The sequence below is a fragment of the Monodon monoceros genome, unplaced genomic scaffold, assembly GCF_005190385.1.
Source record: "Monodon monoceros isolate NGI ecotype Baffin Bay Population unplaced genomic scaffold, NGI_Narwhal_1 Super_Scaffold_16, whole genome shotgun sequence".
Lineage (NCBI taxonomy): Eukaryota > Metazoa > Chordata > Mammalia > Artiodactyla > Monodontidae > Monodon > Monodon monoceros.
In genome coordinates this window covers 44,667,216-45,221,830 of record NW_021703772.1, presented here as the reverse complement: position 1 = coordinate 45,221,830, position 554,615 = coordinate 44,667,216, and the positions used below count along the sequence as shown (strand labels likewise).

Below are 554,615 nucleotides of genomic sequence, written 5' to 3'. Positions count from 1 at the left end.
AGCACATTAAAAGGATCATACACCATGATCAAGTGGGGTTTATTCCAGGAATGCAAGGATTCTTCAATATACGCAAATCTATCAATGTGATAAACCATATTAACAAATTGAAGGAGAAAAACCATATGATAATCTCAATAGATGCAGAGAAAACTTTCGACAAAATTCAACACCCATTTATGATAAAAACCCTGCAGAAAGTAGGCATAGAGGGAACTTTCCTCAACATAATAAAGGCCATATATGACAAGCCCACAGCAAACATCATCCTCAATGGTGAAAAACTGAAAGCATTTCCACTAAGATCAGGAACAAGACAAGGTTGCCCACTCTCACCACTCTTATTCAACATAGTTTTGGAAGTTTTAGCCACAGCAATCAGAGAAGAAAAGGAAATAAAAGGAATCCAAATTGGAAAACAAGAAGTAGAGCTGTCACTGTTTGCAGATGACATGATACTATACATAGAGAATCCTAAAGATGCTACCAGAAAACTACTAGAGCTAATCAATGAATTTGGTAAAGTAGCAGGATACAAAGTTAATGCACAGCAATCTCTGGCTTTCCTATATACTAATGATGAAAAATCTGAAAGTGAAATCAAGAAAACACTCCCATTTACCATTGCAACAAAAAGAATAAAATATCTAGGAATAAACCTACCTAAGGAGACGAAAGACCTGTATGCAGAAAATTATAAGACACTGATGAAAGAAATTAAAGATGATACAAATAGATGGAGAGATATACCATGTTCTTGGATGGGAAGAATCAACATTGTGAAAATGACTCTACTACCCAAAGCAATCTACAGATTCAATGCAATCCCTATCAAACTACCACTGGCATTTTTCACAGAACTAGAACAAAAAATTTCACAATTTGTATGGAAACACAAAAGACCCCGAATAGCTAAAGCAATCTTGAGAACGAAAAAAGGAGCTGGAGGAATCAGGCTCCCTGACTTCAGACTATACTACAAAGCTACAGTAATCAAGACAGTATGGTACTGGCACAAAAACAGAAAGATAGATCAATTGAACAGGATAGAAAGCCCAGAGATAAACCCACGCACATATGGACACCTTATCTTTGATAAAGGTGGCAGGAATGTACAGTGGAGAAAGGACAGCCTCTTCAATAAATGGTGCTGGGAAAACTGGACAGGTACATGTAAAAGTATGAGATTCGATCACTCCCTAACACCATACACAAAAATAAGCTCAAAATGGATTAAAGACCTAAATGTAAGGCCAGAAACTATCAAACTCTTAGAGGAAAACATAGGCAGAACACTCTATGACATAAATCACAGCAAGATCCTTTCTGACCCACCTCCTAGAGTAATGGAAATAAAAACAAAAATAAACAAATGGGACCTAATGAAACTTCAAAGCTTTTGCACAACAAAGGAAACCATAATCAAGACCAGAAGACAACCCTCAGAATGGGAGAAAATATTTGCAAATGAAGCAAATGACAAAGGATTAATTTCCAAAATTTACAAGCAGCTCATGCAGCTCAATAACAAAAAAACAAACAACCCAATCCAAAAATGGGCAGAAGACCTAAACAGACATTTCTCCAAAGAAGATATACAGAATGCCAACAAACACATGAAAGAATGCTCAACATCATTAATCATTAGAGAAATGCAAATCAAAACTACAATGAGATATCATCTCACACCAGTCAGAATAGCCATCATCAAAAAATCTAGAAACAATAAATGCTGGAGAGGGTGCGGAGAAAAGGGAACACTCTTGCACTGCTGGTGGGAATGTGAATTGGTTCAGCCACTATGGAGAACAGTATGGAGGTTCCTTAAAAAACTACAAATAGAATTACCATATGACCCAGCAATCCCACTACTGGGCATATACCCTGAGAAAACCAAAATTCAAAAAGAGTCATGTACCAAAATGTTCATTGCAGCTCTATTTACAGTAGCCCGGAGATGGAAACAACCTAAGCGCCCATCATCAGATGAATGGATAAAGAAGATGTGGCACATATATACAATGGAATATTACTCAGCCTTAAAAAGAAATGAAATTGAGCTATTTGTAATGAGATGGATAGACCTAGAGTCTGTCATACAGAGTGAAGTAAGTCAGAAAGAAAAAGACAAATACCGTATGCTAACACATATATATGGAATTTAAGGGGAAAAAAAAAATGTCATGAAGAACCTAGGGGTAAGACAGGAATAAAGACGCAGACCTACTGGAGAATGGACTTGAGGATATGGGGAGGGGGAAGGGTGAGCTTTGACAGGGCGAGAGAGAGTCATGGACATATACACACTAACAAACGTAGTAAGGTAGATAGCTAGGGGGAAGCAGCCGCAAGGCACAGGGATATTAGCTCGGTGCTTTGTGACAGCCTGGAGGGGTGGGATAGGGAGAGTGGGAGGGAGGGAGACGCAAGAGGGAAGACATATGGGAACATATGTATATGTATAACTGATTCACTTTGTTATAAAGCAGAAACTAACACACCATTGTAAAGCAATTATACCCCAATAAAGATGTTTAAAAAAAAACAAAAAAAACAAACTAAAACTAGAAGTACCATATGACCCAGCAATCCCACTACTGGGCATATGTCCTGAGAAAACCATAATTCAAAAAGAGACATGTACCACAATGGTCATTGCAGCACTATTTACAATAGCCAGACATGGAAGCAACCTAAGTGTCCATTGACAGATGAATGGATAGAGAATATGTGGCACATATATACAATGGAATATTACTCAGCCATAAAAAGAAACGAAATTGAGTTATGTATAGAGAGGTGGATGGGCCTAGAGTCTGTCATACAGAGTGAAGTAAGTCAGAAAGAGAAAAACAAATACCGAATGCTAACACATATACATGGAATCTAAAAAAAAAAAAGGTTCTAATGAACCTAGGGGCAGGAGACAGGAATAAAGACACAGATGTAGAGAATGGACTTGAGGACACAGGGAGGGGGAAGGGTAAGCTGGGACGAAGTGAGAGAGTAGCATTGATATATATACACTACCAAATGTAAAATAGATAGCTAGTGGGAAGCAGCTGCATAGCACAGGAGATCAGCTCGGTGTTTTATGTCCACCTAGAGGGGTGGGATAGGGAGGGTGGGAGGGAGGTGCAAGAGGGAGGGGATATGGGGATATATGTATATATATAGCTGATTCACTTTGTTATACAGCAGAAACTAACAAAACATTGTAAAGTAACTGTTCTCCAAAAAAGATGTTAAAAAAATAAATTAAAAATTTAAAAAAAAAAAAAAAAACTACAATGAAGTATCACCTCACACCAGTCAGAATGGTCATCATCAAAAAATCTACAAACAATAAATGCTAGAGAGGGTGTGGAGAAAAGGGAACCCTCTTGCACTGTTGGTGGGAATGTAAATTAATACAGACACTATGGAGAACAGTATGGAGGTTCCTTAAAAAACAAAAATTAGGGCTTCCCTGGTGGTGCAGTGGTTGAGAGTCTGCCTGCCGATGCAGGGGACACGGGTTCATGCCCCGGTCTGGGAAGATCCCACATGCCGTGGAGCAGCTAGGCCCATGAGCCATGGCCGCTGAGCCTGCACATCCAGAGCCTGTTGCTCCACAATGGGAGAGGCCACAACAGTGAGAGGCCCGCGTACAGCAAAAAACAAAAACAACAACAAAAAGCAATTAGAACTACCATATTACCCAGCAATCCCACTCCTGGGCATATACCCAGAGAGAACCATAATTCAAAAAGAGTCATGTACCACAATGTTCATTGCAGCTCTATTTAAAATAGCCAGGACATGGAAGCAACCTAAGTGTCCATCGACAGATGAATGGATAAAGAAGATGTGGTACATGTATACAATAGAATATTACTCACCCATAAAAAAGAACAAAATAATGGCATTTGCATCAACATGGATGGACCTAGAGACTGTCATACAGAGTGAAGTGAGTCATAAAGAGAAAAACAAATATTGTGTTATTAATGCATATATATGGAATATATAAAAATGGTATAGATGATCTTATTTGCAAGGCAGAAATAGAGACACAGACATAGAGAGCAAATGTATGGATACAAGAACAAATGTATGGATACCAAGGGGGAAAAGGGTGGGTGAGATGAACTGGGAGATTGGAATTGACATATTTACACTATTATGTATAGAACAGGTAGCTAATCAGAACCTACTGTATAACACAGGGAGCTCTACTTGTTTCTCTGTGGTGACCTAAATGGGAAGGAAACCCCCAGAAAAGAGGATATATGTATATGTATGGCTGATTCACTTTGCTGTATGGGAGAAACTGACACAGCAGTGTAAAGCAACTATACTCCAATAATAAGAAGAACATGAAAAGGAACATAAACATATGTATAACTGAATCACTTTGCTGTACAGCAGTATTTAACACATTATAAATCAACTATACTTCAATAAAATTTTTTAAAATTGGGCACTCCATGGTGCAGTCAAGTTGACACATGAAATTAATCATCACACACTTTAAATTTAAAAAATAACCTTTTCACCACCTTACTTTCCCTGCCAGCTATAGCCCTATTCAACTACTTTCTTTTCCAGCAACTTCTCAAGACGTATCCTCAATAGAGCCATCTCTACTCATCTTCAACTTTCCTCCCACTATACTTTTTTAGCGTCTCTCCAGTCAAACTTTTACTCCCAATTCTCCACCAAAGATGCCTTTATCAAGATTAGTAATGAACTCAATGTTGTTACATTCAACTAATTCACAACCCTTATTTAAAATTAATGATCAGAAGCATTGTACAAAGCTGATCACCCTCTCCTCCTTGATATATTTTCTTCATTGACTTCCTGCTTCACTGCCATCCTCAGGTTATTTTACCAGGTCCTCCTCATCTCATTTACCTCAATCCTGATCCCAGTGTCTCAGTTCTTGATTCTATTATTTTCTGTACTTAAACTGACTACTTTGGTGATTTTATCCAATCATAGTTACAGATTGATATGCTGATATCTTCCAGTATTATATTTCCAACCCAGGTCTCTTTCTTGAATCTGAAACCTGTATATGCAACTCTCTACTTGATATATTGTCTTGATGGTCTAATAGATGTCTCAAACATACTAAGTCCAAAATTATACTCTTGACTTCCTCCTACCCAAAGCTGATCCACCCAAAGTCTACCCTTTGTAAGTCGAAGACAATGCTATCCTTTTAGCTTTCAGACCCAAAGCTTTGCAAATAGTTAAGACTTCTCTCTTTCCCTCACCCTCCAGATTCAATGGGTCAGTAAATCCATTTGGACCTATCCTCAGAATATATCAAGAATCTGACCCTTTCTTATCAGCTCTGATGGCACACTCTACCATATGTCTTGCCTGAGTTATTAAATAACTTCTAACCGATTTTCCTGTTAATGCTCTCTCTCAACCATAATATATTCTCAATATAGATGCCAGAGTAATACCTTTACAAGAGCAACATTACTCCTCTGATAAAACCCTCCAAGGGTTCTCCACCTAAACTTTACCACCCAAACTTCTCTTAAAAATCCTGGATACTCCTATATGATATGACCTCTCTAACTTCTTCTCCTGCATTCCCTTTTACTCACTGTTCCAGTTGTCCAGGTTTCCTTCTTGTTCTGCAAACATGCTAGATATGCTCCTACCTTAGGGCATTGTGTACTGACTCTCCCTTCTGCCTGGAATGCTTTATCTCCAGATATCAACATGGCTGAATTCTTTAATATTTCATGGAGATAGAGATGTGGATATTGAAGAAAATGGCCCAAAATTCCCAAATATGGTTAAAAAAGAGATATAATTTTACAGATCCAAGAAACTCTATGAACCACGTGTCATATAAATACGAAGGAAACCCCACCTAGATGTATCATAACCAAACTGATGATAAAGCAAACTGATGATTTTTTTTTTTAATCTTGAAAATAGCTAGAAGAAAATGACATTACATTCAGGGAAAAATAATGATATGGATAAACGTTGAACTTCATCCCACTAGAATTGTCTCCTTAAATTCTGAAACAACAAAAATATCAATGACCACAAATACAATATCCAGTAAAAATATATTTTAGGTATAAAAGCAAAAATTATGAAGTTTTCAGGTACAAATGGAGAAAATGTATTTCCAGTAGTTCTACAATGAAAGAAAAACTAAAAAAAAAAAAATTCTTCTGGCTGAAAAGAACAGAAACCAGGTGAATACTGGATCTATAGGAAAGAGTAGGGAGAACTAGAAATGGTAAATATGTTGATAAAAATTAAAGAATGCAACAGAATTAAAGAATATGCAAAGAATATTTTATCATTACTTCTTTAAAAAATGTGTGACTGAATGAAAATAACAGCACTGTCATGGGACTCATAAGTAGCTGTAATAAACATGACAAGAACAACAGTAACCAGATAAAGGGAATTGTACTGTTGCAAAGTTATTACCTTTTACATAAAGTGGTACAATATTAATTCTAAAATAAAGAATATGTATTGCAATCCTTAGAACGCTTACTTAAAATAATGTAAGTAGTTATAGCTGAAAAACTAATAGAGGATTGAATTAGAAATCAGTAAGTATAAGATATGTATAAAAGCCCCAATTATTTCAAAATTTGACGTACTGCTAGGTAACTCACAGCTCAAAAACAAATTACAAGGGAAATTAGAAGTTATTGCAAGAGAATTGTAGTAAAAATATATCACAACAAAATTTGCAAGATCAACTTAAAGCTGTGTTTTGGGGGAAATGTGTAGCCTGAGAAGTTCCTATTAAAGAATAAAGTTCTTAAAATCTGTTACCAAGTTTTTCCATTAAGAGGCTAGGAAAAAAAAAAGAACAGCTTAGACTTAAGTTGAATAAAGAAAATGATAGTGATAGAGCAAAAACCAATAATGTAGTGTGAGAAAAAAAAGACAAAATTAACGAAGCTAAAATCTGGCTCCTTGAAAAGGTAAATAAACACCTACACCTAGCATGACTGATCAGAGAGAGAGACAGACAAAGAGATAAATGGAAAGAGAGAGAGAGAAATGGAGAAAGGAAAGACAGAAGATTCGGAGAAAAATAATAAAGCAAATTGGGGAGAAACATAAACAACTGCTGAAGAACATGTAGAAGGTCTTTGTACTTTTCCTACAAATTTTCTCTAAATTTGAAAATAAATCAAAAATGTTATTTTAATAGATCGTTATTGGAGCATAATTGCTTCACAATACTGTGTTAGTTTCTGTTGTACAACAAAGTAACTCAGCCATATGCATACATATATCCCCATATCCTCTCCCTCTTGAGCTTCCCTCCCACCCTCCCTATCCCACCCCTCTAGGTCTTCGGCAAAGCACTGAGCTGTTCTTCCTGTGCTATACTGCTGCTTTCCACTAGCTATTTTACATTTGGTAGTGTATATATGTCGATGCCACTCTTACTTTGGCCCAGCTTTCCTCTCCCACTCCGTGTCCTCAAGTCCATTCTCTATGTCTACGTCTTTAGTCCTGCGCTGTCACTAGGTTCACCAGTACCATTTTTTATTTTTATTTTTAGATTCTATATATATGCACTAGCATGCGGCATTTGCTTTTCTCTTTCTGACTTACTTCACTCTGTATGACAGACTCTAGGTCCATCCACCTTGCTACAGATAACTCAATTTGCTTTCTTTTTAAGGCTGAGTAATATTCCATTGTATACATGCACCACATCTTCATTATCCATTCATCTCTTGATGGACACTTAGGTTGCTTCCATGTTCTGGCTATTGTAAATAGTGCTGCAATGAACATTGTGGTACATGACTCTTTTTGAATTATGGTTTTCTCAGAGTAAGAATGGTCATTATCAAAAAATCTAGGAACAATAAATGCTGGAAAAGGTGTGGTGAAAATTTTTTTAATTATTTTTTTAAAATCCCAAGTATTACTTGAAATCAGAGTAATATCTGAATAGGCAAAGATTAACTTTTCTCCCTTTTAAAGTATTTTTCTACCTCCCTTTTGCAAATCTGGCACTGGGTGCTGAAGCTGGCTCATACCAGCTTTCACTGGCCATTGATGGGAGTATTTACACTATGGAAATCAGCACATGCTACAAATCAGGGTTTGCTTTATTGTTTTGCTGATGGACTATACTTAAGAAAATGATTGAGAAACGTTAATAATGCAGATTAAACTTAAAAAATTATGTCAGATATGTATCCTTTATATTTTGAATAGCACAAAAACAATTAAAGAAATATTCTGCCAGCATTCAAAAGCTATTCTGGGATTCAGTAAAGAAGTTGCTCGAAGTATTGATTAATGAATAAAGTTCCAATATGTGGCTTTGCTATTTCACTTCATCTTACTCTTAATATAAATGAAAATGTCAAACCATTTTCACATCCAAATTACATTTTTCCATCATTTACAATCACAGATATATGGTTGCCGAGTTGAGCAAAAATCAGAGGGTATCCTGTGAGACTCAACTGGTTACATGGATTTATAATAGAGTATTTTATATTTTATTATTATTTGTAAATTGTGTGCTACACATCTGTTATGTAAGTAAAAATTATAGTAAGGTTATGTGTGTACATAAATTTATCTTTGCATATAGTTAACATATGTGTGAGTATATGGGCATACATTTATTTTTCCTCAAAGCTGGTAGTTAAACATTTAGCATCACATCACTGAACTCTGGGCACATCCCTTAGCTCTGGAAATTTCTTAGACACAGTTTCACCTCTGAAAATTAATGTGACCAAGAATTACCTCATAGGTTCAATGTCAGAATTAATGATATAAACTAAAAACTGCCCATCCTGGTGCCTAATAGGAAGTGGCAGCTACTATGGCAAGGATTATGATCTCTGTTATTAGTACTCTTACTACTCCTAGATGATCATGGCTGGTCCCTGCTACTCTAGTTCCTTCATACTGTTCCCTACCTTCCTTGTGTGGAGAGAAGCTTATCTGAAACACACTTGCCCCATGTACGAATCCCGCAGGGTTTTTTGTGGTTTTTGTTTCTGTTCTAATTTGCTAACCTCAAAACAAGAGGCAAAGTCTATATTTCTTTCTAGGCTTCAATGTTCTCATCAGTGAATGAGGGCTTACATAATGTCACACAGTGTAAAGCATGTCTTTTTGTGAGTGACTGAATGTATCCACTGAACACCAATTCCAGTTCTGACATTTTATGATATTTGGAAATTGAAAATTCTCCTAACATTTAAAAAAATGTCTTCTTTATTTTTCCTTGAAAAGTACTGGAAAACACTGTAAGGTAAAAATGTCCTCTAAGTCTACAGACACTTAAAAAAAAACCTACCTGAGATTGAAAGTAAAAGCTTCATTTACATTGTCCTGCCCATACAGACCCAGTCTGTGAAATCCTGTCTCCTGAAGACAGCAACTTACAGTTTGGAGTTTATTTTTCCCAGATTCTTCATGAGAAAATTTTTTAAGGAAAAATTTTATAAAGACATGAAAATAACAATAAACATGTATTACTGATATGTACTATTCTAAGTTCTCTCTAGTTTTTGACTTGTCAAGATTTCTGCTCACCTACACACACACATGCAGACACTCATAAATACCCACATAGAGATATAATGTCAAGGGTTTCATATAAAATATGTGCCTATAGAAATATATATTATACATATAAATATATAATATGAAAGCTATCTTTTCTATAAAAATGAGTAATGTACTCATTAGTCTTATCATGTCATGAACATCATTTAAAACTAAGTACATTTATATCTATTAATTTTATAATTACATATTATTATATTAAGAAAATTTACTATAATGAATTAATCACTCTCCTATTGTTGACATTTTGTGTCCTGTTATCCTAGAAACTCCATTCTACAAGGAATATCTTTTTTTTTTCCACTTTTATATGTTGGTATTTTTGACTCTGCTTTTGTGAATGAGATCTTTTTTATTTTAATTTATAACTCACTTTCAGTATTAAGGAAAACTATTATTTAGTTTGTCATATCTAGTCGGCTTATAACAATTTTTGTTAGATTTAATAGCTTCTTCCTTAAATACCTCAAATTTTTATGATATTATCCTTTCCTTTGTGATATTTTGTGTGATTAATTCTGCTTGATATATTACATTTCATAGAAATGCCAAAATTTATTTGAATAATAGTGATAACAAAAATGTTCCCAATCTCTTACCAAAATATTTGTAGAATACAACTATTTAAAAATATGTAAAAAAATTGATTGCTAATAATTTTTAATTATGTTTAAGAAAGTTTCATCTATTATTGTTTTTTTGTTGTTGTTTTTTACCAAGAATAGATCCTGCTGATGTTTATCAAGTGCTTTTTTGGAGGGTAGCATTTCCTGATGTAATAGTTTGATTTTTCTCCTTTAATTGTTAATGACAAAAATTATTATGGTAAATTTCCCTATATTGAATCACCTTTTCATCCCTGAAATAAGCCTGTTTAGGCATTGGATAATATGCACTGATTTATTCACTTTGTTTTACACTTGGGTTTTCTTTAAAGGCTGGAACATGCATTACTAGTGCCTATTTGGCCAATATTCATAATGGGATAATCGTAAAATTTCAACTCTCAGGGAACTGGAATCAAATTCTGACCTCACGACTTAGTAGCTGTGACTTAGGCAAATTAGAATCTCTGAGTCTTAATTTTTTCATCTTTATGCATAACTAATATGAGTTGCTGAATAGAAATTATTAAAGGATAAAATGTAAGAAGGTATATAAAACCCTAGCCAAGAACTCTGCTCTCAGTAAATATTAATTTACCTGTTCTGTGAGCTAACAAGTAAGGAAAACAACATAACACTTATATAGCTTCAAGTGAATCAGTGTGGCCTTTCTCCTGAATTACAGTGGAAAAGTCCAACCGTGTATCCATAAATAGCAAGGGCAATATAAATATCACACTAAATAAAATATTTTGGCTATTACTGCCTTAATAATAACAGCCACTAGTGAGTGAATCTCCTGGCTGGGGTACCTTTCCAGCAATTTGTCTTTTGCATAACAAGACTGTTTGATCCAAACATGTGTTCATGTTGAACCTTTCCCAGGACTTCTTATTTATAACTAAACTGTGGCCAGTGTAGTTCTCCTTACATATAATCTCTAAAACATATTTGCCATTGAATAGTTACTGCCATTTCCTTCTCTGAATTTCTTTCTAGGACACATGGAAAGGAGGAAGGCCACTGTTTGCACAGTCAAACATCTTCCGTGTCCAGAAATTTCCTTTGGCAGTCAATGCAGTAGGTTTCTAAGTATGATAAGAATACACACTACATTATGAATTGTGAAAGCAGCTACAAGCACTATGCCTGGCATAAACCAGGTTTTAAATAAATGTTACATGAATGAATAATGAAAGGAAAAGTATCCAATTTTTTTTAAAAAAAGAAATCATTTGTTTGGGAAATATCTTAGCACCTTAGAGAACTGGGGAAATGTTTCAGTAGAAAATATAACTTATCAAACATTTAGAGAAGAGCTAACACCTATCCTTCTCAAACTCATCCAAAAAATTGCAGAGGAAGGAACACTCCCAAACTCATTCTACGAGGCCACCATCACTCTGATACCGAAACCAGACAAAGATACTACAAAAAAAGAAAATTACAGACCAATATCACTGATGAATATAGCTGCAAAAATCCTCAACTAAATACTAGCAAACAGAATCCAACAACACATTAAAAGGATCATGCATCATGATCAAGTGAGATTTATCCCAGGGATGCAAGGATTCTTCAATATATGCAAAACAATCAATGTGATACACCATATTAACAAATTGAAGAATAAAAACCATATGATCATCTCAATAGATGCAGAAAAAGCTTTTGACAAAATTCAACACCGATTTATTATAAAAACTCTCCAGAAAGTGGGCATAGAGGGAACCTACTTCAACATAATAAAGGCTATATATGACAAACCCGCAGCAAACATCATTCTCAATGGTGAAAAACTGAAACCATTTCCTCTAAGATGAGGAACAAGGCAAAGATGTCCACTCGTGCCACTATTATTCAACATAGTTTTGGAAGTCCTAGCCACAGCAATCAGAGAAGAAAAAGAAATAAAAGGAATACAAATTGGAAAAGAAGTAAAACTGTCACTGTTTGCAGATGACATGATACTATACATAGAGAATCCTAAATATGCCACAAGAAAACTACTAGAGCTAATCAATGAATTTAGTAAAGTTGCAGGATACAAAATTAATGCACAGAAATGTCTTGCACTGCTATACACTAACAATGAAAGATCAGAAAGAGAAATTAAGGAAACAATTCTATTCACCATTGCAACAACAAAAAAAATACCTAGGAATAAACCTACCTAAGGAGGTAAACACCTGTATTCAGAAAACTATAAGACACTGATAAAAGAAATCAAGGATGACACAAACAGATGGAGAGATATACCATGTTCTTGGATTGGAAGAATCAATATTGTGAAAATGACTATACTACCCAAAGCAATCTACAGATTCAATGCAATCCCTACCAAGTTACCACTGGCATTTTTTACAGAACTAGAACTAAAAATCTTAAAATTTGTATGGAAACACAAAAGGCCCCGAATGGCCAAAGCAGTCTTGAGGGAAAAAAATGGATCTGGCGGAATCAGACTCCCTGACTTCAGACTATACTGCAAAGCTACAGTAATCAAGACAATATGGTACTGGCATAAAAACAGATATATAGATCAATGGAACAGGATAGAAAGCCCAGAGATAAACCCACACACCTATGGTCAACTAATCTATGTTAAAGGAGGCAAGAATATAAAATGGAGAAAAGATAGTCTCTTCAATAAGTGGTGCTGGGAAAACTGGACAGTTACATGTAAAAGTATGAAATTAGAACACTCCCTAACACCATACACAAAAATAAACTCAAAATGTATTAGAGACCTTAATGTAAGAACGGACACTATAAAACTCTTAGAGGAAAACATAGGCAGAACACTCTGACATAAATCACAGAAAGATCTTTTTTGACCCACCTCCTAGAGTAATGGAAATAAAAATAAAACTAAACAAATGGGACCTAATGAAACTTAAAAGCTTTTGCACAGCAAAGGAAACTACAAACAAGACAAAAAGACAACCCTCAGAATGGGAGAAAATATTTGAAAATGAATCAATAGACAAAGGATTAATCTCCAAAATATATAAACAGCCCATGCAGCTCAATATTAAAAAAACAAACAACCCAATCAAAAAATGGGCAGAAGACCTAAATAGACATTTCTCCAAAGAAGACATACAGATGGCCAAGAAGCACATGAAAAGATGCTCAACATCACTAATTATTAGAGAAATGCAAATAAAAACTACAATGAGGTATCACCTCACGCCAGTCAGAATGCGTATCATCAGAAAATCTACAAACAACAAATGCTGGAGAGGGTGTGGAGAAAAGGGAACCCTCTTGCACTGTTAGTGGGAATGTAAATTGATACAGCCACTATGGAGAACAGTATGGAGGTTCCTTAAAAAACTAAAAATAGAATTACCATATGATCCAGCAATCTCACTACTGGGCATATACGCAGAGAAACCCATAATTCAAAAAGACACATGCACCCCAATGTTCATTGCAGCACTATTTACAATAGCCAGGTCATGGAAACAACCTAAATGCCCATCAACAGATGAATGAATAAAGAAGTTGTGGTACATATATGCAATGGAATATTACTCAGCTGTAAAAAGGAACAAAATTGGTTCATTTGTAGAGATGTGGATGGAACTAGAGACTGTCATACAGAGTGAAGTAAGCAGAAAGAGGAAAACAAATATCATATATTAACACGTATATGTGGAACCTAGAAAAATGGTACAGATGAACCTGTTTGCAGGGCAGAAATAGAGACACAGATATAGAGAACAACCATATGGACACCAAGGGGGGAAAGTGGCGGGTGGTGGTGGTGGTGGTTGTGGTGGTGGGATGAATTGGGAGATTGGGATTGACATGTATACACTAATACGTATAAAATAGATAACTAGTAAGAACCTGCTGTATAAAAAAATAAGTAAAAGAAAATTTAAAAAGAAAATATCTTATCCATCCACCCACTCATTCATTCAATAAATATTGACTGAGGGCTTGCTATTTTCCAGGCAAGTCACTGTGAATACTGTGCTCAGTATGACATGCTGGTCCACATTGCGAGATTGCAGTCTGCTGAGGAGATGAATATTGCATATAATTCCAAAATTATTGAGTGATGGAAAAGTCCAATTACACAAGCATACAATAGAGAATAAAAATACAAAGATTTCATGTTTTATCTATAAAATTATAGGACTCAGTGCATTGAACCTTCTTTAATCTACAGTTGTACTGTTATTGTTCAAGAGTAGCAATTGAATATATCAGGCTCAGGTTCTGTATACTGAATGATCCAAATTGTAGTTCAAGGTCTAATGTTAAATAAGCTTATTATAAACTCATCAACTACAAGATCAAGGGATGCTGCATACTATCATAGGACCACATTGAAATTCAGCTGTTTGGAGGTGGGCTAGTTTCTTTCATGAGCTAAACATCTCTTTCCTGCCTGTTAGGAACACAGCACCAAAAAATACTACTACCTGAAAACAAATAGCTAAATCTTTGAATGCTAATCTAGTATAACCCATAAAGTCCTGACTGCACAGAAGTAACACAAAAGAGAAAGCAGAATATGCTTAAAAAATTGAAATATAATCAAACTAAAAATTTACTTTGAAAAAAATAGGTAAAGAAAAATAACAGATGAACTTCACAGAAGACTGAAGGTCCTAGATAGATAATTAAGAAAAGAATGCTTTCAGACCAGTCTGAATCTACAAGCTGAACATGGGTAACTTTTGCTTCTGGTGAGATAAAGCAACAAGGAAACAATTAGCATGCAGTATGCTTATCCCTGGCAATAACTGTCAAATCCTTTACTGCCTTGTTCCCATAATTTTCTGGCAACAGTCATAGGACTCTGAAGATCTGTCAGCTCCTACCCACAGAAATTTCACTATGAATGCTTGAGGAGCTCTTGATAAGATTCTTAAAAGCCACAAGAGCCTTTCTCACCCTCCTCCCACTTGATAGAGTAGGTAGAGCCCCTCCCATCCTTTTCTACTCCTATAAAATAATCCTCTCAAGGAGCTTCAGGGAAAACAATATTCTGAAAGGCAGAATAAACCTTCCCCTGGGAAAAGGGATTGCCAAGGCCTGGCTCTCTCCTTAGAAAGGGAGATGGGAAAGTACAGTGAACACAAAATACATGCATATAAATATTCCAATATGCTTAACATACTTTCTCACTTGGATCCCTCTCATCAGAATTTAAAAATTCTCAAGTGTCCCCTACCAACCTAAAAAACAAAAATAAAAACATCCTCACACCCAATGACATTTAGATCATCAAATTCATCAGTCAGACTTTTATTCCAGACTTCTGAGTTATTGGCCAGATTTTGTATTGAAATAACCTTCAATTAAAAAATTCACTGTCACTGTAACCTCTCAACAGTTTCAGCAACTTTTGGTCAGCTCCTCCTGCAAACATTCTCTTCCTTTGCCTGTAACAACAACCTCTTGGTTATACTCCCAACTCTGATCAATTCTCAGCCTCCTCAGCCCAATTGTTAGAGTTCTTCAAGGCTATCTAGGCTGTGAGACTTCCTATTCTACACTCGCATCTAAATCTACAGCTTCAATTGCTGATCTAGTCAACTGGTGACTAGATATCCAGATCTTCCAGATTTACATTTTTAGCCCTAGATGATTTCCAAACCTGTACTGGTACCTCCGTTTTGTGAAAGTTCACTTTACACACTTCATTTTTATGAAAGACCTACATTAGTACCTGTTTTTGCTAACCGAAAGAAATCAAAAAGGATTTTCACTTTTACAAAAAAAGGTGAAGAGTGAAAATGGTGGTCAGCGTTGGTTTTGTAGCAAGCCCGTTACAAAAGCGGCCTACACCCCAAGCAGTAAGAATGGCGCTGCCAAGCTCCTTCCCTGGAAACTATATTCAGCATCTCAGCATCAAGACGCCACATATTTGAACTCTGTCTGTGAGCATCTGTGCTTTATCTCAGTTTATTTCGTGCAACCGTTAGCAAGCTGTGTCCTAAGGTAACTGCTTCTTTGCTTTATGCCATTTCAGCTTATGAAAGATTTCATAGGAATGCTCACTTTCTGACAGCAGGAGAAAGGTGTATAGTATAAAACTACAATGAAGAACTATACAGCTCCACATATCTCAGATGCACCTCAGACTCAACATGGCCAAAACCAAATCCCTGATTTCTACCCACCCGAAACAAAACTATACAAATGAATGAATAAACAAAGCAAATCCTCCTCTACAAAAGCAACTACCCGGTTCTCTTCCAGTGTTCCCTGTCTCAATACAACCATCATCAGTATCCTAGTCGAAAAATTAGAAACTTAACATAATTATTTTCCTTATTTCCATGTTAAATCAATTATTTAGATTCAATTTCTAGAGATGTCTTAAGGGCATTCACTCTTCTTTTTTTTTACATCTTTATTGGAGTATAATCGCTTTACAATGGTATGCTAGTTTCTGCTTTATAACAAAATGAGTCAGTTATACATATACATATGTTCCCATCTCTCTTCCCTCTTGCGTCTCCCTGCCTCCCACCCTCCCTATCCCACCCCTTCAGGCGGTCACAAAGCACCGAGCTGATCTCCCTGTGCTATGCGGCTGTTTCCCACTAGCTATCTACCTTACGTTTGGTAGTGTATAAATGTCCATGCCTCTCTCTCGCTTTGTCACAGTTTACCCTTGCCCCTCCCCATATCCTCAAGTCCATTCTCTAGTAGGTCTGTGTCTTTATTCCTGTCTTACCCTTAGGCTCTTCATGACATTTTTTTTTCTTAAATTCCATATATATGTGTTAGCATACGGTATTTGTCTTTCTCTTTCTGACTTACTTCACTCTGTATGACAGACTCTAGGTCTATCTGCCTCATTACAAATAGCTCAATTTCGTTTCTTTTTATGGCTGAGTAATATTCCATTGTATATATCTGCCACATCTTCTTTATCCATCCATCCGATGATAGACACTTAGGTTGTTTCCATCTCCAGGCTATTATAAATAGAGCTGCAATGAACATTTTGGTACATGACTCTTTTTGAATTATGGGTTTCTCAGGGTATATGCCCAGTAGTGGGATTGCTGGGTCATATGGTAGTTCTATTTGTTTTTTAAGGAACCTCCATACTGTTCTCCACAGTGGCTGTATCAATTTACATTCCCACCAACAGTGCAAGAGTGTTCCCTTTTCTCCACACCCTCTCCAGCATTTATTGTTTCTAGATTTTTTGATGATGGCTATTCTGACTGGTATGAGATGATATCTCATCGTAGTTTTGATTTGCAATTCTCTAATGATTAATGATGTTGAGCATTCTTTCATGTGTTTGTTGGCAGTCTGTATATCTTCTTTGGAGAAATGTCTATTTAGATCTTCTGCCCATTTTTGGATTGGGTTGTTTGTTTTTTTATTATTGAGCTGCATGAGCTGCTTATAAATATTGGATATTAATCCTTTGTCAGTTGCTTCATTTGCAAATATCTTCTCCTATGCTGAGGGTTGTCTTTTGGTCTTGTTTATGGTTTCCTTTGCTGTGCAAAAGCTTTGAAGTTTCATTAGGTCCCATTTGTTTATTTTTGTTTTTATTTCCATTTCTCTAGGAGGTGGGTCAAAAAGGATCTTGCTGTGATTTATGTCATAGAGTGTTCTGCCTATGTTTTCCTCTAAGAGTTTGATAGTTTCTGGCCTTACATTTAGGTCTTTAATCCATTTTGAACTTATTTTTGTGTATGGTGTTAGGGAGTGATCGAATCTCATACTTTTACATGTACCTGTCCAGTTTTCCCAGCACCACTTATTGAAGACGCTGTCATTTCTCCACTGTACATTCCTGCCTCCTTTATCAAAGATAAGGTGACCATATGCGCATGGGTTTATCTCTGGGCTTTCTATCCTGTTCAATTGATCTATCTTTCTGCTTTTGTGCCAGTACCATACTGTCTTGATTACTGTAGCTTTGTAGTATAGTCTGAAGTCAGGGAGCCTGATACCTCCAGCTCCATTTTTAGTTCTCAAGATTGCTTTGGCTATTCGGGGTCTTTTTTGTTTCCATACAAATTGTGAAATTTTTTGTTCTAGTTCTGTGAAAAATGCCAGTGGTAGTTTGATAGGGATTGCATTGAATCTGTAGATTGCTTTGGATAGTAGAGTCATTTTCACAATGTTGATTCTTCCAATCTAAGAATATGGTATATCACTCAATCTATTTGTATCATCTTTAATTTCTTTCATCAGTGTCTTATAATTTTCTGCATACAGGTCTTTTGTCTCCTTAGGTAGGTTTATTCCTAGATATTTTATTCTTTTTGTTGCAATGGTAAATGGGTGTGTTTTCTTGATTTCACTTTCAGATTTTTCATCATTAGTATATAGGAAAGCCAGAGATTGCTGTGCATTAACTTTGTATCCTGCTACTTTACCAAATTCATTGATTAGCTCTAGTAGTTTTCTGGTAGCTTCTTTAGGATTCTCTATGTATAGTATCATGTCATCTGCAAACAGTGACAGCTTTACTTCTTCTCTTCCGATTTGGATTCCTTTTATTTCCTTTTTTTCTCTGATTGCTATGGCTAAAACTTCCAAAACTGTGTTGAATAAGAGTGGTGAGAGTGGGCAACCTTGTCTTGTTCCTGATCTTAGTAGAAATGCTTTCAGTTTTTCACCATTGAGGACGATGTTGGCTGTGGGTTTGTCATATATGGCCTTTATTATATTGAGGAAAGTTCCCTCTATGCCTACTTTCTGCAGGGTTTTTATCATAAATGGGTGTTGAATTTTGTCGAAAGCTTTCTCTGCATCTATTGAGATTATCATATGATTTTTCTCCTTCAATTTGTTAATATGGTGTATCACGTTGATTGATTTGCATATATTGAATAATCCTTGCATTCTTGGAATAAACCCCACTTGATCATGGTGTATGATCCTTTTAATGTGCTGTTGGATTCTGTTTGCTAGTATTTTGTTGAGGATTTTTGCATCTATGTTCATCAGTGACATTGGCCTGTAGTTTTCTTTCCTTGTGATATCCTTGTCTGGTTTTGGTATCAGGGTGATGGTGGCCTCGTACAATGAGTTTGGGAGTGTTCCTCCCTCTGCTATATTTTGGAAGAGTTTGAGAAGGATAGGTGTTAGCTCTTCTCTAAACGTTTGATAGAATTCACCTGTGAAGCCATCTGGTCCTGGGCTTTTGTTTGTTGGAAGATTTTTAATCACAGTTTCAATTTCAGTGCTTGTGATTGGTCTGTTCATATTTTCTATTTCTTCCTGATTCAGTCTTGTCAGGTTGTGCATTTCTAAGAATTTGTCCATTTCTTCCAGGTGGTCCATTTTATTGGCATAGAGTTGCTTGTAGTAATCTCTCATGATCTTTTGTATTTCTGCACTGTCAGTTGTTACTTCTCCTTTTTCATTTCTAATTCTATTGATTTGAGTCTTCTCCCTTTTTTTCCTTGATGAGTATGGCTAATGGTTTATCAATGTTGTTTATCTTCTCAAAGAACCAGCTTTTGGTTTTATTGATCTTTGCTCTCATTTCCTTCATTTCTTTTCAATTTATTTCTGGTTTGATTTTTATGATTCCTTTCCTTCTGCTAAATTTGGGGTTTTTTTGTTCTTCTTTCTCTAATTGCTTTAGGTGCAAGGTTAGGTTGTTTATTTGAGATATTTCATGTTTCTTAAGGTAGGATTGTATTGCTATAAACTCCCCTCTTAGAACTGCTTTTGCTGCATCCTATAGGTTTTGGGCCATCGTGTCTCCATTGTCATTTGTTTCTAGGTAATTTTTTATTTCCTCTTTGATTTCTTCAGTGATCACTTCGTTATTAAGTAGTGTATTGTTTAGCCTTCATGTGTTTGTACTTTTTACAGATCTTTTCCTGTAATTGATATCTAGTCTCATAGCATTGTGGTTGGAAAAGATACTTGATACAATTTCAATTTTCTTAAATTTACCAAGGCTTGATTTGTGACCCAAGATATGATCTATCCTGGAGAATGTTCCATGAACACTTGAGAAAAATGTGTATTCTGTTGTTTTTGGATGGAATGTCCTATAATTATCAGTTAAGTCCATCTTGTTTAATATATCATTTAAAGCTGTGTTTCCTTATTTATTTTCATTTTGGATGATCTGCCCATTGATGAAAGTGGGGTGTTAAAGTCCCCTGCTATGAATGTGTTACTGTTGATCTCCCCTTTTATGGCTGTTAGTATTTGCCTTATGTATTGAGGTGCTCCTGTGTTGGGTGCATAAATATTTACAATTGTTATATCTTCTTCTTGGATCAATCCTTTGATTATTATGTAGTGTCCTTCTTTGTCTCTTGTAATAGTCTTTATTTTAAAGTCTATTTTGTCTGATATGAAAATGGCTACACCAGCTTTCTTTTGGTTTCCATTTGCATGAAATATCTTTTTCCATCCCCTTACTTTTAGTCTGTTTGTGTCTCTAGGTCTGAAGTGGGTCTCTTGTAGACAGCAAATATATGGGTCTTGTTTTTGTATCCATTCAGCCAATCTGTGTCTTTTGATGGGAGCACTTAGTCCATTTACATTTAAGGTAATTATCGATATGTATGTTCCTATTCCCATTTTCTTAATTGTTTTGGGTTCGTTATTGTAGGTCTTTTCCATCTCTTGTGTTTCTTGCCTAGAGAAGTTCCTTTAGCAGTTGTTGTAAAGTTGGTTTGGTGGTGCTGAACTCTCTCAGCTTTTGCTTGTCTGTAAAGGTTTTAATTTCTCCATCAAATCTGAATGAGATCCTTGCTGGGTAGAGTAGTGTTGGTTGCAGGTTTTTCTCCTTCATCACTTTCAGTATGTCTTGCCACTCCCTTCTGGCTTGCAGAATTTCTGCTGAAAGTTCAGCTGTTAACCTTATGGGGATTCCCTTGTGTGTTATTTGTTGTTTTTCCCTTGCTGCTTTTAATATGTTTTCTTTGTATTTAATTTTTGACAGTTTGATTAATAAGTGTCTTGGCATATTTCTGCTTGGATTTTCCTGTATGGTACTCTCTGTACTTTCTGGACTTGATTAACTATTTCCTTTCCCATATTAGGGAAGTTTTCAACTATAATCTCTTCAAATATTTTCTCAGTCCCTTTCTTTTTCTCTTCTTCTTCTGGAACCCCTATAATTCGAATGTTGGTGCGTTTAATGTTGTCCCAGAGGTCTCTGAGACTGTCCTCAGTTCTTTTCATTCTTTTTTGTTTATTCTTCACTGCAGTAGTTATTTCCACTATTTTATCTTCCAGGTCACTTATCCGTTCTTCTGCCTCAGTTATTCTGCTATTGATCCCTTCTAGAGAATTTTTAATTTCATTTATTGTGTTGTTCATCATTGTTTGTTTCATCTTTAGTTCTTCTAGGTCCTTGTTAAATGTTTCTTGCATTTTGTCTATTCTATTTCCAAGATTTTGGATCATCTTTACTATCATTATTCTGAATTCTTTTTCAGGTAGACTGCCTATTTGCTCTTCATTTGTTAGGTCTGGTGGGTTTTTATCTTGCTCCTTCATCTGCTGTGTGTTTTTCTGTCTTCTCATTTTGCTTACCTTACTGTGTTTGGGGTCTCCTTTTTGCAGGCTGCAGGTTCGTAGTTCCTGTTGTTTTTGGTGTCTGTTCCCAGTGGCTAAGGTTGTTTCAGTGGGTTGTGTAGGCTTCCTGGTGGAGGGGACTAGTGCCTGTGTTCTGCTGGATGAGGCTGGATCTTGTCTTTCTGGTGGGCAGGTCCACGTCTGGTGGTGTGTTTTGGGGTGTCTGTGGACTTATTATGATTTTAGGCAGCCTCTCTGCTAATGGGTGGGGTTGTGTTCCTGTCTTGCTAGTTGTTTGGCATAGGATGTCCAGCACTGTAGCTTGCTGGTCGTTGAGTGAAGCTGGGTGCTGGTGTTGAGATGGATATCTCTGGGAGATTTTTGCCGTTTGCTATTATGTGCAGCTGGGAGGTCTCTTGTGGACCAGTGTCCTGAAGTTGGCTCTCCCACCTCAGAGGCACAGCCCTGACTCCTGGCTGGAGCACCAAGATCCTTTCATCCACACGGCTCCTTAATTCGGGATGATTCATTGTCTATTCATCTATTCCACAGATGCAAAGTACATCAAGTTGATTGTGGAGATTTAATCCACTGCTCCTGAGGCTGCTGGGAGAGATTTCCCTTTCTCTTCTTTGTTCTCACAGCTCCCAGGGGCTCAGCTTTGGATTTGGCCCCGCCTCTGCGTGTAGGTCACCGGAGGGCGTCTGTTTTTCGCTCAGACAGGACGGGGTTAAAGGAGCCGCTGATTCGGGGGCTCTGCTCACTCAGCCAGGGGGAGGGAGGGGCACGGAGTGTGGGGCAGGCCTGCGGCGGCAAAGGCCAGCGTAACATTGCAGCAGCCTGAGGCGCACAGTGCATTCTCCTGGGGAAGTTGTCCCTGGATCCCGGGACCCTGGCAGTGGAGGGCTGCACAGGCTTCCCGGAAGGGAGGTTTGGATAGTGACCTGTGCTCGCACACAGGCTTCTTGGGGGCGGCAGCAGCAGCCTTAGCATCTCCTGCCTGTCTTTGGGGTCCGTGCTTTTAGCTACGGCTCGCGCCCGTCTCTGGAGCTCCTTTAAGCAGCGCTCTTAATCCCCTCTCCTCGTGCACCAGGAAACAAAGAGGGAAAAAAAAGTCTCTTACCTCTTCGGCAGGTCCAGACTTTTCCCCAGACTCCCTCCCTGTTAGTCGTGGTGCACTAACTCCCTGCAGGCTGTGTTCACGCCGCCAACCCCAGTTCTCTCCCGGCGCTCCGACCAAAGCCCGAGCCTCAGCTCGCAGCCCCGCCCACCCCGGTGGGTGAGCAGACAAGCCTCTCGGGCTGGTGAGTGCCGGTCGGCCCTGATCCTCTGTGCAGGAATCTCTCCGCTTTGCCTTCCGCACCCCTGTTGCTGTGCTCTCCTCTGCGGCCCCGAAGCTTTCCCGCTCCGCCACCCGCAGTCTCCTCCCGCGAAGGGGCTTCCTAGTGTGTGGAAACCTTTCCTCCTTCACAGCTCCCTCCCACTGGTGCAGGTCTCGTCCCTATCTTTTGTCTCTGTTTTTTCTTTTTTCTTTTGCTCTACCCAGGTACGTGGGGGGGTTTCTTGCCTGGAGGTCTGAGGTCTTCTGCCAGCTTTCAGTAGGTGTCCTATAGGAGTTGTTCCACGTGTAGATGTATTTCTGGTGTATCTGTGAGGAGGAAGGTGATCTCCGCGTCTTACTCTTCCACCATCTTCCCGGAAGCCCACTCTTCTTTAAGCTTCCTTTCACCACCTTAGTATAGTCATCCATTTGCCCAGGACTTGATTTCTGAATTGCCTAATGATTGATCTCTTCATAGTCACTCTTACTCCAATCCTTTCTTCATATTACTTCATGAAGCTAATATTTCTTCATGAAACTAATGATTTGAAAGCTAAAATTTCATCATTTTTTCTTCTTCTTCAATGGTTTTTCACTGCCACTGAGAATGAAGACATAGCCTTTATATAGCACAAAATAATACCTTACGTGGTTTCAACCTCACCTACATCTAGAGCTTCGTCTTACACCATCCACCCTTGCTCTTTGCTCCAGCTTTACTGGCATTGTCTCACTTTCTCAAAATGTCATGTTCTATCTCATTGCAGGGCTTTTGCTAGAACTCTTCTCTCTGCTTAAGATATTCTCTGTTATTGTCTCAAATTTGAAGAATAGTAATTCAGGTCAAACTTCACTTCCTGAGGGAAGAATTCCCAAACACCACAGAGCAGATCAAGACCCTTTTATTATATACTCTAGTAGCACAACATGTCAGTTCTTCATAGCACTTAGCATTATGTATTAAATAAAAATTTGTGCCTTAATATGATTAACGTCTCTCTTTCCCAGTACCTCTCTGTGATGGCAGACATCATGGCTGCTTTTGTCACTATTGCATACCAAGAGTCTAGCACAAGTCTTGTCATATAATTAATGCTTAATGAAGTTTCATGGGATGAAAAACCAGATGAACTGATTCTGTAGAGATGGAAATTGGTTAATTTGATACAGTGAAATAATCGATTATCTGTCTTTTCAGTTTTATACCTCTGATCTACATGGATAGATCTTGATCAAGTAAAACTGACTCAAAAAATGCTAATTTGGGCTTCCCTGGTGGCGCAGTGGTTGAGAGTCCGCCTGCTGATGCAGGGGACACGGGTCCATGCCCCGGTCCGGGAAGATCCCACATGCCTTGGAGCGGCTGGGCCCATGAGCCATGGCTGCTGAGCCTGTGTGTCCGGAGCCTGTGCTCCACAACGGGAGAGGCCACAACAGTGAGAGGCCTGCGTACTGCAAAAAAACAAAACAAAAATAAATGCCAATTTTGTCACTGATGTACATATTAATGTTTCTGAATGACTCGTTGGCAGAGAGCAAGAAAGAGTGATGTAGAATTTTGTACTTGTACCACTTCTCCAGTTTCATGATGCAAAATTCCAGCTCCTATTATTTATATATGAATTGAAACATATTGTTGATATATATATATATATTTGTAAACATATTTTTATCATAAAACATAGTAACACAATATTTAAGAGAGCTGGATCCTCCCCATCTCTAACAGTGAAATTTAGATATTGAGTGGTCTTTTTTAAATTTAGGAAGAGATATTTTTGACGTCTTCTTGATACCAGTAAGCCCCACAGTGACAGGACATCATACTTAAATGTGACTGGAGAGAAGTAATGGGAATTCTCTGGCCAATGCTTTACTATACTTTTCAGAAAGCATCTGATTTTAATTTTGAATGGTAAAATTTGAACATAGTTGGCTAATTTACCAGCCACACAAGGAAAGAAGAGGCTTCATTTTAAGTGGTTTATACCATTTAGGATGGTTACTGCCAACTTTGAGCTGAAAAAATTGGAGGCCACTGACCGAGAATGTATATCCACAAAACTATATAGCTAATATCCAACCATAATCAATGCTTTGGAAATTGATATATAAATTCAATGCATATGTAATATCTATTAAAATACAAATATAATTTTTAATCATCACACGAGATCTGAAAATTTACTTTATACTTTTATTTTATTAGGTATTCATTGACTGTAAGATTATTTATTTGTCATAAAACGTTCAGTTCAATGAGTCCTATAATATAATAAAGAAATTATTATGTACCACTTTACTGCTAATATCACTGAATCAAAATTTGTATAAGACAGTCTCTAACTTCTTTTTAAAAAGCTATAAATATGATTACACAGGAAGAAACACTAAAACCAGATTCTGAGCACTTTCAAATGAGAAAAATGGCAAATGCACATTTAGCTTACAAACTGAAGACATTTCCTCATTCATTCAGCAAATAAATCTGCCAGGTACTACACTGACAGTTAAGGATGTTCCTAACTTCACAGAGCTTAATCTAATTTCTTTCCAAAGAATTTTAATCTTAATTTTGTTAAATCCCATCATATAGAGATTTATTTTTTAACCTCAGTCGTTGAGCTTGTATATGATTCTTATTATATCCAAATAGTATGTGAAGTTGATAGTTAATAGTTCATATTATATAAACCAAATAGAGACAATAAATGTTTTGATTTCTCGCTAGTTGATTGTGTTTTTTTAAGTATTAAAAAATTTTTTTCATATGTACATACAATATAATAAAATAAAAAATAGCTACAGCACCTAGAAGTTAAATTGTTTTTTTTGATTCCTTTCAGTAGCAGAGGTTTCATATTTTAAATTACTCTAAGTCATTTATGAAAACATATTTCTCATCTCTTCCTCATCACTATTTATACACCTTCTAGATCCACCCCACAGGTTGGCAAGAATCTGCCTGGTTATGTTCTTGGAGAGAAGTGTTCATGCGGCTGGAGGGAAGCATGAATGAACAGGGTGTGCTCAGGGATAAACAGAAGTGTTTTTCTTGAACTCTATTGACTGTTCTTTAACGTCAATTGACTCATTGACTCATACAAAATCACACGCACTTCCAGCACAATGAGGGAGGAAAGTGTCTATTCTCCATCCATGTTATTTGAGTGAATTTGGAAAACCAGCCATCCTATCCAAGAACTGTTTTCTTTTAACTGTTCATCACACAATGATATACTACATCCAGGTGAACTATATCTGGATAGATAGAAATGCTCCATGCACAGCTAGTACTATAGATGAATAATGTCAGTGGGCAAAATCAGCCATGCATGCCTCGTCTGGACACTCTTCCCATTGTCTTATAAGCTTCATTGACAAGAATGCCTCCTAATCTGACCCCACCATGACAGGAAGTTCCTTAAGGACAGGGTATACATGTTATTTGTATTTATATTAACGGTGTTTAGCAAATATTTAGACTTTTAGTAGACAAAAAAAATTTGTAAAAGTAGGAGCAAAATGTGCCAATTCTCCATTTAACATTCTGATCAGTTAATAAAGGAACTCACAAGATATGGAAGAAAGACACCAGAATTGTGTTACCCGATAGCTTAGATTCTTGCCATCAACACTGCCTACTTTGTTGATCTTGCAGTGGTCTCAATTTTACCCTTACAATGGAATTATCTAGAGAATTTTTTTAAAAGATCCCACCCAGATCACATCTCAGATTAAATAAATCAAAATCTCTGAAAGTGAGATGGAAGGACCTGTATTTCTTAAAGCTCCCATGCTGATTTCAATATGCAATTAAGTTTAAAAAACACTTTTGTAGAGAAACCTGAAGAATACAGTTATTTCATTGATATACCTTAAAAAGTAAAAGCTAAGCTAATTTCAAGATCGATAATAATGACAATAACTACTTTAAACAGACTTAGAATGTCTTAGAGGAGAATGATTAATATTTCAGTTCCTCAATCCTAAACTGCAGGATATTTTCAGATCAAAAAGTGAAAGTTATGTGTACTTGAAAAGTTGCATGATGTGATACAAAATATGTTAAACCTGGAGGATGTGTCCTGGGTTTTCAAGACCTTCATCCATAAATTAAACTGTGTATCTCTGTTTCCTCACCTGTAAAATAACCAGGTTGGGATGAATGATCTCTATGATTCTCCCCAGCCCTACAATTCTATAACTGGTTTGAGGAGCATCCTGAATGATTATTTTAATGTTTCTAAAATGTACAACTTTTCATTTGAGAGAGTATCCTTTATAATTATGATGAAGTAGGCCTTTTGTGGCAATGAAAGCTCTTTGTTTTATACTTAAGAGCTCTATTAAATAAAAGAAAAAAGAAATAATAAATCTGGAGTCCTTTGATTTTGATGAAGTGTTTTCCTTGGCTCAAATTCATTAAAGTTGAGTCCAGATACCAAAATCCCTGCCCATAATCCACATGAATAATTCCAACACTGCTGGCTATCATCTTCTGCAAACCAGAGTTAATGGAATAAGGTTGATTCTGACCAAGAAAGGGCTTTGCCAACTAAAGAGAACTGTAAGAATTAATTCTAGCTATCACCAATGTGCAGAGAAATGATGTTAATTATATTATGATAAATATATCAGAGTTAAGCATAAAATTAAGTCCATTGTTGAAAGTTTCATTCTGAACCTTAATATCATATTTAATCTTTCATCTTTCCTTCATACTTTCATAATTGCTCATGGGGTTAAGTGCCAATATCTGTGTCCAAAGTCAGTCAGTGGCAGAGCCAAGGCTTGTATACCATGTTCTTGACTCAAATCTTGTGTTTCTTGCTATGTCTAGCTGTCATAACCAGGCATGTTGTTAGTCATGCTGTTCTTTTAATTTTTATTTTAAATGGACTCAATTTTTAATTTGGTTTACAGTGACTACTTCTTCAGCTCTTTTCAAAGCAGAGGAAGGGACTAAACAGATTCTCACACTCGTGCTTCGAATCCAGTTGGGACGATGGCATAAGAGACAATGAGGATGTCAGTCATGTAAAGGAGTAGCAAAAGAAACAAAGTTCTGGGATCAGAGATAGGAACTGTAGTCTCAATTCTGCCATCAAATGACTATATCTTCTTGGGCAAATCACAATCTCTCTGGATGCGTTTCCTCAAGAGTTAAATAAAGAGGTGTAGACTGAGAATTTCCTGTACTTTCTTCTTCAATCCCTAATTCTAATATAAATGTAATTTTCTCAGTTGCAAACAATAGATGGTACTCAAAGTGACGAGGTTGTCGCTTTTAATTAAATTTGTTTCCTTCTGTGTAGTACAGACTTCAGCTAAATTCTTTGTCTATAGTGAATACAGTATAGATCATCAAACAATTTTTCCTTGAGTAGATGTTTAATCAAATAATTAAAATGTCTCATTATGTCTTTCAAAACCATAAGTAGGTTAATTGAAATCTTTTCTCAGTAGTTTTGATTAAATTGCCAGAAATGAGTACCAGGTACCTGATTTCCCTATTTACATTGCATTTATTTCTTTACTTATAATATATAAGTTATATTTCATTTCCCTTGATCTTATAATATTAAATATTGAACTAATTTACAAATTTGTAGACATCACATTCTAATACTCTAATTATGTAGGTATTAACAGGCCTGTCTGTATCTAGAGATCTATGTAAAAATATCACTGTGGTAGACGGAATTCTAAGATGTCTCCCAAAATATTCTATCCTAATCCCTAGGATTGTGAATATAACAGATATTACTCCTATGATTAGGTTATGTTATAATGTCGTAATTGACTCAAGTAAAGAGAGATTATTGAGGTGAGCTTGACCTAATCCCAAGAATCTTTTAAAAGCCAAGAGTTTTCTGGGCATTCCCTTGTGGTCCAGTGGTTAGGACTCTGCACTTTCACTGTGTAGAGAGCGGGTTCAATCCCTGGTTGGGTAACTAAGATCCCACAAGCCATGTGGCACAGCCAAATTTTAAAAAAAAAAGAAAAAATAAGCCAAGAGTTTTCTGAGGCTAGAAACAGAAGAGGAAGTCAGAAATTCAAAATCCAACCACTGCATGTTTGAAGATGGAAGAGGCCACTTGACAAAGAATGTGGGTGACCTCTAGAAGCTGAGAGTAGGTCTCTGTTGACAGCAAGGGAATGAAGACCTCAGCCCTTCAACGCCAAGGAACAAGAATGAGCTTAGAAGTAATATTTCCACTGATCCTCCAGATAAGAACTTAACCAACCAATGTCATGATTTCAGCTTGTGACACCCTGAGCAGAGAACCCAGGCGCACCAGACCAGACTTGTGTCTGACAAAACTGAACTAATAAATGGACATTGTTTTAATCCATTAAGTTTGTGGTGATTTGTTAAACAGAAATACAAAACTAATACATTCCACCTCGGCCTCAATTTTCTTTAGGTAAAGCTAACAATTTTAGATGCATGTTATACATAAAACTATCATTCAAAAATAAATAAAACTTTTTTTTATGAGAGAGCTGTGCTATGGCATTTATTCATACTTTCCTTAGCAAACATAAATCTATTCTCCCACATGATAAACCATTTTACTGCTAAGCCATTCCAAAAAGGCCTTTCGTAATACATTCTGTGCTAAACAATTCATCATTATGAAATTTGTTCTTAGTCTTCATTTCCTCCAGATAGTGAAAATTAGTGAAATTCATGCACACTATCTGTTGCCCGTACTGAGGCATATTATCCTTTATACAATAATTTATACATGCTGTAGTTAAAAAATAAAAACACATAAATAAACTTCTTGAAGTTTTTAGAGATGACAAGGGAAGGACTATAATGGGAATCAGAGCGGTGTTAAGTATCCAGGGAATCTTAGTGGCCATGTTGTTTCTCTCATGAGCTACTGGATTTTTCTCTTAATGCATTTTTCACAACCGATTTCCTCTGATTTCTCATAATTTTAGTTTTATCTATATATGTGCTATGCTCACATGTATAGCATTTTTTCAAGTTTTGTCCTTTTACTTAATTGGTAAATTATTTCCATAGTCTGATCCAGAGTTGTAAGAGGGAACCTGACTGGATTAGTACACTATTTCAGCAGTCCATTGTTAAGACCAGTAGCCAGCCTAAGGATGGCTGCCACTGGATCCCTGAGGCAAGAGAGGGGTGAGGTCACAAACTGTAACATGGTTGCCTACACAGGCGGCAGAGATAGCAATCCACAAGAATAGACTTTGTCCAGTGATCACTAGCTCTAATAGAAACCTCAATTTTCTTCCTCTCTCTGACTTACAAAATAAAATGAAGGGGACTTCCATGGTTGTCCAGTGGCTAAGCCTCCGCACTCCCAATGCAGAGGGCCCAGGTTCCATCCCTGGTCACGGAACTAGATCCCACATGCTGCAACTAAGAGTTCTCATGCCACGACAACAACAAAAATGATCCCGCACACCGCACTGAAGATCCTGCGTGCTGCAACTAAGACCTGGTGCAGCCAAATAAATAAATAAATATTTTTTTAAATAAAATAAAATAAAAATGAAGGATGAAAATTTACCTTATCTCCTCCTACCGAGATAAAAGGAAACCATACTTATCTAATAGGTGGGAGGTGCAGGTACAAAAGAACAATCTTTTGAGAAATTACACTGCAACTAGTTTTCCCATAGAATATGTTACTCAAAAAAAATTTCTGGAATGTTACTGTAGCTATACTATGATTATATATCTATGGAAGTAGATGGGAAAGGATACTAAGGCAAAGTCAATTTTGAAACCATCAGATAATCAGAACTGAGCAAGGAATAAAGTTATTAAATTGTGCCTCTCAATCCTTCAAAAAATATTTACCAACAGATAATAATTTTGATTGTTACACAGTTTATATTAAGATAACCAATTTGGTCTTGATTAGAGGCCTTTCTAAATTTCAAGAATATAGTAAATACCATATGAGCTCAAAGGAAGATTAATGATATCACTTCTTTCTAAGGCAACTTATAACAACCTGTGAAACTGATCTTGCCTTTGGGTGATGTATAGCTCCTGGATGCATGCAAATAGGTGAGCAATGAAGGGATCATAGTTTGAATAAAATGATGACAATGAAGAGAATGACAACATCAACTGCAATAATATCAAGACCTGGAGAAAAGCATTCCTAAAGTGTTTTAGAACTTGATTTGTTCTAGATGGGGCCATCAATACAAAGGAAGTCTAGATAGAAAGATGGAAAAGAAATGGTCTTAACAATTTCTTGAATATCAGACAATGAATTTAATAATAATTACTAACAGTTATCCAGCCTTTACTTTTACTTTAACTATATACCAGGATCTATTCTCTCTCTCTTTCTCTCTCTCTCTCTCTCTATATATATATATATGATATATTTTATATATTGATATATATATTCATGTAATTCTCATAAAAATCCTTTGAGATAGATGTTGTTTTTTTCAATTTTAAGAAAATTGGCTATATAAAAAAAGAATTGGCTACAGTATATAAAGAAACCCATTATATTCACATGTATTTGTGGAAATGTATATGAGGATATTTCTCTGTTATAACTTTGAGTTAATAGAAGAGAAAATGGCAACATGCAAACATGTATTGGACCAAGCACAAACTTAGTGAACTAAAAACAATATTCATTTCTTGGAAATTCATTTGAAAAACTAATAAGCAACAACTGTTTTGTGGGTAAATTTGTGAGCCCTTTTAAACCCTGAAATACTCTGAATATCCAAGGCAACATTCAATATGCCATTTATTTCAAAGAGCATATAGTTTATAACTCTGAGATGTCATTTATCCCTTGTTCCCACAATTTATCACTCAGAAACCACAGACTTAAATATTCTTTTCAGATTTAGCTGGGGTTTCTTTAATCTGCTTTTTATTTTGTTGTTGTTGTTGTTGTTGTTTTAATTGAGATCTATAGAAATGTCTTGTCAGTTTGTTCTTTTCAGGCCAATAATTTGTGATAGAACTAACCATAAAAACAAGATTAAAAAGCTGATTATTGTAAGAAAAAAAAGAAACAGCATTTTAAGTAGTGGTTGCCTGTGATTCTTGATTGTACTAAAATGGAAAAAGAAACATCAAATTGATAAGCAATTAGTGATTTTTTTTTCCTAAATTTGTGCTTAGCTACTAATATACATTGAACTTGTTTCTTTCATCAGTCAAGTTCACAAAGCTGGAGAAGCATACTTCCTGACCACTCCATTTGGCCCATCAGATACTAGACATTTATGTATTATTGATGTATTTTATTCCAATGATAGGTTTACACTCTTCGTTGAAAGAGAAAAATTTTCATTATCTACTTCTGTACTGAATTTAACTGAAAGTTGGAAACATCTCAAAGAAGTAAGACCACCAAAACTTGCATAAATATTTAGAGGTACTGACCTATTTAAATGACAGTGGTTTGTGATAGTAAATTAAATTTTTATTTAAAAAACCTATGGAAATGAGTAAAATTTGAATAATTTGTATTTCTCAAATGAAAGTTCTTTGAACATAAAAACTTCTATAACTTGGTTGAATGTGACGGTTTTACTTTGACTCAGGAAGCCCCTCATGTGGTCTTCTCATGTTTTCCTTGTCTTTAAGTTCACTTGAGATGTCTAACTGAACCAAAGAATTCGACAACTTTAGAAGAAACCACCACGGTTTACATGGTTTTATTAGACATTCCTCTAAAATTGTTTTGTTTCTAACGACCTTCACTGCATAAGTCACTTTCAAAAGGCATATTTGTTTTCCTTCATCTTTCCACCTTCTTAAAGGTCTTATGATTTTCTAAGATGAGTATCTAATGATTACATTACAATCCAACACCTAAAAGGAAAGCTGAATGCTTTAATGTTTTAGACTCAATTTCCTGCAAAGATGGGAAGTAGCTAGCTTCCTATACCATGAAATATCTACTTTTACTTATGCAGTGTTCAATAAATGTCATCTAAATGGCCTCTCAGCTGTCTGTGCATATGTAAGTAACCTGATATGCAATATTTACTAGTTTACTGGAAAAAATTTTCCAGTGTTTTCTTCTGGAAGTTTTCTTCTGTGGGCACACCTCAGGTAATATTATCTTCTTTAGCCCATGAAAGATGATCAGAAGTGACATGCCAATTACTAGTGAGAACACTTAAAACTTGTCCGATTCTCCATATTCTCTTCAGCTGATGGGGGAACACTGTCTCCTGTGAACAGCAAAGGCTCCATTAGTCTGATTCCTTGAGTGACCATGATGAGCAAAACCCTTACCAATCTGTATTGAAATGTAGCATAAGTATAAAATAAATCTGTTGTTTTATGAGTTCTTTGCCTATTCCAGTTTCGAGTCTTTTATCAAATATGTGATTTGCAAATATTTTCTCTCAACCTCTAGCTTGTCTCTTTACAATCTTAATAGTATCTTCCATGGAGCAAATGTTCTTAGTTTTAATAAAGTACTTTTTTTTCTTTCATGAATGGTACTTTTGATGTTGTATCTAAAAATTCATAACCAAATACAAGGTCATGCAGATTTTCTCTTATTTTGCTTCTAGAAGTTTTATAGCTTTTCATTTTACATTATATCTTTGGTCCATTTTGAGTTGATTTTGTGTAAGGTGTGAGATCTGCAAGTAGGATCATATTTTTGAATAAGGGCATACAACTATTTCAGCACTATTTGTTGAAGAGACTAGCCTGTCTTCATTGAAATGCCTTTGAATTGTTGTCAAAAATCTGTTAACTCTATCTGTGTGGGTCTACTTTTGGGCTTTCTATTCTGTACCATTAGTCAATATGTCTATTTTTTGTCAATAACAGACTGTTTTGATTCTGGTTGCTTTATAACACATCTGGTATTGAGAACACTCCAACTTTATTTTTCTTTTTCAGAATTGTGTTGACTATTCTAGTCCCTTTACCTTTCAACATAAATTTTAGAATTTTTTTTTTATGTCTACAAAAAAGCTTGTGGGGATTTTGATTGGGATTATGTTTAATCTTTAGATCAGGCTGGGAAGAACTAACATCTTAACACTGTTGAATTTTCCAATTCATGGACATGGAAATATCTTTTCTTTCCATTTACTTAAATATTATTTGATTTCTTTCATCAATAATCTGCAGTATTCCACATGCAGATTCTTACATATTTTCTAGATTTATAATTGTTTTATTTTTCTTTTTGGTGCTATTGTAAATGCTATTTTTCTTTAATTTCAAATTCAAATTATTAATTGCTGGTGTATAGGAAGGCAACTGCCTTGTGCCTCTGTTGCTTTAAACCATTGGAACTTTTGGGTTATTTGTTACCCATTAATTATCTTGATGAATATGAAAGTTGTACCTAAAGCATGCTGATTCCCTAATAAAAACCTAAAATATGTCTTACTGTCTTAGGGATCTAATAGCTGCTGGTGGGGAAAAGTATTGGAAACTGAGAAGATGGAGATTTGTGCTCTACAGCATGGTGAAATATTTGCTAAGACCTATAATAACATGAAAGGTAGATTATGTTCCCGATGCACTTGTAGCTCTAGGGGAGTATATTGGAAAGCAAAACGTTAGTTGTGTGTTTTGGTTACCACTGGATAGTTTGGCAATAAATTGCAAGATACAAATGAACTCAGAAAAGAACTAGACAGTTTCCAAAACAGAGAAAAAGGGGAGTAGAATGAGCCCAGAAACTACTTTTCCATCTCAAACTGTGAAAGATAAGATTGAGAAATGCTTTGTGAGATCAAAAACCATTAAAACCTTTCAATTGATTAAATTACCTCTGGGCCAGGAGCAAATTAGGAGTATCACATTCTTAAGTCCTTTAAGTTAGGAAAAAAAATTATTAGATCCCAGACCTCAAAGTACCTGACACTAAAGAGAGAGAGAGAGAGAGAGAGAGAGAGAGAGAGAACATGGAAGAGAAAACTAAGTAATGTAGCAGTTCTGGGAACTATGTCTTAAAAAATATCGTTGGTCTGGTTATTGGCCCAAGGAGCTGACTAAAAGCAGAGAGATGATAATCTTACTGAGTTTCTGAGGAGTCTGTTCCTCTTCCAGACTTTAAGTACTCTTTAGGCACCCAACCATATATAGGCAGGAAATGAGTTAAGAAAGCAGAAATGCATATTCTCCAGTGTCCACTTAAGATGTGGCCAAGAAATATATTGGAAAAGGAATACTCTCCCAGAGGGTCTAGCTAGTGACTTAAAAAACAATGAACAAAGTTCCTCCCAAGGAATAGAATCAGGGCATAAACAAGGAACTTTCCATACCCCCAGGGAAGGGAGTCTCATAATATCTTCCCATTGGAATTTTAGAATTGCTGTGAGCCAGAGTCTGTAGAAAGTCCCTATTCTTCCTCTTTCTGAATGGGAGTAATTTTTTTGTTTTTCTTTTCCACCATTACATATTATGGGTGTATCTGGTTGGGAAGGTGGTGCATTTTAGCTCCTTTTAGCTCACTATTCTCCAGACCAAGGGAAGCCACATTATGACCTGATGAATAAACCAATGCACATTACTCAGAGATCTGGATTTTAAATTCCATACCATGACTGGAATAGGCTTTTAGATTTTCTTTTTTGAGGTGATGATGTCTAAATTCTCACGTGGGAAGGGAAGTGAACATAGTAATTGCTGATCAAAAGAAAGCAAGTTGTGATAAATACTACTATTATTCCCAGAAATTTCTGGTTCTCCTCCCCTTCCACGAAGATTCACTCTAAGTTATGCATTGCTGTGGGACTTGTTTTGGCCAATGGAATGTGAATGAAAGTGATGTGTCACTCCTGAGTGGAAGCACTTAAGAAATTCAATTTTCCGTGTTCTTTGATCCTACCATGGCCAAGCCTGAAACCTCAGGTTCAGATAACAACAACACCTTGATCAATGTGGTCTTCTGAGCAACTCCAATGAGCAGCTTGCCCTTTGCCAACCTGGATAACACATGTAACATGAAAAAGAAATATATTTCTTCTCTTTTAAACCACTAAAGTGTGGTGACTCTTTGTTTTGCAGCCTAAGGTAATCTACCCTGATTATTGCGCCAGGTAAATTGCTTAACAACATTTGATACTTTGATGAATTAAAACTCAACAACTTTGTAGATAAGTTAAAAATGTCCAGATTCTGCGTGAAATTCTCAGAAAAAAAAAATCATGATTTTAGTCAAGTTTCTATATCCCTCCAAAATGCAGTAGCCATAAGTATACAAGAAGAACAAGATATACAGATCTGGAACAAGGCAACCTTGTGAAATTTTGGTTTTTGAAACTTTCTGCTTCCCCTCCCTATGGTTATTCAGTCTCCAGAGTCCTAATCTCCACCCACCTACCCTAACCTCTAAATACATAATTGTACACAACTTAGAGCACAGTAATGTAAAAGTGGTGCCATTTGGAGTTAGTGCAAATTATCTCTATTGTTTTGTTTGGAAATCTTGGAGAAAATGATATGGGATGTGAAAAATAATGAACAGGTTTATACACATCTCCAGTAGAAGCAGTATTCAATCATACTCCCCCCTCTTCTTTTCTTACCCTCCTTTTTCCTTTTCTCTTTTTCTCTATTTTTCTTCTTTTATTTTCCTTTTACTATGCCTCAAAAACAATGGAGTTTTAAAATAAAAAGCAACAATTTGATGTCATATCAGGAAAATATATGTGTTGATGTGTTCATTTAAGGTTTATTTTCTCAGAAATTTATGTTTTAAGACATCTTATTTACATATTATATAAGAATCAGAATAAATTCTATTTTAGAATTTGAGAATTGAAACAGAGAAGCTCATTTTTCTGGAGTTTCATGATAACAGGGAACTTAAGGTACTCTGGTGGAAAAAAATACAACTAAATAGGAATGCAGGATCTCAGATTTTATAGGCATGAGGTTTGCTACTCATTATACTGAACATTTTCACTAAATGTTAAAGGAAATAAGTATTAGCATTTTATTCTGAAATGAGGGCAGATATTTTAAGAAATACATCCAAGATGTTATCCTATTTCCCAAGATATAATTAAGTATTACCCACTGAAACATTTTCTTGCAAGTTGTTTAACACCTAGATATGGTCTAAATTTCCCAAAGTCTTTTGGGTATAAGAAATTCAATGCATACTATACTAATTTCCAGTGACAAGAAATTAACAAACACACATTTGTGAACAGTATTTTTTCAATATGATGTCAGCATTAAATGGAGTACATATTAATTTCAAGAAAATGATTTTAAAAGTATGAATTTAAAGAGCTATAAAGTATCAACACAAAATATATACAACAAAGTAAGATTTTTAGTGTAGAAGGCATTTGAGTCTCTTAGGACTTTGTTCCCAGGATCAGACTATCGACTGAGGGCTTTTTTCCATGGCTGTGATGAGACTCAGCTGGACCGCTAACAATCCCCTCCAGGGAGCTGGCAAGTCCGAAGGAGAAAGCTGCAATTGGCTCCCCTGCACCCACCCTCACTGTGCTGCCCTCGGTGAAACTGACTGTCTGGGAAGACAAAAGTGTACAGACAGGGAATTTGACATCAAGTTTAAAGCAGTGCCAAAACCCACTTTATTTAATGTAAGCAGTGGCTTTCCACCCACAGCTTCCATCTTTTCTAAATGTTCCAGTCATGTGGGCTCATGAACAATCCTTTCCTGTGGACCAGTGCCAGCTTCTTGATTATTATATTTTCCTTTCTAACTTTGAACTGAATTATCTTTCACTGGTTGAAAATCTTTCAGAAATGTTCCCCAATAAAAGTACACTCTTTCTTTTAATCTTTCCTTTTATGTATGGAAAACGTAAGCATATGAGGCCAGCCAGCGCTAAAGTGAAATTAGATTTAGAAAAGTAAAATTGAATCTACATATTTTATTGGCAGAGGGAGGAGACTGGTTAGTTAAAGAAAAGTGATTCATATTTTATGCTATATATTACTTCTTTCATTGTAGACCTAAAACTCTGATACTATACTTTTTTTTCGACTTTTTGGAAAGTTGCATTTAATTTATTCTCATATTCACTAGTATAAGCCCCACAGAGGCTGGTTTTCTCTAATCCATTTTTTTTCTTAGCATTCTTCATTATAGCTCATCTTACTTCACTATGTATGACTTTATATATAATTCAATATGGCTGAATAGAGTGAATTATATAGAATTCAATAGTCAGAATAGAATGGGAAAGTGTAACCGAACTCATTAAAATCTTATTACTACCTAGTAAACTTGATAATAGGGGATATGGGAATGGTAATGAGAGACTTCAAACACTGGATATATTATCAAATCAAGAGAATACATATGAATGTTCTGGAATTCTCATCCTTCATGAAAAACTACAATAAAAACTAATCACCAGGGACTTCCCTGGTGGTGCAGTGGTTAAGAATCCGCCTGCCAATGCAGGAGACACAGGTTCGAGCCCTGGTCCAGGATGACTCCACACGCAGTAGAGCTACTAAACCGGTGCGCCACAACTACTGAGCCTGCACTCTAGAGCCCGTGTGCCACAACTACTGAAGCCCGCGCGCCTAGAGCCCGTGCTCCGCAACAAGAGAAGCCACTGCAATGAGAAGCCAGCGCACCGCAATGAAGAGTAGCCCTCGCTTGCCGCAACTAGAGAAAGCCGGCGTGCAGCAACGAAGACCCAGTGCTGCCATAAATTAATTAATTAAAAAAAAAAACTAATCACCAGTTCTAGTTTACCTAGACCAACTGGTTTTCTACACGAAGAAAATTCCAAATTTTTAAACCATATTTCATTAAGAAAGTATTGTTTGAGGGGCTTCCCTGGTGGCGCAGTGGCTGAGAATCTGCCTGCCAATGCAGGGGACACGGGTTCGAGCCCTGGTCTGGGAAGACCCCACATGCCGCGGAGCAACTAGGCCCGTGAGCCACAACTACTGAGCCTGCGCGTCTGGAGCCTGTGCTCCACAACAAGAGAGGCCACAATAGTGAGAGGCCCGCGCATCGCGATGAAGAGTGGCCCCTGCTTGCCACAACCAGAGAAAGCCCTCGCACAGAAACGAAGACCCAACACAGCCCTAAATAAATAAATAAATAAAATTTTAAAAAAAAGAAAATATTGTTTGAGACGCAAATCTCAGGAGGGGTTGGTAAATTGCTGGTTTCTTTAGATATGAGTATAAAAACTGACCTATATACAAATATATCCAACCCATATGAAAAATACTCTCAATATGTCCTACTTTTTATGTGAAAAATTTTAAGAGCTATTTCTACAATAGCAAAGGGTATGTTTTTTGGAATAAACAACATTTCCATCCACCCTCCCATAAAAAAACACTCCTTGGCTGTCACATCCTAATGACACACACCATTTCTAGTTCCCTTGTAAATGCTTCCATTTCGTTTGAGGACAGGTGCCATATGAGGTCAAGAGTACAGTGGTCAGAGCACGTATTGCATATTGGTGGTGATAGGCATGACTTCTGGATAAAAGAATGAAAAGTTAATATATTTCCATTCAGAGTGTCAGTTAAAAACTCAGTCTTTGGTGGTGAGGGCTAGTTGGTGGGGAAGGCCTCCTATGGTTTTCTTCGTCTTGCTAAGGTTTTAGAATATTTCAAAAATATAAACACTGTTCCAAAATAAACCACTTAGTTTTAAATAAGCTAATTGGAGAATTTTACAAACTTTAATGGTGCTCTTGACTTTCATATAAAAGAGCTCAAAGGAAAAACATTATGGCTTTCTATGGGTAATTGAGGCATTAAAGTAGTAGTAGTGGTAATAATAATAATAATGTTGTATTTGGCAAAGAGAAGCATCATGGAAGTTCTAAACAAATTGCAAGTGTCACAGTAGCAGATCTCTGTCCAGTTGGGAGGTGACAGCAAGATTTATTTTTCATTAGAAGTCAAGACTTCTTCCCATGTTTACTAAAGACACTTTGCCAAAATCCACCAAAACTATTAAGAGCACTAGGTATAATGCTCCGTTAGTTAATAAACTAACAGATTTCTGAAGTGATATCGATTAATTGCCATTTTTGTCTCTTTTTCTTGGCTCATACATTTTAATTTGAGGTAACTAGTTTAATCTTGACAGGTACAGAGAATATTTAGTTTATTCTGTGACTTAAGGAAAATTGTCTTTCCATCCATTCATTTACGTAACATCAAAGCCCAGGATGATAATGATAATGTCCTGGTGGGCAAAGCCACAGTCTTTTATATTGATTGAAAGTATGGAGATTGTATTAGTTTTCTACTGCTGCTATAACAAATTACCACAAACTTTGTGGCTTAAAACAACACACATTTATTAGCTTACAATTCTGGAGGTTAGGAGTCAAAAATGGGTCTCACAGGCTAAAATCCAGACAGCTTGCATTCATCTCAGGAGGCTCTAGAGGAAAATATTTCCTTGCTCTTTCCAGCTTCTAGAGGCTGCCTGCATTTCTTGATTTGTGTCTTCCTTTCATCTTCAAAGCCAGCAGTGGCTGGTGGAATCTTTTTCACATGATATCACTGTGATACTAACTCTTTCGCCTCCCTCTTCCACATTTAAGAACCCATGTGATTACCTTGGGCCCATGCAGATAATCCAGGATAATCTCCTTGTTTTAGATAATCTCCCTGATTAGCAACCTGAATTCCATCTGCTTCTTTAATTCTTTTGTCATGGAAACCGCCATATTCATAGGTTCTGGGGAACTAGGATATGACATCTTTGGTAGTCTGTTTTGCTGCCTGCCACAGAGCTATTCTGTACAGATTTGTGTAAAGGAACATCTTAAGGTGGTAATTTTCAATGTGAAACATGTGGTTATTAATATAGTTTTATGAACTTGCCCAGCAATGAAAACCAACTGCTTCTTTTCCTAAGGCCACATTTCATTATATCTAGTATATTCTTTCTTTGGAGAAAAAAATAATTACAAAAAAATTCATTTTCATTAAATGAGTTACTTGTTAGAAATACATTCAGGCCTACAAATTAATTGAAAGTTTGTAGAAAAAGTTATGAAATGTCCATATCTTAAAAATGGCATGTAATTCAGAAATAGTTTCAATAGCATGAGCTCCACATTGTGGGATCTTAGTTCTCCAACCAGGGCTCAAACCTGGGACCCTGCAGTGAAAGCTCAGCACCCTAACCACTGGACCATCAGGGAATTCCGGAGTGAGTTTTTAATAATGACTGATTCCTAAGGAACCGTCCAAATCTACAGCACTCTCCTTTAAAACTTTGCCCAATTTACTAAACTGTTTTATTTTGTACATGAAAAGAGAACTTTACCTAGTTAAATGCATACAATCTTGTTTTTTAAATATTGACAATAGCAAATTTAATTTATAAACACGCGTGTGTTTATTGTTTTGTATTCTCTAAAGGTGCTGTACCTACTTGTTTCAACAAATCATCAGATATAATTGGGCAAACAAGTGTGTCACCATCCTCCCTTTGAAGATGAGGAAATGAGGGTCCTAGAGCCATCAGTGATTTATCTAACATTACTTATCTGGAAAATGGCACAGACAGCCTTCAAACCCAGGGATTCTGAAGACTTACAGTGAAGGGTGCTTTGAACCCTGGCATTTGTTATCTGGGAAAATCTAGTAGGAAACACTCAAATCAAAATACGAACAAGTTAGAATCCATGATCGTAAGACTGAATTTCTGAATGTTCAGTAGAAATGAATTTATATAGGTAGGCTTCAGCTTTGCAATATAATAAGCTCAGTCACTTGGTATTATTTCTCTAACTTTGCTTAGTATCATTGCATGACTTGAATCTGTTGTGAACCATCGTATTTACATGTGTATATATATCCTTATATTCATAATCGGTATGAGCTGGGGTATGAACATAGTCAAAAATAACACTGATTTAAATTTTAGTTTCATGTTAAAAAAACACAATGTTAACATGTTTATGCAAGATAGCCTCAGGAAAATTGAGTATTAAGGAGTTTTTCTGAATCCCTTGTATTTATAATGCTGAAAACATTGGTAGAAATTGACGAACTGAACTGCAAAGACACAGATAGAATTTTTCCCTCAATGTGGATATTTATTTGGAATTTCAAAAATTTTGCCTAAGCTCAGAATTAAATTTTAAGTCCCTTATGTTTATTTAATTGGTCTTTTCTCTGTAACTGTACAGTCTTCCTTTATATACCTAAGAAAAAATCCTTGCCAAAGTTGCTGATCACATCTTATCCATGTCCAGATACAGCTCCTGTATTTTCTATATTATTTCTAGAATTTATGAAAAATAATCATGACCTCTTCTCAATTTCTCTAATCCTCACCCCTTCTGGTTTTGTTCTAATTTCTCGCAGGAGTTGAAAAGTTCAGTTTTCTCATATAAAAGTTTTCCCTATGTACACATCACGCATTTGTAGCACTCTTTCCATTTATCATATACAATTAACATCATTCAAAGAGATATGGTTTGATGGATCTATTACTTCTCCTGAACTCTTATGTTACCAACCTATTGTCACCCACATAAGCAAATCTACCTCTTCACATGTACTCATTTGCCTGTAATACATATCATATATTAGCATATGCATAACCTCATGCTTTGATAACATGAAGACATAATTATAAAGCCAAAACAAAACAAAACAAAAAGTAAGAAATAAATAGTCTAACTACTAATTAAAGTAAAACTAAAACTGCATTGGCATTTATCACAGGCACCGTGAGGATCTATTCTGAAGATTAAGGAAGAAATCTGAAAGAGGGAGAAATTGTGATTTTGTCCAGAATATTTTATTATCCACCACTGCAGTTTTACTTTTTCACTCTTCATTGATTTTTCCTCCGTTTAAGAGTAATGTGTATATCACAAAAATGAGATATTTTACTAAGATTAGTCAACAGGCTCCCTCACCTCTGTCTATTTGCTAGATAGTGTACAAAATTTTAAACTAGAACATTAGGGTGAGAAATAGAGGCCAAAAGAAACTAGGAAGAATCTAGGATGAGATTCAAAAGAACTGTTTTCAAAGTGTGAGAGGCTCATTTAAATTGCTGACTTAGGGCTTCCCTGGTGGCGCAGTGGTTGAGAGTCCGCCTGCCAATGTAGGGGACACGGGTTCGTGCCCCAGTCCGGGAAGATCCCACATGCCGCGGAGCGGCTGGGCCCGTGAGCCATGGCCGCTGAGCCTGTGCTCCGCAATGGGAGAGGCCACAACAGTGAGAGGCCCGCATACCGCAAAAAAAAAAAAAATTGCTGACTTAAACTGTCATGTGCATTTAGATATTGGTGTGGTAAAAGTAATTCTGTCTTCTTACTCCATTCGTTGCTCAAAATCATACTATTCTTTTATTTGATCCATGACTTTCTGGTGAGCACTGTATATTTCTCAGAGTAAATTGCCTTCATATTTCTGTTTATATGTTGCCTTCATATTTTTGACACAAAATAATGTGCCCTTTCAACTGATCAGTTTTTCAACAAAATTGTCTTGTTTTCTCAAACACATACCTCTTGGAGGCCTCGAAGTTGTTTTGCACACAGACACACACACTATAATCTTGATTATTGATTATATAATCTAATCTTGATTATTCTGCATGAGAGCCCCACAAATCACTTTTCTCTTTGTATCTTCAGGAACCAAGTCTCCCCATGGCATTTCTTGGACAATTAGACTCTCGTCTCTACCAACATGCTCAACTCTGTCATTTATGAGGTCCTGAGCAAGAGAATGAACAGAGGCCCATGTAACATATGGCTAAATTGTTAAAGATTATAAACCAAGTTAACAAACTGCTAATAAATTATGATTTATCCCTGTGCCTTACAAATATGCATTCATAAAAATATATTTAAAGAAATATGTGTAAAGCTATGCTTTGTATATTACTGAAAGTCAAAATAATATCACGGGGCTTCACTGGTGGCGCAGTGGTTGAGAGTCCGCCTGCCGATGCAGGGGACACGGGTTCGTGCCCCAGTCCGGGAAGATCCCACATGCAGCGGAGCGGCTGGGCCCGTGAGCCATTGCCGCTGAGCCTGTGCGTCCGGAGCCTGTCCGCAACAGGAGAGGCCACAACAGTGAGAGGCCCACATACCGCAAAAAAAGCAAATAAATAAAATAAAATAATAATAATATCAAGGATGAGTGAAATCTATTATTATTGTGCATGTAGGCATTCTGCTGATGACCTGACATTTTTCTTGGAGGAAAAATAAAATCGAAATGTAATAAATTATTATACACTTAGTCCATAACATTTTCTTTTATTTATTTTAATTTTAGCATAATGTTATTATATGATAATCTTAATCTTAAAAATATGAAATAAAATATAATTGAATTAAAAATGTAAATGTAAAATATCAAAATGACTAAATTATACTTATGTATTTTTCCAAAAAGTTATTTTTCTAAATTACTTAAAATTATCTGTTAGAATTTAGAGGCAAAATACAATTATAATCAATAAATATCTAAAATTTAAATCAAAATTATTTAAAGTTAAATTTGTCATAAAACTTTGTAAATTAAGTTAAATGCTGTTATATCACTTAATGTCCATATACTTGCTGGTTCAAAGGACAAATAACACACTTCCAGTATGGTATGGCTAGACCCCAGAAAGACAAAGTAAAAATAATATGTTTACGATTGCAAAAAGTAATATGTTAATTATTTAAAATTGCAAAATATCCCTCATTGTCATGCGCAGTACCCATGAATATCATGCTAATTTGTGTCACCAAAGCCTCAAAATGGAGCAAAAAGAAAAGCAAAATAAAGTAGATCTCAGCACTACTGGGAAAGGACACTTCATTATGCAAGAAACTATGGTAATCATGCTATTTAATGGAAGGATATGATACATGAATTTATTTTTTCTCTTTAAGCAATTCTGCCACTCAGTTCCTCTGGGCACGTGTAAGCACTGTCAGTCTCCAACTTTGGCATCACACAAATTAAAATTTTCACAGCATTCGGACTACATTGACTTTAGCTTCTGAACATTGGGCAAGAGAAACAGAGATTTCCTAGGGGTCAGAACGGTGTTAGTTCACAGACTGTGGATGCTTACAGTAAACACTCATTGGGTTGCTTTGCTTTGGTGCCAAGGGCTGGATCCTGAGTGACAGAAAATCGTGCATTCCTTAATGTATAGTGAAGAATTAACTTTACCCAAAGAGAGGTCTGGTCTTTGTCCTTAGCTACTGGGAAGTGATTCCAAGCTCCTGGAATGTGTTGCTGATAAGCACATCTTTGTTTATCAGAGGTTTTGGCAACCAGACAACCTAACAATGTAATTTGTAATGGGAGCTTTAGACCACACCATATTAGTTTGGACTTCCAAGAGAAACTGGACACTGAAGGTATTAGCCAAACCTCTGGAGGGAGGGGTGTACTGGAGACTAAAGGTCAGCCGTGTGGGTAGTATGTGAGCCCCAGTTAAAATTATGGACACCAAAGGCTAGCGTGAACTTCTCTGCTTGAAATACTCTGAGTATCGTCACACTGCAATGCCAGGAGGATAACTTGTCCCTGAGAACAACAGGAGCTTCATGTTCAAAACCCTCCCAGATTTGCCCTGTGTGTCTTTTCTTTTGGTTAGTTCTAATTTATATACTTTCACTTAAAAAAGAAAAAAGAATAGTGTAATTGTAAATATAGTGCCAAGTTCTGTGAGCTATCTAGCAAATTCTCAAACCTAGTGGGGTTCTGGGAATACCTGAACTTGTGAGTTGGTCCAAAGTGAAGGTGGTCCTGCAGCCCCCAGACTTGTGGCTGGTGTCTAAAGTGAGGACAATGTTTTGGGTACTATTCCCTCAGACCGTGCGATTTGCCCAAACCCCATTGCACTTAGAGTATTTGCTTTTTTTAAAATTTTTATTTTAATTGGAGTTTTAAGATGAGTTCTTCTAAAACTTTTAGGGAGGGATCTAACTTGTTCTTAGGCTTTCATATTATAAACACAAACATGTACATTTGTTTTTTGTGTGTTTGCTTATGTGAGCCCTTTAAAGCAGAGTGCCCATGGAAAGGGTCCCTCTCCTTAGTCAATGTGTGATCCTGTCCCCAGAACACCTGTGTACTTAACTTTATTTAATCCATAAATAATGTTTATCCACATTCTCTCTTGCAAGAAATCCATTGTCTGCTGATCACGGTCCCCCGCCCCACGCCCCTGCTATTTTCTTCATTTGTGGTACTCTTTTTCTTTTTTAACAGCTTTAATTAAGAATAATAAACATCAGTAAAATGCTTATGATTAAAGTTTAAAATTGATAAGATTTGATATATATATATATACCCATGAAACTATCACCAAAATGAAGATAATAAGCAATCACACCCAAAATTTCTTTAGGTCTCTTTGTAATCCCTCTCTCTGTTCTTCCCCACGCCCTCCATCCCCAAAAAATCATTTATTTGCTCTATTTCACTATAGATGAATTTGCATTTTATAGAATTTAATACAGTGAAATCATACATTATATACTTTTTTTAGTCTGGCTTCTTTCACCCAGCATGATTATTTTGATATGCATCAAGACTGCTAAGTGACTCAATAGTTCACTGCTTTTTATTACCGACTAGTAGTCCATTCTATACCAGATTCTATAATTTGTTATCCATTGATCCGCTGTTGGAAATACGGATTGTTTCCGGTTTTCGGTTATTACAAATAACATTCATGAACAAGTATAAACATATGCTTTATTTATATTGAGTAAATAGCTAAGAAGGAAATGACTAGGTTATATGATAATTTTAACTTAAGAAACTGAAAGATTGTTTCTCAAAGCCATTGTATCATTTTACATTTGTACCAACCGTGTGTGAGAATTTCCGTTGTTATACATCCTCATCAACACTTTAACATCTCATCTACACTTTAACTTTTGACTTTCTAATAGATGAGCAGACTTACCTTATTGTTGTTCTAATTTCCTTTTCTCCAGAGAGTAATGATGTTGAGCATCTTTTCATGTACTTGTTGCAATCCATATATATTCTTTGATAAAGTGTTCAAATCTTTTGCTTTTTTAATTTGGTTGTTGGTTGTCTTATTCAGTTTTGAGAGTTCTATATATGTTCTAGATACAATTTCCTTACTAGTTGTGCAATTTGCAGATATTTTCTCCCCATGTGTGGTTTCTCTTTTCAATTTCTCATCATTGTTCAAAGAGCCAAAGTTCTTAATTTTAATAATGTTCCATTTATCAATTATTTCTTCGATACATTGTAATTTTGGTGTTATATCTAAGAAACATTTACCCAACACAGGATCAAAAAATTTTCTCTCACATTTTCTTTGGTGAGAGAAATCACTTTTATGGTCTTTGGTGTTACATTTAGGTCAATATACCACTTTGAGTTTATTTTCGTATATAGAGAAAGATATACATTTTACATATAGAGAAAGAGAAAGAAATTGGTGAGGGAGATTAAGAGGTACAAACTTCCAGTTGCAAAATAAATGAATCACAGGTATGACATGTACAGTGTGGGGAATATAGTCAATAATTACGTAATACCTTTGTATGGTGACAGATGGTAACTAGACTTACTGTGGTGATCATTTTGAAATGTATAACAATATCAAATCACTATGTTTTGCAACAAGAGCTAACAGTGTAGGTCAATTATACATCAAAAGCAAACAAACTCATAGAAAAAGAGATCAGAGTTGTGGCTACCAGAGATGGTTTGGATGAAGGCAGTCAAAACGTACAAGCTTCCAGTTCTAAGATAAATAAGTACTAAGGATGTAATGTACAAGATGATAAATATAATTAACACTGCTATAAGTTATATATGAAAGTCGTTGGGAGTATATCCTAAGAGCTCTTATCACAAGGAAAAAATTTTTTTTCTATTTCTTTAGTTTTATATCTATGTCTCATATGATCTATATGAGATGATGGATGTTCACTAAACTTATTGTGATAATCATTTCCTGATGTATGTGGTCAAATCAGTATGTTGCACACCTTAAACTCATAAAGTACTGTAAGTGAGTTATATCTCAATAAGCCTTGAAGGAAAGAAAAAGAAAAGACCCTGAGTCTAGTAAGGGAACTTACAGATAAACTTTAATTAATTAATTAAAAGAATCAATTAATTGTGGTTTCTGTGAAAGGATGTGGGTGGAAAATTCCCTTTAGCATTTGTGTGCGTCGGGAAGTTCTTATTTAACCCCAACTCTTGAATAAAAGTACAGCTGGACATGAAAGGAGAGAAAATTATGGATCAAAGTTCACCTTTTTTTTATAAATGGATATTCAATTATTCTCATACAGTACGAGAATTGTATTCTTTCTTTGTGAAATTGACTTTGAACCCTTGATGAATGACCGCCTACAAGTATGCCTATTTCTATAATCGCGATTCTATTTCATCAATCTGTTCATCCTCACACCATCATCACACTATATTGACTACTGTAACTTATAATAAGTCCTAAAGTCATATTCCTAGTCATGTAAGTTTAATCTTTCTTTTCCAAGTTGTTTTGTCTATTCTAGGTAATTTGTATTTCTGTACGAAACTTAGAATGACCTTGCTGATTTCTACAGTAGAAAACCTGCTGTAATTTTGACTGAGATTACATTAAACCCATAGCTCAATTTTAGGAGAAATGACATCTTAACATTATTGTGTGTTCCAATTTGTAAACAAGGCACATATCTCCATTTATTTAGATTTTCTTTGAAATCTTTGATCAGTTTTGTAATATTGAGTGTACAGGCCTTGTACCATATTTTTCAGATTTGCTCTTAAGTATTTTATATTTTAGTGCTATTGTAAATTTTATCTACTTAAGTTTCAATTTCCAATTTTGTCTGGCTAGCATATAGAATAAAATTAATTTTAGTATATTTATCTGGTCTCCTGCACTGTGCTAAACTCAGAGTGAGTTCCAGTTTTCATTGTCCAATCTGTATGCCTTTCATTTAGTTTTCTTGCCTTACTGCGCCTACTGGAACCTCCCACACAATGCTGAATAGAAGTGGTGAGAGTAAACTGTCTTGACCTCTTGCTTCTCTTAGACGGAAGGTAATCAGTCTTTCTTCATTACGTATAAATTTAGCTGTAGATTTGTCATAGAAGCACTTTATCAGGTCGAGAAAGTACCTTTCTATTCCAAGTAAGCTGAAAGTTTTTCATCAGGACTAGATTTGGATGTTGCCATATGCTTTTTCTGCATCTGTTGGGACAATCATGTGTTTTTTCTTTTTTTTCTACTCTGTTAATATTGTGAGCTATATTGATTGATTTTCAAACTCTAAAACATTTCATTCCTTGGGTAAAACTCAGGTGGTCAGTATATTATACTGTTAAAAGTATTGTTGGATTCAATTTGCTATCATTTTGTTTAAATTTTTTTTTTTTTTTTTGCGGTACGCGGGCCTCTCACTGTTGTGGCCTCTCCCGTTGCGGAGCACAGGCTCCGGACGCACAGGCTCAGCGGCCATGGCTCACGGGCCCAGCCGCTCCGCGGCATGTGGGATCTTCCTGGACCGGGCCACGAACCTGCGTCCCCTGCATCGGCAGGCAGACTCTCAACCACTGCGTCACCAGGGAAGCCCTGTTTAAAATTTTTGCATCTATAGTCACAAGGGATGTAGTTTGCTATTTTCTATTTGTGTATTATCTTGATCTGGTTTTAGGATCATGGTAACAATAGCCTCATAGAATGAGTAGGGAAATATCTCATCTTGTTTATTTTTCTTGACAAGATAGAGTAGCATAGATACTGCTACCTCTTTACTGTTAGAATTCACCTCTTATCTAGAACTAGATTTTCTTTCTACAAAGATTTTAACTGCAATTACATTTTTTAAAAATAAATTTATTTATTTATTTTTGGCTGTGTTGGGTCTTTGTTGCTGCGTGCAGGCTTTCTCTAGTTGCGGTGAGCGGGGATTACTCTTGGTTTTGTTGCACGGGCTTCTCATTGCAGTGGCTTCTCTTGTCGAGGAGCATGGGCTCTAGGCATGCAGGCTTCAGTAGTTGTGGCACGTGGGCTCAGTAGTTGTGGCTCAGGAGCTCTAGAGCACAGGCTCAGTAGTTGTGGCACACAAGCTTAGTTGCTCTGCGGCATGTGAGATCTTTCTGGACCAAGGCTCGAACCCGTGTCCCCTGCATTGGCAGGTGGATTCTTAACCACTGTGCTACCAGGGAAGCCCTGCAATTACATAATTTTAAATAAACCTATGGCATTCAGGTTATCTGTTTCTTCTTGAGTAAACATTGTAGTTTGTGCTTTTCATGTTATTTGCTTAATATAAATTTTCAAAGTTATGACACAAATTGTTCATAATACCCCCCTTTATCTTTTTAATAACTGTAACATCTGTAGTAATATCACCTCTCTCATTCCTGATATGGGTAGTTGGCTTCTTTTCTGTATCTTTTTTTTCCTTTTCTTAATTATCCTGACTAGAGTTTTATTAATTTTATTGACCATGTCAAAACCACCTTTGGTTTTCTATTTTGTATGGTGTTCTTATTTCCTAATACACTGATTTTTGCTTATTTATTATTTCCTATATTTTGAGTTTCATATAGGCAGCATCTAGTTGAGTTTGTTTATTTGTCCCTGTAGTGTGGTTATGGTATTCAGTTGAAACACAATTAGGTCCTTTTGTTTCAGTGTTCTTTCAGTTTTTGAGTTACTGTTTTCCTTTCCCATTTATATTAATTTATATTTAAAATATGTAGAAATGTAAAACTATGCTTAATAATAACTTTAAATATAAATGGCCTAAATTTCCAACTAAAAATAGAGCTTTCAAATGTCAAAATTATACAAAAGCATATACTCAAGAAAGTGTCATTCTCTCTCCCTTATATTCTACTTCATTCTCTGCTCAAGTTTTCCATCATTTTTGTCTTTTCAAACTACGGTGAAACTCTGATTCATCAATCAAGCCATGACAGCATTTGAACTTGGGGAAAATACAACATTTCTATACTAATTATTAATTTGACTCCTACTGTTTTCACTGTTCTCTTAGCTCAACTCAATTAGTATAGTTTTATTTGGCACCCAAAAGCTGTAAACACAAACGTAAAGACAAGGACTATTGTTTGGTACCACTTGATTACAGAAGTGCCAAACGTATTATCCAGAGCATACATATGTGTGCATGTGTGTTTGTGTGTATCATCAAAATAAGAACACAATAATATAATATCTCATGGGGAACTCATTGACCTCTGAGGAAGCATCTGTGGGTCCAAGTACAAGTAACACATATATTTGTCCAATTCTCTCTTTTTCAGGAATTTTACCATAATTCAGGGAAAAAAAGAAAGAAAAAAGATAAATCCTACCACTTTTATTAGTTTATGTACATCCCATTATTTTTTTCTCTTCAGTAGTATATATTTTTCATGGGGTACATAAACAGAGAGTGTTTTTTTTTAATAAGTAGTTTATGTAGGCTTTATTAAATACAACATGCCCATGTTCTTCCTAATGGTATGAATGGTAAATGTAAGGAAAACTCTGAACTGAACTGACAATTTTTTTTTCACATTCTTTATTTGAGTTTTGGTAGGAAATGTACTCTTATACAGGATTATTTATTAACTGAAAATGAATAGAAATTTAATGATAATAATCAAATTATGGGTATAAAAATAAAATAATGTTTGCCTAACTACCTTTTCTTACATCTCTTTCTCCTTTCTTCTATTCCACTCCTAAGCTAGCCAGCATGCTTGCACCTACATCACAAACTTGCTCAGTACTTTTTCCATCTCAAAATTTCAGTCTAATCAATTCCTTTTCCAAATTATGCCATATGCTAATTTCACATTCTTTTCTCTCACTTCTCAGATCTCACTTTAACATACCAAGACTTGTTCGTTTCATATTTCTAGAAATCATGTTGCAGTAAATTGACAATTTTGCGGTGAATTCATATCCAACATATTATTGAATCACTTTGCTAGTTGAAGTTAAAGCAGAAAATCAGTAAGTAACCAGAATTAATATCCAATATTTGGCTTTAAATAATGACATTTGACAAGATCTCATTTTCTTAGGTTAATATTTATTAATTTTTAAGTCCTCTCTCCCACATTTTACTCCTTTATTCAGTTAGGAAATGGTTGTTATAGTCATAGGTGTCTTATGTAAGCAGAACCAGAAGAAAAGCGTTACATTAAAATGTGAGTTGAGTACATTTTGACGAAAAAGAAATTCAAGGCACAGTGAAACAAACAAGGAATAAAATGTTCACAATGTTCACCTGTAAAATTAATCCCTGTAATTTTTTAATTTTGTTGTTACTGTTGCTAGGTTTTTTAGTGTGTGCTTAATTTTGCCAACATGGTATGAAAGAGAAAGTTCTACTTAAGTTCTACTTAATAGGAGCGCCTCATCAGCATTCTTGTCTTAAGCATGAAGAGAGAGTTTAGTCCTCTGAGACCAGGTGGTGGACTACCCTACAGAATTAGCTCATGGTCTGAGGAGAATTATAACACATGACAGACTCAGCAAAGAGATGGATTCCAAAGCCTTAGCAGAGCTCTGAAAGATGGCAATAATATTTTGACAAGGAAAAATCAATACACACAATGGCAGCAGTTTCAAGCTCAGACTGATTCCACCCTTTTTCTTCACCAACATTTCTAGCTTTGTTTCAGAATGGTTATTCCTGCAGATTTGAGAGGAGTAGACAGACAAGAAGCCTCTTATCAGGCTATGGATGTGTGAGGATCCACCTGGCCTTCCCTACAGTGAGGCTTCTAGGTCCAGGCGGATTGGATTTGATACTTGTCTCAGTATTCTTGAAAGGCAAGAGCAGATAAGAAATTTGATCAAAGTTAGGGGAAATAAGAGGGAAGTTAATCATTTGGTGGTTTGGAGTGGTTCGAGAAGTCTGGCAAGGTTAGAAGTACTGGGCACCCTGGAAAGCTTTGAATAGGTAGTGTTAGAACAACTGAAAACATTTATTTAAAACAGTGACTGATAATTTGTGGAACTTGACTGCCCAAGGGTTAATGTTGTTTGAAGATGGAACAATTTAATAGCAATTTTGAGGAATATACAGATAATAAGTTACAGTTAGTTTAGAAGAAGTTGATTAAAAATCCATTGCACAGAAATGACCTCTGAGAGGTCTCCCATCCAATTCTTTTCATGGAGTCACTGTTAGTCTCATGGTGAACTGGGGTGGGTGCACCAGGTCCTGGCCTGGAGGGCATTTTAAATTCTCTCACTAAAATACAGTAAATTTATTGAACAAACATTCTGTGTATATTCACAGAGATTATGTTTTATCTGGCTGAAAAAAAGAACAGTCTTGTGTGTTATTTACCAGATATTTATTTAGTACCTGTTATGGCCTGGGGAGCATATTGGATTAAATAAGAGAGTGAGTTAAAGATAACATTGAAACATTTTCTGCTGGATTTTAAATGTGTTTTTATTATCTAATTAAAATGTTTAAGGTAAGAACATTTATCTCCATGGGAAATCTAAGCTTGTCTTCTTTTAAATACAGAATAACGTCTAATCCTCCCACCTCCTCCCTTTCCATTTTTCCCTATTCATTCTTTCTCTCTTTTACTTGCAACAAATATCAAATGCATACCATAAGCTAGGCACCATAATAAGCTCTAGGGATCTGGATGTGAGCAAAACAAATGAGATGACCATCTGCATGGCACTTAGACTCCAGTAGAGGGCACAGAAGAATAATCAATTTAAATAACATGTGATGGGGGCTTCCCTGGGCTTCCCTGGTGGCGCAGTGGTTGAGAGTCCGCCTGCCGATGCAGGGTACACAGGTTCGTGCCCCGGTCCGGGAGGATCCCACATGGCGCGGAGTGGCTGGGCCCGTGAGCCATGGCCGCTGAGCCTGCGCGTCCGGAGCCTGTGCTCCGCAATGGGAGAGGCCACGACAGTGAGAGTCTCGCGTACTGCAAAAAAATAAAAAATAAGATAAATAACATGTGATGACTGCTTTGAGAAAATGCCAGTACTATGTGGTACTTATCAGGAACAACTGGCTTTTCTGTCCTTTAGGGAAAGCATCCCAGGGCGAGAACATCTGACACTGAAGAATGCATAAGAGCTAGGCTAATAAAATGCGTTGTGAAAATAGTGTGTCAAGAAGAATGTAGGTGAAGATCTCGAGGTATGAAAGAAGGTGGTGAGTTAGACGAACTCTAACACCAGTAGTTTAGGATGATCAGAATGAAGACTGGAGTGTTAGGACCTGAGACAGCAAAGTGAGATGAGGAAAGCTAACGTGATTCTTCTTAAAATGTAGGTTTTTCTTCTAATGGTGGTGAAATCCATTGGAAAATTATAAATTGGTGAGTGACAGGATAAGATTTGGACTTCAGAATAATTTCTCAAGAGATGGTATAGAGAATGAATGTAAAAAGAAGAAAGACTGGAAGCAAGGCGAGAACCTAGAAGGGCATTACCTGAATCCAGGCAAGAGGTGGACTATAGTGCTGATCTCGAGTAAAGATGTGTGGCACTCAGGAAAGAGGTCAGAGGTGAAGTAAATGTTTAGGGTTTATTTATTCATTCGTTTATTTTACAAATATTTATTGAAGATCTACCATGTCCAATACTTTGTACTTGAGTATTAGGTGCTGGCGTTGCAGGAAATAATAGAAGAGACAAAAGCCCTGTCTTCATGGAATTGATAATCCATTTGGAAAGACACTAACAGAAGAGTAAGTAAAATATATAGTATATCAGGGGATCTTAAGTGGTGAGAAGAAAAATAAAGCAGGAAAGAGAAGGTAGAGGGATGGTAAGGATGTGAGATTTTAAATGAGACAGTCAAAGAAATACTCACTGGGTGATATTTGAGCAAAGATCTGCAGAAGATGAGGGGGCAAACCATGCAGATGTTGGGAAGGAATGATCCAGGATGAGGAGGGGAAGGAGAAGAAGAAGAAGAAAAAGTAAAGAGATCTTAGGATAAACAATACCTAGATTACTCTAAAAATAGACATGTAGATCTCTTTCTCAAATGCATTACCTAACTCCTTTAACAGAATATAACATCTCTGTCTTACTGATAAACATTATTGACAATACTACAGAATACGGCTTGTTTGGGGGCTAATGGCTTTTGTAGATGTGTTTGCTCCAACTCTGAATGTTTTGAGGCATTATGATCTGGAAATAAGAAAGAGTAACTAATCTGCCTTTTAGATTTCTTTTTTTTTTAATTTTTAATTTTTTGGCTGCATTGGGTCTTTGTTGCTGCATGCAGGCTTTCTCTAGTTGTGGAGAGGTGGGGCTACTCTTCTTTGTGGTGTGCAGGCTTCTCATTATGGTGGCTTCTGTTGTTGCTGAGCACGAGCTCTAAACTCATGGGCTTCAGAAGTTGTGGCACACGGGCTTAGTTGTTCTGCAGCATGTGGGATCTTCCCGGACCAGGGCTTGAACCTGTGTCCCCTGCATTGGCAGACAGATTCTTAACCACTGTGCCACCAGAGAAGTCCCTAGATTGCTTTTATCTATCCTCTTTCCTACTTTCTTTCCTAAAAAAGCTACTGGGATGCACAACCTGAATGCAACTCTATTTCTTATCCAGGAGAGGGAAGAAGTATTATGAAGGCCCTTTGGTTGTCAGAATCTTTCATTGCCCAATTTCACATTTATAAGAACTTTCTGGATGGTTGAGGAAGTTAGAAATGGTACCATGTTCAGTCTTTCCCAGGTAGTGTAGAGGAGGGGGAAGGGTAGCAAGAACGTTATAGAACAGGCCAAGGTTGGGATTTAGATGTAACTGGATAAGCCTCTTTGTGTAAGATTTGTAGAAGATATAAGCAGAAGCAGTATCATTCTTGAAATCATTTGCTGTGGAAAACTCATCTTGACCACTATAGACTGGATCATATGGCCTTCACAAGTTTCATTACCACCTTTTTCACAGTATTTTTCACTCTGAGTTGAAACTTTCTTGTCAACCTTTCAGACAAGACTGTTTGTAGATTTATTAAAGATGTGGATCAGGTCTATTTCGTCACTAGCCCCATGCCAGGCATAATGCTTAGCACGCAATAAGTACTCAATAAGTATAAATGTAATTCATAAACAAGGGCATAGACCAATTTAACAGCCATATTTCCCTGCTAAGATTGACTAAAACCTACCAACTGTTTTTGGTAGGTTTTTGTCGCATCAGCTACTATTATGCAGCCATGTCTCTTCACCATATTCTTCTGTAATCAGTCTTTGATAGACGCTTTTACATTTATCTCTTACACAACTTTATGATGTTGATATCAGCCTACCACCACTAAATTCTGAGATTTTAATTTTAATCCTAATATTGCCATGCAACATGTGGTTTTTATCACCTACAAATCTGATTAAAATTTCTGCTATGTCCATTAATCATAGGACCATTGGTTAAACTGATTTCACACCTTTTATTTCAATATCAGCCACCAAGACATCTTCACTTATCTGGCACAGGATAATATGAGAGACATTGCCAAAATTCACTAACATGAACTCTGCAGAATCAGGAAGAAAGCTCTAATTAGCCCCAATCATGTAAAATTGTCCAATTGGAAGATAGTAATGTTGAGATTTTTGTCGTATTAAGTATATCCACTGTTCTCTACACTAAAAAGCTTACATTATTGTCAGCACTTTCCTAAGTCAGAGTGAAGCATTTGATTAGAAATGTTAGAAGAATGCATGCTTGCAAGGCCTTAAGCTTTCTATAGGACAGTATGAATCAGACTCAATTGCTATGACTAACAAATAAAACAATGTGACAGCCAGTTGAAGAATATGCTTACCGTGACTCAACAAAGCAGTCACAAAAAGGCTAACCACCCCATCTCTGGATCGTGGATATTAACAGTCCCTATAGTTATTAAGCAGTTAATACGCTTTTTAAAAATGCTACATATTTTGATGTGAATTTCTTTGATCTCTTGGTATAAGAAACATTTTGGTTGGATTGAGAAAGTAAGTTTCTTTTTTCTTTTTTCTAGGTTTATTTCACTAAAGTGTATACAATAGAAAAAAATAGATGCTACCTACTAATAGTTAGAGTTTGTAAGCTTATCGCCTTATTCTGAAGCATCCCATTCAAAATTAATACATCAATTAATCAGGCTACTCCAAATAAAAACAAAATGAACTCAAGTGTAATAAAATAAATAACAAAAAAGAATTAATCTAGAATAGGTATCATCTCTTATTTTAAAGTACAAAAAATTCTAGCATGAACTTTAAGTGAAAAGCATCCATATATCAGCTCCAGAGAGAGCTTAAGTAGCTCATAGCTCAGAAAACATTTCATGTGCAATTTTTTAAAAACTTATGTTTGGTTCTCTTTACTTGTGTTTTACAATAATGTGTTTTAAGAAAAAGAATGATATACTGTTAAGTCCAGAGAACAGATGCATCTATTTCTGTGAGAGCTATTTGGAAAACAGAAACTACTGTAGAAATAAAAAACATATTACAAGAGGGAGAAGCAAGTATGAATAAATAATTGAAATATTTTTAATTGGGGAAAAAATAAGTACTCTATGATTTTTTTAGAAAATTGTCAGATTCTTAAACTAGAATAAATCTCAGTCAAATTATGTTTAAACTTATCACTTCATAGATGAATTTATTATAAGAGTGCCCAATGGATTTGTTCAATATTAAGTAAATTATATAATCTCTTTTAAGGCTAAGAATCATATTACTTTTCTGTTTATACCCTAACAAACTTAGTGCGGTGCTTTGCACACAATAGGTATTTAAATAGCATAATTAATTAATTGATCAGAAACTGTTAGAATCATCAAGGAGATATGCTCTACACCTAGAGGCACTTACCTGAATTGTTGGAAAGTAATTTGGAGACAAAAATGTAGAAAGCGGACAATGTCCCTGAAAATCCAAATCTATAAAGTGAGGGAAAATGGCACATCTATCAAATGATTAAAGTGAAAATAAAATAAAATAAAAATTGGAATTTAGTTATCTGCTTTAATTTAACTGTTAATAATCCACAATGTCCCCCAGCTTAACTGTTTTTCATGTTCTTCAATTGCTTCTTAGCACTGAATCAACATGTACATCAAAATAAAATTGTTTGAATAAAAAATTTTCTTTGAAGAAACTGAAAATTAATAAAGCTTTTTAAAAAAAATGATAGAGAAAGTGATAAAGAGAAGGCCAAGCTGAGAAATGCTGTAAAGCCTATGAAATACTGTTGTAAAGGAAAATCTATGATCCTTTTGGAAATATGTGTCTAAGTATGTCATTTCGGGACAGCTCCCTGCCACATATGTAAGTTTTGTTGGAAACTGTGTTCATTTCTGCACTATCAGGATGGGATCATTTTGTACAGTTTACAACGTGGACAGGCCCTCAGGGGAGGGAAAGCCTAATTTTTCACTTTCTGGTTTTGCTTGGCTAATCCTAGATTAATACTGCCTACAATAAAACTTGGGTTGTCCTAACAGATTCTGAGAAAAACAAAAATCAGATTAAAAAATATAATTTAGTAGAAGAATGAGATTCTACACAAAGACCTCTGTATTGCAATGTACATTCACCACCCCAATTCAAGACAATAGACTTCAAGGACTCTTCCATTGACTTTTAAATTCCATAAAGCACTGAGATTTTTCTTTTCTATTCTTCTCTTTTTACTAATATAATAGAAAGAATACACCTTTGACTACATCTTCACATTATATATTTTTTCAAAAACACTTTTGGTTCTAATCTGTGGGATTGTCTTTACAATCATTTTATGAGACATGAAGGAAAATTGGAATCATTACTTTGTATTCACATTTTGTTTTTTGATGCAGTGTCAGACAATTTTACTTATTTAATCCTACTTATTCACCAGAAATTGCAACAAATCGTTTTTGGCAGTTAAAAAAATTAAACCTACTCTCAATAGGTTCACCAGTGGAAACAGTGAAAATAATGCTTCAAACAAATATGTAATTGAGAGGGAAAAGAATGAACTAAACCTAGCTACTCCGATGTTTTCATTGATGAGGAAAACACTCATTTAAATATAAAGTTTCTGATCTGTTTGAAAGCATTTAGGGCTACTAAATTCAACTTAATACATGGGGATTGAAAGAATGGGTCCTGGAATCAGATTTCCTGGGTTTGAATCTTGGCTCTGTGTTCACTAAGCATGTGGTCTTTGGGAAGTCATTTTACTCATTTGCAAAACAGGTATAGCATTAGTCATGCTCATAGGGTTGTAGTGAAGATTAAATAAATTATATGTACATGTTATATATTTTACTTATATATTCTATTTTTATATATTATATTAAATACATATAAAATAAATACATACCAATAAAACTTAGAATAAGGCTGGCACATAGTAAGTATTAAATAAAAACTGCTGGGGCTTCCCTGGTGGCGCAGTGGTTGAGAGTCCGCCTGCCGATGCAGAGGACACGGGTTCGTGCCCCGGTCCAGGAAGATCCCACATGCCGCGGAGCGGCTGGGCCCGTGAGCCGTGGCTGCTGAGCCTGTGTGTCCGGAGCCTGTGCTCCACAACGAGAGAGGCCGCAACGGTGAGAGGCCCGCATACCGCAAAAAAAAAAAAATAAAAAAAATAATAAAAACTGCTATTATTATTATTAGTATTCAGGGCTTTCTTTATTGTTTTAATTATGGACAATCGTCCACAATTATTTTTTCATGAAAATAACCTTCTTCCTACTAATAAAATCAAAACATGAAAACCCAATTCATAATTGAGCGCCTTATGTGCCAGGAACTGCATCAGGCATTAGATATTTAGTATTTTTCAAATTTTGTTTTGAGATGATTGAATCTCTCTGCATTAACACTCTTTAGGGCTAAGTGCTTAAATGACATAGTCAAAAACAATTTCTGAGAATATTTTAATTATGGGAGACACTATTCCTCTTCCTCACTCAACCCCATTCCTTGCCTTTATCTATGCAAACTAACATTTATAAGCCAAGCATTTTCTTATAAGCTTTAAAAAAAAATTACCTTTTGGATGGTGATCCAAAATAAACAGTTCAAATAAGATATGCTTTGGGAAAATGTTAATAAACTTGCCCTGGCAAATTATTTGAGTTTCCTTGTATTACTTTCATTTGGCAGGGATTTTATTTGGGGATTTAAAAAAAAAAAGAAAGGAAGAAAAATATCATAAAACTTTACAGATGGATATTTTTATTCTAAAGTGATGATTTTCTTATAAAACCAGGTTGAGAATTAAGAAGCCTTTAATTTAAATTTAGATTATATAAATTAGACTAGAAAAATAATGAAATCACCAGAAAACTTAGAATAGGTCAGTACTTCCTGAGCACTTACTTACTGAGTGAGCACCTTCTCTTTGAGACTACATGCAAGGTACCAGAGAAACAGTGACCACCAGAACAGACACAGCCCTTTCTCCATGGAGCTTTCATTCTTGCAGAAAATATAAAATAATAATTATGAGTAATCAAGTAAATTATCATAATAAGTAAATAACTACCAGAAAATAATGAGAGAAAATAACTGAACTAGTGGCCACTTCAGGAATGTGCCCATTCAATATGACCCATATCTTGGCCTTCTTTTTCAATATTTTAAAATTCTGTGTCTTAAGATTTCTTTACCCCAAACTCTTGATGCCCACTTCCCCTAAGTTCTAAGCTGTTGAGAAGAGGAAATGAGAAGTGTTCTCTTCACCTTTTTTAGCCAAAGAGAACAAAATTTAATTACACCAATGTAGTGTTGGAAAAAAACAACTAGGAAGAGAGCTAACACCATGGTTAGCTCTTTTTGCTAACTAGTATGGCTGCAGTCATTAACAATTTGGTGAGATTCCAAAATCCACAGCCCCTAGAAATTTTCCTGGATTCCCTACTTGGAGAAACACTACAAGCAACTTACAGCACACTAAATCAGAAACGTTGGCCTGGAAAACCATTTATGTAATTTCTCTGCTTTTGTTTTGGGGAATCTTCCAAATGAAGTGTCTAGAGAATCAGATATAATTTTGAGCAGGGTATGCTAACGTGGCTTCAACAATGATTTTACTTTTCTTGTAATTTTGCACCTGACATCATTTTTTCCAGTGGTGTGTCATGCTGTCCCAATTGACTGTCTGGCCATATTTTGCTCTGGTGTCTGCTATAGCAAAAAGTGCAGATATAAAGTTACCTTCTTCAACCTGATGTTAATTTCAGTGAAATCTCTCAAGATGCATCCTCTCCCCTTTTCCTCCCCAAAACTCTATGATTTCAAAGAGTCCATCAGTTCTTGATTATATTTTGAATAGGAAAGAGTAACTCTCTGATATTTTAAAATATTTCAAGAGACTTATTTTAGCTTAGGCTTTCTTCTTAATTAGTTAGTCATCACAATTAATAACTAGCCAACATATTTCTTTCTTATTTCTTCCATTCCCCACCATAAAAATATGTTTTTTTTTGAAACGTACTTTTATTTGAAGTACACCACTTCAAACTGGGAGATGGAGAGGGCCAAGGAATTTTCATACAAGCCTATGCAGTTTGATCACATAGTGCCTCCAACTATAACTTTTAGCTGTTGGCCTCTCACTGCCAGTCATACCCTAACTGATATTTTAGGAGTGACCATTTCAGCTCACACCAAGCAACAATCAAGAGTGATACAACCCAGATGCTGAATCCAGGTCAATGAGGCTGCTCACTTTGGAGCTGACCTTGACCCAAACAACCGAAAACTGGATTCCAACTCCTACACACAGGGGTCCTCTCAAGAATACTATTACCTGCTTCTATATATTCCTTGGTATACTCAACTAACCCAACTGGCATTTCTATACTTCTCCGGGGAATTTAAACCAATAAAGCAAGCAATACGAAAAAAGACATTCAACATTTGTCTTACATTATGTGTGGGGTGCCTGTATTTGTGGAAGAGAAGGAAAATGTCAGTATTTTGATGACTTGATTATTTTACATTTTTTTTCCTTTTTAGAATTTTTACTGCAAGGAAATTGAGTCAAGGGAAGTGAAACAGTTTGAAAGTGTAAGAACTCCTCGTTGAAGTATTTTCTTCTTATGATACTCACTTATATGTCATTTAAAAATTTTTATCCCCAAAATAAAACAGATGAAAATCGTGATGCATTTCTAGCTCAATTATTTAAATTGATTTTGAAATTAACTTTTGACTTTCTTATCGTTCTTTCTTATCATCCTTGGCAAATTACCTGTGTTTCTTTCCATTTAAAAAAATTTTTTTTTTTTGTTTTAGTGGTCTCTTACTTGTGATACTTGTGGTAAACACAGAGTTTGACTGTTTTCAATTTGTTTGCTAACTAGTTCTATTGTTTACTTTTTTTTCAATTTTAGAAATAAATTCATAACATCTGGAAGTCTTAAAAACCAATTATAAATCCAAAGACTTCCTACGCTGGAAAGAATGACCTTCCTTTATTCAGAGTGATGGAAATACTGGGAATAATTAATTTATTAAAAATTACATGAGTTCTGAAGGATACCAAGGAAATAGATTACTTCACATGCATTCTGTTGGATTAAGTGTTTTCTATTGTAAATCATGACACTTGACACTTATTAATTGCATACTCTATGTAAGGCACTGTAGTAGTTACTATTGGGTATAAAATGATGATTAAACCTGAATCTTGCTTTCAGTAGCTTTCAGTCTAGCAAGAAAGATAAAACATCATAAATTAAAAGAAACTAAGAGCCATGGGAAAGCTAAAGAAGATTAGAGGAGGAGGAGAATTATCTCAACAGGGAGGATCAGAGAGATTTCCTAAATTAGGTGATGTTTGGGTTGGGTGTTAAAAATTGAGTAGGACTCGACCATATGGAGTTGAGGAAGGCTCGTTTCAGACAGGAAGGCAGCATAAGGAAAGGCATGGATACAAATAAATATGTTAGGTATTGGAGAAAGAGAGCCATTTGATTCTCATTAGTCAGATGTTTTGACCTAATCACTTCATGAAATATACCTAAGATCTGTGAAATTATGAAGGGTAGAGGCAGATTCTTGGTATGGGTCCTGTAAATTTTAAGAAATTCTTATATTATTAAACACTTAACTTTTCCCCCACACTTTTATTTATTTACTTTTCGGTAAGTCTAAAATCTCAAGGGGCACAGCATCATGTGGATTCTGTGTCCAGTGGCCTTCGCAGCACAAGTGGACTGACTTTTCCCCACATTTTTTTGGTTTTGTCTGGTTTGCCACCAGGAGTCACTGTGTTCTTTGCTTTGTATACAAAAGAACATTTCTTGCCAAAATAGAATTCAGTTTTATTTCAGATATTAGCATCTTCAGTTTTAAGAAAAGCTGGGTGGTACTCCCTCTTGTTCTGGAGATCCCACTTAAGCCAGCAAAAATGGCCTTGGACCACAACCTTCCAGACATATCTGCATTTTAGAAATTCTATTCCCAGAGGGCGTCCACATGTACCAAGATGGCAGAAAGAGAATGCCTAATATTTCAACTACTTCATTCCAATCCAGTCATTCTTTTTTTATACTTATGACCTATTACCTATGATCTACACAGGACTGTTTGCTGCTGTGCATGATTTTTACAAGAGGTTTTTGTTTGTTTGTTTGTTTGTTTTTTTGCGGTACACGGGCCTCTCACTGTTGTGTCATCTCCCGTTGCGGAGCACAGGCTCCGGACGCGCAGGCTCAGCGGCCATGGCTCACAGGCCTAGCCGCTCCGCAGCATGTGGGATCTTCCCGGACCGGAGCACGAACCCGTGTCCCCTGCATTGGCAGGCGGACTCTCAATGTGCATGACTTTTAAAAGGGGATGGGAATAAAAAATAAGAATATCCTATAGGCAGGAATAAAATAAATACATAAATAAACATAAATATAAAGCAAAGTTACAAAAATGGACATTGTCACATGAAAGCTAAGACTCCCGAGGGCAACACATCCTTTGGAACAAAAGGAGCCTATTTACCATAGCTTCCTTCCACCAAGAATCTAATATTGGAATTATTCCATATACCAATAACATGCCTAAATATAAAGCTTCTTTAAACATGATTTGATGTATAGACAAAAATGCAGTCTTCAGACAATCAAGCAGAATATTTGTTACATGAGCAGTGATGCTGACCTGAAGAGGGGTTAGTTGTACAGAGTAACAGTCATAATAAGTTATACCTGGAAAGGTCACGTTTACCTCCATTTATTTGGTGAGAGAGAAGCAGGTGGCTCTAAATTTCTTTGTCCTAAAGAATTATTTGGATTAAGAGACCCTAAATATGGCCCCCCATGGAATATCTGAATATAAAAATATTGAGAGGAATTAAAATCACTCTCCATTTGAAGCATGTAAATCCAATAAATTTGGCTTTGGTCTATCTCATGCTTCTATCAGAAGATCGTAATTTGGGCTTTCTTTTTATCTTCAGACAGAATTGGCTTCATTTGAAAAGCTATTGCAGCTGTGTTGGATACTGCTGAAAATTCCTAAGTATGACTCAGATGACAAATTATATTTGATAGAGAGTCTGGTGGGATTTGCAGAGTAGAGCTTCAATCCTGAGAATGATTAAGTTAACTGAAGACCCAACAGGGAACTTCTGAACTCCTACAAGATGTTACTCCCAGACTCTGTGTCACCTTTGTGACAAAATTTATAAAGTAATCACACTGTTCTGAAATGAGTCAGTATGTTAGGTAATGAGATAGATTCCAATTTTCTGTGAATTTTCAAATATAATTACAATAATTATGATGGCAAATAAATATCATTGAAACATAAGTATATAAAGACTTCATTCCAGGAAGACATAATCATAATACTTCATAAATTTTCACAATTCAAACATGTACATTAAAGCAGTTTCCAGGGAACTTCCCTGGTGGCGTAGTGGTTAAGAATCCACCTGCCAGTGAGGGGGACACAGGTTCCATCCCTGGTCCGGTCCCTGGTTCTGTCCCTGGTGCCACATGCCACGGAGCAACTAAGCCTGTGCGCCACCACTACCGAGCCTGCGCTCTAGAGACCGTGAGCCACAACTACTGAAGCCTGTGTGCCTAGGGCCCGTGCTCCGCAGCAAGAGAAGCCACTGCAACCAGGAGTCCCTGCTCACCGCAACTAGAGAAAGCCCGCGCACAGCAATGAAGATCCAACGCAGCCAAAAATAAATTAATTAATCAATTATTTTTTTAAAAACAGTTTCCAGGAAATTTTACTTGCTTAAGTTTTAGTCAATCTTTAAAAGTATATGTGAATATATTAAAAATATATTTGCATATATATAAGCATATACACAGACACACATATAGACACACAAGCACAGATGTGAATTCTCTTGCATGCCCTAAGATTGAACTCCATCATTCAGTATAAATTAATGAGGATTTACTCAAAACTTCTAAAATTACAGCAACACTGGAAATTAAATGATGATCCAAAATCAGAATATTTCTTTTTAAATTGGTCATTGACTCTACAACTGTATTCTTTCTCCATCTTTTTACAATCCCTCATTAGAAAAAGAAATGTATTCACCCAATTCCTAAATTGCATAAAAATATTGTTACCACATCAGTGACTAACTCAAGTGGAAAACATGGAGAAAAAAAGTTGGAAAGCATGCTATTTAATTCCAATGAGTAATTTTGAGGTCATGTAACCTCATTGAACTTTCTGTTCAATCTTGGGGTAATTTTCAGCTGAAAAATACCAGGAGAGAAATGCAGAACCTCAGGCTTAACAGCAAACGATATAAAAAATAGATAAGAATAGAGATACTTAGTGTTTCCAAAATGAGTACGTGTAGCACACTTCATTTTACTAAACATCAAGGAAATGTGAGTCCTGCCCAAAAGTAAAATTTCTAGGTTAAAGAGAAGTGGTTATCAATATAGTTCTATAGGAACAAAAATAAGGGGACAATTAACTCTACTTTACGGAATAAGAGGAAATTACAGGGTCTTAAAGAACTGATCATAGTAATCATTCAGAAATTTGCCTGTCATGTCCCATTACCAATCTCACTGCCTCAATCTTAGATATACCTGTGGTTAGAAGTGCCCCCGTCATTCAATACAACATGACATTTGCAACCACATTTTGGCTCTACTACACACATATTGGTATTTGTTTACATTATTTTAAAGGGAACACATCTCTCCAAACATGTTTTCACCACATAAAGTGAACTGACCCACCTCTCTAGGAATAGCAAAGAAAATTTGCATTGTATTTTACCATTGTAAATTATCCTATTTTAGGCTGCAATTCTGCTATGGATTCAGTATATTTTTAAGTGAATCCTACCACAGATACATTTTAAATGGTTTTACAGTGATTTGAAAGCATATAGAAAATGTCCATTAAAAAATGCACCTCCTTTGCTTAAAGAAGAAAGTTATATATGAAGCAGTATGAGAGAGAGAGAGACAGAGAAAGAGAGGGAGAGACTTCTCTTCCATGTGTTTTTCGTGATGGAGATAATTGATTTTCTTATCGCTATTGTAGAAAGCACTGCTGACATTCACTGGCTTACTGAATTCATCACAGCTGTGCTTATGCATCTCTCCCAAGCTCCATTTTCCACTGAACTGGAAAAGATTTGAATTTTTGTTTGATAATCTGCCACACCCTTGCTTTGCCTCATCTTTTCAGTTACCCTCTTTGTTAAAGGAGAACCAGATTAATCAGTGCTTTAGTTGGTGCAGGTGTTTAGATTTGTGTTAAAACTCTAAATGTGATCCAGACAGCAAAATGACATGTCTCTGTGAACTGGTTAATATCAGGGAAGTCAGGGATGTATAGAAATCAATGTGTGTCTAGATTACTACAAGGACATCAGCCCTTGGACTGCATAATAGAATTCAACACTGTCTGTATTTTGTCCAGTTGTGATACCAGCTGAGATCCACATCCATCTAGACACCTTATTAGAAGACATTTTGACATGAAGAGGAAAATAAGATCTGGGACATAGAATACAAAGGATCCTGGTGCAGGACCTCCAGATATGCTTGCGGTAGTGAAGAATGCCAAATCAGAAAATCTGGAGTATGATATTTATCTCTGGATCTCTCATGGATACCTTAAAACACAACAATTATTTTTTTATGCAAAGTATCAGCTAACTTTTTAAATATGAGTACATCAATCATGAATTTTTCTCATGAGTATAAAACTTTTATTTGAATAGATAACCAAATTAAGAATTTTAGAACAAACCAAAAATACAATAGAAATTGTATATGTAATGCCTGAAATAAAGCATAAAAAGCTTTATTTTAAACTAATGTATCTAATTTTCCACATTGGAAACCAATTCTAATGAAGAAATTTAATAAATTTCAACTTTTATTGATCATGTACATAAGATAAGATAATGAATACAGATATATAAATTATTTTATGCAAGTGTCAGAGACACCAGGAGAAAAATGAATCATGTTTTTGAATTGGTTTGAACACAAGGGGATTTTTTTTTTAATATAAAGTGAAGATGATTGAAAGATAGAAAAATGTATATAACAGTCTTTTCCCCCAACAACTCCACTATGATCCAATAGCAAAGCTTATTTTCATGACTGTTCAATTGTTACTTTTTTTCCCTCAAGTAGTGTATCTCTGGTCTAAAATCAGAAGATGTACAAGAGATTGGTCCAACTAGTTTTCTTTTCCTGTCACCAGATGATGTCATCTACATTTGGACGTCTTTGTGCTTTTAGTAGCTGGGCCTGTAGGGAGGCAAGTGTACAACTGTCCTCTCTTATAGAATAGATGTACACCTACAATTATACAAATAACATGTAAATTGAGTAAAAAAATTGTGTAACATGAATTGGGAGAAAGAAGAAGATGAAAACAGTTTTAACGGAGGAAAGCCTTGAACTGGGTATTAGAGGAGTGACTTCCATGAATTGGTGTGAGATGGGGAGAATTTTACATGCGCATACATGCATGGAGATGGGCATGGCTAAGTTGACATGGAAAAAATAAAATAAATGCATGTGACCTTGATTAGAATTGAATAGCTCATACAGAATAGAGAGATGAATGAAGGAGCTATGGACTGATTATTAGGGTATAAAGAAATATAGTGATTAACAGAAATAACTTGGTACTGTGGACAAGCACATTTTTCTTGCAAAAATTTATCAAAGACCTATAAATAGTATTTGCCCCTCTTTAAAATATGACCCAGAAATTACTCCCCATATCCAGAAATACATTGAAAATCTATGTTAACGTGGCCTGGAAATCATACATACAAAAGTCTAAATTGAGAAATATTTATACTAATATTTATACCAATCTAGATAAAATGAGAACTTTTGGTACTCTTTTGATATTTCATGTGATAAGCTCTTTCTCTTTCTGTTTCTTACAAAGTCAAGACATGAAGGGCTAAATTTTTCTCTAGAAAAATCTGTTTCAGCTTTTACAAGCAGTACAAAATTTGCACTCTCACAAGGAATTACTCTTTGGCTGGCTAAAGAAATTTGTGACAAATAGAAACAGCTATAGATTAGTAGCTAACTTTTAAGGTGCCATTCAAACATATCTTAGATATTTAGTCTTTTGACATTTGCCTGAAACTGAATTTCCAGGACCCAGAGTGGGTGGACAAACAGAGGCTTTTCTTCCAGTTAATCTTTTACAGTTCCCTATTTAAATTGAGTTAGGGTGGATTCTGGCAAAATCCCAATATAAAGTCTTCTAGGAAGATCAGGTTGGCAAATTAGTCATGCCCAAGAAAAGGGCATCAAGAAATTTCTCAAAATGATGCAGTTGTTAATAAGGGGAGATAAAAAAATACCCACATCTAAGTCTTTTATTAAAACTCAAGGCAGAGCTTTTTGATATACATTCTTAAGTTGTGCAAAGACACGTATGACTAAAATATGAAACAAACTTATACATACACACATAGACACAAGCTCCAGATGTGCAATTTCTCCTAAGTTGTGTGTTGTGTCTTCCATAAGGGAAAAAGACATATTAATCATTTCTTTTACTGCTCAGGGGATGGGTGCTGCTCTCATATTTCAGAAAGGGGCTGGAGAGCGAAGGAAGCCAAACTTTTTCCTATTTAAGGCCAAAGCACAGGAATCTCAGTGGCTGAGTTTTATGACGGGCCCGGTGCTGAAGGGCAGGGAACAACTGATGGTGCTACTCTGAGCTGCTTTGCTTTTCTCCTTTTTGCACAAAGAGTCTCATGTCCGATATTTAGACATGATGAGCTTTGTGCAAAAGGGGATCTGGTTACTTTTCGCTCTGCTTCATCCCACTGTTATTCTGGCACAACAGGAAGGTGAGTAGGTACCGATTTCAAGAAACTTTATGGGGTTTTTGCCTTTACTTCTCTTTACAAATCAGTATAAAGGGGAAACCAGTCTCCTAAAAGCTAATTTCCTCTGTCAGCTCCCAGCTGTGAAACATAGTACTGACCAGGGTGGTGCTTTTTACATTTGCTTAAAGAGAATACTGTCCGTTTTGTATTTGAAAGTTCTCTGGTTGTTGAAGATAACGATGTTCTTGTACTAACTTGTTTTCACGTTAACAGTACTGGAAACTTTTTTAAATGGCTTTACAAAGTTCCCCTCTTGGATTGTTAACATCGTGGAACGCTTCCCTAAGCAGTCTGGAAGTTATTGGTCTCTTGTAATACCTTTATGCTCTCCCTTGTATGCTGGATTCTTTGTCAGCATAGAGCATTAAGCATTGTTTACCCAGTAAGGTAATGCATCTTAAAAATAGCATGTATTAAGGATAGTCTAAAGGAAAACACTACACATTATTAGAACCACTGAAATATATTTCTGTAAAATGGCAACAAGGTAATATCTGCAACGTTCTTTAAAGGTTCAAACTATATAAAAGTTTCATTGTTCCTGTTTGTATTCAGTTTCAAGCACTTACATGGTTGATTAATACGTATCTTCTAATAATTTATTGTTAAGGGCCTAGTGTTTTCTGCATGTTCTACATTTTAACTGCATTTACATTGACAAAGAGAATATTTATGAAAATATTTTCAACAGGAATGTTTGACTTTTCTGCAAACAAGGTAAAGATATTAGTACTCTTTGACTTCAAAAAGTTGATTTGTTCTATTTTCTAATAAGTGCAAATGATGGTTCTCATGTTCTAATTTCCTCAAAACCATGTTTGGTTCATTATCTTACTGTGTGAAAATATTTATTTTAATTCATATGTTTCTCAGAGTCATTAAAATACCAGACATATTGGAATTAAACCTTTCATAGAAATAAGTCTTTAAATGCTAAGTTTGCAGATACTAGAAGAAATCATTACACATTCATTTCTATGTGCACATAATAAAAAAATGCTTACATTTAAACCTATAGTTTTTGCAAACATAGTGTCTGAAAACAGTTTTTCATTTTTAATGTCAGATATCTTTAGTGTCCTATAGGTTGTATATGTAAGTAGGGGGGAAACACCCAATGATATTTCTTCAGTTATATTCAGACCATGGCCACAAACGAAAAGAAACATCCATATTCCTTGTTCCCTTAATTTCCTCTCCTCCTTTTTCCTCTCCTCCCTTCCTTTCTCCACCTTCTTATCTCTCCACCCCCTTTGACTCCTTTAGACCTCTTCCCCCTTGTCATTCCTTCACTCATCACCCCACCCCCTTCCTAGGCAAGACCATCTTTCCTCCTCCTTCCCTGCTTCCTCTATCACCCCCGCCCTCATCCCCTAGTGCCCTCTGTGTGGCTTCATCTCTTTTCTTTCTTCCCTCCTCTTGTCTCCTCCCCTTTTCTTTCCCTTGAATTCTCAATCCTCTTTCCTCTGTTCCTCTCCTCTTCTCCTCCCCATTCTATTCTCCCAGAAGATGCCACAACCCCTAGTCCTTCCTTGGCTAAAATACCAAATGACTTCTACCACACCTCCACCTCAATCAAGACTTTTACCTTTTTAAAAATCCTTAAATTCTGCTAATTTCTGGGGAAAAAATCACAAAGTTCTCATTTATTGGAAAGACTGCAAACATTTAATGTTTAGTTCAAAAGAGTGACAAAATATTTGTGGTTGCCTGGTGGTTACAATCTTTTATAATCATTATGACTATTTTTCTTCTCAATCCCACTTCAGAGGGGAAAAAAGTGTTTGATACCTACAGGATCTTTATATCACATAAGTTCTTTTTATTTTCCCTTTAGCTGCAGAATATAATAAAAAACTATGAAATTTTGCTGATCCATTTGTATGCTTTTATGCTCAAAAGAAGTTGTAAAGGATTTTGTTCAGTTTACTGCTTTTGTTTCTCATGAAAAAAGATGTTTAAGTTTTTTTTGAGATAGTAACATCTTATGTTCCCTGGAGGTTTTACAAAACAAGACCAAAAATTGCTGGTAGATTAGTTTTGGGGAGGTTACAGGAGGTGGTTGAATATACAGCACATTGAGAATAGTCATATAGAGTTCTGGGATATGGGTTTCTTATAAATGCCCTGAGAATCCCAGAAGCAGAACAGCTCCAATAAGCACTAACTTCTAGTCTACTCACATGAATATTCTAGAGCATAAAACATGTCCTCACAAAGAATTTTGGTCTTTTTACAAATCTGTGAAAGTTCTATCTAATTCATGTATTTTCTTCTACCAATGGAGAAATATGTTCTATTTTATATTTCCTGTAGTTTATAAACATGCCAGGTTTTAAGCAGAGACTTGCCACCTGACAGACAGTTACCATTTGCATAACCAATGCCAACATAAATGTTACACAGCTGGATTCCATACTTTATAATGAGATTTAAAAATATCACATGTGTGAATTTTAAATATTAAACACTACTTTCCTAAGAAAATAGGTATATTACTGATAAAATATTGTCAAACACACATACTCAAACACAAACACATGGTAGCAATATTCAAAGACTTAGGAAATGGGCTTGAATGTTATGACCATTTTCAAAATTCCATATATAACTATTCCACATATAATATATAACTATTTTTGTGAATATTTGTCAAGTTTCTGATTTTTTAGACTCTTTGACATATTTTAGTTACTGCTTATTAAATAGATAAAAGGATAAAAAGTTATTACTAAGTAATATTGCTTCATTAGGGCAGGGAGATAAACTTTATTTTAATTAAAAGTGTTCTAATGTTTGAGCTTATATTTAGTTACTCGGCTAATTACACTGTGATAATGAACTGTGGGCATTTAATTGTTTTAGAATTAAAGTCCACTGTAAATGGACTCAGAGAAATCAGTTCCTTATCACAGGTTATGAGAGTCTATTTTCTTTTACACTAATTTCCATTATGCTTTAAGAGGGGATTTGTTACTGATCAAGCACACTTTGAATTGCTAAATCTACTTTTTAAATAGGAGGCTCATCTAAAATTTAAGCAGAAATTATCTTCAGCTCTGTAAAAATATAAATTCCAAGAAAATAAAGTGTTGGTACAAAATTTTGTGTTTTTCATTAATGATACCTTGCATTTCCTCCCCACCTCTAGAGTATTCAACATCAGATGATCTAAAGGCCTCTAAGTAAATAGATATTCTGATTAAATTCTGAAATTAAACATCTCTGTATTGTAAGAGAAAAGAACAAAGCCACTGGAACAATTCTGGAAAAGGAAGACTGTGGTTATGTGCTTCTAACTAATTCAGATTCTTGGGTTGATGTCTTATCTACAGGCTCATTATAAAAAAATCAAGAACCATTGGATATGAGTTTTCTAGGAGTAGAGTTGAGACTAAAAGCCCTCACAAAAGTCTCTGTTCCACACCTACAGAGTTGCATGCCAGAACTTGAGTAGTCACTCAGCGAGAAGAGTGCCATCTACTGAAACCCCATGGTTTCCATTGTGGATGACTGGTGCAGCGTTCCAAAGATTATGTAGCTCAGTTCTTTCATTCTGTAACATCAGATGATCTCACCACCTTGAAGTGATTAAAGTGGATTGCTTAAGAGTTAAAGTTTTAAAGATGAAAGATGTTATTGCCTTTGCTGGACATGAAGAACATTTGTAAAGTTTCCAGGTCTACAATAACTTTCTGGAAACATCTCAGTGAGCTGTTTCTCGTAAAACAGTTTTTCTTGGAAAAAAGTGTAGTGCTGTTGTTTTCTACATTCAAAAGAAAAAAATAAAATAAAATAGAAAAGAGAGGGGTGGTATGATGTAAAAAAATCTAGAGTTTTCAAAAGGGAAACTTGGCCTGTTTCATGTCAAGATGACAACGGAAAAAATAAGATAGCAATTCTTACACAAACCATTTGTTAACTGCAGTTTGGGGAGTTACATTAAACACTAGAATTTCTGTCTGTGCCTAATGAAAACACAGCAGAAATGAATTCCTTTCAGATTAACTAATAAAACCGTTGTATTTTCCATGACTGAGGTCAAGAACTGCCGTTTAAAATGTAATCTTAGTGAACAAAATGAAAAGTTCAAAGAAGAGGGCAAAAATTAAAGTGCCCCAAAGATGTAAACATTGAACATAAAGGATTCAGAACCTATTAAAAATTAAATTTGCTTTGAAAAGTCACATTAAGAAATTACTGCTTCAGTAAAATGGCATTTATTTTTCCAAAACTTTGTTTTCTGTAGTGTTTGGTGTGGAGGATAGCAAACAGGGACTGTGTTTCTCAAGTTAATTAAAATCAGAGAAACACTCTGGAGCTGCCTGGTATGTTCATAAATGTCCAGATTCAGAAGGGAAGCTTTTAATGTAGTTAGAGGTTCATTAATATGAATCATTTAGTAACTATATTTTCTGAAAATCAATCTTAGACATCCTAAATATGTTTTTTTGCACTGGATACATGAGCCTTATCTGTTTATTGTTGTTGCCGCTGATAGGATCCTGCTTCTCTGTATCTAGTAAAATGTATGCTGAGTTCCCAGTCCCAGTTAATCCTGTTGGTGGTCTGGATGTCATTAGGGTGGTCTTGGAGATTAAAGTCTTTTTCATAAGGTCAGGAGAAAATAAACAACAGAATTCAACTCCAGATATTATCTTCTTGTTTTGAGGCCAGATTGAAAAGATATTCTGCAGAAAAATGTTATTCCTTAAAAAAACCAAGAAATAAACCCGTCTTTTTGATTCTGATTTTAAGCTTGCAGGATTTAGAAACTATAATGGGACAGAGCTTTTAAGTTAACTTCTTTAATCCCACCCTGCCCTTGAAACTGCAGAAAGGGAATAGAATGTAGTAGTTAAGAGTATGGAATTTAGAGACAGCTTTCCTAGGTTCAAATATTAGCTTTACCTCTTACCATATAAAACCTTGGGAAAATCACTTCATGTCTCTGTATCTCAGATTTCCCACCTGTAAAATGAGGATTATGACAACACCCACCTCACAGGGCCTGTGGAAAGATTAAGTAAAATAGATATACGAAGCGCTCAGAACAGGGCTTGCAACATAAGAGATACAGATACAAACTCTGCCTAGTATTAGTTTTACTAACACTGGAAAATAAAATTACTGTAAGGAAGAAATTAAAGTACTTAATGATTTAGTGATAAGGAAGGTAAGAATAACATTTTGGTTATCAGACATAAAACTTAAAGATGTTTGCCAACTGTAATTATACAAGTAGAATATATTTTCCTCAGTAATCCTATAATTGATCACTAATCAGATTATATTATAATGTAATTGCTGATTGTTAGGTATATGATACTTTTAATTCTAATTCTCTAATATTTTTTTATTTTTCACAGGGCAAAATATTAACCACCTTAAAGGAAATTTCTAATTGGAAACATAAAAATCATATAACTATAAAGAATAAAACAAGGAAACATCTAGAAATGACTATTCATAAAATTTCTTGGTTTTGGGTTTGTTTTCTTTTTTTGTAGGGGACAAGAATAAGAAGAATCTACCTTGTCCATGCAAAACATTTTAAAATTGAAATTATCTATCTACTTAGGTCTACAGATATTTCCTTCAATCCTTTTTGTTAATTCATCTAACATACTTTAACATACTCTGATTAATAATAAGCAGCCAAAACATATTTATTAAAATGTATGTTCTTCAAACATAAGTATCATTTAAAAGCCAAACATATTTCAGTTGGAAGCTATATGAACTCCTTTTGCTCACACTTACAAAATATTCAACTTTCTACAGTAACAGGAAAATAATGTTACGATAATTTGCATATCACATCTGTTATTTTTAGATTTTCAGATTAAAGAAAACCTTCTCTCTGAAGAGGATTCAATAAGAAGAGAAGAGAAAAAAATTAAACTTATCACTCAAGCTAAATTAACAATTTGATTGGATGCTTTAGGGCATATTATTTTTACTCCAAAAATGTAATTAAGACAAACATAACTTGCATTATTTTTTAGTCACTACAGTAAAATTCCATCAAATCAGCATAAATTAACATTTGAAGAATGGAAACCAAAACACCAAAAAGGAAAGCTTTTAAGAACATCTGAAAATATTAAATTATGTTACTTGGTTTTATTTTTCTCTAAAGTTCCAAAACAGAGAGCTAGGAAATAAGAGTCAAAGAGTGGATTATGTCATACACTAGCTTCATTTTGTTTTATAACTTAGATGATGATTTAGTCTAATGCATTGTTTGAGTGACCACAGAGAAATTTATTTCAGGACAGTTCTTTGTACTAAGGAACAGAAACATTAAGTGACATGAGAGGTGGGGTTTAAAATTAATTACACATTGGAACAGGGAGACTTAGTTTAAGCAATAACAATAAAGGAAGTAATTGGGAAATCTATTACTTGTCCAGCAGTAAAAATGAGATTATTTACTTTTTCTTTAACATATTTACAAAAGTATGTATCTTATTTTTTTTCATCAAAGCTGCTCTGAATTTAGATATCTAAGAAAAGAAGGGAATAATATGAGATGACTACTGTTTCTGAATTCCATTTTCTATTTTATTTCTAAATGCTGCAAGTGGCTAACTAGAGCATTTTATTCCTCTTGAAAGCAAAACATTTTTTTCCTTTACTCTGCCATGATTTTCTCATATATAACTAGGCTATGGTCCTAAAACTGAGGACCGTGAGACATCTGTGTAATAGGTTTAGCTTCTGAGAGAACATATTGCCAACCATATTTTGTCATGCACAAAACACAAAGTTAGAGGCAACTACATAAAATTCTCCATTCTTTCAACAAGGGTGACTGAGGTAGAACTGCAGAGAAAAGTCTGACTTTCAGCTACAAGTTTCTACAGGAACTGACTTTTCAGGAGAGCCAGATTTCTTTCAAATGAATGTGAGATAAGTTACGGCAATAAACAAAAGTGCATTAATTCTTACTTTTCAAGTATTCCACCTTTCTTCTTTTATTTAGAACAACATCACCTTTAAAAAAAAGAGAAGTACACCAAATTAACTCAACATTTATATTGAGACCTCTTGTTTTAAAAAGCATAACACACATGGCTTCTAATAAAATTTGGAAAGAAAAGGCTAAATAATTTTCATTTATGTAACACTGAGTTTAACCCCAATTCTAAAAAATTCATTTACAACTTTAATGTCAATATTATGCTCATTTGTTTAAAAGTTTGCAGAGCGAATGTAAAATACTGTATCTCTAGGTTGTGATAGTACCTTCAATGAGACACAAATATAGGAGGATGAATACACAAGGGAAAATGTTTTATGTTGATTTTAAAGCAGAATAAGAATGTAGGAAGAGAAGATATTTAAAATACAACATGCTTGACCCTAGTTTTAACTGTTATCTTCATTTGTATCCAACAGCTAATTTTTATAAAACAGGTCCTATGTTAAATATAGAAAGATATTCTTGACCCAAAGAAAAAGAGCTAAAAAAAGTATTAGTATAAACTGGTCGTATCTTTTTCTTTTTTTTCTCAGCTTTATTGAAATATAAATGACAAATGAAATTGTATATATTTAAGGTGTACAACATGATGAGTTGATATATATACACATTGTGAAATGATTACCACAATCAAATTAATTAATACATCCACATAGTTACGTGTGTGTGTGTGTGCGTGTGTGTGTGGTGAAAACACTTAAAATCTACTCTCAGCAAATTTCAAACATATATTGGCCTATGGTCAATATTCTTTATACTAGTGATATCTTCAAGGAAGCTGAGAAGGCTGATATCCACATTATTAATGAGAAAAAATCTTGAGCTAAAACTAATCTGTTGGGACACTTCATATAATGTTAATTTAGAGAAATTTTTTAAAAATAATTCATCTTAAGAAAAGGGAGCCAGTGTAAAGTTTGAAATGTGTATGTCATACAATTTTATTAAACAACCTTCCATCTCATCAAAATTTTCATGCCTCTTCTGAAAGCCAGTGAACTTAGTTCCTAAATATGTCATTTCTGCTTAGAGAAAAAATTTAATGCCTAGATCCTTTAAATTACTACTGTTCATAATAATATGAAAAAGACTGCACTTCCCTTAAGCATATCTTTCAAAACACCATTTAAATAGGCCTACTTCATTCACGTGAGGTAAGCATTTTGGCATTCAGCTTTTATGCTCACAAAGTATAAAGGAATGCTCCTTTAAAAGCTTAGACAATATTTCTTTCCAATGTTCTCATCTGTTTCAAACATGGAGGAGGAGCTATAATAACTTTTTAAAATAAGCAGATGCTTTCTTGCTTACTTAAAATTGCAGTGAAACAATCATACTTTCTTTTATTAGCTGTAAACACATTGGGTAATTGTAACAAGAAAAGACTTTTAAACTTCTTGAATCCATCAGGGGTGTGGCACAAGATGATTAAAGTTGTATCTGCACACATAGATGGAAATGAGGAGGGGAGGTACGCTGTAGAGTCCCTAGATTCTAAAATTCTCCTTTTTTGGTGAACTTTTTTTTACTGAATCAGCCAAACCTCTATACTCAAAATATTTAGCATTACTTGAGGTATGGAGAGGATATAAAAACAGGAACTTGAAGAGGTGATCTTCATGGCTGTATGTAGTATCCAGGTGGAAAAATCTCAGGACTCTCTCAAAGGCCTCTTGGCCACAAGGCACCAAAAAGTGTTCTTAAATGACTTGCCTTCTCTCAAGCAAGCCTCTTTCAACAGACAAAGGTTCGGGCTCTGAAAAAATAAAATTTCACTGTTTCACAAAAATACAAATACTGAACAAGTATGTGATTTGTTGTTGGCAAAAATTTTTGCATATGTTTAGAAACTTGTAATTTATTTTCTCAGTTACTGGCAAGCTATCAAAGTAATCCTCAAGAGCTAAAGTTGTATTCAAGCACAGTCCACAGCTAATGCTTTAAGAATTGAGACCTGGTTTTATTTTGGCAACCCCTAAGCTGATTCATTGTTAATAGCTGTTGAAATGTCAGTATCTTACATATAATTAGGAAACAAGTCTAAAATTTTTGTTGAAGCAAATTTTTGACCATTTTAAGCCACACATACACATGGTCATGATTCATATTTTTCCTTATTATTCCTTGCCAATTTTTGTTTTAAAAACTTTTTTTTTTTAGTGACTTGGAAACCTCTTTACATTCATATGAGGTATACAATATATTATATTATATCATATTATGTTGACCTACTAATGCCCAACAGAGCTAGCAGTGATATTCAATACATACAATAAGACTTGTTAAGATTTTCCCAGGAATCTGGAAGAGTTTTATGTTGCCAAGAGTAATTCAGTTTTCCCCTGAATTTCTCAACTAGGTTAATAAAATCCAGAAAGCCTTCAAAGTTAGTGACAAAATCATCTTTATAGTTTAATGCTCCCATCTGTAGTTGAAGCAAAGAATAGAAATTAGATAGCAAAACTTGTTTTCAATTGCACAATTAATAAGTAAATGTTTAGGTGATTGTCAGATTTCCACTGGTATTAAGTTCTCACTACAAGCAAAAGTAAAATACCTACTGGCCCTAAGGAAAATTTACCTTAGTATGCCAATTTGATGTTAATAAACAGATTTGGTATTTAACGCAGTCTCTTACTACTTAGCAGATTATGGAGGAAGACCATGATATTCTTCATAATTTAATTTTTGGATTTTTTTGAATGTGCAAAATATTACACCATCTCTCTTATTTTTCAGTTGTTGAAGGAGGATGCTCCCATCTTGGTCAGTCCTATGCGGATAGAGATGTCTGGAAACCAGAACCATGCCAAATATGCGTCTGTGACTCAGGATCTGTTCTCTGTGACGACATAATATGTGATGACCAAGAATTAGACTGTCCCAACCCCGAAATCCCATTTGGAGAATGTTGTGCAGTTTGCCCACAGCCTCCAACAGCTGTGAGTTTAAAGAAAATCTGTACATACTCAAGATTCATACTTAAACACATGAATAGTTCCTATGTCATAGGAGCCTGAAAGGAAGTGAAAGTAATGTCCAGCAAATAATCACATGGGTATTACCAGTAAAAGGTGAACCTTCCTGTTAAAAACCAGGGATTGGATGCAATTTAGGATAAGAAATTGGGACACACTTCATGGGAAAATTGTTCCTATCTATGTCTTGTTTAATCTATATCTTTTCCATTTATTAGCCCACTCGCCCTCCTAATGGTCATGGACCTCAAGGCCCCAAAGGAGATCCAGTAAGTAAACATTCTACAGTGAAAGGAAATTAGTTCCTTGATGAGTTTGCTTTCTTTTTTTCCCTTCTAATAACCTTTCCATATTTGAACTTTCATCATGTATACATTTCCTTTAGTACCACATATTTAAATAATGACACATGATAACTCAAACTGAGAATCCATAATTGTGCATGTAAAGATTCAGATTTCCCCAACTTTGTATAGTGTCTTCACCCCTATTATTGGTTTGAAAAATAACATATAGGTCAATATGCAAAGGAATAAATTACACTGAAATTATACACATGATTTGGGTACAAATGTATAGATTCCTGAGAAAACATATCCCTTATGTTGATTTCTTATAAAGCATAGAAGCTACAATTTAATAATGATTCTAAATCACTAGGACTTTTCAGTGTTTTGTTTATTTTTATCTCTGATTTTTTTTTTAGGGTCCTCCTGGTATTCCTGGGAGAAATGGTGATCCTGGTCTTCCAGGACTGCCAGGTTCCCCTGGTTCTCCCGGCCCTCCTGGAATCTGTGAATCATGCCCAACTGGTAGCCAGGTAATAAATTCCAGAACTAAAAGAGTGTCCTATTTAAAACTACCTGGTTCATTTTCTTTTCTTTAGTCTATATGACATCTCACTTCTGTAGGTTTCTTATATCTATTCTCTGATTTTATGTATTTAACAAATTCCCATCTAGTGCTTATATATGCTAGGCACTCTTCTAAGTGCTTTATAAATATTCACTTTTCCTCATAATTCTAATGCTATTGCTACTATATCTTTGCAAAATTTCCTAGCTTCTAAGCAGGCATATAATATACGCATTAGGCTTGAAAAATGAACCATCAACTCCCCAAAGAATTAACCTAGAGAATTTAGGTATTGCTGTAACTATTCCCCTTATAATCCTGATGGTAAAGCCTCTGAAAGTCTGGACAAAAGCAGCTGAAGAGCTATGAGCACTCCTTAATGACTTTAAGTCCGGAGGATTATTCAAGCCTATGCAACTACTCTTGCCAAGCCTTCAGAGCATATCCTGCTCCTCTTGAAAAGCATGGCAACCCACTAACTCTGCATGTAAAGCAGATAACTAAACAAATAAATAAGACAACATTTCTACTGCATGAAATTAGGAGAAATTAGAAAACATATATACAAATCACTGTGGGTTGAAAAAAAAGATTTTCAAAAATCAATTTGATAGGAAGCAAAGGATATAGTCTAACTTATTCTTATCTTGGTACCAAACAGAATCCATTGCTAGGCCTAGAATTCAAAATAAAATAATCTCCAAAACAATCCAATAAACACATGAAACTTTCTATTAAATCTCGTGCTTGTTTTCTATGGGGATGTTTACTTTTTGGCGAATCTGTTAGGTACATTAACTAAAAACTGGAGATATCAATTTTACTTGTATCATTAACTTTTGAGAAAGTAATTTGACATCTTCATTTTTTCTGCTCAAAGTAAGAAAGTCAGATTATATGATCTCAAGGCTCTTTCAGCCTTCGTCTACGATCTTATGTTTCTAAGGCTGTAGATATCACTTAGAAATATTTTTAGTAAGAGCATGTAGAAAAAAATTATTTAGAAACAAATTGCATACAGTCAGTTGAAAGATTTGTGCATTGCCTAGGCAAATATTTCTGTAAGACATCTAATATCTAAAGTTACAGAGATAGAATTAGCAAGATAATTAAATAATACATACCACACTCTCTGGCATGCAGAAAACTTTCTATCAGTGAACAGATGTTGCATGCATTTCTTCTAAATGCTTCTGAAAAGAATTATGATCTATATATCAACATGATCTTAACTACCTGGTCTCTTTGCTACAGAACTATTCTCCCCAGTATGAGGCATATGATGTCAAGTCTGGAGTACCAGGAGGAATCACAGGCTATCCCGGGCCAGCTGTATGTACAAGTGTTTGTCAGCATTTAGAGAATAATTTAGCCTTCCACTCTGTTAAATCTTGAATGGTTGTTCTTCTAGTAATACAGTGTTATGACAGAATTGTACAAAATAGCTTATTCTTTGTTAAGGTGGGAAAGAAAATGGTAGGTTTATCATGATCCTTCTTTCCTAACTCATTTTTTTCTTCACTGCCTCTTATTTCATGCCTGTTTTGCCGCTCCTTCCTTCTTTACAAAACCACCTATTCCAGGGGCACACCTGCCTTCATACTTAGGTCTCACACTCATATATTTCCTAATTTTAACCAAATTTTGTTATTTTTCACTTCCACTTTTCCTTTTTCTCACCTGAGTTGTTCAAAACCTTCTTTCAATGTCTGCTCACTATTCAAATGCTACTTTCTAGATGACAATCCACTTGATGACAATCCAATATCACAATTCATCTCACCTCAAATCCTGAAATACAAATATTTCCAGAATTTATCGAGTATTGAAGTTCATCTATTGTAAATGATATCAATTCACATTGTATGCAAAAGGTTCCCTTCAAGGTAAATGACTGAAGTTTTGATAGAAGAAAAGAGCAAAAAAGCATTGAAACCTAGGCACGTGTGCTTGACGCATGGTGTCCCATGTAAATGACCCTTATTGAAGAATAGCCATTAGGAGGAGCAGTACTATGGAAGGTTATCATTTTAGTGCCAGAAACAGGTATGTATGTGTAAATGAGACATGAAGCTGGATTCCCAGGGATTATGGAAGATTGCTGCCCAGATCATTGGACCCCATAGTTGTGACTTCTAAAACTAGAGAGGACAAAATTTCAGCTATTAGATCTAAATGATCAGTTAAAGAAAGACCCTTAATTAGTAAAAAGTAAATTGTAAGCAGAGAATTTTATTCATCTTTAAAGTTTTAGAGCCTGTGAATTTTTTGTGTATATTTTAAAACCAGAAGGACAATTGTATTAACTATGTAAATGTAAACATCTGTTGTTATTCAGCTACGTTCACATTATGAATCCTATTTTTCAATCAGATATACTGTTTTTACTAAAAAGAAAAACTAAAAAATCCACTACTTATTAAGATTCCAGAAAAAAAGTTACAAGATAAAATTTAAGAAGAAACTCTAGTTTTATAAATTTATTATCAGTATTTATAAATAGCGTGCTACAAAACTGAAGATTTTCTAGTTTAACCTGTATTTCTGAACAATGATAAATCATTTACAATTTATTGTTGTCCCACGTACGATGAATCTTACACACGCAACTAAATCTTCATATCAACACAACTCAGTGATATAGTTAAGAACTTTTGGGTTGATTTACATCATTATTTTTAGAAACTGGGGTTTATACTATGCAGATCAATATTTTTCCACATTGAGTTGAGCTGCCAGGCAAAAATATGCTTCTTCACCAGTTCAAGTATCACCCTAATGTTGCAGAGATTCTCAAAGCATTTTGTATAGATTTTTCCAGATTTTGAAAGCACTTTTTGGGGAACTCAGGTCAACATTTTATAACACCAGTAATTTTTATTGACTCTGAGAGAATTTCATTTAGAGTGAAGTTTTTGTGATGAGATTTTCATTTAAAATTAATAAAATTAATTAATCCATGAATAGTTATCACATAATGAGGTATGCTGTTCTCATTTTTAAAGATGTCAGTATCATTCAAAACAGAGATATCTCTGATGCCTGGATAAAGTGTATTCCAGATGCATTTATTTTGTACTTATCTTTCAAATTTTTGTTCCAGGGTCCGCCCGGCCCACCCGGTCCCCCTGGTACATCTGGTCATCCTGGTTCCCCTGTAAGTATAGTCATTAATGGTGATTTCTTCTTCATGCATATTATATGAATCAAGTTAATACAGATCTTGCTGTAATTTTGCCATTCCAGCAAGCATAATCCCAATTAAGTAGAGAAGTAGCAACCAAGAAACTATCATTCCTTCAAAGATGTTGGAATTTCACATTTAGTTCCTTTTAACTATTAGCAATTAAAACCTTGGTAAAATTAAAACACATATTTAATTTGCATGTCATATGGCTTCAAGTCTGAAACAATTCAGTTTCAGTGGAATTAAGTGTGTAGAATGGAATAAATTAACTCTATTTTGATCTGAAAAATTGTAGTTTCAATATTTATAAACTAGAATAAAATTCGCTGACTACATTCACAAATTCTGATTTCATACTGTCTTCACGATGTAAATGAATCATATGAAGATTAAGTTAGTTTAAAAATATTTATGTATTATTCTATCCACTAGGGTTCTCCAGGATACCAAGGTCCCCCTGGTGAACCTGGGCAAGCTGGTCCTGCAGTAAGTAACAATTATATCTATATTTAATAAATTAACAGTTCTAGATAGAAACCACCTTCATTTTCTAAAACATAACTGTCGAATGCTACAAAATATAGATCAAATTTATTTAAAATAAAAAATTGTACTTTTATGATCGTTGAACTGGTTTCAAAGATCTTTTGGACTCAATGGTTTAGATATCTTAAGAGACACTTACTATTTTAATCTAGGAATTTCCTGGCTAATTAGCCACCACCACAGTCCACTTCCTAGTGTGAATACAAATCCTCTTTGTCTTAAATATAGATTAATTATCCTGTAGCCACTCAGTTCACCTGCATGTCTACTCTTCTGAAATATAATTTTAAAATTAATTTAGTAGAAATAAGCATAGTCTAACAAAGTCCACCAAGAAAACATGCTGTGTAAATAAGGTGAAGTTAGTTTAATATTTCAAAGTATTTGAAAATACCTATACATTTAAAATTTCAATATCTCAAAAAATGTAGAAGTGCATTTGGGTTTATAAATACACACATGTGATATAAAATACTGATACATGGTACTTTTAATTTTCATAAAAAATAAGTTTAATAAACAGTAACAACTGGATTTAATATAGGTATACTATTAACTTGGTGTGTCATTTTCATGATGAGAAACATTGATAGTATTTTTTAAAAGGAGTTTTTTTCTAGAAATACACATAGTTAGAATAATAAATTGATTGTAACAGAAAAATCTACAGATATATTTGTTTTTTATTTCCTTTTTTTCAGGGTCCTCCAGGACCTCCTGGTGCTATAGGTCCATTAGGTCCTGCCGGAAAGGATGTAAGTTTTTAAGAATTGAATGGGGATACAGCAAAATTCAAGTTGGAATATTCTAAATAGTATATCTCATGTTCTAGAATCTCAAAGAGAAAAACCTTACTCAAAACATTGTTGATATCTTAATAGCTTTTTAGCTCATATTAATCTCTGAAAATCTACATAGTATTTGCATGGCTACATATACCAGTTTCTGAATTCCAAGCCAACAAAACCCCCAAATGTGCTTCTTGACTCTGTCAGGAAGCGTCATCCAGTGATTACAACATTTAACTAGAGAAGACGCTTCTTCTCTCTGTCTCTTGTAATAAAGAAATTTGTATCTGTTCTTTATGAACTTGAAAACTTAAAAACACAATTAATATTATGTCAGTCTTTCTTTCCCATTTAATTTCCAATAGCAAATTCTTCCCACTGGATTGAGAGGTGGTCATAATACTTGTTTGGAGTGATGCCTGCATTTTTTATAAGTTTATATCAAGGTGGGAGAAGCTCTCCCCATTCCTTTTACTAGGAAAGCTGTTCTCACAATCATGTTTAGTCCAACCATTTTCATGAGTCCTTGGTGAGAAAAATGCAAAATAATCAGTTCACTAATTGGTTACAATGAGTTTTCTCTTACACAAGCTCCCATATATTCTTTTATTTCTCCACCTAGGGGGAATCAGGAAGACCCGGACGACCTGGAGAGCGAGGACTGCCTGGCCCTCCAGTAAGTTTTCAGCATGCAATGAATTAGTTGGAGTAATCACAATGATCTTAGGTTGAAAATTATTATATAATTAAATTAAACTTAAAAAGGGAAGGCATTTTTACTACTGTATTGTGAGTCTATTTGAAAGTTCATTAATATCTTTTTTATTCCTTATTTTTAGGGTCTTAAAGGTCCAGCTGGCATGCCTGGATTCCCTGGTATGAAAGGACATAGAGTAAGTACAGTTTCTAAATTGACTGTAAGTTGTTGCATTTGGCTATGTTTACTTACCTAATTTTATTACCAATTTACTTACCAATTTTATTGGACAATTGAGTGTGTGCCAAAAATGATTGATTCTGACTAGTTGTTTTGATTTTCTAAGTCTATCAACTTTATTTGTTGACCAAATCAACTAGTTATTTTAGATAAAGTAATAAAGCTGATTTTAAGTGTATGGAAAATATTTGCAAAACAGTAAGTTTCGGGGCTTCCCTGGTGGCACAGTGGTTGAGAGTCCGCCTGCCGATGCAGGAGACACGGGTTCGTGCCCCAGTCCGGGAAGATCCCACATGCCGCGGAGCGGCTGCGCCCGTGAGCCATGGCCACTGAGCCTGCACGTCCGGAGCCTGTGCTCCGCAACGGGAGAGGCCACAACAGTGAGAGGCCCGCGTACAGCAAAAAGAAAAAAAAATAATAAAAAATAAATAAATAAAACAGTAAGTTTCGTACTGCCACTGTCAGAAAAGATGAAAATATACTATTGAGAACTATTCTTGACTTAGTCAATATGATTTACAGATTGAATCAAATGACTTATTCTATGCAAAACATTAGATAGAGTAAACCAGCTGAGCCAAAAATTGATCAACTTCATAGACATAAAAATCTATAAGGGGCTTCCCTGGTGGCGCAGTGGTTGAGAGTCCGCCTGCCGATGCAGGGGACGCGGGTTCGTGCCGCGGAGCGGCTGGGCTCGTGAGCCATGGCCGCTGAGCCTGCGCGTCCGGAGCCTGTGCTCCTCAATGGGAGAGGCCACAGCAGTGAGAGGCCCGCGTACCGCAAAAAAAAAAAAAAAAAAAAAAAAATCTATGAAACTGATACTTGCCTAATGCTACATTTAAAGCAAATTCCTAATTGGACTAAATTGTACTTTCTAATTATTTCATGTTTTTAACTGTAAAATCAATGTCCAAGGTCTTCAATGCACTTAAAAGAGTTTTAAATTATTCATGTCAATGTTGAAAATAGTGCTATGTGGTAAAGCTAGCTATAAAAAATTTAATGTAAAGTTCTTAACTGTTCTGAATTGTTAACAGATCTTAATATTTTTACTACTTTTATCTATTTCAAAGGGCTTTGATGGACGAAATGGAGAAAAAGGTGAACAAGGTGCTCCTGGATTAAAGGTAAATCACAACAAATCATATTTTCATAAATAAATTTATTTAAATATTATAGCTATATTTAAGATTTATATTTTAGGGTTTGCTTTTTTCTAAAACATACCTGAGTTTTGCATTTTAAGAGCTAAATAACAGCGACTAATTGAGATGTTGTCTTAAAACTTCCATGAAAGCTGATAACTTGAACTGTCTAGATTAGAAATGACTGAGTGCCCCTGAGTAACACGTTGATTACTGCTGTTTAGTCTTCAAGTTTTTAAAATGCAAAAACTGAGATTTATAGCATATAAGATTGCTAAGAAAAATTTGGTATTGTTAAAATGTAATCTTTTTCTTGGTTCCATATATTTTTTATAATATGCTGTGTTGAAAAAGTTATAAATTTCTCCTCCTGTTATACAAAATGGTGACACATTTTATATGTTTCTAGGGTGAAAATGGCCTTCCAGGTGAAAACGGATCTCCTGGAGCAATGGTAATTATGTTTCTTATCATACAATTTTCAGTTTTACTATTAACTTCCACCTAACGCAAAACTTGCCTCACTCACTCTGCAACCATTCTCACACATATCTAGTTTAAAATAAGACCACACGGGCTTCCCTGGTGGCGCAGTGGTTGGGAGTCCGCCTGCCGATGCAGGGGACTCCGGTTCGTGCCCCGGTCTGGGAAGATCCCACATGCTGCGGAGCGGCTGGGTCCGTGAGCCATGGCCGCTGAGCCTCCGCGTCCGGAGCCTGTGCTCTGCAACGGGAGAGGCCACAACAGTGAGAGGCCCACGTACCGCAAAAAAAATAAATAAATAAAATAAGACCACACTTTTAATTTTATTCTGTAGGGTCCAAGAGGACCTGCTGGTGAGAGAGGACGACCAGGACTTCCTGGAGCTGCAGTGAGTATTCTTACTGACATTACACAATTACAATCCGAGTCACCGAGAAGTGTCTCAGTCAGTTTTCAGGCTGTGACAATCTGCAAGAAGTTTTCTATAAAATTGCATTTAAAGTCACCTCCATAAGGATTTTAGCCATAACGATATGCAAACAAATAAGTGTTTTATAGTTATTATCTGTTGAGGATTTTTTTAACGTGTTAACTTGGCATATTTATGCGTTAATTTGCCTTCAGTTCTGTAAAACACAGAATCCAATCTTCCTACATCAGATCATTACTGTGCCTATCAGAATTTCAACAATTTCCCTCTAAAGGTATATAATTATTAAGCAGATTTTAATATACTTGAGGAAAATTCTGACTCAATTGAGTCAGACTTTTAGTTAAAATATTACTTGTGACCAGCCTTTCAGAAAGAAGATATTTGAGACCAGCTTCTCTTTTTAGGGGGCTCGAGGTAATGATGGAGCTCGAGGAAGTGATGGACAACCAGTAAGTAACTTTTCATCTAACCCTGATGGGTTTAGTGTAATGAGAGATTATGGAATTTTGGAGTAGTGGAATAACATGGATTGTAGACCTAAAACTCAACGTTGTTCATAAATATCTGATTCAAACTGACACTAATCCCATAAACAAAATCTAGAAACAATCTAGAAACGGTAAGCCCATAAACAAAATTCTGATACTCCTTATTATACTTGGCCAGTTACTAACATCTGTATGGTGCTTATAATGTTAGTTAAGGGCCAATATTGGATATGACAATTAAAAGAGTCCTGCAAAATAGATAATAATGCTATCTCTATTTTATAAATGAGAGCTCAAGGCTAAGTGACCTGCACAAAGTCACCAGAATTCATGGCATAAGTTGTCGGGCATGGGGGATCCAAATTTTCTTTTTATTTTACCACACTATTTCTCCACATAATGTTCATCACTGACGATAAATACTGTTTTTATCTAATTTTCCTCTGTATTTTGTATGTACCCACTTATTATTTACCAGTAGTGTTAGTTTTCTTTTACTTGATTAAGAGCTCTTGAAATGCTATTTATTTTTTTAGGGTCCCCCTGGTCCCCCTGGAACTGCAGGATTCCCTGGTTCCCCTGGTGCTAAGGTAAACATGTATTTCTGTAGAAGAATGTAAAATATATCTTTGAGACAACAGAAAATCATTGGGCTGCGTCTTGAAAGTGATTTTTTTAACAGTCAAGTGGATTTCTTTGAGCTATATAGATCTTTAAAGCCCTGTTCTTGATTCCAAAAGGGGTTTTATCCCTGGCCTTTTGCTATTCTGATCTCTTCTGTTGTCTTTTCTTTTTTCCCAGTCTCTTTCTGCAAACAGAGATAACACAGTCACACACATAGTTACCATTTTTCTCTGCCTATATGATTAATGAAACTTTGCTTTAATTATCATACTGCTTCAGCTTTTGGGAGATGGGTTTAAACAGGACTGACTAGCAAACTGGCCAAGAGATTAGAAGTGGCAAGGGAGACTGACTACTTAGGGTTTTATCCCTTAGGGTGAAGTTGGACCTGCGGGATCTCCTGGTTCTAGCGGCTCCCCTGGACAAAGAGGAGAACCTGGACCTCAGGGACATGCTGGTGCTCCAGGTCCTCCTGTAAGTACCAAATATGGCTGATTAAGGGAGAGCATTGCTACACTTTATTTCATGAAAGCGTATGTTCTAATGTTGCTATCAATTAAAATTACTTTTTTGCAAAGAAATGTTGCTTAGTGCTCTGCAATAGCTCTACTGTTGATTTGACTAGTACCGAAATTGGTTTTGCGGTCTGCACTTTTCTAGAATTTATGAATTTTATGGTTATATGACACAGAATAAGTAGAGGATGGATAGTTATCTGATACTTTGAAGACTGTGCCCCAAACTAATCACCAATCAGAAAAATTTGGAAAAGAAACAAGACCAAAAACCTCTTCTCTATGTACTTATTTAATAATTTAGACCAAGTGCATATTATCTTTAATTTATTCAGATAATGATCATTTTTTGCGACATTTTATGTGTTGTGCTGTAGTTGGAAGAATCACCTAATCTCTATAAAGCACAACACCCATCAATAAATTTATTTTAGTTATATAAGCAACTTCAAAAATATATGTACTATTTGCATTCTTATTAATATGCTCTTTTCCCCCTCTAGGGCCCTCCTGGGAGTAATGGTAGTCCTGGTGGTAAAGGTGAAATGGTAAGATGCCCCCACCACTCACCCACATTCAGCCACACACATATTATTGGCTTCCTCTGCATTTTGCAGGACAATACATTTAAGTTAGCTATTTAGAAAAGAAAGTTCAAGTTTGCCTAATGTTAATGTTCTTGGATTGTTTCTAGGGTCCTGCTGGCATTCCTGGGGCCCCTGGACTGATAGGAGCCCGCGGTCCTCCAGGACCCTCTGGTACCAATGGTGCTCCCGGGCAACGAGGTGCTGCAGTAAGTTGTCTATTTTTCCTTTATTGTCTGAAAGGTGTGGCTTATTTCTCACAGTAAAAAAAGAAATAGCAGGTTCTTTGTTCTTGTTCCATTGAATTTATATTGATTTCACTCTGGTTTTATAATTGAATCAGGTGTGACTGGTGATTATTTTGTTAGTCTATTTTCCACACTTTTAAACCAAGATTATGTCCCATTTAGGGTGAACCCGGTAAGAATGGAGCCAAAGGAGAGCCAGGACCACGTGGGGAACGCGTAAGTATCGCCCTAACAGATTTGATTATTTCTTAGAAATGTATACCATAATCAGGAAATAAACAGGTAAAAAATTAGCAATGAAATTCAGTCATTATTTCTTTATTGACCTCCTTTCACAGGGGGAAGCTGGTTCTCCAGGTATTCCAGGACTTAAGGGTGAGGATGGCAAAGACGGTTCTCCTGGAGAACCTGGTGCGAACGGACTTCCCGGAACTGCAGGAGAAAGGGTACGTTTCCCAAGGGGCATCGAAAAGGAAAACAATCATAGAACTTCACCTTCACTGTGAGGCAACCGTGTTTGTTCTTAATTTGAGTAGTACTCAATCCCAAATATTGTTCTGAAGCATTTCACAATATGAGAATTATGAAAACGTTTTGACACTTTGGACTTAAATATTTGCCTTTCACTATTTCAGGGTATGCCTGGATTCCGAGGACCTGCTGGAGCAAATGGCCTTCCAGGAGAAAAGGTAGATAACTTTAGTTTTCAATGTTCAGAAATGTTGGTGCTACACATAGGTATATTCTTCTATACAGTTTCCCATTAATTAACACCTAACTATCTGAATGAAATATGTTGGAGTTAAAAAAATAATAATTCCCAATGTAAAACAATGATTGCATTCCCTGCTCAGCCATTCTCTTAGCTTTGTAACTAATGTTATTTAACCTCTATGAGAATTCTTTAATTTATCTGTCAATTGGGAACTATTTATCTCAGTATCATTGCACGAATAAGTTAGACTAAAATGCCTGAAAGTTCTTCGGAAACTCTGAAGTGCAGTGCAAATCTGATTTCATAACATCAAAGATCTTTGATTTTATATGCACCAAACTATACTGCTAAGCCCACTAAATATTGCTTTCTTCAGCATGTGATGTTCATCGAAGTTGCCTTAAAATATTTCCAGTATGACAACCCAAGCTAATAGGTAATGGTGATTTACGCTGAGCATGCCAGCAACACCCCAACTCTCTTTAAGGGACCAAAAGAAGTTCTCTAGCTGCACCCTAAAGACTGTCAACGTCTAGGTCAATGAAGGCTCTTTTTCATACATGTTGATTTATTTCATCATGTAGGGTCCCCCCGGGGAGCGTGGTGGTCCAGGCCCTGCAGGGCCCAGAGGAGTTGCTGGAGAACCTGGCCGAGACGGCCTCCCTGGAGGTCCAGGATTGAGGGTAAAGAGGAACACTGTTTGCTTGACACTGTCATTTACTAAGAGGAAAAGCAAATGAAGAACGTTCAAAAATAACTTAAATCAGACTATACATTTTGTAGGCTCAAAACAAAACAAAACAAAACAAAATTCTCTGAAGAAAACTTAAGCTAGTATAGATTGAAGAACAGAAAATAGAATGCTTGACGAAGATATTTACAGACAGAAAAACATGTGTGCAAATATGAAGCTACATATGTCAGTGGAAAGCTCAAAATTTTACAGATAGGTGCTGTTAGTTTTTTTTTAATTATCATTTTAAAATCAGCTGACTGACTGAATTCTTCGATTTAGGGTATGCCCGGTAGTCCTGGAGGACCAGGCAGCGATGGGAAACCAGGGCCTCCCGTAAGTACATTTTTAGCATCTCATTTTACAAGTCCAGAGAATAATGAAATGCACAGTTTGGACTAGGCTTGATGTATATTGTATAGCCTTGGTATGTACATTGTATATTTTGATCAGATTTTTATGAAACCTCTATTAATATAATTTTTTCTCATTAGGGAAGTCAAGGAGAAAGTGGTCGACCAGGTCCTCCAGGCTCACCTGGTTCCCGAGGTCAGCCTGGTGTCATGGGTTTCCCTGGTCCTAAAGGAAATGATGTGAGTTCCTTCCTTCATTTCTTCAATAAATATTTGACAAAAGGTCTTTTACTTTCTATATGGGAGTGCAGATGGCCAAAAATTGATCTCCACTTCAAAGCACAGAAGAGTATATGAAAATCAAAATACCATGTGAGAAGGGAGCTAAAATATTTTTTCTGGAGTTCTGGGCAAAGAGTGGAACATTTATGGAAACCTAGTTCTCGAAAGTAGTTTTCGGTTGTGGATATATGCATGTGTGTGTAGGGGACAGATCAAAAACATGAGAGAACACTATAATGAATAATTTCCTTTTGAGAGTAAGTAAATACTGGCTACTTCTTTAGGGCGCTCCTGGAAAGAATGGAGAACGTGGTAGTCCTGGAGGTCCTGGCCCTCAGGTATGTAGCTTTCATCCACTCATTTCCAGTCTTCTAGTAGAAGCAGTTCTCTCCAACTCTATGACTTCTATTATCTTTATCTCTGCTTCCATAACTGCTTTTTTTTTTCAGGGTCCTGCTGGAAAGAATGGCGAGACCGGACCTCAGGGTCCCCCAGGACCTACCGTAGGTTTACTCACATAAATTGGAAATGGAAGTGGATGGGACTGGGGCCAAGGGAAGACTTTGGGAATTATACAATCTCTGACACTATATCATTATAGTTCACCAAAGCAATTACAAAGCTTGTTTAGTTAGTTAGCTAGCTAAATTCTAATACTGAGTAAAGTTTATGTTGTACATGTCTCCCTTGCATCACTTCCACAAGCCAGACTCTGCCCTCCTTTACACCATTAATTTTTTGATTAAGCAACTGGCCTGATGAAATTAAAACTGTGTGAACTAAATATGAAAGGATATCTTATAATGAAGCACCTCAATATTTTTTTGTACATAGGGGCCAGGTGGTGAGAAAGGAGACACAGGAAGCCCTGGTCCACAAGGATTACAAGTAAGAATTTGTTACTTAAATGTCATTGGGCACCTACTTTTATCAGTACTTTCCTTTGATAGTTGTATTTGTTGAGTTAATCAGCTGTTCAGTTTTTTGTGACACTAAAAGATTATAATGCATCTTAAGCTTAAAATGTGTGGATCTGACTTCTACCTTGAAATAAAACAATAGGCAATGTTAATAAGCATAACTTCCATGCCTATGCTAGAAGGAGTGCATTAATAATTTTTTTTAAAAAAATAAAGTTCACGTAATTCTATATGCTTATACTTATTTTTATTGTAATTTAAATGTATATAGCTAAATTCATCTCACCACACTTATCAATTCATTTTTATATACAGCAACAGAAAGAATTGAGGGAGATGAACATAGGTTTGTAAGATATGACTATCACCTCTCTATCGTTGGATTTTGAGAGCTACATATTTTTTACACGTAAAAAGACTGCTAAAACCATTTTTTGAATACTTTGCAGAAACATACTTACATGAGAGAAGCTTTTCTATAAGCAATGTTTGAAGTGATTACACAATACAAATACGATTCTTTGTAGGGCTTGCCTGGAACGAGTGGTCCTCCAGGAGAAAATGGAAAACCTGGTGAACCGGTAAGTTGCTTGCCATTTTTTCAAAACTCAGAAACCAAAAGAATAAATATGAATCATTTATAAATTATTAACTTCTGCATTTTCATGCCATGGTATCTGAGCTTTAACAATTAGTTTTGAAATATTCATTAATAAAACAAAGAAAAATTATTCAGTCATAACTATTCCATGGAAAGTTTGAATTTTACCATAAAATAAAAGGAACTCAAGGAAGAGTATACAGCTCAAGATTGGACAAATTATACAGTATGCAAGTCAAGTGTGTATTTTGCTTATACTTATATAACGTACATTCTGATAGAGGCCTAATCATGCAATGCCAATCTCCTAGGGCCCAAAGGGTGAGGCTGGTGTACCTGGAATTCCAGGAGGCAAGGTAAATATTTCTACTTATTTTCGCATTTCTTCAGCATGTTATAGAGCAGTTGATTAGTGACACATTTTTAGTACAGCAAACCAAAATATTCCTTTTTTTAGAAGCACGACATTGCAAATGTTTGGTGAATACACTTAGGGTAACCTGAGACATTTCCAATACATTAAATTTGCATCATCTGGAAAATGAAATTTTCTGACATGAATAAACACTGTAGAGTCAACTATGGACCTGAAATTTCAAAAGAAAACTTTTCTAGTGCATTGGCTCTCTATAGAAAAACTGTTTTGGTAGAGGAACTTTAAAAATTTGCCTTTGTGATAAAATAATAATAATATTGTCAAAGCTAGCTCATCAGACCAGCTATCCAAGTTTCCTTGTTTAGATTAACTAATTTTGTGTTTCCGTTTCTCACTCAGTTGATCAAATGTCTTTTATAATTATAAAAATTTCTAAATTGTTCAAAAATGTAAGTTAAGAACCTTGTGGTCTATATCAAAACAATACAATTTAGGGTGTTTTTGCTTTGTTTTTAGCCTTGGTTTTCCTAACAGGGATATTCCATTTTCCTACTACAGGGTGATTCTGGTGCCCCTGGTGAACGTGGACCTACTGGACCTGCAGGGCCCCCTGGGCCTAGAGGGGGAACTGGCCCCCCTGGTTCTGAAGGAGGAAAGGTAACTCCACATAATTCAATTCACCTAGATTTTACAAAATGCATTTTATTTCTTTCTTGTGATTTACTATTTCTCCTTTAATTTCAGGGCCCTGCTGGTTCCCCTGGGCCACCTGGTAATGCTGGTTCACCTGGTCTGCAAGGAATGCCTGGAGAAAGAGGGGGTCCTGGAGGCCCTGGTCCAAAAGGTGATAAGGTACCAACTTATTCTCTGTTAATTATGTAATAAAACAGACTTTGTTGGTTAAAGGAAGGCAACATTTCTGGAAAGTAATCTATTTTCAAAATTAATATTATCATTTTACTTATTTCTTTATTTTTATATATATATTTTTTTATTGGAGTAAAATTGCTTTACAATGTTGTGTTAGCCTCTGCTGTACAATGAAGTGAATCTGGTTTATGTATACCTATAACCCCTCCCTCCTGGACCTCCCTCCCACCCCACCCCCATCTAGTAAGTGTAATTTGAGATGGATTTCTAAAGCAACTTTTTAAGCAGAACACCTACTATACGTTGCAGCTAATCTTGAGGGTTTGTCCTCTTCTTGGCATGTTTTCAGTGAAAATACCTCTAATCTGATGACACTGGCTTTTATTTGACAGGGTGAGCCCGGCAGTTCAGGTGTTGATGGTGCTCCAGGGAAAGATGGTCCAAGGGTGAGTACTCGAATTGGGGAGAAACAGAATTTATCTGTATGTGATATGGAGTAGTCCCTCACCTCAACTTCTATTTTTTCCAAAAACTCCTCATGATAAGTTAGACCATACTTTACCACCTTCTGGACATTAAGAAGACCCAAATGACATGATTGTTAAAATTCCTGGTTTCTATCACTAACAGTTCAACAGTGACCTAAGAATGGAAAAAATCTCAAAAGTATGATAAATGTTATAAGCTGAAGTCATAATAAGTCACTAAAATTCAATGCTGATAAAGGAACTTTTTGATTTTAAAAAACATTGAAATTCCATGGTACATTCATACCATGGAATATTACTTAGCAATAAAAAGTTGATACATGTAACAACTTATACAAACACCAAGGACATCATGCTGAGTGACAAAGGCAATCTAAAAAGGACGTACTGCATGATTCCATTCATGTAACATTTGTGAAATAACGTAATTATATAGAACAGCTTTATGGTTACCAAAATTGAGGAATAGGGGAGAGAGAGATGGGTGTAACTATAAAGAGGTGACATGAGGGAGTCTTTTATGATGATTGTACCTTTGAATATCTTGATTGTGGTGGTGGTCATGCGAGGCTACGCATAATAAAATGTCATAGAACTACACACACACACACACACACACACACACACACACACAAATGAGTGCATGTATAACTGGTGTGAACTGTATAAGCTCTATGGGTCGTACCAATGTCAATTGCTTTGTTTTGATACTATATCATAGTTGTGTAAGATGTAATCCTGAAGGAGGCTGGGAGAAAGATGCACAGGATTCTTCTGTATATTTCTTTGCAAACTTCCATGAATCTATATAACTATTTAACTATTATTTAACTATTTAACTATTATAAATAAAAATTGAAAAAAAAACACATTACAATCAATTCTATTCACATTAGTAAACACCTAGATATGACTGTAGCAAATAAACATGATAACTAAGCCATTAGATAGACGTTATCTTTACTGTAGTTGCCTTAAACAAATTCATAAATGCTTCACTTTTAACAGACTAGATGAGTAAGCCATCATACAATTTTTTAAAAAATCTAATATTTTATTTATGTAATATAAGTAAAACTTTAATATTTGAAAACTTCAATGTGAAAACTGTAATATGTGTAACACTAATTTAAGTGGTTAAATGAAATATTTTGAATTATCATACAATTGAATAAGGCAATGCACTTTAATTTTAAAAGATACGACTGTGAAATCGTATATCACATCTTATTTATCTTCTGCAATAGAAAGAAAAAATGAATCCATAAATTGCCACTGAATTATATAATCCATAAAATCTTATATTTACTAAGCTCTGCAGTATTTACACACTGAGTGAAGAGCATATCATTCAAGCTATCAAAGCAATCATATTATCTAGCTTATTAGATGAACAGTATGTCCTTATATATGCTCTTTGATTAATAAGGAAAATGATGCTTTTTATCTTCGAAATTAAAGTATATTTCTATTTCCTTTAGGGTCCTACTGGTCCCATTGGTCCCCCTGGCCCAGCTGGTCAGCCTGGAGATAAGGTAACACTTGACACTATTTAGAAACGGAAAATGTCTTTTGTCGTCATTGTTGTTTGGATGCAGGGCAATATAAATTATTTTTCTCTTTTTTAAGGGTGAAAGTGGTGCCCCTGGACTTCCGGGTATAGCTGGTCCTCGTGGTGGCCCTGTAAGTGTTTAAGACATTTCAACATAATTTTAAGCCCACACAGGCAGCAGCTACCTGTGCTTCCCTCTTTAGCAATTCTGCTTGTGGTCCTGAGTCTCAATGATGGAATACTGTCTTTAGGCATCATATGGCATGCAAGGCAAGGTTAAAGTTCTTAAATCTAAAATTCAGAAGAGACCATTTCAAGTCTTGCCATCTTTCCTAAACAATTCTGGAAAAAATATAAAAATTGCACAAATAATATGCATTTGTAAATGAGTATTTCTTAAAGCTATAGGATTTTTGCCTGAGCCTCCTAGATCTAAAATTCTCTACCTTCAGGGTTTGCAGACTCAGGAGAGATATTTAGTAACTGCTTTTAATTAATTAATTTAATGATTGATTTCTCAAAACTTTTACCATATTTTTATTTTTTTAAATCCTTACATTTTAGAAGTTATACAAGTAAGTCTTTTAAACACTTCAAAATTTTCAAATTATTTTTCTTGCAAATAATATCACAGTCAGAAGCAGAAGGAATCAATGGTTCTGGTGTCTACTTTGAATTTTATTGAGAAATGGAAAAGTCTTCAGAGGTTAAGCTACATTAGTTAGCTTTGCACACTAACACTATCTTTTCTTAGCTTAAAGGAAAGATAAGATGATACAGAGGATGATGTGTGCTCCCAATGGGAAGATGTCTTCACTGTGACTAATGAGTATATTTTTCAATTAAGGGTGAGAGAGGTGAACATGGGCCACCAGGACCTGCCGGCTTCCCTGGTGCTCCTGTAAGTATGAACATTAAAACATACATATCATACAGCCCAGAATCACTATCTCACTGAAAAATAGCAGAAGTATAAGTCAAGTCTGAATTCTAATCTATCTCAACCACTCATTCCTTATGGGGGTTCATTTATCCACCTCCTATTTTTTTTTTTTTACACATTATCTCTATTCTTACTGTTTAAAAGATGGAGATAAAAACACCTGGCCTGTCTTTATGCTAGGTTAATGAGGCTAACATGATCCCCTAGACCTAAAGCACTCTGAAAATTTGAAAGGTTCTTCCATTATTAGATGGTACTAATTAAAATTTGCTCTAAGCCCCATCTTTCTCAAATGTATTTACTGGTGATTGCTTTGAAATGCACAATCCTCGGAGAGAGGTTCTCCTTTATGACAAAGAATGTATATCTTACCACTTTCTTGATAATTTTCTTTTATCATAGAAACTCTTTTTGGGCGGTGGGGGGGGGCACATAATGGGGCATGCGGGATCTTAGTTCCCCAACCAGGGATCGAACCCACGCCCCCTGCAGTGGAAGCTCAGAGTCTTAACCACTGGACCACCAGGGAAGTCCCTGTCATGGAAACATTTTCATTGTCTTTGTTTCTTCCATGTCTTCAAAGACTCTTCTTTTCCAATTTTATTTCAATAGCTCTCCACCTGATGAATTCTACTTTCTGAAGGAAAATAAGGACAAGCCCAGTGTATTGTGAAGGATGTAAGCTCACAGGCTGTTTTTGTTTCTGAATGCAGGGCCAGAACGGTGAGCCTGGTGGTAAAGGTGAAAGAGGCGCTCCTGGTGAGAAAGGTGAAGGTGGACCTCCTGGAATCGCAGGGCCCCCCGGAAATGCTGGACCTTCTGTAAGTATTTCTCTTTCTCTAAGCCTTCTAATGGAAAGCACTTAGATTTGTCGATACTTCAATATTTCATACTGAGAGAGCTTGTCATGGTGACAAGGGTACAGTTTTCCTAGGAATACAGTTCTGAGTTTGACGCTTGACTCCAACAATCTAGATATGACCTCAGTCAAATTATTTTAATGTCCTCATAGAGTTACTGGTTTTGTTTTTGTTTGTTTGTTTGTTTGATGTAGCTTCTCATTTCTGTAGTAATGTTTTTCCCCCAGTTCTACTGAGATATAATTGACATATAACATTGTATTGTATAAGTTTAAGAGGTACAACATAATGATTGTATGTATTACGAGATGATTATCATGATAAGTAGAGTTACTGACTTACAAAGGCTTAATGCTTTTCCCAAATTTTGATTTTGGTGCTATTCTTATAAACCATTTCCATCTCCCTTCCATATAGGGTGCCCCTGGTCCCCCAGGTGTCAAAGGCGAACGTGGCAGTCCTGGTGGTCCTGTAAGTAATGATCCTCTTAACTATTATTGAAAAGCATTAATTAATATCAATCTGTATAAAAACTGCTTTGAAAGCACTAGATCCCTAAAGAGAGTATAAAATTATAATCACTCATTCATATGTGAGTTATATGTAAATTCCAAGAGGAAAAAACAAACCACAAGTGATCCCAAGTAGAATGCAGGTCCTACCACATTTCTTACAATTTATATTTGTTTTTAGTGGTTAATTATTTGTTTTCCTTGATTTTTGACATCCAAAATATATTTATAATTTCACAGGGTGCTGCTGGCTTCCCTGGTGGTCGTGGTCCTCCTGGTCCTCCTGGCAATAATGTAAGAACTTTTTAAAGTATTTTTTAACCATATATTCCAAAAAGAGCATTCATATATACATAGGGTGAGAAACTTATCCATTGCTACTTCTCTTTGTATTAAATCCCATATAAAATTATTTGAATGCAGGTAAAAGAGGAGAAAAAATTACTTGTTCATTATAAAATTTCAAACATTTCTTTGTAGGGTAACCCAGGCCCCCCAGGAGCCAGCGGCCCTCCAGGCAAAGATGGCCCCCCAGGTCCAGCTGGTAATAATGGTGCTCCTGGCAGCCCTGGGGTGTCTGGACCAAAGGGTGATGCTGGCCAACCAGGTGAGAAGGGATCACCTGGCTCCCAGGGCCCTCCGGTGAGTGGTCTCTATTGATTGACAGTAGTTTTATTTTCAATCACAAATCCAACAGAGGAAAACATAGTCACATAAAGAATAACTAAGGTTTCATTATCTGTCACAACAGGGAGCTCCAGGCCCACTTGGGATTATAGGGGTTCCTGGAGCACGAGGTCTTGCAGGCCCACCAGGCATGGCAGGTGCTAGGGGCAGCCCCGGCCCACAGGGCCCCAAGGTGAGTATAGCTATCTTTCACTGGACTCTTGTTTCCTTTGATAGTCTTCAGACATCACATAAACATAGCAAGTATGTAATGATCAAGTTTTCCTGTAATTAGATGCAAATTCTTGATATTTTCAAATTTTCAGGAAGCATGCATATTATTAAAAGTCTCTGGAACACAAAAACAATGCACATAATAGACTGGCCTTGAACATCAAAACAAATAGATTGATATCACAGAAAAATATCTTGTCATCTCAACTACCTGTTAGGAAACTTGTCAGCATTCTTCAGTTTGCTGACTGTCAGTCTTGAAGCGGGAAATAATGTCAGGTTATAGACCTATGAAAGCCTTTAACTGATACCAATTATCCATCAACTCAAGTCATTTTATACTCCTGACTTTCTTTCACTGATATTACTATAACATCCTAGTGCTCAACATCTTAAATATTTATTTAGCAAATAGGGTAATAAAATCGTATTTTATTAAGGCGTACCTTTTTTCACTTTGAGCACCTCTTTAAACTAAATGTCATATACGATTGTAGCGAAATTACAATATAACATTTAAGTCTAGTCAATTTATATGAACATTCCCAATAAATGTATATATTCTTTAAATAGAGCCAAATGTTCAATATAACCTAATTCTAATGGGTACCGTAAACCTATAGTTTCATGATGGCTCATCATCATATTTTTCTTACAATAGCCATGTCTATTTATGTACCTCATATTAGGATGTATTCTAATATGATAATCAATGTAATTACTCAGGCTTTTGCTATCCAGGTTCATTGGACAAGTTAGAAAAGACAAGAAGCTTGCTTCCCCAAAGCTTTTCCCCTATGGCAGGGATAGTTTTAGGAACAAATTCGATAGAAATTGGGAAATAAAGACAGCTGATAATATCATATTAATTGATTTCTTAGGTTAAAACACAAATTTATTTTATTCTTTTGTACACAGGGTGAAAGTGGGAAGCCAGGACTTAGTGGTCTCAATGGAGAACGTGGTCCTCCTGGAGCCCAGGGTCTTCCTGGTCTGGCTGGTGCAGCTGGTGAACCTGGAAGAGATGTAAGTACTAGTTCTTCGAAAATACACAATAAGCCAGGTAGTATTTGATAATTTATTTAAGCAAGGGTCAAATTGGGCCATTGAGTTTCTATGATAAAAGAAAATCATCAAGAAAGTGGTAAGATGTACATTCTTTGTCATAAAGGAGAACCTCTCTCTGAGGGTTGTGCATTTCAAAGTTCTCCTTCTTTCTCTAGTAATAGATATTCTTTCTATTACAATTTAGAATAGCCTTAAATGTTCATGTTCTTTAGTATTTACCCAATGAATGATCATTAATGGAAAAGAATATGATATTTAGCTAAATAAGAAAAAAGTTGCGGATGGGGAGAGCCCCAATTTACAACATTCCTTCTGGGTAAAAATATACTGCATGTTATCTGTGATTAGTCTTTCCTTAAATTGTAGATTTCCGTTATCAGCTTAAATTACGGTGTGTCAAGATTTTATTTATTATTTCTCCCCCTAAGGCTCCTTTTTAGACTTTTTTTCCTAGTCACTTATTGCTCTCTCACCCTGTGAAACTTGAGTACCATAGATATACTGCATATCTGTTTAGGTATTGTCACTCCTTGCAGGGCCACACCCATTGTCATATCTAAGATTTTTCACTCCCAAGAACCAATTTTTATCCTCTTTAGGATGATATTTTTCCCATTGAGAATACAGGGCTTAGATGGTATTTAAATGGTTCCAAAGAATTTGATTTCATTTCTTCCTCTTTGTTTTTTCTTTAATCAGGGAAACCCTGGATCAGATGGTCTGCCAGGCCGAGATGGAGCTCCTGGTAGCAAGGTATAACAGACACACGTACAATAGGTTTGTGTAATTAGAACAATAGTTGCTGATCAGATTGATTTTGGAACTGTGAACTTGTCCACAGGGTGACCGTGGTGAAAATGGCTCTCCTGGCCCCCCTGGTGCTCCTGGTCATCCAGGCCCCCCTGGCCCTGTTGGTGCAGCTGGAAAGAGTGGTGACAGAGGAGAAACTGTGAGTTCTCATGAACTCCATCTTTCCCTACTCATCTATCTTCCTCAATAAGGAACTCAGTAGGTAGAAAATAGAATGTCATATCTGCCAACCAAAAGATCTACTCTCAATTGTTTCACAGTTTTGCATGCTAGTCAGTCCTTAGGCAACTGTGGTAATAAAGATATATGAGAATTTCTGGCAGTAGTCAATGAAGAATTCATTATTAAAATTCAAAATGGCATTAATCACACCAAGTGTATATCCACTTGGTCAATATAAGCTTGAATTAACAGGGTTTCCTCAGCTTTCCTATTCAGACCCCCTGGTAAAGCTATAAACAGGTAAAGGATTTTTAAGGAGAAAATAATACTAATTTTCAATAATAGCAAACATTTCATTATTCCCTCACAATGAAATTATTAACGTTTAAGTAAAACAAAACTGTATCAATAAATAAACACTTCCCTGTGCGTGTTCATTTGTTTATTTTTATTTTAGGGCCCCGCTGGTCCTTCTGGTGCTCCAGGTCCTGTTGGCTCAAGAGGTCCTCCTGTAAGTCTTTTTTTTTTTTAACTAATTCTACAGTGTAGGAAATATTCCATTTTCTGGCATGCTCAGCAAAAAGGGATGACTAGATACATAACTATGGAACCAAATTTAAACTTTCGTTTGATGATATAGAAAGCAATTTAGGATCTAAAAGTTCCTTGGGGCTATGAGATTACACATCAATTATTGGGGCTCCATACAATTCTCAGTCCAAGATCAAAACAACCACAAGAACAATCTTTATTGTTCCAAGTATGCAGTGTTTGTTGATGGGATTTCTAGCTTGTAGAATGTTATAAAGTGGACTTAATTGTTATAAATCCTATTTTGTTTTTCCAATGTGTATGTGTATATGACCTTAACTCGAAATGTGTTTGTGAAGGGTCCCCAAGGCCCACGTGGTGACAAAGGTGAAACGGGTGAACGTGGTGCTAATGGCATCAAAGGACATCGTGGATTCCCTGGTAACCCAGGTGCCCCAGGTTCCCCAGTAAGTGCATCCATTTTGTTAGAAAATCCCCTCAATGCGTTTTAACTAATGAGATAGGCAAATCTTAGAGACCAATGGTAGAAAATTGTTCATCTGTGAAAGTCTATGCTAAAAGAGATTAGAAACGGATTTGAGGGCTTATTTGAAATAGTAGTTGGCATGAGACAATGGGGATATTAAAGGAAAAGGAAATCATGTTTTATCATGATCCCCATGTTTCTTGATCTGATCTTGAACATACAGTTTCCTAAGCCTTTTTAAAGTCTTCACTCATATTCACCTTCCTTTCCTTTCAGGGTCCCTCTGGTCACCAAGGTGCAGTAGGTAGTCCAGGACCTGCAGGCCCCAGAGTATGTACCACAGATATTGGGAGGTCCATATTTTAAAATGTTAGCACTGCAAGAAAATATTCTAGCATTGTGATATCATGATAATTTCTTAGGGACCTGTTGGACCCAGTGGGCCCCCTGGCAAAGATGGAACGAGTGGACACCCTGGTCCCATTGGACCACCAGGGCCTCGAGGTAACAGAGGCGAAAGAGGATCTGAGGTAAGACATCACTTATAAATATGTGTATTTAATTTGTTTTAATTTTCACATTTTCAGAAACACTTTGCAATATTTTAAAACTGAGGTAGTGAGTTAAACACGATGCAATTACCAAACCTAATTTAGGACCTGAACAATAACTTTAAGACATTCTCTCCCACATGAAGACTTTCTCATCACACTATAATGACAGGGAGAAAAAACCTTTCTTACAGTTTATGAGGTAACACTTATATCAGAATAAAGACATAGCCCAATTAATAAGATGAACTCTGCCAGCACTGATCTCATATTAGACATCTCACAATTATGATAATCTTAATGATTTACAAGTGTAAAGTACATTCCACTTCTCAAACGGCTTCCATGACTCCTGTTTTTCTACTGATACCATCATTCCTAAAACATTCCTATCCCACACTTTTGGAGTAAAAAGAAGAAAAGCTATTATCCCCACAAGTTACACAATTAAAACACAAATAAGTTAAGTGGTTAGCCCCAAAACACAAAGTTAGATTCCGAAGTTGGGATCAGAATCTAAGTTTCCTGATCATAACCCCTCTGTCATGTCAGCATTAGAATTGCTTACATCATTTATACAGAAGGAAACATGTGAGAGTAAAATGTGTGTTCCAACACCAATTCTTCTTACACACTGGAACACACTGTCATAACAATGAATTATAGTTATCATAAATTGGTTAATATTTGATCACAAAACGACCCAAATAAACTTTTACTGAAACAATTACTATGACACAATATATTAATTGTTTGTAATGCATTTTGGGGGGCTAGCAACATATTTTTTCAGTGGATACCAAACAAGTGCCCCTCAGTGATGTATGTTCTTACCCTTCCTAGGGCTCCCCAGGCCACCCAGGACAACCAGGCCCTCCTGGGCCCCCTGGTATCCCTGGTCCATGCTGTACTGGTGGGCCTGCTGTCATCAGTGGCATTGGAGGTGAAAAATCTGGGGGGTTTGCCCCATATTATGGAGATGAACCAATGGATTTCAAAATCAACACCGACGAGATTATGACGTCACTCAAATCAGTCAATGGACAAATAGAAAGCCTCCTTAGTCCTGATGGTTCCCGTAAAAACCCTGCTCGGAACTGCAGAGACCTGAAATTCTGCCATCCTGAACTCAAGAGTGGTACGCTGGGGAATCTTTCACACTCATGGCAACAGGATAACAAAGAAAACTGCTTATGTTAGAATTTAGGGGAAAGGAAAATTTTACTGGGAATAGAAAATATTATACAGCAGAGATAGTACTTAAAGAATGTTAGTTGAATTGAAACTCCTTGATATACTGAGTAAGAAAACATGAATTTTGTAGGTGTACTTAAACTGTAATGTAAATTCAAAATATGCCAAATGTAGGAAAATCTAAAGACAGTTTTATAGAAGTTTTAATACAAATTATAGTTTGGCATGTCTTTTCATATCATCACAAAGTTGTTTGAGTGATAAACAATGTATATCACTGTGTTTGTAATTTGATGCAGACATAATTTGTAATTTAATTATTGCAACATTTATTTATTGGAACAATTTTTATAATAAATCTAATTATCAATTTTTTCAAATTAAAAAATAATCTAAAAGTTCCTCTATTCTGCTACACTATAAAAGTACAAATACATAAAGTACAAATACATTAGCAGTCAACATTATGAATGCCTTACAAAATCATTTTGGTCCAAATCCCATTACTGGATATTATAACCAATTCCATTGTCCTTTTTGTGACTATTCAGGAGAATATTGGGTTGATCCTAACCAAGGTTGCAAGATGGATGCTATTAAAGTATACTGTAACATGGAAACTGGGGAAACGTGCATAAATGCCAGTCCTTTGACTGTTCCACGTAAGAACTGGTGGACAAATTCTGCTGCTGAGAAGAAACATGTTTGGTTTGGAGAATCCATGGATGGTGGTTTTCAGGTAAGAAAAGATATACCATTTTTCTTTAACTTTAATCCATCTCTACTTAGCTGACTTTTCTGTTCCTCCCATTTGCTCATCACAAAACAAATTTAGTTAATAAATAGAAAAGTGAAAAATTTTATATACTCAGGTAACTACTTTTATAACTTGTCTCTCAAAAGCTAAGCTAGATTAAATTATTCTTCGTAAGTTACCAACTTTCCTTCAATTCTTAAGACCTTCTTTACTCTAGCATTGTATGTTATACGTGCAATAAAGACATAGTCATACATAAAATATATGAACAACTTACATTACAATGACCATACTACACTGCATGAATCCCTTATGTATAATTGCAGCTATAATGTTTGACCAGCCTTATTTGTTCCCTATTACAGTTTAGCTATGGCAATCCTGAACTTCCTGAAGATGTCCTCGATGTCCAGCTGGCATTCCTCCGACTTCTCTCCAGCCAGGCCTCCCAGAACATCACATATCACTGCAAGAATAGCATTGCATACATGGATCATGCCAGTGGGAATGTGAAGAAAGCCTTGAGGCTGATGGGCTCAAATGACGGTGAATTCAAGGCTGAAGGAAATGGCAAATTCACCTACTCAGTTCTGGAGGATGGTTGCACTGTAAGTAACAGCATTTTTATAAGCATGCATCATAATGGACTTAGCATTTCTCATTTAATCATGCTACTTTGAAAAGAAGGAATAAAAATAATGAGGGTGAACAAAAGATGGCACTTGGTGTGAGTGATATTGAATCTACTGATCCATTCCAGGGAAGGTTAAATCACACAAAAAATGAGTATATCTTCTCAACCTCCAGGTGAAAACCAGCTGATGTGAAAGCAATTGAAATTTAAATCCATGATATAAACTTTGCCAGATAATTTAGACAGTTACTATCCACTCTACATAATTGCCATCAATATGGACTCAATCTAAAATCTCTTTTTAATTTTAAAGGTTAACTTTAAATCAATCATTTGTTATTATCATTCATGAACAGAAGGAGAATTCACTTCTAATATTAACAGATTCCAATGTGAGAGACCTATCCACTTCTTAGTAAACCAGCTCTATACCTAGTAACAATGACCAGAACCAAGGTTTCTGAGAATGGACTGGCCTGTGGCAATCTCCTTGTTGGGTTTACCCTGAAGCCCTATAAAGCTTTTGGTTATCGACTGGGAGAATTATCACTTTGAACTGGAGCAGGTCTCAGATGTATGGAAGATAATATACATGGCGAGTTGGCAACTCCCTTCAACAAAATTTTTTTTTTTAACTTTGTCAAACAGAGAAACTGTCTAAGTAATTGTAATGTCATGATCACTTACTTTTTTTTTTTTTTTTTTGCTCTTTTTTACAGAAACACACTGGGGAATGGGGCAAAACAGTCTTCGAATATCGAACACGCAAGGCCGTCAGACTACCTATTGTAGATATTGCACCCTACGATATTGGTGGTCCTGATCAAGAATTTGGTGTGGACGTTGGCCCTGTTTGCTTTTTATAAACCAAACTCTATCTGAAATCCCAGCAAAAAGTTTCACACTCCATATGTGTTCCTCTTGTTCTAATCTTGTCAACCAGTACAAGTGACCAAGTTCCAGTTATTTATTTCCAAAATTTTTGGAAAAAGTGTAATTTGACCAAAAAAGAATACATTTTTAAATTTTATTTTATTTTATTTTTGCTGTTACACCAAATACAGTTCAAATGCTTTTTGTTCTATTTTTTTACCAATTCCAATTTCAAAATGTCTCAGTGGTGCTATAATAAATAAACTTCAACACTCTTCCAATAACACTGTGTTACATTCTTTGAATCCTAGCCCATTTGCAGAGCAATGACAGTGCTTACCATCAAAAGATAACCTTTCTTCTGAAATAGTCAAACGTGAAATTAGAAAAGACCTTCCTGTTTCAACTACCTCAACCTGGTCAGAAACACAGATGAATTCTATAAGCCCCAGAAGATGAAAATAATTGTATAAAATACCAAAACTTATAAATTTCACTGATTAAGTTCCTAAAATATTGGTTAAAAGAAAAAGAGTAGAGTGTAGTACAAGAATTTAAAGGAATATTTTTGAAGCCATAATTATTTTAATCTTGAATATCAACTTCTTTTAAAGGTGCTTTTCCTTTTTCTTGTCATTGCTGGTCAAGATTACCAATATTTGGCAAGGCTTTAAAGACACATGTTCTGGTGCTAATGTACTTTCACTTTTAAAACTCTAGGTCAATTGTTGCTTTACGTTCAAAACACAGATGCACACCATCTGTACGTGTCTCCGGTCAAAAAGATTTCCTGGTGTGTCACTGCCGGGAACTCTTTCTCTGCAACCTGTAAAAGTCAATAACAACAACAAAAAATAAATTTTGGGGCTGCTTTTGTCACAATAACAGAGAATGTGTTGAAATTAAACTTTGTAAGCTTGTATGTGGTTGTTGATCTTTTTTTTCTTACAGACACTCATAATAAAATATCATAATAAACATTCCTGGTTTTTGTCAACTTTTCATAGATTTAAAAAATGCAAGTTTACAATCTAGTGATTTTTCTTGAAAAAAAGCATATTGAATCCTAGATCTCTGGCTTAATAATGCAATGACTTTCAGGAATATGAGATAATATAACTCATGCTGGGAACAGAGATAATGCGCAATGGGGAATCTTGCAGATTTTTAGATCATATTTAGTGGAACTCCTTGGGGCATATTGAAAACTGAGGGCTTCTATATGTCACAATCCCTGGAAATAGTAACATAGTAAATTAGGGAGTCTCCAAAGTGGGAGGAAATTGCTGGTAATTTAGAAGGAAGTAAGCAGGGTCTGGCAAAACAGACATTAATATTAAGAACAATTGCAAGCTTAGGCTTTTTCTACCACCTCTAAACACTGCCTCATTTCCCTCTTGGGTCAGCCCCTTCTCCACCAACAAGTTATTAATCTTTTAGTTACTGCAAATGAAAATAGCATCGTCTTGCATACCTGACTTTATAGTTTGAAATGTATTCACTCTATATGATTAATAATAATAATACCTTCAAAAATAAAAATTCCATCAGTCAAATGTCAAGACTCTTAGTCTACTTATCCTCCAAGCTAGAGGCAACAAATGTTAGCAGTTTCTTGTGCATATTTTCAGAAATATTATCTATCTATCTATCATCTATCTATATATCTGAGTCTATTTGTGTTGTGCATTAGAAATTAAATTCCTTGCAGTTTCATTTTAGACATATTCAAAGCCAGCAATATTTGGTCAAGTCTTTCTCACATTGTATCACTCTGACATTGGCTCTCCTGCCTCATCTTTCATTTATAAGGACTCCTTTAACTACATCAGCCCAGCCCCCAACTAGAAAATTCAGGATAATGTCCCCATTTTTAGGTTAGTTGATTAGCAACCTTAATTCCATCTGCAACCTTAATTCCTCCTTGCCTTGCCATGTAACATAACATATTCCCAGGATCCAGGGCTTAGGATGTGGACACATTTGGGAGCTATTATTCTGCCTACTTCAACAATGATGCACAGAAGTAAGGAGAATGGTGGTGGTCATAGCTGTAGTGAGGGCAGTAATAGCCAGGTTTCCAAAGAAACTTGGCCAGTAGTGCCAGAAATGTCATCCAGTGCCCAGTTCATTGGTTTCACCAGGCTGCTTCTGGGGTGTGATTTTGAAGATGGCTCTGAACGTCAGCATTCCCTTCATAGCTGTTCATTTTATGAACCTGGGTTCTATAACTTGCTCTGAATTTCCCTGAACTTCAAATAAAATCTATAAATTGCATTTCTTAAATCAGCCCAAGTTGGTTTAGGTTGTTTGCATGAATCCAAGTGTTTTGGCCTGAGTAACTGGGAGAAAAGTTGCCAATAACTGAGATGGAGGAGACTATCAAGGTAAAAGATTTGAGGAGCTAAAAGATTTAACAAGATGGGGCAAGTTAAATGTAGAATGCCTATCAATCATCTAAGTAAACGTGCTGAGTTGGAAGTTAGGTATAAATCTGGAGGTCAGAAGAGAGGTCCAGGTTAGAAAAATAAATTTAGGAGTTTCAGCATATATACGGCTTTTATATACATGGAGGTAGATACAATCGTTAAATAATTGAGTACAGAAAGAAAGGAGAAACTGTATAAGAAATGAATTCTGGGATATTTGAATACTTACAGGTTGGAGAAGTGAGGATGAAGCAGCTAAGGAGTTGGAGTAGGAATAAAGGGAAACCAGGAAAGTGTAGTGACCTAGGTGTGAAAAAAAAATGTTTGCTGTTTAGGGCTTCCCTGGTGGTGCAGTGGTTGAGAGTCCGCCTGCCGATGCAGGGGACACGGGTTCGTGCCCCGGTCTGGGAAGATCTCACATGCCGCGGAATGGCTGGGCCTGTGAGCCGTGGCTGCTGAGCCTGCGCATCCGGAGCCTGTGCTCCACAACGGGAGAGGCCACAACAGTGAGAGGCCTGCATACCGCAAAAAAAAAAAAAAAAAGTTTGCTGTTTAAATTTTAAAATTATAGGATATTAAGAGGATAAGGATGCTTAAGGTTGATGTATTACAAGGCCACTAATTGTGTATTTTAAAAAGTAAGGTCATGTGAGGTTATATCAATATTCCTATATCCTATAGATGGCAAATAATGATATAATTAAATCTTCTATTTCACAGTTATAGTATCACTTTTTTACCTCTTTGTTGATGGAAGATTGAATACAACTCTCTTTATCTTCAAGCTGGCATTTAAGCAAAAAATATTTCATTTATAAAATTTATTTTATAGGTTTTGAGGGTGAAATTTTGCAGTCATAACAGCATTTTTGGAAAATGGAGAAAAGTAGGAAGAAAAATTAATTATCCATGTCTCACATCTGTGGATACTTCCTTAAAGTCTTCGTTGTATATGCTGACATAATTATGACAAAATACACGTGTAATTTTGTATGCTGCTTATTTCATTTAACACAATACCATTTTATCCATAAGAATTTTTAAAATTTTGTTAATAATTAGGAAAAACATAAAGAAAAATAACAGTAATGGCTCAAAAGTCAGAAATAACATCAAAGTGATTGTGCTTTTATCTAGTTTATAATAAAATTTTACTTGTCTGAGTTCTATCTTAGAGGAATGTACTTATTTTTAAAAGTGAATCATAAACTGTGAAAAATATTTTCTTTTCAGGCAAAACTCTCCATTGAATCATAACTCACTAAGTGAGCTTGATACAACATTGGTGAAAATATTTTATATGATGGAGCATACATGAAAGCTCTCCCTAAATCTTTATGTTTCCCAATTTACCACACCTAAGGTTTTTAGAAATTTTTGAAGAATCACTTGTTGAGTTAACGTCATAAAGAAAAAAAGGTAATCATCTATAGCCAATATTTTTTTAAACAAATTCTTATCTGATCATATTTTTCCTCCTTTTTCTTCTCACCTCTTTAAATCTTGTTCAAAAACTATTTCCCTTTAAAATTTCACTAAAATACACAAAATGACTTTGGCATCTTTTAACCATATCTAACATGATATTCATTAATAGAAGAAAGGCTACCCTATGTAGTCCATAAAGTTTATAAATGGGGATTACTATATTTCACACCAGTTTAGTGATGATGGAAAAGCAATGATACACTTGCTTCAATTTTGAAAAGGAGTTATTTCATAATTAAATAGGTGGGAGAAATAATAAAAAGATTTAAGCTCTGTCTTACATTGGGTTCCCTGGAAACAGACTCTATGGCAACTTATGTGAAGATTTACTGGGGAGTCATCTCGGGAGATACAGAAAGTCAGGTTTGGACAGAAGAAGCTGACCCACGTGCAATTGACATCGAGGCTTTGGGAAATCCTACAAGAAGCTCTAGAACTGAGATGGCCCTTTAGAGTTGTTATAATTCACAGTAATAGTGAAGGGTCTGTGTAACCTTGACTCAGACGGTCATTGACTCTGGGCCAGAACCTGGAAGGGGTGCGGAGTGGGAGAACCTTCTGAAAGGCAGTCTTGGTGATTGAAGGAAATTTTTAATGAGGGGCATGGCTGTGAGTCCTCAGTAACAGATATTCCAGGAGCTGATGCTTTGGCTTTGAAGAGAGAATATGGGTGGAGCAACACATTTTCTACTAGAAGCTCCTACTCAGCACTCTGCCAAACACTATAGGGAAATATAACACATGATCACTCCTTGTTAGGAATGTGTTGTCTAGAATAGATAAGTTGAACCCATATGAAATGGTACAAAAGCCTTCAGATGGTGAACAATTAAGTGCTAAATTATGCTGGGCCAACCATCTGAGATATAGGTAGTAGATGAGAAAAGGAATTAGCCAGTGGTGATTATATTGTCATAAAAGTCTTTAAGAAGATAAAACTTGAGTTGTGTAATAAATAAGGGGAATAATTTTGATAAATTGTGGTAAAAAGGAAAGCCACTTTAGAGTAAGAAACAAAAAAAGAGGAGAAATCGAAGCAGGGATAATTATTCCATGCTCACAGGACAGTGAAGAATCCAGGCTACCTAAATCTATTTATTTCAACAACATTACGGAGCAATTATTAAATGCAAGCCTCAGAACCAAGTGCTCAAAGAGGTTCAAGGAGAATGAGATTCCATGAAATTTAGAAAATAACAATGTCATGAGAATCAACATAGTAAGTTGTATTAGAGAGATCCAAGGCACTTAGAAAGGCCCAAGGAAGGAACTGTCATGTCTGCTTGGAGGTCCTCAGGAAAGGCTGTGTGAAGTATATTTGGCAACTTATATTAGCCCAGTTTCAGATGAAGCATGGATTTCATGTGGTGGTGTAAGAGATAAGGCTGGAAGTATAGTCTGGACCAGAGAGCTTAGAAGAGCCAGGTGACAGGTTTTTGTCTTTTTTTTTTTTTCTAATCTACATCTCAATGTAGACCCATATAAAGGTTTTAACTATTGGAAGGCTGTTACTTAAGGAGAGCCTTGAGGTCAAGGGAAGTGTAGTGAAACAGCATCAGATTTACAGGAGATGAGGAGATACCTACTGCGGAAGAAAGAAAGATGAATCAACATCTTAGCGAAGAAGAGGATGAGACTGAAGAACCTTGGCAAGGGATCAGAACACATTTATTTTCAAAGACTAGACTGAGGAAAGAGTCACAGAGTATACACATAGTTGCTGGGAAAATTAGGTTAAGAGGGGACAATGGGGACAGCAAGGGGAGGACATCAGAAGTCAGGCAAGAGATGTTTATATTTAACACAGAAGAACTCAGTGGAAAGTTACACAACTCCAGTCTTACTCACAGCTCTCTACATGGCAGTTCACCATGACAGTGATTCCTTTGGAAGGATAGCTGAACATGATAAAATGTGTGACTGATTGGAGAATACTAGGTCAGGGGCAGTTAAGTAGATTTGGAAAGTACCCTTATATAGATGGTCGATGAAATCATCTGGCTCCAGAATGAAATAATTAGGGAGCAAAACTTCCAAAGGAAAGGGGAAAAGGACAGCATGCTGTGCCTGTGGTGGGAAGGGTTATGTGGAGAAAGCATCATCAAGCGTTGGATTTGGCATCCTTGGTTTTTAATGGATTAAGAAAAGGAGGGTTTAATTTTGAGGGCTAAGGTTGTGATTAATTCAAGGGTTATGAGAAGAGAGAGGAGACTAAACAGAAGGAGGGTTATCATTTGTGCTACTGATAAAAATGATTGGGGTCTGATTTTCAAATCTTGTCTTGAGTTTAAACCACCTGGAAACTGTCCTCAGTGGCATCAGCAAGAGCACAGATTTGAAGGAGTGAAGGCTGTAACTGCCTGTAAGAGCCCACAGGGCACAGCATTATTCAGAGAAACTTGTCAGATGTCTCAAGCAGGGGCTTGGACTGCATCTGCCTATCTGAATCTTTAGGGCTTACATTTGGACTACAGATGTCTTCAATTTTGTTGCATTTTTCTCATTAAAGTGACTAACAATTGTGGTCATTCTGTATCTCCAGCTGCCTTTCGTTATAAGATGTATCTCATAACAGTTTCAACTCTTGGGAAAATTGTTCACATTGCATTTCTACCTTCCTCTATTTATTACCATCTGAATCCACATTTTTTACTTCACATATGTGCAGACCAATCTCTTATAGTATTGATGGCATTTAACCATAATTGCTTATATATGTAGGCTTTTGTTACACACTCTTTAAATTGTGGTGAATCGTATTCTTAGATAAAAATAAATGCACTCTTCGTGTTTTTGTTTTTGCTTTTAACTTGTAAGATAGTACCATGGTAAGGCATTGATGTGAATTAAATATCATTTGAGGTGTTTGTTGATGGCATCAAAATCAAATCCAGCAGAGAATTAAAAGTGTAAGTTGTACAGGATTATGCTTAATTAGTACAATTTCATCTTTAGGGATCCTTATTATAACAGTCTCACTGGTATCTTTGCTTAGATTGATTTTCAACCAGAATTTTCATCTTTCTTCATATTTCTTTCTATTGGTCTTCTTGAGTTTAGTCATGAAAGGGCAAAAATGAGAATAGAAACTGCATTATTGCATGATGTGATGGCTCACATATCTTTAGATATAACACCCACTTTGTCTCCAGAGAGATGCTCCATACACACATCAGTTACATCCTCAGCCTGTTTCCTTTTCTATTCCCCATGTTAGTAAATATCATCATCTTCCATCCAGGTACCTAAGAAGCCAGAAACCTGAGAATAATCCTAAATCTCTTGCTGTCTCACCCTCTCACTCTTTCATCAGATTTTGTTGATTCTATTTCTTCAATCTCTTCAAGTCCATCTCTCTTTCTCCATCCTCAGTGGCATTGACTTCTCATTCCCCGTTACTTTTTCTCCAAACTTGTTCTAACTAAACTCTCTGTTGTCAGTCTCACTCACAGGAAAAATTCTCCCTGAGTATTGCTGCCGAGGTGATCTTTCCAATATGCAAATCACAACATGTAACTTCTTTGCTTAAAACTTCGGTATTTTGCAGTAAAGGTTCTATTGATATTTTGGATGGTTCAGATTTTGTTCAAAGGGATTAGCTTGCGTGCAAGATATTCAACATCTTTGGCCCATCCATAAAATGCCTAGAATATTTCCCAACTGTTATAATCACAAACACCCTCCTCACACATTTCCAAGGGTTCTCTAGAGAGTATGTTTACACTCCCAGCTTATAACCAAAAATAGCTGCCGAAAAAAAAAAAACTTCTTCAGAATAATTTTCAATCTCTTTAGCTTGACATACCTTCATGGTACCTCTTTCTACTTTAACTCCAAACAATCCCTTGTAGGCAGTCTACTGCCATGTCAGCCTAACTGGGATTCCCTGAACAAGCCACAGCTCTTAAGAACTGCATACCCTAATTTATGTTGTTCCTTATATCTGGTATGCCTTCACTGCTCAAGACACTGTCTTAATCCCTCACAACTCATTAAGAGAAAACCTTTTCCAGGTAGTCTTCTTTGCTCTCCCTCCTCTCCAAATCCCAGCCTACTTTAGAGGGCTTAGTTCTGTGGTTCCACTGTCCATACTCCATTTAGATCAGTTATAACCATGTGTTTATTCAATTCAGTTGGTATATTGGTCTGTTTTACCCACAAATGGTAAAATGGTAAAGACAGCCTATGAAGCACGGAATGACTTCCTGTAGCATCAACTGGATACTACATTCCAAACAAAAAATATACCAATATCCTTCCTTACATGAAATACACAAGCAAGACATGCACTCACAACAGATTCTTAGGCTATAGTGTAAATTAACCAGCCACCATTGTGAAATTGGTTTTGTTATGTGAATTTTAAGTTCCATTCTATTTTATATTTGTATCTGCAATTTTCACAAATGATATTTTAAGTTACTCGTCATCTGTTAAAATTCATAGATCTGGAAGATCTCCAGTGTATCCTCTTCTTTCTCCTACCCCCAGATCACGTCTGGCGGCACTATCTACTCACATTTACAGGAGCTCTAAGTAAACCAATTTGATAAAATGATTGTAACTACACTTTCCACATCCAGTGGGAAAAACAGACAGAAAGTGTATGTGAGTGTTTTCCTGCATCTTCTTTTACACCTATTACAATCAAACATTTTAATATTTGTCAAATTCTGATAGATGAAATTTAATATCTTACTGTTTTGGTTGCAGTTTTTCTTTCTAATGACATTATATTTCTTCCACATGTTTATTGGCCTTTATATTATGACTTTCTGAATTATCTATATAGGATTTTGCATAATTTTGCTTTTTTGTACTGATATTTAAGGGTTTTTTTTTTTGCAAGTAAAGTATAGCAAGTCTTTTCTGTCATAGTTATTACAAAAATTTTCCCTGTTTAAACAAGCTCTTATGCATGCTCATTGAGTTTTATAATATAGATTTAAAATTTTAGAATCTGATATTTCAACATTTTACTTTGTTATTTATATATTTGCTTTCATTACCATTCCAAGATTATTAAACTACTCAAAATAATTTAGGCAAATACTACATTTAGAGGTTTTTTAAAAAGTGAAATATTCAGTCCATTTGGGAAATGTCTTGGTTTAAGGACAAAGGAAGGAAACATTCTTTAAAATGATAAATGTCTATCAAGTAACTGTAACACCATTTATTGAATTAATGAGAATTAATTTAATTATACATTAAAAATATAGACATGTATTTATATATATAAATCTAATATACATATATAGATTCTTGTCTAAATACTCTTCTTTCACCATGGTCAGTAGATTTTTATTATTTTTTTCATATCTAATAGGAAGAGTGACCCATCTTTACTCAGCATTTCTGTTTTGGGGGGGATTCCTTAACATTTTTCTTGCATATTTTTGATTTCAATGAGCTTTAAAATGGTTTTGTCATGTCCCATGCTTTTAAGATCCTACAGGGATTTTAAGTAAGATTGTGCTAAACTTATATTTTAATTTAGGAAAAAGAATTACATTTTTCAAATACTGAGTTTCCCTATGTGAGAAAAAGGCACAATTATGCCCATTTTATCTTATTTTACATATCTTAGTCAAAAGTTATGTTTTTTTTTAATCAGGTTCTATAAATGTCTTATCATGTTAGGTCCTTAGTGTTGTATGTTGTTATTGCCTTTGTGGATAGAATCACTTCTTCTGTTATGTTTTCTATCTAGTAATACAAATAGAAACAGTAATCAAAATACAATAGCAATAATGACATGTGCTTCATGCTAGTACATAAATCAACTATGAATATTCTCTAAATATACTTTTCCAGTTACACAGTAGATATTTTCTCATCATTCATTCAATGAATGTATTTTGAACAAACACAAATATCAAGCAGTATGTTGGATCCTTGTAAAGAGCCCCTGCCCTTATAAAAAATACAATTAATAGAGAAGATTAAGACTAATCAAATAATCATACAATTATAGAAAGCATCATAATTTGTGCTATAAGGAAAAAATACAAGGTGCCAAGAAAATTTATAACGGGGGATGTTATCTAACCTGGGAGGTAGTGAAGGGTGAGGACTCTAGGAGAATTTCATGAGGATACAGCATTGAACAGAGCTCTAAAAGATGAGTACTAGTAAACTGGGCAAAATAAATGCAAATGCAGATGGCCTTTGACAGGATGGGGAATCTGGTTTAGGAAATGGACAGAAATTCATTGTGTGTGAAGCAGAGAATAAAGCAGATGGTGGCAAAATGAAGCTTGAGAATTAGGCAGGAAGTCAGGTCATGCCAGAGCCTCATAAAGTTTAAGTATTTTTGTCTTTATCCTAGAAGCTACCAGTGAAGATTTTTAAGGATGTGTGTGTGTGTGTGTGTGTGCGCGTGCATGTCTGTGTGTTGTGTTGGATGGTGGCGGAGAGTGAGGTGACATATTCAGGTTTATATTTCAGATTGATCGCTCTGGTTCTCCTGGGAGTAATGGATCAGAAGAGGGTAAGAATGGATGCTTAAAAACCTTTCAGAAGGCTATTGAAGGAGCCCAGGTGAGAAATAATGATAATGTGAGCTAGGATAGTGGCAGTGGAGGTAGAGCGAAGGGTATGGCCATAAGGAACATTTAGGAAGCAAAACTGAAAATACTTAGCAATGCCAGGGTTCTGGCATTGTAAGGGAGAGAGAGGTGACAAGAATGACTACCAGGTTTCTGGCCTGCCTAAATGGATGAATGATGAGGCTCTTCTCTGAGATAGGGAACACAGAACATAAATCAGCTTTGAGATATAAGTATAGTAATTTTTTGAAACATAATGAGCTACTAGGACTTCTGAAATCCAAATGAAGATGGTGAGTTAAACATTTACGCATGCATTTCTTGAGCTCCCAGGAAAGATTTAGGTTGTGTATATACATTGGAGCTATTGACATTAGATAGAAATGACATGGATAAAGCCGGTGATGAAAGAAAGAGTATTGAGTGTGAAGGTAAAGAGAAAAAGACTGGTCCCTGGGGAATGCTGACATTTACATACTGAGTAAAATGATCATTGATAAAGGAGACTGAGAAGAAAAGCTGCTCTTGGGTAAGCCAGCCAGTCTGATAAAAAAAAAAAATCATCCTACTGGCATGCCCCACGCTCCTTAGGCTTTTGGTTGTCTTTGCAGCATCACTGCCTTGGTTTGCCACTGTTGGACCTCAGCCCCCAAATCAGCTTTTAAGAGATTATTCTTAGTCTCTCCTAAAATTTTCATAATTTCAAAGAAAAGCGTTATCTTGAGGTGTTCTTTTTTCATGGTGGGATAGGAACTCTAAGTGAGGTGGTTCCAATGATTATTTTTTTTTCCAGATTTTTCTTGCACTTGCTTTCTGCCATATAACAACATTGATGTGAGAAGAAATGTTCTCTACAATTTCTTTGAATCTTTAATTTAAAATAAGTTACATTGAAACTGGCTCATTTGCCAAATTTTGTGTTAGGAGTCTGGGACTTTTTCGGCATCGTCGGTGTTTTCTTTGCTATTTTTCTTCCTTTCTGTTCATTTGGGGAACTCTCATTTGTATTTTTAATAAAGTAATAATAATTTCACCATCCTCCCCAGCTGCAGATTATTTCACTTTTAATTATGCAGAGTTTGGGGTGTGTGTTGGACATGACGGAAAGAAGTACACTCGTCTAATGAAACCTACAGATATGGAACAAAGGCAAGAAATTTGAGGGATTCTGGAATGGTCTGGGACAGCCTTTTATTTGTAACATTCCTGAGGTTCAAATAAGAAGTGGTATTTCTATAGTTGAAAATTATTAGTGCTTTTGACTTAAGAGAATCACCACGCATTTCTGGCTCATCTAGCTGAACTTGTACAACTTGTATAGGTTGGACTTGGAGGACGTGTTACTACAAACAAAACTCACAAATCTTTAGATATATACATATTCAAATATTCAAAATCAAGACGTGGAGCTCAAATAATAACCAATTTGGGAGAAAATATTGTGAAATAAATATTGAAGGTAAAACTCTGCAAACATTTAGGCTAAATTCATATGTGATACACTGGGACATACGTTTTATTATCACAGTTTATTCAACCATGAAAAATAAGTTGCTTTTCTCTTGTTATCAATAGTCAGTACCCTGAGATTTTTAAGGGCATAGAGAGTGATAATTAGTGTCGTGTTGCCTTTGTGAGTGATGCTGCAAACTGATTTTCTTTATAAGCCAGTATCTACATGATGAAAGGTATTTGTTGTTTTATCTTTTAAACAAATGGCAAACAAAGAATACCACAACACCTAACTTTTCACTACTGAAAATGAAATGGATCTAATATGTTCAAAGGAATTCCACGAAACGAAAGCCATTGACATGACAAAAGCGTGCATTTAATTCAATGCTTTGCAGAGATACATCACTAAAGTTGTGTGCATGGCTTGTCCTTTGGGATGGTCCCAGCTGTTTATTTTTAAAGAAAAAATAAAAATGGAGCCAACAAATGCAATTAAGGAAAAAAAATCCTTGAGACATAAGGGGACCTACATGTTCTAGTCTAAGAAACATGCAAGTATTACAAAACATTCCAGATACAGTATGACAGATGAACAGTGAACAGGCACTGGAACAATGCTCCTTCTTTCAGAAACGGGAAGTGTAACAGTTATGTTTTCACAAATGGTATTGATGAAACCATCTTTATTTTAAAAGAATTTTATAGAAGGAATTTTAGCACCATCATTAAAGGAAAAATAATAATACACTTTAGCCCTGCCTATCTCCAGTCTTGGAATAATCACAGAAGCATAGCACCTTTTAGTATCTAAAATATAAACAAGACTAGTAAGTCCATCCCAGCTTGTAGAGATGAGGTAGCTCATGCTAAGAAATGTTGGGTCATTTTTCCTATGAGAGTTCAAAGGCCAAATGTTCTAATTCCAATCATCAGATTTGATTAGAATCAGCTCCACAACTCTGAGTTTCTAAATCCTTTTCTTCATTATAGGCCTCAGGAAGATGAGATTGTACATGTGGAAGACTCTCAACTTTGGGTCCTGAACATTTTTTTTAAAGTTATGTGGAAATTATTTAGCATTCTATGTTTTCTTAAACAAGGAAGTTCAAATGTATTTAACGGTATACTCATTTAACTTCTACCTATATTGATAGATCGAGTCAAGAGGGAAAGGTAGCTTTAAAATTGAATGAGGAAGAAGTCTAGATTCACCACACTTTACAAAAATTTAGGATTACTTTTTTTTCAGAAATTCCATTGAATATATACTATTTTAACATTCCATTTAAGACAGTGAGAAACTGATATGTTTTTCATGGTTCCCTTTAAAGAGTCTCCATGTTAGTTATACAATATCAAGACATGCATGTGGGTTTCAATCAGAAGGATAAACATTTTGCTTTCATTTTTAATTGATAATCTGGAAATGAGAGGTCCCAAAAGGGCACTACTTTCTATTTTTCCAACTGCAGCCACGTGAAATAAACATGTGTTGTGGTCTTACATACCCCACTCTTTAAGCTATCTGCCAGGAAGAAAGATTTTCTTATAAATACTAAGCAATTTTGTCATTACATTGAAATAAATTGAAGAAAATGGAGATTTATTTATTCAAACAGTTTACTTTTTTTAAAGGTTGTCATAGTCATGGATCATCTTAAACCTAAACCGCTTATTGAAAAATATTTTAAATCAATTAAAACTTGAGGATTGTAAGTAAAATAAATATTCTGAAGGATAAGGAGGCCAGGCACTTAAGACCATATATACAATGCTGATGCAGGATCAGGCATTACTTCAAGAGTCTCAGGATCAGCTTCAAACAGTCAAAGTCCTGTGAATGGTGGTGGTCATTGAGGGTCGGGGTGGTGCTCATTGTTGATGTATCTCGGCTTGCTTCACACAAAACAAACTGGCCCAACTTCGATGCCAAATTCTTGGTCTGTACTGCCGACATCCACAGGGGCAAGATCTATAATGGGCAAGCGTGCCACATTCTGTGTTCTATATTCAAAGATGGTCTTGCCCACATTTCCATTTCGTTTCTGGAATTAAATGGTACAACGGGTTAACAGCATATACAAATTACTCCAAAGATTTTGGACAGCAGCTTCCAAACCAGTTTTTATAAGGTAAAAGCAATGATTTTTAGAGCACTATTTAAAAGTAAGAGCGCTGCTAACATGAAGTGAGATACTGGCATAACTGGCAGGCATTTCTCTCATTCTTTAAATTGAGAAAATGACCTTTATTCATTTGCAGCTTCCCAAATGGTCACTAACAATATAAATTATGAAAGCCTTTTTGATTTTCACAAGTGAAACCATAATTCATCATTAACTATTTCCCTTTTTTATATCTAGATATGCAAGGGGGAAGACATATAAATCAGTGAAAAATGTAAGGTAACTCAGATTGATTGCATATTTTAGAATCAGGAAATCATAAGCATGGAATTGAGATTAAATAAACTAAGTAACTTGCAGGAGAACCAAAGTGAGTTTGCAAAAGAGCTGCAAGGATGCAGTCCTTTATTGTTTTGTATTAAAACCTCTACCGGTATTTCACGTACCAACACACATTCAAATTTACCCTAAGGAACAACTATAAACAAACTGCTGTTGTGTTTATATACAGGGTAAAATTGCCCCCACTTCTAGTGCCAGGGCAGTATTTTTAACAAAATGATTTTTTTCTTCAACCAGATCAATATGGATCAAAAGTACTTACAGAGCAAGTATCATGAAGAACTACATATCTGAATCTAACATTTCCCTCTGCTTTGATTTCTAAGTCATTTGACCCTTTGAGAACCACAGCTTTCTTGAAGTTCTTAGCTTGATCATCCATGTATCCTACACTGTTTTTACAGATGTAAGTAATGTTCTGGGAGGCTTCTTTCGATAAAAGGCGCAAGAAGGTCATTTGTGTAATGGCTGCATTAGGTGACTGGTGGTCTCCATAAACAAACTAGAAAAACAAAAAGAGTCTTTGTTATATGTGTCTACCCCTCTTGAGTTCTTATGGTTGGACTAATAAAATTGGCACAAGACAGATTAACAGGAGAAAAAGAAACAACTTTAAATCAGGACACAGAGGTCTCATAGAAATGGGACCTAAGAAGTGGCCAAAGCAGGCAGCTTTTATACTTTTTAGACAAAAAAAACAAAAAAACAATAAAACAATAAATTTGAAAGGAATTGACAGGACAAAGAAACCTAGGTTTGGGTATGTAATTGGCAAGGAATTTAAAGTTTGGGCTTGGGTAGTAAATTAATAAGGAAGTAACAGGGTTTGTTTATACAGGCTTCTTGGCTCTAAATTCCCTGTCTCTCATGATAAAAATGTCTTTCTGTCCCCCAGTACAGGAACGGTACCTTTCACAAGGGAGATTTATTTCCTGCTTTCAGGGAGACAAAGAGCAGGGTCAAAGTGTCCCTCTTGCATCAACCGTTACTTAAATAACTTTAATTCAAAATAATCAACATGCCACTGAATCATATTTTGGAGCGGCCTGCCCTGGGCCCCAATATATGTAATACTGATTAGTTTTATAGTGGTGTGTGTGTGTGTGTGTGTGTGTGTGTGTGTGTCTGTGTATTGATTTCAGACAAATTAATTTTGAAGAGTATTACTTCTTTTGAAGAGTATTATTCTTTCATATAACAAGATATTATACCTATATACATAAAAATATCTTAAAATTTCTATGAATATTCACAAATAAGAAGCTTTGTCCTTACTACCCCAAACAAGTGGTGATGAAACCAAAGCTAATTATAACTCACCAGAGAAAGTTTAAGTATTTTTAAATTTGCTTCTCTATTTGTTTAAAAAAAAATCTTGAATATTACTTTTTAGAAGAAGTTATATACTTGGGCATAGGTTTGGATATTCAATCATGTAGCAAAAATAACTCACTGTTTTTATTGTTAATTATAATAAGAATTAGGACTTAACTATTGGTATAAAATCTTTTTTAACCCGACTGTTATATACTTGTAGGAAATATGAAGTACGAGTTTTCCATTAGCTAAAACAAATAATCAAAAATAACTTCCTACAGGATATTTCCTACCCATCTTCTACTTTGAGCTTTACTTTCAATGCTCCTATATGAGCTTTTTACATAATATGCTAACTAAATTACATTTCACTTAGGTATATTTAAATTAAAAATTTTTCCTTTTCATTAAATAATGGTTGATTCTAGTATATCCTACATATACCCATAATGTCCTCCTACTGTGTTTATTATGAACAGGAGTTCTGAGAAAAGGTCAGGAGCAGAGTTGAGAAGAAAATTTCAGAGTTAGGCTGCCATAAAGAGATCTGGAATAGAATTAGAATCTAAACACTGGACCATGAAAGAAACATAGAGGGGACTAGACTCAGAAAAATATCAATACAATTTACATAATCATAAAAATGCCTTAAGTTTAAATAATACTAAAAGGTTTGCAAAGTGATTCAATCATTAAAAATAATATTATAGTAATTATCTAATATTTATCCATAACTTACCAAATACTAGACACTATATTAAGCATCTTATATACACACAGAAACTATGAGATAAATATTATTGCCCTCACTTTAAAATGGCGAAACTGAAGCTGCAAAAGGTTAAGTGACTTCCTAAGGTCCCAAAGTTAGTAAGACATCCAGGTATGAGTCACCTAGGTCTTCTGACGCTAAATATACTTCCTGTCTTCCAACTATGGCAAGATCCCTTCAACTCTACTCCACAGTCAGTGTCATATGCATTAAAGGAGCTAATATGAAAAAATAATTACTTTTGTACATTCCATCAATGGGAAAATTATCATTCAAAATTTATGTTAATTTAAATCATAGTAATGTTTATGCAATGATACTGCAGTTGTAACTAATGAGAATATATCACTTCAAAATAAACCCAGTCAAAAAATAATAGCACAGTCGTAAATACATACAATAAATAATGACAAGCAATGAATACAATTTTAAGTAAACATATTAAATTACCTGAGATCCTCTATTCATATCAAGACCATACCAAACAGGCTTATTATCAGGAGATTTGCTGGCCCACCAGGTTTTACGTGGTACACTGGATGGGTTTGCTGAAATACATGTTTCTCCTGTTTCCATGTTGCAGTAAACTTTGATTGCATCTTCAACAGATCCCTGGTTAGGATCAATCCAGTATTCACCTATTTTCCAAAATAAAAATATTTGCTAAATAAAAAGAATTTCAAACATGATTATGAGTCTCTAAAAGAATTAAGAGAGGGTTCGAAAATATGAAGTCATTGATTAAGGACTCTTTGAAGAGAGAATCACAGTTAAAGAAACACTCTGCAGCTAAGGAAAAAGTAACTATTATGCAGTTGGGCCCTTTCTACATGCCAGACACCTTGCCAAAAGGTGTCTAAGGCTCAAAACACAAATGTGAAGAAAATATCATTATACCCATTTTATAAATGAGAAACTATACCCATTTTACAAATGAGAAACTATACCAAAAAGAGAGAATCCACAGTAAGTAAGCAGCTTTGCCAAAATGAACGTGTTCCCACTTAATTTGTAAAGCCAATATTTTAAAACAAATAATAATGGAATGTAATAAAATAATGTATTCGAAACTACGAATAAAGTAAGTAAATGAGTCAAACTACAATTAGAATGCTATGAATTATCTCACTGGCCTTATTTAGAATTGATCTTCTCATGTAGAAGAGATCCTTGAAGCAGGCTATACCAAGATAGTGCTTGGTGCTAGAGATACAGTCAGTAAACACACAAACTAATAAATTTTTGTGCATATATGTCTATGTACACATCTGTGTGTATATTTTGTACGTATATAAAATATATGTATATATATTACATGTATATTTATATATGTATATATAAATATATACCATTTATATAATAGTATATGTAATATATGTATAAAATATATAAATATATGTATGTATATATAAAACGTATGTATAAAATATATAAATATATGTATGTATACATAAAATATATATATAAACTATGTAGGAAAAACTGCATTTTAAATGAAATGAAGGGGCATTTATTTGGTGGTGGGATGTAAGGTATAGAGTTAGTAATCGAATTGCTTATTCTGCAAAGATAACAATTTTAGCTATCCCTGTTAATATCATTTCAAAGTTAACTGAAACTCTTAAGCATTTCATAGCTCATTCCTATGGCCTAGGATCTTTCTTTTCCAGGTCTTATTAGATTAATCAAAATGATAGAATTTTGCAAACTTCAGGCATGGCATATACAACTAGAGAAAAAGACTATTTAATTCCAAAATATTTTATAACATAACTATAACATAATCCTGCAGCAGAGATTACTGAAGTGTGATTTGTAGAACAGTAAATGACATGAAAAGAATTCCATATTCAAATAAATTTGGGAAATAAAATTTATACTTTATTCTACTCTTGATGATCCAACTATATGTTAGCATATTAAATCCCTGAGAATTACTGAGGTAACCAAATATATTTAACCTTGCGTAAGCAAGTATTTTGGACATTTATATCACCACAAAATTATCAATATTTTAAGACTTCTGGATGGAAATGGAACTACCACCGTGAAACTGGATCATGAATAGGCTACGTCCTCTATTAAAGCGCTTAGCTTCTCACGCCCTAATTTTTCATATCATTGGCCATCCCCACCACTAAACCACAAACTCTGTGACTGTCCACCATTTTCTCTCTTGTGTCTATCACTAAATAGAGAGTAAATAAAATATTTTGGAATGCATTGGAGAATTACACATCAGAAGCAATGAGCTTTGCTCAAATGGGCAGCTGTCTACTCACCGCTCTGCTTTGCAGAATGGCAAAGCTTTAAGTCATCACAAGTTCGGGCTGGGTGCTTTCTAGAGCCATCAGGGCTGCGCATGGTTTCGATCTGACTACTGAGTGACTTCAGGGTAGCATGCACCCCTGGGTCCGTTTTGTTTTTGTCATCAGGAGCTGCCTGATCTTCAGTAAATTCTGGAAGTGGATCTGGCATGCTCTCATCATAGTGCCCCATGATATCCCCAAGAGCAGCTGTAAGGTGGCCAGGGGGACCCGGAGGGCCAGGGGGACCAGGCTCGCCAGGAGGACCCTAATTTAAAAAAATTGGAAATACATTTAACACATTTTTTTGGTTTTTGTTTTTCTATTGGACGCAAAGGCATTGATGGGACTTGGTGCAGAGAGAGTTACAATGCAACACCCCAATGTGATGGTACTTGGGAGATCTGTGACTCATGCCCTTTTTAAACTAGATGGTTCTGGCCTGCGAACCTGTAACATTCCAAGGGTGAGAAATGATGCATAATTGCTTTTCAGGCAACCTATCTGCAAGTTGGCATCTGAGGTAAATAAAGAGCAAAGCACAAAATATTTGCTTTGATGTTTACCCTTGAAGATGCAATACACTTTATGTTAAGAATATATAGATATGCACACTCATTTCCAAACTATTCTGGGCAAGGCACAACTAAGATGTTTTAAAAGGATTTATGGACAGAAGCTGAATGAGGATATGTAGAGGAGTTGTGGGTGCTAGTTCTATAAGACTATACATCAACGCCAAGGAAATACACACAAGAAACACCCACAAGAGAATTTCCCCGTATTCCCAAATAAGGGGGAAAGCACAGGAAGTCTTTTTATGTGTATTATTTAGTGTGTAGATCAAAATCCTCTCTACACTAAACAAAACTGGAGGAAGTTCTCTTTGCCCTTTTTATTAGCAAAAAATAAAGAGCTGTCTTACTTTTTTTTGCCGAACAAGAACTACTAGAGCAAAAGGGAGATAAGTACAAAAATTGGCAGAGGCTAGAAAAGTGGATCCTCTCTATTAATTTCCTTCTGCATTTTCTCAAGGAAGAACTCAGCAACTTGAGAGAATTAACCAACAACCTGAAGATATGTGTGGTCCACATCTCTCGTGGGGAGTACAGTCCTGGCAGGCAGAAGGCTGGAGTTCTGTTACTGGCTCCGCCACTTGTTACATGGCTCTGGAAAGTTGCATCAACCTCTAGTGCAAACATTTCCTCACCGTCAGGAGACTTTTAAATCTGTGTGGCTTTTTTTTCTTTAAGATCATATCATGATTCCATACATTCCTTTATGCTAATCTCAGGGGAGGAGATCTTTTTTCTATCAAGGACCACTAAAACACAAGATGAAGTCAATCGAGAACCACATAAGTCAGAGGTATTCCAATTCTGTGGCTGTTTTCCATTTAAAGATAGAGAAATAAACAAATAGAAAATATTCCTCTTGACGACCACAGGAAATGTAAAGCTATTCTTTCCATGTAATAAATATTTGGCTTAATGGTATTGACAATAAAGGGCAGAGACAGAATAAGAAAAGGAAAATAAAACCAAAGAGGAAGAAACACGAGGGAGGGATGCATAAACTCATATACACACATGCACATATATACATGCAAGCATGGCAGATAGAGGAGACTGTTTCTCAAAGTTTGTCTTCTAAGAAGCCAAAGTCTAACTAAAGTAATTTTTATAGCTTTACATAATCCTCAAGTCAATACTACAGAAATATTTTATTAAAAGTTTTCATTGAAATCCTTTCTGAATTTCATTTTCAGTAAATAACTCTTCGATTTCATAGGCTTCACTTTCCAGCATTTTCATGAATGAATGCATTCATCAAATCTCACATTTAGTCTATTGCCTTTTAAAGCAAAGCAACATTTCCATAACTCTAATTATAATACAGTCATAACTTACTATTTGCTTTCATTGATATCACAAGAAGTCAAGGTCTAGGTAGCTTGGACTCTGATTTTATATACTCTGAATAATCTGTATTAAAATGTTTGAAATAGCTACTTATACAGACAAGCTCTTATGTGACTTTCAGACTTGTTTTCAGGGTTCCCTGAAGTCTTTTGTCCATCATGCTGCACAGACATTCTTTAGACAGAATCCAAGCTATAAGAATCAATAGAATCAATCAATCACTTGCATACAAATCTGTGATTTTACCTCAGGGCCTGCTTCTCCGACACTGCCTCGTACACCAGGAGGCCCGATGGGCCCAAGTGGCCCAGGGTTTCCTTCTTTACCTGAAGGACCAACTGGGCCTGGAGGACCCTGTAAGCAACAAAGACTGCATTTTAGATTCTAGGAAGAAAATCTTTACAATACCTTTCTCTGATCAAAGAACTATTTCTTTATGGAATTATCAGAGTGATTTCTCATATTCGTTTTCCTAATGACTAATAAATGGAGTTCTAGCACTTTCTAATGTTTACTACTTCATCACACATGAATTTTCCACCATCCATGCAAGGTAAAAGACCAGTGTCAATTAAAAACGTTAATGGACGAGTCATCTACTTTTACTGGTAGGCAATGTTTCATCAAATTTCATGTATTGTACACCTAACTAGAAATTCAATTAAGTAGGAGTAAGAAAATGACAGAAGGAGTGTCTGATATAAATTAAATTTGTGCGCCTATACCCCAGAATCTCATCACATCCTAGTAATTTTGATACTGTTCTCAATTTTATGTGTGATTTGTTTGCACTGTATTTAGATACAGAAATACACTAAATACACTGTATTTAGATGCAGAAATTTTTTCTAATGGTTTTCCTAAGTAATTATGTGTGTCAATTGTCTTACGGCATTAATGACCTATTAGAGGCAGCATTAATACTAATATAGAATTTCTATAAGCTTCAAATATTGGTTTCATTTTATGATTTGCTTCCTAGTTAGCCTTATGCCAAACATTTCTGAGGAACTATTACAATTACTTAAGGGAAAAAAATAAATACAGCTTCAAAATCTATCTCCACTTCATGGTAAATCCTATTATATCATTTCAAAGAGTACAATTAAATGGAAATTTCAATAAACACAGAGTAAGAAAATGAACTAACAGATGAGTATATCCACCCTAGGTAAGAGATTTTAATGTGGGCCCATGAAGTAATATGTCATATTTCAGGATATTTCTACTTAAAGGTCAATGTGAATGGTTTGTCTCATATGTTTGCTGCCAGCTTCAGAGAACCTAGGCCAACTCCAACTTCAGTACCATGAAAATGATACTGAAGCACTAACAGTATGCCACCAGGAGCATTGTTATTTACATCTGCAACTTATTAAGTTTTGTTACTTACTCTTGGGCCAAATGGTCCTGGGATTCCAGCACTGCCTTGTTCACCATTGGGACCCTTAGTAGGAAAAAATAATGATGCCAAAATATTTATATCCTACGTTTTACCATTCTTAGCTTTTTCAAATGTCCCGTCATTGACTTTAGCAACATAAACTACTTTCATAAAGTCATCAACCTCTATAATGTTTCATGAGTTGACCAATACTAAAGACAACTGTAGGAGTAATGATGCATATATCCTTTTGCTTTATTTCTTTCCTACAAAATTACAGCAAATATATGAACAATTATATTGGATAGCTAGGTAATTAGTTATTCATCGAGATATCCTTTGAAATGAAAATAAGATACAAAAAAACCCCATCCATTTTATAGACAAATGTTCATGTCAAGATACCTGTGTATTCTCACATGCAGGGCAAATAATACTTAAAGGGATAACTTACAGGAGGCCCAGGAAGACCTTGAAGACCAGTAAAGCCTCTGTGACCCTTCTGACCTCGGTCACCTCGGTCTCCATGATCACCTTTGTCACCTCGAGGTCCTTGGGGTCCCTAGAAATAGGGTCATAGCATGGATATTGCCTGTTGAGACTGCAATTTACTACAATTTTACTTTGTGCAATTGTATTTGCTACAATTTTGGGTACTGTATTTTATATGAACTAATATATTTACTTATCTAAATAGTATTAGACCTAGGAATTTTTGTCTCTTTTTCTCAAGGAATTAAGGCAATCGTTAAAATCATAAGATGTATAATAACGCTTTCCTAAAGATTCAGTTTTTTTATGTTTATCCTACATTCAGACTAAAATGAGGTATTTTAAAGTTTGATCTAGCCTATCTGAGACATTTTCCAAAGATTATATTTCACATATTTAGCTGATATCATTATGTAAAAATACTGCCACCATATATAGATTCTTTTAAATTAAAACGTGAGTTCTTATTTACTTATGTTACTTCTAAGAATAAAATGTTTATTAAATTTGCATATGCAGACAAACTAACTAGATATGAGCTGGGACTATGTTAAGAAATTGGCCATATTTGAAAGTTGCAGAGGGAGTAGATCTTAAAAGTTCTACCACAAGAAAATAAAATTTGCAACTATGTGGGATTATAGATGTTAGCTAAACTTACTGTGGTAATCATTTCACAATATACACCTATATCAAATCATTATTACCTTAAACAAGTACAGTGTTATATGTCAATTACAGCTTAATAAAACTGGTGGAAAAATAAGAAATTGGCAAAAACTTGTTTGAACAAATGAAAGAGGAATATCATCATCGAGCCACATCCAGCCAAAGAAAACACAAAGAACTCTATGTTATCCTCATATCTGCAATATCTGTACCCAAATCAATCAACCCTGATCCTGAGAAACTAAAGAAAAAGCAATAGTTGAGAATCTAATTGTGGAACAGAAGCTACACCAAGAAGTGAAAATTATCTGATCAATCTTATCAGTCACAGACTTTTTCTTTGTTTGTAAAAGTCTCGGGTAGTAAAGGCAGCTCCAAGGGTCTAGTGGTTCACAGTAAACTGACAAGTAACACAGGGTCACCTACTACAGGGAAAGCTTCTGTTGTCTTTAAAGTTTTTCTAAAAGAGAACTGAAATTCTATCAATCTGACTTTGGAGAATGGAAGATACTATCATATACACTGGCTCTCAGGTTAACTTTTCCCTTATTAGTTTTTTGTTCTTATTTTGTTTGGTTCTTATTTTTTAAATTGGATACCCTAATTTTCAAACAGTACGAGAATCTTTTTTATAATAAAAACAAGACTAGACCTCAGTAACTTTTACATATTGTATAAAACAATGTAAATTTAAATACTAAAATCAGTTTGAATGTTTTTATAATGTCAGAAAGGTTATTTTATTTTAGGGATGCCCCTAAATTTCATAATTAAAATAAACTAAACCAGAAAGCACCTATTTAAATTATTAACTAGAGTTCATTTAATCATGGAAAACAAATTGTAACTGGTTAGAAAACCATTCACTTGACATGCCATGTAACTGTAAAATCTTCTCTAGCCTAGCTCAAATCAAAGCTGAGAATGATGATTTAATAATAGGTCATAATTTTAAGGCTATAATTGTTCTTCATGAATATAGATATTGATATTGAATACAGATATTGATTTATATAATGTGTGTGAAAGAAACATGACCCATTAGACTGCCCGTAAGAGATGATTCACTCATGATAAGACATCTATAATAATCATTAACCTCGAAGCAATTGCAAAGAGCAAAAAAATCAGAACATGGGCAGGGCAGTCTAGTTGAAAATAAAATATATTTGAATAGTACTTTTCAAGTTTACAAAGAGCTTTCAAACCCATTTTCCTATGTAATTTTTAGAAAATCTCAGAGAATCGCACTATTTCTCCTGTTATTTTGGGAGAAAATTGTGACTCTAAAAGTCTTAATTGATTATTGAAATAATTTTTAGTTAAATTCAGAGGAGCTATATTAACATTATAAAAACAAATATAAACTCCTGGGTATCATTTTAAATCAACATTTTGTTCAAAGCTTGAAGAATTTGGTAATTTTCACTTATGAGTCTTAAATTGTACTTCTTCTTTGGGAGTATATTTTACGTAAGAAGACATATATTTTAAAAAAAAACAACAGAGAACTTACAAGTAAGCCACGTTTCCCAGCTCGACCAGGTGGTCCAATAGGACCCCGAGAACCCTAGAAGAAATTTTCACAGATATTAATACAAAAATATGGATGTATTATATAGACATAGAATTCAAGAATATATGTTTGTAGTTGAATACTTATATATGTGTATGTGTGTATCTAAGGGTATAGTTCTATGGCTAATTAATTAAAACCAGGCTGAAGTCCCTAGGTATAAGAATGTGCTCACTATAACCCCAATGACATTTCTATAGTCAATTTTATCTATGGTCTTCACTGAATGAAGATCACCTTAGTCGTTTACATAAGACATTACTTGCTTAAATTTAACATGACACATCCTTATTACATTTCCTATAAACAACAACATTTTTAGATGATGAAAGTCAAAGCATCAGGGTTTTTGAATACCTATTACCTATAGAATACCTATTACCTATACCTAATACCTATTAGAAATCAAATTTTTAAGACTAAAAAAATTAATTCCTAATGGACTGTTTATCATTCTTTGTTTAGAGTCCTTAATCAAACACACATGTCATTGAATGCAGGCATATATGTAGCTCATAATACAGTATGCTGATGTTTATAACTGTCAGTGTGAAACTGACTCTCCTTACCGGATCTCCTCTTTGTCCTGCATCTCCTGGGGCACCAACGGGACCGGGAGTTCCAGGGGCACCCTGAGAGCCTGGCAGACCTGCAGGCCCAGGGTCTCCACGATCGCCCTGACAAGAAAACCATGATATTATTTTTTTAATATTAATTCTAAAACAGCCGTATTCTATATGCTCATGCTATTCATGAGAAGGAAAAATATAACTTTTTAAAACATATTTATTATTTTACTAATATTTTACTTAAATATTTTAACTATATTTGCTTATTAATAAATCAAACTGAAAAGAATGAGATATTTTCCCCCAATTTCATCCCTCCCCTCACTCTCACCCTATTATTCCCATAGTCAAGATTGCTGGACTATAGGAGTGGTCACCTCCAGAATTCAGCATGTTTCTTAGACCAATAAGCCTTCCAACTGGGGTATCCGTGCACTTGGTATAAACAAAAACTTTCCAAAGAGTGTAAAAACAGGGAAAATTCTAAGGAAACCACTTTCCAGATTTTCAACTTCATATGTGTTCTTTCAGAAAACTGGCTTGGAGCATCCTTCCCTACTTCCTCTTTAATAATCACCCTTCTCTCATTTTATGAAATAAAAGCAGATATCATACAATCTGCAATCTTATTATGCTGCAGTGCTTCGAAGAATAAACACCACTGGGCATCAAACTAAGGGACTTTTCCAGAATGCACAGTTCACTTAAGAATAAAGCAAAGAGGTATTCGGAAAGAAAGAGGCGGCTCCTTATTTTACCCAGAGGACCCCATTATGACAAGGCTCCGAATCTTACTTTTCTCTTTAAGTCAGAGATGAGATTATTGTTACATGAACGTGTATTAATATAATTATTTGACTTGAGAAACGGAGTCAGACCTTTTTTCTGACAGAAGTTAAGTCTTATTTGACTGATTAGTTTGGCAACCAGGATAAACTCTGGCAATTAGGTTGGAGAATTGATACATAATACATTGAATAAGCTGAATTGGCAACTCCAAGATTTTGAAAAGAATATATTGAAAGCACATGTACATTTAGAATTTACCAAGAATTACCTCCTTTGCAACAATTAAAACTTGTGATTAAAATAAAATGTGATGGCAACTTAAATTATGCATAGGGGTTCATAGATTTTCAAAATTATATCAGGGGTACATCAGCAAAATCTTTGAAGACTACCACACTGGATAATATATTACCGACCGAGGGAAAAACCCAGATGCCAAGAGAATTTGCATTCCTTGGCTTTACGGTAGATGGAGGGGAGTGGCCTTACCCCAAGATTCTTCAAAACTCTTTCTTCCCCTCTCTTTGAGTGCCTACTAGATGCTTTAAACAAGTTATTTGAAACACAAATGCCCAGTGGTATAGGTACGAATCATATTTAAAGTACTTGAAAATTGAGGTTCAGAAAATATGTTCAAGATCACATAGCTAGTTACTTAAAGAATCAAGATTCCAACCAGGTCTCTCAGGTTTCAAAGCGCATTCTGCTACATGATGAGCTCCTGGAGTGGAAAGAGCCTCTGCATCATAATAGACATTAGAGAGGGTTTTTGTTTTTGCCTTCCATTTACTACTAAGTAGTCTGAGACAACTGTGTGACTGCCCAAAGACACTAGAGTTTCAGATAAAGTTGGGGATATTTTCAGTTCAGCACATGTCTAATTTAAAAACACATCATGAAATATACAATATTTAGAAAGACATGGTTTATTTCCTCATGGGGCATTCACTTTAGGAGGTGAGTAGAGAAATTTAGATGTTAAACAGCTCTATTTGTGCGGCCATACTTTTGCGAATGAGTTTGAAATTTAGACTACTTCATATGTATCCTCATCTAAAGCCTTCATGGTGCACCTTTTCCTACTGTTAATTAAAAAAATGCCATCTCACTTGGCTGTGTATTCAAACTTTCATTTATAAGATCTACTCAAATTATGACATTACAAAAAAGATTGTTACAATCAGAAATTTCAGGGCTGCATTGGAGCTATGAGAAGAAAGAGTAGCTTTTTACTCTTTAGTATTACAAAGATTTCAAATTTACATTACTCCAGGTTTTTTAATCAGTGAAATTGCCCTTACACGTTCTCCAACAGCACCATCCCGTCCTGGAGTACCATCATTACCAGCTGGACCCTATAAAGAATCATATTTGAAAAATGAATTAACTGAGTAATAAAAAATCACATTCCAATTGCCAGAAAAATTACAGCACGTTTTCCACCTCTCTTCCATATTATAAATTAGCATTTATGGAAATTTCAGTAGAAGAAAGTCTTCTGCCATCTTTCTATTACTTTGATTTGCCTGTAAAATTATTAACACATTCTTACATTTTTGGTGCCAACTTTAAACGCAGTTTTGTTTAAGACACTATTTTCCACTTACAATTCAGTGCTTATAAAGTGCAATGTTATTTCCTTTCCCCACATACATATTTCATATTCAAGTATTAAGAATGCCCAGTTATTTACTATAGCAGCTCAACTTTAAAACTGTCCTGACATTTGCTACAAATTTGGGCTCTTCAATGTTTGGTGTGAAACAGTACTAAATCTATGTTCAGGTTGGCTTAATCAACCTCTTCAATGGTGGGCCCAGAGGAGGTGCCACCAGATGGAGGAGCTCCACCACCAGAGAAGCCCCCAGACATTCCTCCTGGTGTGCCTCCTGCACTAAGTCTAAATTCTTCATTTCTATTTTTTATTTTTAAAAAAGAAAAAGTATTCAAATTCTTCTAAATAAATAGACAACAATTACATTCCCGGTATTTTATGTTTTGTCTATATTATCAGTGAATGGTTTTCCTCACATTTACTTACCCAAATAATATCCTTAAAGTTTAAAGTAAAATATCTGTGTTTAGATATTAAATTACTTTAAAAAATATATAGTCTTCTTTTCCTATTTTATTTTGATTTTTTTCAGAACTATATTTTTACCATTTGAGCAAAAATTGCTTTGAAAGGCATTGACTGTTTCTTTCAAGAAAATGTGACACTAAATGTTTGGTGATTTACTCATTAAAGCACTGAACAGAGGAAATTCCAACCTATAACTTCTCAAATCACCTTTCAAAAGCTGATTTCCTCTCAGAAGAGACTAAGGGAACATGATCTCCATAATGTAACTTTATAGGGATATGTAAGTAAAAGCATCTCTACTTACTTTGCCCTCTTCACAAGTTGTAACAATTATATTAATCCTATCACCATAAAACTTGGCAATTTTGACAAATATGCCATTACAGAATGAAATACTAATAAGAGAAAAGGTAAATGGTTGTGTCCTTTCACCTTCAAAATAATTTGGCAACAAAATAAATCAACTAAAATACTTGGCTCCAGACTAGACGAAAGTCAGTGCAAGACACAAATCTTACTACTTTTTCTTATGTCATCATTTAGTCAACTCTCTAGGCAAGAACACATCAAGAAACATCACTAGGAAACTTCCTTCAGGTCAAATGTACAATTTCTAAATTGACTTCTAAATTTAAAAAATGTCCCCGGAACACCCAGATGAGGAGGGGAGAGGGATTTTCACTGTAGTACTCACTTCAGGTCCTGGTTCTCCCACAGGGCCATTTGAGCCTGGGGGCCCCACTGGTCCAGGCGGGCCTTTATCTCCTGGTGCACCAGTTGGTCCTACTTTTCCTGGTGTGCCCTGAAATAAAAGTACAAATATGTCCACCACTTCTGAAGAAGTTTAAGGAGGCCAGTTCACATAAAGGCTACATTTATTCAAATGGCACCCCAGTCCCTCCTTCTATAGTAATAATTGTCCATTATCCCACAACACTCAGGTCACTGTAGTGCCTTCCCAGAGGCATGCGCACTTCTTATCACAATCATCCTGACATATCAAAGGGAATAAAAAGCATCCTTTGCACCAAGTCAGGTTCATTTTGGTTTCTAATCTGATGTATCATTGTCATTTCTGGATGCCCTTCTTGAATCTGTGTCACTAGTAAGATTTGCTCATCTTTATTCATTTCTGCTTTGTCTGCTCACTTTACTTCTATATCCTGGCACTTTGGTCTCAGTATTGGGAGATTTTACCTCCAGGTTCCTTGGCTCACTCCTGATAACAATAAGACAGCCCTTAACTCCTGGTTTTCTGGTTTCACATCTCCACCCACATGTCCCCAGTTCCAAGGTCCCAGCAGTAAATCTCTCTGTCTACATTCCATATAAAAACACCATTTTTTTCTCAAGCATGTAAACTTTCAGCAGTAAAATTTAGTCTCTTCAAAGCTAACAGTGAGTTAAACTTTTATCCATACTCCAGGGAATATGAAATTCTTAGCACCCTCCAGGGAACAGGAGATTACTTTCAGAATCCTTCTTTATTGTTCACCCCACTTTCACCTCCAATATTACTTTAGCTCAACTACTTCTTCCCTTTGATGGTTTATGAAAACTTACTCTCTCAACTGTGAAATATGAGTGTTTCTGTTAGGCATGCTTATTTAAAAAGAGGCTACCTACTCACCAGGAGATTATCCCCTTTCTCTAGCTCCATGGATATTTTTAATCTTTGAAGAAAGATTTAGAGTCACCAAAATCCATATCCTTATTTATCTACTTCTCTAGTCCCAGAGATAAATGACTATATTTTTCAAGGACTTTCTAAGGTACTTAAGTAAAGAATTTGACATTTAAAGTCAAAAGGTTTTTAAGATACTCAGAATCTGTGTCTAAAAAAGACTTCAAATCTATTAAGAAAAAAAAGGATAAATTTTCCCTTCACAAATTTTATTGCATATAATCAGATGAAATATCAACCAGCGCAGCTACTCACTGCTGGGCCTGGAAGGCCGGGCATCCCTCGCTCTCCACGCTGCCCCGGCATGCCGACGATTCCTCTTTGCCCAGTAGTTCCAGCTGGACCAGGGGGACCATCTGGACCCTAATTTTGAGGACAAACTATAATAAGGAATTCTCCAGGGAAAACTATATGCAAGCACTTTACAATAGATCACAGATTTACAGGTTTTTTGGTATGAAAAAAAGTTCTCTGTTCCATAAAACCATACTATGTATGAGTAGTCAAGATGTGTAATCCACACTGAGCCTCTAACATTATTTAAAGGTGAGAATGGCCCATTTAGTTGGAAAGGAACTTGAAGATTAATGTGAATATTAGTAGAATAAAAGAGGTAACTATTCAGGCAAATATTTTTCCTCTTTTTAAAACGACTAGAAAAATTTTAAAACAAAGAAATAGGGCTCTATCTAAACATATTAATGTTGAGGCATTTGGATATTAAATAAAATAGTTTGGTTTAAAAAAAGATTCTTCATTCAATACAGATATTTAACAAAAAATGTTTCCTTGTTTAGTTTCTGAACACCATATCCATGACTATTATATTTTTATATCTGTACATATACTTTTTCCTAGAGCAGAGAATTATAAATTAAAAACCTACAGGGCATAATGCATTTAAAGGATTATGAAAGTGCTCAGGATAATATATAAACAGTTTCTCTGTGGCAGTAATTCTTATGAATTTTTACTAGTAAATATCTCAGTTAGAGGTGGTCTAGAACAAAGATTCCAAACTTACAGGTTGCCCATCTTCTCCTGGGTCCCCTTTGTCTCCTGGGCCACCAGGGGGGCCAGCTGGTCCTCGATCTCCTACTCGTCCGTGAGAGCCGGGGTCCCCAGGAAGACCTGGAGGTCCCTCCTTCCCAGGTTCCCCTAAGGGCCCTGCAGGTCCTGGAGCTCCCTAGTACAACACAGAAAGAGACCCAGGAGGGCAAAGTGGAAGCCACGTTAGAAGACCTAATGTGATGGTCTCTGCCTCAGAGGCAGATTCCCAAGCCTCACAGGTCCATTTTTCCTGTTAGATGATCACTCAGTGGATTTAAACAAAAATAAAAAACACAGCTGTCACACAGCTGATTCATTTCCCAGAGGAAAATCTAAATTATTTGCAATTACCTTTTAGTCATTATTAAAAGTGTGCTGACAATATTGAAAAATCAACTATACTTCAATTAAAAAATAAATAAAAGTAAAGTGATTTGGAATTGCAAAAAAAAAAAGTGTGTTGAAGTTAACTTGAATTTTCAAACTCCATAAGGCTCTGCCCCAACAATGAATACATAATATTGATATTTTATTGTCTGACCTGATCTTATAATGAAAGAATAACTTTTATTAAAGATAATTTCAGAGATTCTTCCTAACTGAAAGAAATGATTATTAGCACACAATAATGTTACTATTTCGTGCCCAAATGAAGTAACAGTCAAACATTGGGGCTTAAAAGGATTTGCAAATAAGCTCCTCCAGGAAACACTGGATGATTCAAGAAGGATTTGCTCGACAGCTTACCACTATGAATTATTGGGACAAGAGTTGTCAACATGGGATAACAACTAATTAAGGGATTAAACAAAAGAACAAATAATAACTCAATTAAATATATGTGTGTATCATTATAATATGTACATATGTATGTGTTTGTGTGTATTTTTATGTGTGTGTAAAATTACTATCAATGATTTCAATTACTGAATCGACTTACAGTAGGACCTGGAGGTCCAACTCTGCCGGCAGAACCAGGAAATCCTGTAGCACCCTAGAAATATAATATCATATAAGTAATTTTAAAATAAAAATTAATTCTATACACTTTATAGGGATTATTAATTTTACAGGGATACTTAGGCCTTTATATTCCTCTTGTTATGACCAATATATATTTTTTCTTGTATCCTATGTTTTTGGGAATGGATCTGGATTAACTAGTAGGAAGGATACTATTTTTCTCTTTCCACTTTCCATTTCTCTTGAATACATACAAGTATATTGAAGGCAAGGGCTAGAATCACATTAATATTTTATATAACAGAATTATACAAAGTACTTTGACATTATTCATTCCCTCTTCCATAGGTAATATATTATTTATGTTACATATGAGGCAGCTGGGTCTCCAAGATCAAAAAACTAATTTTAACCCAGATCTGCATCAAAGTTAAGCGCTCCTTCCACTACTGTATAGTTACACAACTAAAAATTTGTTGTTACGGGTTCAGATGAACTTTAAAATGGCTATAAAATAATAGGTATCTGTGGCTAGCTGTGTGTAATTCCCAGAGCTTCAAACCAACTTACAGGTGGACCCTGAGTTCCTCGACCACCTTTTAGTCCAGGAACGCCATTAGGACCCTAAATAGAACGAAACAAACAAAAGATCACTATAGGATAGAAATATGGTCTAAACACAAGGTCAAACAGTGGGCACTGGACTCAAGTTGTGTCTTTTTTATTTGAAACTTACATGAGGGCCTGGGGATCCTGCTAGACCTTGTGGTCCAGGAGAGCCAGCATCGCCCTTCTGTCCTGGCTCTCCAGGTTCACCTTTTACTCCAGGCTGCCCATCAGGACCCTACATTAATTGAACAAATAAGCAATTGATCATAACACTTATAGATATATTATTTCATGATAATTATTCCTAACATATCATTTATTCATATATGGTATAATGGTGCTTTGAAATCAGTATAAAAGCATAGAAGAAAAGAAAAAGCCCTGAAAAGATCTTTGAAGACAGTCTGAAAAAATGTTACACCACCACATTTTTATTATAACAAATAAGTATATAATTCAATATAATGCAAATTCATCCATTTTGGGGCCAGTTCATGAAAATATGTATTGAAAATGAGAATATTGCCTAGAAAACTATGTTTTCCAGAATCTTGCATATACCTTCAAAACACATGACAATGATAAGTAATTAAGTTCATTGCTGTAACAAGAGGAATGTTCATTTGTAAATTAGGGATATTTGAAAATCATACCTGGGGTCCAGCAAAACCAACGGCTCCAGTTGGGCCATTTTCACCACGAGAACCCTAGAAGAAGACAAACATTACTGTAGCTTTCACACATTATTCTAAATAGGAACAGTATTTTAAAATGCAATTATATAAATTTGTAGTGTCTTGAAATGTACATATAGAGAAAGCAGACATATTGCTTGAGGAGGACTCTTAAGCGTGATGTAAAGGGTCATAGAAGAAATTTTCCAAGGCCCAAAGTCTCAAAGAAGCTTCTAATTACTTAGTAAATGAGCTGCCTACCTAGACTTAATAGATTGTATAGAAATAATGCAATGATTTTTTTTTAAGTTTAATGAGAATAGTAAAAGGTGAAAACCAGGAAGTTAAAAGTAACCTAATGCAACAGGCATGGTTTTATGAATATCAAGACAAAATGACGAATCATTTTACTGCTCAAGCTCATACTAAAGAACATCAAAATACTGTCACTTACAGGATTCCCACGGGAGCCAGGTGGGCCAACTAAACCTCGAGGGCCAGGTTCTCCCTAGAAAGCAGATTTTAGATTGTTATTGTCCAAAGCAGTGGCAAAACAGTATAACCGTAGGATTTGGGCCCTATGTGTAGGGCGGATGGGAGAAGAACTCTGAGATGATCTAGTCCAACTGTCAAATTTTATGAAAGAGAAAACATTATGAAAAAGATCCAGCATTCAAATCTCAGGATTTTAAGTCCACAAAATAACAACTTGTGACATTACCTTTTCTCCAGTAGGACCTGCAGGACCAGGAGGACCCAAGGGACCCGGAAGACCCTGCAATTAACATAACATGGGCATACTGAGGAAAAGAATGCACAGAAATCTCCATGTTTAAACAAACTAACAAAGAAGGGACTATTTTGTTACAGCTGACTGCTTTTGTAAAACATTACCTATAATAAATGATATAACTGTATATTCTCAATATTTTATATAGTCTAAAACAATTTCCAATGGATTTTCTCCACAAAACGTTTTAATCTCTTTCATCCAACTCAACTCCTCCATATATAACACCGTCTTCAAACATTAGTATGAAATTAGCGCTACCCTTCAACAGTGTTTCTGTGTTTCTTAGCTTATTTAATTTTGCTAATACCTATTTGAAATGTGACAATAGATTGAAGAGGCTTTTCTTTTTTTGTATAGAATACTATATTCTTAAATTATACTAGTGAAATATCACTCCTTTATTTTTTTTTAAAAAATGAAATTCTACTAAAGCACTCAGTTTTCCACATTCCCCTGAGATGAAAAGGAGTTGCACTACCCCGCTACACTGAAGATGACGCTGTTCTCTGGCTCAGAAGGTAGGGTGCTACCACATGGGGTTTTCTTGACATGAGGTTACAATCTTTAAACTGCTGCACTGTATTGGAATCCTTCCTAAGACAGGTTTTCTCTCTCATATTTGTGTATTGCCTCTTCACAAGCCGCCCAGATATCCTTTTGTCATTTAATTTCTGTATGCATTACTGCAGAAACTTAAGGAACAAAATGTCTTTTTAATTTTATATCTGTGACAAGAACATAAGAAAACTGTGATCTTAAATTCTCTAGATCTATAATGAAACAATGTTCTGCCATCCATTTACCTAATATACTTCCTTAAAGTATTTGATTAAATATAAAGGTGACTTTATTACGTTCTCATTTTTTTCATACAGAAAAAAAGTGATTCATTTTTTTTCCCTTTACCATGAGATTACAGCAAATGCTCTGCTCTGCTTCTTCCCTAAAACAACATATTTCCCTCACTAAAAATGAAGCAGTCATTGCTTAAATCTTGATCCTACTGCATTGCATTTTCATAGTTCAAAGGAACAATAGATACGTATTTCAGCTTTCTCCTTAAAATAAACTGTCAATGCATCTCTCCTTCAAACAGCACACTACTTACTGTGCACTCCAGAGCAACCATGATGTGAAATACAAACCATAAACCGGATTTACTTAGACCACTTTTTTAAAATATTAAATCAAATATTAGATTTAATTAAAAGGCAAAAGATATTTTGAGTTCATAATTTGCTAAACTAAGTGTTTCACCCTTAATTAGCTTTCCAGAAAAAGAAAAAAGGGATAATTATCACTAAGGCTAAAACTTTTCTATAATTTACTTTATTTCTTTAATCAAAAGTTAATATAATCAATGTATTAACAGTGGCTCAATGGACAGAATCAAAATATTAACAGTGGTTCAGTGTCATCTCTTTTTAAATAGTATGACGGCTATTGTCAGGACACAGCATGACAACTAACAGCAAACCATGTCATACTGAACCAGAAACTATTTATCAAATATCAGGAACTATTTCCAGGAAATGCTGACTGTCTGAGCAACTGTAACTACCTGCTCTTACCTGAGAGGATCATTCATGTCTGAAAATACATTTTCAGTCTGATTGTCTGATTATCCTTAGAATTGCAAATACATTCCATTTTTAAGGACATAAAGTTTGTTAAATGTCAATTTCTGGAAGGATATTAAACAATCCTTCTTTACATTTCACTTATTCAGCCTCTTTATCAATGAAAGCATTAATGACGATTCATCATGCAGTAATTTTCTCACCCCTAACATCTAGTATATTGAGAAACATTTGTCACACCTTTGGCTACTCTGTAAAACTCTACTTGCCTGCACTGGAATGAGGTCTAAGGCAACTCACTAGAGCAGCATTTTAATAAAAATAAACATTGCCTATGAAATAAAAAGATAATAAAGATAAAGAGGGCCCTACCGCTTAAAGCACCAATCTCATATGCATAATAAAAATGTGTCTTACTTCATTCTCTCAATAATGACTATTTTTTGGCTTGTTCTAATTCAAGGTAAGCAAAATGAATATCTGTGGTCCATCAGTGTCAAATCTCAGATCTCATCGTTCTCCTAATCCTGACAACCATGGAAACATGAACCTTATTTTTTAAAGTTCAGGCAAATTCATATGATAGTGATGATGTTGATTCCTAGCCCAGCTGTGGAAAGGAATGCTTTCACTTACTCTTGCTCCATCATTTCCAGCTGTGCCTTCAGCACCTTTCTCTCCTATGCCACCCTGGGAAAACATACAAAACACCATTTAATCATTTAATTGTCTTTTTCCTACACTTGCATGGAAGCTTCATGAGAGTAGGGACGTCTCTCTAATGTTCACAGCTGTATCCCCTTGGGCCTAGAACAATGCCTGGGACTGAACATTTTCTAAGTACACATATATTGAAAGAATGAATGAATGAATGACTTGTGACTTAGGGTGGTAGAAGTAAAAGTCTGCCCAGGAAATCATTATCAGTAGAAAGTGTAAATGGATGAACTAAAACCAAACTTACTCTGTCACCCTTGGGGCCAGGAGTTCCTGCAATTCCTCTTTCTCCCGGCATACCTTGAAGACCTGGTGGGCCTGTATCTCCAGGGGTCCCAGTTGGTCCTGGACTGCCCTGAAATGAACCAACAATAAGTAAGCTCACGTATATTTTAAGGTTGAAACTATATGAAATTCCTGTTTTGGTAAATCAAAAATAGTAGAATCTTGGCAATTTCATGTGGTTCAACCTAGTGCTTATATTATTCATTTGGGAAAATTGACTCTGAGTTCATTTTAAAAAAATCAGATCTTGCTGTTTTGATTGTTGGTTTGTTGTCAACATTCTCTTTGGAGAAATTGGGTACCAATTCAAATAAAAATGATAGAATTGCCTTTTTATTTTCTTTTTTTGGCAACATCATAGGGATTCTAATAAAAAAAGAAGACATCACATTTAGAGAGTATTCCATTCTCTCTCTAAAGAACCCATGATATGAAGTTGGCTTTTAGGCTCATTCAGTAATTAAATTGAAGCAGATCTTCTTCAATCACTCTGGCCTTTGAAAGTAATAAGGGATCTAATATTATATGATCATGAAAAATTCTACTTCAGTTGTTTGCACTGAAGTTGGCCACACAGTCTTCTACCAATTTTAAAACAGCACCCAAAAGGAAATGGTACTGATTTTTGCCTTATAATGTATTGTACTTTCAGATTTCAAAAGTGACATACTTTCATATATTAAGTAAGCAGAACTGTAGAAACTGAGACAAGGAAAATGGAGCATATGATTAGGAAGACATCCTAATAAATTACACAATTTTCGATTTATTGTCTCTGCTTATTAATATAAGTCATTAATAAAAGTTATATAAATAAATATTAGAAACAGGTTTGTATATGAGAATGTATCACTACTTTATGTAGTGATCAAAAATCCCATCAAAGAAGAGATTCTTTTTTAGCTGACTCTTTAGTGCCAAAGAAAAGCCAAGAAGGTGCTCATTAAATATTTGTTGAAGAAATTATATAATCAAATATTTTGTAAAAACAAGAGAAATAAATAATAATAAATCCTAGCACCATTATGTGTTTATTGAGCAGTAATTTTAGACCATTTTAAACTACTGAGCTCACTACCATACTTACTTTTGGACCATCAGGACCGTGTCCTCCAGCCATTCCCTTCTCACCAGGAAGTCCGGTTATTCCTGGTTCTCCTCTTTCCCCTGGATTTCCTCGTTCTCCCTACACAACATAGGAATGTCAAACAGTCTCAGTGCTTGATCTGAAAATGGGTTAAAAGTGCTCCTGGATGGGCTTCCCTGGTGGCGCAGTGGTTGGGAGTCCGCCTGCCAATACAGGGGACATGGGTTCGTGCCCCGGTCCGGGAAGATCCCACATGCTGCGGAGCTGCTGGGCCCGTGAGCCATGGCCGCTGAGCCTGCGCGTCCGGAGCCTGTGCTCCACAACGGGAGAGGCCGCAGCGGTGAGAGGCCCGCGTACCGCAGGAAAAAAAAAAAAAAAAAGTGTTCCTGGAAATGTGAAAAATGACTTCTACTGGGGAAAAATTTAGAAATGAGCAACTATTAAGACTCAGTTTTCTAATTTAATAAGAAATGAACTTGAAGTAAGCATATACTAGTTTCACAGCACAAAATATTTCTCATAAGATTGATTTTCATTAAGTAAAAAACTGTAACAATTAAAGCCCAGTTTAAGATAAAAGATGCTTTTTCAAACTGAAGCCAATGGACACAAAGTTAATCATGAAGAAGAAGAAAATACTTACTCTAGGTCCTAATGGGCCAACTGCTCCAGGATCTCCAGGAACTCCCTATAAAATACATTTTTTTTAATGAAAAACTTTCAACTGAACTTTAGGTATTTATTAGAAATCTTTCCAGATCATATACCTAATTTCTTCTAACATACTATTAGAAGTCTGACTAAGCCCATAATATTGAAGAAAGAAAAATATGTACAATTTAATAAACAATGGGATATCATATACATTGGATGGAAATACTTTTCCAGAAAAGTTTATATTATACCTGAATGATTGATTTTTGGCAATGAGTTCATTCAAAATATTATCTCACAAAGATATTACTTTTAGCAACAATAAAATAAAAGCAAAAGGCCTTTTATTTCCTAATGGAATGTGAAAAACTTAACAGAGGAAAGTGAAATTAAAAGCAATGAAGTACTAATCTTTTAAATAGAACCAATTCAATTCAATTTAATAAATATTCCTTGAACATATAATATAGACAACACACTGTACTAGGAATTGTGGGTTCAAACTAATGCTGTCATGACTACATTAAAAGTTTGTTCTTAACTAAAGGAAAATTTGTCATTTAAAACTTCTCTGTTTGATAAAGACAGTAACTATATCAAGTAGGCCTCCAGTCTTGTCCCTTGAAATGTATTGTCTTCATTGTGGCATGATCTTCCTAAAACCCAAATGTAATAGTATTTCTCTCTACTTAAAAGCCCTTCATTAGCTTCCCATTACTCTAATAATAAGAACAAACTAGACTCAAATTAAGACTTTCCAGAATCAGGCCCCTGTCATTCTCCAGCCTCTTCTTCACCCTCCTCAACCTGTATTTCACATTTCTGACCTACCGAACTTTTTTCAGTGCCTAAATTTGATCATCAAGCCTTTGCACTTGCTGTTTGCATTTCCTGGAGTATTTTCTTACCTTCCCTCCTCCCCGCTTACCATCATTCTTCCTTCAGATCTTATAAAAGATACTATTTTGTCCAGGAAACTTTTCCTAAACCCCAATGTCTGAATTAGGTGCATCTTCTATGTTTACATACACACAGTGCCTCTCTTACCATAGCATTTAGAATATGCTACTATTGTAACTGACTTTCTATACTCTCTGTCTCCTAGTAAAATAAAATATAAGGCAAGGTCCATGTCCATCTTGTTCAATTGGTTCAGGCCAAGGCTTAGTAGAGCTTAGCACAGAGTGCTCAGCAAATATTTTTGAACAGTTAAATGAATGAATAAATCACTCAAAGAAAAATAAATTACATAAACCTATGTGCTGGTAAAATGACAGAAATAAAATGGTAAGTTTCTGTTCCTAACCGTTTATGAAGCCTCCAGTAAAATGTACAGTAAGACATATTTAGTGATTAAGGACACAGTATAAGCACATGACCTGGGTTCAAATCATATCAGCTGTGTGACTTTGGGAAAATTACTTAACATCCGTGTGCCTTATTTTCCTCATCTGTAAAATGGACATAATAATAATAATAGTACCTAGTACATAAGAGTTGTTTTGAGGATTAAAGGAGATAATTAATTTAAAGCAAAGCAGAACAGAGCCTGACACATAGTAAGTGATATTATGTTAGCAATTTTTAGTATTGCTATCCTTATTATTTAAACACTTACCTGATCACCTGGCTTTCCACCTTCCCCAGGAGGCCCTGGAGGACCAGGAAGCCCCTAAAGCAAAAGTAAGAATATAAAATTGTGACTCTGTGGAAATTTAATAGGCCACCAGTGTTAACAGTTCACAATTCATAGAGCTCCCTGACTATATTTTCAAGCAAAAGACATTATTTAAACACAAGTTAAGCAAAACAAAATGAGAAACCTACATCCTCTAACATAACACAGCAGCTAGTCAGTTCGTAGGTTTAGATTTTCATTTGCACACCACTTAGCAAAAAAGAGGTAAGAATATAACAGTAGGTTCTTTATATTTGTGGAGCTTTTAATGGCTTTGAGAACAATACTTTAGGCTGCTAGAATATTGAAAGTTAGTCCTGACAGTTTTTTCCCCAAATTATGATTATCTATGCTATTAATCTACCATCATATTTAATTAAATAAATCATGAAAATTTGTTCAACAAAAAATTTTAGACACTGTGTCAATAAAATTAGATAAGCCTCAATATAGTTAAATAAATCTTATTGAGATATTAAGAACATTTTATGATTTATAATTTGTTAATAGGTTTGGGGTTTGATCAGTTGTTCAGGGGAAATCTGTTCCTTCTCTTTGAGTAAAAATGTTTGATTTTGTCCAAATGTCTATCTTATTTACTAAAAGAGGAATGACCCCTTTGAAAATTGTAGAATTTCACATCATTCAACCATATCTTTTTATTAAAAAGCATTTTGGTTAGGGGAAGAAGAAATGGAAGACTGAGTCAGTGCATACCTGAAAGCCAGTGGGGCCTGGAGGGCCCTGTTCTCCTCTCTCCCCAGCTAGACCCTAAGTCACGAAGGAAAGAAAACCATGAACATCAAGAGCCAGATCCTTATGTCTGCTTCCTACTTGTGTGAACCACCAGAAGTATTTATATTTCTTTGTATTTCTTCCAATCACAAGTTTTTCACTTTAGCAAGATAATAAACTAGTCCTAAATGTCAACTAATTGTATCGTTTGAAGTCCCTGATGGTGAGAAAATATCTTCTAAAGCCAGTGAAGAAACTGATAACATGTGTTCATTTTTTATCCAAACATAAATGTCTGGAGCCAACTGTAAAATTTGGGGGGAAATTGACTATTGGCATGGAAAAATCCATTACTTTTATATGTCTAATCTAAAAGGTAATTAATGTTTCCATTGTAGTTTGTTTCTCAGTGTTATAAAAATTATTAATCAAACCTTCAAAACTAGAATAACTAAAGAAAGCAAAGCTAACATTTTAAAAAAGATATTTAAATTGCCCCATTCGAAAACAAATAAACATGCCATAATATTTCTGATAAACACAATTTTAAAATCCTAGGATGAAAATATATCTCAAAGGATAAATATTATTCCTTTTTAGTCCATCCAAAAAAACAAAACAAAACAAAACAAAACGCTTAAATAAATTTCTATAAGACACAATATTAGGAAAAAAAACCTGGTATAATCGAGTATTTATATTTTTTAAATAAAATACAGTATAAAATATTTGTCAGACACTACTTTCCTCACATAATTTTCAACTGTGATAACATAGAGATGATGAGGTAGCTTTTACCATCAGCATTTCATAGAAGTTTAAAATGAAAAGACCAATAATTCTACTTAAAAAGGCAGAAGATGCCAGCACAGGAATCAAAAGAAAAGATATAACTGAAATTCTTCCATCTTGCACTTTTTTATTTACTTCCCCCCAAAACCTATCCATGAGTAAAGTCTCAGACAAACATCACTGAAGAATGCAATGTGAATATATTCTCACTAAAACTTACATACCGGGGGGCCCACAGGACCGGAAGGACCAACTTCACCATCTTTTCCAGGAGCTCCCTAGCATCGCAGAGAGATAATTTATGAGGTGAGATCATGAGAATTTGGGTCATTTCATATATATTTTTTTCTTTAGCAGAAAATGTGTAGTTACCCTCTGCCCAGGAACACCAGCATTTCCTGCTTCTCCAGGTTTTCCAGGGTCACCCTAAAGAATCAATGCAAACTAATTTAAATTTCAATCAGTTTGCTATAAACATGTCAGCTCCAAGTGAGGATTATGATGAGATGGCAACATTATACACTGTACTCACACTGCTACCTTTGGGGCCTGGAAGACCCATACTCCCAGGCTGCCCTCTGATTCCTATGGAGCCTGGAGGACCTGGCCGGCCATCCTCTCCTGGAGCACCCTACAAAATTGACAGGAGCAATGTAAGTTTCACATAAGTTCTCTCTGAATGTTACATCACCCAAATTGTCACTTGCCTTTCCTTACTACAAAAGTTATGTAAGTTTTAAATTAAGCCACATTTTAATTTTAGTGAATCAGGACAGTTGAGTGTTTTTAAAAACAACTGCTGAGGTATTTGAATGTTTAGATTGGAGACTTTATTCTTATTCTATACACAAGCCTCATCTTTATGTCTCTTTACATTCTCATATTAATAGGGGAAATCTTCCTTCTTTCATTTACTCTTGTTTGTGGTAATGAAAACTCAGGACTTCCATTTCACATTTACTGTATAAGGAAAGGGCCCAGAATATATGAACTGTCAAATTTATACCCACTTATCTCTTAAATGTATAAAATTGGAAGGATATCAAGAAATGAGAATGTTGCTAACAAATTCCACTAATATTAATAAATACATCACGGAAACTTTTTCACTTATGTCAGAGAAGCAATTACAATCTCAAGCATTTATTTCAATACAACGTTATCAATTTCTGGTCATTTTGAAAATACGCAGATCCTTAATATTTGCTTCCAGGAGAGGAAGGTACATTTTAAATATGTAAACATGATCAGCATCCACCTGATCAAAAATGTTAACCTTAAATAAGCATCTTACCATGTAAGCTGCATGTCTATTGAGAAATATTAATGGTGGTGGACTTTTGTTTAAATTACTTACCAAAGGTCCAAGTTTTCCTTCAGGACCTTGAACACCAGGATTTCCTGTCAGACCCTAAAAATTAAAAGCAATTGTCAGTTTGTTGCTGACCTGCAACTGGAGTAAAGATTCTAAAGAGTAAAAATAGCACTGCATTAAAAAGATCCAGTTCCACTTTGCAATGCCTACTCTCAGTAGCCTTAGGCTCCTCTAGACAAACTCACAGGAGCATCATGGACCCCACCCAACCTGGCTTCAGGATACAGGGCAGACAACACAACATGCAACAAGGCATCACATGTGGGACTCCCCACTGGGAGGAGTCCTCACAGCACAGCCTTCAGGGCCAGACTCTAAGCCTCTCACAATGGGAGGCCCGATGTGAGAGAATCAGTCTACGTGGTGGGTGCAGGAGCCACCCTGGTTTGAAATCTCACATAACCAATATTTGTAACAGCACCTTGGACATACTATACTGGTCCCAGCAAGGTGAATGCCCAGGTACAAGTCCCTGCAAACTCAGGAATTCCAAAGCTATGCCTCCTACCAGTTTTTTTAATTCATTCATAGTCCTCCAGGTCCAAATGCAGTCTACAATCAGGGATCATTTTTACTAAAAGTAATTGAATGGTCATTCAACTGGCATTCCACCTTTATCATGTGTCTAGGGAAGAATATCGAAGATATTTATCGAAGATGAACCCAATGCCTGTTTCTCATATAGAAGGAGAAAGCGTTGTAGGAGACTTTTACTCATATATCTAACACTGGGTTCAGGACAAAGAACTTATGTTGAGCCAAATGTATCTTTCCATGAAGCTTTCTGTATAATCCTTTTCTCTTTAAGGGGCATTGTCGACAACTGAATATAAGGGTAATTCCATAGTTCTAATGAATTTTCAAGTGACATTTTGTTAAAATGAAATTTGTCAGGAATTCTCTGTGCTAAAAGTCACATAAGTTGTTCATCGGCAAGTAAAGAAAAATCATAAAAATTGATAAAAAGGATTTTCTTTTCATATCAAGTGGTAAAATTATTAATACATACCTCTTTGAATAAAGGAGACTAGAAGTTTTTTTTTTCTATACATGATAAAAATAGCACACCATTCATTATTTCAAAAATAATGAATCAGGTCAAACCCAAAGAAAAAAACAAAGAAATGTTCTAAGTCGTGAAAGCAAGCTATTAAAAAAAAAAACAAAAAACCTTTAAAAAACCTTTAATGAATTCTCAGGAGCATATCTCCTGGGTTGATGTAGCAAAAAAGTGCTGTGTTCTTACCCGAGCACCTGGAAGCCCAGGTTCCCCCGGACGTCCTGGATCCCCCTGACCTCCTTTAGGTCCTGAAGAACCTACAGGACCCCTCTCTCCTTGAGCCCCCTGTTCCAAAGCAAAGCAGAACATATCAGAAAAAAGGGAGTGAAGGGAAACAAAAGCAAGCATATATAAAATCCTTGTTTTACAAATCAAACCACTAGTATAACATAAAAGAGTTTGTCAAAGTAGTTACAAAGACTTCTTTGTAAACCATGTCACTTCACATTTTGTTCTCATTTGGATTCCTTGTAGAATAGAGGTTTTTCATCATTAACTAATGAAAGTTGTGTTTAGAGCCTCACTCCAACAACTTAGATTTAGAAACCCCCAAATTTTGAAACAGTCTAAATTTCTAGATAAAGGAAAAAATATATATCGGCTAAAGGAAAGATTTATGGCCTATTCTTCTCAAGAATGTCCCTGGAAAGTTTGAAAACAAACTCCAATACACCTCCAACCATCGTCCTTCTCCCCTAGGCCTCTATAATGAAGAAATTGCACAAGAGGGATTTGGCAGTAGGAGTAACATCTGTGTCCAACTCTTTTCTAGATCTGGACCCATGTGGACCAAGGCTAGATCACCATGCTGGACAATGGCATCTTTTGCAACACTGCCCACAGGAGTGTCAACCTTGATAGGATAACCTTACCTTTGGTCCAGGTAAACCATCAGAGCCTGGAAAACCACGATTGCCAGGAGCACCCTACAAATGACCAAAATGTGATTCTTAATTGTGGATGTTTTTGTAATATATAATGAGTGGGTGATTTTTATCCTTAGTACTGTAAGGTTTTAGGAGCTATGATCAACCCAACACAGCAATAGATATATACAAGAAAAAATAACCTGACTATACAGAAAGACATTTTAAATTTTGAAAACTATATGTAAGTACTGAGCCAAAATTATTCAAATCAAAAAATATTTTACCACTTCATTGTAAAATTAAACATAGAGAAAAACTGATACATAGATATAGACACAAGAGGTAAAGAAATGGTACCATCTACCACAATCAAAATGTCAGTGACTGCAGGCATTAGTATTGTCTTTGATGTGAAGCCCTTTGCATTTTCTGAGGTTCCATACAAAAGTGAGGTGATATTGTTATTCTCCCTTTCAGACCTGTTTCATTATAGTCCAGTCACAGCAACCTTTTCTGGTCTTCAAAATCACTAAGCCCTTTCTGGCCTCCTGGATTTGCATTTTTTGTTTCCTCTGCTGAAAAATGCTTTTTCTCTCAAGTCTTCTTGCTGGCTCATCTTAATCTTCAGATCTTAGCTAGATGCCATCTTCTCAAAGAATCTTATTTCCTAACCACCTAACCTAATTTCCTAACCACCCACACTACTGTCATAAGTTACTCTCTACCACATCACCCTGCTATTCCCGAAGTGTATATGGCACTTATTAAAATGTGTAATTATATTTTTATTTACCTGTTAACTTGTTTATTGCTTACCTCCCCACTAAACTATTGTTTACTAGCCCCCGCATGAAGGCTGGAACCGTAGCATTCTTGTTCACTGATGTATCCCAAGCACCATATACCAAATTGGCATAGAGCATTTGTTCAGTCAATATTAGATGAATGAATGAATGAACAATGATTAGACAGTTGGCTCCCTGAATTCAAAGATAGCCATACTGAACTGTGCAATGCACCTGCTAGCATTTCTCTTTATTGCTCTAGTTTTCCTCACTATTCCAAAAGTTATTCATGTAATTCCCCCACAACTATAAGAATTTATTCAATCATTCAAATTTTACCCTTTCTCCCATGGGGCCTGGAGGACCAACTGTTCCTGGATCACCTCGGGGACCTCGTTTGCCTTCTTCACCAGGTGGGCCTATTGGACCCTGAATACCATGTGGCCCCTATTGAAAACAGAAGGACAGATACCAGAAAGAGCCATTTGACAAGGGAGTTATAGTCAAAAGATTCATTTAAATAAGTCAGTCACAAATTTTAAACTATATTAAGCAAACTATTTCCATCCAAAAGTACTATAATTCTCACTGTCATTATTTGAAGTACTTGAGTATTTTGGGCTCACATTTCTGGATAATATTCACGTTCTTCTTATCATTTAAAAGAAATAAAACCTTACCGGTTCCCCTTTTGGGCCAGCTTCTCCTTTGAAACCTGGAACTCCTGGATCACCCTAAAATAAAAGCATCGATAATTTTAAGAACCAAGATATTTACCCAGCCCAACCTGCTTTAATTATTACAGTGAATGGGCCTTGAAAATTTTCTGCAGCTGAGTCTGTACTGAATCAGCAGTATAATAATTTTTTTAAATTATGCAAATCTTGTAGAATGTGTGTGAAATTTTATAAAATCCAGTATAGTTAGGTAGTAGTTTGTATATTTTACAGGGGTCTTCAAAAGATTTACTTTTAAAATCTTGTTTTTAATCATGCATAGTAGGATAATTAGAATTATTCAGTTATTATTACAATTTGATAATAAAAATTAGAACTAACAATGACAACTTCAATAGATAAATCTATTTAGAGTCTATTTTAGGAAATAGATTTCTTCACCCAAATCAAAATAATTCTATATTTATGTTCTATTTATTGAGATTTGACAACTTCAAATAGGGTATTTTATCTTTAGAGTATTCAAGAGTTTTGGGTATGTATGTCTTTATAATACCAATTGTACTATAATTTGTGGGAACCAGATTGCTAAATTGAGAACATGATAAAATCAAATGTAAAATACCAACAACACGCATGTTTTTATAAATTTGTCACTAGCATTTAAAAAGGATTTATCAGCATAATCAAATTACTTAGATCAGGATCTAAAATATTTGTTTTAAGTAGTACTAGGAAACAAAGTTTTGTTATATATCAAGCTAAAAGATACATAAGCACAACTTCTCAATGTGTTTATTTCTTAAGAACTAACCGTATATTTTTACCAATAGATAAATATATGAATATAAAACATACAAATTTATACAAAATGTGGAAACTCATTCAATATAAACAACATGTTGGAAGCACTCTTCAAGAATATATCTTAAGAAATAGCTGTTGAACCCATTTTAGCCAAGTTGTCATTATAACCCCCCATGAAAACTCCGTATTTCCCCATACTGGCTTGCAAAATGTCTCCATATTTGTTATGTAACTCTATAAAATTCTATGAGGTGGATCATGAAGTTATGACCTTACTATTTTAAACAAAAGAACACTAAAATTTAACATAGTGCAATAATTTTCCCCTTTGAATTTAAACATGTAAATTGTACATTAACATTTGGCTTCCACTTTACAAAAATTCCTACCTTCTTTTGCCTCATTCAAATAAGTCACATTATCTATGTTTCACTGTATCTCATTACATATTATTTCTCTGGCAATCTTAGTTGTATTATACTAATGGATGATAATTCTTTGATAGACATTACCGGTTGGCCTCGAATTCCTGGAGGTCCAGTGCTACCCTGAGGTCCTGGAGATCCAGGGGGCCCTGCTAAGCCAGGAGGACCAGAGGTACCCGGAGAACCCTATTGGAATGCAAGAGTAACATGATGAGCAGAGACCTAGGCACAAGTCTATGGTCACTGTCCAAAGGATTGTGCCCATTTGAACCTCATGTGGCATAAATGAAGTTAGTTACTCACTGTTGGGCCTTTGGCACCAGGCGTACCATCAGTTCCCACTGCACCCTAAAAGATACAGGAAAAGTTCATGAAATATTAAGCCATATCTAGGGTGGTATTCAGATGTCCACCCATCTCACAAAAGGAGGCAGAAAAATTACCAAAAAGAAAGAAAGGAAAAATAAATCAACCACCATTATATTATAAAAATCACTTTTATGACTAATTAATTCCCTTTTCCATAAAATAGACAAAATTTTGCAGAGTTGACAAGGGACATTTTTGTTTTCATGAGTTCTAAACACTCATTCAGAATTGAAAGAGAATATATTAAAATATGGTGCCTTTGTTCAAAAGTTATAAAACATGTCCAGCTTTCAGTGATAATTTCTAAATATACTAGGAACTTACAGGAAGACCTTGAGAGCCAACAGGACCCGGTAGCCCAGTTTCACCTCTTTGCCCCTGAGGACCTTCAGGGCCTCGTGCCCCAGTGGGACCTGCTTCTCCCTAAAGGGGTATGAGGAAAACGTTAATTTAAGAAAATATTAGTGTGGTGTGTTTCAAAACTGACTGCTTATTTGGAGTTTTACATTTTACACCCAATCATTTAAACGAGTCAAGAGCACAAAGTAGTTTCCAGGGGTGTGTACCTAACTTAGCTTAAGGGATGGACTCACTTCCCGCCACTCTGGATGTGATGATGCCCACGGCATGCAGAGCAGAGCAACCTGGTGAAGGTCACCTGATAGCCACCCTTGTTTCAACCCAAGATAGGAATCCAGATAGTAAATAAAAATACAGGATGCCTGGTTAAGTTTTAATTCAGATAAACAACAAATGATTTCAGAATAAGTTTGTCCCATGCAATATCTGGAACACATTTATCCTAAAAGTTTTTTCTTTATTTATCTGAAATTCAAACTTAGCTGAGTTTCTGCATTTTATCTAACATATTAGGTAACTAATGTAAATCAAATCGCGGAGGGAATCCCTATTATCCTTCACTGAAATACAAAGAACTAGACGTGAAAGTTTATTCTTCATCTAGAGAGCCAGAGAGCCTGGAAGAATATTACAGGTATAGCAGAATTTTGGCCAAAAACAAACACCGCGGGGGGGGGTGGTCTTTACGTTGGAGGGGGTGGTAGGACAGGGAAACAATTTCTGAAACAGTTTTGTGAGGTGTTTGACTTTATTAAGGAGTTTTCAGTAGCCAACAGCCCGTATCAGAAAATCCCAGGAGGAGAGGGAAGTATCCAGAGTGAACTACTGTATAAACTATGATGGCTAGTGAAGTCTTAACTAGAGGCCACAGTAGGAGCAGAAACCACTTCCTGCTAAGTGAGAGTCCGGGGCATTGTGAGTATTCTTCCTTGAATTCTCTAGCCAGAGCTCAGTGTGAGGGTGGAGAGTCTTACAGAGAGAGAGAGGGAAGGGATTTTGCCTATTTTGATTGAGGTACACAGGGAGTTTGGGCCTTCCAATGTCAGTCAGTGGCAGCAGATTTAGGACTTCAGGGAGCAGATCAGATACAGAGGAGAACTGAAGCAGGTCCTACTCGGCTGAGTTCACAGTGAGTTCTCAGTTAACGGAGGGACTGGTTAGTGAACCAATGGAGGGCACCATTTTAAAATAAAGCAGCCACATTCCTGTGGCACAGAATTTAAAGTCAGCGTTAGAGACAGCCGAAGAATAATTTGACTTGATGACTCTCACATTTCAAAGAATACTTGAAATGTCAGCTAGAGATTTTTTGTTTGTTTATTTGTTTGTTTCGAAGTTCAAATCCAATCTGACTGGCCCCACTAACAAGAAGCGTGGGCCTGTACTGAGGGCATCCTCTGCCTCAGGCACTATGCTAAGGGTTTGCATATTTTCTCACTTAATCTTCAATAAAATTCCTTGAGAAAACAAGATTTAGAGAGGTGAGGTGACTGGCCACGGTTATTTTTGTACAGCAGAATCTTGTGAGCAAATCCCTTCTTCAAGATGAAGAAAATTATTGCCAAAGAAAAACCGGGTGTGAGAAAAATCAAACGTATTGTGTTGTTCAAAGTTTGAAGGTAGTGTTCTGAGCTTATTCACTAATTTAGCTAATATAATCTTAATAACCTCCCACTGTAATCCATGGATTTATCATCCAAAGTGTTGAGAGAAAGAACAAGTTGTGACTCACTACAAATGTAAATCATCCCAGCAGAATACTCCAATCCATTTCCACGTGGACAGCCAAATAGCCTCCTCACGCATTCCATTAAAGATTGTGAAAGTTGGGGGGGTGGAGGTGGGGAGAAGGGGAGCAGAAGTGGAGGCCAATATTGTGTGGCCTTTTGACCACCTCGGATTTGTTTTACTCTCCTGTTGTTTAGAACATTCTGTTATTTATTACTGCCAGGCACTGTATCCAAGAATAGAGTTCCAATTCAGATTAAACCCTTACCCCTCACAGCCGTTACAATTGTCTGGTGTTAGAGTCCTACTGCAACAGATTCTTTGATACTACAAATGTATGATTATAAGTAATTCTCTTTTAATTACTTATTATATAATAATATCATATTTTTCATTTTCTTTTTTTTCTCCCTACCATAATGGACATTGAGAATATGCTAGGCTCTTTTACTTAGTTAAGATCGACTTCCACACTCTTCAATGAAAGAAATGACGTTCTTTACTTTGGGATTCAGGTACTTAAGTAATTCATGTCATCAAGAGCTAAATATAGTAACATCTTACCTTCAACCCAGGATTTCCTGGAAAACCAGCGGAACCAGGTATCCCAAGAGGACCCTATTAAAAGAAACCAGAAAAGTGATTAGACATGTATTTTAATTAACATGAAATCTTTTATTCTGTACTTTGACATATAAGAATAATCCACTTAGTACTTTAAAATCACAAAGATAATAATATAATTTTATCATAAGAACCTTACAACACTGATATGAAATTGTGCTAAAAGACATGTCCAGTGGTATTAAACATAACAGAATTTCCTAGTTGTAGCATACGAGAGTCAGTCACAAACACAGTTTGAAACAATTGCTTCTAGAGAAATTACTTTCTTTGTGTTAACCAAGTAATAAGGATAGTTTTTAGAAAGTTACACATTGTACCAAAATCTAGGACTTCACTTTATAAAAATGATGATTAAGAATCATCTGGATATTTTGGAGTGATTTTTTTCAGGCTAATAAAAAGTGAATATGTGTCACTATACTACATTTGGGAAGGCATGAATAGAGTCTAAACCACTGATTTAAAGCTGGATTTAAAGCAAATGAGTGTAAGAGGAATTTCATTCTAGGTTATCCTGATTCTTCTTTGAGGACTGTATTTTAAATCCATCAGTTTTGCATTAATAAAAGCCCTTTTAAATTACACTTATTTTTCCTCCCATAGTTTGTTTCCTTTTTATGAGTAACAAGGGAGAAAACATCTTAAGGGCAAGTAATTTCAAATCCGATTTACCCTCCTAGTACTGAATATTTCCCTGAGCTTATCGTGTTTTTCACATATCCACTGTACGGACCATGCTTTATTCTTGTTCTTTTTATATACTCGTCTTTCAAGACTAAGCTTAAAAGTTGTTCCTCTTTAAGTCTTTCTTGACTTCTTTGTCTCACTACTGGTGTCGGTACAGGTAGGTTCCCATACTTCAGGTTGCTTTCCCTATTACAGAAGTTAGCAATAGCATTATGCTACAATATCAATTGATATATCTCTCTTCTTTGATAGGGCAGGTTTCAAAGACAAGTACTATGTGTTTATTGTCTTTCTGTTCCAAGCACCTGGGACACAGTAGGTGCTTTGTAAATGGCAATGAATGTGCAAATGGAAGAATGAATGAATAAGTGAATGAATGAATATGAAAGTAATATACTCACCATTGGCCCAGGTTTTCCAGGCATACCATGTGCACCTCGTTGTCCCTAGTTAGGAGAAGAGGCAAGATAACGGTGCATTTTCTACAGTATTTGTTGACAATTCATTTATGTTATAAAAATGTCTATGTTAAAATTGGAGAATGAATATTAAGGTTAACTGACAACTTTAACTAGGTTAATAGCAATAAAAATACACATTTATACAACATGCGTAAAGTAGCAATAAGCACATCTATCCTTACAGCAATAAGAGAGAAAAATCAAGACTGGAAATACAAACTGATTAAAATGATTCTTTTTACTTGAACGTGTCACTTCTATCAAATGAGCTCAAAGACAATGAAACTTTGAACACCGGGCTCTTCTTAATAGTCAGAATAACCCAGAGGAAGGAATGCGCTCCATGTAAAACAAAAACCTAGAGCACCTGTGCACACACATGTACACACACATGTACACACACACACACACAAAGGAAATTAAGTAGTAGTGAATGCTGCGGGTGTCACCCAGATCCCCCTTCAGCACAGAAATAATCATTCTACCACTGCTGGAAGTGTTATAAGCTGTGATGGCTCACAGTTGAGACCCTCCCCACAAATTGCTGAAAGGAGTTAGCTATACCAAGGTTATGCCCTTCCATGGTCAGTGCAGTGGTACAAAAGATTAGCCCCCATTCGAAACAGTCTGAAGAGCCATCCCAGCTCCACTGTTCCCATGGAATGGAAGGCTCATGAAGATTGAGGTCTCTGTTGCAAATGTAACACAGTTTAATTTCTCCCTATGGCAAATCCTGCTTATTTTATTAATTTCTTCATAGGTGTAGTTTCTTTATTTTTTTAATAAATTTCTTTCTTTATTTATTTTTGGCTGTGTTGGGCCTTCGTTGCTGCGAGTGCGGGCTATTCTTTGCTGTGGTGCACGGGCTTCTCATGGTGGTGGCTTCTCTTGTTGTGGAGCACGGTCTCTAGGTGTACGGGCTTCAGTATTGTGGCACATGCGCTCAGTAGTTGTGGCTCGTGGGCTCTAGAGAGCAGGCTCAGTAGCTGTGGGGCACAGGCTTAGATGCTCCACGTCATGTGGGATCTTCCCAGGCGAGGGCTCAAACCCATTTTCCCTGCATTGGCAGGTGGATTCTATTTTGAATTTTATTTTATTTATTTTTTTATGCAGCAGGTTCTTATTAGTCTTTAATTTTATACACATCAGTGTATACATGTCAATTCCAATCGCCAAATTCATCCCACCCCCACCCCCACCCCCGCTTTCCCCCCTTGGTGTCCATACATTTGTTCTCTACATCTGTGTCTCAATTTCTGCCCTGCAAACTGGTTCATCTGTACCATTTTTCTAGGTTCCACATATATGCATTAATATACGATATTTGTTTTTCTCTTTCTGACTTACTTCACTCTGTATGACAGTCTCTAGATCCATCCATGTCTCAACAAATGACCCAATTTTGTTCCTTTTCATGGCTGAGTAATATTCCATTGTATATATGTACCACATCTTCTTTATCCATTCATCTGTCAATGGGCATTTAGGTTGCTTCCATGACCTGGCTATTGTAAATAGTGCTGCAACGAACATTGGGGTGCATGTATCTTTTTGAATTATGGTTTTCTCTGGGTATATGCCCAACAGTGGGATTTCTGGATCATATGGTAATTCTATTTTTGGTGTTTTAAGGAACCTCCATACTGTTCTCCACAGTGGCTGTTTCAATTTACATTCTCACCAACAGTGCCAAGAGGGTTCCCCTTTCTCCACACCCTCTCCAGCATTTGTTGTTTGCAGATTTTCTGATGATGCCCATTCTAACTGGTGTGAGGTGATACCTCATTGTAGTTTTTTTTTTTTTTTGGTGGGGGGTACGTGGGCCTCTCACTGTTGTGGCCTCTCCTGTTGTGCAGCACAGGCTCCGGACGCACAGGCTCAGCAGCCATGGCTCACGGGCCCAGCCGCTCCGCGGCATGTGGGATATTCCTGGACCAGGGCATGAACCCGTGTCCCCTGCATCAGCAGGCAGACTCTCAACCACTGTGCCACCAGGGAAGCCCTCTCATTGTAGTTTTGATTTGCATTTCTCTAATAATTAGTGATGTTGAGCAGATTTTCATGTGCTTCTTGGCCATCTGTATGTCTTCTTTGTAGAAATGTCTATTTAGGTCTTCTGCCCATGTTTGGATTGGGTTGTTTGTTTTTTTAACATTGAGCTGCATGAGCTGTTTATATATTTTGGAGATTAATCCTTTGTCCATTGATTGGTTTGCAAATATTTTCTCCCATTCTGAGGGTTGTCTTTTCGTCTTGTTTATGGTTACCTTTGCTGTGCAAATGCTTTGAAGTTTCCATAGGTCCCATTTGTTTATTTTTGTTTTTATTTCCATTACTCTAGGAGGTGGATCAAAAATGATCTTGTGTGATTTATGTCAAAGAGTGTTCTTCCTATATTTTCCTCTAAGAGTTTTATAGTGTCTAGCCTTACATTTAGGTCTCTAATCCATTTTGAGTTTTTTTTGTGTATGGTGTTAGGAAGTGTTCTAATTTCATTCTTTTACATGTAGCTGTCCAGTTTTCCCAGCACCACTTATTGAAGAGACTGCCTTGTCTCCATTGTATATCCTTGCCTCCTTTGTCATAGATTAGCTGACCATAGGTGCGTGGGTTTATCTCCGGGCTTTCTATCTTGTTCCATTAATCTTTATTTCTGTTTTTGTGCCAGTGCCATATTGTCTTGATTGCCGTAGCTTTGTAGTATAGGCTGAAGTCAGGGAGTCTGATTCCTCCAGCTCTGCTTTTTTCCCTCAAGACTGCTTTGGCTATTCAGGGTCCTTTGTGTCTCGATACAAATTTTAAGATTTTTTATTCTAGTTCTGTAAAAAATGGATTGGTAATTTGATAGGGATTGCATTGAGTCTGTAGATTCCTTTGGATAGTATCGTCATTTTCACAATATTGATTCTTCCAACCCAAGAACACGGAATATCTCACCATCTGTTGGTATCATCTTTAATTTCTTTCATCAGTGTCTTATAGTTTTCTGCATACAGGTCTTTTGTCTCCCTAGGTAGGTTTATTCCTAGGTATTTTCTTCTTTTTGTTGCAATGGTAAATGGGAGTGTTTCCTTAATTTCTCTTTCAGATTTTTCACCATTAGTATATAGGAATGCAAGAGATTTCTGTGCACTAATGTTGTATCCTGTAACTTTACCAAATTCATTGATTAGCTCTAGTAGTTTTCTGGTGGCATCTTTAGGATTCTGTATGTATAGTATCATGTCATCTGCGAACAGTGACAGTTTTACTTCTTCTTTTCCAATTTGTATTCCTTTTATTTCCTTTTCTTCTCTGATTGCCATGGCTAGGACTTCCAAAACTATGTTGAATAATAGTGGTGAGAGTGGACATCCTTGTCTTCTTCCTGATCTTAGAGGAAATGTTTTCAGTTTTTCACCATTGAGAATAATGTTTGCTGTGGGTTTGTCATATATGGCCTTTATTATGTTGAGGTAGGTTCCCTCTATGCCCACTTTCTGGAGAATTTTTATCATAAATGGGTTGTGAATTTTGTCGAAAGCTTTTTCTGCATCTATTGTGATGATCATATGGTTTTTCTTCTTCAATTTGTTAATATGGTGTATCACATTGATTGATTTGCATATATTGAAAAATCCTGCATCCCTGGGATAAATCCTACTTGATCATGGTGTATGATCCTTGTAATGTGTTGTTGGATTCTGTTTGCTAGTATTTTGTTGAGGACTTTTGTGTCTATATTCTTCAGTGATCTTGGTCTGAATGTTCTTTATTTGTAGTATCTTTGTCTGGTTTTGGTATCAAGGTGATGGTGGCCTCATAGAACGGGTTTGGGAGTGTTCCTTCCTCTGCAATGTTTTGGAAGAGTTTGAGAAGGATGGTGTTAGCTCTTCTCTAAATGTTTGATAGAATTCACCTGTGAAGCCATCTTGTCCTGGACTTTTGTTTGTTGGAAGATTTTTAATCACAGTTTCAATTTCATTACTTGTGATTAGTCTGTTCACATTTTCTATTTCTTCCTGGTTCAGTCTTGGAAGGTTATACCTTTCTAAGAATTTGTTCATTTCTTCCAGGTTGTCCATTTTATTGGCATAGAGTTGCTTGTAGTAGTCTCATGATGCTTTACATTTTTGTAGTGTCTGTTGTAACTTCTCCTTTTTCATTTTTAATTTTATGATTTGAGTCCTCTCCCTCTTTTTCTTGATGAGTCTTGCTAATGGTTTATTAATTTTGTTTATCTGCTCAAAGAAAGAGCTTTTAGTTTTATTGATCTTGGCTATTGTTTTCTTTGTTTCTATTTCATTTATTTCTGCTCTGATCTTTATGATTTTTTTCCTTCTGCTAACTTTGGGTTTTGTTTGTTCTTCTTTCTCTAGTTCCTTTAGGCGTAAGGTTAGATTGTTTATTTGAGATTTTTCTTGTTTCTTGAGGTAGGCTTGTATAGCTATAAACTTCCCTCTTAGAACTGCTTTTGCTGCATCCCATAGGTTTTGGATCGTTGTGTTTTCATTGTCATTTGTCTCTCTAGGTATTTTTTGATTTCCTCTTTGATTTCTTCAGTGATCTCTTGGTCATTTAGTAACATATTGTTTAGCCTCCACGTGTTTGTGTTTTTCATGTTTTTATCCCTGTAATTCATTTGTAATCTCATAGCGTTGTGGTCAGAACAGATGCTTGATATGATTTCAATTTTCTAAAATTTACTGAGGCTTGATTTGTGACCTAAGATGCGATCTATCCTGGAGAATGTTCCATGTGCACTTGAGAAGAAAGTGTAATCTGCTGTTTTTGGACGGAATGTCCTATAAATATCAATTAAATCTATCTGGTCTATTGTGGCATTTAAAGGTTCTGTTTCCTTATTTATTTTCATTTTGGATGATCTGTCCATTGGTGTAAGTGAGGCGTTAAAGTCCCCTACTAGTATTGTGCTACTGTCGAGTTCCTGTTTTATAGTTGTTAGCAGCTGCCTTATATACTGAGGTGCTCCTATGCTGGGTGCATATATATTTATAATTGTTATATCTTCTTCTTGGATTGATCCCTTGATCATTATGTAGTGTCCTTCCTTGTCTCTTGTAACATTCTTTATTTTAAAGTCTATTTTATCTGATATGAGTATTGCTACTCCAGCTTTCTTTTGATTTCCATTTGCATGGAATATCTTTTTCTGTCCCCTCACTTTCAGTCTGCATGTTTCCCTAGGTCTGAAGTGGGCCTCTTGTAGACAGCATATCGATGGGTGTTGTTTTTTTGTATCCATTCAGCAAGCCTGTGTCTTTTGGTTGAAGCATTTAGTCCATTCATGTTTAAGGTAATTATCGATATGTATGTTCCTACGACCATTTTCTTAATTGTTTTGGGTTTGTTTTTGTAGGTCCTTTTCTTCTCTTGTGTTTCCCACTTAGAGAAGCTCCTTTAGCATTTGTTGTAGAGCTGGTTTGGTGGTGCTGAATTCTCTTAGCTTTTGCTTGTCTGTAAAGCCTTTGATTTCTCCGTAGAATCTGAATGAGATCCTTGCTGGGTAGAGAAATCTTGGTTGTAGATTCTTCCCTTTCATCACTTTAAGTATATCATGCCACTCCCTTCTGGCTTGTAGCGTTTCTGCTGAGAAATCAGCCGTTAACCCTATGGGAGTTCACTTGTATGTTATTTGTCGTTTTTCCCTTGTTGCTTTCAATAATTTTTCTTTGTCTTTGATTTTTGCCAATTTGATTATTATGTGTCTTGGCATGTTTCTCCTTGGATTTGTCCTCTGTGGGACTCTCTGCGCTTCCTGGACTTGGGTGGCTATTTCCTTTCCCATGTTAGGGAAGGTTACAACTATAATCTCTTCAAATATTTTCTCAGGTCCTTTGTCTCTCTCTTCTCCTTCTGGGACCCCTAAAATGCAAATGTTGTTGCATTTAATGTTGTCCCAGAGGTCTCTTAGGCTGTCTTCATTTCTTTTCATTCTTTTTTCTTTATTCTGTTCTGCAGCCGTGAATTCCACCCTTCTGTCTTCCAGGTCACTTATCCGTTCTTCTGCCTCAGGGTTTCTGCTATAGATTCCTTCTAGTATGGTTTTCATTTCAGTTATTGTATTGTTCATCTCTGTTTGTTTGTTCTTTAATTCCTCTAGGTCTAGGTCTTTGTTAAACATTTCTTGCATCTTCTTGATCTTTGCCTCCATTCTTCTTCCGAGGTCCTGAATCATCTTCACTATCATTATTATGAATTCTTTTTCTGGAAGTTTGCCTACCTCCACTTCATTTAGTTGTTTTTCTGGGGTTTTATCTTGTTCCTTCATCTGATACATAGCCCTCTGCCTTTTCATCTTGTCTATCTTTCTGTGAATGTGGTTTTTGTTCCACAGGCTGCAGGGTTATAGTTCTTGCTTTTGCTGTCTGCCCTTTTGGCAGGCGGATTCTTAACCACTGCACCACCAGGGAGGTCCCATAGGGTGTCGTTTCTGAGAGCACTCCAAAAACAAATTTCCTGCACACAACTCTGTTATAATGCCATTTCCTTGGAAAATTGACCCGTATATCATTGGTGCCAGAGGTAGTCAAGAAAGCCGATGCTAAAATGGAGTTTTAAGCTGGATTCCTCCCTGGCCAGCTGGCAATAGATGGAGTATGGACTTCTCTTGGCATGCTATAGTGATTCAGTAGTAAATATTGTCTCCAGTAGTGAACTCAGATAGGGTACAACTGTAAGGGAGTGGGCTATGGGTGCAATAGCTCAGGCATTTGAGAAAGTTTAGGGGATGTAACAATTACAAAGTTAATGGAACTGCATGGGTCTTGTCAAGTGAATCCATTGGAGAAAGATGTTGAAAGGCTGATGGTAATTAATCATCAATATAAATCTCCCTAGCAGCATTTAAAAATATTGTCATCTTCTACAACCAGAGGGAAGAAAAAGTTGAAGATTAGACCCAGGACTTTATGATAAAGGTTTAAGTGCTCTTGAGAAGGTTGAATTCTAAAATGTGGAAAGTCTGCTATGCCATGGTCAGGGCCCTTGATTGGAGGGAATGGGACCTTGAAATTTGGCATTGGGATATCTTAGAAACTTTGAAATCTCAAATAGCCTGAAGCCTCTGGGCCTACAGAAGTGGTCCTTACCACCATTAACAGCTTATACTTCTCTCTTGCTTAAAGATGAAACAAAGGCCTCTACTTTATCAGACAACATATGCCACCACCACCACCACCTGCTCCTCCCCAGACCAACAACTAGCATCAAGTCACAAAATAACTGCATTGAGGAAATGCTGTTTCTGATAAAAGAGTGAAGAGACTATACACTAAAAAATCTATAAGTCCTATACATCTTGTAGAGGCAGAATCCAAGAAAGAATGTATGGGACTAGGTCCTGAAGGTACTGGATCAAGAGGGACAGGATATAAAGCTGGAGAATTTTAATGATTTGGAAGCACTCTCCCATAATACATATTTAACACCCTGATAAAGACCCTGGGAAATGTTGTTAAGAGGGACAATAGTTCTTAGAAACTTGGAAAGAGCAATGGCACACACTAAGTGAAGCAGAAATGCTGGAACTGCCTGGGCAGATGGTATAATAAAGCACAGAGAAGTGAACACAGTAGATTGGATATAATATGTACGGCTGGATAAGGCAATAGCTGACTATATTCTACAATATTCTCTACATTTCCAGAGGATACTCTGCCTGTAAGTAATAAAGAATGGCCTAGTGAGAGGGTCTCACTTCTCCTGAATCAAGGCCCTGACTTTGGTATCACTGAGAAGCACTAAGGTGGTTGTCTTCTATGGGATAATAGTAGGGGATGTTATAAACCTGGGAATTTTAATTATAATGGGGATGATAGGATATCAAAATAACAGAGGCCAGGTGGCAGTCCTTAATTGTCAAAAGAAAAGTGGGTGAAATATAATGAACTGCAAGTTTGAAATATTAGCAAGTATAGCCCAACTTTCAGAGAGCTGTGATGAGAATGAACAAAATAACGTCCTCCTCCAGGTTCAAGGTAGATGGACAGACAGCAAGAGAATTTCTCAATCTGTACAACTAGGGAAGATGATCAGGAGGCTCTAATCTTTAAAAGGGTTTATTCATAGTACTTACCTTTTAGGATTGTGATGAACAAGAGATAAAGATATTTAGAAGAATGCTTGGCAGATAATAAGTGCTTGATAAATATTACCTGTTATTATAATGTGATTACTATTCCAAAGTCTATGATTCTCCATGCTGCTAAATTTTTTTATTATTTCTTAAATTCTGTATTAAAATAAGTAGGCAACAAATGTACTTTGGTTATGTAAGATGTTAACATTAACAGAAGGTAGGTATAGTGTACAAGGGTACATGGAAACTCTCTTCTATTTTTTCAACTTTTCTGTAAACCTAAATTTGTTTCAAAATAAAAAGTATAAAAATTACAAAGTAGGCAACCAGTATGTCATTCTCATTTAAAACACATATTCAGTAAAGCATTTGAAAGAGTTGAAATACACATACTTACAGGAGCACCCTGTGGCCCAAGTCTCCCTCTCTCTCCTGGCATTCCTCTTGGGCCCTGCAGATGATAGAGAAACATCTCTTGAAATATCTTACTTGAATTTCTAGGGTAGTTTGATTTCACTACTCAAATCAATCAAGACTCATTATAATTGGCCTAAATAGATTTCACTTAACCTAGCTTTAATGGCCTAAATCTACAATAATCCTGATTTGATCACTGGGCACTGAAAAAGAATAAGGGCATTCAACAAATAAGAAAAACAATGTAATGCAGGAAGCCTTTTCTATTTGAAGGGGCAATTCTTTTTTTTGCGGTATGCGGGCCTCTCACTGTTGTGGCCTCTCCCGTTGCAGAGCACAGGCTCCGGACGCGCAGGCTCAGCGGCCATGGCTCACGGGCCCAGCCGCTCCGCAGCATGTGGGATCTTCCCGGACCGGGGCACAAACCCGTGTCCCCTGCATCGGCAGGCGGACTCTCAACCACTGCGCCACCAGGGAAGCCCTGAAGGGGCAATTCTTATAGTGTGCTTGCCTTTCAACTGATAATAAAGGATTATTTCACCAGCTAACATATGTTCTCTAGGTCCTTTTTTTTTTTTTTCATTTAAACATTCTCTTAGTATAATCTAAAAAAGCAAAGAATTAAATTTATACGTACCATTGGACCCATGGCACCCATTGGTCCAGTAGGGCCAGCTTCACCCTAAAGCAAAAATGAGATCATATTACAATATGAGAAACCTTCAATTGATATTCATATCATTCTGTTCCATGTGTGTGTTATTTTAAAGGTTTATTTTTCAAAGTGAGCATTTGAAAGGTATACTTTCAATGAAGGACCTCAAAATTCTGCTGTAACACCTTTTCTCAAAATACAATGGAAATTTAGCTCCTCAGAAATAAGTCTAAAATAAAATTGGGGATTTAAGCAAGATTGATAGAACTATCATACCTAGCCACATTAATTAGAATTAAAAAACTATTTGTCTATGTCTGATAATACTTTAGGTCAAGTAAAATTTAGAAAGCTAAAATTGACTGTAATATTCCTTTAAGATCTCTTATAGGAAGCTTAGAAATGACAAATTTAAAGCCAAATGCTTTTCCACATATGTATTTCATCGTACTTTCTACTAAAAAGTCATCTGTACTTCCTGAATGTTCTCTTTCCCTCTAGAAGCATAAATAAATTTGGGAAAGAAATGATGGCCAAAAGGCCCTAGAATTAAAAGGGTACTAAATAATGGGACTAATGAACCATCTAAAACTCTCAGATATTTTTAAAGAAAAAGAAAGAGTAAATGTGTTTTAGAGGGTGGATTCATAGTGCATCTTTATATAAAGATAACAGCCATCCTACATTGGTAGAAACCCAGTGCCATGGTGGCTGTTCTTGGTGGCAAAATTAAGTCATGTTGTGTACCCTGCTAAATCTATTGCCACTCATCGATGAAAGATTATATTTATCTATTAAATTTATCTACTTAACTATTCATTTTTTATACTCCTCTTTCCTCCAGAACTATTTAAGGTGGTCCTGAAAAAAATTTTAGACTTGAAGCAGAACAGAAATGCTATAGTGAGGTTGTATTGAGATACTATACAATTACCTTGGAACCGATTGCTCCAACTTCACCTTTAGGGCCTTCAAGACCTTTGTGTCCCTGAGAAGAAAAATATAAATTTGCATTTTACTGCTTTTTTGAGCCTCAGAAATGTAAAAGAAGAACCAAAAATAAGCTCACAGAAAGTACCTTATGAAAACGGATCTCAGATTTACAGTTGTTACTCAAAATGTTTCCAAATTCTCAACCTTTTTTGAAAGTCTATTCAAAGAAAATTAAAGTAGGGTTTCCCTCTTTAAATAATGTTTTCAATGTGCAATGTTCTCACCTTTCAAATTTTTGTGACTTCATAGAAATTTATTTTATAGCAACAAATAAAAAACCTATGGTGGCCTTAGAGAAAACAAATAATTATAGAATTTGTATAGTTATAAAATATGGTTTATATCCAGGAGTGATGTTCAAAATATTTAATAACGAGTATAGGAGCAAGCATTCTAATCATAAGCTCAACCACTCAAAACAGAGGCCAGTCAATGTACACTGAGTGAATATCAACCATGCTTTCAGATAGACAGATAGATATGTAATTTCCATATATGTATGTAACATAATAGTTACATATTAATTATCCTGAGTTATAAAGAGAGAAGCATTCTATAGACTTCCATGTCTGAGTTGGGGTGAGTTGGCTAGGCACCCTCTGTGATCTAGTACACTTTTTAGTATTGTGTCATTTATTCCACTATATAGTAATTGCATATTTTCTTAACCGAATATCATTAGCCTGAAGCTGAGAGTCAGCTTTGGGCATTTCTCATTTATCACTGTTTTTTCTTTTATAGCACAGTATTCATAGTATTCGCAGTATTACATAGTAAGAACTCAAAATACATTTGTTTATAGAATCAAATGAAATTCAAAGGAAATGTAAAAAAAAGCATTGTGATTTTGGTAACTGCAGATGACTACTACAACCACAGCCAGTTAAGGGCAATTGACAAATGGAATTGTAACGATTTTGAAGGTAATGCTCCCCAGACCCTACTCTATAAGCCACAGTATCTAAAAGGATTACAGAGGATTGAACTTACTCGGTGACCCTTCAGGCCTGGAAGACCAGGAGCCCCAGGAAATCCTCGAGCTCCCTGTCGAGGGTAAAAAAAAAACCAGATAAGGCATTTCAGAGTCATTAATTGCATAATACACTTTTTCTTCCAAGAAATATCTGGTACATAGTTTTTCAGTAACAAACCTAAGAAGAAAAAGGAGAAGTATATTTTTACCTGTCAAAATACATCTAGGCGATCAAAAATTAGCAAGGCAAATGGAAACATGTCTTACACAGAGACACGGATTAATGTCAGGTATTGATTTGATGACATTTTTAAATTTTCAAACTATATCACTGTATTATAATTAATAAAGAATAAACAACAAGGAAATAAACCTGAGTCAAGCTGCTCAGTGTCTGAATCAAGCAGCTCAAGGTATAGGAAAAAAAATCCGAAGAACTTAAGGAAAACTATGCTTTCCCGCCTTTATATCGTGTTTTATTTGTGGTAGAAGAATGTATGTGTAGCAAACCAATATGATTTATTTTTTCTGAACTTCTAAGTATTAGCAGCAGAATATGATTAGAAAGATTATATTAAAATGTGATCAGAAATTTCTTAAAATAAAATGTTCAGGAGAAGCTTGTGGATTTGTGATTGTTTAAAAAACTGAGAAAATGAAATATCCAACAGAAAAGAAAGTCAAGAAATATCAAGAGAATGGGTTGGCTCCTTGACCCAGCTTCTTCATTTCTGTTAATTCTATTCTATTCTAATTCTATGCATCCTTCACCTAAGCAGATTAAATAAAAAGAAAAATAAAAATCAAACACTAAATAAAATCCAAATGGCATGACTATTTTGAAATGATGCTTGAAACTTTTTCTTCATACCCTCTTAAAATAGGTAAGGAACCAGTGACTTAATTATTCACTTATTCTGGTTGACTACATTGATTAGGTTTTGAACTGGATGCTATTAATACTGCCACCAGTAGACTGAGCACCTTGATAGCACAGACTGATGCTATCAAATATTATCAATTATTATTATTAGTCTGCATATCCCTGGCACTTAGCCTTATGCCTTAGTAGTGGGCATTCAAGAATAAGCATTGAATAAACAACTGAACGAAGAAATGGTTTAACATTCATCATCTTTTTCATCTTCTTGACATTCATAGTGCTTTTCCTAAATCTTTCTTAAGGAACTTCTCTTGTACTAGCACAATCTAACAAGTAAAATCCTTCTGTTCTGTATTATCATAGACTTTACTTAAAGTTAATTGAATGAATAAATAACTCAATAAATGAAATTTGTATGATAAAAGCAAAGCAATAATTCCTCTGCGACCTCTTCCAGGGAAAATGTTTCTGTAGTGTTTTCTAGTGGGTTATCATAGTAAGGGCACATCAAACCATGCTCTCTGAACAAATAAAGTTCCACTAATTCTTCTGTTTACACAGCCTGACTTAGGAATTCGTTCACTTCAAAAACTCCCTTTAAGTTTTTCCACTGGAATGCTCCCCTTTACTGAGATTCGACTCCCCTCCATCCTGAGCAGAAACTCAGTATACATCCATCTAAGTCTATAGGGGAATTACTGAGCTATGCTATTTCAAATAATTAGTTAACTTTTGAGTTTTTGTGGTCTGCAAGGGAATTCTCATATGATTACATATCTCTAATATAACAAGAAAATAAACCAGATGTACTTGTGCTCATAAAATTTTTCTCATTCTGCTGACCCAAGACTGTCATCACACCCCAATCACACATTGTTGCATCGCACTCACAGAATGCATCTGTGACATGCTGGCAGGGCACGTTTCCTCCCCGTGGAGGGCCCACGCTGTGAGTAGGTGCAAGAGTGTAGCAGGGCAGGAGGTTCAAGCCTGGATTGGTTCACGTGGACATCTGTGCTAATGACTAAACCATATGTCTTTGTCTGCATGGACTTGTCTGCATGGACTTTTCAGGGGGAGGAAAGGAAAGAGAGAGCGGGGAGCTGGGGAACTGGTTTTGTGTTTGTAACGAAATAATCCTTACAGCCTTGTAAATTCCCTTAAAAGATCAGCATTTATTTGCTTTAAAAAATCCTAGCATTGAACCTCATCAATCTTCAGAAAGTAAAGGGGGAATAATTCAGTATTGTTGGATGTATTGGGTGGTAGAAACATTAGGATATTATCGGAAATATATTAAGTAGGAGGCCAAATCAGTTTAGGGGATTTTGGACAAGGAAAAAGTTTAAGAGCAGGAATGTTAGAACATTTTTGCTTGCTTATCATTTTCTAATTTTCCCCATTGCCTGTGTAGTGCGTCCTAGGGGAGGGCCTATCAAAGTAATATGAGTGAAGAAAGAAAGGTGGGGTCAGAGTGTGGCCAAATGGCCCAGGTCTTGAATTCTGGTGGAGCCAGTTGCCAGGGACTTCTCCCTGTAGTAAGCCAAGCGGGAAGAAAACAGCTGTATTAGGAGAGCTGGTGATCAGTACACCTTGTCATAAGATTTTAGGGGCCAGAACATCAATCAAGAATTTCAGTCAACAATAGGGTTTGGGGAAGCAGCCAAAAAGGAATCTTGTCCACAATTTATTGTTCTAGGATATAAAAAACAAATCAATAAACTCTTTAAAGCAGTTGTTTTCAACATATGAATAATACAAAATTAAAAATACTAAAAATATCTTTAAAAGAAAAATGGGATTGATATGGTGTGAAATTTAAGTAAGTCAAGCTGGTGACTTAAATGAAAATTTGATACTCATTTTGGAAAGAATCCATGTTAGGTTATGATATAATTTTCTAGCTCTAGGAGGGTCATTCATACGGTGCCAATGCAAAGCAGGCAATTGGAATTAGCTATCACCCTGGCAAATCGTCCTGTTTCAGAATGACAGAAGAGAACATATCTTGGTGACAGTGCCTAATACATGCGCAGGCAATGAATTGCGAGGTAATTTTAAATGTTCTTTATTTTTTGAAGTTTGTCTTTACATTGTTGTATTGATCAGTATAAACTTACCGGAGATCCTGCAAATCCTACTTCACCAGCTTTTCCATTTCTACCAGACTCACCCTTTATGGAAAAAAAGCAAAGTAGAGGGAAGCAAAGAGGAATTAAAATGTTCTCTCCTGAGACTAAATGACAAATCAATTGCAGATAAAAAGTCTTACTTAGAAAGCTCATGCCCATTGCTCTAAGCAATGTAAGAACACAGCTCTATTCCTGATGGCAATCCATTAGAGCAAGTCAGTTTGTGATTTCACTCATTTATCAGAAGAAGAAATAAATATAAATTATACTGGTCTCACCTAGCTCACCATTTTATGAACATCAAAATTTACACACACACATACACACACATGCTATGAAATTCTACATCAACATGTAGCACTGAATTAAATAAATAGTGCTTCTTACAATGATATGTGCCATTTCATTCTTGTGATGAAAAAAAGTTTAAGAACTACCAGAGATATTTTCTTTATGGCCAAATTCATTGTAATCCACTTAAATAAATCTCATGATACACAAAGAGAAAATATTTTCATGGTTTAATGTCACACGGACGTTGATGGTTTACCCATAATTTTATCCTCAACTTTGGTACAACTAACAAAAGAATCCAGAAAAGCAAATCTGTTGTTATACCCTGTTCTTTGCTCTTTGATCAAAGAACAGGGTGTTCTTTGTTCTTTGATCACATGTTCTTAATGTTAAAATCTAAAGTTTAGTCATAACTTTAATTAAAAATTCAATTAAAGAAATGTAGCATTTCTTCAAATGCTCAAAATTTCTTCAGTGCTCAAAATGAAGCATTTTGAGCACTGGAGAACAATATTGACACTATTTTACTAACACATTTTTAAAAATCCATTTAATGAGGGCCTCACAATGATGTTTTGGGATGAAAGCAATGTATTTTTCCTTAAGATCACTTCAAAAGCTCTACTACCAAAGGTTGTTGCTATTGTGACAATTCTAGTATCTCATGGAGAAATCATAATGGAAAACATGAAGAATGCAGGCAAGGATACAGTACCTATTATATTATTATTATAATAATATAATACCCTCAAAATTAAGAGCACTTTTAAATTTTGTAAAATTCCATTCTGACTTCTCCAGCTTTTAGTGACTTTAATGACAGTTAGAAATGGAGGAAATGAAATGGGAACCAATGAATAACATTCATGCTAACACTGTAGCTCCTTCTTAGCCTCTTTCAAAATTTCAAAGCAAAATGAAGAAAGGTAGCTTACATCTTCACCAGGTTTTCCAGGAGGGCCCTCTGGTCCACGTGTGCCAAGTGGACCCTAATAAAAAAATGAAACAACACAAAAGGAAAAAAAAGAATATTTACCTATATTTACCCATACCCATCAATGATATAATCCAAAATATGGCTGCAACAAACGAAAAATATCATAGAAAATAACTTTATTAATATTCTGAATTTTATGTTGTATGTCAGATTATATGCTCAACAGGAAAAAAGTTCACAAATGCAAGTATCTTAGCACTTTCTGCTGACCACATTCAAAGCCTCTGAATTTAAATACTCTGCCAAAAGAAACGTACAGCTTAAGCACAGTCCATAACAGAGGGCTCCTGAATTGGACTGGAATTTCTTGCCACATTAGGAAAGAGCTGGTAATATAAATAACTCATGACATCATTATAATGGTGGACCCATATTTAACTGGGTCTACATGCTTACTTGACATTTACCATTGGTCCAGGGTCACCAGGCTCACCAGGAGGTCCTGTAGGGCCAATACCACCCTAAAATTGAGAATAAATTATATATCTATGTATAATTTATGTATAATATGCAAGTTATATAAACAAACCAAAGAAAAACATAATATTAAATCCTACACTCTCTGCAGTATAATGCAATTGCTCAAAATGCTGGCTCTACCACTCTCCACCTGTGTGACTTTGAGTGCGTTACTTAATCTCTCTATACCTCATTTCCTAATCTGTGAAATGAGAATAATATGGTGCCTACTTCATTAGGCTGCTATAGCTCTTCAGATAACTAATGCACGTTAAGAACCTAGAATAGTGCTGGCACAGAGTGAGTTCAATAATGGTAGTTATCTCCCTCTTCTCCTTCTTCTTCATCAGCTACAGTTGCCATTCACAATGGCAGTAATATAAAATAGCTTGAAGTAAAAGTCCACACACATGATAATGAAAATACAGTATCTTTGATTGAGCTAAGAATTCTTTTCTTTCTCTCTTTTGAAAAATCATTTCCTACTGCCTGTCAAATTGCTACAAACATTAAAATAGCTCTACATCACTATTTTATTGGTATTTGATAGGCTATAGAAAGAAAGTACAGTATTATATTCTTTTTAAAGATTCGATGGAGTGATCATCTTCACTGTTATTTTTAATAATACCACATGGTGATGTCCTATGATCTGATTTCAGAGCTCCAGAGTTGGCACGTAACTAATTATGAGAATTTTCACCATGACATGAGATAATGATGTGTTATTTCAGAAGCACAGGCACATAAAAATTCTTTGTATTGGAGATCAGTAACATAAAGAAACCAGATAATAAAACTTTAACATCATAAAGAATCTATGAAAAACATACTGCATATATTTCTAAGTGAGTGAAAATTAACTGAATACATCCCATTCAGTGAGCATTAAAATATGCAATTCAAAGGCCAACCAAAAGCAGTCATGTCACAGAGACCTTATTTATAAATTTTTCTTTTTTTGCTACAGTATGTAATTTAATTATAAGAATACTTACCTGCTGTCCTTGTAAACCTTGAGGTCCCCTTGGGCCAACAGGACCCTTAGAAACAAATGAGAAGAAAAGTTGCATAGTGTTCATGACAATTAGTTGAAACATTTCAAAAATGTTGAATCAGCTTTAGAATCTGGAAAAGTAAAGCTCTGACAGTGAAAAGGTGAAGACGTCCTTCTGTATTTACCTGGAATACAGCTAAATTCAAAAAGATTAAAGCTTGGGCAACATTTGGGATGCTTTTACACACACCCTCAGTGTCATACAAAGAAATAAAGAATGTGCCTGTACACACCCAGTGTCTTTGGGACAAGAACACTTGCATTGCTTAAGGGGTGGTTCTATTAAAGCAGAACATCCAACAAAGAAAAACCTTGGCAAGCATAAAGTCGTTATCAAACCGTCTATTTCATTCTTCAGCTTCACAGCAGCTAACTCTTATAACTTAAAATGAGCAAGTTGAACTAAAGGCTTATGAAACTATCAATAATAATGACTAGATTATTTTAAATGTAAGTTTAAAACAATCTGGGGCACTAAGTTTTCTGGGTTATTTCTTTCTTTCACAACATACACTTAAAGTATCCACACAGGCTTTCCCCATTTAACCATGAAATGATTACACTGAGCCTTAACCAAAGGAAAAAAGGAAAATGCAATTTTAAAAATTATTAACAAATGTCTATGTAATTTTTTAAAATGTCACACTTTAAAAGGTGAAAGCAATTAAATCAAAATCTAGTTTGTTCTTATGGCAAAAACTTAAATTTTTGTTTTGGATTGATCAGATATTTAGCTAGTAAGAAAATAAAAGCTTCATTTAAAAAAAATAAACACATATGTAATTTCAACTTCAAATGGTTAAAAACTCATATATTTCAGAAAAATATCCCAAGGTAATCATTGAATGAGACCATACTGCTACTGACTTAGAATGTATATAAACAAACAATGTTTAAGTGACTTAAAATATATACAAATAATGTTTAAGTTATTTGCTGGCCTTAAGGATGGGTAGAAGGGGTGTTTATGCAGTCTGACTTTACATTGTCTGAAATGTCATTAATCTGGGATGCCTTTGAATTATATTATGAGCAAAAAAGCATGGAGAAGTTGCTTTGAAAAGTGTTAATTCATTCAATGAAATTGCACTGCTCCAAATACCCAGGTTAAAATACTTACTCAGAGAAAATGGGAACCTTTCTAGCTGCTGAAGAAATTCAAAAGAGAATGGGGATGGCCCAGTGCATAAATTTTAGAGTTGTTGGCATAAGGCAACCAGAGAGTATTAAATAGGAAATAATAAAAACTTAAAGCGGTAAAACTTCTCATTTCAAAATTTTTTCAAATAACTTTCTAACAATACCATAAAAGTTTTTTTTTAATTTTTAAAAAATACAGTTTTTGTTGAGGTGGTGGTGGTTATATGTTTTAAAATTCTTTATTTTCTTCAAATACTAAGTGAAAAATACAGACAGCCCTTTATTAATGTAGACAAATATTTTGCATAGTTAGGAATGGAAAACCATTGGGCTTTTAACTGGTACACACCAGGGTTTGATAAATAAATTGAATGAATGAACTGATGGATGGATATGTTTTAAGAAGACACATATCACTTCTTAACTAGCCAACTCAAACCTCTCTGCACAATGGTTTTTCCAAAGTACTTTGATTATCAGTAAAATCTGAACTTACCACAGAGCCAGGCATCAGACCTACTTGACTCCCAAGTCCAGACTTTTCATCCAACCCAGCCATCTGAGCTGAAAACGGCTGTAAAAGCAATGTGTTGACATTATTTCCACAGTAAAAGACATATATCAACATACTTTTTAAACTGAGAAGTGTACATTCTCTGGGATTCTGAAAGAATGGCTCTTCTGAGAATCATTTTATCTGATTTTCTTCCATGGTTAGAGCATGCCAAGCATCTGAACAAAACCTAAAAGTGCCTTTAAAACATTTGTCCTAAAGATTGCAGATTCCATTTCAGAATATTTTACTTAGATGACATTCTTCTTTGTTTGTGGCCAACTTTAAACTGTACTTATATAAGTTGATTACAATTTTACAATCCTTTTAATGAGTCCCTGAATGTTCCAAAATTGGCAACAGTTTTACCTCCTCTCTTTCATATCTAAAAATCTCTGGTAGCCCAATTGACCAAAACTGCCCATACTCATTCCAGGAGTTCTATTAATTTCCAGATTTTAGTGGGAAAAGAATGTGCGTATTGTTTTAAAAATAAACTGGCAATTCCTTCTACAATGTGTTGAAAATCAAATGTAAAAAATTGTTGTAAAAGAAAAATCATATTTCAGGGTTCCATAAGTTCCCTTGTTGTGCTATGCAATCTACTCATAAATCCCCTGTCTCTGCCACTAAGAATTCAAAGAGGCAGGTATAGAAAGACACTTTGTTTTATTTTACTTCTGGCAGGAAACTGATATTCAGGAAATAACCAGGTAGCATTTTTAGTGTCAACTCAGTGGCTCTTTCATATACATCATCCTGGATGTGTCATCCTCCCTTGGTGTAGAGGACATGACACAGATTTTGTCAGCATTCTGAGCCTAGAGAACAAAGGATAAGGACATATTTCTCTTATCAATTCATAGTGGGAACAATATTACTGGTCCTTCAGGATCAACAGAAAGTACAAAATTCCAATGACCAGAACTGACATTGAGAAATACAAATAATTTGAAGCAGCACTTTTAAAAAGTGCTACTTCGAATTTTCCAACAATTCCCTGTGGATTTCCTAGTTTTATTGTTATTCATAGCAGTATTGTGTTCACTTAAGCTTCTCTTGCAGTCAAGGGTCAATATCTGAACTAACACAATTTAAAATCATAACAATAAATCAAAAAATTTTATCTAAAGATGATATTGAACAATGCACACATCTCACCCTGTTCATGCCATCGGGTCCTGGGTGAGATGGATGTCCAGGAGGTCCTGGGGCACCCGGTTGACCAGGAACACCTGGTTCTCCATCGATTCCCTGAGGACCACGAGGACCCTGGAAAAATAAGCCAGTAGAGATTAGAACCCATTGCCAAATATGTACTTAATTGAAAGCAAAAACCAGACTTCTTGATGGAGATAAAGTGTTCATTATTTTTTTAAAAATAGCAACCCAGCCACCTACAGTAATTTCATCAGCTATTCCAACACTGCGGATTTCAGCCCTGGTCACAGCCTCTACCATCGGGACGTGGTACATTCTGGGTAAGAATTTTACTCTTGATGTGTTAAACCCCCAGTAATGAGCCTTCTTGAAATAATTATAAGAGTGTATTCAGTTCATCAGTATTCTAGTATAAGCTTCCTTATTTGGTTGAGTTTTGCTGTTCAGGGTATCTCATCAACGATTTCTAAATTCACTTGTCTGTCTTAGATTAAATTTACTGTGTATGTTCTTGCTTAACTTTCCCCCACTTAAAAAAAGAATGTGATGGATCCTTGATTGGGGTTTGTGGTTTTTCTCATCTTTCTAATTTTTTAATGCTTCACATAGCTCCTGGCTCATAGTAGACACTCAGTATGTGCTTACTACATTTTCACATTTCAATCCTCTACTCTAGTACTTGAAGTCTGGCACACTTTATTTTCCATACTACTCCCAAAGGTAGTCCAGACCAATGAGAAGTAGAGGGAAAGGCACGGGGACTCAGCCAAGTCTACTTCTCAGGGCAGTGAGCAATGAGTTGTAGCTGCTGAATTCCACCCTCCTCCTAGCCCACATTCTGAAGGCAGGTTGGGGAACAGCCACGTCCTCAGTTCTGGAAATGCTCCGTCCCCTAACCTTATCATTCCCACAAGTCTTGTTAACTATTTTATGGCTTTTTAACCCTAGAGATTCTTAACAGGACCAAAGAAAGGAAAGGAAGGATGAAAAAACTCAATATACTTTTACTAATTAGAAGCAGGGATCAAGAAAAATACGGTGAGTTAGAGTTTAATAGTAAAAGAATCTTCTCATGCCTAAGCATGAGGATATCTTCCAGCCCACAATAAGCAAATATAAGCTGGTACAGCAGAGGGAATAAATGCAGGACAAGCAGAGGGGGCAGTTTGCATATGATGGTTTGGGGGAGGGTGGCACAATAGCTATTCAGAAATTTAATTAATGTATTTTAATATATTTAAACACTCATGTTTGACATGTTTACTTCCTGGAGTAGTGGAATAATTAAGCAAATTTATGTGTTCAAATAGAAGTAATAGCTTAGCCTGAGAAAACTCACATTTTGAAAACTAATTTCTCAGAAAGTTATTCTCACCCTTTAAAAATCAAACCCCTTCTGACTCCTAAACCACTAACCATTCACTGCACTCTTTTTTCATTTTACATAATGGAGGCTAATTTTTCATTGCTATCTACGACTTCTGGATCATATGAATGCGACACCGTGAGCTGGAAGTGTATATTGTCAGTGATGGCATAGAAAACATAGTAGTCTGACCTACTCAGACTACTGCGTGTGGAAAACTCTTAATGTATTTTTAAAATGTGAAATTGTTAATTGATAACCAGGTTTGGTTAATATAAAAAATGAGCTAAAACATTCTCTCTGCTCTTAAAGAGATTTCCAAAGAAAAACCAAAAACTACATTTAGTTCCAGTGCAAGTAGAGAGAGGTTTGGGCAATATTAATCTTCAAAAACTTGTGTCCTTCCCCCAGCCCTCTGTGATTAAAAATCATGTTTCAAAGTCTGCTCTGAAGACAGTTCACTTTTTCATTGACTTCATGATGCATTCTGTGCCTCCATGGTATATCCTCTAAATAGCCTACATGATTTACTTTTATACAAATTGAGATTAAAATTAATAAAAACTTGTGAAAATTATCCAAAATTAAGTGAACATAATAAGCAAGATTATAAGTGAAAATAAGAAAAAATATTATAACACATGATATTTTGCTGGTAAATATTTAAAACAAAAATTATAACTTTAGAATACATTAAAATATATATTTTCATATTTCCAAGTGTGCTGAATCACATAAGTTTTATATTAAGGTAAGTATTCTATTTATAATCATTCCTTCCCATCCCCCAGGATACTCCACTATCTCAGGCAGCAAACCACAATAAAACGTACTTGTACATTGCCACTAGGTGGCAACACTTAAACATTCACAAATAGAAAGGAAACATAATGACCCCAAATTGTAAAGAACTTTATTCACTGATGGTTAGTAATATCACACACACACACACACACACACACACACACAATGAAATGTTATAGTTGGTAATAACTGGTATATTCCCCATTTTACAGATGAGGGAAGAGACCTATAGAGGTTGTGTCTTGTGCAATTAGAACTCATCACACCATTGACTGTCTACCTCCTGACAGGCTGCTAGTTTGTCACTATGAATTTACCAGGACAATACACTTAAAACTAAGGATATGTGATGAGAGACAGTCATTATGATCATTGGCTAGTAATGAGAGCTTCAAGAGAGTATCTCTATATCAGTAGTTCTCAATCTTAAGCAATTTGCTCCCCTCCCCCACTCCCCACTGCCAGGGGACATTTGGCAGCACCAAGACACGTTTTTATTTGTTCCAATTGTATGAGGGAGGGGGGCAGGGGTTTCTACTAGCATCTAGAGGGTAGAAATCAGGAATGCTGCCAAACATCCTACAATGCATAAGGAATGATCTGGCCCCAAACATCAGTGGTGTTAAGATTGAGAAACTGAGCTCTACTTCACAAGCTTTTGTAGTGTTTGATGGTAATGAAGTAAGGGGAGAAAAATGGTATTTATGACTGCAGTACCAGCCTATATTGTGTCAGCCACAGCTTTTGTCCAGGTAAGCATCTCCTGCAAGTCTTGGGACCTGAGGCAAAACATTCTACCTATAGGTATCTTATGACGTCATGCCAGTATCTTGAAAACAGCCCTGATGGGAGTATTTACACCAGGGAAATCAGCAAAAGCTACAGGCATATTCTTTTTTTTTAAACATCTTTATTGGAGTATAATTGCTCTGCAATGGTGTGTTAGTTTCTGCTTTATAACAGTGAATTACTCCCTCCCACCCTCCCTATCCCACCCCTCTAGGTGGTCACAAAGCACCGAGCTGATCTCCCTGTGCTATGCGGCTGCTTCCCATTAGCTATCTATTTTACGTTTGGTAGTGTATATATGTCCATGCCACTCTCTCGCTTTGTCACAGCTTACCCTTCCCCCTCCCTGTATCCTCAAGTCCATTCTCTAGTAGGTCTGTGTCTTTATTCCTGTCTTGCCCCTAGGTTCTTCATGACCTTTTTTTTTCTAAATAAGTCAGTCATTAAACATTTACCATCACACCACTGCTTGCTAGGATTAAGAGAGGAACAAATTTCCTACTTGGGTATCTGCCAGGACTGTCTTGCTTGATTCTAGGTAAATAACTACTCCTCGAAGTTTTACACACACACACACACACACACACACACACACACGCAATTCACATTGATTGTCTCAGACTTAACCAAGATAGGAAATGGAGCATATAACATACTAAGTCGAGGAGAGAAGAGTAAGAGGACTGAGCAGTAGATTCACTGAATCCTAACAGAAATTCTGGCATTCCAGCAACTAATTCCACAGCAACTTCTACCTAGACTTAGGACTCAGTTTTATCAATTATTCTGGGCACAAGTACATTGATACACAGTGGTTTCTGCATGACCACCCACCCTCCACCCAACTGAAGTCATCTTCCACCTGTCTCTGTCATCCTAGACCCTGGACAGACATCTGAAGATCTACCAACAGCATTTAAGCTACCAACAGTGGCGAGGCAGCTCAGCAGAACAGCAATGAAGAATGGGCCATAAGGGAAGGGAATTGGGACACAGCTTTGCTGCCCACCTACATGGCTATGAACTCCTTCCTTGGGGCCACTGTCATTTACCTGCATACCTGCAAATACCTTCCATAACTCCAGCTGTGGTTTGGAAACAGCACTGGCGTCACCCTATACTTGGTGAAATGTGTAGAAGCAAAGAACCTTATCAAAGATGAAACCAGTGGCAAGAGTTCCTAGCGACATGATCTAAAAATATGTTTTATCCTTATTTATATATTTAAGGTTGTTTTTTCCTTCCTGGCTCATCTATTTTTCCCATTTAGATATGGATAAATACATCTTTGGAAGGTTAAAAATCCATAGAGAGTTAAATTTTAGTAGATATCATTAGACAGAAAATTAAGCAGTAGAAATTTTTCTGATTGTAACACGGATAATGACAGCAATATACAAATTCGTCTAGGTATTTAGTACATAAAGGACATAAGTTTTTGAGGGTGAGATATAAAAAAAGCAAAAGAATTGCTACAATAGGACTTGGTAATAAGAGAAAAATCTGGCACGTATTATATGATAACCTCATGTCTTATCTCAAGAATATAGAATTGATTATTTAAATTTAAAGATGTTCCCTTTGGTAATGAATTTGTTGATGTTTAAAATCACTCCTTTGATAGCTCCGCAGCAGACGCTCAGTGAAAAAGCCAGTGTTACTTGGGAAATAAATTCATTACACAACCACTTGAAAGAAAATTTTGTCCTCTAATAATTTCTTTTTCCTTTATCCTATTTGGTTATTCCTGTAGCAACCACAGATCACAGAACTTGGGTGTTTTATCTCAACAGTGCATTCTTGGCATTGTTAAGTCATGATTTACAACCTCTGAAAACAACATGAGGTACTCATTATGTTTCCTTAGATTCTACTTTATTTTAATTTGACCCCCTAAAGGACAAATAAATATCATCTGTGTTATCTAAGAAGATGTTAGGTAATTATTAGCATGTGATGCTTTCCTCTGAATCAGGATCGATACGCAATTACCTCATGACCTGAATTCTATGTCACGTTTAATAGAAATGAGAAACGAATGGTGCCACTGGCTCTTTGCTGCATCCAGGGAGCTTAGTGTAGACGGGCTTATGCAGTACACAGTACAATTTGCAAAAAGGGAACTCCACTGCCAACTTACAGGTTTTCCTTTTGGGCCTCTCTCTCCTCTTGGTCCTTGTGATCCTGGAGGTCCCTAAAACAGAAAACAATGGTTATGCCTGCAAAACACATATACTTCAGACATTTTTGTTTTAAAGGTTTACCGATATAAGAAAATTGGAAAACAGAAATATCACATTTTTTAAAAATTTAATTCAGTTGAAGACTACAGAAAATAAACCCATGTGTATATAAAAGCTCTGTGTGCACAGAAAGGCTGTTTCTTTTAGCACTGAAGCTTAAAGACTTGAAAAGAAGTGTAAAATCGTGGTGCCCAATGAGCTGTATATACTAGTTTGAACAATAACTGTAAATTTGTAAGGATTGTTTCTTTGCTGTCTTGTCTCAGACACAAAAACTTACGATTCAGATTTGAGAACTACAAAATCGTACAAACTCCAGATTTCCAATTTTCTGACGGAATGTATGAGTTCATATTGGTACATGATATCTCAAACTGTTCATCACTATTCAAGTTGCTGATGAAAGCAATGGAAAGAAAGGCCTCTTATTCTACTATTAATTTGTGTGCCTTCAAGTATCTAGTATCTTTTTTTTTAACTTGATTTAGAATTGCATCATCTCCATCGTATATTTAAAATCCACTGAGAATTTTCCAAATGGTAATTGTAGTTATTTCTCTATTAAAATAACAAATGATTGGGACTTCCCTGGTGGTCCAGTGGTTAAGAATCCGCCTTCCAGTGCAGGGGGCGCGGGTTCGATGCCTGGTCGGAGAACTAAGATCACACATGCAGCGGGGCAACTAAGCCCGCGTGCTCCAGAGCCCGTGAGCCAGAACCAGAGAGCCCGCACACCGCAACTAGAGAGAAGCCCACGCACCGCAATAAAGAGCCTGCGCGCTGCAACAAAAGATCCCACATGCCACAGCTAAGACCCGATGCAGCCAAATAAATAAATATATATTTTTTAAATAACAAATTATTATATTTCAAAAGTGGCATTTTGTGCTGATATCTTAAATTAACCTTTTTTCCCCAGAAAATGGCAGTTGCCAGGAGAATTTTATTTCTCTTCAAAAGAGTTTCAATCAAGTTGTAAAAATTAGACTGTTCATTTACTCAAGTCAACATACAGTATTGTTTAAAAGCAAAAGCTTCAGAAGGACTATAGCAGGTCTGTTAAAGCGTATCAGTATTTCACTTATGTTAATTTAATGTGTTTTAAAATTTACAGGAATTGTGTGTGTGCGTGTGTGTGTGTGTGTGTGTGTGTGTCTTATCCATCTGGTTACCTGTGAATGCTACCACTAACCCAAACCTGAAATCAATAGTCTTTTACGCTAAACCAGAAATATGCTATCTGATGCATAATTTCTCAAACTCTAATGTAATATATGATTTAATTTTATAGTAACAGATGAAATTAATAGTTTGTTTCATTAAACAAATAAAAGGAGTCTACCCTTAATCATTGTCAAACAGACTAATATGCCCTAATTTCAATGAGTACAGTTAACCTAATTAGGGTTCATCAATATCATTCACTGCTGCAAAGGACTTCTTAAACTTGAGGATGTTGCAAAACAAAATGTTTCAAGAAATCAAGCATCATTATTTTATAGTCTATTGTCTTTTCATAGATATAATATCCATAAAGATTCAGTATCTCAAAGAACTTAAGAGTATCATGAATATTGGAGGAAACTACTTACTGAGGGTCCTGGACGTCCACGTATGCCTGTTACCTAAATGATAAACAAGATAATATGAAAAGATAAAGTTTCTAAAGAGTTTTCGAAAACTTAATAGTCTAACAAATAAGAACAACAACAAAAGCCCAGTGAATTTTTTTAGAACAAATAGATGTTGATAGTTGATGCCCATTTCCTCCTTGCCTATAAAGCTAAGACATTATCTAATTTAAACTCTAATATAGGGAGGCAGTACTGGTATAGTGATTGAGAGCACCAATCCTGGAGCCAAGGGGCCTGGGTTCAAATCCTAACTCCATCCCTTCCCTTACCAGTTGTATGACCTTGGACTAATTAATTACTGTCTCTGTACTTAAGGTCCCTCTTCTGTAAAATGGTGATAATGATTATGAAATTACCTCCCTCTCAGAGTTGTTGTGAAGACAAACAAATAAATATTTGGAAAACACTTAAAACAGCACCTTAGACATTGTGTTTTTAAATGAAAGAAAACAATATGAACGGTTTACTTTTTAGGGAATCTTTGTTAAAGACAAGCCAATTGAAAAGCAAAGCAAAAATGCAAATATTGTCAAATAAATCAACATGTTATACTTCTGTCTTGACAAAATGATGATAACTCCTTTAAAATCTAGGAGAGTGGTGAAGAACTTTCATCCTCTTTAATGATATACTTTTTGATCATCTACAAGTCTAAATAACTCTTAAGAACTCTTATACACTATGGAATTTAAATCAGGATAATGGCATAACATATTTCCAGAAGTGTGGCACATTAAATCATGCCTTTCCATTTGGATTATATGGCTATTTATACTATAAAAAATGTACATCTTAACTATCACTTTATATTCACATACATTATATTTAATTTTGTAAAACCCTAATTTACACCTTTAGTCATGCGACAATAAAAGTCAGGAAATTGTGAAAAATAAATATGAAATATTGTATTAAAGAATTGATCTAGGGGCTTCCCTGGTGGCACAGTGGTGGAGAATCTGCCTGCCAATGCAGCAGACACGGGTTTGAGCCCTGGTCTGGGAGGATCCCACATGCCGCAGAGCAACTGGGCCCGTGAGCCACAATTACTGAGCCTGCGCGTCTGGAGCTTGTGCTCCGCAACAAGAGAGGCCGCAATAGTGAGAGGCCCGCGCACCGCGATGAAGGGTGGCCCCCGCTTGCCACAAGTAGAGAAAGCCCTTGCACAGAAACGAAGACCCAACACAGCCATAACTAAATTTAAAAAAAAAAAATTGATCTATTTTGGTTTGCTTCTTTTATACTAAAAACTTGGTTATAAAATAAATTCCCTGTTTTTGAAAGTATGTATATAAGCAATAATATATCAATACAACAAGGCTATAACTAAGTTTATCAATGGTACATGAAAGCAGTATATACATATATACTTACAACAGGCACTAATCCTGGTTCTCCTTTTTGTCCCTATGAAACAAAATAAAAGTTCAATTAGCAAAATATGTGGCTTGTTGAGCATTAACATGTCATATTAGAATATTCCACATAAACACTGGAAATTTCTGCGTAAGAAAGGTAAAAAACTAAATTGAGAAAAAAGTTAACAATCAATCTTTAAAATATTTAGTCAGACAGTATTCATGAAAAAAACACTAATCTCAAAGACATGAAAAGAAAATTAATCCAATGCGTGAAATGTGTAAAGTTGTTTCCCTTCAGTTTTTACAGTAAACAAACCGAAAGAGAAAATCCAGAAATGTGGACATATTTGAATTTTCACACTCATATTACATGCCACCTAGCTTTTAGTAACCTATCAGATGCCATTCCTGAAAAACCTGCCATCCCTTTTTTTTTAACTCATGGAAGAATATGAGAAATAACAAGAGATGTATGGCTGTCTTTTAAGAAAAAAAAAGGAAAGAAAAGAAAGGACATAATAATATTAGTCAGGTAATTCTCAATATCTGTGGAAAATCTAGAAAAAACATTAACTGAACAGGAAAGTAAAAAATAACACAAGAAACTATCATAACTTAAATAAAGTCAGGAAGTTTAATTTGCTCTTATAATAGATGTAGCTAACACAACCGATATAGATGGAATTTCTTTTGATTCTTAGAACTTTAGATTATCAAAAACTGCATTCTTATAGCATGATGTCAAGTATATAGTTTAAATAATATTGGATGAATTGAATCTTTATATACCTCTACTGTATCACGTACTTGCTTGCATTATTTATTTCAGAATTTGTCTTCCAACAGATTTTGGTCTCCCCAAGGTCATGATTATGTCTACTTTATATTCTCAGCTGGACACACAGAAGTTCTCAATAAATTAATTAATATATTAATTTTCATTAATACACTATGAAAAATGTTTTTTCCTAGGCAATTACAGAGAATGAATGCATTGAGGCTTATATCCAAACTATAGAAAATGCAACAATAATGAATTCTCTTTTATTAAATTTCTCCTTTTACATATACTGTTCTTATATCTGATTATATAAAGAACATGAGTTCATAGTAGGGAATTGTTAAATAGAGGAAACAGAGAGATAAACTAAATATCATACTCATGCCCAGGAGATAATCACTGTTAACATTCTGGTAATCTTAGTTTTCCATCATGTACCTGAGTTGGTTTACCTAATCAATGCCTCAGTATTTTACTCTTAGATGTTGTCTTCATTTAAAACATTATTTTACAATCTTGACAGTCTTAATGGTGGACTCAACGACAGAACAGTACCCTGATCGTACTTGCTGATTCTAATGCTGAGGCAGCTAATACTCATGAAGTCAGGAATAAACTGAGAATTCAGAAGTATTGCAAATGCTTTGCAGCTCTATTTACAATAGCCAGGACATGGAAGCAACCTAAGTGTCCATCGACAGATGAATGGATAAAGAAGATGTGGCACATCTATACAATGGAATATTACTCAGCCATATAAAGAAACGAAATTGAGTTATTTGTAATGAGATGGATGGACCTAGAGTCCGTCATACAGAGTGAAGTAAGTCAGAAAGAGAAAAACAAGTACTGTATGCTAATACATATATATGGAATCTAAAAAAAAAAAAAAATGGTTATGAAGAACCTAGGGGCAGAACAGGAATAACGATGCAGACGTAGAGAATGGACTTGAGGACAGAGGGAGGGGGAAGGGTAAGCTGGGACGAAGTGAGAGAGTGGCATGGACTAATATATACACTGCAAAATGTAAAATAGATAGCTAGTGGGAAGCAGCCACATAGCACAGGGAGATCAGCTCAGTGCTTTGTGACCACTTAGAGGGGTGGGATACGAAGGGTGGGAGGGAGACACAAGAGGGAGGAAATATGGGGATATATGTATATGTATAGCTGACTCACTTTGTTATAAAGCAGAAACTAACACACCATTGTAAAGCAATTATACTCCAATAATGATGTTTAAAAAAAAAAAAAAGAAGTATTGGAAATGGCTCTACAGAGGCAGGAGGATGCTTCAAGGTAGACTGAAGCACACCTACAAAAAGACTAGAGGAATAGGGGATCAACACATATGGGAGGCAAAGTAGAACAGGCTTATCTCTGCACTAACTTCTAGACTAGGTCTTTCCATTTTTAACATGAAAGTAATACAAATTAAGAGCTAAAAGAGCTTTTAAGAGCTAAAAGCTAACCTTTTAAGAGCTAAAAGAGCTTTCTTTGAAATATTAAGAAAATTTTAATTGTTCAGAGAGGGTATGCAAATCTGTGTCCAATAAATAAAGGAGTTTATGAGAATGATACTGAAGAAAATGTTCCTTTTAGGAACAAGTCTAGAAAAACAAGAAGGGAGGAGAAATTATTTCAGGCAAAATTAGAAAAATGAGCCTCCTATTGTTCCACAATACTTGATACGGGATTAAATGTTCTCTTATCAGGTTCTGATAACAAATTTATCTAATGATTCTATGATTTTTCTTATTTTGGAAATAAGCCACATATGTAAATATTTGTTGCTTTTGTTAATATGGGCTTTGAATAAATCAATTTATGTGGAATGATAATTTTACTAAATTTGATTTCCATACCCGTGGGAAACATAAAATTCAAGTACTCAGATTCAGATGAGAATTACAGTTTATTTTACTTCTCATCTGTTATTCATCACTTAATGCTCTGTGGACATGCCTCATCACTTTTATAGCATGCCGTTACCATGGAAGTAGTCACAGCATTTTTCCCAGCATCATGTCATCTGTATTATTTGCCTCCTACAGGATTTTAACAAGGGCTCAGTAATTATTTGGGGGTTAACATGAATGAATTAATTATAAATAAAAATCAATTTTATAGAAACCAAGCACAAAATGTATTTATATAATATTACTCTACTCTCATATTTCTGATGACGATAATAAATAACAGGGTTATGAAGACAGTAGCACATAACTAAAGCATGCTAAATTAACAGCTGTTTTGAGTGTGTCCAGCTGTCCCATTCCACCTTTGGGAAAAGGCAGTAAACTAAATGACATAGCCTGACAGTTGTCCCTCAGCAAATTGGGTGATTACTAACCAAATCAAATTGATTACATCAGGGCAGTTCTCACTGTCCTTCTTTATTTTTTTCACAGATTGTTTATCTATCTACCTACCTATTCACCTATCTGTCTAGTTTGTTTGAGGCCTATACTCAAACCTTTATGTTTCATATTTTTATAGCTTTCAGATGTAAATTAAATATGAGCTGGAATCTGTAGTCCTTCTCCTTTAACATATATTCAAATGTAAATAGCTTCACTGATATTTATGTCAAATAAGACAAATTTATGGTGTTGTCCTCTGAACCAAAAAATGTAAAGGTGACAAGGACCTCCTCTTGATAGACAGCATCACTTTCATTTACCATGAAGGTATTGCATTGCATTATCTGATTATCACTTTACCAAAGTTCCACTGCATGCAGAGGCAAAGAATTTAAATTTGCTGTCTAAAATCTGCCATGAAAATTGGAATGACTGCTCATTTCCATTCTTGATTCCTGTGCCCAGACCATCTGGATAAGACCAGAGCAAATTCCATAGTTTTCAACATAACCAGAAAACGGAGAGCACTTCCAAGGCAATGGAACTCTCTTCACTGACTGGGATTACCCATGTCCAGATGACAAGTGGCTAAACCATGGCTATACCCCAATATTGTCCTCTTGAGCGTAAGGCTTGTCTCTCGGATTAGATTTTAGGCTCCTTGAATGTGAAGAAGGGGAGAGAAAGGAAGGTAATGTGTGTTTGGCAAAACGTTCAATTAATTCTTTTAAATGAATCTTTACTTCCCAATCAATGGGCGAGAGACCACGATTCCACTGAAGTAGAACTAATACCCTCCCTTCTCTTCCTTCCTTCCCTCCTTATTTCCTTCTGTTAGACATTTAATATATTAATTAGACCTTAATAAATAAATTAATTAGACATTAATTAGACATTTAATATATATAAGGTATATACTAAGTGCTGTGATAAATGCAAGTAATACAAAGGTTAATATGACACAGTCTCAGTCCCTAAGGGATTCACAACCTTCTGGAAGAAACATCTATAAACAAAAATTAACAAAGTGAATAAACCAGAGGCATCTATAATCTATAATCAAAGTAGTTAAACTGTGCTCATATATTTATATTTGTGTGGTACTTTATACTTTACAAAAGGTTTTCAAACACTTCAAAGCACAGTCCTATGTGGATAGCGTTAGAATTTTAAAAATTTACAAAAATGAAACTATGCAAAGTAAAACTTACCTTTCTTCCTCTACCTATAAAAAGAAAAGAATAAATATGTTATTTTATGCAGATATAGTTATTGAGAATCTCCTAAATATTTATTTCAATAATTATTTTTAGAGAGTCAGAATTTAACTTAAACAGCTTTCCCTGTCACCAGTAGATATAATTCAAAAGTTGTTTTGGATCAATATGTTTGTAGGAGGCAAAATAATACATCCCTTTGGAAAATTCTGACGTTATGTGATTATTCTTAACATCCTTTATATAGTATTTAAAATTCATTAAATTATAACATTGACTATTAAAATTATAGCTAATTATCTTCAATCAGTATGCTCTGTTTTTGTTTTTTATACTTTTTTGAGTAGGCTATTCATTCACATGGTTAAAAAAAACAAACCCAAAATATATTAATAAAGGTATACAATTATACAGTGAAAAATCTTATTGTCCCCTTTCCTCTAATTCCCACATTTCACTTCTCACAGGAGGTCACTATTATTAATTTTTCTATTATTAGTCTTCCTAACCAAGAACATAATAGAACATTACATTTATTAAAGTCATCATTTGAGTTAGTAGTGTTTTAAAGTTTTCTTCAGATAGGTCTTGCAAATTTTGTATGAAGTTTACCCTTAGCCACTTTATCCTATACATTGCTATTATAAATAAGACAGTTTTATTCCTATTATTTATTCTATGAGGTAATTGTATATAGTATATCTATTAATTTGTTAATTTTATACTGCACTATCTTACTAAATTGTTTTGTAGTATTTTTTTACTCTATTCCCTCAGGTTTTGTAAGTACACAATTGTAACAAAACACTGTTACTATAAAGATGAATCATTGGACCAATTCTGAGTTGGCCCTTAGCATTAAAGGTAATGCTTCTATTATTAAATATAATAAAGCTTCTAAGCTGAGATGTAAATATTTTATCATGTTAATGAAATGTCATTTATTACTAAGTTACTAAGTATCTATATCAAGAATATTTATTTGCCTTTGCCAAATGTCTTCAATTATGGAGAAAAGCATGTGATTTTTTTTAATAGATCTGCTAAGATAATTATTTTTAATTATTTTTATTAATAGCTTTCTTAATATTGAATTATTCTTTTACTTAAGGAATAATCTCTACTTTTTCATGGCTAATTATCCTTTTAATGTGCTAACAGATTTAATATTTTATGTTTTTTAATAAATTTAAAAATATTAAGTAAATTTATATGATTATAGTTTTCTTTTTTGTGCAATTTTGCCACATTTGGCTATCAAGGATGTACTTCATTCCTAACAAGTCATTAGAAGTATGCCTTCTCTTTGCATGTTCTAGAAGAGCTTAAACAGCATTAAAATAATCTGTTTTGTAATGGTTTAGCACAATTGTGAAATCATCTGCTACATTTTGTAGGTCTATCTGCTTTACAGATTTTTCTATTTCTTCTAGGGAAATCTGTGTGCTCACTTTTTCTCCTTTTACCAGGGCTAGTTTTAGCAAATTATATTTTCCTAGAAAGGTATCCATTTCATATAGGTTTTCAAATTTATCAGCATAAAGTTGTGCAAAGAAACCTTTTATTATTGTTTTATGTTCTCTGTTTTCATTTGGTCATTTTCCCATTACCATTTCTTATTTTATGGTTAATTTATTTTGTTGATTTCCTGTAGTACTATCTTTTGAATTTACATATTGCTACTGTATTTCAGTTTTCTCACTTTTCAACTCATTTTTTCCTTATGAATTTCTTCTGCATATTTTCAGCTTATTTTGTTGTTCTTTTTCTAATTTTTTGAGATGGATGCTAAATGCACATATTTTTATTCTTTCTTTTTCATTTTTTTAAGAATATAGCTGTAGATTTTTCATTATATTTTAAAAAAATGTTTCATAATGTTTTCAAGAACATTTGTATTGTTTGGTATGTTAGTCTTTCTGATGTTTGAGAAGATTCATATATTGGCTCTACTATTTAACATTATTCTTTTATATTACTCATATCTTTATTTAGACAGTTTCTGTTAGCTTTATTAAAATGAGCAGTGATAAAAATTACAGTGCTTCCTATTTGTTCTCTGACCCTTACACTTTCTTCCAGCACGCAATTTAAGACAAGAAAATGCCCTAGTATTTATCTCTGTAGTGTTAAATGTGCTACTATACTTCTTCTATATGATTTGTCAGCTTTGAATGATATTCTTTGACTTCTGCCTCATAAAGGTGAGGAATTAGCAAACTCAACTCTACTTTGCCCTTTTTTGTCTTCTCTCTTTATGTATTATTAGTTGTATTATTTCTATATTGTCAGATTCAATAACATTTATATTCCCATCGGTCACCCTAAACTGCACTTTTGTTTTAGTCTCTTTCTAGAGTTAAATATATCAATGCTCATGTCAGTTCTTTGACAATTTCACCAATTAACTCTTGGTTGTCTTGGGTTTGTCCCATAGTTAGTTTCCCTAAGAAATTTATGGAAAGAGTCCCAGAGTTCCTGTGTGTTTTACTGTTTTTTCCATAACTTTTATACTTGAAGGAGAGAATGGATTTATCTTTAAACTTTGGTTCCACATATTGTTTTCCTTGGGAAACATGTAGATATTGTTCCACTCTCTTCTGGTATTGAATATTATTACTATGGAGAAATCTGTGACTAATCTGAATAGTTTTTCATTTTAGAATTTATCCATTCTTTTTCACTGATTTTCCAAAAGACTCTTTTTCTTTAAAGTTTAATAACTTTACTAAGATATGTCTCTATGCTGACTCTTCTGGGTCAATTTTTTTAGCCACTTGGTTTCCTTTTTCAATATCAAAAATGAAAGTTTAATTTTACTCCAGAAAAGTTTTCTTGGATTATGTCATTATTTGTTCTGCTCTATTGCATTTATTTTTTCTTTGGGATTCTTCTTTAGGGCTATCCTTTACATATCTTCTAAATTATTTTCTTTCAAATCCTTTTCCCTATTTTTATTTTTTATTTTTACTTTTCTCATTTCTATTTTCTACATCCCTTATTGTATTTTCTGCAGTATCAATTCTCCTTGTGCACCTTCCTATTTCATCTTCATTTCCCTATGATGATTTGGTTATCCTTCTACTTATTTACTCATTATTTCTTCTTTTTGTATTTCTAATTTATGACGTTCTTTCTTTCAATTACTTCATTAAGTTTTATTTAGTTTATGGTTAAATGGTTGGTCAGAATTTCTATCTGTTCTGTGATAGTATATTTACTAGTGTGTTCTTTATCTCATAAGTTTCGTTAAACTGTCCTACCTTTTTCCTTATAGTATCTTTGTATCAATGCTGTTGTCATCTCTTTTTTTTTTCATTATTCATCTTGGAATAAATTGGGCTTCCGTAAACCACCTATTTGTAGGAAGTTGTGTATTTTGCTCTGTTTTTTGATATTTGCCACCATTGTTCCAACATACTACTTGCTTATTCCCACAGGTTTAATTTTGCTTTACTCCTGGGGATTCTGTGCAGATTGTATCTACTTCAGGTAGCCCTTTGGTGTCTTGTTTTTAATTCTTCCCATTACATCTTCCGTATTACCTGGCTAAAAATTAAGTTTGGGTATTTATTCCAGGCAAATTGTCACTGTTGAAAGATACCCAAGAGGATAATTGGTAAATTACTGTGTAATGTTTCCGTGAAAATACTTTTGAATACTTCATCATATTTGTTGTTATTTGCAGTGAAATTTGGGGGAAAAAATAAAGCCTTGACACTGTATTGACAAGGATGCATGCAAGTCTCCATTCATGACTGCTAAAACAAATAACCTAAAAGTTTAATATTAATCTTACCTGGTTCACTAAAACACATAAATATGAACTTGTTTCTCTTATATGGAAGTTTTTCTAACATGTTACTCAAATACACAGGCTATGTTAAACACAAACACTTTTCTCCAAAAAAGAACTTTTAAAAACCAGTAAGTTATATCATTGTTTTCTCAAGGAAATCCATTTCATTCTCTTGTCTTTCTTAGCCAACATTAAAAGCATTCTGCATTTCTGAGCCACTGTAATAGAGGGTGCTGTGGCAATAAATTACATTAGAAATTATTATTCCATTACCAAGGTCAAAGCTGGCACCAGGGAAGAGAAATGTGTTTATAGATCTCCTCTTAGATATTAATGGACTTCACAGAAAAGCAACAAATATCTTGGAGGCGCCCAGCATGGATAGGGTTAACAAATGACCATCTTAAGTACTACAAGGAATTCTCAAATTAGACATAACCACTTAAAATGCAGCCAAAAAAATTCCCTGGTTTTTAAGACAAGAAATAACTTTATTTTCATTACTGTTAGATAAAGTGAGTGAGAGAAATTATTAACCCCAAAGACCACTGAATAGTGACTTAATTGTTTTCTTAGGTTGCTGAATTCTGAGAGCAAAAAACACTGTTACTATAAAGATGAATCATTGGACCAGTTCTGAGTTGGCCCTAAGTATTCTTACCAAAATTGGTATTGCTACTTCCAGTTGTATGTGGACAGACAGGACAGCACTCCCCAGGGGGAGTTACAGGGTCAGCACATTCAAGCACATCCTGGCACTGTATCTTGTCACAAAGAATGGCGCCATTGTCACAGACACAGATCTGGCAAGGGGCAGGTTTCCAAATGTCCCTGTTTAAGTACATCTGACCATTCTGAGTGCAGGCTATTTCTTCACCATATCCTTCTAAAATAAGAAGAAAAAAAGGAGGTTAGTAATCTTCTGAAATTTTGGAATCTGGGAAATATTTAAGAAGGTGAGTCATCTTGTGGGTTCTAAAAAACTCTGGGCTAAGCGATAACTTCCTAAGGAGGCAAAACACAGATGAACTTACTTCATTAGTATTTAAAGACAAAGCATGTAATTCACAATTAAATTATTATGATACTTATATTCTAGCATGATAGGGGGGAAAAAGTGATCCAAAGTTAAGTATACTAAGTCAGAGAGGCTTCCCAAGGTCATTTTTGAAGATACAAATAACCAAACGTGGTAAGATCATGTCAGAAGGATCAAAATAAACCATTTGAAAAGCAGGAAAAGAACAGTTCCAAAGAGAATACATAATTTCAGCGTCTGGTGAACCCTATGTGACTTTAAACTGACCAGAAATTTTCCATTAGTAAATCCCACAACAACAGAAGACAATATATATTCTCATACCATGAAGAAAAACTTAAATTCATTTTAAACATTAAGGTAAAAAAGAATAATGGTGATCCATTTCATGGAATAGATTTCCACTAAACATCCGAAACTAAAAGTGTTTCCTAAACTGTAGTGGAAATGCAAAGCTTATACAGGTAATGCATTCATTATCTTTGCATCAAAATTAATTAAGGAAAAAAAATTAATTAAGGAAAGTCACAACCAAAACAGTATGGTAAGCTATAACCTAATATCTGCCAAATACTTTTCTTATATTTAGATAAAAATTTAATGCAGATTTGGAAAACATACACACAGTTATACACATCGTAGTTCTCTTATACATTTACTATAAAATAAACACATATATTACATCTTTAACTTTGTCATTCTTAAGAAACAAAACTATAGTATTTCAAAACATAATGTGGATCATATAATCCTTGCTTAATTCCTTCAGGAGCTTTCCAACTACTTAAATTCAAAGCTCCTTTTTCAAGCCCAAAGGCCCTCCCTCCCAGTCCTTGTACAACTTGACCCCTTTGCCTAGCACTACCTTTCCATCCCTCAACTCAGACTCTGATAGCTCACTATCATGGTTTGCTTAATTGTCACCTGCCCCCCACAATTCTTCTCTGACTACCCTATAAAAGTAGACTTCCTTCACCGAATTGAAATGCTTCACAGAACTCTTTAAAGAACCCATTCACCCATCGATCCAGTGATTCATTCATTTTGTATTATATACAAGGTAATTAAATATTTACTAAAATGGAATGGCTAGGCAAAAATCACTGCCTTCATAAGATTTATCACAATTAGTATTCATTCTTTTTCCTTGTTTTTGTTCTTATTTCCACCACTAGACAGTAAATTTTATGAAGGTAAGAACTAGTGTGTCTTGTTCGTCATGGTATTTCTAAACCTTGACATCATACCTTGCATAGAGCCAACATTCAACAAATACTTGTTCAATGGGTGGATATGAATGAATGAATGAATCTAAATTATGGTTCACTAATTTAACTGCACCAGCACTAACTTTGCACTTTACAAAAATAAAACTAAAAATTTAAAAATGCATTTACAATTAGTTTTTGAAATATATTTAGTTATATTTATATATTTATCACAATAAATATAGTCAAATGCTAATATAGAACTACGGATGAAAATGATTTCAGTTTAAAGACATTAGTCCAAATATCCATCTTCCTAACTTCAGAAAGTTTTTCTTGGATAGCATTCTTCTCACTGCTCTATGGAATACTTTGCCTCACATATTTAGTCTTTCATCACATATTTGGTAAATGGAAACTTGTTTTCAGAGCACGACACCACATCCTGGCTTCTGTGTTATTCATAAGAAGAGCACAAAGTTTCTAATCTGTTTCATTTTCATCAAAAGATATTTATCACATAATATATAGCTACTCAATAAAACAATATTGGCTCTGTCTATCCAGCGTTACTATAGGCATTTTAAACTAAGGAGAAAATAAGTATCCTGCTTTAATATGCTTTCCTGCAGAACTATTTTGGAAAATATAAGAAATTTGTACATCAAATAAGCAGTGTTACTTTTAGAAGAAAAATCACTTTGAAACAATGTAGTTCCATGGTGAATGTTTTCACAAAACACAACCTATATAGAAATGGACTTACACCCATAGTCCATCGAACTACTCCATTAAGTAAAAAAAGAATAACTTTGTTCATTAAATTTTTTGATTGAGAAAGAAATATCCAATCACAAGCACTAAATACCACTGACTGAAAATGAGATACACCACAAGTTCTGTTAGCTTGCTTCTCCCTTCCCACATCCTGGGAGGCAAAAGTGTTCACATGTATCTACTGAGGGTTAAGTGGGTATGTGCCTAGGACTGCATGTGCAAAATATTGGAAGTATATTTATTCCGTTCTCAAAAATATATACTATCATTATGAAGTAGATCTCAATTTCACTGATGAAACAATTATATATGGGGAAGTAGTGAATGTGAAAAACAAAAAACGAGATAACATACAATGATGTTGTTGATTAAACATCATTAAAATATGTGAGAGACTCTTCAGGGGTGAGTTATCCTGTTCTCTGTGGCTCATTCAAGGTTGGAATAAAAAGACACATTCTCTCAGTCTGTGTTAACTCACAGAAGGTCAGTTTCTTCCTGAAAGTTTAAGACAGCATGACCTCAGTCCAACGGGCACTATATTACTTGCTTTAAATGACAGTGTTAAAAGTTAGTTTTATACTCTGAGTCATCACTGGTCCTTTTCTCCCTGAGAATTTATAATTAAATTTAATATGATGTGGAAAGTCAGTTGGAGTGCTTTTAAATGGCAAGGAGATGAAAAACCACATTCGCTGCTAAAACCTGCCCTCTCTTCCCCGGCACAGAATCCATGCACATCACAGAGGGCACAAAAACTCAGTGAACTCTGATTTTTCGTGTCTGAATGAAAGACATGTACAAAGAAACACTGGGTAGAAAATACAGGGTGTCTTGCAGTTCTCAAGTTTGTACGTGGTAGTTGTGTACCTTATGATTAGGTTGTCCCTTCTGTTTTCTACATAGATGTTTATTTAAATGAAAAAGAAAAGTAAAATAGGAAGCAAAATTGCAGCCAATTTACAGTAAAGTAGTCATGACATAATTATTTTATGAATGACAATATTATTAAAAAATAACTAAGTAAGAATTCTCATATGACATTCTGAGAGGGTCAATACCACCCTCCTGATTCCTCTATAGAAATCATAAAATAATGCAAGCTGACGTTAACCTTAATTGAAGGTCCAGAAGTTTAAAAATTCTTATAAAATCTGAAAAAGAATTCCAAAACCAAAATACTTTGACACTTGTATTTTTTCTATGTATGTTTCTTTAATTTTCCTAAAATTGAGGAAGACTATAGACATCTGATTGTATTGCCATTATTTTGTAATCTTCCATGGTGTTGTAACTTCCAAAAATTTTATCTTCCAAGCTACATGATTCTTTCACCCTTATCAAATGTTCCAACAAATTAAACCAATCCATTGCAAAGTCATTACCACAAACGTCTTGGCACTAATCTCTTAGAGAGAAGAGATGTATTTTATCTGACCATGTTTTGTTTGAGAGTAACTCAATTGTCCTGTGTTTCTCATATATCCTCAGAGATTTGTCTTCTCACAAAGATTAGGTGCTTTTAAATTTATTTGTAAGAATTCAGTTCTTAATCACTAGATGGCAGAACAAATCCACCATCTTATTATAATAGACAATTAGAAACTCAGACATCAGAACTGCTGCTGCTTGACAACTATGGCCCACACCCTAGGGCTACATTCCTTTATATAATTATACTTGTGCAAAAAAGTCTGTATAGAAATGGCCTTATTGAAACCTTTGACTGTCCAAGAGAGATGTGATTCTATTTTTAATATTAAATTATTGGGGTCTACCTAAAAATTTTGAAAAATATATGAAATAAATGCTCCTAAGCCCATGCTGGCCATTCTGTAGACATTAACTAAACATCTTCCTTGTAGAAATAATGTGCTCGCATATCACAGAAATTTTAAATCTCTTATTCAAACAAGTGTTTGTTCAGACCATTTTCTCTCACTGGACTGTGAGCTCCTTGGGAGCCAGACATGTGTTCATCTCAGTAACCTTCACATCCAATGTCATATAATTAGTCTTTGATAAACATATTTGCTGTGTGGATGAATGAGTGAGTGAATGAAGGGAGAAAGGACTAGTTCATCGATGTGCTTATTAAAAAGATAGCACATGAAGCTCTCTTTCCTCCTTCCCTAAACTTCCCAGAGAGGATGCGCACTGAGGACCCCTATTTTGAATAATACGGAAATGGGTCACTTGATTGTTCTTGTTAAGTATGCCCCTGACATCTAGACTTCTGTGTGGCCAGAAAGGAAGAAAACTGTGTCCGTCATAGCCGCTCACATTTTGAAAAAATTTTCAAAAAGCTATAGCAGCCCTTCAGCCTTCCTGGCCCAGTTGGTCTAGGTCCCTTTGCTGGTTATGAAGGTCTGGGTTAACATAATTTAAAGTTTCTCTAATTGTAAAAGTTTTTGAAGGGTTAGAATCATGGCACAGTCAGCTGGTGTCCTCATGAAGTGGGCAGAGAACGCTTTAGGGGACAAGAGAAGCAGCAGCAGAGCAGCTCCACTGGTCCCTCTGGACCAGAGCACAGATGCTGCCTTTACCAATGCACAGCACAGCCCCAGCTGCTGGACTCAGTTCCAGAGAATGTTCCAAGGAAATCCCTCCCTTCCTTCTGCGCTCAGGTACTGTTTATCAACACAACGGAGAGATGAAGAAGAGTATTCAGCTCTTCCTTTAGACCCTTCTGACTCAATGCCAACAATTCCACATTGATCATTTCTTTTTCCTTATCTGATCCCCAACATTTAAAAAATAAGATACATATGAAGCCACCAGGGATAGCTGAGGGGGATCTGTTACATACTTTGACAAAATTTTTCCACTGCAGCCTCAAGGTCTGTGAGAGAGAGGGTGGGTGAGTATGGAGCAGGCCTGTGAAGTTTTGCATCTTTTCCTTCTTCAATCCACTTATACACTTTCACTTTCCAATGAGCCCTCTGAATTTAAATCCCTTTTTAGGATGGTTACTCAAACTATTACTTTTCTTGTGCCCTTCTCTATTTTTTTGTACCAATTGAACAAAAGTAGCCATTTGATGATTATTTGAGCTGAGTTAAATTTCTGTTCCACTAGGACAATCATATTTAATATTCTAAAGCAATATAATAACAATTAATTTTGAAAGCTTATCTTGAAATCTGAGAAAGTAAAAAGAAGACAATGTATACATAGTATTTCAGTGAAACATACAAATAATGAGATTAGACAAACTGTACAAAGGTAGTTAGTTTCTTCAATACAGTCATGAAATGTTTCTCAATCTCATATGCAAAGGCTTTCCAGTTAACTAGTAAAACTGCTGTTTTTCCTTTACTTAAAATGGAAAAAATAAAAAGGAAAATCTTTTATATTAGGTATTACTTAAGTTTCTTTCCATGTATCATTGGGAAATCCAAATGATTGTGGGCAAAATGTGAAACTAAAATTACACAGTGCACATGCAATGCTCATCTACAGTTTTGTCTGGAAAACCAACTTTCAGTCTGTTAATGCATTTGACATAGTTTTTTTTTCTCCAACCGAAGGCTCAAACTATTGACTAGCTGTAAAAACACCACACAGAGAATTGAGCCTGCCTTATATTGAAAACACTAGAAATTTTAGTAGTAATATCTATAGCAAACCCTAGTTCTATTCTCAAATATTGATCCTAAACGAATAATTAAGTACAATTTGTGCTATGCCAAATGTATGAAATGCCTGCCTAAATGCATGAAAGGTTTCGAACTGTTTTGAATGAAGTCTGTCTGCTTAATCTCTCTCCAGCAATGACATTGCTTGAAATAAAGAAGAGAACCAAAAATCTGCCTAGCTATTTCTCTCTTCAAATGGGTAGTATCATGACTTTTATGTAGTCTGGAGATAAACTAAGTAACAAATTCTGAGCAACATGTAGTACCCACATTTCAGATTTCCTTCATCTCCTTCAAGTCTTAGCTCAAATGTCACCTTCTCCATGAAGCCTACTCTGACCGCCTTACAAAAAATTGAAAATTACCACACACACACCCATGTCACCCTCCATCTACCAATTCCTGCTTTTTTTTCTTTTAATGTGGTATTTAGTACTTTTGAACCTACTATATTATTGTATTTGTGTCTATTTTGTGTCTCTTCATGATAGATTTATAGCTTTATAAGGACAGATACAACTTGTTCTGGCTTGTCCATTGATATATCCTGATATTCTAGAATAGTAGTCAGGATCATAGTAGATGCTCATTAAAAGTTTGTTGAATTAATTTGTTAATTGAATTGAATATTAGTTGTTTGTGTTAGCAGCTTTAGATGGTGGAGTTGTTTTGTAATTATAGAGTTATTATGTAACTAAAAAGAGTTATTGTTATAAGAGAATATTTACAGAACTAAACTAGGGATATTTCATTATCCTATGTTTGGACAAGAAAAATACAAAAAATGGAATCCAAGATTTTGACCTGTAAAGCCAAAAGCCACGATTTTGACCTGTATTTAAAGTAAATAACTGTAAATACAGTTATTTAGAATAACTGTAAAGTTATTAAGGGTAATAACTTCTCAGTGCTTCTGAGAAATTATTACCCTTAATAAGTAAATGAATGGAGATCAAATTAAAACACCCTTATGTACAGGAAAAGAAGATATCTATAAAGGAAAGGAACACACATTATTTTCTTAAAACATTTCTTTCTTAAAACATGTTTTAAGAAAGAAGATTTAGAGTTTTCAAAAGACTTTTCATTATTTGTTCAATCCCAGATAGCTATGGAACATTTTTTTGTGCTAACACATTGGGTTATCTGGTGTTGAGATCAGAGGAGAAGAATGTAGAACATTTGCTAAGCTGTAGAGCGTAAGATTTAGGTTGAACAAAAAGACATTAACTAGGTTGTTTACTTTAGTAAAGGATATGTGCCTCAGTTTCTCTACTCATTAATGTATAGGAAAAGATGAAATATGAGCCTTCACTTTTGGGTGGGATGAAATATACTAGGAGATGACAAATAAAGTTGCCTTAAATTGCTGCTGAAAGTTAATCCAAATAAATTAGTCAATCTGGAAAAAGGAATGGAGGCATTATTTAATCCATTTAACCAGTATTTATTTATCCAGAAAGTTTTAGTGAATACTTGTCTAGTACAAGAACACAGTTTAGGTGGTGGAATGAGACATTTGGAGTCCAGCTTCCTTGCCAAAAACAATCAAAATATACAGAAGTTGCAAAAGGTAATGCAACTTTGTTATAGGAGAAAAAATAAGTTTGTACACATGTATATTTCAAGAATTCATTTTGGAAAATTTGCATACACGTTGAAATTTTTATAAACTTAATTCTATTTTCTCATTAACCTACATGAGTCCCAGCCCCTTTTGAATTATTGGTTCTTATCCTGGAAATCTTCCTCTGTGTTTTGAGAGGTTTTTGCCTAATGCTATTTATTTTAATTAACTAAAACTAAATTCTCAGGAACATCAACCTGAGGGCTTTCTAGAATCCCAAACAAAAACAATCTTCAATCATTTGGGAAAAAGAAAAAAAGTTATGTTTATAAAAGCAGGCTGCAAATAAGCTAGGAGTGAAAGAAATGCAGAATTCCAAAAGGCATTAATTGAAGAGTAGATTGGTCACATACTGACTGTCCTTCAATGCCCTCTTTGGTAAGAAAATGGACTTTGAACCCTAGGATAGTCTGAATGCAGTGAGAGAGTGGAAAGCCACAATTCACACCATCCCAGCAGCCCCCATGGTGCAGCTGCTCCGCTGTGCGTTTTTCAGGCCTCCTTGGATGTTTTAGTCTTCCGATAGCTTCGGCATTAAGAATAGTTTCAAATTATAAAGTAAATGCGCTTACTCTTGAAACAAACATCAAAGTAACATAACGTATGCATTTTGATAATATAGTTTATTTACTTTACAAATATTGATTATCCATCTGTTACTTTGCCAAGCAAAGGTCAAGTTACGAATTCCTCCCCATCCTCAAGAAGCTCACAGAACAGTTAGGGAACCATTCCAGCAATAGACTAGAAGGACACAGTTCTTTAAGTGTAAAACTAGAGGCAAACCCAAGTTGTGGGAATATTTAAGAGAGGCACTTCACCGAGGCTAGAGGTCAGAGAAGTCAAAAGGGTTCTGTAATGTCTTTCTTTCCTTTCTTTAACAATTTTTTAGTTTTTTTTTTTAAGTGCTAAAACTAATATCCAAAATGATTTCTTCCAAAAATTCACTTCCAGGCTGTATAATATTATCACTCCTGGTTCATTTCTGGTAACAAGCAACGAACACTTTCTTTCTACCAACTAGCTGGGATGGATCTGAAGGAGCACAGGCACTTCCTCTCACTCATTACTTCCTGTTTTCATCTCTTTGGCATCTATTCTCTTGTCTGAGGGTAAAACAACAGCACTCTTGTTTCTAAACTTCCTGATGCCTACATAGGTGGGTGTCTTAGAGGGGAGCAGGGATGTGGCTCTTCGGTGCTTGGAGCTGCCTGACAGTGCAGAAACCTGGGACAACGGCACACAGCAACACGGGACGAATCAGTTGCCACCGATGACTAAGTCTGGCAACACTGTGATGAGCTATAAATGCATTTTTCCAGGTCCAATTCTACAGCCATTTGGAAATTCAGCAAAGCCAAATTAAAATACCATTGCTCCAATTTAGATACAGAATTCTGGATTATGCTGCCTTGAAATTTTAGGAGGTCAAAAATTGTTGTATTGTGTAACATTTAGCTTGAAAGACAATGAGTTTCAACCATGGGTGCCAGTTTATAATTTAGAAAACAGTGAGAAATAAGGTATCAAATATCTGTGCTAGAGGTTCACTTATTTTATACTCAGCAAATCTATTCATATCCACTTTCATAGATTACATAAGCATTTATCAAGAGTCTCTGACCATATCCCATGCCAGAGAGATACAAAAGTAAAAGACATATAAGCTACTCCAGAAGAGCTTTTAGTTGAAAAAATAAGAAGGAAGTTTATAAAATCATGCTTTTATAAACTTTTACTAAATATTTACTAAGGACTTTTATAAATATTTACTAAGGACTATCTAAATATAAATTATCTTCTATCCAGCTATTTCTCCAATGACCACAATTAGTCAAGGAAGCACATTGTTTATGTAAGACACTAGGTTCAAGGAATTATGGGTAAAAAATCTAAAGAGCTGAGATCATGATGAGGTGAAATTATCTGAGGAGGGGTGAACAGAAGTGGGGTCTAAAGTAGGTCTTGAAAAATGCAAGGTATTTGAGATGGTGGAGGTAAGGAAGACTCTGCCTGGGATGGGAGCAGGAACCACCTAAAAGAGGCATGGAGAGGAGGGCAAACATGTCATAACAGGAGGGAATGGTGCCATATACGGAAAATTCTTGCTATGAATTCTTGCTATGAGTGACACTTCTTCCTCTAGGAAGGTTTTCATGACTTAACCCTTTCCCACATGTAATTTGGTCACTATCTTCTTTGTGCTCTGATCTCATCTTGTCCGTACACCTGGCAAAATACCTGCAACAGTCTATCTATTGTTTTTTTACATGTAAACTCTATCAGGCTGTACATTTCTTGAGGGTGAACACTCTTCATTTCTCTCTGTATTGTGAACGTAGAACAGTGCCTGACACATAATACATGTCCAGTAAATGCTTATTGAATAAATGAATAAGTGAATAAATAGGAGAATGTATAAGTAGCTTTCAGGAATATTAATCTAACAACAGAATTTAAGGTGAATTGGAAGCAAATGAGACTAAAGGCCATTAGTTTAAAATGTTATACTGTAGTTAGGAGAAATAGTTGTTCTGGGAATGAAGAGGGGTAAATCCATAAGACACCAGACAGAAAATATGTAGAGTTTGATTAACTATGGATGGGATAAGGCATTGGAAAAATTAAAAAATAACTTTCGAGGTTCAGGATAGAATGGAGGAAGTAACATTTATTGGATACAGTTGTGGGTGGAATTGTGTCCCCCCAAAAGATATGTTGACCTTTTTTGGAAATAAGTCCTTAGAAGATGTAATTACTTAAGATGAGGTTGGACTAGAATAGGGTTGGTCCTTAATCCAATATGACTGGTATCCTTATAAGAAGAGGAGAAGAGAACACACAGAGAAACACAGACACATGTGATAGAGGCAGAAATTAAAGTGCTGCAGCTACAAACCAGGGAAAATCAAGGACTGCAGGCAACCACCAGAACCTAGGAAGAGGCAAGGAAAGATTATCCCTCTACAGGTTTCTGAGAGATCATGGCCCTGCCAACACCTTGATTTTGGACTTGTAGCCTCCAGAACTGTGACACATTACATTTCTGTTTTATTAAGCCACCCAGCGTGTTATACAGCAGTCCTAGAAAACTAATAACAGATATCTGCAGGATAGGAGGATGGTCTGGACATTGAATGAAATTCAAGTTTTGGAAAGATAAATTTGATTGGAAAAAATTGTAAACCCTGTTTAAGGCATATTGGGATGAATACTAAGGAAGAACAACCCAGTATAAATATTAACAGCTACTATTTATTGCGTTGTAAGAGCTATGCTAAATTCCTATGTACATTTTATATTTAATCCTTAAACCACCCTGGTAGAGGCTTGGAGTCAATCAGGATCACAAAGTTAGAGAGTAGCAGAGCCAATATCTGAACAAACACGCATTCCTAATAACTATGTTCTAAGTTAGACAATTGGACTGCTACTTTAGAGAGTATTTAAAAGAAAGACAACTTTGAATACATAAGATTTACAATTCACACTCCAATTGTAGATTTTGAATGCGTGAGAGTAATAACCTGACAATCCACATGAAGGATGAAGAACAAGAGGAGTTTGGATTAACTTTAAAGAAAAATTTAAAAGAGTAAAGCATTCTTAGAGATATGAAAAGGGAGAGATCGTTTGTTTGTTTTTTTAATGAATTTGTTTTCAAAGGGAAGCAAGTGAAACATACTAAGAATATGAACTCTATTCTTTCTTTCTATTCAGCTCCCAACTCTAAATGGTCAATATTTCATTTCCTGATGCTATGCCTGTGTAGCCACCAAATGTTACCATCCTAATATCCTGTGAAATTTCCCCTAGCTTTCCTGAGGCTTCACAGGATATTGATGGGGAAAACTAGCTCCATGACACAAATAAGCTTTCAGGCATTTTGATGAGTATGGATAGTAAATGACTGCATACCAACTGTTATTCAGTTCTTTTTTAGATTGGTTTATAGGGCACAGGAAATGAAATTTTCCCCCAGAAAACTCAGCTTACATTGTATAAATGTGATTCTCCTCATAGCAAACAATATACTTTATTCTATCTACTTTATTTAAACTAAAGAGGTGATGCTGAAAAAGCCACTGGGGAAAAGTCAATGAAATTCAACATTAAAAAATATAATTTAAAAGGAAACCATCAAACACCTGCTTCTTAAATTACATCATATTCAGTTCTTCATTTCCTTTCATTTTTCTGAAGTCTGAACTAGACTTTACAAAAGTTAACTGTTTTCCTTTTTATAACATTTAATCTTCTGTTAAGAGCTCTGAAAATAGAAACTTCCTCCAAGAACCAATCTACAACTTCAATTTTTTCCTGTTTAATAATTATCAGTTCATCATAATCTATGTGACTGGCAATAATGATTAGAAATAAAAGTAAATAATGGAATAGATGTGATTGTACATTTTGTTTTATGTTAATAAAAGAGGGAATGTGATCTAATAAAAATGTAAACCTGACCCGTATGCATCCTAATTTAATGGAAACTAATTGGATGAATTGATATTCTTATGATGTTAATGGAACAGTAGTGATTAAGATTTATTTAATGGAACTTTTTGGCTAAATATCAAATACAAAGGCTGATGGGATTTATCATGAGCTCAGCCAGACTTTTCATGACTGGATCATATTATCAAATAAGATAATGAGATGACAAGGTGGGCTAGATACAAAAACAAACAAATAAACAAACAGAAAACCCTTACAGTATGTCTCCACCAATAGAAATCTCTCCGGAGTAGCAGAGGTTCAACTATAGGGGAATAAGGTCATTCTCAGCATCTTAATTGCCAAACAGAATACATTTAGAGGCATTATTTCATGCCTATCTACATTTACCAATGACTTCTCTTAGAGTTAGGAATTCTAAGGCATAGACAAAATCATTCTCCATATCCACACAAAACTGTAAGTCCTGTAGAGCAGAATTTATATATTCAACATTCTATCTCATCTCATAAAATAAGAGGCTTTTCATCTCTTATAGGCTCCCAGGTTTTGGAGTCCTTAAACTGTCCATGGAGTAAATGAAGAGTTTACCCGGAGCAGGAATATGAAATATGCAGTGATAACCCTCTCTCAGCCATGACTTTGTGCTACTTTATGCCAGTCCATGTATGATAGATTACAAAATCCACCATTTAGAGTGTTCTAAAGATGTCATAATTTTAAAAAATAATTCTTATATGGGAGCTAGATTATACTTTAAATTATTGGGGATTAATTTAGTTCAACAATCATTCAGTTTGTCAACCTTAAGAGAAATAATTTAAAAATTAGTAAAGAAAAAAAGCCAATGTGACAATCAGGTAGCAAAATGTATATTATTTAATAGTCAGTATATATGGACTGTTTACATGGCGGTATCTTGTGTGATGGAAAGAGACTATGGCAAATTTCCCTCAGTTATGATTATTAACACCAAATTAATAATTTCTATTTCAAAAATGTTGTTCATACTTAGGAACTATTTTATAATCAAAGAAGTATTTCTCCTCCTTGTAAAATTTTATTTCTTTCCATGTTGCTAAACAAGGATGGATTTCAAGAAAAGTGATATATCACATTCTGCAGAATATCTTAAGAGGAAAGAGGAAATCAGCTCTTCAGCAGTTATACTAAAATGTCAAAAAGTCCTAAAACTCAGGAAGAATAAGTTATATTTTGTAGTGAAGCATGTAAATAAAATAATGTAAATCAAATCTAATTTCCCCTATAGAGGTAGCATTGTAATTAAAATGCATTCCAAACCAAAGGCCTAACAATGGCAATGACAAATATGACCATGCTTAGTAAAATGAAACATATACAACCCAGTGTGCTACGTACGGGTCTTGAAAGGTCTTGGCAGAGTAAAGGTACAAACTAGAGTCTCCAAAGAAGTATCCACAGAAACACTCCAAGGAATGCTAAGGCCATGAGGAGAGGCAATATGGTCTTTATCCAGCCAACAAATATTGAGCACCTACTATGTGCCCTTTCTCTACCATGTACTAGAGCTGAACAAAGCAAAAAATGCCATCCTAATTCCAAATAGCTACAGCCCAATGAGGAAGACAGTCAGATAATCAAGCAATTAAAGTATGTAATGATAAGTATCTTGATAGAAATAAATACAGGATGCTAAGGGAGCACACACAAGCATTGTTTCAGGCATTTTGTAGGCGGGGTGGGTTAGTCTTTCTGGTGGAAGCTGCGTGTCAGGTGCGAACTGAGAAGTAGAATTTAACCAGTTGCTATATGTAACTCACTATGGTTGGAAGGAAGAGAGGGAACGAGAAGAGAAAGAAGAGGAAATAGAAATTGAACGGCAGCTTAAAGGGACAGGGATGGACGAAGTGGCACCTCTTTCTTGGCTCCACCTTCGGGGTAAGTAGTACTCTGCCAACTCAGTTCAAGACAACAAGGAATGAGGAATGAGAGGGCAAACTTGCAGCTCTAACTGATGAAACTTTCAGATGTAGTTTGACTCTTAATCCAGTCATTGGGAACCTCTACAAGGCAAAGTGGTACATGGGGAATGAAAATTGAGGAGCTGAGGAATGCTAAGCTTTTTGTTTTATTTTGCTTTTTTGACCTTGGCAGTAAATATTACTTATGTATTAATAACTTCTGGCAAATGACAACTTTTTTGATCCTCAAGGTTTTTCCTCTAAAAAATAGGGTAATATACTACCCCTCACACAAGGATGTTTTGAGAACTAAATAGATGTGAAAGTGCTTTTAAAAATCAATATGTTATTCAAACACAACCATTATTATTATTTAGCACAGAGGTTCCCAGACTCCATTTACATGTATACCAAAAGCAAATTCATGTTCACTCCTCTCCCCCTCATGAGTACCTGTCAGAATCTGGCATAGTTAGGAAGGAGAGAGAAGTCCTGCACTACATTATATTGGCAGAAATCCATTCATACAGGGTTATGATCATAGTGGAGGAATCCTATTTCTCCCACAAAGCACCCCGAGGTCAAGTATTTAACAACCAGTTTTCTGGTCTGTCCACATAAACAACATCACAAAACAGAAGCACACTCAGATTTCAAAGAAGAGCAGTGATAAGACAAAGGGAGGAGGGGGAATGTGATTTCTGTAGGGCAAGAGGAATTTTTCTAGTTAGCATATGATACCAGACAAAGCTGTTATAGCAGTTAGTTGGACCTGTTAATGCCACAGTACCTGAGCTACCTGCCCACAGCAGTACACCTGTGTTTAATGTAATCATAGCTAATTATGTGGCACTTTGACAAGAGGCTTTTTAAGTCGTCGCAGAATATTTTGTGATTTCAGCCAATATGACCCATACCTTGCCAGTTATGTTTTTTGTTTTGTTTTGTTTGTTTTTTTATAAATTTATTTATTTATTTTTGGCTGTGTTGGGTCTTCGTTTCTGTGCGAGGGCTTTCTCCAGTTTCATCAAGCAGGGGCCACTCTTCATCGCAGTGCGCGGGCCTCTCACTGTCGCGGCCTCTCATTGCGGAGCACGGGCTCCAGATGTTCAGGCTCAGTAGTTGTGGCTCACGGGCCCAGTTGCTCCGCGGCATGTGGGATCCTCCCAGACCAGGGCTCGAACCCATGTCCCCTGTATTAGCAGGCGGATTCTCAACGACTGCGCCACCAGGGAAGCCCACCAGTTATGCCTTTAAAAAGTAAGTGGTATTGAGCCTGCAGGGTTGAGAGGCAAACCCCAGTATCACCTTTCAGAGCCATTTAAAGCTTCAGGTTACTTTTATGTCCATAGTTTATAATATTTCAGTTCTTCCTTCAGTCAAAGATTTCACCCAAAATCAGTCCCATAAAAATTACATGGGTTTTGTGACTTTAAATGCTATGTATCCCTCAAATTGAAGGGTTTCTTTTAAATTTATTTTTAATTTCAGCCTTCATTTTAAGTTGGTACATCAGAATCTACTCAAAAAATTTTTTTGTAATGCCAATTCCTAGACCCTACCTCTTGTGATTCTGATTCTGTTTTGCACCTGGAAATCTCTATTTTTAAAATGCTTCTCTGTATTTTGATACCAGATTTGGGAATATTACTACAGTCATCACAATAAGCACTTCCAATGATGTACTACATTCTTTAAATGGAAGAAACAACAGGAAAACTATTGTTCCTTAGTGTAATCATGCCCATTTAGGGCCTTTCCTTCCTTATGTACAAGCTGTTAAAGAATATATTTTCTGCTCCTTCATTTTAACAACACAGATAAAAGCTAAATGCCATTCCCCTCCATAAATGATTTACCACAAAGAACTACCACAAATCTGAAATCTCACTCTATAATCATCTTTTTAAGGTATAAACGCCCTTAAATATAAATTGATTTAATCATTATGACTCTTCGGTATTTTAGTAATAAATCTCCCTCCATTCCCCTCCATAAATGATTTACCACAAAGAACTACCACAAATCTGAAATCTCACTCTATAATCATCTTTTTAAGGTATAAATACCCTTAAATATTAATTGATTTAATCATTATGACTCTTTGGTATTTTAGTAATAAATCTCCCTAGAAAAGTGTACAATTTAGATCAGTACAGTGAGACTCTATTGTGAATGTAAGAAGTTGCAAAGCTCCCTGAGAATCCATCTGTGCCTTTATGGTCCACTAGTAAGTTGTATCACTAGGTAGAATTCAGACAAAAAAAAGAAATCTCAAGGAAAACATTTCACAGGGAGAATTTAACAAGAGAAAACAATAACTACCTTATAGAAAACAGATGGCTGGCGTTAGTAAAGCTGGAAGGCTGTCAGCTGTGCCTTAGCCTATTTTCTGTGCTTTTATAAATTGGCAGGAAAAATCCCTCACATTTCACCAAAAAAGGCCCAGCTCATAAACAGTTTGCTAAAGAAATCTGAAAATCCATATTTTGAATATGAAAAATGTAAAATGATTGAAGAATAACTTTTTAGTTCCTTTTATTTTGAGAGGTCATTCTGAGACATTCCATAAATATTCAAGAATACATAGAGAAAAATGGTGTAGACAAAATAAAATTTATATGACAAATATCATTTTTGTTTTCATTTTTTAAAACCCTCTTCTGTCTTTTACATTCAAAAACTACTAGGTGATGTTTATTTTCATAAATCACCTATTTAATCTCAAAATGGACAAAGTTTGTGGTCTAGGAAATTATTTTCACGTTAGGAATCAAAGAGTGACTTAACTGTATTGTGTGCATTCATTCAAACTTAATTTATGCTAAGACTTAGGAAAAGACATTAGATTATAATTTAGCCATTTATTAAATACACATTTTATACAGTTAAATTATAGTATATAGTATACTGGGAGGTTTATAGTGATGTAAAATAAAGTTCATGCCCCCAGGGGGCATGAACATTTGAGTTGTTTTAAATTATGCCCTTGTAATGGTTCTGTCTATAGCAGTTATGAATTTTATGACCATAACTGACATTGAAGCAAAGAAATATGAAAGAAATGAGCAGTTAACTGAAGTAAGATTTATGTATTGTGATATTCTAGAGATCTTTTTTGGCCACAGAATTAAAATACTTTTCCTTCCTTAATTCCTTCAGTTCAATTCGACAAAAATGCATTTTCTATCTTCTCTGTGCCAGACACTTCCCTGGACACTGGTGATACAGTGATGGGCAACACATGCCTGAATACTTTTACTTCTGATCAGGCTCACCTGGCTTTGCATGATAATTTTCCTTCCTCTAGTAATTCATGGAAAGATGGCAGTATTTTGTAGGAAAAATCCATGTGTGTACTTTCAGATAATTTACTCCAAATCTCGTTAATCACAGAGATATTGTGAGAGGACAGTCTATGAAAAAAATGTTTGCTTTTCACTTATAAGTGAAAAGAGATTAAGTTTTGCTTGAGAATTTAAAAAAATTCATTTACTCACTTATTGAACAATTATTTATTGAGCACCTAATATGTGCTCAATTTCAAAAGGGTACCTCTATAAAAAGCTGATCATATTCAACCCTAAGTTTTGCTTTACTACCTCCTAGGCTACACTCTCCACTGAGGCAGGGTGTCTCTGTTTTGTTCACATCTGTATTCTTGACATCTCTAGTAGGCGATGTCAGGCACAGTAGGTGTTCATTACAGCTGCATGGTTAACTAAAAAGGAAAGGGAGAAATCAAATCAGAGGAATGCTACCATATTTAAATAGCCACTTTGGCTCTGAAAAGATTTCATACATATCTTTCATTTCTTCTAAAGGGATATGTCCACTTCATTTTATAGATGAAGGAGCATTTAGAGGATCAACCAGTCTACAATCTTACCTTTTGCACAGTAACTGTTAACTGTGAGTCCAGATTTAAAATCCCAAGTCACATCAAAAATCTCAGTAGATTTCTTTTTCATTCATTCAATGCATACATATTGAGTACCTGCTCTGTATTGGCACCATACCAGTGTTAGGAAGGTAAGTGTGGACAGAACATAAAAAGTCTCATCCTCAAAGAGCTTACGAACTAGTGGAGGGAAACAGAAAATAAGCAAATTAAATACATTATCATATGATCTCTCTAATAGTGACAAGTAAAGAAAACTGCAGCAAGGCAAAGACAAGGAGTGCTGGGAGAGAAGAGAATTGAATGGGAAGGGGAAACCAGGGTTAATTTTGAATAATCAGGGATGATCTCACAGATAAAGTAGAATGTAAGTAGAGATCTGAAGGAAATAATATAGTATTTTAAATGACCATTCTTATTAGGAGAAATGTCATCTTTGAAAATTATAATCATGAACAGTGATTTCAAGTTCATTCTTGGTTATAGGAAATGACTTTGACAGTTAAGTATATTGTAAAGTTCATATAATGGGACACTTTTGTGACTTAACAGCAAATAAAATACAAAGCATTTTAAGAATTGTTTTGCCCTTAAATTGGTCATGCCATGTCAAAAATTTCATGAAAATATGACAATCATTCAGTGAGAAAATTAACTTTTGCTTAAAGAGTTCTCAGCTGGAAAAAAAAAAGTTTAATGAACTAGATTGTCTTAAGACACCAAAATAGATGGTTTTAGGACACTTCATTGGACAAAAGATTTAAGGGTCAAAGGTTGGGTTTGAGCTGCTGTTGGATACTGAAGGCAGCTTTAAGTACTATGCTTAGTTCACAGAGAAAGGTGTGTGTGTCACAAGCAGGGGGATTTCTGTTGAGCAGAAACAATAAACAACTAGGCTTGGAGCTCACTAATAAGATGCTCAGCCTGTCTGGACCTGGGGGATAGAAAAATATATGATGATTCCTGATGCAATTTGGCTTCAGAAGAACACACTAATGATACCCTCTTTAGCCCCAAAAGGTGAAAATCTAGCAACGCTAGTGAAGTGTGAATTTAAAAACCAAATTGTTGACGAGAATAAAAACTATGATTCAATTAGTTTTACAGTCTCTCCAAGAGAATTTCTTCATATATATGTAAAACTTTTAGCTAAATTTACCTCTTGTACTTGGCAAAACAAATTAGAGGGGAAAGGGAGAGACTGTATGTGTTAATCATATTTCTCATAATAATATTTGAATTTTGAACATAACATTTGAATTCTGAACAAAATACTTCTATGTAACATAATTGATAAAATAAAATATGAATACTAAATTTTGGGTTAACTCAGAAGATATTAGATTTTGATTATAAGGTATCTATAATCCACCGATTGAGGTTCATATTTTGATTGTCTTGTATTAAAATGTCTGTTATTGGAAAGGTTAACTCATTGAATGTACGGACATGTAATTAAACATGCACATGGCAAGGTTCTTTGACCTCAAGAAGCCAGAAGAGCCACGTTTTACATCTATTTTTATGATATGTAGTCATGGCCTACTTTTTAGAGACATAAGTAGAAGTTTCCTACCACATCAACATTCCAGAGTAACAGTATCATTTTGGTACGGACAACTTCAGAAAATTAGAGAGAATAAAATATCATTTTTGGTACAGACAACTTCAGAAAATCAGAGAGAATAAAATATCGCGTTTTAGGAAGAGTTACAATCTTGATTATATACTTTTTTAATTAAAAAAACCTTTTTGTTAATCAGATAAAATGAATTATGTATGTTTAAGGGTGTTGTGTAACTAACTTTTTAAGCCCTGGCTTCAAATATTAAGTAAAAACTATCCTAACTTTCTAATAATTTGACTGTCCTTTTATTTAAACCAAATACCGTGAATCATTTTTAAAGCATAATAGAATTTAAAAACAATGAGTGAAATTCAACTAACCAAAATGTAATATATAGCAATAAAACATGTATAATTTTTAACTACCTATCTAATTTATTGTCACAGCTCAATCAATACAGCAATTAAGTAATCACTGCCTGTGAGTGCCTGGCTATGAGCTTCAGAAGTAACAACCGGGGAGATACTTAAGCAATTACACAGAGATAAGGAGTTAAAGATGGGGTGTGCTTGGGGAGCATTCTAGAATTTGGTTTGCCTGATATTGAGTACTCTATATAGGGAATAAGTAGAAGAAATGCCAGAAAGTGTGAGTTGCGTCCAATCACAGAAATCCTGAACACCAACTAACAGTGTTGTATTTAACTTGGTTGATGATGATGTGACAGCACTGAAGTCTTTTCCTTCACTGAGCAGAAAAATGAAAGGAAGATTGAGTCTCCTGAGATTGTAGAGTAAACTGGGAGAATCACAGAGGAGAGAAAGTTGCCAGGCAGCAAACAGGTAGGTGGTCATACTGTCAACCAGACAGTATGGTCCTAGTATGTATTGAGGAGGGTTCAGCCTAAGGACAGAGGGAAAATAACAGAAAGAAGCTAGAGAGGCCATGTGAAGCCAGACGTTGGTGACAGAGCCACAGGAGTTCAGAAGTTATGTTTCTTACATGGTAATGATTTTTTGGAGCAGTCTGTCCTGCCTTGAAAAGTGGAGCAACTAATTCTTCTTTTCGGTGTCTATTTCTGAACAAGAGACTGGGGAGATACATAGGAAATCACTGCCCTGCCCTCACAGACCTTACAGTCTAGTGAGGACACAGGCATGTAGAATTAATTGGTTCACCATCCCTGAAAGCTCTTCTTTCACTAATAAAAACAGAAACAAACACTGAAAATGATATGCTCATCAATGTTCTTCAGTATCAAGAAAGATTCCTAGATCTAACATTCTCTCCATGCTGCTCTGAGAGTTTTTAGTACCTCTAGTCCTCCATTCTGTTCCATAAGCCACTCACTTAGAGCTTATTCACTCACCAGCCAGGAAGCCCTTACAGAGTTGATAGTAATTATAGCTTGAGCTTGAATATCATTCTATTAAAGTAGTTGACAATATAAACATAATAATCTCAGCAACTTGCTAGACTGTACTGGAGTGCATCATTTTCAATAGTTTTGTATAAAGCAAATTCAAATTTGAAGAACTACAGAGTAAACAAAACTACATAAAAACATCCTTTTGGAATTGGGGAGTTGCCAAACACGAAGAAATAAAGGGCAAATTCCAGGAAAGTGAAGCAAATTATATAATAAATGGCAATGCAAAAGTTTCATTTATTTCTCTTAAGCCTGTCTGAAAAGGAGATGGGGGTAGATAATCAGTTTTAAGATTCACAAAATGAAATTCCCCTAGTCCCAATTATTCCATCATTAGTGAAAACACTAACTCCTACATGCCTTATTAACCACATGAAATTTATACAATCTGAGAAGTTACAAGAAGCATTAGTTTCAAAGCTTTGGAAAGGCATCTTGCCCTTAAGAACAGTAACCATATCTTCAGCTCCACAACCTAAGGTTATCGGGAATATACATATAATGAATATAACAAATCTTTAAGTCATACTTTTTATTTTTGTTCTCCTATTTCTATTTTCCATTTCCACTTACATTTACAGCTGAAGTCAAATAATAAAGTACTAGCTTAATTAAAAAACCCATAACTTCTAATTCAAAGCAACCAAACAGCAAAAACAGAACCTATCACAGGTGGTCATAGATTTCTAGAGTATTATCTCAACCCCTTTAGCAACTTTTTTCTTCCCAAACCTGGATAATAATGTGTAATACATAATTTATGATGAAGATGTTTTCTGACAAAATATTGCCACACAGGCAATTGGGTGTTCTGAACAGCAACCCAAGTGTTTTCAATGCTCCATGAAGCTGCTGGGTACCTGATAAGAGAAACACTACCTGAGCTTGCAAATGAGGTACTACAATGATTTCTAACAAGTCCTACTCTTCTGTGTCATAAATATTGGTTACAAACAGTGAACTGAAAAACAGAAGGTAGCATTCCACTTGGCAGTTTCTTGTTCATGGTAATCTGTAGGCTAAAGTGTTTCAACTGTTTCGGCTTCAAACAATTGCAAACACTATGGCCATACCTACACACTTAGGAAATTTCCAGATTAATGACAATGAACCGGTGATTCAGCATTTTGATGTTGATCTTTTTTGATTTTCTAAGAGTTATTAAAATAAAAGACAATTCAGTTTCAAAGAACTTTATGTAAATTGATAGCAGTCACAGTAATGGTAGCACTAGAAATAGCAACAGAAGCTTATATTATTGAATACTCGATATGTGCTAAGTACTGTCCAAACTGTTTTATATTCTTGATCTCATTTAATCCTAAACATACTTTAATCCCCAGGAGGTAACTGACAGTAGCTCACAGTGATTAAACAATTTGCCCCAGGACAAAGATTCCCACACCTCAGAAGTGATAGGCCCTGGATTTGAAACCAGACAGTATTATTGCAGGTGTAAGCTTTTTCATGAAGAATGAAGATCAGCAGAGAAACAAGATTTTATTAATCATACATTCTTTATCAATCACATTCATTCTCTGGATGGGCTGTAGTCAGGTGGGTGTTAGTATAAAATGATTGGCAGCATGAGAGCTGCTGAGATAGGGTTCCTGACTCAAGCTCTGGTTTCTCAGCACTGAAAGTCCAGAATCTTGATGGTTAACTTAAGCTGTATTCATCAAATTTATTTCTCTAAATGTTAATTTATGTGGCATAAATTCATAAGAAATTAATTTATATATGAAAAACCAACATACTGTTCTGCAGACCAGAAGTTTCCATTGAATTCACCAGCATCTTCTAATAGAGATATTACTATTATATATGTAAAAATATCTGGTAAAAACCCTACATCACATATATCCTTGTATGTGTGTATGTATTTACAAATACACACACACACATATATAAAACATAGTTTTATATTGTGTATTGTGGTTGTAGATATTTCCTTTTTTACAAATGGTTATATACACTCATATTAGGCCACTAATTTTTTTATAAATACATATATACCTAATATACATGCACAAACATGGTAAAATCTTGTGGTTTTATATTTATATATACAGGCAGACATGCATAAACACGGTAAAATCTTGTGTTTTTATATTTATATGTACAGACAGACATGCATAAACATGGTAAAATTTATGATGCTGACAATTATGCAATGACATGGGGAGAGGGAGGTGGTCAAATTGCTAAACCTGATTTATTTTATATACTTTTAAATTCTGTTTTATACTATACTTATTTTTATACTTAAACTTGATTTAAACCCACCTTTATTCAGGTAATTACAACCTTTTTTTTGTTGTTGTTCCTGCCATAAGTCCATTGTCTTGCCAAATATATCCAATTTAGTTCAATCAGTAAAACATGGCAAGCTACAAGCTTGCTTCATTTGCAGCTACTTATAACCTGGGCTTTTTTTAATTTTAATTGTTGATGGCTCAAACTTTTTATTTTCTTGTAATGTTCATCATTTTGAAAACAGAAGATAAATGTAAAATATGATGCTGAATTCATATTCTATATATTTAGCATACCAGAAATCTATATTCTACAATTAATAAATGTGTTCTTTATTCATTTCCCCTCTGAATAAAACTAACTGGACTGATCTCTGCACGCAAAAATACAAATATAGTGCTTTAAATATAGCAATAAGATGTAGTTTATAGATCTTGAGTAAATCATTTATCATTGGCCATTTACACAAAATAACATGGTTCAAGATTTATAAAAACTGTCACAAAAAAATAAAAGACATTAGAGATATCTTTTAAAGATTTAAAACTAGGCCATATAATAATGGTATCTACATCAAGGTCACACCAAAATCCAAACTCTGTGTTGGATTGTATTACTTTATGAAGTCATTTTATAGAAGTGGCAGGAAAACATTTCGTTCTGATCCTCACTGGAGAACCAAGGATTGGGGCAGACATCCAAATTTAGTGGGCAGGGTTCATTTTGCATATTAAGCAAATAGGGATACTTCTCACTCACATAGAGGAATATGCTTTCTTTCATTTTACTTAAAAAACATATATGTCATAGACAACCCTTTGTTTTCCCAATGTGTTAGTAATGGGTTCAAGAAGTATTTTCCTCTTTTCCTTACTATGTGAAAAACAACAGTGCATGTAAGGTGGAACCTGAACTGTTTCCTCAGTGTCCAAGAGAAAGTGAGGTGGAGGTGGGGATGGGTAGAGGGTTTATGGTAGACAGGAGCTTGTGCAGTCCCCACCAAGATTTCAACCACCATTCAATGCCAGGTGATTGGTACATGAATAATGTGGGTCCCCAGTTTCTCGGATAGGATAAATTTTTAAAAGAAACTAGAAATCAGTATTTGTATTTGACATATCTCAATTTTTCAATGTTAGTTTTGTAATTCAAATAGTTTTAAAAAACACTGTGTGGACCAAACAAAACATATATGCAGGCCCATTCAGCCTGTGAACTCCAGGTAGGGAATCTCTGGTTTAGAGTATATATTTAAGATATTGTATCCAGCCTTTACTTAGCTCTACCATTAAGGTATTCATTAATATGTTGTAATTTGCCTCTATTTTATATGATATCCCACACAAGGGAAGTTTCAGAAGAAATGCTATAAAAGCTAAGGTTATCCTACTTCTAAGCTGTCGTTTCCAAAATATTTTAAAATTTCATTTATACATATACATACACACACACACACACACACACACGTGTTTGTATACACACATATATTTCCTTGCTCTGTCAACTGAGAGGGTGTAAAAAGAATGACTTGTGGGCTTCCCCGGTGATGCAGTGGTTGAGAGTCCGCCTGCCGATGCAGGGGACACGGGTTCGTGCCCCGGTCCGGGAGGATCCCACATGCCGCGGACTGGCTGGGCCCGTGAGCCATGGCCGCTGAGCCTGCGCGTCCGGAGCCTGTGCTCCGCAACGGGAGAGGCCACAAGTGAGAGACCCGCGTACCGCAAAAAAAAAAAAAAAAATGATTTGTTAGTAGCAATGAACACACACCTAGGTCCCAAATAGTGGTTTCTAATGCCATACTGCAATTTAAAAAGCCTCTTTGGAGAAATGACTGATTCTATGACGGGGGTAGGAAATACACAGGATAAGCCTGGAATGTCTTATAATGCTATAAAGTAATAAAATACTCAAAAAAACCCCATAATGATAGGGATATATCAAAGGGACGCCAGAGCCAAGTGAAAGAACTCCCAAAAGCCAAAGCTAAAACAATTTGACCAACAAAATAAGCAAAGTAGCATTGAATTATTACCCAAAATTTAAAATAAATACCCATGAGTCCATACTGAAATAAATGCATGAAAATAAATAAGTAAATAAATGGAATAGACAAATCTCTGTGCAGAATTCCAAATAATTTTTGTAGATACTACACTCTCAAGAAGATAGAACATAACTCCAACTCCTTAACTGTGGGCTGCACATAGTGAGTTTCTTCCAAAGAGTACAGTATAGAAAGGGAGAAAAATAATAAATTTATGGTGAAGACATATGACAAATACTACCTTAGCCAGGGGATGAAGTTTAACATCAATAGTGGTAAGGTGTGTGGGTAGTTGAGGATGACACCCACCTCTCAGGTTGTCTTCCTCAATATACACAATATACACATCCCAACTGAGAGGTATTCTATAAAATACGTGGCCAGTACTCCTCAAAACTGTCAAGGTCATGAAAAGCAAGGTAAGTCTGGGAAACTGTTCCAGCCAAGAAGAGTGTAAGAAGCTTTGATGACTTCATGTAATATGGTATCCTGGATGGGATCCTGGAAGAGAAAGAGGTCATTGGGTAAAACCCAGGGAAACCTGAATAAAATATTGACAATAAAGTGCCACTATTGGTTCATCAGTTGGTAATGTAAGATGTTAAGAAGAGGGGAGGGGCTTCCCTGGCGGCGCAGTGGTTGAGAGTCCGCCTGCCGATGCAGGGGACACAGGTTTGTGCCACGGTCCGGGAGGATCCCACATGCCGCGGAGCGGCTGGGCCCGTGAGCCATGGCCGCTGAGCCTGCGCGTCCGCAACGGGAGAGGCCACAACAGTGAGAGGCCCGCGTACTGCATAAAAGAAAAAAAAAAAAAAAAAGAAGAGGGGAAATTGGGTCTGGATATAGGGGAACCCTATGTACTAACTGCATAATTCTTCTGTAAATCTGAAACTTCTAAAATAAAAAATGGCCAGAAGTTAAAGCATGCCAAAGTACAATTGTTTAGCACTTTTATAATTATCTCGCTCTAGAAAGTGAGAATAAAAACAAGCATCAAAAATTTAAAAATAACTTATTTATACTAACAAAGAGGACTCACTTTAACATATGTACATACTCCATAGAGTACCATACAGAACAAAGAACGAAACAAAAATTTCCCAGAACATTAAAACACAAAGAACATGCCCAAGGCCTCAAAGATGAACACAGCCTTCTGAGTCTCACTCTAGAGCTCTTTCCTGGGGACCAAGTCGCCTTCGCCTTCTTTCCTTTATTCTGTCTTTAACAGATTAGAGTACCATTCTGAATATCAATACATTTTAAGCCTGGAGGCACATTTGGCACGTTATTATGAAACAACGATATGTTTATAGAACAGATAGATAAACACAGAGATACCACTGTGCTTCAACAAAGCTAATGATAAGGATACAGAAATTTTATGTATATATGTGTATGTGCACATATATACAAAAAGGAAGAGAGAGGATGGAGAAGTTTGTCTTTGCTCAAAATGCATAATGCTCTATTGTCAGAGCTTTAAATATCCATACTCCTTTCCTTTTAGGATATTATCTTTACCCCTTCCCCTTGTTTTTATCGTCTTATTTCTCATTGTAGAAGTTTAATGTATACTAGAAAAAACCATTTCTGGCATCAAAAGACTCAGCTCTAGAAATTACTAGCAGGAAGACCTTAAGTAAGTTATTTATTTTTCTAAGCCTCAATTCTTCCAATTTAAAAAATGGGTTTAATAATTCTCACCTCAAATCAAATGAGATAATTTACATGAAAAAAAGCATTGTAACCTGTTAAGTGCTACACAAATATTCCTTGTTAATTTATAAAGATTCAAATATTCTATTCTAAAATGTACTAAAAAAATCATATTTTGCCCACTTGAAATTTAAAAATATTTTAAATAATAAATCATCATTCTTTTATTGAAAGGACCTAGAAAACAACCAGATGTATTCCTTATAATAGAGATGTGCTGAAAGTGAAGCATTCTGGGAATTAAAGCAGGATTGACATGCAGAGATGGGAGATGAATGACATGAGCTAAGGATTCCAGATGGTTTAGTGTGGAGCTACAGTGTGCAACAGACCAATGAAGACAGTGGTTAATTAGGATGCTTAAGGTCACCAGTAATAATAAGAATTACTTATTAAGTGTTTACTTTATCCAAGGCATTTTCAAATGTTATCTGATAAATGCTCACAATTATTTGAGGTAGAAATTATTTTCCTATTTCCCCATTTTACAGATAAAGGGACTGGGGCTCACAGAGGCAAATGATTTCCCCAAAGTACTGAAGAGCCAGGTTTCAAAGCCTTACTTATGTGACTGCAGAAGGTGTGTTCTTTCTGTTACGTTAGCCAACAACTATGTCATTGATATACAGTAGAATGCCCATCTGTCTAGGATGATTTATTTGTGGCTCTAGTAAAAGATCTCCTCTCATCCAATAAATAAAATAAGTTTACACAGTCGCATGGGTCACATAGTTAAAGCAAACTTATAGTTAACATACTCTCATCTCCCAACTTTCCCCTGAATTCTTGATATTTACCAGTGCTGCAGGGAAAGAGTGAAATGCAATGCTAAATTTCCCCTGGATTCTTAAGGTATATTCTGACATGTAAACAAAGTTAACTGGCCAGTTAATTGGATCAAAGAGGTTATAGAGCTTAGTAGTGAAGCCATCTCTTCTAAACTTGAAGTAATCCAGTTGTCCAATATATTTCCCTTGCTTAACTTCATAATGAAGTTTATGTCAAAGACCAAAGACCAAAAGTTAAGCTTCATGATACTAAGGAAAAAAAACTGAGATGTTTTACGGATAGTCATTTTATAGATACTATCAAACTCTTCTGGAATCTCTTAAGTCTTATGCTAACAGATTATATAAATTTGATGTATTTAACAGCTAAAATTTCCCCTAATCTATGTAAATACTGAAAATATTGTAAAGACTTGACAATCTACAATTGGAATAGATACAGACTATTCTAAAAGATTTAAATTAAAACTATTTAAAATGTTTTGATGTTATGATTAAAAATAATTTTAAACCAAAAATTTCATTAAAATAGTAAAATTCCTTCTACTGCAAAACAGGTTTTCTTTCCAATTAAATATGTCTAACATTTATAATACCCCCCAAATTCCTTTTTTTCTTATTTTTGAGATAAATTCTTAAAATTTATAAGTAAACTGTAGATTAGTATTTCCCCTAAGGCAGTCAACTAGTTCACCATAATTATAAATTTTCTATACTTGTTTATATTATGTACCATTGTTTTTGTGTATTTTCCATTAAAATTCATTTTAAGTTGACTCTTCCATTTTTGAAGCTTTAAATTTTTAACCTCAGATTTGATAAGCTATATAGTTGGGGTTTTTTTCCTAACATACAAATAAGCACATAACTTGCAAAACATAAAATGTGTGCTACCTGAAATTATCCTGTGTATCACTACAGACTAATGTCCTATGCTTTGGGAAACATTCCCATAAGATCACAGAATTTTAGAGTGTAATTTTTAAAGTTAGTTTATCCCATAAAAATCATAAGCAGATTATTAATTAAGGAAAACAAATGACCCTCTATTAAAAAAGAATACTTTTAACCTATACTGAGGAGATCATATTTTTGAATGCCAATTCAGTACTATGTTCTTGCTTTATTTAAGAATGCTTAGTAACTGAGTGCACATATTAGGAACTCAATAAATGTTGCTCTCAAAATAATAATAATTATTATTACATTCATTAATATACATTAAAGAATAATAATTTAAATCATTATTATCTGTTCCATCTCCTCAACTTTCAAAGCACACATCCTTAGATTTTATACCCACATAGAGTTAACCAGAAATTTTTCTCCATACTTTGTCTTAATCATTCTCCCTTTCTTTCTTCTTTCAATACCACAGACATCTTGCAAATTTCTTTGTACTCATGCTATCCTGCAATCTGTTTTAAATGTAGCTACTAAAACCGTCTTCTTAAATGGCACCTCAACCATGTCACCTTTCACGAACCTCAGCGATAGCCCTCAGTTGCACTCTGCCCCAGTAACAAATTCATCCACACCTTCAGAATTGTGTCATTTTCTTCACTCTGACTGTTGCTCACTCCCTACAAACCTCATCTACTGCTTCCTTACCTACATATCCATTCTCTGGCCTTTTCAATCTCTTAAACAATTTTGAACACCAATTTAAAACCTAGATTCTTAAATAAATCTTTTTCACACGAGCCACGACTACTCACAACTCTCTCCCAACATACAACCCACAAAATTTCCTAGGTTCTTAGCCTCTAGCTTCGTGCCACACAGGGTATACCACACAGAGTAGGCACTTCCTAAGCTACCAAATTTCCTTTAGTTGCATGCATCATCTGTGCCACTATTTGGAGGGCTCCTATGTATCATTTGCATTTTGTACACTTCACAAAGCTCCAACTGAGGGGGCCAGTGGGAGGTGAAATTCATTCCAAGCTCCCTTTGTCTTGCTTTGAGCCCTAGCTTGAAGGCTGCACCTACTGGATGAAGGGAGGCATTTTTGTTTGCACAAGGGTACTGTCCACTTGCCTAAGGTCACACAGAGGTGACACCTTCTCTAATTCACACAAATCTATGTAAAGGCTAGACCTCGCTCTGTAATTGAGGTTAATATTTCACATTGTACAATTTTTTCCTAACTTAATCCCTTCCTAATACAGTCTCTCCCACATTCTGTATTAGAATGAGGCTTCTTCAAAGGCATTACTTAGTATTCACTCAACAACTAGGTCTTGAATATCTGTTGTGTCCCTATACTGTCCCTTACACTTTACAAAATAAACAAAAAGAATCTTGTTATCAAACAGTTTACACTCTGATTGAGGAACCAAAGCACACGTGAAACATTTAAACTAATGTACACCATGATATGATGTGAAGACAAGTGCTCCAGGCAATGAAAGAGCAATGCATAAAGGTTGGATTAACTAGGAAAGACTTCACATGAAAAACAAAATCTTAAACCAGCCTTTGAAAAAGGAGTAAGATGTGGCTAGGCTACAGAAAAGAAATGAAGACGTTACAGCACCATGGAAAATGTCCTACAAATGGAGTGTCATAGGTAGTGTGTGCTTCATCTTTAAAAAAACATATAGCTGGAGAATTGAATTCCTGAAGAATTTGACATGGTAATGAAGATTCATATATTAGGGATCACCAGGGTAGAATTTTAGGTCCAATCTGTTTCCCAGATCGTTAGGGGGGAAAAGAAAACACCCTAGCGCTTGTATTTGTCATCTGCAAACCAGATGGTATGGAAAGGGGTGCAGGCTCTCAAAGACATTCTTCCCCTGCAAGAAACATGCTGCTGTGATGCAAGACTCCGGAGTCTCTAAAAACAGTGAACTCAAAAGTACTTGAGAGTTTTCTCAAGAATCCAAGAAATCAAAATACAGATAAATAAAAGAAAGGAAAGAGACATGCAGTTTGACACACATGAAGAACAGGAATCTCAGTTTCAATAAGCAAGTACATAGTTGGGAATTTGCTTAGCTTTATGTAGTTAGGGGAACAAAAGTTTTATTTTTGAGCAAGGTTTTTCTTAAAGGAGAGGGAGGAAAAACAAATAATCAGTGCTTGTTTATTGTAAATGTTGGATTAGAAAATTGGACTGTGATTTTATAAATATATCTTTAGCTTCATAAAGACTCAGAAGGCTGCAATGTCCTTGTTGTAACTGCACAATACCAAAAGATTGGGACCAAAGAAAAACAGATGTACATGATATGATATGTAATACTCTTTCAAAAAATCTGACTAAATGAATTCCATGAGCCATCTTGTTAAATTTTTAAAATATATACATTTTTATCAGAGCCTTTAAAAGTCATAATGAACTTGAGAAATGGCAAATGCTTATTATTCCAACAAATAATGTGAGACACTAGCGGGACTAACTAGTCTGTATGAATAGAATATGCTGAGCAGGAAGTACGGCTTGAGCACTGAGCAGTCCGGACTTGCTGATGTGGATGATGAATTCTCCATTTGGTTTTGAGTAGGAACAGATGCCTCATTTTCCTTTAGAAAGGAAATTACTTTCTACATAAGAGGAACTCAGCACTGCCAAATTAATAAGACAAGAGATTTCATCATCTCCTGGAATACATTAGCACGCAATTTTCCTCCTATTACAATGATTCTTACTGAATTAGCCCTTCTTTGAGTTTGGAATCTCATGGAAAGCTGAACTCTAGTCCACAACCAGCACTGCCTTCAGAGCACTGCAGAATTCTTTCTAAATTCCTACATTATGGAACAATGGAAGCCATGAGTATTTCTTTATTCTCATAAAGACTTCCTAACCCCAGACTCTCAAAAAATGGGAGATGAGAGAATATAAGAATTCTTGATTCTATAAAGTGCTAAAAATACTATATGGGAACTATGAATCCAATATAAACCTTACTCAAATGAGTAAAATAATGTGAAAAATCATTTACATCGGAAATTAAGAATAACTTATTCCTTGAGCATCTTTTCCTTGTTTAATGTTCTTACATTTCAAGGCAGTGTTCATTGAATTTCCTATTTAATAGTAAAAATACAGTAATGAAAATATACTATAGTTCACTAAAATAAACTAAGCTGAAAATATAAACGATTCATTCACACACCCCTAATATTTATTAAATACTTATTACAGTAGAGCACAATATATATAGGTGCTACACTTAACTCCAAGAATGCAAAGTGAATAAGACATCATCCTTCCTTTGAGTTTACAGACTAGTACAGTAGATCAACCCATAAATAATCAATTATAACAATGCATGGTTACATGTAGGAATAGAAGTGTGTACTGGATGCTTATGGTAGCCACAGGAATGGCACAAAATCCAGCTGGGGATCCAAATCAAGTAATTTGTAACGATGCATTGCTGTTTGGATCACATGCTAAGTTAGAAACTCCAAGAAGGTAAAAATCTTATCTGCACTTTCACCACTATAGAATTGGTGTCTACTACATTGCCTAGATCGTTGTGGGCACTTTAAAAATTATTGTTAGGTAATAAGCTGAAGAAGATTTTATTCAGTACAATTTCTATTGGGCAAGCACAATATTCTAAAAGAAAGAATATATTTGCTAAGTTGCTTAGAGTATAGAGAAAGCCTGTATGAAAGGTGAGGTCAGGCTACAAAGATGTATGAAGGAAAGATGTTTTTTTTCCTGAAAAGGAAGGTAAGGGAGAAAAAAGAGATAGCGATAAATACAGATAGAGATAGAGAGATGGAGACAGAGACAGAGAGAATTGAGGAAGGATGAAGAAAGAAATTGAGATCTTAGTCCTTAATAACGTGACCCTTCCTTAGAACCCTAAATCTTCAATTAAATTATTAAATTATCACAGACTTGAAATGAATGGTCTTTATCGTGTTTATGAGTAATGTGCTGACTCTCACATCTGGACTCACACAGGGCAAGACAGTAGAATTACACAGAAAGCTAAGAATCATGGATTATGGGAAAGTTACATGAATTTAATTGAAAAGTGGCCTATAGGTAACATTTTGATTATAGTGGACATCGTGATTACATTTGAATATATGAACAATGAAGAAGATAAGGAAAGATATTCCAGGAAGATCTGGGAGAAGGTACAGAGTTGTGAAATGATACCGTTTAGTAAGAACTTTACTGGGAGAGAAAAGGAAGAGTTCATGTGGGAAGTAAATCAAGTAATCAGGCACCAAATTATCAAAGGCCTTGTTTGCCAAACTAAAGAATATGAACCTTATTCTGAATGTTATAGAAAACCACTGTAAGTAAAATAATCAGAATAGTATATGACAATTAAGAAAGTGAAAACTTCATAAATTAACGATCATGTGAATTTATATTGCCATTCTCTCATAGGCAGATATGCAAGAATACAAGAGATTACAGACATCTGCTTGGTAAAACTGAATTTCCAGAGTCTAGACAGATTTGAGCAGGAATTGATGCAGGCTGTATCGTGAGTGCCCATTTCTGTCTACTCATTATTTACAACAATTAGGCTCAGCATTTGGGCAAAAGAAGGAATGCCATAAAAAATAATTTAATTTTAGGAAAGAAAGCTTAGGAAAATGTGGCCATGATATTAAAAAAAAGTAAAAAGAATAGTTTAAAGTAACATAAACCACAGAAAGTCTGGAGACTATTTTAAAATACAGCATTAGAAGCCCAAGATGAATTTTCTGTCACGAATCATAAAAACAAGCCAGATGCAAAAAAAAAAAAATTTTTTTTACAGCAAATTGTTACAGAACAAGCTGACTTCACAGAGAGTAAAGCAATAAGCATAAAATGTAAAGATTTCCAAATCGAGGGAGAAAAGGGAAAATTCCAAAATGTGACAGATAAGATACAAATAGAAATTAGGCAGATCAGAAAAATATCTGGGAAACTATCTTACAAGGAACATCATAGCCACTAATGAAAAGTATCCTTAAATTTGTCAAAGAAAAGGAGAAATCCAACCACAGAATCCAGAAGAATCCTAAATATAAAATGGTATATCGGGGGAATACTCTAAGAATAGTTAGTTATTTCTGTATAGATGTATTCACTTCATGATTTCAACATTTAAACTGTATACTGAGGTAGGCACATCAGAGGTACTAGATTCAAATTGCTAAAAATACATTAAGTGTTTTATTCATTAGAAAATTGGGCACAGATAAATATCTGTGATGCTGTAGCATCTACACAAAAATTATGAAAGAATTTAAGAGTGAATGTTGAACAGTGAGGTAAGACATGTGACCTGTCAATAACAAATTACACCAAGCCAGAAAAGGTAAACTGTCAATAATAATCCTCACTCATAAACACAGAATCCAGTGAAGACCTTGGAAATCTAAGACTCATTTCCACCCAGGCAATCTTATGGAATCTGTTATAAAGTGGGTCATAACTATGTACTTAATACAACAGAACTCACAGAGGAATCATGGTTCTGGAAGGGGAAATGGTGCTTGACTAACCTATTAGAGTTGTCAGGTTAAGTAAGAAATTTGGACAGGACAGACCTGGTGGATGTAATTTATTTATATTTTCAAAGGGCCTCTGACAAGGTTCATACCAAAACTACTTGAATTTTGAGTCACTGTGAGACTTAGGAAGATGTCTTGACATGCATAAGGAGCTAGCTCAGAGTCAGGAAACAAGAAGTAGGAGGGCCAAATAAGTATTTCTTCAGGTATAGAAGTTCAAATACTGGTGTCTTCCAAGGAGTGGAATGCTGTAATTTCTTTAAACAAAGCAGTGCCCAGAGACTTCTCTAGAATCATGAGAATGATTTCTACCTTCAAATCCATCTACAAGTCTTCCCCAATATTCCAGCACCCCAGCAAAATCTCTTGGGTAAGGGGATGGGGGGTGGGTAGAAGAGACAGAGGAGAAGGAGAAGGAAGAAAAGCCTCATCTCCTCTCTCAAGCTTTCTGGACCTCTACCAAATGAGCTGGTAGAAAAAAAATTGAGCATGTTATCACAAATCCTTAGAATTGCTACTAGACAATCCTAAACCCTTCTGGGGATTGAAAAACCAAATTGTGAGTAATTGTCAATGAAAAGTTCTGTGATGCTCTTAGTAGACACATAAAAGGGCTAATGAACTTATCTGTGGAAAATATAGTTATATTTACAGAAAAACAAATTTCCATTCATTGGGGGAAGAGGGATCCTTAGATGACAAGCTACACTATGATGGGAAAGACTCAGAAAAATAATCTGAGCTTTTGCACAGTTATCTCTGAAGATATTCCAGCAAGATGCTAGTTTAAAAAGGCAACATATTTGTGAAGAGAGAAAAGTATATAAACAAAGTAGTATCTGACACTTAAACAAAGTCACAATGTAGCTGGGCCTGGAACATGTCATGTAGCTTAGGTTGCTGCATCTAGGGAAAGATACATAGAGGTAGAAAGAATCCAGCAAAAGCCAAACACAGACCCAAGGGAGGTTGGCATCTGTATAAATAGATACAGAAGAAATGAGGCTTCCAGGCTGAGAAGAGTGTGACAGGCCAGTGGCCTCTACTTAGTCATGGAGGGTGTAAATTGAGACTTGAAAGGTGTAAATATAGGTTTGAAAAGAAAAGAACATTATAAAGTTGATAATAAACATAAAAATCCATATTTCCTTCCTGTATGGGATTAGAAAATTATGAAGTACTGCAACAATCAAGATTTAGCGAAATTTAGGAATGCTAGACAAAGTACAAAGATATTTGAGAGTACCTTTAAAGTCCTTCACCCCCACCTATTCTAAAATCATAGATCTAGCTGGATCTTCATTTTGCCACAAAGAGTCACTTCACAAACTTGATCCCACATAGAGATTAATAATTCATATAGACCACGGCCTTAACCAAAGATGGAATTCCTAAAATATTTGAGAGGTAATTAAGTTCATTTTAATTGTAATATGATCTTCTATAAGAAATACGAATTGCTCTCCAATGAAAGTTTGAAAAATGGAAAATATTACTCCTCCATCAAAACCATTTCACTCTCTTCTCATCAGAAAGAAAATTTGATTTGTGAATTTTAAGATAAAGATTTTCTCACCATTGTATCTTATATGTTGTTTCAGAAACTAGTGGTAAAGACAACTAGGACTAAATTCCTGCAAAATTCATGCAAGATTGTTTCAGAAAGTGAAATAAATACAGTAACACTTGCTGAACATTAATATTTAATTGGGTACTTAAATTTTTGGCTTTCCACAATCTAAAATAAATTACTTGTAAATATTTTTAATATTGGGCCTAAATTTCATTTAATTCTGAAAGTCTATGATTCTTTTACTAGTCAGATGAAATGAAATTTCATTTGCAGACACATCTAATAGAATAAAAACTAATGTGATACTTTACATTAAAAAAAAACCTTTAAGTTTCACTAGGTCCCATTTGTTTATTTTTATTTTCCTTTCTTTAGGAGGTGGGTCAAAAAGGATCTTGCTGTGATTTATGTCATAGAGTGTTCTGCCTATGTTTTCCTCTAAGACTTTTATAGTGTCTGGCCTTACATTTAGGTCTTTAATCCATTTTGAGTTTATTTTTGTGTATGGTGTTAGGGAGTGTTCTAGTTTCATTCTTTTACATGTAGCTGTCCAGTTTTTCCAGCACCACTTAATGAAGATGCTGTCTTTTCTTCATTGTATATTCTTGCCTCCTTTATCAAAGATAAGGTGACTGTATCTCTGGGCTTTCTATCCTGTTCTGTTGATCTATATTTCTGTTTTTGTGCCAGTACCACACTGTCTTGATTATTATAGCCTTGTAGTATAGTCTGAAGTCTGGGAACCTGATTCCTCCAGCTCCGTTATTTTTCCTCAAGATTGCTTTGGCTACCCGGGGTCTTTTGTGTTTCCATAAAAATTGTGAAAATTTTCGTTCTAGTTCTGTGAAAAATGCCATTGGTAGTTTGATAGGGATTGCCTTGAATTGGTAGATTGCTTTGGGTAGTATAGTCAGACACTATAAAACTCTTAGAGGAAAACACAGGCAGAATACTCTATGACATAAATCACAGCAAGATCCTTTTTGACCCACCTCCTAGAGAAATGGAAATAAAAACAAAAATAAACAAATGGGACCTCATGAAACTTAAAAGCTTTTGCACAGCAAAGGAAACCATAAACAAGACAAAAAGACAACCCTCAGAATGGAAGAAAATATTAGCAAACGAATCAACTGACAAAGGATTAATCTCCAAAATATACAAGCAGCTAATGAAGCTTGATATCAAAAAAACAAAAAACCCAATCCAAAAATGGGTAGAAGACCTAAATAGACATTTCTCCAAAGAAGATATACAGATTGCCAACAAACACGTGAAAGGATGCTCAACATCACTAATCATTAGAGAAATGCAAATCAAAACTACAGTGAGGTATCACCTCACACCAGTTAGAATGGCCATCACCAAAAAATCTACAAACAATAAATGCTGGAGAGGGTGTGGAGAAAAGGGAACCCTCTTGCACTGTTGGCGGGAATGTAAATTGATACAGTCACTATGGAGAACAGTATGGAGGTTCCTTAAAAAACTAAAAATAGAACTACCATACGACCCAGCAATCCCACTACTGGGCATATACTCTGAGGAAATCATAATTCAAAAAGAGTCATGTACCACAATGTTCACTGCAGCACTATTTACAATAGCCAGGACATGGAAGCAACCTAAGTGTCCACTGACAGATGAATGGATAAAGAAGATGTGGCACATATATACAATGGAATATTACTCAGCCATAAAATAAATGAAATTGAGTTATTTGTAGTGAGGTGGATGGACCTAGAGTCTGTCATGCAGAGTGAAGTAAGTCAGAAAGAGTAAAACAAATACCATGTGCTAACACATATATATGGAATCTAAAAAAAAAAAAAAAAAAACAGGTTCTGAAGGACGTAGGGGCAGGACAGGAATAAAGACACAGATATAGAGAATGGACTTGAGGACACAGGGAGAGGGAAGGGTAAGCTGAGACGAAGTGAGAGAGTGACATTGACATATATACACTACCAAACGTAAAACAGATAGCTAGTGGGAAGCACCCGCATAGCACAGGGAGATCAGCTCATGCTTTGTGACCACCTAGAGGGGTGGGATAGGGAGAGTGGGAGGGAGACGCAAGAGGGAGGGGATATGGGGATATATGTATACACATAGCTGATTCACTTTGTTATACAGCAGCAACTAACAGAGCAATGTAAAACAATTATACTCCAATAAAGATGTTAAAAAAAAAAAGCAACAATGATTTCCCATACTATCAACCAAAAAAAACAAAACCCACATATGATAAAGGTTAATTATAAAATTAAATTGGACTTGGCTAAATATCAACATATTCTGATAATACAGAAAATAAAGTGCATTAAAAATGGCTCTTTTCAATGGGTTAGGATCTAAAATTCTACATTTCCCTTTTCCTTTTTAAGTATTTAGTGGTTTCAACACAGCTTGGAAGGCTAGCATTAGAAATTTCTGTTATCAAGTCATTAACCTCCAGAATAAAAACGTGGGCTTCTATAAAGATATTCCTCTTTCATAGCCAAATTTTTCTAGAGAAAAACTTTATGATAACACTTATTAAAATAGAACCTTTTATTTAGTGTTCTTTGTGAAGTCTTAGAAACTTAAACATACCCTTTGCAAAAATGATATATGTCCTATATGGCTATGTAATTACAAGCTTAGTGCAAGGGCTTTAAAATCCCTCTGTGAGGTGTGTTTTATGTGTACCCTCAGTTGTTATGGTTTGCTTTAATTTATGTAATTATGTATGAGGTCAATATGGAAAACTAGCCCTCACTCATTACTGGCAAACATTCCTGAACAATGTGTGTGCCTTCAGGAATCAAACAGGCTCACAGTCCGTAACAAGGTCAAATGAAAGCAACCAACTGTTTAGCCACTAAACGGTTGTGATGTCCTAAATTACAATCGTACTTTGCAGATGGCTTAACAGGCAATAAATTATGTCCAGAATGCTCTCAGATGACAAGCAACAGCACAGGAAGTGAATAGAGTTCATGCTAATTGTCACATATCAAGGCACAAACACAAATCTTCTTATGTTATGTCAATATAAAAATCCTTGAGATATGGTGCATGGAAGAGATTTCTATTTGAAATTCAGTCAACTAGAATTCTTTGAGACACAAATATTTTCAAAGACGTAAATTTTAAAGCCCTTTAAAAGTTCTCAAAGATTGAAACGTTAGTTTGAAATGTCAATGTGTTTGTGGGCTATGAATATTTTCTATCTTTTAAGAAATAATCTAAACCAGGCTTGGGTTTTATTCCTCCATTTAAAAAAATCCTTGAAAGATAAAGAGTTTTGTATACATAATAAATGTTCCCTGATATTCATTGGTCTCCTGGTTAGTTCAAGAGATGGAGAATTCGCCACCTAAATGGGAGCCCATTCTATTTTTACTTAGGTCAAATCATTAAAAAGATCTTCCATAGGGAATCCCATGTGGCATTTTAGAATGTTCCTATGTATAACTACAGAGCAGAGCAGTCTTTAAGGTAATTCAATGAGCATATCACGGGTTATGTGGCAGCCAAAATCGACCTACCTATACTTTCTACCATATGGAGCTACCTTGGCCTGCCAGAGTTGCAAGAAATAAATCTAACTCATTTCCACACAGGTGATCCCATCAAATATTTTAAGATGCACTAACAAGGTCCCCACCTTGTTATCTTCCTTTCTTATCCTCTCTGATACTCACTCAATCACTTTACCCTTTGTATTACAATAGAATTACCACATTCTTCTCTGAACATACTTCCAAAATGTACCTTCTTTCAACTAAAATGGTCTTTATGGCAAATGGGCTTATAGTCGATCGATCCCAAAATGGTTTTATGGTTTATATTTCATAAAGGCATAATGACAAATGAAGCAATCTTCAGAGTGAAGACACTCATAATCAAGATAACAGATCCTCTCAAGGAAAGCAACAGTGAAAATAACTGGGCTTTGACTGTCTTTTTTCTGTCTTATCCATGACTGAAGACATGAGTATATGGCAAATGCTTAAAGAGAAGTGATGGCCTAGACAATCTAAAAATCAAATAAACATCTGACATCTAGCTATTGCTTTTATAAGATTCCTTTTCAGTTGGCTTATTCTCCTTCCACAATGAGTTTCAAAGGTGTGTTTAAATTAAACACACTTTACATATCCCAGTAAGAAATGATATAAAAGCTATTTTTATTTTAAAAACCACTTTGCTTTTTTAAATAAAATCACATGACTATGGAATTCACCTGAAAGTTGTATTGTTGGGTCTATGATCCTAGCTTTTATATTAGAAAGAGAACTGTTCTGCTCCTTTGTTTACTTAAGAGCCTTAAAAAGATAACTCCTTATAATTCAAGGCATAACACTGTTTTCAAATTTCTAGGAGAATAAAAAGCATAATCATCTAATCTAATGTAGAAGAAAATTTTATTTCAGTAAAGAAAATCTCATTGGAAACATTTTTTTAAATTGTTGATTACCTACAGTAAAAATTAAAACTCAGGAGTTTTGTAAGTTTAATCCATACCACACATTGCGTTGAATGCTGTAGGTATGTTCTCTTGTTTGATACATGAATTAGATAAGCAATGACTTTCATCCCATTTTACAAATGAGATAACTGAGGCTTCATGAGGTTAATTTCTTACTCAAAGTCACAGGGATCAAGGCAGCCTGAGATTTGGATTTGCAGCTTGACTTCAGAGGCCCCACTCAAAAATGCTCTATGTACCTCCCCTGGACCAACCAAGTGCTAGATACTGTGGCTGCAACAAATACACAGAAATAAAAATGATCTCTATCACTTAGTCACTAAGGAGAGAGAGTCAAATAAATCACAATGTCAACAGAAATATTCAAAATCTCAGAGAACTGAGAAGGAGCCATCCACTCTGTTTCAAGCACTTCAACACACATGTATTCTTTTTTTTTTTTTTTAGAGCAAGTATTCTTATCTCTACACTTTATAGGTACAGAACCTGAGGCTTATATGTATGATTTAAAATAGAAGATCATGCAGCTAGTCAGTGGAAGAGCTAAGATTTATACTGACAGTTTCTAACTCCACGTATAATAATAGGTAAGGTCAGCACCCTATGACTTTCAGGCTACACAAATCATGATACCAAGAAATTCTGAATTGTATCTCCGTGATGTTTCTTCAGAGAAATCAGGATGGCAACAGGCATTGGCAACTAATGTGCTAAGTTGAAGCGGCAGGAAGATCAACACAAGGTGTAGCTCAACTCAAAATTTAGACTTCAAAGCTCCCGCAGCAAATTCACAGAGGAACTCAGCCAAATGTCCAGGTGTGGAAAGAGCTAGTTCCCCACAGGGATCTCTTCCTGTTATCCTGGCTCCCGTTACTCCACCCCTTGGGAAAATAGTTGCGGTATGAATTAGGTTTTTAGGTTCCAACTCCTGCAGAGGCTGGCCTTTTGGAAGAGCCTGGCTTTTTCTGGCCCAGGACCAGGCTTAGCACAGAGGTTGGAAAAAAATCTCTATTTCAGAAAAGATCTGGGGCAGAGAGGATTGTAGAGGGAAGTGGGAAAATGAAAATGATTTAGAAAGGGAAGTTCAAGGTCTCACCAAGATGTGAAGCTAGGTGGGAAATTTTATCTGTCTTGAACTGCTTAGAACTGGTTGACTAGTTTGAGATGGCAATTACTAGCCTGCATTTTAAAATCAACACACAGGTTAAAAGAATGTTGGAGTAAAAGAAGCATCGTGGATATTCAGTGTGTAAAAAGAAATTCATCAAGGATGGATTTTTTATTTTCGTATTTTCTTCATCTTTAATGAAACAATTCCAACAGGGTGCCTGATATGTAGAGAAAACACCTGGTTGCCTGTGTGATTCTATTACAAGAGCTCACAAAAAGTCAACCTGGCTAAAATATCCAATCTGTGAGTCTGCCAACATTACATTCAATTCTCATATGTCTTCCGAAAGTAGAATTTTTTCTAACTGGACAAAAACATAATGCTAATCCTGGAGGTTGGTTGATGCAGAAAAAAGGGAGAAGAAATTCATTCATGCATGCACTTCACATACATTATTTCATTTGATTCTCACAACAGATCTTTGGCAGTGATATTATAACCTCCATTCTACAGATGAAGAAACTGGACGGTTTAGAGGTTAAACAACTCAGTCAAAGCCACCCTGATAGTAAATGAGGAACCCAGAATTTGAAGACAAATCTGTTTGACTCCAGTCATGCAGGTTTTAATAACCCCATGATATCTAATAAACATATTAGTCAAGAAGAGTCTCCTGATTAACATATTGACAAAAATAGTTATAGGAAAGATAATGAAGGTACAGGAAGGGGTAAGTGGGGTACACAGCAGTGATAAGCTTGTGTGTGCATCCCAGGACAGAGGCAGACATACTGCTACTATTTGCAGTTAATGGGGCACCAAATTTTGATCTCTTGGCTCAACTATCTTCCCTGTACTTATACTCTCTGGGTTCTTCTTGCCTTGCTTCCATGTGCCTAATCCCTCTTACATCAGTGCTTCACATCCTTTCTGGTTGTTCTGGCAGGACATGCTGCAGTTTTTTGGAGCAGTTGCCAAAACAAGCATTTCAACATCTGGAACTCATCCTCCATCACTTTCCCTGGTAAGATGCATTTGCCTTAAAAGGTAGTACCCATATAGACCCCCTGAGATTCCACATTACCTTTGAGTAACAATTTTCCAATATTCCCTGGCTGTGGAAAATTGTAACCCACTGACTGCAAACTCTGGCACTTTCTATCAACTTAATAATGACGTATTTTATAAGTCAATATTATAGCATCCTAAAGTAAAATCATTTTAAAAGAAAAAATTAAAACAAATGATCAAGCAAGCAAAAAAGCATACATCACACACACACACACACACAACCCTCTGGATTCCTTAAAGGAGACAACCATGCCAGAAACTCTATTTTTTACCCTATAAAACATGACAGTTGAAAGTCAATATCACTAATATAAACTGCAAAAGGACAATGAAATGAATACAGAGCAGCAACAACAAAAATACACTATCAAGATAAAGTCCTAGTTCAAGACTTACTAATAGAAGGACTTAAATTTTACTGAAGATGATTCTTATTTGCTAGGGGACCCAAAATTCATGATTCCTACTTCTGCTTCTTCCACTGATATGATTTGTGTTTTTGGCAGGGATAAATCATTTCCACAAAATGACCAGGAAGATGCCTTTGACACTGGACAAGTGGGCAGTCCCCAGCATAGCAGGGCAATCCTGACTGTCCCCCTCTTTCCTTCACCCTCCCTAGAACAATGCAAAACTGCAGTTTAACTCTCTGCCTCTAGAATCAATGGCCTTCTGAAGCCATCAAAATGAACCATAATTTTTCTTTTTTTTTTTTCGGTACGCGGGCCTCTCACTGTTGTGGCTTCTCCCGTTGCGGAGCACAGGCTCCGGACGCGCAGGCTCAGGGGCCATGGATCACGGGCCCAGCCGCTCCGTGGCATGTGGGATCTTCCCGGACTGGGGCACAAACCCGTGTCCCCTGCATCGGCAGGCAGACTCTCAACCACTGCGCCACCAGGGAAGCCCGAACCATAATTTTTAAAAGGAGAATTCTACCAAACTGTGAATTCCATGAGTTTAGCATCTCTGTCATATCATTTTTGCATATATGTTACTTGGCATAAAATCTGACCCAAAATTAGGCTTTCAGTAAATGCTTGCTGAATGAATGAAGAGCCTAATGGGTACTTAAAATGGTAGGCATGTCTCTAAAGCACACTGCGAGGTTTTTAAGTGCTCTACATCCCCATCCATATATTTTATTTATTTTATAGCATGTATTGCTCTGCATTTTGCTCTTTCTGCCAGGAATGCTCTTCCCTTGGCCTTTCACATGCCCAATTCCTTCTTCTCATTCAGATTTTTACACAAACTAAATCCACCTTATGTAAAGGAGCACTACTCTCCAGCTCTCCTGAACAGCACTGTCGAAGAGGACTTTCTGTTATGATGAAAATGTTCTGTTATTTGCACTGTCCAATACAGTAGTCACTAGCCACAGTAGCAGCACTTAGATTTTAATTAATTTAAATTAAATTTAAATCGTTACAAGTGGATAGTGGATATTAGACTGGCCAGCACAGCTTCAGAACTCTACTCTGTTTTACTTCCTTTGCCACTTAGTAACTGAAATTATCTTTTTTAAAAGACATATTTTGCTCATATATTGTCTTATCCCATTGTATTAATTTTCAATTGCTGCTATAACAAACTATCACTGACTTAGTGGCTTAAAAACATCACCAATATTATTTTACAGTTCTGGACATCACAAATCCCAAATGGGTCTCACTGACTAAAATAAAGGTGTTGGCATTCCTTCTGGTGACTCTAGTAGAGAATTTATTCCATGGCCTTTTCCAGCTTCTGGAGGCTCCCTGTATTCCTTGACTCATGGATCCATTCCATCTTCAAAGCCAGCAACCACAGGCCAGTCGATCCAACGTTGCCATCTCTCTGTTTCTTTATTTCAATTCCCTCTTCTACTTTTATATTGTTGAATTTGTATCTTATTGTTGCTGTAACAAATTACTACAAATTTACTGTCTCAACCACACAAATTTATTATCTTGCAGTGTTGGAGATCAGAAGCCTGAAATAGGACCCACTGGGCTAAACTCAAGGTGTCGGCAGGGCTGTGCTCACTCTGGAGGCCCTAGAAGAGAATCCATTGCTTTGCCTTTTCCAACATCTAACGGCCACCTGCATTCTGTGACATGTGGCCCCTTCCTCAATTTTCATAACTAGCAACGTAGCATCTTCGTGTGTCTCTCTCTGACTCTGACTCCTGCCTTAGTCATCACATCTTCCCTGACTGCATCTGTTCTGTCTCCTTTCTTTCTCTTATAAATATCCTGTGATTACATTGGGCCCACTCAGTTAATCCAAGTTAATCTCTCTCTCTTAAAGTCAGCTAATAACCAACCATAATGCCATCAATAAATCTAATTCCCCTTTACTGTGTGAAGTAATATATCCACAGGTCACAGGGATTAGAGCATGGACTTCTTTGGAGAGCCATTATTTGCCAGCCACACCCTGGAGTAGAACTCCAGTTCCATGTGGTCAGAGACCCACTCATCGCTGCATTCCCAGAGCCACAGAATTGTGTCTGTCACATTGCACTCAACAAATGTTTATTAGAACTACCATACGACCCAGCAATCCCACTACTGGGCATATACCCTGAGAAAATCATAATTCAAAAAGAGTCATGTACCAAAATGTTCATTGCAGCTCTATTTACAATAGCCTGGAGATGGAAACAACTTAAGTGTCCATCAACACAGATGAATGGATAAAGAAGATGTGGCACATATATACAATGGAATATTACTCAGCCATAAAAAGGAACGAAACTGAGTTATTGGTAGTGAGGTGGATGGACCTAGAGACTGTCACACAGAGTGAAGTAAGTCAGAAGAGAAAAACAAATACCGTATGCTAACACATATATATGGAATCTAAAAAAAAAAGTGGTCATGAAGAACCTAGGGGCAAGACGGGAATAAAGATGCATACCTACTAGAGAATGGACTTGAGGATACGGGGAGGGGGAAGGGTAAGCTGGGACAAAGTGAGAGAGTGGCATGGACATATATACACTACCAAACATAAAATAGATAGCTAGTGGGAAGCAGCCGCATAGCACAGGGAGATCAGCTCGGGGCTTTGTCACCACCTAGAGGGGTGGGGTATGGAGGGTGATGCAAGAGGGAAGAGATATGGGGACATATGTATATGTATAATTGATTCACTTTGTTATAAAGCAGAAACTAACACACCATTGAAAAGCAATTATACTCCAATAAAGATGTCAAAAAATAAATGAATAAAAATAAATAAATATTTGTTAAATAAGTGAATTCTAAATTTCCCTTTTAGAGAATGATTTTTGACTGTGTATACAGAAGATTGTAGAATTTAAAAATACAAGAATAAAACATACCATAAAATTATAATTTACATTACATTTGAAAACAAACCAATACATTATTTCTTCATTTCAACATATTTTCCTTTTATAAGGACTTGTCAATACTTGAAAGTTTCAAATATACTCAGTTTTCTGATACATATTGATGGTCTTGTCCTCATGTTTTCATTTAAAAAGAGTCTGGCTATCCTGCTTTGTTGGAGAGATTGCCCCAATGAGTCATAGGCATTATATAAGTAGAACATTATCACACATGGATGCACTAATAGAATAAAATTAATGTTACTTTTGCATACCCCAAAATATATATTGATGTGCCTCAATTATGCTTTTGTGCTAAATATTTGAGTCTGTTATCTAAGAATAAATTCCATTAAATTGCCAGTGTTAACATTATCTTCTGAAACTTTCCAAACAGCTAGTGCAAAATCCAGTGTTAATTCGTACTAGGGAATATAATAAGCATATGGTCTATTAAGTTACTCTAATAATTTGCAATAAAATAGTGGAAATATGATGGAGGATTAGTTGCCATGGTAGGTGAAAAATAACATCTGGTAACAAAATGGAAAAATTCAGCCTAAGCAACTGTTAATATGACTATGTAATAGCTTTGACTATGTATATATTTTTCACTCATCTTCCCAGTGGATAGCCCTCAGCACTCAGGCTGTAATGAAACAAGGAGCTAAATGTTCTGTACAATTTAATGAAAATTAGAGAGATAGATATATAGATAGATCACAAAGCACAGCACCATGTTCTAAATGAGCTTTTGAGATATACAAAGACCTGAATACAAATAATGCTAAAACTATTAGATCACATTAAAAGTGAAAGTTGTGTAAATTTGCTTTCTTTTTTAAAATTTGTTTCTTCCATGTTTATTAAAGCATATACAAATGATAACACATCTGGAAGCTTGACCCAAAACAAAAGTTAAAAACAATACAGTGGTATAGAAGAATGTAAAATATTCATTGAGATAACAGGGCATGCTAAGGACATTTAAGTAAAAAGGTTCAAAAAGAACAGGAATTCAATTTCATCAATTATCTTGAACAGTAATCACAAACAGGGGATTCTGTTATTTCCTTATGCTAAAGGAAGTGCTAGTTGCACCACTTTGCCCACCTGACAGGACACAGTAAACAACATGGAATCCCAACCTAGGCTATTGTCTAAAGTGTATTTCATACATACCAGTAATAGGAAGTCTGGAATATAATGAGCTTTGGATGACAGAAATAAAATGTGGGCTAATTCTTCAGTGGAACTAAATATTTTGTGGTATTCTTGCTTGAAATAAAACTTTGCCAAGAGTTGGGTCAAAATGCCCTACTCCCTCTGGTATGTCCTGGTTTGAAGAAACAATATTTTTACCATCAGTGAAAGCATTGAAATAATAAACAATTTTTATCTGATGTCAGTTATATATACATGACTTTTTCTTGATCTAAATAGAAAAAATATTTTATTTGTGACAATTAAATTTTAAAACATTCCCATTCTATGTTCTTGTTTTTCTCTCTCTCTAGATAGACCATGAGTTCAATGAGAGCAGGGACTGTGTCTTATACACTGTGGTATCCCTACCTGGAACACAGTAGTGTCCAATAACTGTTTGCTAAATTGTAATTAGAAAGTCAAAATTTTAAGGTAATCATACCAGTTATTAATAGATGAGTCTCTGAGAATCAGCACAGGAATGGCTGAAGATATGTGCAATGACTGACTCCATAGTAATGACTTTATTGAGTAATTTATGGAAATTTCTGTTATTTTTATGGTAACAACAAGTATTCTTATCACATTAAGGTTAAATATCATCAAGCCAAAGAGAATTTTATGCAGCTCTCTATCTAATCCATTGATCACCGTTCTCTACTTTTGTATAATACCTCATCAGCACCATAAACATTTCCTAGCACTAAAAATATTAACATAATGGAAAAGCCAACAGATCGCATCTATCATTTCATTAATAATAGTCAGTAGCTCCTTAGAATTAGAAAACAACATAGAACTAAAATTAGCTGAGTACAATCTAGTTAAATATATGACCTAAATGACTACTATGTAAAATTAGTTCAAAAATCAGTATATTAGAATATAAAAAATGTCTGACCTCTGGAAATTTTGCTTTGGTTGTTTACTGCCTAGACAACCACTCTCAAAGGTGAACAGGAAACTCCACACTGCCAGATCCAGTAGCTTTTCTCCATCACCCCTCCCTTGGATCTCTGTGATACAATTACCACTGATTTCTTTTTAGAACACTTCTGATAGCTTCCACAACACTATATCCTCCAGTCTGCTTCTTCTCTGAAACCTTCACTCATTTCCTGACAACTCCAGCTGATTTTCCCCTCTCCTGAACTGACTCTAGGCATATTCTGAAAAGTTTAATGTATTTTTAGTTCATATTACATATCCTATTTCTTAGTCTAATTATTTCAAGTATTTACTTTCCAACTAAATTAGAAACTTCCCATGGTTAGGAATCAAGGATTCTACTTCCTAATTTATTAATAAATATATAGGTTAAGTGCACCATAGCACTTGACTTGGTACACAGAAGTCAAATAAATATTTCTTATTGGCAGATTTAGTGATTATCAATGGCAGCATTTACACAAATTGGTAGAACACTTCTGCAGGTGAATAAATTTTTTATGTGGGATCTTCCCGGACCGGGGCACGAACCCGTGTCCCCTGCATCGGCAGGCGGACTCGCAACCACTGCGCCACCAGGGAAGCCCAGGTGACTAAATTTTTAACTCATTTGTAACTACCTTCATGGAAACTCTTACAAATGTTTTGACCAAAAATGTCACTATAGCAGGAAGAAAAATATTTTCTTAGCAAATAAACATTTTCATTGCAGATCTTCCCATTAAAAATGTTTGGTTCAGGGCTTCCCTGGTGGCGCAGTGGTTGAGAGTCCGCCTGCCGATGCAGGGGACAGGGGTTCGTGCCCCGGTCTGGGAAGATCCCACATGCCGCGGAGCGGCTGGGCCCGTGAGCCATGGCCGCTGAGCCTGCGCGTCCGGAGCCTGTGCTCCGCAACGGGAGAGGCCACAACAGTGAGAGGCCCGCATACCAAAAAAAAAAAAAAAAAAAAGTTTGGTTCAGATGTCTGATATTTATAACTTTTGACTAATTTATTATTTTCTTTTACATCTTTATTGGAGTATAATTGCTTTACAATGGTGTGTTAGTTTCTGCTTTATAACAAAATGAATCAGTTATACATATACATATGCTCCCATATCTCTTCCCTCTTGTGTCTCCCTCCCTCCCACCCTCCCTATCCCACCCCTCTAGGTGGTGACAAAGCCCCGGGCTGACCTCCCTGTGCTATGCAGCTGCTTCCCACTAGCTATCTACCTTACGTTTGGTAGTGTATATATGTCCATGCCACTCTCTCGCTTTGTCACAGATTACCCTTCCCCCTCCCCATATCCTCAAGTCCATTCATTAATTTATAAACCAGCTTAAGATGGTCTACATGCACGTTGGTGCCTATACATCCATCATTTCTCTTCACAAAAGTACATAACTAGTTGTATCTCTCATATTGGGGTTCTTAAATATGAAGATCATTTCTTATCCTTCTTTCTACTTCCAATTTTTAACATGGCACTTAGGATTCAGGGATCATGGAAGCACTCAATAAATATTTGGCCAATGATGGTTTCATTAATTTTATAATCAGTGCAGTATATAAAGCCAGGTCAGAAAGCCTAATAATTAGAGGGATCCCACTGAACGCTAAACCAGCATTAGTGTTTCTTTCCAAACGTCCCTTTTGGCTCTTGCCCTGTAACACAACCTGTGATTGCGTTTGTTTTCACCGCTATGCAGATTCCAGGTTACAAGGTTTCCTATTTCACCTCAAGTAAAAAATTTTATTTGTATAAACTAAAAGTTGTATGGTTATTTCCTCCTCACTATAGTTCTTCATGATAATCTGTAACTTCCAGGTCTAAAAAAAAAAAAATCTAAGCTTCCACAAGATTGAATTATACTTTCCCTAATCATTGCCTGTCTCACTGAAGTCTCAAAGAATGTTGTCACTGAATAAAAATGATTTTCATATAGTAGTGTGGAGTGCTCTTCTTGATAAATAAAACTGTCTTCCTTTTTCCTTTTCTTCTCTCTGTGAGATACAATTGAAAGAGTCCTGGACTGGGAGCCAGAAAACCTAGGTTCTCTATCTCTATCCAACATCTGCTGCATCATTTATCCCTTGTGCATCTCGGTTTCCTCATCTGTAATCGAAGGTGCTTAGGTTTTACGTGTACATCAAATGAGTGAATGTACTTTGTGAACTGTACAATCCTACTTAGATCTAGTGTGATATTATTACTAATAGAGGCAGAAAACTCTACAAATAAATGTCAACTGAATATAGACCACTGGCCAGCACAGAAAACCTTAACCTTGCCTATGAAAAAGTGAATCTTTTTTTATCGTTGTGATTTAGGAACACCTGACTTTTAGTGGGGGTGAGGTGGGGGTCAGGGGGAGTTAGAGACTGATGGAAGGTTGAACCTGACATCCAAAAGCACAACACATTGCCCAGGTGGAAAAAGAAACATCATGTATCATCAAGCAAGCATTTTGAGCAACTATTTGATATTTAACCAACATTCACAATGAAAACAAATGACTTACTGATAACTTAAATCTTCACATGATGCTAGCACAAACAGAGCAATAGGTGAGACAACTGGTCTCAAAGGACATCCAGTATATATAATTTGTTTAAATTAAATTGATTCCATTTTAATTTAATATTGATGCATTAAAATGATTGAGGCATTAAAATAATTGAGGCAATAAAAAGACTTGATGTATTCAAGCATGAACAATCACACCCCTACCTCTTGTACCCCAAACGTATTTCTTTCACCTGAAGCTACAACTGCATCTTTGCCTTCCCACATCTAATGTCGAAGATACAACAGCCAATCTCCTTTTAGAGGCTAATTCCTCTCCCCTTACACCCAGTGTTGCCCTCTCCTATATCCTGGTCAATCTTTTCCCCCTTTCTTTCTGTATCTTCCACATCTCTCCCTCCATGGGACTCTTTCTCTCAGTCTGTGAACATCCCATCCTGTCATCTGAAAACAAAACAAAAATCCTCACTTGACTCTACCTAACTATGGTCCTATATCTCTTCTTCCCTTCACAACTAAGTTGCTTAATAAATAGAGAAAGAAAAAAAATAGTCTATACCCACTGTCTCTACTGTTATTAAATACTGAATTTTTAAATAATTAATCAATAAATTATCCAAAAAAGTCATCTCTAATAATAAATGAGATCAGCCCACGGTCCATTCTCCAAGCCATCAAAGTACTTGTAGTTTCCTGCAAAACAATGTTAGATAACACTTCTGAGTATTGCAAATATTTTTTCCTATCTACATGCTATTTACTTGCTCCTCTTGTCTCACTTCTTCTGGTTACTGCACATTCATCACTTATATTTTGGATCTGTCTCCTCCAGGAAACTAACCTTTGCTCTCACAGGTGAACTGAATACTCCTATGCCATTCTTTTTCATCATATTTATTATATTGTTTTATAATTATTTGTTCATATGTCTATTCCCCTCATTATGGATGCCCCTTAAATACAGGAGAGTGTGTCAATCATCTTTGCATCCTTATAGCCTGACTAAAATCACTATAAATAAAATGGGTAAGTTATAAAATTAACTTTTGTTTGTACATAGTAGCCAATTAGTGTGCTTTTAAGTATGTATTTTTATGAGGCTTTACCCAAAAAGGCGCTAAATACAGCTAACCTATACGTAAAAGACGGCTCAATTTTTTTAAGTTTGCTGCTATGTATGTAAAAACAAGCAAGATTGAGTAATGTAATTAGGCAACAATCTGACAATCAATGGAGAGAAGGCATTTGACTTTAAACCATCAAGGGAAATATATTTTGTTCAAATTGTTGATCACAAACATTTACTGAAAATCTCTTATATGCATAGCACTGAATATGTATCTGACGTTTTGGGTTTGAGAAATGGTCTTTACACTCAAGGAGCATATGACATAAGTAAGAGATCAATGACATTTATTAAGTAAAACTAAAACAATGGGCGATGCAGAAAAGGTTTTATTAAGTGCTAAATATGTCATAGAAAGGAGAAGTGCTGTAGTTTAGAGAAAAAGAGCAAAGATATCTGGGATAATCCAAAGTTTTCAAAGATGACACACACCAGACTTGATTACGATTTGAAGGGTGTGGATGTGTGAAGAAGAGGCTGGAATACAGATAGAGGAAATAATGGGGTGAATGCAGGGAATGACTGCTCAGATGCTCCCTCCTCTGAGTCCTTCCCTGGCCTCCCATCCCGCCTCCACCTCTCAGGCTGTGTGTTGGCAAGGACTAAATATTTGTTTCTGTATCATCCAGTAAAGGGCCTGGTTAACAATAGGTACTGAGTAAATATTTACTGAGTTAATGAATAATGAAGGAATGAAAGTAGGGTGCAGGGTGGGGATATACTGCCCTGTATAGAAAAGCAAGTCAAAATCATCATCACTTGAGATCAGAGCACTATTTCTTTAAAAAAAGACAAATTTTTCAGAATCATCTGAAGCAAATTCTAATGTCACTAAAACAGTTTTATAATGGTTTTTGAGGATAGAATGGGATTTATATTCCCCAAAGAAGGAAATTATTGTCACTTGCTTTAAGAAGACTGAGTATATCTCATTTATCAAAGAGTCCATTAATCTAGAACCTAACAGTTTTCTCCCACTGGCATTTCTGATTTTACATGGATGTGAGCATTTGTGAGTGCCTTTTTAAAATCTTGTCAGATTTTTAATCTAAATTTTTCATATGCCCGAATTAGACACACGTACTTCTTGTAAAGACATTTTTAAAAAAAGGCTATTTTCTATCCATAATGCCTGCGAGTGAAATTCTAGCAGGACTTGGGGACATAAATGTTTAGAGGACTAAATCAGGATCAGTGAAGTAGGAAAAGTGGGAAATAAAACACAAAAATGAGTCCCTCATTTTCCCTGAAGAAAATGGGAGACAAGCAGCATGTTCCAAAAAGTTCTATGCTCAAGAAATATCAATGGAATAAATCAAACCTTCTAGATATTCAGACTAAACATGTATATAGCTCCCAACAAACATTACTGCAAAGAAAAATAAGGGCTCAGGAACAAGTATAAAATAAGGAGTCAAGAACAATCATGACAATCTCATGATCTACTCCTCAGGTGAAGCTCATAAGTTTTTAATTCCCCTTCCTGCCTCCCTCCCTCCCTCCCTCCCTCCCTCCCTCCCTTCCTTCCTTCTTTCCTTTTTTTTAAAGGCTAGATAGAATAGCAATTTAGTACGTTCAGCAGATTGTCAGGAAAAGTAAGCAGTATCTTTATTGCAAAGACAAATCCATCAGCTTTAAGGGCAAGTGTCTAGGATGCCACTAACCTCTGACCACCATCCCACCAAAAAATATTTAGAGAGCACCAAGTCTTATGGTTGTAATAGTGTAACACAGCACTGAATGCATTTACATATTTTCTAACTGGGAAATTCAAAATTAATCTGAAATCTACAAAATTTAATCCCAGATTATTCTGAATTTTTTTCACAATCACCTTTTACAACAGTGTCTAGAAACTTTGTTGTAAAGCCATTCACTGAAAAGCAGATCATTTTGGAAGTTGTGTTTCTTAAATGAACCATGAGTCAGGTAAATAACTAGAAACCTGGATCAAAACTTCAAATCCTAACTTAAAAGTACAGAAAGATACTACCTACAGAAATTATGCATAATGCTTCAACCCACCAAAATGCATACATGAGATTCTTCACAGTGGTATAGCACAAATCTGACCTATGTGAAGTAAGTTTATGTAAACCTTCTATAGTCAGAGAATTTCAGAGCAGAAAGTGGCCCTGGATAATACACCACAGGTATTACAAAGGAGGAAACTGAGGTCTGAGAATTTAAGTCACTTCCACAAAATCACCAAGTTAGTTCATGATAGAGCTACAATTAGAATGCACATTTCCTGTGTCCTGGTCTAGTTTTAATTTAGAATTATTTCAACAATTCATTCATGAAAGAAAGAAACAGTCTATTTAGTTGAGGCCCTCATCTCTTTAACTGCATGTTTCTCTCTGTACAAGTAGAGAGTCTTAAAATATACCAGAAAGTAGACAGGCTTGAGGGATGATGGAGCCTTTTTCTAAACACTTGGCTCAGATTGCTGTGGCTATTTATCACCAGTTTAAACTTCTGGCTCAAAGTCACCTTCTGACCCAGGGAAAAGGGATACCATGCTACAAACAGGCCCTTAGAGCTTAACTTTGATTTTGAGACAGGCTTCCTGTTGAGAGATGAATAGGGAAAAAGTAACAATAATAGTGGATTCAGCCTTCTGACAGGAAGCTACGTTTTTGCTTGTATAGAGACTGCAGTCCAGTTATATTAGAAAAATCACGTTTTGTCTTTCCATCTGTTCTGTTTATCCTCAACTCAAAGTCTCTATTCTCATTTTTTTCCTATTTAATTCCTATTTTGGGGCTTTGGGAGTTTTCTAGATAGATATGTATGTAAACAAGGTATTTTACTCTCTGAAATTCAAGGTTTAAAAAACCCCACTAATTTTGCTTTCTTTCAGTTCTATGAAGAGTCTTATATTCCTTTGGATTACAAATATTCTCATTTACCTAAAATAAAACATTTATTTTGTATTCATCTAACTTTTCATTACAGTAAATCATACTAAAATAATATTACCCTTATCGAGGCTTTTAAACCTGACACAGAATTTCCACAGATATCATGAATTCTTCATTTTGAATCTGTGAGGTAGCAAAATAAAAAGTATTATCCCTGTTTTATAAATGAGGAAATTAAGGTTCCAACACATTATAAGGAATTTATAAGGAAAGAGTCAGAACTTTACTGGAGTTGTCTGACACAGGGCCAGTGCTCTTTGCACCCTGTTGCTATGTTGAGTCAGTAGAAGTTGAATCAGCTCAGAGAGCTCCTTCCTCTGCATTGACCACCCAGGTGGAGGTGCATGCCATCCCTCATAAAAACATTGCCAGGGTCCAAATAAGTCTGTCTTGAACCAGTAAAATATCAAGAAAGTAAACAAATGTTTTATGTATTGAGCATAGTTTCACTTTTCTTGAACTCTACCTGAACCAAATGGGCAAACAATTGCCAAAATCATTATATTAGAAAAAAAAGAATAAAATTAAATGAGTATATGTACCACTAAGTTTGCGAATTGCATCCTAATACCAAAGTATAACTTTCAGGAGTTGTGCCAGTTTGCTTTTCCTGACTTGCTTTGTGAATAATCTGGAGCTGAGCACAGGCCTGGCCCAAGGGAAAAACATGAAATTAAAAAAAAATTCCTTATTGCCATTTCAAACCTCGCAATTATACCTCTCTCTACTCCTCTCCCCCATTCCTGGCCCTGTTCTGTCCCAGGGATTCTGCTCCCCCCATCAAAATTTGAATTCAATTCTTCAATATGCAGATGAGAAAACTGAATCTCAAAGATCAGTAACTTGCTCAAGGTCACAAGGTTGCAAATGGCAAACTCAGGATTCGAATTTGAGACTCCAAAGACCCAGGCTCTGTTAATTGCTTTTTGAAAGTAAATGGAAAAGAAGAAGTTCTAAATGTAGAAACTGCTCACTGTTAAAGGTTCTAAGTGTAGAAAAATGGTAATAATTGGGAACCGAAGGAATTTCCCAGAATTAAAAAATCTCATTGTGAGATAGTGCCCTATTCCTACAGCCTATAGGCCTAGTTACGAGTATCTATGCCATTAGCTCAAAAGAACAGAGATATAGTATTGTGGTTGTGTTTATTTATTTATTCATTCTAAAATGACTATGTTTTAGGAATATAGGGTAAACAAAAAATTAGAGAAATCAAAGAACAAAAATTAAGAGATATCACGAACTTCCCCAACCTCTCTGAAATTCTCAAAATAAATCCCACAAGACATGATACAGGAATGGTCAGGGAGCCCCACATTAGATTGGAGCCTTACATTTTAATGTATGATTTCAATGAGGCTATCTGAGCCAACTGCTAATTGGTATCCTTGTGTACCCACAGAGAACCCATCTTCCCATGCATGTATGCTTTCCATATGATGCACCATCATATGGTTCTATCCTGAAGAAACTCAGAAGTCCTCTTCAGAAACAGTCGGAATCCTGTGGGCAAATTTCCATTTTGATTATACTAAGGCAACTTTCAGTTTCTATTAGAATAGGTTTGAAGTGATTCTAATGTCTTGACTGTAGAACCCTCCACGGACAAATACAGGATGCCCATGACAGCTGTGTTTTATCCACCTATAGTGCCATAGAGTCCATCCGATACTGGGACTTTCACCCAGAGCTATGATGTCAGCTGATCCTGATGGCCAGAGAATATTGGGGAAAAAAATCATAAAAGGCAAATTACCATATATAATATACTCAATTACAAAGGAGTAATATTTTTTAAAGGGTGCACTGGAACAATGACTAGAGAGGGCACGTGTTGTAGACTAGTTTCCCAAGGAGTAGAGAAGAAGAGGACACCAAACAGGTAAGTTTTGATAGGAGGTCAGGTTGGAAGAAAAATTCTGTAATTTGAACCAAATTTGGGAAGAAGACATGCACATAAAGCTTCAGTGTGAGACCTTGATTCTCAGGCAGATTCCTGAATGCCTTTCCTTCAAACTGAAAGGAGGTTGAAAGCGTATTTCCCTAAAAAGAAATTTAATTTAATTTAAAAGTCACCTACTTCAAAACTGTTTTCTTAAAACTGGACCTGCTTACCCTCCTGGGACTTTAGCAACATGGAACAGATGTGGAAAGGGCACAAGGTAGCTCAGGTGAATATAGCTCTGGCAAGTTTATGAAATATTTATATTCTGAATATACCAAAATACCATAAAAATACTAATTATCATAAAATACTGATTTAATTTTATTTCATCATCCTTCACATACCCAAACACAAACACTGCCAATGGAACTTTGAATGTATCCACGGATTAATCTCTTTAGAACTAATTGTTTCAATTTTGATTCATTCTCTACATAAAGGAATTAGCCTACTTTTTAAAAAAATAAAACAAACAGATTCAAAGTATCCTGAAATCTTCCCAGGCTAATAAGCACTCCGCTGGTTCAGGAATTTATCAGTTGTTTCTCAGCAAAATTCAGTTCAGTTTTACTGTGCTTAAGGGAGAAAAATAAAAATACAGACAAACACATGCCTAATCTAATGTGTAGAGATCAAGATTTAAGAGGAAATGGGGGAGGGCTGGAGAAAGAAGTGTTTTTTTGTGAACACTCAGAAAGACATAACACTTGCAGCACCTGAAAGCTTAAACACAAGCTCTTGATGGAATGTTCAGTTGTTCCTCCTTCATTGCCCCCAAGTCTCTTTTTCTTTTTTTCTGTACAAACTCATAAAAGAAGATTCTCATATCAGAATCACTCATTTGCCTTAGAATGGCCAGTGCCCTTCTGCCCTCTCAAATGAAAGTATAAGCCTTCTTTATAAAACTTCAGAGGGTTTGTGTTTTTAGCCAAAGACCAGAAAACTAGGAACTTTTTCTTTGTAGTTCATCTTCCCATGGTAACCAGTTAACCTCACTGTTCACCCACCAGTCCATCCTACCGGAAACTCTAGCTAAAAATTTAGCACTAACATGAGAAACATAATGCTCTGAATTAAACTGTAACTTAATTATTTCTTCAATAGAAAGCTCTGGAAAGAATGAAAAAGAAAAATTTAAAAATAATTTCAAACTAGCATAAATAAATCTGATAGGTTCTTCTCCCTCAGGAGAAAATAATAAGTATATAACTGCTATTTAAGAAATATTAAATGAAAAATAAATGAAATGAAAATATTAAATCTCTATAAATAAATTGTATTTGCTAAGGGAAGCACCCATACTTTAAAATTCCATAATGAAAAACTCTAGAGCTGACAGCCACAGAACAGCTATATTGAATAACAAGATTTAATTAAAGGAATTCATAGCTACTAATTATCTGGTGAAATTCCATGTGCACACCTCCTGCCAAGTCAAACCCATCATTCTGTTTAAGTTTGAAAAACTGAGAAGAAAGAAAAGTACAGCAAAGTAAGGAAAGTGTGAGTATAAAGAATGTGCCTACATCCTACACCAGTTTCTGCTTTCTGGAGTCAATTTCACAAAAATCTCCTGGGAGTGAAGGGAGTGAAGAAACCAGCAGCCTTTGGAAAATGAAGACTTGCTGCAAAGTCTGAGAAAAGACAGTCACTCCCTCTACTGTATCCAAATAGTCCTGTGAGCTGCGATGTAAATCCCTGTGCAGTGAAGCAATTCCTCTCATTCCAGATACAACACAGGGCAATGCAGTGTGGAAAATAAGCTTCCAATTTTTACTACAGACTTTTATGACTATCATATTTTCAGTAAATAAACTCTGAAACAGACAGAGCTGGTAGACAGACATGAGGTAGCACTGGGGCATGGAACGGATCGTGCTTGGCTTGCTTACATCCTGGGAACGACTACAGAGAATGAAACGCTGTGGCGGTGAGAAACAGGAGAGCAGCAGTGATGCTTCAAATCACAGGGTCATTAGAAAGTATTCAACGGAAAGAGCTTTTTGTTTCCTTTGTTTTTTCCCATATAAACCTACACAAGAAGACGCTACGATAAAGCTCTGCTATTTGAAGGGTAAAATTTATAAATGGGCTTACAATATAGCCTATTTAGATTTAGATGAAAATACTGAGGTATTGTCCAAATGACCATAGTAGAACAGTAAATAAAATTTGCATTTTAAGTTTACACTAATTTTAATCTCTTTGAGAGCAAAGGTTGTTTATTTTTTCCATAACATCTAACATTTTGGTTCTTATAATTACCCAATAAGCACTTATTATTATTGCTATACTACTAAATAGTAATGGAATAATAATATCAACTGGATAATAATGTTGGATAATGATATCAATAATCATTTGATGAGCTCCTAGTATTTGTTGGGAGCCATACTACTCTGTAGGTGGTTTATATACATGATAGTCTTCAAAATAATTATTTAAGGTAAATATTACTATTCTAATTTTATAGACAAAAGCACTGGGACATAGAGCCATCAAGAAAATTGCTCAAGAATATGCAAATATAATTTGAAAATCCTGAATTTGAAATCAGTTCACTCATATTTGAATGAATAAATAGTGGGAGAGATATTTTTTAGATTTTCAAAAATATTCATTGGCGTATATGCATGGAATAACTATCATATACTTAATACATAAAATACATTTATGACATGAAGTGGAACCTGGGAAATAGACTTAAAAAAAGGAACCGTGTGTGTGCACGTGTGTAGTGAGAGGTGAGAACTACAGGCAATTTCTATTTTGAGGCAAAGAATGATAGTGACTGTGACTAAAATTCTAGAAATGGGCCAGATCATGGAAGGTCTTGTATGCCTTGCTTAGGAGCTTGAACATTATTCTTTCCTCAAGTTATGGGAGTCAATGGAAGATTTTAAGGAAGGTAATGAGGTAATCAGATTTTAGTTTTATATCACAGTGGCAACAGAGGGGGTCTCTATAGGTGTGGCTGGGAAGTAGTCACATGGGAGGCAAGAGACAAAGTTAGATGTTACTGCAGTAAATTGTAGTAATACTGCAATATGATGATGAGAGCCTAAACTTAGGCATTTGTAGTAGAGAGGGAGAGGAGGTATACATGAGGAATATTTAGCAGGTAAAATGGTAGAGTTTAGTGACTGATTAGACTTTTGCTTGAATAACCAGGTAGGATGATCTTGCTTTTAACTGACATAAAGAATACATGAGAGGGCTTCCCTGGTGGCGCAGTGGTTGGGAGTCCGCCTGCCGATGCAGGGGACACGGGTTCGTGCCCCGGTCCGGGAGGATCCCACATGCCGCGGAGAGGCTGGGCCCGTGACCCATGGCCACTGAGCCTGCGCGTCTGGAGCCTGTGCTCTGCAACGGGAGAGGCCACAACAGTGAGAGGCCTGCGTACCGCATTAAAAAAAAAAAAAAAAGAATACATGAGAAAGATGATCCTGTCTTGGAGGGAAGATAATGAATTGAGTTTGGGATACACTGAACTTGAAGTGGTTATGGACCATCCAATGGGAAACTGGGTATTCTGAAGTAGATGTGGAAGGTCAGGGTTGGAGAGAGAGATTTGAGAATGATAAGCAATTAGCTGTTAACCAAAACCCTGCAAGTAAGATTCCTAGATACTCTAGGGAGAGAATATACAGAAAGGACCAGTGGACAAAATCCTATGAGAAAACAAAGTGCTAAGGGATAAATAAGGAGAAGGAGCCCATGAAGCTGAGAGGGAAAGGTCAGGAAGGTAGAGGGAGAATCTTCAGAGCACCGCCTTTCAGGAAAGCTGGAGTGGTCAATGGTAGGTGAAAGGAGCCCACTGTAACATCACACATTACCAGAAGAGCTTAAGTGGAATGGAGGGGACAAAAGTCAGAGTGCATGGGATGAGTGAGGGCATGGAGGCAGACAGAAAACTGTTCTGCTCCTTTAAAGCAGCTGGGCCAAGAATAAAGAGAGGGTGGGAGGCAGACACAGACCCTGGGAGAAAGGTGAGCTTGTTTACAGGCTAAGGGGAAAGAGCTCATAGAAAGGAAGTTGTTGGAGTTATGGAAAAGAGAGCATGATTAATGGAGCAACTTCCTCCAGGAGATGGAGAACAAAGTACAGAAGGAGAACAAATCTGGAAGTTTCTTCAAAACATATTCAAAGATTTGGCGAGGGCTTCCCTGGTGGCGCAGTGGTTGAGGGTCCGCCGGCCGATGCAGGGGACACGGGTTCGTGCCCCGGTCCGGGAGGATCCCACATGCCGCGGAGCGGCTGGGCCCGTGAGCCATGGCCGCTGAGCCTGCGCGTCCGGAGTCTGTGCTCCGCAACGGGAGAGGCCACAACAGTGAGAGGCCCGCGTACTGCAAAAAAAAAAAAAAAAAAAAAAAACACAGGAAAAAAAAAACTGGCGAAAGTAAAAAATATACCACCAAGGTTTGTATCTGTGATGACTGAAATCAGATTGTAATATCACTTTCTGTGTCTCATTTAAGTGCTCTAAAAGTGCCTTCAGGTAAAGTTCCCAAATGACCCTTCTAAGAGTCCCATCAGATTAACAGGATTGTGTATAAATTCTCCAGTTTCAGATGACGACCCAAAGGTTTGGTAAAGTTAAAGGACTGTAAAGGTAGCAAGACTGCTAAATAGCAGAGATGGACCAGAACTAAGGTGTTCTCCCAATGATGGCTGGACTGTGGCTTACTTTACTTACTAAAGTATATAGACTACAAGGCTGTGATGCTTATGTTGCAAGCAATGTTTCCACCGAGAATACTGTCATCTTGAAACTGAATTTATAATTGTGATTGAGCAGACACCCAGAAAGGAAAAGAAAAGAAAAGAAAAAGGAAACCAACTGTGAGACAGTCCTTCCTCCTTCTCAGATCTAAACTAAATTTTTTTAAAAAAAGCATAGAAACATTTTTGAGTTTGAACATTATACCAGAAAGCTGATAGGGACAAAGTTCATTATTTATTAATATTAATTTATTAATATTGTTAATATTACTGCCTTCTCTGTAGAAGGCAACACATGAGTAAGGAAAATCTTGTGCTATTGTAATGTCCCTGATATACTGTTCCTTAGAGAATATACTCAGTATATGATGGAACCATCCTGATTTCTGTTGAGGAGTTTAGTTGTAAACATATCAATAAAATAAAATAAAATAAGAACACTAAGGCCAGCAATGTAGTCACAACTTTAAGGCAAAATTTTCCACTGGATAGACTACCCCTCACGCAAATGCCAAGGATAGATACTCTTTGTATATAACAGTTCTTCAGCCTTAAATGAAATTTAGAAAAAGCCACATGAAATTTACATGGAAAGAAATTTAGAGGAAAACTGAACGGTCCATATGTTCCAACCATTCCATTGTCTTATATGAACTTGTTCAACTTGCCAAAATGTACACAATAGGTCAATTAATAATTAACAATTTTAGTCTTTCTTTCCTACTATCATTATATCTCTCATGTGTAAATCTAAGCTTTTCAATGTTGTAATCTCAGAGAAAAAAAATTAGTCAAAAAGTGACTAATCCATTTTTAAATATTTTATGAATTTCCATATAAGGCTAAGTGATGATGTATGAATTATCCTTCAAGTAGGAGCAAGCTGTTTGATTAAAAAAAGAAAAAAATAGATTAACATGACTTCAGTCTTCTAAGTCTCCTCCTCTAAAAACAAAGCTTTCTCTTTATGTTTTTACTTTACATACTACATTATGTGCATGTCTAGAATGATCAACACAATGAGTTTTAGGCCTGTGTTGATAAGATAGAAGTGTGAAGAGCAGGAAGTAAAAGAGAGAAAAAGAAAACTATATATTCACGTGCAAATACATTTTAATAGTCTGTGTCCTTTGCATAGTAGAATGATTCACCTAACCTGCCATGAGGAGGATTTGGGCCTTGAGATGTTTTTCCAGAAATGATGGTGAATTTGCAGTGGTTTATATATAAACTTCAATTAAGCAGCCTTATAAGTGAAAGGAATGACTAGAATAGCAAGCTATTGCCAAAGTCACAGTGTGTAGCCTTAGAACAGGAAGCCAAATGGTGTCATATCAAGACAAGAGTGTTAGGTACAGATTCAATACGGTGGTTCACCAGCATGAATCAGAATCACCTGAAAGCTTCCCAGATCCCATCCAAATCTACCAAATCAGGATATCTGGAAACAAAGGGAGCCTAGAATCTATATTGGCAACAAGCTCTTCACGTGATTCTTTATGCAGCCAGCTCAACACTGATCTGTGGATCGCTTACCAACAAACTTAAAGAGTCATGGTCAAAGTATACACTGCATTTGTCAATATAAAGATTCACTATAACTATCAATCTACCAATCTACATATATAGAGAGATACTCTTCAAAATAAAGCCTCGTTCTAATTTGAATAAAGGTTATAGGTACTTCTAAATTTATCTGAAGAGAATAAGGAAAGAATTGCAAAGAATTACAACCTAGTATTTAAGTGCCATCCCGTGTTCTTGGCTTTGTAGTCTGCTCAGAAGTGAACAATAACCAGGGTAAGTCAGGTTACTCAACTATATTCTGTCCATTGAAACCAGATCTGTTCCACTAGTTGACAATTATGCTCATTGTGGCTGGGATTATAGTTGCCTCCTAATAGCTATTCTCCCTTTTATATCCTTCATAACATAACTCTGTTCAGTAGAGTACACTGCCAGCGCTATCCAGCTAAGACTACATTTCCCAGCAGTCCTTGTAACGTTGTATGACCATATGACTAAATTCTAGCCAACTTTCAAGTAAGTTGAAATGATATGATGACTTAATAGTCTCCATTAAAAAAGAGGGAATCACAGCCTTTGTCTCCCATTCTCTATCCAGATGCCAGGAAAGTAAATATAATGGCTGGGATTCCAGCAGCTGTCTAGGAACATAACATCAAGGACTGTACCCTAGGGATATGAGAGAGCTAGAAAAAAATTGAATCCCTGATGACTTTGTAGAGCTGGTATACCAGCCTTTCACTACCTAACTAGAAGCTTATTTTATATAAGGAAAAGAACCACTTTTTTTTGTTTAAACTACTGCATTCTGCTATATGCAGGTAGACCTAGATTAAAACATCCATTATAAAAGAAAATTTTGCATATCCTACATGATTCAAAGTATCTATTCCAGTAGTAAAGAGTTTAAAACAATTTATGAGTGAAAAGTATCTTAAGCTATGTATTTGTATTCTGTACCTCCTTTAAAATCATCCCATCCAAGTACTGCTGAGTGTTAAGCATTGGTTTCTTCATATTTGTATTTTAACAATGAGATAAATGGTAGACGTAATATAATAAAAATGCAGGAGACCATGGTATAGAAAGGACTGTGAGCCCCTCATCTCTTAGTAATCAGAAGTTGGCTTAGGTCCAGGATATTAGTGTAGGGTTGCCACAGAGGGTTGCAAATTTATGGTCCAGGAGCCAAACCTGGCACTCAAATATATTGCACTTGGCTTAGGCAATGCTTTCTGAAAACATTAGATGTGACTGTCTTCAAGTGGGCATGCATCTTCAGTTCTCCACAGGCCCACCATCTCCTGTTGACGTACAAACACTCGCTTGCTTCACTTATTGTTACCTACCTTCTCAGTGCCTCTGAGAAGCACTGACATTTATAGTCTCTGGAAATAAAATGGTACATTTCTGCACCCTCCCTTCTCTCCATTTCTTCTCTGTTGTTGAAATCAATGATTGATATCAGAGATTATTTTCCAAGATTAAGTATGTCCACTTCTAATAACAAGAATGTATATAAGCTCACTAGGTGTTAGACCTTTATTTAGGAATATAAAAATTACTATAAATGCACTAGTATTTTCTCCTACAAAAAACAAATGGGGAACCTCTCAAAGCACTCCCCTAATAAACACACACACACAAAAACTCATGAAAAGCTGATTTTGTCACCTTAACTCATTTTTGTTACTTAATTTTACTTAGTAGTCTCAACTAAAGTTAGCCCAACTCTCAAACTTTCTCATTTTTATGAATTTAAAAAATCAATTCAGTTCTTAAAATTTAGTGAGAAGTAGTAATGATTTTGGCCTAAACAGCCTAAAACTTATTTACTTTCTTTCATCATTCATAAGTATTTTTATCAGACAGGTACTGTGTAACTAAGTAAAATATGTTTTAAATTTCCAGTAAAAATAATCACAGTCAAACAGAAGAAAAATATACCTTGAAGTCCTGAAAAGAAAAAAATAAAAGCTCACAAATATGTACTTACATATGATAATAGGTCTCCTCATTCAAAGGGGACATATTTGCACACAAAACCAATACCACATTATATGACTTAGAGCTAAAATTTGAAAAACATACTTGTTTTGCATGTGTGCCTTAAATATTTCTTTAGTTTAAAACATTTACCTGAACTTACTCTTCCCCAAACTTAAAAATCACATGGAGTTTCAAAATTCTGACACTTCTATTAAGCTTGTGACAAGCCTGAATAGGGAAAATAAAGTATTGCCAAGTACCACACAATATAACTTAAACCAAAATATGCATGGTAAGTAAATACAAGTTATGTAGCTCTGAATATTCTGGATTCTGGAATTCTTTTCTACATCAACTTTAATTAGGACCATAACTATTTTCTTTTGCTTTTGAATTTTTATTACATATATTCTCTTAGCTTGAGTAATAAAACTGAGGAATTTATTTTTTATAATACGTATGAAAGCAATTACCCTTTTTCTGTAAAATATAATGTTTGGAATTCCAGTTTCTATGCTGTTTGGTTATACTGGGGGGTAGCAGAGTTGGTATGGAATCAGGGACTTTCTCCATCAAGCCTCACATTCCTAACACTTATGTAAATTAGTATTAAGGAAAACTGAACTCTGCTCATTTTTCAGAAACACCTACAATGTAATTACAACTATTTGAGAAAGTCTTTTAACATATGGCCTACTCCATATGCTTATAGGAAACATTTATTTACATGTTCAATTATTTTCATACTTTATAAATGTAAGTTATTTATTTTAAAATATATTAACAAGGAAAGTTGTGTTAATTAAGTTTTAAAAGAAAGTTGTTGGTTGTTTTGGTGGGGGAGGGGAATCAACTACTTCTTTTATGTTCAGATTTTTCTATTTCTATTGTAATTTTTCTGTATTTTATTTCTCCCCTTTCCTGACTTCTACTTCCTATTAAATTATCTCCCCAACCCTTCCAAACTGTACATGCTTTTCACAACATTACAAGGAAACTGAAGAAGTTTCATCTTTTATAAATTGTCTCATTTTCAAAAACATAAAAAGTAACATAAAAAGATCCAAGATTTTAGAAAGTGCCCCCTCTATGGGACTCTGGACAGATTGTTAGGTATTCATCCCAGATTCTTATTTTCACTTTTTAAATGCTTTTTAGACCTCGTGGCCTCTATATTAATTTTATGAACATTTACAGAGCAAAAATACACAGAAGCAGGTATTAAAAAAAATATATACATGCATACATATGTGTATATATACACAAAAATATATATGAAAGACAATAACAAAAGTTTAATAAATATGCTAAGCTTTAAAAGCTTGAGTTTGATGTTAAATTGTTATGAAAATCTATAATGGCCTATTATGAAACAGTACATGTCCGTATTTGAAACTTCAGGCCTGGAGGGGAAGGATCTAATAATCAGTGGAACCAATTTAAATATTTTCTTATATTTTATAGCAGCCATGCATTTTTGCTTAACATTCCACAGAACCCAACCCTAACATATGCAAATTTCAAAGGAAAAAAAATCGATAACCAGTCCAGATTTGTCTCACATTTTAAAAAAAGAAAAGAAAGGAAACTTGTGTCTAATGAATAATGCCAATAAGATACTCCTTGATAAATAAATTATATAAGGCATGTGGGTTTCCTGCCTTCCGCCATCCAACAGGGAACCACCACTGTCCTGATAATCAAGTCAGTAGGGTGGGAAAATAAGAAATCTGGCTTCTATCAACTTCTGCCATGGGGAAAGAAACGAGACTGCCTCTCAGAAAGCAAAAGTGATTGTAAGATCACAAATGAAAATGGGAAAGACGTAGAAGTCTGTAAAGAGAGAAAAATAAGGAGCCAAAAACAAAGAAAAAATCAGTTATCAGACTGTCTGCAGAGGTTTTTCTACACAAAGAATTTTATGAAGCAGCTGAAGTTCAGTACAAAAAAGACTCCACCCTACCCTGCTTCTGCTGCGACTTCTCCTTGCTCTGAAAACTCCAGCCCACAGAACAGAACTCCTCTCACTAAAAGTGCCTTTAGTGCTCTGTTTTAAGCACTCTCCTTTTCTTTTAAACTTCCCACTCTCCACATTCAGGCAAAAGGACTTATCCTAGGCTTTCCCAGAAATATTCAGTAGTATACTCTTCGAACCGCAGATGTGGAAGCTCCGGATTTACAAACATCCCGATTGTCTTCCGAGCTGTTTCCCAGGTGCAAATCTGTCAGCCCCCTTCTCAACTTCAAATCAGAACCTCCTCTTCATGCTCTTCCTGAGGCTTAACATTCCACCTATTTCCCAAACTATGTAATAAACACCACAAGGAAAGCAAACGGCAAACTCACCATCCTCATCTTCTTCCTGGGCTTTTATTGAGACAAATTGCCCTAATAAAATAGTAAGAATGAGGAGAGGTCTTGCTTCCACCCAATTTGCCATCATGTCTAAATATTAGACATGTGGGTCCTCCTGGGAGTGAAAAGTAGATTCTAAGGTTATTGTAGCACCATGAAGTCAGCTGTGGGCTCTTCTTTCAGCACCAGCCCCAGGGCAGCCTCTGAAAACCCCCTTTTTCAGCACCAGCTCCGGCACAGTCTGCGAAAACTTTTTTCAAGCGATGCAGCTTTAAATAGGAAGAATGCTGCCTCCACTTCTTTTCCTGCCCCTTTTCAGCTTGTTCAGGCTCATAACCATCCAGTGTCTGCCAAGCAACGGTCTGATTGATAGTAAACAACCAAATCAGAACACGCGCCTCAGTGCCTTGAACTGTCCCGATTTCATTTATGTTTTAAACATAAATGGGGCTTAATCACAGAAACAAACGTTTGTTTCTCTTTCCCTTTTTTTTTTTTTTAAAGAAAGACTGTTAGAAGGAAAGAGACTTATTCTCCCCTCCCTACCCTTTTCCCAGACACACACCCCTTCACTTTTTCCCTATAGGGAGGAAATACAGACTTTCAGCCTAGTTTTTGATGTCTAGATAATTCAGGATCCTTGTCCACCTTAAACTTTCAAAGGAACAAATTTTAACCCTTTCTTTTTACTAAAGAGGACTCATTCTTGTCCCCTTGCTACATTCTGTTTCTTTACCCAGATACTGGAAGGGGACCGTTAAATGTCCAGGTGAAGAAACTATTTGACAAATGCATCATACTTTGAATTAAGATTGTCTCCTTATCTCTCCATCTCTCTTATTTAGAGAAACACATTTGCAGGTCCTTCTTGTCCCAGAGAGTTTTATTATGTAAAAAAGCAGTCCACTATGTTAGTGTGGAGTAATGGGAAGGACACTGTATTTGGATGCAAAAAGCCTCGCTTCAGACATCAGCTCTGCCACTCACCCGTTTTGTAAACACAAAGTCCTTTATCTCTGTGCACTCCAATTTTCTCATTTGAGAACAGAGTTTTGCCCTGACCAGTGGACAGGGTTTAGTGACATTAAAACAAGTAATATATTATTAACTAAGTTCTGAGTTGCAAAGAACTACGTAAAAGTAGATGTTGGTATTATTACCCCTAAACCAGCTTTTCAGGGAATTTGGTAGTTCCAGTTGCAATTGCCATTCAAGAGCATTATTCATGAACTTTTGTGCCACACTCATGCTTGCCAAGATCTTAATGACCTCCGAGTGTTCCACATAACCTAATACATTTGCTACCTTGAGTCTACCCAGAATCAGAATGTCTGTTCTACACAGCACAGGTGAGTCAATGGTTTATAATTACTCAGCAGTGATCAGGAACCCTGCACTGCACTAAGCACTGGAGGGAGAGGATGACACAAAGTAAGTGAAAGGCATACCCACTGTCTCCAAGGAACACGTGCAGGCACTAAGAAAAGAAATTTACATGAAACAAGAAATGTAAGCGAGAGCATATACATATGTGTGGGATACATTAAGCTCAGGAGAAATTCAGAGAAAGGAGAGATTATAGGGTAAGATTAGGTAAGTGATGTATTATCCTCACTTTTCTTCATAGAAGAAATGCAAGAAACTTTGAATTTTTGCTTTGGAGCTAGAATCTCCAGAGAAGTATTCCAGAGGAGGTCAACTCTCCACGCAGCTGTACCCCTCAGTCTAGCTTTTCACTTCAACACGTCCCATTTCAATTAAATACTTCTGGCACCACCACGCTTAAATGCCCTGCTCCCACTTAAACGAATGGGCCGAGTAAGAACCAAAAATCACCCTTCTGCTAATTCTAACTAGAATATCTGAGAGAGGCCAGAACTTGAAAAACCCCCTGCTAAATATTCAAAAAGAATAACAGGAAAATGCAGAGAAAAAAAACTTCACTCCATGTGCTTGCCACTTCTATTCTACTTTGAAACTGTTTTAGACATCAACACCCCAATACCAAAGGGTTGGCACAATTTTCAGGCATCTTGTATGGAATCTTTACTGAACCACAGAGACTAAGGACATTTATGGAGAATCTGCAATTCGCAGAAAGTATTCTAAATGCTGAGAGCACATAGATGATAACTAAACAGGAACAGGACTTGTAGCAGAATCAGTGTACATAAACACTCAGTGCTTGCTCAGACCAGCATCTTAGTATCTGCTTTAAAACAGTTATTATCAGCAAATCAAGAGTTATTTTAAATTTAAATGTAAACACAGCTTTTATAAGAAAGATTTAAAATCCAAGGCAATCTCTCACAGTTTCCTCCAGTCCCAGCCTCCTCTTTCCATCATACCAAAAGCACATGGTATGATAGAGGCAGAGCAAATATTTTCAAGAGAGCTGAGATAAATTATTAGCGTTCTCTCTTATCCTTGCTAGATTTGTGACTTGGGCTTTTTTTCTATGTTTGGCTTTAGGATTCTACATTATAATTTGGAAAAAAGTAAAACATACACAGGTATTGACCAGGTGTGTCTGTTTAATAGATGTGGCTGAATTCAGGAAGACTTGACCATTTCTCAGTCCATGAAGAACTGATTCTAGGCCTCAGTGCTTGGGTGGAGAGCTCAAAAATCTGTCACAATTCCGATGAATTGTGCATATTATAATAATATGGGCCTAGTGGGTCAATTTTTACTAATCCAATTTTTCACATCAACTCTGAAAGGGTTTTTTTTTTTTTTTTTTTTTTTTTGCGGTACGCGGGCCTCTCACCGCTGCGGCCCCTCCCACTGCGGAGCGCAGGCTCAGCGGCCATGGCTCACGGGCCCAGCCGCTCCGCGGCATGTGGGATCTTCCCGGACCGGGGCACGAACCCTTGTCCCCTGCATCGGCAGGCGGACTCTCAACCACTGCGCCACCAGGGAAGCCCTCTGAAAGGGTATTTATTAATTTTCTCAAGTCATATATAAAGGGATTACGCTTCAAAGAAGTTTCAAGTTTGCTAAGCTAATAAGCGGTAGATTTAGGTTTCTGTTATTCCAAAGTGAGTGTTCTCACTGCTTCCTAGCTTTTAGATCTACTTGATACCAATACTTACAATCTCAGAAGGTGTCTCAGCACCCTTCAGGGTTAGTCCCTCCCTCTGCACTCTTTATCCCTTCCCTTTACATTTCCTTCGAGACATTACTCTGTCAGTGTCTTCCTCAATTTCTTCAAAAAAAGAAGCAAAAAACCAAAGGTTTCCCTTGACTGCACATCTTCTACCATCTCTTTTTTTCCTCTCCTTCCCCTCCTGGTTATACTTCATCCTGTGCATCAGGATGTCATCACCAGCACCACAAGAGACACCAATACCCCTTTGTTGATAAACCCAAAGATCTTTCCTTTTTCCTCCTGTTGTGTTTGATACTCAGACTACTCCCTTCTTCTTACTGAAACTATTTCCCCTCATGGCTTCCTGGTCCCACATACTCCTCCTCCTCCTCCTCTGTTTTTGGGGTCAAATTTCCTTTGCTAATTCCTTTCAGAAAGTTATTGTGCTCTCCAGTATTGTACTATCAGCTTTTTTCTCTCCTTGCCCATTATCTTGATCTACTTTAACTACTAGACCCCTTGATTTTATTTCCGTTTACATGCTAATAACTTCCAGTCAAGGCTTCCCTCCTGAGTTGTGGACTTGTATTTCTAAGTGCTTGAACATCTCCCTCTGGACAAGTCCATGTAGCTCAATACCAATGAACACTACCACAATTACCCTAGTCCCAAAGATAAGACACAGAGGACACTCTTCCTTCTCCTTCAACCCACATCAATTGTTCACTGAGTCTTGCTGGTTTTATTATGTGCTTGCATTTTTTAAAAATTGTAGCTGATTGACAATATTATATTAGTTTTAGGTGTACAACATAGTGATTCAATATTTTTGTAGCTAATACTCCATTTAAAGTTATTATAAAATATTGGCTATATTCCCCGTGCTGTACAATATATCCTTGTAGCTTATTTTGTGCATAGTAGTTTGTACCTCTTAATCCCCTACCCCTATGTAGTCCCCCCTTTCCTCTCCCCACGGGTAAACACTAATTTATTCTCTATACCTGTAAGTCTATTTTGTTTTTTTATATTCGCTAATTCCTATGTACTTACATGATATAGCAACATGATATTTTAAAATAATAATAACAGTAATAATAATGAAGGAGGAGAAGGAAAATACCTATTTCTTGGTCCCATCTCCCTCTACTTTCCTTATGGCTTCAGCCATTGGAAACATAGATTTTTCCAGGAACATAAGCAGTTTCACACCTCAAAATTTATTCAGGCTCTGACCTTTGCCTGAAATAACCACCTCCCCAGTTTAATTCATTTTCTCATTCAACAAATATTTGTTGATTGTCTATTATTTGCCAGGTTCTAATCAAAGCACTAAGGATGTAGTATGAACAACACAAACAAGGTCTGCAGTAGAGCTGTGAACAACACAGACAAGGTCCCTGATGCTATGGAGCTTAAAACAGAATAAGTGAGCAAACAAGGTAATTCCAGACAGGGATACGCCATGAAGGAAATAAACAGTGTGTTGTTTTAGAGTTGCTCAGGAGTCAGTGGTGGGAAGGATCCTGCAGATAAGGCCATAAGAGTAGACTCTGTAAGGAGGTAATAGTGAATCTGAGACCTAAAATTTGAAAAGGATCTGTCCCTGGAGAACTGGGGGGAAATGGCATTCCAAGCAGAGGGGACAGGGAACATGAGTGGCCTGGAATAGTGTATTAATTTTCTAGGGCTGCCATAAAAATTACCACAAACTTAGTGCCTTAAAACAACACAAATGCATCATCTTACAGTTCTATAGGTCAGAAGCCTGGGTCCCATTAAGCTAAAATCCAGGTGTCAGCAGGACTGCACTCCTTTTGAGAGGATCTAGGGATGAATTCATTTCTTTGCCTTTTCACGCTGCTAGAGATCACCCACATTCTCGTGACCTGTTCCTCATCTTCAAAGCCAGCAACATAGCATCACCCTGACACTACTTTTGGGGTCACATCTCTTTCTCTGACCCTAGCCAGGAAAGGTTCTCTGCTTATAATAGCATATGTGGCTGCATTGGTTCCACCTGAATAATCCAGAATAATTTCCCCATCTCAACATCCTTAATCACATATCACAAAATCCTTTTTGACATGTAAGGTAACTTATTCACAGGTTCTAGACACTAGGCCATGGACATCTTTGGGAGGTCATTATTCCTTTTACCAAAGATAGGAATAAGCTTTGAGTGTGAAAGAGTAGAAAGAAAGCCATTATGGCTAGCCTGATATGATGTAAGGCTGGAGATGAGGTCTGTCAGTAAAGTCTTGCAGGTCACGTACAGGAGTTTAGATTATTTTCTAAATGCAGTGAGAATCCAAGGAGGGTTTTTTAACAAAGGAGTGACGTGCTCTAATTTACTGATTTTTTAAAAATCTGAATGGCTTGTGAGAAATGTATTATAGCAAGGCAAGAATGGAAGTGAGGACACAGGTTAGGAAGCACTTTTAGTCCAAATGAGAGATGATGGAAATAGAAAGAAGCAAAGAAATTCAGACTATACTGTGGAAATAAATTCACTGATGACTTATGAGAAGCTGAAGTGCACATTTGAGGAGGACACCTCTGCCAACTAAGTAGATGATAGAGCCAGCAAAGCTCAAGTGTTGCCCCCCTGACAAACTAGTCTGCTCCTTCACAGAACTGACCAACGTGTTCTGTATGGATCTCCCTAACCTCACACAATATTTACGTCTGATTTCCCTGCCAGACTGAAAGCTCCCGAAGATTACAGATATTGTCTGGTTATTTATATGTGCCTAATAGTTATTGTTGAACCCATGTTGTTTAGTAAAGAATCAGTAGAACTTGATGATTGAATGGCCACGACAGAAGAAACAGTGAGCATAAATAAAAATGATTTATTGACAAGATGTCATCCCCAGAGGACTAGGAATATGATGGTTCTAGTCAAAGAAATACCTAAGCAAGGAACAGAAACATAAATGAGTAGAAGGAGGACACATAACTGATTAGGTGCCTGTCTACACATATTTGCTATAAAACAGCAAAACCACAGTTTCTGAACAGAAAAAGACTGCATATTGTGAATATACTTTCTTTCTGGCTGAAAGCCATTGTAAAATAACTATAACAATAATAATAATGATGGCTAGAATGTATTAAGTACTTACTATGTGTCAAATACTATATAAGTACTTTGCATGTACTCATTAACTTAATCCTCAAATCAATACTATGGAATAAGTCCTCTTATTTTCTCTGTTTTACAGATGAAGAAAGGAAATTGAGGCTCATAGAAGCAAAATAACTTGTGTCAAGTCATACTAAACAAGTCAAGAAATGACGTACTAGTCAAGAAATGGCTAGGTCCAGGTTTGGAACTCTGCTTTCACAGTCTTTTCTCTTAAGGAGCTGAAGTTCAAGGAAATTATATGATGTTTATTTCTTTATCTTAAACGCCATCACTGATTTTTTTTAAACAAATGACAATACTTAGAGAATCTCTCAAAATGCCTTCAGTATAATAGCTTTTCAAGTAAACAAATATATGAACCAATTAATTTAATGGTATCTATATCCAAACTTTACAAATATAGGTTAGTTCTATCTGAATATTTGTATTGTAAATATATCTTTTTACATTTAGGCATAACTAGAAATATTTTCTTTTTTAAATTCTTAAAATATGAACTTTCATTTTAATCTGGATGTTTATATTTTAGCATGTCATATTTTGAGAAAAGTTTGCAATTTTACCTTTCAAAATATTATCTTATCTCTTAAGGCAATCAACAGTCACATTTAGAAGTTATGGAGAATGTGAAAACTTTTATCTGTTACTTTGTAGTCTGTGCTTTTTGTGTCTTCTTTAGGAAATCCTCCCTACTCCTGTATTTTCTTCTGGAAGTATTTCACATTTAGGTCTTTAATCCACCTGGATGTTTTGTTTGGGTTTGTTTTTGTTGCTCTTGGTATATAAGTTGAAGATACTTTTTTTTTTTTTTTTTCATTTGAATAGCCATTATTTACTGACTAGTCCATCCTTCCCCCACTGATTGTGATGTCACTGCTGTTATACGTTGTCATACATGAGGGTCTGCTCCCAGGTTCTCCAGCCTCCTCCCTTTGTCTGTTGATGTATCCTTGTGTCAGTGGCACCGTGCTTACTTACTGTTGTTGTCAGTAAACCTTGATAACTTAATAAGTCAGCTCTTCCCACTCCTCTTAATCATGAAAATCACTTCCACCCTTCCTGTTCCTTTACTCTTTCATATAAATTGTTTACTGAGTTTGTCAGATTCCAGGAAAAGGCCAGTTAATATTTTTATTGGACTTACATTGAGTTGAGAGATTAATTTGGAAAGGATAGATGTGTTAATGATATTGAATCTTTCTCCTAATAAAAATGGCAAGTCTCCACTTATTCATGTCTTTAAATGTATTTCAATAAAACTTTATACATCTTTTAAAAAAAAAAAGAAGTTATGGCGAGTCCTGTCAGCCAAAATTATAAATGATCTGATAAATCATGTTGGCTCATATAGCACCCAACTCTTCACATACTATTTGAGCACACACATACTCTTTGAGACTCACAATAACCCAGTGAAATAATATGAGCAGAATGATCATTCCCATTTTATAATGGGATTCAGTGAGATTAAGTGACCTTTCAGACAATGCAAACAATAGTTTCAAAAATGGTTTCCAAGTCCTAGCACTCTCTGCACTGTACTTCATAATAATTAAAGTATAATATAATTCAACTTTACTAACTAGGAAGACAGCATCAAAAAAGTCCTCAGCTTGGATAAGAGAGTAGGTCTTAAAGGTTCTCACCACACACACACAAGAAAGGTAACTATGCCATGTTTATTAAGGCACATTTTAGATAGAGTAAATTCACCTTTTGAGATGTACTCAAAGTACAGTCCTTTGAGTATGACAAAGGTATATAATCGTGTAGCCACCATCGCAATCTAAAGGATATTTTCTTTACCCCAAAAAGTGCCTCCATTTGGAGTCAACCTTCTCCTCCCAACCCCACTCGGGGCAACAGTGATCTGACTTCAATGCCCATAGCTTTCCAGAACATTATATAAATGGAATCAGACAGTATGTACCCTTTTGTGTCTAGTTCTAAGATTCATCCATGTTGTTGCATGTATCAGTAGTTCATTCCTTTTTTAAAAAACACTATGTTTACATTTAAAACATTTATTTCCTCATTCTTAACCATGAATCCCTTATTTATTAAGCCTAATAAATCCTGAAATGTGGATGATTGTTTGTATTAGAATAGACAATTCTCTGTAGCTAAAATGAGAGTCCATGAGTCAGGGCTTCCCCTGAGGGAAACTTTTTAGATGGCAGGAGTATGTACAAGCTACAAAGGGGAAGTTGTCCAGAAACTCAGTGACACCAAAGGCCATTTATACCAAATGAGCTTGCCATGCTCTGTATACTGCTTTGAAAAAATTAAAGTCCTGAGAGTCTCAAGTTGTTTCTCAACAAAATAAGGAGTCATTCGGCCCATCAGACTTTTGAGTTCTTACATTGTTCAATTGACAACTATGTGGTGACCAGAGGTCTGGGAAATTGGTCCTTGGCTTGGAGAGGGCAGTAGAGGGCAAGGAAATCAATATGAGACATCTTATCACATTTCATACCTCAATCAGTATTTTGTTTAATGTTTTACATTTTCCTGTGTCTTGGGACAAACTACTCCTTCAGACCCTTTAGTAACTTCATTTTAGTTTTACAGAGCTGTGGAATTCTCTGCCTTTGTGAGGTAATAAAAGAAATTTTTGTAAATTGGCTGTTGAGAAAGTATAGCATTTTCTATAACCTGCCATTTCAAGTGTCATTTATGCTGTAGTTTTGTTTTACATTTTACATTTGTGTCCAGTGTTTGAATATGAAAAATAATTACACCAATAATTACATCAGTTATCAATATGTCAGGAGTATTCAATGCCAACTTTTTAAAACACTTTTTTAGACAATCTATGAGTAATAAAAAGATTCATCCCTATCTCCCTCTGATATGCATATATCCCTCCCATATGATATGCATATATCAAATAAGAAATGGCCAGCAGTGGTCAATTCTTAATGCTGAAAAACAGAAACTTCTGCTCACATTCTCTATTATCACAATTATTTGTCATATGTAAGTACTTTAATAATCATGAAAAAGCTAAAATACATTATTGATTAAAAAACATACAGTGGGGCTTCCCTGGTGGCACGGTGGTTGAGAGTCCGCCTGCCGATGCAGGGGACACGGGTTTGTGCCCCGGTCCGGGAAGATCCCACATGCCGCGGAGCGGCTGGGCCCGTGAGCCATGGCCGCTGAGCCTGCGCGTCCGGAGCCTGTTGCTCCGCAACGGGAGAGGCCACAACAGTAAGAGGCCCGCGTACCGCAAAAAAAAAAACAACATACAATGCATTTGGATTATAATTTTTATTTAAATATCTCCAAGTAATCAATGAGCTCACTTTGGTATAAATATACAAATATACATTAAGATAAGCTCTTACCACAGTAATTAAAGTTAATTAAATATTAAAATTAGTCACTCTGTAGCCAAGATTTTTAATGCTTTAAATACCACAAGGACCCAGTGGCTCATTGATTATATGGCTTAGAAATCAGGAGCATTCTGTATATTTATCACACATTGCCCTAATTACTACTTAATTAAAATGTGTAGATATCTATACACAAAAACATACACATACACAAAAAGAGTGGGCAGAAAAGCAATTTATAAACTTGATTTTGAATATGTTCTTAGGTTACTGCAGCAACATAAGTCTGAGTCCTCCTTGACACCCAAGGATAAGAAAAGCAAAGACTCCTACGACCACTTATTACCAAAAGAATGGGTTATTATTCCTAATACATAGAAAATACTAAGGCAGGATTTCACTCACCAGTCGAATAGTGTATTATTTTAATTTTTCTAAGTATGTGAGTGATATCATCTCATGAGATTAGGAGGAACACATGGATCTCATTTTCTTGTTTTACAAAGACTTACTTTTGTTTTCTCTGGAATAATTGCAATCATAAGATATTATTGGATGAGTGAAATTTTATAAATGTGCCTTGTCTTCCCTTTCAGCATCATCTCCACTTCCATGATTCTGGAATGAGAGGAATCCAGAAAACTGTTCCTGGGACATCTGAAATCTCTTCTCCATAAATACACAGTTAAAGCAATCAAGGGACACTTAAACATTTGGCAATTTCTCTCTCTGTTAAACTAACTAAAATTAATTTTACACACATTTATTTGTAAGAAGAGACCCTTTATTAATTCACATCTTGTAGTCAATCTCTAAAGCCCATCAGTTGGCTCCAAAAGCCACAATGTACTTAATTTACTAAACTTATCCTGGATTCTGTTCAATTTTTATGAATCTCTCCCAATTACTTCAATTATTTGTGACATGGAAATCATCAGTAATAGGAAGAATTAATAAATAACTGCCTAAAGGCATGAGCGCAAAACCCCCATTTCAAATATACCTTGCTTATCCTAATATGTCCATCCTACTTACTTAAGGAAGAGGAGGTTGTGGCTTCAGAAGTTATATGCAATTCAATACAATGCACATTTGTCAGGAGATTACTTTGAGGATGCAAATATATATTGGACCTAGTCTTGGTTCTTCATGGGCTTACCTGGCCGCGGAGCAACTAGGCCCATGAGCCACAACTACTGAGCCTGCGCATCTGGAGCCTGTGCTCCACAACAAGAGAGGCCGCGATAGTGAGAGGCCCGCGCACCGCGATGAAGAGTGGCCCCCACTTGCCTCAACTAGAGAAAGCTCTCGCACAGAAACGAAGACCCAACACAGCAAAAATAAATTAATTAATTAATAAACTCCTACCCCCAACATCTTCTTTAAAAAAAAAAAAAGGCACTTAGAATCATGAGGAATCTGGAAAGAAGTTATGGATGTGGTGGAATTTAAGCAGAGCATCAAAGAATGAATAGCGCTCCAACAAAGATGGGCTGAAGGGAGGTTAGGGAAGACACACAGGAGAACACTCAAGTGACTTAGAGAAACTGAAGGTAATCTAGCAGAGTTAAATCATAGGCCACTTCACACTACAAAGTGGGGAAGTAAAAACTCAATGTTTTAAAAAGCATGAAGTATTTAAGTAAAACTTATATTTACTTATACTTAAAAACTTATTAGGTAAAAATATTTTTAAAGTATAAAGTATTTACAGTAAAAGAGATGGGAAGAGGGGGCAAAAAATATTTAAAAGCTAACTGCAGTAAATCCCAACCTTAACAATACCTTTATCTTTTAATGGTCTAGTCAGTATTTCAAGATAATATCTATGTTAATTATTATATTTCAGGGTACAATGATTTTTTAATGATTTCACTAAACTAATAAACTACTGTACTGGATTCTTCAGAACTCTCTGTCATTAGAGAGGCACAGAAAGATACTGCTAATATCCCCACATCTTTAGTCTTGTAGCAAAAAATAAAAGCATTTCTAATACTCTGCATGGTTTTGTTTCTTGTAGAACCACACCCATATCTTAGCTTCCAAAAGAAGACATAGCTTAAGAAAAAATGTGCATGAATCAGTAACCATACATAGATTTGAATTCTGTTTTTCACATAGCAACCTCATCTCATCTTCCAAGCTCACTCCAAAGTGGTTTTTCAGAAGCCTGAGTCAACATAGCAAAGAGAAGTAGAAAACACTCATCTGTAGGTCCCTATCTTATCTAAGCCCGCGAGTGTTACTAGCCCTTTAAAATATCTGGAAAGATAAATACAGTTCCAAATTCCAAATCTTGAACAGAGGGAATGAATAGCTAGTATAATCAAAATGATTTTAGGTTAAAAAAAAAAAAACTACAAAAACTCATCTTGTTCTACAGAATATTATCACTGACAGTACTGGGCCTTGGGAAACATGAGCTCTGGTCCTGGGACAGTCTCTGATTAACCTCTTGACCTGAGGAGGACCTCATATATCATCAGAGCCCAGTTCCTTGTTTGCAAAAGGGGTTAGTAAATGTCCCTTCATATTTCCAAGTATTGTTACAGGGACTATTCATGAATGAGCTTCATAAATTCTAAAAATTAATAAAATATAAGCTATCATTCTCATTATTACGACCCTTAAAAGGTGATTAAATAGACTGTTTAAGAAAAACCTTATTCATTTCTTTGCTTAAGAATGGACAGCGGATACTGAAGTTATTTTTAGCCATTAAAAGCGTATTTTCAATGGGTAAAAGGACAAGACAAGTGAGCAATGTAATATTCCTTGGTTTGGCAGGGTTCCATTTAGATTGCCTCAACTCAGAAAGAACTTCCAACTTGAACATTGATATAACAGAATGTGCTAAGAGGAGAGCAAGAGTTTGGAGACACAGGATGGGTAAGAATAATGACAAGGACAGTTTGATAGCCTTCTGAAAAAAAAAAAAAAGACAGATTTTCCATTTGCTTAGAAGTCATGCACAGAATTAAAATATTATTCCTTTACCATTTATGACTATGAAAGCTGAAAATATAACTACTACTATAAAAGACAGTATCTGATTAAACAGAGAAAATAGAAAAATGACATGTATTGGATCTCAAGTCTTTGTTTTGATACTGCAAAGGAGTTCCACAATGACAATGACTTTTCTCAATGGCACAGTGGGATACAAATCTCATTTTACAGGTAACTAACATTTAGTTCAGTGGGGTTTCATGAAATGTCCAAATTACACCACTAGTAAGTAAATCACGCAGGACTCAAACCTAGATCTGACTTCCAGTTCTTCCTCTACCTCAGAGAAGGGTCTAAGTACTCCTGGGTGCTCCTAAGACATTCTTTTTTTTAGGGGGTTGGGGGTAAGGGTGAGTCTGTGAAGTTTTCCCTTTTCCAATCACATATCTGTATAAGGCCAGGTTTTTTCATATACTTTAACCACAACAAAATATGGCAACAGATTGAAATCAGATGTAAATATGAGAATCTGCTGTATTCTATTAAGCCAGACATTTAAAGGATTTGCAAAAATTTTAAATAATGTCACTCTTCTCATTACGTTTTTGTTTTGGTACATACTATTTTATAACAATACATCATTGATGGTAACATAAAATGGGTATATTGTAATTTTAAATGAATTAATAACTTTTTAAAAATTTCTGAGATTTAATTTCTAAAATGATAAATATCAATAGGTGTAATCTACTAAATGCTATTTGGGGTCCTTGATAATTATAAAAGTGAAAAGCGCTCCTGAGACCAAACCACAAGTCTGAGAAACACTGCTCTACACCATGATCTAAGCATGTCTTCTACATTTTTAATCTAGTATGTAATTTTCACGTTTACAAGAGTAGCATATGCTTCCCTCATCCCTAGGAAAGGGAAAATGCAGAAAGTATAAAGAAAATGATTTCGCTTAATAATCCCTGATATAATCATTGTTAATACAATATTTATTTCTCTTCAAAATTTTTTCATTTGAGAATACATTTTACATGTAATCTCTTGCTTGATGTACCACTTTTTTTCCCAATTAACACTATGAGATAGCATTTAATGATATACTAAAAATTCTATGAACAGCCCTTTTAGTGACTATACCATATTCTATCATAGTCCAATCTATAACTTATTTAGCCATTCCCCTGTTGTCAGATACTTAAGCTGTTCCCCAATTTACAATATTATAAATAAAGGAAGGTAGAAAGACTTCCTGGAAAGATTCTCTGTTTCTGGGTGGTGGATAAGGCACCTGGAGACGTGCATGTGCTTTGTTGTAGTTAGGAAAAAATATGTTAAAGCTGTTGAATTGGTTTAAAAGAACGTTTATTTAGGTTTAGTTAGTTTACTAATGATGTTTAAAATGAGAGCTAGATGACAAAAAGTTGCTAGCCATGAAAATTACCAGAGGAAGAAAACTCCAGCAAAAACGCATACAAATGCATTAAGACAGGATCTGCTTGATATTCGTAAGAAACAAGATGACCAGTTTGGCCAGAGGCTTCAGATTACTGTTCTTTTGTGTGGCAGAAATTTCTCATAGGCCCTTGCTATTTTTCATTCTGCCAACTTGACCTTTAATAGGATATATATTTAGATCTAGGAGTACATCACTCTTACCTGAAAGAAGTGTATATTACTCTTTATCATCAGTTTTCCACATGGACACTGAATATGTAAATATTATTATCTTTGTATAATAAAGATATATAGATATAAAGATAATGAATACACTTGCAAGTATAGAATCTAGTCTGGCAATCACTCATCTTTGGCAGTGCTGCTGGAGTAAAGTGAGATCTTTTACCACCAATCTGTGATTACTTGATTATGAGCAAAAACCTTATGAAAATGAAACAGTATGAAGCTCATCTTAAATGGATGAAATGTGGATAGCAAAAGGGAAAACATGGTAGCAGGTACCACTTTTTGGAAAAATCCAGTGAGAAAGGATAGGCAGGGTAGAAGATTTGCTAGAAAAATGAGAGGAGCTAGAAAAAGTTTTAATTGGTTTGTTGACAGATGGGAGGCACATAATGACCAGAGCCATTTATTAATGATATGTCTGAGAAGTCAATTAATCATCCAGAAATTGCTTTCATAATAGTAGATGGAAAAAAATTAAAGGTCTGAAAATCAACCCCTTACCTACTGTTATAGAACATATGTAAGTTGCCCTCTTGAGGGATGCACATAAGTGATAAAAATAAACAATCATTAGAAATGATGGTCAACATCAGGCCACCCATTTCTCAACTTGAGATATAAACTAATTTTTCTTTTCAGCAATAGTCAGTTTTTAGATTCCAAGTTGGAAACTAAGAGAGAGTTGTTGACTTTTATTTTCAGAGTAACTCGACTCTAATTTATAATTTATTCATCAACTACTTTATGTATTCATTCATTCAGCCATGTTAATATTTTTTCTTTTCTAAAATTATGTTTTCACATGATGTTCTGTCTTTTCAATAGATTATGGTTCAAGAGAAAGAAGCAAGACCAATTCTTTTTGTAACTTTTTGTGAGCTGGAGTCCCATAAACATGAATTGTTGAGCAGGCCCATGATGAAAGAGCAAGATTGGGCACTTTGTTAATTCTATTCTTATTTAGCAAAAATTTATATAATCCACATATAAGTGGTCATTAAAAACTTAAATGTAAAACTATCTCATAAATGTTAGCAAGAGGGATGAACCATGGGATCATGCCATAAGCATCTACAGAGTAAGGTTTATTAAGGTAGTATTTAGTCAAATTTTTTCTCTTCTCTTTAAAATATAGAACAACCCACAAAGTTATGTTTGCTTGTTTTTATTTCAAAACACAAAGCAGAGTGGCTAATTTAAAAAAGAGCCAGAACTCTAAAAATTCAGGTCAAAAAGATGTTCAATTTAAAGTCTAAATTATGTACAGATATGGCTCTACAGAATTTTCTACAGTTAGAATATTTATCCTGATTTAATAAATTCCCAAAGAAAGCAACAAATGTACTTTGTTTTCTCTGTTTGCCCCATCAGATTCATTCTCCATCTTTCTTTGTACATCTCTTTGCCCCAAGAGGCTGACATTTACAGGTTATACCTACAGACAGCCTCATCCTCTGGTTTGGCCTGTTATGGTCCGGCCATTGGGAAGCACAGTAGGGGATTGGAAAGCGGGAAGAGAATGAGGTCAGAGTATTTATTCCTCTGGGCCCCGCCTGCCAGGCTGTGGTTAGAAAACGGCTGCATTCCTGTGGGGTAGCTTTTTCCTATAGCAACATCTCCCCAGGTTCCAAAAACTGCTCTCCTCTTTTCCTTTTCCAGGCCTAAGAATGATAAACACAGGTCTTGGGTGCTTTACCATTGGTTGTTGACTATACTTTCCTTCCCACATGTTTGTAAATGTTTTCATTCATCATCCTCTATTATGCCCCTAGAGGATCTCATCTCTTTCTTGCCAGGATCCTGGTATATACAATCTATCAAAAACAGAATGCTTCCAAGTGTTAGATACGGAGGAATACTGGTGAGAAAAAGAAAAAAGATGACTAAGAAAAGGTGAACCAGATGAGATTAAGGAAGATGTTTGCTGTAGCAACTTGTAGGTAAGGATTTTGCAAATTTATAAGTAAGAAGGAATTAGTAGTTAAAAGCAAAATGATATAATAAAAACAAAAAATTAATCATAGTAATAATAATAATAAAATGTATTAAATACTTTTTGTACCAGGCATTCTACTAAGTGTTGTTTGGGCCTTATATCATTTAATACAAACATGATGCATGAAATAGGTTCAAAGTTAAGAAAACCAAAGCCTAGAATGGTTAAGTATAATCAGGTGAAGACAGTGGTTAGATCAGAGTTTCAGACTCTGGTACCTTTGACTCCAGAGTCCATTCCCTCAGCTACAATACAATATCACCACATGGTAGTTATTTAGCCATATAATTTCTACCTTTTTCAATTATTGCATTTATATATAACATTTATATAAGGAGGTAGCATAGCACTTAATCAAAAGATCTGTAATTTTACCAGATCAAAGCTCAGAAAGTCTGTGGGGAAATGACAGGTGAGTAGGAAGGAGAACTTCACTGTAAACATCACTGTCAGCCATGCCAATCTTATGGATGCTGAAAACTGAGCGAAGATTCACTCTGAAAGAGTGCTCAAAATAAGAAATCCAAATCAAAGCAACAGGCCCTTACAGTTTGTTTCTTTGCTACTACTTTCTTTTCTCCACTTTATCTTTCAGCTAATTTCCAGCCCCATTAATGCCAGCATGGAAATTAAAAAGAGAAACTGAAAAATAAAAGGAGAAAAGGAATGCAAGCAAAAAGTAAAAGAGGAACAGCAGAACACATAAAAAAAAACAAACAGAGGCATAGTTTAAACAGAATTCTTCAGACTGTCAATAAAATTAGTGTGTGATATTTTTATTAACAAATTATACTACTAATAAATTATGAGTCAAAAAGTTTACCTGTCTATAGGAGATGAAAAATGAGTTTATAAGTGCTCAAAAAGGAAATGGAAGATAAATATGAAAATATTTAGAAATGAAAGCCATAGTTGAAAGTAAAAGCGATAGAATAATTATTACTGAAAGCAGAAAGATAGTGAACAGGTTAAAGGTACTCACGCAAAAATGAAATGGTAGATAATACAGTTATTAAAATATATGAAGATAATAATAGATATTGGAAGACTAAGGAAATCAGAGATTCAATATATACATAATTGGTGCTCCTGATTTTAAAAATAGAACTAATGGGGACTTCCCTGGTGGTGCAGTGGTTAAGAATCTGCCTGCCAATGCAGGGGACATGGGTTCAATCCCTGGTCCGGGAAGATCCCACATGCTGAGGAGCAACTAAGCCCATGCACCACAACTACTGATCCTGCACTCTAGAGCCTGTGAGCCACAACTACTGAGCCCATGTGTCACAACTACTGAGGCCCGTGCACCTAGAGCCCATGCTCCGCAACAAGAGAAGCCACCGCAATGAGAAGCCCGCACACCACAATGAAGATTAGCCCCCGCTTGCTGCAAATAGAGAAAGCCTACGTGCAGCAACGAAGACCCAACACAGCCAAAAATAAATAAATAAATAAAATTTCTAAAAAAGGAAAGAAAAAATTAATCAATTAAAAAATAAAGAACTAATGGAACAGAAAACATATACAGAGTATATGAGAGAAAAAACATTTTTAATAAAGAGAACATCTTTAATACACATATAAAAAGAAGATATATATCATAAGAAAAGTTGTTACTGGACAATCAACACAAGGTCATATCTTAGTGGACTTACTGAATTTCCATGTAAATAAAAAATGATCTGAATATTGAGGTAGTTTAAAGAAAAAGTCCTATACAAAGGAGGAAAATGAAGTTGGCTTGAAAATTTTCCACAGTAATATTCAGCACCACAACAAAATGAAGTGATGTCTACAAAATACTGAGGGGAAGGAAAAGTGGCAAAATAATACTTTTAAAACAAAAATCTGCAATAATGAAAACAGCCAATCAAGACGTGGCTGATGAAATGGAGGCACAATGTGAAAAGATTGTGCTAAAAACTGAAAACATTTAGCTAAAGGAAAAAAAAAAAGTTAAGTTTGATGGTATAAACAACAAACAAACAAATAAATGAAGTAACAAACTAATCCAAATTAAGGAATTGGAAAAGAAAGAAGGTAGAAAGAAGATGAAATGTATTAATTTTCACATCTTTCATTACTCAAAGCCATTAAATATATCTCAAAATGAAAATATATAACTAGAGGGCCTCTTGCTTCTAACTAGTAAGTAGAAAGCTAATAAGTGCATTGCTCCCATCCTAATAATAAGTAAAACCCAAAGAATCTTCAAAATCATAATTTTTCCTTACCCCATAAAAAGGTGAGGTTACAAGGGAGCCAAGCAGCTTGGATTCCAATAATATGAAAAGAAGATAGGGTTGCAAAACAAACTCAAGAAGAGAGAGAGAATGGGACAGAAGAAATATTTGGAGAGATAATGGTTGAGAGCTTCACCTAAGTAATAAAATATATACAAGACTCTGATTCAAGAAGCTCAGAGAACACCAAACAAGACAAATACCAAAAAGGAAAAACAAACAAGCAAATCATCTTTAAACTTCTGAAAATCAAAGATAGAAAATAAAATCTTCAAGGCAGCCAGGCTTAAATGACATAATATATAAAGGGGAACAAAGAATTACACCAGATTTCCCATCAGAAACATTGCAAGACAGAAGAAAGTGGAATATCACTTTTAAAGTAGGGAAGGAGAAAACAATGCAAACCAAAAATTATTTACCCAGCAAAAATATCTTTTAAAACGAAAAAGAAATATAGACTTTTTTTAAGACAAACAATAACAGAGGTAATTCATTACTGGAAGTCCTGCACTACAATATTATTTAGGCAAAAGGAATATGACAGAAACTTGGGTCTACACAAAGAAATGAAGATATCTGGGAATGGTTAAAATTATGGTAAATATAAAAGATGTTATTTTATCATTTTTACCCTAAAATATAACTGAATGCCTAAATCAACAATAATAGCAATTATAGCACATGGAAAAGTAAGCTATAAGATAAAAATAGCATAAAAGGTGAGAAATAAGAATTGAAAATGTACTGTTGTAAAGTTTAATACTACATGTGAAGGTTGACCTTGATTTAAAAATGTATATTATAAACCCTAGAGCAACCACGAACAAAATATTAAAAACGGGTATTAATAAAAAGTCCATAATGGAGATAAAATGAAATCATACAAAATACTCAGTTAATCCAAAAGCAGACATACTAGACACAACTAAAGATAAAATTAATAAATTGGAAATTAGAATTTAAGAAAATATCCAGTATGGAATATTAACAAAAACAATACAGTAAGAAATATGACAGGGACATTAAGAGATATAGAGGTTAGAATAAGAAAGTTCTAACATACAACTAACTAGAATCCCAGAAGGAGAAACTCAAGAGAATGGAAGAGAGTCAATATTCAAAAAGATAATGGCCAATAATTTTTTCAAAATTGAAAATTACTCTGATCCTCAAAGTTAGAAATTTTAAAAACCTAAACAAGATAAATAAAAAGAAACTCACAAATAAATGCATTGTGTTGAAACTGCAGCACACCAAAGACATAATATTATAAGAGCAGCACGAGAAAAAGGCAAATTATTGTGAAAAAAAACAACAAATAAGCTAAGAGCTAATTTCTCAACAGCAAAAATAGAAACCAGTGTAAGTCACTTTAGGGATATACTGTAGGAAGAAAACAAAAGTTATCTCAGAAAAGATATCTGAGATGCAAGCAAAGAAAAATGGTATACATATGGGTAAATCTAAATAATCATTGACCATATAAAACAATTTCTAAAAATTCCAATGGATTAATAAATACAATATAAAACTAAAATTATATAATCATTTCATATTGTCATATATAATATAGTTATATTGTATGCAATGTATAATATAACATGATAAATATATACACTCTATGTATTATACAATATATATAATACATAGTCTATGTATTAGATAATATAATTATATACATTGTATTGTATTTTATGTATTATATAAATATATTTATATATAAACATTATAAATATAATGTATATGTACATACACATAGGGTTTGGGGAGTATAGCATTTTAAGCTGCTGTTTTAGTTGGTAAGAGATTAAAGATATTAATTTCTTTAGACTGTTAATTTTAATATATGTGTAAAAGACTAGGAAGATAATTTTAAAAATAGAATTAAACACATAGAATACAATCTAGTTGGGTGAGGGGGAGTAGAATGTAAACAAAAACCAAAACCACTAACCCCAACCCCTTCTCTGAAAAAATACAAAAGGAAAAAACAGAAAAATAGGAAAAAATCAAAAGAATGAGATGCAATGTTAAAACTTAAGACATAGGAAATGTAAATCAACTGAATTATGCAGTTAAAAAGCCATAGATTGTGAGATGGGGTCTTGAGAAAAAGCTGGATTTAGAACGAGTGGAAGAGAGAGGTGAGGAGAGCAAGTGCAGGGAAAGGTGGAGGATGGAATAACATTTATTTATTCAAGTTGCAATAAGTGAACAAGCAGAGGTTTCATATTCAGAAGCAGTAGAAATTAATTTCTACAGGTTTAAAATTAATGTAGAAAAGTGAGAGCTACTGAGCAAAAGAAAGAAATGGCAAGAGTAGTATATAAATAAGCATGTAAGGTAAATTTAAGGAGACATATTAAAATATGAGATTCCATAACTCATTTTGAGGAAAATGATACATTCACGGTGGGCATGATGAATTTGAGAATCCTCATAAAAATCATTATGATTGGTGGAAGATTCAGCCAGAAAGTAGAAATGAGGATGAGGGGAAGGGAAAGAGGGATCAGAGACATAAAGCTCATTTATTAAACTTTTCTCAAGATCAATTTCAATCATTCATGTTTCATTACTTGTTACATTTAAATTTACCAATATTTAAATGAAATTCTTTATTCCTCAAAAGAGTTTTGCTTAACAGCTCAATTATTTCTAGAACAATATTATTATTGATAGATTTCAAGCCTCTTCCCTGATAAATATTTTTTCCTCTAGTAGCATGGAAATGTTAAGAATAAAATTCAAGTTCAGTAACTTCCCACTAGTACAGATAAAGTATAAATCTGAAATGGAGTTTTTAAAGGTATATTTTGGAAACAAGAGAAAATATGAGTTCTTCAAACATGTGTACAAGTCAAGGATATATAATGAGGATATATCATGACCATAATATAATTGCCCTGCCTTATTTCTTTGCACTCTTCCAAATCTAAAAGAGTCATTGCTTTCAAGTTCCAACCAAAAAAACATAGAATGAACTTAAGTACAATGTAGTCAAGAACCAAACACCAGAGCTTTAACTTACAATCAACACACCCATCCCATAAATACAGGAGAAACTCTGGTGGCATGGTAGAATTACAGGGAGCAGACCAGTATTTGCTTTGGCAGATTTGAAGTCTGTGCAAATAAGAACACATCTGTATGCCGAGTTTTTACTGTTTCTAAAACTGCTGAATCAGACATAAAACCAGATCCAAAGTTGTAATGTATCAGCAAGTTTAGAGAACAGTATTTTTTAAATTTTTATAGAATAAGTGACTTATATTAAGCATTTTTGTCACCATGTCAGTTGTAACATAGTACTTCATCTTCAATATTGAGGGTTATATCTTACTTACATGGCTACAGTTCTTGTTCCAATTTAGATATTTTACTATTTTCCTCAAATGTAACACAGGCAAACTCCAGAGGAGCTAGTGACCCATTTGCCTAAAAGAGCCTTAATTGAATATATAATTAGTTACATATGTATGAAAATTTCAATACAACTGAAATACTTCACATTGAAATTCTGAAAAGCAATACTGAAATACTGAGAATAATATTGGAGAACTTGGTCCATGACTAACCCTGTCTAAAAAATGAGGCATTTTCACATTAACACACTTTTAAGTCTCCAATTTAGTAAATTATGCTATTTTATGGAGAAGTCTAGGTCTCTTTAGCATTTCAAAAATAAAAATGAAAAAGAAGCACCTTTTTATTTACCAAGTAGGGCTTTGTCCAAAGATGTTTGCTGAATGAATAATGACTGAATGTCCCCTTAGTGCCTTACTTTTCTCACTGTTTAAAATATTTAGGACTTCTTTCTGGACTAAGTAATCACCACCTACTACAACCTATCTTGCTTCTAAATTACGTGTTCATGTGTGTCTAAGTCCCTACTCATTTAGAGTTTTAGACCAGTTTGTGTTTTGGTAATTGTTATTGAACTGACTTAGACTTACTTTCAAATTATCAAATTCATTTTATCTTTAAACTTTAATCTCACCGCACTAGGATGGTTCCCTACTTTAATTCATTTTCCCTCTAGATTCCTTGTCCCAATACTATTTAAAAAGTGAACATTCCACAAAGAGTACAAATAGGTTTCATCCTGTGGGCTGACTCCTGATGGATTTATGATGACTACCTGCATCATTTTACTGGGAAGAGCTTAAGAACAAATCTATGAATTTAACAGGAAAGAATGCTGTGTTAGATTAATTATGTCTGCTATGGGTTTAAAATAGTGGGATGAAAAGTGGTAAAATAGTTACCATTTATTTAGAACCCCAGGTCTTGGTATTTATCTACTGGTAGATCTTAGTCTTACTTCATAGAGTTCTAAACTAGTTAAAGCCACTACACATCTTACTGCAGAATTCTCCATTCTCTGTAGTTTTTCATATCCTGAAAGAAGAAAGAGAATCCTAACACTGTTGTCCTAACCACCATGACACGTCACCTTTGCTTCATTTAAGGATTTTACTGATGGTTACCTCTACCTCCCACCTTCAGGTTGTGGCATCCATAAATAAGCCAAGAAACACAATTCCTCCTCAAAGGAATATGGAAACTCTTGCCTCAAACACATAGTTTTTTTTCCTTCCTATTTTATTAGCCAAATGGGAAGAAAGCTATTTTTTTTAAAAAAAAAGGCAAAATGTCCGAATTAAGAAAAGAACAGTTACTTTATGTTTACTCTATACCAGTCACCATGCTAACTGCTTTACACGGATTATCTCATTTAGCACAGACAATCCTGGAAGAAAGGAACTATTATCATTTTTACCATTACCATCCCTAACCTAGAGATAACAAAATTGAGTCTTGGGTATGTTAAGTGATGTACTCAGAGCCTCAGTGCCGGTGAATAGAAGAAAAGGGATAGAACCCGGGAAATCTAATTCCAAATGCCATGTTCTTAATTACAATAGGAAACTACGTCTCTAAATGAGACAATGGGCCACATTTAGATCCTACTAAAGTAATTGAACTGAATGTTAATGCTCAGAAACAGCACAGTTTGCATTTGACCTTGGCTTAGATACCTGTGGTCATGCCTTATTTGCTACCTGTGTCTCATAGAGACACTTTTCCCTTGTGTATAATATGGAGATAATGCTCCCTAAATAGTGAAATAATTATGAAGATTAGTAAAATAACTGCATGTAAGACATCTGGCCAATAGTAGATGTCAATAATTGTTGGTTGTCTATACTCATATTTTAATTTCTTACAATTCCTAGAAGATCTCTAGGTTTAAAAAGGATCTATAATTCATTAGCTAGCAAAAGTAATAAACATTTTTTGGTGAATTACAAGTTTGTGTAGTACGCTAGAATCAGGATATCACATTTATTAGAAAATTGGTGGAGATTTTAAGTAATAATATAGCACCAATTTCATATAATCCCACCAAAATTCTAGTTGCCCAAAATGAACTGTTTAAAGAGCAATTACTCCCTTTCTTCCCCAAACAAACTACTCTTAGCAGCTCTTCCGTCTACAATAAACTTTTCCAATGATTACTAGGTGTGTATGTCACATCACAGCCTGGGAGTAGAGGAACTGAGTAGGGCACAGAGGAGGGATAACAGGAGGTGTGTAGAGATAATGAGCCCCTGACATGACTCCAATAATAGGAAATTGATAGAGAAAGAACTGGTTCGAGTGAGTTCAGGCTCATTGGTGGACTCCATAAGAAGGGCAAGTGCTAGAAATATGTCAAGGCCAGGGACGTGATTATAACAAGACAAGCAGATTGCAAGAGCAAGAGTATCCAATCTTGAACCAAATGCTGAAAGGAGCTTCAGGGGAGTTAGTTCAACAAAGGAGTACAAAATTTTGTGGAAGTTGTTTAAGACTGGGAAGCAGAAAAGGGAAGAAGAGCCACAGGGGATGACAAGACTATGAAAGGTGACGCTGAAAGGTTTTAATAACAATATCACGTATTTGAAAATTTTGTGTAGAATTGGGCCCAAAGTCCTCTGATAATTTGTTTTCAATTGTATTGTGAGCAACAATTCAATAAAAACATCTAGGATATATTAAACTTGGAAGCCTAAATTAAAATCTGTTGACTTGTAATACTGCAGATATTTTTTACACATAATTCAAATTTATACTTTTAAAAATAGCAAAAGTGATTTTGTAAACATAAACTTGGATTTTATGCAAATTAAAGACAAAAATTAAGATACTTGCTCCTATAACATTGGAGAATATATGTTGAAAGAAACTAGTAATACCACTGCAGATCAAACAAAGCTTAGTTCTCTTCTTGCATATGTTAAATTGGAATTAAACTAGGGTACACCTATGACTTTTCAAACTTAACAGGAATGTGGATTAGAGTTGTGAAGTTTATTGCACTGTGCTATTTTCAAAAAATTGGCTTTATTTTCTAATCAATTCCTCTAACTTCTATTTTTACCTTTTAATATGCAAGATGTTTTTGAATCATTGAAACATATCTTCAAAATTAGGCCAAAAATAACTCAGGGAAAAAAATTAACAAACATTTTAGCTTCTATTCTATTAAACCTAAGCCACAAAAAGCTTGCTCTGTGCTATGATCTGAATGTGCATAACCACCCCAAATTCATATGTTGAAATCCTAACCCCTAAATGTGATGGTATTCGTAGGTGGGGCTTTCAGTAGGTGCTTAAGTAATGAGGGTGGAGCCCTCATGAATGAAATTAGTCCCTTATAAGAGGCCCCAGCGAAATCCCTAGTCCCTTTCTACCTTGTGAGGATACAACAAGAAGTCTGTGACCCAGCAGGGGGCCCTCACCAGACGGTGACCATGCAGGCAAACTGATCTCAGATTTCCAGCCTCCAAAACTGTGAGAAATAAATTTCTGTTGTTTATAAGCTCCTAGTCTGTGGTATTTTGCAATAACAGCCCAAACAGACTAAGACACTCTGTTATTCTACAGTTTAATTAATCCCCTTTAATAATCTTCATCAGTCATACAACTCCTTAACAAGCATCTAGTAGGTGCCAGTTTCTGGTCTAAGTGCTAAGTTTATAGTAGTTGCCTGCAGGAAGTACACACTGTACTGGTTAGAAAAGCTGGAAAATAACTCTAATACAACAAAATAAGTGCCCTGCGTCTTTCTTCTTCAAGTCAAATTCCTCTTAACAAGTTTTTTACATTAGCCTTCTCCATTTTCATTCCCTCATTCTTCACTCTATTCTATGTGCCGGTGCCATTGCTCCACTGAAAAAGATCTGCTATGATCACTATGAGGTCATTAAGTCCAGTGCAAAAGTCTGCATGCTCATCTTACTAAACCTCAGCAGCATTCAACACTGTAGCTACTCCATCTTTTTGAAATGTTTTTCTCACTGTTTCTGTTTTTAATCCTGCCTCTCTGATTACTCATTCTGCTTGACTTAGCCTTTAAGTGTTGAAGTTATTAAAAACTTAGCCATTGTCTTTTTCTCTTTCCTCTCCTCTCTTCCTAGGACTGTGATTAGAATGTGTATGCTATAGAGTGTCAATGTACTTTTCCAATTAGCCCTTACTTCTACCCTCCACACTCAGTTATACAACAGTCCTCTCAATTCTCTTAGATGTCTCAATCCCAGTTCTCTCCAATCCCAGCTCAAAAATCATTTCCTCAGGAAACTCCATGTAGCAAATACCAAGGGCATTTGGTTCATCATTGTATGTACGATGCTTTGCACAATGTCTATGACATAATATGGAGTCAATACACACTTGATTTGAATGAATGACCAGATAATCTATGGAAGTACCGAGGAATGGGTCAATAATTTTGTCTGGAACTCAGTTTAATGGAAGAGTTGACTCTTAAAGGATGGACACAATTTTGTCAAAATATAAGAAAAGTCAGATGAGGCAACAGACTAAGACAATGGAAGTATTAAATGTTTCAGGAGAATGAATCAAGGACTGCACAGTAAAGGGCATGGTGAAGATGCAGCTGGAAGTTAGGAGGTGGGGTGGGGATAGTAATAAGGGAAGAAAGGGAAGATTGAGAAAAGAGCTGAAAAAGTAGATTTTGACCAGAGAGTGAGGAGTCTAAAACTCTAGGCAACGAGGAGCCACTGAATATTTTCAAATTGAGGAGAGATTGTCTGTATTTCAGAAAGCATACAGTATTGGTTATTAAGTTACTGACTCTCGTCTCCAACACATCCTTCTATACTCTCTCCTGGGATGCTAGTGCTGGAACTATGCAAATAACTCTCTTTTGCCAGCTGGTTCTGTTAGATTCTGTCAACAGGGGACTGTAGAGGGAAACTAGAAGACTGGGAAAAGGGACAAGGGACTGTCTCCTTTCTGGTTGCTTCATGATTTTGTCAGTCACTCTACCATGGCACTCGGGCTTCTTTTGGCTCTCCCAAACCTTCCTCATGAGGCCCCTTGGCGGTACCAGTACCTTCCAGGTAGTGCCCTTTCCCCCAAGTCTGAGTCCCTTTCACAGGGCCTTTCCTTTATTCATCCAGTTTCTGAAAACCCCAGACTCATGCCTCTCTTCCCTCAGCCTTAGGCGTGGTAGCAGCTTCTGCAGTTATTCCTCTGGTTACTTCTTTTTTTTTTTTTAGTCCTCTAATAAATATTATTCAATACCTTTTCAATTCTCAATGTTGACACACTTAGTATAACTTCTGTTGTTCTGACTGGACCCTCACCTACATAAACACTTTACTCAGATTAGGAAATTGAGTGGAAAGAACTGGAGTTAGAAGGCTACTTAAAAGACCATTTCAGGACTTTCCTGGTAGCACAGTGGTTAAGAATCCACCTGCCAATGCAGGGGACATGGGCACAACTACTGAGCCTGTGCACCACAACTACTGAAGCCCGTGCACCTAGAGCCCGTGCTCCGCAACAAGAGAAGCCACCGCAGTGAGAAGCCCGCGCACCTCAACGAAGAGTAGCCCCCACTCACTGCAACCAGAGAAAGCCCGTGCGCAGCAACAAAGACCCAATGCAGCCAAAACTTAATTAATTAATTTTTTAAAAAGGCCATTTCAATACTCTAGACAAGAGATAAAAGTGAGTGAAGCTATGAAGATGATAATGATGAAAATAATAATAACTAATATTTATGGAGTACTTTACAATATACCAAGTACAGTTCTAAATCCATAATCCCTATGATATAGGTACTACACTTATTTCCTCTTCATAGACAGAAAACTGGGGCCCAGAGAGGTTTTAACTAACAGGCTAGGTCACACAGATAGTAGTGGTGGAGACAGGATTTAAACCTGGTTCCAAAGTCCTTCCTTTTAACAATTAAAAAGGGACTGAATTCTTGAGTTATTTCTGAGAAAAAAGCAATAGTATTTGAACACTTATTCAATAGGAAGGATCACGGAGAGGGAAGAGTTTAAAAAATACTTCAGGGACATAGTTTTGGTGAGTAGGTGAACGATGAAGCTATTAATATTAACAATGAAAAATTATTTTAAAAATCAGGTTTGGGTGCCCAGTAGGAATAATTAATTCAGTTTTGAATATTCTGAATGTTTTGAGTTAAAGATGTTTGTGGGACATCTGAGGAGTGCTGTCAGCTGAAAGCTGAATTTGAGTCAGGTCCTTTAAAATGGTTCGTAAAAAGGTAAAGCTTTCAGAGCTCTTAGCATAAAGATGTTAGATAAAGTCATAAAAGCAGAGAGTAATGCCAGCCCTGAAAGGGAGGCTATAGAAAGAGAGTGAGCAGAGTTTTCAAGCTGCTAAGTATAAATCTTATGGCTCTTTTTCCTACATAAAGCATAGCAAACAGTTTTCAGAGGAAATATATATTAAGCAGTGGAATGGAGACACAGGGGATGAAAGGAAATATATGTGGTATGACACACAAGCAAAGTATGAAATATTCAAGAGGTTTTTTAAAAGGAAACAAAAAAAGAGGAAAAGGGGAGATAAAGAGAGTTTAAAACAATGCTTTAGTTCCTACACTGAAATGCAGGATCCCCTTGGTTGATTTTTTGCCTTAGAATGATTTGGCAGCAGAGAATGGGATGACATCAGCAAGCCAATCCCTAGCCGAGTAGAATGAAGTAGAATGAGTCACATTTCGTCTGTTTTCACTTGATTAAAATATTTTACATTTGTTGAGCTTGAAAAAAAAAGACAGAGGAAGCCAGGAAAGGAGAAAATTGAAAGTCCAAATATGGTTTGTTTCTGACTCACCAGAATTGCAGCATCATAGGAACTTTGACTTAGAGATATTAAAAAAAAAAAAAAAATTCTATTCAAGAAATAACTCTCCAAATCGCATAAAAGTGCTTTACAGTTTTCTTAAACTTTTAACTTAATACCAAACAGAAAAAACCCTATAAAAGGGTGATCTTCTTTAATACTTTTAAAATATAAAGATCTTGTTAGCTATAGAAAATGGGTAATATTTAAGTATCATCTGGTCTTTATAACTTATTTTGTACAGATTAGTAGAAACTGCTAGTTTTGATGGTTCAAATGTGTCTAAACATTTGCTTCTTTGGAACAGAGCAAGCAGGAAAAGCAGAGTAAAGGGGTGGGGGGCAGATTTGCTTGTTTACAGGGATTTGCCAAGTAATCTGCAAACAATCCATTTCCTGGCAAATGTCTGCTAACTAATTTGTCCATGACTCTTTTTTTACTCTAGTCGCTAATACTGACCTTCAGATCCCTTAACAACATGAGAGATTTATAATTAGGCAGAATTCACTTGGAAAAGAAATCCATTGCTGCTGACTTTAGGCAGTTATTTTTCTAAGAATGTGAATTATTGTAAGGCTCAAATAATATAAGTGAAAGAAGTCTTTAAATAATGAGGCACTGCAAAAACCTTAGTTATTTTTTGTTTAATAGATCAGAACATGTAGAAATCATCTATGAATTGGAATAACACTGTTTGGGGCCATTTCCCATTAAGAAAATGTACTGCTTTCTAAGATTTCATTGTTCTTCACCCTAAATTGACATTAATTAAATATTGTTCATCAGTAAAACTTACCAAGCTCTTTACCAACCAGTGGGTGGGTCTCTCCAGTTTTTTTTTTTTTATTGAAGTATAGTTAATTTACAATGTTGTGTTAATGGGTCTCTCTAAATATAACCAAAAACAACATAGAAAAAAATTGAGAAATTTATTCACTTAAAACTATATTATGTAAAAATAAATTCAGATGATAAATGTCACACTGTTAAAAATTATTATTATTGTTATGTGATAGACAAGAATTAAGATTTATATCTTAAGAAGAGTTCTTACATATTAAGAAAAAGGCAAAGACTCCAATAGAAAAATAGCAAAACTACAAACAGTCCATATAGAAAAGAAAAAATACAAACGGCCAATAATAAATACATACATAATAAAATAATTATCAGCTTACTAAAAATCAAGTAATAAAAACTTAAAAACAATGAGGAACCATTCTCACATTTCATATCAACAAAGATTAAAAATGAAAATACCCAGGGGGATTTGGGGAAGATGACAGAAGTAGAGACAGCAGAGTTTTTGGATATTCCAGAAAACCTATATAAGAATGGACAGAAGAGCTAGAGAGTAAAACCAAAAACCCATGGACAACATTTACAACAAAACTAGATGGCAATATACAAATGTGTGGGAACAAACCACCAATAGCCTCAAACCTGCAAGAGACGGGAAGCTGTGCAAGAGAAAATCAAGGGAGGCCAAGAGGACTTGACCAACAAGACAATCCCCAAACAACTGCCAACAAGTAATCACTGAAAACTCCAGTAACCCAATTTGAGATCAACTGCTTAGAGGAGGAGGTGGCACAGTGAGAGTGGTCCCTCCAGGTGGAGCAGTTTATTTTGTCATTGACATTGTTTAGAATTGCCAGTGGAGGCTGATAATATAAAGCCGACCAAGTTTCAGTAGCTCATTTTGTAAAATTCTCTATAGACAATGTGACCCTTTTGGATCAAGCCACTAATCTCTACTGGCTACTGTTAGATTCATTCAACAATTAACTAACTCATTCATTCATTCAGTATTCTTTTCTCTAGGAGTTAGGGGATGAGAATTCAAAGATGAGAAAACTAAATACCTGCTGCCTTGGGATCTCAAGATCTAGTATGTAAACAACACAACAAAAAGCTATAATGGGATTATAGTTACACTTTGCTACAGTAAAGATTATACTGTACATGTCACTAGGATAAATTAATCAGATTAAAAGTAGTCACATTAAAGAGCAGAGAGTTGGAATCTAAACAAATAATATACTATAATATGGTATAATATGTTAAGATCACAAATGTGGAGTCATGCAGCTCTAAATTCTAATTCTGAACACTTACTAGCTGTGTAAACTTGGGTAAATTATCTAGGCTTTCTCTGTCTCCATTTCTTCAAATAGGGAAAACAGTAATAATACTTCAGAGTGTTATTAAGGATTAAATAAATTCAGTAATACTCTGGGACCTTAGCATTGTCTCTGATACATTGTGTATACTGGAAAATGTACATTTTTATTACTATTGAATGGATCTAATGAAATCTAAATTAGCTGGAGGGAAAGGCATGGGCAGACACATGGATATTTCACTGATCAATGAGGACCAGCATGAAGAAATTGATGAAATTTACCTTGAAAGAGTGTAAAAAAGAAGAGAGGGGGGGAAACTGACAGCAAGCATCTATGTGACAATACTGCATTGGACCTGCTTGATATAATTAAATAATTCTTAAAAAAAAATTAACACCTGTTATTTAAGAATGAAGATTCATTAATTACAAATGATATTGAACAGCTCCATACAGTCTTTGCATTTATTTACTTCCTGAAATAAGAATGGCATCAGCATCCTGTTGTCCCACAAATACACCAATACTGGAAATCAGGAATTCCTTAAAGAGGACCATGTTGGTAATCAGTGTAAGAGCTGAGTAGATTTACCCTCCGGAACTCTAGGATGTGCCCTAGCAATTTGTGCACATAATCATATTTTTGTAAAATCTACAAAGATAAGCTATTTTAACTGTAGTCAGTTAAGATCACTTTCCATCCGACTTCCTCTTTGTCACACTTTCCCTCATGGTCCAGTAGTGTTGGAGAGGCCACAGTCATTTTGGGGATCCAATTAAGAAGCTGAGTTGGGGATACATTTATTTTTGACTTGGCGTGGTATATTTATGTGGTTCACAGTCCATTCCACATATAGTTAAGATACTGCTAGCAGGCCTAGTGTAGGGATAGCTTCCAGAAATACACCTACCCAGAGTACTGACTTGACCCAGCATCATAACACAAAGGTTCAAGACTAAAATTTATTTATTAACATGAACATATCCAATGTGTCTTGTAATGAAAATATATAGGTAGTGGAGAAAATACAAGATTTGAAATGTATGAAACCAGAAACTAGTCTGTGGAAAATTCTTCCAGTCAACAGCTGTGTGCAACTGAATGGGAGCATTAGGTTCTCACTGATGCCTAGTCAAAATATATATTGATAGAAGTTCTCTTCTGTCAGCAATGTTCGATGAGACAGTGCACACAATTGTAAATACACCATACATTCTTTTTGTTTTTCGGTGGGAAGCACATTAAATAGAATCATCAGTTACCCCTACTTATAGAACACAATTTGTAACAGTAGTAAAAACAGGAAGTACTTCAGGGTGTGAAAATGCTTGCTTTATGCATATCAGTGTATTGGATTATATTTTAGCATATCTGTTTTTGTTTTGTTTTGTTTTTGCGGTACGCGGGCCTCTCACTGCTGTGGCCTCTCCCGTTGCGGAGCACAGGCTCCGGATGCACAGGCTCAGCAGCCATGGCTCACGGGCCCAGCCACTCGGCGGCATGTGGGATCTTCCCAGACCGGGGCACGCACCCGTGTCCCCTGCATCGGCAGGCAGACTCTCAACCACTGCGCCACCAGGGAAGCCCAGCATATCTGTTTTATCTTATTCTGATAGTCTGGTGCTTTCAGAGCAAACAAAATGCAAAATTCCACCAATGCAGCAAAATTGCTTGAAAAAGCTAGTATTCCAATAACAAAACTACTGTGCACATATGCATCAGTCAGCATATAAAGTACAAATGCAAAGCTCAATATGAAAGTGCAGCCCTTTAAAAATGCATTTAAATTGCTCTTCTTTATGCCTTAATTTTAGGTTAGTTTTGTATATTTTTCATAATTATTAATCATACCAAAATTCAAATATAACATGAAAAAAGTATGCTAGTAGAAGCCAAAAACATTAACTTTAAAAAGTTTGGTTAAAACTGGGTTAAAAAAAAATTCTATATTTATGGCATTTGTCAATTTTTTATATTTAAATTTATTACTTCTTTGATTCTAAGTAAATACTAACACACATACCAAATTTTTATTTTTGATTTCATAGTCTTTTTCTTATAGAAGACCTCTCAAATTGAATAAGTTTCAGGACCCACAGAATCTGGAAGTACCCCTGTGTAAGGACAAAAACGAAATGGATGAATAATCACATTCATGATGACTTAGGTAGGAAAGTGGAAATTACTGTAAAACATTTGAATGACAGCACAGTTGCTCATGTCATGGTATTCAGAGCTATAAGTGAATCTGAAAAGTACGTAGTTTAAAGTTTTTATTATAAAGTATTTGAGATTTAGAAAAAGTAAGCAACTTGCTTGGTTACACAACTAGCAGGCACAAGAATGGGCTTGGAATCCAGGTTGAACTGCAACGTAAACCCCATGTTCCTGGGCCTGGAACACGCGGGGCTGTGGAGCCAGGGTCGACTTGGGGGCAGGGGAAAGCCTGCATTCTGCACGTGCGCAGATGGTCCCACTCGCAGAAGCATCCCGCACTTGGTTCGTTACTCTGCCGTCATCTTCTTGAAATTCTTAGTAAATTTTGAAAAAAGTGGTCCACATTTTCCTTTTGCGCTGGGCCCTGCAAATTACGTGGCCAGTTCTGTGTAGAACAAGTGTGGCCCGTTACAATGGCCCCCGTAGGGCTGAAACGGTAAACCTTTACTCTGCCTGGACGTCACTAGTCGTGGGCTGCCTCAAGAAGGACATGACCTAAGGTGAGGAGACTCTCTGCAGCTGAGACCCAACCCGAAGACGGGGACAGCTGGGCAATGAGACTTCCCAAGGGAGATCAGGGTATCACCTCCGTGACCACCACTGGAGCCATTTATTCCATGTTGTGTTAAGATCTTATCACAAGACTTTAAAGATAACTTTAGTTGCCCAATTTTCTCCTTCCTCATTGTAAGTATATAAAGATTCCAGAGGCTAAGTCATTTTCCAAAGTCACTTAATTTCTTAGTGAGAAAGTTTCTTAGTGAGACAACTCAAATTTGTTTGAAAATTATTCTTTCAAAATTATGTTAACTGTACTTTAACTTTAAAACTTTAACATTAATTCCGTGCATTCAAGAAAAAAGACAAGGACTAATTTTCTACAGGGGTTTTAATATGCCAACCACTCCCACAGTAGCCAGTACAAAGAGACAATTTGTCTTTTTAAGTCAAATTTCGCTCACATTCCAAATAGACTCTCAGAGAAGGACATATTTTAGGAAGATCTTGAGTTTAGGGGATTCTAGAAACAAACCAGTAATCTTGGTTACAAATCAGGAAATAAACCACTGGCAGCTATCGTATATAAAGTGAAAGACCCAATGCAAACAATATTTTGGCATACCAATGTTACTTCTGATGCTCTGGGGTAGGTAAGCGCAATCATAACCATGAGGATCATCACCCAGCCCTCCCCACTTCTCTTACCCTGCTCACTTTCTCCATAGCACTTATTTCTTTCTAACTTACTATTCACATTTGTTATTTTCATTGCCTGTCTCCTCCCTCTACAACATAAGCTCTATGAGGTCAGTGCTTTCTGTCAGTTTTGGTCACTATTGTATCCCCAGTATAAAGAAGAGTGGCTAACCGACAAGAGGTGCTCTAAAATAAGTTGTTGAATGAATGAATGATTAAGTCCATAGAAATTTATAGAATTGTGACTAAAAATATAAAGTCCCTAAATTCACATTTGCATAATTAGCAAAGGCCAAGTGCCGTTATACTATAGCTTAACAAAAATTAACATGGAGATGATAACGTAATAACTCATACCCTTGAACACCCCACGTTATGAAAATTACAGCATATACCCGTTTGAAGTTCAGCTTGTTTGTGAATGATTTAACTCTACTCAGGATCATGTTTTTGTTGCAATCTAAAGTGTATCTTAAATATCTGAGCAAAGTATGGAGAAGTTATTCTGATTTTTTTTTTTAAATAGAGTAAAACCTAGAGAATAGTATCATGTGCTAGTAATAAAACTTTGTTTCTGTTTTGCTGATCAGAATATGATTAAGATCTTATCTTTTGCTGAGACATAGGTGGGGGTGGAAGGGTGGGGGAGAGTGAAGAAAGAAATGCTAAAGAGAAAAAGATATAGTCAGGCTAACGTTAACACTGAAAGTACATATTTGGTATGAAGCTTATATCCAAACATTACAACCTCTTTATCAAAAGATATTTATTCAAGAAATGTAATTAGATAAGCTTACAATTAGGTAAAGAAAAAAAGAAGGCACATGAAAGTTAGACAGGAGCAGCTCTTGACTCTTGTAAACAGGGGCTTCCCGTTCTAATAGATCATGTTCTTAAGAAAAATTCATTTACTTTTTTCATCTTCTTCTCTCCTCATCTGCCCCTCTATGGCAGCAAGGGTGAAAAATAGTGTATGGCAATATTATGAAAGTTGGACTAGAATTTGGCAAACTAATAATGCTGGAAGCCCACTATAACTTCATTGTCTATAGAATAAAATTTTCTATAATGTGGATTTATTCAAGACTCAAAGGACATTTAGTTTTGAAATATGAACATGTTCATGAGACACTTACACCACACTCAGTACATTCTGAGTTATGGCCTTGAGACTTTGGAAAAGAATTTCTAGAGTATTAGTAGGATTGAGAATAAATAATGCTTAACTATTTCAGTTGATCCATGTAAATTACCTTCATTTTGTTGCCATTTAAATTTCCTCTTACTCTCAAATGGATTCTAACTAGTAGAATAAATTCAACTGAGTATGCTTTAGGGTTTGAGCCAGATGTCCACAAACATTAGTGTACATCAGAATCATCTGAGATGACTGATAAAAATGGAAATTCTTAGGCCCCTTCCCCAGAGATTCGTAAATAATAGGACTGGAGGTGTGGTCCACATACTAAGAAACATTGGAACAAACACCTGTGAATTCCAAGCTTTTGCTAGAGTTAGAAATAGTGTTAGAAACACTATTATATAGCAAAGATAAGGAACAGTTAATGGATAAAAATATTATTAAGTATGACTTTTCATAATATATCCTCTAATACTTCTAGGTAAATGAAGAATATTTCATACCTTCTACCAGTTGTATCCTCCTAACCAGGAAAAGTGCCAATTCAAGGTTGTTCTCCTACAAACTCAAAAGAAACATCTGCGTACTAATAAATGCCAGAACAAAAATGATTGGGTAATTTCCTTCTTAGTCTACCAAGCAGACTAATCCTCAGAGAACCTAGACTGGGCACTTGAAAAAGCACTTAAGGGCTTGACTCTGGGCCACTGGACTTTGGCCAAGGCAAATCTGTCTGCTTTCCTCCTCAGAAGAGGCAGTTGTGTTTGTAGTTTAGGAAAGGAAATCACTGATGCCCAGTAGAAAGCCTCCCAGAATTCCAAAAGTACAGTTCTGCTTCAGGCCGAATGCAGAACATCACTGAGCATATGAAAAACGGATCTCAGGACCAGAGTAAGTCAGCATTGGTCCTGAGAGCTACTTTACATGAGGTTGCTCTAGTCTCCTGCCCTGAGAAATCCTCACTCAACCAGCACAAGTATTCCCAGGATGTATGTCAGAATAGTTCATGGGTAACATTCAAGGACTATAATAAATAAATTCTAGATTTCAATCAAAAAGGACAAATATCTGGGTTTTCTCCAAGTCATCCCAGGTGAAAATGTGCTCCTGTAAGACAGTTCTGTACTATAATATCTTACTATCTTGTGTTCGTTAGAAAATAAAGTTCTCCAAATGACTTAGCACACAAGAAACCTTCCCCAAAAGAACTTCTAAACAAAGCCATCTCTAAAAAGGCATCTTTCTCATCCAAATTTAAAGTCTTTTCTTCATCCAGACTCTTTCACACACAAGATTGACTGCAACAAAACGGTATGTTTGAACAATATTTTACGTATAAAACCAGTCTGGACTACACTTGCCTAATCTATAGTCCCTTCCTGTTTTTCCAAATTCAGATTATTCTCTTCACTCGTGGGGTCTCTGTGAATACTAGACCAAGCTAGGCAGTCAGGTCAGAAATAAGCCCAGAAATCTAGAAAAAGCTAATAAGGTTGTACTGAAGGTATGTGTGTGTGTGTTCACCGAAAGACATGTATGAAAACAGCCATACCGGAGCTTATTCCTAATAGCCAAAAACCATTAGCCACCCAAATGTGTATCAACAACAGAATGGATAAATAAATTTATGGTTATAATTATACAGCAATGAGAATCAATGATCTATAATTATATGCAGTTAAGTGAAAACCTTACAAACATAACGTTGAGCAAAAGAAGTCAATATCATGTTGTTGGTACATACTCTGTATTTCTATTTCTGTAAAGTTCAAACTCAGGGAAAATTAATCTATAGTGTTCTAAATCAAAATAATGGTTAACTTGAGGGAGAAGGAGAAAAGAGATGGGTTGGATGTTGGCACAGAGGGGCCTTCTGGGTTGTTAAATGGTTTCATTTACTTATCTGGCTCCTGACTACATGGGTCTGTTCACTCTGAGAAAATTTATTGTGTGTATTGTACATAAAAGATATAACACTTTTCTATATGTACATTATACTTCAATAAAATGTTCATTTAAAAAATCCTATCATGTTGTGTAACCTCTGAGGAAAATAACATAAAAGTGGACTAAAGGAGATGAGAGGTAAGGGCAGGGAAGGGTTGTACCAGGGAAAGCTAGAAGAAAAAAGGAATAAGATGGAAGAAATATCTCAGAAAGTGACTGCCAGGCTTCTTAAGGGGGAAGGTATGGAAACTGAGGATAAAACCTAAACCAAAATGCTTTGAGAACACCAAAGATCAAGCCTCCAAAAACCGCCAAGCTAGTTTCTCCCTTAATAAGAAAACACATGTCAAAAATCAAATGCAACCAAGAAAAATAAATGGCATTGTCTTCCCTAATGATTTAAAAAAAATAGTGAGCTGCTTAGCTCATACCATGCAATCTCCCCAGAAATCAGTTGTCCTTTCAATTTAGATGAGATAGATAAAGCATAAAGAAGGAGAAAGATAAAATATAAAAGGGGAATCAATTTTTTTAAGGAAGAAAATATAACTTTGAAGCATGAGTTACTCTAAGCATAATACCATAATTTTTTCAACTTGAAAAATCAAAAACATCTCTATACCCAAAACCATAACTGGAAGTAAGATTTTAAGAAATTTGGGGAAATATCTGCAACTTATTTGAAAGGCAAAGAGTCAATATACATAATTTGCTAAGAATACTCACAAACCAATAAAAATGTTTTAACAGAAAAATAGACAAAGGACACCATCAGGCATGTCACAAAAGAATACAAGTAAATGAAAAATGAATCATTCTCAATGCGTATCAAAATAATTATAGCATTTTGCAATTATAAAATTGGCAGGGGCTTTTGTAAATATTAATAACCAGTGTTGGTACAATGCAGAGATATGATGGAGATATAAATATTAAAACCATCTTGGAGGACAGTCAATCAAACTGAATCAAAACACTGTATACTGTACATACCAAGTTCAAGCTTGACCCTCAGCAATCTTCAAAGAGAATCAGGAAGAGGTGGTTATGTATGAACAGTGATGACAGCGACTCTAGGATCCAGAAGCTTGTTGGGCTGTTCTTGGATATAACACCAATGAGGAAGCAGATGGCTGGGCTTTTAGGGACTTTTGATACATCAGGAGCTGGCTCATGAGGAGGCTAAAAATGAAGAAAAATATTCATGACAAACGGACCCAAAAGGACCAGCAGCAAAATGACAAAAAAACCTCTCCTATCTTGAAAATAGTCTCTAATATTATTTTAACCTAAATATCTCTTACCACATCTTAATTATCACAGTCAGACTCTCAAGGAAATCTGTATTCAAATTTGGCAAAACACTAGCTGTGTTCCCTTTGCACCATTTTCCTAAAGAATAAAGCTGCTGTGGTCCTTTTCTCCTATTTACAACAAAGAGAATATAATCAGTGTTTTAAAAATAATTTTTTAAACGAAAAAGATACTTTTCAACTATGAAAAATAAAAAGAATTAACTGTTTTAAAACAAAACCAAAGCAACAAAAACAAGCAAAAAGAATCCTTCACATATAATACATGTTCCAAGTTAGACACTGAGTTTTGGGGATATTCTGGGTTTTTAAAATTTCTATGTTGTTGTGTTGTTTTGTTTTTTCCTATTGTGTTTTACTTTTAGAGTAACCACTGAGTTAAGCTACATAAGTATGACAGTTACTGTGCACTGTCTCTGACTGCAGGGCACAGGTTCTGTAGTTAAACTGCTTGGGTTCAATTCCCAGCTCTTCTGCTAATAAGCTGCATAACTTTGGGCAATTTAAATTTTTTCTCTGTGCATCCATTTCCTCCTCTGTAAAATTAGGAAAATAATAGTAACATACCTGCAATGTTTTGTGAAAATTAAATATCGCTGCATAAACACTAAGGATAATTATTGAGGCAGTAAAAGTGCTACATAGTGTCTGTCATTACATTTATATCTCTTAGCTGTTTCCACTATTACAGATAAAAAGCATAGAGCATGATTTGTTGGTGATAACATTTCCAAGAACTTAAACCAGAAAAGCATATGTAAGTAACAAGAACTAGTACTAAACAGAGAAACGATAGAGGAGTGATGTCAGCAAGATGGTGGAATAGGATGCCCCAGACCCTTCTCCCTCCCACAGAAACACTGATTCAATAACACACGGACCAATTCCCTTTATGAGAAATCCAGACACAGTTAAGAGGTTCCTGTACCCCAGGTAAGCACAAAATCGGCCACACTGAAGCCAGTAAGAAAAGTCATGGCACTCTCTTTCCATAATCCCTCTCCCTGGCACAGCACCACACAATTGGGAGGAAACTCCCATCTCCTGGCTTTTCCCTGGGAAAGAAAACAGAAGACTAGACCACACATCTAACATTCTGACTTTTCAGAGGGGCTTCCATGGGATTGGCTTCTGCCTCACCTGTCATGGAGTGTTAATGGAACCCCAGCTACTCTAGGCGGGCCACTGGGAACGAAAAAGCTGGGTGGCACATTGATGCTCCAGAGGACCCACAGTACAGCAGACAGAGGCGAATACAGCTCAGCAGCCTCTCTCTCTGGAGGAAGAGAAGAGTGGAGCATGTGATCAATTTTCCAGCTTTTTGAGAGCCGCCCAAGGCACTGGTTTCTGCATAGCCCAACTCAGGGCTCTGACAGGACCCAGCATACTATGGATGACACTATAATAGAAAACTACAAGCCAATATTCCTGATGTATAGATACATAACTCCTCCACAAAATACTAGCCAACCAAATTCAATAGCACATGAAAAGAATCATTCACTATTATTAAGTAGAATTTATCCTAGGGATGCCAGGATGGTTCGGTATATATTTTTATACATTATCAATTGCTATGGTACACCATATTAACAGAACACAGGGTAAAAATCACATGATCATCTAATAGATGCAGAAAAAGCATCCGACAAAATTCAACACCATTTCAAGGTAAAAACACTCCATAAACTAGGAATAGAAGGAAATTACCTCAACATAAAAAAGACCAAATATGAAAAGCCCACAGCTAACATCATACTCAGTGGTTGAATACTGAAAGCTTTTCCTCTATGATCAGGAACAAATCAAGGTTGTCTACTCTTGCCAGTTGCATTCAACAAAATACTGGAAGTCCTAGCCAGAGAAATTACGAAAGAAAAAGAATAGGCATCCAAATTGGAAAGAAAGATTTAAACTGTCTCTGTACACAGATGATAAGTAGAAAACACTAAAGATTCCATTAAAAAACTGTTAGAACTAATAAACGAATTCAACAAAGAAGGAGGATACAAAATCAACATACAAAAATCATCTGTATTTCTCTGCATTAACAACTAATAATCTGAAAAGGAAATTTAAAAAATAAACCCATTTACAATAGCATCCACAAGAATAAAATACTTAGAAATAAACCAAGAAAGCAAAAGCTTGTACAATGAAAACTATAAAACTTTGCTGAAATAAATCAGTAGGATGCAAATACATGGAAACACATCTGTGTTCATAGACTGGAAGACTTAATATTGTTTAAATGTCCATATTACTCAAAGTGATCTACAGGTTCAATGTAATTAATCTCTTTCAAAAACTCAATGATCCTTTATTGCAAAAATAGAAAAAATAAACCTAAAATTTATGGGGAGCCACAAAGGACCCCAATAGCCAAAACAACGTTGAAAAAGAACAAAACTGGAGTCCTTACACTTCCAACAGGATAGTAATCTTTAAAGTATTCACTAATTTAAGATGAACTCTTGCCTGTACAGTGCAGGGGTGCATACTGTCAGTGTTTTATGGCATTACCCTTCTTCTTTCTGAGCTACTCTAGCCAATCAGTGCCTCTTGTGATTGGCTTATCTGGGTTTTACTCCAGTCTTGTAGTCATCCAGTGTCTTTAAGATAGCTTTATAGATCTCTTTTCTGAAACATTATGTGTTGTTTCCATAATATGACTCTCAGAGGATATCTTAATTTATTTCCCAGTTCTCAGAGGAAGCTACTTGAGGTAACTCTCAAAAGCAGTCAATATACGATATAACACATTAATATTATTAACATGTAATGGAAAATTAATGGATCAATTAATCAGTCAATAAATCTGTGGAGGGAAAATCTAAGCCATAAAACTATACTCAGAAGTACACATCATGAACAGAACCACGTTCATAACATTTTGCCTTTTCTATGCATTGGTATTTGCTCCCTCAAATTGGACTTCAAATCATACAGTTTTATCATTAAAATCAAATAGCTTGCCACTCAGATAGGAAGATCCATCAATCCCCCATTGTATGTTACTAATATTAATGTTTTGTAGAATTTGCATTTTCATTCTTCAGTTTTCTACAGGGTTCAGTGGTGCCCTATTTTCTTCCACATCAAATATAATCATCAACTTTCCTCACCATATATCCTCATTATTCTCTGAAATACAACACAGCTTTTGAAACTGAAGCTTAGAGAGGTGTGTTGTCTTGCCGAAGGTTAAACAGCTAGTAATCAGTAGATCCAGGATTCAAATACAGCTCCAGCCAACACCAAGACCTTCTTTTCACTGTATATAATATGCCTCACAAACAAACATGCCCTAGGGGATCCTACTTCACTGTGTTCATTCTTGACTGAAAACCCATCTGTTCAAATTTCACCCATCCTTTATGGTCCAACTCAAACTTTGCTGCCTTTCTTTCAAAGATACATATTTTTTTGTGAGAAACATCATTACTATAATGCTGAAAAATGTTAAACTGCAATATAATATTAACTTTAAAATATGCTTTCAAACATAAAATACAAAGTGGAAAATTTGATAACTCAATGGAACAGGTTGAACTTGATGATGAGAGGAAGGGACAATGGATAAGGGAAGGGGGCTGCAGAGAGGAACCTATCAGTTGATCCTGGAGATTCTGGGAAAGTGGGACACAGATGTCTCAGTTCCCAGCAGCTTCCAGAGGAAGTAGGATGGAGCAGCCTGACCAGTCCAAGTCCTCCAATCTTATACTCATGGAGACAGAGCGCCAAATGGAGACACCAGAATAGATCAGCCAAGGAAAATAAGTGAATAATATGAGCTTGCCTTATGTATTTTGATGGGTTGGTTAGAAGGGCAGATAATAGAAACACAGTGAGCCCCTGAATGGATCAGGAAAATGTCACCACTCAGGGAGAGAAAGGTAAAGAAAAAAGCAGCATAGGAATGCTGCAGCCAAGTGAGTGGTAATCAATCCTTTTCTATTTGGTAAGAGGAATAGAGGGCAGAAGAATATTAGAAGTTTAGAGGAAGGAGAAGAAAGTGAGGTGGATATGTCAGAGAATTAACACAGCCTTTTCTGAAGGGCCAGATTTATCTTCATTGGTTTGGAGGGAGAAAAAAGAAAGACGGGTAAGGAAGATAAAAAGGAAAGAGAGGGGAGGAAAACAAAACAAAGGTGAAGGAAGGAAGGAAGTGGGGAGGGGGGAGGAGGGAGGCATAAGAAGGTATTTATCTTGCAATTTTTCATATGTTCTAACATTGAACTGTAGGATTCATGACAATACTGCTTCTCATAACTTACAAAAATTCCAGGTTTCTTGAGAACTGTGTTCATGCTTTTTTTCTCTATTCAAATAATTCAGCAGACCACAATAGAGCCACAAAGAAGCAATATTTTATAAAGGGTGTTACTTCCTTGCTATTACCCACTCCATACACAGAAACTTCATTGTGACAGATAAAATCTATACCTGGAAGAGGTGCTTTAAATCAAAACTCAGATGGATTATTTAAGATGATGAAGCTCAAACTATGGTATGCTTACTATATGTGTTTTATTCTAAGGTTAATTTAGGAATGCTTAATTTTTTTTAAAAACTAAAAAATGTATAGTTGGGAATCAATATGAACTTTTTCTTTCTCCTCACCAATTAAGACAGGTTCAACTCCTAGCCAAGGCAGAGTTTTCTCTTAGGACATCTAAGGAGAATGCCTATTCCTCGGCTTCCCAAGAAGCTCCTCTGTGTGCACCACTCTGTCTAGTGCAATATGGGCCTTGTGGAATGTCAACTCTGCCACTGGACTAGAGTTTTTAGTCTCGGACATTCTTTAAGACATTTCTCAATCTTAAATATTTATGAGTTGATCTATTTCAATATTAGCTTTCTCTAAAAATCTAATGTCCCAAAGATTTATGCATTTTTCCCAATTTCTCTAGAGATGTATTCTTTTTCTCGGATTATTCTTTCCTTCCTTCCATTGGATATATTTTAATCTTTCATATCTTAACTGTAATATGGTAAAGGAATATTTTTAGAAACAATTTTGCTAGGAAGAATAGTTCACCATATGATAGAGTCAAAGTTGAAACTGTATTTTCCCTATTGATGACATTACAACTTATGTTTAGTATATTTCCTTTTGCTGGAGAAACGTATGCCATGTACTATTGAACTATTTCATAGCTAATATTGTGGAAACCACAAAAGCACTTAGCTTAACAATGAAAACAAATTAGACTTCAATGAGTAGAATTCTGTTGATACTGCTGATTTTACTTATGGATCATTGCAAATACTTATGATAATATATTTGGTTATTTTAAACAGAATACATCATTTTATTTCCGAAAGAAATTTTTAATCTTTCTAAACAAAAAGCATATCATTTGAAACTTTCCAATCATTCATAAATACCTGAAAAATCCATTTCTAATCCAGAAATATAATCCAAATTATACCAGGTCACGTGTTAGTTAATTACACATTAGTTCTAGTTTGGTATCTTTGATTCATGTAATCATTTATTGAAAGACCTGTCCCAGCTATGTCAGAGCTGAGACTGGAAACTGTAGCAAATGGAAGCAGGTGATATCCCCGATAGCACTTAGCTACATGCTTTGGCTACAAGAAGCTAAGGAACCACATAGAAAGGAAACTGAAGCTGCCCACATTTGGGCTTTAGTTATATACAGACACATGATAGACTGCAGTATGGGGATGTGGTAAAATGTAACCAAAGCCAAATAACAGGCCGATAGAGAACAAGGCTAGTCTTAGAGAAAAATCAGCATAAATGGTAAATAATTTTGTACAATGTACCAGATTTAGCAAAACATCTCCTTGGTGAGAGAGACTGATGGCTGAAGATAAAACCTTAAGCAATGTTTGAATGCAACAGCCTTAAGCAATGTTTGAATTCAACAGATCCAGCCTTCTGGACTGGAGAGGGCTGCTTGTGATCCTTGAGAAAGAGAAAACTATGGCGCAAACCTAAAACAATTCAATTGCTTCTTCCTTTTTTTTTTCTTTTGAGCTCTTGAATGTCTGAACACACATTTAATTCTTCTTTTTTTTTTTGGCTGTGTTGGATCTTCGTTGCTGCGCACAGGCTTTCTCTAGATGCAGAGAGCGGGGGCTACTCTTTGTTGTGGTATGAGGGCTTCTCCCTGTGGTGGCTTCTCTTGTTGAGGACCAGAGGCTCTAGGCGCGCGGGCTTCAGTAGTTGTGGCTCGCGGGCTCTAGAGCACAGGCTCAGTAGCTGTGGCTCATGGGCTTAGGTGCTCCGCGGCATGTGGAATCTTCCCGGACCAGGGCTCGAACCCGTGTCTCCTGCATTGGCAGGTGGATTCTTAACCACTGCACCACAAGGGAAGTCTCTCAATTGCTTCTTAACTGAAGAAGAAAGCAATTCATCAAATCAATTCTTCTGAGGAGTAATAACTTCTCCTCCACTTCCAAACAAAACAAAAAAGCAAGACTGGGATGGAGGAAATGTTTCTCTGCCAGTTAGATAAAAGATCAACCTCAATCCAAGACAGGTAGAATAGTGAAGAGATCCAAGCACAGTAGCAGAGAAGCAGTCTTTGCACCCTAACAAGAGGCCTATGCAGGTTGTGGCTCCTGTGCAAATGGGCCAAGGAATGCTGACAGCATCACAGATGGTGAAAGAAGCATCAAAGTGAAGAGCAGAGTGATGGACAACAGTCCAGAGAGATGGCAGGTACAAAAGTAGAGGTGCAGGACTGTGGAATGAATTAAAGAAGAGATAAGAAATGAACCTTCTCTGAGAAATCCCAAACAGCCAAAAAAAAAAAAAAGAGAAAAAATATTTGGCAGCTGATGGCTCTTTACCTAACAGTCTTATTTAGTGCCCACAAACCAGTGTGTAATTTTGCATATTAATATATGAATATGTTAATAGGAGCTATGTACCCCATCCTCTCTCCCCAAAAGAAGCTCTGTGGTTAAATAGGATTGTGAAACAAGCACCTATAACCCCTATTCAAGATTCACAATACATATTAGAGTCAGAAAATTCCACAGTACAATTTATCTGCCCAAAAGATGCTGTTTTCGCAACATACTTACTGTCACACTGAGGATTACATGACATATCGGTTAAGGAATCCTAGTTTGAAAGTTTTAAGTTTTAAAATGCAAGTAACCCAATGCATGGAACAATGATAGGTTCTGAAAATATATTTGATGAATATTCAAAACCTTTAAAATCAATACATATTCTAATTTTTCTAGGAGTAAAAATAATTGTTATAATTTACTTGGAAATATTTTACTCCCAAAATTGTTTAAGCTGCACTTTTAAAAACAACATTTTTTAGCTAGTTCTTACTATTTGAGCTCCAAAATATCAGAAAAAGGGAATGTATGTATTCAATCTACAAAATGTCATAATTTCTAACCTAATAGCATTTTTAAGTTTTGGTTTTATCAATGTCACAAATTAGTAGTTTTCATTCTCAAGATATAGCTGTGTATGCCATAATTTATATTTGTACAACGAAGTCTGACATTTCAGAGAAGTTTCCCTTATCTACAGCTATTTCAATGTTTTAAAAAATTGGAGAAGAAACAGATGTTAAATGGTGAAATATATTCTAAACTATTTCAAAAATATTTGGCAGCAAGTGCTGGAGCATTAGTAGAAGAACAGCTCTGTATAAATGGCCAGTTTATTTTGCATGTACTTTTCTTGAAAGAAAAATAATTTTAAAAGAGACAAAGGAGAATTATTGATGTGTATTATATAAACATTTATTAATATGGAAAAAAGCTTTTAGTATTATATTTCATGATTTTGAGTCTCTATAAAACTCTATATACATACTCATAAATATAATATATTTAAAATTTTTCAAGTTCCTTCTGCTTATTACAACCTGTGATTTTTTTTTTAATTAGCCCTGATGATTTTACCCTTCCTTCCTACCTTTTAATTTCTACTACAGCTTTTAAACTAATCCTTGCTCAAAAAATAGACTAATCCAATATTGCTCTACATTAATTTCTGAAAGATTCTTGTGGTCGAGTAATAACTCAAGCTTCTGGGCATATCTGGTCATTTTGTGTAATATGTTCATTTTACTCTTGGTCATCAAGCTATGTTTCTACATCACTAAATAGCTTTAAACTATCTTTAATGCTATTTTAGTGGATAGACTAAAAGATGATTCCACTAAAAAGAAGGTTGTTATAATATTTCAAAGAATTTGGGGCAAAAAAGCATTAGTTGGCTTAACTCAAAGTTTTTTAATGAATTTTTTCTTAACCATTTGTCCCAGGGATAGCCAACTCTGTAGTTTTCTTTGGCATGCCAAGAACAATTTTATTAAAACAAACTTTCAGGGAATGAAGCTAGCAATATATAGGATAAGCATATACTATCCCAGATTATTTTTCCTTTTGCTAAAATTCTCTAATATGGCTGCTGAAATTGATATCGTTTTACCACTAGTTGCAATCATTTACCAAAATAGCCAAAATTCAGAGATTGTCTATATTTCACATCAAAAGAAGGTAGCAATTTTAAAGTTCAATTAATGAACCTGTCGTTAATGCAAAGCTTAAATGCTTTTCCAGTTGGCCTTGAAGTTTAACGTTGTGTATGATGTGGCCAAACTCCAGCAACTGACTAATTTATGAATAAGCAGTAGACTGGTTACAGTTTCCCATGGTAATTCAAGATGCAAAGTTTCTTTATTCAAAAATAATCCAGAACTCATTAGACAATTTTAGCATACTTGAAGTACAAATAAATTATCTTTGTCTTTATCCCAGCATTCCAAATTTAGGTTTATAAGTAGTCCTTTTATCTGTGATCCCCCTGATTGGATACTCCTGCTTAATAATTTAATTAAAAATAAAAAAATTCAAATAACAAAGACATCACTCAATCACTAGCTGTCAGCTGGATTAAGGCCATTGTAGCTACCTTTATATCATCATGTACATGAGTATGGTTGTAAAAGTAGAGGAAAGAACAGCATGTTTCACTTCTGGCCTGCAGCCAAGCCACATCTTCCAATGAAAATATATACTATATGAAAAGAATGAACAATATTCAAGATACTTAGGGTGCTAGGGAACAGGAACACATAGCAGCAGCAGCTCCCACTTACATATAGGGAGCTCTCACTGTGCAGAGTACATATCCTAGAGCTTTGGCCATGTTAACTCATATAATTCACACAGCAAACCTATGAAGTTGGTACTATATTACCCCATTTTACAGATGAGGACTAAAATACAGAGAGATTAAGTAACATGCTAAGATCATACAGTTGGTAAAAGGAGGAGCTGTGATTAATATCCAGACAATTTGACTTCATAACCCACACTCCAAACCAAGTTGATGAAGCTTACTCAGGCTATTCTGCAATTTTAGAGATTGATATTTTAGCCAACTGCCCCAAAGTTTTTGTCCAAACAATTTAGAGTCACTTTAGCTAGAAGCTTCAATAGAGTGGCTAAACTTGCGGATATGATTTCCTGCAAACTTCTTCCCTCCCCTACTTGTAGAGCACTCCTATTTTCTCTACTTTTCTCCTTCATTGAAAGAATAAATATCCCTCTTACTTTCCAAGACTAACTAAAGGTTCCACTTTAGCACTTAATTCCATCCCCTACCTTTTTAGGGGTAAAACCATACCCTTTTAAAGACCATGACGCGTAACTGTCCTCACACTGCTGCACAGCATTTTTTCCTCCACTCAAGACTATAACATATTCACATCTCTACTTCCTTTGATAAAATAAATCTTCCCTCAACCCCTCTAGAGCTACTATCCCATCTTCACTCCTTTACCTCATGCAATTTTTATTTTAACTAAGGAAAGGTGGCTAAAGCAGGGCCAAATTAGTCACCATGATTTAGTCAGAGGCCAAAAAGAAATCACAATGCAAATTATTCAACTGCTTTGATATAAAGAGATCAAGACGTGGAGCCAGAAATCTACTCTGCTTAATGGTGTGAATTATGGACATCAGTCACCTGCAAAATATGGACAATGATACCTACCCCCATTATGCTCTTGGGAGAATTACATGTGACCAAGTGTGAGAAAACCCCTCAAACTCATCTTGGAACACAATAAATAATTAGGAAATATTTGTTGAATAAGAATTATAAGTAATAATTAAGTGAAAATTATTTATATTAAAAAACAAGGAATGAGATCAGAATGGATAAAAAGGAGAGAGCACTTGTATGTGAGGGAGAGAGACAGAGGTCAAAATGGAGAAAGAATGAACAAGATTGTGTAAGCACTAATCCCCAGAAGGTGCTTTGGAATTCATTCATTCAGCAAATATTTATAGAGCACATACTATGTTCCAGGCGGGGTTCTTGGCACCTGGGATTCATCAATAAACTAAGCAAAGAGAGTCTCTCTACGTCTGCTTTTGTCTACTCCAACAAATTAATCCTACTAAAGAACCACCACGTTATTTCATTGTTTGAAAGTCTTCAGCAGAACTTCATTGGCTACTTAATAAATTCCAAACCCCTTAGCCTGTCTTTCAATGTCTTTTATTAATTTTTTTAAACTCCAATCTATTTCTTACTATTTCAGCTTTTCCCCTACATGTACTCTCAGGAGGCATAAAAATAAGATTTTAAAGGGACTCTAGAGCTCTTCTAGAGTTTTGAAATTGAAGCATATTTGAGTGTAGCTGGGACATCTAAGAGACTTGAGGAGAGGGTGGAGTTGCAGAAGATGGGGTTGTGAAAGAAAACTGGACTAGAGCCAGATTATAAAGGACATTATAAGCCACGCTAAGAAGTTTGAGTTTGTTCTTAAAGGCAACTGGACACTGTTTTAACAAAGGAGTGACATGATCAGATCTGTGTTTTCCAAAGGTAATTCTGGAGGCCGTGGTAGAGTAAATTAGAAGAGGAGATGTCTAGTGGCATGGAAGGCAGCCAAGAGTATTGCAATAATAATGAGAGGCGGTGTTAGCTAAATTATACAGTGGAGCTGATGGAGTGAAGGATTAAAGAAACATTTCATAGTTATTATCAATGAGGTCAGGGGTAAGGTGGCAGAATGATTTAATGGTTATGTGGCTCTGGAGTCAGACTGCCCTTGTCTGAACCCTGTCTTCCACACCTCTTAGACACATGACTTATGTCAAGTTAACACTGAGATTCATTTTTCTCATCTGTAGGGTAGAGATAACCAAAGTATCTATCTCCACAGATGCTGTGAAAATTAAAGTCAATAATTCACACCAATTTCTTGGCACCATACCTGGCTTATTAAGGGCTCTATAAATTGTATCCCTAGAATGTAGCAATGCATCATTCAGCATTTAGGTCTCCCTCTCAGCTTTCTGTCTTCAAATTTGTTAAATTTTCCTCATATTCCCTACATAATGCATTTTTATCTCTATTGGATCATTCTTCATGCCATCTCTTTCACTCTGGCTTCCATCTACCAAAATCCAACTTAATGCCAGAGTCTATGGTTTAATCATCTTTGAATCCCCAGCACTTAAGTTAATTAGGCTGGAATTAAATTTGTTCAAAGTTCTCTGAAAACCTCTCCCAACATGATTTTTCCAGCCCCTGAACTTTCATAGTACTTTATATCATCCTTGACTCTTACCACACACAGCCTTGCATTTGAGGACTTGATGTAAGTAACTAATCTCCCCTCATTGCTCCACGAGTCATTTCCCCACTCCAACTTTTCTGGGGCTCTACACATGATCAGATTGGTGTCTTAGTCCAATGCATAACTATTTAATGATTTTCTCATTCACTCAATGACAAATAATTCCAAGGAAGCCACCAACTAGATTATAAACTCATTATTGCCATAAACTGACTGTCTTTGTAGTCAATACTTACATTTAATGTTTCATTATCTTGGAACCTGTTGCTGGAGAAGTGCTAGAAGGTGCTCATTAAGTAGTCTTGAGTTCACAAGATTTGATCTTCTGTTGACCGTCCTTGGGTATTTCATGATTCTCACACAATCTTTCCAAAAAGTAAAACTCAAGTCTTCTCAATTAGGATAATTTTAACTTTTAGGCACATGCTCTGCTATAATTTAACAGAAATGATTGTTGTTTGTCCAGCTTGGGTCACATTACATTTCATTGTGTGGGCAGGCATCTGAATGTTTCACAAACAGCAGTTATAAGGGGTGTAAATATTGGTTGGCTTATACTTAGTTTAGAAACTCAAGGCTGCTATGGCCAGTGATCTAAACCAGCATCACTAAAAGTCTTGGGCAGGGCTTTCAAATGTCTTGGGAAGGCAGTCAGCGTAACACATGTGCCATCCACATTTCCAAGTCTGGAGATATGAGCAAAAAGGAAATCTGCCTGAGCATGCTCAGGGCAGACAGTATACCCAGGCCACTTCTCCTGTCCTCTGGTGTTGTGCTCCCACCTGGGGCCTTGAGAGCACTCCCACACTGCCTGCTGCCATTCCAGGCCCTGCGGCACAGAACTACCCCTGACATTACACCAGAATCAGGCTGCCTCTGCTTGTCACCAGAAGCCAAGAGACAGTATTCTACTGCATTCGAACCAAATGCTGCTGAGGGATGCCAGGAAAAATGTGAAACTGGAGCCAATTTGGGAAGTAAACCAACTCACAGATTCTTGCTCAACCTAGCAACAAAACCCCTATCATTTGAAAGCATCAGTACACACTCCTTTCGTTCCAAAGACACCATAATAACTCTGTATCTTACAGACTTTATGCTGCTACCTGCAAATAGTTGTTATGCTTATTCATCAAATGCAAAAAGAAAGTAGCCGCATACTGCATCCTATGTCTTTTCCCAAGGGATAGCCCTAAGATTGTAAAGGACAAAAGTGATGCATCACTCCCATTTCCACCAATCAGAAAACAACCTAGTCAGGTTCTTTCCCATGTATTAGAAGCATATGCTTCTGATCCAAACACTTTGGTTGGTAGGAGTCAAAGAATCAAAACATAAATTCCAAATGTTGATTAAGAGAATATGCAATGAAGTTAAACAGTTAAAATCCAAATATTAAAATTCTAGTTCAAATACATATTTCATACAAGTCAAAAATTTGCATTCCCCAATTAATTATTAAAACAGTCAAATTTGTGTAGTCATTTAACATTCTTTCCAGTGTGCAATAAAATTTATAGGATAATTTTAATGCCATCTGTAATTTTACTTTTCTCCATCTAAATGGACACCTTCTTTTCCCCAACTTCAATCCCAAAATCTCTTTGACGCTGGAATTCTGTTCTGAAACCCACTATTATTTGGATAAGTGTTTGAAAAATGCCAATATTTTCACAAAACAAACCAAATTTATATTGCCCATGATATAACTATTTGTACATAAAAAGTGTCACTGCCGGGCTTCCCCAGTGGCGCAGTGGTTAAGAATCTGCCTGCCAATGCAGGGGTCATGGGTCCGAGCCCTGGTCTGGGAAGATCCCACATGCTGCGGAGCAACTAAGCCCATGCGCCACAACTACTGAGCCTGAGCTCTAGAGCCTACGAGCCACAACGACTGAACCCACATGCCACAACTACTGAAGCCTGTGTACCTAGAGCCCGTGCTCCACAACAAGAAAATCCAACACAACGAGAAGCCCGCGCACCACAACAATGAATAGTCCCTGCTAGCCACAACTAGAAAAACCCGCATGCAGCAATGAAGACCCAACGCAGCCAAAAATAAATAAAATTTTTACAATAACAAAATAAAATTGTTAAAGAACCAGCTTTTAGTTTTATTGATCTTTGCAATCGTTTCCTTCATTTCTTTTTCATTTATTTCTGATCTGAACTTTATGATTTCTTTCCTTCTGTTAACTTTGGGGATTTTTGTTCTTCTTTCTCTAATTGCTTTAGGTGCAAGGTTAGGTTGTGTATTTGAGATGTTCCTATTTCTTAAGGTAGGATTGTATTGCTATAAACTTCCCACTTAGAACTGCTTTTGCTGCACCCCATAGGTTTTGGGTCATCGTGTCTCCACTGTCATTTGTTTCTAGGTATTTTTTAATTTCCTCTTTGATTTCTTCAGTGATCACTTCGTTATTAAGTAGTGTATTGTTTAGCCTCCATGTGTTTGTATTTTTTACAGATCTTTTCCTGTAATTGATATCTAGTCTCATAGCGTTGTGGTCAGAAAAGATACTTGATACAATTTCAATCTTCTTAAATTTACCAAGGCTTGATTTGTGACCCAAGATATGATCTATCCTGGAGAATGTTCCATGAGCACTTGAGAAAAATGTGTATTCTGTTGTTTTTGGATGGAATGTCCTATAAATATCAATTAAGTCGATCTTGTTTAATGTATCATTTAAAGCTTGTGTTTCCTTATTTATTTTCATTTTGGATGATCTGTCCATTGGTGAAAGTGGGGTGTTAAAGTCCCCTACTATGAATGTGTTACTGTCGATTTCCTCTCTTATGGCTGTTAGTATTTGCCTTATGTATTGAGGTGCTCCTATGTTGGGGGCATAAATATTTACAATTGTTATATCTTCTTCTTGGATCGATCCCTTGATCATTATGTAGTGTCCTTCTTTGTCTCTTCTAATAGTCTTTATTTTAAACTCCATTTTGTCTGATATGAGAATTGCTACTCCAGCTTTCTTTTGATTTCCATTTGCATGGAATATGTTTTTCCATCCCCTCATTTTCAGTCTGTATGTGTCTCTAGGTCTAAAGTGGGTCTCTTGTAGACAGCATATATATGGGTCTTGTTTTTGTATCCATTCAGCCAGTCTGTGTCTTTTGCTGGGAGCATTTAATCCATTTACATTTAAGGTAATTATCGATATGTATGTTCCTATTCCCATTTTCTTAATTGTTTTCGGTTTGTTATTGTAGGTCTTTTCCTTCTCTTGTGTTTCTTGCCTAGAGAAGATCCTTTAGCATTTGTTGTAAAGCTGCTTTGGTGGTGCTGAACTCTCTCAGCTTTTGCTTGTCTGTAAAGGTTTTAATTTCTCCATCAAATCTGAATGAGATCCTTGCTGCGTAATCTTCATTGTAGGATTTTCTCCTTCATCCCTTTAAATATGTCCTGCCAGTCCCTTCTGGCTTGCAGAGTTTCTGCTGAAAGATCAGCCGTTAACCTTATGGGGATTCCATTGTGTGTTATTTGTTGTTTTTCCCTTGCTGTTTTTAATATGTTTTCTTTGTATTTAATTTTTGACAGTTTGATTAATATGTGTCTTGGTGTGTTTCTCCTTGGATTTATCCTGTATGGGACTCTCTGTGCTTCCTGGACTTGATTAACTATTTCCTTTCCCATATTAGGGAAGTTTTCAACTACAGACTCTTCAAATATTTTCTCAGACCCTTTGTTTTCCTCCTCTTCTTCTGGAACCCCTATAATTTGAATGTTAGTGCATTTAATGTTGTCCCAGAGGTCTCTGAGACTGTCCTCAGCTATTTTCATTCTTTTTTCTTTATTCTGCTCTGCAGTAGTTATTTCCACTACTTTATCTTCCAGGGCACTTAGCCATTCTTCTGCCTCAGTTATTCTGCTAGTGATCCCTTCTAGAGTATTTTTAATTTCATTTATTGTGTTGTTCATTGTTGCTTGTTTCATCTTTAGTTCTTCTAGGTCCTTGTTAAATGTTTCTTGCATTTTCTCTATTCTATTTCCAAGATTTTGGATCATGTTTACTATCATTATTCTGAATTCTTTTTCAGGTAGACTGCCTATTTTCCTCTTCATTTGTTAGGTCTGGTGGGTTTTTATCTTGCTCCTTCATCTGCTGTTTTTTTCTGTCTTCTCATTTTGTTTGGGGTCTCCTTTTTGCAGGCTGCAGGTTCATAGTTCCTGTTGTTTTTGGTGTCTGTCCCCAGTGGCTAAGGTTGGTTCAGTGGGCTGTGTAGGCTTCCTGGTGGAGGGGACTAGTGCCTGTGTTCTGGTGGATGAGGCTGGATCTTGTCTTTCTGGTGCGCAGGTCCACGTCTGGTGGTGTGTTTTGGGGTGTCTGTGGACTTATTATGATTTGAGGCAGCCTCTCTGCTAATGGGTGGGGTTGTGTTCCTGTCTTTCTAGTTGTTTGGCATAGGGTGTCCAGCACTGTAGCTTGCTGGTCGTTGAGTGAAGCTGGGTGTTGGTGTTGAGACGGAGATCTCTGGGAGATTTTCGCCATGTGATATTATGTGGAGCTGGGAGGTCTCTTGTGGACCAGTGTCCTGAAGTTGGCTTTCCCACCTCAGAGGCACAGCACTGACTCCTGACTGCAGCACCAAGAGCCTTTCATACACATGGCTCAGAATAAGAGGGAGAAAAAGAGGAAAGAAAGAAAGAAAGAAAGAAGATAAAAGAAAATAAAATAAAGTAAGGTAAAATAAAGTTATTAAAATAAAAAAAATTAAGAAAAAAATTTTAATTAAAAAAAAAAACAAAAAACGGATGGATAGAACCCTAGGACAAATGGTGAAAGCAAAGCTATACAAACAAAAGCTCACACAGAGGCATACACATACACACTTACACAAAGAGGAAAAGGGGAAAAAATCATAAATTTTGCTCTCAAAGTCCACCTCCTCAATTTGGGATGATTCGTTGTCTATTCAGGTATTTCACAAATGCAGGGTACATCAAGTTGATTGTGGAGATTTAATCCACTGCTCCTGAGGCTGCTGAGAGAGATTTCCCTTTCTCTTTTTGTTCGCACAGCTCCTAGGGTTCAGCTTTGGATTTGGCCCCGCCTCTGAGTGTAGGTCGCGGGAAGGCGTCTGTTCTTCGCTCAGACAGGACGGGGTTAAAGGAGCCGCTGATTCGGGGGCTCTGGCTCACTCAGGCCGGGGGGAGGGAGGGGCACGATGCGGGGCGAGCCTGCGGTGGCAGAGGCCGGCGTGACGTTGCACCAGCCTGAGGCGCGCCGTGCGTTCTCCCAGGGAAGTTGTCCCTGGATCCTGAGACCCTGGCAGTGGGGGGCTGCACAGTCTCCCCGGAAGAAAGATGTGGAGAGTGACCTGTGCTCGCACACAGGCTTCTTGGTGGCGGCAGCAGCAGCCTTACCGTCTCACGCCCGTATCTGGGGTCCGCGCTGTTAGCCGCGACTCGCACCCGTCTCTGGAGCTCCTTTAAGCAGCGCTTTTAATCCCCTCTCCTCGCACACCAGGAAACAAAGAGGGAAGAAAAAGTCTCTTCCCTCTTCGGCAGGTCCAGACTTTTTCCCGGACTCCCTCCCGGCTAGCCATGGTGCAGGCTGTGTTCACGCCGCCAGTCCTCTCCCTGTGCTCCGACCGAAGCCGGAGCCTCAGCTCCCAGCCCGGCCCGCCCCGGCGGGTGAGCAGACAATCCTCTCGGCCTGTGAGTGCTGGTCGGCACTGATCCTCTGTGCTGAAATCTCTCCGCTTTGCCCTCCGCACCCCTGTGGCTGCACTCTCCTCCGTGGCTCCGAAGCCCCACCCCCACCCCCCTGCCACCCGCAATCTCGCCCCGTGAAGGGCCTTCTAGTGTGTGGAAACCTTTCCTCCTTCATGGCTCCCTCCCACTGGTGCAGGTCCCATCCCTATTCTTTTGTCTCTGTTTTTTCTTTTGGCCTACCCAGGTACGTGGGGGTTTTCTTGCCTTTTGGGAGGTCAGAGGTCTTCTAACAGCATTCAGTAGGTGTTCCGTAGGAGTTGTTCCACGTGTAGATGTATTTCTGGTGTATCTGTGCGGAGGAAGGTGACCTCCGCGTCTTACTCTTCCGCCATCTTTCCCCCTCTCCACAGGCGAATTCGCGCTACTTCCCGGGACCTCCCCTGTGCTCGGTGAGCTTCCCTCTGCTTCTCTCTATATAATTTTAAATTACCATTCTTTTCTGAACAGACATCTTAGCTAATTACACCTGATCATCTTATTGGGAACAGGAGATAACTAATTCAATAAAAAATAAGTGTCCTGTCTTTGCTTAACATAGTAATTCTGGTCCCAGGACTGCTAAAAGCACAATATGCAGTTTCTTAATCAAATCCTACCCTCAAAATGAATGATTGTAAGGAAGGTGATATTTGGTTGAGTTTTTGTTGCGAAAAGGGAGACATAATGTTAGGATTCTTTTTCATTCATATTGGGATTTTATTCCTTTCACCTGAAAGAGGAAGGACAGGGAGCTGTCGAAGCCCAGGAGATAGCCAAGTGGCCAGGGAGCAATATGGTGGTACAGGAAGAACATGCATCCAGGAGCCAGAAGAATGGGAGTCAGCCTCAACTCTGATAGCGAATGAGCCAAGGCAAATCATCTGCCAATCGTTGACCTGTTTCCTCAGTTGAAAAATTTAACCAGATGGTCTCCAAGATACCTTCCTGGCCCAATATTCTAGTCTATGCTATGATAATTCCAAATTTATACATCCTTATCCACTCTTATTTCCACTGTCCCAAACAGCACAACAGAGAAGTGAAACTCCTCTGTTCACTCCTTTACCCACTTCAGGCAAGTAATCTGTAATGAACCTTTGGTCCATTTTATCCCAAGCGCAGAATAGTTATTAGTCAAAGAAAACAGTGTGCTAGGAGATAATTATGCAAGCAAGAAATGTGTATTAATTTCCTTCTCAAATGTGAAAAAAGTAACAATGTTGTAAGCCATTCTAAGGTTTTCCATTTATAGATTCTTACAGTAATATTTATTCAAGTCTAATTTTCCAACGTTAATTTTAACCTCATACAGTATGATTATTCTACTTCACTATGGTAACCATGTCACCAGTTTTCCAAGGCAGCCTCAGTTCCAATTTTTTTGTCCCACATTTAGACCAAGTTTTAAACTTTATCTCTTTTTTTAAGTTTAGGAGATATGATTGCCCATATACTTAATTATTCTCTGTCTGTGTCTCTCTTCTCTGATTACAATAACAAACTTGATATGAGATGAGTAGACTAAGGAGGTACCCAGATTTTTATATTTCAAATCTTTGTACTTGGCTAATAGTTTCACAAGCTGATGTGGTGATGGAAAAATTTGGACCCTGACATAAGATTTACCCATTGAGTAGACATAGAGAGTGGGAGATATTTAGCTACAGTAACTGACCACACAATTTGGAATTCCTGTGAAGCAAAGTCAGGATTGCTCTACTGTTAATAGCATTTCCATGTGGATATATTAGGGTCCTTATGAGGGGAAAGAAGCCAATAAGTTTAGGAAGCTGGACGGACCGGCAGTTGTCTTCTGGGCAGAAAAGACAAGGGTCCCGAGATCTTGGTAACTGGGCTGAGGTCCCAGTTAGTACTAGGAATCCACACAGAAAAGAGACAGAAAAGGGCAAGGAGGATCATCAGATACCCAATGCTTAGCACAAGGATATATGGAAGCAGGGGAAATGTTTATTTTTTTAATTTTATTTTGTATTGGCTGTAGATAACATAATATTGCACTCTTAAATCCTTCAGTATACATCTCTAAAATATAAGTTGTTTATAAACTTGTATTACATTCCTCTTTGAGAAAGTGCTAAAAACTACAGAGTCAGAAAAAAATAAAAATACATACATGCACAATGTCTTATGGGCAATTTCAGGGGATTCACAGCTTCCTAGAAAGATAGCCACAGACTTCAATTCAAAATCTTTAGCAAAGAGAGATTTGACTTTGCAGGGTGATCTAGAAGGGTAGTGGCCAGCACATGTCAAATCCAGTTAGCAGCTAAGACTATCTGGATATCCCACTGACCAGTGGGGAGGCCCCAGTTTCTAGAATTGGAAGGATAATTAATAGTCAGCCTCTGTGGGAAGCTGAGGCTGTTTATTACCTTCATCTGTGTGTCCTGTTTGGTCTAGAAAGTGGAGCAGGGATAACTTGTGGTATGAAAATCAGTGGGCCCAGCTCTCAGGAGCTGAGTCTAGCAAAGGTCAAAATATAAGGTATCCAATAAGGCTGAGGCAATCAAAGAATCTGCTGCCTGTGAACCATGCCCAAACACCACAGACAAATATAAAGTGGGATTTTAAGGGTCAGACTTGAATAGTAAAGGTCAGAGGAGAGGGTTCTGCTGATGGCTTTGGCAAAAGGTAAAAGAAAGAAAGAAAGATGGTGACCAGATGTTCTCCATTTGGAATCTGTAAAAGGGAAATTACATTACAATAGCAGGAATTTAGGTTATATAAAAGGAAAATTTTGCATCCAATGAACTTTGTAAAGCATGAGAACTTCTTACTGAGGGACATTGTTATTCTCCTTCCATGTAATATGTGAAAACAGAACAGACATTTGTATGTTTTCAGGGATTTGAATACAAGGTTCTCAGAAACAAGAGATCAGGTCAAGTATACATGGACATATTCAAATTCCTTGAAAGACTGGCATATCTGTATTTGACATTTATTTAATTATTATAGTTTTTATAATTAGTCTTCAAATCCATTGAATTCCTCTAATCTGACAGTTCACCCAAACTTTTCTATACAAAATTATTGAGAATAAAAATATGCTTAATATAATTCATAATCGACATATTCACAGAAACCATTCATCATCAGTATTCCTATTAATTTTTATTAATATGTATTAATAAGAATTAGGTGAAAACATCAATATGTAGCAGTCCAATTATAATTTGAAATTACAGTTTTTAAGTAAAATGACTCATATCTACATACACATGTTGAAAATAATATCTTAAGTAAAGTACACTCTGGAAAACTATTTAGAAAGTAATGGAAAAGTAAATACAAAAAAAAGTTCTGAAAAGGCTGTTAGAAAAGCAGTGAGATTTACAGATTGACTAGAAACAGCAGAAAAAACCCCAAAAGGTATTTGACATCTTAGTCAGTCAGTCAGAAAAGAGAGTTGGCAGTTGGTCAGGAGAAAATGTGAATCCTAAAAGTCTATCTCCTCCATCATATAATGCGTATGAATCAGACATCTGCTAGCTAGTTCTTGGTCTCAATTCTAAGAGTCACTAACTACTTTATATTACTACTTCATGACCAAACTTAGAGTTCCTGTTTTTTCAACTTGTAATATACGTAGCTCACGCTCACACAGAATTTGGGATAGAGTGTCACTATCCTCCCACCCATTCACACCATCCTTTATTTTGGCCAACTGCTGAAACACAACTGCCATGTCTATCACCTACAACGGAAGTTTGACATTTAGCCAACTATTAGGAAGCACAGTAGTGACTGCTATAGCAACAGACTAAACAATCTAAAAGGCAGAGTTAGAGGAAGAGGTAAGCAATTCCAAATACGTGGAGGTATGAAAGTACTTTAAGAATTTTCAAACGTAACTCCAAGGCATAAAAACTCAGAATCCACATCAGAGTTAATGATATTCTTTATATTAAAAATATAATTATTTTCTATAATTGTTTTACCAATATTACCATCTAAGAATTTTTTAAATGGTTTAACCTCAATTTCTAATGAAGTACAAATTCAAAGAATACATAGTTTCAAAATAAGAATTCTAATCCAAAATTTCCAAATGCTGACTTTGTAAATAAGATTATATACAAACAATATGAAATTATTCCATTCCTTTAGAGCTGTTTCCTGCTAGCCTTCCAGTTGAAAAGGAAAATGTTAGCAGCACCAAATGTAAGCCACAAAGGAAAAAATGACACCACCTGTCCAAACTCTACTTCCTTCAGTTTATTTCTCTGAAAGCTTTTAGTTTTCTTAATCCTTCCATTATAAACTCTCTCTCTCTCTCTCTCTCTCTCACACACACCTTCCTACAGTTTTATCAAGACAAAAATCAATTTTTAAAAAATCCTTTTGTATAATAGCATAAGATTATTGCCATTCTTAGATGGCTGTGTTTGTGGAGTTGGGTGAAACTTTTAAAACTGTTTACAAAGAGAATTACCACTTTTGGTTCACCAACTGATTCTCTATTTAGACCAGTGATTCTAAACACTGACTCAGAGCCTTCTTTTATAACAAATATTTTTTAACCGTTTTGTACTATCATAGAATGAAGTTCTTAGAATATATAACTTCTAAGTATACTTAATTTTAACAAATTAATATAATGTCCTAACTGCCATGCAAACAAGAAATTAAAAAGGAAATAAAATAATATGTATTTCAATATGTAAGTGCTCAGCCATGACTACACTAGATGATATACGAAATAAGATCCTTGTACCTACTCATAATCAACCAATATGGGTATAATACAAGTAAGACAATGTTCATCTGATTATTACAGTACTATTTATGCTCAACATCTAGATATAAAGGCTAATAATTACAGTCATATACTTGGCAGCTGCATTCCAGAGAAATGCATTATATATTAAAACTTTACAGAAAGTATTTTGTGTTTGCATATATAATGAAGTTGGTTCCAGGCTCAAATAATTACAAATGGATTTTTCATTTACATGAATGACTGGTAAGACCGTCAGTCAGGCAAGATGTAGGACAGTTTTTCCCTGCATACCAGGAAATGTCGTATCCCCAGCTTCCACCATAAAAAATCCTCTTACAAATATCCTAAATTCTCCTAGAGAGCAGCACCTCACCCCCACCTCAATCTTGAGAACTACAGGGCTAAGTGGAGACACCTAGACACCTTAGATCCATCTTGGATTTATGGAAAGAGATGGAGTGGCTCCTCTGGGAAGATTATAATAAAACTTATGTGTGCCATTACAGACATTTTTCAGGTCAAAGAATTGGAATCATGAAGACTATGATTTCTGATTATAAGGAAAATGTTATAAATTAATAAATAAGATAAATGTTTAATTATATATACAAAAATTAATTGCATTCCTGCATACAGCTGGAATGCAATTAAAAAACATGCATACAGCTGGAATGCAATTAAAAATGAAAAAACATGCAAACAGCTGGAATGCAATTAAAAAACATGGTTAAAAACTATGTTTATAAGATAAAATTTATAATAGCAAAAAGAAATACAAAGGACCAAAGGAAAAATAACAAAATATGTTCAAAAAGCACTATGAAGCATATTATAAAATTTTATTGAAATTCATTAAAGAAAACCTAAATAATTGGAGAGTTTTACTACACTCATTAAAAGTAGAACTCGGTAATATAACCATGTCTATTCTCCTCAAGTGACATAAATATTTAATATTATTTCAATCAAAATCTCACAAGAATTTCCAGTTTCTAGCCAGACCACTCCAAACTAACAAGTAAAAATCTGAACAAACCGAAAAATCGACAACTCTTCTTTTATCTATCAGAGAGGTGGTGGCACAGGGCAAACCACTGCCCCCCAAATTAGAGACAAAGAGAGGAATACAGAGAATCACAACACACCAGAGCAGAAACCTCTACAGGAACTAGTGCCAGGGCTATAAACCCCTGACCTATAACTGACAAACTGCTGGAGTCTCAGTGTGGGCAAGTCTGAGAAATAACATCTCAAAGGTGACCCAGTCATTGGTGGGAGTGTGGGAAATGGGGGAAGGGGGGCAAGAAAGGGTGTTCAAAAGTTTTGTTAAGCTTTATCTTCTGAAGCTCTACCAGGTTCTCACAGAATACTGGGGAAAAAGGCCCTGGTGCTTCTGGTAGGGGGAGGGTGAAAAAGGAACGATTTTGAAATATAGCAGAGCACTCTGTTCTTCATAACAAGGTGTGCCCTCAGGAGAAACTACTTAACCAGAGTCTGAAATGTTGGGCCAGAGGAAGGGAAACACCCAACTCCAGCCCACACTAGTTATCTTGTCCTACCTAATGGGGGAAAATATTGAAATACATATATAAGGTTTACAGTTCAGAGGAAGGGCACAATAAAAAACTGAGACCTAACCATAAGACCATAGAACACTTACCCTTCCTCTGCCACACCTTACTACTGCATCACTAAAGCCCTATTTTTAACAATTTCTTTTAACCAGTACATCACACGTCTTGCTATCAAGAAAAAATTACAAGACATACCAAATGGAAAAAACATAGTTTGAAGAGACAGAACAAGCATCAGGACCAGACATGGCAGAAATGTTGGAATTACCAGACCAGGAACTTAAAACAATTGTGATTATTATGCTAAGAGCTCTAATAGATAAAGAAGACAACATACAAAAACAGATAGGCAATGTAAACAGAAAGAAATTCTAAGAAAGAACCAAAATGAAATGCTAAACATAAAAAAACACTGTAGTAGAAATAAATAATGCCTTCAATCGGCTTATTAGTAGACTGGACATGGCTGAGGAAAGACTCTCTAAGCTTGAAAATATCTCAATAGAAAGCTGAAAAGCTGAAAAGCAAACAGAAAAGAAAAGGCTGGAAAAAAAAAAACACCAGAAAAGAATATCCAAGAACTAGGGGACAACTATAAACACATACATAGAATGTAATATACATGTAACACACACAAATGGAAATACCAGAAGGAGAAGAAAGAAAAGGCAGAAGAAATATTTGTAAAAGTATTGACTAAGAATTTCCCCCAAATTAATGTCAGACTCTAAGCCATAGATCCAGGAAGCTCAGAAAGCCTGGATAGAATAAATGTACAAAAAACTACACCTAGGTATTCATTTTCAAACTATAGAAAATCAAAGATAAAGAAAAAATGCTGAGAGAAGCCAGAGCAATAAAATACTTTACATATAGAGGTGCAAAGATGAGAATTACACCTGACTTCTCTTCAAAAACCACACAAGCAAGAAGAGAATGAAATGAAATATTTATATAGTTGAGAGAAAAAAGTCACCAACCTAGAATTCTGTGCCCTGCAAATTTATCTTTCAAAAGTGAAAGAAATAAAGACTATTTCAGACAAAAATTGAGAGAGTTGGTTGCTAGTGGACCTGCCTTGCAAGAAATGTGAAAAGAAGTGCTTTAGTGAGAAGGAAAATTATATAGTTCAGAAACTTTGATCCACATAAAGACAGGAAGAGTATCACAGAAGGAATAAGCAAAGGTCAAAGAAAAACTTTGATTTTGCTTATTCTAAATTGATGTAACAGATAACAGTCTGTTCAAAATGGTAGCAATCATGTATGCTTATGTACAGGTATACCTTGGATACATTGGACATTCAGTTACAGACCACCACAATAAAGCAAATCTCGCAATAAGACAAGTTACATGAATTTTTTGGTTTCCCAATGCATATAAAACTTATGTTTACACTATACTGTAGTCTATTAAGTGTGCAATAGCATTATGTCTTAAAAGACAATGTACATGTCTTTTTTTTTTGCGATACGTGGGCCTCTCACTGTTGTGGCCTCTCCTGTTGCAGAGCACAGGCTCCGGACGCGCAGGCTCAGCGGCCATGGCTCATGGGCCCAGCCGCTCCGTGGCATGTGGGATCTTCCCAGACAAGGGCACGAACCCGTGTCCCCTGCATCAGCAGGCGGACTCTCAACCACTGCGCCACCAGGGAAGCCCGACAATGTACATATCTTAATTAAAAGTACTTTATTGCCAAAAAATGCTATGATCTGAGCATTCAGGAAATTATAATCTTTTTCACAAATAGTAACACCAAAGATCACTGATTGCAGATCACCATAACAAATATAATAATAATGAAAAAGTTTGGAATACTGCAAGAATTAACAAAATGTGACACAGAGACACAAAGTGAGCAAATGCTGTTGGAAAAATGGCACCAATAGTCTTGCTTGCCTCAGTATTGCCACAAACCTTCAATTTATAAAAACCACAGTATCTGTGAAGTATGGTAAAGTGAATCATGATAAAACGATGTATGCCAGTAAAAGCCAAATGAATGACAGCAGTGACACAAGGGACAGGATAAGGAATTAGCCTTATGTTGTTATTATAAAGTACTTGCACTATCCATGAAGCAGTATAGTGTTATTTGAAAGTCAACTTGGATTAGCTGTAAATATATACTGCAAATTCTAGGGCAACCATTTTTTAAAGTCCTTTTTAATTATAACTGATATGCTGAGAGAGGAGAGAAAATTGAATCATAGAAAATGTTCAATTAAAACCTGAAAGCACAAAACAGAGTGAAAAACAAAAATAGGAACAAAGAACAAGGGCAACAAATAGAAAACAGTAAAAAAAAAATGATATATATTCTTCCAACCATATCAACCATATCAATAATCACTTAGAATGTCATGGTATAAATGCACCAATTAAAAGACAGATGTTGTCAAAGTGGATCAAAAATCAAAACCCAACTGTATGTTTTCTACAAGAAACCCATTTTAAATACGAACACAGCTATAGATTAAAAGTAAATAGATAAAGATATACCCTGCTACCACTAATCAGAAGAAAGCAGAAGTAGCTATATTAATTTTGAAAATAGCAGACTTCAGAGCCTAGGAAGTTATCAGGGATAAAGAGGGCCATGATATAATGATAAAAGGGTCAATTTTCCAAGAAGACATAACAGTCCTTAACATATAAGAGTAAAAATAGAGCATCAAAATGCATAAGGCAAAAACTGGTAGAACTGCAAGGAGAAACATGAATCCACTATTACAGCTGCAGACTTTAATACCCTTCTCTCAGAATGGACAAATCGAGCAGATAAAAAATGAGTAAGGACATAGTTAAATGCAACAACACCATCAATCAATCAGATATAATGGACATCTATAGACTACTTCATCCAACAACAACACAATACCTATTCTTCCCAAGCTCATATGAACATTCAGCAAGACAGACCACATTCGGGACCATAAAACACACCTTAACAAATTTTTTAAAAACAGAAAACATACAATGTCTGCTTTCACACAATGGAATTAGATTAAAAATCAGTAACAGAAAGACAGATGGAAAATACCAAAATACTTGGAGATTAAACAACACACCTCTAAATAACACACGGGCCAAAGAAGAAATTTCAAGAGAAATTTAAAAATGTGTTCAACTAAATGAAAATGAAAACACAATTTATCAAGATTTGTGGGATGCAGCAAAAGCAATGCTTGGAGGAAATTTTATAGCATTACATGCACATATTAGGAAAAAAGATCTAAAATCAACCATCTAAGCTTCCACCTTAGGAAACTAAAAAAAGAAGAGAAAATTAAATCCTAAGTATGTAGAAAAAAAGAAATTAAAATGTAGCATAAATCAATAAAATTGAAAAGAAATCAAAAGAGAAAATCACTGAAACCAAAAGCCAGTCTTTTGAAAAGATCCATAAAATTGATAAGCTTCTAGCCCGGTTAACTAAGGAAAAAAGTGAGAAGACACAAATTACTAATATCAGAAATGAAAGAGGGGATATCACTACAGATCTCATGGACATTAAAAGAATGATCAAGGAATACTAAGAACAACTTATGCCCACAAATTTGATAACCTAGATGAAATGGACAAGTTCCTTGAAAGATACAATCTGCCAAAACTCACACAAGAAGAAATAGATAACCCAAATAGGCCTAAATCTATGAAAGAAATTGAATCAATAATTAATAAACTTCCACAACAGAAAGCACCAGGCCCAGACAGGTTCACTGGTGAATTCTACCAAACATTTAAGGAAGGAATTATACCAATTTTTTACAATCTCTTTCAGAATATAGAAGATGAGGTAATAGTTTGTAACTCATTCTATGAAACCAGCGTTACCTTAATACCAAAACCAGATAAAGATATTACAAGAAAACTACAGACCAATATCTCCCATGAATATAGATATATAAAAATCCTCAACAAAATATTATTAAATTGAATCAAACACTGTATAAAAAAATTATACACCATGATCAAGTGGGATTTATCCCAAGTAAGCAAGGCTGGTTCAACTAACGTAATCTGACACAACAACAGGCTGAAGAAGATCATATCAGTAGATGCAGAAAAAGCACTTCACAAAATCTAACACCCATTCATGGAATGGAGAGAAATCTTCCTCAACTTACTGAAGAACATCTATAAAAAAGTCTAGAGCTAACATCATACTTAATGGTGAGAAGCTCTAAGCTTTCCCACTAAGATCAGGAACAAGGCAAGAATGTCCTCTCTCACCACTGTTTTTCAACATTGTACAGGAAGCCTTGGTTAATGCAGTAAGACAAGAAAAGGAAACAAAACTTATACAGATTGGGAAGGAAGAAATAAAACTGTCTTTATTCACAGATGACATGATCATCTTTGCAGAAAATCGAAAATAATCAACAAAAAATTCCTGAAACTAATAAGTAATGACGGGAAGTTTGCAAGATACAAAGTTAATATATAAAACTCAACTGCCTTCCTATGTACCAGCAGTGATCAAGTGGACGAAATTAAAAACATAATACAATTTAGGTAAGCAACCCCAAAATTAAAATACTTAGGTAGAAACATAATGAAATATATATAAGAGCTATATGAGGAAAATTGAAAATTCTGCTAATGAAATCAAAGAACTTAATAAACGGACATATATTCCATGGTCATGGATAGGAAGACTCAATATTGTCAAGATACAAATTCTTCCCAACTTGCTCTATAGTTTTGATTAAATCCCAATCAAAACCCCAGCAAGTTATTTTGTGGCTATCAAGAAACTGCTTTTAATGTTTACACAGAGAGGAAAAAGACTAATACTAGCCAACACAATATTGAAAGAGAAGAACAAAGTTAGAGTACTAATACTACTTGACTTCAAGATTTACTGTAAGATTACAGTAATTAAGACAGTGTGGTATTGGTGAAAGAAAAGACAAACAGATCAATGGAACAGAATAGAGAACCCAGAAATAGACGACCCACATAAACAAAGTCAACTGATCTTTGACAATGGAACAGGAACAGGGCAATACAATGAAAAAAAGGTAGACTTTTCAACAAATGGTGCTAGAACAACTGGACATCTGCATGCAAAAAAAAATTAATTGAGACACAGACCTTACACTTCACAACAATTAACACAATATGGATCACAAGTTTAAATGTAAAATTCAAAATTATAGAATTTCTAGAAGATAACATAGTAGAAAGTCTAGATGACCTTGGGTTTGGCAATGACTTTTTAGATACGACACCAAAGGTATGATCCATGAAAGGAATAACTGAAAGCTAGATTTCATTAAAATTAAAGATTTTTGCTCTGTGAAATATATGGTCAAGAGAATGAAAATATAATCCACAGACTGGGAGAAAATATTTGCAAAAGACATATCTGATAAATGAGATACCACTACATATATATTAGAATTTATCCTATCTATGACCATGGAATATATGTCTATTTATATATCTTTATAAATATATATTTTATAAATATATAAATATATTTTATTATAATATATAAATCTATATATTTATAAATATATAAATCTTTATATATTTATTTATATATATATATAAATCTTCATATATATAAATCTTCCCAGAAAAATCTCATGGGAGTATTTTCTGTATAAATTAATAACTCTAAAGTTCATAAAAAATAATAAATAAGATGTGGTATTCATTCAGGGAAATATAAATGATGCAATGGAACAGAATGAAAAACCCAATAACAAATTTATGCACATACAAAAACTTTATATATAAAATAGGGAGCATGGAAATGCAGTGAGGAAAAGATGGCTTATTTCCTATGAATTGAGAAGTTAAATGAGAAAAGCATTTTTTAATTCTAGAAAAAATAATATATATCTGACTTCACTTTTTAAAAATCAAGCACAAAAATATAAATCATAAAATTAATTATCAGGAAAATTACTAAAAAAAAATTAAAAGACAAGCCACACTAGGAGAATACATTTGAAAAGCATGTAACTGAAAAGGGTTTGTATACACTATAATGTGTACACCAGAATATATGAACAAAAATGTTCCAAAGCAGCAAAACTTTAATAGCCTCAATTCAGAAACAACTCAAATGCCCATTAATAGTAAAAAAAAAAAAGAAAAAGATAGTGAGATATATATATATATATACACATACATACAATGGAATACTATGCAGTGATGAAAATGAACAAACTACAACTATTTGCATCAGAACAGATAAATCTTAAAAAATACAATGTTAATAGAAAGAAGGCAGAAGAAAAAGCATATTTTACTGTATGATTATAAGTTCAGAAACAGGAAAAACTAAACTGTATTGTTTAGTGATACATAAGGTGGTGGCAAAACTATAAGAAAAGTAAAGAGATATATACAGTAAAACTCAGAATAGAGGTTAAGTCTAGAGGGAATGGGTTATAATCAGAACTAGCCATCTGAAGGGCTTCAATATGATGAATATATACACAGCACAGTAAGAAATAGGCAAAAGACCTGAATCCTCAGACTCAAGAAAAACAACAATAAAATTGGAATTCTGAATAAATGCCTCAGAGTAAAACTGAGAAGACAAAGATCTTGGAAGCAATCAAAATGAAAAGAGAGATGACCTACAAAGAATATTCCTTACAAGATAACATCTTCAAAGTTCTGAGAAAAAGTACTGTCCAAAAAGAATTCTCTACTTAGCTAAATTATCACACAAGTTGAAGAGTAAAAGAAAAACTGCATAGAGGTAGTAGAAAACTGCTCTTCTATTAAGCAATCATAGTGGTACAGAGAAACCTACTAGATTGGTACCAGTTGCTTGAACATGGTTAGCGAGCAAACAGATTATTCAGAATAGTTGGAAAAGGCCAAATGGTATTTCAAAACTTCCTGGGAGACAAAGACCATATACAAACACTAATTCAAAATGAATCATAGGGGCCTCCCTGGTGGCGCAGTGGTTGAGAGTCTGCCTGCCGATGCAGGGAACACTGGTTTGTGCCCCGGTCCGGGAGGATCCCATGTGCCGCGGAGCGGCTGGGCCCGTGAGCCATGGCCGCTGGGCCTGTGCGTCTGGAGCCTGTGCTCCGCAACGGGAGAGGCCACAAGAGTGAGAGGCCCGCGTACCGAAAAAAAAAAAAAAAAAACGCAACGAGATACCACTTCACATCCACTAGCATGGGTAAAATCAAAAGGCAAACATTGGTACCTTCATACACTACTAATTAGAACGTAAAACGGCGTTGCCTCTTTGGAAAACAGTTTGGCAGTTCCTCAAAAGCTTAAACATAGAGTTACCATATGCCCTAGTAATTCCACTCCTAGGTATATACCCAGGAGAATTAAAAACATATGTCCACGTGAAAACTCGTACACCAGTATTCACACCCCCACTGTTAATAATAGCCAAAACGTGAAAACAACCCATGCCTGTCAGTTGATGAATAGATAAACATTCACATGATAAATCTGGACATGGAATATCATTCAGCCATAAAAAGAAATGAAGTACTTATATATGCTACCACATGGATAAACCTTGAATACTTAATGCTAAATGAAAGAAACCAGACACAAAAGTCCATATGTTGTACGATTCCATAAAATGAAATGTCCAGAATAGGTAGATACATAGAGACAGAAAATAGAGGCATAGTTGCAAGAGGTGGAGGAGAGGCGGGGATGGGGTGGGATGGGTACAAGGTTTCCTTCTGGGGTGATGAAAATATTCTAAAATTAAATAGTGGTGCTGCTTGCACTCCGTGGATATACTGTAAAACACTGAATTTTAAAAGAGTGGATTTATGGTATATAACTTATACCTCAATAAAAATGTTACAAAAAGAAAGATTCTTTAAAATATTGTTTTAAAACAGCTTTCTGTCACTAGTTAGTCAAATGAAGTATACAGATAATCCACGGCCCAGCCATTCTACTCCTAGGTGTGTGTGTGTGTGTACATGTATATATATATATAGATATATCTCCAAAAATTCTTGGACAGTTAGTTACATAATAACATCTCTGAAAAATATCTATTATAGTGTAATATGTAGTGCTGGAAAGTTGGAGGCAACCTGCGTGTCCATCACTAGAAAAGTGTGTAGGTAAAATATGGTAGATGCACACTGTGTAGTATTAGGCAACCATTCAAAAAAACAAATTAGATACACATATTTCAAAGTTTTTATGTGGATGAACATCAACAATAGGATGCTTGGCAAAAAAAATATGTATATATTCATTTATTAAAAATCCATGCACAAACATATTCATTTTTGCAAAAACATACAAATGAAAAGATACATGTTAAATACATTTAATTGATTGCCTAAGAGGAGAGGAAGAAAATAGGAGCAATGTAAGTAGGAATAAAAGGAAATTAATTAATTCCCTATCATTTTAAAAACAATAAAATAAGAATGCCAGGGAATTGAGAAGCCAAGATACCAAAGGCAGAGAAGAACAGGGGCTGATGCCTAAGTCTGGGCTTCTATTTGCTCCACATGATTCACAGGGCAGGCTGACTCCACTTAACAGACTAGCAGTAGATACAGATGATGTGTCTTACATTATATTTATGTTCACAGAAATGTTTTTAGGGTCAAGAATAAGTGGTTTACTAAAAGTCATTTGGCCAACTATGAAAATTACTCTAGCAAACCAAGTAGGCCAACCAAACTCACCACCACAAGAGTCTTGCCATTGTATCATATATTTTAGTTGATCCCTAGTTCAGTGTTTAGCAATCCATTTGTTCTTTTTTTATATTTTTGTATATTATGATCCCTTCTATATTGTCTGTTATTGACTATTTTGTACGAAAACATAGCTATACATATTTAGGCTTCATATATCTCCCTCCCCCCAAACTGGAATTAAAATCTTGTATTATCCACTATTTTTTTAAATTCAGTTAATAGATAGAGTTCCGGTTTACTTTTTCCCATACCCTTTGGGTCACAGAGTCTTTTTATAATTTTCAAACAGAAGTTCTTCATTACTATGGCCTCTTCCTTTAGTCAGTCTTACAATCCAAACTAAAAATTCTAGGAAAACTGGCATTGTTTCCGTAAGAAACAAAGTTATCATTTCATTTCTCAGGTATAACATTCTCTTCTTTTTAAATAAAACTTCGTTTTGTTGCCTAAAATTGTTAGCAGTTCCAGCACCATTTCTCTGGCTTACTGAATATGTGGCAGAAGTTTAAATTGTTTCCAGACCTCATGCTATTTTTATATTAGTCATCTGAGCAAATTCTATTTAGCATACACTTCGCTTAGAAACAATTTTTCAGATAAACACTCTACCTCCAAGGAGTAAGAAGCAATGAGAATTAATGTGTCTGAGGTTCAAAGAAAATCCTTATGTTTGACAAGTGTACATTTACTGATAATAAATGTTTAAAAGAAATTTCTCAACTCTGAGTGAACATATAGAAAATAATATGCTTTTTCTGGGAATAAACTGTAAGGAACACATAAGAAGCACTTTATCATTTGACCAAAAATGAATCATCTCTTTTTAACAAAATTTCGAGAAAAATATGCCACTATTAGCGGCTATTTTGTAAAAATTTAATTATTCATTAAAACAATATCCCTTTACATAGAGCTACACATTAGAGAAGACAGAAAAATTGTATAGCTTTTGGTCAAGAAGACAATTTTACATAAATCAAATTTGAGTGTTAGCAACTACTCAGCAGTTGCTTAAACTCTCAGAGCCTTTGTAAAGGGAGAATATTAAATAAGATGATCACTTGTGACCCCAAGACTCTAATTCACTGAAACCAAAATCTAGCCTTGTTTTAATGGAATGAAATGACAGATTCCAAACATTTGGTCGGCTACCAACTCCAATACTTAACCATTTTCACAATCAGGAAATTCTTCTGGGCTAGCCTAAATCTTAAGCCCTTCCAATAATTCTTTCTATAATGTGGTTAGAAAACAGATGATTACTTTCCCTTGTATGGAAAAAATTAATTCCATACTTGAATAGAGCTAATAAATCACACCTTACATTTTCTTCTCCAGGCTGAAGAGTCCCAAACTTTCCTTAAAAATCTCAACTTCCAACTATTTAATCATGTAGTGGCTTTCCTATGATTCTACTCCAAGTTTTCTAGATTTTAGCTGTGGGTCTCAAACCCAGACAACAAAATTCATGGAGGATCAGAAAAGAGCTGAGTGTAACTCTCTACCAGTTTATGGACATGGACAAGTAGCATAGATATTTCAGGAACTAAGAAAACCTTTACTCCTTGTATATCACGACCACCAATTTTGTGAAATGATTATAGCTCTCTCTTTGCCAAGACTGCCAGTGTAAATGACTGGGTGGTTCTCCTCTATCATCCACAAACTAGAAGGTACAAATAGCTTTTCTTTATAGTATTCCAAGGGAAGATAGAATTCAAATTAGGTGGATCAAACACTGGTTATTTTCTGATCTCTTACAATAACAATGTGGACGTAAGTTGTGCTTTTGTACATGAAGTCTCAGATACAATTAAATTGTTATGATGGAAGAAGGCATTTATGATAAGAGAAAGTATAGAAAGCTTTGAATGTGAGATCTGATTCAAAATTGTATTATTTACTGCCACTTGATAGCCCATGCCCTTCCATAGGTTATTATTTAATTTCTCTGGGCCTTAGCTTCCTCAATTATGAATATGCAATTGAGAATAATAATATGTACCTCCTAGGATCGTTGTAAGATAATTTTAATAAGATAATTAAGCTATAACCCAGATGTACATTACCCTCTCATGCACTCAGGCTAACTCTGGCATAACACTGACACACAATTAGAATCCTTCATAAACATCAATAGGAAATCCATTTATAGCAAGCATATCATGATTGGGGTATTTTTACTGAAGATTTACAAGGTCTCAGGGGGTTGCACATACATTTCAATCATAGTTCTCTGCAATCTCTCCCAAGATTCTGACCACAAGGTCTGTCTTCTTAACCTCGAGTTCAGCCTTACAGGTGCTGGTCTCCTTCCTCCTGCATTGTCCTCACAACCTTCATTGCCCATTCTGTGTTACATGAAAAACTTGGTCCAGCCCCAGGTTCTGCACTGAAAACACAGAACTTTTCCCAACAAAGTGCTCAGTAAATTGCAGAAGGCACTGGAGAATCATAGGTATCTGTTTTTCCTACTACGAAAGCAAAGCGCTTCCTTGACAAGGTGCTTGATGAACATTACCTTCTGTCATTCATCCCTGTGGGAAACTGCACTAAAGGGAGTTATTATGTCACGCCAAAAACTAAAAATACTGAATCATGGTAACTATTTTCATCTTAAAAATACTTCTGTTTTGTGCTTTACAATTTGTAGTATCAAATATTTCTAGTGTCCATGGTCAACCATCCCAGTAATAAAAATCAAAACCAGATGCATTGATACTCTACAAAGCAAAACCTGTGGGCAATGGTTGAATAGACACTATTTAAGCTTGTGTATAATTATTTTTACCGTTACCTAACCCATTTTATTTTTCTACTTATGGTATTCTTGTTTTGCTCTGCTAAGTGAATTAATTACTTGTATAATGGCTCTTGACTGGGGAAGCACTTCTATGATTCTAATTATTTTGGCTATAGTAAATCAAGCCTTAACCACATAACACTGAATTTTACTGGAAGTTTACTAGAAGTTATTAATTAAATTGTGTGACATTTGGTTCCCAAACCTCATAACTGTAAATGTTAGCAAAGTACTTTTTTAATTTTAAAGAGTATAGCATGATGGTTTGATTTACATATATTTTGTAATGATTACCACAATAGGTTTAGTTAATATCCATCATCTCATATAGATATAAGGAAAAAAATTTCTTCTTGTGATGAGAACTCTTAGAATCATCTCTTTTAACAACTTTCCTGTGTATCACACAGCAGTGATATCTATAGTCATCATGTTGTACATTACATCCCTAGTACTTTTTTATCTTACAACTGAAAGTTTGTACCTTTTGACCACCATCATCCAATTTCCCCTCCTCCCACTTCCCACCTCTGGTAACCACAAATCTGACCTCTTTTTCTATGGATTTAGTTGTTTGTGGGGGTTTTTTGCCGTTAGATTCCACATTTAAGTGAGATCTTACAGTATGTGTCTTTATCTGTCTGATTTACTTCACTTAGCATAATGCCTTCAAGGTCCATCCATGTTGTCACAAATGGTAGGATTTCCTCCTTTTTATGGTTGAATAATATTCGTGTGTGTGTGTGTGTGTGTGTGTGTCAAAACTTCTTTATTCATCCATCTAGGGACACTCAGGTTGTCTCCATGTCTTGGCTATAGTAAATAATGCTGCTTTGAACATGGGGGTGTAGGTATCTTTTCAAGTGAGTGTTTTCATTTCTTTTGGATATATTACCAGAAGTTGAATTGCTGGATCACATAGTAATTCTATGAACGAAGTGTTTTTAGTAGCATTAAATTAGTCTCCTTAAAGAAAAAGCATTGTCTTCTAAATATCTGTAGCACATTTTTCTAATTTGCCATTTTAAACATCTTTTTTCAAAATATCATTACTTAAATAGTAAATTAATATATATATAATAGTCAAAGCATGGAATATCCCTCTAATTATATTACTTTTCAAATAAAAGAATACTTCTAAAATTCCAGTCTCTTCAAATTAATGCTCCTTTCCCTCAAACACCACCCACTAATACATTAACTGCAGATGTGTAAAAATACAGAAAGCTTTTTTTTTTTTTTTTTTCGGTATGCGGGCCTCTCACTGTTGTGGCCTCTCCCGTTGCGGAGCACAGGCTCCGGATGCGCAGGCTCAGCGGCCGTGGCTCACGGGCCCAGCCGCTCCTGGGTATGTGGGACCTTCCCGGACCGGGGCACGAACCCGTGTTCCCTGCATCGGCAGGCAGACTCTCAATCACTGCGCCACCAGGGAAGCCCCAGAAAGCTTTTTTATTTCTAAATAAAAATATTATTTTTCATTTTTTGTAATAAGCCAACATTTTAGATCAATTGATTTAGTATTTGTACCTTAATGAAATTGCCACTTTTTAGATCAAAAATGGCTGAATATCAGCACTTTTTATGGTTCAAACTAATTATATTTCCAACCCAAAGGAAAAATGTTGACACATATTCCTTTCTATCAGCTACACAGAGCCAATAGGAAACTGGGAATCTGTCATACGCACCACACGGACTGCTATGATTTCAAATTTTTATCTCAGCCATAAACCAACTTTTATGTTTCTTTTCTCCAAATTAGGCAGTCTGTACTCTGGGGGCAGAGCTGGAGTTGGTTGAGCATTATGACCTTTATTCACTGTGTGTAATGACCACCACATATTGTTATTTAATGTCACATATTCGCTGGATTACATGTCTGGTGAGATGCCTTACTCCCTGTTACTTATTTACAGTAAATTGTCTCCTTTGAGGTTAAGGACATAGAAAAATCTGGGGATTTTTTTCTGGTTTAACCAATGACATCAGATTTCCAGAGACTGCTAAACATGTATTAGAGTTTGAAAGTGCATGCTTACCATATTGCATACAATTATTGTCTTATTGCCACACTAATTTCCCTTAGGAATTGCTCAGTTATGACTCATATTATATGGGTTTGACTCAAGGCTGTAGCATTTTAGAAAATTACTTCAAAAAGATATTTAAACAAAAGTTGGCATATTTCTATACTATTTCTAGGAAGTAGCATCATATATTTGATCTATTAAAAAATAAGATTTATTTTCTCCTATGCAATATTATATTGGCTTATTTCATATTTTCTTGTAGTTTTCTAAATTTTGTAGTTCTCATCTCATTTCCATTACATCTGTTACTCTGAACTTCCTGTTCAATTGTCATAAATCATGTCTAAAAATTAAATTGACTCATTAGCATTTTAATTTTCTTATTTTTCTAATGTAAAAAGGTATATTTTGAAGGTATATTTCATGAATGCTTATTATTATAGCTTAAGTTGATTTTTGGAGTAAAACAGATCTGTATTTGAATATCCACTCGGCCATGTACCAGCTATGAAACTTTGGGGACATTATTTTACCTTCCTAACTCTGTTTTCTCATGTATGAGATAATGATAATAAAAATTATATGTAGAAATTAAACTGGGTAAAAAACATAAACCACAAAATTTAATGACTGACCTATATTAAGTGAATAAAGGTACTAGTTATTAATATTATTAACATTATTTACCAAATAAACCAAAACAAGAAGCTTTCTAACCATAGAGCTTTTCATTATATAAGGGCTATCTACATATGTGAATGAGTCAATCAAAATGTTCTTAACGTGGCCCCATGATTCACTGAAGTGCATCACAGAATTAAGGTAAATAAAGTAAGAAAGAACAAGTCTGGCTTATTTAGCTAAATAACAGACTGAAAACACAAGGGGTGGGTTAAGTATTACCTGTGAGTTTAAGTCAATCACCATAAATCCTTGCCCCTCTCTATACCCCTTAATAGCAAAACATCATGGACATTACAAAGGCCTACCCTAACCATTTTTCCTAGACTTAAGAAGCTCAAGGGGGAAGCTCAAGGGGGAGGTCCTTTACAGGCCATAGTTTGGGAAGACATTAAGCTACAGAAACAAGAAAAGCCTTACTAGCCACAGGGTATCCACAAATTCTATGAAACATATATTTTAAAATAAAACTAATGTAGATTGCTCCATATTGTTGCATACAGTTAGTCATAAATCCAGTATTTCTTTATCACAATCAATTAGAATGTTAAGCTATTCTAAAAGATAAGCCACTTGTCAGTATTTCCACTTATTTATTCTTTGACCAAATACAATGGACAAAACAATAGTGATCTGCTAGCCCCCATTGGTAGTATTTGAATATGGGTTTGGCTGTCAGGAACTTTCTTTCCCTTTTTGGAAAAATAGGAATCTGTTTAGGTTTCCAAAGTGGGTGGGTCCCAGGAGGTCAAAGATCATCTCCAGAAACCTTACTTTTACAACTAAAAATAAGGAATTCCCTCTAGGAAAATAAATAACCTCAACTTCCAGAATGCTAACAGGAGACACCTGAGACATGTTCATACAAGACCAGGAAATCACAGAGATGCACTGTGCTTCAGTCAACACTGACCATAAATAAAGCCAGAATAGACAGGGTATGGTCCTTGCTGGAGACGAAGCTGTACTGATCAGAGCAGCCCTGGCAACAGAAGGGAATTTAAGCACTCCAGGGCCAGTGCATCAGCATCAACAATGTAGTGTAGCAAACAAAATCTGGGTCTAAAATTATACTTAAATCAAAGTAAATTGCTTACTTGAAGCAAAGTGGAGGCCTCTGAGAGACCCTGAAGCCAACAGATAAGTTTTGGTTTGAAAATTTTGACTAGTGTCAAATGAGTCAGAAGAGTAAGGGATGACCAGAAGGTGAATTAGGACGTTGAGCCTAGACAAACATGCCTAGATGGATATAAATTCCTAGGAAGGAAACTCATTTTAAGATAAATGTAAAGGTTACTGGGCTCCGCCCACCAAAGCAACACCCAGCTCTACCCACCAAAGCAACACCCAGCTCTATCCACCAGCAGTCCCTCCCATCAGGAAGCTTGCACAAGCCTCTTAGATAGCCTCATCCACCAGAGGGCAGACAGCAGAAGCAAGAAGAACTACAATTCTGAAGCCTGTGGAACAAAAACCACATTCACAGAAAGATAGATGAAATGAAAAGGCAGAGGACTATGTACCAGATGAAGGAACAAGATAAAACCCCAGGAAAACAACTAAATGAAGTGGAGATAGGCAACCTTCCAGAAAAAGAATTCAGAATAATGATAATGAAGATGATCCAGGACCTCAGCAAACGAATGGAGGCAAAGATCCAGAAGATGCAAGAAACGTTTAACAAAGACCTAGAAGAATTAAAGAACAAACAAACAGAGATGAACAATACAATAACTGAAATGAAAAATACACTAGAAGGAATCAATAGCAGAATAACTGAGGCAGAAGAACAGATAAGCGACCTGGAAGACAGAATGGTGGAATTCACTGCCGCAGACCAGAATAAAGAAAAAACAAAGAAAAGAAATGAAGAAAGCCTAAGAGACCTCTGGGACAACATTAAACACACCAATGTTAAACACACCTAGCATTATAGGAGTCCCAGAAGGAGAAGAGAGAGAGAAATGACCTGAGAAAATATTTGAAGAGACTATAGTCAAAAACTTCCCTAACATGGGAAAGGAAATAGCCACCAAAGTCCAGGAAGCTCAGAGAGTCCCAGGCAGGATAAACCCAAGGAGAAACATGCCAAGACACATAGTAATCAAACTGACAAAAATTAAAGACAAAGAAAAATTATTAAAAGCAACAAGGGAAAAATGACAAATAACATACAAGGCAACTCCCATAAGGTTAACAGCTGATTTCTCAGCAGGAACTCTACATGTCAGAAGGGAGTGGCACGAAATATTTAAAGTGATGAAAGGGAAGAACCTACAACCAAGATTACTCTACCCAGCAAGGATCTCATTCAGATTATATGGAAAAATCAAAGGTTTTACAGACAACCAAAAGCTAAGAGAATTCAGCATCACCAAACCAGCTCTACAACAAATGCTAAAGGAACTTCTCTAGGCAGGAAACACAAGAGAAGAAAAAGACTCACAACAACAAACACAAAACAATTAAGAAAATGGTAATAGGAACATACATATCAATAACTCCTTAAATGTGAATGGATTAAATGCTCCAGCCAAAAGACATAGACTGGCTGAATGGATACAAAAACAAGACCCTTATATATGCTATCTACAAGAGACCCACTTCAGACCTAGGGGCACATACAAACTGAAAGTGAGGGGATGGAAAAAGATATTCTATGCAAATGGAAATCAAAAGAAAGTTGGAGTAGCAATTCTCATATAAGACAAAATAGACTTTAAAATAAAGACTATAATGAGAGACAAAAAAGGACACTACATAATGATCAAGCGATCAATCCAAGAAGATATAACAATTATAAATATATATGCACCCAACATAGGAGCACCTCAATACATAAGGCAAATGCTAACAGCTATGAAAGAGGAAATCAACAGTACCACAATAATAGTGGGGGACTTTATCACCTCACTTACACCAATGGACAGATCATGCAGACAGAAAATTAATAAAGAAACAAAGCTTTAAATGACAACATAGGCCAGATAGATTTAATTGATATTTATAGGACATTCCATCCAAAAACAGCAGATTACACTTTCTTCTCAAGTGCACACAGAACATTCTCCAGGATAGATTACATCTTGGGTCACAAATCAAGCCTCAGTAAATTTAAGAAACCTGAAATCATATCAAGCATCTTTTCCGACCACAACGCTATGAGATTAGAAATCAATTACAGGCAAAAAAACATAAAAAACGTAAACACATGAAGGCTAAATAATACGTTACCAAGAGAACACTGAGGAAATCAAAGAGGAAATCAAAAAATACCTAGATACAAATGACAATGAAAACATGATGATCCAAAACCTATGGGATGCAGCAAAAGCAATTCTAAGAGAGAAGTTTATAGCAATACAGTCCCACCTCAAGAAACAAGAAAAATCTCAAATAAGCAATCTAATCTTACACCTAAAGGAACTAGAGAAAGAACAATAAACAAAACCCAAAGTTAGTAGAGGGAAAGAAATCATAAAGATGAGAGCAGAAATAAATGAAATAGAAACAAAGAAAACAATAGCAAAGATCAATAAAACTAAAAGCTGGTTCATTGAGAAGGTAAACAAAATTGATAAACCTTTAGCCAGACTTATCAAGAAAAAGAGGGAGAGGACTCAAATCAATAAAATTAGAAATGAAACAGGAGAAGTTACAACAGACACTGCAGAAATACAAAGCATCATAAGAGACTACTACAAGCAACTCTGCCAATAAAATGGACAACCTGGAAGAAATGGACAAATTCTTAGAAAGGTATAACCTTCCAAGACTGAACCAGGAAGAAATAGAAAATATGAACAGACCAATCACAAGTAATGAAATTGAGACTGTGATTAAAAATCTTCCAACAAACAAAAGCCCAGGACCAGATGGCTTCACAGGTGAATTCTATCAAACATTTAGAGAAGAGCTAACACCCATCCTTCTCAAACTCTTCCAAAAAATTGCAGAGGAAGGAACACTCCCAAACTCATCCTAAGAGGCCACCATCACCCTGATACGAAAACCAGACAAAGATACTACACAAAAAGAAAATTACAGACCAATATCACTGATAAACATAGATGCAAAAATCCTCAACAAAATAATAGCAAACAGAATCCAACAGCACATTAAAAGGATCATACACAATGATTAAGTGGGATTTATCCCAGGGATGCAAGGATACTTCAATATATGCAAATCAATTCATGTGATACACCATATTAACAAATTGAAGAAGAAAAACCATATGATCATCTCAATAGATGCAGAAAAAGCTTTTGACAAAATTCAACACCCATTTATGATAAAAAGTCTCCAGAAAGTGGGCATAGAGGGAACCTACCTCAACATAATAAAGGCCCTATATGACAAACCCACAGCAAACATCATTCTCAATGGTGAAAAACTGAAAGTATTTCCTCTAAGATCAGGAACAAGACAAGGATGTCCACTCTCACTACTATTATTCAACATAGTTTTGGAAGTCCTAGTCGCAGCAATCAGAGAAGAAAAAGAAATAAAAGGAATACAAATTAGAAAAGAAGTAAAACTGTGACAGTTTGAAGATGACATGATATTATACATAGATAATCCTAAAGATGCCACCAGAAAACTACTAGAGCTAATCAATGAATTTGGTAAAGTTGCAGGATACAAAATTAATGCACAGAAATCTCTTGTATTCCTATACACTAACAATGAAAGATCAGAAAGAGAAATTAAGCAAACAATCCCATTCACCACTGCAACAAAAAGAATAAAATACCTAGGAATAAACCTACCTAAGGAGGTGAAAGACCTGTACTCAGAAAACTATAAGACACTGATGAAAGAAATCAAAGATGCCACAAACAGATGGAGAGATATACCATGTTTGTGGATTGGAAGAATCAATATTGTGAAAATGACTATACTACCCAAAGCAATCTACAGATTCAACAATCCCTATCAAATTACCAATGATATGTTTTACAGAACTGGAACAAAAAAATCTTAAAATTTGTATGGAGACACAAAAGACCCCGAATAGCAAAGGGAACCCTCTTGCACTGTTGTTGGGAATGTAAATTGATACTACAGTCACTACAGAGAACAGTATGGCGGTCCCTTACAAAGCCAAAAATAGAATTACCATATGACTCAGCAATCCCACTAGTGGGCGTATATCCAGAGAAAACCATAATTCAAAAAGACACATGCACCCCAACGTTCATTGCAGCACTATTTATGATAGCCAGGTCATGGAAGCAACCTCAATGCCCGTTGACAGGGGAATGGATAAAGAAGATGTCGTACATATATACAATGGAATTTACTCAGCCATAAAAAGGAACAAAACCGGGTCATTTGTAGAGATGTGGATGGATCTAGAGACTATCATACAGAGTGAAGTAAGTCAGAAAGAGAAAAACAAATATCGCATATTAACGCATATATGTGGAATCTAGAAAAATGGTACAGATGAACCGCTATGCAAGGCAGAAATAGAGACACAGATGTAGAGAACAAATGTATGACACCAAAGGGGGAAAGTGGGGGGAGGGGGAAATGAATTAGGAAACTGGGATTGACATATATACACTAATATTTATAAAATAGATAACTAATAAGAACTTGCTATATAAAAAAAAAATAAAATCCAAAAAAAAAGATAAATGTAAGTAGTTATATTTATACCTAAGTTAATTGTTGGATAGAATTTACCTTAAATGTTTTCTCACCAAATTATTTGGTCTGATTTCAAGTCATCTCTCAGATATTATAGCCTGACAATCCAGAGGTTGTTATAAACATATTTAAACAAGAACTGCTATGCAAATGACTTCCTTAAGGTTAGTTCCAGAAATGTGACCCAATGGGAGACATACCTGACTTTGGATGTTACCAGGAACATAAAGCCTCTAAATATATGTGTGTAAGCACAAGTAATTGTATTTCAGTTAAAATTCTGCTGAGTAAATAAGAAATTTTACAATTTTTACAATTTTAGGAAATATTTTCTGCCACATTTCCTTTAAATCAGAATTTGATAGTCTCTTTATTATATTCTTCTTCTTTGTAAGCTGAACTAGATATTCTATTACTGGCCAGACATTGGGGCAGGAATAGCTAGATTTAGAAAAAAATATTTAACTTCCCATGGAGAATCTTTTTTTATACATTTTCTGGAAAATTAATTAATGCCATTTCTCAGTGACAGTATAGTTTTCCATCTTGGTTTTTATTCAGGAAATTTTGCTGGAGGATAGTGTTACCTTCTTGCTTGGTTAATAATTAAGGGGAACATTCAGTCAGTCAAGAAAATTTATTGCATGTCAACAATCTGCAAAGCACACTTCTGGGAAGAAGTAGAAAATAAAACATTAGAAGGCATGAGCCCTACTTTCAAATAGCTTTTAGAATTTTTTCTTTGCCTTCACTCTTGATATTCATCAGAGAGGGTTTCATGCTGAATTTTTCTTATATTCTAAATATTTGGAACACGCTGAGCTTTTTCAAACTGTAGTTTCCATTTTTCTTTAGTTCTTGAAAATACTATATAATTACTTTATGAAATTTTTTCTCTTTAAATTTTTAATCTTTTTCTGGGACTGCTATTAGATACTGACACTGCTTTTTTTCTTCATATCTCAACTATTTTCTCAGGCTTTCTATCACTTTATCTGATTCTAATGCTTCTAAAAGAGTTCATTGACTTAATGACCTAATTTCATTGAAATAATAGTATTTCAAACCATTAATTAGTTCTGAAGCTGTATCTTTTCTATTTAGTTCAATTTAATTCATTATTTTAATAATTGTGTTTTCATAGCCATCATCTGGTTCCTCTTCATAAGAGTTTTTTTCTGCCTCATGTTTGTATTACATTCTCTTAGCTCTCCCAAAATATTTATTATGCTTAGTTTCAATTCTTTTCTGTTTGTTTAATTTGTTCTTTCTCTGGAATGTGTTATTCCAGATAATTACAACAGTAATGAGATGCAAGTATCCTTAAGTTCAATACATTACCTTTGTTTTCAAACTCTACTTTCATTTTATATTGAAAAATCCTAGTCCAAGAAGAAAAAGAAGGAAAAGAATAGAAGGAAGATAAAAGGAAAAGAAATAAATAAGGAAGACAACAGATATACTGCCCTATGGCAAGAACTTGATAAAGGAAAGGGGACATAGATTGGAGAGAAGAAGGATAAGCTTTCAAGTTAAAAGGAAAGACAATTATTAAGTTAATAATACAAGAGTATAAAACGTACATTCCTAGATGATATCAAAGAGAAATCTCTAGAGATTTAAATGACAGATCTTTAGAAAACAAGCATACATCATAATGGATCGGAAAACAGAATCATTTTTGAATTCATTGATATGTTAAAAAGTTGGAGATATAGATATAGATACAGATACAGATATAGATATAAATATAGCTATAGATATAGACATAGATTCTGCCAAATCTCTAGTATGTGTAGTTAATGTGCAGTAAAGATAGTATTTTTGTAAGGAAGTCAATATTTATATTGTTTCTCAGTGCCCAGAAATGTTAGTTCAAAGATAAAATGATAGAAAACATTTCAAAACAAGCATATTATAAAACAAATATAAATGTTGGAAATAAGAATAATTAATTTCACTCCTATATCTGCTTCCAGTTTCTTATCTGATGCAGTCACTTGCTGCCAACTTTTGCACTTATAATATGGAAATAATAAAACTAAGATCAGAGTAAAGAAAATTATTAAGCAGAGAGGCTAATGGAAAGCATATACTAACTCCAAGAAATTTCAAGTAACAGGATGTAAAATGATGAGTTTGTTTTCATCTATAGGATATGGAAATAAAATGGATTAATTTCTAGCACAACATTTGTACACATTCTGCCTTCCATTCTTGATTTATTTGTCTATGTGGATGCTTAGATTCATCTTATCTAGGTCAGTGATTTTGCTCTCAGAGTGGGATATTAAGAGCAAAAAATAGGTTAGTACATGTGGCTGGGATCAAAGTAAGTTGCTTGACTCAACAGAGTTTTTGTGCCTGATGATCTTTGAATACTCCAAAAAGATCTAAAACCTAGAATAAATGCAAAATACTAATTATAGATACTATAAATGATGTGCATCATATTTTCTGTTAAAATCAATCTCAAGAGCAACAACAACTACAAAGTCTGTGATAGTTATTGTACAAATTAGGCAGATATAGTTTCTTACATCCTAAAATATAAAATCTGAGAAACAGCATTCAAGGGCTGCCTATTCAACTTAACAAATGTATAAATTTGCCTCCTGTGTTAACAAAACCGCAGAGTTAAAGATTTTTAGTTAAATGTAGGTGAGTTAAGAGCTATGGAATCTTCATATGCAAGAAAAATACATTACTAGTATTTAAATACTAGTAAATGTTGTTGACTTGTTTGGAAATGAAGAAGGAAAGGAAGGAGAAAGGTGGGAGGGAGAAAAAATAGGGAAGACAGTGAGAAGAAAATTGAAAGGGAACCAGAAAAGGAAAGAAAGATAAGGGAAAGCAATGCAAAGCAGAGAAAATTTTAAAAAAAGAAAAAAAATTAGCCCATGAAATTTTTGAAAGAGCAAAATGTGGGCTGAACTTACCTCTATGCTCTTCTTCCAAAGTACCCATAACTCCAGATTAATCATAAGACAAACATTATACAAATACCAATTGAAGTATTCTACAAAATACCTGCCCAGTGCTCCTCAAAACTGTCATGACCATCAGAAACATGGAAAATGTGAGGAATCATCACAGCCAAGAGGAACCTAAGGAGACACGACAGCTACATGTAATGTCCTAAATGAGATCCTGGACCAGAAAAGGGATATTATGCAAAAACTAAGGAAATCTTAATAAAATATGGACTTTATTTAATAATAATCTATCAATACTGATTCATTAATTGTGACAAATGTGCCATACTAAGATAAGATACTAACAATACAGGAAATTAGGCGTGAGGTATATGGAAACTCTCTGTACTACCTTCACAACTTTTCTATAAATAAATAGAATTATTCTAAAGTTAAAAGTTTGTTTTAAAAAATATGGGCCTAAAACTCACTCCAGCAATTTCAAAAACTACCGCATGAATCCAAAGTTGGTCTCTAATCTGTACCACATTCATCATTAATCTGGAAAAATGTACTAAAATTACGTATTACAAAGAATAACGCTGCTTAGCCTAAGTAGTTGGAACAAGAATTTCAAGAATAGATGACACGCTTCCAGTTGCCTCGGGATATACATCTTCAGCCAGTGGGTTGGCCTTTCTTCATTAGGCTCCTCTTTTTAGAAATGAAAGAGTGAAATGCTATCATGGGTAACACAGGAAATATACAGATCTCAATAGTGATGTCTATCACAGTAAATCTGATCACTGACAGTTGTGGACGTTTTTGAAGAGTGAAGCATGGTTAACAGTTGCTACCTCTAGGATCAGGCAGATCTGACTTGACCACCGACTGACTCTGTTCTCTTGGATAAGCAACTCAAACTGGCTCATCTTTTCCCAGTTTTAAAAACAGACATAAAACAACTCATCCCATAGGTTCTTGTGTACTTTACATGAAAGAATGCACGGAAATCATTTAGCACAGGACTTGACACACAGTTAGCGCTCAAAAAATATTAGCCAGATTTTTAATTTCTTTAAAAGTTGTCCTTGCTGTGGTAGTCATTAGAATTATTTGCCAAATATTTCTGGTTCTACCCACTTCCATTCTAGGCACATGGCAAATTGCACTTTCTGGTTCTCTTCTGGTTGGGTAGGGCATGTGACATTCTGGGCAAAAGACTGTGAACAAAATGATGCATGTCACTTCCAACCCAATATGAAATCCTGCATAAGTCCTCCCCTCTGGCAAGGGACCATGCATGTTCAGGCAGATGGCTGTCACCCTCGGTACCTGAGTGACATCATTGAGCAAGGCTCTAATGTTGACTCACGATGAACACACAGTAAGTAGTAAACTCCTTGGATTCAAAGCCACTGAGATTTGATAAGCATAACCTAGCCTGTCCTGCCTAATATACTTCAGTTCTCAACATTAATAACTAGGCTATTTTAGCCTGTAATGCAAATTAATATGCCATGTTGAAACAGACTTTTATACAGGCCTGGTTCTGTTAATAGGATAGCTAAAAATACTAAGAATGGGGCTTCCCTGGTGGCGCAGTGGTTGAGAGTCCGCCTGCCGATGCAGGGGACGCGGGTTCGTGCCCCGGTCCGGGAGAAGCCCACTTGCCGCGGAGCGGCTGGGCCCGTGAGCCATGGCCGCTGGGCCTGTGCGTCCGGGGCCTGTGCGTCCGGAGCCTGTGCTCCGCAACGGGAGGGGCCACAACGGTGAGAGGCCCGCATACCGCAAAAAAAAAAAAAAAAAAAAAAAAAAGCTAAGAATGCCTATTTCAAATACAAGAGATAATGAAGTATTAGATGAGTTATATAAAAATAGCAGAATTTTTAAAGCACTGTAAAAGAAGCAAGCGCTTACTGGCTTACTGAACCATGCTGCTCCACAGATTTCTCTGTCCCAAGGATCTTATTAAACCTCATTTGATGTTCATAGTATTTTTCAAAGTAGAATTAGTAATCACTTATTTGGAATACAAAAGTCTTTTTTTTTTTATTGAAGCATAGTTGATTTACAATGCTGTGCCAATCTCTGCTGTGCAGCAAAGTGACTCAGTTCTACACACACAGACATTCTTTTTATACTATTCTTTTCCATTATGGTTTATTCCAGGAGAATGGATATAGTTCCCTGTGCTATACAGCAGGACCTTTTTGTCTATCCATTCTAAATGTAGTAGTTTGCACTGGAATACAAAAGTCTTTTGCTTCCATTTTTTAATAGTTGAATGTTCCTAGTCAATGACCACTTTTTTGTTTAACACAGCAGCCATATATAGTCAGTCCTTGCAAAACCAAAAGTATTGAGCAAAATATAAGGCATGCTTGGATAACAAGCATTTTGCTGGGGCGTTTTATTATTTGGAGATGGAGTTGTTCTTGTTGATTTTGTTTGCTTGTTTCTTTTATGAAGCCCCTTCCTCTATGATACCAATATGGACACCTCTGAGTTAGCCTCCAGTGCACTATTGTGTAAGCATATGTATGTGTATGAAAGAGACAGACTAGGAAAACATTCTCTTGAGGTTAAATCTTTTAAGGAGGGAGAAAAATAAAACGCAGAGCAAGACGGTGAACCTCTCTGCTGGCTGCTATCCTTGAACGTGACCATCTGTCTTCTGAGATAGGCCACCATGACAAAAATTCGCACTGTCCCCCTAATGCTAGACCATATGTCAAAACCTCTCCAAGGCCTGAAAAATCACAACTCTACATATAAAGTCCTGGACCCATCAACACCTAAACATTGCTTGTAATTCCAGGTCCTGCACCTCTGGAGAAAGTTAAGGCAATTTGAAAAGGTCCCCTGAGTTCTAACCTACATTCGTAATGCAATTTCTCATTAGTATCATTTCATCTGGTGGTCACAAAAATCCTATAATTTAGGCAAAACAAGAAACATTATCTTCATTTTATATATAAAAAAACTGAAGTTGAGATAAAATAACTGATTTCCAGAAGGTCAGATATCACAACTAGCAAGGTGGGACTAGAATGATACTAGGTCACCTAACTTAACATCTTCCTACCAGTGACACTGATTTTGACCAGGCACAGTGTCAAAGACATAATTTCAGAGTAACTGGTAAAGTGGCCCTTTGAAGTGAAAGGGAAATGATTTTTAAAGATGTGTATCCCTGGGAAAATTCCTTTGATAAAATATTATGTCCTTAGAGATTAATTTCTCTCACTACTAGTTTTCCTTATTTTTATCTTATTAAACTATAACTAGAGAATCTTTCCATGAAGCAAATGAGTGACCAGCTGAGGCATGAACATTTCTGGTTGAACACATCAATTAAGTAGAATGTTTCCTATCTCCTCAAGTGTTCCAAATGAACCCATTTTATATTAGTATCCTAACATCTCTTTTGCTGTATGTTTCTGACACTACGTTATTTCACCGGGCAGCCAATTATTTAATAGTACTTTGAAATTCAGTGCCTGGATTCTTTGGGTGGCCTAAGGGTGACTCCACAGAAGCTCACACGTGGTAAAACAAATGACTGAAGACAGAAGAGAGCATTAAATGGCACAGGCAGGTCAGATTTCACAGTTTGGTGTTGCATTTAGTAAATTATGGTCAAGCAGCTCTTAGTCACATCTTAACTGTCCATTTTCAGATGGTACTTCTGCCAAACATCAGATTACTAGGGCTGTGTTAGAAAGCTCAAATAGCACATTCAAATTTGAAACTATAGGTCTCATTTATTTCTACTTTTTCAGCTGGCAGACATGAAAAGCACTTTTGAGCAGCCAAAGAAGATGAAGAAATAACTTACAGTGAATGGAAAATGTTAGGAAAGTGAGGGCTAGACAATTCTATGAGTCACTACTAAGATATCTAAAGGGATAGGGATTCCAGTCCACTCATTAAAGTGTGGGTTGAAACGCTGCTTTATTTTTCAAGAATTTCCATGGGAGGCACTTGGAGGGAAAAACAGGAGGTGGTCACACTTGACTACAGCCAGAAAAGGCATATCTTGAGAGTGGTGACATACTGGCACAGCTTGAAGACACTCCACAACACAGACGAGATTTCCAGTCTTAAATGATTTTAAGACACTTTATGGCACTATTTCAAAAATGAACCAAATCCTTCAAAATATTGTTCTAAATGAACAAATGTAGTTTCTAAAATCGTTTTTAGTTTACTTTTGGGTTCATGAACACAACAGAATTAGTTTTGTCTAAAATTTTAAATCTTTGAATGTCTATTTCTAACAAAGGAGAAAAATATTCTAAGATAGGAACTAATTTTAGATTCACATTTTTAGGAAGAAATTGTCATCTTTTTTTTTTTCAAACAACAGGACCAAAACGAAGAATGAACCTAAAAAAGAAATATTTATCTTGTGGATATTAATTTAGAGTTAATATCATAATATCTATTACCTACTTCCTGGAAAAAAAGATGATTTGTGCTTTGGATACAATCTGCCTAAAGTCTCAAAGTGTTAATTGCACCCGGAGAGACCATGACCAGCAGTAATTAGGAATACACTGCAATGCTGGCTCTGTCACTTAAAGTTTCAGTGTCCTCTGTAAAATGAGAAAATAATAGTACCTAATTCATAAAGCTGTTGTAAAAGGGGTATAGCTCAGGGGTAGAGCATTTGACTGCATAGAGTTATTGCGAATTTAAGTAAATAACATCTATAAAGTACTTAGCACATAATAAATGGTTGTTGTTACTATAATTAAAGTTTCAAAAATTTATTCCACAAAAAGCTAAAGGAGATCTGAATAAATAATGTCATTTGCTTCTCCAGTTTTGTTACTGACCACTGAGATTTGGCATAGATGTGGCACAAGCACACTAAACACAGGACTAGTGACTTGGGGAGAAATAAGGAGAGTGCAAGGGAGATGTAATGGCATGTATGTGGAAAAGTCCCACTTTCAGGCACCTCTTTCATTCAGCCTGACAAGTATTAACAGGCTCCCACTATGTCCCCAGTCATCTAAAAGATGCTATATCCCTGCCTTCAAGAGCTACTCCTCATGATAAGACAAAACTTGTACACATGGGACAAAGAAATTTATGATTAGATACTAAAATGAGTGGTACCATAAGGATTATACAATGGGTTCTTACTAACAAATCATGTTAACTTACAAGATTTAGAGCCATACACATGCAGAGCCAGCTGAAAAGGGAAATCATTATGATTACTCTTCTTAATATATCTCAAAATGCCATATTCTACCAATCTCTAAAAAAAAATCACTTTACTTTAGATATCTAGTTTACTTGCGCTTTCTAAATTAAACTGGAAATCCTCTAATTTGGCTTTCATCTGTCTGAATTTTAAATGTAAAATTTATCTAATAATTTCTCAAACATTTCAAAGATATAAAATTATGATTTATTTCACCCTTATGAGCCTAAACTATTCATGAATTCTCAAAATTGTGTATTGTACGTATGCAAGAGGCAAAGAGCAACAGCAATGTAAATCAACAGATGTCAATAGCTCTGCTGAAAAAGAAAAGAAAGTATGCCCCCTGCTGTTTATGGAATGAATGCTTCTGAACATGATTGCGGCTGAAAAAAATTGAGCTGCATCTCTATAATTTCCTAGATCTTGATTCCAGCAAGTTATAACAAGTTTATGACCATGCATATGTACGTAAAGTTATTGCAAACAAGTCTAGTCCTTGTCTCTCTCCCCTGCACAATATAGAGGTGGTAGGTTGTTTAACTATCTACTTGTGCTGATCTCCTATTTAAATTTTTAAGTACATGAAGAGAAAGGTTTATGTGTTTTCCTAGGTATGATTGTATAGTTATTAAAAAGCTCTACATGCAATATCAGACAGTCCAAGACATGACTTCGTGGTGGTAAAACAAAAGGAATCATGTGAATCATCATTTCTTCTGCCTTGAGTCCCAACCAGAAACCAAGGTAAATCACACTTAAGAACCTTAGTGAGTTGACAGGAACTCTAGCACTTAGAAACTGCCTATTGGCATATTTATTTCATATAATTCTAAAAACTAACAAATATTTTTGACATTAATCATTCACAGCCATTTTTGCTACACTCTCTTATTTATTCAGGGTACAGTTATAATGAAGGGCCAGTATAAGATAGTGGTTATAAGCACAGACCCTAGGCCCAGACTGCCTGATTTCAAATCCCAGATGCACCACTGACTGCTTGGGATAGTTACTCAATGTCTGTGCCTCTTTTCTCTCATCCATAAAATTGGAATCATATTTATAGCTGCCTCATGAGATTATAGATGATAACATATAGAAAGAATTGCATCTGGAACATAATAATTACTACACAAGAATTTACCAGCATCAATATCACCTGTTATTACCACTATTTACTTCTTTACTTTAGTCTATTATGTATTGCTACAATGCTTTATGCAAGACAAGGTTTTTAGATTGCAATAATTTTAAATGTACTAGGGCACCCAGAAATAATCAAGAAATATGTATCTATGGGAAGAAAATAACACAACTTTGCTGACACGTACAAAAAAAAAGTGTTAAGGAAATTATCATACCATGTTTATGAACATGAAAACAGGAATATTATAATGATTTAACATCAATATAAGTGGTTTTATTTGAAAATAATGTAGGGGGGGCAAAACTTGCCACCCCAAAATATCTCTTTGGCATGTGGATTATTTCAAGCTGAAAACAATCAAGGCCCAAAAGACTCATGAAGAAACTTTGACTATTCCCCTAACTGCCTAAAGAATTTACATAGAGGGCCTGTTTCTGGAATGGAGCTATCACCAGAGGTATCTGCAAAGAATATGAGGTAGGTTTAGTTGGGGAAACTTGGCAGGACCTGGAAATCAGAGTCCATTCTGTGTCTCATTGTCTCTGCATGGCTCAGCAAACATTTGTTTACCAAACATTTGCTTTTCCATCTCCATGTGAATTGCCTTCCTCCCCTTTGAAGTCCCAAACCCCTACCCCGGCGTCCTCTTTTGTCTGTTGAAGATGGTATTTAAGGTAAGGGATTCAGTCATTTTGGAGAGTTACTCAGTTTTCCTGTGTCTCTCCAATGTATACATGGTATTAAACCTCTGTTTGATTTTTTTCCTATTAATCTGTTTCATATCATTTAATTCTTAAACCAGCCAGAAAAATCTAGAAAGGTAGAGAAAAATTTCTTCCTCTCTGACAGTAACAATAAATCTAATTCAAGCTGCCTTTAAAACATGAAAAGAATTTGTTGGATCTCATAACTAAAAAATTCAAATATTTCAAATGAAGTCTGATCCAGTAGTACAACAATGACACAAAATACCTGAATTCTTTCTATCTCAATTATCTGCCTAAAGCTTCTTTTCCCAGCATCCCCAGTGAACACTGAGATCCCCCGTAATTGGATCTACTTAGGTCACTGGCCCACCATCTCTGTCACAAGGGAGAAGGAATGTACTGATTGGCTTAGTTGGCATAGCTTCCCTGAAACCATATGGTTCACAAATGAAGAGAAAGTTCTGATGGGAATGAAATAGGGAAGAAACATATTTTAAGAAGACACACAACAAATACTGATCCACCTAAAATTAAGTTGTAGGTAAATGGAATCTAATCAGAATTCCAAAGTGGTTTCTGAAGAGTCAGTTAAGAATTTTAATCATTAAGAACTTTAGAAAAATACATGTGTGGAAAAAGAAGAAAAAAAGAGTTAACTTTAGGGAAGAAAAAAAGAGTAATGTCAGGGATGGCAATTTGATATACCATATATAAAAATATACAAAGCTATGATAATTAAAACAGTATAGTACAAGTATAAAGTCAGGCAGATAAATCGTTCAGTAAATAATAGTATAATTGAATAATGACTTAGAAAAATTAAATTTTAGAACTTCCATTCAGATTGTATATCAAAATAATTATGGATGGATAAAGAATTAAGTCTAAGAAATTAAGCTATTAAAAATAAAATATTTATAAGCAAATATGATTTCCTGAATTGGGAAGGCTTTCTTAACATGAAAACAACAGAAAAATAAAAATGAAAATGTTGTTAGATGTGACTACTTAAAAGAACCAGATAAAAAAATACCCTTTTACCTAAATCAAATTTTATAACAAAATCGAAAAGCAAACATTTCAAGAGAAATATCTGCTTTAAATTTAACAAGGAGTAGGTAGAAGTAAGTACTTCTGAGATATCAATCAGTGAAAACAAAAATGTAAAAGAAAATTGGTAAATGACATAAACTTATACTTCAGAAAACAAGGAATATGCATAATTAACACTAGGAAAAGTTGTCTACTTCACTAGTAGGCAAATAAATAAATATTAAAGCAATGAATATAACCTTTAAGCCATAAAAAGAGCAAAAATTAAAATATATAATAATGTTAACAATGTCTTAGTCCATTTAGGCTGCTATAAATAAGTGCCATAGACTGGATAGCTTATAAACAACAGCAATTTCTTTCTTATAGTTCTGGGTGCCAGCATGGTTGGGTTCTGGTGAGAGCCCTCTTCCAGGTTGCAGACTGCCAACTTCTTATATGCTCACATAGTGGAAACAGAGTGAGCTAGCTCTCTGGCCTCTCCTAAGGGCACTAAACCCATTCATGAGGGCTCCATTTTCATGATCTAATTACCTCCCAAAGGCTTCACCTCCAAATACTCTGACATTTGGGGATTAGATTTCAACACTTGAACTGGAGGTAGGGGAAAAGACCAAACATTCAGTCCATAATAATTGGTATACATATATATGTATGCATACATAGCAGGATTACATACTGACTAAATTTCCTACATAAAAATAATTTAAAATCTCTATCAATAACCTCAAATATATTTTAGTCTTTTGACACAATAATTTCAATTTTAAGAATCTATTTGAAAGATATCATTCAAAAACACAAAAATTTATACACAAAAACACTCACTGCACCATTATCAAATAAGAAATAAAAACAATTTAAAAAGTTTCATAATAATGGAACTATCAAATAAATTAAGATTATTCCTATATGATGCAATAATTTGCAAAAGCTAAAAACACATATAAAGAATATATAGAGATATGAGAAAATTCTAAAAGTTGAGAGAAAAAACAGTATACAAAATATGTGTGTGTTTGTGTGTGTGTATGTGGTCTGTGTGTAATCTCATTGAGGAAAATTGGAAAAATATAAACAAAAATTGTTAACAGAGTCCCTGGGTGGAATACAGGTGATTTTTATTTTCTTATTTATAAGAATTTTCTATGGTGCCTACTTTAAATAATATAATCAAATCAAAAGCATTTTTAATATATTAGAAAACTTTCATATGCAGTTAGATTATTATGAGTTATTTGCAAAATAAACAATCCTTTTGTAAAGAAAACATTTAAATATTAAAATGTATTACGTATAAATTCCTATTTCATGTATCAGCTTTATTTACAATGTTGCACATTTGCAAAATACAATAAAGAGGTATGTTTCTGTCCTTATTAATCTAGAAAAATATACAAGATCAAAAATAAGTACCTCATGGGCTTCCCTGGTGGCGCAGTGGTTGAGAGTCCGCCTGCCGATGCAGGGGACACAGGTTCGCGCCCCGGTCCGGGAAGATCCCACATGCTGCGGAGCGGCTGGGCCCGTGAGCCATGGCCGCTGAGCCTGCGCGTCCGGAGCCTGTGCTCCGCAGCAGGCGAGGCCACAACAGTGAGAGGCCCGCATACCGCAAAAAAAATAAAAATAAAAAAATAAGTACCTCAAAATACTTCTATAATGTAATTCATATCCTTTTACTAGTTTTAACATTACTTTTTAATCACATTTATAACACTAAAGAAATAAAAAATTGCTAAAGAAATGGATTCTGTGATTGAGGGACTGGAGACAGCTAGAAGGTAATTCCTTCTGGCTTTTTGCATTATGGTAAGAAAGAATGTGCATCAGATTTTAATTTTAAAATAATATACAATGATGTAATAATATAGGAGTGTAGTCTTTAGATTTGGGCTGGTTGAACTGTATCAGTTTATCTCTGAGAATTTACCAACATCCTGTTTGGATACTTGGCGATCTAGGGTCTACTGCCCAAAGGAAAGATTTGGACTGGATAAATTTGAGATTCCACCATATATATAGTAATTGAAACCATACACACACACACACACACACACATACACACACACACACATTATTATATAGATTTTATATATATATAGGTTGCATATATATATATATATATACACACACATATATATAAAGATGTATAGAGAGAGTACTTCAAATCCCTTTTAGAAGGATATGTGTTAGACACAAACAATAGGAGAATGGTATTAAACCTCAAAGCCAGGGAAGATATCTTTGCATGTACGAAAGGATCTTTGGTTGAATTAGGGAGGCCATCAGAAATGTACAAATGCATAGATAACGGCTTTGTTGTAGATTCTAAGGTACTGGGCCTTATTCTGGAAAATATGAATATTTTAGTAAATAAAAGGTGTCTTTAAATGTTATATGCTGTTCTTTTATATTGATAAGTCATAACACAACATGTCAAAGAAACATCCAATTAAATTTTCATAACATTTAATTAAGGCATTTAAGAACTCCCATTTAATGAAATCATAGCAACTCTTATCTAAATTCCATGGATTAATTCCATAAATCTCAATAAACGTTTTTGTTTCATGTACTTTAGGCAAAGGTACTCTTCTCTCTAAAAGGTTTAAAGAAATGCAAGTGTCCTAGTAGTTATCTTTATATTCACTCACAACAGAAGACTGAAAGGTTTGCTTTGCTGCTGGTTTCTGGATCAGAGTATTAGCTTTATAATCTTAACTACATCTGGCAGGAAACAGAAGACCAGTTTTCCTGATTTTGCCACACAAGATATTTCAAACATTCATTAATTCCTACAACTGCTTAAGAACAAAATGACAAAATTCATAAAATTTTGAGACATTTTCATTTTCTCAGTTTTAGTCCTTATATGTGAAATCGATTATTTCACTCTTGGCATTTCTTTCCCATAACTTTATCATTACACTGGATTATATTTTCATTTAAATTTAATGATGGATAAATTCTTTCAGAGCAGGTGTGATTCTCATTCCAGAAGAACCTTAGACCTATCATATAATGTACTTGTAAGCAACACTCAAAGAAACTCACTTGGAAATTATGACTCACTGTAATGAACAATATCATTTCTCTTCAGCATGCCTTGAATTTTTATGTCTTGGTAAAATGTTTTCTCATTCCTTATTATTGAAATTTTTTCTGGTGTTTATTCCTATGGGCAATTAAGCTTCTTGGTTTAAAAAGAGAGCTTGCTATGTTCTATAATGTTTTGTTCTAACTCTTGGATTATACTAAGAATATATTAATTTAGTACATTTGATATATCTTCTGTGCAAATCTATCTAGACTTTTTTGGAGTTTCTCTATATTATAAAAATGGAGAGCTCGCTTTCAAGGAATCCATGCACTCTTTTTATTACATGATCATAATTAACACCCCAGAAGGAAATCAGTTTAATAGCTCCATGACCTATGAAATGGAATTTTTGCATTTCTTTAGAAAGAAAAACAGTAGTCTATTCAACCCAAGAAACTCCACTGAGTGGTCTGGTTCATGGGAACTTGGTAACCCAATTTGATGTAATTGGCTATATATTCCATGGGTAGACAAGGGCCACATATATTGTATGGAAGATCATAGTTTTTAAAATTACCTACATTAGTTGGTCATTTACTTTTAGGGTGAGAAAAAAAATCTACTTAGGAAAACTGGTCTGTGATTAACATTTAAGTAAAAAATTACTGTATTTAGGAACTAAATTGAAACTGGAAAACACTGTCAGTGTCTCAACCTCTTACCTATTGACATTGACCATTCTGCTGTATGCTAAAGAAGGCCTTAGGGCTTTACCTGGTCAGAGCCTGCTTGCACTGTGCAGGAGTCAGACCAGAAATGATTGGGAGTCAGTGCCCTCTGGGAGCAGTTCTCAATCAATGACTGATTGATGGGAGTCGAGGCATAAGCATTCCAGACAATTCTTTTCCTCAGCTGGGAATTAAGTCTGAGGTATTCAAGTCTATCTCTCCAAATTACCCAACAGGATACAGCAAGTGGTAACTTGCATGGTAATACACCCTATTGCCTGTCTACCTGCCTTCCCTCCTTCCTTCCTCCTTTTGAACTCCTCTACCAGTGTTTCCTGGAAACAGCATTCAAATCACTATTTGCACTCAAAACTTTGCACCCAGGTGTGCCACTAGGGGAATATAAAATAAGATGGAGGTTATTTAATTTTTTTTTCTTCCTCCAATTTTGAAAACTGTATTTACATAACTTCGTATCAGCTGGCTCTATGAAAATATATATACATATATAAAATGAGGCAGAAATAGTTATTTCACATTTATCTTAATCAACTCCAATCTAATGTTTGGAGGAAAAACTGATACCACTTCCTAGTGATCAGAGACTTTATTATATTCCTAATAACCTGTGATTCTTGGAATACATCACTCTTGTCAGGAAAATAAAACACTCTTCATATATTCAGTATCCTTTAACACATTTTTAAAGCAGAATATACTCATACAAACACATTAGAAAATTCCAAAGCAAAAGTCAAATATATCTTCAATATGTACTGGAAAATCAAATGTCTTCCAAGAGAAAAGCTAAGAATACATTGGAATTACATTTTCATTTCTACACAGATACGCTTAAGTGAATGGAGACAATTCTCCCACATTCTCCATGAAGCATGGCATGAGGTTCTAGTTTACACTTTGAGTGAAACTTTACACCTTAAAATTACACACTGATTCCACTCCCTGATATTCCTGTGTTGCTAGGAATATTGTCTTTCAAGGGAAAAAAAGTGTCACAGAAATTTCATATATTACTCTTGAACTAAAATTTAAAATTGCCCTTGAGACATAGCTATGCTAAATCTTTAGGGTTTTTTCCCCATCTCTGAATTTTTAATATTTTTTAGTTTAATTCTTCACAACTTTTACAGTAGAACACTAATAAAGAGAAAAAAATGAAGTGTAAGAACAATCATGCCAGAAAATATAGTAGTTCATCTAACATGGAATACTGCACCATATTTTTTCAGAGTCATGAGAAATACTAAAAAAGAAGTCAAATATTTGGGGAATAATAATAACTAAAAAAAAATAATGCTTCCCATATGACATTCACTGAGGTAAAATTCTATGCATGAATAGACTAATCCTTTCAACAAATTCATGGGGCAGTTACAATTAGTGTCCTCATTTTTCAGAGAAAGAAAAGAAACTGAAGCTCAAGGAACTTAACTTACCCAAAGTCATACTGCTAGAAATGGTGGAACCAGATTTGAACCCAAGTGTTTGGAATGTAATGTGCTCTATATATCCACATAGCTGAATTGATTCGGTCAGACTAGGTCTTCTCTGCTTCATGACCTCTCAGAATCTCCAAGGGGATAAATAGTTTCAAGTTTATTTGACCATGCTATCCTTTTGTGTGGGGCATCTTGAGATAACAATATTTAATATTCAGAGGAACATACTTTAGGAAATGCCTCCCTAAGTAACGAAACTGGGTAACTATTGTTAAAATTTGTTACATAAAATTATTTTGGCAACAATAAACAGATTATTAGAAAGAATAAGAAGAAAGTGTTTAAAAACGTGTAATATTTCTTTCTCAAAAAGAAATTTATTTGAATATTTAAAAATTATAATTGGCACAATTCTTAAACTCAAAATTAGTCAAAAGTTAAAAACTCTTGATATGCTATTGATGATAGATTTATTTTAAATGATGATATGTTGCCAGAATGTTACTTGAAAACATACTGATTAATAAAAGAAAATAAGTTACTAGTAGTAACTCAAAGAATGATGAATTTCATCTTCATTTCAATTTCAATTCTTTCTCAGATAAATCCATAACACAAAATGTACACTATAATGCTTCTTTTTATTGTATTTTTATCCAAGAGCTTTAAAATGCCTTAAGAAACCTCCTAAACATCCTAAATCTCTGACAGCATTAGCCCTATGTTTTCTGGTTTCCAGATAAATTTATTCTGACTACTCTGAGTGACTGAGTTCTAGTCTTCACCCTGTGACTAAATAGATATGTGACTTTGAACAAGTCGTTTAATCTCTGAGTTTTAATTTCCTCAACAGTACAATGAAAAGACTTAACTAGATTATTTTAAACATTTGTTTTCAGCTTTACAATAATATGATTCTAATAAGAAAATCTAGTCATATTATTATGAAATTTTCTCCTCTTTAATGTAAGCCATTTCATGGAAATAAATCAATAAGACATCTTACTAGGTAGAATTCTAACAAAATAAAAGTAGTTGACACATGTGTTATACTTTGAGGGTATAAATTTTTTTTTAACTGAGGTATACATAAGTAAAATAGACAGGTTTAAAGTATACAGTTTCATGAGTTTTGAAAAATCCCACCTCAATCAAAGACAGAATATTTTTATCATCACTTTTTCATTTTCAGCAGTTTACCTGTGATGTTCATAGATATAGTTTTATTTGTATCTATCCTTCTTGGGATCTTCTGAGTGTCCTGGATTTACTGGTTACTTGGGGTTTTTTTTTGTTTGTTTTTGTTTTTACAGTAGGTCCTTGTTGGTTATCTATTTTAAATATAGCAGTGGATACATGTCAATCCCAAACTCCCAATCTATCCCTCCCCACCCTGCCCTTCCCCCCAATAACCATAAATTCATTCTCTAAGTCTGTGAGTCTGTTTCTGTTTTGTAAATAAGTTCACTTGTATCATTTTTTTTAGATTCCGCATATAAGCGACATCATATGTTATTTGTCTTTCTCTGTCTGACTTACTTCACTTAGTATGATAATCTCCAAGTCCATCCACTGTAAATGGCATTATTTCACTCTTTTTAATGGCTGAGTAACATTCCATTGTATATATACACCACATCTTCTTTATCCATTCATCTGTCAATACACATTTAGGTTGTTTCCCTGTCTTGGCTACTGTAAATAGTGCTGCTACGAACATTGGGGTGCATGTATCATTTCGAACCATATTTTTCTCCAGATATATACCCAGGAGGGGGATTGCTGGATCATATGATAGCTCTGTTTTTAGTCTTTTAAGGAACCTCCATACTGTTCTCCATAGTGGCCGTACCACTTTACATTCCCACCAACAGTGTAGGAGGGTTCCCTTTTCTCCACACCCTCTCCAGCATTTACTGTTTGTAGATTTTTTGATAATGGCCATTCTGACTGGTGTGAGGTGATACCTCATTGTAGTTCTGATTTGCATTTCTCTTATTATTAGCAACGTTGAGCATTTTTTCACACGCCTCTTCGTCATCTGTATGTCTTCTTTGGAAAAATGTCTATTTAGGTCTTCTGCCCATGTTTTGATTGGGTTATTTGTTTTTTGATATTGAGCCGCATGAGCTGTTTGTAAATTTTGGAGACTAATCCCTTGTCGTTTGCATCGTTTGTGAATATTTTCTCCTATTCTGTGGGTTGTTTTTTCATTTTGTTTGTGGTTTCCTTTGCTGTGCAAAAGCTTTTGAGTTTAATTAGGTCCCATTTGTTTATTTTTGTTTTTATCTCCATACAGTCATCAAAACAGTATGGTACTGGCACAAAAAAAAACCCCAGAAATATAGATCAATGGAACAGGATAGAAAGCCCAGAAATAAAACCACGCACCTATGGTCAATTAGTCTGGAAGATGCAAGACTATACAGTGGAGAAAAGACAGTCTCTATAATAAATGGTTCTGGGGAAACTGGACAGCTACCTGTAAAAAAAAATGAAACTAGAACATTCTTTAACACCATACACAAAAATAAACTCAACATGGATTAAAGACCTAAATGTAAGACCTGATTCTATAAAACTCTTAGAGGAAAACATAGGCAGAACACTCTTTGACATAAATTGCAGCAATATCTTTTTCGATCCATCTCCCAGAGTAATGGTTACTAGGAATTTTTAAAATCAGAGTTGATAAAAATAGAAAAATAAAAACATTTATCTGTCTCCTTCTCATTCTCCTTTCTTTCCGAGGCTCTGATTACATGTATGTAAGGCTGATTGACATTATCTCATAAGTCACTGGGGCTCAGTTCTTTCTCTCTCTCTATGCTTCAGTTTCTGAAGTTCACTCAAGATCTTTGCTATTGCTTCCAATCTGCTGTTAATGTCATCTGAAGGATCTTTCAATTTCAGATACTATACTTTTTTCTTCTAGGACTTCTATTTGATTCTTTTTGATAGTTTCCAATTTCTCCTGAAATTCCCTATCTCATCATCTATTATACCCATCTTTTAAAATTGCTTCTTTTACATAGTTATCCTGCTGATCATTTTACAGTCCTTCTGCAAATTCCAACATCTATATTGTCTGTTGATATGTTTCTAGTGACTGATTTTTCTCTTAACCGTAGGTTACTTTTGCTGTTTCTTCATATGTCTCATTATAATAAATTGTAGAGTGACTTTATTCTGTTATGTTCCTCTGGATAATGGTTAGTTTTGTTCTTGCAAGTAGCTAAACGACTGGTGGAATAGTTTTGACTTAGTCCAAAGATGAATCCCTTAGTCTTAGAATGTAGTCTTGATTCATAAAGCATACTCCTTCTTGGCTTTCAGTAAAAATCCTGAAATATTTACCAAGACTCTGTAATCTAATGGGATTGAACATCCAAACTTTGTCTTCTTCTGGGAAGCAGCTGTTGAACTATCTGTTCATCCTTTTCAGTTCTCCAGCTGTTGTTTTCTCCTTGAGCTACTTGATGAGATCCTAACATATGTGCAGCTTAAGGACAGCCAAAGATTTTAGAAAGGTCATTTATAAGAAGGATCTATACAGATTTTGAGGATTTCCCTCTGAGGCCTCCTCAATTCTTGTATTCCCTATTCTATTTCCAGCAACTCTGGCAGCCCCTATCCTCTGCCTCTTCAGGCCAATAAGACTGATTTTCTGATCAAATCCTATACAGTAAGTCCCCTACATACGAATCTTCAAGTTGTGAACTTTCAAAGATGCAAGCCTGCGTGCCAGCCCCTGTATGCCAGCTGTTGTACTGTACTACTGTACTTTTCAAGACACTGTACTGTAAGATTAAAAATGTTTTCTTTATTTTTTGTGTTTGCTTGCTTTTGTACATATTATATGTGTGAAAAGTATTATAAACCTATTACAGTACGGTACTATATAGCTGATTGTGTTAGTTGGGTACCTAGACTAACTCTGTGGACTTATGAACAGATTGGACTTATGAACACACACTCGGAACGGAACTCGTTCATATGTAGGGGATTTACTGTACACTGTGCCCACAGGTCTTGAGAATGCCCTCAGCGGAAAAGCAATATACACATGAATCTAAATTGTGATCATTCCTATCTTTCAAGAGAGGATTCTCCTCCAGTTTTGCCTGCTTTTGATTGATTTCCAGTAGCTTCAGAGACTTTTAAAATATTTTTGTTCAAAGTTTGTAATTATTATTGATAAGATATTTAGTACAATACCAGCTCCTTCAGTTACTGGAAACCAGACTTCACATCTGCAATATCTTTTTGTTATTGATTTCTAAGTTTATTACATTATAGTCAAAGAATATTATGTTATGATGTTGATTTGCTTGGACTTTCTTTGTAGTCTAGAGCAAAGACAATTTGGTATGCTCTGACTCCAGGCATGAGGCACTCAACACATTAATTGAGAGTTTTTGTTTAAATGGGTCATTTTTACTCTAAAACTTCTGACTTGATGTAAACTATTTTAGCTTATTTCTACTATGTTTTGTGTTTTTAAGTTTCTCTGATTTTTTTCTTTGTTTTCAGCCTTTCTGTCTTTTATCGATCATTGGCTTAATCAAATTAATCAGGTAATCTTTATTTTTTTCCACCTCTACTATTTTCTGTTACACATCTATTTCTATTCTTTCAGTAGTTACACTGAAAAATCTTAGCATACAAATTTAACATAAGAAAAACATCTTTATCCACCACCATTATCTACAAGAACCATAAAAACACTTAACTCTGAATTCTTCTACCATCTTCCATGTTATTTTTATATGGTATTTTAATTCTACCTTATTTTTAAACTCTCCAAAATTTATCCATTTTTACATAGTCAATTCATTATTTGGGTTGAACCACATCTTCACCAACTTATTTGTTTCCATTTGCTTCTCACATTCCCTTTCTTCCTTCCAGGTTTAAATTTCTTCTAATAATTCTTTTCTCAGTCAATGGTGACTGGTATACTCTCAATCCTTATTTATCTGAAAATGTTTTTAAATTTTTTCCTCACACTTGAATGATAGTTTGTTCCCTCACAGTTTGTACATAATTAGTCCTTCTCTCTAGTTGCTTTTAACATTTCTTTGCCTTTTGTATTCTATAATTTCACTCTGATACTTTTAGGTGGGAATTTGATTTTATTCTATGCTATTTTGATTTGGTAGCTTGTCTTCTTTACATCTGGTAAATCCTCAACAAATAAATTATTTTACTATTGTTATTTTTCCATTTTCTCTGTTTTTACCACTAAGATTCCCATTACTTATATATTTTACCTCCATGTTCTATCCTTTATCTCTGTCAACTGCTTTTTATTATTCTTCATACCTTTATTTCTCTGTGCTGTAGCTTTATTTTGTGGAGATGATTTCCTCAAATTAACCACAATTTCTCTCTTGAACTATGCCATATATTATACTTATCTTCTTATACTTTATTTCATTTTTCTTGTTTCATTATGGTTTCTGCTCCACCTTTATCTTTTTAAACAATTTAAATAAACTTATTTTATAATCACTTTCAGATTGTTTATTGTTTTCTATTCTTGAGAGTGTTAATCCTCCTGTTTGCTATTCCTTCTTACTCTCCCTCATAATGGTTCATTTGCTAAGGTAGTTTGTAACTTTTGATTGTAAGTTCATCTTCAATGGGTTTGTGTTTTCCATAAGAGTTCTACATTCCCTGAGTTGTGAAATTATCCTGACAGATCGATTTTGTACTTTTTTCTGACAGAATACAATAGATTTTAATGGTCTTTGACTAGCTTTTATTCCAATTTCTCAGCTTGTATTTCCCATATCATTCAGGAAATAGCAGTTGTGACCCCATGTGGCACAAACCTGGGCTTTCAGTTTCTTACTAGTACTTGTTTTTTCCACTTAGAGCTCCAAATAGAGAGCAGATTTTTAGGCTGCTTCCCAAGGCTTGTGGGCAGGATATTTCTAGTCCCATTTTTGCAAGGAGAGCACTACTTTAAAGTACTGTTTTTTAAGCTGGTTACTCAGTGCTCCCCAGCTCTTGTGGATCAAATGACATGGCTCTCATCCTTATGTGCATTTAAAATTCTCATCCATAGAGTCTGTATCAAGCCCAGAACCTATGTGAGCTCTGACTGGCTCAGCTTCCATTTAAAACTTTGCCTTTTATTTCTCTCAATTCCTGGCACTTATAGATTGTCTTTTCTTTCATTGAAAATATTATTGCATTTTAAATTATTTTAAATATTTTATCTAGTTTTTTTGAGGATGATCTGCATTAGTTTAGTTCATCAAGTTCTGCAAGTCTCAAAATATAAACCTAAGGACATAAACATTATTCCAAGCAAAAGAAACAAGTGGTTCAATGATTAGAAGAATGAAAGTTAATCATAAATAAATTATACTAGGATATAATATATCCTTGGTCTTCATATCATGCTGAATAGTACGACACGGAAAGTTAGAGAGGCCTAATCAAAGAATGAATTAAGACAGTACATGCTACTGTAAGTAAAAGAGTTACGAGATCATAAAACTTATCAAAATAAGAATAAAACAAGGCAGTAACACTAGGAAAGATGTTATAATAATGTAAGTGAGACATAACTGGAATTTGGATAATTAACTGGCAGCAAAGATGGAAACACCACATCCAAGAGATGCTGTGCAGGAGGAAGCAGGAGCATCATTTGTGGGGAAAAGATAGTGAAGAAATGCCTCCAGCGTACTGAATTTGTAAAAGAGGTGTGCAGCAAGTATACATTTCAGATTCTTCAGAAAGTTATGATATCCCCCAAAATGTATTTTTGCAAAAATGTAGCTTGTTTTAGTTTCCTTTAACTTAATCTTTTGACTCTCAGGCCCCATGCTGCCAAATGTAGTAAACTAGTCCAACTGAGTGATTTTCAAAGACCTCATTTTAAAAAGCAATCATAGTCTCTTTGTCCCCATTCCTCTTTTCCTGGGGCTGATGCTAATCTCCAGGAATGCATATATAATTCATCCCATAATTGTTTCCAGATATCTTTGACCTCCATCTCCATAGTCCTAGGGGCCTCGTCTGAATCCAAGTCCTGGCATGGCCCCAGGTGTCAGCTTCTCACAGGTCCCTCTATTTCCTCATGTTACTTGAATTTTCTAAATTGCTCTACCCATTCTACCCTTCTCATGAGCACAGAAAAGATCTGACTGTTCTCTTGTGCCCTGCTGAGGACTGTGGGAAATTTAGGGGTGAGTGCAGTGTCTGCTCTTCCCCTGATTTCTCCCTTCCGTTTCTGTGAGGTCGCAACCATTATTGACCAGATGGGACAGGTATGACAGGGCCCTTCGGTTCTGATTTCTCCCACACATGGTGGGGAATGTAGGCCAGGTTCAACGTCTCACCTGTTTGCTCTTCCTTACCTCTAAAATCTTCTTTGTTTCCATCCTAGAGATTTCTCTGACCACAGGACTGTACTGCAATGGCAGACAGACAGTGAGGAGTCCATCTATAGCTTCTGTCCCTGATTTTTATTTGGAGGTATATTTGGGGAGTAGAGGTGAGAAGAGGTTATTTTTTTGGCCTGAAAGTATTTCAAGCTTCATTTGTTATTTTCATTAGGTTGGGATAAGATTTGTATACCCTCTTATTTCTTATAAGATGAGGGTAATATCAAGAGAAGAAAAATTCAATGTGTTTTTATAGTGTTAGGTGACTCTGTGTGATCAAAAGTATCTTAGAAGCATATGAGAAACATCTGTATTTTTAGCATTAATGGGGATTCCTTAAATGATAATGTAAAATGTCATTGCTTAAAAACACAGGTGTCGGGGGCTCTCTGGGCAGCTCTAGTGTCTCGCAGAGGCTTGATGCTTTACCATCTGTTTGTACTCCTTTGGAATCATTAATGCAAACTGGCATCTCCCACATGTGTCCATTTCAAAAACTGATTCACAGTGATTCACCTTTGTGCCCAAACAATTGACAACTTATTTGTTATCTGATGAAGAAATATCAAGATGCTTTTTATATCGTGTGAGATTTTCTTTTAAATGTTCGTACATAGAAGTCTAATCCCATATAAAATCATAACCACAAAAATGCCATTCATGTCCCTGATTGTAACTTAATACGCAAAGTCTTGAAATTCTTACTTTTTCCAGAAGCTGAAGTGAAAAAGAGATGGCCCCCTCACTACACATTTCTCCCATTATTTCTCCACTATATTTGCCAAAACAATGAAAGACATTTTATCAAAATGAATACCAGTGCAATCTCAAACAGTTGGAATATAAGCGTGAAATCAGTTATTTTTTCAATCACTGCTTTCAATAATGCTTTGTCCAATCTTTTTTCCCACCCCTTAGTATCATATTTGGTAGATTCCACAACTTTCCAGTCATTTTTGATTATTAAAATTCAAGTCTAATATAAAACTTCAGTCTCAAACTCAATCTAAATCTCATCAGCTCCAAGCATAAGGGCAGACATAGACTGCTAGGGGTAGTGATGAGGTGGAGGTTGAAGGGAAGTCTGTGCATCTGTATTCTTCTTGTCCCTTTGCCACCCTTTTTCTTCAAGGCCTAGCTCCTTCAGTTGTTGGGGGTAGGGAGAAGGGAAACAGAGAGGAACAAATGCCTCTTTATATAACTGCTGCTATTACACCTTTTTTTCTGTTGGCTTTCTCTGCTTCTCTGGTTTGATATTGATGTCTTATGTAAGGCAGCCATCCAAATGCTGACTGTCTCATGAGAGCTATGCAAGTTCTTGAGAAAGCCTTAAGGGGTCCCCTCATGGCACAGTTCTATGTTAACATAGATTAAGCTCCAGGTCAACTTCATTCTCCAATCCCAACTCCCTCCCCTGGAAATACATCAACTGCCTCTTCCTGTTGGGGCTCTATAAAGCAAGAAGCCTAACAGATTGGGTGTTTCAGTCAGCTCAGGCTGCTATGACAAATACCATAGATTGAGTGACTTAAACAACAAACATTTACTTCTCACAGTACTGGAGGTTTGAAGTCCGAGGTCGGGGTACCAGCATTGTTGGGCTTTTGGTGAGGTCCCTTTTCCTATTTATGTCCTCACGTGACCTTTCCTTGATGTACATATACATATGCACACACAAACACAGAGAGAGAGACAGAGGGAGAGATCTCGTGTCTCTTACTGTTTTTATAAAAGGACATTAATCCCATTATGGGGCCTCTACCCTCATGACTTTGTCTAAACCTAATTTCATTCCAAAGGTCAAATACCATCACCAACATATGAATCTTGGAGGGACACAAACATTCAGCCCATATCAGTGGGCAAGCAGGCCTAAGCCTGCTTACATTCCTTGATATATGTCTGAGCTCATCTTTATCACACCAGATGGTAAAAGTATAGGCTCTCTCCACTCTGCCAACAGTCTCTCATTGTGTTCTCTTCTGTTGAAATAGGCCAAGAGGTAGAGTAGCAAGTTTGCTGGCTAAGCAAATATCCAATCAAGAAACACAATGCCAGGCTTCCTGGTAGCGCAGTGGTTAAGAATCCGCCTGCCAAGGCAGGGGACACGGGTTCGAGCCCTGGTCCGGGAAGATCCCACATGCCACAGAGCAGCTAAGCCCATGCGCCACAACTACTGATCCTGCACTCTAAAGCCCGCGAGCCACAACTACTGAGCCCGTGCACCACAACTACTGAAGCCCGCGCACCTAGAGCCCGTGCTCCGCAACCAAAGAAGCTACCACAGTGAGAAGCCTGTACACTGCAAGGAGGAGTAGCCCCTGCTCACTGCAACTAGAGAAAGCCCCTGCAGCAATGAAGACCCAACGCAGCCAAAAATAAATAAATTAAAAAAAATTTTTTTTAAAAAGAAACACAATGCCAACCAGTCTCTCCTGGTAAGAGCCCCCATTCTTTATGAGAAATTCTCTTGGAGCCCCTCCTATTCCCAATTTGACCTTAGACAGGAAAGCATCTCTATTCCTCCCCAAGGGAGGGGAAGGCGAAGCCTCTAATACAATAGCTGCATCCATGGTGATTCCTGTCTCCCCAGTCTAGTCATTTTCTATAAAACGGACGGTGGGTGGGGGTGGCTGATACAGAAGGGTTGGTTGTGCCACTTATTATTAACTCTGAGGGAAGTGCTAATAACCCCCTCTTTGGGGGCAGTTCTCTTTAAATTGTGGGATACTTAGCACCTCAGTATTTTTAAGCTCTGACCCCAAACACTGAACATTGAATCCCACTACATATCCTGTTGCAGAAGCAAATTTTCATGTTTTTAATTCTACTCCAGAGCTTTTGGCCACTACTTTCCTAAGTTTTTAAAAAACGTTTTCCAAAAGCAGTCAGGAAAATAGTGTATTGAACGCATGGTTATTTACACACAAATAATATTTGAATTTTCAGATTACTACCCAGGAAGGTATACCTTTAAACTAAGGTTTAAGCTAAAGCTTTAAGCTAAAATCCTAAAATAATTATTTTTTAATATTCATTTTCAGATGTACAGTTCCATTAGCTTCCAAAAAAAGAATAATTCAGAAACTGCATTAATTCACTGAGGTCTAGATTACTTGAGGATAATCATTTAAAATCATCCTGCATGACAATGGAGGACTGATGATATCTCCACTGACAAAGGTCAAGTGGAGATATCATCAGGTTTAGGCAATCTCTGCATCCTGAATCCATGAACCCACATTGATACATGGCTCAATTCTATGTAACATGCATGGAAGAACTACCCAAACTAGGTATCTACATCCTACCTATAACTTGGGGAACACACATATTTCAATATTTTTAGGAGTATATTCCACAAATGGTACAATACGGTTTTTTTAAGACATTAAATATGATGGGTCTCTGATAAATATTGATGATACCTACATGTTATAGGGAAGGCATCCTTGATGATACCTACATGTTATAGGGAAGGCATCCTTGTCACTGACAAATAACTTGTGTTTTGAAAGATAGCAATGCCTTCTGGAATAATCAGTTTTGTTTCAATTCCAAAGTAAGTCATGGTGCTTCCATATTATATTGAAGTGCCTGCTTAAACAAAAACTTAATAAAAATTGGCCCTAAATAAGTTCTTTCTTAGTGTAGATCAGACCACATGACACCTGGGGAAAAGAAAAACAGCAAAACCCATAATTTTTAAGGACTAACTCCAGAAACAAGAGGGAGCCAGAGACTTAAGCAAGGATGTCCTCTATGGCCGTTATAGTTCATCATAAATAAGTTCTCATGGTAAACTATCGTATTAACATTGCTCATCAAACCTTCCCATAGCATGCATAAATTTCCAAGTGACACAACCCCTTTAAGTACTGTTATATATTGCTTCAGCCAAGCAGCGTCAAGGTTCTGAAGATTTAATAATAACACAGTCTTCCAACTTAAAATACATACCCCTTGTTATGCTATATATTACACTTCTTTACACTTTGTCTTTTGCCCTTGCATGCAAAGTTGTGTGGAAATATCTTTCTGCATTTTTCTTTTGTGGCTGTATTTTTTTTTTAATCTACTATCTAGATTCTCAGAAGGGAGTCAAAAACTACACCTGAGACTACACAAATAGAGACTTCTTAAAATTAGGAAATTTTGAATGTTCCCAGACTTTCTATATTTTCTCCATGTACTTAGAGGTAGAAAAATTAAAAGCTTCCACGTTTGTCAGATAACATAGAGAAATAAAAATAACTCCATGTTTGGGGCAGCAAGAAAGGAAGAAGACTGAAACTATATCACACTCTTCAGTCAGGCTTGGGAGGAGAAGAACCCTGAAGAATAAAGTGATAACCCTCCTCAGGAAGAGAAGTAGACATGTCCGCAGGAGCCATAGGGAACAGCCCTGCAGACTGGGTACATCTGAGAACTAAGCAGTAATCGTGTTAATGATAGAATGTATAGATGGTTCCAGAACACACAAAGCAGTATTTATTACTGAAATAGGCATGGATTCTGGTGTCAGACGTGTTGGGGTTTTCATTCCGATGCTGTTCCAAAGATTAGAAATGTGACTTTGCAGAAGTCATATATTCTCTCTACCTCTGTTTCCTCTCCAGGAAAATGGGTATGTGTATACCACCTCAAAGGATTTTTTGTAAGGATCTAAAAAGATTATCTGCGAGAGCATCTATCTCAGTGTCTGGAACATTAAATACTTGTGGAATAAAGGAAAATATAAATGTGACACTGTTAATTACACTGGAACAATAACATGCTTAAAATATACCTTCCTCAGCAAAGGAAACCATAAACAAGACGAAAAGACAACCCTCAGAGTGGGAGAAAATATTTGCAACTGAAGCAACTGACAAAGGATTAATCTCCAAAATATACAAGCAGCTTATGCAGCTCAATATCAAAAAAACAAATAACCCAATCCAAAAATGGGCAGAAGACCTAAATAGACATTTCTCCAAAGAAGATATACATATTGCCAACAAACACATGAAAGAATGCTCAACATCACTAATCATTACAGAAATGCAAATCAAGAATGGCCATCATCAAAAAATCTACAAACAATTAGTGCTGGAGAGGGTGTGGAGAAAAGGGAAACCTCTTGCATTGTTGGTGGGAATGTAAATTGATACAGTCACTATGGAGAACAGTATGGAGGTTCCTTAAAAAACTAAAAGTAGAATTACCATACGACCCAGCAATCCCACTACTGGCCATATACCCTGAGAAACCATAATTCAAAAAGAGTCATGTACCACAATGTTCACTGCAGCACTATTTACAACAGCCAGGACATGGAAACAACCTAAGTGTCCATCAACAGATGAATGGATAAAGAAGATGTGGCACTTATATACAATGGAATATTACTCAGCCATAAAAGGAAACAAAATTGAGTTATTTGTAGTGAGGTGGATGGACCTAGAGTCTGTCATACAGAGTGAAGTAAGTCAGAAGAGAAAAAAAATACCATATGCTAACACATATATATGGAATCTAAAAAAAAAGAAAATGGTTCTGAAGAACCTAGGGGTAGGACAGGAATAAAGACACAGACATAGAGAATGGACTTGAGGACATGGGGAGGGGGAAGGGTAAGCTGGGACAAAGTGAGAGAGTGGCATGGACATATATACACTACCAAACGTAAAATAGATAGCTAGTGGGAAGCAGCCGCATAGCACAGGGAGATCAGCTTGGTGTTTTGTGACCATCTAAAGGGGTGGGATAGGGAGGGTGGGAAGGAGACGCAAGAGGGAGGGGATATGGGGATATATGTATATGTATAGCTGATTCACTTTGTTATACAGCAGCAACTAACACAACAATGTAAAGCAATTATACTCAAATGAAGATGTTAAAAAAAAAAAAACCTTTCTGATGCCCTACCCAGCTCACTGAACCTTAAATCCAGTGAAATAATGTATTATCTCCTAGAATCAAAATCTTTAAAGAATTGAGAAATAAGAATCCCTACAATTTTATATTTGAAGTTATTAAATTTTTATATATTTGTTTATAGCTTAAAGGAAAAAATTGTTTTCCTTTAGTTATCATCTTTACTATTTCTTAAAGTGAAGTGAATTATATTGGATTTATATATCTATATGAGATCATTGCCCAAATTTTATGCACTATCACTTTATTTAAGTCTGTGATGGAAGAAATAGCTAATAACATAGTTAAACAGCTCCAAACTCTGGTTGTACTGTCTGAGTAACTCAGCAAACAGAAATTTTACCAGATATTTAATGAATTCATCAAGCTAAAACAGAAAATTCCTCAAATCTGTAAGGAACCACAAAATAAATTATTCTCCATAGATAATTATTTTGTTGTATCTTTGTTTCACGAGAGACCTAAGTAAAGCTTTAAAACACAGTGAAAAATTTTTAAAGGAACTAGAAAATATAAAAAAGAACCAGTCAGAACTGAAGAACAATAACAATGAAACACACACGAGAAGGAATGAACAGCGGACTAGGTGATACAGAAGAACATATAAGTGATCTGGAAAATAGAATAATGGAAATCACACAATCAGAAGAGCAAAAAGAAAAACAAATTTTAAAAATGAAAACAGCTTAAGGGATCTTTGGAATACCATCAAGCATACCAACATTCACATTATAGGGGTCCCAGAAGGAGAACAGACAGAGAGAAAGGGGACAAAAATGTATTTAATGAAATTATGGATGAAAACTTCCCAAGCCCAAAGAAGGAAACAGATATCTAGATACGGGAAGCACAGAGGATCCCAAACAAGATGAACCCAAACAGACCCACACCAAGACACATCCTAATTAAAAAGGCAGAAGTTAAAGAGAGAATTCTAAAGGCAGCAAGAGAAAAACAAAGAGTCATAGACAAGGGAACACCCATAAGGCTATCAGCTGATTTTTCTGCAGAAACTGCAGAAGGGAGTGGCATGATATATTTAAAGTGCTGAAAGAGAAAAACCTGCAACCCAGGATACTCTATCCAGCAATATTATCTTTTAGAATTAAAAGAGAAATGAAGAACTCACACAAGCAGAAACTAAGACTTCATCAATACTAAACCAACCCTAAAAGAAATGTTAAATGGTCTTCTCTAAGTGGAAAAGAAAAGGCTATAACAGGAAGCATCTATAGGAAAGGAAAAATCCCACTAGTAAAGGCAAATATATAGTAAGGGCTGAAGATCAACCACTTAAATAAGCTAGTACAAATATTAAAAGACAAAAATTGCAAATCAAGTATAACTACAATAATCAGTAAAGGGATGAACATGAAGATGTAAAATATGACACCAAAAACACACAATGTGGGGGAAGGGAATAAAAAATGTAAATCTTTAGAATGTGTTTAAACTTAAAGGACTATATTTAAATCAAGAACATATAGTTATAGCTCAACATATATAAACCCCATGGTAACCACAAATCAAAAGCCTACAACAGATATACAAAAACAAGAGAGAAAGGACATCAAGAATACCACTAAAGAAAATCATCAAACTACAAGAGAAGAAACTAAAAGAAGAAAAGGACAGGGAAAAACTACAAAAACAACCAGAAAACAAGTAATAAAATTGCAATAAGTACATACCTATCAATAATTACATCAAATGTCAATGGACTAAAGGCTCCAATCAAAAGAAAAAGGGTGCCTGAATGGATTTAAAAAAAAAAAAGACCCATCTATATGCTACTTACAAAAGACTCCCTCTAGAACTAAAGATACACACAGACTGAAAGTGAGGGGAATGGAAAAAGATGTTTTATGCAAATATAAATGACAAGAAAGCAAGGTTAGCAATAGTCATGTCAGACAAACAGACTTTAAAACAAAATCTATAATAAAAGACAAAGAAGGGCATTACATAATGATAAAGGGATCAATAAAAGAAGAGGATATTGCACTCATTAACATATGTGCACCCAATACAGGAGCACCTAAATATATAAAGCAAAGATTAACAGACATAAAGGAAGAAATTGATGATATAATAATAGTAGGATAATTTTAACACCCCACTTACATCAATGGGCAGATCATTCAGAGAGAAAATCAATAAGTAAACAGTGGTCTTAAACAGACCGGTTGGACTTAATAGATATCTACAGGACATTCCATCCAAAAACAGCAGAATACACATTCATTTCAAGTGCACATGGCACATTCTCCAGGATGGATCACATGCTAGGCCACAAAACAAGTCTCAACAAAATTAAGAAGATAGGAATTATATCGTGCATTTTTTTCCAACCACAACAGTATGAAACTAGAAATCTATTACAGGAAGAAAAATTGGAAAATCACAAACACAGGGAGACTAAACAACATGCTACTAAAAAACCAATTAGTCAATGAAGAAATCAAAGAGGAAAAGAAAATACCTCAAGAAAAATGAAAACAAAAACACAACTTTCCATCTAGGGGATGCAAAAAGAAGTTCTAAGAGGGAAGTTTATATGATACAGGCCTACCTCAGGAAACAAGAAAAATCTCAAATAAACAACCTAACCTTCCATCTAAAGGAATTAGAAAGAAAAGAACAAAGCCCAAAGTCAGCAGAAGGAAGGAAATAAAGATCGGAGAGGAAATAAATAAAATAGAAACAAAAAAGCAATAGAAACAATCAATGAAAACAACAGCTGGTTCTTTGAAAAAATAAACAAAATTGATAAACTTTTAGCCAGCCTCATCAAGAAGAAAAGAGAATGCAAATAAACAAAATATTTAAGAAATGAGAGAGGAGAAATAACAACTGATACCACAGAGACACAAAAAATCATAAGAGAATACTATGAAAAGTTACATGCCAACAGATTAGACAACCTAGAAGAAAAGGACAAATTTCTAGAACTATGCAACCTTCCAAGAGTGAATCAGGAAGAAATAGACAATCTGAACAAACCAATCATAAGTAGAAAAATTTAGTTTGTAAAAAAAAAAAAAAATCCCAGCAAACAAAAGTCCAGGACCAGACAGCTTCACAGAGGAATTCTACCAAACACATAAAGAAGAACTAATACCTATCCTTCTCAAACTATCCCAAAAAACTGAAGAGTAGGGAACACTCCCAAATTCATTCTACAAGGCCACCATTACTCTAATACCAATATCAGACAAACACACTGCAAAAAAAGAAAATTACAGGCCAATATCTTTGACGGATATAGATGCAAAAATCCTCAACAAACTTTAACAAACTGAATTCAACAATATATAAAAAAAGGATCATACATCATGATCAAGTGGGATTTATTCCAGGGATGCAAGGATGGTTCAATATTTAAAAATCAATGAATGTGATACACCATGTTAACAAAAGGAAGGTTAAAAACACATGGAAAAGAGATTCCCCAAAGAGATAGTTTTGTGCTATATCTAAAACATAGAAAAGTAGAATCCAGATATATACCCATCAGTGGAATTTCTGGATCATATGGTAGTTCTATTTTTAGTTTTTTGAGGATCCAGCAACTATTTTCCACAGTGGCTACACCAATTTACATTCCAACAAGAGTTCCCTTTTCTCCACATCGTCACCAACATTTGTTATTTGTAGACTTTTTGACGATAGCCATTCTGACAGGTATGAAGTGATATCTCATTGTGGTTTTGATTTATATTTCTCTAATAATTAGTGATGTTGAGCATCTTTTCATGTGCATGTTAGCCATCTGTATGTCTTATTTGGAAAAATTTCTATTCAGATCTGCCATTTTTTAATTGGGCTGTTTGTTTTTTTGAATTTGAAAAGATACATGCACCCCAATGTTCATAGCAGCATTGTTTACAAAAGTCTATATATGGAAGCAATGCAAGTATCCATCAACAGATGAATGGATAAATAAGATGTGATACATATATATATATACATATATAATACACACATAAACAAACACACACAATGGAATATTGCTCAGCCATAAAAAAAGAATGAAATTCTGTCATTTGCAACAATGAGGATGGACCTAGAGAGTATTAAGCTTAGTGAAGTAAGTCAGAGAAAGACAAATACTGTATGTTACCACTTATATGTGGAATCTAAAAAAATAAACAAATGTATATAACAAAACAGAAACAGACTCACAGATATAGAACACAAGCTAGTGGATACTAGTTGGGAAAGGGAAAGGAGGAGGGGCATGATAGGGGTATGGGATTAAGAGATACAAACTACTATGTATAAAATCAATAAGCAAAAAGGATATATTGTACAGCACAGGGAAATATAGGCATTATTTTGTAACAACTTTAAATGAAGTTTGATCTATAAAAATATTGAATCACTATGCTGTACACCTGAAACTAATATAATATTGTAAAGCAACTATACTTCAATAGAAAAAGCAGAAACCAAACACAAATAAGATTTTGCTTCCATATGTGACAAAACTTATGGTGTGATCTAGCTGAAGTTGAAGTATATGGTATGTCTCCAGTGATTAAGAAGATTATTTTATTTGAATAAAGTTTGGTACTAAATTTCTCACCTAATCTGGTAATTTTATAAATGGACTTCTCATTTCTCTAAACCCTAAACTTAGAGTTCAATAAAATCCACTTTAATTTGTGTCATTTGGTGCCATTAACCAAATTAGTGTATTTCTAGAAGTATTTGCCTATTCAAATTATTAAATGTTGAAATTTCATAGTGATTTCTCCATAAATCATGACTCCATTTAAACTTTTGCCACAAAATATTATATGCTAATATTTAGAACTTGAAAGTTTCCCTGCACTTAAAAGAAGCCATTTTCTTAGCAGCATTTTAGAGTAATGAGCAACATGTTATGGTACCAAAAATCTAAGCTTCAGGAGCCAGCACCCCACTCTACACTGTATCCCTCTCAACCTCACCTCAAGAAACACATAAAATATACTATTTTCTTCAAAAATTATTAAGCAGCACTTTTTTCTCTAACCCCTCTCCCCATCCTCTAGCTATTTTCTTTTTTTTTCTTTTTTCTTTTTTTTTCTTTTTTCTTTTTTTTTTGTGGTACACGGACCTCTCACTGTTGTGGCCTCTCCCGTAGCAGAGCACAGGCTCCGGACGCACAGGCTCAGCGGCCACGGCTCACGGGCCCAGCCGCTCCGCGGCATGTGGGATCTTCTCGGACCGGGGCACGAACCCGTGTCCCCTGCATCGGCAGGCGGACTCTCAACCACTGCGCCACCAGGGAAGCCCCCTCTAGCTATTTTCTTATAGGTCACTCTTCCCCAACAACTCTTGACCCAAATTGCATTTCAAAAAATAATATCTTAGAATTAAGATACTATTAATAATTATTAAGATTAATAATATTAATCTTACATTGTTTCTTTTTATAAAAGTTCCTTGTAAACTATAACGATGTGTAAGACTTGCTATGAAGTGCCTGTCTCCACTCATTCTCTTTTCAGTGAATTTTCCAGCCACCACAAACCCTATTGCCTATCAGAATTCCTGAATGCTCAGCCTAGAGCTGGTTCCACAGAACCATTTGAAGAGGCTATAAATTGATGAATATCACATAATAAATCCTGCTTAAACCAGCATAGATTCTGTTCTCTTCAACTAAAGATCCTAGCAATATCATGGTTTTATATTGTATGTCCTATGAAGGTCTTCCCTATCTCAGTTATATTTTGCTATATTTTAAAGCTTTTATGTATGCATTTGTAACTATGAGATTATTTTCTAGAAATTTCTAACTGAGTTTTGCTGGTATATAAAAGTTACTTTGTTGAACTGTTTTATATTTCTGATTGTTTTATAATCAATTCTCTTGGACTTTACAGGTAAATCATATCTGCAAATAATAAGGGTTTTGTTTCCTTTTTCCCAATATTCATAACTCCTATTTCTTTACCTTATTATATTGGCTAAGATCAGCAATACAATTTTGATTAGTAATGGTGATACCAGTCATTCTTAGCTTTTCCTAAATTTAATAGAAATGCTTTCTCGCTTCTGGTAGATAACTAAAGTGTTTCACTGAGAAGAGATTTATGAATTTTGTCAAATAATTTTGATAAATCAAGGAAAATGGGGACTGAGAAGTGATTATTTATGAGACTCACCTAAAAGCAAACAAAAACATACATGAAGTTTGAAACAAACAGAATGGGCAAAATCAAAGATCAGGAAAATCTAACAACAAAACTAACAACAGAAACTATAAAAGGTATAAAGATAAAGAATAATATTTCAGATTGATACAAGAAATAAAATAATTTTTGGACATTTGGTATCAGCCAACTTAATGCATCCACCACCCCAGTGCTAGAAAATGGGCTCATGAATGGAGTGGCTATGGTAGGAACGATAGAGGTTATGCGTGGGACAAACAACTAAGACTCTCACTTACCAAGGCTTCTTTACCTTCTGCTGGCAGAGGTCTAATCTGCCAGGAGCAGAAATCAACACTAAACTCTTAATATGGCACTATTACTTAAGAATAACAACCAGCTAAAACTAGACACATATTCTGAGTATAGGTTTGCCTTACCTCCCTTCAGGGTCCCAGCTAGCACCCTTTCGATTAAGAGGTGTTTCATCTATGAGCATGGGATCCCTCACAACATTGCATCAGACCAGTGGATCCACTTCATAGCAAAAGAGGTGTGGAAGTGGGCCCAAGACCAGGGTATCCACTGGCCATATCATACACCACTCCATTCAGAAGCTGCCAGGTTAACAGAGAATTGAAATGGCCTGCTGGAGACACAGCTGAAGCACCACTCAGAGGCAACACTCTCTGAGAATGGGTTGTCATTCTCCAACACACAGTACACACATTGAGTCAAGGACCTTTATAGTGTACTATGTACTATGTACCTTTGTATGTCTCCAATGGGAAGACATTATATTAATAAATTAATGAATTATTTTACAAATAAATCTTTTTTAAAAGAGAAATTTATCAAGTGAGTGTTTACACAAGGAACATCAATAATAGATAATGCCACCAAGTGGTTTCCCAGAAAATATAGAGGGCTTATTTATAATTATATGTTTGTCTTGATATAAAGCCCAAGGTATATATTTTTTAAAAACCACAGTTGTGAAGTCATTTCTGAAGAATGATATGATAATCAGCATGGTGTTTCCTAGTAATTAAAATGTCATAAAGTTCTAAGTTAACCTTAAAAATGCATTCCAATATACATTAGGTGCAGAAAAATACTGTTTGATTCCGCGTATACGAGGTACCTGGAATAGTCAAATTCACAGAGTCAGAAAGTACACTGGTAGATGCCAGGGGCCGGGAGATGGGGCGGTGGGGAGGCGGAATGGGGAGTTAGTGTTTAAAGGGGACAGAGTTTCAGTTTAGGAAGGTTAAAAATTCGGGAGATGGATGATGGTGAGAGTTGCACAACAATGTGAATGTACAGTGCCACTGAACCGTACAAATATCGTTAAAATAGTATGTTTTGTATTATGTGACTTTTACCACAATAAAAAAAAATTTTAAATGTCATAAAGTTCAAGTCACATTATTTTATGGACAGTGTATATTAATAAAGCTTCAAATATCAATTTTATTGTCTAGGATTTTATTAGAAATGAGATTTCCAAGTAATTTGAATTACTCTAGCATTATTTTCTCTATATAAATTATAGGAAATACTCATTTGGTTTTGGTGTTATTTCATGTTATTGTTTTTTAGTATATTTTCTTCTCTGATAATGAAAAGAGCTAACACATCTATAGTGCTTCCTGTATGCCAGGTTATATTATAAACATTTTTCATGTACTGTTAGGTCCTGATATTTGAACCAAGACTGTCTAATCCGAGAATCCACATTCTTAATGACTACAGTGACTCAATAATACTCTTGATTTGCATACTAAGCAAAGTAAGTCAGAAAGAGAAAGACAAATACCATATGATATCATGTATGGAATCTAAAATATGACACAAATGAACATATCTACAAAACAAAAACAGACTCAGACATAGAGAACAGACTTGTGGTTGCCAAGGGTTGGTGGGGGAAGGGAAAGATTGGGAGTTTGAGATTAGCAGATACAAACTATTATATACAGGATGGATAAACAACAAGGTCCTACTGTACAGCACAGGGAACTGTATTCAATATCCTGTGATAAACCATAATGAAGAAGAACATATATATGTATAACTGAGTCACTTTGCTGTACAGAAGAAATTAAACACAACATTGTAAATCAACTATACTTCAATAAAATCTTTAAAAATATTCTTGATTTGAAAGAATATATGAAATTTATGAATAATTTATTTCTACCTATTATCAGATTTTTCCAAACCATTCAATTGGCCAGTTTTATTCTTTATAAAGCCAAGAATCCATTTTCATCCACATCAATGGAATGGGGAAAGGTATATATAATCCCAAAGCATAGCTAATCCAAAAGGTATGCTACTTTAAGGTAATGAGAATCATTTCTATGTTTGAAGTGCAGATTCAGTTGGATTATATTACAGGTATAACTTATCTGCAGGTAACTAAAGCAACTGTGTCAATATTCAAAGTGACTCAAACTGAAATTTACAAGTTGTAAAATTGATTAGCTGGCATCCAAGATTATTATTAGATTGACCAAGATATTGGAGTAATAAAAGTGACTGCAATTCTAATGAAATAAAAATATAAGCACTCACTTGCCCTAATGAATGTTTTCTCTTTAGCTCTAAATTTAGGAAATTTTCTTACCCTCAGAGCTCCTGAATTCTCTAGAGAGATGCACAATACACAGAGCTGAAATACCATCATGTTGTTGCTTTTTCTAGACCTTATATCTGATCACAGTAGCACACCTGTGTCTGCAACCTCTGATATGAGTGGTCCCAACCAGAACTGAATTCAAACGGCATTAATATTTCAACTCATTTCAGTGTCTTAAAGGAGAGTTGGTGAGAGATAACTTGTGAAATTAAGCTAAAGTATAAGAAGATGTGTTAAGGGTTGAATTTTGTCCCCCCCCAAATTCATACATTGAAGTCCTAATCCACAGGGATCTCAAAATGTGACCTTATTTGAAGACTGGATCTTTACAAAGGTAATTAAGTTAAAGTGAAGTCATTAGGGTGGACTCTAATCCAGTGTGGCTGGTATCCTTATAAAAAGGGTAAATTTCGTCACAGAGGTAGTCAGACAGGGAGAATGCCACGTACACATACAGATGATCATCTATAAAACAAAAAGGAACTGATTCTTCCCTCAGTGCCCTGGGAAGGAATCAATCCTGCCAACACCTTGATCTTGGGACTTTTAGGCTCCAGAACGGTGAGACAATATTGATACACTTCTGTTACTTAAGCCACCAGTTTGTGCTACTTTGTTATAGCATCCCTAGCAAACTATACAAGGGGATTAAAAATACCAATTAAGTTTTCCTCACCTGCAGGGTCAACCTATATAACACTATTTATGCCCCAATCAAGGAGTTTAGGAAGTTCCACCTGTCTTCACCACCCATTTTACTAAATTCCCCACTTCCCTCACTTCACTCTGGCCTTTGATTTCTACACCAGCCTTGCATTAGTTGATTCACTCTACACACCTCCCTCTTCTAGTTATTTAACTCCATTTTTCAAAAAAAGAAAAAACATGGGTTAATTAAGTGCCATGATTTTTCAAATAGCCTCCACAAGAAGCCCTTTCCATTTATTCTACACCATAGCATGTCTTTCTAAAGGATTTCATTCTCCATTCTCCTCCAATTAATAGTTCCTGACAGGCAAATGATATTTTGACAAAGCTATTTTGACATGATATCATTTTGAAGCAGCTAAAAATCAAATAATTAAATTTTTCTTACCAATTTTTATTTTTAAATAATTTGTGAAACAAGTGTCATCACTCCATCTCCTCCCCCAGCTCTGGTGGATGACACAGAACAGGGGGCAAAGATAGAGTGAGGTTCAAGAGTGCCTGCTGGTGTCTCTCTTTGATTAGGCTGGAGTTCTGACACAGCTGCTTTAGCCACATGCAAATAAACCTCTGCAGAATCGAAACAGCTGCCTCCAAACGCACAAGCTGCACTTGACTCTGATTAGTTAAGTTATCATTATACATCTGTGCTTCTCAAAGGTGTGTGAATCCCCAAGATATGATGTACTGTGCCAAGAGACGGTCAAAAGCAAACCTAGCCATGACATAGCTCCTTGAAGTGTCTATTTTCATCACATTTAAGAATAAAACCACTGTATGTGTTACTGTTTTTTATATTAAAACAAACATGGATATGGCATGAGATAAAATGAAAATTTTAATATATTTTTAAAATAAATCGTTACATGTTGAAGAAGGAGGCTGCTCGTATTCACTCCTAGCTTACTCTCAACCATCCATGTTCCTTCTCCTCTTTCTTTAGCTATCCTTCAACAGAAATGTTTGAAAAGCACAATCATAAACAAGCCTATACCTCTCCAGCACACACACATGCCTTCTTTCACATTTTCCACCTACTCAGCATTTAATCACTCATATATTATGTGTATGTGTGTGTGATCTGCAGTTATTTTTCTTAGGTCATTTATTCTTATTTTTTGCATATACTTGAGAGAGTTTTAAGTTTCTCCCACTGATACATTGAAAGAGAAAAAAAATGTATGTCTGCTTTCACTCTAACACTTTAAAGTTACCAAAGAACATAATTCAGAGAGTTCCTGGCTGGTAAATTGACATTCCTACAAAATTTTGTAAGTCAAAATGTATTTATGGTAGAAACAATGCTAGAAATGGTGTTAAGAATTGTATATAAGATGACAAAAAATATTTAATTCACTACATGGTTTGCAATGAAACGTTGAACAAAACTAGCTTGTTTTATACACCAGCATATTGTAATGATGATGATTATGCAAAATACAAAAACAAGCAAATAAACTAATAATTTGTTTTTAAAGTTTAATTTGTTGGCTAGGAAAAAAGCAACCTCAAGAGTCAAAGATTTGGAAAGCAAATTTCAAAGAGATTCTAAAAGTGACTTCTAAGATCTTTGGACAAAATGATGGATTTACCACTCCCCCCACCACAGGTATAACAACATTCATAAAAATCAAAATGAGGGATAAGTTAGGCATGATCCTACCAGCTAGATCAACTGAATTATATTCACTTTCTTTCATGTTTTCTTCCAGCCTCTATATATCTGACTACAGGAGATTTAAATTATGCTGATTCTCACTTCAAAACTTATGCTTTCTCTTTCCTCCATACTAGTGCACCTCAGACACAACTCTTAAATTTTTGTGCCATGTTTACATGAACATATTTATTTCACAAATAGCCAGAAGGAGAAGGACGGGGGGATGGGGAGGAAAGGAAATGTTAGAGAAGAAGAGAAGACAAAAGAAAAGAAGAAAAAAGCAGACTTAGAAGGGGCCCCACAAATACAAAAGAACAGACTGAAGAAAGGAGCAACACTCTCCTTAGATAACTGGGAAGAATTAGAAAAAGAGAGAGAGGTGTACAGTTGAAGAGATATGTGAAAAATACATCGTCAAGATGGAATTGAAAAATAATGAAAAGAGTAGGAACTTTCTGAGGAAGAAAAAGAAAGAAGTGGGAATAAAGAGGCTGGGTAGAAAAGTCTCCATACTGATCATCAGAAGGTTGATATCCAGAGTAAAGACAAAGCAGACGACAAAGAGCAATCTCAGGATCCTAGGGTAAGGGAACATCAGTGCCCCAGACCTTTATGGTGTGGGTATGTCTAAACCAGGGAATTCCTAAGGCACACATGCAAGCCTAGGACTTATTCTGAATGACTGATTTGACATTATTTCTCAAAGACCTTGATTTGGTTATTAATCAAATATATGTCTGTTTCATTATTCATAGTTACAGAACTTATTGAAAATGGCCTAGTGATGCTATTGTTCTTGATACAATATGTGAACAGATGATCTTATGATCATGGAACTTAAACAGGGATTGTATTTCAGAGTTCTGAGATCACTATGTAACAAACTAGTGTCTTTTAAATAATAACAAGAGATTGTATTGATAACCTGTCATGAACAGTGCCTTAATATATCAACAAAAGCTGCAAGATGATAAAAAAGAATTCTAGCGTTGTTGAAAGGCTGTCTGAACATAATTCCTAAAGAGCTACACACCTACAGAAATAAATGGAAATTCTATATTATCTGGATATAAAAGCAAATAACATAAAATCAATTTAATGCTTTAATTAATGTTTCATTAATAATAAGAGTTCAGAAATTCAGATTGCCCATATCAAGAGCAAATTATAAGCCCATCTCTTTAAAAAATTTTTTAAAAAAACCATAAAAACACTGGTTTAAATACTACCCAGCCTTCATATGTTACCAGATTCTGACTCTTCCTGTTTTAGGAGAATTGTAAGGGCTTTCTTAAGTTTTTAATGTGTGAATTTTATTTGGCTCTAACAATAATGAGATTTTTTAAAGAGTCTAATGGATATATATTAAAATGCTCATTTCCCAATCATCTAAGTAAAAGTCAAATAAACACTCTTCCTTCAGTTTCCTTGTGACACATTATCTAAAAAGAAATAATCAAACTTGATGGAAATTCAAATTGAATTCTTAAAAGATACTTGAACTAGATTTTCATATAATTTGATAAAATTTACTGATGGCCATCCATATGTAAGGAATTATTCTGGACACAAATCAACATATAACTAAACATGATCAAATTTTTTTTCAGGTAGAAGTTTAAAATAACGTGGAGTTACAGACTGAAATTTATAGATCACATCCACATTCTTATATGACATAATTGGAATGTTCAAGTGCTTTCAACTGCTTATTTTCATGACAGAGTTCATGCTGAATCAATTTAGGGCTTCAAATTTTCACAGTAAGAAACAGCTTGTTATTTTCCAAGCCATTATGTATTTTACAATCCATTTATACTACTTCCGATGTGATTCAAAATTTCAGAATTTAATGGCATGTTTATCCTCTGAGATATTCAGGTGCACATGCAGACATAGATATTCCTGTAAGTCCACATGAAGAGCCAAATTTGTTCTGTCCCTATTATATAAAAATGCTTTTAACTAAGTTCCTTCCCATGTCTTACCCAGCAAAACTGGCATTCTGTAGTTCTCAACAGATTCCAACCAAAAATACATGACCACTTACTGAGTTTCAGTTCGTATGCCAAGAAATTCATATTCACTGACTGCTTGATATCTAAATATTACTTCAATGAGTCAAATACTTAACTAAACCTCTTACTTCTTTACATAATGTATTTTGAAACTGTATTTAAAAGTTCCATGTCCAAAAGTTGAAAAGACAGACATTTATATTGGCAGCAAGTATATTTAGGTTCAATTGCCAGAGAGCTAAATCATTTTACAAAATCCTATATTGAGATTCCTATAGACAGTGCCTCCCTCAGGCTCAGGCAATCCAACATGATGGAGGCCTCATAGGCCTCTTGAAACCTAGGGCCAGGGGGCAGTCTACCCTTTTGGAGATACCAGTTAGCTCTCCTATATCTGTGTGGGATAAGAATAGGGTCTTGTTTCCCTATCACTATAACACCAGTCAACAGCATGTTAGCCAGCCATTCCATTACCAGATTGCGGGTCATCATGTCAAACAGACACAAGAAACCATGGTCAACCACAGACCAGCACTTAAAGCCTATACCTATAAGCGGTACCGGTCACTTCTCTACCACTTCTGCTCATGTTTAACTAGTCAAACTAAGTCACATGGGCAACTCTGTGTCACCGAGGGTGGGGAAATATACATAAAGACAGGTAGTTATATTTGTGAACAAAAAAATTTACTAAATCCTAAAGAAATGTGTTTTACATAAATTAACCCTAGAAAATTCAGGGTGATTTATCCATTATGTAGTGTATTTGTGCATTTCCCAAGAATTCAACTTTGATTAGTACGTGATAAGTATCTAAATTTTGTAGTAGTTGGTGACTTAATACTACTCTTATCTTATAGAAAAGTTACATTTAAACCTCATTTATTAGCTTTGGGAATGTCAAAAAAGTACTCAAATTCTTAGTCTCAACTGAGTGTGAAATGTATTTTCCATTGTTGTATTGACTTGCTTCACCTTTTGAACATGGCTTAAAAAAATCAAATGTGCTTTGGAGCAAAATATTTCAAATCTATAAATAATGAGACTTCCAGTTGGGATGTGGAAAGTCAGAAGATATTGTTGTTGTCATCTTAACAAACAAAAACAGAAAAGTGACAAACTCATGAGAGCTAAGACAGCAAAATAAACGAACCTAAAGGCACTAAGTTCTAGAAAGGGCAAGCCCTTCCTAGGAGAGAAGAAACCCATGGCTGCTTTCATTCATGGAAGGTTAGCAGGAGAAAGAACAAACCTTTAATTGATAGGATTGAGGAAAAACAAGCTAAAATTTTAAAGAACTTTTAATAAACCTGTGTTGGCTGGCATAACAGACTAGAATCCTAACGTACCCCAGTGAAAAAGAAATCAACCCACACACCAATTTTGTCCCATGAAGGCTTCACTGAGTACATGTCGGTAGTGTAGCAAAGGCTGGGGGCAGGGGAGGAGGTCTGAAAGAAACTCTGAAATGCACTGGGCTTTGACGAAGTGAAAGGCTGCTTCGTAATTCCAAAAGAAGGAAGAGAACTGAGAAGAATTCCCCTGAGGTACACTGGCAAAAGAACAGCAAAGGCTAAAGACAGGGAAGGAAAACTCAGAGTTTCCCACCCCCTCAGCTCTGGCCCAAGTTGCATAGGGTAACAAAATAGCAGCAGCCCATCAAAGGCTGGAGACAAGACAGGAGAACTGAGAGAAATTTCCCCAAGGTTCACAGGGCCTTCACCAAACACAAAGCAGCCAAACTCAGAAGGCTGGAACAGGATGGTAGGATCTCCTAAGGTGTGGAAAAGAAAATTTGTCAGCAACCCAAAATGTAGGCAGTGGGACTATAAAATAGACAGAAATGTCTTACTGCTGAGAAAAGCTGACTTACTAGGGTGAAAAGCATCTCCAGAGTCTCACCACTGCTCAAATCCCAAGGCATACTGAAGAGAAATTCCTGATTTTACCTTTGAAACATGTGAAGCCAGTAGGGAACTTACCCATAAAAACTGCAAAGAAGCAAAGACTCATCTCAGTCACAGACTACATTGATTCAAGTCCTCCTCCTTACAGCTTAATAAAGCAGCGTGCCAAATTCTTGAGGAAAATATTACCTAATTCAATTTCAATTGCTCTTTGACACAAGGTCTGGCATACAATTAAAAATTTTGAGACATGTATAAAACAGGAATATGTGACCCAGAATCAAAACAGTCAACAGAAACCAACCTTCAGAAGACACAGATGTCAGAACCATATAAAGATTTTTAAATAATAAATATATTAAGGGATCAAGGCCCAAGTTATGTGAAAATGTAGGGAATTTGAGCAAAAATGTTGAAACTATAAAAGAACCAAATGAAAATTGTACAATTGAAAAATACAAAATTAGAAATGAAGAAGTCATTTGATGACCGTAATAGCAGAATTTATATGACAGGGGAAGAATCAGTGAACTTAAGGAGAGGAGGAATTAACCAATTAAGCAAAAAGAGAAAAAGAATTTTTTTTTTTTTTTTTTTTTGCGGTACACGGGCCTTTCACTGTTGTGGCCTCTCCCGTTGCGGAGCACAGGCTCCGGACGCGCAGGCCCCGCGACCATGGCTCACGGGCCCAGCCGCTCCACAGCATGTGGGATATTTCCGGACCGGGGCACGAACCCGTGTCCCCTGCATCGGCAGGTGGACTCTCAACCACTGCGCCACTAGGGAAGCCTGAGAAAAAGGATTTTTAAAACCTAAACGAGCAAAACGTGGACCAACAGCACACACCATATATAATATGTGTAGTTTGAAATCTCAGAAGGAGAGGGGAGAAAAAATAGGAAATAATTATTTTAAATGATAATGGCTAAGAATTTTCCAAAACACCTGAAAGACACTGTGATGGTTAATTTTATGTGTCAATTTGGCTGGGTCATGGGGTGCACAGATATTTGGCTAAATGTTATTTGTGGGTATGTCCATGAGGGTGTTTCTGGATGAGATTAGCATTTGAATCAGTGGACTTAGTAAAGCAGATTGCCCTCCCCAGTGTGGGGGGGGGCATCATCTAATCACTTGAGGGCCTCAATAGAACAAAAAAAGGAAGGCAGAATTCATTCTTTCTCTACCTGATTGCTTGAGCTGGAACACTCACCTTCTCCTGCCCTCAGAGTACGATTTATACCATCATCTCCCCTGTTTCTCAGGCCTTTGAACTAGGACTGGAATTACACCACTAGCTTTCTTGGATGTCCAAATTGCAGATGGCAGATTGTGGGATTCTCAGCCTCCATATCACATGAGCCAACTCCTTATCATCTCTCTATATCTAACTATCTATCTATCTATCTACCTATCTATCTATCTATCTATATCTATATATATCTCCTACTTCTGGAGAACCCTACCTAACTCAGATATCAAGCCATAAATCCAAAAAGAACAGCAAACCCAATGTAGAATAAACACAAAGAGGACTACATCTAGGCCCATCACAGTCAAACTGCTAAAAACCAAAACTTTAGAAAAAGAGCATTTAAAAAAACAGTCACATAGGGCTTCCCTGGTGGCGCAGTTGTTGGGAGTCCACCTGCCAATGCAGGGGACACGGGTTCGTGCCCCAGTCTGGGAAGATCCCACATGCCTTGGAGCAGCTGGGCCCATGGGCCATGGCCGCTGAGCCTGCGCGTCTGGAGCCTGTGCTCCGCAACGGGAGAGACCGCAACAGTGAGAGGCCCGCGTACTGCAAAAAAAAAAAAAGCAATGGAAGCTAGAAGATAATAAAATAGCATCTTTAAAGTTAAGAGGGGAAAAAATTTTCTCAATCCAAAATTTTATACCAAATTAATAATATCCTTGAAAAATAATTAAATTTTCTGAAAGACAAAGGCTGAGAAAATTCATGTACAGCGAACTTTCACTATAAGAAATGCAAAGGCAGTTTATCAGGCTAAAAGAAAATGATACCAGATGGAAGCGCAAATGAAGAACATCGGAAAATATAAGTACGTGGATAAACATTTTTGCTATTTTTATATATAAATATTCTTAAATTTATTTTTTTAATTATTTATTGTTAAAAGCATAAACAATAACAATGTAGGGTAAGGAATATAACACATGGAAGTAAAATAAATGGCTAATACAAAAGATTGATGTTACAGAATTCATACTGTAAAGTTCTTATATTTTTCATAAAATAGGATAATATTATTTTGAGGTAGATCATGATAAATTAAGGAGGCACACTGCAATCAGTAGAATAATCACTAAAACTTAATTCTAAGAGGTATAGCAGAGACATCAATAGCAGAGAAAATATTTAACATGAAAAATACTTGAATAACTCCTCAAAAAAGAAGAAAAGGAAATTTAATTTAAAAGAACAGATGGCAATTTTCAAAACAACTAGATCAAAAATTATGTTAAATGTAAATGAACTTAACACTCAACTTAATAATTAGATATTGTCCCTGGATAAAAAAGCAGGACCAAACTATAATATATGCCATTTGCAAGAAATACACTTTAAATATGAAGACGTATGCTAAAAATAAAATGATGGAAAATATATAAAGTAATTTTTTAAAAGAGTAAAAATAAGAAAGTTGGTGAGGTTATATTAATATATACCAAACAAAGTAGACTGTGACTAGAGATAAAGAGAAATATCTCACAATGATAAAGCGTCAATTCATCAGAAGATGTAGCAATACCAATAAGATGTAACAATACCAATAAGCAATACCAATTAGGTGCATAATAAGGTATGCACCTAATAATATAACCACATGAAGCAAAGATTGGCAGAACTAAATGGAGAAATAGACAAAATCACGAACATAATTGGGGACTTTAACACCCTTTTGTCAGTAATTGATAGTATAAGTAGTCAAAAACAAATCATTAAGGATATGGACAATTTGAGTGCTATCAACCAACCTGACCTAACTGGCATTAATAGAACACTATAACTAACAAGTGCAGGATACACATTCTTTTCAAGGGTACATGGAACATTCACCATGACAGACCACATATTAGAACGTAAAACAAATTTCCATATGTTTCAAAAGATTGAAACCATACAGTTATGATTTTTTAAGACATTAGTAAATTAAAAATCAAAAAATTATCCTTAAAATCCCCAAATATTTGGAAACTAAGCAATAGTTCTCAATAATTTGTAGATCAAAGAAGAAATCAAAAGTAAAATTGAAAACACTTTGAATGGAATGATAATGAAAATACAGCATATCAATGTTTCACTTAAAGCATAGCTTACAGGGTAGTTTATAGTACTAAATGTGTATATTGGGGAAAAGTAAGGACTTAAATTCAATGATCTAATCTTATTCTCACAGAAGTTAAAAAAAGAAGAGCAAATTGAACCAATGAATGCAGGAAAATGAAATTTTAAAGATAAAAGCAAAAATCAAGGAAGCAGAAAACACAAACAGAGAAAAATTTTAAAGCAGGATTTTTTTTTAAAAGATGAATAAAATTGCTAAATTGCTAGCAGGACTAACCAAGGAAAAAAGAAAGAAAGTGTAAATTGATAATATTATAAATGAAAGAGGGACATGACCTCAGAGCCTGTAGATATTGAAAGGATAGAAAGGAACATTACGGACAATTTTACGCCAATAAACTTGGTGTCTGAAATAATATGGGCAAATTCCTTGGAAAACACAATTTAAAACTGACACAAGAAAAAAACAGAAAATCTGAGTAGCCATATGTTATGGGCTGAATTGTGTATCTCAAAAACCCTATGTTGATGACCCAGCAATCTGACTACTGGGCATATACCCAGAGAAAACCATAATTCAAAAAGACACATGCACCCCAACGTTCATTGCAGCACTATTTACAAGAGCCAGGTCATGGAAGCAACCTAAATGCCCATCGACAGACAAATGGATAAAGAAGACGTGGTACATATATACAATGGGATATTACTCAGCCATAAAAAGGAACAAAATTGGGTCATTTGTAGAGATGTGGATGGACCTAGAGACTGTCATACAGAGTGAAGTAAGTCAGAAAGAGAAAAATAAATATCGTATATTAACGCATATATGTGGAATCTAGAAAAATGGTACAGATGAACCGATTTGCAAGGCAGAAATAGAGACACAGATGTAGAGAACAAACGTATGGACACCAAGTGGGGAAAGCGGGGGAGGGGGTGGTGATGGTGGGATGAATTTGGAGATTGGGATTGACATATATACACTAATATGTATAAAATAGATAACTAATAAGAACCTGCTGTATAAAAAATAAATAAATAGGGCTTCCCTGGTGGTGCAGTGGTTGAGGGTGCACCTGCCGATGCAGGGGGCGTGGGTTCGTGCCCCGGTCCGGAGGATCCCACGTGCCATGGAGCGGCTGGGCCCGTGAGCCATGGCCGCTGAGCCTGCGCATCTGGAGCCTGTGCTCCGCAACGGGAGAGGCCGCAGCAGTGAGAGGCCCGAGTACAGAAAAAAAAAAAAAATTTTTTAATTTAAAAATTAAAAAATAAATAAAATAAAATTTAAGAGAAAAACAAAACCGTATGTTGAAGTCTTAACTCCCAGTACCTCAGAAGGTGACTGTATTTGGAGTTACGGTCTTTAAAGAAGTAATTAAATTAAAATGAGGTCATTAGGGTGGGCCCTAATCCAATTTGATTGGTGTCCATATAAGAAGAAATTTAGACACAGATATACACAGAGGAAAGACCATGTGAAGACAAAGGGATAAGACAAGCCAAGGAGAGAGGCCTCAGAAACCAAGCCTGCTAACAACACCTTGATCTTGAATTTCTAGCCTCCAGAATAGTGAGAATATAAATTTCTATTGTTTAAGCCACCCAGTCTGTGGTACTTTGCTATGGCAATCCTAAAAACTAATATACCATACTTCTAACAAAGAACTGAAATATACAATGAAAAACTTTTCCACAATAAAAAGGAAAACAAACAAACAAACAAAAACCCAAGACTTGATGGTTTCTCTAGTGGATTCTAGCAAATATTCAAGGAAGAAATAATACCAATCTATTACAAATTGTTTAGAAAATGAAGAAGGACAAAACATTCTGAATTAATTTTATTAAGCCAACATACCCCTTATACCAAATCTACTAAACACAGTTGTTATAAGAAAAGAAAATTACAAACCAGTAGCCTCATGAACATGGTACTAAAAACCTCAACATAATTTTAGCAAATCAAATCTAGCAATATTTAAAATGAATAATTCACCATGAACAAGTTGGGTTTTTCCAAGGAAAGCAAAAATGGTCTAACATTCAAAAATCAATCAGTTGCAATTCACCAGAAAAATGAAGCAATAATGCACTCATCTCAATAGATTTTTAAAAATTAACAGTATTTAATTTAAAATTAATTTTGTAATTTAAAATTCTCAGCAAATTAGGAATAGATAGGAATTCACCAAATCTGATAAAAGGCATTTATGAAAAGAAATAACATTTATCGTAACAGTGAAACACTGAAAGCTGTCACCCTAAAATTGGGAATATAGTAAAGATATCTAGCCTCACCACTTCTTTACAGCACAAAACTAGAAGTCCTAACCAGTGCAAAAAGGCAAAAAACCAAAATAGCCAGAACAGGAAAGAAAGTAAAACCAACCAACGTTTCCAGATAACATTGTGGCATATGAAAAAAACCCTAGGGATCCTCCAAAAATCTACTAGGAATAATAGGTGAATTACCAAGGTCTCAGAATACAAGATCAATATACAAAAACTAATTATATTTAAATACTATGAGCGATTAGAAAGTATTATTTTAAAACAATACCATTGGGACTTCCCTGGTGGTGCAGTGGTTAAGAATCTGCCTGCCAATGCAGGGGACACAGGTTCGATCCCTGGTCCGGGAAGATCCCACATGCCGTGGAGCAACAAAGCCCACGTGCCACAACTACTGAGCCTACACTCTAGAGCCCGTGAGCCACAACTACTGAAGCCCATGTGCCCTAGAGCCCATGTACCTCTACTACTGAGCCCACGTGTTGCAACTACTGAAGCCCGCGCACTCTAGAGCCCACGTGCCACAACTACTGAGCCCATATGCTGCAACTACTGAAGAGAAGCCACCATAATGAGAAGCCCGCACATCTTAACAAAGAGTAGCCCCCACTCGCCACAACTAGAGAAAGCCTGCACACAGCAACAAAGACCCAATGCAGCCAAAAATAAAATAAATAAATAAAAAATAAAAAATAGCATCAAAAACTATCACATACCTGAGACTAAATCTAAAAAAAGAAACACAAGACCTTTACACTAAAAAATAAAATCTACTGCTGAAATTAATTAAAGAAAATCTAAGTAAATGTGAAGATATACCATGTTCATAAAATTGGGAGCCTCAAATATTTAGATTTCATTTATCCCCAAATTGATAGATAGATCTAGTGAAATTCCAGTTAAATATCAGTAGATGTTTTTGTAGAAAATGACAAGGAATTTCTAAAATTTATATGGAAAAACAAAGGACCTAGAAGAGTCTAAGCAATGTTAAAGGGAAGAAAAAAAGTTTAAGGTCTTGCATTACCTGATTTCAAGGCCACAACTATCACATGGTATTCACATGAAGACAGACATATCTATCAATAGAACAGAATAGAGAGTTCAGAAATAGAACATACATATACGGTCAACTGGTTTTCAAAAAAGGTGTCAAGATAATGTAACAGAGGAAATTATAGTCTACTCAATAAATTGTTCTGCAACCATTGGATACCTATATGGAAAAATAAATAAATAAGACTCTACATTTACTTCACACTATACGTTAAAACTTAACTCAGTACTGATCATTGATCTAACTCTAAAAGCTAGAGCATAAAACTTATAGAAGAAAAAATAAGAGAATATCTTCATGACCTTAGGGAGACACATAACACACTAGTAATAAAAGAAAAGGAAAAACTTAAAATTTTATCCTAATTTCATCATAATCATGAAAAATAAAAAATTCATCAAATTAAAAATGTCTATCAAAAGAAACCATTAATACAAAGCTACAGTAATCAAAACTGTGTGGCACTGGCATACAGACAGACATACATATCAGTGGAATAAAATTGAGAGTCCAGAAATAAACTCATATATTTATGAGCAGTTGATTTCAACAAGGAAACCAAGACAATTCAATGAGGAAAGAGTAATCTTTTCAATAAAGGGTGCTGGGACAACTGGATATCTACATGCAAAAGAATGAAACTGGAACTGTGCTTCATACCATAAATAAAAAATAAGTCAAAATGGATCAAAGACCTAGATTTAAGAGAAAAACTATGAAACACTTAGAAGAAAACCTAGATGTAAACCTTTGTGACTTTGGATTAGGCAATGGTTTCTTAGATATAATACCTAAAACACAAGCAACCAAAGAAAAAATAGACAAATTAGGCTTTACCAAAACTAAAACTTTTGTGTCTCAAAGGACACTATTAAGAAAGTGAAACTACAACCCAAAGAATAAGAGAAAATATTTCCAAACCATATATCTAACAAGGGTCTAGTATCCAGAATATATAAAAAATTCTCATAACACAATTAAAAAAAAACTTTTAAATAGGCAAAGGATCTGAACAGATATTCCTCCAAAGAAAATACATAAGTGGTCAATAAGCACATGAAAAGATGCTCATTAGTCATTAGAAAAATGCAAATCAAAATAATAGTAGTAACTATAATTTTAAAAAACAGGCAATAACAATGGTTAGCAAGGCTGGGGAGAAATTAGAATGCTCATACATTGCTGGTGGGAATGTAAAATAATGTAGTTGGTGTGGAAAACAATTTAGCACTTTGCAAAAAGTTAAACATAGAGTTGCCATTTGGAATTACCCAGTAATTCAATTCTAAGTAATTATCTTAGTCAGTTCAGGCTGATATAACAAAAATACCACAGATTGGTTGGCTTAAACAACAAACATTATTTCTTACAGTTCTTCTGGTTGGAAGTCCAGAATCAAGGCCCCAGCAGATCCAGTGTCTGAAGAGGACCTGCTTCCTGGCTTGAACACAGCCACCTTTTTTCTGTATCCTCGCATGACCAGGAGGAGAGATAGGAAGCAAGCTCTCTCATGTCTCTTTTTTAAGGGCATTAATCCCTAATAAAAAGGGCTCCACCCTTATGAACCAATCACCTCCCAAAGGCCCCATCTCTAAATGCCATCACATTGGGGATTAGGATTCCAACCTATGAATGTTAGGGGAACACAAACATTCAGTCCATAGTAGGAATATACTCAAGAGAAGTGAAAATATTGAACATAAAAACTTTTACATGGATACTCAGAGCAGTATTATTCATAACAGCCAAAAAGTAGAAACAACACAAATATCCATCAACTGATAAATAGAAGCCACACACAAAAGGCCACAGATTGTATGATTCCATTTACATCAGCTGTCCAGAAGAGGCAAATCCATAGAGACAGAAAGTATATTAGTAGATGCCTGGGCCTGGAGGAGGAGGGGGAAATGGGGAGTGAATAATAATGGATATGCGGTTTATTTGGGGGGTTATGAAAATGTTCTAGAATTACATAGTGTTGATGGTTGCACAGCTCTGTAAATATACTAAAAAGTATAATTCACTTTAAAAGGCTGAATTTTATGCTATGTGAATAATTTCTCAATAAATAAAAAGAAACCATTAAGGAAATGAATAGATAAGAAACAAACTAGGAGAAAATGTTCAGAAAACATTCATCTGACAAAGGACTTATAGAATATAAATATAACTCTTAACCAAAATAAATATATTTATATACACACACACACACAGAAAGAGAGAGAGAACAAAACAATTATAAAGTGAGTAAAAGAACTGAAGGGACACCTCATAAAGGAGGATATAAAAATGCCCAATAAACACACAAAAAGTTCCTCACATCATTAGTAATCAGAGAAACGCAAATAAAAACCACAACGGGATGTTTCAATCCCACTCGAGTGGTTAAAATCAAAAAGACTAATAATACCAAATGATGGCAAGGATGTGGAACATATGAAACTCCATGCATTGCTGGTAAGACTGTAAAATCATACAATCACTTTGAGAAACTGTTTGGCAATTTCTTATGAAGTCCTATTATGCAGTGATCCTGCTCCTAAATATTTACCCAAGAGATATAAAAACACACAACCACAAAACAACTTTCACAAGGATATCTTAGCTCCCTTAGTTATAATACCAAAATTGGAAACAATGCAAATATCTATCATCAAGGGAATAAACAGACAAATAGTGCTATATTCATACGATGGAACACTACTCAGCAACTAAAAGGAATGAACAACTGACACAACAATATGGATGAGTCTTAAAAACATGCTGGGTCAAAGAAACAAATCCAAAGGAGTACATACTATATGATTCAATTTATATGAAGTCCAAGAACATGCAAAACTAATCTATGCTGTTTCTGGTGTTTGGAGGAAGGCAGGAAAAAGACTAGAGAGGGGCACAGGGAAGCTTTCTGGGTGATGGAAATGTTCTATATATTGATTTGGGTGGTGATTACACAGGGATGAAAACCTTTTGAACTGTACACTTAAGATTTTCACATGTTAAGTATACCTCTATTTTAATCATTAAAAACAAAAAAATCACTAAATGATAAATCAATTTACGGATTATTCAGACTCCGTAAAATATGAAAGAATTTAGATTCAGAATTTTGAATTTAGATTCAGAAGAATTTTGAATTTATGAACTAAGGATTAGGTACTCTTTTTTCTGGCCTACTTTTTGGTTCATTCTTAACATTGATAACTTTGTTTATAAGATATGCGTTTGTGTCTGTATTTTTCCAAATTCAAACACCAATATTTAAACTAGATTAAATAACCCCCGTACACACATGCATACACACTGAGAAATAGTCCTTTCTGGCAGCATTATAAAGTGTTTTTGACGTCCTTTTTTTAATGAAATGAAAACATATGTCTCCAATTACCAGCATTATAAGCTTTCAAAATTGTGGGAGTAATCTGAACTACTTCCTTCAAAGACAACTGAATTAAACATACAGAGGAAGTATAGATTAGGATCCTTATTTTTATCTATTTTAAGAGAATAGAAGAACAGAAGGGGTTATAAATCTTGTCATATTATGCCACTCTTCTGCTCCAATATATCAAAAACTTGATGAACAAAGGTCACGCAGGACAGCTGAGCAGCAATCAAAGTAAACAATGTACCTTGTTGCCGAGAAAGCTTGCCAATATGAGTTTAGAACTCTCCATCCTAGCAGAAATAAAAGTCTTTGGAAAGTTCCTTACAACATTTTATGACTCATAGGTATTCCCAGAGGTTCCTGTTTCCATTCTGCCGTAGACAGTGTTTGAAGACATGCAGCTCTAGTCAACTGTTGTTCTTAGGCAACTTGGCTGAAAGATCTGTTTAAAAAACATTTGTTGGAAAGATATGTTTGGCTGTTTTAATTTTTTTTAAACAAAATTCCAGATTTTAAATTTGTTTAACTCCTAATTCAATGTTAACTTAAGGAATAGCCTAAGAAGAATTACTAGTCACATAATATGTATAATGAACTCAGCAATTTTCCCATTTGAAAACTCCCACACCAGGGGGTATATATTCTTGGCATAGCCCCCCACCCCACCCCACCCCCGCCTTGCATATCCTTCCAAACTGCCTCCAGACCCTGGCTCTGTACTCAATAGTTCTGGCTCTGATCTTGGCCACCCAGTTCAGTATCTCACCTTGGCTTCTACTTTGACCAAAACTGCCAACTCACCTCCCAGCCCACCAGGACTTGATTCCTGGCTATTCTCCACTTTTGTCTAGCCCAGCTCTCCCTTTCTAAGTATTGAATACCACTCCTGAGGTATTTTCTCCCCAAACTCATCTAACTGTACTTCACTCTATTTACATTTTAATAGTCTTCACCCCCAAGGCCTATTCTCTACTCCTAGCCAACTCCCCCCATTCTTTCCTTGCTTTTCTCCCAATGTGCCAAACAATAAACCACCTGGTTCTTAACAGTTTTCATCACCTATACATGGTCTTGTTGGTTTGCTTCCTGACAATAACTATAAAGATATGGACATGAGAGAAGGCATAATATTATAAAATATTTTAGCATTATCCCAATAAAAGTTATTCCTTCATTTAATAGGTATGTTAAAGGAGGGAGGCCTGATCTCTCTTGACTCCTTAAGTGACTCATCGCTGCTCTACTTGCTAGCTCAATCCTCCATCTCACCTTTATTGCTGGCATTTCCCTCACACACACTTTCTTTGAAAAGGCAGCTCCTCTCCCGGGTTCCACACCCATCCCTCCCTTAATTCTTTTGTGGATCAGACTCTGCACAGATGTGGCAAGCTGGGTTCAGCCCAAACACACATTTAATTTGACTTACACAGCATTTTAGACTTTTTTTTCAGTTAGTTGCCAATATTTAAACATTTGAAGAATAAGCCTAAAAGCAGAAATTTCCAAAGGAAACGAACATAGGATATCAAAGGTATATCTGCACTCTCATGTTCATTGCAGCATTATTCACAATAGCCAAGACATGAAAATAACCTGTGTTCATCAATGGATGAGAGGATAAATAAGAAGATGTGAGATAGATAAATAGATACATAGATACATAGATACATAGAGTGGAATATTATTCAGCCATGAGAAAGAAGGGAATCCTGCCATTTGCAACAACATGGATGGTACTTAAGGGCATTATGCTAAGTGATACAAGCCAGACAGAGAAAGACAAATATTGCATGGTATACTTATATGTGGACTCTTTTAAAATAAAAAGTCATGCTCATAGATACAGAGAATAGAAAAGTGGTGAACAGAAGCTAGGGTTGGAGGAAATAGGGAGAGGTTGGTCAAAGAGTACAAACTTTCAGCTATAAAATAAATAAGGTCTGAGGATCTAATGTGTAACATGGTGACTAGGGTTGATAACACTGTACTGTACAGTTAAAATTTGCTAAGAGAGTAGAACCTAAATATTCTCACAAAAAAGAAAAATATGTGAGGGGACAGATATGCTAATTAACTACATAGATGGGGGAATCTTTTCACAATGTATATGTACGTCAAATCACCACAACGTACACTTTAAATATCTTATAATTTTATATGTCAATTATACCTCAATAAATCTGATTTTTTTTTTAAATGAGATAATATTTGTTTGAGATCAGGGGTCAGCAATCTACAGTTTCAAATTTGTGTCCAAAAATAAAGTTTATTGAACACAAGCATGTTCATTTGTTTATGTCTTATCTATGGCTACTTTTGTGCTACAATGGCACAGTTGAGTAGCTGTGGCAGAGATCATATGGCCAAAAATATTATAAATATTACCAAGGCCAGAAACATTTACAATATGGCCCTTTACAGAAAATATTTGCCAACCTCTGTTCAAATGGTTCGCAACACTGCATGTCTCACCCACAGAGATTATAATATGATTAGTCTGCAGTGGGTGCTGGTGTCCAACACTCAGAGCTTCTCATGTGATTGGTCTGCAGTGGGTGCTGACATAGGAGTTTGCAAGCTCCCAGATGGTTGTAACGTACATACAAGTTTGTGAACCCCTGAATTAGGTAATCTGATGTTTCCAACAGTCTATGATTCTTTTCTCTTTCTCTGAGAATATATATTTCTCCTATTTAGATAGGAAAAGACTATCTTCTACCCACCTTCACAAGTGTTCTCAGCAATGCAGAACACCCCCTTATATTATCAGAAAGACATCCTCTAGATCATTCATGGCTTAGTACTTTATAAAAACAGATTTCAGGCTCCAACACAGATCTATCAAATGAAAGCCTCCAAGAGGTAATAATTTTGAAAATTTTGGTATTAATATAATTATCCAAGAGAATAATCCCCAAACGGTTCTGATGAGTAACTAGATTTGAGAGCCACTGCCCAGCAATGATAAGGTCATTCATACAGTTACAGTCACTGAAGCTCAACTAGATCTTAAATATCCACGATAGCCTCTCATCCTCCAGGGTGTCTCTCCACATGGCCTCTAATCACTAATCTTTAAAGCATAACAACTAGGCTCCAAAAAGTAAGGACAAGGAAGCTGCAAGCCCCTTAATGATGATACAAAAGCCCTTAAGGCCTGGACTAGAACTCCCAACTCCCAGAATGTCACTTCTGCCACATTCTATTACTTAAAGCAAGTCATTACCTTGCATTGTTATATATTAGTAAGTGCTAGTTGACTGAATATGAATGAATGAATGAAGATGCAGTATAAAGAAGTAATTGACTTCATAGAAAGGCAACAAGTTCTCTAACACTGTTCCTTCCAAATTAAAGTTCTCAGCATAATAGCTTAATATAATGATTAATTCAAAGAAAACCTAGATTAATTACTTTATTTATGCTCATTTCTTGCCAAATGCTAACAAATCCTTGCACTGGATACATGTAAAATCATGAGCAGCTAAGGCAGCTTGAGGCAAAGGGAAGAAAATTAGATTCACTTCTGCTCCAGGTTTCCAACCACTCACTTATATGACCTTGAGCAAGGCTTTTCATCTTTCCTGGTCTTGTTTGCTTTCTGTATAACGGACTATGAACTAGATAAGGGATAAGAAATAGGCATCAAGTGATTTCTGTTATTGTAAAACCTAATTGGAACCCCCCTGGCAAGGATTAAGTATTTTTGCAAGGAGAAATTACTATCAGTGATAACACCCATTTTTGCTTTGATTGTAGAGGTATACATATACATTTCACATGGCATATTCCGTATCACATAGTAAAAATCATCACATACGTATCACATGTTAAAGGCCTGAATCAGGAAAGAATTTTTTTAATATAAATCAAAAACACAAAGCAATGAATTTTCTACTTTTTTTTCCCTATTTTTAACATTAAATATAATTTAAAATGTATATGACTAGGGACTTCCCTGGTAGCACAGTAATTTAGAATTCACCTGCCAATGCAGTGGACACAGGTTCTATCCCTGGTCCAGGAAGATACCACATGCCACGGAGCAACTAAGCCCGTGCACCACAGCTACTTAGCCTGTGTTCTAGAGCCCATGAGCCACAACTACTGAGCCCTCATGTCACAACTACTGAAGCCCCCACGCCTAGAGCACGTGGTCCACAAAAAGAGAAGCCACTGCAATGACAAGCCCGCGCACCACAACAGAAGAGTAGCCCCCACTTGCCACAACTAGGGAAAGCCCATGCGCAGCAACAAAGACCCAACAGAGCGAAAAATAAATAAATTTTTTTTAAATAAATAAAATAAAATATATGACTGTGCATATATATACATATATGTATATATACACATATATATGTGTGTATGTGTGTGTGTGTGTGTACAAATATATATATATTAGGCAAGTCAAGAAACCACAGTTTCAGCAGAAGAGATTTAATGGAGGGAGATGTCTTCACAGGTGTTAGAGGCCTGAACAAGCAAAAAGGTAACACTGAGGTAACCCAGGAGGAAGCTACAATGCCTGAGGTTAGGGGACCAAAAGGGAAAAGGTGGGGAAAACCAGAACCTAGGAGCTAGAAGAATAAGCCCCCAGATTCAATGCTTTAAGGAAGGGGCTTGAGCTGGCTGCTGCTGGTATCTCTGAGGGAACACAATGAGGATGGCTCTGGAAGAGTGAAAAGGAACAGGGGGCTGGAGTCACTTCCACAGCTGTGGCCACCAGCTGATGCTCAGGAGAAGTGCTATCTTGGAATTGAGGCCAAGAACAGTACAAATTTAAAAACAGGAAGAAAGGCTTATCTCCTCTCCTACTACTCACCTCCAATACCTTCAAGTCCCACCTTAATGCCTTCAAGAATCCAGCAAAAATATCTGAGGAATGAAGTTTACAGAGTCACAGCCCTAGCATCACAGAGTAGAGTCAAAAAGGAGGACACAGAGCTGAGAGACAATAAATAGATAAATAACTGGCACAACTTATTTACTCAGAAAAGTGAAGGTTAATTGCACTGTAATTAACAGCACAAAAATTAATGTTGGGGCTTCCCTGGTGGCGCAGTGGTTGAAAGTCCGCCTGCCGATGCGGGGGACACGGGTTCGTGCCCGGTCCGGGAAGATCCCACATGTCGCGGAGCGGCTGGGCCCGTGAGCCATGGCCGCTGGGCCTGCGCGTCCGGAGCCTGTGCTCTGCGGCAGGAGAGGCCACAGCAGTGAGAGGCCCACGTACCGCATAAAAAAAAAAAAAAATTAATGTTTTAGAAAGTATCTTAGAGAATGTAAGAATTATGGAGATTTATACATGAGCAGACAAGCACATTTGAACAGAAAAATGAAAGCTATCCCAGGCTTAAGGAATGACATGCAGAAACAAAGAAAATTTGGACCTTGTGGAAAAGATCTCTATGAAAAAAAGGAAAATGACACTGGTATGAATATCATAATCATGACATTTAAAGTTCTATGTAATCGACTATACTTCAAAAAAAAAAAAGTTCTATGAAATTAAATTAGGTTCCAAGGGTAAGAAATTGGCCCTTATATTACTGTTAAAGACTATCATGAAATGTCCCACAAGACCATGGTGCCTAAAATTTAGGATTACTGGGCTCATGTACTCATGAGCAAACACTACTCACCAAGTGCCCCAAAGTTAAAATAGACCAACAGTGACATCTGCTGCTGTGGACTTACTTTGAAAAGGGCCAGTCTCAACATTTTAAAGTTAAATCTCCTGCCAAACCACTGGACTTCTGCTGTGATGAGTCAGCACTTCTGGAACTCCTGTTTGTCATCTGTGGTATTAGGAGCTTTGCTTAAGCGAACACAGAACATGGGAAAATGAGATAATATTTGAAAAGTAAAACAAACAGCAAACCGTGGGGTGGAGGCATAAGTGATAAGAAAAAGAGACTTCATATTGTCTTTTCTCATCCTGTTTTTCCTTTGGCTAAGTAAGTCCAAACTAATTTTATAGTTGTCAGAAAGCATGAGCATATCCTCAGTAAAAAGAAGGATTAACTGTTGCCAACTTCAGTGGATTCCAACACAAAATTTATAGCATAATATCCAGACCAGAAAAAAAAGAAAAAAAGGTCAAATGATCAAAGGAGAGTATGTGGAAAACATTTGGAGTTACTCTTGCTTAGGAAACCCCTTCCTAGTTATCTAAGTGTTTAGGTTGATTATACCTCCTTCAACATCTGCTGACCCTCAGGCTTTTTCTTTTCTGAAAGCCAACAGAACAGAAGGTTTGAATCAAACATGGCTTTTAAAAACTACATATAATCACCAGTGTAAAGTCGTCAGTGGTGCTTATTTATGTAAACTAAGAAATACTAGTTCAAGAAAATCATAAGTTAATTTATTTGCTCAAGAAAAAGAATAGCAACTGATACCAAATCCCAACTCTGGTTATTATAAAAGAAGATGAACAAGAAAGGCAGACCTTGCAGTGAAGGAGAACTGAATTAAGAGTTCTTCTAATACAGGTTCTGACCACTCACTAAATGTGTCACCCTGAGGAAATCACATAACCTCTCTGAGCCTCAGTTTTCTCTTCCATAATACAAAAGGACTGGACTACATGAGAGATGAAAAATGGGTTTCAACTCATTTTCCTTCTTTGGTTAACTGGCAATGGCCGCTTATAAGTAATCCTAAAGCTGCAACCAGACTCAATGGAAAAGGTGCTGATAAATTAGCAGGGTCTGCTGTAAGCAATACAAACGTGGAGGGCAGCGTGCATGTCACACATATACCAAGCTCAGACAAAATATTTCTTTCATTTTTTTTCAGCTATAAACTCTATTAGCTACCATTTTTAGTGCCTACTATGTTTCAGCTACGCAAGATGCTCAACAGATATTATTTCCAATCGTCACCATATTTTAAGGACAAGGAAACTGAGAAACATAAAATAATTTTCTCAAAGCCACACAACATAGCTGGACTCAATTACTAACAAAATATCCCAACAATCTCTATTATGAATAAAATCTTAACTTCTCTTATTTTAGATCACATCCCCTAGCCCTCTTGCAACATAAAAGCTATAATATCATTATGCCTTATCTGATGATACCTTAATACACCCATATTTCCACAGAAAGAAAGGATGAAGGTTTTGACATGAAATTTGGCTAGCCCATATAAATATAAAAGGGAAAGGTAAGAGCTTAAGGGAGAAAGTGACCAAGAAAATGCTTTTTTTAGCAAACAGACCAGAAAGGATTGTATGGTAAAAATTAAAAGTGACAAAGGAATAGATAATAACTAAAAGTCATGTTCAACTTTAAAGCAAATAGAATTCTAAACAAATAAAATCACAGGGACAGCAAATCCAGACTTGAAAAGATTCCCGTAAAAACAGGACATTGGGGCTTCCCTGGTGGCGCAGTGGTTGAGAGTCCGCCTGCCGATGCAGGGGACACGGGTTCGTGCCCCGGTCCGGGAAGATCCCACATGTCGCAGAGCGGCTGGGACCGTGAGCCATGGCTGCTGAGCCTGCGCGTCCAGAGCCTGTGCTCCACAGCGGGAGAGGCCACAACAGTGGGAGGCCCTCGTACCGCAAAAAAAAAACAAAACAAAACAGGACATTGTGTATTGCATCAATACACAGGCAACAGCAACTTAATTGGTACAGTACTTAGGGAAGTACTCAGGTACAGTATGCAGGATGTCAGTGCTTGATACACACTTTTTGATGATGATGGTTTACAAATAATTCAGAAAATAGATTCCTGGTAAGAAACATTTTTGAAGCTTCTTTAATTTGATGCACCATTTTGGACATTCTTTGGGTTACAATGTCCAGGTAGAGTAGAAAGGAAGACACTTTAACTTTGTTATAACAAACTGACTCTTTCCATCATATAACAGAAACTTTGAAAATGGCATCACAAAATTGGTCTATCCAGACGAATTACAGAATTACATACTGATGCTTTCAGAGTACATACTCAGAAACTTATACTTGCCTTTAGAAAATTACTCAGAAATACGGATTAGTAAAAATATTTTAAGGAAACCAAATGCCAAAATGTACCCATAGGAGAAAAATGATTATTAATAGCCAAACTGGATTTCATATCAAGGTACCTCATGGTCTATGATTAGCTGGCTGATTTATTCATGTTAAAAGTATTTATTCTTCACTTACTATGAACTAGGCACTCTGAGAGTCACCAGGAATACATAATAAAATAAAATAGTCCTAACTTTGAGGAGTAGAGATCTAAGTGGAAACAGGTACAAAAATAAACAAATGAGGTACATATGTATTACATGAAAGTGAAGTAATTAATTTTCTCTCACAGGGTCAAAGAAGGATCTGAAAGACACCTTAAGTACAGGGCTGAACTGAAGATCAATATGTTTCTTAAGATACCCATAATTTGCATGTTTTTTAAATGATATTAAGATAGTAAAAAAATATTAAGATCAAAGGCATGGACTCTTAGACTGGCCTCACTTATAAGATAGCTCTGAAAAGAACATAGTCAATAACCATATGGGGAAAATGGTACTTGTATTATTATGTAAAGCAAAGTGGTACATTATTTTTCATCCCTGCTATTTTAAGGTAATTTCATTCCAAGGGATGAGGGCCCAACATGGAATCATGCACTAAGAAAGTCAACACAAGAAAGTCCTGCAAAGAGTGTTGTTCTACATACGCTTTGTGACTAATTCTGTTTGTGGAATGAACTGAGCCGTGGTCATGGGTCACATTCATCCAGCCAAGAGAATGTTTCCAGAGTGTAATTGTTCTGGGCATCAAGGCACTTTACAGCATGTTCCCATTGCGTTTTGCTATTCTGTGGACAGGAGACTGCTGAGAAAATATTATTCACCCGAATTAGACTGGACTAGTCAACCGCCTGGTTATTACATCTCCATGTAAGCACAAGCAGTGTCTGCAACCGAATTTACCAGATGTTTCTAATTTCTCTACCTTCTGAACTACAAGTTGGTTTTCTCTTCCTGACTTTGAAATATTTTAAACAAAGGACTTTCTGTAATGTCTCAGGAAACTTACAAAATTAAAATCCTGGTTAATATCAGAATAAGAGTCCTGGGACTCCTGCCATTGCCACATTGATGGGATTTCCACCTTGCTACTCACTACTGGAGATTCTCTCTCCAGAGTCTCATTCACTCTAGAGATTTCCATCCGGCTAACAAATTGAAAAACACTGAATTCTGGAGGTAACTACATGTCCTCTGCTACCGCATTATCTAAAATAAATGCTACTTCAAATTAAGGCCTTAATGTTAATAAAAATGATCAAGCCACATACCTCTCAAACCAGCAACTGCATTTCTAGAAAGTTACCCACAGAGATTTGCACACATGTTCACAAGGAATCATATACAAGGATATTCATTGCAGCATGGTTTGTCAGACCTTGAACTTGGAAACAACCTAAGCATCTATCAGCAGGGGACTGGTAGAATATTTTATGCTACATCTACACAAGAAATAATTTGCAGCCCTTAAAATACCTAGGCAGTTCTCTAGATATAATAAGAGAAATCCCCATAATAATTGTTAGGGGAAGAACTAGGCCAATACGTATGTGTAAAAACACACACAATATATACTGTGTATCTTTTTGTAGCTTTTGAATTTTAATTTGTTGCGATGTGCAAGCATTGTTTATTCAAAAAATTAAATAAGTTTGGTGAAAATAAAGTAAAATCAAGATAAAATGAGGTCTTGAGGAAACTAAACACAACTAATGGAAAAGGGACATAGTAGAAGGAGGGAAGAAAGAAGGGAAAGAAAATTGTGAGACTTCAAGCTTCCAAAACCATGGAAGGGTCTGTCTTTTATTCTCACCAGCAAAATTTCCAACTTGTGTCACACGGTTGGCCTACCTCAGTTCTGATTCTTTGCAAGCGCTCAGGAGTGGCATTTGACACTTGACTGGAGACTCTCCCCTTCCGTGAACTGCCTCACCCTGATTCTTTTTTTTTTCTTTTTTTTTTTTTTAAATTGAAGTATAGTTGATTTACAATGTTGTGTTAATTACTGCCGTACAGCAAAGCGATTCAGTTATACATACATATACATTCTTTTTTATATTCTTTTCCATTATGGCTTATCACAGGATATTGAATATAGTTCCCTGTGCTATACAGTAGGACCTTGTTGTTTATCCATTCTGTATATAATAGTTTACGTCTGCTAATCCCAGACTCCCACTCCATCCCTCCCCCAACCCCCTGCCCCTTGGCAACCACAAGTCTGTTTTCTATGTCTGTGAATCGGTTTCTGTTTCGTAGATAGGTTCATTTGTGTCGTATTTTAGATTCCACATGTAAGTGATATCATATGGTATTTGTCTTTCTCTTTCTGACTTACTTCACTTAGTATAATAATCTCTAGTTGCATCCATGTTGCTGTAAATAGCGTTATTTTGTTTTTGTTTTTGTTTTTTTTTATGGCTGAGTAGTATTCCATTGTATACATGTACCACATCTTCTTTATCCATTCTTCTGTCGATGGACATTTAGGTTGTTTCCATGTCTTGGCTACTGTGAATAGTGCTGCTATGAACATAGGGGTATGTGTATCTTTTGAATTATAGTTTTGTCTGAATATATGCCCAGGAGTGGGATTGCTGGATCATATGGTAATTCTATTTATAGTTTTCTGAGGAACCCCCATACTGTTTTCCACAGTGGCTGTACCAACTTACATTATCACCAACAGTGTAAGAGGGTTCCCTTTTCTCCACACCCTTTCCAGCATTTGTTATTTGTAGACTTTTTAATGATGGCCATTCTGACTGGAGTGAGGTGGTACCTCACTGTAGTTTTGATTTGCATTTCTCTAATAATTAGTGATGTTGAGAATTTTTTCATGTGCCTGTTGGCCATCTGTATGTCTTCTTTGGACATACAGGTCTTCTGCACATTTTTTGATTGGGCTGTTTTGTTGTTGAGTTGTATGAGCTGTTTGTATATTTTGGAATTAAGCCCTTGTCAGTCACATCATTTGCAAATATTTTCTCCCATTCTGTAGGTTGTCTTCTCATTTTGTTTATGGTTTCCTTTGCTGTGCAAAAGCTTATAAGTTTGATTAGGTCTCCTCACCCTGATTCTTTTTTTTTTTTTTTTTACATCTTTATTAGAGTATAATTGCTTTACAATGGTGTGTTAGTTTCTGCTGTATAACAAAGTGAATCAGTTATACATACACATATGTTCCCATATCTCTTCCCTCTTGCGTCTCCCTCCCTCCCACCCTCCATATCCCACCCCTCCAGGCGGTCACAAAGCACCAAGCTCATCTCCCTGTGCTGTGCGACTGCTTCCCACTAGCTATTTATTTTATGTTTGGTAGTGTATATATGTCCATGCCTCTCTCTAGCTTTGTCACAGCTTATCTTTCCCCCTCCCCATATCCTCAAGTCCATTCTGTAGTAGGTCTGTATCTTTATTCCTGTCTTACCCCTAGGTTCTTCATGACATTTTTTTTTCTTAAATTCCACATATATGTGTTAGCATACGGTATTTGTCTTTCTCTTTCTGACTTACTTCACTCTGTATGACAGACTCTAGGTCTATCCACCTCATTACAAATAGCTCAATTTCGTTTCTTTTTATGGCTGAGTAATATTCCATTGTATATATGTGCCACATCTTCTTTATCCATTCATCCGATGATGGACACTTAGGTTGTTTCCATCTCCGGGCTATTGTAAATACAGCTGCAATGAACATTTTGGTACATGACTCTTTTTGAATTATGGTTTTCTCAGTCACCCTGATTCTTGACCTGGTCATCGGTCACTCCTCCCAGCTCTCAGGTGGCTCTTCATCCTCCTCCTCCCTGAGATCTCCCTTCAAGGCTTTGGTTGTGAGCATTTCCCAGGGCTTAGGGACTAGTCCTCAGTACTTCAGATACTCTATTGATGGCATTTTATTTGTAGATGATTCACAAAACTGTATCTCCAACATTTGCCTACCTTTTGTTATTCATCTCGTCTTCCCTTTCCCTTTGCATTCTCAATGCCTTCCAACCCCATTCCCTGACTGCCTACAGAGAATTTCCAACTGCTATTTAAACACTGAACTTAATCTTCCCCAATCCCTCCTGCTTTCATGTTTTATATATGTACATGCACTGCCTTCAAAACAAAATGTCAAATTCCTCAAAGTTAGGAAGATTTTTACAGTTATCTGAGTATGCACCCCATCATTCCATCCTTCCTCCAGCCCAAGAACAGTGTTCTAACCAGCTTGTTACCCAATGAATTCTTATGTAATGTTTTTATGAATAACCCATTCCCTTCTCATATACCACCAGATTTAATTCATAATTTGGTATGCATAATAGAACACAGGAATTTTATTTATGAATTATTGATTTATTTCTAATCTATTCCACAATGGATTATTATTCCACAATGGATTTGAGACAGCCTATGTTAGAATCATTGTTTACATGTTTCCTCTCTCACTAGACTAAGCTTTTTGAGGCTAGTGCTGTATGTTGTTTTCTTTTGCTAGGGACTGATTCCCATTAGGAGCTTATCATAATTATTTGTTAAAAAATGAATATTTTAAAAAAGGAAAATACATGATCTGAAGTATTTTCCAAAACAGATTTTAACATTTAGTGAATTAATCCTTTTGTAATAAAAGTGATGGTTTGTATTCACATGGAAGAAAATGGATCTGTCACCAGTGTAGCAGGGATAAATGAAGCCCACAAATTCAGATATGCAATAAATGCAAATGTATTTCCCATTACTCCACTGAATTGTTATTATGAGTCTGTAAGGCAGGCTGAAGCTTCCATTTGAATCCTTTTAAAGAAACCCAATTCTCCAGGGTTTTGTTGAGGTCTAAAGAAGAGTAAAGGATTTTGTAGGGTTAAGAATTGGGGGAGATAGGAAACTAATACAGCTCTAACATCACTCCTCATATAAAGGTTACCACTGAGAAGTCCATCATGCCATGGAATTATGGTCTTTCTCGTGCAGCTTCCTTACTATTCTTGAAGCATAGGAATCTGTCCACAAAGTTTCCCATTCTCCATCTGCTAAAAGCCTCATGTTGTTGCTTCCTTGATAGCGTTTACCAAACCCCATCCTCTCAAAGGCATTGCCAGGAAGCAGAACTGTACAGTCAGATCTCTAGGATGCTATGAACCTTCCAGGCTGTCTCTTCCCTGCCCAATCTATTTCCTTCTAGTCTCAAAGCAATTCTCCCTTCACAAATCCAGCCAACACATTTTCCTTTGCATTCACATTCACTTTACTCTACAATTTCACAAAGTCTTCCTCCATTATGAGGTTTAGACTTCTAACACAAAAGCCAAGTTTTTTGCTTCCCACCAGCCACATCCCTTCCCTGAGACAATGATCCCAGAACCAAATACTTACTTGAATAGGAAAAGGAAAAGGGAAAAACACAATGTGAAGCTTAAAACTATGTTAATATATCAGTATATTAGCCCACTCTGTTTTTCCCAGATCTTTCCATCATTTGTCTCTTATCTTCTCTTTCCCTTTTTCATTCTCATTGCATTCCCACTTCATATCACCCTTTTCTGGGCACTTATCATCTCACACTTGGATTACATCAACATTCTCCTGAGAATTCTCCTCTACAACATTCTCCTCTACAAAAGCATTTATCATGCCTCTGTATAATCTTCTGCTATCTGTGGCAGAAAGCTTAAATTCTTCTGCCAACTTGAAAAATTTGCATAGTAAGTTATTTTGACCTAACTTATTTTCACCTGATTCCAAGCACTCAATCTCTTTTCCAAAAAGACCAATCCTTTCACTGCTCCCTCCATGCTTACAGTACTCATTCCTGCTTCTGTGCTGTAACTCACATCGTTTCTCTCATCTTAAATTTCCTTAACCATTTTCTCCTCTTAGTAAACTTCAACCAACTTTTAGGACAAACTCTAAATTCACTACCACAACCCAGTCTTTCTCATGCACAGTAATTTCACCATAGGGCATGAATTGCCTAATTTAATATTTAATTATGTGTTATGTATTTTTGAATTGCACTTTATTTCACATATTTTGTTCTTTGCTCCCTCCACTAATTGCACGCTCCCTGCAAACAGGGATCATATCTTCTCATTTCCTTCATTATACCCAAAGAAGAATCTGACAGGTAATAAACACTAAATCAATATTTGTGTGGTGAAATGAACATGTGAATTACCTGCCAATGTGGCTGCTCTTCTGCTTACTTCTCCTGCCCCCAACTTGCACACAGACACAGTTTGTGCTAACGGATATCCCTCCTCAAATCAGGAGGTAGCAAAGGAATTCCATACTTACTCTCAAAGTAGAGTTGTTCCAGCAGAGATGCGGAAAGAAAAAAATAAAGGATGGAACCAATTCTCAGCTCTTGACCTTCCAAAGAAAGTTTTATAGCCCACACAGAGACAGCAAAAAGTCAGAAAGTCTACAGTCTAGAGCACAAAATAATACGTGCTTTAAACAACTGAAGGATGAAGAAGAAAAAAATTAGCTCTCTGATTTAGGAAGAAACTTTTAAAAAGAATAATACAGTGAGATGCTTACGTGAGTCTCTTAGAAGGGACTCTGCGCTCCCTTATTCTCACTCCAAGAAGGTGTAAATAGAATCTCTAGTATATTTTAGTACTAAAAGCTTATTCTTTGTTTCCCATCTGCAGCCTTGAGAAGGAGCAAGCTAACCTGCTCCAAAGATGCACTGGCGTAAGAAAATAGAGATGGTTTCATGCATACTTGGAGGACTTAAGGGGTTCAAGAGGTATGGAGAGCCTTGAACTAAATGAGTGAATAAAACTTTTTCACTTTTTGAAAGAGGCCAGAGAGAAAGTAAGTCCACTGAGTGTACTGCAGAATGACTAGATTAAACTTTCTGCCCCTAGATAGAGTGGAAGTTCAAAACGAAGCTTAGGTTGAGCTACAAAAAAATAAAGAGAGCTACTTTGCACATCCAAATCTATTGCTGGAGAAATATCACACCCAGCACTATATTTATGATTGAGTGATTAATTCGTTGATTGATCAATTCATAATGAAATAAAAGTCTGAGCTAGACTCAGAAGTTGAAGACACAATTTCTAAATGGTCCTAAGTGCATTTTTTAAAATCTATTAAAATATTCATAAAATTTAAATAATAATAAAATCTCATAAATCAGAAAAAACCTCCCTCAGAAAAGTACAATGCTAATTAATAAAGTTTTTTTTTATACCTATAAATGTAACATTTAGATGAGAAATGAAAATACATGTGATCACATAATATAAAATCACGATAGGATAAGAGTATATTAGACCATACTTTTAAGGCATTTGTCTGTTTTCTTCCACAGGCTAGGATGCATAGAATGAGAAGTCAGTGATTTTTAACATTACAAAATAATTTACCCTCTTAAGTCTTTTTACAAATCTATCAATTGCCACGATTCACAAAGCTTGAAAAGCAAGAATTTTATCTATGGAATCTTTTGGTAATCATATAATGGGTTTTTAAGGTCACCAGCCTATGAAGAAGAGTGTAAAGTGTTATAAATGTTTCATACCAGTAAAAAAAAAAAGTATCCAACTTATGCCTTAAATAAATAGAACATTTTCCCTTTACCCATAATTTGTCTCCTCATTTTACCAACAGCATTCTGTCAACCCAGTACACTAAAACCATGATGTTGGGAAAATATTGGTCATTTGTTTCCTTCTTACATTCTATGAGTTATTACCTCAGAGCACAGCTGGATGATTAACTACTTGTCTTAGTCAAAATGTTCCAGTTGTGTCCTTACTGTCAGAATTTTTTTCATTTTGATTTATAACTTTCCTGGCAAGCATATTATTAACTTTACATCTCTGTAGTTAACTGCCAAATGTGAACAATATGTTATTCAACATATCAGCTTCCCTATTCTGAGTAAGCCTGGTTTCTACTTGGTGAGAAAACATTCAGCAGAAAGTGCTAATTATTAGTAGGAAAATACTCCATATTTTGAAATTAAGAATCTAAACTCACACACAGGTCAATAATTAAATATTATAAGCCTGGTTTAGGTGCATTTTCACTTCAAACATTTTGGAAAATGTTTTCAATCTCACCAAATAATGTTTAGATCACATTTTTAAGTATCAATTTTAAGTCATTAAGAAAGGAAAACAAAAATTAAGTTCTTATACTATGTATAATCTTCGAGGAAATAGGTCTTCCTCAAGATAATACTCTTTGAAACAGATGGAAAGACCAATGTCTAGGGCTGTGTTGCCATAACCTGACTTGGGAATTGTTAACTCCACTGAGGAGAAAAGGGATTTTTTTCACCAAAATTGCTGTAAGGCCTTGCTAATGTGAACTGGTAGGAACCAGGACAGCATGCCTAGAAATGGCTCTTGAAAGTCCTGAACGAGGAGGGGACCTGACCTTAAAGCTGGATTAGGAAGAGTCTGTTGATACGAGGGCACGCTCTGTGACTCAGGGCTTAATGTCCTGGCAAGTTCTGATATGCTGCTGGGATGAATATTGGAAGCTTGAAAAAAAATAATGGCCTTATATTAAACAAATTTGAGATGCTAGAACTGATAGACTGCTAAGGAAAGGAAGCAAATGTCCCAGAGAAATGAACATGGTAAAATGTGTCTATTACGTACGATGGGAAAACCCTCCAGCTGACTTTTCCTGGAAGGGGCCAGAGAACATTTCATTAACTGCGGTGATAAGGAATGCATTGGAAACTGAGACGCCATTATTACTGAGAAGCTTAGTAGTGGCTGTCCTCTGCAGGCTGAGGCTGACGGCAGGACATACTGTTATGAAACTTGGCTCTCCAGTATCAACAAGGAAGACAAGATTCCAGAGTTGCAGAGGCAGGTGGCAGCACTTAATTGTCAGAGACAAGGTACATGTAATAACTGTAATTGGCAGCATGGTTGAAATGGTATCCAGAGTACCCTGACCCAACAGTAAACTATCATGATGACTAATAGACCATGGTTCCAAAGAGCAAAACAAATAAGCAGTAAACAGGGAGTTTCTTCAGATGATACATACATACATGATAGATTCAAAAGAGATCAAGAATGGATAAAGACGCAGACATAGAGAATGGACTTGAGGACACAGGGAGAGGGAAGGGTAAGCTGGGACAAAGTGAGAGAGTGGCATGGACATATATCCACTACCAAATGTAAAATAGATAGCTAGTGGGAAGCAGCCGCATAGCACAGGGAGATCAGCTCTGTGCTTTGTGACCACAGAGGGGTAGGATAGGGAGGGTGGGAGGGAGACACAAGAGGGAGGAGATATGGGGATATATGTATATGTATAGCTGATTCACTTTGTTATACAGCAGAAACTAACACAACATTGTAAAGCAGTTATACTCCAAAAAACATGTTAAAAAAAAAAAAGAATGGATGAGCAAAAGAATGATATCAGCTGCCCCAATAAAACTAATCAAAAGCTGCAATCTCTCACCTACATTTCATACCTGAGCTAGTTCTTAGACAAGAACTCATCAATTAAATGAGAGATCAGATCTCTGTAAGGAAAGACCCAAGAATACCATAGTAAGTGAGGGTAGTAATTCCCTCAGTCCTTCCCAACAGTTACCTAGGGTCATTTATCAAATAACCATGATCTTTTTTTGTCAGTTACATATATTTTTTTCAGATTATTTTCCATTATAGGTTATTATAAGATATTGAATATAGTTCCCTGTGCTATATAATAAATCCGTGTGGCTTATCTATTTTATGTATAGTAGTTTGTATCTGCTAGTCCCACACTCCTAATTTATCCCTCCCTCCCTTTCCCCTTTGGTAACCATGTTTGTTTTCTATGTCTATGAATCTATTTCTGTTTTGTATATAGATTCATTTGTATTATTCTTATATTCCACATATAAGTGATATAATATTTGTCTTTTTTTGTCTGACTTACTTCACTTAGTATGACATTCTCTATGTCCATGCATGTTGCTGAAAATGGCAATATTTCATTCTTTTTTATGGCTGAGTAATATTCCACTATATACATTTATCTCACATCTTCTTAAACCAATCATCTGTTGATAGGCACTTGGGTTGTTTCCATGTCTTGGCTATCGTAAATAGTGCTGCTATGAACATCAGGGTGCATGTATGTTTTTGCATTAGAGTGTTCATCTTTTCCATCTTTTCTGGATATATGCCCAGGAATGGGGTGGCTGGATCTTGTAGTAGCTCTATTTTTAGATTTTTAAGAAACCTCCATACTGTTTTCCATAGTGGCTGCACCAATTTACATTCCCTCCAAGAGTGCAGGAGAGGGGAACCAGGATCTTTTGAGGTCTACTAAATTCAGGATCTAAACTGGCTCTAATAACAAGGGCTACAATAGATACCCCACCACAGATAAGATAGGAAATCAAGAACAATACTGAATGATACTGCATTCCAGGTAGAAGGACAGAGCTCAGTGCCAACCTCAAAGGCTTAAAAAAAATGCAGCGAAGGTGTTTCCCATTAAGAATCCATTTAATTCGCCAGTCTGGCCATAAAAAATCAAATGGACCTTGGCAGATGACAGTGGACTCCACAATTTAATTAAATACTAGTCCCAATTTCAGCTTTTTTGCTAAATATGGTGTTTTTGGCAGAGCAACACGGACTAGAGTATGTGGTATGGAGCTACTGATCTGGTAAACACCGATCAGGAAGGAGGCTCAAAAGCAGTTCTCATTCACCTGAGATAAATAACATGATACATTTATGGCATCACCCAGGGGTATGTTGAATCACCTCTCTTCTCTCACTTGTGTATTCTGAACAGGTCTTGATCATCTGGACCTTCCACAGAACATCTCACTGGTCCAATATACTGATAACAACATGATAAACAGAACTGATAAGCAGAAAGTGGCAAGTACTCTGAATGTTCTAGTAACATACATGAGCTCCTAAAAATGGGTGATAAATACTACAAAGACTCAAGGTCCCGATTTATCAGTCAATTGTTTAGAAGTCCAGCAGTATGCTAAAATATCATTTTCAAGATAAAGAATGAGTTATTGCACTTTGCACTTCCTACCACATAGAAGCATAGCACTTGGAGGGTTTTTAAAATACTGTTTCAGCCCACTTACGTGACTCAAAAGAGGGCTTTGCAGTAAAACAAGGCGGAAGTACAAATAGTCCTGCCACTTGGGCCACAGAGCCCATTAGATCCACAGTTTTAAAGGAATTTATGTTAATCTACATAATCAACATTATGTAGAGTCTCTAGGAAGACCCAATAGGAGAGTTGCAGCAAAGACCTCTAGGGTTCTGGATCGAAATCATGCTACCTACAGTGGAGAACTGTTTCCTATTTACAAATCAGTTCCTAGCATGTTATTGAGTGATGGTAAAAACTAAGTGTAAGACCACAGGATAGCAAGTGACCATTGACCATAGCTGTCCAAAATGAACTAGATGCTATTAGACCTAAGGATGTCATAAGATTCAACTGGTCCAGCAACAATACATCTTTTAAGAGAAGCTTCATCCACATGTACACAGGACAGAACCAAGGAAGTCTAGAAGACCCAAGTAAGCTTCATGATTAGGTTTACCATGTACCAATGACTCACACTTTTCTTACACCTATGCGCTCATGGAACAGTTTCTTACAGCCAGCTAACAGAGGAGAAACCCAGAACTGGTTCATGGATGTCTACTAGATATGTTGAGGCAAGATTAAAAATAGACTCCTGCTGCACTGCAGCCCAATTCAAGGGTGGGCCTGGAACACAGTAGTGAGGAGAAATTCTCTCAATGAGCAAAACATGGGTCAGTGCATCTGGTCATCCAATTTGAACAAAACAGCTGGCTAAAGGTAAGGATATATATGAACACATGGACAGTGGAAAATGGTTTGACTGGTCAGAGGCCAGGAAAGAGCAAAATTAGAAGATCAGCGATAAGAAAGTCTTAGAAGTGTTTAGATGAGCCTGAGGGAGTGGGCACAAAGGTTGAGCATCCTGGAAACACACTAAATGACCTTGATAGAGCATCAGTTGCAGAAGACATCCTAAACAACAGGTAAACAGGATTACTTATCCAGTAGCTATCTGCCAGCTTCTCTATTTGGGCACCCTAGTACTTTCTCAATGGGCCTAAGAATGGAGTAGTGGTGGTGAAGAGATGGAGGCTCTACATGGGCTCAACACCATGGGCTCCTCCCACCACTCAATGTAATCTGGGTAGCACTACTGCTGAATATACACACACAGACATATATATATTCTTTTTCAGATTCTTTTCCCTTATAGGTTATTGCGAAATATGAGTATAGTTCCCTGTGCTATAGAGTAGGTCCTTGTTGGTTAACTATTTTAAATATAGTGATGTGTATATGTTAACTTCAAACTCCTAATTTATCCCTCCCCCCACTTCCTCTTTGGTAACCATAAGTTTGCTTTCTATGTCTGTGGGTCTACTTCTGTCTTGTAAATATTGATAAAACAGAAATTTGTATCTTTTTTTTTTTATAGATTCCACATATGAGCAATGTATGACATTTGTCTTCACTGTCTGGCTTACGTCACTTAGTATGATAATCTATAGGTCCATCCATGTTGCTGCAAATAGCATTATTTCATTCTCTTTTATAACTGAGTAATATTCCATTATATATACACATAATATATATCCTTATTATTCTTATTATATTATTATATATATATAATATATATTCATTATCCATTCATCTGTCAATGGACATTTAGGTTGCTTCCATGTCTTGCCTATTGCAAATAGTCTTGCTATGAACATTGGGATGCATGTGTCTTTTCGAATTATGGTTTTCTCCAGGTATATGCCCAGGAGTGGAATTGCAGGATCATATGGTAACTCTGCTTTTAGTTTTTTAAGGAACCTCCATACAGTTTTCCACAGTGGCTATACCAATTTACATTCCCACCAACTGTTTAGGAAGGTTCCTTTTTCTCCACACCCTCATCAGCATTTATTATTTGTAGACTTTTTGATGATGGCCATTCTGACTGGAGTGAGGTGATACCTCAGTGTAGTTCTGATTTGCATTTCTCTAATAATTAGCAATGTCAAGCATTTTTTCATGTGCCTGTTGGCCCTCTGTATGTCTTCTTTGGATAAATGTCTATTTAGATATTCTGCCCATTATTTGATTGGGTTGTTTGTTTTTTTTTGATACTGAGCCATATGAGCTGTTTGTATATTTTGGAAATCAATCCTTTGTTACATCATTTGCAAATATTTTCTCCCATTCCGTAGGTTGTCTTTTTGTTTTGTTTATGGCTTTCTTTGCTGTGCAAAAGCTTTTAAGTTTGAGTCCCATTTGTTTGTTCTTGTTTTTATTTCCATTACTCTTAGAGGTGGATACAAAAAGATACTGCTGCGATTTATATCAAGAAGCGTTCTGCCTATGCTTTCCTCTAAGAGTTTTATAGTATCAGGTCTTACATTTAGGTCTTTAATTCATTTTATTTTTGTGTATGGTGTTCTACATATGTTCTAATTTCATTTTTTTACATGTAGCTGTCCAGTTTTCCCAGCACCATTTACTGAAGAGACTGTCTTTTCTCCATTGTCTATTCTTGCCTCCTTAATCGTAGATTAATTGACCATAAGTGCATGGGTTTATTTCTAGGCTCTCTATCCTGTTCAATTAATCTATCTGTCTTCTTTTGTGCCAGTACCACACTGTTTGATTACTATATCTTTGCAGTATAGTCTGAAGTCAGGAAGCCTGCTTCCTTCAGCTCCTTCTTCTTCCTCAAGATTGCTTTGGCTATTCAGGGTCTTTTTTGTCTCCATACAAATTAAAAATTTTTTTGTTCTAGTTCTATGAAAAATGCCATTGGGAATAGGATAGGGATTGCACTGAATCTGTAGATTGCCTTGGGTAGTACAGTCATTTTGACAATACTGATTCTTCCTATCTAACAACATGGTATATCTTTCCATCTGTTTGTGTCATCTTTGATTTTTTTTCATCAGTGTCTTGTAGTTTCCAGAGTACAGGTCTTTTGCCTCCTTAGGTAGGTTTATTCCTAGTTAGTTTATTTTTTTGATATAATTGCAAATGGGATTGTTTCCTTAATTCTCTTTCTGACATTTCATTATTAGTGTATAGAAATGCAACAGATTTCTGTATATCAATATTGTTAAAGAATCAATATTGTTAAAATGAATTATTTCATGAATATTTCAAGCTTATGTATGTCCAGCTTTTTTAAACTATTTAATATCATTCAAATTTGCATACTGTATAAATAAAACATTGAAAATGAATAAAATTCTATCTTTTACTATTTGCTAATACATATGAAAAAGTTTTTAATTACATATAAGAAACTATAAATGGTAACATTTGTGCAAGTAGATTAGCAGGAGGATTTTCACTTTTAATTTTAAGTCCTTCTGAATAGTTTAAGGGTTTTACAAAGACCATATATCACTCACATAATCATCAAATAAGCACATACAGATTCTTCCAAAAATACAGTCATTATAAAATGGAATTTATCCCTTCTTTCTTCTGATGAAGTATTTTTGCATAAGCTTGTACATTTAAAAATTACATTTCAAAAGGCAAGATTTGTTGACTTGTTTGGTCATTACTTCATCTTTTGTCTGTAGATTTTTGTTATATATATACAAACAAGCTTTATTTTTTGAATGCTTTTCATGAACTTACACCTCTCACATTTGATGTTAGGACTGTTCTAGAGGGTGAATTTTGCAAGCCAATCAGTTAGTACCAAATGCAATGACTTCATGTTCTGGGAAAGTTGACATATTTTAAGAAACAGTTTTTCATATGCTGTTTCATATTTGGCACAAACTTTAGAATGACATAGATTGTTCTGGATCATTTCATGGCAAATTTAATTTCTGTATTACCTCACTTTCTCATCCAAAAGATGCCTTTTTTTCTATTCAAGTTAAACAGACATTAATATCTCAACAGGGAAAATATGAATTTTTAAATTTTTATAATATATGCCTTTTCAGTCCCAAACATTACAGTATTGGTTACAGTTAATGCTTGCTAACTAAAAAAGGTTCTTTTCAGTTTAGTTCAGTTTAACAAACATTTACTGATTATTTTATATACCACAAACTGGCTTGAGCTCAAGAGTTACAAAGACAGCTAAGTAGTCTCTGCTGTCCAAAATATTCATCAACTAAAAGAGAAATCTAAAGAGAATATCAATGTGATCACTGTGATCACTGAGGACGAAGGACCCACAAAGGACAGGAACCTCTCTCATTTCTACCTTTCAAAATAAGTATACACTCTTTAATTTAATTATAATTCAATTATAAATTCCTACTTGGTAAAATCCCTTTATACCTTTCTTTGTGCCAGCCTTTCTAAATAGATATGAACAATCCGACTCAAAATAATATTCTTTGTGAATGACAATGATGAGAAGTGTCTGGGAAGAAATATGGCAGGGACATATATCAAGAGTCTCAGATTCATGTGAAACTAAATTTGATATGAGAAGCTTAAATTCTAAGAGAACAAGAAAGAATACAGCTGATATAGAAAAAAAAGAAAAGGGAAGGAGAGAGATAAAGAATATGAAAACTAAATCAGTTCTATAATTCCTATATCCTGCATGCAGAAATATCTCCAACTCGGGAAATACCTTTAATGTACCACATGACTAAGGTCATGGCATGGCTTCCAGATACCTATTTTGAGCTTTTTGTTTTGTTTTGTTTTGTTTTAAGCAATGGGACAATATTTTGATGACTTTTGCTGTGAAAACACACAAGTGAATAGAACTTATCCTTGAAATTGATTTTTTTTTTCAAGAAAATGTCCTATGAAGAAACAGAAAGCAACCTGCATAAATCCTATCTGAGAAAGCAGCCATAAAAGAAGTATCAGGTCAAAGGACAGTTGTGAATTAGAAAAGAGTACTTTACTGTAAAGAAAGTGTAATATGAAAAATGAAATGACACTTGCATATGCATGAGTGACAAGGCATGAACTGGGCACAAACTTCACTAAATATTAAATTATTTTTTTTCTTACATCTTTTTCTTTCCTAGGGCAATGTCAAAGTTTAGAGCTCTTTTTTTGAGGGGGAAAGATCAGATTCCTATGGTTGTTGAAGTCCCTGTGGTCCAATTTTACCCTTTTTTAGTTTTACGATCATTCTTAGAAAGAAATCGATCATAATCTCAAAATAATCTTTAAAAAATTTTACTTATATTTTAAATAAATGACTGCTAGAGGACCAATTTTAGGGAATAACTCAAGAGCTACATTTATAGAATGTGTAAAGGATGCATTGCTTCAAAATAAATATCAAAGATCCATTTTTTCCTTAGTATTATACGGAAGGCACAAAATGAAAACACAGCTGGAGTCTTCAGTGAATTTTTACAAAGAATTTTTTGTGTTGTGAATTACAAGAAAGAGCATTTCCACTCAAATCTTCTAAAATGAATATTCAGTATTTATTGTATGATATATTCTCCACTGCAATTGTGCATTCAGATCAAGAGAGATGTGAGCTAAGGAAGACATGAATGATAGGTAAATATAAATGCATAAATCATCAGTGTATAATAATTTATAAATTGTCCTTTCACACTACAAAGCTCTTTAAAAATAGTTTCTAAACAAAGGAAACGAAGCACCTTAATCTTCAATAAAGTTAATAGGAAATTTGACTGCTTAGTAAATTGAATTGTCAAATATGCTCAGAACAAAATGTAAAGAAAATATTATATACCAAAATATAGCTGTATCCAAATATAAATATAGTATACATGTGTATTCACATATATGAAATACATGAAATGGAGAAAATTCATACCTGAAACTAATGAAAGTGGAAACAAGCAATCAAGAGGTCTGTATTTAAGAATGGTTCTACAGAAATAAATTGAAGTGTAAAATGTAATCAATGAGCTACTTTAAATGGAGATAAAAGAGAGTTATTGAATAAACTATTTTTTATTTCTACCCCAATCCACTTTACCGAATAGCATTATTTCATAACTATATTTTGCTAGATAGCTTGTAGGTCCCATTTTAATATACTGATCAATAATGTGGACAGATTATAAATAACTTATTGATTTCATGCTTGTTTAACACAAAATGGAGGCAATGCCTTCTTCTGTCAACTAATATGATGTCTATGTTTTGTTTTTAGCATATGTTATACACTATTTATCAATGTTTAAATTCTTATAGAGAGAATGTTACCTTCCCAAAGTACTCTGGCTTTTAGTATAATAGGGGAGTTTGCCCAGGACAGTACTATCTATTATCATAGGAGCTCTGGAAGGGATCTCACACCTAATTGGTCCACGTTCAACCCTCAAGGGTTGGCTAAAAGGTTCATTCGTTTTTTTCTGTAAGATGGCTCTAGTAGTGCTTAGTTGTCTTTAACTTCATTCGAAACAATTTTGTTAGATTGTATTGTGATAGCTGTGATAGCTGTCATATCAGTGTGCATTTTAAAAAACATCAAAATTGGTGAATTTTTGTGTAGCCATTTTAATATTGAAGATGGAAGAAAGAAAGCAACATTTTCAGCATATTATGCTTTACTATTTCAAGAAAGGTAAAAACGCAACTGAAATGCAAAAAAAGATTTGTGCAGTGTATGGAGAAGGTGCTGTGACTTATGGAACGTGTCAAAAGTGGTTTGCGAAGTTTCCTGCTGGAAATTTCTCGCTGGACAATGCTCCACAGTCGGGTAGACCAGTTGAAGTTGATAGCGATCAAATCGAGACATTAATTTAGAACAATCAATGTTATACCATGCAGGAGATAGCCAACCTACTCAAAATATCCAAATCAAGCACTAAAAATCATTTGCTCCAGCTTGGTTATGTTAATCGATTTGATGTCTGGGTTGCACATAAGCAAAAAAACCTTCTTGATCATATTTCCTCATGAGATTCTCTGCTTAAATGTAATAAAAACATTCCATTTTAAAAATAAATTGTGACAAGTGATGAAAAGTGGATAGTGTACAATAATGTGGAATGGAAGAGGTTGTGGGGCAAGTGAAATGAACCACCACCAACCACACCAGAGGCTGGTCTTCATCCAAAGAAGGTGATGCTGTGTCTATGGTGGGATTGGAAGGGAGTCCTCTACTATGTGCTCCTTCTGGAAAACCAAACAAGTAATTCCAACAAGTACTGCTCCCAATTAGACCAACTGAAAGCAGCACTCAACAAAAAGTGTCCAGAATTAGTCAGCTTTAGAAAACGCATAATCTTCCATCAGAATAACACAAGACCACATGTTTCTTTGATGACTAGGCAAAAACTGTTAGAGGTTGGCTGGGAAGTTTGGTGTCATCTGCCGTATTCATCAGACATTGCACCTGTGGATTTCCATTTATTTCAGTCTTTACAAAATACTTGTAATGGAAGTGGAAATTCAATGGAAAAAATTTCAATTCCCTGGAAGACTATAAAAGGCACCTAGAACAGTTCTTTGCTCAAAAAGATAAAAAGTTTTGGGAAGATGGAATTATGAAGTTGCCTGAAAAATAGCAGAAGGTAGTGGAACAAAAGGGTGAATATGTTGTTCAATAAAGTTCTTGGTGAAAATGAAAAATGTGTCTTTTATTTTTACTTAAAAACCGAAGGCACTTTTTGGCCAACCCAATAGGTACAGTGGTTAATAAACAACATAACTTAAAAAAACTGTGATATTTGAAAATAATTACATAGACATCTGGAATTCAGTAGACAGTGAATAAAAAGGGAAAAATTAGTTTTATATTGCATGATCCTTTCTACTAGCATGTTAACAAAGTTCCAAGATTAGCAGAGGTCAGGACAGTGGAAAGAAATTTCCAACCCTTCCCTGGGAAAGCTTTCAATTCAGCCCAAACTTCAAACTGGCTCTAACTCTTCTTGTCCTCCAAAGGGGGAATAAGATCTCTTTGCTCTTTTCTAATTTTCTGGCACACAGGGAGAGTTTTACACAATGTGGGTAAACAAAGGTTGCCTTTATGACATCAATAAAATATTATAATTTCTTTTATTCTTTGATTCTCCTTTATTGATACTTGAAAATTTTATGCTTATAATCTTTGCATTTCGCACTTTGCTTAGTATTGGTATTTGATCACCATCTAAGATCTTACATTTCAAATTCTGCTTCTCTTTATCTGTTTATCCTTTTCTAGCCTCACTATCAATAAAGAAGAATGAATATAATTATTCTATCACCAAATACATTGTTTCTTCCATAGTTTACCCAGTAAAAGACCTACGATGAAGCCTCCAGGTTACTTCAGTTGACTGATTTTTTACCATATTCTTGATATGTTTCAAAAATAAAATACAATATATTTATGGCAAAAATAAATCTTTTAAAATTAATTTATTTATTACTGAAATAGTTGATGTACACTATTATGTTAGTTTCAGGTGTACTACATATTGATTTAACATGGACATATATTACAAAATGATCACCACGATAAGTCTAGTAAGCATTTTTCCCATACACAGTTATTACAATATTTATTGACCATATTCCTTATGCTGTGCATTATATCCTTAAGGATTATTTATTTTGTAACTGGAAGTTAGTATCTCTTCATCACCTTCACTTGTTTCACCCAACCCTACATCTCCCTCTGGCAACTACCTGTTTGTTCTCTGTATCTATGAGTCTATTTTCACTTTGTTTTGTTTAGTTTTTTCACATATAAATGAGATCATAGTGTATTTTTCTTTTTCTGTCTGACTTACTTCACTTACTATGATACCCTCTAGGTCCATCCTTGTTGTCACAAATGGCAAGATTTCATCTTTTTATGGCTGAGTAACACTCCATTGTATTTATATACCATATCTTTTTAATTCATTCATCTATTGGAAGACACTTAGGTTGTTTCCATATCTTGGTTATTGTAAAAAATTGATACAATGAACACTGGGGTGCATATATCTTTTCAACTCAGAGTTTTTATTTTCTCCAGATAAATACCTAGATGTGAAATTGCTGGATTATATGGTAGTTCTACTTTTAATTTCTTGAGGAACCACCACACTGTTTTCCATAGAGGCTGCACGAATTTACAGTCCCACCAACAGTGCATGAGGGTTCCATTCCCTTTTCTCCATATCCTTGCCAATACTTATTTGTTGTCTTTTTGATGATAGCCATTCACAGATACGAGGTGTTATCTCATTGTAGTTTTGATTTGCATTTCCCTGATGATTAGTGATACTGAGGATACTTTCATGTGTCAGTCAGCCAAACTGTATATCTTCTTTGGAAAAATGTCTATTCAGATCTTCTACCTGTTTTTCAATGAGTTGTATGGTTTTTTTGATATTGAGTTGTATGTGTTCTTTGCATATTTTGGATATTAATCCCTTATGGGATATATTGTTTCCAAATATCTTCTCCCATTCAGTAGGCTACATTTTTGTTTTGTTGCTGGTTTCCTTCACTGTGAAAAAGCTTTTAAGTTTTATTAGGTCCCACTTGTTTATTTTTGCTTTTGTTTCCCTTGCCTGAGGATACAGATTCCAAAAAAATGTTGCTAATATCATACTGCCTATGTTTTCTTCTAGGAGCTTTATGTTTTCAGGTCTTACATTCAAGTCTTTAATCCAGTTTGAGTTTATTTTTGTATGTGGTATAGAAAGTAGTTCAGTTAGATTCTTTTACATGTAGCTGTCCAAATTTCCCAACACCATTTATTGAAGAGGCTGTCTTTTCTCCATTATATATTCTTGCCTCCTTTCTTGTAGATTAATTAACCATACTAGTGTGGGTTTATTTCTTGGCTCTTTATTCTGTTCCAGTGATCTATGGGCCAATTTTGGTGCCAGTACCATACTACTTTCATTACTATAGCTTTATATTATGGTTTGAAATCAGGGAGTGTGATACCTCTAGCTTTGTTCTTTTTTTTCTCAAGATTGCTTTAGCTATTTCAGTTCTTTAGTGTTTCCATACAAATTTTAGAATTATTTGTTCTAGTTCTATGAAAATGCCATTGGTATTCTGATAAGAGTTTCCACTGAATCTATAGATTGCCTTGGGTAGTAGGGTCCTTTTAACAATGTTAATTCTTCCAATTTATGAGCACAATATAATTGTTTTCCATTTGTTTATATCATCTTCAGTTTCTTTCATCAGTATCTCATAGTTTTCTGAATACAAGTCTTTTACCTCCTTGGTTAGATTTCTTCTTAGGTATTTTATTCTTTTTGATGCAACTGTAAATGAAATTGTTCCCTTAATTACTCTTTCTGTTAGTTCACTGTTAGTGTATAGAAATACAACAGATATCTGTATATTAATTTCATATCCTGCAACTTTACCAAATTCATTGATGAGCTCTAGTAGTTTTTCGGTGGCACCATTAGGATATTCTATGTATAGTGTCATATCAGCAAACAATGACAGTTTTATTTCTTCCTTTCCAATTTAGATTCCTTTCTATTTTTTTTTCTTTTCTGATTGCTGTGGTTAGGACTTCAAGTAATATGTTGATTAAAAGGTATCCTTTTCTTGTTCCTGATCTTAGAGGAAATGCTTTCCGCTTTCCATCATTGCACCTATTGAGATAATCATGATTTTTATCTTCAACTTGTTAATGGGGTGTATCACATTGATTGATTTGCAGATCTTGAACCATCCTTGCATCCCTGGAAAAAATCCCATTTGATCATGGTGTACAATCATTTTAATGTATCATGGAATTCAGTTTACTAATTGTTTATTGAAGATTTTTGTATCTATGTTCACCAGGGATATTGGCCTGTAATATTTTGTGTGGTGTCTTTGTCTGGTTTTGGTATCAAGGTTTGCTGGCCTGATAGAATGAGATCCAAAGCATTCCTTCTTCATCAATTTTTTGGAATAGTTTAAGAAGAATAGGTATTAACTTTTCTTTGTTTGGTATGGCCCACCTATGAAACCATTGGTCCTGGACTTAGGTTTGTTTGGAGGCGACTTAGGTTTGTTTGGAGGCTTTTTTATTACTGATACAATTTCACTACTCATAATCAGTCTATTCATATTTCTATTTCTTCTTGATTCATTCTTGGGAGATGGTACATCTCTAGGAATTTATCCATTTCTTCTAGGTTATCCAATATTGGCATATACTTCTTCATAGTACTCTCTTATGATCCTTTGCATTTCTGTGGCATCAGTTATAACTTCTTTTTCATTTCTGAATTAATTTATTGGGACATTTCTCTATTTTCTTGCTAAGTCTGGCTAAAGGTTTATCAATTTTGTTTATCTTTTCAAAGAACCAGCTTTTAGTTATGTTGATCTTTTCTATTATTCTTTTAGTCTCTAATTCACTTATTTCTACTCTCATCTTTGGTATTTCCTTCTTTCTACTAACTTTGAATTTTGTTTGTTCTTCCTTTTCTAGTTCCTTTAGGTATGAGGTTATATTTTTTACTTGAGATTTTTCTTATTTCTTGAGGTAGGCTTGTATTGCTTTAAACTTCCCTCTTAGAACTGCTTTTGCTGCGTCCCATTAATTTTGTATCATTATTTTTCCACTTTCATTTGTTTCCAGGTATTTTTTTATTTCCTCTTTGATTTCTTCAATGACCATTTGGTTGTATAGTAGCATATTATTTGGACTCCACATGTTTGTGTGTTTTTTGCAGGTTTTTTTCCCTATAATTGATTTCTACTCTCATACTGTGTAATTGGCGGAAAAAATGCTTCATATGATTTCAATCTTCTTAAATTTATTGAGACTTGTTTTGTGGCTTAGCATGTGATCTATTCTGGATAATGTTCTATGTGCGCCTAAAAAGAATGTGTATTCTGCTGCTTTGGGATGGAGTATTCTGTACATGACTATTATGTTCATCTGGTCTAATGTGTCATTTAAGGCCAGTGTTTCCTTATTGATTTTCTGTCTGGATCATCTGTCCATTGATGCAAATTGGTGGGAAGTTAAAGACCACTACTATTATTATATTACTGTCAATTTCTCCCTTTATATTGGTTAATATTTGCTTTATGTATTTAGGTGCTCCTAAGCTGAATGCATGGATATTTACAATTGTAATATCTTCTTGTTGGATTGATCCCTTTATCATTATGTAATGTCCTTCTTTCTCTCCTGTTATACAGTCTTTCTTTTAAAGTCTGTTTTGTCCAATATAAATATTGCTACCGCAGCTTTCTGTTTCCTTTTACATGGAATACCTTTTTCCATCCCCTCACTTTCAGTCTGTGTGTCTCTTTAGATCTGAAATGAGTCTCTTGTAGGCAGTATATATAGGAGGTCCTGTTTTTTCTTTTTTTTCATCCATTCAGGCCCTCTATGTCTTTTGATAGGAGCATTTAGCCCTTTTACATTTAAAGTAATTATTGACAGGTATGTACTTACTGCCATTTTGTTGGTTGTCTTCTGGTTGTTTTTGTATTACTTTTTGTTTCCTTTCTTCTTCTTTTGCTCTCTTCCCTTGTGATCTGATGACTATCTTTAGTGTTATGTTTGGATTCCTGTGTGTGTGTGTGTGTGTATCTATTATAAGTTTTTGGTTTGTGATTTCCATGAAATTCATATATATATATATACATATAAATATATATATATGAATATATGTTATTATACATTTTGAGTTGATGATCTCTTAAGTTCAAACACATTCTAACAATCCTGCAGTTTTATTCCCGCTCCACCCATGTTTTATGTTTTGGACATAACTTTACATCTTTGTGTGTGTGTGTGTGGTCACGCTGCACAGCAGGTGGGATTTTAGTTCCCCGATGAGGGATCGAACCCAGGCCCTCAGCAGTGAGAGTGTGAAGCCCTAACCACTTGGCCACCAGGGAATTCCCTACATCTTTTATTTTGTATTCCTTAACTACTTTTTGTGGATATAGATGATTTTACTACTACTTTTGTCTTTTAACCATCTTACTAGCTTTATAAGTGGTTAATCTACTACCTTTACTGTATGCTAGTCTTTACCAACATTTTTTTTTTCTTTCATAATTTTCTTATTTCTAGTTATGGTTTTTTGTTTTCCACATAGAGAAGTTCCTTTAACATTTCTTGTAAAGCCAGTTTGGTGGTGAACTCTTTTAGCTTTTGGTTGTCTGAAAAAAAAAATCTTTATCTTGCCTTCAAATCTGAATGTTTAGTTTTTCCTTTCATCACTTTGTAAACATTGTGTCACTCCTTTCTGGGTTACAAAGTTTCTGCTGAAAAGTCAGCAGATTATCTTACAGGAGTTCCTTTGTACATAACCAGGTGCTTTTCTCTCACTGCTTTTAAGATTCTCTCTTTATCTTTAATTTTTGCGATTTTAATTATAATGTGTCTTGGTGTGGACCTCTTTGGGTCTATCTTGTTTGAGGCTCTGTGTGCTTCCTGGTATTGGATGTCTGTTTCCTTCTCCAGGTTAGGGATGTTTTCAGCTACTATTTCTTCAAAAAGTTCTCTGTCCCTTTCTTTCTCTCTTCCCCTTCTGGATCCTTATAATGTGAATGTTAGTATGTTGGATGTTGTCCCAGAGGTCTCTTAAACTATCCTCACTTTTTAAAAAAGAATTGTTTCTGCTCATCTTGTTTGATTTTCACTACTGTCTTCCAGATCACTAATCCATTCCTCTGTATCATCTAATCTACTTCTGATTTTAGTATATTTTTTATTTCGGTATCTGTATTCTTCAGCTCTGTTTCATTCTTTTTTCTATTTTCTAACTCTTTGTTGAAATTCTCACATCCATTCTTCTCCCAAGTTAAGTGAGCAACTTCCTGATCATTATCTTGAACTCTTTATCAGGTAGATTGCTAATCTCCACCTTGTTTAGTTCTTTTTCTGTCCTGTCCCTTTGTTTAGAACATATTCCTCTCTCTTCTTACTTTCCCTAATTCTCTGTGTTTATTTCCATGTATTAGTTAGGAGAGTTACATCTCTCAATCTTGGAAACGTTGGCTTATGTAGGAAACATCCTATGGGGTCCAGCAGCGTCACCAAAGCTACATGCTCTAGGGGTGCCTCCATATGAGCTGAATGCTCCCTTCTGTTGCGGTGGGGCTGACTACTGTGGGCACACTGGTAGGCAGGGCTGGTCCCTGGCCTGGTTGGCTGCAAAGCCTTGTCTCATGCTATGTCTGTGAGGTCCCTGGAGGGCAGAGTAGGCTTCTTGGGAGGTTGGCTGCGCAGCCCACTTGCACACAGTTGCTACCAGCCTGCTAATGGGTGCAATAGGGTCCCCAAGCAGCCAGCCATATGGCCTGGTGGTATACAGCTGTTGTAGGCCCACTGGTAGGCTTGGTCACCTCCCCACATAGCTAACCACAGGGCCCAGAGGCACTCGGCTGCTTCAGACATGCTGGTGGGCATGGCTAGTCACAAGGCCAGAGGCACACAACTGCTGCCAGCCCACTGGTGAATGGGGCCAGTACCTTGTGCAGCTGGTCATATAGCACATGGCTGCTATGGGCTCACTGGTGGGTGGGGCAAGCTCTCCAGCACCAACAGGCTAGAGGGAGAATCCAATATGGCACTTGAAAGCACCAGTGTCATCACGGTAGAATGGGCTGCTAAAAATGGCTGCCACCGGCACCTTCATCCTTGGGGAGTCCCACTTGCCTCCTGCCTCTTTGAGAGGCTCTCCAAGATCAGAAAGTGGGTCTGACCTCATGCTCCTTTCAAACTACTGCCTCTGTGCTGTGACTCAAAGCATATGAGATTTGGGTGCACCCTTTAAGAGTGGAGTTTGTTTCCTATATCCCCACAGCTTCACCAATTGTAAGCCTGGTTTTCAAAGTCAAACATTCTGGAGGCTTGTCTTACTTGGAGAGCCCAGTGTGGACCTTGGAACTCCTTGGGGTAGACCTCTACAGTTGTGATATTCTTCTTGTTTGTGGGTCACCAACCTGTGAGCATGGGTGCTGATTATACCGTGCCTCTGCCCCTCCTACCTGCTGCGTTGTGGCTCCTTCTTTATACCTTTAGTTATAAAAAAATCTTTTCTTCTTGTCTTCAGGTCTTATAGATACATACTCTGTAAATAGTTGTAATTTTGGTGTGCCCATGGGAGGAGGTGAGTTCAGGGTTTCCCTATTCTGCCACTTTGGGTTCACTCCCCATAAATAGTGACAGCTTGTCCTCCAAAGTGCAATAACCATGGATAGCAAAAATTTGGCTGAAACTTCCCTTTTCTGGCACATAGAAGATATTGTTAATCAATTATAGTGCTCTTTCCCTCTGCACCGATATGCAGCCCAGTACCTATTTCAAAACAATGTTTCAAGCAACCACTACTACTCTGTAAATATTGGCACAGGAATATGTATAAGCATATTTGTATTCTCTGGTATAAAAAGGCTATTATAATTCTGAATTTATATTATCTATGCAGTTATGAAAATCCTAAGTTAGAAGTTCTCAGTTTAAATGGACTAAATATTGGAATAAATGTTCCATTTTCCTTTGGTAATCACTAAAACAGGCAAAGCACTTATATCCATTTGAAATATGTAAAGTAACAAGCAGTCATCCATAAGGCAAGACAAGGGCATATTGTCCCACTTTACAGGTTGTACGAGGTGCCACCACAGTAACTAGAGAAGTGGTAGAAAAGATGCTAGGTTTTTAAAATAAGTAGTTCTTATTACTATTATTATGTTATGTTAAAATTGTGAAATATACTTCATATGCACCTCATCAATTAATTGAATGAGTGACTATGAGACTGAGGTTCATCTTATCTTACAGAACAAAGTTCAAACACCTTAAAATGATCAAGACCCTTTGCAGTCTGTTCCCAACTCTTCAGTCATATCTGCCCTTACTTTCTACCATGTGCCCACCAGAATGTATGTTATATAACAGCCATGCTGGACTGTACCCAAGCATAGTATGGTTTTTTTACATTCCTAGATATTTGAAAGTCATTCCTATTGCCCTCAATGCCCTTCCTTCCTTTGCTTTACAATTCCTACCTACTTGTCAAGACCAGGCAAAAATTAGCTCCTCTAAAGCCTTCTCTGAACTTGGGCGTGTCAATCATTCTCACCCCAGCGTTCTTAGAGCACTTTGTACAGAGTTATGCTGCACTCACTGGGTCATGATGTTATTACTAATCTTCCATAAACTACATATATGATCCTCGAAGACAGGAAACACTGATATTTTCATGTTTGTGTCTCATTCCTTGAATAGTACTTACACAAAGTAGAAACTCCGAAAATATATTCTGAAAGAATAAATGAACATTTGAACAAATCATACACTAACCTAAACTGAATTCAGTTTATAATCAAGAGCCTTTCTTGGGTCCACACTAGTCTCACTGCTCCCTTACCAAATTCTTCATTGTGCTATTTTTACAAGGCTCACTCAAAAGTGACAACCTTGCAGCTTCTGTATTTACCTATCATAATCTCTCCACTATCTCCTCATCCCTAGAAGTGGCAAATATCACAGTGAGAGATTGTTTATTTAAAAGAATCATACGTCATTACAGAATAAAGCAATGTAGATGCTGTCATTTAGTTTAAATTCTAATTTTTAGTTGCCTGAAAGGTAAGGTAAAAATGAACGATAAAATGAGTAATCTACTTATTATTTAAAAAGGAAAAGAAACTAACAGATAGATACTAAGAGTAAGCAAAGATTTTTCTGTCACTGAACTCTGAAAGTTCTCATTGAAACTTTCATGTATGAAATATGAGATATTAAGTGGAAAGTAAACTTCACCCTCAACAATTATGTTTATAGTATGTGCTAGAAAAAAATATATGACTATTATTTATTTTATTAAATTTTACAGGCATATTATTAAAACAAAACTCAGTAAAGATGATTATACATCAGGCTAAGTTAATATGGTCCAAAATATAATCTTCCTGTAACCCAATTTCTCCAAAGGCAGTTGTCAGAGTATCTAGGAATGTGGTTCTTAATTCTATTTGAGCTTTGAACCGTTTTACAAATCTGCTGAGTACTACAGTACTCTCAGCACAAAAATGCACATGCACACCCGGAGTTCATTGACCCCTTGAAGCCCACCCATAGGTCTCAAGGACTAGTGTGTAGATGGATTACACAGCCTTTAAATAATTTCTCATATGTGTCAATTTTAGACACTACTTTTGATAAAAGATGAGGAGTAAGTGATTCAAGGCTGCGGTTTCACTGAAATTCCTAAAATATTTAATTTGAATGACTCTGAAAACCCTCAGGGCAAAATTCCATCCTCTGATAATAACTTTTCTTATAATAACAGTATATTTATCTGCTGAAGCAATGTCACTTTCGCTTTCTGCAGGTATTTTTTATGGCTGGATGAAAGGGGATCCTTAGCCTCTGGTAACTGAACTGTCAAAATGTAAAGTTGGCATCTCGTTATTAAAGACTATAGAGAGGCAGGGTACAGAGGTACGTAAGGCAAAACAAATTTTTCTTCAAAGAGATATTTGAGACTTACTCCAGCTGAAGAAATGGTAGCTGATACTGAATGCTTTTCATGTCTTTGGTACTTTACAGACATTATTTCATGTAATTCTTACAAATTCATGTTCATATTATAAACATGAAGAAACCAAGGGTCTGAGATGTTAGATAACTTGCCCAGGTTATCATAATAAGTGACAAAGCCAATATTCAGTATGAGGTTGGTAACTCCAAGCTTATATATGGTCTTTCTAGCATACCATATTGACAATCATCCTTACTCTGCTTTGCACATTAATACTGGAAGGAATTGGGAGACCCTACATTCTAACTCTCTCTGGAAAGGTAAATAAGATCAAGGTTTTTGTTAAAATTAAATCTCTGGCATTATGTTAAGAGTCTTACCTTAATGGAATCTCCAATCTACTTCCTCAGTATTTATGTAATCATTTATTTAATCTGATTTGTTCAATATTCACTAGTTCTTTATGGATTTTAGAATATGTCACTCCTCTTAAAGGGAACCATAACAAATTGTGAAAGAAACAGTCTCAGCAGTTAAAAATGCTATTCACATAAGCAGTGATTGTCATTATTGCAAGGAATTTAGCCTGTGGGTTTTCAGAATTGTTCACATGAAATATTCGAGGCATGTCAATGATAAATGGAACGAGATAATGGGATCTCGGGAAGGTAAATGAGCTGTTCCAGAACCTACTAGGGTAAAAAAGAGGATCTTACTTGGAATGTGCACTGTGCTCAAGTTAAAAATTGTCACACAAAACTCTTCCTCCTTACCTTTACATTAGCTAAAAAGTAAAAATAATAAACTATTTTAAGCTTCATAATACAAAATTTTAAAAATAAGCTCAGTAAAAATAAGATTAAAAGTTACAAAGATTTAAAGCAAATCATGCAGTGTTAGAATCAGTGGGGTGGGAACAATCCTGGCAACAGAGTTTTGCAAAATGCCTTGATCATATAGTGCATTAAAAACTAGGCATATGTTTACTGGTTCTTTCATATGCTTATGCTTCATAGAATCAAGAATGCTGTTGGAAACTTATGGTTACCAGAGAGGAAAGGGGGTGGGGAAGGGATAAATTAGGAGTTTGGGACTAGCATATACAAACTACTATATATAAAATAGATAAACAACAAAGTCCTACTGTATAGCACAGGGAACTATATTTAATATCCTGTAATAAACCATAATAGAAAAGAATATATATATATGTATATATATATAAATATATATGAATCACTTTGCTGTACACCAGAAATTAACACAGCACTGTAAATCAACTATACTTCAATTTAAAAAAAAAAGAATGTTGTTAGAATGCAAAGAAAAAAAAAAGATTTAAAGCAAATCAGAATTGAAACCTAACAGTATAAATGATCAACACAGTAGAAAAAATCATGTTAAAAAACAAGAGAAATTTGCCCCTTTTTTGGCCTTAATTTTTAAATGAAAAGCATAATGGTATATTCCATTTTAAAAGCTAGAATTAATTTTTAAAATAATAAAAGCACAAATAATTAATATAGATCTTGCTATAATTTATATATATATATATTTATGACATCTGATGATTTTTCCATATTAAATACGGGAATTCAGTTATGAATGAATCCACACTTCCAGGCAGAAAATCAAATGAGTTACCTCTTGTATATTTCTGGATTGCTTAAATGTTTATAAATAGTATTATCAATTCTGTGAACAATAAAGTAATAATTCTATAACATTTTACTTAAAATCATGAAAGCATTATAGAAGATGGAATAGTACATGATCTTAAAAATAATAAATAGTTAAAGTATCTTCTACATTCTTCTATATATGTAAAAGATGGTGTAGTAATTTCAGAAGAGAAGATTGAATGAGAAAACTTGAAATTGTATTCTTTCTATCACTTGAATCAATTTGTAAAATGACATATCTTTCCTACCTCAAACAGCCTTTAAGTAAAATTCAAAGTTGAGATTAAAACTAGAAGAGTACTATAATATGATTTTTATTTTTAGTAAAACTGATTTGAAAAATAAGCTCTTATTATGTGTGTTACTGGATAATTAAATTAGGCTATAATATAAATTATTTACTTTCAGATTGTTTTTTAGAAACCATGTTTGTTGAAATTCAGTGAAATGAAAATGGTATTATGCAAGAATTTTCTGCTGATGTTCAATATTTTTTCACATTTATTAAACATAACTTGAATAAATAACTACTCAACAATTAATATTCTGAGTAATTTAAACTTTTCCTTTCAATAAGCTAAATAAACAATTATCTACATGCCTGATATTGTCAGGCCAGCAATAAACAGAAGGTGGTATAAAGGTCAGTGTTTTTGTGTTGAAGCCAAAGAATTTCCCTTTAAGACAGTCATAAACAAATGAAATGATAGCCAATGTTTACACAGTAGTTAAAGATCAAGACATTAAAATCTTATCTTTACCATATAGTTAATTATATTTATGAATATTTTTTCTAATTTCCATTTAGAAGTGGTTATATATAACATAAAGAAAAATTTTGGTTCATTATAATTATCTTCTAACCAGCCATCTAACCAAATTCCCTTATTTTAATTTGTAGATTTTTACTAGGATGAGCATGTCATGGTTTTCTGTATTCGTTTTCTAAGCCTTCCAAAACAAAATATGACAGACCAGGTGGATTAAACTACAGAAATTAATTTTCTCACAGTTCCAGAAGCTAGAAGTCCAAGATCAAGGTGTCAGAAGGGTTGCTTTCTCCTAAGGCCTCTCTCCTTGGCTTGCAGAAGACAGCCAAGCTTTCTTGCTGTGTCTTCACATGGTCAGCTGTGTTGTCTGTGCTCTAATATCCTCTTCTTATAAGGATACCAGTTATACTGGATTAGGGTCTCACTCTTATGACCTTATTTTAACCTTAATTACCTCTTTAAAGGCTCTATCTCCAAAGAGGTCAAGTTGGGGGTTAGGACTTCAACATATGAATTTAGGAGGGGACATAATTTAGTCTCCAGAAATTTCTAAGGACAATAAGATATCATAGACAAAAAAAGAAAGAGAAAAAAATCATTTTATGTTTTTGCTTCCATTATTTTAGTTATTTCATTTTTTTTCCTATTGCATTTTAGAGAACTTCCAAAATAATGTTGAAGTCTAATAAAATATTGGTCATCTCTGTCCTTTTTCTAATTGTGACAGAAATGTCTAAAATGTTTTGTCATTTAGAATAATGTTTGTTATTTATTTCTAATAGCGGTTATCTGATTTAAGCATACCCTGCTGTTCTTATTGTACTTAGATGTTTTATGGATAACTTCTATCTTTCATTCAAAGTTTTTCAGTATCTACTATATAATTATATACCTTCCTCTTTTAATTGGTAAATATTAAAAGAGGCTTGCATTCCTGGGATGAGTTTTACATAGTCATGATGTATTATTCTTTGGAGGTATGTAGTATTCTGTTTACTAATATTTTATTTAGAATTTTTGCATCCAATAAAATTAAAAATTTACATAAACTTTGATTCAGCAATCCCACTTCTGGGACTCTAGCCCATAGAAAGAAAGCACCAACAGGTTAAGATTTTATGCTTAAAGATGTTAATTAGCAAATGTTAAGTAGCACAGTTTAAAATGGGAAAAAAAAGGTTTAGAAAGTTATCCTATAAAGAAGTCCATTTTAAAAATTTCATCTACTGACTAGATTGATGCTGTTCTCAGCATATTATAACACAGTAATTTACAGCAAAGTTGGATTGTAACTGATGCAGATTACATTCATGGTATATTTATTTTTGACAAAGATCTCAATAAAAAAAGTCCCAATAAAGAAAAGAAAGCCTCTTCTACAAAAAGTGCTGGAATAATTGAATATATATATGGAAAAAAATGAACGTTATTCCTTACATACGACTATACACAAAAAATAATTTAAAATCCACATAGTCCTAAACACAAAAGCTAAACCTATAAAATTTCCAAAAGAATGCATAGTGAAAATAACGAATGGAAGAATGGAAAAGCAAACTGATATATTCAGAAAATGTAATATTACTCAGAAACTTAAAAATTAATCAAGTAGCATGGAAGAAACTCAAAAACATTAGACTGAGAAAAGGAAGCCAGACACAAAAGAGTATAAACTACATGAGGCCATTTGTGTGAAAGTTTAGAACAGACTAAACTAATGTATAGCACCAGAAAGTGTAGCAGTTATTGTTTGGGGCCAGGAATGGGGGTGGTGGTTGATTTCAAATGGACTTAAAGGAACTTTCTCATGTGAAGAAAATGTTTTATCTTTTAATTGTGGTAGCCAAAATTCTTTGAAAGTATCATTTTAAATGGGTGTATTTATTATATGTAAATTATTTATCAATATGGTTAATTTAATAAAAAGCAAGAAATATATTAGGTTTAAAGAAAGCCTAACAGACAAAACATTGAGAAAATGCACAAGAAAAAGTAAGAATTCAGCAATCAAGGTGCTGAAGCATCCAAGCTCAAAGTGGGTGAAGCAAGCCCTTTGTGGGACATACAGAACAGAATCTATGACTAAGTTGTCCAACAGAATTGTCTGTGATTATATAAATGGTCTATATATGGACTATCTGACATAATAGTCACTAGCCACATTTGGCTATTGGCACTTAACTGTTAGTTCACCTGAGAACATTAATTTTTACTTTTACTTAATTTTACTTTAATTTTACTTAATTTCTATTTCAATAGTTACATGTGGTTGGTAGCCACCATATTGGAAATCATAGTTCCTCATATACAGTGATTAAGGTTCTTTCCAGTTTCTTTAGGAAGAGAAATTAAAGAAAAGTAGTAAAACCCACCATGTGTATTTTTTATATTTAGTTGTATATAATAATATAGCATACTGTAGAAAGTCCTCATTTTGTAAAATTTAGAATCATTTAAACATTATTTTTATTTTAAAATAAAAATATAATATGACATCCTTTGAAAGCAGAAGAATACACTAAATGCCCTGTCAAGTCAGTATTTACTAAGCTATAGAGGGCTCAATGAGTAACAGACACCAAGCTTGGTACTTTCATAATCTGAATACACATAGGATTATTACAAATGAGAGGCTTAGAGGACCAATGTTAGAATCATTCAGAGCCACACTTATACCACATGGAAACATTTTATCTCTTCTACTCTCTCACTAATCACAGTGGGGGGTAAGCCTATTGTCATGACAATTTACTGAATTACTATACCTACTATATAAGTGAGGAGCTTACAATAAGTAAATAAAAATTGATGCAAAAAATAGTTGTACCTATGACTAAATATTGTACTCAACTGCCTGGTTTGTTGGAGATATATGGAAAGTTCCTTTCTAAATAAATCCTGACTATTGAAACACTGACTTCTCATTTATTTCTGCCATTAAGACACAGTATAAAATTAAATGGGCAGAAACTCGTGTTTTATTCATTTAAGCTAGGATATGGTACAACTGTCTGAGATTTAAATTTTTATATGATCCTTATATTTTGAAAGTAACTTCCTTAATATAAAACATTATTTTATTTCCAAAAGAAAAATGTCACTGTCCATGGCAGGATCTGTTTATGCAAAAGAAAACATATATATATATATGTGAAAACATATTATATACACTCATATGCACACACACACACACCAGAGACCATTTTGAGCTCCCAATATATGGAGCATGTTGTATTCTATGGAGAATGAATTAAACTTTACATGAGAGTAGGAACTGTATTGTATTGATTACCAGTACACTGGAAATATATGCTCAATTATTTTTCTAATAAATAAATGAATACTTAGTAAGAAAATATCAGGCATACATTGAACCACTAAAAGGAAGAAACCATATTTAACTAAATGTTACAGCTCTAGCACTAGCACCATCCCTGGGGCACATCAAGGGTTGCACCTGTTGATGTGGTTCAATGATGTCTAGATATACATAAACTATATGCGATAATAATGTTGTTAATAATAAAATAGCAAACTCTTATATAACACTATGTGCTAAAAATTGTTCTAAGAGTCTCCTTTTATTAACACATTGTCTTAACAGTATGTTTATGAAGTACGTAGTAGTATTATCCCCATTTTAAAAATGAGGAAATGGTGGCACAAACAGAATAAGGATAGATAGAGTTGGACAGATAGATAGGAAGGAAAGAAGGGGGGAGAAAGAGAGAGAGAGAGAAAAGAAAGGAAATGAAACAAGAAAGCAAGCAAGAAAGAAAGAGTTAAAATGGCCCAAAGATAATAAAAATCATATCCCTAAGTGAGGTGACAGACCACCATTAGGATTTGCAAAAAGAAAGATGAAAGAAAACCATCCTTAAACCTTTTGCCCAAATAGAAAGTACAAAAAAGTCTAGAATAAAAAAATAAGGAGGAATTATTGAAAGAATTATTGGTGTTCCCTGAGCCCTATTAATCCACAGTGTGAAAGAGTGGGAATAGTTCCCCCTCTACCTCCAGTTCAAAATAATTGGGAAGATCAATTATTATTTGTCTCTTGTAGTTTGAGGGACAAGATGGCCTGCTACACTGCTCCCACCTGGAGAATCTGAAGGATAAAAAGATGTTCTAGTTAGCTACTTAAACAGAAGAGAAAGAAGATGAGCTACGTTGGGCAGCCCCAAATCCCCAAGTCTCTTGGGACAAAGCATGCACGAGCACACAACACAAGAGAGAAAGCATGTGCATAAGGTCTCTTAGGTACTGTCCAAATTGGGCCACCAAAAGGAACAAGTTGACTTCATTAGACAAAAGTCAGAGTTTGTTCAAGATGTCTAAGGGGCTAATGAAGTAGTAAACTACCAGCTGGAATTACAATGCACTTGCCATCATTAACAGAACTGCAAGTAAGAGATCCCTAGTAATGTGGGAAACACAGAAAAACCAAAAAGAAAAGAAAATCCTTGTGAATAAGAGGCTTCTTTAAATATCTACCAAATCCAGAGACCAGCAATTCTGGGTTATCACACCAGGAGCAGACTAACAAGAATGTTCCTGTTCTCCATGCATCTTCTCCCTTCCAATATTCCCATGCTGGAAGGGTCAGAAAATGTGGTTGGCCACACACCTATGGTCAATTAATCTTCAACAAAGGAGGCTAGAATATAAAATGGGAAAAAGACAGTCTATTCAGCAAGTGGTGCTGGGAAAGTTGGACAGCTGCATGTAAATCAATAAAGTTAGAACACACCCTCACACCACACACAAAAATAAACTCAAAATGGCTTACAGACTTAAACATAAAAAAACGACACCATAAAACTCCTAGAAGAGAGCATAGGCAAAACATTCTCTGACATAAATCGTACCAATGTTTTCTTAGGTCAGTACCACAAGGCAACAGAAATAAAAACAAAAATAAACAAATGGGGCCTAATCAAACTTACAAGCTTTTGCACAGCAAAGGAAACCATAAAAAAAAAAAAAAGAAAAGACAACCTATGGAATGGGAGAAAATATTTGCACATTATGTGACAGACAAGGGCTCAATCTCCAAAATATACAAACAGCTCACACAACTCAACAACAAAAAAAACAACAACCCAACTGAAAAATAGGCAGAAGACCTTAATAGATATTTCTCCAAAAAAGACATACAGGTGGCCAGTAGGAACATGAAAAGATGTTCAACATCACCAATTATTAGAGAAATGCAAATCAAAACTACAATGAGTTACCACCTCACTCCAGTCAGAATGGCCATCATTAATAAGTCTACAAACAACAAATGCAGGAGAGGGTGTGGAGAAAAGGGAGCCCTCCTACTCTGTTGGTGGGAATGTAAGTTGGTACAGCCATTATGGAAAACAGTGTGGAGGTTCCTCAGAAAACTAAAAATAGAATTACTACATGACCCAGCAATCCCACTCCTGGGCATATATTCAGACAAAACTATAATTCAAAAAGATATGCACTCCTATGTTCATAGCAGCTATTCTCAATAGCCAAGTCATGGAAACAACCGAAATGTCCATCGATGGAAGAATGGATAAAGATGTGGTATATATACAATGGAATACTACTCAGTCATAAAAGAAAGAATGAAATAGGGCTTCCCTGGTGGCGCAGTGGTTGAGAATCTGCCTGCTAATGCAAGGGACACGGGTTCGGGCCCTGGTCTGGGAAGATCCCACATGCCGCGGAGCAACTGGGCCCGTGAGCCACAACTACTGAGCCTGCGCGTTTGGAGCCTGTGTTCTGCAACAGGAGAGGCCACGACAGTGAGAGGCCCGCGCACCGCGATGAAGAGTGGCCCCCGCTTGCCACAACTAGAGAAAGCCCTTGCACAGAAACGAAGACCCAACACAGCCAAAAATAAAAATAAGTTAAAAGAAGGCTCAACATTAAAAAAAAAAGAATGAAATAATGCCATTTGCAGCAACATGGATGCAAACAGAGATTATCATACTAAGTGAAGTAAGTCAGAAAGAGAAAGACAAATACCATATGATATCATTTATATGTGGAATCTAAAATATGACACAAATGAACTTATCTATGAAACAGAAACAGACTCACAGACATAGAGAACAGACTTGTGGTTACCGAGGGGGAGGGGGGTAGGGGAGGGAAGGACTGGGAGTGTGGGATTAGCAGATGTAAACTATTAGATACAGAATGGATAAGCAACAAGGTCCTACTGTACTGCACAGGGAACTGTATTCAATATCCTGTGATAAACCATAATGGAAAAGAATATTAAAAAAAAGAATGTCTACATGTGTAAAACTGAGTCACTTTGCTGCACAGCAGGGATTGGCACAGCACTGTAAATCAACTATACTTCAATAAAAAAATAGAATTAAAAAAAAAAAGAGGGCTTCCCTGGTGGCGCAGTGGTTGAGAGTCCTCCTGCCGATGCAGGGGACAAGGGTTCGTGCCCCGGTCCGGGAAGATCCCACATGCCGCGGAGCGACTGGGCCCGTGAGCCATGGCCGCTGAGCCTGCACGTCCAGAGCCTGTGCTCCGCAACGGGAGAGGCCACAACAGTGAGAGGCCCGCATACCGCAAAAAAAAAAAAAAAAAAGAAAAGAAAATGTGGTTGGTGAGATAGGAAGAAGGAGTAGAAAAAGGAAAAAGCAAGGAGCAGGCCATAACCCCCATCTTCTCCCCAGCTACCTGCCTGCGTACTGCTGATGTTAGGAGAGGAGGAGAGCCACAAACACAAAACAAGATTGAAATTTTAACAAGTACAAGAGACTGGGTATTTTAACAACTAAACTACAACTCTGATCTTTGACTTGAAATAACCAGAGGACAGTTTCCAGAAATGTTATAGGGCCTGCCTGAGCTTCTTCCCAAGGGCAGAACTGCATAGAACATATTTAAAGGGAGAATAAATTATAAAAATCAAGGCTTTCTCTTTCTGACTTACTTCACTTAGTATGATAATCTCTATTTGCATCCATGTTCCTGCAAATTACATGTGTGTAGGGATTTAAAGAAAAATGAACTACATACATCACCCCCTACAGTATTTTTTGCAGCAAATAAAAATGTGTGTCCATCACTGAGGTATTGTTTCCAGGAAATGGAAACTATAATGACGGCCTAATCAAAAGCTGCTGCATCAGTGTGAAAAAGAAGTTCTGAGCATGAACCTCAAAAACTTTAAGGAGGACAGAGCTGCCTTTTAGAAAAGAAAACCAAGACCAGGAGAATCCAGTGTTTTCAACATATGGTAAATACATTTGTTCCTGCAAAGGGCCTCAAACAAAACAGGCAACAGACAATGTTAAGATCCCTAAAAGGAGTTTAAATCTGTTCCAAGACAGTGTGCTTCAGAGCAGGGAAATCGCATGAATAAAGAGGCATTTAGGAGAGTGTTCTTGTTCCAATCCAGGAGACAGAGTATTGAAGGAAAGATCATTGAGAGGGAAACCTCTAAGGAAGCTGCTGCGGGGGTTTGATAAATAATGCAAATGGGCTGAAACCTTAATATTTAAAGCTATAGGGGACCTTGGAGAGTTTCTAGGCCAATATTTTCCTCTTGAAGCCAAGCAAGGAAAACATGTTCATAAAATGTAACAGACATTAAAACTCAGATGTGCAGCCAAATCTTAAGTTCCTTATTTAGTCTAAAACTAATCTGTCCTGTTTCTTTTTTCTCCACATAATACCTAGTGGGTTTAGATAAAAACATAATAGAGATCTAGACATAGAGAGATCCCCGATCCAATCTGGTCATCTAACAGTCCCTTCAAGTAATGCTCACTCTCCCATTTGGATAAAAACTCTGTATCACAAGAGCCTCTTCTTGCCCAACACCCAGTGAAGTCACAACCATTTTAGGTATTACATTCTCCTGGTGTTGGGATGAAGTGGCCCCCAGCCAATCCTGGCACTGGTAATGCTGGTGTCTGAACTGAGGTCCCCTGTTCTCCAAGTTATGGTTTGCTGCCCTGGACACTGTTGCTACAATTTACAGCCAGCAAATTTATGGTCTATTCCTTTGGCTTGGACTTTGTTCCCAGAAGAAATTGGCTTCTTCCTCTTGCCAACTCAGCTTTCCCACAATTCTTATTGGCTTCAGACTCGTGGTTCTCCCTACTGCCTCCATACAGTCCCCTGGCCTAGAGGTCTTTTCTCAACCCCTGTTTTGGGGTCACTCACCCTCACTGTCTCTCACGTTAGTGTCCAACCTACTCCCTTCTCTACACTGATCAGGATCTCTCTGCTCAGTCTCCTCCATGAGTCTCAATTAAGGGAGCAAGGAAGAGCCACATGCCATTGATATCCCATCAACTGCCCAAACTCTTTCAACCCAGGCTAAAGCCATGAGAGGGAAAATCAGGCTGCATATTTAACTGGCCCCATGTTCTCACTCTTGCTATCCCTTCTGTCTACCAACCCTCAAGGCCAAACTCTTCTCTTATTTTCTTAACTTCATTCCTCACTTCTTTCTGACTTGAGTCTCTCTGTTAATGCTTAGAGGAGATTAGGGGAACCGTCACTAAACGCTGTGACAAGAAATACATACACCGAAGACTCCGGTCTAACATTAAAATAATAAATAGATTTGAAGGGTTAGGAATTCCTAACTCTTCAAAAGCCTTTCAAACTTATTATCTTGAAAATATATCAAGTGTGTGCCTTCTGTTGGTCAAGCATTAATCATCAGAGAAATGAAAATTAAAACCACAATGAGATATCACCTCACACCTCTCAGAATGGCTATCATCAAAAAGAACACAAAAAACAAATGTTGGAGAGGGTGTGGAGAAAAAGGAATCCTCACACACTGTTGGTGGGAATGTAAATTGGTGCGGCCACTATAGAGAGCAGTATGGTGGTTTCTCAAAAAACTAAAAATAGAACTAGGAGCCTAGTACATTCACAAACTGAAAGGTAATTATGCTCCCTTTGTTTTCATATCATTAAGTAATAATAATGCTGAGCAGAGAGTAGCACTTCAGTCTATCTGGTATATATTTCCTACCTTCCATTCATTCTCTCATTCATCCATTCTGCAAACATTTTGTAAGTACCTTTTATGTTCTAGGCACTGATACTAATTGACAGGGTATAAGGTTATTCCCAGTGCCTTAGGCAGCCTGATTCCAGGAAATACAAATGGAAGAACCACTGGAAAATACCCAACATCCTATCTCAAGCTATATGGAATAGCTGTGATCAAATATTGTAAATCAGATATTTTCTGGTTCTAATCTACGATTCTATGATAGTTTTATGTTATTTTCTTAAGGAGTTTTTAAGAAATTACTTTTGGGAAGTAACATGCTGAGAGAAATATGGAAACACAACTATGGAGATATATTTTATTCCTCATACTTAAAAAAAAAACCTTTTAAATGAAATCATCATGGACAAATGGCAAAGGCTCTAGGAATTTCTTCCAAGATCTCTTTTACCTTCTCCCTTAGAGAATTTATCTGATCTGGTGTCTTTAGAATGTCCAAACCCATACTGTCAGTCCAATCTTCAGAATAGAATAACTATAAATTTTAAGTTGGAAAAAAGCAATTTGGCTTTATAACCATATGTATGATCTGCCCGAAACGTGTGAAGGGGCTGTGACATTACTGCTTACTCCTCAGGAGAAGAAAATACGATCAGCTAGAGCTCCTAATTCCCACACCTCAACCACATATATTGTGATAATTAACTGGATCATTAATGGAAACAAACACTATTACAATCTAAACTGAAGATCACTGCAATGGGAAATGTTAACTTCTAATGACCTGCCAACATTAATGAGTTTTTAGTAAATCTAAATATATCTGAGGACTGGAAGGAAAATATTACTGCATTAAGAAGCTAGTTTCCATCAACACATTTTGTCTCTCATTAAACTTCATAAAACCTGGAAATACTGTGAAGCATTTTGAACTGTGAAAACACATTAGTCAGTGGAAGCACACTAGTCTATCATTCTAATGAATAAGATGACTGAGCCCTGGAACAGATACGAGTTCTTATGGACCTCCTGGTTCTCCAGGGCATGTCCCAAATCTGTAAAGTCCAGCCTAAAACTGCCTAAATAGAGCATAATGTTGTAAAATGTGTCCCCAGAGGATGGCTCTGTGCTTAAGTACAGATTCACCACCTTAGCAACCCCAGGCTCAGGAGTTCACCAGCACATACCCTGATGGTTTGGTCCTTCAAGCTAAGACATGCATAGTCACAGCAGAATGTAACTATGTGGCATGACTCAAGAGACACCAAAAAGGTTTGTAGTAAGGAAAAAACCAGGTCTAACAAATAAAATATTTATTTTTAATTAAAAAGCCAAGATGATTGAAACTACCAAATTTTAGCAAAATTTCTGCAGGATCAAAGAGTAAAGGTAAATTTGACTGTCTATATGTCCTAATGGAGAAAAGGCCCCAAAAGAAAGGAACAGAACACAAGTTTGAATCAATGTGAATGAAGTCAAATCCGGCTGCTGCTGCCTAGCAAAGCATGGCCATAGGGTTGGAATGGACGAGGGAGGGAAATGAGGTTATGAGGTAACAGCCATAGACAGAAAAACCAGGCATAAAAAGTTGGGATAATAAGCTATCCAAATACAGTGGCTGCCCTACTCTGGAAGGCCACAAGAGCACGTGGTATGGACTATGCTCACTTATATCCCAAGATTGTTTAATGATCTTAATAACCAGTTCCCAACTGCAGTCTTTTCATTACAGTCTAAATGAATACAAGAGAATAAAAAAAATCAAAAGTAAGATTAGGTAGTCAGTACTGAGAAGCCGTTTCCTGAATTTATTTAGCAAATTGAGCCATTTATAACAAATTAATAAGACATTGGTAATTGATTTTGGAATTCATTACAAGTGAACTATTTCCATGCACTGAACTTGTTACCTTGGGGTGAGATGCTAACTATAATAATAGAAGCTAACTTCTTAAAATAATAAAGTTTTCCTTTTGGTCATCAGGTCTGTTTAATTTAAACGTGAATTTATTAAAGTTGGCTTAAAAGGTGAGTCATTAGTCAGGAAAATTGGTGGCTGCTATTTTCAAAGATGTTGGGGGGGTGCTTCCCTGGTGGCGCAGTGGTTGAGAGTCTGCCTGCCGATGCAGGGGACACGGGTTCATGCCCCGGTCCGGGAAGATCCCACATGCCGCGGAGCAGCTGGGCCCGTGAGCCATGGCCGCTGAGCCTGCGCGTCCAGAGCCTGTGCTCCGCAACGGGAGAGGCCACAGCAGTGAGAGGCCCGCGTACCGCAAAAAAAAAAAAGATATATTTTTAACTACTTTGAAAGTAACAAATGCTCTGCGACTCAAATTTGGCTGTATCTTTTAAGATGGCATTGAGGTTTAGATCTGAAATGGAGGTAGGATGGTAGGACACCTCCTAATCCTGTGTTCCATACACAACATCTGACAGACAGGCTATACGGGGAATTCAGTTTAAGAGCTGAAGAAGCTCCTAGGCTATATGGCAGTGAGAATTATAGAGAACATCTCTGACTTGTGGCTATTGTTCCACTGATGCAGACAAACTTAAAATGAGAACCCACTGCTTTCATTACATAAAAGAAATTAATTTGGTAGCTCCTTAGAAAAAGGCTGATTGGTGCCACAAAGAGCAGAAGGAGGGTGAACAAGGTGATATATGAACAAAATAGCAACTAGTCTCAAAAGAGGTAACTTGTACAAAGTATAATTTACTCCAGATTCCCTTTTAGGAAGAGAAACTAACTATTTGAAAAGGTAAATATACTGTTCTCAGAGGGCATCCACCAGTATAAAGAACAGAGTTGTTTGTTCTGAAAACATGAATTTACGAGGTCTTTTTAAGTATACTCAGTACGTGTCTTCTTATTTCTGGAATATAAAAAGGGAAATATTAAAACTTGCTTTGAAAATGACTTAGTTCACATTAGCTCACTCTACCTGCTAAAACTGTAACTTGCTGTTCATGCATTTGCTAATAGGCCACTAATTTTCTCCATTTAAATGGATATGTTTTTCTCACATTAATTGTACATCTCAATATTACTAAGTTTGGCATCTTGAAATGGTGTTCCCATTAGGTAACTAACCTATGTAAGTTATTAATGTTCAGCTGAGATATTAGTTTAACCTTTATTAAAACATTCTTTGCCATGTTAATACATAATATTCGTTTATTCTCACTATTTTAAAAATAAAATAATTTGAGAAAATATAATATTGAAATATACAGAACCCCTTTTACTTTTACGTATCAAGTTATATCGCAAAAGTTTAGACACTGAACTTAATTCAACCACTCAAAATACCACATAAACCTGGAAAGAAAAATTTATGGATGTGAAAAACCACCAATGCAGTACTAAGAGACTTTATTTACAACTTTGTTGATAGATCTTGGATTTCAACAGAACTGGAAACATGTGCACAAAATTCAGGACATAATTCCTCAGAAATGTCATACTGACTTTGACCACACCCTCTATAGGCCAGTTATTGCACTCCTGTGCTCCTGCTTGTCCCAAACTTTCACATTCATATCAAATGATTCTCTCTCCCTCTTCCTTAACTCTTAAAACAAAATCAGAGTTTACATTTTCCTATTTTTAATGGTAAAGAATGTGCCTTCCTTAGTCCTCCAACTTTATAGGACAAATGTGCTTCCACATTTCCTGATCTAAAGAAGCAAATCATCCTACTTTATCACCAATAGAGTGGTTCCCTTCTACCCCATCACTCCCAGACTGTAAACAGCTTGGACCCAGCCCTGCAGCAGAGTGGGGAGATGCAAGGGGTAAGACAGGCTAAGAACTCACTGCAGTGTTAGTAGGAGTCATAGGCAACAATAAATCACACATTTCACATGGCCCAATCTGCTGGAAATCATATGAAGCACCGTTTTCTAGCCCTGCCTGCAAGCCTTGTTTAGCATCCTCTCCATAAATTATCTGATCACCTGAACAGCTTAAGTACCTACCCTGAGAGTACTGTCACCAAGCAAGGGGAATTAATTTAAGATATGCCACACCTCTCTGTTCAAACAACAAAAAAAGTCTGTATACTATAGTTACATGTAGGTTGCCCTTGCAGTCATGTCTTGTTACTCCTGTTTACTGCACAGACCTCTACCTACAAATAAAGAACTTAATTGTAAGAATTAATTGATTAAAATAAGTTCTTTGCCAATTTGCTCATAATTAGCAATGCCAACTTAGCATAACATGTGTGCCCCTAGAGCTCACAGTCTCCCACTTTGGGGATACATTTTTGAAATCTTCTAACATTTTTTATAGAAAAACACAAAAAGAAGTTGGTTCCAGCTGTGACTTCACTCCCTATGTCTAAAGATACTACGATTTTCCAGTCTTGGGTCTGGCAACATCTATGTTTATGCTTTAGTCCAACACTTAAAAAACGTTAACTGTGAGAGAAGTCAAGATGGCGGACTAGGAGGATGTGGAATTTGTGTCTCCACACAACTAGGGCACCCACCAGGCACCCGTGAGGGACCACGGACACCTAAGAGGACGGGAGGAACCCCCAGCAACCCGGTAGGATGTGGGGCATGGGGAGGAGTGAGGGGGGAAGAGAAGTGGAGGCTTGACGGGACTGGCGTCCCTGAGGGGCGGCTGAGGGCGGGGAAGGGATCCCATGCCCAAAGGGGTAAATCGGGGGACCACTGGGAGGGCAGAGGATCAAAAGGGAGAGTGGCTAGGTTTCCCCTGCCCACTTGGGCCCCCAGGAGCCTGCTGAGATGCCGGGCCTGATCCTCTGCCCACCAAGGCCCCCTCCAGCCAGGTGGCTCCTGAGGGAGTGGGAGGGAGGGAAGGGGGAGCAAAAGTAAAGGCCGGACCTATGAGACTGGCACCCCTGAGGGGTGGCTGAGGGAGGGGAGGACTTCCTACACCCAGCAGGACCCACCCACAGTTAGGGGTCCAGCAGCAACAGGGGAGACCATGGGGGAGACATGGGGGGACACGAAGGAGCGGAAGGGAACGTGGCCAGCGCTTTCCCTGTCCGCTTAGGAACCAGGGAGCCCATTGGGCTCTCGGGCCTAATCTTCTGCCCTTGGAGCCTCCCTCCTGCTGCCCAAGTGCCCAAGCCCCGCCTCTACATCCCCACCCAGGGCCCCACCTCTACACTCAGAGACCCACTCTGAGACCCCCTCCAAACGCACTGGGCCTAAACCCCACCCACACACCCTCACCCAGGGCCTTATCTCCAAACTCCAGAACTCCACAGAACTCCACACTTGGGAGGCAGCCCTTTGGACATGCTGCCTCTCTGCTTCTGGGCCAGTCCCAAGCAGAGGCCCTGCCCTAAACTTGAACATCACCCGCCTAGGCCCTGCCCCCAAGGCCTTTTCCGGCTGCATGGGTCCTGAGCCTAGGCTCACCCCCCACCCCACCCCCCACCCCCCGCCCCTACCTAGGTCCCGCCCCACCCTAAACCCCACCCCTGACTAAGTTCCACCTCTGCCTAAACTCCGCCCCCATAGCCAAGGTTTTTTGTTTTTTCTTTTTTTCTTTTTTCCTTTTAGATTGGGGTTCTGTTTTACCTTGTTATTGATTCATTGTTGTTTATTCATTTATATATTTATTTTTTCTAATAAATCTTTTATTTTTCTGATTTTATTCTTTATACTTTGTTGCTGTTCTGCTCCTTTTTTTTTTTTTTTTTGCAGTACGCGGGCCTCTCACTGTTGTGGCCTCTCCCGTTGTAGAGCACAGGTTCCGGATGTGCAGGCTCAGCGGCCATGGCTCATGGGCCCAGCCACTCCGCGGCATGTGGGATCTTCCCGGACCGGGGCACAAACCCAGTCTGTGTCCCCTGCATTGGCAGGTGGACTCTCAACCACTGCGCCACCCGGGAAGCCCCTCTGTTCTGCTCCTTTTGGCTTGTTCCCCCTTTTTTTTTCTTTTCTCTGTTGCGGTTTTGTTTTACCTTACTGCACTTGTTTCAATTATATTTTTATTTTTCCTAATATATTTTTTAGCTTCCTAATTTCATTTTGTTTTTTATTCTTTGTTATTGTCCTGCTTCTTTTTCCTTTTTTTTTTTCCTTTTTGCCTCACCACGTGGCTTGCAGGATCTTGGTTCCCAGGCTGGAGGTCGGGCCTGAGCTCCTGTGGTGGGAGCTCCAAGTCCAAACCGCTGGACTAACAGAGAACCTCAGACCCCAGGGAATATTAATCAGAGTGAGCCCTCCCAGAGGTCCTCATCTCGGCACCAAGACCCAGCTGTATCCAGCTGTAAACTCCACAGCTGGATGCCTCAGGCCAAACAACCAGTAAGGCAGGAATACAGAACCACCCATCAAAAAAAAAAAAAAAAAAAAGAAATGATACAAAAATATGTTAAGACGAGGGAGCAAAGTAAAAACCTAAAAGACCAAGTAAATGAACACAAAATAGGCAACCTACCTGAAAAAGAATTCAGAGTAATGATAGTAAACATGATTCAAAATCTCAGAAACAGAATGGAGAAAATACAAGAAACACTGAACAAGGATCTAGAAGAACTAAAGAGTAAACAACAGTGATGAACAACACAATAACTGAAATTAAAAATACTGTAGAAGGAATCAATAGCAGAATAACTGGGGCAGAAGAACAGATAAGTGACCTGGAAGATAAAATAGTGGAAATAACTGGCACAGACCAGAATAAAGAAAAAAGAATGAAAAGAATTGAGGACAGTCTCAGAGACCTCTCGGACAACTTTAAGCTCACCAATATTCTAATTATAGGGGTTCCAGAAGAAGAAGAGAAAAAGAAAGAGTCTGAGAAAATATTTAAAGAGATTATAGTCAAAAACTTCCCTAACATGGAAAAGGAAATAATCAATTCCAGGAAGGGCAGAGAGTCCCATACAGGATAAAACCAAAGAGAAACACACCGAGACACATATTAATCAAACTATCAAAAAGTAAATACAAAGAAAAAATGTTAAAAGCATCAAGGGAAAAGCAACAAATAACATACAAGGGAATCCCCATAAAGTTAACAGCTGATCTTTCAGCAGAAACTCTGCCAGCCAGAAGGGAGTGGCAGGACATATTTAAAGTGATGAAAGGGAAAAACCTACAGCCAAGATTACTCTACCTGGCAAGGATCTCATTCAGATTCGATGGAGAAATCAAAAGCTTTACAGACAAGCAAAAGCTATGAGAATTCAGCACCACCAAACCAGCTTTACAACAAATGCTAAGGGAACTTCTCTAAGCGGGAAACACAAGAGAAGAAAAAGACCTGCAAAAACAAACTCAAATCAACTAAGAAAATGGTAATAGGAACATACGTATCAATAATCACCAAAAATGTAAATGGATTGAATGCTCCAACCAAAAGACACAGGCTCACTGAATGGATACAAAAACAAGACCCTTATATATGCTGTCTACAAGAAACCCACTTCAGACCTAGCGGCACATACAGACTGAAAGTGAGGGGATGGAAAAAGATATTCCATGCAAATGGAAATCACAAGAAAGCTGGAGTAGCAATACTCATAACACACAAAATAGACTTTAAAATAAAGACAGTTATAAAAGATAAGGAAGGACACTATATAATGATCAAGGGATCAATCCAAGAAGAAAACATAACAATTGTAAATATTTATGCACCCAGCATAGGAACACCTCAATACATAAGGCAAATGCTAACAGCCATAAAAGGAGAAATCGAAAGTAACACAATAATAGTGGGTGACTTTAACACCCCACTTATACCAATAGACAAATCATCCAGACAGAAAATAAATAAGGAAACACAAGCCATAAATGACACAATAGACCAGATAGACTTAACTGATATTTTTAGGACATCCCACCTAAAAGCAGAAGAATACACTTTCTTCTCAAGTGCACATGGAACGTTCTCCAGAATAGATCACATCTTGGGTCACAACTCAAGCCTTGGAAAATTTAAGAAAACTGAAATCATTTCAAGCATCTTTTCCAACCACGTTATGAGATTAGAAATCAATTACAGGAAAAAAACAGTAAAAATCACAAATACACGGAGGCTAAACAGTGCACTACTAAACAATCAAGAGATCACTGAAGAAATCAAAGAGGAAATCAAAAAACACCTAGAAACAAATGACAATGAAAACACAATGATCCAAAACCTATGGGACTCAGCAAAAGCAGTTCGAAGATGTAAGTTCATAGCAATTAAAGCTCACCTCAAGAAACAAGAAAAATCTCAAATAAACAATCTAACATTACACCTAAAGCAACTAGAAAAAGAAGAACAACAAAAACCCAAAGTTAGTAGAAGGAAATAAATCATAAAGATCAGAGCAGAAATAAATGAAATAGAAACAAAGAAAACAACAGCAAAGATCAATAAAACTAAAAGCTGGTTCTTTGAGAAGATAAACAAAATTGATACACCTTTAGCCAGACTCATCAAGAAAAAAAGGGAGAGGACTCAAATCAATAAAAGTAGAAATGAAAAAGGAGAGATTACAACTAACACCGCAGAAATACAAAAGATCACAAGAGACTACTACAAGCAATATATGCCAATAAAATGGACAACCTGGAAGAAATGGAAAAATTCTTGGAAAAGTACAACCTTCCAAGATTGAACCAGGAAGAATTAGAAAACATAAACAGACCAATCACAGGTAATGAAGTTGAAACTGGATTAAAAATCTTCCAACAAACAAAAGTCCAGGACCAGATGGCTTCACAGGCGAATTCTACCAAACATTTAGAGAAGAGCTAACATCTATCCCTCTCAAACTCTTCCAAAAAATTGCAGAGGGAGGACCACACCCAAACTCACTCTACAAGGCCACGATCACCCTGATACCAAAACCAGACAAAGATGTCACAGAGAAAGAAAACTACAGGCCAATATCACTGATGAACATAGATGCAAAAATCCTCAACAAAATAATAGCAAACAGAATCCAACAGTACATTAAAAGGATCATACACCATGATCAAGTGGGGTTTAACCCAGGAATGCAAGGATTCTTCAATATATGCAAATCAATCAATGTGATAAACCATACTAACCAACTGAAGGAGAAAAACCATATGATCAACTCAATAAATGCAGAAAAAGCTTCTGACAAAATTCAACACCCATTTATGATAAAAACCCTCCAGAAAGTAGGCATAGAGGGAACTCACCTCCACACAATAAAGGCCATATATGACAAACCCACAGCCAACATCGTACTCCATGGTGAAAAACTGAAACCATTTCCCCTAAGATCAGGAACAAGACAACATTGCCCACTCTCACCACTATTATTCAACATAGTTTTGGAAATTTTAGCCACAGCAATCAGAGAAGAAAAAGAAATAAAAGGAATCCAAATCAGAAAAGAAGAAGTAAAGCAGTCACTGTTTGCAGATGACATGATACTATACACAGAGAATCCTAAAGATGCCACCAGAAAACTACTAGAGCTAATTAATGAATTTGGTAAAGTAGCCAGATACAAAATTAATGCACAGAAATCTCTTGCATCCCTATATACTAATGATGAAAAATCTGAACGAGAAATTAAGCAAACAGTCCCATTCACCATTGCAACAAAAAGAATAAAATACCTAGGAATAAACCTACCTAAGGAAACAAAAGACCTGTATGCAGAAAACTATAAGACACTGATGAAAGGAATTAATGATGATACAAACAGAAGGAGAGATATATCATGTTCTTGGATTGGAAGAATCAACATTGTGAAAATGACTATACTACCCAAAGCAATCTACAGATTCAATGCAATCCCTATGAAACTACCAATGGCATTTTTCACAGAACTAGAACAAAAAATTTCACAATTTGTATGGAAACACAAAAGACCCCAAATAGCCAAAGCAATCTTGAGAAATAAAAACGGAGCTGGAGGAATCAGGCTCCTTGACTTCAGACTATACTACAAAGCTACAAAGCTAAGACAGTATGGTACTGGCACAAACACAGAAAGATATATCAATGGAACAGTATAGAAAGCCCACAGACAAACCCACGCACATATGGTCACCTTATTTTTGATAAAGGAGGCAAGAACATACAATGGAGAAAAGACAGCCTCTTCAATAAGTGGTGCTGGGAAAACCAGACAGCTACATGTAGAAGAATGAAATTAAAACACACCCTAACACCATACACAAAAATAAACTCAAAATGGATTAAAGACCTAACTGTAAGGCCAGACACTATAAAACTCTTAGAGGAAAACATAGGCAGAACACTCTATGACATAAATCACAGCAAGATCTTTTTTGACCCACCTCCTAGAATAAGGGAAATAAAAACAAATAAACAAATGGGACCTAATGAAACCTAAAAGCTTTTGCACAGCAAAGGAAACCATAAACAAGCTGAAAAGACAACCCTCAGGATGGGAGAAAATATTTGCAAACAAAGCAACTGACAAAGGATTAATCTCCAAAATATACAAGCATCTCATGAGCTCAATATCAAAAAAACAAAAAACCCAATCCAAAAATGGGTGGAAGACCTAAATAGACATTTCTCCAAAGAAGATACACAGATGGCCAACAAATACATGAAAAGATGCTCAACATCACTAATTATTAGAGAAATGCAAATCAAAAGCACAATGAGATATCACCTCACACTGGTCAGAATGGCCATCATCAAAAAGTCTACAAACAATAAATGCTGGAGAGGGTGTGGAGAAAAGGGAACCCTCCTGCACTGTTAGTGGGAATGTAAATTGATACAGCCACTATGCAGAACAGTATGGAGGTTCCTTAAAAAACTAAAAATAGAACTACCATCTGACACAGCAATCCCACTACTGGGCATGTACCCTGAGAAAACCATAATTCAAAAAGAGTCAGGTACCACAATGTTCACTGCAGCACTATTTACAATAGCCAAGACATGGAATCAACCTAAATGTCCATCAATAGATGAAAGGATAAAGAAGATGTGGCACATATATACAATGGAATATTACTCAGCCATAAAAAGAAACGAAATTGAGTTATTTGTAGTGAGGTGGATGGACCTAGAATCTGTCATGCAGATTGAAGTAAGTTAGAAAGAGAAAAACAAATACCATATGCTAACACATATATATGGAATTTTAAAAAGTGGTACTGATGAACCTAGTGGCAGGGCAAGAATAAAGACGCAGATGCAGAGAACAGATTTGAGGGAATGGAGGAGAAGGGGAAGCTGGGATGAAGTGAGAGAGTAACACTGACATATATACACTACCAAATATAAAATGGATGGCTAGGGCTTCCCTGCTGGTACAGTGGTTGAAAGTCCACCTGCCGATGCAGGGGACACGGGTTTGTGCCCCAGTAGGGGGAGATCCCACATGTTGTGGAGCGGCTGGGCCCGTGAGCCATGGCCGCTGAGCCTGCGCATCTGGAGCCTGTGCTCCGCAACGGGAGAGGCCACAACAGTGAGAGGCCTGAGTACCGCAAAAAAAAAAAAAAAACAAAAAAAGGACGGCTAGTGGGAAGATGCTGCATAGCACAGGGAGATCAGCAAGATGCTTTGTGACGACCTAGGGGGATGGGATAGGGAGGGTGGGAGGGAGGCTCAAGAGGGAGGGGATATGGGGATATATGTACACATATAGCTGATTCACTTTGTTGTACAGTAGAAACTAACACAACATTGTAATGCCCTTATACTCCAATAAAGATGGGGAAAAAAAACATTAACTGTAAAATGAAAGAAAACTAGTAACTAAATAGGATTAGACCACGTCCCATTTTATAGTAATTGGAAATTTTCATATTTTAAAGGTTTTTACGCATTCCCATTAATTCATTTTTTAAGTATTTTTATCAGCTTGAATACTGGCTAGAACTACAGAGACCTGTCTTTCTACAGTCTAACATCTCTACTTAAATTTTACAAAACTCTCATTTCTACCCAGAAGGAGAATGTGAATCATTGTCAAAGCAGTATCTGTATAATGTCTGATGATTGATAGGATGGGTTCATGGTGTGAGGACTGCTGTTTATAACAGGGAGATTTAAAGTTGGATTCCTGTGGACAACAGTGATGCAAACAAACTCCTAATCTACAAAAAACATTAGTCATAAACTGATAAGTGCATCTTTCAATAACTAGTTGTTACCCCTCTATTTACACACCTTCTCTTTAGTATGCTATTCCTAGAATGCCAGAAGAAATGAACTTGCCAGTGCCCTTACTTAATGCAAAAATTCCCTCAATATATCTCAGTTACAGTGGCAAGAAATATTGTCTGGCTATTCATGGCAAACAGGGCCTTCATCACACACTAACTCCCAGCTGCCTGCCTGCTGTTAGTGCATTAAAAGACATTCTGTCCACTTAATTTTCACTCCTTCTCAGCTACATATTTTATGTTTCCCCATCCTTAGTAGGCAATTTCCCTCTGCTGAACTATATTAATCAGAAACTATATTAGGCCTCCCCTTGGGCACACCTCTCAATAACAGGTTTCAGTAGCAACCAATCCCTATAATTGCTTACTAGTCATTACTGTATTTGTTTTCAAAGGTTTATCCCTCTTGCAGAAAAGTTAAGTTGTTCCTGGACAGTGTTGACCTTAACCTAGTTGCAGAAGGTGAGAGATATCTACATGACAAGATTAAGGAATATCAGGAAGCTTCTGAAAAACAATAAGAAAATTCCTTTAAGGTTCTTCATACAAATGTTCCCTTTTAAAATACAAAATACACTTGGAAAGGTTATGCAATGGATGAAATGATCATGTCCCCCAAAAACGTATGTGTTGAAAATCCTAATCCCCAACGTGTTGCTATTTAGAGATAGAGCCATTGGGAGATAATTAGGTCATGAGTGTGAAACCCACAAGATGGGATTAGTGCCCTTATAAAGACAGACACAAGAGAACTTGGTTCCTCTCTTTGGTCTCTGCCATGTGAAGATACAGTGAGAAGATGGCCATCTGCAAACTAGGAAGAGGGCCTTTACAAAGAACCCAACCATGTTGGTACACTGATCTCAAACTTCAGCCTCCAGAACTGTGAGAAATACATGTTTGCTGTTGAAGCCACCCAGTCTACGGTATTCTGTTATAACAAACCAATCTAAGATGGGTTAGCTCAGCAAACTAAATACACAAAGTCAGAGACTCATAAAACATTCTCCTCCTCTACAAGCTTAGAAAGGCACGAAGATTGAGAGTCAAGACGGTAGGAAAAAAGGTGTGCAATAGAATGAGATGAAGCTCACAGAAAGCTAATTCTACCTAATTAAAAATGGTTCCTGTCCCAGATAGTCACATTTTGCTCATGACACTAAACCTACTCTAAACTAGATTGGACAGTAACTAGTCTTGATTTACCCACTTTATTTTAGTCGCTCATTTTAGGTTTGTCTTTTCATGAGATGGTTTATAGCAGCTCCAGAATTTATTTGTTTAGAGTACAAGGCTTGTTATCAAAGCTTCCACAAAGCTCTTTAGATTAAAAAGATACCAGAGAAATTTCTGAGACACTATAAGCATGATCATCTAAAAAAATTTTCAAAGTCAATAAAATCATTTCCACATACTACAGAAACACTTTAAATAAAAGATAAGAAACTATCCAAAAGTGCCTAAGATGTTGACAAGTTCTGTGTCATATTTCTTGAACACTTTTTAACATCATTTAAGATTTTTTCACACTTTTCATGGTCCTTTGAATGAGGATAATTTTTACATTATGAATTAGAATGAAATGAATTTATAAAGAAAAGCATAATGTAGATATAAGCTGGAAAGCAATGAAAGAATTTTCATCAATTAATAGTTTCCAATTTCACATCATAATTTGTAGACCAAACTTTAGTCTCTTCTATTTTTAAAAACCACTTCTAGGCATATACTTGTAATTGATCACGCACACAAAAAAAAGTATCAATAAGCTCCATAAGCTCTCCTTTTGGTTTTTATCTTAGAGATGCCAGGTGTAACTTGAAATTTCTTATCGCTACTAAATTATTTGTTTTAATTAACAGTTTTAGGAAAATATAGCTGATAGTTCACATTTCTAAGTAAAATTTGGAACAAAGGTACTATAGAAAGCCATTCTTAAGAGGTTATTGGCTAATTTCACAACTTTGCATGAAAAGGGGTAGCTACATATTTTTGTTGCTATTCTGTTGGTATTTAGAATGTACTATTAACAAAGAATATATATAAAGCATCTACTAGATGGGAATCAGGATATTTGAGTAAGAAATATACTCAAATATCTCTTTTTGATATTTTATCCTGATATAGAAAACTTTATTACCATTTGGTCTGAATTTCTTACTGATCAGCTTTACTAAACTTTATAAAGTTTAAGAAATTTATAAATATTTTCTTAATGGTAAATGTACTAGATGAAAAAGCTGAAGTGTGTGATCTCAAATTATTTAACCTCTCTCATTCTCAGTTTGCTCCTTTCTAAAATTGCTTTCTTTGGTTGACCCCCCTAGGATACATGCAGTAAATTTAGAAACCACTAGTATAGTGGAGAGAAATGGGCTTTGAAGACAGTTCAGATTCAAAACCTGGCTCTGCCACTTACGAGCATGAGCAAATTAATTAGCTAATGTAGTCCTCTCATAGGACCAAAAATTTGTCTCTCATTATCTTTGACATAAATCATAGCAATATTTTTTGTATCTGTCTCCTAAAGCAAAGGAAATAGAAAAAACAACAATAAATGGGACCTAATTAAACTTAAAAGCTTTTGCACAGCAAAGGAAACCATAGACAAAATAAAAAGACAACCTACTGAATGGGAGAAAATATTTACAAATGACATGACCAATAAGAGATTAACGTCAAACATATATAAACAGCTCATACATTCAACATCAAAAAAACAAAGAACCCGATTTCAAAATGGGCAGAGGAACTGAATAGACATTTTTCCAAAGAGGAAATGCAAATGGCTAACAGGCACATGAAAAGACACTCAACAATGCTTGCTATTTATCAGGGAAATGTAAATCAGAACCACAATAAGATATAACCTCACACCTGTCAGAATGGCCGTCATCAAAGAGAGCACAAATAACAAATATTGGTGAGCATGTAGAGAAAATGGAACCCTCGTACACTGCACTGTTGGTGGGAATGTAAACTGGTGCAGCAGCTATGGAAAACAGTATGGTGGTTTCTCAAAAAACTAAAATTAGAACTACCATATGACCCAGCAATTCCACTCCTATGTATATATCCAAAAACAACAAAAACACCAATTCGAAAAGATACATACCCCTCAATGTTCATAGCAATATTATTAACAATTGCCAAGATATGGAAGCAACTTAAATGCCCATCAACAGATGAATGGATAAAGAAAATGTGGTATTTATATACAATGAAATACTACTCAGCCATAAAAAAGAATGAAATTTTGCAATTTGCAGCAACATGGATAGACTTGGAGGGCATTATGCTAAGTGAAATAAGTCAGACAGAGAAACACAAATACTGTATGAAATCACAAATATGTGGAATATAAAAATTAACAACAAACTAGTGAATATAACAAAAAAGAAATAGACACAGATAAAGAAAACAAGCTAATGGTTATCAGTGGGGAGAGAAAAGAGGGGAAGAGGATTAAGAGGTACAAGATATTATGTATAAAATAAGCTACAAAGATATATTGTACAACACAGGGAATATAGCCAATATTTTATAATAACTATAAATGGAGTATAATGTTTCAAAATTGTAAATCACTATATTGTACACCTATAACATATAATATTGTACATCAAAAATACTTCAATTTTTTAAAATTTTAACAAAAAAGAGAAAAAATAATAAACACTGTGAAAAAATAATTTTAAAAATTACTTCTCAAAAGAGTAAGATAATTATGTACATGTTCCTAGCACAGATCCTGGTGTGTAGAAGGCACTCAGTAAACATTAGTAGTTCTCTTCCTTTTTAATGCAATTATTCAACAAACTTTTACTGACCAGTTATAAGTACTAGTCCTGGATGCTGGGGATACAAAGATAGCTAAGATATCACGCTCCATTCAAGTAGATCATGGTTTAATAGGACAGACAGATGTATAAACAAATATAAGCAATACAGTAAGAATATTTCAATACTAGAGACTAGATATAGTCATTCAACTAGTATTACATGAGCACTACTATGAACAAGGCATCCTACTTGGTACTGGAGATGTGAAGGTAAAACATAATCCCAAGTGAGAAGGCTTTCAATTACTGATTCTATTTCTTTAATATCTGGTAGGATTCATATTTTCTCTTTCATTCATGTCAGTTTTGTTAGGTTGAGTTTTTAAGAAATTTGCTCTAAATTTTCAAATGTGTTAGCATAAATTTGCTTATAATATTCCCTTATCATTGTTTTAATGTCTGTAGTATCTGTGGTGATGTCCTCTTTTTCATTCCAATTTTGGACATTTGTGCCTTCTTTCTCTTTTCCTTAGTTAGTCACACCAAAGATTTATCAATTTTACTAGTCTTTTATAAGAATCCAATTTTGCCTTTTTTATTTTCTCTATTGCATATTTTTCCTATTTTATTAATTTCTGCTCTCACCCTTTTTATGTGTTTTATTCTTTCTTTGAGTTTAATTTGCTGTTTAATGAGTTTGAGATGAATCATTTATTTTTAGCCTTTCTTCTACAATATACTTCCTCAAGACTATGAGTTTACCCCAAAGCAGGGCTTTAGCTGCATTCCACAAATTTTAATATGTCATATTTTCATTAGCATTCAGTTTGAAATGTTTTCTAATCTCCATGGCAATTTTTCTTTAAACCCATGAGTTATTCATAATGGCATTTCTTAATTTCCAAATGCTTGGGAATTTTCTAGTTGATATTTAGTCATTGATTTCTAGCATAATTCAGCTGTGCTCAATGAATATATTTTGATGTTCAAGCTGATGAAATGTGTTGAGACTTGCTTTATGGCCAAGCACATGGCAAATATTTTTTATAAGTATTCTGCAGTTTCTGGGTTCAGTTTTACATGTGTGTAAACATATTTACATATTGGATAATGCCTGTTATTACTCAAACATTATATATTCTTCTATGCTCAATCTATCATTACTTAGAGAAGTTATAGCAAAGTCTCTCACTTTAATTGTTTTTGTCCATGTTTACATTTATTACAATCAATGTTTGCTTTATATAGTTTGAAGCTTTTTCATGATACACAAATTATATTTTCCTAAAATATTGACACTTATGTCATTATAACTTATCTCTCCTTATCACTTATAATGCTTCTTGCTTTGTAGTCTAATTTGTCTCATGTTAGTTTAGTTACACCAACTTTCTTTTGGTTGCTGATTGCATGATATATCTCCTTCAGTTCTTTTTCATTCAGCATTTCTGTATGCTTACACTTAACCTGTGAGTACTGGAGGAGAATATGGTTGAGATTTGTTTTTCTGTCCAGTTGGACAATCTTTGTCTTTTATTGGTATAGTTTATCTGTTTAAATTTAATGTAATAATTGGTCTATTTGGGTTAATCTTCCATATTAGTATGTTTCTTTTCTTGCATTATTTTGATTTATGTAGTTTTGTTACTTCATTTTCTTCTATATTAGCTATTTACTTACACATTCTTTATTCTATTAAAAGTTGCTCTATAATTACAATATGTATCCTTAATTCTTTTAAGTCATACAGTATTTTTACCATTTCTCAGACAATTTAAAGACTTTAGAATAATTGAATTCTCTTTCTCCTCTCTCATATTTTATGCTGTTTTTGTTATATGTTCTTAAACCAGTAGCATATTATTAGTATTGGCTAATACAATAAATATCATTTAGATATACCATATCTTTATTCTTCCCATAAATTTTCATCTCTTTCTGCATTTTTATGCTTCCAGGTAGAATTATTTTCTTTCTGCATGAAGTACTTCATTGCTATTTCTTTTAGTACAGAACTTCTGGGTATAAATTCTTTCAGTCTTTGTTTATCCTAAAATCTTTATATCATCCTCCTTTTTGAAGGATGTATTTTATAGAATGTTGTGGCTGATACATATTAATTACATATAATATTTGTTTTTCACTGAGTTATCATCATTCCGGTACCTTCTGCTTTCCATTGTTTCTGTTAAAAAGTCAACTGTAAGACATTGTGGCTCAATTGGCAATAATAACTCTCTTGGCCCGATATTATAATTTTCTCTCTTTTTGCTATGGTTTTCAGCAGTTTTACTATGATTTGCCTAGATATGTTTTTTTCCTTCATATTTATTCTGCTCAGAATCCATAGCACTTCTTGAATACATGGCTTGATTTCTTCAATCTCAGTCATTATCTCCTCAAATATTCCTTTTGTTCCATTTTCTTTCTTCTTCTGGAATTCCAACTGCACATATATCAGACCTTTGCACTTTGTCTTACATATCTCTTATATTCTTTTTCTACTTTTTCTATTTATTTGTTTCTGTGCTGCTGTCTTAAATTAACATTTTCTTATTCTCTATATACCAAATTACTAATTCTCTCTTTAGTTGTACCAAATAGGCTGTTAAGCCATCCACTGAGTTCTAAATTTCAGATATTTATTTTGAGTTCTAGAATTTCCATTTGATTTTTTAAGTTCTCTGCCAAAATTCTTCCTCCTTGACTATTAATCACAGCTATTTTAAAGTCTATGTTGGATAACAGCAGCATCTGGAACTCCTGAGAATATATTCTATCATCCTTAGCTTGGGTCAATTCTTTTCTCTCTGTATGAATGAATTAGATATTTATTGGGTGATGAACACTGCAGATTTTAAAACATTGTAAAGATAATCTGAGAATCTGGGTGGTGTTACCTTCTTCCAGAGAATTTGGGGCTAAAGAAAAGTTTGCTTTAATCTAATTAGAGATCAAGATAATTTGAAACTGCCTTCAGTTCCTGGTCTTCATGACTAGTCTATTTCTGGTTTACCCTTACTCTAGGATGCAGCCCTTGATGGTTCCAACTGAGAAGATAGGCTATTTACCAGGCACCTACCTCCTTGACAAATCCTCAATTCCAATTTTTATTCTTCAATCTCTATAATACAAAGCAGCTTTCTTCAGCTTCTCAATCTTCCAATCACTACTTTCACTTTTGAAATCTACAATTTCCTTGAGGGAGAAAGTATGCCCAAATGCTGGGCTCATTTTTGCTAGTTTCCCTCTTCTTTCAGCTCTTGGCTTAAAAATAATTAGTACCCATCTGATGACTTCATATAGATGCTCTTTTCTTTTTCATATTTTAACCAAATTTTATAATCATTCTTAACAGAAAAATTGGTTTTAAATAACCTAGTCATTAATGGAAATTCTCTTTTTAATTTCATTTTTTAATCCTTTACCTTGTGGCTTCTCTCTTCCTTCTACACTATGTCACTTAAGTTTTAAATCTTAAAAAACATTTCTAGGGCTTCCCTGGTGGCGCAGTGGTTGAGAGTCCGCCTGCCGATGCAGGGGACAGGGGTTCGTGCCCCGGTCTGGGAAGATCCCACATGCCGCGGAGCGGCTGGGCCCATGAGCCATGGCCACTGAGCCTGCGCGTCCGGAGCCTGTGCTCCGCAACGGGAGAGGCCACAACAGTGAGAGGCCCGTGTACCACAAAAAACAAACAAACAAACAAACAAAAAAACATTTCTAGCCAGAATATTGGTGCACCCATACTAGGCTCAGATAGCTCAGAAAGTCCATATCAAGAATGCAACATAAAAGAAAAAGAAGGGAAAAATAAAACCATGATCCAGCAAAAATGCTCCAGTATCTAGGACATTCAGAAATGTTGATAGCTCCCCAAATTATCTCCTCTAGCTTTTTCTTTCTTAGCAAATCCATTATTGTGGGAATTCTGAGTTACTGGTCTTTTAGTGGTGGCTGGCAGAGGTCAGAGTTACCAATTACTAGCTCTGCTAGTGACTTAACAACCCAAAAAGTAGATATTTCCAGTTGAACTAACACACCTTTAGCAAAGAAATCACAGTAATGTGTTTCCCTTCATGGACAACAACTATTGTTCAAGGGAAACGAAAAATAGCCCTAGGAACATATTGTATAAGTATAAAGTGAGGTTTATGAAAAACAAAACTTACAAGTGGAGAAAACAGCAGATTGCACACGATACCCAAAGTGCGTATAATCCCACAGAGTAGAGTACCTGGGGTGAGCACAGCTAGATTCATCGTGTAACGTACCCAAGAAAGGAACCCTGCCCTTGTATTCATTGTCAAGTGGTATAGGGTCAAGATAAACTTCAAGTGGACTATGTAACAATGGGGGCTTCATGGTTGAAGAAATGTTTGAAGAAGAGGGGAGCCTCTGGAGCTCAGATAAGGTATTAGTTGTTAGCAAAATAACAGGTGCCAGTAAGAGACCTTGTTCTTCTTACATTGAACAGGCATGCTCCTTCTGACAAGCCAAGTTTTTGCAAAGCCACCAAAAAGGGAGAATAGGGCTTCCCTGGTGACGCAGTGGTTGAGAGTCAGCCTGCCGATGCAGGGGACACGGGTTCATGCCCGGGTCTGGGAAGATCCCACATGCCAAGGAGCGGCTGGTCCCGTGAGTCATGGCCGCTGAGCCTGCGTGTCCGGAGCCTGTGCTCCGCAATGGGAGAGACCACAACAGTGAGAGGCCCGTGTAACGCAAAAAAAAAAAAAAAGGGAGAATAGAGAGAGTGCCACCAGGGTAGTATCCAAGGCAAACCAAGAGAAAAGCCTTATCTTTTCTCAGCGTTTTAGCCCTAGTTCTATCATTATGATTGTTTGAACATAGACACTTGGCTCCCATGGATCTCAATCTCCACATCAGTACACTTGGAGATGAAGATAAAGGTGAAACTTGATAAATTTAATTCAAGGTGGTATTAGGACACTGTTTTCTAATTCTCCACATGTGTCCAGGCCCAAACTTTGCACAACACAATTTGCTCTTACTCTAATCCACTTATATCAGTGGTCCTCAGCCTTGGCTGTACAAATCTTAGTGTAATCATACATTTTCATTTCTCTAAATAAACACCTACAAGTGGAACTGCTGGGTCATGTGGCAGGTATATGTTTAACTTTATAAGAAATATACTGTTTTCCAAAGCAGTTGTACCATTATACCTGCCCACCTGCATTGTATGAGATTTCCAGTTGCTCCTCAATCTCACCAATATTTAATATTATCAGTACCTGCAGAGCTTTTAAAAACATGTTGTCCAGGCTACAGCCCAGAATAATTAAATCAGAGTCTCTGTCATTAGCATTTTCAAAGCTCTCCATGTAAAACCAGTATACAGTCAAGGTTGAGAATCATTGGCTTCATGGATAATATGATTCATTTTTTTCTCCTTCTCCACAGCTATGTCTAATGGATACAAGCCCTATAATTAGCATACAGTTTCAAAAGCAAGACTGAAAGCAAGCTAGTAGACACAATGATTTGGGTAAAAGAACTCTTTGGACTAAAATAAATATCCCCAAATAGTGTATGTGTTTATTATAACTTTTTATAACACTTTAGGTATAATATTTTGAACTTTTTTCAGATGTTTTCAGATATATATCATTTTAGTAATTAATCACACTTTTTGCTATAATAAAGTTGAAACAGCCTAATTAGTCAATAGAGGTATATTAGGGGTAAAAATCTATCTAATTATCTGCCATATAAAATACAATCACCATCTGTACTATTCCCTTGATCTCATGTAGAAAAGATAATTCCACAGTGGCATGTAGCCACGTAACACAATCAATTAACCACATTATCCTAAGTTATCCAAGTATACATATGAGTCTGAGGTGTTCTGACATAATGAATTGTTGGAGAAAACACTGCAAATTATAAAACATACATGGCAAGGTTCTATATTTGTAAAAAATCAATAATATACAAAATGTATATTTGTAAGGTATCTAAAGAGATATAGTATTTATGTCAATAGTGTCAGATTGTCTATAGGTATTCTTCGTATTTTTCTTTGGTTAAATGTCTGGTTTTTCATTTATATGCACATATTGCCTTTTTTATTCAAAAGAAATTCTTAAAAAAATGTGGAACTTGGGTGTTCTGCTTTTTACAAAATATTTTATTTTAAGCCAAATACACTTGCTTTTCTTGTTTGTTTTGTGCATAAGAAGACAGGTGGTTCACAGTAATTTCATTACCACATATTTACATCCTTCTAATTTTTTCCTATTAAGAGAGGCTAAGCAAGGGCTCTAGAGACAGACTGGATACAAATACTGGTTCTGCCATTTGCTAAGTATATAATTTTGGATGAATTATTTAATATCAGTGTATCTCAGTTTTCTTGTCTACACAATGACAGTAACTGTATAGGTTATTAACTTTATAGGTTAGCTGTGAGAAATAAATCAGATAATCCAGTAAAAGTACTTTGCTGGCATATAGGAGGTTCCCTATAAATATTAGCCATTTTTATCAATATATTTATTACTAACTGGAAAATATTCAAATTAATTGAGTGAAAATAAAAAGCACACACACACAAAAACAATGACATAGGATATCCATTTGCAATTAAATTACCCTTTAACAAAGCTTAGTGTCACAGAATTTAAGTTTACTGCATTGTATAGAACATTGTACTTATTGGCCACTGGGGAGGCATGCAGGAAATAGAGACCCAAAAGAACTTTGTGAAAATATGAAGCAGAGGTATATAACGTAATACCGTGCTAAATTAAAAAAGACAAACTCTTGCACACAATTTATTTCATGCTCACAGTGGAAAATGCATGTAAAACCATCTGGGTATCCATAAGCATGAATCTAATATAGAATTATAGTGCATTTCAGTCAAAAATCTCTGTTGTCCCAAGGTTTTTCTGATAACTTTTAAAACCACTGTCAAAACTTAGTCAACATTTATGGTCCTTTAGGAACTATTTTTTGGACTAATGAATTAATCTGTTGCATCATTTGAAATTCTTAATTTATTTTCAAAGCAATGAATATGAATAGCTTAGCTCTTTCTAGAGTATTTGCAACCACATCATAAAATGATTAAAGGAAATATGCAGATAACTTATTTCAGCTAAGACCAAAGCTATTCACAAACAGTAATCAATTTTCATATTTTCAAGTGCTAACATTATATCTTTTAATAAATGAATGACTAAAGAAATAAGTTCAAAGTAATAAATAAAATCCATTATCAAAATGTGTTGGAAATTGCCAATTTTAATTTCAATCTCACCTTAATTTTTAAGCTATGTTTCTAAAAACATGGATTTAATGCTTTTTAAGATATATTTCTTCTAAAGTACTGTGTTTTTTGGTAACTATGTATTTCACAAATAAAATGAAGAGGTGGTAGACTTCATCACTGAGATAATTCCATCTCAGACACTACTAATAGCTATGTTCAGAAATATCCAAGACCATCAAAAAAGCATATATTAAAAAAAAAGCATATATTGCTAAAATCTAAAAAATTAGTTTTAGTGCATATTTCCTGCCACAAATTATAATCTTATCCTTGCACTTCTCCTTAGTCTAAAATCAAGTTCGTCCCCCTGCTTAAGCTCCACAGGAAAATGCACTCCTTGAGGTCTTAGAAGAAAATTTCAGTACAAAAAAAGTTCGGTAATTAAACATGATTGACCCAGCTCTGACCTCTAGCCATGTAACTAGGAAAACTGCTTGAAAGTTAGTTTAGCCTGGATTACTTATATATTAAAAGCCACTTGTACATGATGTTATTCCAATACAAGATGCCAAAAAAAGCTATTAATTTGTGAATACAGCTTCTCAAGTGTGGGAAATTCATGAATGATGATGCAAGATCTTAACATTATTCAAAGAGCCCATAGACAAGTCATCACAAAAGTGAGAAAGATGGAGCTATAATTTATAGGGGTTGAAGAAACTGGATCACTTCCTGTAAACTCAAAGAGAAAAGAATTATAATTAGTTTGCCTATTTCAAGCCAAATATCTATTGAACATGTATTAATTTGTCTTGTCTGTGCTGGCCAAGTTCTTCCCCAGCAAAAAATACACATCTGAAAGCTTGTTAATGGCTATACCATAGGAGGATGTTTTAAGATTACGCTAAATTTTCAAGAAAATGGTACAGTGTTTCAACCATTTTTAGGTTATTTGCTTCAAGTAAGCATTCAAACTCCATCTCTGTAAAAGGTTCTTATAAAGTTTTATTTAGTTAAAAACACAAATAATTTTAGGAAATGCATGATAAGAAGAAACTGAAAAGTTTTTAAATCCTTTGCCTTGAGCCTGGAAAGTGTAAGAATAAGGATGAGGTGGAGGGGAATGTTTATATCACTCAAAACATAGCTACAGCTGTTTTTTATCAAAGGAAAGGTTTTTGAAATGTGCTAAAAGCCAAGTTCAAAATACCTAAAAAGAGGTTCACCACACATGGAAAGGGATATCCACCTTCTCCAGTATTCTAAGCTATTATGTTACTTGATATTGGTTAAATGTGACCATTATCTAACATTTTAACTGAAAAGTATAAGATTTTTTCTACCTTTGAAAAGTCCAAAATCCTCCATCAACTCAGCAGCTGTGCATGATTAACAATGTAAACAGGCTCAAGAGACTGATTCCATTTCCAGGTCCTCTGCTTATGAATCACCTACCCAGAGACATAATTTTAATGGAAACAGAATCTCTTCCTAAAGCAACAAATAAATTAACTTGCAGGAATACTACAGCAACACTACACTTCTTTACTGACACTACTGTACTGAACAAAGGCAGGCTCCATTTTCTTTTGCTTTAAGACATATAGTGAGGAAATGAGAGTTTCTCTGTTTTTCATTTTCTGGGAAAAGAAAAATATTATAGTTGCCTTTCCAATAATAGCAACTTAAACTCCAAATCTTGTTATGGCAGCTTAAAGATCTTTCACTGAGGATGGACACAGTATTTTGGATGGTGAAAGTAGAGTGTGTTACTTAAGGCTATTCAAACCAAGATTGGGTTGACTGGTTCTGTTTACCTGGCCACCCTTGACCCAGATTCATGTGCTTAATTTACAGATCAAGATGCAATCCACTCTAATGTCTGGGATTGTAAAAAGATGTGCTATATTATTTAGCCAATTATTTAGCACAAGGGACTCATTTCAAGTGAGAATGCCAATATTCTTTCTGAGTGAAGGACAAAGGTAAGTGAATACAAATCTGAGTAAAAATAATAGTAATACTTATCTGAAATAAGAGGCTATAGCTGAAGCTGAAGCTAAAGGAAAATTAATTCAATCTCACAGACATTCACATGCTGCCCATTGTATAAACTATAGTGCCTGGACATGTACACAGTTTTGCTTTTTGCCTCTCAGATGGTGTGATGTCAAAAGAAAGTACATAGCATTGCTATGTAAATAGATTTGACATACTTCATTCAAATCTGACTCTTAAAAAACATGTGTGACTATCAAAACATCAAGTTGTATACCTTAAATATGTACACTTTATTTGTCAATTATACCTCAAAGAAGCTGTTTTTTAAAAAAAATTCTGTGGTTATTAATTCTTAATACTGGTCTGAAGAACACAGGATATAAATCATAAAAAGGAAAGCAACCCAGAGTATAAAATTCAGTGACGATTGTGACTTTTAATAGTCATTCTTTAAATTGGAATATAATATAAATGTATCTAATCACACTGTACATCTCAAATTTACACAATGTTATATGTCAATTATATCTCAAAAATAAATAGGAATTTTTATATCAATAAAGATAGTGGAATATAATAAAAATTAAAATACTATGATTCAGATATACTAATTTATCTTTTTACCATTAGCCTTACTTTAAATCATCTTTCTAAACACTGGATAGAAGCGATACAAGACACAATCACCACCTCTACTATTCCCTTGACCTCAGGTAGACCCACAGTGGAATATAGTGATGAAAGGCACTCCATATAAATCCAGACACAATCATTTAACCGCATTATCCTGAGTTATCCAGGAATATTTGTAAATCTATCAGATTTTTTTTTTTTTTTTTTTTTTTTTTGCGGTACGCGGGCTTCTCACTGTTGTGGCCTCTCCTGTTGCAGAGCACAGGCTCCTGACGCGCAGGCTCAGCGGCCATAGCTCACGGGCCCAGCCACTCTGCGGCATTTGGGATCTTCCCAGACCGGGGCACGAACCTGTGTCCCCTGCATTGGCAGGCGGACTCTCAACCACTGCGCCACCAGGGAAGCCCTATCAGATGTTTTGATGTAATGAACTGGATTGTTTACTCAACTGGTCCTCCTGACTTTGGTTGTAGAAGCCCAGCTTGGAAACAGTCAAAGGAAAGTGAAATAACTGAGGGTGTCCATGGTCTGAGTATTTACAAGTTTAATTTTTATGACTACAGTCCTTCACTTGAAAATCAGCATGAATCCATTCTCTTATTTGAAGTTGTGCTTATAAAATTTTCACTTCATGGCATTTATTCTCATTTAGTGAAACTTCTTTCTGAAAGTCACGAGTATTTCCTTTTTCATCAGAAAATTACTCACAAAATGACACAGGATAGATTCTGCTCACAGAATTACAGAAATACCCTTACATTTTATTGATTTTTTATATATCCACTCAATGCCAAGACATATGCCCTAGTCAATCAGAAATGCAAGTCTAATTGCTCAATTAGCACTGTTCATCTTATAATATTGTGTAAGGGGTTAGTGAAACAAGGAAATTATCTTTAGTTTCTCCTTAATACTTTGAGAAGATCTGGAAATGAGAGTTAGATTCTACTTCTAATTTGGAGGCAGAGTGGGAAACCTTAAGTAAATGGAAAACTTCAGATTAAAACTACCACTTAATTCCTTTAAAAACTATTCACTTCAGGGCTTCCCTGGTGGCGCAGTGGTTGAGCGTCCGCCTGCCGATGCAGGGGACACAGATTCATGCCCCAGTCCGGGAAGATCCCTCATGCCGCGGAGCGGCTGGGCCCGTGAGCCATGGCCGCTGAGCCTGTGTGTTCGGAGCCTGTGCTCCGCAACGGGAGAGGCCACAACAGTGAGAGGCTCGCATACTGCAAAAAAAAAAAACAAAAAAAAAACAAAAAAAAACTATTCACTTCACCCTAAAAATAGAATTGTTTTAATGTTAAAATAAAAATACAATCTTTATAACAACGCTTTATAAGATAATTTATTTATGACTAAATTATTAGACAATTATTTTTTCAAGTGACTTCCATAAGTGAAATTACTGAAGCTTTACTATTATTTATGACCTCTCAAACAGACTAGAAAACTTAAAGAATGTCATAATAGTTTTCTATTCAATCCCTAACCATAGTTTGATGGAAACTTTAAGATGGAAAATAGAGCACTTAGAATCTATTTATTTTAGAATTATAATTCAGGATAAGAAAAAGAGTGGGCTCAATATCAGTCATTAAATGTAAGAGAGCAATATGAATGCTTCTCTCTTAAATTAGAAGTATGTTTTATTCTGATCCAATAGAAAAATAGTATATATAAAATACTTTCAGGGCAAACTTCCAATATCCACATACATCCCAACAAATAACATATATTCCAACAAATAACATCATTTCTTTCCATGTAACTAAGACTATAGTGGCAGGACCAAAAGATGTATATATGAGAATAAAACAAATACTAAAACCAGAAGTAGGAAAATTTATTTTTATAAGATAGAAAAATAGCATTATGTATTGAAAAAACAGAGCTCCTGAAACACTTCCACCAATGATTCTAAAAGCTAGCTAGACAAAATAACATAGAATATATTTTTTGAATGCAAGTTTCTCCACATGCATTTTGAATTTGGTTTTGTGAGGAAAATACTACAGATAATTAAGTTATTTCTGTTACATTTAATATATACTAGAGCTATCATTTAGCCATCTAAGTTGACCATTAATAAAGGCCAAATTATCAATTAATTACCAACACAGCATTATAATTATACATATGTATTATAATTATACAAATGCATAATACACATTTTTCACTAAAGCTTTGCTTCTTAATCTAGAAGCTAAATACCTATGGCCTTGAACAGTTAAATATACTGACAAATTCAAGGACACTTTTATGTTTATTTAACAAGACAAAAATATGTGAATATACATGGAACTGCATAAATTTTTAGTCACTGATATATTTTACTGATACATGTAGAAGGTAACTCACTAACTTAAGAACATCAGCTGTTATGATACCTATTAAGTTTTTACTATGAAGGAAAAAAGGTCATGTATTATCACCTTGAAATAACATGAATCAAAACTTTTTCATAAATCAAAACATATATCAAAACTTTAAAACTATAATCTCTAATTTTTAATTAAAAAAAGATTTTGTATTTATATTTCCAAACCTTTAGACAAAACTAAATCTGGTCTCACCCTTTCTTTCAATTCTTTTTTTTGCGGGGGGTAGGCCGGAGCACAAGGTAGTGCGGGCACTTTTGCTGGGCATTTTCTTTTTTGTTTTTTTGTTTGATAGCGCCATGCAGCTTGTGGGGTCTTAGTTCCCCAGCCAAGGATTGAACCCAGGCCCCCAGCAGTGGAAGCATGGAGTCTTAACCACTGGACTGCCAGGGAATTTCCCTTTCTATCAATTCTTTCTCGCTACCTAGTTACTCCTTCCATGTATCTGTAAGAAAATTAAACTAGAGTCCTTATGTTCCACAAACCCATCACACTAGTGCTAATCCATTCTGCTGCCTCAAAAACTTGTTGTTCCCTTCACGGCCTAGAGAAATTCCCCTCTATCATTCAACACTTACCTCCGATAACTTCTCTTCTATAAAGTTTTCTTTAGTTCCCCTAGATTATGGGTTGGCTGTCCTGCACTGTCAGAAATTTTTAATTTGTGCTTCTTTCCTAAGTTACATTGAAAGTTCCTTAAGATGAGGATCTTTCTTAATCCTTTCTGAGCATAGCACAGAACCTGAGGTAGGCCCTTAACAAATATCTTTGAAAAGAGAAAAAGGGGGGAGGGGGAAAGAAGAAGATATAAAGAAAAAGAAAGTAGTTAATAACTAATAATAACTCTACCTTTTTTGGGAAAACTATTGGAAGCACAAATTCTGTGTGGTTAGAACTCTATAAACTATCATCAACATAAATCAGATATTAGAATACTTTCAAATACAGTATTTAAATATCTGATACCTGAGAAGGTACATAGGCGTTACATAAAAATCTGCCTTTATTACTGCTAATCTTTAGGAAAATAAGTTATTATTAAATGATAATATCAGTGAGATTTAGTTTGGTTTTAAGAAAACTTGTATCATCAGAGTGAACAGCTTGCTAATTAAAGAATAAACAAAGCTTATAGGGAAGGAAAGAAAATCATATGGTTATCAAGGAAGGATTTTAAAGCAAAATCCAACATTTCTTTGGGCAACTGTTTCCCAGTAATAAACTGCTACTCACTAATGGGGTCAAAGATACTAGATGGCTCTCCAGAGGCCCTTTTCTATTCAAAGGGCTTTCAAAATAAAATGGGGATGGAATAAGAGGCTAGGGAACTGTTCCTTTATGCACCAAATGCATTCTCAGAGTACTAACATCTGTTTCAGTTTACATACTTTAAGTATGACTTTACACATGGAAATTAAACTTAGGCAACATGCTTAAGAAGCCTGTCTGCAAAAGAACTACACATACCATTAACAGCTGGAATTTGATTAGGTCCACATTCTACACAACATAATAATCTGTGAGCCACCAATGACCCCCATCTCAAAACCCAAATGTCAAAGAACAGCTTCTAATGCTCATGAAATTTTTAGAGTATAGAGGGATAAGACAGTGAAGGAAGAGGAATCTGATTCCAAAACAATATATAGGAGTTCTAGAACTTAAAGACATCTTTTGTAAAAACAGACAAGTAAAGATGCAAAGATCTTTTTAAATGTTTCTACACTAAGAAATTCTCATTCTATAACGCTCTACTAAGTTTAATTATTAGTTAGATATTTTAAAATATTTTTCAATGTGCTAATACGATAATTATAATTTCTGGTAGACTGAAGTACAATATAACACAAAACCTACAAAAATAATGATGCACCTTTGGTGCCACCATGTGGTATATCTGTATTTTTGCAGTCGTAGTTTTTTTTAAATAATGGTTTTCATACCTAGTTCTGAAGTCGTCATCATCAGCTCAGATGTCTGGCATGCAAATACTATTAAATACTTTAGGAATATAGGGTCTGTTCCCAGATAATTTACATACTAATAAATCATCAACCAGTAAATGGTAATTAGGAACCCACAATGCAGGAAACATTGCATTATGATACCTTGAAGACCAATATATCATCTTGCCCTCAAAGAGCATACATCTGTAAACACGAAAACACAGACAAATCAATACTAACAGGAGACAACTCAAGCTATTATACAATTAAATCGCAATAAGTGGTAAAGAAAAGTTTAAGTGCTCTGACTGGAAACTAGGAAGGTAAATGAGAATGTTCATGGAAGAGAATTGAGAAGGTTTGAAGCTCTTGGAAAGGATTTAGATATTCAGAATGAAAATAAGAGGGCATTTCAGGTAGAAGCAACATTAAATAAAGGTAAAGATCTAGAATCATCATGGAATGCTAGGCGGACCACACCCACAGTGAGGTTCACAGAGGTGAGAAAAATAAGCTAGATAAGAAAAAGTTAGGACAATTTGTGTCAGCCCTTCATTGCCAGATCCAGAAGCCTAGATTTTAGCCTATGGGTCATAGGGAATCATTGATTCAAAATATCATGCTTTTATTTCCCACTGTAGATATAATCTCTCTGCCACATGAATGTCTATGAGTTTATACAAAAATAATTTATTTCCCAAATTGGGAATAATCTAACAGCTCAGATCCTTTAATCCCTCACTCTGAGTAGGTAATAATTTGAGGTTACAGAGCCCTGAAATCAAAGTCAACCAGTAAATCACCCCAGAGGGAAAAAATTAATAAATAAATATTAAAAAGGAGGATGACTGGGCCCAAGGAGATGTGAAACCTTCTTCCTAATATTTTACTGAGATCTGTTCTGAGAGGAGGGGTGTGCATTGCAGGGGAGGAAAAGAATTTTAACAAAGAAGAAAGGAGAAGAAATTTAGGCTCATAGGCCCCTTTCAAAGCAAAGTGTAATGTAGTGTGTATTGGGGAGGACCAGAGGCAGGCAAAGGAATGAAGGACTAGGACAATTGCTAGGTGACACTTAGATGTCCAGGTAAAAATAAAAACTCCAGCGGTGGGTCACTTTGATTCAAATTGTTCATGTAAAAATCAAAAGAAAAAATAGAAAATTTTTTATATTATATATTATTGGATGCTACACTGATTTGTTCTTTAAAACACAATTACAGAGCACCATGAAGAGTAAAAGATCTCCAGGCAGGGAGATTCAAATCTCCTGAATCTTCACATGTGAGAAATCACGGGGAAAACTTGGGGTCTTTGTTTATGCTGTCCATTCTGCCTGGAATGTCCTTTTCAGAATCTCTTTACATGGCTTACTTCTATTCATCCTTTAAGAATTAGGTAATCATCACCTCCTTCAAAAATGCAGGCCAGGTTAGGGGGCCTTCTGTAAACCCACATCACCATGTATATACCTAATCAATTTGCACTTGTTTACACCATAACATAACGATCACTTTTGTGTCCATATTCCTCAATATAAGATCCTCTCTGATGTACCATGTACCATGTCTTAACTCATCTTTATATCCCCAGGAACCAGGACATTGTCTTATAGTAACTATTCAATGTTTGTTGACTTAGGAAGCAAAATGTGTTATTAAAAAGATAAAATTACACACCTATCAGAATGGCCAAAATCCAGAACACTGACAACAAAAAATTCTGGCAAGGATGTGGAGCAACAGGAATTCTCATACATTGCTGGTATGGTTGCAAGTTAGTATAGCCCCTTTCGAAACAATTTGGAGGTTTCTTACAAAATTAAACATACTCTTACCATACAATCCAGTAATAGCACTCCCTGGTATTTACCCAAAGCAGTTGGAAACTTAACATCTACACAGAAACCTATACATGGATGTAATAGCAGCTTTATTCATAACTGCCAAAACTTCAATGCAAACAAGATGTCACATCCTCATCAAGTGAATGAATAAATAAACTGTGGTATATCCAGATAATGGAATATTATTATTCAGCACTAAAAAGAAATGAGCTATCATGCCATGAAAAGACATGAAGGAAACTTACACGAATATCACTAAGTGAAAGAAGCCAATCTGAAAAGGCTACATATTGTATGATTGCAACTATATAACATCCTAGAAAAGGCAAAACTAGGGATGGAGACAATAAGAAAATCAGTGGTTTCCAGGAGTGGGAGTTGAAGAGGAAAAATGAATAGTCAAGAGCACAGAGGATTTTTAGGGCAGTGAAAATATTCTGTATGATATTATAATGCTGGATATATGTCATTATATGTTTGTTCAAGCCCACAGAATGTACAACACTAAGAGTGAACCCTTAGGTAAGCTAGGACCTTGCGTGATTATGATGTGACAATGTAGGTTCATCCTTGGTAAATATCTTCCCGTCTACACTGTGAGAACCTGGCAGGGTTCCTGGAGATAAAACATATGAAAGTGTGGGGACACTCATGCAGCTAGGCCCCCTTGGAATTTTTAACTATCAAAGTTGTCCACACTGAGCCTCCAATAATTTGTCAATTATAGCTTAAGTTTTCTTTCCCAAGTACTGCTCCAGCAATGACACTCTGCACTTGGGCATCTGCTCTGATATGCTGTGATTCTATCTGCCTGTCTCCAGTTTGGGGAGCAGGGGCAGTGCTTTTCCTTGTGACCTCAATTATTTGATGGACCTAAGAATTGTTAATTTTCAGTTGTTTTTTTCTTTCTTTTTTCTTGTTGTGAGTGTGAGAGTAATGATTTCCAAGTTCCATACAAGCTAGACCAGAATTGTGACTACTGTGATAGACCAGAAGGGACCCTATATGACTTTTGACACTAGACCACAAGACACTCTCTGAGGAATGTCAGCCACCACGTAAAAATTCCAACTACCCTGGGCTTCCCTGGTGGCGCAGTGGTTGAGAGTCCGCCTGCCGATGCAGGGGACACGGGTTCGTGCCCCGGTCCGGGAAGATCCCACATGCCGCGGAGCGGCTGGGCCCGTGAGCCATGGCCGCTGAGCCTGCGCGTCCGGAGCCCGTGCTCCGCAACGGGAGAGGCCACAACAGTGAGAGGCCCGCGTACCAAAAAAAAAAAAAAAAAACAATTCCAACTACCCTAAGACTGCTATGTCAGAGACGCCAGGTTTCGGTGCCCTGGTTGATAACCCCAAGTAAGCTTGCAGCAAACAGTCAGCATCGACTTCCGACCATAAGTGCGCCATTTTGGATGTCCAGTCAAGACAAGCCTTCAGATGAATGCAGTCCAGCCTACATGAAAAATCCCATACAACCATCTCAACTGACACAGAAAAGTCACTTGACAAAATACAACATCCTTTCACGATTAAAACACTCAGAAAACTAGGAAGAGAAGGGAATTTCCTCAACATGATAAAGGGGACATATGAAAAATTCACAGCTAACATCATACTTAATAGTGAAAGATTGAACACTCTCCTCCCAAGATCAGGAATAAGACGAGTATGCCTGCTTTTACCACTGCTATTCACCAGTGTACTGGAAGTTCTACCCAGATCAATTAGGCAAAAAAACAAAAAAGAAAAGAAAGAAATAAAAGGCATCCAAATTGGAAAAGAAGTATCTATTCACAGCTGACATGATCTGACATATAAAAAACCCTAAAGAATACAAAACAGAAAACTATTAGAGCTAGTAAATGAATTCAGCAAAGTTGCAGGATACAAGATCAACACACAAAGATCAGTTTTATATCTATCCACTAATAATTGTGGGGATGGAGGGAGAAGTAAATACTTAATGGTAAACGATTTCCTTTGGGGTGATGAAAATGTCCTGGAACTAGATAGCGTGGTGGTTGCACAACATTGTGAATGTACTAAATGTCACTAATAAAAAAATTTGTTATGTGTTTTTCACCACAATTTAAAAAAAAAACAAAAAACTGATGTCCAGGTTACATTGCAGACCAATTACGTCAGAATTTCTGAAGATAGGACCGGACCAGGTTTCATTATTTTCTAAAGCACACCAGGTGGTTCCTATGTGTAGCTAACGTTAACTACAGCTTTATATATATTAAGGAGAATTTAGTAAAAGGTTGGTATGAATAGCTAGAATATCCTTGGGGATACAACTAGCATAAAATATTTATTAAGGCCAGGTACTTAAAAGTATAGTGTTTTGTATGAGTTGATTTTTATGTTGGTAGGACTTGCGAGTCTACTTAATGGCTTATTTTGCACAGTTGTCATTAAATTGTGGAACTTCTTTTAGCTTTATGAAGCTATGCCTTATTGCCTAGCCTCTCAGATTGAAATCTGAAAGTTCAATAACAATTTTTAATTTTTGAGTTATCATTTTAATAATCTGAGAAAAAAATTACCACCAAAGAAAACCGTAAGTTCTCTTTTGCAGTGTTACTTCCCAATTATATTACACCCTCAATCTGTACAAAACAAAATAATACTATCCATGTTTCCAGTCTTCACGAACACCCTCCTTCTCCCTTCCTAGCTTACCATTGACCAGAAGCCTTACCAATAACAAAATAATCAATTAACATATATTTTTATTAAATGTATATCTACATACGTTTTATGCATTCCTGACATACCTAACTTTCTCTTAATTTTTTCGATATTTTTAGGCAATTCAGGGCATCTGTGAATTTTTTCAAATTGTCACAAACCTCCAAAAAATTTTCCAACATATTTATTGAAAAACGTCTGCATATAAGTGGACCCACAGTTCAAACCTGTGTTGTTCAAGAGTCAACTGTATAAAACTCTTCATATAAAACATAGGAGAATATTTTCATAAACTTGGAATACATAAAGTGTTTTTAGATACAATAACAAAAGCACGATCCATAAAAGAAAAAAAGTGATAACTGTACTTCATCAAAATTTAAGACTTCAGTTCTGTGAAAAACACTATTAGAAGAATGAAAAGACAAGCCACAATCTAGGAGAAAATATTTATAATTCACATATCTGACAAAGAAATTGTGTCCAAAATATATAAAGAAATCTCCAACTCAACAATAAGAAAACAACCAACCAAGAAAACAATGGATAAAATATTTGAAGACATTGCACCAAAGAAGATATACAGATAGGAAATGAACACATGAAAAGATGCCCAACACTGTTAGTCATTAGTGAAATAAAAATTAAAACAATGAAATCCCACTATAAACTTATTACAGTGGGTAAAATTAAAAATACTGACAACACCAAGTGCTGACAAGGGTGTGAAGCAACTAAAACTTTCAAAATTTACTGATTAGAATGCAAAATGGTACAAAACTGGAAAAACAGTCTGGCAGTCTCTTAAAAATTTAAACATATTATTTGACCCAGCAATCCCACTTATTGGTATTTATCCTAGAGAAATGAAAGCTTATGTTCCCACAAAAACCTACAAATTACTGTTTAAACAGTATTATTCATAAGTTCCAAAACTGGGGAAAAAAACTAAACATCCTTCAACAAATAAACAAATTGCGGAATATCCATATAACAGAATACCACCCAGCAATAAAAACGAGAAAACCAATGATCTATACAACATGAATTTCAAATACATTACGCTAAGTGAAAGAAGCTAGATCCAAAAGGTTACATGCTATATAATACCATTTATACAACTTTCTGGAAAAGGCAAACTATAGGGACAGAGAACAGATTAGTAGTTGCCCAGTGTGATAGTTAATTTTATGTGTCAACTTAACTGGGTCACAGGGTGCCCAGATATTTGGCTAACCATTATTTCTAGGTTTGTCTGTAAAGGTATTTTCGGATGACATTAGCATTGGAATCTGTGGACTCAATAAGGACTCAGTAAAGCAAATTGCTCTCCCCAGTGTGGGTGGGCATCATTCAGGGCCCATTAATAGCCTAAGTAGAACAAAAGGAAGAGGAATAGAGAATTTGTTGCTTCTCTACCTGACTGCTCAGCTGGTACGTCATTCTTCTCCTGTACTTAGACTGGATTTACACCATCAGCTCCCCTGGTTCTCAGGCCTTCAGACTTAGACTGAATTACACCACAGGCTTTCCAGGGTGTCCAACTTGCAGACTGCACATTGTAGGACTTTTCAGCCTCCAATTGAGTGCACCAATTCCTTTTAATAAACAAATAAATAAATTCTATTGGTTATGTTTTTCTGGAGAACTGTGACTAACAGACTTTGGTCCCAAGAAAGGGGTGCTGCTGTAACTAACAAATACCTAAAAATATGGAAGCAGCCTTGGAACTGGATAAAGGTAGAGGCTGGAAAAGTTTTAAAGTGTGTGCTACGAAAAGTCAGTACTTTCATGAAGGGACTTTTAAAGACGATTCTGGTGAGGACGCAGAAAGAAAAGAGGAGAGCTGAAGAGAACCGAAGACCTGTCAAAGATGCTCAACTCAATAAATGAACCAAACTTCCCTTGCTCTCTTCTACGAAATGCTTAGGGAAGTATCTGAAACCATGTACAGAGAGTATCTAGCCACCTCTGTCACCCTCAGTATTCTATTACTTCTTTCCAGTCCTCCAAACACTTTAGAAAATTTTGCTTTTATTTTAGTGTTTGCAGGCCAATCAACAAAGACTGTTGTATGATATATGAATGCCAGTATATGAAAAGAAATATTAGACTTAAGAAGCAGAATTCATTATACTTAACAATTCTTGAAAAAGTGACTCCACATTACACTCTTAATTTTAAACAGTGAACTCCCCACCCTTGCTACCTTTCAATCGTTGTTCATTGATGCAGTATGTATAGGCAACTTCATTTGCCTTACACCATTTCATCAGTCCTTTTCCCTCCTGATTTCTTCTTAAGAAATCATACTCTCTTATAATACTCCCTCCTCTTATGGATTTTCCCAAAATTTTAAATAGTTCCCTTTTTTTGGCTGCCAGTTATTCCTCTTGGTTTTCCCAGTAACACGTATCTCTATTCCACAAAACATACTCTCAAAATAAAAAATGCAGGGCTTCCCTGGTGGCGCAGTGGTTGAGAGTCCACTTGCCGATGCAGGGGACACGGGTTCGTGCTCCGGTCCGAGAAGATCCCACATGCCACGGAGCGGCTGGGCCCGGGAGCCATGGCCGCTGAGCCTGCGCGTCCGGAGCCTGTGCTCCGCAACGGCAGAGGCCACAACAGTGAGAGGCCCGTGTACCACAAAAAATAAAAAAATTAAAAATGCAAATATCCTTTAACCCCACAATACCTATTCTAGGAATCTCTCCTACAGCAACACTGTCACAAATGTATGTATCCTGTAGCACTATGTGCCACTTTTTAAAAAATGGAAATGACTAAATGTCCACCTTTGAGAGTATGACAATCAATTATGGCACATTTACTCTATGAAATACTATGCAGTTATCAAAAAGGAGATTAAAATATGTATACACTGCAGTGAAAGCATATAGAGAGGGGAAAAAAGAATACATGGTGCCTTGCATTGCACTGCAGAATAATGTTAAGGTGTATGTATGCCTAGAAAAATATCAGGAAGCATATACACCAAACTTTTAATGGTGGAGAGATACTCATAGGGTATAGGATCTACCGAGACCATTCTATTTCTGCATTCAATTATTTTATATCAAATTTGTATTAACATTGAATTGTTAAAATATCATCTTTTAACCTACACGACCTTAACAAATATATATTCATCAGGTTAAGCCTAAACCTCCTCAGAGAAAACTATTCTCTCTTATATTACTGTTTTATTTTCTTCGGCACACAATCTCTGATCATCTCGTTTGTTAAACATTTTTGTCTCTCTCCCATAGAAGGTAACAGGGCAGCAGTCACGTCTGTCTTGCATTGTGTCTCACATATAGAAGGCTCTCAATAATTATTTGCCTCCAGAAACACTGAAGGGATGTGGTAATTTTCTACACAATCAAGGCATATCTCCTGTTCTTGTTAAAGTTAACCTGTCACTGGCTCTTTACCCTTAGGAGTGTTACAGAGCCAGCACAGGGGGGATTGGTGGAAGGAAGGAAGGAAGGAAGGGAGGGAGGGAGGGAGGAAGATAAGCACCCGCTAATATACAGGGGCCACGAAAATGACACACATAAGTTTATAAAAAGGAATGGAGATGGAGGCATAAACTTTCTCAGAGTTCAGGACTTCGGTCGACTAATTACGGAAGCTAAAACCACGGCAACACGCACAAAACAGTAGCAAACCAGGGAGCAGCGGCCCTGGAACTTGGCCAGGGTAGAGTGCAATGTCAGGTCGGCCAAGAAGGTCCAATGAACCAGGGAGAGAAATAGAAACCAGAATCCCGGAGTAAGAGCCAGGTGTCCAAAGGAAAAAGCAAACCTCTTGGAGCTGTGAAGATTCTGTAGGAACGTATGCTCTGCTCAGAGGAACAGAACAAAGCGACAGCTAATGAGAGGAGCTAACAGCTGTGCAAAAAGAGAACGCTTCCTTTCCAACCAAGAACTCAACTGCGCGACCAGGAATGCTGTTGGCGCAAAACGCTGGCGTCATCTCGCAGCTCCTGAATCAAAGTTAAGAGAAAGGTGAAGCCTGGCGGGATATGGGAAAGGACTGGCGGTCATCTGACACACTTCGGGCCACCTTTCCCTTCCGGCGTAAGAAACTTTAGAGTCAGATTAACAAGTCCGGAGAGAAATTTATCTTTTCTAAATAAAAGTTTAGAGGGATCTAATATAAATGCATTCTATGTTTCGCTTTTTCGTTTTTTCACATGTCCTAATTTGACGTTGCCCAAACCAAAGATGGCCGCTCAGGCGCTGGGTCTTACCATTGAGAACTACCATAGAGACGGAGGCCTAGAGGAGCCCTGAGAGGATGGGGTCTGTGGGCTGGGGAAAACGCCCTATCAACCGGCTTCCGTCGGGGAAGCTCGGGGCGGGGCCGGCGACAGCGAGTCCTTGCGCTTGCGCGAAGATGGTGGAGGAGGAGAGTCTCCGCGTGGTTCGTTGTGGCGGCAGCGAGCTGAACTTCAGGAGAGCGGTGTTCTCTGCAGATTCTAAGTAAGAGGCCACCACGCGTTGCAGGCCCAGCTGAGGGGCGTGAGTCCCCGGGGGATGGAGAGAAAGAACTGTCGGGCGCGTCTGGACAAACCAGCAGGCGGTTCTGGGCTCGGGGAAGGGTCGCGCGTGCGGGAGACCGCAGGGCCAGCGGGAGGGAGCTGGTGCCCGTGTGCTGTAAGAGGACTCAGAACCCCTTAGTTCCGTAGCACCTCAGGCTGGGGCGCGCTTCCCCCGTCCCCGGACCTGCAGGTAGATTGAGGGGCCCCCGGGCGGACCCACGTATCTAGAATCGGCTCGGCGTTGGGGCGGCTGGGAAAACGGTCCGGGCACGGATTTGTACGCCACTGCTCTTGCAAGACCACGAGGAGTATCCCCTTTTCGGACTGAATCGTGACTTGGAATTACTGTATGATTAAAGATTCTGATTTCTCCACACTTCTCTACCCCCTAAAAAGGCATTTTGGCAACCTTTTTGGAGCTCTGCGTAAAAACTGCCATTAGATTCTGTGTTGGATAAAAACACGTGTAAGCCCTGGTCCCCTTCCTCAGGAGCTCAGTGTAGCTGGAAAGCTTAACTAAACCCAGTTCATCCATTGTGTGCCCTTCGCAAGGTTCTTAATCTCTGCCTCAATTGTCTCATCTATGAAAGGGGAATAATATTTAGTAATCCATCTCGTAGGGTTGTTGAGAGGATTAAATGCCTTAATACAATACAAATAGAGCAAGTCAAACAATGCCTAGCACTTAATGGCTCAATATACGTCAGCTGTCTCCATCATTGCTCTATTGTCAACATCATCTAGAAGTGACACAATGTAAAAAAACGTTTTCAGGTCACTCAGGGATAGAGAGACACTTAGTAAAAACCCTTTCTATCTTGGAAAAGTAGAGGTAGTATCTTATGAAAGTTTGTATGCCCCGCAGTGTCTTGCCATGGTTGTATGGCGGATAGTTACTGAATGCATGCATGACTTGAAGGAGCTTTCATAAAATGCCTTAGAGGCAAAAAAAAAAATCCTTCGTCTTTACAATAAAGAGGGCTTTGTTGATACTTATCTTGTGAATCAGAGGAAGAAACTGAGGCTTCAAAAGATTGCCAAAGTTCTGCCACTTTGGACTTATATCCAGTTTCTTCCTCCAGTGTACTGTTTGTATATCTCATTCATTATACTGGGATCCATTGTATTTCACTTGATTAGTGAAAATTGATTCGTCCTACAATTCATTTTTAAGTATTTATTAGCTATGTATTTATAACAAGCTGCGATGACAAAAACTAAGATAATTCCAGGATTGATCCTACCTTCAAGAGCTTTCAGTGTAGTGAGGAAAAGAAGATAATCGGTAACAGATGTTTCATACAGTGGCACTTTGGGATCCCGTAAGACACAAGAGTACTTCAAACTGGAAGGATGGAGAAGGTTGATGAGGAAGTGATGTTTAGGCTAGACGTAGATGGATGGATGGTATTTTGACTACGGGATATGGATGGAAGGCATTCCAGATAGGGGGCACAGTATAAGCATGAGGACTGTGGTACAGTTAGCTTGTAGGAATGGTATATGAAGAGAGCTAGTGGGAAATGAGGTTCTAAAGGGAACGTAGAGTCAGTTCTTGGTTGTTTGGTCCAAAGAGAGTGTATTTTTTAATTCTGCAGATAAGGTGTTGGTGGGGAGGGGAGGGCGGGACACATGATTGTGTTTCCTCAATAATATTAATCTGAGAACTCTATAAAACTATACAGTATGTGGTGGAGAGGCGAGAGGTGGCTAGGCTAGCGTATTCAAGGTGCAGTGATGGCACCGAAGGAGGAGTTACACAGTGAAAGTTTCCCTTCAGCAGTAGGATCTTGCAAAACTAACAGGAGTTTGCCCCTTCCGTGATACTGGGGGGAGGGCAACCAGGCAAAGTGAGCAACTTGAAATTGGGGCGGGGGAGGGATGTCATGTGCATAAGAAGGTCAGTATACTTGCAGCATAGGCTGAAGGCAAGTGGTGGGAGAAGAGTCTAGAACATTAAAGACCAGGTATTAGAAGACTAATGCAGGCATCCAAGCAAGAAATGATTTTGGCCAGAATTAAGATAATAATGAAGATGAAGAGAAAAGGCAGAGTTTTGGAGTGATTTAGCAATTAGGATTAACGAGGAGAAGATGTAGGGTTCACATGTGACTGTTGAGTTTAAAGTACCTTTAAAACAACCAGGTGGGTGTAGCAGGTGTTTAGGCAGAAATTCAGGACGGGAACTTGGTCGAGATTTAGAGATACATTTTTTTTCATATATATAGAAGCTAATAATTAAACCAGTTTTCTGGCAAATTAACAGGGTTATAATGAATTCACCAAGGACTTGAATATTATCTAAAAGCTGCCACAAGGTTGGCTAACTTATACAAAGGGGAATAAAATAATTTTGTATTTTACCTCAAGGAGCTTATCAAAACTGAAATAGTAAATGAAACAACAGAATCGTGGAATTTTAACAGCTTTCTCTTGGTCACTAGGTCCTCTTCGAACTAGGACAAAACTCTACTCTGCCTACTTGAGTGCGTTATTATGAGAGGCAAGCAGGGAGGTGAGGTGTACATGAAAGGACCTGGCATCCCCCTATCAAGTATTACTCCCAGTTCGGCACTGTTTGCATCACACCCTATTGCCTCTCACAGTTATATGGTGCTATGTATCATAGCAGTAGGTTACTAGGGCAGAGAAAACTAAAACAATGAGTCATTCTTGCCTTTTACATTTCTAAATTATCACAGAATCGATGTCCCTGACTCTAGGTATTTTCCCCTGCAGATCGTTCTGGATACTGCTGCTGTTACATTACTGTAACTCTTATTCCTAGTCTTGCTCAGAACCCTGTAACAGGGTTCTGTTGCCTTCCTTAACTATAGCTCTTATGTCTGACTTTCAGGGCCTTCCCTGATCTAGCTCAACTCTGCTTATGGGGGCTGTGTTTCCTGCTAGTGCCCATTGTGCACACTTTGCTACTTACATAGGTACATTCCCTGTCTCTCGTAGGTACCATGTTGTTATTTCCCTACTGTTTTTTGTTGCTCTTCTTTTTCTTTACCAGCCCTTAAATCATGCATCCTTCAGAACCTCATTTAAATCCTGATTCCTGCTTGAAAACATCCCTAATTTCTTACTTCACCACTTGATCAACAAAGATGATTTGAGTCCTGTGTGACAGGCATTGTGGTGGTGCTTTACATGCATCCCCTGTCTGCATGGTGTAGGTATTGTTATCCTCATTTTACAGAACCATTTATTGAGTGTTTGCTGTATATGCCAAGCTTGCACTTGCATGCATTGTTTCATTTAATCCTTATAATAATAACCCTGCGAGTGGAGAACAGCGAGGTTTAAAAAGGTTAGGTAAATTCTTCAACATCATTCAGCCTTGTACATAGTAAAGCTGGCATTCGAACCCATCTGTGTTTGACTTTTTAAAAATGCCTCCTTTTCTACCACACCCTGTTCTGTTATTATTTGAAGTAAGTAAACACACAGTTCCTCCCCTCAAGGAGGGGAAGTTCTCTCATAACACCGTGCAGAAAGTGCTGGGATAGAGTTAAGCCCCGCACCTTGCAGAAGCATGTTAGGACTGGTGCTGATCTGGAATAAGATGAGGGAAGGCTTCTGGTGGAAAGACCCCTGAGCTGAATCTTAAAGAAGTAGTCAGAAAGAAAGTGTTCTCAGTAGATAGCAGAATGTGCAAGTGTGGAGAGTGTTTTCTCTAGAGGTTTGCATTCAAACAGTTAAAGTCATTCCCTGCTGAGGAGCAAGGAGAGAGGAAATTGCTTTCCACTGGGGAAGAATATCTGAATCAATTAGGGGGAGTTTTCTTGGCAAACAGCAGTGCCCCCTCACCCACCAACATCTCCAGGAAACACTGCCTAAAGGACTTGATGCTAATGGGGAGCAGGGGAGAGCGAGGGGGTCGTTGGAGTTTTGAACCACTTAACCTACTGTTCAAGTGAAAAAGTATTTCCGGTCAGACTGGAGTCAAACATAGGAATTTGGATCATATCCTGAAGGCAGTGAGAAAACACTGAAGGAGTTTCATTTAATTTTATCTTTATTTAAGGAAGTAATATGCTCAAGTTTGTAAAATTAGTCTGGTATGAGTATGAAAGGTTGAATCAAAGGGCCACACCTAGAGACTGTAGGAAGCCCTTAAGAGTGGTCCAGACAGGAGATGGCAAGAACTAGGGTACTCATGGGAATGGAGAGGAGGGTCCAACCAAAGGGGAATCCATGTACCTCGGTTGCTTTGTTGCTTGTACTTTGTTGATCTTATAAACAGTTGAACACAACGATGGCCCCTGGTTACAGCACTTATAAGATGCATCCCGATTTTAGAGAGGTGAACATGTGAAAATCAAGTGTCTTAAAAATGATAAAATTGGGTAGTAGCAACCCCAGTCAGCATTAGAAGATTTACCCTTTGATTATTTTGTAATAATTTTTTTACTGGTTCATTTTATCTAAATAGTTTATAAAACCTTTGAAGAGGGCTTCCCTGCTGGCAGTGGTTGAGGGTCCACCTGCCGATGCGGGGGACACGGGTTCGTGCCCCGGTCCGGGAGGATCCCACATGCCGTGGAACAGCTGGGCCTGTGAGCCATGGCCGCTGAGCTTGCGCGTCCGGAGCCTGTGCTCCGCAACGGGAGAGGCCACAACAGTGAGAGGCCCACGTACCGCAAAAAAAAAAAACCTTTGAAGATCAGGCATATTCTGTTTGACAAACTGGATTGGACATTGAAAATCAAAGATAAATAGGGCCTCTGCCCTATAGGAGCATATGGCCAGATAAGGGAGATGGATATTTACATAAATGAGACATTTCAACATAGTTTGAAAGTACCCAGATCAAATCATGCCTTGGGTACTTTGGGAGCACAGAGAAGAGGTCCAGCCTAAGAATTCTGTGGTTTGTACATTCTATGGTATATGAGAAAGCACCATGTTAGACACGTACGCTGTCAGATGTAATAGGCACAGAGCAAACATTTTTTATTTGATGCTAGAAGATTTGCAGTTCTGAGCTTTGTCTTATGGTTATATCTATTATGAAAAAAGTTAAACAAATATTACCCCAGTTTAACCACAGTTAATAATTTAATAGCCTCTGATATATGAAAGAAAGCCACAAATCCAGAAAAGCAAAGTCAGCTTTTTGGGAGTAAGAAAAAGAACTGTCATAAAGTTTTTATACTTTGCTATCTAAGAGACCTCACTGACTAGAGAGAATATTTGACTTCGTATTTGTAGGCTGGTGTCTGTGCAATGACTGATGGAGAGTTGGAGGACAGGGGAAGACGCTGCTGTTAGTAGAACCACCGCAGAATAATAGCTGATAGTGAAGGCGTAGCACAGTGTCTGCATCCATTAGTGAACAGGCAGCTTGGTTAGGTTGGCTGTTTTTGCAGGATGATTCCATACAGCCTCTGCCCCTGGAACAGGTCAGAGGTATGACTTTGGCATCATTGATCTACTTTCAGAATTCGTGAACTAAATGACCTCAGATGTTCCCATAGGCTTAAGCAGCACAATTTGAATATACAGTTCTTAAACTATTATTTTGAAAGAAATCTCTGTTGCATGTTATAGCTTTGGTTTTTGTTTTGTTTTTCATGGACAATAAAAAGATTATGCTGTCTATACAGTATGTGAATCTTATTTTTCTCTCTTATTTCCAGGTATGTCTTCTGTGTCTCTGGAGACTTTATTAAAGTTTATAGCACAGCTACAGAAGAATGTGTACATATATTGCAAGGGCACAGAAATCTGGTGACTGGAATCCAGCTCAACCCCAAGAACCATCTACAGGTGTTAATTTACAGTCAAATATTTTAATATCGGCTTTATTGTTGCAAGAAAATTTTGAATTGAATTTGGCTAAGAAGCTTTCTAGGTGATGATCAGGGAAATACCTATTTTGATTTTCTGATTTAGTATAGTTTTCACTTATTTTTAATTATTAAAATAGGGTCACAGCCTAGAACTACATTGTTCATGGTGTATTCTGTGAATCATTTGTTCACAGGATGCTAATAGGTGTTGCTTGAAAGAAGGGGTTCTTGTTTGTATAGTTTCTGAAATTCAGGATTTGGCACAGTTAAATGAATTTCTTGATTATAGGTCTTCTCAAGTCCTTTATATGCATGGTGAATATCCGGAAGGGGTATATTGTCTTGGGTGTTTCTCAAATTTATTTGACCTCTGAACTCTTTGGTTTCTGGAATGCATCTTTGAGGTACTGATTTTGTAGATCTGTTTCTTTACAGATGAGGCTCTTTAGTGTTAATGCAGATGTCACCGAATCTTAAGGCCAGTATCTAGACAAGAAGAAGGGATTCTTCAGTCAGTGGATCAACCAGTTAATTTCAGAACAAACTTGGGGATCTAGTGGAGCCTGGACCTTCCCACTCTCCCCACAAAACAGCCCTTGCTTTTCAGAAATCAACAATAAAATGGTCATTTTAATTTGTTCTTAAGTGTCAGCAAAGCTGCTAGAGAGTTATCTCAAAAATACTTGCTCTAGGGCTTCCCTGGTGGCGCAGTGGTTGACAGTCCGCCTGCCGATGCAGGGGACACGGGTTTGTGCCCCGGTCTGGGAAGATCCCATGTGCCGCGGAGCGGCTGGGCCTGTGAGCCATGGCCGCTGGGCCTGCGCGTCCGGAGCCTGTGCTCCGCAATGGGAGAGGCCACAACAGTGAGAGGCCCGCGTACCGCAAAAAAAAAAAAAAAAACTTGCTCTAGTTTTTGATCAAGTTCCCCTTTTCTGGATTAGTGTCAGCCAACTTGACAGTTACTGCTTAATTTAAGAATGGATTTGCATTGCCATTCACTGTGTTGTCATAAAAGAAATAGGGCATAAAGTAACACTAACACTGATCTTTTCTTTCTAAAATTAAATGAGCTACTCTTGAAAATCATAGTTAAGTAGCTCTTCTGCAGGGTTCAAGCACACATTTTGTCCTTGCTGTCCTCTGAGGACTTGAGAAAAGAGGTTATGGTTATGTGTACCATTTGAATGTTTTTTGTAGCAGAAAAGAAAATTAAAATTGGAATTTGTGAAGTCAGTATTACCAGGTTTAACAGCAGGCTTGGTTGAGGTGAAGGGGTGGGTGCCAGAGATTCTGTGGACTCTGAACTCACAGTATTTGTGTATAACCATTGTCTTGTAGTGATTCTGTTTGCCTTGTTATATTTTACTGATCTGTGTTCATGATTCATGTTATATGTAATAATGCTGGTGTATATTTTTTACCTAATATAATTCTTTTGCTTGAATAGATATTTTCTTACTCCATTATTTTTTATTTCAATTCTGTGATTCCATGTCCTCCCTGGAAGAAATCTTAAAATTGCCACTTTTTTTAAATTGAAGTAGAGTTGATTCACAATATTATATTAGTTTCAGGTATACAGTATAGTGATTCTTCAGTAGTGGAGATTAAACTCCATTTAAAGTTATTACAAAATAATGGCTATATTTATATGCACTATACAATATATCCGTGTTGCTTATCTATTTTATACGTAGTAGTTTGTATCTCTTAATCCTGTACCCCTATCTTACCTCTCCCCCTTTTCTCTCCCCACTGGTATCCACTAGTTTGTTTTCAGTATCTGTGAGTCTGTTTCTGTTTTGTTATATATATTCATTTGTTTTATTTTTTAGATTCCACATGTAAGTGATAAGATGCAGTATTTGTTTGTCTTTCCCTTTGTCTTATTTCACTAAGCATAATACTCCTAGGTCCATCCATATTGTTGCAAATGACAGAATTTTATTCTTTTTTATGGCTGAGTGTATATATCACATCACATCTTCTTTATCCCTTCATCTGTTGGCGGACACTTAGGTTGCTTTGCATGTCTTGGCTATTGTAAATAATGCTACTGTGAACATTGAGGTACATGTATCCTTTCAAATTACTATTTTTATTTTTTCAGGTATATACACAGGAGTTGAATTGCTGGATCACATTGTAGTTCTGTTTTTAGTTTTTTGAGGAACCTCCATACTGTTTTGCAGTAGTGGGTGCACCAGCAGTGTACAAGGGTTCCCTTTTCACCACATCTTCACCAACATTTGTTATTTGTAGACTTTTTGATGATAACCCTTCTGACAGGTGTGAGGTGATATCTAATTGTGATTTTGATTTGCATTTCTCTAATAGCGATGTTGAGCATCTTTTCATGTGCCTGTTAGCCGTCTGTATATCTTCTTTGGAAAAATGTTCAGTTCTCCTGCCTATTTTTTAATCAGGTTGTTTATCTTTTTTTTTCTTTAGGTTGTTTATCTTTCTGATGTCGAGTTGTATGGATTGTTTATGTATTTTAGAAATTAATCCCTTATCAGTCATAGCATTTGCAAATATTTTCTTCCATTCAGTATGTTGTCTGTTTTGTCTGTGGTTTCCTAGCTGTACACAGCTTTTAAGTTTAATTAGGTCCCATATGTTTATTTTTGCTTTTATTTCTTTTGCCTTAGGAGACAGATCAAAAAATATGTATTGCTACGATTGACGTCAAAGGGTGTTCTGCCTGTCATCTCTTCTAGGAGTTTTATGGTTTTCAGTCTGACATTTATATCTTTAATCCATTCTGAGTTTATTTTTGTATATGGTGTGAGGAAATGTTCTAATCTCAATCTTATATATGTAGCTGTCCAGTTTTTCCAGCACCACTTATGGAAGAGACTGTCTTTTCTCCTATGACTGTCTTGCCTCCTTTGTTGTATATTAATTGTCCATAAGTATGTGGATTTATTTCTGGGCTCTCTATTCTGTTCCATTGATCTGTGTTGTGTTTTTGTGCCAGTATAATCCTGTTTTGATTACTATAGCTTTGTAGTATAGTCTGAAGTAAGGGAGCATGATATCTCCAGCTTTGTTCTTTTTTCTCAAGATTGCTTTCATAATTTGGGGTCTTTTGTGGTTCCATACAAATTTTGAGATTATTTGTCCCAGTTCTGTTGAAAATGTCATGGGTATTTTGATAGGGATTGCATTAAATCTGGGGATTGCTTTGAGTAGTTTGGACATTTTAACAATATTAATTCTTCCAATCCAGGAACATGGGGTATCTTTCCATTTCATCGTATCATCTTTGGTTTTCTTCTCAGTGTTTTATAGTTTTCAGAGTATAGATCTTACACTTCCTTGGTTAAGTTTATTTGTAGATATTTTATTCTTTTTGATGTGATTTTAAATGAGATTGTTTTTTCTTCTGTTTCTGGTAGTTCATTATTAGTGTATAGAAAAGCAACAGATTTCTGTATATTAATCTTGTATCCTGCAACTTTACTGAATTCACTTATTCTAATAGTTTTTCAGTGGAGACTTTAGGGTTTTCTGTTTGGGTTCATCTTGTTTGGGACCCTCTGTGCTTCCTATACCTGGATATCTGTTTCCTTCTTCAGGATTGGGACATTTTCAGCCATAATTTCATCAAATACATTTTAGACCCCATTCTCTCTCTCTTCTCCTTCTGGGACCCCTATAATGTGCCCTGTGTTGTGAATGTTGGTACTCTTGATGTTATCCCAGAGATCTCTGAGCTGTTCTTGCTTTCTTTTTCTTTCTTTCCTTCTTTCCTTCTTTCTTTACTCTTTTTGTTCTTCTGTTTGGGTGATTTCCATTATTCTCTCTTCCAGATTACTTGTGCATTCTGAATCACTTAGTCTGCTGTTAATTCCTTCTAGTGTGTTTTTCATTCCAGTTATTGTATTCTTCAGTTCTGAGTGGGTGTTTTTGTGTGTTTTTCCCTCTAGTTCCTTGTTTAAATTCTCACTGTGTTCATCTATTCTTTTCCCTAATTCAGTTAGCATTCTTATTATTAATGACTTGAATTCTTTATCTGGTAGATTGTTTATTTCTGTTTCATTAATTTTTTCAGGGGTTTTCTTTCTCTCTTTCTTTTGAGACCAGTTCCTCTGTCTTCTCATTTTGCTTAACTTTCTCTGTATCTATGAATTTAGGTGAACTGGTTAATTATCCCAGTCTTGAAGGGGTATCCTTATGTGGGAGCATCCCTGTGCAGTCTGCATGTGCTCAGTGCCTTTGGTAAGAGAGCTGGCTTTGACATGAACTACAAGTCACATCTTTCCTCGGGGTGTGCTGGCAGCTGTCACCTTGGTTAGAGGTGGGGCTAGAGATGGAGGTGCTAGGTTGCTTCTGTGTTCCACAGCCAAGCTCTCTCCCCAGTCACGGCAGGCCTCTCTCCAATGTGGAGCTGTGTCATGAAGTAAGCAGGGCTGGAGCGTATACTGGAGCGGTCGCAGGAAACTAGGCAGCCACTAAGGCAGTCTTCAATCTACCCTCTTCCTCAAGAGCAAGCCCACATGTGTGCTCTCCTCTTGAGTGGAATACAGGCTTCCCACTGCCCTACTGTTAGTCCCAGCAGCACTTCAGCCAAGGGAACTTCTCTTCCCTGTGTCAGACCCTAGGACTGGAGCACCCAGTATGTGACTCAAACCGCTCACTCAGTCCGCAGGGCAGATCTCTGCCCTTGTAATCTCCTTTGTCCTCTGTGTTCCTTCCCAGTGGAACAAGTCCCAACCTGATTGCTTCTTTTCTCTGCCTACCTCATTCCATGTGGATCTTTCTTACAGCCTTGGTTGTATAGGACTCTTTCTGACAGTTTCCAGTTAGTTTTCAGTGAGAATTGTTCCACATGTAGATGTATTTTTGATGTGTTCGTGGTGGGAGGTGAATTCCACGTCCTCCTACTCTACCATCTTTCTTTCAAAAAACTCAAAATTTTAAGTAAAGTGTTTTCACAGTAACAGCAACGAAAAACTCCAGTGTGACTTTAGTAAAATTCAGTCTTGTGGGACAAAAATAAAAACATGCTACAAAGGCATTCTGTTGGTACCAACGTATGGCCCACAGACCAGTGCCACAAACCGTTGGTTACAGTTCTGCAATGAGATAAGTATAGAAATTGAGTGTCTAAAACTTTAGGGCACTTTGACATTGCCACAGCATCCAAGTACATAATAACTTAAGTTGTATTTTACAAAAATATTGGTCCATGATGGGTTGGAAACTTTTCTTTTTAAAAAGGACATTCTCAGATCATTTGAGAGACACTCCTTTGATACCAATGTAAGATAAAAGCTGTTCTGCTGATAAAGGACTGGGCTCTGGCAAAATAGCAACAAGCTCTCAAGTGCTCTCAAGTGTTGTTATTCATAACTCAGTACCTTACCATCTCCCTCTTGAAGACAGAGGGTTGACTTTTTTCTTTATTTTAATTAAAACTTGAAATTGATAGGTCTGCTTTCTACAAAGAGCTGTGATAAGATTTTTTATTTTGCAAAAACAATATAAATAAATGATTTCACCTCTTTAAAGCTGATAATGAATTAATGAACAGGCAATGCCTTCTGTATCAGCAGTTAAGTTACTTGATATCTTCATGTAGTTCTTTTTTTTAATCAGTTTTGTACTATTTTTACCCTTCTAGCTATATTCGTGTTCCTTTGACGGCATGATTAAACTGTGGGACTATACAGATGGCATTTTGATAAAGGTACGTGGATTGAGCTTCATTTTCATTATGTGAAGAGGAATGGCAACATAATTTAATGACAGACATATTATTTATTGAATACTTCCTTAAGGCCCAACCTTTTAGATAGCCTTCCTAAACAAATCATAAAATTCACTCACCATAAAAGAAACGATAAATTTGACTATATAACATTTTAAACCTTTTTAACCAAAAAATGAGCAATGAAACTGAAAGAAAATATTTACAAGAGCTGTTATCCCTAATATACAAAAAATTACCAAAAACCAATAAGGAAAAGCTAATGACCCAACGGGAAAAAAATTGGTATAAAGTAAGAATATGTAATACACAGAAAAGAAATAACACATAGCCAATAAACATGAAAAGATGCTTAACCTTGTTAATAATTAAATGTAAATTAATAGATAACACAGGATTTTTCCCTGTCACTTTATCCAAATTGCAGATTGAAAAAAATATAGCGATAAAGTGTAGAGAAATAGACATTTTTGTACACAGTCAATGAGAATGAAACTGAATAAATACCTTTTGCTCCAGCAATTTCACCTTTAGGAATCTCTTGTTGAAATAATGGCAGGTATATGTAGTTCTTAAAACATTGTTCATGGTAGAAAAAAAAAATTGAATATAATCTTGAGGTCAGTTAAAATTTGATAGTCATTCAATAGAATACTGTAAAACCATTGATAAGAAACAGGTAGATTTATATATGTATTAACTTAAAAGGTTATTCAACAAATATGTATTGAGTGTCTCCGTAGGCCGGGTTTTCTTCTGATGTTCGCAATATAGCAGTGAGCAAAATGGATAAAAAAAAAAAAAATCCTGCCTGTTATGGAACTTAGGGGGGTACACAGAATGAACAGTATGGTGCTTTTTATCTTTCAGACTTTCATAGTTGGATGTAAACTTCATGCCCTTTTTACTCTTGACTGTGCTGAGGACTCTGTCTTTGTTACAATAAATAAAGAAAAACCAGGTATAGTATAATTAATTTTTTTATACATTTATAGATAGCATTGAGTGGCTCTTTACGTTTTACAGTGTCTCAAATTTAACATTTTGGTTTTAGTGTGAAGTTAAGTTTTTGGAGTTGGCTTTTAAATTGGTTTCATCACTATTGCATTCATTTTGGGGAGGCTTTGTATTATTTCTGAAATATTGATGAGGGAATGATTACTTAATAAATGGCTGTGATAGTGGACAGCTAACTCCAATTTTAAAGCTGTTTTGAGCTATATGTGTCTTCCTACTGACCTTAAATCTGTCATTCTTAAGCATCACTATTACTTTACCCATCACTGAACACCCCATTCGTTGATCTTGAATCTGGAGGAAATGGTATAGAAAACAGGTGATTAGGAACTAATAGTGTGGCTAAATTATTATTATATTTTCATTATCATTGGAACATTATTCCATTGAAACTGCCATGTTTCAGAGCATTTAAGGATTTCTAGAATATCTTCAGTGGTTACAAATAATTGTCCTTTAGCAGTAAATTTAATACATTTAACATTGACATGAAGGATATATCCAAAGAATTTTTCTAATCTCAGACTTCAAGAATGCCAGTCCCCCCTGTGTTGCCCTCCTTAAAATAGAGTTGTATTCAGAATTCAAAGTACAGGCCAGCTTTAAACTGGTTACTGGGCAGTCAGCTAGATTGGCTCACAGCTCATTAGCTAAGTGAATCCTTTGGGGGGGGAGCGGGGGGGCTTTGGCTTGGTTTTTGTTGGGGGTTCTGGTAGTGGTTTTTTTGTTTGGAATTCGGGGAGTTTTGTTGTTTGTTTTGCTAAAACAAATTTACAGATTGTTATATCATGGACTTTTAAGTAAGTTGAGAATAGTTAAAACTATGAAGCCAAATCATTTTTAGCTAAAAGTCGTTTGGTGCCAACTCTGTTAATGAGTAATATTTTTATCTATCAAAAATGTGACATGAGGGCTTCCCTGGTGGCGCAGTGGTTGAGAGTCCGCCTGCCTATGCAGGGGACGCGGGTTCGTGCCCCGGTCCGGGAGCATCCCACATGCCCCAGAGCGGCTGGGCCCGTGAGCCGTGGCTGCTGGGCCTGCGCGTCCGGAGCCTGTGCTCCACAACGGGAGAGGCCACAGCAGGGAGAGGCCACAGCAGTGAGAGGCCCGCGTATCGCAAAAAAAAAAAAAAAAAATGTGACATGAAAGAATAAAAGCTGTAAGTTTAGATTTCTGATGTGGCCCATAAACCATCTCTAAGGGACATTCCAAAAAATGTTTTGGAAATGGCAGTGTATTTCTTAAAATAATTAAGTTGCCTTACCAGATGACTATTTTAAAGTATAGGGAGTTTTTTATTTTTTGTAAATTTATTTCTTTTTGGCTGCATTGGGTCCTTTTTTTTTTTTTTTAATGTTTGGCTGTGTTGGGTCTTTGTTGCTATGCACAGGCTTTCTCTGGTTGTGGCAAGCAGGGGCTACTTTTTGTTTGGTGCATGGGCTCTAGGTGCACGGGCTTCAGTAGTTGTGGCACGCAGGCTCAGTAGTTGTGGCTCACGGGCTCTGGAGCGCAAGCTCAGTAGTTGTGGCACATGGGCTTAGTTGCTCTGCAGCATGTGGGATCTTCCTGGACCAGGGCTCAAACCCATATCCCCTGCATTAGCAGGTGGATTCTTAACCACTGCACCACCAGGGAAGCCCTGTGCATTCTTAATGTCTGTCTAAATGCTTACTAAAAATTCATGTTTCTAAACTCCCTGACTGACAATTGATTCACTAGGTCTGAGATTTGGTCTAGGAATCTGCATTTTTTGTGTCTCCCCAGATGGTTCTGCTCATCACTCTAGTTTGGTAGCCACTCCCCATACACACTGCATGATTCATCAGTTGGAGGGGTAGTTGCCAATAACAGTAATGAAAGTTTTTATCCATATCAGTAGGACAAGTGATTCTTAACACTGACTACACATTACAATCACTCCAAGGAACTTAAAATGTCAGATTCTCTGTGGTGGGGCCTGTCTGTTTATTTAAGTATTCCCGCAGTTGAGTCTAATGTGCAAGCCAGTATAGAAAACTGTAGATCTAAAGTAAGTCTCACTCAGATCTAAAGTCATTAGCCTTTTGGGGTTAACTGGAAACTTCAAATGCTGTAATGTAATCGGAATTCTATTCATGGTGGAATCTAGTGTTACTCTTCAGTACTCGGCACATCGTGGGCACTCAGCCTGTGAAAATCTAGTTACTATATAAAAATGTGAATAAGGCTAAAAAAGATTCCCTGTGACTGGCATCTCAAAATATATATTAACATACCCTTCTTTATTTGTTTCATCTTTGCTCCACAGTCCAAAACCAGAGTCTCTGATAGAAATTTGTATAAATCATATTGAAATATGCTTCTCTGGTTTAAAAACAAATGAACCTTTTATTTACATGTTATCTTATATGGTGTCATTTCTTGACTGTAATTAATGTATTCACCAGCTAATTAAACATTTACCATGTACCAAATACTGTTCTGGTTGCAGAGAACTAAACAGACATTAAGCTTACTAGATCAGTCATATAATAAAATAAGATGACAGGCGTTCTAGAGAAAAATAAGGCAGGGGACGGGAATAGGCAACACTGGAAGAATACATATTAAATAAGTGATCAGGGGAGGTCCTGGGAGAAAGAAGAATGTGCTGTGCAGCTGTGTTGGAGAAGCATATTCTAGAGCATTCCTGCCGTGTTTGAGGAATAGCAGGGAGGATGGATTGGAGTGAGCCTAAGTAGAATGGATAATGTAGAGCATTGTACGCAATTAGAAGGACTCTGACTTTTACTCTGAATAGACAAAAAACCATTGAAGGTTTTTGAGCAAATGAGGGACATGATCTGACTTAGTAGTAATAGAACACTGACTTCTGTGTTGAGAAGAGACTGAAGGGGTCCAAGGGTGGGCGTAGGAAGAGCTGTTAAGAGATCACTATTCCTAGCACTTAGGATATGAAGCAGGATCATGGCTTTAGGCTAGGTGGTAGCGGCAGAGGTGGTGAGAATTTGTTGAATCTTGGATGTCTTTTGAAGATAGAGCCAGCAGAGTTTGCTGCTGTTTTGATGTGGGGCATGAGAGAGAAGTCAAAGGTGACTCAAGGATTAAGTCTGAGCAACTAGGTAAATTGTGGTGCCATTTCCTCCAGTGGGCAATGTGGGGGAAGACTAAGTTCAGAAAGGAAAATAAGAGTTCAGAATTTAGGCATGTAAAGTTTGAGATGACTGAAAAGGCTAGAAGAATTGAGTTCAGAGTATATAATAAGCAGGCTGGAAAATAAAAAATGGTAGATCAGTGTATTACAATGTATTATAAAGTCTAGGAGGATAAGGAAATAGCATAGTGAAATATAGCTATTTCCCCTTAAGGAGAAATTTTTTAAATGGAATGCAAAGAGAAGAGCATGCCAGTTCTACAGAAAAGGAGATTTATTCTATGAATGTGTGGCAAGCCCATAGCATTTCTGAAAGCTCTCAGATGGTTTGTTGCTTTTGGCTGCTCAGTTCACCAATGTATCATATTCCATCTCCATCTTAAAGCTCATCTCAGTACTTTGGGGGTTTTTTGTTTCTTTTTTTCGTCTCAGTACTTTGGAAAGCAGTATGCACCAGTAAAACCAGTTGTTTTCTATTTCTACATATATGAAGCGTGTGTGTGTGTGTATGTATGTATGAGTTGTGGAATTAGCCCTCCAGTTAAAACTTGTATATTCAAATGAAGAGCACAACTTGTTCAGATAGTCTAGAATTATGATCTTAGCATCAAATTAACTTTGGAGTACTAATTAACAGTTTTATATGAACAAATGCACACCTTCACTTTCTCTAGAGAAGTTTTATATTAATATAGCTGCCTTTGGCTAGATGTATTTCAGCTGGTTTCAGTGAAACTACCAAAATCATCAAGTCAGGAAGTAGAAGCTAAGGAGCTCTCCTTTGTTTTGGATTATATAAACCAGTCACCCAAGTGCATTGCCTTTGGAAATGAGGTAAAATTTGCTTTGTTGGTTTTCTTTTTTGTACATAAAATCTCTTTCCTGCAGTCTTCCCTCTGAGAATTTTATGTTATAGTGATTTAATATTGCCTTGAGTTACAATATTTTTGTTACTAACTAAGAAATCTGTCTTACTACTTTAGCATGTGTTTGTAGTATAGATTTTTTTAGGACTACCCTAATTTTGTAGATTGTGTCTTTTTGCTCTTGTAAACTGTATAATTGTCCCAAAAGAAATCTGTTTTGGCATTTGTACTGTACTTCTTAGCCTGTACCATGTAGAAGCCACTTAAATGCTTTGATTATAGATATGTGTCTTTTGAAAATATGACCTCCATGTCTATAAATAACACGCCCTTATAGAAAATTTTGAAATTACAGAAAAATATAATGAAGAAATTAAATCTCACCAGTGGTAATATTTGAGGAATTTTTTCTAGACTTTTTCCTAAATGTATAAAATAACTTTTCTCAAATTGAATAGTTATCTGAGGGTTTTATCTTTTTTTCCTTCACTTAACACTGCAGCATGAGTGTGTACTTAAATGTTCATCAGAAATAGTGACTGTATGATGTTCATACCATGACTTATTTAGCCATCCCTTGTTAATAATCACGTAAGTTATTAAAATCAAGTACAATCAAAAGCCCCTATATATCATTGTGGTAGGCTGTTTCTTTAGTCTTAAGTTTTGTAGCATTATTTTGGCTTTGTTCTGAAAAGGTTTAATTTCTTAGAGTAGAGAAAACACTTGAACATTGTAAACATCATTATTCTTTAGCATCATAGTCGTCAGTTAAATACAAATTAAAACCACAGTGAGATACCACTTCATGTCCACTAGAACAGATAAAATTCAAGAATGACAGTACTGAGTGGTGGAAAGATATGGGGCAAAGTTAAACATATGCCTTTACTGTGACCCAGCAGTTCCACTCCTAGGTAGAGAAATGAAAACACGACCACAGAATGACATGCACAAGAATAATTAATACTCATAATAGCTCCAAAATGGAAATAACCCAAGTGTTCATCAATAAGAGAGTAAACAATTTATGATACATATGCATTCATTGGGATGCTGCTTCACAATAAAAAGGAACTGATGATACACATAAGAGCGTGGGTGAATCTCAAAAAGGTGATGTTGAGCTACAGTCCAGACCTGAAACGTATTTACCATTCTGGTTGTATTCTGTTATAGAAAAGGCAGAGAAGTAATCTACGGTGATAGAAATCAATAGTTGCTGACAGGGGTGGGAGCATTGGGGAATGACTGGAAAGAGGAACAACGGAGCATTCCTGAGGCGAAGAAGATGTCCTAAATCTTGATTGTGATGGTAGTTACATGGCTATACACATGTCAGACATTGCATTCTGTGGTGTATAAATTATGCCTTAATAGAAAAAAGTTTAATCATTATGCTTAGAGAGTCTGGTTTTAGGATTTAGGACCTACTTTCATCTTTTAATTTTCTATGATTATTGTAAATGTAAGAGTATCCTTTCCATAGTTAAACTGTAATATGGGTTGGCCAAAGAGTTCATTTGGGTTTTTCTGTAACATCTTACGGAAAAACCCGAATGAACTCTTTGGCCAACCCAGTATATCATTTCATACTAATGTACTCTCAGTCTCCAAAAGTTTATTGTTCCCATGTTAACTTTTATGATAATATTTCTTCTTAAAGGATGTTGACTATTTTTGTGAATGTTATCTTCTCTTTGAAATACCAGGGAGAGTATGTTGCTGCAGTACGGGACTTCTACTTGTCAGTTTATTTTTTCAAAAAGAAAACAACATCAAGGTAAGAATTCCTTTTTGATGGCTTTATTTTATTTACTCAAGAGTTCATTAAAATTTTATTCATCCTTATACCTGTGACCCAAAGCTGTTTCATGTTACAAGTAATTGTGAAACCACAAGATGAGGTAGAATTTTTAACCCACAGTGGGTTAAAATCATTAGTCACAAAATCCTAGGGAGCTTTTCCCCCCAAAACCACTTTCACACTTAGATTCTGCTGTGTATACTTGATGTCAAAATTGGATGTGGTTTGAAAAGTTTTCCCTAGGTGATCCACATTGTCATTTTATGGCTGTAGGAATGAATGTAGGCTTTGGTATAATCTGGGTTTAAAATGAGTCAGATTAGTCCATTGAACCTCACTGCACTTCAAATTAACATGTATTTTAAATGGCAATAATTTCTACCTAATAGAGTTGTAAGGATGAATGAGATAACGTATTTAAAGAAACTAGTGCTAAGCATGAGTAGTCACTCTTCAAATGACACTGTCCCCTCTCGCCTTTTACCCTGCCAAGATTAACATTTGTTTTCCTTTGCAGTATAAGGATCCTGACATCTTTGGACACATTAACCAGTTGTCTCAGATATAATTTCTCAGGCTTGTCCATACTTCATGCTAAAAACTTAGCTTTAACGAGAAATTCAAACAAACTTTGCCCAGGCAGAAAACTATAAAAAGAACTGTCCTCTATTTCACTCTCAGTGGCCTCCATAGACAAGTTATGGTAGAATGTTATTCACATGAAGTTTATATTGTGTATTAATAAATGTTTACAAAACAAAATTCTTGATTCTTGGTCATGATTTTTCTTAAAAATCATGCATTTATGTTCAGTGAATTCTGAGAGCTCACCAGTTTGGGTTGATAAGGGTGGGACCGCCATTTTGCATAACAACATCACTTACCAAGCCTTTAATAATCAAGGGAAAATATTTTTCTTCTAGGTTTACTTTATCATCATCAAGAAATAAGAAACATGCTAAGAACAATTTTACATGTGTAGCATGTCACCCGAAGGAAGACTGCATAGCAACTGGTCACAGGGATGGCAAAATTCGTCTTTGGTCAGTTAACTCTTGAAGAGCTTGGCAATCATTTATTTATTTTAGATTAGTCCTGCAGAAAAGGTATATCTGGGTGCAGGGAAAAGGATAGAACTGAAAAGCCACAGCTGATAATAGAGATGATGCTTTGCTGGCATCCTTCCTTTCTTTTATTACTGTACTCTTCATTGCATAGACTTACTATTTTAGGACTTCAACCCTTGTCCCTAGGAGTAAATCCATTTTGTCCTTAATCATTTAATTGAAGAGAACTTTTTGTCAGCCTTTAAGTAAAAAAGAGAGAGTAACAGTGAATATTGAACTAGTAGAATACTATGATGGCCTGTTGTTTGCAGAAGTGACTGGTTTAGAAATAGAAAGTACTTTTTGCACATTAAGACCAGTAAACTTGATAAACATATGCCTTTGGCCAAATTAAGAATTTTGGTTTTCTCCAATAGGAGGAATTTTGATGATGAAAAGAAATACACATACACATGTTTACATTGGCACCATGATTTGGTTATGGACTTGGCTTTTTCAGTGACAGGTAAGTACAAATTTAAGACTTAATTTAAAGTATGTGAACCAAGTATTTTAATTCACTGTACTTAAAGTTTGAAAGATTTAGAATTGCATGGGCCAAATGAATTTTTTTAAGCACTTGTATATCACCCCTGTGTTTTGGGCTTTGCTCAGCACAATGCCATATGCTTAAGTTTTCAAAGCTCTTCAGAGTATCAAAGTGTACACCTGTCATAAAGTCTCTTGTTAATATAAACCTATTTAAATTATATTCCTTTTCTTTTTTTAATGTATGTGCACGTAGCTAAGTGCTTGTTGTCCATAAGTATAGCTACAGTTTATCAGGAGCAAATGACTCTGTTGATGCTTTATATCCATTATCTCATTTAATCCTTGACTCTGAAAACAGGCATCATTATTCTCATTTTACAGATGATGGAAGTGAAATTTGTAGTTGAGAACTAACTTGCCTAAGGTCACGTGTCTCGTAAGTGGGATTTGGACCTAGGTCTAATTCGAAAGTTTGTTTTTAACTGTAAGATGGCCACATTCACAATTTTAAGTTAATTCAGATCTTTGTTCCATTTAAGCTGCATGAGAATGGCTATAATGCGTAAAAATACCTCCCTGGAAATAGGATGACCTTCTACAGAAATTTGGAGAAGTACATTTTGTCTTTGGTTACCGTTAGCATCCCCACACGTATGTGGTGAAAATTATGTCAGTACATTTTGACTGGTCCTTAAGGGAGTGGGGAGGGGAGGTGCTAGATGCTCCAGAAGTTTACGTGCCCAGAGAAAGTAGTGGTTCTTCTTCCTGTAGGTCTTCCCAGAGACTGGCAGGACAAGTCTTAGTACCATTTGCTCTAGATTCCTACAGGCTTACTTGGGTTTAACTCAGTGGAGCCTCAGGAAGCAGGAGGCATCTTCAGCCTACTTGTGCTTTTGATTTTGGGGATCAGTGATTGGTATATGGGGGTGGGACCCAATCTGACATACTTAGAGTAGTACAACAGGAGTACAGCTGTGACATATGGGAACGAAGAACAGAAGAATGAAGAGGGTGTTAACCCTATGGATAAAAGACATCGGCTACTCTTATCTTCACCCTCCTCCCCACCAAAAATACAAATGAGTATGTTTGTGGCATTGTGTGTACATATGTCTGTAATGTTTCAGGCAGTGTTGTTATTCTCTCCTGACCTAAGGTGGTTTATTCTGCCCTTCCTCATCAGTTTCTTTTTCTCTGCTGTGGCCCCTGCCCAAAGGCCAAGACCCGTTGATGTATATTGTCACTGGGACTTTTCTCTATTTTGTTGCCCTTACCTATCTTGTCCACCTCCTCTCACACTAGTTATTAGTCACAGCTTTTTGTGATGGCCTTACTTATTACCCTTAAGTCCTGGGACAGTCAGGATTGGCCTTCTCAGGTGGGGTTTGGGGAAGAAGGAATAGTTAGATTAGTTGGCACTCAAAAAAGAGAATACCAAGTGCCTCTATTGTGAGCCATGGCTTTCATATAGGAAGTACTGCAGATCATCTTGGCTATTAGAGAGTTGAATTCTTGATGTTATTTTTTAAATCATGTGAGTATTTGTGAGAAGTAATATAGTACATGGTTGTCAGTGAATGTATAGGTATGAGAGAGTTAATAGAAGAAAATTAGTTGTCTGTGTAAATGAACTACAAATTATAGGGTTTTTGAGAACTGTTTATAAGTTAAGGCAAATGTTAACAGTATAAACTGTTTTGGCTCTGCTTTGAGCGCAGTCATGCTTGCTGGGAGCATCTAATTTATTGTTTACTTCTTTCTGATTCTTAAGCCTTTCTTATTTCAGTGCTCTAGGACCTCAAGTTAATGTTGGATAAAAGTGGTATTGGTGTTTCCAACACAGGGGGAAAGTTTTCAGTGTTTTACCACTAAAATATTTGCTATAGATTATCTGTAAGTATTCTTGATGAAATTTTAAAGGTCTCATCAATTCCTAGGTTACTGAGAGTTTTTATCATGGGTCTAGAATTCTATCTTTTACTTTTTCTGCATCTGTTAAGATACTGATGATCTATTTCCCTTTTTTCTGTAAGTAGAGTTCATTACATTGGTTTATTTTTCAAATGTTAAAATAACCTCACATGCTTAGAATAAATTTTACCCTGCAGTGATGTCTTATCTTTTTAATATATCATTGGATTCAGCTTGCTGATACTTCATTTGGTAGTTTTCATCTGTTATGAAATTGGCTTGTAGTTTTCTTAATGATGTGCTAGTTTTGGTGCAGAATTATGCTGGTCTTCAAAACAAATTGGGAAGTGTTCTTTCTTTTTTGTTACCTGGAAGAGTGTAAAACTGGTTTATTTCTTCCTTAAATGTTTGGAAAAGTTTACTAGTGAAGCCAGCTGGGCCTGGAGGATGTTTGTTTCATCCAGTTTTTCTAGTTATTGGCAGAAGAATTTGTCAGCAAAAAGAAGTCACATGTTACTGGAAAGGAAAAATCCCTGAACCAGTGATCTTTAAATCTTTTGTCTTGCAAGTGTATTAAAAGATATAAAGACACTTGTTTGTGTGTTTTTTTAAATAGTTTATTTCTCTAACATAGGAAAAATCAAAACATCGATTATATCTTCCTGTTTTTTCCCCCAAACACTGTCCTTTTCATTTCTTTGGGTGGATGAGAAGGCAGCAGTCTGCTGAGTGGTGGCCGTGAGTCTGTCCTCGTAGAGTGGCGAGAGGCAGCAGAGAAGAATAAGGAGTTCCTCCCCCGTTTAGGAGCTACTATTGAACATATCTCAGTGTCTCCAGCAGGGGATCTCTTCTGTACTTCGCACTCCGATAACAGTAAGTCTCAATTTGTTGTCATGAGGAAATACAGTTTGTGTAATGTCATAAATTAGGTAGCATCTGTAGGAGATGGAAAATAAGAGACCTCAAACTAAGAGTAGCATAGGATTTAACGAGCATTTTTTTCTCTTCCATTTCTTCTCTTTCCTCCACCCCTCTTGCCCCAAGATGCCACCTGAATACAACATTTCCAGAGTTGTTTTTATGAAAGTGTAGGGCTAAGTGTATTTGGTTATTGTTGTGCCACTTATATTTAAAAATCTTTTCATGTGGAATGATTGGGGGAATAAAGGAGGTTTTCATAATATAATGGCATTCTCTAAAGAATGCTCTGAGGTTTTCCTTTGGTACAGCCATTGTCTCGGCGTGGGAGTCCTGTGGATTCTGACAGAAATGGAGCAGTCTTCTGATTCCTCCCCCGCATTTGGTCATCCTGTTACACCTCATCCCTTGCCCATTGCCTCCTTTCCCTTCAAAAGAGAGCATAACTGAAAAATCCATTAGTGCAGTGACTCATTTCAAAGTAAACAACCGTCTCTTTTGGGGCATATAAGTTTCTGAATTAACACTTCTAATGTATTCATAGTCACAGTAGAAAACTTAGAGACTCCAACAGAAAAAGCCCTCATCCCCACCCCTAGTTTTTCTGTTAAATCACAAAATACATTCCTAATTTTCCAGTAACACTCCAAGAAATTGAACATACTCAATTGTTTTGTATTCTGGTATATTTCAGAATGATATAAATTCACTTTTTTTTTTAACCTTGAAGGTTTGACCTATTTATGTTTAGATGTTTGTTTATTTATTTATTTATTTTACCCACAGAGATGATAATCATTCACCGAAACCTTGAGGCATCCGCAGTAATTCAAGGCCTAGTGAAAGGTATCGCAGACCTCAGTGGATGTGGAATTGTGTACATTTTCAAAAGTGAATATTTGTCTGATTTCAGCTATTGTTCATCACTTCTTTTGCAGACAGAAATATCTTTACCGGTTTGATGATTGACCCAAGAACTAAAGCTTTGGTTTTGAATGGGAAACCTGGCCATTTGCAGTTTTATTCTCTCCAAAGTGATAAACAGTTATATAATGTAAGATTTTTGATCTGTTAACTAGCCTTAAAACTAATGAAATATCTTTATAGCACCACTGGTGTCAAGTAACTTATTGTATAGCTTCTAAAACAAGATCCTGTGCCTATGTTATTTGAACATAGTATTATCAGTTGTTTATAGCATGATTCTAATGAGGCCACAGTTGCAGATGAAGTCTGCATGTAAGCCAGTTGGCACTGTTGTGTGTGCTCTGTCTATTTTATTCTGTTTAAGACTACACTCTAAATTAACTGTCGCACACATCTGTGCCTTTGAGTCGTAAGGATAGGCAATGAGAATATGGATTAACAATACAGACCTGTCTCTGCTTTGTGGTGAAACAGTATCATATGTACATGCTGAAGATAAAATCTTCAGTGTAGATTAAAGAGGAACACTTCCCATAATCCTGGTAAATGCAATCCAGAATTTCCACTTTTTCTTTAGTGCCCCACAGTACCCTTTACAGATTTCTATCACAGCCACTGTAACACTTTATCTCTTTCTCTCCAACACCTTTAAACCTCTCAAAGAAAGGAAACTTATTGATCTTTGTACATTTCTAGTGCAGTGCCTGGAAATAGTAGCACTTAATACATTTTTAGTAAATAGATGAGGAAACAATAAAAGACAATTATAAAGAAAATGCTGGCCTATTTAAAATGTTGTGCTTTTTTCAATTCTTAAGAATTGTAGGTTTCATTTTTGCTTTCCTTGTTTCTAGTGATGTGGAATCTAGCCTTGAGATTTTATGTAAAGCTATTTGTTCTTAGAAACAAAAGAAAAGCATTACTGTAACCCAAAGTTCTGCTGTATCATATAAATGGAGCATAGTCGTTTCTAAAATTTAAGGTCATTGAAGAATCATCACCACCAAATTGGTATTATATAATATGCTCCATGTTTTCAATGGCAATTTTGATGTCTATAAGTAATGATTAGTTCATTTTTCTCTTTACCTAAAAATCTGTTACTGTAGATTCCAGAAGGTATCTATGATGTGGTTAATTACCATTCCTTGAATGCTTTAACATGTATGTATTTACATTAATAAGAATTTTGGATTTTTTTTTTAACCCATCAGTTAGATATTATACAGCAAGAATATATCAATGATTATGGTCTGATCCAAATTGAGCTAACAAAGGCTGCATTTGGCTGCTATGGTAATTGGCTTGCAACGGTGGAACAACGTCAAGAAAAGGAAACTGAGCTTGAATTGCAAATGAAACTGTGGACATATAATAAGAAAACACAAGGGTAATACTACCTATATAGACATTAATTTCAGAGCAGAAAATTATTTGACTTTCTAGTTTCAATTGTTGGTCTTTACGATGTTTCATTTTGTTAAATTTATATTAAGAGAAATGAAGGAGGTGTTATTCCTCTAATACAGCCTTTATGCTTTCTGCTCTGAGAAGGCATTGGTGTCCTCCAAATTATGAGTCACCTCATTGCATAAATAAGGAAACATGGAGAAGTGATACCCCCAAGAACACATACCTACTTCCAGGCAAATCCAGGATTAGAATGCAAAGGTCTTAGTTCCTTAGCTCTTTTGTGTTATATTACCTTCTTTGGGAAAATGGCAGTGGTAGGTGGTAGAGGTGTGGTGTGGTGTAGTCTTGATTAGATAAGGAGCCCACTAGTTTCTCATACCATGGCTGTAATAGCAATTTATCAAGTCCTTGCTTGTCAAGAACTGGGCTTAGTGCTTTCATGCCCATTGTCTTGTGAATCTTCACAAGATAGTCTTTCATTCACGGCAGTGTCCTGTCAAGCCAGAAACAAGTTTTGAGAGGTAGTTTGGATGACTTTAAATATTAAGCATTGACCAGGGCAGTGAAATAGGTAATGTTCTTTCTGTACCGTCTTGCCACAAATAAGGGCTTTCATAGCCATTTCCTTTTTTGCTTATTTTCAAAAGAGTGAGGTATCTGTGTTCTACACAATTTCCCTGCAGTTTAGTATAGTAGCCTTTCAAGTATCATTTTTTGATGACCCCTATTTTATACTCATTCTGTACCAGTAAGCTGATACTATTTATAATCATCTCTGTTATGTACGTTACACGAGGCCAGAGGTAATGTGTTAAAACTCTTTGCATCCTGTGGCCATTAGTGACAGAACACTCAATTGTTTGTCATGCTAGGTGATAATATATCAGTTGCTCATTCTTAAAGATGCTATTGTAAAATGTGCAAATATGTAAGGAATTCTTAATACTCATGATAGTGTATCATATTGCCCTGGTACAAAAATAAATTGGTTTCCTTCCTACTAGGTTTGTTCTCAATACAAAGGTTAACATGCCACATGAAGACCACATCACAGCTCTCTGTTTCTGTAATGCAGAAAAATCTGAAAACCCCACCTTGGTTACAACAAGTAAAGATGGTCACTTCAAAGTGTGGATATTAACAGATGATTCTGATATATACAGTAAGTTACTTAAATATAATATGTCTGTATGTAGTGCACAGTTTTAAGAATTGATATATTTATATCATGAATTGTATCCATTCTGGGAGGACATTTTCTACTTTGTTTAATTCTATAGGATATTGCCCGATTTCAAAAGATTTTAGAGATTACATTTTTACATGCCTTTTCTCCCAAATCTTTACTTACTTTATGACATTCTTGATTAATCGTGTACTAGTTATTCCAGTCTGTGAGGGTACAGTAAAAAGGGCTTTTGGGGCTTCCCTGGTGGCGCAGTGGTTGAGAGTCCGCCTGCCGATGCAGGGGACGCGGGTTCGTGCCTCGGTCCGGGAAGATCCCACATGCCGCGGAGCGGCTGGGCCCGGGAGCCATGGCCGCTGAGCCTGCGTGTCCGGAGCCTGTGCTCCGCAACGGGAGAGGCCACAACAGTGAGAGGCCCGCGTACTGCAAAAAAAAAAAAAAATGGCTTTTGCAGTAGTCCCTTTGCTGTTCCACTAGAGGAAGATCAAGGTCTCTTGGAAGGGACGCAAATTTCAAATCAGTCAATGATTTGTAACTAAAATTTTGGAGAGGAGGTTTTTTGTTGTGTTTGTTTCTTAATCCATATTTCTTATAAATTCCGTAAAATATTATCTAGCATTTGTAGTATTTCTATGGTCTGTATTTTCACAGAAAAAGCTGTTGGCTGGACCTGTGACTTTGTGGGTAGTTATCACAAATACCAAGCAACTAACTGCTGTTTCTCCGAAGATGGCTCTTTACTAGCAGTTAGTTTTGAGGAAGTAGTTACAATATGGGATTCGGAGACATGGGAACTTAAATGTACATTTTGTCAACGAGCTGGGAAAATAAGGTAGGTAAATAATTGGGGGAGTATGAAGTACTGGGTTTCTTTTTTTTTAAATTCAAACAGGTCTTTCTACATAAACTTTAGTAATTAATTTATGCTTTCTCCAGAGGTATCCTGTGGGTCAGTGGTGCCAGCAGCTAACCAAAATACTGGGAAACTAAAAAATACTGAGTTTATGAACCATGTGCATTAGTTTTCATGGTTGTACTACACAATAATAGAAGATATATATAAGCCTCAGTAGATCCAAACAATGTTTATTTTCTCAATATTTTCATAAAAGCGATGTTATGCTCAAACTTCATTGTTTGTAATAATGGCAAGAGAATGTAACAGTAGTATCTTCCATTTTATTTCCGGTAACTTGGGCATTTGAGGACAGAATGGGAAATGGCTGTTTCTAATTCCCAACATGTCTAATTCTGAATTTACTTTGTAAAACTTTCTTCAGAATTCATATTGCAGATTTTCCTCTTGAGACAAAGAAGCATAAAAAAGAGTTTTTGTTAAATAACTTGGTACGTTTCACATACATTTTCTCTATATGTGTCAATTATTGTACCGTACAGCATATTAGAGAAAAGAATTGGTCATCAAATCTGTTTTCCTAAAGAAACAAAATAGCTAAATAAACCTTTACTGTTGTGCTCCTTACCCTCTTCCCTGCAGAATAATTATGAACAAAAACATACATGTCTATCTAAAAATTTGCATTGCACGAAGCTAGTACTGTGCAGGAAGTCTGCAGTCCTTTGTAACTACGTGTGCTAGAACTGACTGTTGTTAACTTCCTTGTTTTAATCTAGGCAACTTTGCTTTGGGAGATTGACTTGTTCCAAGTATCTTCTTGGTGCCACTGAAAATGGCATTCTGTGCTGTTGGAATCTGCTCAGTTGTGCATGTAAGATATTCTTTGCTATAAAGTGATGACAAAGCACACAGGAAGTGGACATTAACTAATCTTTGGCATTTTAGGACTTCTGGATGATATCTTCATATCTTTACCCAGAGAATATATTATTTTTTACGTGGTACATTGTACCACCAAACTTTGGAGTGCTATGCCTGTAATAATAGACTTTGATTACAGTTGACCCTTGAGCAATGCGGGCGTTAGGGTTGCCGACCCTCTGCGCAGTCAAAAATTCACTTATAACTTAGAGAGTCAGCCAACCTTGGATTGAGCAGTTACTGGTAGTACTTGCTATTTTAAAATCCACATGTATGTGGACCCTCACAGTTCAAATCCATGTTATTCAAGGGTCAACTGTATTTATAAGCTGCCTAATTGTCATCAAATCATCTTCCATTATCCTCACCTTTTTCCACTGTCTTCAGTGTATGACTTTGTTGCCCTCCATATTATCCATCCTCATAACAATTTGAGGAAAGTTTCTGATAGTTCATAATGCATATTAGCCTGCAGTATTCCTGACAGCATTAAATTTGAATGTAGCCTATCACAATCCTCCTAACAAATGTGAACTTTGTGGCATTTTACTCATTCGAGTATATGTTTGGAGGACATTGTGGCTACTTTGTAATAATGTGTGTGATAACATTTTTTTAAATATTCTCTACAGTGATTCTGGTTAACATTTTGCCCACATTTAGCAGTAGTGGGAAAGCACCAGACAGAAGTTGCACTGCTTTAACTGTTTTTCTGCTTCTTGCCCCTCGTTTTAGCGCAGACTTCCACAGATTATGTCAGTGTGTTCTCCATGTATTATCTGGAATGGTAAAATCCCTCTTCCTAAAAATAGTAGAATTGATTGTCCCAATAAATATTGAGTACCTAGTTTAAATAACAAGCTTAAGAAAGCTTTTGGTAAATCTCTTCTTAGAAGTGAATCACTTTTTTTCCCCCAGTGGAGTGGAGTGCAAAATTAAATGTGAGAGTTATGGAACCTGATCCCAATTCAGAGAATATTGCTGCAATCTCTCAGTCTTCCATGGGTTCAGACTGTAAGTACAGACCATTCCTTGACAGAAGAAGTCTATTACCTAAATTTTCTTTTTAACACCTTTAATATAATTTGATTTAAACTTACCTTCAAATCAGATGTCCATTTGAAGCCATTTGCCTGACCACTGCCCTTCCTTTCTTGAGTTCCAGCTCCAGCACATCCCTCATTTTTCAACATGTCATTTGCTACTCAGCCTTCAAAATCCAAGAGACATTTTGCCTCTTTGAAGCATTCCTAAATCCCCCAAGGAGCTTTTATCATTCCTCTATGATCTTGAAGCTCTTTATACAGATCTCTGTTCTAGTGCTTAAGACAAAATACTGCCATAGTATTTTGGTGTCTGTTTTCTGCAGTTGACCCTGCTCTCAGAAACAGAAATTTTTGTTTCTGTCTTTCACCTTCAAAGCCCTCATTCCTAACCGGCTTGGCACATAGTAAGCATCAAGTAGATATTTGTTGACTCAAAGCCTAAAATAATCATGACCTTATCAATTTATTCAATGGGGTAAGTCCCAGGATGAGTGTGGTCTGCCAATCTGAGGCTGAAACTAACCTTTGCAGGCAAAATGTTGTTGTCTGTTTGGTTTTTTTTTCTCTAGTGTTTGTGTTTAGACCTAGCGAGCCAAGGCCATTGTATATTCAAAAAAATATCTCCAGAGAGGAAGTCCAGTGGGGAGTGTTTGTTCCACGAGATGTCCCTGAATCATTCACCTCAGAAGCCTACCAGTGGCTGAACAGATCGCAGTTTTACTTCCTAACAAAATCACAGGTAACCATCCACCTCAGAAAAGGCGGTCATCTCTTATGTGTGATTTTCAGTTGCTTTACTATTTGATAGTAATAGCCCAGGGCAAGTGGAATAGTTTTATTAAAGGATTACTCCTCTCCCCTCCCACTCCCCTGCCAAATCGTCTTATGTGCTCTGTACAGTCATATTACTGGTGGGAGTATATTAGCCCACACCTTTGGGGTTAAGTATTGCTTGCATTCACTCACTCCGTGACACCAAAAAAGATATGACCTAGAAGATAACTAGAATACTTTAAATTGTATTTATTAGAATGGCTCTTTTTTAATTTTAGTATTTGATTTACCATAAAGAAATCAGTGGCTTAAGTTTGACCCATCAGTTGAATTTTATTTCATTACCAATTCTTAAAAATGATCTCTGAGGACAATCTTACAACTGTCACAGCAGTTATTAAATACGTTTTCAGTCTTGTATTACTTTTCTGTGAGCAGATATATTTATATCAAGATGAAAAGTCAACATCATTTTCTAACTTTACCATTTAGATTTGCACTCTACAATTTATATTTTGCATCGTTCATTGACCTCTCTTTTCAGAGTTTATTGACATTCAGTACGCAGTCTCCAGAAGAGAAACTCACACCAACAAGCAAACAGGTATGTTCTAGTCACTCGTGGTGCAGATCATGCACATTGCCTCCCTGCAAAGATAAAGTTATCTTTTAGAACTCAGCTATGAGAAAAATGTTTTACCTGCCCTAAAGTGGAATTAAAATTACATACTTAGAAACTACTTGCTTCGTTTGATGTGATAGTGCTCTTTGAAAATGTAGTCTCAATTTGTAATATCAGTAATATATGCTTGTGATTTAAAGAATCAAATAGTTCTACAAGACTTCTTGGGGAAAACTTGAACATCACCACCACTGCTGTTACCCACAAAGATACTCTCAACTCTTTGAGTTGAAGTTTTTATTTACTTCCATATCTCTAAGAAACATGTTTATATTGCTAATTCCGGATTTTTTAGATCTAGGTATTATTTGTTAACTCTGATCTATTGAAGTTTCTTTCACACCACTCCCGCCATATACATAACATACCCCGCATATTTTCTGTCGCCTAATTTTTCCAGTATAGATAAATTGGTCAGGTCACTGTTCATCCTTAAACATGTAAACACAATTCATAGCTGAGCCACATAGTAATAAACAGGTGGTTTTTCCTTTTGTGACCAACTTCTTTTCTCTGGAGTTAATGATTGCCTTCTTTTTTCATTTGCTCAGTTTCCTATTTACTTCTCACCTAATTCACCCCTAATCTCTACCCTGTAAGTCCTCTCTCATTATTTTAAGACATATTAGGTATTCTTTCGAGTCTTGAAGAAATATTTTCAAGAGCCTCTGACCTTCTTTCTGAACTGATTGCCCTGTAAACCTGCTGCACAGTAATCATCTTAGGATCTACATTTGCTACCATTCTGGGGGTTTATTCACATCTACTGTAATAGATCCTGTAGTTTTTCTCCTTTGGTCACTCCCTTGCTTTGGTAAAGCACATCCTATTGGTGCATGGGAAGTAAATTTAAGACATTGCATGTTTGGACATGCTTTTATTCTCTCCCATTGGATTGGTTGGTTGCGTAGAGTTCTAGGTTGAAAATCATTTTGTCTTAGAACTTTGAAGATACTGTCTTATACTTTATCTGTATCCTGACTTGTTTATTTTTCTCTGAAAATTCATTGAATTCGTTTAACATTTTTTTGTTGATCATTACTGTATGTTCTAGACATTTGAGATATATCAGTGAGCAAAAGAGTCAGGTCTCTAAACTAGTGGTGTTTATACTCTAACAGGAAGGCACAGGTAATAAACATCAAGTAAGTAAAATATATAGTATTTTAGAAGGCAATAAGAATTATGGGAGGAGGAATGGTGGGAAAGGGAATGTGGAGTGCAGTTTGCCTTTTTAAATAAAGCAGTCAAAACAGGCTTTAATGAAAAGACTGTGACTTTTCCTCTGAGTTAAATGTAGAGCCCCCTTCGAGGGTTTTAATCAAAAAACTGTCTAAGGAGAAGAATTAATTCTTTTGCCTTCATTTTCTCTAGAACTGCTATTATTTACTGCTGGACCTTCTAGAATGGTGCTCTCTAATATTCTTATTTTTTCTCCTGTTTTCTTCCTGTTGTCTGAGAGGTTTCCTCCTCTTTTCGTCTGATCCTCTATTTTTTTTCTCTCATTTCCATTAGGTTTTTATTTCCAATATGTTTTGGAGATTTTCATCAAAGTCTCATGACTCTTGGCTGTCTGCTCTTATTTAAAAGTGAGCAAAATCGCCATTTGGAGGTTTTCTACCTCTGGCCTCCACTATCTGCCTGAGCTATTAAGAGAAAATCTCCAAGTCATTATTTTTAGGACTTTTTCTCTTAGATTGGTCAAATTGTCCAGATAGAATTCTTCCGAATTCTTGCCTAAAAGATGTCAACCAGGCTGCCAGTGTTCTGAGAAGCACCCTCTATGGAACACAACTGCCTTCAGCTGTGAGGGCACCTCCGCCCCGCCACACACCAAGCCATCCTTTCTAAAGACACACTTTATTTCGCTCTTCAAGGAACATACTGCCAGCCCTCTGCTGGGGCTGAGGAGGAGATCTGGAAACCTGAATGCTCTCTAAATAGACCTTCAACCAGGCTAACTGGTTTCTTTCTTTTTTTTTTTAGCCTTTTACAGAGGAGGTACTGTTACTATTAGTACCAATTCTTGAGTGTTTGCGGGATTCTGCAGTATAAATGGGGATGCTTTTAGCTTTCTTCACCACCAGCTTAGAATCCTGCTTTCTCATTTCTCTACCAATTTTCTCATTTCTCTACCACCATTCAAACTACTTTTCACTTTCCACATCACACAGTGTCTTTAGTACTGTGGATTTATGCTCTTTTGAAAACCCGTTTGCTTCCATTTTTGTAGGATTGGGGGCCTAAGTAGTGGTGGATGCACATTTTGTTCTGTCATCGAAGTGTCTGCTGTTAGCTTTTCACATAGTAAATTGACTGCCCTCAGTTGCTTTACCTGTGAAATGAAAGAATCATACTAGATAATTTCTATAGTTCCTTCCATCGGACATGTTATGACTGTGATACTTTTTTTTTTTTTTTTTTTTGTGGTACGTGGGCCTCTCACTGTTGTGGCCTCTCCCGTTGCGGAGCACAGGCTCTGGACGTGCCGGCTCAGCGGCCATAGCTCACGGGCGCAGCCGCTCCGCGGCATGTGGGATCTTCCCGGACCGGGGCACGAACCCATGTCCCCTGCATCGTCAGGCGGACTCCCAACCACTGCGCCACCAGGGAAGCCCTGTGATACTTCTTATTGCCTCAGAGGCAGTTCCTCTTCTTTAATGAAGTAATTTATTTCCCTTTGTCTTAAATCCTTACAGCTATTAGCAGAAGAAACTCTTCCAACAACCCCATTTTATTTCATATTGGGAAAGCACAGGCAGCAACAGCAGGATGACAAGTTAAGTGAAGCTTTGGAGAATGAACTGGTACAACTACCCTTAACAGAAAACATACCTGCAATTAGTGAGGTAAGTAATTATTAATTACTTATTAGTGTGAAACATAAGTTTATTATAATATTAATAGTGTAAATTAATTGCTTATACCAATATGAAATGGGTTATATGCAGTAAAGTTCCTTAAGTTAGAGTTTATTTATACAGTCAATCTGTAACAACTAATTTTTAAATAATCATTTATACACTGTGCAATTTTTTTTTGAATTTTTGGATTTTATTTATTTTTTTATACAGCAGGTTCTTATTAGTTATCTATTTTATACATATTAGTGTATACATGTCAATCCCAATCTCCCAGTTAATCCCACCACCACCACCACCCCCCTCTGCCACGTTCCCCCCTTGGTTTCCATACCTTTGTTCTCTACACCTGTATCTCTATTTCTGCCCTGCAAACCGGTTCATCTGTAGCATTCCTCTAGGTTCCACATACATGTGTTAATATACGATATTTGTTTTTCTCTTTCTGACTTACTGCACTCTGTATGACAGTCTCTAGGTCCATCCACGTCTCTACAGGTGATCCAATTTTGTTCCTTTTTATGGCTGAGTAATGTTCCATTGTATATTTGTACCACATCTTCTTTATCCATCCATCTGTTGATGGGCATTTAGGTTACTTCCATGACCTGGCTTTTGTAAATAGTGCTGCAGTGCACATTGGGGTGCATGTGTCTTTTTGAATTATGGTTTTCTCTGGGTATATACCCAGTAGTGGGATTGCTGGGTTATACGGTAGTTCAATGTTTAGTTTTTGAAGGAACTTCCATGCTGTTCTCCATAGTGGCTGTATCAATTTACATTCCCACCAACAGTGCAAGAGGGTTCCCTTTTCTCCACACCCTCTCCAGCATTTATTGTCTGTAGATTTTCTTATGATGCCCATTCTAACTGGTGTGAGGTGATACCTCATTGTACTTTTGATTTGCATTTCTCTAATAATTACTGTTGTTGAACAGCTTTTCATGTGCTTCTTGGCCATCTGTATGTTTTCTTTGGAGAAATGTTTATTTAGGTCTTCTGCCCATTTTTGCATTGGGTTGTTTGTTTTTTTAATATTGAGCTGCATGAGCTGTTTATATATTTTGGAGATTAATCCTTTGTCCATTGATTCGTTTGCAAATATTTTCTCCCATTCTGAGGGTTGTCTTTTTGTGTTGTTTGTAGTTTCCTTTGCTTTGCAAAAGCTTGTAAGTTTCATTAGGTCCCATTTGTTTATTTTTGGTTTCATTTCCATTACTCTAGGAGGTGGATCAAAAAAGGTCTTGCTGTGATTATGTCAAAGAGTGTTCTTCCTGTGTTTTCCTCTAAGAGTTTTATATTGTCCGGTCTTATACTTAGGTCTCTAATCTGTTTTGAGTTTATTTTTGTGTATGGTGTTAGGGAGTGTTCTAATTTCATTCTTTTACGTGTAGCTGTCCAGTTTTCCCAGCAACACTTATTGAAGAGGCTGTCTTTTCTCCATTGTATATCCTTGCCTCCTGTGTCATAGATTAGTTGACCATGGGTGCGTGGGTTTATCTCTGGGCTTTCCTGTTCCATTGATCTATATTTCTGTTTTTGTGCCAGTACCATATTTTCTTGATTACTATAGCTTTGTAGTGTAGTCTGAAGTCAGGGAGTCTTGTTCCTCCAGCTCCATTATTTTTCCTTAAGACTGCTTTGGCTATTCAGGGTCTTTTGTGTCTCCATACAAATTTTCATGTATTTTGTTCTAGTTCTGTAAAAAAAATGCCATTGGTAATTTGATAGGGATTGCATTGAATCTGAAGATTGCTTTGGGTAGTATTGTCATTTTCACAATACTAATTCTTCCAATCCAAGAACATGGTATATCTCTCCATCTGTTTGTGTCATCTTTGATTTCTTTCATCAGTGTCTTATAGTTTTCTGAGTACAGGTCTTTTACCTCCTTAGGTAGCTTTATTCCTAAGTATTTTATTCTTTTCGTTGCAATGGTGAATGGGACTGTTTCCTTAATTTCTCTTTCTGATCTTTCGTTGTTGGTGTATAGGAATGCAAGAGATTTCTGTGCATTAATTTCGTATCCTGCAACTTTACCAGATTCATTGATTACCTCTAGTAGTTTTCTGGTGTTATCTTTAGAATTCTTTATGTATAGTATCATGTCATTTACAGACAGTGACAATTTTACTTCTTCTTTTCCAGTTTTGATTCCTTTTATTTCTTTTTCTTCTCTGATTGCTGTGGCTGGGACTTCCAAAACTATGTTGAATAATAGTAGCAAGAGTGGACATCCTTGTCTTGTCCCTGATCTTAGAAGAAATGCTTTCAGTTTTTCACCCTTGAGAATGATGTTTGCTATGGGTTTGTCATATATGGCCTTTATTATGTTGAGGTAGGTTCCCTCTGTGCCCACTTTCTGGAGAGTTTTTATCATAAATGGGTGTGGAATTTTGTCAAAAGCTTTTTCTGCGTCTATTGAGATGATCATACGGTTTTTCTTCTTCAGTTTGTTAATATGGTGTATCATATTGGTTGATTTGCATATATTGAAGAATCCTTGCATCCCTGGGATAAATCCCACTTGATCATGCTGTATGATCCTTTTAATGTGTTGTTGGATTCTGTTTGCTAGTATTTTGTTAAGGATTTTTGCATCTATATTCATCAGTGATATTGGTCTGTAATTTTCTTTTTTTGTGGTATCTTTGGTTTTGGTATCAGGGTGATGGTGGCCTCATAGAATGAATTTGAGAGTGTTCCTTCCTCTGCAATTTTTTGGAAGAGTTTGAGAAGGATGGGTGTTACCTCCTCTCTAAATGTGTGATAGAATTCACCTGTGAAGCCATCTGGTCCTGGACTTTTTTTTGTTGGAAGATTTTTAATCACAGTTTCAATTTCATTACTTACGATTGGTCTGTTCATATTTTCTGTTTCTTCCTGATTCAATCTTGGAAGGTTATACCTTTCTAAGAATTTGTCCATTTCTTCCAGGTTGTCCATTTTATTGGCATAGACTTGCTTGTAGTAGTCTCTTACGATGCTTTGTATTCCTGCAGTGTCTGTTGTAATTTCTCCTTTTTCATTTCTAATTTTATTGATTTGAGTCCTCTCCCTCTTTTACTTTTTCTTTCTTTTTTTTTTTTTTTTTTGGTCAGCTTTGCTTGTGGTTCAAGAGATTCTGCAGAGGACAGTCACTGTAGCCAGTGACAACAGTGATGCCGTGTGTGTGTATGCGAGTATAAGCATCCCCTCAGAACATGAGCTGCCATACGTGACTCTATGTTGGAATCTCGCAAGTTTTTAAAAATAAGGAAAAATTTTTTTTATGAAAAAGCCTTGGCTGCACTCTAGACCAATCAAATCAGAATCCCTGGAGTGGGACCCATGAATTGGTATTTTTAAAAACCTCTTTTTTTTTTTTTTTTTTTTTTTTTTTTGCGGTTCGCGGGCCTCTCACTGTTGTGGCCTCTCCCGTTGCGGAGCACAGGCTCCGGACGCGCAGGCTCAGCGGCCATGGCGCACGGGCCCAGCCGCTCCGCGGCATGTGGGATCTTCCCAGACCGGGGCACGAACCCGCGTCCCCTGCATCGGCAGGCGGACTCTCAACCACTGCGCCACCAGGGAAGCCCAAAACCTCTTTTTCTTGATGAGTCTGGCTAAAGGTTTATCAATTTTATCTTCTCAAAGAACCAGCTTTTAGTTTTATTGATCTCTGCTATTGTTTTCTTTGTTTCTATTTCATTTATTTCTGCTCTGATCTTTATGATTTATTAGCTTCTACTAACTTTGCGTTTTGTTTGTTCTTCTTTCTCTAGTTCCTTTAGGTGTAAGGTTAGATTGTTTATTTGAGATTTTTCTTGTTTCTTGAGGTAGGCTTGTATTGCTATAAACTTCCCTCTTAGATCTGCTTTTGCTGCACCCCATAGGTTTTGGATTGTCATGTTTTCATTGTCATTTGTCTCCAGGTATTTTTTAATTTCCTCTGATTTCTTCAGTGTTCTCTTGGTAACGTATTGTTTAGCCTCCATGTGTTTGCGTTTTTTACGTCTTTTTGCCTGTAATTGAGTTCTAATCTCATAGCGTTGTGGTTGGAAAAGATGCTTGATATGATTTCAGTTTTCTTAAATTTACTGGGGCTTGATTTGTGACCCAAGATGTAATCTATCCTGGAGAATGTTCCATGTGCACTTGAGAAGAAGGTGTAATCTGCTGTTTTTGGATGGCATGTCCTATAAATAACAATTAAATCTCTCTGGTCTGTTGTGTCATTTAAAGCTGTGTTTCCTTATTAATTTTCTGTCTGGATGATCTGTCCATTGGTGTAAGTGAGGTGTTACAATCCCCCACTATTATTGTGTTACTGTCGATTTCCTTTTTTATAGCCGTTAGCAGTTGCCTTATGTATTGAGGTGCTCCTATGTTGGGTGCATATATAATTGTTATATCTTCTTCTTGGATTGATCCCTTGATCATTATGTTGTGTCCTTCTTTGTCTCTTGTAACATTCTTTATTTTAAAGTCTATTTTATCTGATGAGTATTGCTACTCCAGCTTTCTTGTGATTTCCATTTGCATGGAATATCATTTTCCAACCCCTTCACTTTCACTCTGTATGTGTCCCTAGGTCTGAAGTGGGTCTCTTGTAGACAGCATATATATGGGTCTTGTTTTTGTATCCATTCAGCAAGCCTGTGTCTTTTGGTCAGAGCATTTAATCCATTCACATTTAGGGTAATACCAATATGTATGTTCCTGTGACCATTTTCTTAATTGTTACAGGTTTGTTTCTGTAGGTCCTTTTCTTCCCTTGTGTTTCCCACTTAGAGAAGTTCCTTTAGCATTTGTTGTAGAGCTGGTTTGGTGGTGCTGAATTCTCTTAGCTTTTGCTTTTCTGTAAAACTTTTGGTTTCTCCATCGAATCTGAATGAGATCCTTGCTGGGTAGAGTAATCTTGGTTGTAGGTTCTTCCTTTTCATCACTTTAAATATATCATGCCACTCCTTTCTGGCTTGTAGAGTTGCTGCTGAGAAATCAGCTGTTAACCTTATGGGAGTTCCCTTGTATGTTATTTGTCATTTTATCCTTGTTGCTTTCAGTAATTTTTCTTTGTCTTTAATTTTTGTCAATTTGATTACTATGTGTCTTAGTATGTTTCTCCTTGGGTTTATCCTGCCTGGGACTCTGCACTTCCTGGACTTGGGTGGCTATTTCCTTTCCCATGTTAGGGAAGTTTTCAACTCTGATCTCTTCAAGTATTTTCTCGGGTCCTTTCTCTCTCTTCTCCTTCTGGGACCCCTATAATGCGAATGTTGTTGTGTTTAATGTTGTCCCAGAGCTCTCTTAGGCTGTCTTCATTTCTTTTCATTCTTTCTTCTTTATTCTGTTCCCTGGTAGTGAATTCCACCATTCTGTCTTCCAGGCCACTTATCCGTTCTTCTGCCTCAGTTATTCTGCTATTGATTCCTTCTAGTGTAGTTTTCATTTCAGTTATTGTATTGTTCATCTCTGTTTCTTTGTTCTTTAATTCTTCTAGGTGTTTGCTCTTTAGTTTTTCTAGGTCTTTGCTAAACATTTCTTGCATCTTCTCGATCTTTGCCTGTATTCTTTTTCTGAGGTCCTGGATCATATTCACTATCATTAATTATATTCACTGTCATTATTCTGAATTCTTTTTCTGGAAGGTTGCCTATCTCCACTTCATTTAGTTTTTCTGGAGTTTTGTTCCTTCATCTGGTACAAAGTCCTGTGTCTTTTAATTTTGTCTATCTTTCTATGAATGTGGTTTTTGTTTCACAGGCTGCAGAATTGTAGTTCTTGCTTCTGCTGTCTGCCCTCTGGTGGATGAGGCTATCTAAGAAGCTTGTGCAAGCTTCCTGCTGGGAGGGAATGATGGTGGGTGGAGCTGGGTGTTGCTATGGTGGGCAGAGCTTGGTAAAACTTTAATTTGCTTGTTGGTTGTTTGGCCTGAGGCGACCCAGCACTGGAGCGTACCCGGGCTCTTTGGTGGGGCTAATGGCAGACTCTGGGAGGGCTCACACCAAGGAGTACTTCCCAGAACTTCTGCTGCCAGTGTCCTTGTCCCCACAGTGAGCCACAGCCACCCCCCACCTATGTAGGAGACCCTCCAACAATAGCAGATAGGCCTGGTTCAGTCTTCAGTGGGTTAGACTAACCACTGGTCCTTCCCCTGGGTCCTGATGTACACACTACTTTGTGTGTGCCCTCCAAGAGTGGAGTCTCTGTTTCCCCCAGTTCTGTGGAAGTTCTGCAATCAAATCCCACTAGCCTTCAAAGTCTGATTTTCTAGGAATTCCTCCTCCTGTTGCTGGGCCCCCAGGTTGGGAAGCCTGACATGGGGCTCAGAACCTTTTCCAGTGGGTGGACTTCTGTGGTATAAGTGTTCTCCAGTTTGTAGTCATCCACCCAACAGTTACTGGATTTGATTTTATTTTGATTGCGCCCTCCCTACCATCTCATTTGCAGCTTCTCCTTTGTCTTTGGATGTGGGATATCTTTTTTGGTGAGTTCCAGTGCCTCCCTGTCGATGACTCTTCAGCAGTTAGTTGTGATTCTGGTGTTCTCACAAGAGGGAGTGAGCACACATCTTTCTACTCCACCACGTTGAACCAATCTATATACTGTGCAACTTTAATTCCCGAACTAAATGGCCTAAAACTTACAATTTCTGATTATTGTAGCCTGACATGGGTTTGGGGAGGGGTTATTTGCATAAAAGTAGGGAGTTCTTTTTTTAATCTATTTTTTTAATTATTAATTTTATTTATCGACTGCATTGGGTCTTCGTTTGTTGCGTGCATGCTTTCTCTAGTTGCGGCGAGCGGGGGCCACTCTTCGTTGCAGTGTGCAGGCTTCTCATTGAGGTGGCTTCTCTTGTTTCAGAGCACAGGCTCTAGGTGCACGGGCTTCAGTAGTTGTGGCACGCGGGCTCAGTAGTTGTGGTGCCTGGGTTTAGTTGCTCTGTGGCATGTGGGATCTTCCCAGACCAGGGCTCAAACCCATGCCCCCCTGCATTGGCAGGCAGATTCTTAACCACTGCACCATCAGGGAGCCCCAAAAGAAAAGTAGGGAGTTCTTTGGTTTGGTTTTTCTGTGGGGAGAGCCTACTGTTGATGAAAGCCTTGGCATTTCATCTTTTTAAATGAAACCCTGTTTTTCTGTTTTACTGTAGCTTCTTCACACTCCAGCCCATGTACTGCCATCTGCTTCTTTCCTGTGCTCCATGTTTGTAAATTCATTGCTGCTGTCTAAGGAGACTAAGAGGTAAGGCAGTTCATAAGATATGTTTAGATAAACAGGATGGTTTGTGTTATCCTTGATTAGAATATTCTTTCCCTGTATTTCTCTTTATTTCAGCTTTGACCTATAGTTAAAGGATATAGGATTACTAAGTCAAATAAATAAAATTCATTGAAACTAAATATCAGAGATCTTTCGTGGTAATGTTTTAAGGGTTTCAAAATTTCATGTTTTATAAATTTACCTGTTCTTTTATAATCATAATTTTTAAAGTGTATTCAATAACAAGAATTTTCATTTATTTTGTTCATGATTGTTTTTTCATAGATACCTTAAATTGGAAAGTTATTGTTTAGAAATATATTTTAATAGTAATTGTTGTATTTTATTCTGTTATTGTTAAAGTGCTGAAGAAATTCCTGATGATGTCAGTATGGAAGAAGAAAAAGAAAGTGTTGATTCAGATGAAGAAAATAATTTCACTGAAGAGGTCCAGGATACAAATAACACAGATTTGGGAAAAGACATTATACATCAGTTGTCAAAATCTGAAGAAAAGGAACTGAGAAAATTTAGGAAAGTAGACTACAGCTGGATAACTGCTCTTTAAGCCTTGGAGAAGAGAGAGGGAGGGTTTTACACTTTGTGTTTTTTTGTTTTGTGGTTGTTTTTTTGTTTGTTTTTATTGTATGTTGCTATTCCAGAATTGTATTTTAATGTTATTTCTGTTCATAAAATGTTAAATATTAACAGGCTCTACTTTTTAAATGACTGGTAATATTAAGCTACATTTGCATCATGTTTTAGTTGCTATATACATCATCTCATTTCACTTATCAGCCCTATAGAGTAGCTAGATATTTTCTTCACAGGTGCTATAGCAGAGCTGGGACTTGAATTTTTACAGCGTAAGTCCCCCTGTCTGCAATTCGGAGATAGATAGATATAAAAAGTCAAAAGGTTTTGTTGATGATGTTAAGTTCAAAATTCATTTGGTGGCCAAATATGACCTGAACTGATATGAGGTTCTCTGTAGTCTTGTTTGATCCCTCTTAAGAGTATTTCTCATAGAGAAATTTAGAGAAATGATTTGATTATGGTGGTATTTCACAGACCCCACTGAGGATTTTATATAATATGACCTGCCTGAAATCTGAAAAATTCTACATTCACATCATCTGGTCACATATCTTTCGGGTAAGGTCTTATCTACTATACTTGTAAATACAATTTTCACGACAGCCTTGGCAGATAAGAAGAGCTGGTATTACTCTGTCAGTGTTATGCCTGTTTATACTGAGTCAAATAACAACAACTTTTTAACCACAGTCCCATTGCTAGTAGAAAAGAATGCAAGGCTCCTGTATTATCTTAAAGTAGTGAAATTTCTACATTTTAACCACTTAGCATTTAGAGTTTTCCAGTTCCATGATACACTTCCATAAAATTTATATTTAAAAAGTTAATGCAAAAACAAGTGTACACATCACAAAAGCACATCTCAGGGAATGTTCACAAAATTGCTGTAAGTGGCTTTTTAAGTATGTCTGAGTCAGTATCCAAGTAAGATCTATACATTTCATTTAAATAGCTAGATTGAGATACAGATAACTCACAAACTATGCAGTTCACCCATTTAAAGTGTACAGGTCAGCAGTTTTTAGTATATTCAGAGTTGCACACCATCACCACAGTCAATTTTAGAACATTTTCTCACCCCAAAACTCAACCCATTGCCAGTCACTCCCCATTACTCCCAGTCTGCCCCACCCCACACCATAGGCAACCACTAATATTTCTGTCTCTATAAATTTGCCTAGTCTGCATTGCATAAAAATAGAATCATATAATATGTGGGCTTTGTGACTGGTTTCTTTTCACTTAGCATTCATTCTGCAGCATGTATCAGTACTTCATTTCTTTTTATTATTTTCATTTCACCTGTTTATATACCTAGGAGCAGAACTACTGAGTCACTTGGTAACTCTATGGTTAACTTTTTGAAGAATCACAAAACTGTTTTACAAATCAGCTTCACCATTTTACATTATTTACATTATGTGGGATATAAATTGTTCCACAGTCTGCTCCATTAAATTTAGGTCCCTTTGCAGGGTTAGTTTTTGAGGCCAGTGTTTGAGGTTCCTGGGAGGACTCTTTAGCTGTCTCTTTTCCTGGTTCTTTTTGGTAAATTAGCTGGCATATGGATTAGCTTGTTGCTCTCATGGAGCTACTAGCTTCGCCTTAATTGCTTACCACCAAAATCTCCATTGTTTTCAAGAATACCTTAGGCTTGAACTTCACTCTATTTCAAATAATGTCAGAACTCTCTATTCTTATGGACTGTCTCTTGCCCCTGGGCAAAATCTCTCACCCACTGCTCCAAAAAGGGGGGGTAGGGGGGATAAGGCACAGTGGACCCTCTCAGAGTGTCAGAGACACCCCTCTGCTTCACAAACAGTGGAGAAAATAGCCTCTGGTCTTTGTATCTCCTGATGTGGAACCTCTGCCCTAACCAGCTGGGGCAAGGACAGCCAGGTGACCAGTGTTCTCAGCCTGGGGAGTGGGGCTGACATAAGTTAATTATTTTGCCACCTTCAGACACTGACATGGTACCTGCAAGTTTATTTTTTGCAGTTATGTATGAAAGGTTTCATACTTTCAAATCAAATTACTTAAATTTGGAGCTTTTTAAAATGATTATTCCATAATCTGAATCATTGCTTTATAAGTGGGTTTTTCTAAGGAGTTGATCTCTCACACTAAAACATGACAACCTTGTTATTATTCTAATTTTTTCTCCAATACTAAAAACATAAAAATTTTTCCAAAGACAACTATACAGATAAAAGGGTAATAGCCACTCTGTTCCTTCAAATCTGAACTTATGTCCAGCAGATCTGTACTGTCATCCCTCAGTTTCTTTCCCGCAGAAAACTGGTCCCATCATAGTAAGCAAACCCATAAAGATTATTCACCTTCTAGCCTCCCTTGTTTATCTGATTTACCTGTCAAGGCACAGACTCACTACTTGCTCTCACAAGTGCAGCCTGTACTCCTGGACGCAGACAATCTCAGCCTTACTGCAGGTGGACCACATGTTAACCACCTACCATGTCTGCGTATCCATGTCAGATATTTACCCCAGTTTGACAAATGAGGAAAACTGGATCCATAGAGAGCGAGTAATTGGTATCTAAGTCACTGGGTTCTCAAGAAGTGGGGCTAAGACAGGAGCCCCTCCCTCTCCCATCAAATACCAAGTCCTGTGTTCTTTATAGAATAGCACATTGTCTCCCAGACACTTAAAACAACTAGTTAGCATTACGAAGGCATCTATAACTGGGGAGGAATTGTGATTAAAAAGAAAAAATTTTTTAAAAATGAACAGCCCAGGTTTAGAGCTGGTCTGAGCTGCAGACAAGAGCTAGCTAGCTCTGTGACCTGGCTGAAGTCCTGTGATCTGTCTGAGCTTCAGCCCCCTCATCTGTAAAATGAAGTGCTCCCTCCCTATGTTAATGGTTTTGACTGTCTGACTAGTACTGTTATGGTCCAAAATAGGAAAAGTGTATGAAATTTGGATATTGTATGAGATTGTGCACTTGATTATATGCAGAATTTCAATGAAAAATCTAGGCTAATTAAATGGCTGCATATTAATTAATTAGAATAGGCTCATTGTTAATGTGCTGAAGCAATTCCTCTTTGGTTTTTTTCCCTTGTCACAGACTAGCATTTAGTATAGAAATTATAGAATATGTTGTAATGTGTATAATGTGTCTTAAATAATTTCAGGTCTTTGTACTATGACTATAATGGAGCCTTTAAAAGAAATCTATTAGGTTAAGCATAACCATTTGGTTAAAGTTTTTTAAGTCTTGTAAATGGCACTGATTTTTCTGTGAGGCTGCTTTATCTGAACTACTGGAAATTGTGCTTTCCTCTGTCAGCTTCTTGTGTGCTTCTTGATAGCCATGAAAATGGCAAAATTATCTTACAACATCAAAGTGAAGGTTCTGTATCACCACACAATCCTAAATGAAATGATAGGGCTCCAGGAAGGATATATGATCCCAGGAAGATTATTTATCATTGTGATTAAAGAGAAATAGAAATGGAAGTAACTGGGACTTGATAGTATACCATGCAGGGGGGAATGTGAATGGAATACAAGCCACCAGAGAGATGCAGATGCAATGATTACATTATTCAGATTACTTTTTTCTAAAAGCATGAGCAAAACCACAATCTGAGTTACAGTTCATCTAAGCTGCATAATTAGAATGATCTCTTCTAGCTCCGGTAACTCTGACCACAAAACCAAGATGCCAGACTGGTGTATTATAGCCCCCACTCCCACCTCATGCCCCAAAACACCAAGGATCTGGTCTTGCAAGTACTAATTTGTGGTACCTGTATGTAAACATGTAAAGATACATCTATCTTAGTTTCCCATCTTCAGGCATGACATACCTCTGGCTTGGAAACTCCTTTGGAGATCAGAGCACTTAGTTCACAAAAGAAAAAACCAGACATGAAAGCACGCACACCAGTTCCTCCCATTGTTGTGTTGAGTTCTGATAATCCTTGTTGTTCAGTGGTTGCCTATTTTAACGGAAGGATGAATATAAGTGCTCTGAAAACAAGCACTTTAAATGCAAATATTGATGTTATATTCTAGACCACATAGAAAGGCAAATTTAAACTTCTTGTTCCCTCAGAAATGCCTGTCTGCAGTTGTAAAATTTGAGTCCCTTAGCCCAGCTTTATTTGGTGAGCAGTGTTTCATACCAGAAAGACCACTGATCTAGGAGCCAGAAGACCACTAATTCCAGCTCTGCCTCTTGCTAGGTTTGTGCTTGTATTAAGTTTATTTGAGGCCTTAATTTTTTTTATCTCTAAAATAATAGGGCTGTGTTTCCTTAGATGGTCCTCCAAAGCCCATTCTTGACTCTCAAATTGTGATTTTCCAAAATGCCCAGAATTCTATTAGCCCTACTCAAAAAATATATGTGGGGCTTTGCTACTTCACAACTTCCACTGGTGCTGGAGAGAAGAGGAAACAATAGTTTAACAAGATTTCATTTCCAGGGACTTCCCTGGTGGTGCAGTGGTTAAGAATCCGCCTGCCAATGCAGGGGGCATGGGTTCGAGCCCTGGTCCGGGAAGATCCCACATGCTGCGGAGCAACTAAGCCCGTGTGCCACAACTACTGAGCCTGCGCTCTAGAGCCCGCAAGCCACAGCTACTGAGCCCGAGCACCGCAACTACTGAAGCCCGCACACCTAGAACCCATGCTCTGCAACAAGAGAAGCCACCACGATGAGAAGCCCGCCCACTGCAACGAAGAGTAGACCCCACTCGCCACAACTAGAGAAAGCCTGCGCCCAGCAGTGAAGACCCAACGCTGCTAAAAATAAATAATTATAAAGAAAAAACAGATTTCATCTCTGAATAAGAGATCTGCACCTACTTATTCTCGAGATGCCCTTGGTCTAAATCTGCAGACCTTACCCAAGAGAACAGATTAGAAACAGAGCTCCTCATCAGCACCTTCCCCAGAAAATACAAACAAAAGCCAAAAAAAAAAAAAAGGAATGAAGGAACAAGCAGGCTGTGTGACACACAAGAGGCACTCACATTTGTTGAATGAAACCATAAAGAAGGTAAGAGGAAATAGGTTTACACTTACAGGTTTTTACTTAAATTCAAAGTCAAGGTGAAATAAAGAGCCAAAGATGCCCTATTTAATCAAACCTATTTCCCAGGCTCGAAGTACTCCCAGAAACCACTGAGGAGTTAGATATTCTGCAACATACGCAGCACAGCCCATGGATTTTAGTCAGGAGGTAGAGTAGCATAAGAACATTGAATGTCCCAGTCTTAGGATATAGCGCTTCACAGGATATTTGAGGCATTCTCCACTTCCCACGTCCCTCAGCACCAGGATAGGACGAGGTCAGCTTTCTGTTCCACACTGACTTCACAAGGATGCTGTTTCATCCTTGTGTAGGAGTACGTCTTTGAGTTTCTTATTCCCACCCTCATGGTTTTTATCCCATTTTTTTCTGGTCTGCTTGGGACCTGCTCCAGCAATCATCCCCTCCAACTCGTCTATCTTTAATTTTCACTTTCCCCTTTCTGCTTGACGTAGGAACATGCTGACACTTGGTATTGTCAACTCTTAAAATCACACAGCTTATGCTTTGCGTTGTATTATGAATCTCCATGTTGGCATCTTTCTTTCACCCCACTTGGCATTTTTGCATTTACCTCCTTTTGTTGTTGTTAAATCACATGTATCTCTATAAGCTACTTTAAATCCTTCTGGAAACAGGCCTGAATCTAAGGGCATGCAAATATTCGTATTCATATGATCTAACAGGTATCATAGCCAGCCTTTCATCCTGTATCTAGCAAAGTCAGTTGCAAATGAAAGTGAGAACTCAATGAGCAAATGAATGTCTTAGGTAACATGCAATTTGAACAACAAATAAAAGTGAGATTTTTGTTTTAAGACTGTCCCTAGTTCTACAAAAAGCGTTGTGGGTTCCAAGATCTCAATTAATCTGATCTCTGGTAACCTGATCTTTCTAGTGACCAATTCTGAAACAACCACCTTTCTCAGGCAGACGGGAAGGTAGTGTATGTGTGGCTGCAAACCAGTCTCAACAAGCAAAGGACAGTGAGTGTAACCTGGATCTCGGACTACCCTAGTCTCTCTGAGGCTTCAGTCATCTCACAACCTCACGAGGTTATTAAGAACATTAAATACAATTATGTACGATAAAGCCCTTCATAGAAATATAAATTTTTGTATAAAAGTTAAGCAAACTAGTTGGTAAATTTAGCCACCCTACCTAAAATGTATCCCCTTGAACAGCAAAAGGATTTCAATTTCACTTGGAGGATGAATTACAGCAAGAATAAATCTAACATGAGGTTAACATTTGACATGTATATTGCCACACGTATCTGTTTTTCAAATCTATTCCTTCAAGAAAAAAAAAGTGCAAAGTATAAGCTCTAGAATGAAAAGAAATGATTATCAGTAACAGAAACCAGCCCTCTGATTACTGAACTACATGTAGTACAGAGTAAGGTAGAATTTTGAGATTAATCCAATTTATGTCATGGAGGTATAGCTCAACTGTCAGCACATCCCCAGTTCACTGAGTAACCATCCCATTCATTCTTTATAAAACATATTCAAGATGCAAAGCAGAATCACAGCAGGCTTATAGGACTTCAGTGCATTATGACTTACTGAAAAGCTTATTGTCTACAGTGCCACTTATGTGGTACTCCTACAAGAAATCATTTAACCTAAATCCAATCATGAGAAAACAGGCAAGTCCACATTGAGAGAGATTCTGCAGAACAGCTGAACCCAGGACTCAAAAATAGCAGCCTTTTAAAGAAAATAAGCTAGGGAACTACTACAGATTAAAGGAGACTAAAAGAGACATAAATAAATGCAATGTGTGCTCCTTGGTTGAATCCTGAATTGGAAAAAAAGGCTATAAAGGACATTTTTGGGACACCCGGGGAAATTTGAATATACACAAATTTTAGATATAGGATTATATCAGTGTTACATTTCCTGAAAGTGGTAAGTGAATTGTAGTCATGTAGCCATGCCCTTGTTCTTGGGAAATAGATGGTGAAATATTTAGGCGTGAAGTGTGATGTAAAACATTTAAAATTCACAGATAATATTAAGCAGTTCAGGGGAAAAAAAAAGTGTGTATGTGATAGGTAGATAGAGGCAAATCTAGGTAAAGAATATATGTATACTCGATGTACTCTTCTTGCCAAGTTTCCATAGGTTGAAAGATTTCAAAATGAAAATACAAAAAAATCAAAAAATTATATAAAAATTCTACATCTGCTATTTCTATTTTGCAGGACCAAATCTTTGCAACCCTGTCTGGCTATCTTTAGCTTGTCTCCAGAACTACTCAGATTCTTCATTTGATAAGTCTCCTTATGAGTTCATTCTTTCCTCCTGGAGTTTTACTACCCTCAACTTTCCCACCATTTCCTCTTAAGCAATTTATCTAGCATCGGCTGTGATAACACCACTCTTTGCTTATTCACCTTACTCTCTGCTCCTTTGGCCTCCTTTGCATTTATCTTGCTCTCCTCTTCTATTGCCTTAGGACCAGTTGTCATCCTCCAAGTTGAGTTTTGAGATCTTTACCATTTCCATTTTTCCTGCATTAAGGGCACTAAGCACTCCTGCTCAAATTGTTCTCCTTATGAGACTTAATCTGTCCTGCATTTCTGCCCTATCTTCAGTCCCATAACTTCTTTGGAACTCCTGCTGCTAACTGAATATGCCTAAGTCCATTCCACTCTATCCCTCTGATGTATCCAAACTGTGTAACACTCCTCTCATCCCCTCAATTTATAACCTTGATAGAAAATATCCTATTGACTATATAAGCCAACCTAAAGGAAATATTGAACACTACAAAATATATTGATATGTTCACATCACTTAAATAAAGGAGCATGGGGATATGATTGGCTGTTGAAACTAAACTACCCAGGGAGCACATCTTTATTGGTATGTCCAATAATTGGGAATATCTTGAACCAAGGACAATAAATTGCTATTTGACATTTTGCCTTTGTCCTCTAACACTTCCAACTTTTAATGGGAAATTCAGCCACCCTGAATATCCCTGCATCTTTTGAAAGGTCTCTTATCAGGAGTAAGCTGTATGCCCATCACTATAGACCTGTATTTCCCATTCAAGATGTTATAGAATCTTCCCCCAAGTAGCTCTTTGAGGGCAAAGAAAGTGTAGCTCAACCCTCAGTTCAGTCACAGTGGCTCTGCTGTCTCTGTCTGTCCCCATACCTTCAATGCCTCCATCCTATTCCCACCAAAAACTTAAAAAACAAGGATTTTTTTTACTGTCCATGGCTTTGTGTTTAATAAACAATTTGCAGTGACAGGTAAAAAATCACTTAAATTTCCATGAACATGTTTCCTCATCAGTGAGGCAGGAGGATGCTGTCATCTCTGAGGTACCTTCTAGCCCTGAGACTCCCTGATTGCAAGAGTGCTACACAATATCTTTTGCAATTAAGATGGTAATGCCTTGATAGCAATAATTCATTGCTGAATATACCAATGGACTAATAGTGTGCAGAATTCTCTACACAATTAAAAGGAGTCATGAGTCAACAAATACACCTCCATACAAGCCAGAGAGACATCGACCCTGGTCCTGCCCTCCCAGGGCTCTAGTTCAGATGTGTGTGTATGTGTGTGTTGGCAGAGTTGGGAGGGGCAGGATGCAGAACGGCAGAGGGAGAATCAACCATAAAGCATCTTATCACATAGATAATTCCACCTCTCTTAGGGACCCCAGAGATGTAATAATAACAGGAATGCCCAACATTTATTTAGGGCTCACCATGCTCCATTTAATCCACACCTTAGGATGTAGTTACATGTTAAAATGCAGTCTTATTATCTCTAATTGTCAGATTAGGACACTAAAATCCAGGAAGGTGAGGTGAATTGCCCAAAGTCACAGCACTAGTTAAGTGGCAGAGTGGATATTCAAGCCCATTTGGCTCTAGGACTTGCTCCCTTAGCCACTACAGTTCCCAAAGCCAGCGAGCAGTTTCCTCACCATAACCCCAGGGCCTTCTGCAAATTTCGCACCCCCAGTCTGGAGTGTCTTCCCTCCCATGAGTCTGGGTTGGAGCTGAGGTCTCTGCCCCTCCTCACTGACTGTGTGGCAGTCTAGTGATCCCCACTTCTACCCCCATCCCCATCCACCGGAGGCTCTTCGATCTCCTCACCATAGCCTCAGCTGATTGGCAAACCCTGGGCATCAATCATCCTAATGTTGCTCAGCTGGGTGAATGCCTGGACCCTGCCCCTGTAGAAAGTGGCCACCTGCCTCAGCAACAGGATCATTGCCAACCCAACTGGTGTGAGAGGGTCTGTGGATGTCCTGTGTGGTCCAGAGCAGGAGTCAGAGGCAGTACAAGGCTGCCCACATCCCTCTGCATCACCATCTTCCTTGTAGCTCTGCTGAACCTGCTTGTCTACATTACTGGGGCCGGGTATAACACCTCTGTAGAAGACAAGGAGCCCACGGTCCTCCTGGTACTCAGCTCTGGGATTATCTTTTTCTTCCCAGTCCTGACTCTAATCCGCATCTGCTGGACAGCCTGCAGCATCATCCCCGACACTGACAAGCACCTAGGATGGGCTGCCTCAGCCTCTGGCTGAATAAAGGGAGGCTGATGTGCTCTAAGTGCAGCTCTGAGGGATCCAGGGCTCCAGCCCTTACATGGTACTTTGCTCTGCCTCTGCCTCATCTGGTACCTCTTTGGGAGCCTCTGAGTATCCCCACTAAGAATTATCTCTGAGGAGAATGGGAGAGTGAAGGCTCTTTTAACAATGGAGACTTCCCCTCTTAAACTGGAGTCATCGAAGTGATGCCTGTCAGCTTTGGGGTTGGTTTTATATCTATTTTCTTGCTTTTTGGTGGGTTTTGTTTTTTCTGGTTTTTTTTTTTTTTTTAATCCATTGAATGATTGAACTAAGAAAATGACTCAGACTCCTACCCTGGACTCTGTTGCTGGTGTTCTCACCTTTGGATGATGGAGTCAGAAATGATGCTTTGAAGCTTCTGGATCATCATCCCTCCTCCGAGGCCTGGAAATGGAGCTCCTGGTCACATCCCCACCTTGGAGGTAAAGCTGGAGATGTGGACCTACCATAAAAGGCTGCTTTCTGTCCTGGCTCTTCCTGACAAAACAGTCTCTCTCTGAGTGGACCTGCTGCTGTTGGGGGAGGAGCCTCCCTGGACCTGAAGGGACACACACCCGCTTTCCTCTCAACTGGAGCACCCCACCCCCACTTAGGATAACTCCTAGAACTTCAGCAGATAAGTTACCAAAGAAGCCTCACCTCCCAGACTTCTGACCTCTGGTTCCTGTGTCCCCTTCAATCTGTCACAATGTGCCCTCTGGGACTGGGGACTTCCGGCCCTCCCCAAGTCCCGGCTATGCTTTAGTCCCTCTACCCTTTCACTTCTTACTCACTGTAAGTTTCTGCTTATGCCCTGCCCCGTACTCATAAGTTTTTCCCTAAACAAAATGAGTAACTGTATGTGTATGTGTGTGTGTGTGTGTGTGTGTGTGTGTGTGTGTGTGTTTAAAGAGGAAGAATTAGGAGAGGCATCTACAGTTCAGGGGGCATCTTGACCATCAGTGGCCTTGGTTAAAACTTGGCAGATAAGTTTACAATCATGGCAAAACCATTGAAGATTTTTATATTTATCTTCATTAATTTTATCCTAAATATGCACATGAGGTATTCTGGATCATAAACAGATTTTGTGTTCATTACGTTACAGTAAATAAGAAGCACACTGCCCCCCCCCTAGGGTACTGCAATGAGAGCCAGGTCAAGTGTCTTACACAAGTAGCTGGATACTCCATAGGTGAGTGATGACAAAAAGTGATTTTTCTCTGCTTATAAGGAGGAAGGGAAGCAGCTGCCCCCTCCCTTCCTGAAATAGTCTCCTTAGAAATATCTCTGAGTCCTTTTTCCTTATGTGAATAAAATAACTCCAGGAGCCAGATAACCCCATGTACCTCAGTTTTTATGACCTAGAGATGTCTCCAAGGTCTGGGCTTCATACCAAAGGAGATAGCACTGCCATTGGTCATCCTGGTACCCTGGGGCTTAACCTAGGGACCTAGTTTGTGTTGTAACCATTTGGCTCTTTCAGGGACATGAGAGAAATTGTATTGTCACTTCAGATCAAAGCAATTACCCCGACAAGTGGATACAGATCTAATTCTCATGGTATGTAAAAAGTGTTGGGAGGTTTGGGGTTTTTACCAGAGCACGAGGAAGTCCAAGGAACTTTTATTTCCCTGTAAACACCCACAGTGTTCTAAAACCAAGGAATGGCTAGAAATTTCTGGTGTCCAGAAAATTGACTTTATTCATTGAGTTTTTGAATATATACTTTGTGAAAAGGTGAGTAAGATGTAGTTCCTGTTCCTAAGTTGCAATGGTGCATGTGGTCAATTTGTTATAGGCCAATGGGACTTGAAACTACTGCTTACGCAGTTTCAGAGCAGACCCACCAACATCACAATACAGGCAGGCTTACTGTTAAATAGCAAGAAAAGATTCTAACCAGATGTTTTGCCTCAGATCAACCACATGAAAATTGCTGCCTCACTGTCACTGCACACAGCTGTCCTGAAGATGTGTACTATTAACAGAAACTTACTTATCCAGACCCCTCTGCAGTTCACAAAATGCAACGCCCATAGAATTGATCTCCATAAAAATTAGAAGAGTGATTAGTATAGCCCAGAAGTGACTTGCCCAAAGTCATATGATGAATAAACTGTAGAATTCAAATTCTGATTCAGATCTTTGATTACAAAACCTGAATCCTTTTCACTAAGTGAATTCTATATAATTCTATGTAAGCACTCAATATTTATAATATTATAATGTTAATTATTGCAATAGTTGCTGTATATCTCATTCAAGTTCTGAGGACATGAAAATGTTAAAAATTCTTAAAGGAGACCAGTTTAAGAAACTGTATAAGAATGCATTGAAGTCCTACTTGTTACCATACAGCATAAATCAAATACTGGGAAATGGCAGCAGTAAGTGGGCTAATAGAGTATGTGATAATCTAAGATGACATCACTTTTTTTTAAATCCCTCTCCCCGCACCACCGGCAATTTCTGGCAACCACTGATCTTTTTACTGTCTACGTAGTTTTGACTTTTCCAGAATGTCATAGAGTTGGAATCACACAGTATATAGCATTTTCTGACTGTCTTCTTCCACCTAGTAATACGCATTTAAGATTCCTCCATGCATTTTCATAGCTTGATAGCTCATTCCTTTTTAGCACTGAATAATATGCTACTAATAATAATATGCTATTATTACTAATTACTAATATTATTACTACTAATAATATGGTAATAATGTCTTGATATACCACAGTTTATTTATCCATCCACCTACTAAAGGCATCTTGGTTGCTTCCAGGTTTGGCAATTATGAATAAAGCTGCTGTAAACATCTGTGCAGGTTTCTGTGTGAGTTTTCAGCTTTTGTGGGTAAATACCAAAGAGTATGATTGCTGGATTATATTGTAAGAGTATGTTTTAGTTCTGTAAGAAACCACCAAACTGACTTCCAAAGTGTCTGTACCATTTTGCATTCCCACCAGTAAATTCCACATCCTTGTCAACATTTAAAGCTGTCAGTATTCTGGATTTTGGCCATTCTAATAGGAGTGCAGTGATATCTCATTGTTTTTGTTTTTGTTTTTTGCTGTATGCGGGCCTCTCACTGTTGTGGCCTCTCCCGTTGCGGAGCACAGGCTCTGGACGCGCGGGCTCAACGGCCATGGCTCACGGACCCAGCCGCTTCGCGGCATGTGGGATCTTCCCGGACCGGGGCATGAACCCGTCCGTGTCCCCTGCATCGGCAGGCGGACTCTCAACCACTGCGCCACTAGGGAAGCCCTATCTCATTGTTTTAATCACATTTCCTTGCTGACTTACGGTGTGAAGCATCTTTTCATATGCTTACTTGCCATCTGTAGATCTCGGTGAGGTGTCTGTTAAGGTCTTTGGCTCATTTTTCAGTCAAAGTATTTTCTTATTGTTGAGTTTTAAGAGTTCTTTCACATTTTGGTTAACCCTCCTTTATCAGATGTCTTTTATAAATATTCTTTCCCAGCCTGTGGTTGTCTTCTCATTCTCTTAACACTGTCTTTCCCAGAGGGGTTTTTAATTTTAATGATGTACAATTTATCAATTCTTTCTTTCATAGGTTGTGCCTTTGGTGTTTTTTTGTTTTTTTTTTTAATTTTTATTTTATTTTTCCTGGCCATGCCACATGTGTGGCATGCAAGATCTTAGTTCCCTGACCAGGGATTGAACCCGTGCCCCCTGCAGTGGAAGTGCAGAGTCTTAACCACTGGACTGCCAGGGAAGTCCCATGCCTTTGGTGTTGTATCTAAAAAGTTATTGCTATACCCAAGGTCACCTATATTTTCTTCCATATTATCTTTTAGGAGTTTTGTAGTTTTGCACTTTACATTTAGGTCTGTGATCCATTTTCAGTTAATTTTTGTGAAGGATGTTAGGTCTATGTTTGGATTCAATTTTTTGCATATGGGTATTCAGTTGTCCCAAAATCATTAGTTGAAAAGACTATCTTTGTGCCATTGTATTGCCTTTGCTCTTTTGTCAAAGATCAGTTGACTATATTTACATAGGTCTATTTCTTGGCTTTCTATTCTATTCCACTGATCTATTTGTCTGTTGTTTTGCCAGTACACTGTCTTGATTATTGTAGCTTTATGTAAGTCTTGAAGTCAGGTAGAGCCTGTCCTCTAACATTGCTCTCCTTCAATGTTGTGTTGGCTATTCTGGGTCTTTTGCATCTCCATACAAACTTTAGAATGTGTATGCCAATATCCACAAAATAACTTACTGGGATTTTGATTGGCATTGCATTGAATCTAATATCAAGTTGGGAAGAATTGACATCATCACAATATTGAGTCTTCCTATCCCTGAACATGGAATATCTCTCCATTTATTTAGTTCTTTGATTTTGTTCATCAGAATTTTGTAGTTTTCTTCATAGGGGTCTTGCACATATTTTGTTACTTTATACCCAAGTATTTTTTCTGATATTAATATAAATGATATTATGTACATTTGAAATATACTTTCAAATTTCACTTGTTCATTGATAGTATATAGGAAAATGACTGACTTTTGTATATTAACCTTGGATCCTGCAACCTTGCTATAATAACTTATTAGTTTCAAGAGTTTTTTGTTCATTCTCTCAGATTTGCTACATAGATGATTATGTCATCTGTGAACAAACACAGTTTTATTTCTTCCTTCCCAATGTGTATATCTTTTATTTCTTTTTCTTATCTTGTTGCATCCACTAGAACTTCCAGTATGATGCTGAAAAGGAGTGATGAGAAGGGACAGCCTTACCTTGTATCTGATCTTAGTGGTAAAGCATCAAGTTTCTCACCATGAAGTATGATGTTAGCTGTAGTTTTGTTGTTGTTCTTGTTTGGTAGATATTCTTTATCAAGTTGGGGAATGTCTCCCTATTCATAGTTTACTGAGTGTTTTTATCATGAATGAATATTGGATTTTATCATGAATGAGTATAGTTTTCCATCTATTGTTATGATCACTAGATTGTTCTCTTTTAGCCTCTTGATGTGATGGATTATATTAGTTGATTTTCAAATGTTGAACCAGTCTTGCATACCTGGGACAAATTCCACTTGGTGGTGGTATATAATATTTTTTATATAGTTGGGCCTCTGTATCCATGGGTTCCATATCTATGGATTCAAACAACCGTGGGATCAAAAATATTTGAAAAAAATTTCCAGATAGTTCCAAAAAGCAAACCTTGAATTTTCTGTGCACCAGCAACTATTTACTTAGCATTTCCATTGTATTTACGACTATTTACATGGTATTTACATTGTATTAGGTATTATAAGTAATCTAGAGATGATTTAAAGTATACAAAAAGATACACATAGGTTATATGCAAATGTTACAGAATTTTATATAAGGGACTTGAGCATCTACAGATTTTGGTACCTGCAGTGGGTCCTGAAACCAATCCCTGGTGCATACTGTGGCAAAACTGTATGTTATTGAATTTAACTTGCTTTTATTTTTTTTTTGAGGATCTGTACATCCATGTTCATGACAGACATTAATCTGTAGCTTTCTTTTCCTGTAATGTTTTTGTCTGATTTGGTATTGGGGTGATCCTGACCTCACAGAATGAGTTAGGAAGTATTCCCTCTGTTTCTCTCCTCTGAAAGAGATTGTAAAGAACTGGTATAATTTCTTCCTTAAATATTTGGTAGAATTCACCAGTTGACTCATTTGAGCTTGGTGTTTTCTATTTTGGAAGGTTGTTAATTACTGATTCACTTTCTTTAACAGATATAGATCTATTCAGATTGTGTATTTCTTCTTGCGTGAATTTTAGCAGAATGTGTCTTTCAAAGAATTGGTCCCAGGGCTTCCCTGGTGGCACAGTAGTTAAGAATCCACCTGCAAATGCAGGGGACACGGGTTTGAGCCCTGGTCTGGGAAGATCCCACATGCCGTGGAGCAACTAAGCCCGTGCACCACAACTACTGAGCCTGCGCTCTAGAGCTCATGAGCCACAACTACTGAGCCCACATGCCACAACTACTGAAGCCCATGAACCTAGAGCCCATGCTCCTCAACAAGAGAAGCCACCACAATGAGAAGCCTGTGCACCACAATGAAGAGTAGTCCCCACTTGCCGCAACTAGAGAAAGCCCGCACGCAGCAGCAAACACCCAATGCAGCCAAAGATTACATAAATAAATAAATAAATTTATTTATTAAAAAAATAAGAACGCTTTCATCTGGGTTATCAAATTTATGGGCATAGAGTTGTCCACAGAATTCCTTGATTGTCCTTTTAATGTCCATGGGATGTTTAGTGATGGCCCCTCTTTCATTTCTGATATTAGTAATTTGTGTGCTTTTTTTTTCTTAGCCTGGCTAGATGCTTATCAATTTTATTCATATTTTCAAAGAAACAGCTTTTGGTTTTACTGATTTTCTCTATCGATGTCCTGTTTTCAATTTCATTTATTTTTGCTCTAATTTTTTTTACTTCTATTGAGATATAATTGACATACACAGCACTGTATAAGTTTAAGGTGTACTGCATAATGATTCGACTTACACACATCATGAAACGATTATCACAATAAATTCAGTAAACATCCATCATCTCATATAGATACAAAACTAAAGAAATCAAAGAAAGGTTTTTTCCTTGAGATGGGCACTCTTAGGATTCTCTCAAACAACTTTCATATGTAACATACAGCAGTGTTATTTTATTTATTATGTTGTACATTACATCCCTTGTACTTATTTATCTTACAACTAGAAGTTCGTGCCTTTTGACCACCTTCGTCTAATTCTCCCTCCCACCCTCCCGTAACCACAAATCTGATCTCCCTTCCTATGAGTTTGTTTGTAATTTTTAAAATTTTATTGGAGTATAGTTGCTTCATTTTTGAATAATAACTAAACAACACTATGTTAGTTCCTGGTATACAGTATAGTGATTCAGTATTGTTATACATTTCAAAATGATCACCACAATAAGTCTAGTTACCATCTGTCATCATACAAAGATATAATTATTGACTATATTCCCCACACAGTACATTTCATACCTATGACTCATTTATTTTGTAACTGGAAGTTTGTGCCTCTTAATCTCCCTCACCTATTTCTCTCATTTCCCCACTCCCTTCCCCTCTGGCAACCACCTGTTTGTTCTCTGTACCTATGACTCTTTGTTTTTTCATTTTTGGTTGTTTTATTTTTTAGATTCCACATATAAGTGAAATCATACAGTATTTGTCTTTGTCCGACTTATTTCTCTGAGTATATAATACACTTTGGGGTCCATCCATTTTGTTGCAAATGTTAAGACTTCATTCTATTTTATGGCTGAGTAATATTCAATTACTATGTGTATATATATATATATATATATAGTTGCTTCCATATCTTGGCTATTGTAAATAATGCTGCAATGAATAGAGGAATGTATGTATCTTTTCAAATTAGTGTTTTTGTTTTCTTCAGATAAATACCCAGGAAAGGAATTGCTGGATCATATGGTAGTTCTATTTTTAATATTTTGAGAAACCTCCCTACTGTTTTCCATAGTGGCTGCTTTTAATTTCACCAATTTCTGCTCTCATTTTTATGATTTCTTTTCTTCTTCTTACTTTGGATTTAATTCACTTTTTTTTTTCTAGTTTCCTCAGGTGGAAATTTAGATTATTGATTGTAGAAATTTCTTTTCTAATGTATGCATTCAATGCTATAAAATTTCCTCTAAACACTGCTTTCACTGTATCCCACATATTTTGATAAGTTGTGTTTTAATTTTCATTCAGCTGAAAGTATTTTTTAAATTCTCTCGAGATATTTTCTTTGACTAATATGTTATTTAGAAGTGTGTTGCTTAATCACAGCATATTTTGGAACTTTTCAATTATCTTCCTTGTCTTGATTTCTAGTTAATTCCATCACAGTCAAAGAGCAGACATTTCAATATTTCTATTCTCTTAAATTTGTTAAGGTGTGTTTTATTCCAGAATGTGGTCTCAGTGAATGTTCATCTTGGTGAATGTTCCATGTGAGCTTGAGAAGAATATATATTTTACTGTTGTTGGATGAAGTGATCTGTTATTATATCCAGTCGATTGATGGTGTTGTTGAGTTCAGCTATGTCCTTACTAATTTTTCACCTGCTGGATCTGTCCATTCTGATAGAGGGGCACTGAAGTTTCCATTTATGATAGCGGATTCATCTATTTCTCTTTGTAACTGCATTAGCTTTTGCCTTACATGTTTTAATGCTATATCACTTTTTTTAGCAAAGGTATTTTGTAAATTTTGTAAAATTTTATTAATATTTTAATGCAAATGCTTAACACTTAAAATTATCAAAGCTCAATTTAAATACAAAATTTTATTTAATAAAGATGATTAACTCCAAGAATTGTACAGCATTTCATTTCTGCTACATAATGCCAACCCTATGTAATACAATAAGAACTGTATCATTCACTGTTCATTTTTTCCACTGCTCTTCTGAATCCTAAAGGGCAGAGGGGGAGGTAATCAAACAGACACAAAACAAAATACAATCCAAATAAACTGAGCAGAGTGATTCCTGATAGTTATAAGTACATTTTGACTAAGCGCTCTAACCAAGTAGCTAGGGAATAAATGCAGGTATTGCTCCCAGGTTGATAAGAGGCTTTGTTTCCACAACTTAGTAAAAGCTTTGTACTAAGTACTTACTGTACTTAGTAAAAAGCTTTGTCACAGTTTAAGGATGTATGTTCTTTAAATAGTTATTACACATACACAGTGTCTGTAAATACTAGAAATATAAGTTAGACAGGGTCTATGTATTCCTCAAAAGTTGGGTACAGTTTTAAAAAAGGTGAAGTAACATGATTTTCAAAGTCCACAGGAATCCTGCCTGAAGAGTTTGAACCGCTGCCAATAATTCATCTTCACTGTGCGAGATTCTTAACTCTGGGACCCTTAGGGTTTGTCCAAACTGGATTTTCTGGCTTTCAGTATAGCAAGTGCATCTTTCACTGTGTGGTAAATAACATTCTTCACCTGTAATTTATCTTCATGATTAGTATGTGTTTGTGACAGATACCAGAATTCCTGAGTAAGCCAGGAGCATTGTTTACCATGCTCTGGAGAAACAAAATCTTCAGTCACTTTGATACGGCTATATAAGTTATGAACTTTATATGGAATTCCAGATGGGATAAATGCCACATCTCTGGGAAACTGTATAATAGCCCAGCCTTGGACTCCATACTCTTTTTTTTTTTTTTTTTTGCGGTACGTGGGCCTCTCACTGTTGTAGCCTCGCCCGTTGCGGAGCACAGGCTCCGGACGCGCAGGCTCAGCGGCCATGGCTCACGGGCCCAGCCGCTCCGCGACATGTGGGATCTTCCCAGACCGGGGCACGAACCCGTGTCCCCTGCATCGGCAGGCGAACTCTCAACCACTGCGCCACCAGGGAAGCCCAAACTCCATACTCTTGATGAAGATGCTTTCTTAGTGATCAGTCTAAATACCAGCTCTGATCACTGATAGGACCATGGTTGCAGGGTTTTCTTGAATTTGCTCTTCTGATGCCTTTTTAGGAATCCACATTATCTTCTTTGTGTCTTCATTAGCATATATTTGCCAGAAGACTTCTGGCTTCTCTTTTCTTCCAATAAATTGCTTTACTGTGAGTTCATGAGAATTTCCATCTTGCACAATTTTAAGGACTTCTTGGTCACACTCTCCTTTGGGATTTCCTACATAGACCAGGACATTAGCTGCATCTGATACATCTCAGTAAAGACGTTGCTCCACACTTTTGATCTTCTGGAGTAATTAATCCATAATTAATCTTGGGACCCCAGTCTGGCCAAATAAAGTAGTCTGGCAGCCTAGAGACAAAATTCAATTTATCATCTCACCCTGTGTACTCAAGCAGTGGGTGCTGGCCATCAGATCATCAAACCCGGAGCGCATCATATCTCTAAAATCTCCCCCGGATAGCCAGTCCTTAAGTATCAGCATTGTTAATTCGTTTTCATTTTCCAGGAGATTTGGAACATCTTCAAATCCATTCCAGAAGTATCCTACTATGGCTTCTGTGATTATTTCACTAGTCCTTGGTATAGACTGAGTGTTTGTGTCTTCCCAAAATTCGTATGTTGAAACCTAATCCCCAGTTGTGATGGTATTTGGAAGTGGGGACTTAGGTTTGAAGGCAGAACCCTCATGAATGGGATTAGTGCCCTTATAGAAGAGACCCCAGAGAGCTCCATTACTCCCTTCCATCACATGAGGACACAATGAACACAGCCATCTATTCCAGTGGAAAGTGCTACAAAGTCATGTGCCAAAAGGTGTAGCTGTATAATTCCATTACAGAGAGGGAATGAAGGACTGGGAACAAAAATTCAATCTATCCCCTCATTCCAACAAACTGGGGAATGAAAGAAAGAAATGAGTGTTGAGTAGCCATCCAATTGTGTTGACACCAGAGTAGTCAAAAGAAGCCTTAGAAACTTATTTTTCTGATTTAGTTAGCAGGAAGAAGAGGAGGAAGTAAGGAAATGGTAGAGTTACAAATTGCTTTCCTGGGCAGGGGTTTCCAGCTACAACATTGCTGGACAGTTGAATAGGCTGATATAGACTGTTTAATAACTCAAACTCTCAGTTTCATAGTCTGAATGCCTGTGAATTGCAAACATCTCTGATGTAGTATGTGCCTGGTACTACACTAAGTACTTTACATGCATTAGCTCATTTTATCCTCACAACAAACCTATGGAGTTATTCTCACTTTAAGGAGCGAGAGGTCACTCCGTATGCATATGAGAATATGCGTAGAGAGGTCAAATAACTTAGGTAGCTGCTTACGCATGTGAAAGCTATGATTAGAGCCCGGATCTCTCTGATTTCATTCACTCAGGCATCCACTACTTGCCAGGCATTGAGCTGAGGACGCAGACCAACGACACAGCCCCTGCCCTCCAGGACTTCAGATCTTAAGTTTCTAAGCTGTACATCCCACTAGACGTTACATGTCAACTAAAAACAATGAATCCAAGACAAATATGTGTGTTATTTTTTAAATGAATATACTTTATGTCAGTTACACTTCTGAAGGCTTATCATGTCATACGTCAATAAACTATCATACCAACTCTTTGAAGTAGGTACTATTATTCCCCATTTTAAATATTAAGAAACTGAGATTCCTAGAGGTTACCTTTGTTATACACTAGAAAGTGATGGAGCAGGATTAGAAACAAAGCCGTCTGACTCTAGAGCCTACCTTTCACCACACCTGCCACGTGCAGCCCATGGTTAATAAAATACAGGTTTCTTCAAGTATAGTAATGAATCAATATAGCTTTTTCTGATGTATTTTCTCATTAAAAGATACTAGTTATAAACTTATCACATAAAGGCCTGTAAACTATTTCATGGTTAAAAGGGTTCCTCACAGATTTTTTTTTTTTTTTTTTTGGTACGCGGGCCTCTCACTGTTGTGGCCTCTCCCGTTGCGGAGCACAGGCTCCGGACGCACAGGCTCAGCGGCTATGGCTCACGGGCGACCGCTCCGTGGCATGTGGGATCTTCCCGGACCGGGGCACGAACCCATGTCCCCTGCATCGGCAGGCGGACTCTCAGCCTGGTATTTTTAAAGTGTTTCAAAATTATAAACTATGAGGGAAGATATTAAAATATAAAACAATAGGTGTGATTTCTTTTTCCTTAAATCTCAGAGACTGGATTTCATTTATTCCACTATTTAATCTGTGTTTGATGTTCACATAATACTTTACAACTGCTAATTAATCACGGTACATTCCAGCGATTATTATAACATTATTAAAATCACTTCGCTTGGGGGTGCTGGAGGCGCCACGGGAGCCCGCTTGCCTGACAGCTCCACGCAAGAACCCTACGTTGGGCGGCAGTTCCAGCCACATAGGCTCCCGGTTCCCGGCCACCTGGCGGCACAACCGCGGGCCGACATTGCCGCCGCCCAGGCGGCGCTGTTGAGCGCGGTTCCCCGAAGCAGCGGCGCTGCCCGGCTTTGCCCCCCGCACTCCGGGCCCCTGGCCCTCGACTCGGCGCTGAGGACAGGACCCCACCGCCCACTCTGCAGCAGCCTGGCGCTGCACTATATCCAGGGCGCCTTCCAACTCCAGAGCAAATTTTTGAGAACATAAAGCAAGAATATAGTTATTATCAGAAGTGGAGGCATTCAGAAGTTGTTCTTGATCAGAGTAAAGCTTACGTTTCCGAAAGTCGTCCTCCCTCCTCGGCACACCCAGCACCTAGTTCTCCAGGTTCCTCCTGGATGAAGAACGACCAGTCCCCCTTTACTCTCCAACAAATTGGAATAATATGTGGGCATCTCTTAAAAGACTAGAAAGATCATATCTGGGAGGGGTATGAGCAAATCCTCTACACCTAACTAGCAGAATGGTATGAACCTTCTGTGAAATTCACACATCATCAGATTATGCCACGAGGTAGGAAGAGGCCAACAAACTATGTGTCCTGAAGCTTTTTGCGAATCTGGGTGCCAAGCTTGACATCAAGAGATGGCTGCTATCTATAATACTTTTTGCAACTGGTTTGATATCACATTTCACTCCAACTTTACATCCTGAGAACACTTAAATGTTTCTACAGGTCCATTTTAAGACCTTAAAACTTCCTGCTTGCAGCAAGCATCTCTTTCTTTTCTGCTCATCCAATAAACAGCTGTGCCCTACTGGGATAGATTTTCCAAACAAAAATACCTGGAGCAACAACTTATCAAAATATACCTTCAGTGGCATTTAACAAGTGGAGTTTCCCTATGCATAGTTGTGTAGGAAGTGTGTGTATGTGTCTTTTACGTTATTGTTTGTTCAAAATATTTTTCTTTTTTTTTTTTTTTTTATCTTGGGGATTCTGGCTGTGAATTTGACACATGATGACTATGGTTAAAAGCATTTCCTTGGTGTACAGATGATCGTTAATGTTTTGGGACCATGTACATTATAACAGTAGATTATGTGTAAGTATTATTGTTAAATACAGGGACTGTTTCCAGGCACAGAATATGAATCATAAGTTAGTATGGACATCAGATGTTCTTATAACGACATAGCAAAAGTCTATGGTCCTAGGTCTACAAATGCATGGTGGGAGACTAGGACAAAGCAGAAATGAGCCATTTGACAGCTGGATTCTCCCTAGCTGGTATTAGGAAAATACTTTGACTCCAACACTTAAAATACCCATGTGGCGTCTGTGTTCATCTCATTCACATAAAGAGCTCCCTGGACACTGAACCTCTAAAAAGAAAACGTCTCCTCTGGAGTAAAAGCATCAGGATTTACTTGGGAGCTTAGCATAGGTGAACACAGGGTGGGCCAGATTCCGGAGGCGTTGCTTCTTGGGAGAAACCGCTTCTTGGGAGAAACCACTTGACCTTTGTATCAGTTATTAAAAATAGAATTTGGATTCCTTGGTCAGGTTCCCCCAAGTTCTTTTAAGAGGTGTCCACGGTCAACTGCTTAAGCTTTGTTTTGGCAGCCCCCTGACCAAAATTGCTTATGGACTGTTTTTCACCTTGTTTCCAAGGCTGAGGAACAGAAAGCAGCCTCTGCTTGGAGGAAGTGGAAGTTAAGTATACATTTATTTATTTGCTGTTACTTGTTCGGGACCACATTTTATAAAATGCTTTCTATTATTATTGTTTCTAGAAAGAAAAGTTCTATTAAAATTGTTTTAGTTTCAATATAGGTTTTTTAATAGGGCTTATTTTGAAATATTGAGTTTAATTCAAATGAAAAAAAAAGTTATAGGTAACCTCATTAATGCAGTTGCAAAACTCCTAAATAAAGCATTCACAAACTACACTCATCAATGAACAAGAAATAACACTACACCATAATCAATGGTGGATCTAGAAAGGCAGGGATTTTCCAGCACTGGAAAATCTATTTACGGAGGTCGTTGACATTTAAATAATATTTAAATCCTTGGTAATAAAGAAGATTTCCTAAGAAAGATGAGTTATATAAAGAGAAAGTGATTCCCCAAAATGTGACCTGCAACATTTAAAGCTTATGCAAAGGAGACTCCAAAGGAGCAGCCAATGAAATGAGGGTGGAGTAGGAAAGAGGGATGTGTGGTGTCAAGGCATCCAAGAGAAGAAATTGTTTCAAGCGGCCAAGCTCTGAGAGGTTAAGTAACATGAGGACTCAGAATTGACTATTAATTCAGCACAGTGGTGGTCAGTATTTCTGTGATAAACACAATCTCTGTGGAGTCATGGGAGAGGAACCTGATTGGACAGGGTTAAGGAAAAATGTGAAGTGAGGAAATGGAGCCCAGACTGTAGAAAACTCTTTTAAGAAGTTAAGTACTGAAGGGAACAGATAAATGGCGCAGTCGCTTGGCTCTTTTAAGAGGAGTGGGTAAAGAAAGTTTTGTTTCTTTGTATACTATTTAATATTTGTTGTTGTTATTTAAGGATGATAGGTACAGGACATATTTTACACCGAAGGGAATAATCAAGGAATAAAAGTTTGATGATGCAGGAGAGAAAAGAGAGAATTATGGGAGCAATGCTTTCTCCCTCAGCCAGGAACACCTTGCCAATCTCCAGCTCAGGTGAAACTCAACTGTCTGCCATGCTCCCGAACTCAAGCAGCTGAACATAGTGGAGGAAAAAATACACAGCTAGTCTCACTTAAAATCCATGACTACAAATCTCAAAAGAGCACATAACATTAACCAACAATCCTTCTACACTTCGATAATATGATGACTTCACCTCTCTCCAAAACAACTACATCACACATTCTTCTCTCTCCAAAAACAAATGGTCTTCACCACCTCCACTAAAATAGGAGCTATTAGATAGACATCCTCTCATCTTCCCACCACCAAATCTACCTGCATTTCTGTACCTTCCTTCTTTCTTCTGTCTCTCTGTGTGGTCTGGAACCCACTTCATTATAAGAGGACAGCAGCTGAAGGATGACTGAAATATTTAGGCTTTCTTAGAAGAAATAATAAGCCCAAATAAAACTGAAAAATTGCTAAAATTATACAAAACAAAAATGTGACTAAAATTAATGGAAGAAAAAAAATTAACGGAAGAATTCAATCTCCTTGAAAAAGTTAGATTTACAAACTTGACCTGGGGAAATAAGATTTGGTAGTAATAATGCACCCAAATAAAGGGCCAATACTATGTGCCATCACCTATAAAACTCTTCATTATAAAACTTATACAGAAAAGCTGTCCCCTAAAGAAAATGATTCCGTAAAATAATAATAAAATGGTAGATTTTGACTGTGAAAATCAATCAAGGCCATAAATAGTTATTAACATGCTGATATTTAGAAATGAAGCCCAAACAATCTTTTATAAAAATATTGGGAAAAAAATGTCGGAGAGGTCAAAATGTCCTATACTAATTTGTTATACTTCCTTCCAGACCTATTCCTATGTATTCAGAAGAGAGGAGTTCACTCCCCACTGCTCCAGCTTAGGGTCCTCAAGCATAATCAGCTGGTGAGAACACAGTACAGACAGAGGACAGTTCCCCCAGAGTGTAGACTGAATGATCAGCGGGCATAGGCCCCGCATTCAGGCAATATGAAGTTCTCTTTCATAGGAAGTCTGGGGGCTTCCCTGGTGGCGCAGTGGTTGAGAGTCCGCCTGCCGATGCAGAGGACACGGGTTCGTGCCCCGGTCCGGGAAGATCCCACATGCCACGGAGCGGCTGGGCCCGTGAGCCATGGCCGCTGAGCCTGCACGTCCGGAGCCTGTGCTCCGCAACGGGAGAGGCCACAACAGCGAGAGGCCCGGGTACCACAACAGCAAAAATGGAGACATAGGAAGTCTGGGTGGCCAGGTCTCTGATCCAGCATGGCTTTTGGAGCCTCACAGCAGTCCTCCATCAGACTATCTGCCCTTACACCTTCTATACAGGGGCTCTTCCTTGGACCACATTTTCCATTTGGGGGCTCCTGGTATTTTACCTTCCTTTCCTACCCCCAGCATCTTTCCATGCTCCCCTTTTGCCCTATAGACTTTTTCCATTTCTCTTGTAATATCCTTTTTTTAAGGATTCCAAGAATTTATTTTACTAGAAAACAATTTAATATCCAGTCTCACTAGTAATCAAAGATAAATTCTATAATTTAAAATAACAATGAGATACCATTTTCACCTATCAAACTGGCAACAGTTGACAAAATTAAAGGGGGGTGGATATTACTCACAGCAGCTGAGGAACTGCAAATTGGCTCAACTTTCTGGAAGATGATTGGGCAAGACATCAAAATCTTTTAAACGTTCACCCTCCTTAACCCAATAATTCTGCTTCTAGGAACCTATCTTTTTTCTCCTTTTCCTTTTACTCATTGGTATATAATGTTGTTTAAGGTGTACAATATACTGGTTTGATATACTCTTGCAAAGTGATTACCACCATAGTGTTAGCTAACACCTACATCAGGTCACACAATTCCCATTTCTTTTCTGTAGTGAGAACATTTAAGATCTACTTTCTTAGCAACTTTCAAGTGTATAACACAGTATTGTTAACCATAATCATCATGCTGTACATTAGAGCCCCAAAACTTATTTGGCTTATAACTGGAAGTTTGTACCTTTTGACAAACTTCTCACTCCTCAGCCCCTGATTAACAGGGTAGACTACTCTCAGTTCGAATTTTTTTTTATTTTTTATTTTTTTTAGATTCCAAATAAGTGCTATCATACAGTGTTTGTCTTTCTCTGTCTGACTTACCTCACTTAGTATAATACCCTCAAGGCCCATCCATGTTGTTGCAAATGGCTGTAATATCCTTTAATGTTTGTTAGAAAGAACCTCAGTGTCTTTAATGAGAAACTGATTTCAAGCCACTTCCCACTCTGCATTTAA

At 36.1% G+C, this 554,615-nt stretch overlaps 3 protein-coding genes across 5 annotated transcripts; 2 read left to right on the top strand and 1 right to left on the bottom strand.

Moving 5' to 3' along the window:
* Window positions 1-69,078: 69,078 nt before the first annotated feature.
* On the top strand, window positions 69,079-108,264 carry COL3A1 (collagen type III alpha 1 chain). The gene is made up of 51 exons (XM_029225367.1): window positions 69,079-69,273; window positions 79,040-79,242; window positions 79,497-79,547; window positions 79,985-80,098; window positions 81,388-81,465; window positions 83,237-83,290; window positions 83,753-83,806; window positions 84,568-84,621; window positions 85,277-85,330; window positions 85,494-85,547; window positions 86,668-86,721; window positions 87,149-87,193; window positions 87,557-87,610; window positions 88,060-88,104; window positions 88,680-88,733; window positions 89,143-89,241; window positions 89,786-89,830; window positions 89,977-90,075; window positions 90,277-90,330; window positions 90,453-90,560; window positions 90,750-90,803; window positions 91,414-91,512; window positions 91,845-91,898; window positions 92,057-92,155; window positions 92,482-92,535; window positions 92,647-92,700; window positions 93,032-93,085; window positions 93,645-93,698; window positions 94,030-94,074; window positions 94,653-94,751; window positions 94,839-94,946; window positions 95,357-95,410; window positions 96,934-96,987; window positions 97,082-97,135; window positions 97,852-97,905; window positions 98,661-98,768; window positions 99,225-99,278; window positions 99,560-99,613; window positions 99,800-99,961; window positions 100,071-100,178; window positions 101,138-101,245; window positions 101,987-102,040; window positions 102,129-102,236; window positions 102,717-102,770; window positions 103,150-103,257; window positions 103,554-103,607; window positions 103,700-103,807; window positions 104,672-104,966; window positions 105,574-105,761; window positions 106,145-106,387; window positions 107,133-108,264. Exons 1-51 carry the CDS (start codon window positions 69,195-69,197, stop codon window positions 107,277-107,279), a joined length of 4,395 nt encoding a protein of 1,464 aa, XP_029081200.1. The 5' UTR covers window positions 69,079-69,194; the 3' UTR covers window positions 107,280-108,264.
* An 11,299-nt stretch (window positions 108,265-119,563) lies between these two features.
* Window positions 119,564-486,204, bottom strand: COL5A2 (collagen type V alpha 2 chain). Of its 3 annotated transcripts, XM_029225091.1 has the most exons (56): window positions 486,070-486,204; window positions 483,682-483,860; window positions 301,217-301,405; window positions 195,902-196,126; window positions 191,436-191,449; window positions 187,092-187,124; window positions 185,676-185,708; window positions 183,981-184,034; window positions 178,882-178,992; window positions 177,664-177,741; window positions 175,969-176,013; window positions 174,919-174,972; window positions 174,450-174,503; window positions 173,209-173,262; window positions 170,223-170,276; window positions 169,174-169,227; window positions 168,222-168,266; window positions 167,565-167,618; window positions 159,028-159,072; window positions 157,877-157,930; window positions 155,549-155,647; window positions 155,159-155,203; window positions 154,943-155,041; window positions 153,627-153,680; window positions 153,286-153,393; window positions 152,165-152,218; window positions 151,479-151,577; window positions 150,215-150,268; window positions 149,390-149,488; window positions 149,230-149,283; window positions 149,082-149,135; window positions 148,048-148,101; window positions 147,271-147,324; window positions 145,642-145,686; window positions 144,999-145,097; window positions 143,874-143,981; window positions 143,546-143,599; window positions 141,258-141,311; window positions 140,991-141,044; window positions 140,516-140,569; window positions 139,990-140,097; window positions 139,824-139,877; window positions 139,231-139,284; window positions 138,265-138,426; window positions 137,496-137,603; window positions 136,251-136,358; window positions 134,775-134,828; window positions 132,685-132,792; window positions 132,056-132,109; window positions 129,833-129,940; window positions 129,388-129,441; window positions 128,241-128,348; window positions 126,049-126,340; window positions 124,217-124,404; window positions 121,940-122,179; window positions 119,564-121,254 (listed from the first exon to the last, which is right to left on the bottom strand). In XM_029225091.1, exons 4-56 carry the CDS (start codon window positions 196,083-196,085, stop codon window positions 121,108-121,110), a joined length of 4,362 nt encoding a protein of 1,453 aa, XP_029080924.1. In that variant the 5' UTR covers window positions 196,086-196,126; window positions 301,217-301,405; window positions 483,682-483,860; window positions 486,070-486,204; the 3' UTR covers window positions 119,564-121,107. The 3 variants fall into 3 exon arrangements, 2 of the variants coding, with proteins under 2 accessions (XP_029080924.1, XP_029080923.1); XM_029225090.1 differs by lacking the exons at window positions 301,217-301,405; window positions 483,682-483,860; window positions 486,070-486,204 and adding an exon at window positions 262,936-263,756; XR_003793913.1 differs by lacking the exons at window positions 126,049-126,340; window positions 301,217-301,405; window positions 483,682-483,860; window positions 486,070-486,204 and adding an exon at window positions 262,936-263,756.
* A 452-nt stretch (window positions 486,205-486,656) lies between these two features.
* On the top strand, window positions 486,657-529,264 carry WDR75 (WD repeat domain 75). The gene is made up of 21 exons (XM_029225818.1): window positions 486,657-486,749; window positions 492,457-492,586; window positions 498,239-498,304; window positions 499,196-499,286; window positions 503,185-503,309; window positions 505,054-505,124; window positions 506,072-506,191; window positions 506,632-506,720; window positions 509,372-509,530; window positions 510,362-510,421; window positions 510,514-510,629; window positions 511,717-511,892; window positions 512,920-513,077; window positions 513,753-513,933; window positions 514,737-514,831; window positions 515,800-515,895; window positions 516,497-516,666; window positions 517,246-517,305; window positions 520,083-520,232; window positions 527,380-527,471; window positions 527,853-529,264. The coding sequence occupies exons 1-21, from the start codon at window positions 486,664-486,666 to the stop codon at window positions 528,055-528,057; spliced, it is 2,496 nt and encodes an 831-aa protein (XP_029081651.1). The 5' UTR covers window positions 486,657-486,663; the 3' UTR covers window positions 528,058-529,264.
* The last annotated feature ends 25,351 nt before the right edge of the window (window positions 529,265-554,615 follow it).

Coding starts and splice junctions, on each gene's coding strand:
- COL5A2 (XM_029225090.1), bottom strand. CDS start 263,032: ATGATGGCAAATTGGGTGGAAGCAAGACCTCTCCTCATTCTTACTATT. Junction 184,035..185,675: donor GTGGACGTCCAGGACCCTCA/GTAAGTAGTTTC, acceptor TTTCTGTTTTAG/GGACCTCCAGGATCACAAGG. Junction 150,269..151,478: donor CTGGGCTTCCAGGTGCTCGG/GTAAGAACACAG, acceptor TTTAATTTTTAG/GGTCTGACAGGAAATCCTGG.
- COL3A1 (XM_029225367.1), top strand. CDS start 69,195: ATGATGAGCTTTGTGCAAAAGGGGATCTGGTTACTTTTCGCTCTGCTT. Junction 93,086..93,644: donor CTGGTCCACAAGGATTACAA/GTAAGAATTTGT, acceptor GATTCTTTGTAG/GGCTTGCCTGGAACGAGTGG. Junction 100,179..101,137: donor CCGGCCCACAGGGCCCCAAG/GTGAGTATAGCT, acceptor TTTTGTACACAG/GGTGAAAGTGGGAAGCCAGG.
- WDR75 (XM_029225818.1), top strand. CDS start 486,664: ATGGTGGAGGAGGAGAGTCTCCGCGTGGTTCGTTGTGGCGGCAGCGAG. Junction 510,630..511,716: donor GTGATAAACAGTTATATAAT/GTAAGATTTTTG, acceptor TTAACCCATCAG/TTAGATATTATACAGCAAGA. Junction 513,078..513,752: donor AGATGATTCTGATATATACA/GTAAGTTACTTA, acceptor GTATTTTCACAG/AAAAAGCTGTTGGCTGGACC.